This window comes from Anser cygnoides, chromosome 1 (genome assembly GCF_040182565.1).
Source record: "Anser cygnoides isolate HZ-2024a breed goose chromosome 1, Taihu_goose_T2T_genome, whole genome shotgun sequence".
NCBI classification, from domain to species: Eukaryota; Metazoa; Chordata; class Aves; order Anseriformes; family Anatidae; genus Anser; species Anser cygnoides.
Genome location: NC_089873.1, coordinates 132,087,000 through 132,647,500, shown reverse-complemented (window position 1 = coordinate 132,647,500; position 560,501 = coordinate 132,087,000). Strand labels below are relative to the sequence as shown.

General features: G+C 39.4%; 4 protein-coding genes and 1 long non-coding RNA gene across 17 annotated transcripts; all 5 read left to right on the top strand.

Annotated features, from left to right (window-relative positions):
• Positions 1-76,642: 76,642 nt before the first annotated feature.
• FRMPD4 (FERM and PDZ domain containing 4) lies at positions 76,643-385,981 on the top strand. Of its 10 annotated transcripts, none has more exons than XM_048066736.2 (17): positions 76,643-77,148; positions 264,945-265,061; positions 314,295-314,455; positions 316,766-316,868; positions 354,009-354,054; positions 363,020-363,124; positions 364,317-364,424; positions 367,551-367,682; positions 369,837-369,956; positions 370,698-370,834; positions 371,973-372,099; positions 375,661-375,750; positions 376,329-376,511; positions 379,841-379,979; positions 380,567-381,628; positions 381,948-383,219; positions 384,468-385,981. In XM_048066736.2, the coding sequence occupies exons 1-17, from the start codon at positions 77,108-77,110 to the stop codon at positions 385,811-385,813; spliced, it is 5,289 nt and encodes a 1,762-aa protein (XP_047922693.1). In that variant the 5' UTR covers positions 76,643-77,107; the 3' UTR covers positions 385,814-385,981. The 10 variants fall into 10 exon arrangements, with proteins under 10 accessions (XP_047922693.1, XP_047922695.1, XP_013047002.1 ...); XM_013191548.3 differs by lacking the exon at positions 76,643-77,148 and adding an exon at positions 136,416-136,781; XM_013191549.3 differs by lacking the exon at positions 76,643-77,148 and adding an exon at positions 184,973-185,108.
• A 41,221-nt stretch (positions 385,982-427,202) lies between these two features.
• Positions 427,203-453,041, top strand: PRPS2 (phosphoribosyl pyrophosphate synthetase 2). Of its 2 annotated transcripts, XM_048066836.2 has the most exons (8): positions 427,203-427,495; positions 438,474-438,657; positions 441,425-441,445; positions 444,839-444,937; positions 446,014-446,138; positions 448,569-448,742; positions 451,673-451,832; positions 452,752-453,041. In XM_048066836.2, exons 1-8 carry the CDS (start codon positions 427,374-427,376, stop codon positions 452,842-452,844), a joined length of 978 nt encoding a protein of 325 aa, XP_047922793.1. In that variant the 5' UTR covers positions 427,203-427,373; the 3' UTR covers positions 452,845-453,041. The 2 variants fall into 2 exon arrangements, with proteins under 2 accessions (XP_047922793.1, XP_013046950.1); XM_013191496.3 differs by lacking the exon at positions 441,425-441,445 and having other exon boundaries at positions 427,210-427,495.
• A 7,180-nt stretch (positions 453,042-460,221) lies between these two features.
• On the top strand, positions 460,222-469,222 carry TLR7 (toll like receptor 7). Of its 2 annotated transcripts, XM_013191543.3 has the most exons (3): positions 460,222-460,752; positions 460,842-460,889; positions 465,950-469,222. In XM_013191543.3, exons 2-3 carry the CDS (start codon positions 460,887-460,889, stop codon positions 469,088-469,090), a joined length of 3,144 nt encoding a protein of 1,047 aa, XP_013046997.2. In that variant the 5' UTR covers positions 460,222-460,752; positions 460,842-460,886; the 3' UTR covers positions 469,091-469,222. The 2 variants fall into 2 exon arrangements, with proteins under 2 accessions (XP_013046997.2, XP_066838165.1); XM_066982064.1 differs by having other exon boundaries at positions 460,222-460,889.
• A 15,986-nt stretch (positions 469,223-485,208) lies between these two features.
• On the top strand, positions 485,209-512,463 carry LOC106042576 (uncharacterized). Of its 2 annotated transcripts, XR_010826340.1 has the most exons (8): positions 485,209-485,761; positions 486,251-486,342; positions 489,751-491,681; positions 492,698-492,779; positions 504,756-504,912; positions 507,309-507,433; positions 508,486-508,541; positions 508,969-512,463. It is a non-coding gene; the product is annotated as an uncharacterized lncRNA (long non-coding RNA). The 2 variants fall into 2 exon arrangements; XR_010826338.1 differs by lacking the exons at positions 489,751-491,681; positions 492,698-492,779 and having other exon boundaries at positions 508,486-512,463.
• Positions 512,464-530,083: 17,620 nt separating this feature from the next.
• Positions 530,084-531,717, top strand: TMSB4X (thymosin beta 4 X-linked). The gene is made up of 3 exons (XM_066982057.1): positions 530,084-530,241; positions 530,852-530,965; positions 531,258-531,717. Exons 2-3 carry the CDS (start codon positions 530,866-530,868, stop codon positions 531,290-531,292), a joined length of 135 nt encoding a protein of 44 aa, XP_066838158.1. The 5' UTR covers positions 530,084-530,241; positions 530,852-530,865; the 3' UTR covers positions 531,293-531,717.
• Positions 531,718-560,501: the final 28,784 nt, after the last annotated feature.

Below are 560,501 nucleotides of genomic sequence, written 5' to 3'. Positions count from 1 at the left end.
GAGGAGGAGTAGAATATGATGTAAGAATGCCAAAAGCATGCCTGTAAAAATTGTTGTCATTATGATTAAGTCAGTCACTCAATGGCTGCTCTGTACAGGTGTGTTAGGGCACTGAGATGTGAACCATGTTAATTTTGTGCTGTGTTAATTTGTGTGAGGAACTCTTTGTATTCAATAGTGGATTCTTAACTTTATGTTATTTTAGTTTTCTATGTTTAAATATATATCAATTTGCTGTATAATTTGGTTCCTAATCCTGAAAGTGTGTTAATTGATGTTCTTCTTGCCTTTTTGGTGACTAATTTGAATGAGAGTTAGCAGTAGATATGTGTATTTACAGACCGAAAAAGAGTTATAACTCTCTCTCTTACTGTAAAATTTATTGTTGCTTATATTTTTTCCCTCTTAGCAGCAGTAAGCTCTTGAAAATGGCCTTTGTTGTTCAGCATCAAAATAACACACTGCTTACACTGGTGGTTATTCATCACAGGATATCATTTATAATATTATTTGGAAGGTGAGCCAGGTGGCTATATTTCATGTAGGTGTTCAGATTTCTCCCCCCCCTCCACCTTGTATGAGTAAATATATAGTTTCAGGAAAACACTCTGCATTGATAATTTTTGGTATGGCAACCTGTGAGTTGAGTGAGCTGGGTAAGCAGTAGGAAAGATTACTCTCCTCCTTGCCCTTTGATCAGAAATCATTTCTAAAGGACAGTGGCTCTTTGGCAGCTTGGTGTGTATGTGAGCAGAGAGCTCTGAAGGTTGTTTGAACTTTTTTCTTTCAAAAGCTGGCTTAGATGCACGTAGAACAAGGGTTGTCTAGAATATCTGCAGATCCAATGGTGTTGATACCTTCATCAGTGAAAGTCAGCTCCGCTGTGGCTGGTATCTGGGGTTACTGCCACTCAGATGGAAGCAGGGGTTACTGTGCCATGCTCTAAAAGGCAGAAAGGCTATTTAATATATTTGGCTCTTTTAGGTCTATGAATGACAGCGGGCAACTTGTTGCCTTGCACCTTTCCCCTCTCTCTCTTAATGCGTATGATAATCACTAATGTATGCTGCAGCAGGTATTACTTACTCTTCTTCCTCCCTCAGGGCACTTTGCGGCTCACAGAGCTGTGAACAGCTGAAAGGCGAGGCAGTGATCCTGAAATTTTCTGGGACTAGAGTCGGTGACATTTTTATGGTCACCTAAGTTTCCTGGGAGTATTCTGTGCTACGCTAAGTGGTTGTTATGCACTGCTGAGAGTGCCTAATGAGCGTAGCCACTTCCCTCTGACAAATTATAGGAATAAGTTTGAATGCTCATTAACATATATAAATTAACCCTGTGTGAACATTGAAAATATTTCTGTGGGGAACAAAATTATGGCTGTGGCTTACCCACTTGTTTATACATGGACTTATCATTGGTCTGACGGAGAAGAGTCTAAGTAATAAATTAAAAATACTTTTTCTGTACTAACCAATCAGTACTGGTGAGAGTAGAGGAGCTGGCGATGGTCCTCTGTGCCAGCAGCAAAATAAATCAAGTGGAAGTAATGTCACCTTGTTTCATTTCAGAGGAGGATTGGGTCCCTGGGAATGGTTAGCTGTTCATGGCACTTCCAAGGCCACCACTTGTTTTTGCTTCTTTAATATAATCCCATTTTTCTGTAGCTACATTCCCCTTACATTATTGCAATATTTATGGTTGCCAGAAGCTGGGGTACAGTCTCTTCCAGGCAAAAGATATATATATTTTTTTTTCCTTAGGAAAATTCAGCAGGTAAGAGGTTTCTAATCATGATATGCAAAATAAGTCAAAAGGAGTCATTTCAAAAAGTAGCTTTTGATCCGGTATAGCTTTTTTCCCAGTAGGCCTGATCAGATAACTGGTTACATTAATTGGTACTTGGTGTAGGAAGAGATGCTAAATACTTCTGCCTGTCAACTCACCCAGATGTACAGAATAATCCAAAAAAGCACATGCTGTAACTGACAGCAATGAATTCTGAAACAGCTGACAATCATGAATAATGCAGTAAGGTTAAAAAAAAGAAAAGAAGAAGAAGAAGAAAAAAAAAAAGACCATGGTTGAAATGCAGTTCACAGGTTGTTCTACTAGCACCTTCTTTAAATATCAAGTGTTGTTCATAAATGGAACTCTTCCTGCGAGTTTCACTAAACTAGACAGTAAATCATGAAGGTAAGCTTACAAAGGAGCATTATCACATCTGAAACTTTTAAATATAAAAATCTAGGGCCTGGAAAGGAAAGCTCAACTGAAATGACATGTCTGTATTTGCAAAGCAAACATTATTTCTTTGCTGACTGTATATAAAACAGAGATAGATTTCCGACAGATTGGTATGTAGATGTATTAAAAAAAATGATGCTCCTGTACACACTACCTAGTTTGATGAAAAATAACTGAGGTCCAGAACAAAAGGTCCCAATAAATTCAGCAGATTCTTGTGAGGAAATATTCTCACTTTTCCTATGTTAAGCATGCAATTTTATGATGTAGGTGCTGCCAGTATGTCCTGATATTTAAATCAGCACACTATTCTCTGTTGTGTGATTATAGTTCCCATTACTGTTTCTGCCTGCATGTATTTCCTTTTCACCTTTGCCATCCTAACACAGGACTACAAGAGTAGTGGTACTGGTTGTAGCCAAATGTTCTCTCTCCGGTGATGATCAGGAGCAGATGCCTAGAGAAGAGCATTTCAAGCGTACTGTGCTTCTTCCCCAGGGTGTTTTTCTAGCCTCCAACAATTTGCAGCCCAGAGCCTGAGCTGGGAGGTGGTGGTCATGTATTTAGTAACACTCAATGGCTGTCTCTTTCACAAGTGACCCTTCTGTCCCAGGGATTCCTGCAGCACCTATGCCATATATACCATAGTTATCAACACATCTTCTGCTCTGTTCTTCATTACAGTATTTAGATAGTTTCACCAGAAAAGCAGTTTATCTTTTTGCTCTGCATGTGCCTAGATCTGACACGCAATTGTATTTAAGAACAAACAAACAAACAAAAAGCAGATATTTTTGCCACCCTCCCACCCAGGGGGTCATTAAGGAGCGACATTGCATACTATCATAACGCAATTCCCATTTCCCAGGAGGTGGCCTTCACTGTGGTAGGAAGGAAGAAGTGTCAGTCCACTGTATCCTGTCCACTGTAGGAAGAAGATGAATGTGTAGATCAACTTTTAAAAAAGAAAGATAAAGAAAAGCAAACTGACCATAGTAGTGTGAACCAAGCTACTGTGATACAGTAGCATTCATAAAGGGCATATTTAAGGGTGAGCTGCCTTGCTTTTGATTTTTCCACACCCTGGCCACAATTATAGTCCTCATACTGCTTTCAAGAGCTGCTGAATAGAAGAGGACCTGGAGTCAGACCCGGTCCAAGCGACAAGGGCTGCATTTATGTGTGTGCCACGCAGCAGCAGCCCTCTGCAGACCAGTGCTGCCTTGCAGACAGCTGTGTGGAGCAATCCAAACCAGAGCCAAGGGCTCAGAGAACAATTAAGCCATGCGGTCAATCAGTGATCAAGCTTGCTCCTTGTTTTACTTAGGAGTATAGAGGCAGTCAGTGTGATCCGTCTAACGAGCAGGGACAGCTTGTAAAAGGATAAGAGAAACAGTGATTTCTGAGTAAATAATCTGATTTAGGGCACGATGTAAACCACTAGCAGAGGCGCTTTTGTGCAGCACAAAATCATTAATGTTATGTAAGAGCTGAAAGCCTTCACAAAGGGCTGGTGTGCTTATATCAGGACACGGTTCATGCCCTTACTGACATACAGCATCCTCTTACTCCCGGAGCTGGGGTGACTTGAGAAGCTGACTCTGAGTAAATTCTATATAAGCTGCAAGAATTTTATGTGAACTGAGCTGAAAAGAGCTTTCTTGATGAGCTCCTTAATGAAAAAACAGACAAATCTTAATTTTGAAAGGAATGGTCACACAGATCTTTTTGAGCTGACTTCCTACCAGAGAGATAGATTTACAGTATAACCTGAAAAAAAAAACCAACCACAAACCAAAATAAAACAAAGATGTGTGTGGGTGTTTCTTCTTAATCCACTGGCCTAAAAAACAGATACTGCTTTTGGTGGCTGAGAACTGCAGCCATGAGTGGTGCAGAAGAGGTAGGAGGAGGGGGGTGAGTGCCTTTCAAGCCAGTGCACCAGATGCTGGAATAAGTGGTAGCTAATGTTCGCTGATTTTCAGGCTGAGCTTTCTTTCCATATTTTATTTTATTTATTTCCTGAAGGTTAATTAAAGGAGATGTTCTCATAATACAGTTCCTATTCCTGAAACAAAATCTTCACGGTTCTTGGTCTAAATGGTAAGCATTAGCTGCTTAATACCAGCAAATTTGCCCATAAAGTATAGCTTCCAAAATCATAGCAGACATGCCTCTTTAATCAAATGAACTATCTCACAGAGATATAAAAGCACATGATTGACAAGTAGCGTGCAGTCAAGGGAAATATTATCCTGAGAAGCTTTCAGCGTGTGACACTGAATGCTGCACTGTGCAAAGTTCAACTAACAGAAATAATGGGCTTCATTAGAGGAGCCCAGAGTACAGTGATCCTTCACTGATAAAAAAAAAAAAAAAAAAAACACAACTCAAAGCTAGTTAGAATGAATGGTGATTATTTTGTTTCTTTCCCAGTAGCAAAATGTGTTGTCTTTAGGCCTCAGAGTGATGTCTCGCCACCATGAGAAAGAAGACATTAGTTTAAAAAAGCTGTGATCTGCACTGCCCAGGAAATCTCCCTTGGACCTTGCCCTCTCTCTCCCTCCTCCATTACAGGCATCCCAACAGACTTGTTCTGCACACCATGCTCCTGGTGCGTCGTGGCACATTGCTCTGTGCAAAAGCAGCCAAAGCATTTCTCACTGCTTTGGGATATGGCTCATGGCCCTGGAGCAGAAAAGACATGGTGCAGCAGCAGGGCAGGGAACTGAGATAGAGGAAGGGTCTGCCTACTGATTAGAAGACATCACCCTTTGGATGGCAGTAGTCAATGTTACTATTTGCATGCAGTTTTAATTTCCTCAGCATCTCAACAATAACTGGCATTTTCTATATCTTCCACATGTACATCAACCTTTTTTTGAGATCCCTAAGTCTGAGAGTGCCAAGGATTTTTCATAATAGACACTCACAAACCTTTCTGAACATATATAAGTGAAAGTCATGTAAACCAAAAGGGATGCAGTCTGATAGGATACATACAGCAGGGTTTATCTCAATGTAATTTTCAGTCTGTGGAGCTACACTTTCACTTCAGGGAGACAGAGAAGCTGTTATTTTGGAAAGCAACAAATTTAAGCAAATGGAAACTGCAAATGCTCTTCCATAGATTCAGGCATCATCAAGAGTCAGGCTAAGATTTTTTTCATGAATATAATTCCCTTTTAAGTCAGCTACAGTGGTTAGCTGCAAAGTACCTCTTTGGTACATTGATTTCATTTGTTTCAGAACACAAATCAGGTATATTTAGCTAATCCTCTAAAATTTGGCTGTATTATCTTCTTTCATTAGCCTCTCTAAAATGTATTTTTGCTGTTATATTTTAAAAGAGGATTAATTTTTCCTAATATAAATCACAATAGTCTCTTTAGTTATGGTACATCTTACGGTTTACACAGTTTAAACTATTTAAAGGTTGATTTACTCTGCCTAAATTATTCTATTAGCACTGTTGGGAGAGTAAGGATGACATTAGGATTATTGTCCTGTCTGATGTGTCAAATATAGACCTTGTTCAGAACTTGGCTCTTTCTCAGTTACTGTCTAACATCATAACCAGTCCTTTCTTTTTCTTATAAATTAGAGACCATCTAGTGACAGATGTAAAATAATAGGAAATCATTAAGTTGTTATAAAATTTATTTTGAAAAAAAAGCAGAGCCAACAGTAGGTGCACTGTTTGTATGTCACTGATATCTGGAAATATTGGTGAGCCCTATTCTGCCTTCTGAGAATCTGAGCATTAGCTGTCACATGAGCATATCTCAAATCCTTAGATTTCCTTGCTTCGTGCTGTCATTCTGCTACAGACATTCGTCTACTATTTTTTCTCGTCTGATTTGAAATACATGGTGCACACTTGCTTACATAAAAGACTATTATAATGCCTCTGCAGCAGCTAGCCTCTTCTGTAAAATGCAGTTGGTGTTGATCTGAAACTCTCAGCAGAGGTGTCCTGTCTTGCACACATGCCCTGTTTACTCTGAATCACAATTTCCACTGAGAATGCACTACAGAGGCTTGACACAGGAAAAGCAAAACAAAACAAGACAAAAAAAACACAAGGAGACCAATAGGTCAGCATTGCTTGGGGCAAAATAAGGGCATGCATTCTTTTCTTTAGATGGAGATTTTAAAGTCATTGCAAGTGGCTTACATTGGATTTATTAAAAAAATGTTGGTTTAAATAGGTGGGTGGGGTTGTAGTAAGAATGAGGAATCTAGTCACAGTTTTGCCACAGATTGTCTGGTTGATCTGTTGATAATCATGTCAGGATGTTCAGAAAGGGCCTGGAATTTTGGCTGTCCCAATTTAAAGTCATTATTCCCCTCATTTAAAAAAAAAAAAAAACAAACAACAACAAAAAAAACAAACAACAAAAACAAACAAACAACAACAACAAAAAAAAACAACAAAAAAAACACCTTTTATTTCTTTAGAAGGAACATTTAAAAACCCTGTCTATTTGCTTTAGGTAAAAACTCAAACTGATTTCTTTGAAACAAGTCCAACACATCTTAGCCAGGCTCTTGGTGTTAGAACTTATTTTTAGAAATTCCCTTTTTCTTGTTTACTTATCCACATAATGAACACAGCAATGCTAATCATGTAAAGCTCTTTTGCATCTTTTTAATGGCCATTTAGCTCTGCTTCATCTAAAATTGCTATAACTCTGCGAAAGCTAGAAATCAGGGTTACTATATTTTGAGTGTACAGCCAAGGTTTTGCACAAGAAATTGCGTTTTGAGCACATATATGTTTCCAACTAGTTCACAGTTTATGCCCCTCAAATGAGATTGCTTGTGAGTAGCCAGTTGACTACACTTTGCTGGAAGGATCAGAGGAAAAGAAGAGCATCACAAACCTTCATGTCACATGCTAGTCTCAGCCAGGGCTGAGCATCCCAAGATGTGAATACAGATGAGAGAAAGAGGTATGTATTTATTATACCTGTGACTCTGTGAGCCTCACATTCCTACCAGCTCCAAGGAAAATGATTCACTTCTGAATGTGTTAGCATGGCTATGACAGCTGGGTCAGGGCATGACAATAGTAATTCCTTAGTGCATTCCACTCGAATCTGAGTGAATAGAAAATGTCAGCTTCATTGATCTTCTGGGCCCATCCTGATCTTCATTAAAGAAACTTTGGTAGAAAGTTTGATTAAAAAGGCAGTGGCTAAATTTTTAGTTTAAGTGGCAATAGAGGAAAGGAGAGCACCTTGCAAATATCTTAATGTAAGGTTATTTGTTGTAGCCATCTAACTTGTGAATTATATGAATTATCTCCTTGTGAATGATTACAGTCTAAAAAGGGTCACCAGAGAGGCCCCGGTGACCAGACAAACAAATCTATCCTGGCTCTCAGACCTTCTAACAGCACCTTCAGATTTGTGTAATTCAGATTCCAGTTTAATGTAATACATGTGTGAATGTGTTTGTGCGGGAATGTAACAAATCACTGAGTTCATGTGGTCTCCACCATAAAAGAGGGTGCATGAGCAGGACACGAGGAGAAAGGAGATAAATTTACAGTACAGTGCTTCATCGTGATATAAAGTCATGAATTAGAACAACCGAGTTATCTAATATTTTTTGAGAGTTTTTGTGACAAGCAGAAAACAGAAATGAGGTGATGTGAATTAATAGAATTAAAATTTATTTTACAAAATGCAGAAACAACCTATTTAAATGTTTTTGCAGCTCTTGATATTTAAAGACAGGATCATTTTTTGATGGCTTTGAGTAGCCTTTAAGCAAAATGGAGTTTTTCTTTAATGAAAGATACAATATTAAATGCTTATTCCACAGTCTATTTGTGGTATATTAATATTGTTTTATTTAAAACAATTTAATATAACTATTTTTATTTTTATTTTACTTTTTTTTACACCACCACCCCTCTCTTTTCAGCCACATATATTGTACAGATTTAATATACAATGGTATATCTGCTATGTATCCATCAATGAAAGCAAGGTCAAGCAAGCATGACTTAGAAATGAAAGTGGTTTATGGTTATCTGTAGGAGTATACTTCAAACTCTGGATTCATCCTTTACTTCTCTTCCAAGAAAATTCTTGCATCTATATTTTTGCAATAGATAATTTAACTGTATTTGAGGAACAGGTTTATATAGATATATTCCTCATCTGAAAATAATAGTAATGTTAGATGAAGTGTAGATCTAAGCTACTGAGTGCCTTCTAGATGAAGACAGAAATATTGCCTCTGAGTCTTTTTTTTCCGAGGAAGTCAGCATAGAAATTGGAGGACAGGTATAACAGCCTCCTGGTAAATAAGTTAATTCTTGAATTACATTGATAGTAACAACGATCAAACTCTTAATGTCAGCTTTACAAACGAGGAGTTTGGAGCTTGGTGCCATCTTCCATTACAGATCTGTGTATCCCTTGGAAGGTGTTAAGTCACTGCAACATGTTCCCCATATTCCTGTTAATTCCCTTAGTTATCTTCCGTAACTTGTCGGTCTTGGCTGATGATGTAATATATGTCAGGAGCGAATGGGTGCCAGTCCTCAGCCCAGAGAAGGTCGTCAATAATCCATCAAATCCACAACAATGTCTCTCCTCTGTATTCTGGTCTGAATCCATATTAAACCAGGCTCAGAAAATCTATTGTAGCTGGTCAACTATACAAATAGCTTTTCCCAAGATTTTGATAATTTCACTCAGAAATTTAAGACCATAAATGACTTTTTATTTATTCATTTTATGTTTTTAAGTTTGTATAACAACTTGAGGAAAAGGGCAGTGGGGAAGGTGAACTATGTTTTTTCTTTTGTGTGTGTGTGTTTTAAAACTAATCTCAACCCAGACAGGTCAGTGGATCACTTAGCTTTGTAAGCAACCAAAATGGTCAAGGAGCAAACTCTAGCAGATCTATGTTAGAATAGCTGTTATTTCCCAATATCCTGATAGGTATGAGTGAGGGGGAGAGAGGTGTGTGCTGGCTGAATCTGGAGGAATACTTTATAATGAAACTAAGTGTTACTGTAGGCTAACTGCAACGACACTCTCTCTTCCTCTTAATAAATAATTGTTAATACCAGACTAGTTAATTCAAACACTGATGCAATATTATGTGACCTAAGATGGATTGAACTAGTTACCATAAGTAACAACAATTCATTTCCCATTATTTTTGTTAGTTTACATGAAGTAAACACATTTGTTTCATTCCACATAGTGAAAAGTCATACATCAAACAAGAATGCCAGTACTGAGCAAAGGTTTTTATGTCTGACTTTTTAAGACACCTTAAATGGCTATTTCCTTTTTTTTTTCCTTTTTTTCCCTTTATTTTTCTTTTTCTAAGAATGACAACTGTTAGACATTTTATTTATTTTTACAGATTAGAAAAGGATGCAAAGTTATAGCAAAGATGATAAGTGTTATGCTGTACTTGTTAAAATCTCATGGACTACAATGTAAACTGAAATAATGAAATGTCTGCTGTAGGCTTTTGCATCTTTTTTTTTTCATGTTCTACAAGGAAACATAATTGGCAAAGATTGTTTATTGCACTTTTTAGTAGTCTTTAGAGAGCTTATAGAAAACAGTGATATTTCAGAAGTGCTGACTGAAAATAATACATGGTTTCACTTGCCTACTAATCTGTATCCTTGGCTATTCTGGTTCTTCTCCTTATAATCTGCACAGTTTGGTAGTTTTTGAGACTTCAATTACAACACGAGCTCCAGTAACAGCTTTCTATCTTTGACTGGACATAACACTGAAAAAAGGGAAACTTATTTTTTCCTTTAACCTTAGGGTTAAAAAAACCTTTCCTCAAGTTAAAGTCCTAAAAAACCTTTCCTTAAGTTAAGGTCCTTCTAAGAAAGAAAATATGCACGATACATGTTTTTAATTGAGAAAGAGACATAGCTCAGGCAATTGCAATATTTAGATATTTGCATCTACTAAGATTTAAATCTGCAAATATTTATGTATTACATTAATAAAGGAGAAGGCATTCCCCTGGATTATCAGCCTGTTCTTGACAGTGGAAGTCACAGTGTGGCAGTAAACATGAGCATAAAGTGCCTTCAGAGAAAGCAGCTTTTTTACTCTCAGCCCTGCCAACCCTTTAATTTATTTTTTATTTTTTTTTTGTAGTGTTTATAGTATTTCTAGACAGTCCATGAAAGGACTGCAGTTACTCAAAGAAAGAAAGCATAACCTCTGATTCCCCTGGAAATCCAGAGCAAAACTGAACTAATTATCTGAAGAAAAAAAAAAAAAGCATGGTTACTTCATTTAATTTATTCCTTTTCTGGTGGAAGGTGGAATCTGAAGATCTCAGATAGGTAAAATATGGCCCCTTTTCATGAGTAGGATGGAGGTGAGGAATCTACTACTTTATGAATTCCTAGCAGGACTTCTTAACACCCTTATTGGTCAACATGTTGACAGGCATCTTCGTGTTGTCCAGTGATAAGACAAAAGATAAATAGGATGTGACTGCTAACAGCAGTAAGTCTTTGACCTTTCAGTTTCAGGAACCTAATTCCTGGAATAGTGGGTCTCCCAAAGGTGCTATTTTCCTTGGAGATAACTGTCGCAAAGTCTGAAGCTGTGATGACTATTAATTGTGCAGCCATTCATCACTAGCCATTGTTGAATAGTGAGGGAATGTCATACTCTAAGGTGCACACATGGAAAGTTCAGCTTCTCTTTAGATTTAAGACAGGACAGTTGCAATGGGCAGTCTTGTCGTAAGTCCTTACATACACAGCGTTGGTTAAAGATACAGGTTACCATTTGTATTTATGGGGGTGAAAATTCAACCTGTCATGAACATTTTTGGAAATAATAGACTAAGATGAGGACTTTTCACCTATATATATCCAAAAGAAAGTGTGTGGAAATTCAGATCTATCAGTAAGAGATGCTGCATCTGTACTAAGATTTGAACAGTTTAAAACGCCACTTCCAGCATATGTTCACCAATGATGATTTTCTTTACCTTTGCTTTAGAATTTGCAAAGCCCCAAATTAATTGTGCTTTACTTTATCATTTACTTCATCATTATTTGTTGCAGTTGGGTCAGAATAATCTCAAAACAGTATTGAAGGCAGAGCAAAGACGTCATGCCAGTGTTCATCAAATACTACCATTTATTTTTGCCATCTTTGATTGGTAAGAGGCAGTAGTAACTTTTTTCTTTTTTTTCTTCCTGTGGTTTTAGTAAATAATATAGTCAAGACTTCCACAGACCTACATTAAGACAGCTGTCGGCAATGCCCAGCAAAACTGATGGTGTTCCTGGAAAGCCATGTAGAATGCTATGCATTACAGAGTGCCATCTACTGGCACCTTTTCCTCTAAAGTATACCAATATGAGTGCCCTGCAAAACAGAGACAATCTCATGGTGATTCTCAGTTCTTGCACCTCTAAAAATGTTTGTCAACTCTGTCAGACTTGATTGTTTCTACATAGTGCGCTATTTTTTTTTCGTCTCATCTTTAGACCTTTTGGCCTATCTCTTCTGCGGGAAATTTTATAATCAAATTCCTAATATGCATGACAAATCTATTATTAAATAGGCAATTAAAAATTACAAAATATAAAATGATTATATTATGTTCCATTAGTGGTTTCTAATGGAAATAAAAGCTAGAACATACAGCCAACAAAGGTCAGTTAACATACTGAGTATGACAATTAAAACCATAATCAATAGACAAATGTTGCCAGTTTCAGTTTGCAGTTCTGCAGTGATGAGCTCTACATGTCCATGCAATATTCCAAATTGATTTTTCACTTTTTCACACCAAATAGGCCACTAGAATATTCCATACACCCCTTGACATTTTGCGAAGCTGTTTTAGCCACCATTTCATTTGTGTTTTCAACAAAGCATTCAATGTTTTATGGAAGCTGGGGGACCTCTTTGGTTTATGAAATTTTAGTTCAGCATATGCACTTGCTTGGTGATAGTGTAATCATCCACTGTGTCCTGTACTTTTCAGAAGTGTTTATTTTCAGAAGTGTTCAGAAGACCGGCCTGGCTGAACAGAGAGTTGTGGTTCGAGCTTAGGAGAAAAAGGAGGGTTTATAATCTTTGGAAAAAAGGGCGGGCCACTCACGAGGACTTTAAGGATGTTGCGAGGCTGTGCAGGGACAAAACTAGAAGGGCCAAAGCTCATCTGGAGCTCAATCTGGCTACTGCGGTTAAAGACAAAAAAAATGTTTTTACAAATACATCAACACCAAAAGGAGGACAAAGGAGAATCTCCATCCTTTACTGGATGTGGGGGGAAACTTAGTCACAAGGGATGAGGAAAAAGCTGAGGTGCTCAATGCCTTCTTTGCCTCAGTCTTTAGCGGCAAAACCAGTTGTTCTCTGGATACCCAGTACCCTGAGCTGGTGGAAGGGGATGGGGAGCAGGATGTGGCCCTCACTATCCACGAGGAAATGGTTGGCGACCTGCTACAGCACTTGGATGTATGCAAGTCGATGGGGCCGGATGGGATCCACCCGAGGATACTGAGCGAACTGGCGGAGGAGCTGGCCAAGCCGCTTTCCATCATTTGTCGGCAGTCCTGGCTATCAGGGGAGGTCCCAGTTGACTGGCGGCTAGCAAATGTGACGCCCATCTACAAGAAGGGTCGGAGGGTAGACCCAGGGAACTGTAGGCCTGTTAGTTTGACGTCAGTGCCGGGCAAGCTCATGGAGCAGATTATCTTGAGTGTCATCACGCGGCACTTGCAGGGCAAACAGGCGATCAGGCCCAGTCAGCATGGGTTTATGAAAGGCAGGTCCTGCTTGACAAACCTGATCTCCTTCTATGACAAAGTGACACGCTTAGTAGATGAGGGAAAGGCTGTGGATGTGGTCTACCTTGACTTCAGTAAGGCTTTTGACACCGTTTCCCACAACATTCTCCTCAAAAAACTGGCTGCTTGTGGCTTGGACTGGCGTACGCTTTGTTGGGTTAAAAACTGGCTTGATAGCCAGGCCCAAAGAGTTGTGGTGAATGGAGTCAAATCCAGTTGGAGGCCGGTCACTAGTGGAGTCCCCCAGGGCTCAGTGCTGGGGCCGGTCCTCTTTAATATCTTTATCGATGATCTGGATAAGGGGATTGAGTGCACCCTCAGTAAGTTTGCAGACGACACCAAGTTAGGTGCGTGTGTCGATCTGCTCGAGGGAAGGAAGGCTCTGCAGGAGGATCTGGATAGGATGGACCGATGGGCTGAGGTCAACTGCATGAAGTTCAACAAGGCCAAGTGCTGGGTCCTGCACCTGGGGCACAACAACCCCAAGCAACACTACAGGCTGGGAGATGAGTGGTTGGAAAGCTGCTTGGCAGAGAAAGACCTGGGAGTACTGGTTGATAGTTGGCTGAATATGAGCCAGCAGTGTGCTCAGGTGGCCAAGAAGGCCAACAGCGTCCTGGCTTGTATAAGAAGCAGTGTGGCCAGCAGGTCTAGGGAGGTGATTGTCCCCCTGTACTCGGCTCTGGTGAGGCCGCACCTCGAGTACTGTGTTCAGTTTTGGGGCCCTTGCTACAAGAAGGACATGGAGGTGCTCGAGAAAGTCCAGAGAAGGGTGACGAAGCTGGTGAGGGGTCTGGAGAACAAGTCTTACGAGGAGCGGCTGAGGGAGCTGGGATTGTTCAGCCTGGAGAAGAGGAGGCTCAGGGGAGACCTCATCGCTCTCTATTGGCACCTTAAAGGAGGCTGTAGCGAGGTGGGGGTTGGTCTATTCTCCCAAGTGCCTGGTGACAGGACAAGGGGAATGGGCTAAAGTTGCGCCAGGGGTGGTTTAGGTTGGATATTAGGAAAAACTTCTTTACTGAAAGGGTTGTTAGGCATTGGAATGGGCTGCCCAGGGAAGTGGTTGAGTCACCATCCCTGGAGGTCTTTAAGAGACGTTTAGATGTTGAGCTTAGTGATATGGTTTAGTGAAGGACTTGTTAGTATTAGGTAAGAGGTTGGACTGGGTGATCTTGGAGGTCTCTTCCAGCCTAGACGATTCTGTGTTTCTGTGATTCTGTGATATCTATCACTAAGGAATATCTATCATTTTGGCATCAAGCTAGCTGAATCAAAAGCCTTCTGGGACTGCCATAAAGCAATAGAAGTTATATTTAAGATACAAAAGCCTTTTAATTTCATGAAGATTGTGTGCTAATGGAGTAAGGAATACAGCTAAAGACTTAAAACTTTGAAGGATACATAAGGTAACCTTGCCAACATTATAAAGAAATTCATTATTACTGATATTAGGAAAACAACAACAACATAACCAAAAAAACCCTACATTGATTGTGATAAAAATAAAAAATATTTTTTCAAAACTTGGAAAGTCTTTCTCAGCTATATGTCAACAACATGATGTACATGTTTAAGATTTATTCTTCAGGATGTGGTAAGGTGGAATAATTTTCTTGCAGTGCATAGAAGTCCCCACATACTTCTAAGTTCAATGAACTTCAACTATATCATGATATTGGAGAGGAGGATGCCAACTAGTTAGACACATGCTTTGCAGAATAACTTGTGGCTTACAATATGCACAGACAGAATCTGTATTTTGACATTGAAAGTTCAACCCTTAACTCTGAAAGTACATCACATATACATTTGCACAGCACAAGGAGGTGCTTGCACAGTTGTATCTCTGAGTTGCTTAGAAAGATTAAATCATTGGGAGAGTGAATCAATGACATAAGAAGAGAAAAGGTCATGATTGAACCTGAGATCTAAAAGTAATATACCTTGTTTCTAAAAAAGTGTACACAGAAAATGATCACTTCAGCTCAATGTATCTTAACAGCAGAAGCTTTTTGGTTGTTAATTAAATATGTATGATTCTTTGCATCACAAGCCATCCTCGAGGATACTTATGATAGCTTGATCTAAAATGAGCAGAGTCAATTTTGGTGGTCAACAATCTTGCTGTAAAACGAACAAAGACAAGTTGCAAGCTGCTATTACTTGGTTCCCTTGAGGAGATGCTGGCTTACTGGACAGTGTGTTTCTGCTGGAGGAAAGCAAAAAATACAAGCAAGGAATAAATGTATAGGTTACTAATCTTTGTTTCTTTGCAGAGCTCCATGAACAACTTTCAGTAAGTGGCCACCTTGCGCGTGTGCAGTCTTAAGAGTTTGGGATGGATTTGTCTAAAAAGGCCTTATTTACTATCTCTTACATAACACTATGTAACTACTTAGCTCTAAAGACTTTTGCAGTTGAAGTTTTACTAAATTCAATGGAGTCTGAGGCTTTTCTGGTTTTGCTGAACTTGTAGATCCACTAGGTGTGCAATTGTACTTTCATCTCTTTCCTGATGCAAGGGAGAAATGAAGGTAGCCCTGAGAGTGACTCTGCAGAGGTACCCACAGCAGTGTGCTATGAGTGATGAGTGAAGTGCATAGCCATGTGCTTTTTATGAAGAGGGATCTCTGTGGGGCCTCTCCACCCACCCATTTGTACACCTCCCCATTAAACTAGACGCGAAGCAGTGTGAGAAGCAGTGAGAAGTGCACGTCAGCTGCAGCACACTGTGGCTGTAGCCCCCTCCTATTTTGGAAGAAAACATAAAAAAGCCAGGTAGTGATCAATTAACTGTTGGCAGGTCTTTGTGAGTGTTCTGTGGGGGACAGTACTCTGGGCACAAGTGCATTTGGGCAACAACATTATTTTGGCCTAAATTTGTCCCTGCGTTTTCAGTCAGAATTGATATTGTTCACTTGGAAATTTCTGTGTGCTGCTGCTGATGTGCACAGCTGAGCAGCTGTTCCCTCTCAAGACAAAGGAGGCTGCACTTCAGGACATGTTGAAGTGATTTCTGATTGTAAAGCATTTTGGGGTCCTTCAGTCTGAAAGGCATTTTTACCACTTCTGCAGCTACTGGTCTAAAGGGAACAGACAAAAAGTTCCCTGGAGCTGTTACAGATAAAACTTGACTTGAAATAGAACTTATGGAGAGTTTCCATTCTTCTTCATTTTAATCCGGAGACTATAATGGCTGGGGTTTATACATAATTCTCTTTAGGGCATGCTCCAAGTGTAATTAGTGACAAAACCTGACTTGAATTAATGAATAGGATAAGGCTTTAGGGACAGTCATGCAGCAAAACTTCTCAGCCTAATGAATTGATTTCCATTGAATTGGCTATAAATATAATATCATTAATAATAAATTGGTTCATCGTAAGGATACCACTAGACACTAGAAATGAGCAGATGTTACTTTTCTTTTTTTTTTTTTTTTTTGCCTCAGAGGCAAGTATGGAGGGTTGTTTCCCCAGTAACTTCTTTAATGATGTTGGCAGAATTTGCAATGAGCAGTGCAGTTGTGTCTTGGACAGACACAAGCAGCAGCAAGTGCTTCATGGCCGTGATGGCTCCTGCTGTAGATAAACAAAGGTCCTGCAAAAGACGCACCTAATCACTCCTTTCACAGAGGAAAGTGTTGAAGGTACTGACAAAGCACGTATGTTCTTGCAGGCAGTCTTTTTAATCTTCCTGAAAATTGTCCTTGCATAGTGAGGGATACGTTAATAATGAAAAAGACATCCAAAGCAGTAGCAATATTAACAAAACCCTATGAACAACAGTAATTATTCAATGTGCATGCTGGAGCTGACCCCAAGCAGATAATTTCAACACTCCCAGTGCTTTGTAGACTCCACCCCTCCCCATTGGGAAAGGGATTTCCAAAATGCTGCACTGCCACTGGTGGTGTTCTCTTTTGGAAATTGAATATCCATAATGCAGTGTCAGCTCTTTTCTATTTGGGATAGAGGCTGTGATTTTTCATTCCTTATTTTTTTTGTTCCATAGACTAGGTTTCTTCTATCATATTCAGAAGTCTGTAGGAGACTTCTTCATTTGCATCTAGACTGCTAATTAAGAGCAGAAGAAACCCCAAAATAATTGGATGAGGAAAACCTAAATTATCATTTTTGATTCTCATAAATAATTTATGAGAAGCAACCAAACCTTATTCACTGTTTTTTCTCTGGTTTGAAAAGTTCAAAGCTTGGGAAGTTCAGAGGACTTCCCATTCCTAACATGCAGATGACAAAGCCTTTATTTTCCTTTCACACACCTCCAGGAACACTCCAGTAACAGATGACGAAAGATTCATACCAGCTGCTTTTATGAACTTTGCTTTCCAGATTAGCTACAAACCAAACTTACCTTACATATGTGCAGAAATACAGGTGTTTGCATATAAATTTACTTTCACGGGAATCACCAGGTAGTGCTCTGCTATCACACCTTGATACACATGCTGCTATAGCAATCCAGTAATGTACTGTTGATTTCTTCATTAGAAGCCTCAAAAGAAATGTTCTTAGAATTTCATACCCATATTCCTGCCAACAAAATCCAGATTTTTGAGCCCAAATACATGTTCCTTATGTGGAATGCATTGATTGTTTGAACTGCAAAAGATTTGCAACTCTAGTGAATTCCATTTGAAAGGGAAGGGGACTAATATTCATGAGAAACAGGTCACGCTTATTCAGATGCTTGAAAAATAATCTAGTTATTTAATATGTAAGCATGCTTGTTCCAAAATGCTTATCATGAAAATCTATCTCTTTGTAGGCATTTTTAAAGAACAGAAAAAGTAGGCTTGATTTTTCAAACACGGCTTCTGTTTGAACCTATCTTAACTGAGCCTGCGGTTCTGCCCCAGAAGGTAATTGTCAAAGAAAACACACACAGATTTAGAATGGTTAAAAAATATGTCTTCAAATATGGAGGTCCAGTTAAATTCTCTGAATTCTGGCAGCTATTAGCTACTGAGAAAAATAAGGAAGATTAATAGGTTGATTTTCATGTATTTATTCAGATTTGAGGAAGAAAAAAAGACATCCATCCAAGGCTTTATGTTTCTACTATCATTAACCACACAATAAATACATTCTCACAACATTAAATAGGAACTTCAACAGGAATTAATCCAACCAGCCAGCTACATATAGGAAGTCCTGGGGGACAGACAAAGAAGTAAAATAAGTACCTGCGCATACTCTGGAAAACAGTAAATCTCCACTTCCCAGCAGCATAGCACTCCCACTTCTAGCCTACATGAAGGACAAAATGCTCAGCCAGTCTTATAAACTTGTTATGATACAAGATTGAACGTTTCCTGTCCTGATTATTTTGTTAAGTGTTATTTTGTTATGTTGTTAAGTGGCTAGTGTTATTTTGGGTGGCAAAGAGAACTTTCTCCTTTGGAGGGAAAAAGAGAGCCTGGCTAACTGCTAACAGAGTCTGACTGAAGGTGAGGGATGTATGGGCTGACTTCGTGGGTCATGGTGGAAATAAGCCAGCATGCAGAAAAGAAGAAGCTTAATAGAAGTCTGCTTCAAGACACAAAACAAGGATGTGCACAAGTAATGGGCTGCATTTGTAACACAATTTTTTTTGCAAATGTGGGTAGTCCTTTATGTATTATATGGTGTATTGAATGTATTCATAAAACTATATATGTTAATGCAAATGAAAAAATTACCTTATCAAGAGTTTCTAATAGCCTGAGTGGTACAATATCATTTATCCAGAACTAATGAGTGCTGAATGCTGCAGCAGGAAGATACAGATGCCATGCACATTCACCTGTGCAACACTGCACTGTGGGGGAATCTCTACCGGACCACAGACAGTGACTGGTAAATGTCCAGAACACCAAGATTGGTAATGCTTTGTACAGCCACAGAATATGACCTCACATTCTTCAGTTGTTTTGCTACTGAGTTTGGCACACTGAGATATGTCAGGGAAATGCACCCTCTGTGCAACAAAAACACAAATGTAAAGATTTGTTTTTTCATTCTGGTCACAGTGTTTTTGAAGTCAAAAACATTTATAAATAAGCCTCTTAGTCTGGAAAGGAAATAGATGCAGCTATGAAATAATTATTACTGCTATAGCACAATTCTGAGCGTTATGAAGGAATTCTTCAAAGGCTCTATATTAACAAAAGATTTCATATATTTTTCGTTGCTTTTGTAAGTTTTATGAGAAACTGATGGGGTTTCATTATGAGAAGCAGTTTTTGGATGTGAATTCTCTGCTCATCTGTCTCCCCAAGTCCCTCAGACATCAATTAAACTTTTATAGACATTCAAACTAACATCTAAACATTCCAACTCGGAGAGGCTTAAGTACAGCCTCTGGCTATATCTGGCCCAAATCCACCAGAATGGCTCTATGCCTAATCCTCTATTCCAACTATTGACTGTTCTTGACCCCTTTTTCTTTTACTTTTATCATCTATTATCTTAAGTGGGTTTATTCTGCTCCCATCCAACTGTGTCCACCAGCATAACTAATTATTATTTTTTGTGTACCCCACTTTCCTGTGGCCAGCTAGTATTCCTCATCATACCACTTTCAGAGACTTGAAATAGCTTAATGGTTTGACTTTATCAAAGTTACACAATGGGTGACTGTAGCTATTTGAGCTTGTGCTCCCAGATGGCATGTGATCAATATATGGGACGTGATTCACAACTAACTAGATATTTGGCCTTTGATGTGAGATGTTGCAACTCCTTAGCAAGTGTTCCAGACCCTATTGTTTTGAAGGGAAGTGCATGCTGTTAACTGGTAAGGAAGGGATGCAAACCATACAGGTGAAGAACATCTGAGCTGAGGTTTGCTGTTTGAGTTTTATATTTGTTGCTGTATCCCACTACATTTCATACTTCCAGATGCACTATGGCCCGTACAGGTGTCTCAGATCCCATTAGCATCAGTGGAGATTACAAAGTAGGTTCTCTAGATCTTCATTGCATACATTTGGACCTTAGACAAGCAACACATACCTGGGGACACCACAGACAGGCAAAATTAGGTCAGCTGTGTTGTATATAGGTATAAGATCTACCTACACACCACAGTTGTATGAAAAACGTTCTTTAATGGAGAAAATGGAGAACTGAGAAAATATTTTCCAGCACACTGAGGATCCTTCAACTTTCTGGGTTATGTTTTCTTTACATATTGTTAGCACTCTTTTATTTATTTATTTATTTATTTATTTATTTATTTATTTATTTATTTATTTATTATTTATTTATTTCCAGTTGAACATTATGGAATTCTTCAGTTTTAGGAACTCATTCACAAAAATATATAGCAACAAAATAATATTGCTCTCTGGGATACTGAGATAAAGCCCAGTAAGTATTCAGTTTGTAGTTTAAGTCAGTGAGTAGTAAGTAGTTCAAGTTTGTGATAGAAAGCTTCATACAAAAGGAAGACTGTCTCTGGCTACCAGTCAATTCCAACAGGAATAGCAAGAGGGTTGTGGTATCCTCGTGAATCATTAGTCTGAGAGTATTTGGGACTTTAGAGAGTATTAATGAAAGGATTTTTCCATGCATGCTGCTTTATTTTTGACTAATTTTATACATTTTATTTTTGTGTGTGGCAGAAATGTCCCTTGTTTAGATGTTCCTCTGTGGAAATAAACAAATACATAAAATCTCTATTTTCCTTACTTGTCAAGGTGTTTCTTAAAGTGTAAAGTAATAGATGACAGTATCCATGATGCTAGATTTCTGAGGAGGAGATAAGCTCTTAGCAATATTTAGCAGTTAGTGTTGGCAGTGGGATGTCAGTACTACAAGGTCTGGCATACCTGAAAGGCGGGATCAGACAGGGCCAGCGAGAAGGAAGCCAAAGTCTTTCTGCCTGAAGATTCACCTGGCTTAACTTTGACAGGAAGACAAGTAAGATCTCAGCCAGGATTGTAACAACTATATTTAAAGAAATATTAAAGATTATATAATTTAATCAAATTAAGCAAAGTCTTGGGTGTTCTACAGTTAAGAAGGATTAAGAACACTGAATTAAAACCTGAAGCCTGAATTCAGATGGCTCAGTTTGTCTCAGTCATTTTAAACATGTTAAATCAGACCAGCATGTAACAAATGCCTCCATACTTCAAGAGCAAAACTTTGTTATATTTCACAGAGGTAGTTATTATCACTCTTCAGGTGTGTAACCATTACACTTCCTTAACCACATCCATAAAGAGGTAGTGCTATTTACTAGTACTGGCTGGAAAGATGTTAACAGCTCCATGCTTCAGAAATTATTCGTATCCCCAAAAGCACTATTACCCTTTTTACTCCAGGCTCTTACCAAAGCAGGAATCTTCAGGCTTAATGTTTTGTATTTATATTACTAGATATGTCAAGCAAACTCTCCAGCATTTTTAAAATACTCAATATTGCAAACTGTTTACACATAAAGCTAATAATTATGATTATGTTTATTGCTCATTTGACATTTAGCAAAATTTACAGAAATGAGGAGAGAATGACTTTGTGTGAAACCTACTGGCCAAAAGCTACTGGCAGCTCTGTTTAAAAAGCTTGTTGCCGAATCCTATTTTCTAATCAAGAACAGGACATTAAATTTACACAGTAAATGTACTGAAGCGTAAAGAACTGATTATTTAGATCAGTCTTCTGTTTAGAAGGGGAGGGAAGTCAAGTGGTGTGTATCTACAAAGCGCAATTTTTATGAGGGTTGAGCATTAATCCTAGAACCTGCCACTTCACAGTTTTGATATACTAAAAAAGCTGTTAGATAAGTGTGGCAGTTGCCAAAGCAAATTAATTAAGAAAGGAAATGATAATGTTTTACTTTTTTTTTTTTTCTGGTAAAATATCATAAAGTTGTAAAGCAAATGCTGAAAGATTTTTTCCCAGCCCTCTAATCCTCTTTCATTTTGGTGAAGATTAATGATGAAAGATCTAACTGAGCCTCATTAGATGCCAAAAGAAATGGCATATAAGTTAACATCCCTCTAGGAGCCGTGGCTATGACTCTGGGAAATTAATTTATAATTCATTATGATATGGTTAAGACTTCCTAGTGTTTCCTCCTGAATGCTACAAGACAGGCTCTAAATATCAGAAATTGCAAAAACTATACAATAAATAAGATCAAGCTGTTCCTTGCACCAGAGAACTAGTATAGAAGCTGGTTTTTTTCTCTCCTTTCTTCTGGCATCTTCATCTTGCTTAAAATACACAGTAAAAGCTCTGCCAATTGGGATGTAAAATGCCTTCTTGATTGTAGCATATAATTAAAACTTCCCTTTCTGCTATTTTCCACACCAGTTTATAAAGGACCTACTTGAATTTGAGGCAAAAAATAAGACATCTGGCTTCATGGCTTTGTGTGGGCTGAAGCTAGTTATATTCTTTTTTTTTTTTTTTTTAAATATATATTTGTACTGAGTCAAGCCTAAAATAATGAGCACTCCTTACCCACTGGAATATATCCCTTCATGCTGAGAAGTGAAACAAGTTCTGCCACGATCATTGAAAACATGCCAGAACTATTACTGTACATCATGCTACTTTGACCCATTACCAAATGTATTACAGTTTTAATACAAAAAATGGCTCTTTGATACAAAAAAGCCCAAGACCCCAAAGCCTTTTCTTCCAGCTTCTGCTTGTGGATTTATTTAAAGAATAAAACAGATTAACACTACTGTTACTACTACTACTCCAGCATGTTGTATGAGAGACAGTTTGTAATAAAACCCTGTGTATTTTTCTAGAGCATGCCAGAACTACAGGTGTTAAAGTGCTGAAAACACTTCTGTTTGGTCAACACCATCACAGCCATGCACTTATACTTTGTCCTTGGTAAGAGTCACAAGGGTGCTTTACCATAAAGCTCATTAAAAACAATCAATATTTAAGAACTGCTAAAAGCAGCAGCAAACATATTTCTTTGATGTAGTTTTAAACACTGGAATAGAATGGGTGGTTTTAAAATGGTGGTCGAAAGTAAGTTTAAAAATCGAACGGCGTAATTAGAAAAATGCCTGGATTCTTCACATTTCAAGCTCATAACCAGGGCAAACAAGGCAGCTGTCTGGTTCTGATGGCAGAAAAAAGCCATAAAATGTGGGTTGTGAGAGCTGCGTATAGCTGTCCTCACTGCACAACGTGATTGAACGGACAGTGCAACGAGGGGGAATCCCTCACCCGTCATAGTGCCTCACCATTAATGGGGAAGCTTGCTAGTGCCTGAGTGACCTCCAAAAACCTGGGCAGAGGGGATCCAGCTCTGCCAGGAGGGGCATAGCTCTATGCTGTGATCCCCAAGATTGCTTTGTTCAGTGTCAAAGCTAACTGGCAGCCCAGCCATCACAGGGCTTTGGTTCCCTGCCGATGACAGCCCCCGCAGGACTGCCCTGCCATGTTCCTTCGCGGCCCAGTGGCAAGCAGGCTCCTGCGTGTGCTCCTGGGCCACGAGATGGGGCTTCTGTCATGTGGGCTCTGTGTGCTCGTGGGACTTTCCAACAGAAGCACTCGGCACAAAAATTATGCTGGTCTGCCTGACTGGCAGTGCGAGAAGAGTGGGTTAATCCCAGTGAGGTGCATGCACACAGCTGAAAAAGACTGGGGCCAAGGTGATGACAAACACACTAGTCTTTATATCACCTTGTGTGAGGAGGAGAGCAAGATAACGAATGGTCATAATGTTAGGCACCTCCCGAATTTTGAAAAACTCCTCTGTCTCCTCTCTTGATGGACAGGTGAAGTGGAGATTGCCATGCACAGTAATGGAGTGTCTCAAGCACATGGCATCGTCACACCTTGCAGAGGCTTGGGCCTTTACCACACGTACGCTTCTGTCAGGCGGGGGTGCAGTATGTAAAAGCTGATACACTTCTAAACAAGATTTAAACTGACAGCTTTTTGCATGCCCATTACCCCACAGGTCTGACTGCTGTCTCCCGCAGTGACACTGACAGACTGTGTGCGGCAGGGAGGATAAGGAGCGGGGAAAGCACAAGGGAGCCTTATTACCAGTTTCACTGTATGTGCACATCGGTAGCTATCCTCTGCAAACAAGCAATGATTCCCGTTTAATCCATCATTGTGGTTTCAGAGTTTCTTTTCTGCTTGAAATGTGACTATGAAGAATTGTCAAGTTTTGCTGAACAAATCCACTCCCTGTGTGTATCCAGTCACATCTGCTAACCACAGTGATGAAGCATTAGCTAGTTCTCAGCTGAAATGTTCTGGCTTTTGTCCAAGATATTTTGGTTTTCAGCCTAAAAACAATAATGTTCAGTTATGGTACATAGTTTTTAAATATATATATATATATTTTAATGAAAACTCTCAGATTTTGGTTTAGTCACAAACACATTTTCTTATTTAATTAATTTATTTATTTTTTGTCAGGTGGTGGTTTTCACAGAAAATTTTACCAAGCTTATCAGGTATCAGCTTCATTTACAGCCAGCAAGCAAGGTAAACAATTAAAGCTATTAAAAAGATTTTTTTTTTTTTGCCTGTTCTGAATTTTTGGCATTAGTTACTACTGCATATAAGAAGTCTTCTGCTGAACAGTGTGAGGGATGGGAAAAAGCATTAGAGGCTGAGAAGGGAATTTGGCACATATCACAAGGAAGGGCTCTAACAGGGTGTTGCCATCTTGGGCACTAGGGTGATCCTGTGAGGAGGCAACATTCATATTGCAGAAGCTGTTGCATGGTTTGCTACTTATCTAGCAGAAATTAAGGCATGGAAGGAGTGGGAAAAGTGATATTCAACAGCAAGTGCCTGCTGATTGTCTACCTGTCTGCCTACATCCTCTTAGGGTGTTACTACCAATAATCAGTTACCTCTGTACATCCATTCCATCCGGGGTAGCAAAGTTTTCCTGTAGAAATAATAAGAAATCTTGAATGTTTCCCATAAAATGCACAGTTTCTGCCTTGGCATTTTGACATGCCTAAGTAGGGTTTTGTAGTCTACTCTAATGAGCATAAGTTAGAGTGTTAACTTTTCCTTTGGACACAGACGCATTTCCTCCTAATCGCCACATTATTTAAGGATTGTGAAACAAGCAGGAGAGTTCCTCACATGACAACAGATCTTGGCACTGATTCTTGAAGGAAGATTTATATCTCTTCACAAGACCTCTTAAGGGCTCACAGATGTGAAGAAGAACAGAGGAGTTAGATAGCATCTTTCATAGAGAAAGAAATATCGTCTGCCTCTGTGGAGGAACAGTCTCACAAACAACAGCAAGCATAGTGTGTTCTCCTTCCAGTCCATATCTCATCAGTTTGGCAGATTGCAGATTGCCTGCAGACATCCTGTCTGGACACACCAGGGAACATGGTAATCGTCTTACTGCATTCAAGCATGCAGCATCTTGAAATATGTGGCTCTGACCATGTTGGAGGCCTGACTTAAAGGCTTGCAGGCTGAACAGCAGGTATATTGACAACCGTACAACTGCCATTCATGGACAGTACTGATGTATCCATTATTGTAAATCAGAGATCCTGCATTTTCCTGCTGGATCTTAGGAGGGCTACCGGGTATATCTGCAACTTATGCAAGGCAGAGAAGTAAAATTCAGATGAAATGACATAAGAAATACTGAGAGGATACCTGCAAGAGAAAATCAGTGATAATAAGATATAGGGAACATGGAAAAAATAAGTTCTGTCTTCCAAAGGAGAGGGAACTGTGTTTGGGCAAAGAAGATATGCAGGATCTGTATACATTAATTTAGAGAGAAATGATATTGGATCCCTAGTTTCTGTCCCTAGCAGTCCTGCAGAGAGTAGCAGTTCAAAGAGGAGGATAGTTCAGGTACACTCGTGCTCTGCTGCTGACATGACTAGGGCTCATGGCATTAACACCCTGCCTCAGGGAGAAACCTGGATCATCATATCACCATAAGTGGTAGAAAGACAGCTTTTGGGTACTCTTCCGTTCTTAATCCTCCCTGATAAGCTAAGGAGAGGTAGACTGGAACATCAGAGAAAATGTTTCTAATACAGTTTAACAATTTTAAGTTTTAACGTAGCTGATGGTGGGGACGTAAAGTTTTATAAGCAATTCTTTGGCAGATTTTTAAGCAATTCTGTCTTACTGGAATAATACAGTAGGAATTTATGCGGTTTGCTACAGCAGAAAATACTCAGGTTTCCACAGAATGAGTTGTAAAATTGTTATTTTGAAACTTGAGAACATTTTCATTCTTCCATCTAGCATTTATTTCATGACATAAATATGCTTGTTTATGTTCCTCTATGTGTTGTGTATACTAAAGACATGATATTACATGTGGATACGTTCTTAAAAATATGAACATAGTTCTAACTTCTCAAGTATTCTCAGCTCTGGGATTAAAGTTTCTGCCAAATTTCTAGCTTTCTAGCAGTTTTGGTTGATTGTCTTTACAACCAAATAAAAGAAGTCACAGGACCATAGATTCATCATTGACATCAGTAGGAGCATGGTCAGACTTCGGTTTAATGTAGAGCAAAATACTCATTTGTAAACTGATGGGGGCCGACTTTGATCTGACTTTGAATCAGACCTCTGTGGAAAAATACATTCAGCAAGTGAAAGAAATTCAACATTATAGTGAAGTCATTTGTTCACCAGCTGTTAAAAATAAATAGCTATACAAATGATGTGCCATAAACTAAGACTACTGTTATGCATAAGAATGTCTATTTTTCTTTGATGATTGTTTGTGTTGTGGTAAGGTTGTGAATGTGAATGCTCTTAGGAAGGCTCTACCATTATAGGTGACATTCGTTAATTGTGCTTTTATGCAACTCTTGTGCCACCCAAAATAATTTCAGGTCTTCAATAAAGAATAACTGTAGTTCTTCCTGTAACACTTCTCCAAACTATAAAAAAAAAGAAGAGACTTTTACTTGTCCTACCACCTCCCAGAAATAAAAAAGTTTATCAGTGAAGCTACATTCATGTTCCCTCCAACACACACATAACCTAATGGAAAATGTGAAATAAGCTTATTGAGATATAAATGAAAAACTGCATTGTCTTGTCTTGATATGGAGAATGTTTAGTATGAGGAAAGTAATGGTGCTACCCACTTACTTGGTGCCTTTTGATGAAATTTTTTGAAAGAAATTTTACATGTATTTTGCCTTTGTGAGATACGGAAGGTCAGTATTACTTTCCATCCTGCAGGGAAGCAAACTGAAATGCACAGAAGTTGGGACTTATCCATCTGTGTACCAAGGCATTTACATGGAGCTGTGGCTGGAATGCAAGACTCCCTTTGCTGTGATTCCATAAACACTATTCTTCTCTTCTGTGTTACACAGTTTCTAGTAAGGACTTGTTGAGTAAAATGACATATAGAGTTTTCTGTTTAAATTATTTGACAGTCATCTTTGACTTTTAAAGTTTGATACATAATTCTTCATGATCTTTATTTGTATGCAGAATATAAATTAGCACATCCAAAAAAATACATTTTAAAAATACAGTTTTGCAGTATTCAAACACATCTTTTTTTTTTTTCTTTTTTTTTTTTTTCCTTTAAATTATTGACTGCAAAGACTTTTCTCCATCAAGAGCTGAGGGAAGATAGAAAAGAAGGCGTTCATCTCTGAACTTTATAGACAGACCTACATTTCTGCAAGGCCCCTGAGAAGTGTCGCTTGATTGCAGGTTTCTGCCTACCTTTCAGTATGTGCTAGGAGAAATGCAGTGTAACAAATTAAATAGGAAGATGAGCAACTTAGTGAATGGGAACCATCCACACAAGAAGCTGTGTCATACTGAACAGAAATATTAAGTGGAATCCTGTAGGTTGTCGGTCAGCGCCTGTATCTCTGAGGCACGTAATATATGAGAGTGATTCCAGGGAAGGCATGAACTGTGATCTGGTTCATCCTGTGAACAGCATAGAAATGAGGAAACTAATGAGATTCAGGTGAAATGTGAAGGGATTTCAATCAGATGTATAACTGGTCTGACATAAGACGACTGTCATTTCACTCTGACAGATTGAAAGCAACAAAAAATTACTAGCGCAATGCAGAAAGAGTTCAAATGGAAAGCAGAACACTGGAAAACCTGCAAAAAGAATACGTAGCATTTCTACTTGAGGATGTAATAAAGGAACTCAGGTTTCTTCTCTCTCCCTTTCAAAGCACTAGTTATTTGTGAAGCCCAAACTGAGAATCCTGGCTTCATAGGAGTTCAAGCTGATGCCAGGCTGTAATGATCTATGCTTACTGTATGTACACACAGCATTAAGAGAAGGCAATGTTATTCAAATGAGCCTGTGGTTTACTAGATGAATTTAATTATTTCTGGTTTGTTTTTGCCCCTAGGGGTTAGTTTTTGATGGAAGAAATTCAATATTAGTACTTAGATGACTTGCAGTATACAAGCAACACTGCTGAGAGTGTACCAAAAGCGGTGTTCAATTATAGCTCATTGAAGTCAGTAAGGACAATGAGGTTATTCACAGTAAGGACATCTGTTATTCACAACCTTCAGTGGAGAAAACTAGGTTGCACAAAAACTGAATATGTAGGGAAAAGAAGATGCTGAGATCAAGTATGGGTATAACTTTGAGTGAGTACCTATAGCCCAATTTTTTTCCCCTGCAATAAGTCACAATAATTTCTCACAATAATAGAGAAAGTTCACAATCTCAGCCAGGTCTGTAATTCCAAACATCTCACATCTGAGGTTCCTGGAGTTAGCTGTTTCAGTGGGAATGATTTTTGGAAAGAAACATCGCAAAAGTTTTGTGAAGGAGAATTCTGTCTTTCATCCCACATTAAACCTTCCCAAATTGCTAACTGCTTATGAAAATCAGTCCTATAAGTAGAAAGCAGAGGGAGATATAGGCAGAAATTCAAAGAAAACTAAGTCCTTGTACTCTCATTAATCTTAGGCTGAGAAAGCTAAAACATTTTCATGTTTAGAGGAAGGAAAAAGCCAGTATTTATATGGATGAGGTCTGGCAACTGAGCTCTGCTTAGGCTAAAGAGCATTGAGGTCAGTGCTCACGTAGATTTCCAATAGTACATCTCTACTGGTACATGCAGTTGTTAGTAATTAAAAAAAGATTAAGTTTCAGCTGCTGCTTTGCCTGAATAGCTTCCCAGGCAAGAGCAGGAATGAGTGGGAGAAGGAGGTGTACAGCAGAGGGCTTTTAGTGCTGGTGGGAGATGGCCTAGCTAACATTTGAGCACTTCCGTGGTTACCTAAAATAGCAACTAACCCAACCTAGTCAATATGAAAATGATTTATTGAAGAGTTAGAGTGTTAGAGAGGAGAAACATTCAAAAAAAGATCCCCTCTTTCTTCAACAGACGCTGCTGCCATGTACAGATGTGTGAGGGAAAACGCTGACACTGTCTCTCGGCTGCTGAGGGATGGGAAATAGATAAAGGAGATGACATGAGAAAAGTGCCATTACCTTCCACCCTGTTTTGTTATAATGGAGCGTCTCCACATTTTGAGGAGACTTGGTAACCAAGGCACAGCCCAGAAAGCCCTGTGGAAGAGCAAAGACTGGCTGGTGAAGACGAGCTTGTGGCCAGCATGTGTTCCCTGTGCTAGCAGGTCCCTGGGCAGCCACCTGGCCTGGTGAAGCAGGGCTTGTCAGACTCTCAGTCACCTTGTAGTGGTCCCTGGAAGCTGTCAGTGTGTGAGCCCACTACCCAAATGTAGGATCACCTCCCTCATAATCATGGGGTAACATTCTCTGGCATTGTCTATATACTAAAAAAAAAAAAAAAAAAAAAAAAAAAAGTACAAGAAGCAAGAATGTCATTAAAATGTGAGAAATTAGCCATTCCATTAAAAGGCAGATACAGAGAAGTTAAATATATATCTAAGATGTATTTTGATGCCTATGATTTCTGTCTGACTTTGAAGTGTTTTCTGGTTAGCAGACTAACCTGTCCAACTGACTGCCAAAATGCCCTACGCCGCCTTCCAGCACTGGAACCAACTTTTTAACAACTTTATCCTAAAATCTGCCTTCTCTGGTGTTGAGACTGACCTGGGGCTGAAGGCTCTCCCTCAGATCACCTTACTCAGATTCTGGTTGGAAGTGATTTGGCCTGTGAGACTTTTCACAGACCTTTGTAAGTAATTCAATTAGCGCAACTGCTTGACTCATCTCTGCATTTTCTCGAGTTCATTTTTGTTTGCTCTGGTTTCCCTTTGGTTACTTAACAATATTTTTGGGATCTCCCATCCAGCTGGGATGACACCACTTGTCTGGATGTTTAAGTTGCCACAAAACCCACCACATTTACAAAAGAGAAATATGTCTTTTCCCGGCAGACAGATGGATGTCACCCCGAATATACATGTTTAATAACATAATCTTTAATGCCATGTAACTTCCATACTATTCATTATTCTGACAACTGAACAAGAATGATGGATATGGTTCATTGGAAATCCTTGATAAAAATTAGGTATAATGATAATAAATAAGCTTGACATATCGCTATGTCTAAATCAGATGATCTTGAATTATGGCTTGTTGGGTTAGTGATCCTCCAAAATATAATATCTAAGTGTATCATCTTTACCTCCATTAGTGCTTGTAAGAAGTGATTGTAATTTGAATGGGTTGTTTATTAGCCATTTTCTAACGAGGAACATTGCTTGTCACTGCTGATGTAACGTGTCCGTGCTCAGGCTCCACACACAAGGTGTGAGCCTTGGGGCAGTCCTGCAGGACCTCCGCAGTGACATAGTAGCCCTAGATACACACTTCAGGTGTCACAGCAGCTCCTTCCACTGGAAGGAGCTAGTAGCCACCAAAAAAGGCAGAGTGATTCGCACCAGCTTTATTTTTAACAAACCTGCTTTGTCAGTCATTGGAAAACCATCTGCGGGCTGCTTAACCTTGATCAGAAGCTGTTTCTCCTGGTTGCCGAGGCAACTTTGTGCTGGAAGGTGTTGGAGTGGATATAAATCTTCTGGTGGGACCTGTCTTCTTGGGTCACAGTCCCGGCTTACTTACAGTATGGTGTCAGCTTCTGTTTGTTCAAGGCAGTGAGGAATGTGTTTGAGTTAATTATTACTTGGGATTTCTGAATATCTAAGTCTCTAACACACACACACAAAAAAACATTGTTAAACACTTCAGGCAGCGCCCAGGCTTCTCTCATTTTCCTTTACTTATTCAAATTATTAAAAGATTGATTCAGCTGTGCATATTCACAGTGAGTTGTGTCTAATTCTGCAAAGGGGATTATGTCATAAGATCTTATTTGCCAGGTAGAAGGTTGGAAAAATACAATTAAAAATTTTCTCCTGTTTTCACATTTCCCAGTAACTAGGAGTGTGTATAGCAATAACCCTTGTTGCAATTCTGTAGTGCACCTGAAAGTCAGTTTGTTTCTTTTTCTTTCTGATCTACTTACTGGTTTTAAAATGATAAATAGTAGCATATGAAGAATTTTCCTAAGCATGTCAAATGCTTTATATAGCTGTGTTGATAAAACATGAGTGCCTAAAAAATATTTAATTTAATGGAAACATCAGTAAATACAAGTCAAACACATGCTGAATGCTAAACAAATGCAATGCAATTTGCAAGTGAATTGTAGATATGAAATTAGCTCCATTACTGCTCTCGTCCAGCTCTGCCCACCCATTGCAGTGAGCCTGGGACTTATCCACAGCTCCAGGTCTATCCACAGTTACACATCCCTCTCTTTTCTACATATCAGTTCCTTTCTCTAATGGCCAGGGTTGAAGATGAGTTTGGAAGGGGAGGAGTAGCCCATGTTGCAAATGAGAAACGCTGTATGAAAAGCTATGGTAGGGCTTGTAAATGTGATAAGCAATGGGTAGAGGGCTGTTGCTAGGCAAGGTCACCATCACGGTCTACCTGTAATATCAGATTATGCACAAACTCAATGTGGGGGTCTCATTGATGTGTTGGTTGTCTTTTGTTTGCTTGGTTGGTTGGTTTTGGGTTACATTCTATTATCCTATTGTCAGTGCATGGCTTTCATGCAATTTCTGTTAAGACTATACCTACTGACATGTTAAAGATTGACTTTGAAAAAAAATTGTTTCCAAATACCCAAAAGGCCAGACTCAGTCACGCTGATAAGCATGAATTTAAGGGATGCTGCATCAGGACAGCAAATTTTGGTACTGACAGCTCAGTAGCCCATTGTGACATCCCAAAGACAAGCTTACATTTTGCTTTCATATAGAGCCTCAGGGAAGGCTCTGAGACATAGACCTTCACTTGAAGCATAAGGTTGAGAGTTCCTCCTCCAGCTCTGGCTCTTCTTTATTGTACACAAAGTATTGCCATCTGTGGTACCACGCACTGAATAACTCATATAGAAAACAGCAAAGACACCACTTTGGGGTTCACCTGATTCAGTGCAGACCTCTAATTCACAGCTTGTCACTGTGAGTTCCTTTTGTAGAGAAATGGACACTTCTAGGCATTATTCATCTTATCTGTAAAGCAGTCAGCTGAATTAGGTTAGATGAATCACAGCCTAGAAGCTGCTGTGGAAGCAAGCAGTGGGTGACTAGCACAGACAGCCAACTGCACCGTAGATGTCTGAAGTTAGCTGAGTCCTATTATGAGGGTTGCCAAGATTACATGAAACTACAGATCAAGAGCATGTTTAGGTTAGCTATTGCGTAGAAAAAAACCACCCCATTCTTATCCTTGTACAGGGTTCAAAATAATTCTTTTTTTATTATTATTTTTCAAATTTAATTTGCCTATAATGCTCCTTAACAATTGTCCTAAGCCCCACACGTTCTGCTGATTACTGAAATAGAAACTCCTATGTATTGAAATGCCGTCAGACCTGAGTCACTGACATGACATGCAAAGTACTCATTTTTTTAATGATTCCTATAAAGCAGTAGTTAATCTTCTTTCTAGCAGCACAGTCAAATTGGCAACTTATCAGCAATATTCCTTGTATTCATTTACTTGAGAAGCATGCCTTCAGCTTTACAAGATGATATTGACTGGTTATCCTTAGAAACTGTGTTACCGCAAGTGGAGTGAAACCGAGGTGGAGTAAAAATAAGTGCTTGACTGCACTGCAATGTAACCAGCTACAGTAGGATGTCTTCACCTTGCCTCAGTTTAGAAGGCTGTCTCTACTCTTGTGATGGGATTCCTTGGACCCAAAATGTATCTCTATGAAGATGAGATGCATTATATTCTATAGGTGCCTTGTTCTGTTCTTCAGTGATTTAAGAGCCTCAGTAGAGGGTGTTATATGTCTGCACTTCGTCAGATGGGTCCCATTTTTCCAGTTTAAATGGAAAAACGTTTGAATTGACAGGGAAGAATTTGTTTTGTTGTGAGTTCTAGGAATACATATTAGGATTTTGTTATCTTTTGTTTGTTTGTTTGTTTGTTTGTTTGTTTTTAAATGCTGTGGCATCTTTTCCAAGGTCAATGTTACAGACATGTTCATCCCAACATAGTCAATCGTATTAAAAACAAATCCTGTATGGGAATTACTAGTTACATAACCTAGGAAACCTTTTATTAAGGACCAGTTGTTGTAACTTCCAGCATATATAAATCATCACTGCTCTACTGCTTTCAACGTGTGTGCATCAATTTGTGCCAGATGAGCATCTGGCCCCAAATGTTCAGTACATGCTTCTCAAGATGCTATTAGGAGTGAAGTGAGAGAAAAGGATTATGTTAAATGCTGGTTTATTTCTGTATTGGTTGATTCACAAGAGATGCACTGAGAAAAGCAAATAAATTAACATATGTCCCTGTTTTTCCTCTCTAGCTCTTTCAGTGTTTCTTTTGCTTGGATTTCAGAACAGGGAATCCTGGAATAGAGAAACTGCTTGTATTGAATAGCTTGTATTGCTTATATTGCCTGTATTGCCTTATAGGACCTATCTCATTTTTGTATAATATTACTTCTAAAAGGATCTGCTGAATTCCTTGAGAGTAATGAGTTACTGGGTACGACTTTGAACTCAGTGTCTAATAGTACATGGGTAACTTCAGTAGTGTGCCTTACATAGCACAGAGGAATAACAAGACTGTTGTGCAGAACAGTACAGAGTCTGAAACAGGAGTAAGGAAAAGATCCAGCTAAAACACATGCAATGGGGAGAAAACATGAGAATGTAAGTGATGGGATTATCTAACTTAATTGCATATGTGAAGAAATACATGTACACAAATGGGGCAACTACCTCCATCTTCACTTAAACTGCTCCACAAATGCCACGTGATATCTTAGATATTTAAAATTTTATTGCTGCTTTGGAAATGTGGAAACTAACACAGCCTAATCAGCTGCTTTACTCAGATTCAGTAGAAATTTTCTACAAAGCACTCTCTGAGATAGAGATGAAAAATGTTGTTTTCAAAAGTAGTTGCTGATTACAGATATGCAATTAGTGATAGCTTGGACCTGAGCTTTAGAGACAATGATCATCTGCAGCTAAGCCTTCAGGATAAAACTCGCTTTGAAAATACAGCCCTGTACATCTCAGGCTAAAAAGAAAATAAAATAAAAATTAAAAAAAATAAAAAAAAGCTGAAGATCAGTAGCTATGTATGAGTAGTTAGTTGTCTCTCTGTCCGATGTCTGTTAGCAATGTGCCTATCACCAGAAATCAAATTAGTTTCAGTGCTAGCATCTGAATTCAGAAATGATGTCCAACCCCATGTTTATACTTAATTTTTCACTACCCTGTAGTTTTTTTTTTTTTTTACTCTTAGATCACCTATTCTAACCAACCTTGCGAAAATAGCAGTTAAAACTGTGATAGGCTGCTTAGCCTGACTCAAAGCTTATCTGGGGAAAAAGTCCTGTCTCTTCTTTTCACGAATGGAGACACTCACCTCTCCCGTGATCCCAAGAGAAAGGCCAAAACATAGATTTGCACAGGGGCCAGACTGTCCTGTCAGTGTGTAATGGGCTCTTCAGACAGTGGCATTTCAGCAAGGCTGGAATATGCTCAGCCTCTGTCTTTAAAGTTAAGGCTCTGGGCTCTGCATTTTGCACTTCTAAATGGAAAGCTTCAGAATGGTCTCCATTTCTTTTCACCACAGAGTAAAAATATAATTTTGGCAATACAATAAAACCCCAGCAGGATGTCAGCTTTTTATTTGCAATGAGCCTCCGTAGGCCTGGTGTGGATTTTCCAAGTGCTTTCTCCATCCACTGCAGCCACTGCTTTCCCCTCTCTCTTCTAATGTCTTGATCTTCTTGGGGCCTGCAATGAAGCCTCCTAGGCCTGGGTCGTTAGAGTTTTGTTGAAATGATCTTTGCTAAGCACTGGTCATCTTCCTCTGTAAATCAGAGGTCTCCAGTTGGGCAGAGGAAAGTCAAGGCACAGCACAGGAATACACTGCTACTTTTGAACACCTCATTGGCTTCTGTTGACAGGTTTGTAGCACTGTTTAACCTGTGATACTTACTTGACAAAGATTCTTTCTCTTACTGTCATTTATTTTTTGGTGTAATCAGAAGAAAACTTTATTTCATTACAAGCCCAAGGTCATTTCTATGCTCTGAATACTAATCCCAGCAAAGGTAAGGATAACAAAGCAGAACTCTGCCTTTCCCTGCAGATGCTGGAAGACACTGACACATCATTAGTGTTAGGCTGAAATCACAAGTAACGTTTGCCATACATTACAGCAGACTGCATAAAAATACCTCTTTATATTTGTTAAGGCTAATCTCAAGGCTTGTTTCAAGGTGAAGCTACTGGACGTTTTCTAAAACTGTCATTAAATCATTACAGCTCGGCCCATGGGATGCAATTTTCACATTGATCTCCCCCTGCCAGCGGCATCGGCAGGGAACGGAGCGCAGGAGCGTCACTGCAGCAGAAGCCCCCCAGCATCCCCTGCCCCTGCCCAGTGCCTGTGGTAGCTCTCAACCAGCAGCACCATTAGTGGTTTTGTAGCTGATCTGACGTGGAGAGCTGAACCGGGTAAAACCCAGCAAGAAGAGCAGAGGAGGGCTGTGCACACACATATACCTGCGTAAAGGGCAGAGCAGGGGAAGAGGCAAAGATTCGCTGACCAAGGCGGCTGGGTCCCAGGAGCAGATCTCTTGACCAACTGCTTCAACCTACTTTAAACACAATGGACGTTTGTGATAATCCATTGGGAATCTTTACCGTGATTCAGTGAGTAAGCTAATACGTCTGTATTTCATATTTTAACTTAATGGGATTATCAATATTTAAATATATGCATACTTTGCAAGGGCAATATCATTTTAAATGCTCACACTTCTGTGCCCTTAATGATAAGACGTGTTTTGAAATGGCTTAGTTAAACATTGAAAATAATTTGACCTTTGAATTAAACTAATCTAAGTAACATTTCAACAAGAGGTAACATGGGCATCCTAGATAATTTATTGAAAATGCCATAGAACTGCAGTGAACTTCAGAAAATAAAGAAACACATTGGGCACTTTCTTTCTCCAAAGAACGCTAACCCTCTGAGAAATTTTAAGAATTCTTAGCTGTTTTAGCAGGCATATATTTATTTCACAACTGGAAAATGCGTTTGAAAGATTTTGAAAGATATGAAACTAATTTCCCATTACACTAGGAGGTATGCTTATCTTTAAAGAATGAGCTCATATCTTAGATAAATTATTCAAGATTTTTCTGTCTTCTATGAATGTTGGGTCAGAGCATAGCAAATGTTTGTTTAAAGTGTGTCTCACTGCATTTATACACAAAAAGAGGCTGTCCAAAATCTAGAATCATAGAATGGTTTTTAAGAGGGCTGAGAGCCAGTATGCCAGGATTATGCTGCCAGTTCTACCAAAGATATCTGTTTAGCCAAATACACCTTGAGTAATTTTTTTTTAAAACTTGTGGTTTTTTGCATCTCTAAAATGGGTGTAAAGCTAGAATTTACTCAATAGAACTGTGGGAGAAAACTTAAAATTTACATAATCCTAATCAAATATTCAAGAACTGTAAAGCTTTGCTTCAGCTGGTTCCTTTCTACTTGAACAAAAGTTTCTTTCCCTGTGTAACTAGAATACGGATGAAACAAATTTTTCTGGGTCTTTCGGTGTTTTTTATTTTTGTGAATTATTTACTTTCTAATCTCTATTTAATCTTCCATAAATGAGATAAAATAAGCTAAGCCTAAAGACGTCTGCATGTTTTCATACAGATATGATCATAAATTTTATGCACCATCATTTCTTTCTGCATTGTTACCTTTTCATTACTCTTTGTCGTCTTCATTTATCAAGGCAAGTTTTAAATCTTTGCTAGAAATCCTTCTAAATAGGGACCTTGTCTTTGCAGGTCTCCAATGAAAAGGCTAGTGTATGCTAGGGGTGAATTAAAATAAATGCCAGGATTCTGCACAGTTTCTTTATCAACCTAAGTCCATCCTTCATCCTCTCCTTGCACTCAAAGACAGATTGGCCACTGCTCTGGGGTCAGCTTTACCCCTCATCCTGAATGCTGCAGATGAATACAGAAACTGGGCCAACTGAAAAAGGAGAGATTAGAAACAGAGACAGAAATGGGATAGCAAATACATAACTATATTCATAACTATTCCTCTTACCCCCCTTCCCATTTCCAAAAAATAAAATAAAATAAAGTAAAATAAAGTAAAATGAAATGAAATGAAATGAAATAAAATAATAAAATAAAATAAAATAAAATAAAATAAAATAAAATAAAATAAAATAAAATAAAATAAAATAAAATAAAATAAAATAAAATAAAATAATAAAATACAATAAAATAAAAATCAAGCCTGGAACAGGCAATGCAGCAGGAGTCCAAACTGGCATTTTGCAGGAGCAGAAGAGGTTCAGCACCGGGAGCTCCATGCATACAGGGGACCTGCCTGAGTTACTGCTGCTGTGGGTGCCCGTGGTCCCCCAGAGCCTCTCCATACGTTGCCTTTGGGGCCAGCTGAGCTGCCACACAGATCAAGGCAACCACTTTCAGTTTGATGAGGTGTAGCAACTGAACCCCTGCAGGGGGACTTTCCAAATAAATTGGTGGAAAGATAGGATAACCTCACTCTGTGCTCCTTCATATTTCAGTAGAGTTGAAACGTGTTTGCAAATTCATACTTTTTCAGCATGGGCTAAGGGCACCCTAACCCGAAAGACTGAACACAATGGGTACAGCTATTTAAGTTCATACGCAGCAGAGTTATGCTCAGCAGGCTTAGAACTGCTCATTTTTAAATAATTATTTTTTATTTTTTATTTTAATTCTTTGAGCACATTACGTCAGAACAAGAGATGTTTGGAATGAGTGGGCAGTGGTTGTGCAGGCTATACAATAGAGCCATGAGTGAGAGGGAGAGCTCTATATTATGTATGTTCCCCATAAAGCGTGAAGAAAGCTGGCAGGTCTTACAGAAGCATAAGTAATACCAATAAGGAGTTTGAAAGCTTAAAAAGAAAGGAAATATTCAGAAACAGCCATTACAGCCTCAGTTCTTTGATTATATGGATGAAGAGTGCCAGGGATAAAAATCTGATACACAGCGAATTAAATGAGGCCTATTTTATAGGCATGGAGTCCCTGCATTATTTGCTGCAGAACCAGCATTCAGTCATTAGAGAGGTATGCTGAGCTTTTTTCAGAGCACCCAGCTATCCCCCTGGAAGTCAGTAGCACAGCTCCCTATCCCTAACTGCTTTTGAAAAACCCACCCACAGAGCTCAATTAGGCATATGCTCCACGATATAAATGGCTGAGTCTTCTTCTCTGTGAAAGCCATTTATCTCCATAAACTATTTTGCTTTGCTGCATTCAAACAACGACAACAAACAAACAAACAAACAAACAAAACAACAAAGCAAGCAGTATATCTCATCATCTTCCTCGCAACAGCTGAGCAGTAAGCAAGGGTCACGCCTGTAAGTTGGGATGTTTTTCTGATTCCTTCCCTGACATGCTCCTGTCTGAGCGCCCATCAAGCTGGCTGTGAAGTGAGCTTGAAGGAGATTAAACAAGGGAGTCAGCTTTTCAGAAGACAGTGTGTTTTTTTTTGAGATTTGGCAGCAATAAACATCTCCCCTACGCAGCCACACAGTGCTGTCCCCTGAGCACCACTCCTGATTCATGAAGCGTCACAAGAACAGGCGTCCCTCCATGGACATGCTTGGAAGATGACAATCTCTGGCACCGACGGCCTGAATATGCTTTAGGAGCCGGTTAGTATCAAAGGCTGACAGAAAAGGCTCACAGTGTCAGAGGACTTCAAAATCAGTGACTCGTGCTGCTCATTTTTAAACTTTTAAATTACAGAAGGGCAGGTATTTCTTAATTTGAATCTCTTCGAGAGTGAAAACTATGTAACAGAAAAGCAGGCTGTAGTCCTGCCTTTTACAATAAAGAAGGGAAAAAATTTACTAGCAGTCATAGTGGTTCATCAAGCTTTACAGCCTTGTATTTAACCCTGTGCTTTTATTAACTCTACCATCAGAATCTCTTCCTGCACAAAGGACTTCCCCTCCTAGGAGACCCAAAGACGTGTCTGCATTCACAGTTTAGTTAAGATCAGGAATGTACTTGGGAAACAAATATCCCATTGTGCTTACTGTGCTCTGATTCTCAGTGTGAGGTGGTCTTGAAGCACACAAACTGGGTGCCCCTCTGATGAAACCAGGCTACAAGGTCCAGGTAGGCGCCTGCTGTACATCAGCCGCCACTGGGCATTCCGTGCTAGTCTAAAATGAAATCCTTATAATGTGTACAGGGTGGCCCTTGGCTCCTCTGCACCCACAGTTTCGCTCTGTGGATACAATCCAGCCATGCTGTGCTACTTGCTAATGTAGAGATGCCCTAGACTTCTAAAGGGGACAGTCAAAATTGGGCTGGCGTCGAGCCAGATCAGCTATTAGCTTGCCAGCCTTTGCAGTATTTGCATTGAGATTATGGAGAGGTGCCTAGCAGGAAATCTATGACTGCAGTGTGGGTGGTGTTTAAAGCAGTTTTTAGCTTTAGGTTAGATGAGGGTTTCCAAAAGAGCGGTCTTAGTGACTGCTTTTGCTGCTAGATAAGCTGCGCTGTTCTCTCTCTCTTTATACTGTGCTCATCATGGTGATGTGGAAGGTTGTGTCAGGACAGAGCAAGTTTAAGACAAAGCCCGTAAAAATGCCAGTGTAAAACACTGTCACAAGCCATACATTCTGAAACAAAGGCTAGCTAAAGAAAGTATTACAAACGCTCTGTCAGAGGGATCATCTAGGTGATGTAACTCGATCTGTGACCTTCCTCAGCTCACTGGGGATCTTCTCTGCTCAATAGGGCCCTGAAATAGCTGACTTCTGGCTAGATTTAAATAAGCCACTTGTAAATAATTTTGTCGTGTGCACTGGGAGGGAAAAATTCTAGCTGCAATTGATTTTGTTCCTGTACTTTCACAGCACATAGCCACAAGCCCTTGCTATTGACAGTCTTCCCAGACCCACAGTGAATTTATACTGGCTGCCCTAAATGTCTCATGTCTGCAGTTTTCTCTTTTCCTGCATGCTGATTTTGAATAAACACTGAAAGCGTTCCTCTCCCTGAATTTTTTGCATACTACGGTAAAGACTCTGAAAAGGCAGATGGATAAGATTGTTCTTTGACTAACACGGTAAAAGACACTTTGCTGAGAAGGTGCATTTGAGAATGAAAAATGGTGAGAAGCTGACAGATGTATTATATGCTTCTACCTACTGGAAAGCTTATATTCATTTAACGGTTGGATGCTCAGATTATGGAATCTTTTCTTCAGCCAGCACTTCCAAGCCATATAAGAGCATTTTAAGTGATCCTGGTTAACTTCTCACATCAGACCATTGGCTGGTCTTTGTGGAAGGATGGGGTGACCTCAGACATTAGCCACTGAGCTCTTGTTGGATAGGAACACAACGGTAGTCTTGGAACTGGTGGCCTACCACTTAAAGCCAATAAATTATTATGTCAAATGTCACTTCTCTCAGAAATGGCCTAGGACTAAATAGTCTGTGAAGAAAGCCACATTACAATGTGTCTTCTAATGTGACGCGAGACATTTCAGTGCTGGCCCTGCTTTGAGCAGGACATTGGATGAGAGGCCTCCTGACGACCCTCCCACTCTGGACAAGTCTGTGATGATGTTGACAGTACAGAGGAGAGGAAGCATGCTGCAAGCAGCTTATGGAAAGTAAGTTTCTGTGCCTCTCAGAAACCCTAGATGTTATTTAAATGTAAACCAAATACTGTTTTGTGATGTTGTTGAAATCAAGCGCTTCAGGCAATGAGAGTACAAGCGTGAAAGACTGTATTAGTGAATCAGATACATGGTTACATTAGCAATAACACATTTTGACTCCTTCCTCTGCAGTGCCCTTCCTTCCATTTTAGTATTGACACTAGACAGTGACAGAGAATGTAGGGGCAAATTTAGTCTTGACAAAGCTGGTAAATCTTTTTTTTTTTCTTTTTCTTTTTTTTCCCCCATAATGACAGTAGCCAGTTTTTTCTTGGTCTTTCATATTTTCACATTAGGAGACCCAACCAAAACATGGCTTTTCAGTGGTCCTTAGTGCTTAAACAATCAAAGACATGCCTAGCTGTAACAGCTGCAGAGAAATAGCCTCAGTTTTTGTATGCAGTTTCCATTTGTGAGGAATATCTCGGTATCAAAGCCAGCCCTAAATAAGCTTGCAGCAGTCTGGATGTGACAGAGCAGAACTTGGTGTTGGCTGGGACATCCTGGTCTTCAACACAACAAACTAGAGCTTCCTCTGAGCAAGTGAGGGCAACCTTACTCTGCAGTCCACAGTGTAAACACGTTCTTGCTTCACTTCAAGTCAATAGCATGTAGGTATTTTTTTAAACAGTCATCTGGCACCTGCACCATGAGTCACCTTTGATAATGTGCCTCTCTGAGCCCAGTTTTCAGAGGTATTGACTGCTGGCACTTCCACCGAGGGTGAGTCTGGAAGGGAGGGCTCTTTTCTGCAGCTCTGCAAATCGGGCATCAGGCATTCCTAGCATTTGACAGCAGAATCAGTGGTCATTTTAAAAGGTTCTTGCATATATTTCTCTGATTTCATAGTGTTTTTACTGCAGAGCTGCTGAGAAAGGAAAATATTCATTTGCATGCTGCAAAGCATAGGCAAGGAGCCAGCTCTGTGCTATTACAATATCTGATCTCTGTAAGGCAAACATCCTTCTGAAAGGAGCTAATGTTTCTGTCTATTCAGTTCTGATTCACAGTTCAGCACTTTCTTCACTCAAACACCCTGGGGAAGATTGTTAACTGTATTTTTCTCTTCTCCTTTTATCTTTATTCCTGGATTAAGTGAAGAAATTATTGGTTCATGTTACAGTCCTTTTTTGCTTGTGCAGTAGATCATCTTCTGCAATATATCTATATATATTTTTTGCTATTGGTGTGCTGCATGTTGAGTATAATTCTGTTAATTTGAGGCTGAAGTTATGTATTATTTGCACAGAAAATACTCAGGTTGCATGGTATGTATCATGCCATAGGGGGTACATGTTGTGAACTGATGCATGTGCACACATATCTTCAAAGACACTGGAATGTGCTTTTCATTGAAACCAAAGAAGTGCTCTAAAACATTTCATAGCAAAAATACTTAAATATTTTTTCCTTCTGTTTATGAACACGGATCATAATATTTAATACAGACATTAGTAGAATCTAAGCAATAATTTTTATCTGCTGTTCACTTGCTGCATATGCATTGCAAACACTTTACAAAAGTCAGGTGACACGGGTGACAAGGTGTAGTTTCTTCTTTCTGAGTGGATGTGAATGACTGTTAAGAGGGGCTTTTCTTCTGTGAATACAAACTTTAAAATTATTTTTCTATAAATACTATGCAATTCATATTTATCACTTGTATTGCTGCCAAGAAATTGAATTGCTGTTCACAGAGAGCACGTAAGGGGAAGCAATTTCATTTAAATAACTAAACCTTTCCAGTATGTGTTTTATCTGGAAAAAAAAAAAATCAAAACCCCCACAAAACTCTTATAATTGGAAGAAACTCTGCATTTATCAGCACAAAGGCTGGTCATGTCTTTCTAATCACTCAGTCTGTTTCTGGTTTCTCTAACACAGCAGTTGCCCTCCACACCTGTAGTGTCCGTATGGACCCCTTGCTTTTCCAGATGAACAGACACAGGAGCTAATTACTCTTGCGATGCTCCTCCAGATGAAGTCTGGGGAGCGTTTTGGAAGGACAGCACAAGCCTCTCGCTGCTTCCACTGATAGTTGCTTAACCAACATGCCTAGTAAGCTGAAATGCTGAATAAATAACTTCCCTCAAAAATCAATGTGTGTTATATATTGCTCCTCCATTTAAATAACATCCTGTTTATCTAAGGGCTTCAGGGCTGTAGCTGTGCAATGTGAAGGCAAGCTATCCCAGCTTGGTTTCAGGTTTCATTTGCAGCCTAGCAAGGTTAGCACAGCCTGTTCAGCAGTTTTTTTCTTCCAGACATTTCTACTGACCTGCCAGGTTCACTTCCTTGTAAGTGACAGCCCACGGTAGTGTCAGATACGGAATTTAAGGCCATGCCAACCAGACCTTCCTTTCAGTGTTGGGGTCAGACCCCCTGGGGCTGGTCCGAGGTCTCTGCCACAACCTCCCCAAGCAGCTCTATCTGCAGAAGGGCCACCATCCATGGTCACAGCCCGGGGTGGATGGATTAAGGTGATCTAGGGCTGCTGCTGCAGATGCAGCTGCCCAAGCAAAGACATCTGGGAGCTTGTGGGGCTGTCTGTTCTTACCCCTTCCTTGGTCACACCTTCCAGCAGGGCTGGAGGGGGCTTGTCTAACAGCTGTGCCATGCAAGCTTGGCTTCCCAGGGAAGCAGCTGCCACATTAAGAGCCTTCTATGGTGCTCCAGCAAGAGCCTTTTGCAGGAGGGACAGCATCTTCTAAACACCTGTTTCCACAGATAGGTTTTAGCAAAGAGGTCACGTTTGCACAGCTTGCCTGGGGCCTTGCTAAGATCCTGCCATCAGTCCTTGGGACCTGGGGTGGGGGCAAGAGAATGCATTTGATCACGTTTGTGTCTTGCATTAGAGTTTGTTTTCTTTTATTGCAGAAAAGGGGCATTAATATTTTGTTAGCATTGACATTGAATCTGGACCAGGACAGCTGAATGGCTGCAAATGATCTTAGCATAAGTGGAGGAAAGACATGGGTACTCATCTAGCACCAACCTTCACCAACTGCAGTGGGTCACAGAGGGGACCTGCATGGTCCTGGGGGACATGCACGGGTAGCATCACCTCAAGAGAGAAGGTGCTCAGCATCCCCACTTGTACTGACACAGGAAAGCGTTTCTCCAACTGTCAGTCCCTCAGACACCTACAAGAGAAAAAATTTGCTGCGGTTTATTGTGACTACTTATCAGTTTAACCGGTGTTTATAACCAAATATTTTACCCACACAGAGAATAAATTTCAGCAGTCAAATGTCAAATGTAACTTTGAATTGAAAAAATACAAGCGGTACAAGGAAAATTGTATCCTTTTCTGTGTAAGAGCATCAGCAGCAGCAGGGAGAAAAATGTCTCATGCAATTTTTTTATGTCAAAAATTGCTATTTACTTATTTCTAAATGGTTAAGCTTGCTTTTAAAGGATAACTTAAAACACGAGGAAGGAATGCATTCATTGCAAGATTTGCAGTTTTTTTCCTGCTGAAGGTCATGAATTTTGGCTCTGCACCTCATTGACCTAGTCAGGAAGAGACTAAAAAAATTATACAGTATTGAGCAGTCAGTATATCCCTGAGCATCAATGTAGAAGGGAAGGTTTCTTATAAATTAATTTCCCTTGCCTCTAAGAAGCTTTCTCTCTGATTCATATGGGTCAAAAAAAAAGTTCCTCTCTTGAAAACAATTTAGAAAATTCAAAGGTAATCCAGTTCTAGGCTCTGTGCCATCCAGGTGCTTGTACCCAGCAGGAAAAAAATATCTTCTTAATCCTTTTTTGTTTTTATAATTACTTGTTTTTCTGCTTCCCAGCAGTTCTTCTGTTCAGTACAAAAGTTACCATATCCAATTACACCTTTTTGTCCTTGCTTTTAAAATCTTCACATCTCCTCAGTTATCTATTAACACAAGATTAATCACTTGATTAATCACAGATTTTTTTCCCCTCTTCCACGGTGACTGCCACTGTGACAGTCACCTGGTGGCACGTTCTGGCACTTACGTGTGGCCAATAGAAACATGTGACTGCGTGGGGAAAAAGGAGGGCAAAACAGAGACAAAGCAAGAGAGAGAACATTAGTATCATACTTAATACGGCAAAAGCCACAGCATTTTGGAGAGCAGCTTCCACATGTGATCATCTAATGGCTTCTGATCTACATTACTTTCTATTTCATTTTTATGTAACAGGGGCTGACAGGAATGGCGCTTCTTGGCAGCTAATGATCACTGTCATTGACCCAGCCAATCCGTCGGTAACTGGAAATATCTGACCTTTATGTCTTCCCTCCTTTGATGATTCTCTTTAATCATATATTTTTTTAACCTTTCCTGTTGGACCTAATACTCTGTTCTTTGATATTAATGTGATGTGCCATTTTTCAATGAGTACAATTTTTTTCCGGACTGTTTCTGACAGGTGTTGTAACCAAAAAGAAAGCAAGGTTTCAACCTGAAAGCTCCATCATATTTACGCTGTCTTTTAATGGTTTCTCTCTCCCTGTCTTACCTTGCTGGAGCTGCTATCAATTCGAACTACCTGTAGTATCTAATCTTCAGAGTTCACCTCAGGAGAAGTCTGGAATCTGTCAATGATTATTTGCTTAAGGTTGGCTACAAATATGGGGTTTTTAATCTAGGAGATTTAATAGGGTCCAAAATTGACTTTCTCTGACAAAAATACACCAGTTGATGAATATTGTAGCCTTTCTTTGGAAAGAGTGTTTTTAGCTTTCACATGACCTGTTTTTAGTCTTTAAGCCATTATGAGTTCAAAAGCTGGCACAAACAAAAAGCAATTTACTAGAGTATGTCATATAGTGAGTTTTATAAAAACGACTTTTCTTTCTAAGCCATTTTCTGAATAGTTGCATTTCTTAGAGGAACTCATATTCTTCTGGTCAGGGAGAAATGGTTTGACTTACTTAGATAGACGCAAATAAAAAATTAAATCTCGTATTTACAAAGTGTGTTACTATCTAATCATTTTCTTAAATTTGTAACTAATCAGTAAAGCATTTGAGGAGGAAGGGGGGGCATGTCTAACTTGGTTGAGCCAACAGAGTTTAAGCACAGAGCCAAGATTAAGCACAGGTGCTACTGCTCTGATCTGCCAGATCACTAGAGGAAAAGCTTTGCTCCCCAGGACTGAAGCTTGGAAACGTGTTGGCTACCTGGACAGACGTAGCAAACATGGGCTGAGGTCAAGTTGGTGATAAAGACCCATGACTGTAATGGTCAGCAGTCTCTGGTATTGCCAATGACATAGTGCCTCTAGAAGGAAAGATGCAGGAGGGTTAACATTAGCTAACATTTTCTGGTCTTCGTTTGATGAAACAGAGCTACACTGACCTGCCAAGCAGGGAATCTGTGTGTTTGACTTAAGTGTAGTAGAAAAAGTTAGAGTTGTTTATGAAGTGTATCTTTAGCAATAGACTTTATGTATTGTAGCATTGGTGTAGATTTAGATGGTATTTCTAAAGTGATACAAAACTTACTGCTTGATGCCTTTTGAATTATGGTTTGTGAAGTGTTTATGGAAATCACTGTGCTTCAGTGAATCAGTAAAAAATCATCTATCACTGAAAAGCCTGAACACCTGAGATACCAGAGTAACTTTCTGTGCTTAAAACACAATATTGGTATAGCATTATATAAGCACTGTGCATTATTATGCACAATTAGGTTTTGGGCAGGAAGTAACCAAATGAGGTTTAACAAGAGCAAGTGTAGAGTCCTGCACCTGGGAAGGAACAACCGCATGTATCAATATTGTGAACAATATTCATAAACACTTGTACTTTTCAATATCATTCTCTTTAATAAACCAGTCTTGCAGGCTACACACTAATACACCTAGAAAAACGGAACTCAAAAATACAGGGTAATTAAATATTACATCAGGCCTGATTACATTCATATCACAATGTTGAAGTTATACATGCTTTCAGGAGAACAAGCTTCCTCAGAAATAACTCAGTTTAAAGAGGAGGACTACAGCATTTGTAGAGTGGGAGAAGACGGATAGCCAAGAACAAGGATCTGCTGGGGGAGGATTATAGCTGAGACACAGTCTCTAAGGAATGACAGCACAGTAGAACAAAACTGACAGCAATTTGTTGGAAATACAGGTGGTGCATGAGAGGCCTGTGTACCATGTAGATAGAAAATTCATGGTGGTCTCTTCTAGCTCACGTTTCAAACTGAGCCCAGTTTGCACAGGCTGAGATTCACTTACATTACATGAGCTGGCCAGCTTGGGCTTTGCTCACCGTGTGGAGAGGTGCGAGGCCCTGGAAAGGGCCCCCTGCACATCAGGCAGGCTCCTGGAGAAACATGGGCCTTTGCTTCTTCCTTGCAGACTGATGGGTGTAAATCTCATCAGTGGGCAAAAAAGGCCGGCCAGACTAGTTCATCCTGAGGGTAGGTAGTTTTCTGCCTCTGGGCTTAAAGGGTGGTGAAAAGTCCATAAAGACCAAGAGAACATTTAGTCGGTGGGCCTGCTGGCAAGAGTGGGCCCTCATTTCTGATGCCAAGCTGCCAGTAAGCAACATGAACTGACCTTCAAAATGCCTGGCCTCCTCTCATCCCTAGAAATAAAGAGGACAAGCCCAGTACCTTGTTCACCATATGGCTCCCCAACTTGATTCACTCGGCAGCCCTAAGCTAGATGCCTATTTCTTGCCTTCAGTGGTGATAATTACAACCAAATCCTTGTGAAGGTCCTCCAGATTGGATGACGAGAAATGACACCCATGAGCTGCAGCCAAATAAATAATTGTGCCAAAGCCCTTGCTGCTGCTGAGGTGGGAGAGTGCTGTGTGGGGCACCTGGCCACCAGGGGAGTCCGGGGAGCCAGCTTGGGTTTGCAACTCAGCTAATCAAACATTAAAAGAATCCTTTCAAAAGAGGGGGCTTGCTTCACACTTCTGAACGTTTAAATCCAATCTGTAAATGTTTGTTTTCCCCATTTTAGCTTTTTAATTTATTCCTCAATTTTCTAGCCTCTGAAATGATAATAAAATGTACTAGATTTGGAATAGAATTCTCCAAGCAGTATTTTGGCAATCTGTTAGGAGCTGCAATACCTATGGATTACCCTGTAAATCTAAATTATTGGCACTCATGAGAGATTATTTCCATTTATTTTGTTTTATTGTGTAATATTTTGCAGCAGTGGCTGCAGTGCTGTTATTAACTTGTGGTAGTTCTAAGCCCTGGTAGGTGATTAGATCATTTACCATGTAAAATCTGGGCTCCAAAGCAAGGTGGTGCTAAGCAGCAAAGCCATAGGAGTCCCAGCTGCTTAGCCTCCCCAGGATTTGAACCCTCCCTTACTAGATAAATCTCCACAAAATTTTAGTTTGTTATTGGAAACAGTAGAATTTATTTTTATTGACCTGTTGTAATGGAGATAAGATACCAAAAGTACTGCCACAGCATATGACGATTTGAATTTATACAAAGAATTTAATGACAGGAAACCAGTGTTTCCAAGCACAATAGTACTCATTGCAAACATGGGCTTTGAACCATTTCAGATGAAAGCATTTTTCTCTGTGAAAGTTAATTCCTTTCCATACTAGTATGAATCATTTATGTATCTTAAGAAATAAGATACTTCTCTATGTTAAAATGACAACTGGCATGGGTGAAGGATAATCTTGCAGTTCAGGCGCACAGGAGATATGGTATTGCCATAAACTCACTGCTGATCCTCAGGCAAGTCATTCTATTAGATTTCTTGCCTGTAAAGTGAGATAATTCATCCTGCATAGCTAAGGTAGCGTGTTTTTTTTTCTTTCTTTTTTTTTTTTTTTTTCCCCTCCACCTTCTTGTGCGTTAGATGAATCTGAATTTCTTCACTTAGGAAACAAAGTAAAACATCTTTGGTTGTGAAGCATATAAACTGACTTAATCAACAATTTTTGAGAAATGCAAAGTTCAACACCATTTTCCACAGGGAGAAGAAGAGGACAGGTAGAAACTCAGTCATTCACTGCAGGTCATGAGGATTTTTTCTTTCTAGGCAGCTGGAATGTGGCAGACACAGGACTTCTGCCAAAGTCTTTCTAAGCCTAGCTGCAGACACCACCGATGCAGGCAGTACGTATTGTTCTGGAGACCTTCAGTAGTGACTGGGGTTGTTAGTAGCTTAAATTATAAAGGGCCATGTCTGCACTCAGTTTTATAAATGCAGACAGCCACTGTACCCACATACATGACCAACATAAGCTGTTTCAGTTAAGTCAGTGACAAAGAGGGAACACAACCCCAGAATTCCTGGTTCCAACTCCTGTATTTAACAGAATATAAAACCTCTTCCCCTAGATACTCACAATATTTGATTAGAAAGCATAAAAATGTATTACTCCTGCTGTGCTATGTCTATTTGGGACTCATTTAATGCATTTTTACTGTCCTATCCCAATTGATCCAGACATAACTGAAATAAAGAAGTTATTTAGAGGTAGGTAAATGTTATGTTAAACCAGAAGCATGCCATCAAGAATTTCAGTTCCTACTAACCTACACAAAATTGCTGGAGGGGAGTGTTCAGCTTTTTTTGCCAACTATCACTTCTGACTTAGGTTTCCGACCACAAGTCAATGACAGCGGTAAATTCAGTTAGAAATTTGAACAGCAATTTAGGGGAGATGTGATTTTAACTCCTCACCTCCCATAAAACTTGTCCTAGCAGAATGTGTAATGGATGAATGCTTCACTTCAGGCAAACAGTATGTATTTGGTGGTTACGCTTGCAGACTGATGTGTTATCTTAGTACCTTTCTTTCCAGTTAAGGTAAATAACTAAGTAAAAATGCCTATAATCTACGCATGAGATTCAAGGAGCTGGAGAACAGAAACCAATCCTATGGCAAATGGAAGGTCCTCAGAGCATCCTGAAAAGGGTCCTGAGAGAGAAATGCAGCAATTTCTTGGAGAATCACCAACTAGCTTTAGGCTTTGCTATGATTCTTTAACTGTTTTCCTGAAAATTAAATCACCATGAGAAATAGCATATGAACTCGAAAGTGTAGATCCTGTGTTATGTCTTTTAATGTGCAGCGTTGCCAAGTGAAGTTCAGAGGATCCTTTCCAAGCAGAGGTTTACAAAGTCTCTCTTCCTGTGGTTCTGTGACTAATGTCCAGCATTAACTAAGGGCACATCACCTAATAGCAGAATAAAAGGACAGTCTTCTTTTTTATTATTTAACCTCTCCTTCCACCCTCCTTTTTCTTTCCTGAAAGCAGCCCCTGCAGAACATCTTTTTAAGTACAGTTAATTTCCTATACCACAGAATCACTGGAAACAGGCAAATATTTCAAATGTAACTGACCAAAGGTTTCAGTTTTCTGTATATTAAGGAAACCATTTTAAATTATATTTAAAATAGGAATTTAACTTCAGCAGTTTAGCAAAGGGTCTGTAAAGCAATAGTCCTTTTGAAAATCTCAGCTGATCTTTTGCCTCTTCCACACTTTAATGGCCACTTACCAGAAATTTAGACAAATGTCTCTGCTTGCTAGCTTGGTGGCTCATAAGGCTCTTTTTTATCCTTGTTATTCTAATAGGACAGTGAGGTCACTACTCATCTATAGAAACACTCAGTTTACCTCCACACTCCATGCTGGCTAATCATACGCCATCCTCACCAGGCTTGGTGTGCCATCCGTACAATTGGATGTCCAAGGGAGGCAGTGATGTGTTGGCAGAGAAAGGCAATGGTGAGCACAAGGGAGGCTCCTTGTGAAATGGTGTTGCAGCTTCTGCTGCCACCAAAGATGGGAAACATGAGAGAGCCAACTTGGGCTATTGAAGCCAGTTCTTTTTTTTGTCCCTTCACAGTACCTACTGGTTCACAAGCCCTTTGCTGCCTTTGGTAACTCTCTGTTTTGCCTCAACGTAGAGCCAGCATCACTCCACAGACATGTTTTAAAGACTGAGGAATTGTATATTCTACATCTCAGGTTTACGTCTTCTATTAAGGAAATCTTTAATACCTATGGGTGTTTGGGAAGAGATGAGATCCAGGTGTTAAAAATATTTATGGATCTTACCCAGAAGGTTTACATTCTTTATGCTGTCACCTCCAGGACATCTGATCTACAGCCCATGTTCTCCTCAAAGTCACCAACACAGCTCATGACAACAGCTGTTGACAAGCTCAAAATAGAATCTTTCTATACATTTGGACATATCATTCTCACTACTTTTTTTTTTTTTTGAAAAGGGAATCTTTTAGAACTATCATTTGGAAATTTTTATTCATCCAGTAAAAAACATGTTTTCGTTTTGATTTCTCTTATATAGCAACAAAGATCTAAATAGCTTTCGATTACTATATTGACTATTATATTTTTTCCCAATGAGGACTAAACAAAATGTGATTTTTACCCTCTTGTGCTTGTTCATATTTCTCAAGGAATTGGAATGCGAGGTTCCTGCTATTTAGATGGTATGGTGGTTAGTGCTGTAATGCTGTAATGTAAAGAAAGGTTATATTTTCAGGGGAGGTGAGATGAAGAAGTTTGGTCAAATATTTTAAGATGGAAGTTCTTCTAATTAGTTATGTTTCTCATTAGTTTTATTGTTTAACTCAGTAACTTAAAGAATTTTATTTACTTATTACATGTCATGGTCTAATCATATCACTGGGCAGATTAGGTTGAAAAAGGTTAAAAAAAATAGTTAATTTTTCATTATGTGAGCTTCACACCTTTATAAGAAAAAGAAAAAAAATAGTATGAATTGCAACAGAAGAGCAACTGACTTTAGAAAAAATACAGGTCAGCACAGGGACACTTTCACATGTTTAAAACAACAAAGGATTACTAATCCAAGCATTCCGTCTGCTCTTCAAAACAAAGTTCATATGATCAGACATCCATGCACATTGTGGTATGTGTCCGCTTCACATTTTTGTCTGTCTCATCAACTGAGCTCAGTAAAGACCTAGGAAAAAATATGAAAATCTCCTTATGCTTCTGATATGGATGCTAAATTACCAACTTTTGCAGCAACGTTGCACCAGATCTTGTCAGAGCTCATAAAACTAGCTGAGCCAGGTCTTATTGGCAGGGAGATGGCAAATTTCCAGCAGCTCCCAGGTGCTGCAGAGTTCAGCAGTGATAGCTTTGCTGGTCTTCCCCTCTGAGCCAGGACCAAGACAGCCTGCAAAGCCCTAGAACTAAACCAGGAATATAATGTCGATTTATGGGCACAATGTAAAACAGAAGTCCTGGCTACAAGCGGTCTTTAAAAACCCCTTCAAGCCCTTGGAAGATGTGATGTGTGTAGTGTGATAACTCCTTTGCCCTGGACTGATGCCACTTGGGTTTACCTCGCTCTTCTGACTGTCGGTGCTCTTGTAGCCACCAGTGAGGCTGGTGGTATGGTTTTGTGGACAGGGCTGGTGGGCAGGAGCTCTGACTCATGCATGGCTTTCATTCTCTGCACGGCCAGTATGAAAGCATGCTCTTCAACTTTCAGACTGCCTGGAGAATCCCAGCAATGAGAGGATGTGGACAGTGTTGATGAGGAAAATAGATAACCTCATTACCTGAGGAGCAGAGCCACATAGGAGTTTTGTGGGTTACCCTAAACTTTTGCATATTAAACCTGTTTACTGTTCCACACAATCACTTCAGTACTGACTTCCTCTTAGAGTTAGGACCTTTAGTTTCTTTCAGACATCTTTTAGAATACGTGAAGCTAATCGTCCCTTGAGCATGCTGAAGTTTCTTCCCCCTACAGCCTGGACTTAAGATGTTACAAATCAAATGATATCAGAGTATGCACAGTTTGCATCGATATAAATAACTGCAGAATATTCACAATCATAGAAAATGAAGTACTTTTTATCTCCTGACTGCCATATTGGATAACTGAACAACGTCCAGCTCTACAGTTCCAGCATGGAAAGCAGAAGTTATGAATGGTAAATGGTTTGTGTTCTCTAAATTGCCTAAAATAGTCTTTTAGTCACTGTGAGATGGTTACGGTCTCTCCAACACCGCATATCAAACTGAAAAGTTGGGGTTCAGCAGTTACCAGTGCTATATAACTAAAATTTTCTGGCCCTATGGGGTTCTGGATAATACAATAAAGCTGTCACTGGTTTAGGAATATGTATTGCCCATTCAGAGCTCCACAGAGGAAAACTTTGTGGATGGGCTGCATTGTTGGAACAAGAAATCATTAAAAGAGCTGCTCTTCAAAGCTATACAACTGTTTAAAATGTTACAAAAAATATTGTAAGGTCAAGCAGTCAGAAAAGTGATTCTGAAATGGTCAAAGGTTAAAAAAAAAAAAGAAAATTTATTACTGTGATCTGCACTTCATCATCTAGATATCACCACTGGATTCACGGACTGTTGCTGAAGGTCCAGGAGTAATGTGATAAAAGAAAAAAAGGTGTGAAAGATTTGGACTGGAATACAAATCATCCTTCTCTAAGTTATTTTGAGCTGATGTGGAACAAATTGCTACCTGCATTCTATTCAGTCTTACAGATAGCAAACTCATAAAAGAAATAAACAATACAAAAACTAAGTGAAGGAGAATGCTGCTTTCCAGAGCTCCTGTCCTTGATCCCTGAAAACACCAGGAATCACTCAACTTCTGTTGCACACAGCCTGATTAAAAGGGTTTCTTTTTTAAAATTTTATTTCACAGCTTTAATGTTTTGAAAATGTTGTTACCCTCAGTTCAAATCTCCAGAGAGCCATTCATCTCTTCCCAAGACAGGCATCTAAGACAGGTCAGCAAATGTTTTTCTGAAGATGATTCTATTAACTATAAAGGGAAAGTAGACTTAGATATCTAACTTTTAGAAATCTGTAATTAGACAAGATGATTTTCACCCATCAAGCTACTTTTACACACATACACTTTTTTTCTTCCTATTACGATGTAAGATCTCACATTTTATCAGTTGGAAAAAACCACTACATCCCTGCTAATTTCCTAATCCTTCATTTATTAAGATGGACTTTATTCTCATTTGAACTAGACTGAGCTTTAAGTTAAACTGTGTTCTACAAAATGAGCCATAATGAAGATCCTTTTTCACCACCAAATGCCAGAATACTACAGCAGCATTGCTTTCTCTGTATTTCTAGATGTAACTCATGGCAAAAGTGTTTGAAAACTCATGAGAAACACCATACTTGTCATATTTTCAGCTCAGGTTCAGAGATTTCCAGTTCATGTAGTCCATATACAATTCAAAGGATCATCTCAATATTCAGATGCTTATCCAAACTAAAAAGAAATTTCAGCTTCTTGAGATTCATCCGTCATTGATGACAATGATGCCATGAAGAAATATCCGATTATCCCATTAGAGATGAAATACTGACAATAACCGTAGTAAAAACTGCACTTACAGAATTTGCAGTGATGCAAAGCTATGAGCTACCAGGGAGATGAGCAAAGAAAGTGGGAGACATTTCCCATTATTCATACCAGGAGCTATACTCTGCTCCTTGCTGCAAGGATACCTCTACTGCACAGCCCACAGAAAGAAGGACAGATCCTGTCCACCCCAAACAATTGCATGTGTCAGGTGAAATTGCCCATCGAACAGCTACACTTCATTCATTTCATGCTCCCCGCCCTGTTCTCTGTATCGCCCCTTTATTGTGACCCTTTCTGTCAGAGATGTTAGTTTTAAAGCCAGCATGAGATTAACTGCTTAATGCTCCCCTTTCAAGCCTGCCTTCTCTTTATCTATACCCAGCCGAGCTCCACACCAGGATGCACCAAGCCTCCCCTGAGGACGGCAGCTACTCCCCGTAGCCTGTTTGCATAACACTTTGCTTCTCTTTCTCACACGGTCACAATAAGAAGAGGGGCCACGTTGTTTCCAGAAATAAAACAGATTACTCTAATCCTGAACCTACTGCAGTGGCAGCATAATAATTCCACCCCCCCCCTTTTTTTTTACCACGTTTTACTATTTTTAAGGAAGCTAAAATAGCTAGTCATTGTTTATATATGATTATGGTTTAAGGAACAGTCCCCATCTGGGTTTATTAAGTTGCTTTGTTTTGTTTTGTTTTCACCTGTTTGAACAAGCATATCCTCAAAATAAAAAGAAATCAGAAGACTATTTGCTAGCCTCATCAAAACATGCATATTTAGATTTTTCTCTCACTCTGCATGATGGCTCTCCAGACAGCCATTACTCAAAGGTAGGTTCACCTTCTTTAGAGGAACAGTTATTATTACGTTTTTCCATCTCCTCCCCTTTCCGATTAACAAGCTAATTGACACCTTCTATCATGAGGCTTTTCTCCATGCTCGCTTCCCTGTATTTTTACTCCCTGCACAGTACATTGATTTACTTGCATTTCCACTGTCCCTGACATTTCTGACTTCTTCCCTTCAAGCTACTCTGTAATAAAACAGGACAAATGCTGCAGTGTTTTCTCATTAAAATAGAATAAAATTCTAATGTGGATGTCATTTACAGATCAAATTCACCTCTCTTAGCTTATTACTACTCTAACCTATGCCTCTAGTAATCTACACCTCTGTAAACTAATCATTTAAATTCTCCGTAGCCGATAGGGACAGGAATGCCCAGAGGGTAATTTATCCCCTGTTGCAATGGGTGTTCAAGGCAGGCAACTTTGGCGGATACTTGCTCCTACCTCATTCATTGAATAAATGCAGAACTTTGATGAAGTGGCTTAAACTCGACATGTAACATTTGGCAGGCTCAAGTTCTATGAGATGAGATTTACCCAGTGTGGCTGAATATGGTTAAGAAACCATAGTCTTAAAAACCCAGCTGTTGTCAGATCATCTGAAATCATCTTCAAGGGAAATGAGACGTGCAGGATCCTTTATCACATTTTAAAATGAAAATGAAAGTAATCACTGAGGAATGAGTTCCCAGTGATTGCAGAATTTTGTTTTCATTTCTGTGTCCTTTTGAAAAGAAAATTGCTCAGCCATTGGAACAATGATTTAGTGTGGCTTTGATTGTGCATCACCCAGCAATACCCTGTTTATATACATAAGAAATACATATACTTATTATGGTGATATGGTGTTGATAAGTACTGCTCAAGCTTCATGTCTCTTTGAGGAAGGAGAGAAGAAGAAAAACAAGAGTTGTTTTATCTCACTCATATCTACTTCCACATAAAAACTTCATCCTTTCTAGAATACATTTTAAAATATCAACTCTCCCAGAGGTTGGAAAAACAAGCATTTAAAAGCAATGTTTTACATGACATGCAGAAACATCAAAATTAGTAATAATCATCAATTCAGCTGAAAAGAGTAGCAACCTGCTGGAGCATTAATACAGCTATGGTGAACATGGAAGTATGAGATTCAGGAATTACAACTCTGAATGAATTTCATAAGCTTGTTCTAAACATAATCTTATTGCTACTTTTGTAGAATAACATAAACCTGTATAGTTGAGAGTAAGCATTTGATGTGAGTGAAGTGATTTTTATTTGCTATATGCATTTACTGCATTGGGTTTTCTTTGTCTTCCTTCTTCTGCCTCTCACTCTAGACCTAGACATATGCTATTAACCTCCATGCCACCCAAAATAGAATTACTTTGACAGCAGGATCCCACTTATGCACTATACTTCACCTACATCCCTATGATAATGTTGGAAAATTTCCTTTTCTCCATCTCTGTTGCTTCTTGACATATGTATGCAAGATTAGAGGGCTAAGAGAAGGAAAAATTCTTCTAGGTAATAGTAGTGGGTGTAACTTATGGCTTGTTTGACTAAAGGGAAATTACTACTTTCAGACCAGCAAGAAGTTAAATCTTTTTTTTTCCCATCTCCCTTTGGAAAGGAATTCACTAGTTTTAGGTTGTAGAGTTTTCATGACTTTAACTCCTGCATTGGACAGTAGTACAGTACTTAAATACTCAGGGAAGTCTTGCTTCTTCTATGAAATAAGCTCATGCCAGTGATCTGTATATATAGTATAAACATGAGGAAAACGATTTTGAAATGAATTGGCATTATAAGAGGAATCAGTCTGGTGTCAGAAAGAGAGCAAATGCCTGCAGTGGCCCCCCAGATATTGTTTCTGCATTTTTAACTAGTGGTGAACAATTTTTCAAGTCAGTGCTCTGTCCCCTGGGAACATGAGTTATCATGAACCCACCTAAAGATCATGAAGTCCCAGACCACTGTAACCATGTTCGTTATCCATGAGGAGGGATTTAGGCTTTCTGCTACTCAAAGATAAAAGAGTATTTTTATCAGCTTGTGTGCAGAATTTGTGAAGCATACTGAAAAAGTCCCAGGTCAAAACACTATTTACTTAGTGTTGGAAATGAAGTCCCTTGGCAGTGAAAAGAGCCATGATATGGCATGTTCATGTTAATATTCCTCTCTTCCCATCATTGTTACGTCCCCAGTGGCATTATGGAGGAAGTTCTCATACCCTTTCTGGGGGATGAGCATGGCTGGATGCCTCTGTAAAGTGCCTGTACACTAATGCCTGCAGCATGGGAAACCAACAGCAGGAATTAGAAGTATGCATGCAATTGCAGGGGTAGGATCTCATCTGGAGTACAGAGACATGGTGGGATTGTTCACAAAACTGGAGTGTTGTGATGGATAGATACAGGCTCTCTGGAAGGTGAGAAGAGTGAATTTCCCTATATGCGAGTGGGCAGTGCAGATGCATAGAGCTCTGCTGCGGGATGGTGAAGAGCAAGCTGAGAGCTTGTGGGTCAGGATTAGTGGGCAGAGCAATGTGGGTGTCATTGTGGGTATCTGCTACAGACTGCAATCCCAGGCTTGAGTACAGACTGGGAGAAGAACTCCTTGAGAGCAGCCCTGTGGAGAAGGACTTAGGGGTTCTGTTGGATGAAAGGTTTGACATGAGCCAGCAGTGAGTGCTTGCAGCCCATAAGGCCAACTGCAACCTGGGCTGCATCACCAGGGGAGTGGCCAACAGGGCGAGGGAGGTGATTGTCCCCCTCTGCTCTGCCCTCGTGAGACCCCACCTGGAGTGCTGTGCCCAGGTCTGGGGCCCCCAGCACAAGAGAGATATGGGGCTGTTAGCTTGAGTCCAGAGGAGGGCCACAAAGATATCAGAGGGCTGGAGCACCTCTCCTGTGAAGAAAGGCTGAGACAGCTGGGAGTGTTCAGCCTGGAGAAGAAAAGGCTCTGGGGAGAATTCATGGTAACCTTTCAATACTTAAAGGGGTCTTATAAAAAGAATGGAGAAGGACTCTTTACGTGGGTAGATATTGACAGGATGAGGGGGAATAGTCTTAAACTAAAAGAGGGTAGGTTTAGATTAGATATAAGGAATAAATTCTTTACTCAGAGGGTGGTGAGGCACTGGCACAGGCTGCCCAGGGAAGCTGTGGATGCCCCATCCCTAAAGGTGTTCAAGGCCAGGCTGGATGGGGCCTTGGCCAACCTGATCTAGTGGGTGGCATCCCTGCCTATGGCAGGGGGGTTGTAATTAGATGATCTGTAAGGTCCCTTCCAACCCGAGCCATTCTATGATTCAATGATAATTAAAATAAAACTAGTCAAGTGTGAACAGTTTCACAGTTTCCTATGGGAAGCCTAGAAGAGAACAGCAGAAAGAATTTTACCTAAAGAGAACAAACAGTGCAGTCTATACACTTCATGTGGCATTATCCATGGATCTGAGCAGGATTCACTCTGACTTTGGACATAGCTGACAGCAGATAACTTTTACAGAGTAAGAGACTTACCATCCATTGGGACAGAAAGTGATCCATGTTGTTGGTACTTTAAATGATGTCTCATAATTTTCCCCAGTGCCTTTGTATAGATATTGAGAAGAAAGAGTGATTGATGTAGAACCTGGAGGGTCTTCATATCTGTGGTGAGTGAGACAAAGCAGGCCATCAGTACTCTGATTGCATTCTGTACAAAGCATGTTTTCCAGCTCAGTGCTTAACCATTAACTTCCTCAAGGTAAAATAACTACTTACTGCAGTGAATACGTTGAATGTTGTAGAAAGACAGAGAAATCTTTAGCTGGGCAAGAGTAGGTCATCCATCACTGCAGCCTATGGTGTGTCTGTTCCAAATCCTGGAGTGGGAAAAAGTGTATAAGGCAGGTAATGAATAAGTTGATTGTGTGCAGACACAAATCAAAACTGGTGGGAGTGCAGAGATGATAGAAAAATGGCACATTGCATCTAAAAAAGTCTTCTAAATTTACGTTAATGAGTCTGCATTTTCAAGCTGTTCAGTTTTTTCTTTTTTTTTTCTTTTTTTTTTTTTTTTTGAATACAGAACTCACTATCTTCTACTGAACTAATGCCTGGGGTCACATAACTGTGGAAAGAATCTGACATTCAAAATACAAAAAGCTTATCTCAATGTTGCAAAGTTTCTGATTAAACACACTGGAGAAATCATATATATTCAATATAAAATGCATATATTTCAGCACTTCCTTGACTTGAAAGAATTTATAGACTTCAGTATGAAAAAATAGTATAGAAAACTGTCTTGAACTATAAAACTCAAAAAGGAGGATTTTATATATTTGGTGGAGGGATAACCACTTCTGCTTCATATATACATACATATACCTGTATATACACACAATGATGCATGAAAGTGTTTTTATAGTTAGGCAGTATAACAGTAAGGAACAGTGATCAATGCACCACAAAGACATATAAGTATACTGCTATTTTTTTTTTATTTCTTTTTTTTAAGTTAATGGAAAAGAAAGAGAAATAATATTAAATTGGGCAGATAATTGAAAATGTATCATAAAAATAACACTAGTGAAAGGTCAAAATTTTGCAGAAAGAATACTACAAAGTTCTTAGAAGGAGCTCAGGAACTGTGAAGGTCTCCACTGTTGGGAGATAATCAGGAAGAACCTGGATAATCACAAAGTCTCACATATTTAAGTAGGCCAAATGAATCAGCTAGCTCTGGTTTCTACATTCACAGTATATTTTTTAAAGCTATGTAGAATCCGAAAAATTTAGGAGACCATGGAAACGTATCCTCCGAAAGAGATTTAAGAATTTCCAGATTTCAAAATTGTTATTCACCATACTAAAAATCACAATTACAACTGCTGTATTCCTTACCTTCTGAGCTACTGTGGCCAGAACTAGTAGGTAATTGTACTGGCTCTGGCTGGGATGTTACCTGTCCCTGCAGCAGCCCATACAGTGCTGGGCTCTGCACTTGGAGCTAGAGCAGCACTGGTATCACACCAGTGTTTTGCCTGCTGCTGAGCAGTGCTGGCATTGCATCTGGACTCCCTTCAACCCCCCCAGAGCCAGCAGGCTGGAGGTGGTCAAGAGGTGGGGAAGGAACATCACCAGGGCAGCTGACCTAACCCAACCAAAGGGGTATTGGTGTGACACCACATACCATGTGGTGTCACACTCAGCAATAAAAGGTCAAAAAAGGAAGAAGAGGGGCGGGGTGGGCTCTCATTGTGAAAACGTCTGTCCTCCTGAACAACGGCTACATGTGTTGAGGCCCTGCTTCAAGGACGTGGTGAAGCATCGCTTGTTGGTGGGAAGTAGAGAGTAATTTCTTTCCTCTGCACTTCCGCACAGCCTTTGGGTTTTTTTTGTTTGTTTGTTTTTTCCCTTTTCTCCCTTCCCTTTTTTCCCTCTAGCTAAATTATTTAATTAATAATATTTTCTCCTTAATAATTATGTTTTCCTTTAATTAAATTGTCCTTATCTCAACCCGTGAGGTGTTTCCTTCCTTTTCTTCTTCCCCTGCTCTTCTGAGGAGGGGGAGTGAGAAGGTGGTTGTGGTGGAGTTCAGCTGCCTAGCAAGGTAAAACCACCACAGTAATTTAATCTCTTAGCCTATTCCTGAGTTTCTGAAAGTAATAAACTGATCTACGTAGTATACACCTAATACACTGAATAATCTCATCAGATTTTTCAGCAGCAAGTTCACATAAACAATTACACCACTGGGATTTATATCACATTACTTTTAGATTATCAAGTCTATACAGATTAACATGTCTCCACACTAAAATTAATCCAAACCCTATCTCAAAACCATGACCTTAGAATAAAATATTGTGTAGAGAGTATACTCCCTCTCACAGCATTCTGATTACAGTGTTTCTTGAAATGGCATTTATTTAAATTATTTGACAGTCAATATGAAGAGGGATAATAGACAGAAAGTATTTGCAAAGTATTTTATTACAATATTACTCTCCTTTGATGTCTGCCTTTATCTGGAGAATTTAGAATTTCATTTTTAATATTAGTTTAATTAACTGATGGAAAGCTCTTTGTTCTACTATAATATAGCTAAAATTCCCTCAAAGTTATAATAGTGAACTTCATTCTAAAGGGTATTATATTTTCAGTGTTTTTAAATCACACTGGTCTAAAACAAATCTGCAATGAAACATCTGTCTAATCATGTCCTTATAGTTACAGAGAGAAAAACAAAAATAATCCCCATGGTTCCAATGCTTTTCTAGCCAACTATCCCATTCTTATAAAAATAATTAAACAGTAGAGAAAGCTCGTTTTAATGGGATTTTGGAAATTTTGGTGTTTTTACTAAGACTATCAGAGCCAGTTACTGAAACTGAATTGCTCAATAAATGTGTATTGTATTTACAATAGGATGGTGTGAAAAATACCAACCATGGAAAAGAACAGTCAGAGTCTACAGAGATCTTATTACAATGTCAAAGCAAAACATCTTTCATGTAAATTATACTAGCATCACAATATAAATTATGACCTTAATGTGAATGGAGAAACTCTTAATAACTAACATAGAAATCTGGCTTTCTTTGTTTCTGTTGTGCCAGCGTTTAGCTTTAATAATTGCTACGTCTATCCTTAAACTGGCATGCAATTACTAGTTCACTGCTTCTGGGACAAATAATCTCCAGAAAATTACCTGTGATGTTTGAAATCCAGGCTGGGTACTTTAGGAGGCAGACTTGGATCCTTCAGCTCTTAAGTCTTATTTTATTCTTACAAGTTGCAGCACAATTCAGTAGTCAGGGTGATAAAAGGAGTGAAACCTTGTATTCCTGAATGCTTTTACTGTTCTTATTGTGTAAAGAAGGTGTGTGTTTAAAGTAAAATGTGAATTGGAAGGTTTACACATAGATGCCAAAGATATCTGTATAGAACCAAGCATGGCATCATGTTACTATTGGTGCACCTTGTATACATCAGACATGCAATTAATTCAGACAGCGTACAGACTCAAAAAACCTACAGAAAAAATTACTGGAGTCCCAAAATCAATTACAGAATAATAGCATATCTTAAAAAAAAATAATAATAAAAAATCTTCTGACTTTACCTTTGCCCTTCCCGCTGTGCTGAGATAATTCTGGTGCTACAGCATTCTCAGCACCTCAGAGTGACATCTCGCAGAGACATCTGTGATAGTTAATAAAACAAGTAGGCTTTTTTTTTTTTCTTATTGCTTCCCTGAATTGTTGAATTCATGGACATCTCAGTGACCTAAAATCTGTGAATGACAGATTCCAAACTTTGTACAGTGATTGCTTATGATCTGATATGAATAACTTAGAACTAGAAACAGATGTATCTCAAATATGGCATAAAATTGTGTACGACGCTTGTGTCTAGTTCTGGCAAATTGTGAGATACCAAACTATAAGCTCGCATTACCCTTACTTATAGGCAAGCCATTGCTGATATTTTGGGGGATTTAAACATGTATGACTACTACTTTCTTTGTCTTTCCAAGGACTCTGCTTCGTAACTAGGCAACCATGCTATAGAGAGTAGTACAAAAGTGTAATTATTTAAATTCCCTAAAAATGTTATAGCTATGTCTCTACATTGTTTTAGAATTTCTCTAAAATGCTGCATAAGCAAACCAGTGACTGGTCTGTGTCTTTGAACTGTATTGCCTATATTGACTATTTTTTCTTCTGTTGTGACAGATATTCATAGCTTACTTCTGCCTTCAATGCCTGTTAGCAATTACTAGTCTTCCATTCTGCACTTCGTGGGTGTAGATCTAAACCAAAAATATGATCACTTGTTCTTCTGCCCCAGTGATTCTTTTGTATTGGATGCTGTGAAGCTCAGCTTGATCATTACTCCTTTTCATCAAAGAGGTCATGAGTTGTATTGGCACCACTGGGCTAATGACTCTTAAATCAGTGATTTCTCATTGAAATAGTATTAAGGTCTTTCAGTTTTCCCACTGATTTTTCCCACTGGCCAAAATTGGGATTTCAGTGAGCATTTCCGTAGCATATTTATTGCAAAAGATAGAGAAGTGATACTGGCAGGCTGCTGATAATAGAATTTGTACCTGTTCCTCTACCCTATGAATTTCATTACCAAGCAAACAAATATTGCCTAAGATCAGTCAGTAGCTCTGGACAGCAGAGGTTTGCAGCTGATATCTGATGAGGAAAGTGCAGAGTGGGGTGAACCTAAATATATAGAATGAATATGGTATGAATGCATCATCAACATTACCCATAGCTTTGTTACCTTTGCTTTGGACTAGACTAATGCAAATCTCTTGAAGCTAATACTCTGGTTTACTGCTCAGAAACCTCTGCTGGAGAAGAGTATGGTGCCCACTTATTTCTGCAGATGGACTTGAGAAGAGTGTGACTTTAACTTTTCACTCTGTGCATTCTTATGTAAAACGTCTGTTCTAATTAAATTCAAAGCATTATTTTTTGACATAAAAATTCATCTAAGGAATGAATGCAGGTGACATGACTTTTTAAATTACATGAAAATCAAGATTATACAGAACTAAAATTAATTGCTATACACAATTCACAGTGGATATTAAGCCTTGTGCCTTGGTATTTAAGTTCATCCTTGCTCAGAAACAGGGATGTGACCGGTGTGTGTGTTCCTGTGTTTGTCCCATTTGCTCTTATGGAGCTCCTTTGAAGTGTAGCATTGGCACTGCCAGAGAGGATACTGCATCTGGAGTCTAATCCAGCACATCAATTGCTGATGGCCCAGGCTCCCCCAATTCCTTTGGTTTTAAAGCAGAGGTATTAGCAGTGCTATTACTAGACTCTTCACTTTCTTTTTTTCCTGATAAGTTCAAGGTAACATGGTTATGAAATTTCTAGCAGCTGCTTGAGATTAGACTCTGTTAAAAATCTACCACTGCTTCTATAGAGGAACTGTCTCATACTGCTGGCAAAATACTAGTTTCCATAGAAGTATTGAATAGACAGTGCTTTAACCAACACACAGTAATAACATTGTTAAATAAGGAAAGGACAGTTGCATGAGAAGCCTCTTTACTGTAGTATATACAACATAGGCTGATCAATGACTGTTTTTTTTTTTTTTTTTTTAAAGCTTAGGACACAGTGGCAGTAGTATAAGCTTAGCAAAGTGATTTTTTTTAAAGAATCATAATCAGTTCTGCCAACTGCAGCATCCACTCTTCTCATGCTTTATCTGGAAAGCTGTTAGACCCTACATTTAAATGCCAAGGAACAGCAAAAATTGATAACTCTAAGGCTGTACTTCCTAGTACAGACTGAAACTGCAAGTCTGATCATCAGATGTGAAAAAGTCTCCATACCTTCTTCTGAAAATGTAAAAGGGGCAAAAAATAGGAGCAACATTCACAATGACATATTCATCAATTTTCAAAGTAAAGACCCTTTATTGTGTCTGATCCATGAAGGTACAATTACAGACAAAAGAGATTTAGATTTTTTGGTAATTTTCAATAAGTCGTGCCTGGGAAGAGATAGATGAGCACATGGAAACTTGTCCTAGATGCATAAGGTGGATTTAGGTCAGTTCATAGTAGATATTTAGATGATATGTTATTTACTTCTTTACGTTTTGCATGTATTCATTTATAAGTTTGGCTGGTAGATATGAGAAAGCTAACCCACTTTAATTCCTATGTACTTAAAGGGAATAAGGGAAATGCTTCCCTATCTTGAAAGTATTTTGAGAATTATTCTATATATGTAAAGCTGGTTAAAATATAAAGTTCTCCATATTAGTGTATCTAAGGCTGCCAATTTACTTGTTTACATTTTTACTCTTGCAATGTCTTGTGTTTTTTTCCTTGCAAACTTAATTTTTTGATAAATGGGATTGCTTGAAAGCTCTGATACCACTAAATGTAAGTCTCTAGCCCTCAGGTTTGCAGATGAAAGCTTGAAAGCATTAACTGGGGGCTTTCTAAAAGCATAGAGACCAGAAGGGAAACAAATTAGAATGCAGAACTTTAAAAAATATTTTTGTTTAAAGTCAGTCTCACAATGTTTCAGGCTTTGATCCATGATCTGCGTGTTGCAGTGTATACACACAAATAATCTGAGTTAATAGTTTGTGCCTAGGTTTCCTTTATTATGAGTTTTTATTCATGTGCATTTCCTATTTGACTTCATTGGCTATTTTGCCTGAATCAGACCATTAGATCATAAACTCTTCAGGCTAGAAATCTAGCAGTTTCTGTAGTCTTTTGACCACATACTTTTTCCATGTCACATAAGTTACAACGTAAGTAATAACCTTAACAAACTTGCCAGAGCTCTTTAGGACCTCTTTCATCTTTCATCCGTATTTAGCTTTCCATTTAAAACTGCACTTCTATTTACGTACGGCAAGATGCTTTGATTTGAATTCGGTGCCAAATCATTCCAGTTTGCCCAGATATGTCAAGACTTCAAATGACTGCAGTCTTACTAATACTGTACACTTTAACTCCTTTGCAAACAGGGCCACAATTACTTTAATGCTAAAAAGAAAGAATGAAAATGTGAAGAAAAATACATTGAGTCATACAGAACTGGACCCAAATGGAGAAAATGCTACAAAGGTGTAACAGCGAGCTGGAAGCTAGATAAGAGTGTAATATTGAACAAGTGCCAGGAGATTCAGGATCTCTTTTTGTAGGATAAGCTATCTCAAACTGTACTGAGGAACAAAAGTAAATTTGCTCGTGAGAGTGTGCAACAACAGAGTGATGATTCAACCATGGGAGGTCCTGTATTTGGTATAATGGGCACTTCTCTTAACACAGCTTACAAGATCATGGTCGTCTCTTCTCCTTTACTCTTCAGCTGCCTGACTGCCAAATTGCCAAATGGCCTTACCTCAGCATAGACACTGCCTGAGGAACTTAGGAGCACAGTGTTGGAGAGATGGAGACCCATCTCTTGCTCCCAGCTCCCCAAATACCAAACCACAGGTGGGCAGACTTTCGCTAAGGAAAAGCCTGCAGTCAGTCTCCACAGACTGCATAGGGACCTGGAAGGAACTACAGTAGTAAGGTGACTTTCAGGTAAGTGGAGTTCATTATTCACAAATAGGTGGCAAACGTTTTAAGCAGGAAGTTGATGTGGGTAGTCGTGACCCCTACTGTGTGATTCTAATTCATCTTCATACTGCAATGGCTTTTTGACAATTCAGCCATTCATCTGGCAGGAACATAAGAGAAATGGGCTCTGGAGAATATCCAGCGTTACCGAGTTCACCTGATGGATAACAAGAATAATGCTTCAAATGGATAGTGTGTGTTTAAAAAAACCACAATCTTTTGACATGTTTTCAAACTATGCTAAACCAATTTCATTCTCAGGCAGCGTTAAACCAGATGTCACAATCACTCTCAAAGACGTATGTCTTCAGGAAGTCTTAAACTGTGGCATTTGGTACGCAAAGTCTGAGGCCGACCTAGCTCAGAACTTCAGGACAGGCTGTGCTGGGCATCTGATTTATTTTTTCCAAGCATGCATTGTGTTCTTTTTATGAAGACGGACCTCTTGGAGGAAGGGAAGATTTCTCCTTCCCTTAGGGCTACTGAGAGTTCTCAAAAAAAGACGGCTGCAGGATGGAGTGAGCAAGCAAGTGAGCAGGGGAGGCCTGCAGCTCATGCATGGATTGAAGGACCGCAGTGGAGACAACACAGCAGTCCAGCAGCTTTCGGAGGTGAAGGGAAGAATTTCTTGAGGACTAGAACAGAAAAAGCAGAATTTGCTGTCATTCAGCTAGCTATGCTTAGCTGCAAAACACCCTTGACTTGAAAAGGGTGTTCATCTCCCTCTGTAGAAAATGTATTTTTTGTTTTTGTCTTCCTTTTTAAAAGCTAGGTGTTTAGATTTTAGTTTTTAATCATTTTCCTCCCCCCCCCCCCCCCCCCCCCCCCCCCCCCCCGTAAAGGTGTTGGTGTTACACTCATCTTAGCAGGCCTCAGTACTTCTACCTCATTTACAACCAAATGAGGATCCCATCACAAATACATGGCTGATTCCTGACTCAGAGTTAGTAGTTTTGGCCCATGTTTAAAAGAAAGATTTTCCAGAAAAACACAAATAGGTTGACTAAATCATCAAAAGTACTTTTCATAGAATGATGCACAGCACATTACATATGCAAAAAGTTGTTGTTGAATGTTAAAAATCTTTTTGAAATCTGCTTTCTCTTGCATGCTTGTTGTCTATACTCCCTGATTAATGTTTTTAATTCATTGTCACAGCAGCAAATTATTTTCATTCAGTGTTGGGAACTGACTCATTACGTAAACTCTGAGTTAGTATCAATCACTCTGTAGGTTGTAAAAGGATTTGAGGATGGTTGTGAGTATGAGAAAAAAGATACAATAAAAAGATAGCACTTTAAAATATAAAGTAGTACGGTAATTATTAGAAGTCCATAGTGAAATTGCACAATATTAGATCTGCAAAATTTACCTACCTTACCTACTAGATCTTTGAACATTACATAAAACTGGATAAGCAAAATGAGGTTGAGAATTCAAAAAGTTTGAACTGGATGATCCCTAAAAAACGCAGGTTACTCTGCTGTGTCATAAAGATATCAAATACTACACACTAAGATCAAACTTTTACAGCTATGGTCATAATTTGCTTTGCTATGCTCTGTCACAAGAAGCAAACATAGCCCTAGTAGGATACATTATCCAATTTTGAGAAACATGGGGCTGGGCCTATCAGATAGATTACCAGTTAAATTCTGAAGCAAAAGTGGTTTTTAGCTTTTTAAAAGGAATCTTAATTTTTTTAAATTTTTTTTTTTAGGATTTTCTCTTTTAATCCTGTGGGCAAATATCTCATGGACCTGTAAAATTTAAGCGTTTACTCACATAAGTAACAAAATGCAGACTTGCACAAACAGAACTTTGAGGGAATTGTCCTGGAAAAAAAATGCTTTTGGCATATTGTAAACATATAGATGTACTAATCTCAACAGAGGAAAACAAGAAGCCATTAATTGGATAACATTTATGTCTTCTTAAAACCACTTGTAAAGCACTCATTGGATTGATTCAAATCTACAGCCACAGTGTATTTCAGGGAAAATCAAGTGAGCAGCTCCTTTCCCCATCCCCTGCTTCCTTGCAGCCTCCCTACAAGAAAAAAAAAGGAAAAATCTCATTTAGGTCTGTGTTCCTTGCTGCATGAAGCAGCAAGCTTCTTGGCAGTTGCACTGGTATTTTTCTGGCTGCTAAGCTTCAAAATAGCACTGAACCTCAGCCATTTTATAAGGCCGGCAGTGATTTGAAAATACCAGTGCCTGTCGTTTACATGGAACAAGTCCTGATTTATTGGACCCTACTGAAAATCCATTCACCTGTAACTACTGAGACTAAAGAGATAGGGCAGGCAGTGGGAACTTGTGCGTTGATGTACGAACATTTTTCCACCAGCTTTGTGGAAATTGTGCTAGTTTTTTTTTTTTTTTTTATTGAAAGAGCTAGGGATATCTGGTAAGTATGTCACTGCTCTTTCATGAAACAGAATCACTTTTAATTTGCTTTGCTATTACATTTGGATGTAAAACACTTATCAGCACAAGATCTGGGTGCACATCACAAAACTTAGATCAGAATTAGGCAACCATTTCTGTGACAACCCCCACATAGCACCAAAATAGCTACTCTGAAAAGGAGTGATACGAGGCAGATGATTAAATGTCAGTGAATTCTAAAGACTGTTTCTACTAGGGAGCACAAAGAAAGTGATCTTGCATTGTGCTCTAAAATGTCTCTACCCTGTAAGCTGATCGGCACAGACTGATGATTCTTCTGCTGTGCATTGGCTCTTTGACTCTCATTTGACACCAGGTGCGTATGACCACTCCTGTGATTGATGAGGGTGACCCAGGCTGAAGTGGTTACAGTTGGGGCTTATCGTGTGAATGGCCTTCCCAGGGGAATGCTCTGCAGCTGACCCTCCTGCTTCCAGCTTTGAGACCGGGCGTGCTGCAAAGGGGTAAGGGTAAGGCAGGTCTGAGATAATATGCGTGGAGACAGTGCAGGTCCTTAAATTTCACCCAGGCTGGAACTGGTAGAGAAAGAAGGGAATGCAGGTGTGAAACACTCTTGTCAATCTTCTTCTTAATGATCTGGGCAAACAGATTTTGGTTAGCAGAAAAAATGACGTAAGTGCCTTCACCTGCAGATTACTCAGCCGTGTCACATGTCACCCACGCTTGCCGACGGGTATTAGAATGCTCATTTTCTAATGCCTCCTAACCAAAAGCATTAAGCTTGTATAATGCAGCAAATATTTTCCTAATTGCATTGTATTTACAAAATACTTCTCATTGGCTGCAGTGCATTTCTCAGAATTGCGCACACTTTCCTAAGAAACATCTGTGAGCTTTAGAGCGTGTTATCGTCCTTTTCAGCTTTGAAGCTCCCACTGGTCTTCCCATATATCCCATTCCTGTGATAAATCTTCTCCAGTATTCATAGCTAAGCCACATAAGGGCACTTAGTTTCTGTTCTAGAAGCACTGCATAGCCTGAACAAAATGAAAATCCTCAATGATTCTTTCCAGTGGTCACTTGAATAATCAGACATGCCTCAAGCACAGAAGACTCCTTATCGTGTTACTCAGTATGCTGAACAAGTGACTACCTTGCTGTATTTTATTCTGCAGACAGGTTCACAGTCTTTTCTCCTACCCAGAAGAAACAGCATTCTTAATGCAAGCCACATAATATGCTTGACTGTACACACCTTGTATACACGCTGCTACACTGAAACCAAACGCTGATCCACAGCCTTTTCTGTTCCTGCTATGGTCAGGGATAGCACCTGCAGTGCACAGTAACTCCCCTCAGCTAAGAATAATTATCTACTGCCTGGGACCTTGCATATAAGGGGTCGAGATTTATTAATCCTGCAATTAAGATCAAAAGGAAACATTCTAGTGGCTACAATATGGTGTGCAAGATCTTTAAAAATATAGGCTGAATATTTCAAAAGTCTGTGCTGAAGTTTGGCCCTTTAGGTATCCAGGCAATTCTGTAAAAGCTGCTTGGTTTTTAGAAGTAACTGGCAATTTCTTTTTCATTTGTGAATGTTAGTATTACTGACAAGTAGGCCACCTATCTGCAAGTGCCTAAATATGGATTGAGAAAACTAGGCTTTGGCACCCAGACACAAACACTGCGTATGTGAAGTTTCTATTCATTGTGAAAAATCTTTTTTTTCCCTTCTTCTCTGAGTGTAAATTATTTTGCTCCTATGAAATTGCTTTTTCCCCCTTCAACTCAGATGGTTGCAGATATTTCCCAGGGAAACCCACACACAACAAAAGTTTGCAATATTTCTTGAGATTCATGCAAATGTCCTATTCTGGCAGGGAAAACAACCAAACATTTTGTGGTCACAGACTGACAAGCTGGCAAATTTATAGGCCATAACTGAAATCATATTATGGTCCTGTGAAAAAATAATCATTAAAAAAAAATTCTGACGATTTTAAGCTTCAGACTGCAAACAAAAATAAATGCTTCCCCTCCCCCATTTTTAATGTAGTTGTCTTGTCTTGTCCTTCGTTTGTTTTAATGATGAAACACAAACCAGAAAATCCCTCTGATTTTTTAAACTCAGCATATATTTGACCATTTTTGTCACAACTGAATAACATAAGAGATAATGCAAGGAACACTTCACTGATAGTCCTGACTTTTATATTTTAACGATTTTAAAATGCCAACTTCTATCATTTTCCCTAAAGTTGCCACAATTTTCAGTCCGTACACTATTTTGGTTGAAGTATGAAAAACACTGTTGGCAGATTTCAGATTTGCCTTGAGACAGGGTGGATTTTACATTTCCCTCAATTTCCCTTTATTGTAAATACTCTTCAAGCATACTCACTTGCACATTTGCATTTCACATTTCTTTTTTTCTGATTCATTTTCATATATTTTCATATGATTTGTGAAATCATATTTATTCAAACAACACTTAAACACACAGTTAACTTGGCAGTTGTTTCAAGTTATATGTTAGACTAAGTGATGCCATGAATAGGGCTGATTTATATGCATGAGTTAAAGATGTTCCTGAATTGGGCATTTTGTCAGTGAAAGAACCACTGTAGATGACTCTGTTCTTTCCATATTCTGCTTTGAATATTTCATACATATCCATTATAGAAAAATGATTTTTGAATTTATTTTTTTTTAAATGAAGACCAGCTTATTTTAAAAGAACTAATGCATTGGTATTGTCTTCCTCTTCATTAAAGCAGGAAACATTACTATCATTATGTTGCCTAAGGTCCCATCCCTTATCTTAATCTCGTTTGTGTATGGCAACATCTAAAAACAACTTAATATCAGGTTCGATATGCTGTTAAGACTTCTCTTTTCATAATAGCAACCAGTAGTTTTTAACTGTCTTTTTAACAAACCCACTTGCATATGTTTGACTATGCATGCCTGGCCTCAGCCGAATTGTTGCATTAGTTCTAAAATCTGTGCTTATTTTGTTCCATGCAATATAATACCCTTTAGTCTTTTGGATAGATTCATTTCTTAACTGTCAAGCAAGAAAATCTTATCTGATTTTATTTAAAATTTCAACCATCTATGATTTAATTTTGCATTTGTATGTGACATGTCATGTCTACCTCAGTAAACTATGTAGCAATGGTGAAAACATTTAGTGCTTAACAGTCGGCATGGGTCAATAAAAAAAATATGCCTGATAAAACTCTATTCAATAAAGGTGCCAGAAATGATGTGTAAGAGCTGGGTGTATAGATGAGCAGAGGGATTTCTTGATAACACATAAATGGGGATGGAGAAAATTTGTAACCGTTATGATACTTTTATAGAGACTTGTATACATACAGTAATCACCAGCATAAAGAAATGGATTCAGAAAAAAAAAAAAAAAGGGGGCATGTTTTGAAACTTTGGGGCTGGAAAAGGAATGTAATGGTTTAAAATACAAGTAGCCCAAAGTACTACAGGACAGAACATGACATAGTCATAAACAGATAACTCTTCAAATACTTCAAATAGCATTCAATAAGCACCAGTCTACAATGCTAAAATGATATCTTTCTTCAAAGCTTCAGATCATCAGCTATGTATTAACACTCCATTACTTAATGGATTTTATTACCACACTCCTCTAAACATTTATGCCGTTTAGATATGAGTAATATCATCAGGCACTGCAGAAAAATCACAGAACCTTCAGCTGTTATCTCAGGAAGTAAAAAAATCATTGCAACTTGATGAATTAAAATACATATTGAATATGAAATACATCACTTTTAAGTATCTTTTTAAGATTTTAAATCATTAAAAAAAACTTGACTAGCCTTAAAGAAAACTACAGAAATGGATTTTTAATTTATATGAGAGGAAAACTTGTGAGACCTCCAGAAGTATTAAAATGCAAACTGGACCTCAGCCGTTTCCAGAGATTTCATATGATGTCTTTCATGTGGGATTCTACCTGGCTTCATTTAAATTATCTAGAATCAAACAGTACACATCCTGTAAGTAATAAACAGCTATTATTGGTCCAGCTGCAGGGTTGAAAGTTTGTCCAGTGTGGTACCTAGGCAAGTTCAAAGCATATTCTTCCAGTGAATATTCACTGTCTCCGAAGGAAAAATTAAAAAACCTAAAACCTGGGAACACACAAATAAATGTTTTTTTTTCCCATGTCATTCATAAAGATATTTCCATTCCATCTCCACAACAGTTTCCCTAGGACCAAGGCATTTTGGGTATTTAAAAAAATTAAGTCTTTAGAGCGGTTTAATTGGTTTTAAAGTATTATTAAGGTAAGATGCTATAACATTCCTATGTGCATTACATACATCTGACATTTCCTTTAGAACAAGGAGCATCATAAAATGAGGCAAAGACTCCTTTCTGTATAAATGCATAATACACAAAACTACCATACTATAAATAATTAAGGCTTTTACTGGCCCACCATCTACAGTAGGACATCTATGATTACACAAAACATTAGTATTAAGTGCCCTACTTGAATTACTTTGGGCAAAAGTAATAAAAATGTAATAGTATATGGTAACAAAACATCCTCAAAAAGAGATATTTACTTTCTGTTCTAAAGAAAGCCAGCTAAGAATTCAGCCAGGAATTGATGTCAGATTCCTGGTTTAAGATTAGGAACTTCATGTTCAATTATTGTTTGTTACTGAGATACTAAATACATGTTGTTTTGCTGTCTTTGGCTGTCTGTTCTCATTCAGCATTTACATGTACCTTTGTCACCTTCAAATGTTTTTTATCTCATGTAACTTTCGTCGTCTAGAAGACAGGCCTTTAGTCAGAGGTAGGCATCTAGGCTTCCTCTCACTGGAGTTGACAGAGAAAATAAAGCACCTGCAAAAGGCAATTTATATCACTTTTTCTAGAATGAGATGCTTTGGAGTGATAGCTGCCTGTCCACCACAGAGATAAGGTATGGCTAGGTGAGGTTAGATCCCTAAACTTCAGAAGTTACTGAGAAGAACCTGACAGTAGTAACTAAAAGGTATAAAAGAGTTCGGTCTTGTTGTTAATTAGTTTGTTCCTGTCTATTTAGCCCACAGTCTTATTGATGTTTCTACAAATGAAGATGCAACACTAAAATATGATATCAGTGTGTAGATGAAGGCTCCAAAGACAGTCCAAACTACGTACGTTGACATGTACTCATGAAATGGAACAACATCCTCCACCTTGCTTCTTTGGGCAGGCAAATTTTATCCTTTTCCTACAGCTCAGATGTGATTTCATATCCAGTTGCTGTGACACCAGTACCTGAAGAAACATGAGCTGAAGTTCTCGCGCTCCCACCTCAGCCTCCTTCCACATCCATGGTTCCCACATAATAGGGCTCCAAAAAGTTACCAGTATTTAGTACAGGAGGAACAAATACACTTTTTCAGCTTTTCTGCTCATGTCTGCACATCTGGGAATAAGATATCTGTGACACCGCTGTTAATGGACCCCCAGAATGTTGGCTATTGCAATGCTATCTCCACAACCATTCTGGGAAAGCTGTACTCTTGCAATAGCTTCTGTCTGGGAAAATAAAAGTGGCTATAATCTTAGCAATACTTCATCTATTTGTTTGGAATGACAAAGAAAGAGTTGTAAAGGCAATTTAATCTTAGCTTTAAATTTTAATGACTTTCTAAAACGCAGTATCATTTGGGGTATGCACCCTGTGCTTACCATACATATAGATGTATCTATAAAGAACAATCTTTTTACCTCTTTGTCTTTGTTCTGCTAGGCTAAGCTCTTTCAGTCTCTTCTCATAAGACAGACTCTTCATTACCTTTAACTCTCTTTTAGCATTCTCCTGCACCGGCTCTCATTTTCCTCAAATATTGTACTTGAAGGAGCTGAGTACAGCATTTCTGATCATATCTTATGCTTTCTGTTTATCTAGATGTCTCTACTAGAGATACCTCAGTCAGTATATCCTGGGACCATATTTGCCTTTTCACCAAAAGGCCTGGAAACCATAGAAGTTCTAGAGACTCCTTAGAACCTCTTTCACTTCTGTGGCTCTCACCACTGCTTTAAGGCACCTTTATGTGAGAAGCCTTGGAGCGTAAAGTACTCAAGACTGGGACCTTGTTTGATACAGAACATATGTGTTTAATTTTATATATGGTATATCATTTCATCAGCTTTTTAGCTTTGTAGGATCTTGGCCTATCTCCCCAGTCTATAAATAAATAATGACAGTTTTATAAATAAACCAGTTTCTAACCAGCTGAAACTGTGTTATCTTTGTAACTTTTACCGATCAATAGAGCAGCGTGAATGACAGGTACAGGTTCTGCAGTTTTAAAAAATCTGGTATAAAAACAAATAGTTACTTGTGAGAACCACATAAATATTTTGATGTATTAGCAGAAAATACTTCATATGGAATTTCAGAATATGCCCAAACCGTTTGTATCTATGGTAGGCTGGCAAGCGTTTTTTAGCTGGTGGCTCAATGTTCTCCCAATGTAAATAGATGATCAATCATTCTTTGTTGTTATTGTTTTAAAGAATAGTTTGAAACTTGATTCACAGTGAGTGTTCGTACTGCCTGTTCTTTTTGCTCTCTTATCAATACAAGTTTTAATATTTAAAAAACAATGCATTGTTTTCATCTGGCTGCTAGAGTCTACTTGTTGGGCTCTGTGGTCGTTTCTGAAATTCTTGGTTGGTGGGAGGGTGCAGGTGCAAGCCTGCAAAGAGACAGAAGCTCGGCAGAGGCAGGAAGCAAAGGGCGTATCAATCTGTTTAGCAAGCAAGGACAGAAAGAAAAACATTGGAGTGGAGAAAACACATTCCCATGCTGAGAATTGTACTGTAGTACAGAGCCTGCATAAAGATGGATTTGAGTTTGACCAGCCTTCCTGTTCTGGTCACTCATGGGAAGCTTATGGATAGCTAACTCCAGAACCACTTTTGAAGCCTAATGCAGGGCAAAAGTGAAAGTCTCCACCGTTCTTGTGTCGGGACATGGGGACCATTTTTCTGCAAGATGTAAGATGAGGAACGCTCCATTACGTTGCTGTGGATCAGCCTGGACGTGCTCCTGTCACAACCGGGAAGACTCCCTTCCCCCAAGTCTCTCCAGTGGCACGGACAGAGGTCACCCCCTCCTCGGGTGATGGCCAGGCAGATCAGCGCCCCGTTGCCTGTCAGCGGCCCGTGGCTGAGGATCACCCAGAGCTGAGGCTGAAGGCCCACAGCCCCTTCCCCACCCCACGGGAGCGCCCTGACGGCTCTGGGGAGACCACGGGGGCACCGAGGGCTGCCTGCTTCCCCCAGCTGCTGCTCTCGGAGGAGCACGCCCAGCTCCAGCCTTCCCCCAGGCCCACGGCGCTTCTCCGCGACCCTCCGGGGCGCCCCGTCCCCTCTCCCCCGGGCTGCCCCCCCTGCCCCGAGGGGGACAGCCCCCCTCGAGCCCCGAGCCCCTTCCCCTCCGTGGGGCTGCGACGCCCCGGGGCCCCGCTGGCTCCCTGCGGCCGCGGCGCCGCCTCCGGCCGGAGCCAGCGGGCGGCGCTCGCCTGGGCCGCCGCCTCCTGCGCCCTCCGCTCCCCCACGGGAGGGGGAGACATCGCCGGCGGGAGGAGAAACTCCCCCTTCCACACCCTCCACCTTCCTTCCACCTTGCGTAGCGCCCTCCTCCTCCTCCTCGGGAGAAGCCGCCAAGAGGCGCCGCCGCCTGCCCCTTCGGCGTCCCGCAGCTCGGCGCGGCGGGGACCCGGGGCTGCCGGCGAGAGCCCCGGCACCGTGCCCGTGCCTGGAGTCCCCCCCGGGGGGAAAGGGGGCAAGGCAGGGGAGGGCGGAGTGGGAGGGCTGCCCGCAGATGGATAGCTAGCTCCTGCGAGATGCTGCACGCCCAGCTCCCTGCCGGAGGGGGGTAGCAGCCGCTGCCGCCGCCGGCTGCCGCTTCGGCGAGGGCTGTTGCTGCCGCTGGACGCAACCTTCTCCCGACATGGAGCTGCTGCTGCTGGAGTGAGCGAGCGAGCGACGGGCAGAGCTGGCCGGCTGCATGGATGGACGTGTTTAGCTTTGTGAAGATTGGGAAGCTCTCCGGGTAAGGTGTTCGCTGCCCCTGCCCCGGCGGGGCGGGAGGGGCTGGGGGCTGCCCGCCCGGCACCGCCGCCCTACCCTCACGGCGGGGCTCGGGGCTCCTCGCGGGGCGCTGGGCGGCTGCCCGGGCGGGACGGGCTGCCTCCCTTTACCCCCTTTTCCCCCTTTCCCCCCTTCCCAAAAGGTGATGAACGAGGGCGTCCCGCGGCGGGAGGCGTGAGGGGGCGGGCTGGGGAGGGAGCGGGGCAGCGCCGGGACCCCCGCATCGGGGCAAGGGGAGAAGCGAGGGGAAGGGTCGTGCCCTGCCCTGCCCTGCCCTGCCCCTGCTCGGCTCGCCGGGTGCCAACTCCTCGCCCCCTGCACCCCCGCCCTCGGACACGCCAGCTCCAACGGGGGCGATATTTTTGGAAAAGCGGTGAAATCATCGCCCGATGATGAGCGCTGCCCCTCCGGCGCTTCGCACGATGGGTGCTGGGGCGCCAGGGGGGTTGGCGGCTGCTAGCCCTCGCTCGCAAGGCGTCTGCTTCTCGTTCCTCGGTTAGGGTGTCTATCTGTCTATTCTCGAATAAATCTTCCTTTTAACAGCCTCAGAGTTGTGGTCTCTGTCCGCAGACTGTTGGCGTTCGCAGCCAGTTGCCAGGCCCGAGGCTGCTCAGATGGGTGCAGGAGCACAATAGCCCCCGTCAACACGTTTTCGCCGTAGTTAAATATAACTGGAGGTAGCCCTCCTCAGTAATAGGGGAAGTCACACTTTATCTCAGGGATGCAGCGTGGAAGTGCTTGAGCTGCGGGATTTTTGCTGGGTTTTGGTGCGGGTAGTCTTCCTAGAGGATTTATCTCTGATGGCAGTAACCAGGAGCGCTCTGAATTCGCATGATTCAGTGGTTAGCACACCATAGTTACCATACCCTCCTCTGTTCGCGGAGCGCAGGCTGAATGAAGCCGGGTGTTATGCAAAAGGGAGACAGGCCTCACTGAGGAAACGCAAAAGGTAGCTTGCTTCAGCGACGCTCAGGTAGGGAGCTTGTCAAAATGACAGATGGTCTTTAAAAACAACTACTGCGAGGCTGGGAGTCACCGAATGCCACAGGTGCAAGCGTAGCCTTCAGCCCCCCAAATTCCCACTGTTGCACCTGGCTGTGATTATAGCTCTGCTTGTGGCAATGCCAGTGCAGAACAGCTGCTATCATTCGAGCACATCATCGTCTCATCTCTCTCCAAGCGATCTTACCCGATGTGACGGCTGAAGCAGTAGCGGCCCGCTCGGCTCTCCGTGTTCGCGTTCCCAGCTGATACCGCTAGAGCAGTAACTACAGTGGAAACTTTAAGGAGAGGGACAATGTGCGAATACAGATAAGGAGGAGGTCATGTAGTATTTGCAGGTAATTGAACTGCTTGACCTCTCCTATTTGTTTGTAAGTGGTGTTTTAAAAAGGCTCCCAGACCTTCATGTCTCATATTTGTCACACCTGAGTTAGAGTCAAAGGGAGAGAAAGGGATAGGCTGCCTGGAAATGTTATTAAGCCAGGTACGTGGCAGTTCTTGTACGTTTGTCAGGATTCAGTCTTCGTTGGTGTTCACGAAGTCTGTAGCTCTGCACGCTTGAAGGCACGGATGCTGCCAATGCTGAGGTTTGAGCTTAAGCAAAGGCAGATCACGGCATTTCTCCACAGGGACCTGAAACTTCTTCCCGAAATGAAATCGCAAGTTTCAAAGCTTGTATCTGGCTTCATTGGATTCAAGGATATGAAGTACTCGGGGATCAAGTTCGCTTGTAGATTGCAGTAAATCGTTTCTGTACTGAGCCACTCTTTTGTTTCTAATTTTCTGGTTGTTAAACGACCTAATAGTTTACACAGGACTTTACTTTACTTGCTGTTTCCTAGGTAACAGCTAGGTATCTGTTCCAATTTTACGAGAGCTTCGCGGAGCAGCCAGGCTCCAATGTAAACCCCATTTTTAATCCCTCTCTGTGTCCGGCTTAAAAAACTAGCTGGCCTGAAAACGCCAGCTCTTCCTTGGCTGTTAGAAGGAAGGTCTTTCTGAAAGAAAGCAGTGATACAATAAACAATTTTTAACTGAGAGTGTGATCTTACAGGCAGATTACCCACAGAAAGCTGGTTCAAACTTGTCTGGTATCGAATATTTTTTAAGACGTTCAGTCTCTTTATTTTTAATTTGCTGTGCATTTACATCTTCTCATTTGAGGTTGCAAGTCAGCTCTTAAGAGTTGTAGCCGGTAGCCTGGCTTCTGCAGGCAGCCGCACGGATAAGCCCTGCTATGCACGGCTACTGCAAGGGATGCTCCTTGCAGCCGTGGTGTAATTGTAATACATGGGGGGAGAGTTTAACGTTTGCCTTGGTTGCTTCATCTATAAGAGCTCTTATCTAGAATAAGCTTAATATGGGGCATAAACCCTTAGATAGTACCTAGTGGATAGAAAATACTACATAGCAGTAATTTCTCGTGTTTTAATGATCCATTCACTTTTCTGTGTGGTACCCGTGTGTAGGGTCTTTTGGAGAGTCTCTTCTGCAGCTCCTTCAGCAGTCATCCCCAGCTGCTGGCTGAGGGGGGAATATGGGCATAACTTGGAAAAAGGATGTGTGCAGAAGTGGAAGAGGGTCAAACTGGTTTTACAGTGGGTGTAACCTGTGGTGGGCAGTGGCCTATGCCTGCATGCTTCTAGAAGGAGTGGGTTTCCCTTGTTATTTCCTTTGTTGGTCAGTCATTTTGTATACTATGTATCAAATAGAGACGCTTCATGGAGAAGTTTCCATTGATTTCTGAAGACTGGAGATATCCATCTTACATTGAAAAGAAAAAAAGATATTGTTTAGAAATATTGATTGCACTTTCATTGATATAGCCTCTTTCCTATCCCCTTTTTTGGAAATTCACTGATGGAGTAAATAGTTGGGAATGATTGTTTTGGTATAGATTTTGTGGGGTCATTCCAGAGAAAAATAATAACCTGCTTTTCTAATGAATGTCGAAGTGTAGGAAATGATTCCAAAGCCTTGTTTAATGGATCGGTACTCCCATGTGCAGCTGTACAAGGCAGGTGAACATTTTTTAGTGTGGGCTGCATAAATATGTATGGTGTGGTCTGTAATTTGGAAGGGAGGATTAGTAGGATAGATAAAGCGCACGTAAAAATTGCCAGATTAGGTTGGATCAGTATTCACTCAGTGCCCAGTATTCTCTCATAATTGCTTTTAGCAGCTGCTGGGGGAATGAGGAGAAAGAGAACAAGTATGGAGTGGTGATTCTTTAGTGTCGGTATCGGCAGTGGAGGAATGCTGCTGTGCCCAGTGTGAAAGGGAACATTTTCAGATCTGGTACACCTGGGCAAAGGGCACAGTGTCGACTATGTAGTCTGTGCCGGACAGGTGAACCGCGAAACGATAGGTCAGAACAGTGAACAGGCGTTGGCAAGAGTTTAAGCCTGCAGTCATCGAATGTATTTTTAGTTAGAAAATCAGTTTATTGGGAATACATCTTTTCATGACATCCGTTGAGGTCAGTTCCGTTTCAGATCTTTGATAACAAGACATAAAAACTTCCATACATCTATTTGGACACCACATACATGAGTGGTGGTAGTGACCCTCTGGATCTGGGATGAATAGCTTCCTTTTGACTCTCCAGATCTGGGACAAATTGCTTTCTTTTGTCCCTGCTCTGTTTGCAGCTCTACCAAATAACGCTGGATAGAAAATAACAAGATTGCATGTGTGGCTGTCAGTCTGATGGCTGTGGTGGTACCATAAGGGTGGGTTGGACGTCTGTGTTACTCAGTGACCTCTCCTGCACAAGTTCTGACCTGATGGGGGCCATTTGTCACAGAAAGGACCCCCCCAAAAAGAAGGGCTGTAAGAAAAAGAAGGGGGTAAGAAAGTAGGTGTCTGCTCTACCTCGTTGTAGCTGTTAGAAGTATAATAAATGTAGAATTAACCTCATATAACAGGAGTGTATCAGCAAGACTTGGACCTGTTATAAACAGCAATGCAAATTTGTGCTATGTGGTAGGTAAGTTTAACATACCTGGATCTCTCTTTCTGCCTAAGTTTTGTGTTACTATTCACATTGTTGAGTTGTTTAAATTTATTAGGTAAAAACTGACTGTGAATAACCATCTCTCTGCCGTGTCCCATGGGATCAGCTTAAAAAAAGAAACCAACCAAACAACAACAAAGTGGTCCCATAACCCTGCAAGATCTTCTTTTCAGAGAGCACCCAAATACCACTTCTTTCCTGTGGTTATGCTGTGCCCGAGGCTGTGTATCTCCCTGAGGTAGGGACCACTTACAAAGACCTTTTTTGTTGGGGTGGCTAAATTTCACATTCTCATCTTTTGTGCTTGTCTTTCTGTAGCTGGACATGTCGAATTGGGTAGATTGACTTGCTACCTGCTCAGACAGTTGTGCTTTCAGGTTCTCACTGCTTATAAAACACGTCTAAACAGACTCTGAGTCTTACGCTTTATGTCCAGCCTTTTTGTAGCCTTTGTAGCCCTGCACTCATCTCCTGTTCTCTCCAGGTACTGTCTTTAGCTGTCCTACCAAGCTGGGGTGAACGGTCCACTCCTAGGTCTGTCTTAAAATCTAAGAAATCAGAAGCTGTGTTTGTAGGCTCTGAACGCCGGGCCTTGCTTTTGTGAGGAAAAAGCTTGCTTGGCTTCGTGCTCAAGCTGTTTGTACATGGCCAAGCACACGTACATCTTCCAGATTTAAGGTTCCAAGATTAGCCGGTCTATCTGTTGTTTGAAATTTTTCAAAGCAATCTGAGAAGATTTTGTGATGCTTATTTATCTTTTCTGTAGTTTGTCAGAATAACAGGTTTCTTTACCTGTGATTTTCCTCATTGTGTTTTTCAGTTTGCTGCGGTGTTTATAAAAACACCTTAATGAAAACACAATTAAAAGTGTACTTAGGTTACTGAAGTGGTTTTATGTACAATTTTTGGAATACTTTTTATCGGTACTCTTTGGAATGACAATATCATGGCTTGTAAGTTATTTTCAGTATTTACAAAAGAATATGTCAGTAAGAAAGCCTATGATTATCTTTTTTATGCTCAAAGGAGGTAATTTAATTCTAAAAAGGATTTTATTATACTGGATGATAATTCGAATAACCACGAATTCATTTCACGTTTCTTGAGAGGACCATGTTAGATTTAGTGAAATATTTCTCTACTCACATTAATATAGCAGCTTTACCTTATATTTTATAATTTGTCTGTTTTGTTAGCTGACACACATAATAAAGATATGTGCTTTAGTGCCTATAATGTTAGTAATATTCCATGTCATAACAGCTTTAGCAGTTTAGAGATTTATTAAAAACACTCCTTACATTATGAACTGCTGTAAACTTGTCAAGTGGCCAGTGAATGATGATGCAACTCTTCTAAATATGTATGTTCTCTAAATACTGTTTGCCTAGATACAGTGCTTAAAAGATGTAACCAGAAACAACCTCGTCTCTTGAAGCATTTGAGAAAGGAGGAGGAAAAAAAAAAAAAATACCCTCCACAAGTAATGTTTTTATTCCCCCCTCTTTCCGTAATAATTACTGAAGAGGATGGAGTGAGAGCTTAGAAATTAAGTGCTCTGATTTAAGGACAATCATTGTATTTGCAGATTTGGTATAGTACTTCATTTTTGGGAAGATCAGTCTTCGATATGCTGCTTTTTTCTTTTTTTTTTAAATATATATTTTTTGGAGAGCTTCATTCTGTGGTGTCAATTCCTTAGTGACAGGGTTGAATGAAGAATCCGGGGTTAGTTTCTTTTATAATTGTAACCAGTACCAGTGTTTCTGTATGTGTGCCTTTAAGTCGATCTGATCATTTATATTCTCATATCGTTTGAGAAGTTATATAGAAAAGGTTGATTCCCCCCCCCCCCCCCCCCAGGATTTCCAGGTACCAGGAAGGGCCTGAGGTGTTCTGTTTTCTTTAATTTTATTTTTTTGGAAGCCTACTTATCTTGTTGTCAGTCTGAAGGATTCATATGGGAAATTTCAGTTAAATTGAAAAATATTCCTTAACCATTACAGAAATGCAAAATGAGGGTATGTTTCCATATTTTATAACATTCTAGGTCATTATGGAAGTGCACCAAGCTGTTTGTAGAAAATACAAACCGTGACCTGAAATAATGAGTAGATAGTACATGCTCTCATTTCTGCTGGTGATGTGGCACAGAAGGGGTATTTTACTGATGTTGACAGCATTTTCAGGTTATATCGGTACATCACAACTTAGTATCTGACTGATGTGATGAAGTAAAGTTATGTTGCAACTAACATCACTTACAAAATAAGCGATTGTCTGGGAAGCATCTTCAACTTGCTGAAGAGAAATAATGCAAAAAAACAAATGTGAAGAAGGGAAAAGTGTTTTCCAGAGTCATGCATGAGTAGCTCTGCTAAACAAGGAGAGACCATCCACGTACATGAAATTATTCACTTTCATGAGCATTTGTACATACACCGTTTGAATCTAGCATAGGATGGAAACCTTTGGTGCTGATAAGGTATCAAAGTTTAAATATTGTAGGGGCATACCTTGAATAGGAAAGGACTTCTGATTATACCAAATTGTACTTCAAGCTGCTTTTGTAATCATGGATAATTGTTATTAAAGTTTTCTTAAGTACCTTGAAGACATTTTTGAACTCAAAGATTGTACAGTTTTTGAAGGTATGTTATATGAAGACTTTAAAGAGTCTGTGAGCCTCTGGTTCTGATGATTATTCCATTGACTTGAAATGAAGTAAATAACAGTATCAGTAACATAAATTTCTGTAGCTAATTGCATGTTCAAAACGTAGTGAAATCAATACTGCCTAAAGTCTGAATATGTGTGAAAGTACTTTGGAACTAGAGAAGTAAAGTATTCTGGGATTTGAAAGTCTCTCCTACCTAAATCAGGACCTGGTTTTGTAGAAATCTCCACCAGTATTCCTTTAGTATGGAGAAACTTCCTTTAGTAGATTGATTATTGGATATAATGTATCCAATATATATACAGTATATATTGATTATTGGTTGGTAATTGGGGTTGGAAATAGATGATTTTTAAGGTTCCTTCAAATCCAAGCCATTCTGTGAAACACAGAAAATTATTTTCATGGGTTTTAATAAACAACAAACAAGAAATTCAGGGAAAAGAATCCTGAATGAGATATAACTGAAGAATTAGAATGGGTATGGTGGAGGGTTATGCAGGGGTCCATCCTTTTAATCTTTTGCTGGTGATTTGAAATAGGAGAGGGATGTGATAAAAAGCTGATGAATATATTCTAAGACAAGTCCCTTGTGAGATTTATTGCTTGAACAAAAATAACTTCCCTTGATGGTAAGGAAAAGGGTTGCTGATTGACTTGGGTATTTTCAGAACTGTTTTTAAGACTTGATGGCTTTATATGAAATACTTGCTTTTCTTTTTCAATTATATTATAAAAAAGCATGGTTGGGGAGACGAAATGCAAGCTTTTCATTTTAATTATTAAGAAGTTAGTGAGGGGAATTGCCAGGTATTAGTTTTTAGCTTAGGAAGTTTGAGGAGATAAGGTTCTGTTAAAATGTGGATATCTTGCAGGATTTTGGCAACCGTGAGTAAAAAGGAGATTTATTCTGAGAATAAATAAAAGTCGGTGAAGAAGGGGAATGTTTGACTGTATGCTAGAGTCAAGTTTTGACAGTGAATCCTTTTCTGGTCTGGTTCTCAATAGAGTTTATTTTTGGGTTCTGACTGAAAGTTTTGAAACTTTAAGGGAAAGCGACTTGGCAGACTGGAATGTATTAGGAATTTTCTTTAGAAAATACACCAATAAACACAAGAAGTATCTGTGTGAATTGATGAAAACTACTTAGTCATTTGCATTAGCAATCAGAAAGGCCAAGCAAACATTGCTTCTGTTCTTCAGAATTTGTTTTTTGTGTATGTACTTATGTACTTTTTGTGTTGGTGAGTTGTGGTTTTTTGGTGGGGGTCAAAGACAGGGACTGGGCAGGGGACTGGGAGGAAAAAACACTTCTTGAAAATAGCTTTGTTCTCCTTTACAGTAGTCCATTGCATTATTCACAGCGTGCCCCTAGTAGGAATACAATGTAAAAAAACCAGTGTTTGTTAAATTTTTGAAGTACTGATTGTATCCTCTTAGGAAAAAGATTTTCTGGATGTTTTGAATGATTTAGTTTTTTATTGTTCAGATGAACTCTCAGCCTACCTAATGTAACTGTTTACACATTTATATATAATAGTCTCCCAACATTATGCAGCCCATAAGCCTTTGCTTACCTTGCTTATAGATTTTGCAGTTTCACTGTTTGTTTTTAATCTTGAATTTGTGATTATATTACTCTGGATTTGGCAGTACTCATATTTTAGAGAGCAAAATGCCCATTATTCTGTGGCAGTAAATGTTACCAGAAGCGCTAGCAGTTGCACGAACAAGGTGGAACAAACTAGGCATGCGTTACAAGTCCGAGGTGTGTTTATTTCGCTTGAGCTCTGTATTTGACTGAAATGGAGTAGCAGAGAACTGAGGGAGATATCTGGAAATGATCTGTATCTATGAATATTGTTTGTGTCAGGGTGTTTCATATTAACCTCAACTGTGGCACCGACTTGGGCTTGCTCTAAATGAGTCTATCACAAGCTTGAGGCATCCATATTATAACGTGAGCCATGAGAGAGCGGAGGTTGCAGTCGCACAAAAGAGCCTGCCCAAATGGTGCTAATGCTCAAGTTTTCTTTTCCTTTGGTGTTAGTTCTTTATCCCACTGAAGAGTTATTAGCGGTACCTTTACGGCCTTGCCTACCCTAGGAAGAAGTGGGCTGCTTGTCCAACAGTGCAGTACGGAGCAGGTTGTGGAGCTTCAGTAGTTCAGACCTTCAGAAAAGACAAGCATCACTTGTTTGGACAGTGTGATGTGACTGGGTGAGTCAAAGTGCAGCTTACATATTCAGCTAGAAATGATCAACAGTTGCACACAGTTTTTTGGACCAAGTTTACATTATTGATCAAAGTCATTCTTTTTTTTTTTCTCCAGTTGTTGAGAACCCTAGATGATCTTAACCAAAATACTATTTATTTATTTTCCTGGAGGAAAGTGGCAGACAATTTTCTCATGAAGTTGGCTATCTGCCTAGGCTTTCAGCTTGCATTACGTATTGTATGCTGCCTGTCACGTTTGCAAGGGGCACATTTTTCTCTGCCAAGGCATAGGGTCAAGAGCAACACAGAAGAACTGCACAAGGGGAATGTTCTGTGCTTGACGACTCTGCTTTAAGGGTAGGGTGAATAAGGGCTACAGCGTGTCATAGGGGAGAAATGGCAGAGAAAGGAAGAAGAAATTAGAGAAACAAAGTTAATGAATGCTGCATTGAACGAGGGCTTATTTGTCATGAGTGAATTGAGTTAATTGTTCAAGACCAGCCGATCTTCGTGTGGAGATGAACTTGCATTGTTGCCTAGGTAGGAGTTTATTTGCTTTATAATGCTGGTTGAATTAATTGGTTAGGTGTGCTGTAATCTGTGTGACTGCTATTGAAGAAAAAAAAGGAAGAATCCTCTCCAGCATTACAACAGAAAACTTTTTTTTTTGCCATAAGTTTCTTCTTGGATCCCTTTCCTTCTCTAAGGTGGATCTGTGGTGACTAAATTATTTCAGGCTCACCACCTGAAATAAGGAGGCAGTCCCTATTTCCCTGTGCATTGGCTACCTTTGGAGATGCTGTGACCAGGAAGGTGCTCTTTATCAGGGTGAGGCTCATCCCCAGCACTCGAGGTTTGGTGGGTACAGTGACTTTATTTTTCCCCAAATACAGATAACTTGATCCCAAAACTTACAGTAATTGGGGAATGTGTTTTACTCTGGCTTTAAAACAAACAAAAAACACCAGAAAAGAAAAAGAATCCCATCAAAACCAGAAAGCATATTTTTTTGTTGATATGGCGAGGAATTAGGAGTAGGCCTTGGCAGTCTCAAGCCCTGTAAGGGTATGCTTTTGTTGTATGGTCAACCTGATCTAACAGCTGATGCCAGGAGGCCTCACCAGACTGCGGGGACTGATCTCCATTTTCTTCTGCTGTTTTGCCTTCCCCTATCTTATTCCCTACAGCCCTTTACATGTATCTTACACCGTGGTGAGCTACTTCAGAGACTCAAACCAGTAGAAAACTGGTTTTGGTATGTTTCTTCTTCTGCTGGTGTAGATACCTTAGGTGGCCTGGCAGAAGCGGTTGGAGCATGTGGTGCTGGGCAGCCAGATGGCAGGAAAGGAAGGGAAAGCAGGGCTTTGGGTATCTCATGAGCTCTGTAATGTGGCAAATCTCTGGTGTGAGAGGTGTGATATGGTGGTAGGAGCTGGTGGGAAGGTTGTGGAGATAAAGACCGCCATTCAGAGGCCTGCAGAGCTGAGAGGCAGGGAGGCTGGGAGACACCCCTGTGCTCAAGGGAGGGATCTCTGGGGAGATGGAGGTGTCCTGGAAAAGATGGTGGAAAGGGGAGAGACTGCTGCAGCCCCTCTGAAGCTCAGCAGGTCTTCCCTGGCTTCTCTGGCTTGCCCCTCTTGACTGGCTGCTGCCTTTGGAGCCTGTTCTGTTGCCTTCGGGTAGCGTGGCTTTGCCTGGGCACCTGTGGCACCAGGTGCTGGGAACCATGTGCAGCCTTCATGCACCTTGCTCATCCCCTGTCCCAGGGCTTCCACCCCTGCTCCAGTTCAGTGCAGGCTGAGGAAACTGGCTTCCTTGCAGTGTGAACTGTTTTAAAAAGCACATTTCTCTTCATATCTTTACTTTATTAGGCAGGAGGGCAGAGCAGCTGTTCAAGGGATTAATTCACATATTTCTGGTAGAAGATGAACTGTCCAGGACAATTTAGAGACATGTTGTTTATTCTACTTTATTTTATAACTAATGAGCCTGTATTTGTTCATGGCAGTAAGCTTGTGGTCGTATCCTTTTCATGTACGTGTTTTCCAGGTTCTGGAAGCTGTCTAATGAGATAAAAGGTTTCTTTTCAAATGCTCTGTTTCTGAACTCAGAAAGGACATTTCACAGAAGCTAGTATAGTGTGCCTATGCTGCTTCTGAAACCACAAAACAAAAAAAAAATTGAAGAGGATTAGTGGCTTGTTTTTCAAATGCTCTTCATTTCCAAGCTGGAAATTGAAGCTTTATAGGTGCGTTAATTAGCCTGAATTTTTAATTCTACTTCCAAAACTGTGGTTTTCTCTCTCTCTTTTTTTTTTTTAACGCAAGAGTAAACTTCAAGGAGCTTCCATACAGCATATATTCTATATCTTCTGTCATTCCTTATACATATATGGCATTTCAGCAGCCCTTTCACTGTCTATCGCTTCCATACTTTGTGATGTTTACCTGTCAAGTCTTACAGTGACAGAGTTGAAAATGTGGGTTAGAAGGTGGTGGTTACGGAAACCTAAAAAGATGTATGTGAAGAACTGCTCAAAAAACAGAACAGACAAAACCAAAAAAAACCCTCACAAATTATTCCATAAAAAAATAAAGAACTAATTGATTTCTTTTTGCTTGTTTGTTTTCAAATTCTATAAAAATATAGCATGTCATGGTAAATATTAGTAGGATGTACAGTTGAAAATACTGTGATCTGTTTGTTTTCTAGATGAACTTCATCTAGATGACTAATATTTAGTATGTCTTAGAGAAGACTGCTTTATAAGCAACTTCTGGAATACGAACATTAGAATGAATGCAAGCCTGTTTTTCTTTAGTTGACATGCTTGGTCCAAAGACTTCCAAATTCTTTCTTTTTCATGTTAATATTCTGTTGATGGATGCCAAGTATCTTGCATATTTGTTTACTGAAAACAAACTTTTTTTTTCCAAAGCAAAACAGTAAGTTTGTTATTCTTTTCTTCAGATGCATTTATCTGGCATTAAGGTATTGTGACAGGCCTCACTGAGATGGGATATTTTGCAGTGGAAATGAGAGTGTGGAAAGTTGGTGGATTCTGTGCTCCTGCTGTTTGCATACTTGCCCTAGTGGGTTAAAGTTGTCTGTTCTGTCAGGGTATTCTTCCTAGCTGCACTGGTAGATGTTTAATACATTTAAGGGTAGACTGCTATATAAAGGGTAGGGGAGGAACTTTCACTTTTCCAGAAGTCTTTGCAAGCTTCATCCTTTAATCTCAACAAAAGTACTTTGTATTGATGGCAAAATACACAGCTGTTGATCTGCTTTTGGTTTTGTCTTCTGGAGCTCAGCTCGACCTCACAGTGTTCTTGTGGCCTTGAAGCGAAGCGTCAAGTACATGCTTGTGTAAGTGTTCCCCTTTCATTTATGTTTGTTAGCCATTAATGTTAGAGTTCATCCTGTTTTCTCATGTTACGTTCTGCTTCTCAGAATTTCTGTTTTCACATTAAATGTTTAAAATGCTTTTCATAGGACAAGATAAAGCAGCATTAGTTTAATTTTTCAAATGGTTTGTAGTTCAGTACTGCTATGAGCAGCATTCTAATTAGAAGACAATACCTATCTTACTGTGCATTATCTCAAAATGGCTGAAATTGATTATAGCTGCATAAAATATTATTGAATCAACATGCGTTTACCAAGCTATAACAGTTAACCAGTGACAGCAATTGACCTTTATTCTCTTCAGTACTCAGAATATTCTTTTTCCAACTCTAAATGTGGTGGCAAGCAGAAAGCAGTTTGTCTCCAAATTTCTTGGGTATGGTTTGCTGCTTTATATCCCCCTCCCAAGTTACTTTTCCACTCAATCAACTTTCTTGTGCTAGATCCTCCTTTCATTATGAGGACTTGACACTGACTCACAAGTTGTCAGGATTGCTTGGCAGTACTGTCTGGGGCCTCTGCATATGTGTGAGGGAGTACTTTGACCACAAAAAGACATATTTTGCACCATTTTTTTTTTTTGTGATTAAGTAGTTCAGAATCTTTTAAAGGGGTTGGGGGGGAAATTAGGTAGTTTGTGCTTTCCTTTTTTTGTACCTGTGCTCAGGGAAAGGCAATTTTGAACAATGGATGGTTTTATTGTTGCTTCTACCTTTAGTATTTAGTGACAGAAGGGCTTAAAGTTTGTGTAGCATAACGTGAAATGTTGTGGAAACTTCACTGTTGTTTTCGTGTGATCTTTGCAAAAGTTTGGTAAGTAAGGACAGCATTAGCTGCTTTGTAGTTCAAATATGGTTATTGTATTCCCTCTTCACTTGCTCGTTTTTGACTTTGTGGAAAATGATTTCATATCTTATAATTAAATTGTGATAATTGTGATTTGTTTATTTTTTCCCCACCATCAAACTGTATGAACATTGCACAGGCCAAATAACCCCTATGTACAGTGTTGTGTTTTTTTTTTTAATTATTATTATTACTTAATTGACTAAGGAAATAATAGTGTAACTCAAATCCAAACAAACTTTCTTTTCAGGCTGGACTGTTGCTCTGGTTTCATCCAGTAGGACCTGCATGTCCCAGATACTTGTTCTTTTTGTGTAGGCAACCACGCCTGGCCCCAGGTACGCAGGGTGGAAGCAGGGAAGCACCTGGGGCACAGGGCTGCAGTAGCTGCTGCAGACATGTTTAGCACCTGCTGCCAGGTTGGTTGAGGGACGGAAGCCTGCTGCATAGTTTCCCCGTGCTGATGGAGCGCTGCTGAATGTGCCTGTTCTCAGCCTTGGCAGACTCTTCAGCTGGGATGTAAAATTTGCATTACATTTGCAGATGACAAGATCTGCTCTCCAAATTGGCAAGCTCAGTCCAACCACTGATTTGAATAATTTGCTGAATAACGAGTGTTAATAACGGCAGTGGAGTTGAGTGTGGGGTTGCAGGGGTGTGTAAATGCACCAATGCACGTGTATGCTCACTTGGCTTATTGTATACCTCCTATAAAACATATAGCAAAAACGCTTTAAAATGAAGTCATTTGAGAGGCAGTGATCTTTTCGTTCTCAAGTTACACTTTAAGTGATGCCTGTTATGTTGAGGGTAATGGTTTCACAGTAGCACAAAACATACTACTTCATCTCTGTGGTAAGGTTTAGTGTATGGTGACTTAACGTGTTTTGACATTTATCAGCACATACAGAAAACACAAATACTAAGACAGTGATAATGATAGTGGTCAACTGAAAGGAAACCTTGCTTATGCAGTGACCCAGCACCGACCCTTCTTGGGCTTGCTTTTGAGATCAGATCATAGAATTCTTTTCAACTTGGTAAACAATTGGAATTTTTCTTCCAAAGGAAGCAACTAGTTCTGAATACCTAGTTGTGCATTCTTGTGATTTTCTGCTTACAAGGAGGAAAAAAAACAATGGAAGACAATTTTTTATTTTCCTCTTAGAAAGAACTGTGTGCTTGTCATCTGATTATCTGTAAACAAATGCATGCAGACTTTTGAATGATAATGCCAAATCACAAGCTAATTTTGAAAATTAAGGCCACCTTTGGCGTTACCTTATAACGGTTAGGTATTGGATCTTATTAAAGAATTTTCCAAAGGACATATTATCCCCATGTGGAATTATTTTAAAACATGCTTTTCTAGTGCATAATTAAAAATACTAATACACACTAAAACTAAAAAGTGTTTTTTGCCTCTTGGTTTTAAAACCGTCCACTTTCCTCTGTCCTGTGTCCCTATAGTGATTCTGATTGATTGCAGTGGCACTTGGTGGTGACAGAAGAGTGGATCACCTGCAGTCTGCTCAGCTTGCTTCTGGATTTAGCCAAGAGTCTGCTCCCTTGGATGGGAATTGCATAAACATTGTCGATTGCTTTTTTCTTTTTTTTTCCTCCTTTTTTTTCCTCTGGTTTCATCTTAAGCGGGTCAGAAAGCTGGAGGAATGCTTCTGCTGCGTGATGTGTGTGTTAGTAATTTGGAAGGAATACTTTAAACTGTTCATGCATGTTGCTGGGTTATAGCTTCTTAACCGTCTGCAGAAAAAACAACTTTTATTTTGCTGAATGTGGAAAAACCTGTCAGCATTCAATGCAATATCTAAAAATGCAGTGCTCTCTTCAACCACTGCATAAGGAGTAGACTTGGCAGTATTTTTTTAGAATTACTTTTTTCTGTTCCCTATATGTAGGGAATATATTATAACATCCAGGGGGAGTTCCACTCCTACCTGGAATGTTTTGCTTAGTTTCAGGTACCATTTTTAAAGAAGAGTTACAGAATAACAAGAAGGGAAGGAAAAAAAATTTACAAGGTGGTGAATTCTGATACTTGGGAATTGATAAAAAGAAGGGGACTTTCTTAGAGATGTACTAAACTAAATTTTCCAGTGAGGTGGAGTAGGGGATTTGAATTTACCCTTTTGTCGTCAAAAACTTTGAACCTCCGAAGCACTTAAATTAAAAAAAAAAAAAGAAAAAAGAAAAAAAAAGTCTTAAAGGAGAAAGAAGTTTTATACAGCAGTGTATTCCACAAAAATGAACTCCCCTTCAGTAGTTGAGTAATTGTGCTCTTTGCAAGACTGAAGTACCATCAAGAGTCAGATCTTTCTGGAAGTTTAGAGTCTGATCTGCAATACTATGTATTAGATTATACATTTTTGAGGCACTTAATTCAACTTCTGTCTGACTAAATTAGGCAAATGTTGAAAGGTCAGTCAGTCTATTATAAATTTCAGCTATGATTGGCTGTAGTATGAACACGTAGATTAAGAGTCATGAGGAAAATCTTTAAAACTCTTCATTATTGGTAGTTATTCTGTTTGGACGTGTAATGTATTACTGCACAGAAAATATAAGCTTTCATATGCCTCGCTGGGAGAAGCATCATCTTATCCATTTTCCACAGGCTGCAGGGCATAACACTTAATTCTTAATAGAAACTGTATCTTAGAAAGGTTTACAGACTCTAGCAGCCTGTATATATTAGTGAAAACAAAAATTAAACTTTATCACCTTTTTTCCACTCAGGGTAATACAGTTACATAAAGTGTCGAGAATCTGGAAGATGTGCCATTGGCTGGCTGATAAGTGTTTAGTGGTAAATGGCATTTACGATGACTTGTGTTTAGATTTCTCCAGGATTTTTTGGGGGGTGGTGGTGATGGTGTTAAATTTCTGTTTATCTACAAAAACTGCAGAATAATTCAAAAAACACAGGGGGGCAACAGGTAAGCCACGTACTCTGGAACGTCCCTACATTTGCTATTTGGTATGAAAAAATGAGCTGCTGTTAGCTGGTTTCACATATGTTAACTTGCCATCCTGATCAGCTTATAAGCACCGTTTCTGGAGCTGTCTACAGGCCATGCAGAATTGTTTACTTTGGAACAAATCTCTTCAGAAAGTAAAATGGCTGAATAACTCAGCTATATGTCAAACAAGATTTGATCAACTGGATAGCCCATCTGCCATGACGTATGATATCTTCTAAAATTTTGGTGAGCTCTTAAGCTTCCCAAGAATCACGGAAAACATCTTTGAGTATGAGAATTTACACGGCGTTCCTGAGGTTATTAAGTGTTCCAGACCAGTTCGTGTTGGCTAATGCAGAATACCAGATGTCCCTGATGAGCAGATCTGGGAAAGAGTTTGGCAGTAGCTAGCAGAAAGCATTATCAGGAACAATGGTGTTGCAGAATTTCTGCCCTTCTTTGGCGTTTGCACGTTTTATATCCCCTCTTAAGGCTGGAGGTCTGAGCCAACATCTGTTGCTCCTGAGTACCAGGCATTAGGATGTTGCAGGAGAAAGAATTTGAGTGCAAATACAGGAGTGAAAATGGAGCTGTAAACAATATGATGTCTGACTGTTAAGTAGCCCTAATTAAGTGGGGACACCTGCCTGGGAAAGGGAGTCCTCTGGTTTCCAGTCTCTTTTCCTGGGTTTAGCAGCAGCTTTTATCCTCTCACCTTGTAAAACAGTCATGTAGGCAGTCCTGGGAGTGGACTGTGGCCTAGGGCTCCCCACTGCCAGAGCTCCCAGCATCTGTGGCTTTCTGCAGCTTCCCTCCAACACTGCCCACTTCCATTAACAATTCCCAAGTCCTTCTCTTGGACAAATTCTCTTCCTCCCTCCCTTCCTCATTCTTCATCTCAGGTCTAGTCCCACTTTGCGGCATATATCCCCTCCATTTCAGAGAAAACCATTGCTTGTTTTACTTGCTCTTTTTTTCCCCACCCAGAGATGATATTTCACAAAGTACTTTTATTAGAGGATGGTCACCAATTTCTGTTTTGTTGTAAAACAAAACCAGATAAAATGTTCCAACTCCAGCAAGACTCCAAAGAACAGAGCTGTCAAAATATTGTTTTGACAGCTTCTACCAAAATGACTTAAGAAGGCTACACTACTGGCAACTATGGTTTTCCTTAAAATAGACCTCCACTGCAGTATATTACACTGGAAAAGTAAGCTACTGTGCAGTTGGCTTTTTTCCCCCTTCCTTTTCCTCTTGTTCTTTGATGCCAAAGTCAATACAGATTAAAACAAAACAAAAATACTCCCCCAGTAAGTTACTGTTTTTGTTTTGAAAATGAATATAAAAATGATTAAAATGTGTTCTAAGCTTGAAAATGGATGTCCCTTATGCCAGACACATCCAGATATGACCCTTTAATGGTACTGCCTTTTTTCCTGTGCTGTTTGTTCTATTACATATGACAGCTTTACAGAGCTAAAATTAACGTTAGGATGGGGTTAAAAAATAAACTGGAAGCTATTTTTGTGCCGTCCTTGGAAGCTGAGTACTTGGTCTTTTGTGTTGAGCGGTGAAATAAGATAAATCACTTTCATGGTTACTGATCCTTTTTTTTTTCTTTTTTTTTCTTTCTGTAGTGTGTTCTACCACAGTCAGGCATAACTTGTAGGTTGGAATAACTTTCTTTATGGCTGTACTGTAATTTTTTTTTTTGGGGGGGGGGGGGGGGGAGCTGAAAACAGCCCTGTGGCTGCTGTGTTTGGGTAGTCTGCATCACTGTAACGTGGTTGTGTTATATGCTTGTTAAGCCAGAAGAGGGAGCACAAATGAAGACCTTATTTCTAAGGTATGACATTTATATCCTAGGACTGATCTCGAACCATGGAAATCCTGAGGTCAAACATGTTAAGTCAGAGCACCTTATTCTTTTAGAAGCATGTGCATAAAGAGTAGGAAATAGTGAGCCTAGTGTTGGGTAGAAGAGAGGGGAAATGAGCACGGTGTCTGTAGAGGAGGTGAACAGATTAGCAAAAGCTGTGCTTGGCAGGAGGCCTTTTAAAACAAAACCAAACATATACATCAACTTCAAATAACAGACTTTGTGAACCAGTTAAGTCCAGTGTGTTTGGTTTGTACGTTTGGCAGTATTTGCCCTGAATCCAGAATGATTTACATGTCATTGTGCAGACCAAATCCATTGGATATATGAGAGTTTTATTCTAGCTAGAGCTTACTCAAATGCAATTAAGTAAAGCTGTTGGATCTTAATGTAGGTCCTGTAGCATGTCTTTAAAGACTTTATTTTAATTAATTAGAGTGCTGATTTGTAGGGTTGCTAATTTCTATGTGTATATATATATGTAGTATTTGTACTTTTACAAATTATGTATTTTCTCATGACAGCACACAAACATTGTGAAACGAGCACAGCTAGTATTGAAACTAGTCACTAATGACAAATATGCCAGGGCACTGATGAGGTGTTGATTAAACTTTACAAATTGATCTCCTTGACGTAGGCAATTGGTATTTTGGTTGCAAAGACCTGTTGACAGATACACAAACTGCTTCCTGCTCAAATTAGTAGATGTTTCAAGAGTATAGTCATCTTCTGAGTTTTTAATTTTGGCTGCAGTAGGTTATTCAAGGAGAGCGATACAGCTGAATGGTATTTTGAGAAGATTAATTAAAAAAGCAAAGCTGCAAACATATTATTCTCTTGCATTGTTTTTTTTTCTTCTGTTTATTCTTGGGGTAGAGCTCCAAATTTGATGTCTGCAGCTATTTGCTTTATTACCTTGGATGTGCCATTTCCAATGTTATGCTCGTAGACTTAACAAGCTAATCCAGGAGACAAAAGCAGAACTGTCATTTTGAAGCTACTCAGCTGAAGGCTCTTTGAAATCAGTTTAGAAAGCTCTAAGACTATTTTTGTTCTCCCTTTAATTTTTAGGGAAGATGTGTTGATGTGTTTTGCTGTTAGTGGTCCCCATTAGTAGAAGGCATGTTGCAGAAAGGTTGCTTCTCACAGGTCCACTGAAAGTTAACACCCAAAACGGACACGATTTACGTTTAGGAATGATGCCAGGCTGGGAATGACTTAAGGATGTCCCTTTTCCTGAGACACATTTTTCTTCAGCTGCACAGTGCTATATTTGGAGAAAGTATGCTTTAGTACATAAGTAAGGAAAAGAGCACACAAACAACTCCAGCACTGCAGTCCCTGCCGATGTTGCGTGATATAAAAGAGAGGCACCATTAAATTAGGAACGATAGAATAATTGTCTTTTCATGTAGCTTGCTGACTATGGCTCTCAGAAGCTTCCAGGGCTGTGGAATATTTACATGGGCTGTGCTCTATAAAACCTGCACTCCCACAGTGTGATCTTCTCCTCTTCCTGTCTACTTGGGCTGCTCTGTTTAATAGTAAGGAGGAGGTGGTTGCAGCATAAATGTGAAACTTTTCATTTTTTTTCCCTCCATTTTTCCTTGAAGGGGACTGAGACTACGAAAAGTCTGTGGTGAGCTGCCAAGTGATGCATCAGTGGCTCCAGGAAGTGTGATGGGCCACTCCTCCCTCAGGATTCCTGTGCCCCAGGGACCCAGTCCTACAAGCATTTTGAGGTTTACATGTCAGGACACATTTGATCATCCCTATAGCAAGGTAGTGCTGCACTGATGACGACAAATAGTGGTGACATGGGTTAATTTCACATCCTTTAGCAAGTAAACGAAATATGTTATAAATCAGATTATTGCCACACTGGGTGTGCTTATGCTGTGTATCGTGCTTTGTCTTAGATGATCTAGAAGATAGCTTTTAGGTTTGTTGTGATGGTACCTTCGAAGTACTAACTGATGAGTAACCATAGGTAATAAATCTTTTGTTTCTTATTTTTTAATGAGAATTTATAGCTGTTGGGGTTGTTTGGACTAGAAAGAATAAATGATGGTCTGCAAGCTTTAAAGGGAGCTTTGGTTCCCATCAGGTTTCAGTGCAATTGCAACTCAAAAGTGATTCTTGAGGTATCTCAAAGAACAATCCTGGTGTTTCTGAAGCCAAAAGGTCAGAATGATGCATAACAGAAGTATGAGATCTTCATTGTACACTCTTCTATACTGTTCTTCCCTCTTCATTCCAGCAGTTTGAGAGAGAAAAGAGTTACCAGTCCTCTTGTTTTTAAGGCATCCAAGTGGGTTGTGTGGATAATGCAGCTATTCTTGCAGCTCTGGTTATATGAGGAAATTCTGTGAACTTCGTTGTCTCTCCTTGGATACATTGATTTGAAGGGGTTATACAAGCTGAATAGACTGTAAGCTGGGAACATATTTTTTGAAGAGGTAAAAAGGCGTACACTGCAATATCTGAGCAATGTCTTCGTGCTCTTTCCTGTCTTGATTTTTTTTTTTTCTTTCCTATTAGTCTGCCAGCAACCTTGTACCCATTTGTTTTGATGGCCCCTGTTGGTCACCTGCTTTTCTTAAATGGCAAGTTCTATGATTTTCTGAAGCTAGAGTTGCTACTTTTATATCCTACTATATGCTTGATAAAACAGCCTTAAGAGGGTGGTGTCTCCCTAGAGCATGTTAACACACAGCTGTTAAGTAAGTGCTGGACACTGTATTCCAGTTGCAGCTGAAGAAGACACTGGTAGCACCAAACTGCCCAAGGTTGTTGGAGCCTTATAATCAGGGCTGAAGTTGTTTGAGTGCTGTTTTCCTTAGTCCTCTGTAGGTCAAAAATATCTGGGTTGCTTTACACCATTTGCAAAGTAGGTCTTTTTTTTTATTTAACTACTGTAGTGAAGCAGCAGACTGGGGGGATGGTGTAGAGAGTCAAGACGCAGGAAGATGTGGTAAGATTTTGTAAATCTCATGTAGAGAGAGATCTGGCAGGGTATTGTAAGAAGAAATGAGTTGGATCATTCTCAGGTGGCACAGCTTGAAGCTGAACATTTGTCTGCAGTCCTGCTCTAGGCCAGTAGGGCAGCGCCTGTTATTTTAATAAAATGAGTTTGCCTGAGAATCTGCAGAGCTGGCTTACTTCTGTTCTCATCCTTGCACAAGAATAGCCAAGCTTATGTGCTGACAATTTACATTCTGCCTTCTCTCTTTCTCTAAGTTGGAACTAGAGTATGTACCTTAAACATCCATTCTTTGCTTCTCAATCTTATTTTGCAGAATTAATAACACTTTGTTAAAAATGATTCGGACTCTGACTAGAAAAATAGCTTTACATTCTGAAAAAAGGCCGGGAAGCCACTGAAGACAACAGGAGTGTTATTAATTTAACGCATGCACTAAGTCCTGTGGTTTATATGGATTAGTATTCAAAGCACATCTCAATGTCTTTTTTTAAATCCTGAATATATGTAGTAGTAAGATCAGTTACAGGCAGGTAGAAATTGGAGGTTAAGACTGAATTCATGAGATAGCTGAGGAGGAAACTCAAAGCAAAGCAAGTGGAAATGATGAGGAGATAGAGGAAAATGACCAGTGGGAAGAAAAATGTATACTCTTTTCTAAGGGTAAGCGATTTCCTGTTCGTGTCCTGCTTCTACTCGCTGGAAGCAGCTTTTTAAAAGAAACTGCTATAAAATCACCTGAACTGCAAGAGGTTATGCTAAATTGCTGCAGCTTTTACAAACCATTCTCGCGAGGTCTCGCCTCAGAAGCAGAGTACTGGTGAGCTGTGCTTGTTTGTACACATTTTAAAAACCACTTTAAAAAGAAATGTTGGCAACCCCTGAAAGAAGACTAATTATGGCTGTGCAGTGGAGATCTTATTACAGTTGTGGAAGACGGTGTCTTTTGTTTTTTGGAGCAAAAAATAGAAATTAGTGTGAAACAGTTGAGCAGGAAGCAGGGAGCACATAGTGGCAACTGCTCTTAAATTATTACTTCAAGAATGTCACTTGCTAGTGATTCAGTATACAGTGGTGACAGAGGAGGGTTATTCCAGATGGATGCAAAAGATTAAACAGCATGCAGAAGAAATGAGAGAAATAAATGCATGTTGGGGAGAGAAATAACAGGGATGAAATGAGCGACAAAGAGCATGAGATAAAAATCAACCTGTTCCTCAGTTTTGAGGCCAAGATGGCTCCCTTTGCCTCATTTGACACTTCCTTTTAATCCAGGAATTGGCTTTTTAATAAACTGTCACCTCATCAGAGACCAAAGAGACTTTGAAGGGGTTGGGGTCAATCCAACAGTTTATAAGCAAGGGCTCTAACTTAGTTGTGCCTGCTGAATGTGGCATTCAGTTGGAGACTAATTAACAGTCTTTGTGCTTGCTGACATCTGTATGTATGCTGTATTTCCATTCTTATTGGGCATCAAGCAGGATGGTCATTTCATCTGAACACAGAATCACAGGGTGGGGGAGGCCGGGGGCACCCCTGGGTGTCACCAGGCCCAGCCGCTTTCTTGGAGCCGGGCCGCCTACAGCAGGCTGCTCAGGGCTGTGGCTGGCCAGGTTTTGAAAACTTCTGAAGGCCGAGACTCCACAGCTGCTGTGGGCAGTCTTAGTGTTCTCCCACCCTCGTTGTAAGAAAACGTTTCCTTAGTTCAAATGAAATTTCCCGTATTTCAATTTGTGCCCATCGCCTCTTGTTGTCTCTGGGCACCACTGAACATGATCTGGCTTTGTTGCCTGTACTCCCCCCACCAGGTATTTATACAGGTGGATAGGATCCCCCTGAGCCTTTTCTTCTCCAGGTGTAACAGTCCCAGCTCTCTCAGCCTCTCCTCATATGTCAGGTGCCCTTAATCATCCTTGTGGCCTTCTGTTGAACTGACTCCAGTATTTCTGTGTTTATCCCATACTGGGGAGCAGAGAACTGGACCCAGCACACCAGGTGTCTCACCAGGAATGAATACGAGAGGGATCTCCTCCCTCAGCCTGCTGCCATCTATCTTCCTAATTTAGCTTGAATGTAGATGTTCCTATAAACTGAAGTATTTTATGAGGCAGTTCAGTGCTTCTCAGGAGCTTTCCCTTGAGAATTGCTTTGCCACAAAATGGAGCTGTGCTCTGTGAGCCTGCAGCATCTTCCTTGGGGTGTCCTGATGCTCTCAAGCCATGTGTTCACTCTTGAAGTCCAACAAAAATTTCTCTCAGCTGCCTAATGTATTTTTGTCATTATTTTCTTATTTCTTTTATCAGTCAGTATTCTGTTCCTTGATTTTCACCCAACCTAGAAAACAAAGTCCCAGCAAAATGGTTACAGAAGTTATCGCTCAGGTTTGCTCAGGATCAACATTTTGTAAGAAATGTGTCCAAAACACCTGTTTTTACATGTGGAAGAGAAAAATATTTGTCACACATTTGTTACTCCTTTCTTGTTTTATTGGAGGATCTTGGTTTTTGATAGTTGCCAAATGCTTGTATTATAATGCTAGTAATTTAACCACTATTAATAAAATTAGCAAGGATCAGTATTGGAAAATGGGGGTGTTATTATTTTTAATATATATTATCAATATAAATTCTGTAGAAAATACTATGTTTGTGAAATATAGGCTCACTAAATTCTGAATCATACCACCTTTCAGAGACTCTATTTTGAAATCCAACATACTTCAGTGGAAATTTAAGATAGGTGGTTTATTGAGGTATGTACATTTTGATAAAAATAACTTACTGTTTCCCATTGTAATTTGCCTCTGTGTTTTTCTTACACTGATATTGGCAATTAGAGAAATAATTAGGAATTTCAGGAGAAAGCCTGTGATATTTTGGCTCCATCACACAATACTCAACTTTGTCACTTCGAGTTTATCAGTTTTAATATTTGTTTGCTGGCTCACAATTAAAATTAGTCAATGAATTATTCTTATTTAGTTTGCTTATAGTTAAGGTTCTTGTAAATTATATAAGTGTCTTAAAGTATTCGGCTTAGTTTTTCTGATAAAAATTATGGTGTCACATTAGCATAGGAAAACCTTTACAGAAAACTTGAAGTGATATGAGATCTAATAGCCTGGTCGACAGTCACTGCAAGAGTGCAGGTTTGGCTGCATTAACCAAGCCTTGGTAGAAATGAACACATGCAATAAGAATGATATGACAGACCATTTCAGCAAACCAAAAATTGTCTAATAATATTAGAAGTATTTCTATCTAATGCAAGCAGCTAACACTGATATAAAATGGGAGATCTCATATTGGTATATAATGAATCACTAGCCTCTTCTTTTATCCAGAGACAAAGTATTTGGCAAAGGCCTTTAAGGCCAGACAGTATGAAATATCTAGCACTTCTTTCCATAAGTTAATTTCATTGCATTAGATTGTCATATCTTCAATTTTAGAATCCTTATGTTCGAGGTCCTATTTATTTATTTAAAGAAACTTGTTTTTCAAAGAGAAAAAAAAAAGAGCTTTGTGTGGAAACCTGGAAGTGTTACATGGTAAGAATTTCCATTTTTTTCCTAATTATTAGAAATACTTCCTGCCACTGGAATTATGCTGAATGAGGACTGAGCCATTTCTACATATGTTATGTCAAAACTGGCAAATCGCGATGCAGAGCAAAATGTTGGCAGAATAACTTCGTCTTTACTTGCACGCACTTCATTTTTTCTTGGCATTCCAGTATTTCTATGTGTGTGCAGGCGGGACGCTGCTCTGACAACGATCAGCTGCTCAGGATTTCATTTTGCCTGTGCCATCTCTGTTTCAGATTACCTGCCTGATGCCTGTACTCTGCAGTGCATACGGAATTGCTTGTTTTCACAGTTGCTCTGTGGCATTCATATTGCAGTATCTGCATGCTTAAAAATATCATGAATTTCTTTTACACTGATGCTCTAAGATTAGGCAGGCTTTTTATTATCTATTTACAGAAGGTGAATTGAGGTATGAAATGGCAGGTAGAACATCCAGGTTTTCATGTGCAAAGTGGGACATGTAGACCTGAATTTTTTCACAATACTGGATGTTTTTGTAGCCCTCTCCGATAATGAGGACAACCTTTTTTCCTTCAAATCTGGTCTTTTTTTTTTTTTTAATTATTATTTTCTGTTGTCTTAGAGAAATATCCAAGTCGTTCTATGTGCCAGACCTGACTTTGTGCCAGTGTTTGGCTGTCTTACCTGTATTTGGTCAGACAGGTAACATGCTGCTACCTTTGTAGTAGTAGCAACTGCTTAGCATTTCTGTAAAAGCAAACAATCAAAGCCTCAATTTGGTATCCGCAAAGGACAAAGAGCATAGCTGTTGTCTGTTGACCCTTTGGCTTCAGTGATTTGGGAGATCCTCTATTCTGCTTATTCTGTGGACCTAGATTACTTTTTTTTTAATCTGTCCATCTAGGAAATGGTAGCATTTCCTATTTTTGTGTCTCTTCAGTTATCCAGACTGTACGCAGGCTACTGCCCTATGATTATAAATATGATTATATATATCCCTTGGTTTGGTTGGTCAGTCAATGTTATTAAGCACATTATCTATTATAGGTATCATGTATTGAATCTTAAGATCCAAAATTTCAGCAGCTGGCTGTTACCTTCCATACCAATGACTGACTGCAGTAAAGGTAGGATTCTGGTAGACTTCACAGCTGGTCATGATTGCATCTTTTGGCTCTGGTCTCCTCCTGCCTTTATTTCTAGCTTCTGCTAGTTCTGGTGTTCTCTATCCCAACCTTTCTCCTCAGCAGTTATCTGTAACACTTCCATGCTGCTAGCTATGTGTTGTCTGCCTCTTCCATTTCATCTCATCTCTGCATGCCAGCAAGCCAGCCTGGTAGCACCGCATGCTCAGTTCATGTGTCATTCAGCTCCCGGTCAAGAGGAGAAGCAACTGTAGGTGGAATCCTGCTCAGCTGCTGCAGCGTGAGGTCGAGTGAGCACACTTGGTGGCTCTCTGGGCATAGGGCATGCATGGATGGCGGGTAAGGATGTGAGAGTTGCCTTGGTTTGCACTCAGGCGAGAATAGAGCTGCAGACCTCCCCAGAAGGGGGCCTATAAGTAGGATTCTTCCCTACCAACTTTGTTTGTTTGTTTTGAAAAGGCTGCTAATTTAATCCCATTTTCAGCAGAACAGCCATGCTGGTTCAGATCAAGGAGACTAGTTAGCTTGGTTAACAAAACTGTTACTTTAGATAAAATTAAAAGTTTATAAACTAGCTTTTGTGTAGTGAATTGCTGAAGTACTTACTGGGAAGGAGGAGGAGGGGACGAAAAGCACAGAAATATTTCTTGCTTCTAAAAAAACCACCCTGGCTTCAGGCAGAATTGGAAGAAGGAATATGATAAGGATGGAGAGAAATCTGTTATTTCAATTTATGTATGATGGAAGTCTGGAGTAAAACAGACTCTGGTAAACCTGAGAAGAGCTTCATGGCCCCTCTCTGCTTGTTTTTTTGTTCCTTTCTTAGAAGCACATAATTGAATATAGCCAGGAGGTGGCCCAGCCGTGGCAGTGTGGTTGACAGAAAAAGGTTATTTTGCTACGCTTCCAGGACACCTCTTATTTTTTGTTTCCATGGATATCTCAGATTCAGGAAGGGGAATAATGTAAAATTAGCATTTCCCAGTGTACGAATAACTATGCCAGAAAATTCCTGTTGAGCTGTACAGCTGATTCCTTCTTTTTAAGGAATCTGCATTTCTAGCATGAGTACCATATTATTAGCAGTAGGACTACAGTGATTTATTATGCCTAATCTTTTGCAATGTAAAGTAGTATGATTCAATAGCACATAATTCTGTGGAAATATAAATCCATACAAAAGTTACCGGTAGCATCATGTATAGAGCAGAACTTAGTGAAGGCATTTGGCTTTGTGTTCAGTTGGTAGCTGTACGTAATTGTGGCAATCACTGTGCTTCCTCTCTCTGGATTAAAAGACCTTGCCTGTTGGAAAAATATTGTAGCACATACAATGATTTCCATGCTGTTGTGCATGTTTAAAATGCTTTTGCAGTTGAAAGCTATAATTACTCAGCTTTATTCACAGAAGCAGGTTTTATCTTTTATTACATAAGTATCCACACATCTCAGAGATTGTTCTGTGACCTTTTTGGGTTATTCATCTTTTCTTGTATGCACTAGAGCTTGTGTGCTTTAATCTGTGTTTGCTGAGAAGCTGCCAAATTGCCTCTTCTCTTCTGTGCCAATCCATCTTTTTTTTTTGTGTAATCCACATTCTGACTGATGTATTAAAGATTTTGTGAAAAAAATGTGAGCCATCTGTATCACTATTTGCTTATGAATAACATCTTATCATATATTCATTACATATATCTTAAGACTGTCTAAGTATCCAGCTGCGGTGTATTAGGATATATATTTAACTGAGTGTGTCAGGATGGGTGAGATGTGGTGCCTTTTTCATGTGTTTCCTTGTTTTGTTAATTAAAGGCTTTCAGATCCAACGACAGTGTGTTGACAAAATTCATGGAGATTAAGTAAGCCTGATTTATTTGATTTTTCTTGTGTGTGTAAGTAGGCCTGAAGGACTGAGAACAAGGAAGTTGCCTGCAAAAGTCTTGAAGCATGGGAATAACTAACTGTTGCTGAGACGAGCTCTGATTCTGCACCAGAGAAATGCATGGAAAATATCCCTTGACTTCAGTATTGCAGGGGCTTGCATGACCACAGCCCGAGAGTTGATGGCAAAACAGTGCTGCTAAATTGCTCTTTCAGATTTTCAGTACTGGTGCACAATCGGAAGTTCACAATTCAAAAATGCCATGGGAGACCAACTTCTTTCCACGATTACGTCGGCAACTGTTTCAAAACAGTTCTGCTGCTTAAAGTCCCACACTGCTGTGTCTCCCCATACACACCAGTGGCAAAGCAAAGGCAATTTTTTCCTCAGTTGGAGAGACATTGCCCAGGCAATTTTGAAGCCAGAATTACTGGAGTACAGCTGCTGAGGTCAGGAGCCAAGGATAGCAAGACCTGAACAGGTGGAAGACGTCAGATAGAGCATTGATGTGTTAATTTTATGCTGAATTATTTCAAACTGTGGTCTGGCTGTTAGTTAAGACTTTGCTTCAGCCATTTCTGAGAGGCAAATTATTTTGTTCTTTGTTACGGTATTAGAAAAGTGTATGTTCTAAGGCCTATTGAAATTAGCCGGAATATTTACTGTATGCTACTTCTTTGGCTCTCTCCGCAGATGGTGGCATTTTCAGCCAAGGGCTCTAAGAAACCCTAATCCCATATCAGATCTAATTTTCAACCTGCAGCTGCTAGGGGTGTTAGGGCTGTTCACAAGCCCAGGCTGATGCTGACTGTACTTCACCTGCTGCAAGTCTCCCTGTGAGGCCCCAGGTTGCTGAATCCTGTTCTGGGTTTGCTGTGGGCCCTCAGCAATGTTTTCACCCGCTGTGGCTTCATTCCCTCAGCCCGGCTCTGCAACTGGCCCCGCTGTCCAGCGCTGGAATGAGCTGCCCAGGGCAGTGGTGGAGTCCCCATCCCTGGGGAGACGTGTGGACGTGGCACTGAGGGACATGGTGTAGTGACGGGACTAGGAAGGTCAGGCTGATGGTTGGACTAGATGATCTTGAAGGTCTTTGCCAATCTAGATGATTTTGTGATGTCACCTTTTTTAATTTTTATAATGTATTTAGAGATTCATTCTCTTTGGTGTAGTTTGTTTGTTATGCTAGAAGCCTCAGGTAGAATCACAATCCCCATTTTTGTTCACCATGCTGTATAAATAAATTCAAATTTATAAAGAGGTAAAATGGAATTATTGGTATAAAAAATGTATGTACTTGGGAACAAGATTACTTTTTACCTAGAAATTTCATGTCTGATCTCCCATAGTACATTCATTTTCTTTTATTGCGTTTTCAAATTCTGATTTTGTACAAGGTGTGTGAGGATTACTCACGGCATCCCAGAATGGCTGAGGTTGGATGGGACTACTGGGCATCATCTGATCCAGCCCGCTGCCCAAGCAGGGACACCCAGAGCAGGCTGCCCAGGGCCATGCCCAGGCGGCTTTTGAAGACCTCCAAGGAGGAGACCCCACAGCCTCTCTGGGCAGCCTGTGCCAGGGCTCCTCACCCGCACAGCACAGAAGTGCTGTCTGGTGCTCAGAGGGAGCCTCCTGGGCTCCAGTTTGTGCCTCTGGGCCTGGCACTTATCTTATCCCAGTTAAGTGCAGTCTGCTTATGAAAACCTGGTGATGTTTCTGCCCTATACGCTGCCGTGGTACTGGGATTCAAGAAAGATGCAGACCAGTTGGTTTCAGAGAAGGAAGCAGATAATGAGATCTAAAAAAAAGTGACCTTTAAAGAAGTTTGAATGAATCATGGTTGTTTACTGATAGGAGAAATAAGTTTTCAAATGTGCAGAAGACTGTTGCAAGGAAAGAGGCAATATTCTGCTTCCTGTTCAAGGAGCTGAAACTGTAGCTCAAAGAATTTGGGTTAGATATTAAGAAAAAAAATGAAAATCACAAAGAAAAAGGAATAATCATTTTTAAGTGGCTTGGGTTTCACTGACCTCTTCAGGTCTCCTTGCATGCTTTTTTTTTCCCTTCTCTTTTTTTTTTCCTTTTAATTAAGACTTGTGTTCTGTTAGGATGCATACTCTCTCTACATCCAAATTTAGTATTGATATATGCTACCCTGAATTTACCAGTTGCTTGTTTAGAATAGATTTGTGCAAGCCGGTAAGCCCCCATCATCCCATGTCTGTTTGTATTATGGTAGTTACGGTCTCCAAATTGGGATCATTTTTGTGCTGTTTCTGCTTCTGTATGGTGCAGGAATAGCTGTTTGCCTAATGGACAGTTTCCTATGAAGCAATCAAAAAACAATCCGGTTTTGGAGGCCAGTTCTGCTTCTTCACTTAATCTCTTCTCAGATGTACCCTCGGAGTACAGGTTCTGTTAAGAATGAGATGAATATCTGGAAAATGCCAATTTAGGGGCACAAGATGCATTTACATTCAGTCTGGGAATATACTTGCTGCCTGTGAGTCAGCAGTGTCAAACAGCTACGCAGCAGAAGAGAAAACGATAAAATGAAAAGGACAGAAGTGACAAAATGAGTGCAAATTATGTAATCAATGTTTCTCTTTTTATCAAAATAGTTATTTCTAACCTTAATGAGCTTTGCCAGCAAGCAGTAACATTTTGAATTATTACATTAATAAACATTCACTGAATTTTGTTAGTTTTGATACAGCGTTAATTTTCAGTAATGCTATACTAACATCTAGATGAAATTTATCACAGCTACTAAGTAACAGAAGTACCAAAAAAGGTTAAATATGGATTTTAAGATGCACGTAAAAAGATGAAATACCGAAATAAAAAGCTTTTTTTTTTTTTATTACATTAAATGAGTTAATATCAGTGAAATATGTTGTTGTTACAGGATGGAGATCCCCTGGTCCCATCTAGAAAGGCTGGGTGTCCTGCTGAAAATGGGTTATCAATTTGTTACAGAGCTGTGTGACCCTATGTGGTTTATTACTCCTGATTTATCTTAGCACTGATTCATATAAGCTAGCAATTTCAAATCTTGCAGACATTGTATTACCTAGGTTAGATGCGGGATCTTATAAGCTCTTTCTAACTTCATTCAGCTACCCCTGTATTCCGCTAGTAGTTAGCACGAGAATCATCTTCTAGAAGTTTTGGTCTTTGTTTAGAGATGTGGAAGGATGAAGCAGCCACATTTCGGTCTGACTTCATTAGTAGTTAATGATCCTCGTTGCTGAAAAATATAATTATGCTCTATTTCTAATACAAATTTGTCTGGCTTCAGTTTCCAGGCATTGCCTCTGGTTCCTGCTACAGAGCTCCAGTACTTCATTCTTAGTGAGATGTTTATACTCTAATGAAGTCACCTTTCAATTCTCCATTTCTAAACTAATCAGATGGCTCTTTGGCTCTTGCTGTAAGGCGTTTTCTCCAGCCCTCTGTTATTACTGTACCTCCATGAATTGTTTTGGTTGTGTTTTTATAAAAAGGTTTAACAGAGAACTGCAGATATGGTGTTAACATCAGTCTCTCCAGTGCATTGCAGCATACTAAAATTGACACTGTACCACTGTTTTCCTGTTGATTTATCTAAGGATTGTCCTCTGCCTCTTCATTTCTGTGTCTAGGGGCTCACATTCACCTACTTGCTCACTGGGAGTTTTTTGGAGATGTTTCTCTTCAGAACATGTGTAGAGTTCTACAGAATAGTTTACAATTGTTTATCTCCAGATATAATCTGCGTGTTTGCTGAAGTAAATATTATATGAGAAACCCACGTCACCTTGCCAGACAGACTTTCTCAGATATTTTTTTTTTCTGTTTATTCACAGATGAGTGGTGACAACATTGAATATGATTGGGTCTGCACCTGACATAGAAGTGCACTTTCACAATGGAAGACATTTTTTTGAGTTTATCTATTTAAAAAGCACAGTGCGGTCCATATTAAACAAACTGTTGAAAGCAATACCTCCTTCAACCACATCCTGTACTTTCTCTTTAGAAAGAAAATAACAGATAGTTGAGAAAGCCTGCCTTCCATAATGCATCTTTGGTTTTCCTGAAATCCTTCATGCAAATTTAGTGAAATATGAGGGCATCTGATAGGTTCAGTGCTCAACAGCATTTTTTTTGTTTGTTTAAAATTTATTTATTTATTTATTTATAAATTGTTACTAATTGGGGTTCTGTTTGCTAATATAAGCCACACTATGACTCCCAATTATGCAATTAGTTCATGTTTAACTGTTGTAATGAGACACCAAGCAGGTACCTGGGCTGTTGGATGCAGCAGTGTTTTTATGTAAAAAGTGATGATGACCTATTTTCATGATTTCTAGTGACATTTTAACTGCTAATTGCTGGAGTTCTCTTGCAGGTATTTTCCAAACAGAAGTTATCTCTGATCAAACTATTTTTACTTCCAAACTTTATGTACAGATATTATCCTATTATCAAACCTATCTGGTTTGATTTGTTAATGTGCAGCACGTCCCTGTGGGTAACAAGCATGATGATCCATATGTTTTTAGTTTTAATGATAATGTCAATAATTGTGACTGGAGACATATTGTGGGGCTGCATCATCTGATATATCTATTGCTATATATTTATTGCTATAGATATATTTGGTCATCTACCTCATACACTACATACAATTTACCTTAATTTCTATGACTATTAGATGCCTCAATACTTGGGAAAGATGGTGGCTCTTGTATATTTTATCTCCTGTATCTAGTGTACTTTTCTAAGTACAGATTTTTTTGTGTGTGTTGTTTGAACTGGAGGCTGCCTTATCCCTGTATTTCTTGATAATAAGGAAAGAATTTGCCTTCCCCTCTGTGCTGAAAGCTACGCTGTAAGTCCTCCCATGGTTGCAGGGTGAATGTCTGTGAGTGAGTTGGACTTGTTGATCCTCGTGGGTCCCTTCCAATTTGGGGCATTGTATGATCCTGTGAAGTGCAGACGAGCAAACCGGGTTGTGTTGGGAATTGCCCACACAGCAGCGTTCTTGGTGCAGTCTGTAACTTGCTGTCAGTGCCTAACTGGGTGTTGCAGGCCCCAAAAGTTGGACTTGGAAGGCTGAAAGAGGACAAAACCTTGCGGTAGCCCTTGCGGAGGGCAGCCTGGGATTCCTGTGTGCTCTGGGGGAGCCACTGGTGAGAAAGGTGATGCCAGGGATGCGTTTGGCTCTCATCCTCCACAGGAGATGGAAGGAGGACAGCTGTGCCCCAAGTACGTCTACAGGCTGGGGATGCAGCCTGGTGGCCAGTTATCAGAGCCCTGTTCTTGAGGGTAGGTACGCTGGTTGTGCCTTTTAATGTATTTTTAAAATGCGTTAAGGGTGTTTTCCCATATTTGCCTGGCAGCCTACAAATTGGTGCACCAGGGTTCAGCTCCTTCTTCAGCACAAGTGGATTCGAACCCACATGGCCCTTCTTATGTGGAGACTGTTCTGGTGTTAGTGGGCAGATGGAGGAGGGAAGGTGGGGGGGAGGATGCCTTCTGTTCCTTCCTCTGCAGCTGGAAAGCAGCAATCAGAAATGCAAGCCTCAGAGTCAAAGGGAGAGCAAACAAACCTTCAGCATGCAGAATTCGCTGATAGTTTATTCACTGAACATGCAATATGTTTGTTAAACAGCCAGGTTTAGTTTGTGTCTTTTGACTATTATATGACTTAAGGTTTGTTGTTACAGTTCTGTTTTACTATAGTAGTTGTTTTTCAACAATTCCTCATAAAAGCATTTTCCCTTTTTATGGCATTTTATGGTGGTCATGCCTTTTTTAATACCATATGTGAGTAGCAACACCCTTTTGATCTGTAGGGTTACTTTTTTTCTTTCTATGTCACTACCAATAATCATCACTCTTAACACACAACATTTTATTAAAGTTAGAGCACCTTCTGATGCATTTTTAAAAAGCAGTTAATAATGTGTTGTGAGTTGTTTTTACTACTTAGTTTTCTATTTACATCAATTGCTATACATTTGTTATTGGTACACTTTTTAAAAATCTCATAATTGCTACTTTTTCAGTCTGCCATCAATTTTCTAGTTCTGTATTGTTTTGGAAAAATGTTATCTTCCTATATTTATACAGAAAAAGCAATGGATTTAAAATATATGAGGCCTCCCTACTCATCTGTTTCTCAGATTTCATTTTTTTACATGTTTTACAGTTTACTTGTTGACATTAACTACTCTACTACTAATTGCTTTAGCAGTAGGCGTAGCTGATGTGCTTCTCTTGGATTGATGCAGACTACTGCAACAAGCTTACTGTTCTAGGTACAGAAGTCATGCCACTGACCTTGAATGCTTCTGTCCACAGGAGACAGGTAGAATAGGAAAATACGTCTTATTTGGTTAGCTGCAAATCTCTTTTTTTTTTTTTTTCCCCCATGGTGGCATAACTTTGGCCATACCAGACTTTGGGATGCCATTGGTTTGCACCTGCAGTTGTTTGTATTCTCTTGTATTTCATCCTCTTCTTTAACATTTGGTTGTAAAGCAAAGCATTATCAACATGCGGCAGCACATAAATATGAAGAATCAGAAGGCCTGAGAAAACATTAGTGTAAAGATGAAAGCCACATGGAACATTTGGCTCACTACTTCTTTCATTTATCCTTTTTCAGTTGGCCCTACTATTAAAAGTATTGAAACGTTACCGAACGTAGCATTTGATTTATGTTAAAGACTTCACCTCTGGATTCAGCTGCAGCTTGCCGCTGGATATGTGGGCTCCGAATAGGTGTATTTGGGTCATTTTAAGTACTCTGAAAAAGCCAAGGAAATATAGGAAAGCTTCACTATTGTCTCAGAAGAGTGAAGGGGGCTGGGTCCTCCCACCACCCCCCAGCGTGTATGGATATTTCTGTCACTCAGCCCTTCTGAACTGGCATTACCTGCATACGTAGGACAGTGGTTTCATCAGTCATGCTGCTGGATAGTGGTTATGCCATAAGAAAATACTCCATGGGAGTCTACGTGCTTTAGAAAAACAGCTGTGGTACACAGTACTCTGCCATGCATATAAGCTGCAAAGGCATACTAGCTCTGCAAATGTATTTTCTGTCACAGTTGTCGTATATTTTTCCTCTTCCAGAGATAGTTTCTTGACTTGCTCTTCAGAAAGTAGTTTCCTTTGATTTATTATATTATAGGGTTGTGGGTTTCTTTTTTCCTTTTTTTTTTTTTCATGCTTCTGTGCTATCAGTATCTCTAATATTTGGAGGATGAAAAACATTTTGAAGTTGGGAGGGAAGAGTCTGGTAGATGCAATGAGATATTGCTCATAAACTTCAGCAGAAAACTCTGGTAGCCATTTATACACGCTGGCTTTAGAGTTGTGTTTAAACAACAGTGTTTAGAATCTGATTTCTCAGGTAGTTACAATACTGGAAATAAGCATATTTCCAAAGCTCAGGCTTTGAGCATAATATTTGTTTTCTCTAGATCCAGAGGGGTAATAGAAGCGTGATGTAAATGTCGTGAAGGCTGTCTAAATGACTCGGCAGTCAGTGAGGGAGTGTTTTCATCTTAGAGGCAGTGTGGTGAGTTTGTGAAGACAGCTTTTGGAAGGAGATATGTATATGTGTATGGTGAGACAATGTAATGATCTAAAGTTTATTAGTAAAAGCCTTTTGGGAAAGTGCTAAATTGGGGCTGGTATGTCAGCTCTGGCTGTTCTTTACAGCTTGACAAACTTCTTTCCTGCTAATAGCACATGTTCCAATTATGTTCAAGGGAAATTTAATTGGAAGAGTTCTAGAAATCTCATCCAGTAAGACAGAATTAGGCAATATAGTTTTAAAACTGATAACGTAGCAGCAAAAGATAAAGCATGGAATGTGACTCTAAGATAGTTTTAAGTGATATAGCAAAGCAGATAATCTGGATGCAGATTTGGTGACTTCTCTCGACGCTCTGCTGTACTCTGTGCCTACAAACCGAGCACATCTTGTCTGGACACCAGAAGGGCATGTGAGCATTTCCTCCATTTGCAAGGTTTGATTGGGGTTTGACCGACAAAGCCAGTTGTGCTGCTGTGCTGCCACGAGGGCCAATGGGGTTGTACAGATGCAGCGAGGCCATGTTTTTGCTTGCTGGGTTTGGGTGGTGATACAGGCGGAGAGAACCCAGACTGACTTCTGGATTACGTACGTGTTTGTGTGTGGGAGAGATTTTTAGAGGAGAGAAAACGTTATTTGCTGAAAATCTCTTCATACACGTTGGGTCAGTGAGGCAGAACAACCTCTAACACCGTTAAGTCTTTCAGAAATCATTTGTCAGAAAGAAGCTGTGTCTCCTGTATGGCTTCTGTAGTCTGGGTGTTGATGTCTTTCGCTGTCCTGCTTAGAACGGAAAGCACAGGTCAGCTTTGAAGAGTCTGGCAGAGGTGCAGCGTAGCAGCCCTATGCCAAGTAGAAGCTGATTTAATGTTATTAATGTAAGGAAGGCATTTGAAATGAACTGTTCAAATTCTTTTTGTCTTGGTTTTACATTTTTGTAAGGTTGGTTAAAAATTAATTAAAATAGATAATTCAAACCCTCTTGGGTTAATGCTTTTTTAACAAGTTATCATTCGTCGGCCAGGAGGAACAGGAGTGTGCCTATGCTTACCTACTGCAGTGCTGAGGATAAATTCATATAAAACAGAGGTGAGCAACCTAAGTGCTACGATAAACTGGCTCTTTGTGTAGTAGGCATTTGCTCCTTTGGGATGTTGACCCCTGTAGAGAGGATAACTGTTCAGTCTGGGCAGTTTTGCTTCTCGGAGAGACCAAGCGTTACCCCTGGCTCGTTTGCGGTCCTCTCAAATCTGACAAAGTTGATAGCAGGTTTATCTCGACCTGTGGTTCAAGGTTCCATCCTTTGAATGTCATGTGGTGGGGTCTGGGAACGGGCTGTCCCAACATCCAATTTGTGATGCCTTTTAAGTTGCTGATCCATAGTTTAAATCTTCCTGAAGCCAAATGTAGAACTTCAGTGTAATGAATTTTTCTCTACATATAACTTCCTTGCTTTCTCCTTTCCCCTTCCTTGCAAACAAAATAGAGGATGATGAACACAATTGAAAGAAATACGCTTTGGGAATTGGAAAGCAAGCTAAGTAGATAGAAAGCTGTTTTAAAAAACATGTCCCTATTATAACTGAAACATTGGAGTAAAATGTTAAGATAACATTCTGCAAAAACAGGTTAAAGTTGGCTGCTTATCCAAAAATGGAACAAGGAACTACACATTTCAGGCAATGTCATCTAATAAAATAGACTTAGATGACATACAGCTCTTAAGTGACAAGTTGGATGAGCAGTTATAATCTGAGGATTAATGTATGATTTTAAATAAGATTTTATATTACATATGCTATCACTAGTAAATGTGTATTTAGGAGACATTTGTTTTGATACTGTGTAATGCCGTGATTTGGATGGTATGCTTCCTCCATTTTGGATTCTTTTACTTGTTCTTATATTGAGTTACAATCCCTCAGATTTTGTTAATTCCACTCATTCAGGATCATGAAACTCACTAAAAATGCATGTGCATATGTTACAGTTTTGAGCGAATCCTGTTACGCTTCTATTCCTTATACCCTTTTTTCATATGTTTTAAAGATGCAAGCCAGAAAAAGATCTCAACATGAAAACTGGGAAACAATCAGCTAAAAATTTTTAATGAGAAAATTTGAATGAATTTTACTATTTACCCGAATTCTTCTTTAACACCAATGTCAATTAAAGTACTCTTTAAGTGTTAAGAACAAGTAAATAAAAGTGAGACTAAAAGGAAGTATGTTTCATAGATGTGAATGAGAATATAGTGAATGTGTTAAGCGGGGAGGAAGATAAATGAAAATAATTGAGCATCACTTCAATTTTTTTTATACAACGGAACTCTTAAGTAAATATTTGCAGCAATGAATAAAATTCAGCCCCTTAATAAATGAATAAAAGTTCAGTTGCTGGAAGTCTGTGAGTCTGAGAGAGCTAACGTACCCAGGAGAAGGCTAGACAAGAGAGGCAATTTAAAAAAAATGAGGAGTTAGTAAACTAATATTAATTCAGATATACCTAATGCTGTGAGGGTAATAAAAACAAAGATGACCTTGGAAAGCTTGTTTACTAGAGGAAGCCTGTACTACTAAAGGCAGCAGTGAATGAATACTTCAGCAAGTACACTACAGATAAGCTAGAGAATGCTGGAAGGGAAGGTTGGATTTTGAATGAGGGCACAGTTGAGATGTATCCAAATACGTTTCACCTCAACACCAGAACTGTATAAAGGATTTGCCTCTTTGACAAGGGAAACTGAATCTTTACTTCAAACTGCAAAACTGTCAGTACTTTTTAATTATGATAATTTTTAGTCAAATGGATCAAAAACTTAACATCTTCCTTTTACTCAGTGTCAATAATTTGAACATTTTACAGTGATGAGGATGTTTTTACTTTTTACTGCTTTCCTTTGTAAAACCTAAGTTTTGTTCGCATCTTAGTTCTGCCTACTGTAAACTTAACCCCATTACGCGGTAAATAATATTTGAGAGGTGTAGGCAAATAATAGATTTGAGAGGTGTACTTCCAAAGTTTGGCATTATCAAATTTCGTGTTGTCTTTGATGTGGCTAGGATTCTGAATGCACTACCTGCTCTTGGGCAAGACGTATGAGGTGTTTCCTGTGCACGAAATCTTTGACTTTAGTAATGCTCTCATGCCAACTGTCTGCCCATTAAACTATGAAGTGCTTTGTGAGTTAAGGAAATGCATCTCCTCACTTCTGAATGCATTCATTCTTTTTTTATATGAATAGCACCAGACGCTTTAATAATAAATAAATAGCCAACTTAATGTGTTCCTATAGTCAACAGAATTGCTCTCCTATGGACCAATACATTATAGGAATTGTAAGACCTAGTAAGTAATTACTATCAGAAGAAATTTAGTGTAGTTATCTGTCAATAAATCCTGAAATGCTTGGCCTCTGAATGTGGACTTTCTGTTCCTGATACTTACATTACGGTGCGAGAGTGGAGGATCTTTTTCTTGTGTATAATTAGCTTTCTGTCTTGACTCCTGTTTCATAAAAGATATTTGTATCTAATGTATGTTCTTCGGCTTTTCAAACAGATATCAAGATACTGAATATGTGTATCTGATACTTGTGAATAGCTTTGTTTCTGTAGAGTTAAGAGCACAATTCCAAAAGTTCTCATATCTAGTGGGGCTTGTGTGCAGGCTTATTTGCTGTCATTTTCTAAATGAGTAGTGAATTCACAGAACTTAATAGAAAAAAAACTCTTAACGAACTCTACACTTCTGGGGAGGAAAAACAAACACACAAAAAAGCCAGTATAAGGAATTCTGGTTCCTGCAAGGCAGCCTTTGCCTGAGGCAAAGGGAGAGGCCCACCCACTGTCTGTCCCTGCAGCGGTGGGTCCTTTTTGGAGCCTGCTGGGGCTGGCTCTGATCTGACCTGGGGCAGCTGCTGGGCTCCGCTCACAGAGGCCACCCCTGCAGCAACCACCCTGTTAGCGAACCCTTGCCACCCAAGCCCAATACACCAGCTTATGTTATGTTCTGATGTTTGAGAAAGAATGAGTGCTCCATATTTTCTGAAAATTGATCTTGTTTAAAGTAAGTTGAGTACTTGGAACATTCTTTTGAAAGTCTTTTTCCTTTACCAATCAGTGTACAAAAAATCAATTTTTACACCAAGATTTAGTACTTCCAAATTCATTCATTTTTTAAAAGGATAAAACAGATGTGTTGTTGTTTTTTTTCCTGTCCCTTCAAGAATGTGAAGGAAATGTGAGCACAGTTATCGTAAAGATTGCACCAAAGTGTGTTTGTGTGAACACTTCTCTGTATTCAGTTGTGGCCATGGAGCTGTGTATGTCCAAGTGAAATCTGCTCCCCAGTCTGATTGCATGGCAGAGAACAAAATGGCATTGCTTCATTCCCCGATGCTTAGCATAGCACCTGTTGCATGAGAACAAATCATACTCTGATTGGTTTGTCTAAATCTGTTTTAGATTTAGGCACGGTTGCTGTGTTCTTGTGGGAATCTCTTGCCTGGAGCCTTTAGATGTAGCAAGGGCCAGACTGGGATGGTACCTTGGGACTCTTTTAAACCATGAACAGAGTTAGGTTCAGAAGTCCTCCAAAAACGTTTTCTTAGCCCTGTCATAGCATAACATTTTTAGTGGATTGTACTTTTCCCACTTAAGAGCATTTAGAAGCCCCAGGGAATAAGAGGTCATTGACAGTCCTTAACTAGAAAAACACCGTGGACCTTTGGTAAGCGTAACAACATTTGTTTATCAAAACCTTAAATAAAACGAGGGGTAAAGGGCAGCCATGTCATCTCCTCTTCCCCACCTGTTTTTTTTTATGGCAGACTCACATGCGCGTGGGGGACATGAGGATGAGCTGGCCTGGGAGAGGGCCATGCTGTTGGCACATACTGGGTCGTGGCAGGAGGATGCTGGCCCTGCCCCAGCTCACCTGCTCACATCACATCAGCTTCCTCTGGCAGGAGGTCCAGCACTGGTGACCAGCACCACGCACAGTGTCTTTAGGCTTGGGAAGAGGGCAGACAGACATGGGAAGAAGCCTTAGCTCCTGTTTCGGAAGCTGGTGACAGTTTTGGTTACCAGATGTCCCTCCGTGAGCAGCCTTCTCTGGGAACATGCCCTCAACTGTCTCTGTAGCCATGTGTACCTGTGCTGTATGTTATCAACATACGTCCCAGGTGTGTTCCAAGCAATATAAAACAATGTGCGCAGGTTGCCCTGGGGTGACCTTACAAGGTAAATAAATTAAACCTTATGGGGATGCTTATTCCCTTTCACCGTTAGATGGAGTGAAGAGCTGCTCTCCCCCTCTGAGCTTCAGAGCTGTCAGGTCTCTGCTTGACCTTGTCCAGGGAGGGAAGGAAGCCTGATGACTTTGAAGGGCTGTGTGTGTGTTTTAGTTCGGAAAAATAAAGTGCCCCATGCAGAAACCTTGTGTTTTACCATCTATTTGAAGTTGCAAAGCTGAATATTCATGGTAAACAAATACCGTCTGTAGTGAAGCAGCATTTATGCACAAGCTCAGTCTTTCACGTGACTTCTACTTTAACCCTCTCAGCTCTCCTCCAGAGTCCAGCCAAAAGAAAGGGATAACTAATCAAATACTTCTTTGTAAGAAGTGACTTCTTGCTATCAGGAGCTGAGTATAAATGAAGTGTAAGAGTTGATTCTTTAGGCTGTTAAGCTGAGAAATCTAGTTCTTGGTTATCTCCAAATCATTTTCCATTGAAGGGTGTTTGCTTGCTGTGAAGCTACGCTTGATACCTTGTTTTGTGTGATAGCTGCTTTTAAAAAATATGTTATTTCTCAATTGACTCTCTTTATTCTTTGTGTATTTGCAAGGGGGAAGAGAACAAATGTGGAAGGGAACAGGATGAAAGCCTGCTTGTGCCTGGCTTTGTTGAAGTAGCGTGTATGTTTTTCTGCATGTGTGTATGTGTCCCATTGCACTGTGTTCATTTTGTGAGGGTAGTTCCCTGATCAAAATAGTATTTCTTCCTATTTTTGTTTCTGAAGCTTGATTTATGTCTGGTAGGCACGGAGTTGTGTACGATTTCAGTTTGAAACTGAGAGCCAAGTTGGCTAACTGGCCTATGCACTCTTGGTACCTGACAGTGTGTGGCTGGTTTCTGCTGGTGCTTGTTTTTTCCTGTTTGTGTGATTTTCTTTTCCTATGTCAACTATTTGACAATGAATATTTGATTCTACAAATAGTTATTAATTTGCAAAGCCATTGGAGTTTCTTGCCTACAGCACGTCCTACAGAAAGACTGCGGTAAAACTGTCCTGAGGTAGTCAGTGCATGAATAATTGTCAAAAATAAGACTTAGTGCTTTCAGCTTGACATACCTTATTTGCAAGTACATAGTCATGCTGTATTGAAGTAATTCACTAGCACGTTCTTCAATTCATATTACCCAGTACGATTTGAAATGGTATTACATCAAGTGGTTTACAGTTTTATGAGGCAAAACGGTTATGCCTTTTAACAAGGCCTTAGATACCCTCTTAAGATGACCTGCCTTAACTTATAAATCACTGTTCGTGGTTGCATCATCGAGGAGTTTACGGAACAAAGCATAATTAATAACAGTGTTGGTCTGAGATAAAAAGGGGTGAGTTATCGTTCCTTTGTGGTCTTAATGCTGGCTTGAACCTCTTTAGGGTAGTCAGTGGTAGTGGCAAGGTGTGAATCATGGTCTGTGGGGGCAAAGTTGGTTGGCAAACTTGCTCCTAACGTGCAAAGCTCCATGAAGTAATACAAAAGTTGTGGGGTAGAGGGTCCTCGGAGAATGAAACAAAGAAATTGTGATGGGATTTTTTTGTGTAGTTCAGTGATTGGACTTAGTCTACTGGTTTATTATTTCATTGTGTGTAAGTACTGTAGCAAGATCACTTTAGGCTTACTGAAAACAATGTGATCTCTGGATGGCTCTTTTACATTTCAAACTCAGACCTACAGTAATTTATCGTTCCACAAAGCTTATTAGAGCTACAGCTCCTCCAGCTTTTTTACAGTAACAAACACTTAAAACAACAACAACAACAACAAAAAACACCTTGTTTGCTAATTAATAGCAAAGAATCAGTTGCTTATGATTCGTTGTGGTGAATTTGCAATCTAGTCTGATTTCTCTCCCTCTTCTTGTCCTTTCTCAGAGTCTAATTTGTGGTTTAGTTCCAAAGTCATTGTGGATCACCTCCACATCAGTAGGTGGCCTCTCATCAGTAGCAGGAACACCTCTCTAATGACTCAGAATATCACAGTGTAGTTATATTACGCGAAACAGTTCATAGAAAGTTGCTTAACATATTTTTAATCTGGTCTTGCTTTATAAATGAGAAGTACTATCCAGTATTAAAAAATGAAAGACATAAAAAAAAAAAAAAAAAAAAAAAAAAAAAAAAAAAACGAAATTAGCAAACACTAGTAATTTGGTCTGCTTTCCTTTATGTAGTAAGATCTGTGCAACAATACTTTCGGTCTAGCAGGTGAGGTGAACAATCTGATTTTGTTCAGATTAAAGGCAGGACTGAATCCCTCCCACCCCTGTCTGAATATTTTGGATGCTTCATGCTGCTGAAACAACAACTGAGTCTTGCCTCTGTATACAATATGGTGCAGTACCCAGGGCACTCATTTGGGATCTCCAAATTCACATCTGTTCTCTATCATGCTTGGAGTGGAGATTTGATAAATGGCCACCCAGTGGGTTTTGGAGGGGGCAGTGAAGTGGACTTTCTTTGTTGTGGGGTTTTATTGAATCAAGCTTTGATTTTTGTCAAAATTAAGATGAAGGAATTTGGACAACTTGATCTGGACTCATGACGATCTTTTTGGGGTGAGTGAAACTGCTTATTTCTTCCAATGTATTTGTCAGTGAAATGACCATTCCATCATTAGAAAGAAGTATGTTCCCAAGATAGTTGGTATCTCTTTAGATAATGGCAATAAGCCTGAGAATGACAAAATGATTGAGCATGGTATCTCTATTTAAAATACAAGCAATACTTTTAAAACCTGTGTGTTTTATTCAGAGACATGTTAATTTTCATTGATGTCTAACAGGCCCTTATGAAAGGGATAACCTGTTAGGAAGCATTATTAAACCATTTGTTTTAACTAGCAGTGGGCTGGGACCTGTATTACTGTTGAAGTAAAGGCTTCTGGCATGATGTTTGCTTGCTAAGCACTCGTGGTAGCCACTGGGCTTTTGCCATCTGTGCAGCAAGACTTGCCAGTGAGTACAAGCACATGGTCACTGGGAGGAAGCAATGTCTTGGTAAAGCCTAATCAGCTTTGTTTCATCCACGGGAAGAGGCTTCCAGGTGGCAGAGAGTAGGGTTTGGTGGCTTGTTTGCGTTTTATTTTTTGAATGTTCAGAGGGCACCCGGTGGATTTAGTGTTCATTTTGAGTTTAGACAAAAACTAATCTTGTTACTGCTTGCAACTAAACGGTATAATGATGATTCTGAAATGTTAAGCTGTTTAATGGACATTTTCTCTCTACACTCTGCAACTCCAATTATTTTCATATTGTGTGTTTCTCTGCATTTTTCCTATATTAAAAGTCGGAAATAAGTCTTAGCCCTCTCTCATTCTCATTCGTTCTGTACAAAAAACGATTTCTGCAAAGTATCACACCAAACTCATGTTTGTTTTTTTTTTTGCTTAGAAACTGATAGTTTCAAAATTTAGCAGTTCTTTAGTAGACAGATGTGGGGGAGAGAATGGAGACATGGTCAGGTACAGATGTCCAGGTTAGCAGCAATACATCCCTTTTGACTATTTAACTCATGATAACAGTGTCCTAACTGCACGTTTTATCCGCTGGTCTATATTGTATATGGGTCTATATTGTGATAAGGAGAAACTGTGTACACTGAGAACGCTGCTGTAAAACAATAATGGTTAGCATGGGTAACTTTCATTAAAATTGATGGTTTTTTTTTTACCTCACTTACTACCCAACGTGGACTCTATTGGAAATCTCCATGTTAAAAGCTGCCAATACATGTATTTCCAGTAGGATCTGAGAGGTCTTTGTGATTTTGTCTCCAAGAACTATAGGATGTATGTAGTTTATTCCCAGGAGTTCAACCTGAACAGATAAATCTACAAAAAAACCTCATCCTCTTTAAAGTGAAGGAAAGTGAAAATACGGTACCTTCTTATTTGCTTATTAGAGTATTTATTTTGGCTTCTCTTTTATTTTCCTCTTTTTAATATATAAGGAACTTGTGTTCGTTGGTTGAACGTATGAGCTTTTCTGTTCCTGTTTTTGTAAGGATCTCCACAGGAAGAATGTCCTTTATCCAAGAGCAGTAGGACAGTTTTGTGTGTGTGCAAATCAAATGTCTCTGTGAGCTGTTGTTAAACGTTTGAACACAAGATAGGTCTCTTTCGACATCAGAACCTTCCCGTTTCCTTTCTATCTTCAGACGTAGCTGTATGAGTGGGAGGAAAGCAGTTCTCTTGGGCTTCTATCAGAATGAATTAATCAGAAATGTGCCATACAAATAAAATTACCTTTTAGTTTATCTCTTTCTCCTCTTTCTCTGCTGGTATTTCGTGTGAGAACCATTGCCTGCAGCTGGGCAGAGAGGGGCAAAGGAAAGAGAAAACTACCAATGTATCAGAAACATGTGTTTACTCTGCAGTTGACTCAAATTTTAACAAGTTCTCTGACTGTCCTTGCCCCCTCACCCCTATTCCTGGTGATGCTGCTATACAGTGAATTGCAGGCCGTCTATAATATCTGCAGAGATGTTATCTGCTAAGTAACTGTAAACAGAAAGCAGCCTCTTGGATTGTAGCCTGGCTGGATTAGCTGTGAAGTTTGAGGAACTGCAAAACAAAACAAGAACAACCCCCCACCTTCCCCCCCCAAAAAATGTTTTTTTGTATCTTCCCCAAGAAACAAAAAGAGTGGTGGTGTGTGGTTGTTGTTTTTGTTGTTGTTGTTTTTTAATATTTTTTTTATTATTTTCAAAAGTGAATGAACATTGACTTGTCATCATGGAGAGAAAGCAAAACCCCTCTACACATCTACTATAGCTAGTAGGTGCCGTTTGTAAGCTCACTCAATAACGCACTAGAGAAGAACTGAAATTTTAGATGGGGGGAAAAAGGGAAAGTCTTGACATAAAACTTGGAAAACCCATTAGTATTGGTACACAAGTGACCTGAAGTGCACTATTCTGTGATGGCTTCAATACGTTAGAGATGTAGTCAATGGAAGAATGAAAACAATTTTTAATGTGAACGGGCATAGTCATCCACTATAGATGTAAAAATCTGTAGGAGATTTTCATTGCTGGCCCCAAAAGTAAATCCTGGAGCAGTACTACAAATTGCTGTAGTAATGCCTGATCAGAGAGATTCTTCTGGACCACAGAGTACTACACAGGGGAGATCCACCTGCATGATTGTTTAAAAAAAAAAAAAAAAGGATCTAAGGATCAAAAAATGACATACTCTGGCCAAGCAAGCTTCTGGTCTATGTGGCTAATCCCCTTCATTGCAGCACTGAATATGGGTTTCATGTATCACTGTTACACGTTGGATAGGAGATCATCTTGAAGTGACCTTAATGGGACTTAGCATTGAGATCTTTTGCTGTTGCTTTCTTTCTCAAGGGCCTTAGGTGTTGCTGTGTCTTTGCAAAACAGCCATGAGTGTCTTCCTGACCTGAAACAGTTTTGCTCCTTAGGACAAGCTCATCTCGGAAATGGAAAAAGTGAGTACGAGAGGGAAGGTGTGGGTGGCCAAGCTGAAGCTGTGCACAGCCCCAGCTTGGCCACGTGGCATCTGCTAGGGCTTTCATCATGTGGCGAGGGAGTTGAAGTGCTGCCAGCCAAAGTCCTTTGGAGAGAACAACGGCCTTGTGAGTGAGCGGCAACGTCGCGGGGGATTTTTGCCTTTTCCTTGCTGAACCTTTACCTCCATTGAACTCCTCCTGTAGCTCAGGATCTGGCCCAGCCATGGAGAGGCAAAGTGTTGGCAATGAGCTGGTCTTGAAAATGCGAGGGAGCCAACAATGCTGGCTTTGATTTGCACATTACGTTAATTCATTCCTAATCCCTTCTGAAGGTCTGAGAGCACATACAGGCTGCATTAACGGTGTGCCACCAAAACGTACCTGGGAATACATGCCTTTCCTTGGTCTGCTTGTAGCAGCAGCGGCATGGAGGGAATGAGACGGCGATGAACTGAAGGTGAGGGAGGTCAGCGTCAGGGCAGGGATCGGGTGAGGTCAACTGATGCCCGTGCTTTGTGTTCAAAATGGTAATGCGCTCTGTGATGGTTCTGCTTTGCTCTACTGCAGATATGTGTTATGTTTATGTGCACAGAAGCAGGTGTTGTAGCTTCTGGATCTTTCTTGATGGCTTACCGGAGGTGCATAAGATATGATGAACTTTAGGGTTCATCCTGAGGTTTATTAATGCTCCCTTATGGATCTGTCTAAGGTTTCTGTTCGAGCTGTCTTTGTTCATGATGTGAGGAAACTTCTTAGCTTTGTTCCTAGCAAATGCAGGGCTTCATTGTCTATCTGAAACTGACTGTAGGCATTCAAGAATGCTAACTCTTGAAGTGCAGGTTATATTTAGAGTATTTAGAATTTCTTCAAGAAAGAAACAGTAAGCCTTGGCTTACAAAGTCTTTCCATGGTGGTTTTGTTTGTTTGTTTTTGATAGCCCTCTTACTATTTCCATTGTCCCAACTTCTCTTGTACAGACAGTCTTATTATTTCTCATTTCCTTGCTCGGCGAGTTCCAGCTTTATTACTTGTGCAGCTTCAGGCTGGCACTCTTCCACTGCCATTAAGAAAGTTATTTGTAGACTTGCAAGCGTAAAATCTTTCTGCTTTGAGGACAGCCTTGTATTTAGTTTACTCTTATTTTCTGTAAGTCAAATCCATTATGAAATGGATATGTAATATCTGTAATTACAATGTCTTCTGTACTATTTTTGCATGTTTCTCTATTTTTCTGCTTGGTTTTCTTAAGGTTTCTCATCTGTTAGTTAATCTTAGACGTTTCAGCCTCCAATTCTTCAGCTGAAGAACAGTGGTGCTCACTTTTGTGCCAGAAGTACGGTATGTAAAACTAGCATAGCTGTAGTCAAGGAGCTGTACTGAGGAACTCAGGCCAGCCCTATGTGGCCAATGTCAGGGTACCTCTGATGGGAGTAATTCTGGTTTTTGGAGGACATTGTATGGCTTACTCCTTAAGAAACGCCAGTAATTGCTCTTTCTCCCTGTTTTCCATAGTCTTTGTGTGACGAATCACAAGAAGTGTATGTCACTGAACATGCAGGAACTGTCTGAATTTATGGTTGCAAAATCCCCTGGCAGTAGAGTTATCAGCCTAGATTTGTCTGCAAATTGCAATTGTGACTAAAATTAACTTATGTGACTATAACGAAACAGATAGAAATCTAGTTTAAGATCTGGTGTTCAGCTTATTACTTCCATCTACAAACAGTGATTTGTGTAAGAGGAGTTACTTTCCCATGAGGAAACAGAAGTGGTATCGCAAGATTGAGCATGATCCATATATGTTCCAGAAAGGGGAAATGACTGTGCTCACAGTTTTTCTCCTGGGAGTTTTTTTTTTAAAGTATATGTAAGGAGGCAAGGTCTTATTTTATATTATTTATTTTAATCTGGATCTTAAACTTTTACGAGAAAAGCCAGAATATAATGAGATCTATAATAATATTCCCAGAACTCTGAATTGAAGATACTTTTTATTATTTTCCTTTTTTTATTTTGTATGCCCCCGAAGTATTCATTTGTTTCATTAGTAAATTAGCTCAACTACAGATTTGTAGGAAAAATAACTGAATAAAAAAAAGGCTTTCTCTCTAAGAAGTAGAAAGCAGACCACATTTCAGATTTACTTGTCTGTGCAAGGCTTGCCAGATGTCATGCAGATCTTATAAAAAAAAAAAAAAATGCAGAGAATCAGATGTGTACTGATGTACCTGAGGAACCAAATAATTGCTTCATTTTATTATGGCTGTTTATTTAATCGATATTTTTGTCTCAGTGATTTTCTTGATATTCATTTGATTGATGCTCGCTAGATATAAATGATAGCCGGCAGGTATTTTTCCCAAAAGAACTGACCAACTGAAGAGCTGTTTTGGCAAGAAAAAAAAATCAAATAATTGAATACAGCCAATGCCAATTGGCTTCATCAAAGACTGTTAATTGAAATGCCAAGTTTAGTTCTCTGCCATTGTTGTGAGCTATTTTTTTTTGTACTGCACATTTCACCCTAATTGTTGCACTTCCCAGTCAGAGACATTCATAGTCCCTATAAATATATACTGTTTTCCTGAGTGTTTATTTTTCTCAGTTTACTAGTTCATGGTGCAGTTAGGTAAGCATAATGGGATTCATCAAATATTCAGAGTTTTTTTCTGGGCACCTTCTTGTAAGCTGTCCGTACAGAGGCATATTCTTTGTTCATGCACACAGAATCCTAAATACAGGTTGGAAGAAAACTGTCAAATGCCTGGTATGACTCAGACTGTATTAAATCTGTTAAAAAAAAAATAAAAATAAATAAATTCTTCTTCTTATCTCCTTTCACAGTCTCTAGGTATGAAGGTTTGTTTTTATTTTAAGCCTTTTTTTTTTCCTTCTACTGTAAGCAGATGTGTTAGAAAATATAATTCTGTCTCTGAGTTTACCCTTTTTGATCCACAGGTCTTCTTTAGGAGCAGGTTGTGCAGCAGTGACTTGTCTACAGGAATGCATTTTAATATACTGTTAATGACTACTTTCTGTATAGAAATTTAGGAATAGAAATTTATTACTTCCTTCCTTTGATAATTACAGAGATGGATCTTTATAATGCAGTTTCCTGTGACACAAATATAATACCTTCAGTTTCCTCTGGAAGTTGTTACCTTTCAGATAACTGTTCTAATTATGCATCACATTTATGTAAAATCATTTTGTTTCACGTTATACGCATCCTCTTTGGGATGACGCTCATTTGTTGTTCATATCTAGACTGCTTATATATCAGTGCAGCAGTATTGCCATTAAGTAGAATTCAAACTCAGGATTTTCGGTGAGTTGTGTCCATAAAGCATGTGAGGTTTTCTTTTTCCTTTCTCTTATTTAGTGTAAAGAGCTTCATTTTTTTTTTTTGCTGTATTTTGGTATCTTGCACAAAGGATTGTTACAAAATATAGAAAGGAAAATGGTTTTCATAGGGGAGTGCTTTTAAAGCCTATAAAGTCCTATTACAAAGCCTGGGAACTGTGTGAACATTTCAAGAAAAGTAAATGTGATGAAAAGACTATGAGCAAATCTTGAGGGATTTCAAGGAAACAGAGCGGGGCCATGGAAAATAAGGGTATAAAAGCATTTACAAAATAAGCAAAAATCAGATGGTGATATTTAGAGAAAAATACTTAATTAGAGGTCCTTTTTCTTAGATAAAGTGGAAGACATCAAATGATAACTTCTTAAAGCTTTAAATATCTATACTGTATTACCTGCTACTAGACCATTTATCTGAGGCAGGGCCTTGAGAGATACAAAGATTTACTGGCTGCTGAAAATGCTGTTACAAATCCCAATGGATGGGAGGGCAGTCACCTGTAGGACAAGAGCGGAATAGAAAGCTGCTGGTGTTTTGGAAAGCAAGGGTTATTTGGAAATTGTATCTTTCAGTCAGCTTCTTATCCATTTGCACGGAGTCGTCATCTTAAGTATCTATCCACTCCTTTCCCAGTCTGCAGGTAAGCATAGCTAATGTAGTTAACTGCAGTGCTTCCCAGGTAGTGATTTAATTTGCTTTTCCTGTTCCTTGGCTTTTATATATATATATTAAATGCTGCCTGCCAGGCTGTGCCAGATCATAGATCCGCTTCTATCACCCATCCCAGCCTCCTGCGCTGTAGATTGTGCTCTTCTGCTTCCTCTCGTCATGGCTTGTGCCATCTGCATCTACCGTATTGTGGGCTTACATGGACAGAGGAGGGAGAAGGCAGGCTTCCATAAGACAATGAGAAATGAGAATGTTCTTTATGCTTAGTAGAAAGAAAACAACTTGGGGGAGGGAGATGTAACAAGGTGATTGTTTTGTATGTTTTGAAAGAGTAATTTGGTTTATGTCTTCAACCACAGCAAAAAACTATAGTAGCAGAAGAATCATCTGAGTTTGCTGCAGCTCTGTCTCTTGCATACCACGTTATTCCTCAGTGTTAGTGAGGAAAGAAACCATTAAATATTTTCAGTGAAGTATTTATATATAAATACTTGGTCATATGTGCTGACAGTCTTTGGTGTAAAACATTCCAAAACAAAAGGTTTGGGAGCAGCCAAGCCTTAAATAAACAGTCAGGGGACAGTGAAAGATGGGAGGCATGGTAATACAAAAATGGAACAAAGAGTATGTTCTCACAGTATCAGGCTAAACTTACTTGCAGTTTTGTTTGGTGAACTCCTTGTACCATAGTTGATACTGATCAGTGAAAGGTGGTAAGACAGAATAGGAATGGAAAAATGTGATGAGGTGAGAGTGCCTGTATTCTGTTGCACTGCTGCAGAGATTCATATGGGGAGGCTGAAACTAGAAAGAGTAGAGTAGAAATATATTGGCATTGTGTTTAAGACGGTAGCCTAACATCCTTAGGTGATTAGAATGTATTTTTACATCTGATATGAAATATTTTAATCCTAGGTGTGCGTGTACACATTATAAATTATGGAGTGAGATGTTGGATGATCTAAATTAATGCTAAGTACCAGTTTCCTTTTGTGATGCTGAGGCTCTCAGCCATTTGGGCTTGCTCTTGCTTTCTGTCAAAAGAAAAATAAAGATACTTGGCTGTCTTGTATAGTAGTGAGTAAAATGCTATAAAGTGAAAAATCTTGGAGGGGAAGGATGTGTGTTTTAACAGGAGTGTTGTGAACATATAATAAGATACTGTCGAAAGCCTTGGAAGCTTTATATGTGCCAAAGCACTATAGTTAGAGGAAGAAGCAGGGAGACTTCTCTAATGTGTGCATTTTCAGCAAAAAGACCCACATTTAAAAGTGAAGAATAATCCTTTCTCTTTCCTTAGTGTTCTTGGTCCGTCATAATTCTTGGGACCTCCAAAAGAAAGCATGTTCATGTGATAGGAACATGATTAGATAATGCGTTTACATCATTCTCCTGCAAATTTTGAACAGCTATGTATTGTTTTATATAAAGACGTGAATTTTTTGTATATAAAAGTTTTCAAAAGTGTATATATATGTGTGTATTTATATACATCTATTAAGTATTATGTATATATTAAAACTGTCAATAAAGACAGTAATGAACGATTAAAGCAGTGTTTAAAATATAATCAGTGGTGCTTATTTCCACTAGAAATTAGTCCCCCTCATCAGACCTTGAATCCTTCTAGATCTGGAGTTCCCTGGAGCTTTTGTATGCCATTTCAGGGTGAAGAGGTTTGAGATTTTCTTTGAATTCTGCTTTGCTTTGCGTGCGGCCTTGGAGTGTTATGGATTGCATGGCCACGAGTTCTCCCACCCCTCCACCTTTTTTTGTTTTGTTTTGAATTGTGGGACCACTGCAATATGCAATTCACCATCCACCAAAGCAACCATATGTCTGAAGAATATTATTAATATATTAATTGCAGTGTGTCTCACTGGCTTCAAGTTATTTCCCCAACCCCAAGTTAGTATTATAGAATACAGAATCTTTCCATAACTTATGGTAAAGACTTAAGTTTCAGCTCCTCGTTGTGATCTCATCTTGGTAGAGGAAAAAGCTTGCTTTCTCTAGAAATGAAGGGTCTTGCAAATTCTTTGCTCTTTCTTACCATATAGCTGTTTGCAAGAGTAGTTAAGACTAGAAGCCACATGGGAAAGCTTCTTAGGTGATCCGGAAGAGTGGAGAAATGCCAAAGTGAGACCTTTACTAAGAGTGAGGGATTTAATCACTGATTTCAGTGGTGTTTGTTTTGTTTTGTTTTGTTTAAGGAGCTTGGGAACAGTAGCATTGGTACCAGTGGCAAAATGTTCTTTGAGCTCTGAATGCCATTACGAAACTTTGACGCTAGCATCATAAGCTTTTGGGGCCATGAGTAAAACAACTTGCTGGAAGTCTGGTGCAGCTGGTACCATATCCTTTTTGTTCTCTAATCCTCTTTCGCTACAAAAGCACTGCATTGTCTCCAGACAGTGATGTAATTGGATGTTGTTGCCTTGCTTGACTCTGTCGTGGAGATTATTTCCCTCAAGTCTTTGCAGTCTTCAGTATTTTCTGGCCAGTCTGTTTGCAAGCTGTGCTGGGTCTTTGTGAAATAATTGGTCTTAGAAACAGAAATGCACATATGAGTAGAGGAAACACCAAAGAATAAAGCAACTTTCTGACCTGCCAGGGGTTGTTCTATACCCTTGGCCAGCACAGGTATCAGAAACTCCGTCCAGATTATCTGTATTTGACTGCTCTTAGTCAAAACTAGTCTCACAAATAAGGACATTGGTGAAGATAATCATGATACAATTCACTTTTAACTTAATAAATGCAGATTTGTGGCTAGATGACACAGCCTGCCACATCTTGTAGCTGCGTTAGCTATGTGATCCACTGTTTCCTGAATGCAGACCTTTTGGCATTATTTATTTATTTATTTATTTTTTTACTGGCAAACTTCATCCTTAGGCTTCAGTGTTGACATTTTTGCTTTTCTGAGTAAGATGAAGAATCAATAGAGAGTGTAGTCATTCAGGTATGACCAGCCTTGCTTTGCGTGTAGTAAACAATCTTCACACTCTGGGAGCCACTAAATGCGTCGCTTGCCAAGAAGCTCAGGAACAGGTGCTCTTGCAAAGGGCTGTGAGCTGTGTTGAAGGGTTTCCTGTAGCTGGTGGGCTGGGATGTCATTGAGTTCCCAGGGAAATATGATGCTGCATCACTTGCAGCAGTTCTTCCTAGCACACTACTGCAACAGAATTAAACCTGAACAAAATAATGGAGTCAGATGTACAACAAGAGAAAAATCACTTTCAACAAATGACAGATTTTCTGGAAATGTGAGTGCACAGGTTGTGATGACAATCCTGTTGTCTACTTTACAATCTAGTCACCATTTATTTATTTATTTATTTTCCTAGAACTTTGAAATTGTTGCTCCTCTTCATACTTTTGTTAACTTTAGTATATAATTTTTGAAGGCATTGATCAACTTCAGCAAGCAATAGAGTGATTGGAAGAGGTTTGTTGAGATGCCTGGATTATTAATATGAAGAGTAACCTTAGGAGTTATGAATAGTTGAAAGAATTTCTGTTCCAAGAGAGACTCTGTGTTTTTCCTTACACGTAAAAAGTGTTTTCCAGGAAACATTTTGTGAGATTATTCGATAATTATTTTTCAGATAAGGACTTGTTTTTGTTGGAACAGGCTCCCCAGGGAAGTGGTCACTGCACCGAGCCTGTCTGAATTTAAGAAGAGATTGGACTGTGCACTTAGTCACATGGTCTGAACTTTTGGGTAGACCTGTGCAGTGTCAAGAGTTGGACTTGATGATCCTTAAGGGTCCCTTCCAACTCAGGATATTCTATGATTCTATAACTTATGGTTGTGTGTGTTTTTTTTAATGTGTACTAACTTAAGCAATTCAGGCTTTACCTATGAATATGTATTTTTTATACTTTTCAAAACTCGTTTGAAAAGTGCGAGCAAAAATAAACCCAAACCAACAAATCCAGAGAGAACAGCTCTGATACTCTGATCAGCTTTTAATAAAGGATATGTTCAACTGTCTTCACAGAAGCATTACTGTAACTTCATTTGACAGACTGAAAATACCAAATGATGTATGATGCTGATGAAAGGAAGTTAGTACTGTGGTAAATTTCTACCAATGCATAGGGAAATCAGACCAGTGAGAATTGCGACCACTCAATTCAGAGAATTCAGACCACTTCAGAATTGAGACTCTTTTTTTCTTTTAAACAGTCTTATTTTAAAGGAAAGCACGAGAGGAAGAAAATGAGGGAAAAAGAAGAAAAGCCTGAGGACCGTGGAGTCCATACAAACCAAATATTTATTTATTCATTTATTTATTTCTCCTGAAAAGCATCATTCAGATGGTGAGGGTAATAGGTATATAAAGCCTTTGTACCTGGCAGACATTTGATGAACAGCCTACCATTTTTTTGTTAAACTCTTGCAGATCTTCTTCTGGAATTTGAATGTGCATTTGTAGCATTTGGCAAGAACAGATGACCATACCCCTTTTGCTTCTGATTTCAAACAATGAATGTTGACATTCAGAAAGTTTTACTGTATTATGTCAGTGCTGTGTCATGCTTTCCATACAGACTACCACTCTCTTTAAATTAATTGCAAAAATACTGACATTGTGTATTTGAAACAAAACAAAAAGAAAAAAAAGCATGAAACAAACCCAAAACAACCTGTGCAGAAACCTGAACAGACATGTTCATATGTGCAAATGGTGAGACATTAACTAGATGTATTTTCTTCTCATGTTAGTGGTCTTTATGTTCATACATGGAGATGTGCTTAAAGAATGTCATTAACCTGCATGCAGTGATCAAATCTGAGCTTGTACTTCTGCGCACAGCAGAAAGTCTTGGTGTAGACAAGCAGAAAGTCTTGGTGTAGACAAGGCTGAAGATATCTGTTGCCTAGGGACGACTTTTTTAAGTCTTTTGTTTTAGAAGGTAGGCATGTTTTACGTAGAGTGTTAGTCCCATATTCTCTTTTACTTTACAAACTCAAGTGTGATCTTTGGGTCTCTGTACATCTGTATTTTTCTACTGTACAGTATATTTTGAAGTCAAGATGTTGAACACAATCATTGGGAAAATGCGCATGCTACCGGAGTGTGCAAAGCTTCAACTTGTGTTACAGGTGCAGTAGGCAGAATCTTTCCATGTGGGGCATATATAGTGATTCCTATAGCATAAAATGAGTGAGGTATAAACGTGGAGGCCTACTTGCCTTTCAGTGTGATGTCTGCTAGGGGGCAGCCCCAACCCGATTTGGATGGCTTCTAATGCAGTGAGTTTTCACGGTAGGAGATGCTGTAACTTAGGAAATTTTAGATTACAAACAAACTGTAGTTTAAAAAGTTGCACCCCTAAATTGGATTACAGAGATACAATATAATTCCTAAAAATCAGTTGTTTTATCTGAAAAACTCATTTCTAGAGTTTATTCTGTGGCCACCCTACTACTGATATCTACTGTTCTACATGCAGCCTGGCTTTGTAGTTTGGGTAGGAAAATACTTAATATTTGGGGACAGGGTTGTGTGTATGCCGAAGGCTGGCCTTTTTCTCATCAGCAGAAGTATGCCCAATGGGCTTAAGCCCTAAGAATGCGCCCAGTCATTACCTGAAGTTTGGTTCAGCAATGAGAAAGATGGATTAATATTGACATCTTATTTCCATGGTTGTGTCAGCGTTAAGCTCTCTCTTGTATCCTCATGTTGTAAGAGGGAACCTTTTTCTTTTTTTAAACAACTTTTTGTTGTTTACAAACATCTTAAATCTTTGTTCATTTGCAGTTGAATACTTTGCATGAAGTGATCACAATTGTTCAAAAAAGTTTTAAGAAACCTTCCTGTTTTCCTCATCTGTTCTGGGCATTATTACAGGATATTGAATGCTGTTCTATTACCTTAGAAAATGTGTTTTGCGGAGGTGTTAATCAATCCCATTGCTGCTTTCTGGTGGTCCTCCAGCTGTTCACTGTCTTGAAAATCCTTCATTTTTGCCCTTATTTATTTTGAAAACTAGAAATAAAGGCCACTTAAATTCCATTAGCAGTGCTCTGTTTAGCTCTCCATCTCCCTCAGGCAAAGCAGACATATCAAGAGGATGTCTGCAAGAAAAAATAATTTTATACCATTTAACTCTTATCTTCCTCTTCTGTACCATGCAGTTCTTTTCTGACATGTTCGTGCTGCATTGCCTGGCAGTGCTGAGCTCCAGCCTTACAGTAGCCACATCCTCTTCATGCCTGCAGGACATGGATTCTGAGTCTGAAATTCAAGGAGAAACGTGTCTTTAAATTGGATGAGATTAAAAATACACATAATAACTGCATAGTTTAAGACTATTTTTTCCCCCAAAGAGAACGTTTTTGGGTACAAGCAGTTAAAAGTTCAGAGAAGATCCAACATAGAAAACCACAGCATGAAGAGCAATTAAATAAATATACCTAAAAGCTTCAACATATGATCAGGATATCCAGTCTTTTTTTTTCTTCAAAAGAAAGATTCTTGGAAATTACTAATGGGTCACGTGGAGATAATCAAGAAATTTCCACAGTTTGAGTTTTGCCTTAGTTGGGCAGGGGATGGGGAATGCTTTTTTTACTCACCTCTGAGGTTTGGTCGCTTGAGCACTCAGTGCAAACTGAGATGGTGGAGGGGACACTTTTTTTGCTGTTACTTTTATTATGCACACTTTTTTTTACTGTTATAAGCGAGAGAACGAGATGCCTTTTCCTCATGCCTGGCACAACTCATCATGCTGCTCCTCTGCTGAGCCTCTGCCACCTCTGCTAGAGTCCCACGTAGGAAAGCCCCTTTTGGATTTTGAAAGTAGTCGGCCTGTTTGGAGAAGAGAAGCAGATGAGACCTGACAGACAGTGCTGGTTACCCTGTGAGGTATTGGCTGTTCTCATCTTTCCTCTGCTTCAGGTATGAAAGATGATGTGCATCTTACCTGGCCAGCCTTCTTCAGTAAACACCTTTTTATTAAAAGTATATAGTGTACTGTGTGTCATGCTAGACATATTTGTAATTCAGAAAACAAGATATTTATATAAACATTGCTGACCTGTTCTTTAAGAATGGTGCGGACTACTTTCATCATGAAGTGTTTCTGTATCTTGTTTAATTTTCTTCTAGCATAAGAATGCTTGCGAAAAGGAGCATGTAATATCTTTAATTCACTTAAGAAGAAGAACCAAACCTATGAGTGCTGAAGGAAAAGGGAAATGTAAAACAAAAACATTTTAAGAAGAATTGAGGGATTTAATATGTTTCTCTAAAAATAGGTTAGATAAAGCATGTCATTCTGCTCTACTTCAGCCACATCAGTTTATTTCGTAGATTTGTTTTTTTCATCTTCGTTTCTTCAGGCAGAGAGATTTAGGAAACATAAAAATATTGCATCTCTGGAGGTGTGCTACCATGAGCCTTACAGAGCCTGGCAAACTCAGTTACTGCAGTATCTGTATTGTCCAAAGGAAAAAATTTGGGTGTTCAAATTAAACCAGTCTGTTACTTATGTGTAGTGCTGTTCTTGACTATTTTAAGAACTTAAAGGTGGAGAGAAATAGTGGTGGAAGACAGTGGCCGTAACCTTCTTAAACCTGCTGAAGGAAGTTTAGAGCATCCCCGCCAACTTCAGCCATCCTCTTGGGATGTTTGTACTGTTGGGGAAAAAAGGCAGAATAAAGCTGAAGTAGCTACAAAACTTTGTATTTGCTTCCATGAAGTGCACCTAGTGTTTTTGTTGTTGTTGTTTTTGTTTTGTTTTGTGAACAAGCAAAAAAACCCTCAGGTTGTACTATTTTAATGAGAGGTGATTTGGCAAAGTTACCTCTGAAATTAGGCTGTGCAAATTAGTGTTGGTAAGGCTCTTTAATCTTCCCTCCAGTTCTTTCTCTCTTTTTGAAGCCATCTCTTATAAGAATAAAAAGAAGCTTTTCAGTCTGTGCTAGATTCATCAAATAGACTGGCTAAACATGGTATAATGCTGCCTGGCACCTGCTGAGTGGGAAGTAATTATATTTTAATATATCACTGGAGAAAATACCTAGGTGTTACGGCATCTGTTCAGTAGACAAAAGACACCACGAAGATATTTCATAAAAATATCAAGGGGATAACCAAAAGGTAATTTTTATTTATTATAAAAAGCAATCACCTGACACATGAGGCAATTTGGCATTCAAATCAGTAATTTTAAGGGAAGCATATCCACAGGAAATAGCGGGATTTTTTTTAATCTCTTAAGGCAGAGAGAAACTTCTTAAAGATGACAGCATGAACCAAAGTAACTGTCCATAATGGATAAGAGATTTCTTCCTTTTCATTTTGTGTTTTCATTTTGCAGAAACCGAGTCTTTCTAACAGTAAGTGTGCTGTAGTATAAATACAATGGTACTCATTTTATTAGTAGTTACTTTTCCGTGCTTTTTTCCTCTGTTCTTTCCTAGGATGTTAGAATACTTTTTAGAGGTTAGATGAGTGATTAAATGATCACAAACTGTAGTTCTCTCTCTTTTTCATTTATTTTCTTTTTAGACTTAGTAAGGTTCCATATGGGAGTGACATAAACCTCATTGTTGTCCATTTAGATGAGACTTAATTCTTTTAGGACTATCAGTAGGTTTTTTAAATTAAACTCTTCTGCAGAAGAGTTTGCTTTTCAGGTGAAGGGTAATTGCAAAACCACTTTCCAAATATCAGATGGGTTCAAGAAGCTAAGTAATTTTCTTTAATTTCTAAAGTGAACCACGTCCATGACACCTAGGTATGTGAGTATGAAGATATTTATACCACTGATTTGTTGAAAATTGGTCTGGTATCGTAAGATGTTAATGGTGTATTTTTTTTTTTTTTGGGGGGGGGGGGGGGGGGGGGGGGGGGGGTGGAGGCGGGAGAGGGGAATTCTTTCCACCCCCGTTTTCTGCATGTTTTTGTATTCCATTGGAAATTTTGGATTACTTTCTTGAGGTGTACATATGTACATAAAGATATACACAAATAATAAGAAATGTTAATGTATAGTTGAAAATGTGACACTGATAAATTTTGGATTTTGTTACCTCCGTTCAGAAAGTCCATTAAAAAAATTACTCTCAGCCTTCTGCTTATTCAGTCTAGGTGACCTAGATGAGTTCTGTTTTCTTTACAACACTTCAGTAGCCAAGTGGACAAAATACTTAGTATTCTGCTGCTTCTCTTCCCAGAGACTTACTCTAGTGAGAAACTAGACTAGGAAATGAAGCACTGGGATTGAGAGACAGCTAGAAGTCTAGCTATCTAGTCATGGGTTAAATCAAATCCTGCACTAATGATCATTTTTAATACCTGAAATGACATGATTTTAAAAATCTACTGAAGAATTGTCCCTGAAGAAGTAAAAATGCTATAATATTGTTGATCTTTAAATTGTGGAAAGCATTCAGGGGGAGATTGCAACAGTATCCTTACTGCTGCTCCACTGTAAACCTGCAACAGAAAGGCTAACTAATTTTTCTGTGATTTTTTAAAAAAAATTCTGTAGCTACTTCTTTTTTCTGGGAATGATGGAAGTATCTAGTCCATGTAGAAATTATCTTTGCACTCTTGAAGATGACTTCAAAATTCTCTTTCCTAACGGTAAGAAAAATCTGCATTTGTTTACTTCCATGTGCATGTATTATTTCATTTCCAGTTGTTGTAAAATTGTATGCTGTATGATTAATACGGTAGCTATAAAAATAGGAAGAAAACAAGCTTGTTAGAAATTGTGTAATTTCTAGAGGCTAAAATGAGTGACCTTTGTTTCCCCTCTAGAATTCTGAAAAGGTCTGCAGTGACAAAATTAATAATAGTCCTTCAATGTCAACTAAGGTGCAATATAATCTGAAATAAGATGATGCATGCGGTCAAATTTTAACTGCCCCTGTTCCTCCTTTGGTCAAGAAGTCAGTTTTTTAGTGCACATATTTATTCTGTGAAGTTAATGCTATCAGACTTGCAAAGCTTGACATCCTGTTGGTGATACAGCCTGCTTCCCTGAAGAAGTGAGGTGCTTGAAGCCAAAACCTGCCATACACTACGGAGAATAAATATGTAACTTACTCTGCTTTTGGAATGATGAGGAACTCAATGTTAATTCAATCTCATTGTCATTTTTATTGAGCTTCATTTGCTGGATTTGCCACTGCTTGAATATGAAAAGTAGTTTTGCATTCACTTTGAATTTTTATTTTATTTATCCTTCTCAGTTTTATGTGACCCCTGTTGTGGCAGGATCTCTTTAGATGCTATAAAACACAGGGATTATAATGGATTATTACTTGGTGCACAGTATTTTTGATGTATGCCAAAGTCCTGCAGTGCTCAGTTACAATAATATCAGGTATTTTCTCAAAATGTTAGATGACTACTATTGTGGTGGTGGAGTGTTTGCCTTTTTAATATACTCTTATATTTACTCTTCTAAACCATTCTGTCTCTTTCTCATCATGTGCATGTGCTCTTCCAAATTAACTCAAGGGTACTTATGAGAACTTCATTATGAGATGCATAAACTCTGAAGCATAGCCTGCACTAGCAGAATTGTCAGTGGCTAATACGCCTGCAACTGGCGTGTCCAGGATGGATCTAGCAGCACTTCTTTGTGAGCATTTAGCGAGCTGTGCTGCTTGAGCCTCCTGACTCCAGACCGGAGGTGTTGCTTTTCCATGGCTTTGTGTTGGCTCCAGCACTCTGGCTTTCTACTGCTCACGTCTCTGTTATCCATCCACGGGTGGATGGTCAAGAAGACTTTTCTCACTCTGGTCTGGCTACTCAGAAGCTCTCCTTGCTGAAGTACATCCTTCCCTGGATCTCAAGCGTTTTAGAAACAGGCTGAGAACAGAAGAGATGAGCACCTAGTCTGAGGGAGTTTGGCTAGATTTGCATAGTAATCAGTTGAGTGAGGTAAGAGCAAAGGATATTTCTATGCCCAACACCTGTCTCTCTCTCCCTTTATTATAAAATGTGGCCCAGACAGTTAGGTTAGGCAAAATGAATCCCTGCCTCTTCATTCACGCTACTGTGCTCCTTCAAGGGGTAGGCGGGTGAGTGTGTTATGTTCCAGAAACTTCAGTCCTTGCTGCAAGTGGTGTCAGAGAGATACAGATGCAGATAAAATCATGAAATAGGAGCGGCTGTAGGACTGTATGAGTCTGAATTTGTAATTTGTTGCACATACAAGATCCTTTCAGTGATGTGACGAAAAAATGACTTCTACCTCTGAGGTATAATCCAAAATTGAGTTAAATGAATAGGGTGCACTGATTCTCTGCCCTGATACTTTACTAGCCTTTGAGCTAGCAAGTTCCTGAATCTGTGTGGTTTTTGTTTGTTTTTCTGTGAATATTTTTAAGACTGAGACCATACTGTGTAGCTGGGGCTGGACTTCTTGTTGCTGATTACTTTCAAACCTTTTGTTTATAATAATGCCTTTAATCTGAAAGATGGCAGTTATTCTGTGTTGGATTTCACCTGGCTACACATGAAGGGAGAACAGAAAATATTACTCTTAGCTGGGATCTTCTGATCCTGATTCTATCCTGAGCTGGAAGGGACGCACAAAGATCATTGAGTCCAACTCCTGGCTCCTCACAGGACCACCCAAAAATCGAACCCTATGTCTGAGAGCCTTGTCCAAATGCTTCTTGAACTCCGGCAGGTTCGGTGCCATGCTCACTGCCATGGGGAGCCTGTCCCAGTGCCTGACCACCCTCTGGGTGCAGAACCTTTCCCTAACACCCAGCCTGACCCTCCCCTGTCCCAGCCCCATGCCGTTCCCTCGGGTCCTGTCGCTGTCCCCAGAGAGCAGAGCTCAGCACCTGCCCCTCCGCTCCCCTCGTGAGGGAGCTGCAGGCCGCCATGAGGCCTCCCCTCGGCCTGCTCTGCTCTGGGCTGAGCAAACCAAGGGGCCTCAGCTGCTCCTCATATGTCCTGCCCTCCAGACCCTCCACCATATTTGTTGCCCTCCTTTGGACACTCTCCAATAGTTTTATGTTCTTTGTATACTGTGGCACCCAAAACCACACACAGTACTTGAGGTGAGGCCACACCATCACAGAGCAGAGCAGGACAATCCCTTCCCTTGACCAGCTAGCAGTGCTGTGCCTGATGCACCCCAGGGTATGGTTGGCTATTTTGGCTGCCAGAGGAAAGAACCAGATCTGTATGAAAACTGGGGTAGTGTGGAATATGTACAAGGGGAGGAGAGATGAGAGGAAACTGAGTGTCCTTAAGAAAACAATTCCAGTTGCCTGCTGCTCGGGCTTTCTGCCGCATACGGCCATGGGAGCTGGCAGAGCAGCTGCTTGGCAGCCCATGGGCCACGAGGCTGGGTAGCAGTTCTGTACAGAAATAGAAAGGTGTATGTGATGCTTTTCACTTTGGCGATGTGCTCTGTGAAACCGCTCTCTCGCAGAAGCTCTAAAAGAGGATAAATACGTCATGTGTCACTGGAAGTGACAGTGCTTTTAGCAGGAGCTGCAAAAATCGTTATCTGAGAAAGAGAAACTTGCCAAGGTACCTGCACTCTCTACTGCAGCCAGTTTATGTATGAAATGTATGTAGTTATGGGAGTGGAGTCAGCAGCATTGACTGAAATGAGCAGCCATAAGATCATTCAGGGTGCTAAGGGGCCTCAGGAGGAATCAAGTTCAACCTCTTGCGTAAAGCAAGGTCAGTCCTGAGTCTGAAATGCCCTGGGCTCTGTGCTAATTTAGGTCTTCGGGCAACCTGTTGCAATGCTTGACCAGCCTTGTACTGTATGTTTTTTAAAGGTAGTTATAAGCAATAATGCTGTAGTGCACCCTAAAATATTGGCAGCCACTCCATAGTGATAGCAAAAGATGGTATGCAACTCCTATAGCTCTGATGGTGTGAAACTAGGAGGCAGTTAACACTGAAATTGTAATATCTCCCTTGAGAACATGTTACAGAGCAGTCTCACAAAATAAAGGTCAATGTCTGGGCAACTCCGAAGTAAAAAGCTTGGCTTTGTCAACACAGACTTTGTGTGCATAAAGATTTTGAGGTAAGAGTGTTGTAGTAGAAGCATGTCAGGAAAATCTGGGATTTTGGAGGATGGAAGAAGAGGCTGCAAATTCCAATAATACAGTAGTAGCAGCGCTTGTGCTGGGTCATTACTAAAGTTTGCAACTTTGTAGCTCTATGAGTTTTGGGGGGCTTTAATCATAAAGATTTTATTATTATTATTATTATTATTTATCTTGAGGCAAATCTAAGATTTCTTTCCTGCTTGGTATTGTGCGTGTTTTCCATAACAAATAGGTGGGAGTTTTCCATGCTGAGGTTCTCTGTTAGAATTGAGGTGGATTGCACCTCCCAGTGGTTTGGAGGCTAACCTCAACTCTGAGAAGGGGAGAAAACCTGGACTTTTGTTCCTTCCCAATACAATCTCAGTATGTTCTTACCCAGCTATGGTGGCAGGTTTTGCTGTGCCTGGTTTGGCTGACACACATCCATGTACCTTTCAGCTGATGTCTGATGACTCAAGAATCTTTCCTCAGAAAGCTCTACAGGACCTCGTTATGGGGCAGGTGGCTTTGTTAAGCAGTCCATTCCAAAGGCTTCCTAGAGGAGCAGTACTGATGCCCAGCCAGGTGGACCATCAGCCTCAGGGCACCCAGCCTACATGAATACACTGACAGCATTGATGTAGAAGTCAGGCTTGCTGAACGCTAAGCTTTGCTGCTTGGTTTGGTCTTGGTAGCCCTTTCTAAGTACCAAAACGCTTGGGAATAGGGGGCTATGAGCTCTGAAGTGTGTGGATCCCCTTCTCGTACTAGGACACCACCTTAAAACATCTGTTTGCTTTCATAGGAATTTAAGAGTGGTTTGCTTTGTAAGTTGTTTTACGCACATGTATTTTGGGACTTGAAGTACTTGATACTTCGGTTTCCATGTGTGCATGTTTGTCTGGCCCTATATTTGGTCAGTAAGGGCTGACATTGTTGCCACCATCTGGCTCAGCGGATGGGCTGGGGTTATCTGCCCACCTGCCCAGGAGTAGAGCGAGGCTGGCCACCTTCACTACTGAGTTCCGATTTATGACAGAAATCTACATCTGGAAAAGCAATCACATCTGCTGCTTTTTGCTAAATATATTTTTCAGTGCAAAAAATGATAAATATTCATTTAAATATGCATCTCAAAGGGTTTGTGCAGAGAATCACAGCTGGCCTAATGCCTTCAGGAAAAAAAAAAAGATTGCATTGCCATTGGTTTCTGTACATTCATCTTTTAGCTGACTTTGTTTAAAAAAAAAAGCCTTAATATGCAACCAATTGTGTGAATACTGTTTCAACTGTTGCTGTCATCAATATATTTGCATATCATCTTTATTTATACTGTGTGATTGCTGACAGCTTCAGTTTTTCTTTTGATAACTGCAGTGGGTTAACTAAGACATCTTCATGTAGCAAAGCTTTTCTTTTGTTTGATTTAGCTGTCATCTTAGTTCTTCTGGTCAGTTATAGCACAGGGCAGGGAGAAAGAGAAAGAAGTCCATGTTAGTGCTCTTTCAATTCCTTTTGCGTGTTCTAAATAGTTCTCTTGAAGCTAGCTGCCTTTTAGCCTTTGTTTCTCCTCTTTAAGTACTTCCAAAAGGTAGATAATTTCACAGCTTTCTTTTTCTTTTCATTATTAAATACATGGCAACCTTTTCTAGTCTGAGGCAGCATGGTTACAACTTGATTTAAAGAGCCCTCTATTCTCTGTTTGTATTAGCTTACCTCTTAGTCTTCTTTCTGAAAAGCTAACTAGGGTATGGTTTTTTGTGTGCTCATGGTAAAACATGCTTTTCAGTCCTTTCAGTTATTCTCATACCTCTTTTCTGAACTCCTCTTCAATATGTGAGCATCCAAATTGGATATTATTCTCTGATGCTGTCCTGGGGGAGTGGGACAACAACAGAGGTAATAAAATCTCTCTAATATACAGGTGTATAGATTCAAGATTTCATTTGTTTCCCTTCGGGTTTTCTTAAGGAGTTTAAGTTGGTAAGCTGTTATGATCAGTAAGTCTTGTTTAGAGATTTTTCAGACTGAAGTTCATCAATCTGTAAATGTAGCCTTTTTTTTTTTTTTTAATTTTTGGTAAATCTGTAGCTCTCTACTATAGACATGTGGTTTACTGAAATCCAATTACTGTCCTCAGTGATCCATACCACTGAACTTGTTGGCTTCATTATATATTACCGCTTTTTGTATCATTAGATACCTAAGTAGCCATTTTTTTTTGAGTAATTTAATGAAAACAGTGGAGGTGGTAGGATATTGCTAGAAATACAGACAATTAAATGTTGCATGTTGTCATTCACCTTTAGAGAATTATTATTAATCAAAGTTTTAATCTTGCCAGAAAATTTTTGGAATTAGGTTGAAGTAAAATTTTCCGCCGCATCCATGTTGTATTAAATATATTTTTCTTATCTAGATTTTCAAAGAATCTTTGGTTCTAATTTTCTGACATATTAATTTTAGTACATTTATTTTTTACCTTCACAGTAAAAATAAATAATTAAATACCAGTCAGTGTAGGAAAGTGGTACTTTTATTTTTTTCCTGTGTTATTGTTGCTCCGTCATTTATAAGTGAATCAGTATACTAATATTTTGTGTTTTTTTTGTATGCCTCCCCCCCCCTTTTTTTCTCTGCTAGCAGTTGGTTTCTCTGTTATCCTGTTGAATAATTTCAAACTTAACATTTTATAGATAACAGAATGGCATGTTGATGAGGAATCTATTTATAGGTGTCATGCTTCACTGAGCACATACTTATTTTAAGTTTAGCAAAATTGAGCATTTTGAAAGGACCAAGAAAACCTTTTTATCCAAGTTGAGTTCTAGTTCAAGCCCCTTTTAAATCAATATTTTTTGTTAGATTTTTTTAAACGCTGTAGCTGAAGAATTCAACAGTTTTTTAAAAAAGGTCTCAAACTTATTAGAGTACAAGTCAGTCTCCTTAAGTCCTCCCACTTTCAGTACCCAAAGGTGCTGTAACTTTTAAGAGTAGTGATTTGGCTGCCCTGTTTATTGAGTTTCTTGGTTGTTTGCAATAAATATGAGATACATTGAATTCTTACTTTGTAAGCCTGCATGTAATTTATTTCCGAGTTATTAAGTATTGGGGAAAAGAAAGTGACATTTTGAAAACGTTTGCTATCTCTCTTGCTCTGTTGATCTTTCATAATTAGACTTTAGCCATTGACTTCACTTTCCAATCATGAATCTTCTTTAGAAAATTAATACTAAAAATAACCAATTCTAATTCTACTTATACATTATGCAATCCCTCAGTATAGGCTTTTTAGGTAATGAAATAATTTCTTTTTCATGAGTCCTGTGAATGCCTTTAGTGGTATTTTCTTTTTGATTGATGCATGAGAGTTTCACATTAAGAGAACACTGTTGGGTAGGGTTTTTCTTGTAGTAGCCTCTGCTTTTTGCCTTCTTCCTTTGGCTTAAGGTACATGGACTTCAGAGAGCACAAAATGGATTTCAGACTGACACAGTTAAAGGTCTTTTTTTTTTTTTATTAATTCTGGAGTGTTTTGAGCTCTTTGTGAGGTAGATGGTGGAGCTGTGAAGTTTGAATCCACGAAGATGATCACTGAGAAGTGGACTAACTTTATTGCTACTGCTTTGGTCTTAGCTTCAAGAAAGAAATGTTTCCTGAGATCTGCCTGTGCCTTATCAAATAGCCTGCTCTTTCAGAATTTTGTTCTTGATAAAAAATAATAGGCGTTTTTGGATGTCTTGCTACTTCTTTAATAGCATCACTTTGGCTATTTAATTTCTGTGATAAGGGCCATAGGTATTCCTACTTCTATGTATGAGGTTCTTTTTAATCACATACCAAATTTCCACAACAACCTTCTTGCTCACAAAAAGGAAACCTCTGGTATTGAAGCTGGAATCTGTTTGCTGGGACCCTTGGGCTGATGGTATGAGGTCCTACTGCTGGAGTAGCTTTCAGACACTGAAGGCCTTTTGGTATGTTCTGTTTATCTTATTGTCTACTGATAGCCCAGAGGCTCACCATATGGAGCTGGATCTGGCTTTCTCTGTGAGAGAAAGCTCTTCATACCTTCATGTCTTGTTTGAGGGCATCTGCTGCCTCTTATCTCCATGTGGAACAGTCACCTGAAGTGCATGGATGTCTTCTCCAGGAAACTTAAAGCTGTGTGCTTTGTGGAGACAGGGGCTCCCATCCTACAGGCATTTACAAAATTAACTTTTTTTTAATGGAAGCAGTATTGTTCGTTACCTAGTTAAAAAAAGAAAGCAAAATAGAAAATGTCCATCAAACGTTCTTTAGGTTATTGCTTTAATTTGAAGTCCTGACCTGTTGACTTTAATTTCATTTCTTGTGAATGGTATTCAGAGAAAGTGTATTGAATATAAAGAATGGCTGAATTCAGTTGTCATTCCTGTGTCACTTGACCGTGTTAAAGTCCATTTTCAGTCTTTTTATCAACAGGTATTGAGTTTTTTTTTTTTGCCACTTTGAGTAATGAGTAAATACTTCTTGAATCCTCAAGGGTAACATTCAGTCTTGCTGAGATAAGCGTGAGTTTCCCCATTGAGTGTGTCACCTTTGAGCAACGTGCATCATCATGGCTTGGCCTCATATAGCACATAAAGGAAGCAAGCACGTTAACCTCTGTTCTGCTGAGACTGAGACAGGAGATAATTTGCTGAAGGTCGCGTCACAAACTGTTTGGCAAGAAAGAAAACAGCCCACAGGTTTTCTCCTCAGCTTCATTCCCTGACTTTCTGGAGTGCGCTTCCATAGCAAGAGGCAAGTAAGCAATTTGAGAAGAGGCAAATCAATGCTCTTTTATGTTGTTTGACTTCTGAGTATGGACGGGGGTGTCAGTTGCTACAGTTCTGATGTATTTAGCAAAAAAAAGAATATCTTGCCAAGCAGTGTCATTCCAGCAGAGACTGGAAACAAAAACAAACAAACAAACAGTAGAAAGCATCCTTCCATATGAAGTCCTGAAAATAAAGGCTTGTGATGATGACATAACTGGAGAAATGACTGTTAAGCTGTGCGCTTTTTTTTTCTTAAATCCTGCTCATTTAGATTATCCACAGCCATCTTAGCATAGCTTGAAACTATAATAAATATGGGTAGATTTATTAACGATTGTTTTTTACTTTATAATAGTTCTGCAACCTAAAGTGAACCAGAGAAGAACTTTAAATTAAAATAAAAAATACAAACGTATTCATCCAGACTTACTTTTTGAAGAATCTTTCAAGCAGGGTGAAGGATGCTTGTGGCTGTTACAGCTTAACTTAAAGTCTGTTTTGAGGAACTGGAAGCTGTGATTGATGCTGCAAGTAATACATCAAACCAGAATTCACTAATTTGTACTTAAATAATAATTTCTGATGTTTAAAAGGTGATATTCACTTCATTAACCTGCATGGTTTGACTATGATCTCATGGCTGTGGATATAGCTTGTGTATCATTAATTATTAGGATCTTTGCTGTTGTTGTGACAGTAGGAATCAGGAAGAAGACTGAAGAGGTCAGGATAATAGTGGAGTCCCAAAAGACACCTTGTGCATAGCGTGACAGTGCTCTTCAGCCAGGAACCCTGTTGGCCATATCATATTCATTATGACTTCTTTTTTTAGGAAGTTCAGTCTTTCTGAACTGTTGGATAAAAACTGCATGCTGTGGTGATAATAAGGTGTTTGCCTATTAATTGTGTCTTAAGATAAATGATTTATGAACCTCTGGAACAAACTAAATGAGTTGTTTGGTATAAGGGGGAATAGGTCTTTGTGAATGCAATAAAAATACAAGTCTGTATCAGACACCCCAAGTACATCTCTAGACCAGATATATAATGAAGCTGGTGTCACAAAAAAGGCACACAAAGCTTTCAGGTTCTGTAGTGTCAGCTCTGCGTGTCACTTATTTTGGAGTTGATTAGAGCATCTCAGAAGGAGGCAGTGAAAGGGGACTCAGGGCTCTGCTAAGGTCTGTATTCAAGTCATTGACCAAGGAAAAACATAAGGAAATCTGACTCCTGATTTAGATTTAGGGACTTTGTAAGGATATCGTGTAATTACAAAGAGTGAACATCATACTAAAGTTTTAGTAAGGCTTTATTTAAGAAATACAGAGTAATTATTTTGTTCTGTTCAGCTTTGATAAGACTTTGTAGGAAGCTGTGGACCAGTTTCAATCCGGAAAGAAATGAGAAAAGTAAGCTGGGATCCAAGAAAGGTTTTCTTAAGTTGGAAACCATAATAGGTGATCGGAGTTACTAAGCCTAAAGAGGTGAAGACCAAGTCTTCAGATATATAAGAACGCCTTTGTGTAATGGATATGTATTTTGCCTTAGCTGTGAACATCCATTTCATTATGACCAGTATGGAAACAGCTCAGACTTCAGCAGCTCAATGTTTTGAAGATGCATCATGTAACTAAGAAGAACTTTCCCTGCCAGAGCATGGACAGGGAAGGGATTACTGGCAAGGTGGTGAAAGAAAGGCTCAGAAGTGCCCTGAGATAAATCACAGGTATTGCATGGCAATAGCCAGAGAACTACTACTGGGAACTAGTACCTACTGGATGGTGAGAGCATGAATGGATACAGAGCTTGCTCCTATAGAAGTGAAATTGGGGCTGTACTGGAGCTTACTTTAGTATTACTGCCTTTTAAAATTTCTGAACTATGATCGTGATACACATTTGCTGAATCCCTTGACAGATTCTCTCACAGAAATGTTTATAGTTTGTTTCTTAGAGGCATTTGCTCAGATTGGCATGGGTGATTAGTCCACTTGTTTGAGGTCTATGAAAATATGTGCCCACTACTCCTGTTTCTACTTTGGTATTGTTTATTCACAGTACCTGAAACTGCTCTGAGCGCTCTCCTTACATGAACTGAGTGAGGTACCCATCTGTCTAGATGGGTCAAATGGTTTGGCAAAGGGAGACTACAAAAAACAGATCTGTAACAGCCATTACTAGTTGAGTCAGTTCATCAGACTTCCCCCTTAAGGAGAAGAATGTACCAGCTTTCCTCAAACAACAAATGCTCAAAAAGAAATGTTTCTGGAATGGATATCTTTTGAGCAGAATAAAAAGCAAGCAGTAGAGGAAATTTTAGAGGCATAGACATCCAATTTCTTGATCATCATGAATGAAGCTGGAGTTTCTGGGCAAATTTTAGCATAGGTTTATAACAAGTTAAAATTGTGTTTAGATCATGCAGAAGAGGGCTAGAAAAGATCTCAAGAGGTTAAGTATTCTACCCAACTGTCTGAATCATTTTGAAAAAACTATCAATATTTTTTTTCAGACAAATTTCATGATCTCCCCAGCCTTGGTTTCTGAAAATAACTTTATTTTAGATCAAATTCTCTGGCAAACTCAGATTGAGAAGAGGTCTGTGTTTTGTAGTAAATGCTAGTCTTGGCTGTGTAAAGTTGCCAGAGCTAAGCAGTTGCAGAGGGCTATTATGATGGGAAGCACTGAGTAACCCTGATAGATATGGAGGGTTAGCAGTCCCAGCTGAAGTAGCTGCTTCTTGTTGGATTTGGTTAGACGGGGCTTAGTTTAGTGTTCTATTTCACTAGTCACGAAAGGAAATTGTCCCTCGATTTCAATAGTAAGTATTATGCTCTAACACTTATTTTCCTGTGCAGACTACAAATCCTCTTCTGCCTTTTAAAATTGCTGAATGACTTGCTTGGCATGTGGGATCCAGTAGGTTAGGAAAGTATCTTGTTAGGCTTAAAAAGTTCTTAGTATGCTTCTGAAATCCATTTCAACAGTGATCTTAACTTATGCTGGAGGTAGCTTTGGTTTGGTTTGGTTTTGTGTTTTAGAGAAGGGGTAAAAGAAAGGCTGTAGCTGACAACATAGAAACATTGTCCAAGTCCGTACTGGATGTTCTCTTTCTGTTCTTGCCCACTACATCATCTCTAATTGTATTGTACAGGCTGCCTACACCATTGACCAAGAAACATCTGAAGGGTAGGAGTTGTGAGAGCTCAATACATAGCTCAGCAGAGAGAGGGGACACAGTGCCATTAGTGCCAGCGAGGTCTTCCTTGTGCTTCAGTTTCTGCTGACTTGTGTGTTCCAGTACTGTGGTGGTTTTACTCGGGTGGGCAGCTGAGCTCCACCACAACCTCTCTCTCACTCCCCCTCCTCAAAGGGGAAGGGGGAGAAAAATACGATACAAAGGGCTCAAGGGTTGAGATAAGGACAGGGAGATCGCACAGTCATTATCGTGACGGGCAAAACAGACTCAGCATAGGGAGATAGAAAGATTTATTACCTATTACTAACAAGCTAGAGAAGCGAGAAACAAAGGAAAGAAACCAAAAGCACCTTTCCCCCCATCCACCCTCTTCTACCTCCTCCCCCCAAGTGTCGCAAGGAAACGGGGGAATGGGGGTTATGGTCAGTCTATAGCGCTTCTTCTCCGCCGCTCCTTCTCGGTCACTCTCGTCCCCTGTGCTGTGGGGTCCCTCCCACGGGATGCAGTCCTTGCCGAACTGATCCGGTGTGGGCTGCCCACAGGCAGCAGCTCTTCAAGAACTGCTCCAGATATGGCTCCGTACCATGGGGTCCATCCCTCAGGAGCAAACTGCTCCAACCTGGGTCCCTCATGGTCAGCAGCTCCTGCCAGGTCACCTGCTCCTGCGTGGTCTCCTCTCCACGGGCTACAGGTCCGGCCTGCAATCTGCTCCAGCAGGGGTCTTCCACAGGCCGCAGCCTCCGTCGGTGCAGGTCCACCTGCTCCACCGTGGTCTCCTCCACGGGCTGCAGCGTGGAACCCTGCTCCACCGTGGTACTCCATGGGCTGCAGGGGGACAGCCTGCTTCACCATGGTCCTCACCACAGGCCGCAGGGGACTTCTGCTCCGGCGCCTGGAGCACCTCTCCCCCTCCTTCTTCACTGACCTTGGCGCCTGCAAGGCTGTTCCTCACTCCTCTCACTCTCCCAGCTGCTGTGTGGCACAGTGTTTTTTTTGTTTTTTTTTTTTTTGTTTGTTTTCTGTCTTAAATATGCTCTCACAGAGGCGCAAACAACATCACTTATTGGCTCAGCTCTGGTCAGCAGTGGGGCCCTTACCAAACATGGGGCAGCTTCTACATCCTTCTCACAGAAGCCCCCCCCTATGGCCCCCTGCTACCAAAACCTTGCCACCTAACCACCCTACAAGTACTCGCCTTTCCATTCAATGGAAGCAGAAGCTGCCTGCATGTAGATGGCCCTCGCCTCCTGTTGTGAGCATAGTACACTCCTCTCTCCTGGAAAGTCTGCTCTTTCAACACTTATTTTGCTGTTTAGCTGACTTGTCCTGTGGGTGATCAAAAGAATAATAAAAAGGATGAGCAGTGTAGTTTATACATGCATTACAATAGATAACCAGTAATAAACATTTATCATATCTTTTGGAAATGAATGTAAAACTGAATTAATAGCTCTCTTGATGTTTGCTTCTTCTTTTTTTTCCCCAAACTTGGAAAAAAAAAAACTGTGTGGTTGAAACATCCATAAATTTCAATGGAAAGTTCCCTTGGGGAATGATGGACATTTATTGGATAACCTGACTACCTGTATAGATGATCACAGTATTTTTATCAGGAGCATGAATTATGCATATTTTTTTTTTGTTTAAGCCTTGTAATGTCTGAAGTACTCCTTACTGGCCAGCTCTGAGACAATCCATTCCAGCGTTCCTGTGATCACTTTCTGTTCTTAAGTCAGAGTGGTGGTGGTGAAGGTGAATTTTAGATGATTGTCATTATTGTCTGCCAGTTGTTTTTTTGCCATTTAGTGATGGAAGTACTCCATTCCTTTTTTCTTTCTTTTTTTGAGTCTATAAGGAATTTCAACTACCATTCCTACCCTGTGTTGTATTTTTATGTATCTAGTTAGTGTACAGAACTATACAGACCAAGTATACAAAGCTGCAAGAAGAATCCTTAAAAGCATTAAGAGGCAATTTAGATCTACATAGACTTATGGGATTTGTGGCTTAACCTCCGATACTCTTCTCTTTATTTGGAACTGTTTTCTGCACCTGATGAGAAACATCTCAGGTTCAGACAGAGGGTATCGCATACATGCTTTGATTCTTCCATCACCACTCTCCAATGTACTGACTGCCATTGTCTGTTAGTGAAGATTTTACCACCATACAAATACAGGGCACTACAGGCTACTACAAATAAGTGGTGTGTTGTAGCTTGCTTGGAAGGAATAATGAAAAATAACTTTGTTTGGAATGCCATCTTATTTTGCTTTTCACTGTTTCCATGGCTACGCATAGGGCCATGCCTAAACACGGAAGCAGTAGGGTTGCGTAGAGAAGTGTGGATACCTTGCTAATAAAAGGTGTAATTGTAAAAATTCAACCTCACTTAGGACAAGGGAACGAACAAAACCAACAAACCCAATAATATAGAATGAAATGGAGTGTGTTGACTGAAAATCAGCATGCATCTGCCTCCAAATTTCAAGCTTTCTCTTGTAACAAGTAACATTTAAAATGACTATAATAGCACAGAATTGGAGGAAGATAACACTTCTGTATTCATTCATTTATATTCTGCATTTGTAGCACTTTGTATATAGCCATCCTATCTTTTTATACGCAGCCAGTTTGCCTGTTATTGTTTGTATGAGGTTTTTCTGGAAAAGCAGGACATAATGTTTTTGGAGGAGAGAGGGATAGCTATTTTTAAATGACCACAAATCACCAGAGGATGGGGGGGTTTTGGTACCTTGAAGTTCTTTATGAAATTACATCTTTCAAAATTGGAAGGCTTTGTGGGCAGACTGTCAAAAACATCCTATTTACTGAAGTACAGTTAAGTGAAGCAGAATAAGAGGTCCTAAATTCTGTGGAGTTAAGCGTTCCAAAGCCTAAATCTTTTTGCTTCCTTGTACAGATGATTTCACGTGTTTGGAAAACCTGCAGCGCAGAAATCTGCAGATGACATGAACTGAATCAGTCTCACCAGTTGAAGCAGTTCAAATAGAGATTTGTGTTTTAAGAACAACTGTTTGCATGAGTAACAGATCAAAACTTGAACAGGTGTTGAATAGACTTTGTTAGAGTACGTATTTAAGGTAGTAAATGTTATTTGTCCTATATTAGAAAGTGAACAGGAATCATGTAAATGATGGAACTGGAACTTAGAAAGAAAAAGAACATTAATAAGACCTAATTTTAGAGGTTCTTATCAACTACAGAATGTGGTAAGTGTGCTGTTGTAATATTGTGTTTTCCACCCTTTTAACTCATGTTCACCTTTTTATGTGAAAAGAACAAGATAAAACGTTATTAATTGCCTAATACTTCTGCTAAGAGACTTTCTTGACTTTCTTAAGCTATCATCAGTGCAAGCACATCAAAGAAAGTCGAAGTCTTAAGCTGCTGGAACAGATTTGGCAGAAGGTAAAAAGCAAAGCATTTTTATTGGAAGGCTTTTTTTTTTTTTTAACTTCAGATTAAGTAAAATTGGCCAGAATTTAACAAAAAAAAGTTTGGGAACTCTCTCTGATACAGAGAATCTTTAACTTAATATTTATATTTTTTCTAGCAACATAATTTATTACGACAGTACACATTTTTCCTTATATTTTATTTGCTCATTCATCAAGGATTTGACAGAGCACTAAAGAATAAGCTTAATTATAAGCCTGTGAATAGACACATTGTCATTAGTTTTATTTTAAGATTACGTATTTGCTGTGCTCAGTAGTTTTGTTGAATTAGAGGCATGAAAAAGACTTTCCCATTGTACTTCATTGTTTTTTCTTTTAAGGAGAAAAGTTCATGGAAATTAACCCTTTTGGTTTGCAACAGATTTTGTGTGGATTGTGCTCATTTCCTTGTTTCTCCAGCTCATCACTGTTTGCAAAAGGAGCAAATGTTTTTCTGAAACACTCGTGTCACAGAGCTGGTGTGGAGTGCAGAGGGGACAGATGCTACACTCCTGAGCGAGCAGGACTTTTCTAAAAGCTGGACGTGCTGATATGGTGCTATGCTTTTGGCATTAGAGGCGAGTTAGCAAGATCTTGTAAACAATTTTGTTTTAAGGATGGATTTTCAATTTCACACGCTTTGCCTCTAGAATCTCAACAGCTTTTTTGGTGTTTTTTAACAAGCTACCTTCAGTGACCTTAAATGAAACTTGTCAGGACAAGGGCACCATTTTCCGCAAGTTCACAGTAATGGTAGTAAATACTGAGTAGTCTGATGCCTGTTTGTCTCTGCTATTCTCAACTGGAGAACAAAAACGTTTGTTAACGTTTGTCTTCAGAGTCGAAATGAGATTTTAGATATGTATTAATATTTGCTACAGAAGTAGGGGATGGGCTTTTGATCTTCCCAGGAGACCTCTTTAGAAGTACAGAGCTTTGAATTCTGACATGTGACAGGCAGTGTAGAAGAGGCGTTATGAAGCTTATGGTTTAGAGAAACCTCATCATCTCAAAGGTCAGTCGGGTTGAGGGTGGGAATAAACATTTTTCCGCTAATGCATTTTTAAAGCATAAGGGACATCAGCGAACAGTACTGGTATAATGGATTGTAGATGTCTAGAGTGACTCATGACTCATTATCTGAGGGCTCTTTCAAAGATACTAGAGGCACGAAAAAGAAATGATGCTGCTTGGCATGTTCTGAAATTCAGAAGATTGTACAGTGCCAGGGAAATGGCTTAAAGACTGATTGCAGCAAAATATTTTTTCCATCTCCTTTCTTTAGATAACTGGAAATATTGCTTGAGAAGTTGTGCAATCTTTGTTGTCAGGGATGTCTTTGAGGTGGTGAGCTTACAGGTGCTGTATGACAGGGTGCTGCTAGCAGGTGAACTGCAGCACCTTGACTGGGCTGTCTGCGATGTGGGGGTTCATGTTGCATCTAGGACAGGGATTCTTGATCAACCTCCTTCCTCTACATCTGTAAATTTTCTTAGGATATCAGATAATCCAGCCCGTCGTGTGCCATCATGAGACTTTTATGTCACTTCTGCACCTATATTAATTTTAACATATAGTAAAACAAATGCTTTGTTACAAGGAGTTCTAATCTCAAATTTGGCATCTCTCCATTGGGGTAATTATACTCAAGTAGCTGTGATTGTGGTGCAGCTTCTTGTTTTGGCTATTTTTAAAGCCCGATACCTTGTGCTCTTTGCAGGCTTCATGAATGCCCGGCTGTACACCCAAGAGACTATGCTTCTTTGTGCTGCTGATCCCTGACAGATTGTGTGTGTGCTTGTGGCCAAGTTCAGCTGAGAACCCGGCCTACTTTCTAAAGAATTTTTTCAGGCTGTAATCAACGTGGCAAATCTGGAAGCGGAGAGGGTTGCTCAGGGTGTCTTATTTGCATGCTGATATTTAGAGTGCTGTCACAGATCATTTGTGCTTCTTTGCGGTGCTGAATGCCGCTGTATGGTGCAGCTTTGGTGCCAGAGCTGAGTACGATTCGTCAGCCTCCCTGACTGCTTGGTGACTGTATGTGTCCTAAGAAAACCCGAAGGCTTTCCACGTAACTCTCTGCACTCCAGAAGCCAATAAATCGTTGTTCTTTACCGTATTTCCTTGCGTGGCAAAAAGCAGAATGCTTACGTTCATGGATTTATTTATTGTAAAACATTCTTTCTGATCAAAAAAAAAAAAAGTAATTTTTTTCTGTCTTAAAGCATTTAGAAAAAGCTTCTGCTGCAGTTCAGGTGAAATAGGTTCTAGACCATATCCCCAGTTGACGTAAGTTACCTTGGTTCAAATTAAGTAAATTGAGTAATAACAATTTGGACTGACTGAGAATCAGAATTACTGTATGCTCTGTAGTTACATGAAATCCAATGAGTCTGTTTATTCCACGACCCCTCTCAACATCTGGGGATGAATGAAATCTTTTGAACTCCTGCAAACAAGTCTAATGGTGTTGAAAGATTTCGAGCTTCATCTGTGATGGATATTGTTTGAAATATCTTTTTCTGTAATGTCTAATTGCTTATTTAAATACAAACTGTGCAGTCCTGTTCCTTTAAAGAAATGGGGAAAAGAGGAAAGAAAAAAGAAAAAAAGGAAATGAAAAAAGGGGAAAAAATATTTTTTTTTAAGTGGTACAGAAAGGCTTATAAAGGTTCTTCACATGTTTTTGGGAGAATTTCAGAAAATGGATACAGCCCTTTTTAAAAGATTTTACAAAAGAAAAAAAGTTTTTCTCCTTATAATTTGTGTCTAACATACCTTGTAAGGAAGATGTGACCTACCTGTGAGTATGCAGCTTTTATAAACTCTGATCCCATTAAGTATTTGATGCTGATTGCCAGTTTGCATTCTCAAGCTGCCTTAAAACTTCTTGGCATGCAAGTTACTCTTTCTTCCAGGGTTGAATATATTACTGTATCCTTCCATATTTTAGGCTTTCTTTTCTGTAATTACTTCTCTTTCAGCTTGTACTCAAGATTTGTATGTCATGTTCGTTAGATGAATTCTGTCAAATTATGCAGTAAGATAAAGTAGTGCCACATCACAAAAAAGAATCTAGACAAGATTCGTTAGAAATTCATGTGATGGTAAAATTCGACCTCTACTCATTTCATAGGTGAGTGTAGGCAGACGTGTTGTATTGGCAATTTTGTAAGTGACTGTACCCATCAGTACGTAAAATATGCTGGAGGGGATAGCTGGCAGTGTCCTAAGTCCGTGGTTGCCATCTGGTAGCTCTTCTCCTTTGTTGTTTCTCCCTACAGCTTCATCCTATGCCCTGCAGCGTCACAACAGTAGATCCAGCTCCTTGTGACATGCTTTCATGCTACAATACAAAGCTACAGAGGCCTAGAAATTACTCTGGATTCAGTGAAAGAAGCAAGCATTCTAACACTTGCACTTGATGATATTATTTTCTGTGCTCCTGCGTAAGAATTGATTCCTGTTAGAAATGAATTATTTGGGGAGGTTGGGTATGGGGTGGTTGGAGCAGCAGATGGGAACTTTTCATGGCTGGTGTTGGTGCGCTGACAGGCTGTACTGGCCATTTGTAGCTTGAAAGGGCTTGACCTTCAGGCAGGAGGACAAACTCTCGGAACAGCATCTGACACGTGTGTAAGCAGGGCTATGTTATATGGAGTGCAGTGCACCAGGTTACTGTCTGACTGGGAGCTGTCTGAACTGTTGCTAGTTCTTTAGAGAATATACATGCAAAGTCAGTCCAACACAGAAAACAAATTTCTATAATCTGACTGTATATATACATATGAGTGCATGTGCATTTTTATAAAGATTTCTGAAATATATGCCTCATTACTATGTTGAGAAAGCAGATAGTTTCCAAAGGAAGAAAACAAAAATATTTACGGTATACTAGTCGTCAGACCATTGACTCTGGTTTCTTGGTTTCCTGGAAGCATGCACTGTACTTCTTAAAAACAAACAAACCTTTTTTTCTTTGGCAGCAAGTTGGAGAAAAGTTGGAGAACGCTATTGTATGTACAGCGTTTTCACTACTTGGCCATATTTTTATATTTCTGATATTAGTTTTAAAGTGTTGCATTAAAATGTGTCCAGAAGTGTCAGTGAATATGTACATACCGAATGCAAAAATGAAAAACAAAAACAAAAAAAACAAACGTAGAGGAAAGTCTCTCAATTTATCTGAACTAATAGTGTGACTGACTTTTCATTTTGATAGTTTGAAAGTATTGGAAATAACATGTAATGGTGTCACGTAATTCTCTGTTGAAAAATTTGTTTTCACATGTGACATATATGTTCAACATTATTGTAATCTCTTTTCAGCCTTTCTGAAAGAGGCAGGGAAAAAGTCAAATGCTGCACACATTTGGTTTTAGCTTCTTGAGTCTGAGAAGTTCAGTTTCAGATCCAGGTAATAGCTTTTTTTTTTTCTTAAACTATATTATTCATTGTCTTATACATGAGCATTGCCTATCTTCCCAATTAATACCTATCCATTCTACAGCTTGATGACTTTTTTCTTTAGAAAGTAGGCTGAAATTCCTCTGAAAAGGAGAGTGAAAAACTGTATTTAGAGGAGAAAAGGCATCTCCTTATTTATCTATTTGTTTATTTTTAAATCAAATCATTTTTTATCAAATTTTGTAGATGATTCTGTTATACTGTATTTATACGTAGCTATCAGTGAAGTTATGGTCTCTAATTACATTTGGTGGTAATATATTCGCTTGGAGTTTGTTTCTGAAGGTATAGGTTTAAAATTTAACATTTAAGAAAATTATTTCAATTTCACTTCCTTCTTTTCATTGCGGTCAGCTCCTGTGGCCAACGTTGGCTTGTGACTAGTGTTCCTCTAGGGGTTCCTGGGTTTCTCTGGGCTTAGGGGTATTTTTCTTACAAGTTTCACTCTCAAGAACTCAACAGTAATAATGTGCTTATACTGGGCAAAGTATGTGCCCTTCAGGGAGATAGCCAGACAGCAATGGAGACACTTCAGAAAGAATGTTTCCTTAATGTGGGGACGTGCACAGGAAAGTCACGGATCCCAGAATCTTGTGAGGAAAAACATCTGGTGATGATGATGGAGTATCTTTTCAAGGGGACAAATTCTGCAGGCATAAGAGTCTGTGCCAGTCTGCTGATGTCTGTGGAAAATACTTGAGTGTATTTGGATTTTTTATTATTTCAGGTAATTCTAAAATAATTATTAATAAGTATAAATACTCTAAAAATTTAGAAATACTCAAAGTATCTATATCTAAGTATGATACTCTAAGTAAAGTAACACATTTATTCAGGAAGTATCTACAGTATCTACAACCCAATATATTCCATAATGAAACTCTTTCTGTATTCCTCAATATTAATAGTAAATGAAACATTCTGTTTATGCAGCATGTTTTTCGGAAATGTAAGATTTTCTTTTTGCAAGTTATTACTCATTAAATTGCACTTAGTCCATATTCACTAATCTCTTGAATATCTTGGAATTACTTGTTAGCAATAAGTACAGAAAAAATACGTGTGCCTTTCTTCAGAAGCACATTGCTGTTTTGAATCACTCAGAGCTGGAACAGGAATTATAGAAAATTAAAGAAGAAAAGTGTCTGCAAAATGAGTCTAAGTTTTTGTTGCACTAAGCCTGGAGAAATCCCTCAAAGCAGGAATTTAAAGCTCAAAGTTTAATATTTTTGTCATCATGCAAAGAGAAATACTACAACTACTGTATTTTCATTGACAAAAGGAAAAGTGTTGGTTGTCTGTCTTTTCAGGAACACACTCAACAGTAATTCACCTCTTCTCTACATGCTAAGCTGTAAAAGCACTGCAAATGGTACCGTCTTTCAATGGACCTTAGAGCACAATGATTTGCAGTTGCATATGCTGACTAAAAAGCTTGTATTTGATGTATCTGTAAGAGACAGGGATATTAGTTTTCCTTACTCATCCTGGAGCAGACAATAGAATATTATGACAATTAGAAAATGCTCTATAACAAAGCATATGATTATGTACAGTCTGTGGTATTTTTCAGTAATGTAGAAAGAATTGCTGACCTTCACAATGACAAATATCTTACATTAGTACAATAACATCTAGGCCCTCTTCTTCCAAAGCCTGCAAATACTCCAGTGGGTGTTAAGTATGATAGAGTGCTCTGTCGAAGTGAAAAAACAGTCATTACTGCTTCTGTCAGACTTGCGTTTTTCTTTTAAAGCATCTTAAAATACATACAATTAAAAGCCTTTGACAAGCAGTGCAAGCACTGTTTATGTACACAGAAGTGAAATAAAATGGATATGACAAAAGATGCATTGCACATGAAGTGCCCCAGTACAGACCATTTCAGGTTGCATGACACCTAAAAGGAAGGTAGAAAGGTGGATGGTATTGTAGATTTTAAAATCGAGTTGAGGGGAGGTAGTTTAGAGAAGGTGACGTAAAGCAATCCAGCATGTTGGTGAAGGCACATCCATCCACACCAGAAATCCTTTTCTGTTCAATGTTGGCCGTATTCTACTTGCAGAGGGTACCATCCAGCCTTAGCAGGTGCAGATAACTTCAAATAGAAAATAGTATGCAATGGCTTACAATCTGAGCCAGAGATTCGTCTGTGTGGTGGCAGCTTGTGTAGGAGGAGGGTTTGCTTTGGGGAATAATACGTATTTCTGGAATTTCTCATTTCAGTAGCTAGCTGAGGTTTGGTAAAGGTCAAGGAAGGTGGGCAGAGAAAAGGGGCATGCTGCTCACGCTCTCCTTCGTGGTTTTTGTTTTCTTTTCCCCTCAGTTTTCTTTTTCCACCCAAGGAGAGTGAAAGCTGAAGAAGCAGTAGACCAGTTGGCTTGTCTTCCTTTACTACAGAAATGTTAGAGAAAAACAGGCTGTTTGAAGACTCGTAGAAAAAAGCAATCTGATGGAGAACAAAGACCTTACACCAAGTTAATCTATCACTGTATTTCAGAAGAAAATTAGATGCAGTAGATGTTTCCTCTCTTAACATCTGGTATGATTCTTGATATAATGTAATGAACGTGGGAGGAGGGAAGGCTGGATTCAGTGACACAAAGTAAAACATATTAAAGCTGGAAAAGTTCCTTCCAGTTGCGACCAATTCACTCCCAAACAGGCAGTTTTGCAGAGGTCTGAGATTGTTTCGCATTTCTGTTCGCCATCCGAGTGATGGAGCGAACATAGTTATATTTCCAGGTGACGTTTCATCCTTAAGGGCCTTTAAGGATAAGTTAGTCAATTGTCAGAGTGATGTAGGTAAAGCTGATCCTGCCTTAAGGAAATAAATGTAGCATGTAACCTTTCCAGGTTCCAGCCCATTTCCCTGCTATTGTCTGCCTCCTGGCAGCTCTCTCTGTCTGACAGCCTAGAGATGGGGAAGGGCTTTGCTTGCTTGTTTGTTTTTTAATATTCAAAAATTTCCAGGGAAAAGGAGACTTCTTTCCTTGTATTTTTGCTCTTAAGCAGCATCAGACATTATATAGTAACCTGAGTCCACTGGAATTTCTCTAGAAACTGCTTTGATCAGTGCTTCACTTCTGTCGGAGGGGGGAGTATTGCTTTTGGAGGGGCCTGCTGTGTTCAGTGCTAACATGCACCTGATAGACAATTGCAACAGTTTTATGTAACTAGTTACAGCACTGGATTGCTGGGCTACAGTGCAGTGTTTTATATGGATGCACCATAAAAATGGCTTGGTTGTAGTCAGGGGGCTGCTGGGTAGTATGGAAGTATAATTAAACAGCATAGATTTCATTCTCATTTGAAGGTGGTAAGAAATGGAAATAGGCCTATTTTCTAACACCACCTGAAAAAGGAATGCTGTGTTTTGACTAAACCTGTTCCTTCCAACAGAGTCGATTCTGGCTCCTTAAAGTAAGGATAGCAAGCCATAAAAAGCACTGCACTCAAGGACATTGAAGCATAGTGATTTGCATTTATTCCTTTAGTGCTGCCAATGTTTTGGTCTTCATTGTCTGAAATACAATGGCAGTTCTTAACAACAGGTTCACTGTACAATGTGCCATTCCCTAATTAGCCATTTCTCCCAAAAGACATGCAAATATATAACTGCTACCCTTCCTAAGACGCATGGTTGAGTTTTACTGATTCCCCTGGGTGATACCAGCCTCAATTGCAAGGTGTGAGGTAACCTTTCTTCAACTCTAGACTAGGATGGTGGCTTGACACTGGTTTTGTACCATTCTTTCAACTGTGCTGTTCTGGTCCAAGCCAGATTCAGGTGTGTATTTGATTTATTGTCATACTAGAAGTGCAGAAAGAATTCAAATTATATCTTTTGTCTGAGTGATACTTATGTATTGCCATCGAATAAAAAAAAGGGGGGGAAGATAGTAACATATGCATTGAAATGCTAATGAAGTATTGCTTACTGCTAAGTACTGTCTTCCCATCTGAGTTTGCAGATTCCCTTGGTAGGCCTTGTAGTATAAATAGGTATAAACTTTTTGCCATCAGGCTAATAACAAGCTTATTAACACCCCAGTATCTTCTCTCCCCCTCCAGACCCTTCCATCTTATGGAAAAAGTGTGTCATGAAGTATCTCGTATAAGAGATTTTCCTAATAAAAATGAGAAAATTGGCACAAATTATTCCTTTTTTTTTTTTTTTACTGTCAGTGCCTTTGTTACATATGCCAGAACAACTCAGCTAATTTTCTCACTTAAGAATTCATGAAAAGCAATTAAAAACAGGTTTGAACATTGTTCAACAGAAGTGCAATGGCTGGTGCTATGTAGAAGGTTCATATTAAAAAAAAAAAATTGTAATTTACAGAGTATAATAAATAATTATAGTTATGTTACAGCTGTCAACACAAATGAGCAAAGTATACTTTGCAGTTAAGAATCCTTTTATGCTATTTGTTCTGGAACTTGTTCACAATAATTTAATAATTCAGTGTTGGTCTTACCAGCATGAATTGAATTAATGAGGGTCCATTACACTGTATTTCACAATCAAAAACTGATGAGAAGGCGTGCCTCTTTCTCCGTCCCCCTGTGCTCTGACACATTGTGCACAATACTCCTTTGTTAAGTTCAGCAGAATGTGGCTGAGCATGAAGCACAAGGTAAAAAACACCAGCTCAACTACAATAAAGGGTGACTCTTACCTGCCTGAGTAAAAAAAGGCTTATTATTTTAATTAACACTCTTAAAATGCATAGGATGACTAATTTAATGGGGTATATAAGGCTGTGTCTTGCCTCTGCCCATCTCCCCCGATGGTGCCTGATCCCCTGTCGTGGGCTTGGGGATGTGCCTGGCTTGAAGCCTGCATCCCTTCTTGCTTATGGTGAGCGAAACAAGGACATGCACTTCAGAGGGGCCTGGGGGAGAATGGCGAGGGGGACTTCAAAGGCATGGAGGGATCCTGAAAGAAAGGAGGCAGAGCTTTCTTGTCCCTCTAAGTAGGCCTGAAGGACTGAGAACAAGGAAGTTGCCTGCAAAAGTCTTGAAGCATTGGAATAACTAACTGTTGCTGAGACGATCTCTGATTCTGCACCAGAGAAATGCATGGAAAATATCCCTTGACTTCAGTATTGCAGGGGCTTGCATGACCACAGCCCGAGAGTTGATGGCAAAACAGTGCTGCTAAATTGCTCTTTCAGATTTTCAGTACTGGTGCACAATTGGAAGTTCACAATTCAAAAATGCCATGGGAGACCAACTTCTTTCCACGATTACGTCGGCAACTGTTTCAAAACAGTTCTGCTGCTTAAAGTCCCACACTGCTGTGTCTCCCCATACACACCAGTGGCAAAGCAAAGGCAATTTTTTCCTCAGTTGGAGAGACATTGCCCAGGCAATTTTGAAGCCAGAATTACTGGAGTACAGCTGCTGAGGTCAGGAGCCAAGGATAGCAAGACCTGAACAGGTGGAAGACGTCAGATAGAGCATTGATGTGTTAATTTTATGCTGAATTATTTCAAACTGTGGTCTGGCTGTTAGTTAAGACTTTGCTTCAGCCATTTCTGAGAGGCAAATTCTTTTGTTCTTTGTTACAGTATTAGAAAAGTGTATGTTCTAAGGCCTATTGAAATTAGCCGGAATATTTACTGTATGCTACTTCTTTGGCTCTCTCCGCAGATGGTGGCATTTTCAGCCAAGGACTCTAAGAAACCCTAATCCCATATCAGATCTAATTTTCAACCTGCAGCTGCTAGGGGTGTTAGGGCTGTTCACAAGCCCAGGCTGATGCTAACTGTACTTCACCTGCTGCAAGTCTCCCTGTGAGGCCCCAGGTTGCTGGATCCTGTTCTGGGTTTGCTGTGGGCCATCAGCAGTGCTTGCACCTGCTGTGGCTTCATTCCCTCAGCCTGGCTCCGCAGCTGGCCTGTACACTGGAATGAGCTGCCCAGGGCAATGGTGGAGTCCCCATCCCTAGGGGCATTTAGGAGACGTGTGGGCGTGGTACTGAGGGACATGGTGTAGTGATGGGACTAGGAAGGTCAGGCTGATGGTTGGACTAGATGATCTTGAAGGTCTTTGCCAACCTAGGTGTTTCTGTGTATGTATATATGTAATTTACTAAGGAAAAGGAAGTAGGAAATAAATTCTGGGGTAAGACACTCCATGAGTGTAAAGAAAAGAGACTTGCTGAAATTTGAGGGAAGGTTGAAAGGCTCAAATAGAACGGGTTAGAGGTTGAAAGCCAGGTCTCCACAACCACAGAATACAGACGAGGCACTAGTGATATGCATGCTTGATGTGGATTTCAGCTTGAAACCTTGTTAAATTTCACCTGATTTTTTTGGCTTGCTATTGAGAACAAAAGCAGAATGTTTATACATATTCCTGGTTGCTGTTGGCTGAAATCAGGAGCAATCCTCATTATTACATGAATCATACCTTAAAAACATATGAGCTGTTGAAAACCACTAGAAAAAAAATAACATGAGAGGAGACTAAAATCATGGAAAATAGGGGTGAACAAAGGCTTCAGTAGCAGGAAGATGGAAAACGGAGAAGAAATATAAAAACAGGCAAAATAAGTGAAGAGCCTGCCTGCAGAAAGTGATGGAGGTTGGAGGAAATGGTGATGAGAGGCAGTAGTGCTGTTTTCTTCCATCCTGTCATTAGTGCGTATGGTTTTGGTAAAAAGGCAATGCCAAGGTACCTGTGGTTTTAGTCCATTGTGCTCAGGTGAGGCCAGGAGATTGGTAGCTCCTGAGGCTGCCTCTTTGTGCCCTTGGAAGTGATGAGCAGCGGGATGCTCTCTGTCCTCGTGTTGTTCTTTGGTTTTGGTGAACTTAGAATTGGGTATGGTCAACTTTGCTAAAGATGTGTCACCATTTGTTATTTGTGATGTGGGAATTTATTGAAAGAAACTATGAAGCTTTGTCCAGACTACTCGAAAGCTAGACCATGATTCAGAAACTCTTTTTTTTCAGTTCTAGATAATAATAAAATGATTTACTCTTCCCTCTTGTCCTTTAAGTGCTGGTTTCGTGCATAATCTTAGCTTTGGTTCGTGGTGACAAATTAATTAGTCTGGGCTGTCACATAATGCTGCTGAGGTGAGCAGAACCAGTGCAAATATCAAGTAACACAAAATTTGTATTGAATAGTTCAGCTGGAGGGATCATTGAGTCCAACTGCCTGAGCAATTCAGGGTTAACCAGAAGTTAAGGAGCATTGCTGAGGGCATTGTCCAAATGCTTTTTGCCTGAAAAGTGACTTTGTATTTTGAATGTTTTCCTTCATTTGTGGTTTTTTTTTTTTTTCACTCAAGGAATTATGTAAAAATGTAGCCTGGGTGTCAATGGGCTGCTCTGAAGCGGGCTGTCAACATTGTACCTCTGAGAGGCTTGGTGTTTCCATTGGAGCTTGTTGGGAAATGGTAACTTGTTATGAAGGACTGAAATCAGGGATATTGTTTTTGTGCTGAAAAGAAGAATTGGAGATGGGACTTTTCCTCCTTGCTTGCTAGACCCTCTTCAAAAACCTGACCCATTTTAATTAAAAAGATTAGATGAAGGAGAATATGCAAGAACTGTTCCTTTCCAGGTAGTTTTTTGTGGGCTCAGATCTAGTTTGAAGTTTAGGTTGTTGATCACTTATCGCACTCTACAGTTACCTTAAAGGAGGCTGTAGCGAGGTGGGGGTTGGTCTATTCTCCCACGTGCCTGGTGACAGGACGATGGGGAATGGGCTAAAGTTGCGCCAGGGGAGGTTTAGGTTAGATATTAGGAAGAAATTCTTTACTGAAAGGGTTGTTAGGCTTTGGAATGGGCTGCCCAGGGAAGTGGTTGAGTCACCATCCCTGGAGGTCTTTAAAAGGCGTTTAGATGTAGCCCTTAGTGATATGGTTTAGTGGAGGTCTTGTTAGTGTTAGGTCAGAGGTTGGACTAGGTGATCTTGGAGGTCTCTTCCAACCTAGATGATTCTGTGATCATCTTTATGCCAGAGTGAAGATATAGATAGATACGGATATACACACCTACATAAATACATAAAGTCAGGTACTGATGAAATACCATGTGTTACAAGTATCGTCTGGGCAGACATGGTCTCTGTTGTACAAGATGGTGCCCCTCAGCTGTGCCCAGGACCATGAGGATTGGAACGGGCAAAGCCAACGGAGAGAATGGGAAATGTTAGAACTGAAGCCCAGATTAGAAAAAAGGCATTTTAGTCTGGTTACTGGCAAAGAAATTCTCATCTCTCTTTATAGCTGATCACAAGTTATTCTTATTTTTTTTGTGGGTTTAAAGTATCTTTTATGCTGCTTTACCAGTTGAATACTGCTTCAGTTTTGCTGGCTTCTGTTGCAGATGTAATAATCTCTTTCCAGTTAAAAAGGAGCCATGAACATTTGGACTGTTTATTCTGACAGGACAAAATGTGTTCACTGGTTTGTTTTCAGAGACCAAAGTACTAGGAGTTCTTCCTGTGGTGGAGGACATGACATTTTAAAGAAACGAGTAGAGGAGGTTCTGCACAAAGGCATCTGTTCTGGTTAATTCTGAGATATGCACATACTGCATGGATGTGGACATACATGCACACATTGCCATGTATATTTTTATTTTATTTTTTCAATCTCATGTTAAAACAGGTGTCTTTAAAGAGCATTGCTGTGTTTGAATGTGATAGGCTATATCATACATCAGGAGTTTTCTGGGACACAGAAGAAGGTATCTGCCATCTTGATTTTACTATTGCTGCAAGAAACATCATATAGTATCTATTTCTTTTAGTAATGGTTTTGATTGAATTTTCTGCTTTCACAATTGATACATGATTGTGTAACTTGGATGTACTGCTGAATTTCCAAGTAATATAAATTCTGAAATAATAGGATGCTCTCTCGTTGTACAGTCTTGTTGGCAGTTGTTTAGTCATTTTATCTTTTCTTTTAATTGCTGCATAGTAGTGACTTCATATGTGCCCAATGACTCTATCCTGGGCAAGCATCTCAATTTTGGTAGCTTCTGTAGAACGCACAGAAGAAAATGTGCTTAGTGAATTAAACAGTTATGGAGTGTGTTTGTGCTTAAGAGATCACTTTTAGACTGTTACTTAATGAAGCATGTGCCCTTAAAGTTACAAAAACAGGTAACCTATATGTATGTTATGACGCTTTAGTTAAAAACTATGTGTGTTACAGTGAGGGTTTCCAACTTGTACTTACTAACAGTTTAATGTAAACAAAACTGATTATCCCTGCAACAGGTTTTAAAACCCAGTTTCAAAAAGTTATCTGCCCTCAATAAATCTGAAGCAGAAATGCTTACTGGTTACATAAGTGTTGTTATTTTTGTAGATTTACTAACCTTCCTTCAGGGACCTAAATAAAAAAAAAAAAGCCATGATTAAATAGTGCCTCTTTTCTCCTAATTCATTTTGTATTTCTGCATATCACCAAACTTTGTAATGGCTTTACTATCCTTGTGCTGAAAATACATCATTGTTGAACTGAATGGGGCTGCTAGCTGAGTCATAAGCCACCAAACAATAGTGTCATCTGTATTCCTAGCCCAAACTGTGCTGTTCCTTTCATGAGCACAATGCTAATGTTGTTGCTGAAAAATGAAGTGAAAGTGGCATAACACAACTTGTTTTCTTAAGTTATCTGTTGCAGCTTGCTTCAGGCAGGAACTTTCTTACACGCTTAACTTTTTTACCCATCCCAAGCAGTCTTCTTTCCCCCATTTCATTTCCTGCTATGTAGTCTTTAAAAGAATTGGAGCCTTATTTTATGAAAATGCTTACAAGGAGCTCAGGGTCACAATTTCAAATATATAGTTTTCTTACTGTCCATGTCCTTGTCTCATGTGCCAAAAATTGGAGAGCAACTTTTTGCTCAGGCAGATAACGATAGCACGAGGGGAGTGGTTTTAAACTAAAAGAGGGTAGTTTTAGATTAGATAAGAGAAAGAAATTCTTTACTCAGAGGGTGGCAAGGCCCTGGCACAGGTTGCCCAGAGAAGCTGTGGATGCCCCATCCCTGGAGGTGCTCAAGGCCAGGCTGGATGGGACTTTGGGCAACCTGGTCTAGTGGGAGGTGTCCCTGCCCATGACAGGGGGTTGGACGTAGATGGTCTTAAGGCCCCTTCCAACCCAAAACATTCTATGAAAATAGTTGCTCCACAGTTATTAAATATGATTATTTATTTATTTATTTAGCCAAATTGCTGAACTAAGTGGAAGACAGGGTGGGCAGGCTTTTTTGATTTGATTCTCTGTTGGTCCACTATTTTGTGCAATTTTATTTGGAGGCCAGTTTGCTGTTCGAACTGGAATATGTGGCTCCTACAAGCTGGCCTTGGTAGGGAAGATGGCAACCCTGCAGGAGAGACTCTGTCCCAACCAGTGCCGTGGCTGAGCTCCTCTAATGCTGATTGCTGCACGGGGCAGGGTTCTTTATTTCTGAGGTATGGGTAAGCTTGTTTATTCCATATGCTGCTTTTTGGAGAAAGCTGTAAAGCTGTGTACGAGTCTATAAAAGAGGTGCAAGGGTATAAGACCAGTATCTAGACAGCTAACTTCCTTCTATATTGCGTTCAAAATCCTGAGCCTGGCTCATGAATCACACACCTTCTGTGCCTGGTATTCTTTTCTACCGGGGGACAATGAGTTGCTCACATCAAATTTAATTTATTGATCCTCATTTTCCTTTTTAAAACAACAGCAGTCGCAGTGCATACCTTATGCTTTCTTGTTTTTTCTTCTTCAGTATTTAGATACAAAGTGTGTTGTTGTTTTTTTAATAATGTTTTGAATAGGAAGCAAGTTTAGACAAACATTCCAAAAAAAGCTATTAGAAGGTGAATACTCGATGGGATATTGAACAGAGAAAACTGTAACCTGCAACTGTCAAATTAATTTCCATATGGAAGCAAGTATCCATCACAATTTTATTTTCAGCAGAAAAGCTCACTAAGGATATTAGGATATCTCTTCAGAACTTGAAGATATTCTTCTTTTTGAAGAATATCTTGCTATATATTCTTTTTCAAGAATATCTTGCTATAAAAAATCAGGTTTCTTATTTTTATTGGAAATACTGTCATAAATATCAATGTTTCATAGTATATTTTTATATTTTATTTCTAGATAGGATATTTTTATAAACTATCTTTGTGATAGTCTTTTACAATGAATGAGACATCTATTGTTAGACACTAAAGGCTTGTTTTCATAATTACATTTAGTGATTTGTTCTGTGTTAAAGACCATATCACAAAGAGACCTCAAAAATTAGGTTCCTAAAAATATTATTTAAAAATAACTTCTTTGTTATATTTTCTGAGATCACAGGTATGCTAAGTAAAGAATGACTGGTGATTTGTCTCTGTGAAGGCTACATTAATACTGCAGGAGTTTTCAGAGCTTTTCTTTGTATTTTAGAAATGGTTTCAGAGGCGAGTTACCACTGAAGCAGAGACTATTTTACTTGTGCAGACTGAAGATGTGTGATCTTGCCATGATGGTATTTGATGTTCTGCAGTGAGGTGTATGTTGATACAAAGAAGCTACTGAAAAATTGCAAGCACTGCCTCACTTTTGCAGGAAATGGAGAACATTTTTTCTTGCTAAAATAACCGATGAAGAGATCGTTTTTAACTTACAAAAGAGTGTTTTGGATTTTTTGGCCATGATGGCAAACAATTTCCTTTAGTGACAGGGAGTTCCTTTAAACCAAATCAAAAATCAAAATGTAAGGTTTAACTTGTTATAATTGCAGTGCGCATTTTTGTGTGCTGGATAGCATATGAAGAAGGTGTCAATTGCTGTAGAATCTGTTCAGATAAATGGAGTGTGAATTTTATGTGATTACTGAATTAAACTCTCTTGATTTATTTATAATCACAATGTTCAATTAAGGAATTTTTTTTCCTTAACAATTAGCTACTTAACTGCATAAGAGTATCAGAATTTTTCTGAGGTGCACTGCTAAAGCTCCAAGAGTTTTAATGTAGGGTTTTTTTACAAACGCAAGCGTATCTTGGTTATGACTGGCAGTTTTCTGTGAGTATAGTTTATGAACCTTTCAAGGGATTTGAGCTGGAGGCTTCTAGTGACAAAGGTATTTGTAGATGGATTGAGGTTCCAGATGCCCAGGGCCAGGGCACTGTGCTGGAGGGTAGGTCTTTTCCACCTGCCTGGCGTGGTCCTTCCTTACACCCTTTTTTCTCCACATTCTTTAATTTTTGCAGATATTAAATGTTTTTCTGGTGGGGAGGGTTTTCTGGCTTCTTGACTGTCACTCAGCCTTTTTCTTCATCTCCTGAATCATGGAGACAATCTCTGGAGACGCACTGTGTAGGCACTGTACCTTTGGAGGAGTACCTGGCTCATAGAAGTAAGGTATGTGTTGCAAGATGTGTGCTCTACAAATAGAAGTGAAATTATCCTTGCATCCAGGGCATAATGAGTCTCAATAGAAGCAAGATGGAAACTACGGAGATGGTTAAGTAGGTTTAGTGATTCAGAAATTCTGCAAAGGTTTGGGGACGGGTGTCAAAGCAGGCACCAAGCTTTGCATGCAGTGAAGAGAAGGCGTTCTCACACGTGTAGATGACTTGTTCCTTCTGGCTGCTCTTGACCTTCCCTTTTCTCTCCATACAGGGATGGGATGAACGAAATCACCCAGAAAACTTTTGTTTAGACTGATGTGCCTACTGACTTCCTGCAGAACTCTCAGGGCCAAAGGAAATGAATTGCTAATGAAAATATGTTATGAAAATAGGTTCTAATATAATAGAACACTAATCCACAGTCCTTAATGATACAGAACTTAGTCTTATGTCACGTAATACCTGATAGAATAATTAAATACTTAAAAAAGCAATAACTTAGCTATATAATTAATTATAATAAAGTAAGGGGTACTGACAAGCAGGGTTTCTGGAGGACTGTTCTGTTCCATGTCCCTATCTAAAGGATGCTTAAGTATGTTGCCTAAATCATTATAAGGAAGATAACAAAGTGAGAAATTACTGTGGAATGGAAAACAAAATAAGTGTCTTGAGATGATGGGGATACAAGCAGAGGTTCTTTAAGAGGAAATAATGAGCACTGCAAGTGCATGAGGGATTGGGAGTGAATTATGAAGTTGTGTAGGAGTCACCTAATGGAAGATTTTATTTATAAGCCTGAGAAATAAAGATTAGATTTTGTAAGTATTTCTGCTGAACTTTGCTTGATCTTTTACTTAAGGAAAAAACATTTGGAATCCACAATTTTGTAGGTTTTTACGTGAAATCTTTCATTGGATTTGGTAGCTATACTGATGGCTTCAGATTTGACATAGCTTTAGGACAAATGAGTGAAATAAGTCTACCTTAAGAAATAATGTCTGCCCTTGTCCTTGTATCACAAAATTATTGTACTTTTATCGCTTGATTTAGACTGACACGGACTATTCTGTTGAGAAAAGAAGATGAGATATACTAGAAAATAAAGCATTGATCCAATTGAACAGTTTATTCTCTATTTACTGTAGATATTTTTGTAAAATGAATTCCCTTAGTAGCCTACAGTTATGTTCCTGGAAGCTTCCCTGGTGGTTTTGCTCCTATATGAAGAAAACCATAGCCTTTTTTTTTTTTTTTTGTAACTCATCTGAGCTACTGAAAGCATGGCAAAAAGTATGTGTGTTATAATTTTGTTCAACCTTGTATGTAATAGAGTTCAGTTAGACCCTGTCTTTGCATCTCAGGTCAGTTGAGGATTATAGTGACTATATAGCTGATGAGCATTATGACTGGTATATTAATCAGCGATTTAATGCTATTTTTTCTGTCTGAACTTTCCTATAATGTAGAAGTGGTATCTTCTAGTAGTTTCTGTGGAAGTTTCAACCTGTGAGGATATTGTCAAAATGCTGGGGGGGAATGTTACCACTCCCCCTTGCCCCATGTGTGCTGTGTGAGGGGAGCGTGGAAGGTGTCCTGGATGAACTGTGCTGGGTTAGACCTCGTTTATTTTTGGCATGTTCTGCATCCATGATCTTCATGACCATTTTGAGGTAATATTAACGTATGGAATCAGTCATGAAAATTAGTCTTAGGGTTGTGATGATGTGTGTCCTCACATTGCTCCAGTGTGCGCTGTCTTGAATTCAATACTGCGTGAGCAGAGAGTTACAGCTTCCCTTTCTGTAGTTGCTTTAATAATGCTGACTGCTTGTATTACTGAACTAAACAGAAGAATAGCTTTTTCTGTGTTTGGCTCAGTCCAGCTGTGCGGCTGCTTCCTTGTTCTGTGTTGGGAATTCCTGGGCTGGGAATCTCGGCTGGACGAGGGGGAAGAGTTAGCAGAGCTGTTCGTCTCCGCAAACCAGGCTGCAGCCCGGCGTGGTGCCCATGTGCACAATTCCTGCTGACATTAATGGGCATTATGAGCGTAAAGTGAGGCCAGCATACAGTGATTACACATGAAGAGCCAAATTATTATTGTTAATGATGATGTGTATAGGTTTCAGCGAAGGCTGAATTGCTTCTAATGGTTTTTGTTTCCAATTCCTTTGTTCAACATGAGGTACTTCTGGCTCCTGAGTTGTTTTAAATAGGATTGCCTTCTTCTGCTGCCTGTGAAGCATTATTCCTGTTTTTTTCTCTGTTGATTTATGCATGTTTCTCTCTGTTGATATTTTTTTTCTTCAGCAATCAATCATCATATTTTCATATGTATAACTGGTGCCATATATAACCTATGTAAACTGTGAAGGAACAAATTGAGGGAGAAGTTGGCAACTAATGATGGATCTGAGATTTTAGAGGAAGAAGGGAAGAGGAGGAAGAGTTTAAGTAAACTCACCGTTGTATTACTGGGGCACGTGTGGAACTGGCAGCGGTACTGACTTGTGGGGCAGGCTTGCAGGGGTGTTTCGCTGGGGGAGAGTTTGGGTCTATTTATCTAAAGCTTGCAGGTTCTATACAGAAGAGAGAATTGAGAAAATATGTGTTTGTGTGAATAGTGAATGTTAAAAGCAACCAGTCAGTAGGTGTGAGGGAGGAGAGGGGGCTGCCTCTGGGAGCAGCAGTTCTGGGCTCTGCCTCAGGTAGCGATGTCCTGGCTGGCACACGTGCCTGTGCTGGGCTCACTAGATGCAACAAAGGAAAATCTCTTGGGAGCGGTGAGACCTGCTGTCTGCCAGTTCTGTTATATTGGCTTTTGGCATAGTTTCACCATGCTTATGATGTGGTTTAGATGTACCCTGCACATAATGAGAGAAATGGCCAAGCTCTTTCTCCTCTTCCTCCTCCTCCTTCCTAGCTCTTGGCTGTGTTTGTGTGGACCAGATTGGTGACTGAGAAGAAAGCTAGCCCATCTGCTGCCATCCCTGGCCTCCCCTCCCGTGCCCCGTGTTGCCCCACTCATTTATGGCATGGCTGCATGACTGCTAATTGGCCAGCTGGTTTGTCCATTTTGGTGGCTTTCGAACCTAGATAAAACTAAACACGTAAGTCTACACTGCTGGGTCTGAGTTCACTGCAGGAAGGATGTGCAGTAATTGGAAGGGATTTCAGACTGGGAGTAGAAGTTGCCTGGATAATAGCCTGATACCAAAAATACTTGTGAAAGGATCTCAGATTGGGAGTAGAAGTTGCCTGGCTAATGGCTTGATACCAAAAATACTTGTGAAGTGGATATAATCATCGTTGCCCCTCTATGCCTAGGAAAGCTCTTCAGCACACTTAGGAAAATGGTTCACATGTCTGATTCATTGATGGGTAACTTATTTATGCGCTTTCTACCTGCTTCTCTTTGTCATTTTCTGTATTAGGCAATCCACCCTTAGATACTGTCTGTGATTCTTCACGTCCTCCTGTCTAATGATACTAATGCTGAAACGACATGACAGGTGATGTTTGGATGTTGTCTTGCTCATGGCAAAGGAAGGAGGGTGAGCAGCCAAGCTTAAAATACCTGCCATTTAAAAAATAAAAAATGAAAAGGAATGTTTCCTCTGGAGACAAAAAGTTAGCTGTTATGTTTTAAAAAAAATAAATTAAAAAAAAAAGTTCACTTGCTGGTGAAAGTCAAATCAAATAAATAAATAAATAAATTTGGTTTTGATCAGTCTTCCCCCTGAAAAGAGACCTGATATGCCAATTGCCATGAAAATGAAATGCCATTCATGAATCTCAATGGTGTATATTGCTCAGCTTGCTAAATGGAGTTTTCAAAGAAGAAGATAATCAGTTTACCACAAGAAAAAAAAAAAAGAAAAAAAGAAATTAGTAGTATGCCCCTAGGAGTCTTCATAGAGGCTACACTTCCTCTTTTTCCAAGTAAGAGAAATAGGAGCTAGGCATTTTGAACAGAAGTGGCATTTTAAAATATTGTTGCTATTTGTTCATTTAGGTTCAGTGTATGTCTCCCAATGAAACAAGAGAGAAGCCTTGTTGTAAATTAAACTGAAAGCTTAATCTCAAGATCAGACATGTCAGTAAAACCAGAGGAATTTACTCCCCAGACCTTTCAGAGCAACTCCATTAAGTTCATTTTATTTCTTTCCACTCCTTCCAAGTGCTTCACTTAGAAATTAAGTGAGGCTTAACTCAGATAACTGTATGGTTTTGTGAAGTCATCCTTAGTTTATCTAACATGGACAATACTTACCAAAAGATTTTTATTACAGCTCTAATAAATAATTTCAAGCTATGTTTTTGTTTTCTTTACTGTCTCAAGACTGGGGAGTTTTCAGAGGCCTCCAGGCAATTGATTAATTTGCCTAATGCACACTATGTTATTGAAAAAATTATCTCTGTGAAAGAAGGTACAGATTGCAGGCTAGGAATAGCTGGCATAGCAGTTGTTTTGTGCTATTATTTTATTCTGGTGACCACCAGCTTTCTCAGAACATGTAATACAGCTGTTTTTAGTGGGGCATTAGTTTCTCTGCCTTTGGTACAGATTTTCTTAATTTAGTTGAAATAGAAGAAGAGAAATGTGGTATTATGTTTATTTGTTCTTTCAGTTATTTGTTGTTGCTGAAAGATGCATTGCTTGCATGCAGAACCTAAAGTCTTCTTTCAGACCATGACACAATAAAACCAAGGTAAACTTACATAAAGGCTAAAGTTTTAGGCTTCTGTATGTTTTGGAAGGCTGGGATTCCCAAAGATTCCTGGGAAAACAACAGTGATGTGCTGAAATCTTAGCAAAATCTTATTCAAGTCAGTACTAGTCTGATGATGCTAGGGACTCCTCCTTACCTCAGTGTACCTCCCTTGATTATTCTTGCAAAATGGGGCAGCACCGATTTTATCACAGGAGGTTTACTGGAGGACTTCTATTCAGGAAAGAGGCAGTGTGTTTTAGCTTAGACTGCAAGTAACAAGGAGGGAGTGATGAAGAAAACCCTTAACCATCCAAACCATGTTGCTGTAGGCAGTAATAAACTTGCTGTGTTGGAGTTTTGTTGGAACTCCCTGAGGAGGGAAGAGTATTGTGAACTGCCCCAGTTCGGGCAGGAAAGTGTTGAAACTGCACAGTTCGAGGAAAAGGGTTGAGATATGGTCCATGGGACAGAGCAACATTAATAAGGCAGGAAGAGAGAGGTGTGAAACAGTGGAAGGAAGTATGTTGTGTTAGGAGCTCCTCTGGGGTAAGGAGAGAAGCATGTACCTGTAAGGAGGTTGCATGTACCTGTTCATGATGCTTGGATTTTACCCATGTATTTTAAAGATTTCTTTCCCACAGAGAGTTGGATTCACTTTCAAAATGCTAAGTAACTTTAAAAACAAGCCACTTTTCTTCCCCCTCGCCCCCCTTTCTGAAAAGTACTTTGCAACTCCGAGTTCCTTCTTAGGTACGCAGCCGACAGAATATGAATCCTGAACCTTTACGTCTTCGGTGCATACCGTTTGCAGCATGAGGATAGATGTACTTCTGATCATCTTGGGAAAACAGATGCTGGAAATAAGCTTGATATATTGTTTCTTTATATGAAAACCATTTGGTAGGCAGTGGCACAATAGCAGAGACCAGGAGCTGAGTTCTAGTTTTAAAACTGGGGGGGGAGTGCTGTCTGTAGGTTAGAGATAAAAGAGCCAAAAAAGAATTACCTTGCATGATCAGTCTGGGAGTCTGTTAATTTATTGATTTGGCAGCAGTTGCATAGGCCTGCTACATGGGTGGGATAAAATTGCTTTATTTTATGGGGAAGGATAAGAAATTTTTGTTGTAAATAACAGGCAAATGTGAACCTAGAAACACAGTTAAAGCTCTGTTAAAAAGAGGAGCATAGATTTTCTGCCTTGCTTCTGAAAGGAAGATGAACTGTGATCTAGTTGGAGTTATGACATTTAATTAAAATTGAGCATTCATGAGAAACAGATGTATGATTTCTTCTTCCCCAGTAGATTTTCATGTAGGAGCATACATGTAGAATATGGTCATTGAAGCCTTCTTGCAAAACTTTCCAATATTTGGATTCAAATTAGTGCTGGTTTCAGTTCTCATAATTTTCCAAGTCAGAAGTTGCAATAATGATGCTCCTAATAAATAGGAAGAGGAACATATATATAGTATTATCATGCAGTTACTCAGAAAAGATTATCTGCTTTTTTTTTTTTCTTTCCCGAATTTAATTATTTATTCAGTGAATGTTGCAAACCCAAGATTGATGAACAAAATACTGGCAACTACAAAGCCCCAACCCTCTTCTGAATCACCCTATTTCAGGAAGGAGTATTTGTTTTGTTCTCAAGTAACCATTTGGTGTACCAAGTTAACATCCCTTCTCTGTATAATTGCAAGAATGCCCTAAGGAAATGGTACTATACCTTTCCTAAACATCAGCAGAGCTTGCATGCTATACTTTGAATTAGACAGGCTTAAGTCCATACATGCTAACATTATTAAAATGCCAAGCCTTTTTTGACTTACAAGAGCAAGTATTTATTTCTGTTGTGTACTATGGCCTTAGAGAGGTAGTAGAGTTAGTTATGAACATTTTGTGAAGAAAAAAAAAGCAATACTGTATTTCAAAAATTATGCTTGAATAATCTAAATCCAGTGTTACTAAACAAGCAGCAGTCAAATTCTGGTTCATCAATCTCTCATCCTTGAAGACAGTAGCTAGTTAAAGGATTAAAGGATGCTTCCTCCATGTACCACCCCAAGTCTTGCTGCCCCAAATCTCCTCGCTGTGGTTGATCTGGAAGATCATATTATTTCATTACCTTTTTATTGGCTAAGGTTAGTTTGAAAAGCCACAAGAAGAAGCTGCCTTCTTGAGCAAGCAGAGTTTGGTATTTCATGAAACTGGCTTCAGAGAGGGTCTTCCAGATGAGAGCAGATGGGTCCTTGTTTGTGCCTTGGCCACAAGGGACACTTACCTCTTCCATTAATGTAGTTTTGGGATAGCTCTGGAAATCAGGCTAGAAAAGGCTTCCCACCACTGTTGCACATGCCTGCCAGTGATAGGGAGTTTGCTTTTGCTTGTGTGGACTCCAGACACTGACAGCTGTAGTTTGTGTACTTCTTCCGAAAGGATAACATCCAGAACAAAACTTTCTGTTCTTACTAAATAATAATATGATGAATATATGCCTGATGTTTTTGACAAGAAAAAAATCCACACACCAGATGCTGGTGTTAATTGGACACTGAATTGCCTGAAATCATTCCTTAGATTGTAGGTACACTGTTCCCAATTACCCACAGTTTCATTTCAGTCAGAAAATAAGATAATCTTTTAAAATATTTTTTAATTAAGGCAACATTATAAATTAACCTGTCAATAAATGACATTAACTTTTTCAGCAGTGCAGTAACAAGTAGATGGATTTGTAGCGCTGTTCTTTAGCCAAAAGAGAAATATTGGATCCAGTGCTGAGCTGTTAAATACTAATGAATAATTGATTTAATGAATTTTGTCTCCCTGGGTTCGCTGTGTGACTGGCAGCATACCAGTCTTCTCCAAATGTTCCGTTGTTCAGAATTACCGAGGTTTTGGGGAGGGTTTACAGCTTTGATTTGCTACTCCTAACACCTTTGCCATGTCGTGTAGACACATACACTATCTGTTGTTCAGCTTCCCTGGTCTGTCTGAGAGTCATTTTTGTATGATAGGTTTTGGTGGGAATGCATATTAGTAATTAGTCTTTAAATTAAGTTTCCGTGGAAGCTTTGCATGTGTGTTCTGTGGTAAACCTAATTGTATAAATGATCGTGAAATGAATGCGCAGTGGCTCAGACATCAAAGTGAATTAAAAATATATCGAACTGCAGAAATATTTAATACTATATCTGGTCTGATTCAGGTTATTATTCTCTTTTACAAGATTAATAGTGCCTTTGGAAGAAACGTGAACAGTCTCCAAAAGCATTACTGGAAGTAAATTGGCTTGCAATGCACATTTAGTATAAAAAATACCTAATAAAATAATTCATAAACAGTTGTACTAAAGGACTCAAAGCTGTAGGTCCAACTGTTTATTACTGAACCATTGACTGCTGAAACAGCTGAAGCAGCGGCTTTCTTTAGAAGATGCTCTGCATGTATAATAACTTTTGTCTAGATCAAAAAAATGAAACAAACACAATGAATTATTTCAGTGTACTGAGCTGTGACAAAAATGGAATTCGGAGTCTGTGGATGGAGTTATATTGAGGTGGGGCTTTTGCTGGAAGTGCTGCTGAGATCTGAAAAGGGATTCTTGAGGCATATATGGAATTTGTGAGCGTCATCGCTCTTGTTCATGGGCTGCTGTTGCTGCATTTTAAGCTTGTGTGCTTCTAATGCTGGCTCGCTCCCTGCCCTGTGGTAATCTGGTTTCCAGGAAGACACTTGACATTTTAAGAATTTGTTTTGTGCTTATTTTTCTCTTTGTCTGTCATCTTCTGACATTTGCACTTGATTTAAAATTGTCATAGCTTTGTCCTTACATCTTACTACATCATCTGTTTCTTGAAGGCTACCAAACATGCTTCTGGTGGAAGAGATTTTATTGTTCTTCTTTTTTTTCTCCCACCCTCTATCAAACAATAGAGTTTGAAGTTTGTTACTGTAGCCCAAAGAGATGTTTTGCCTTTCTAAGTGTAAAAGAAAGCAAAGCATGTGCAGAAACTCATGGATAGACTTAGAGGCAGAAGAAAAGGTATTTAGGTATTCATTACTGGGCGCCTGATGGGAGCAGTTGTGGGTCTGAGGTCAAAATATTTCAAGTATAAATGTAGTTTGCTTAGTCCCTGAACGCAGGTTGTTTGGCTTACCTGGTCCGTCACAGATGATAGCTTTTAACTGCTCTTTCAAATCAGACGGTGTGATAATGTTTATGGCACAGTGGCTTTTACTGAAAATGCCTGTCCTGTAGGAAACTGGGACCTAGGTCCTGAATGTACAAATGCACATGCTTTGAGCAGCAGTCAATTATTTGATGGCTGGATTTTTTCCTGCTATTTCCATGACGTTGTATGTGTTGTTGCCCCGGGTGTATTGGGATGTTGAAGTGGATTATTTTTTTTTTTAATTACCATGTTTGATTGATTTGAGAGGGCATGGAGGGCATGAGGATCTACTAGTGAGGATTAAAAGTGAAAAAGCAGGAGCTACTGAACAGAGTGATTCTGTTACATTTATTCTCCCTTTGCAAAATATAATAATTACTTTTTAATTCTTATTTCCTGTCTGAATAATTGCATTTAATACTCAATTGTGTGTACTTTTGAATTATTCTCTTGTTAATGAACTTCCTGCTTAACTACATTTCTTCTTCTGGGCCCTTCATAGTAACATAAATGTATTTATTTCCCCTTCCCCATTTAACTGGTTGCATATTCCCACCGCAGTTCATACATTTCAGCAGCAGTTTGAGCTCCCTTTGTTTTGCCTAAGTTCACTGTATGCATCAAAGGCTGTTGATTTTCTGTCAGGTGGCAGATTCACCTGTTTCGAAGAAGACTCAGTGAATTCCAAATTATTGTATAATACTGTTGCAGTACATAATACTGTAGCAGTGAGGGCAGGAGGAGAAGGAATATTGCTGTGGGACTTCCAAAGAATCTGCAGCCTAGAGGAAAACGTAGATATTCAAGCCAGAAAACATTTTCTGCTGCCCGAACAGCCAAACGACTCGAACATGTTCTGCCATGCCTTCCCTCAGGAGGCTCCAGTGGTTTGCAAGTTTCCAAGGTTCAGGTTAGCACCGCAGAGCCCCCGCTGCCTTCCTCCCCACCGTGCCCAGTGGGGCACCACCAGTAAGTGCCTGGTGGCGGCAGCGGCTGGGCCTGGGCCTCTCCGGAGCAGGCCGCAGCTGCGCTCGGTTTTATCTGCTGGGCTTTGCCCCCTGCTTTTCTTCCTCCTTTCTTGTTCTGGGAACTCCGTCCTGGTAAGGAAGAAAGGGGGGAGAAGGGGAATAAACGCATGTGGATGCAATTTATGCCTCACCTCAGCGCTCCTGGCCTTCTGTAAGAAAACCACCCTGTGGAAAATAAAGGAAAGATGCAAGCAAAGTCATTGTGTTTAAATCTATTTATTTCATTACACCTCTAGCGGTGCTGTGACTCACCAGGCGGCAAGAAAAGAAGTTAGTTTTCCATCAGCCTTTTGCAGGGGCTGTGTGCACATGTTGGTTAGGTAGCTGAATACTAAGGTGAACATTAAAGGTTGGCCCATGTTGGGTTTCATCCTAAGTGGAGTAGCTGCTTTCAGATTAAAAATAAACAAAAACAGAGAAAAGGCTATCTTTTTAGGGAGGTACAGGCAAAATACTTTACCAGATTTTGTTCTCACAAGGGAGCAAACCTTATTGTCCAGTGCTGGGACAGACTGAACATCAGAAAACGCTTCACTGGAAAGGGAGGTGTTGTCTCTCCCTTTGGCCAGCAGACATTCTTATCAATTAAAATTAACACTGTTTTAGCACTCAAAAAATGAGGGAGTTCACACATAGAAATGGCACTTGCAATAGGAGTACAAAACTTTTCTTAGCAGCAGGCACGTTATTGCATGCTGTCTGGAGAGGTAGATGGTCTGCTATCAGCTCCTCTCACCCGTTTTTTGCCATTGAGAGGGCAATTGTAGGAGTCTCCACTTCAGATTTAATTTTTCAAGTGTTTAGCTTGACTGGCTTACCTCTTAGAATTTTCAGTCTTGAAAACCAAAATCTTTTCAGCAGAAGAGCTGGGTGTATTTTGAAACTGCATATGCTTAAAAGAGGGTCTGTGGCTTTGGAGATGGATGTGTTCTGGCCGTTTGCAATCCATTTAGGTGCCAGTCTGGAGCTACTCAGTGGAATGGAAGTCGTCAGGAAGAGATGGCGCCAACAGCCAAGCACCTCTTCTGAGCTTGCTCATTATGCCAAACAACAAAAATGTTGTGAAGCTGCATAACACTTGCGTTGTGATTAGTTGCATCACTTATTCATGTTCTGCAAAATAAACACATTTAGATGGCTGACCATGACAAGCATTTCAAGAAGTAATGGTCTTTAAGTGTCAGTGAAGACATAATTAAGCTGAATATTGAAAAAGGGCTTCACAGCTTTTTTCTGTTCATTAATCAGTGAAATGGACTTTCAGAAAAGCCAGGGATATTCCACATCAGCTTTCAGTCCTGCATTTTTGAGTCCAAGAATACTGTAATTAATCCCTTACTGGTTTGGTGGTGAAGACCAAACATCCAAGCCTTGATTCGAACAATTCTGTAACCCACTGCCTCGCAAGTGTTTTGGAGAGCTGCCTGGCTGTAATCCTGCTGGAGATGGGGACAGGATTTTAGGACAGGATTTTAACTCACAAGGTTTTTATGTAACATATGATAAAGATTGCTGATCTGAAGCTATAATGAATGGCTGCTGATAGCCTGTTCAGCAGTGCCATAGTGCACAGTGATATGACAGTCACAATACAAATTTGTGGTTTCTTCCCTGACAAGAGGAAACGTAATTTGCTATGAAAGGAGGTTTTCTGCTACTGTATTTCAGCTATGAATGCCTTGGTCCTCAGTGCATTCACCATGAGCCTGTGGTGTTTTACCAACAGTTACATGCGTTACTTGCTTGGTCTCCTGGTTTTGTAAAGGTTGGTCTTGTGGCAGCAAATTGTTCAAACTCTGAGGTTTCAGTTTGTGCATGTGGTCAAGGTGAGCCAGCCATGGGCAGGCTGCTAGAGTGTATGTCTGCTAATTCGGAGGTGTTGGAAGGGGACAGGAGACATACAATAGGGAAGGAAAGAAAGAGAAAAAAGTCAAATTGTGAAATAGAAGGAAACCACAAAGTAAAACGGAGAAGAAGAAATCATACAGTGAAAGGAGAAATTGGAAAGACTAGCAGAGCTGGTGGAAAAAGATATTAAATAAAGAAGAAACTTAAAAGCAAGGATGAATGCAGAAAAATGAAAATGTGAGAACCAAACTGGGCGAGAAAGAAGGGAACGAAGTAGTGATTAAATAGTAGTATGCTTTATTAAAAAACATAAACAAAATGAAACAAAACTGCAGTGATGAAGAGCATACATTTGTAAAAGCTGTGCAAACATGCAAAACCCAGAAAAATTCTAACATGCAGATTAAGAGATGCTTCACTTGGAATGCTTTATGTAAGCCACAGACTTACCGTGTCATATCTCCCCTTGCTTTTTAAAAGTAGTTGGTAAGACCGATCTTGCAAGGTGAGAAGGGTGATGGATGTAGAAATTCTCTCTCCTGCTCGACATTATTACAGATCTACAGATAAGCTGAGATCATCTAGGATGATATTGAACCTTCAAGATGGATGCTAGATAAATCTCCATGCTTAAATCCCTTTGAACGGCTTCATCACCTCCCCATCCCCCAAGTGGGACATTATAACCACTTTTGTTCTGGTAGAAATTTTGGCTCTAGTTTGTTTGTTTTTTCCATACTCCAAAGCCTGATATTGTTGAGCTTCTCTTCAGAAAGGTGGAGGCCAGAAAAATTTGCAGTAGAAAAATGCATTCTTTATTTTTTATGTAATCTATGTATGCAATTAAAACAACAAACAGGCAAACAACAACAACAAAACACACAAAAAAAGTGGACAGAATTTTGATGGAGGTGAGGAGGGAGAGTCATGTTTCTGGGTACTCATGGTAAAGTTGAAAAGTCTGGATTTGTGTAGGCTCCATAGCTCCACTGCTGGAATCTTTATGTGTTAGGAGCACTGGAAACAAGTCTGTCATATCTATTGCTTTTCAGTTGTTTTCTATTTACACCCGACTTCTCTATTGTACTCTTACCTTTCATAAAGCAAGGGAATAATATAAATTTGTTATTGTTTTGAGGTATTACAGTGTTTCCGAAGAAGTGTGTGATTTGGATAAGTGTATGGTAGTAGAGTTTAACTTTCTCTCTGACCTGTCCCCTTTATTGCTAGGAAAAAGTATTTTAAAGTTAAAATGTGTGTTGTTTCAAAGAGTGAGATGTCTAAGTGCTGCTGAAATTCAGTGGGATTTTAGTTTTTGAAATTTCTGTTCCTCAGCCTCACAAACAGAGCTGTAACTGTTCTGTTTGTTTTGTGCTGTCACCCGTTCCCTCTTTTTCATGTTTTTGACTAATCACCTTGTACTAAATCAGCCCTAAATAGAAACATACCCTAGACAGAGAACATCTATCAGATGTATGAGAATAAATGTAGATTGCTATAGATTAACACAATGATATGCATAGTTTTCTCTGCTGTTTTAGGTTATACTTCTTACTGCCATTTGAAGAAATGTTTTCCAATAATCTCTCTTTGGGTTAGTTTTCCTTTGTGCCATTCCTTTCTGCTTACATTTGACAGAGGAGCGACTTAGTTAAGAGCTGATTTGATGATCTTCTAGGAACAAATTTCTGTACGTATAATTGATATTTTGGGAGTATTCCTCACATCATTCCTGTGCAGCATAAGAATTATGTTTTTGTTGTTGGTTTTGCGCTTTTTTTTTTCCCCTCAGCTTTATATTTTGTCTAGGTTTTCTATGAACCATCAATGCAGTTATTCTGGAACTTGTATTTGTTTTCTTGTTAACAGGGTGGTGACTATAGCCAGCCAAATTTATTCTTAGACTTTCTGCAGATATATTGCAGCTACTGCTATATTGGGTAGAATCCTTGATTTGTACTAATAGGAAAGTTAATTTTGTTCATCCATTTGCTGTTACTCAGGATGATGTAACTGGGATGCTACCCAGAATGGGACTGGAGCTATGTTAGGATGTTCTATATAGAATGAGCACAACTGTGTAACAGAGCGATGGAAATTCTTGAAGTGGTTTAGTCCCTGTTTTACTTCCATTTGAATAGCCATAGCAGAAAAGAAGACTTGCTTAGAGGTTTTAACTCTGTTGTTTCAAGCAGGATAAACAAAGCTTGGTACGGTAGAACGATTGCTGTGTTTTGCATGAGTGGTGGTTCCAGTTTTAGGTATCTGAATACTGTCTCGTTATTGCACCTTCCTACTCATTCTGATGAAAGGCAAAGTAGTTGAAAAGATTAGTTTCCTCAGTAGGTAAAATAGAAATGTCTTGAACCAGGTACAGAACACCTAGTACTTTCCCTGGAATTACTCAGTGAAGGACATACTTGAAAGAGGATGACTTTTTACCTCTGAATAAAAATGAACAAATGAAATACTGAACTACCAGATAATTGACGTTTTTTCAGCTCTTTCAGCTTTTCGATTGTTACAGCTCTTAGATATATACATATCCTATATCTATGGTTTTAATTAAGTTATATTGCAGTCAGTAGTCTTCAGCAGATCTCACTTCCACGAGATAGAACATAGGTACTTCAGTCTATATGTCTTCTACTTGAGATGGGGATTTTTTGCTTTTCATTGTTATTTTTATTTTATCGACGTGTTTGTGGTTTTTTTTTTTCTCCTGCTGTTCTTTTTTTGGGGAAGCAAATACTACAGCAAGTACGACATAACTCATGATGAAGCCAGAAGGTAGAATTAAATCTTAGTTCATGCAAGAATAGTTGATAATTTATTATTGTGACCTTCATTTTGAAAATATTTATGTTCAAAATTTACAGTTAGTATAATTCTCCAAAAAGCATTATTTTGTCATAGCTCAGGTTTCAGAAACGATGTCCTTAAATTTACAAATTTTCCGTAATATCATCACCATGTCTTTGCTTTCCTCTGGAGGTGCTCTTATTGTAGATTCCAGTGAGGATTAAACAGATAAAAATGAGGTTCCTTGCCTTTGTTTGCAAAAGCATGGATTACCATCTTTATGTGATGCTACATTCTTTTCTGCTCTGAAAATAAGTGGGTAATGGAACAACATTGGGGTACTACTAGTAGTAGGATATATCTTTCTGTGTTCCACGTGGCTGTGGCAGAGGGGATCCCTTTTCTGGGGCGCTCTGTTGTCTCGGGGACGGATCCAGGACAGTTGGTGCAGATGGGTGGCATATGTGCACCCTCCCACCTGCATCCCCTCCCCAAAATTCCTGAACCATGCAGTGTAAGTGGTGATAAAGAGACGGTCTTTCGCTAAAGAGCGGTTGAATGAGAAAGGTGGTTTAAGAGGATTGAATGTTAGGTATATAGTGAAAATAATAAGCAGAAACAAATGGAAAAAGCAAGGAAGACACAGAAGCCATTAAGATGAGTGTTTTTTTAAAACATTTTCATTTTATTGAGCTTTTACTGTTTTAAACAATGGCAATAATGAAAGGTTTTGCCATTGATTGCGGTTTTCTTGAACTGAATATTTCTAAGAGTTTTTCATTTAGACTGGAGGCTAAACAGCGTCTCTGTCCCATGACTCTGTTACAACTAGGAAACCATAAAAGAGTAACTTCTTGCTTCCTTGCTGTCTTGGAGTGGAAGATCCTTGCTGCAGAGGCTTCTTTCCTACCTATGTAGAAGGCAATTACTGCACGGAGAATGCTACTGAAATATAAATAATGGATTGTTAGGAACTGTAGAACCATGTAGGTGGAGGACTAGAAAAACAGAACGTTTGCCAGGCTCTTTTATTATTTATCAAAGCTGGTGAAATCTAGTTGTCACAGCCCAAGATACTCAAAGTTCTCGATAAAACCATCCTTTTGTAATGTGTTTCTTTAACCAAAAAATACTGTTGCACTAATAATGGTCTTTCAAGGGTTGTGAGCTCTGGGAAGTTGGTTATGGGTTGTTTTTGTTGTTGTTGTTCTTTTTTAATGAATTTAACACACAATTTTTTTGCTGATAACTTGGGAAACTATAAAGGTTAGTCACATGGAGCTCTGATACAACAGACAAAATATTTTTAATTTAAAACTCGTTTGTGTTTTTAATTAAACTACTAGGTTTTCCTCTGAGGGCCATAGAGCTAGTTTTCAAAATGGACTTGCATTGAGGCACATTTAAAAACCCAAGCCCCTGATACTTTTGGAAGCCAAAGTGCTTTTTTAATCTAGCTCTTAATGACCAGAAAGTTATCCGTATGCAATATTAGTAGAATATTTTTTATGTCAGTATCCCATAGAAGCACTTGCAGCAGTGGAGTTTTTTTACCTAGCTGCAATTAGGTTGTAATGCATCTATGATACATAGCGCGTTCACGCAGAGTGCGTGTGTATGCCAAACATAAATACAAGCGTACGGATAGCTTTTGGCCATAAAAGAATAATTGCAGGCGTGTTGCTACATGCCAGCGAAAAGAAAGAGAGCCCTGTAATAAAATCTCATTGAGGATGCAGAGAGTATGTTTCAGCATTAGGCATTCTCCTCATGTTTCACATAAATGCATCCTGCTCTCATGAGAGGATGAGCAGTGCATTTGCACCGGCTCATTCAAATTGAATGTTGGTAAAAGAAGAGTCTTGAGCAAACAGTGAACAGTCTGGCATTTTTTAAAGACAGGAGAAAGGTTAAGCTGCCTGCTGTTTAAACTGCTGCTTATTGGATGTTTGTTTGCTGACCGTGTGTATCGAAGGTGTTCTTGAAAATCATTGACAAGATTTCGGATGGCTGCATAGCACAGGTCTGGATTAAATTAAACTAAGGCTGTTTTTACAACAAAGTTTAGATCCTCGTAAGTGACTTAGTATCTTGTTTTTATATCTGAGGATAGATATAGATAGACTGTATTTTGCTGGGAGAGAAAAGAGGATATGCTGTGCCTTCTCTGAATCTTTTCTCTCCCTCAGTTTTGACTGCGCTGCAGCTTTAACTTTGCTTAGAGCTATAGTAAATGAGTGACTTCACTAAATACAATGTTTACTAACCAGAGAATTCGGTAAAAATGATTAAAACCAGGCTTCACTATTAATGTTATGTTTCCACTATTTTTATTTACTGTTTCAAAAATGATGCAGAGCTCATTGAACTTGAACATGACGATTTTCTCCACAATGCACTGAGTGGAAGACAGCCACTCATTCGGGTGAAGCACAACTTCATCTTGCAGTGCCATAGGCATGCTTTATAAGCATCACTACTTAATTATAGAAAGTAAAGGTAAGGCTATACATGCACACTAGATTTAATCTTGCACTGTTCTCTTGGTGAAGAGATTTCTAAGAACCAAGGAATTGTTACGTTATTCTAAATTATTCACCTTTTTAACTCCCCCCACCCACAACAGGCACACACATGACCGCCACCTGTATGTATAGCTGAATATCAGAAATACCTTTGTCATTTCAGCAGGACTTCTCTTTAGCACTGTCTTGAACATTCAGGAGGATCTTGTGCTCTGGATGCTCCTGGAGGTGTCCCCCTACTCTGTTTCTGCTCTCGATCTTTCTCTAATTCTTTCTTTTGAAGGTACACAATCTTTACAGGGCTCTAACACTGATTTATTATTTTTATTATGTTTTTAAGTTACTTTTCCCTGTCTTTCCCAGAGAGAGGATAAAGTGTCTTGTAAGACAAGTGCTGTATTAAAACTTCGTGTTCCTGGGTGTGAACTCTTGCTTGTCTAGTAAAAGTAGTCTGCAATGTGTGCTTGAGGGAGCTGTCGCTCTGAGAAGATGTTGAAAATAAGAGTGTGTTACTTATAAATCTGTGTGTGTCTCGCTGTATATTTGTTCACTTATGTATATAAGTATGTACTATAGACATGATGTCTCAAGTTGGTTTTGATTTCTGTCTATGCAAAAAAGGCACATGTAGTAGCCATCTTCGGGTAGCTTAGACATACTTCCATAGGCATTCTGCGTCAGGGATTCGTGTGGGAATCATACAAACTCAATGCAGCTAATCTCGGGGTTGGCTGGCTCCATTTGGATGATTCACTGTGGAGGTGTAAGCGGTAGCACGTCTGTACATGCTTCCTTGGGCAACTGGGATGCATCAGTGGTGCCAGCTGAACAGCAGAAATCAAGTGGTCCTGCAGTCACTACTGGTAGAAAACTTGGCACCAGCACAGAAACTGGAAGCCTGTATAGCATGTCAGTGCTGGAATGTGTGAATGTGTTGGTTGGTTGTTTTTTTTTTTTTTCCCTCCTTTTTTTGTTATTGTTGGTTTTGTTTATGTTCTTTGTAATAGAGACAGCACTGGGCTGTGTGTGCATACGCTGTATGGGCCTCAGTGACTGTGGAAATCAGAGTAAGTCTGGAATCGCCATACTGAGAAACCTGCTCCAGACCTTAATAAACACTGTCTGTGAGCTTCCCAGATACCTGTTCAATAAGTTTCCAGAAGGTGTGGTTGGACCATGCGATGAGATGGAAGCAATGTGTGAGCAGTGCACAGCTAACGCAGTCCCATGCAGGTATGTTGCAGTGCCCTCCCCTACCATCTCTCTTGCAGTGCCTCATTGTGGAAAACCTAGATGCCATGCTCAGCTTCCAAAGAAAAAGGCTGCTATGGAAAAAGGAATGACAGGGAGCCTACCACCTTATTATAGGCCAAGCTTTTTGCTTCCATAATTGTCAAATGCCATGGATTTGACTGTATTTATTGCATGGTACAGTGGAGAATGAGAGGCAACTCTGTAATGTGCCAGCATTTGGCAAAATGTGATGCAAGTGGAGACTCGCACCACTTCCAGTATGGGTTGAAAGGCTGAAGGATGCTACAGGCCAGACAACCCTCTTTCTACCCAATACACACTCATTTTTTGATTGCATTCCATTTTATCATGTTCGTTTTGGGTCAATTTGGGGCGTGTTTTTTTTCCTTTTTCCTTTTTTTTTAATCAACCCATTTTTGAAAACTTGGAGTAGAATCACAGTATTATCTTAAACATTAATTAACTTCTAGTAGCAGAAGATAGATTCTTGCTTTTCTGAAGTCTGATGATTAATGCTTCTGTTTACTTCTGCGCAATATGTTGTTTGTCATGTCATGAGAATACTTACGAAGTCCCGTTCCTTTTCTAAAATGAGTGTTCTTGGTTTTACGCAGGCAAACGTTTCCTTTTTGTTTGCAGGACTGTCTTAGTTCCTTGTAGAGAATCCAAATGGAGAATGGAGTTTCAAAATGGAATTAATGTTAAAACAATATTTAACAATTAAATCTTAACATCAAGTTTCAGTAAGTCAGAGTTATGCCTTTCTTCTGACCACATGTAAGAAAGCTGACAGCCCATTTTTATAAATGTAAGCAGTGTGCTCTCAATAGCATTAATTGGATAGTTCTGATAAGCTTGGAGGTCTCCAATTCTGAAATAATAGAAAAATAACTGGTCAGTCAGCAGCTCTGCATGCCCATCCTTCATTTTAGAACTTTTTTAGCATTTACATTCTAGGAGAGTTGTTATCCAGTTTTTGATCAATATTTACAGTATTCAATTTCTCAGATATATAGAGTATCTCTGGTATATATATACACCCACGTGAGTGGGTGTAGCTTTTTGGTAGTTGGTAGAGAAATGCCAAAGGGGGCTGTGTAGGGAACTACACCCCTGTAGTGCCAGCATGGCAGTAGAAGAGCTAGTAATTTATAGGGGAAGATACTTCTGAGCTGTCCCAGGGAAGACCTAAACTGATGCTTTAGAACAGATGGAAAGAAAATCAGAAGTAACATTGTTTAGGGAAGAGTTTGTCATCTTTTTTCAAATGTAACATCACTGCTGATGTCCATGAAGCTGTCTGTTCATGGTAGTGTGCTTTCACAGCAAGTTTCTGTGATTGTGTTTATACACTTAGCATTGTAAATGCAACTACCATGTCTGCTTCTGATGTAAGACCGCTGAATGCGAAGACAGACTCTGAACAAAAGAATGCTATAATGCTAAATTTAGTAGGCAGCTTACTCATCTTGCAGATGAAAAAAAATCTTGTCTTATTGAGATGTTGAGGATAGCTAGTAATTCAGAGGGCTGCAGAAGCCCTAGTTCAAGTGAAAATATAAATATCTCCAAAAAAAAAAGGTAATTTACAGAATATTCTTAATGTAGACTATTTTCCCAGCTGCAGTTTAGTTCAAGGAGGGAAATATTCCAAACTGAGGGTGTGTACTAGATGTGGTACTTGAAAATTCTTCAGTTCAAACTTCACTAATTTTGTAAAGTTTCAGTCATTTCTCCACCAATCTGGCAGAGAAGTGGAGGTCTCAAAGATACACTTGCAGGTTTCATGAAAATCTACAGCTCAAAGTTGTGCTCATGCTCTGAGAAAAGTGCTCAGCCCTGGTTACTGGCTGCTTGGCTGGGAGGTAGCCACAAGCCAACTGCTGCCTTTTGCCCAGCTCATCTCAGGGATTGTCCTCTCTTTGTGGGAAGAGAGATTTCTTTAAGGAGAGGGAGGTGGCTCCATGCCTGTGAATGGATGGTTGCTTCTGTGGAAGAGCTTCAGTGTTTAGAGAAGAGACTTTCATTTCAGATCCCAAAAAACAATTTCAGATTTCTGTTTCTTTTAGATTTAGAGTGGTTTATTACTCTGTGAAGAATAGGCAAGGTCCTTGAATTGATGCAGTCGTGCTAGGCTACTAAATTATTTATTTGGTTGAGTATATGCAATAGACTTCATCAGTCAAACTTTATTGAAGAGGACTCTGCAGCTGTTGGAAAATGCTGTGAATGAAATTAAAGGGTAATTATAACTCAATATTTTTCTACATAGAATTTCTAATAAATTGAAAACTTATTTGCCAATGAAAACAGTTCATTGAAGGTCACGCTTTATGTATTGAAAGGGTAAGGCTATAAGTGTAGTAGAATAGCAACATCAGAGTGCAGCTCTTTCCGAAGACCAGGTTGTCTTGCATCAAATTGTTGTTGGTCTTTGAAAATCCTTCTGCGGTCATGCTTATTGTCAGTTTTATGGACTTTTTTCCACTCAACATTTATAATGCTGAAAATGTAAATGTCAGTTCCGTATTAAGGATTAGCTTTGGGCTTGGAGAAAAAACAAACATAAAGTTAATTGAAAGGTCATAAATAAATCAGTGCTTTTGTTGTGTGTATTTGTACACAGCCTTCTCAAATTTGTTTGTGGAGAAAAGAATCTTTCATTTCTGTAGAAAATCTGGATAAACTTCTGAAGCTTGTTGACCATCTGAGCTGATACTGAGCTGTAGCCTATAGGATTCTCCAGCTGTCAATTACTTGAGAAAACTGTTGCACAATTTCAGGAGCTGAGTGGATTGCTTCAGAAGCAAAAAATAATCACTGGGTGAGAGATGGCATATTCAGTGCTAAGTGAAAATTAATTTCTAACAATTTTAGCACTTCATTTCAAATATGTAATAAAAGAAGAAGGGAAAAAAAAGAAAATGATGTTTATTTCAAAAGAGACAGCATTTCATGAAAAGTTTGTGGCTGTTCATGGTGTCAGATCTTGGAACAAGTTGAATTTCTCAGTTTCAGTGAGGCTATATAATGTAAAATGCTGGCCCTGTGAAAAGAGGAGTTCGCTCAGGCCAGGAGTTGTGTTTTAAAGTAGTATTTTTTTCTGCATTTTTGTTTGTTTTGTTTAAAACAAACAAACTCCAAGTCCCATATATATTAAAAGGAAAAGTTACTGAATGTTGCAAGAGCTGTAACTTGAACTATGTGTCAAAAGCTTTAGGATAGTTGACAACATTGTAAATCCAGTGTGGCTGCACTTAAATATTTCCAGAGAAATGAGCAAGGATGTGCCATAGATATACTGAAATATATAGATAGATATACTATAGATATACTGATAGATATACTGAAATGCATTCAGGCGTGATTATTTTTATTGTCCGTTCTTGTAAAGAGACAATCGTTAAGATCTGGCAAACCTTCCCACGCAGGCAGAAAAGTTGTACCAGCGTGAATGCCTCTAACCCACATATAGGTATGTCTGTCCAGTGGAAAGTTTTGAATGAGCACAGGCTGTACTATGCAAATCTCAGCAGGAACAGTTTTATACCCTTTCTGCAGAAAAGAAAGGTCTGTGGGAATGCCCCGTGTTCAAACAGTTGCTGTTCAGACCCATCAAAACTCAAAGATCTATAGTAGCAGCCTGTAACATACTTATAAACCCTAGTGTCGTAAATACTGTTGTGTGTTTGGATGAAGATCTAAATACAAAAATGAGCCAAGTGATGATTTTTAAACCACAAAGTATATATGCTGTGTTTCCAGACGTAATAAGCTAATACAAAACCATTGTCTTAACATTCAAAGGGACTTTTTTTTTTTTCTTCAGAATTGTAGGAGAAAAGATTAAAAGAAACCACAGCATTTGTAGATGTGAATTGCAGAAATATTTCCGTTTTCACACAATGTGATCATGCAAATGAATATAAGCTTATGAGCACAATAATTGATGCATGTCTGTTGCTTTAGGGAAGAAAAAAAAAAAGGTTTTCAAGAGAAGTTTTTAGAATATACATGCCATTAAATATCCGCAATTCTTCAAGCACTTATTACAGTTAAGTTGTTTCAGCAATGGTCAAGAAGTGGTTCTGGCTGCTTGAGCCTCGTGTGACCATGGTGCAAAACCCGGCTCCACAAGACAGTGGGATGCAGCCTTTCTGGCTCGAAACCCAAAGAACTGTGAGCATTGCTTAAGCAGAGAACCCCTTCTGGATGGGGCAATGAGGACTGTCAGTCCCACCATGGACCTGAGTCATGGTGTAGGTTCACAAAAGTAATCTTACGTAACCTCCTTCAGTCCCCTGGGTAGAGAGACCTGAACTGTGCTTGAGTTATTTGTGGTCATTGGAGTATCTTGTTGGAATTCAGTGATTTGGTGCCATGTAGAGCAGATATTTCAAATTTCATAAAGATGCAGGCATTGCAGGGGTACAGGGGGAGTGCATTTGGTTCATATGAAAGGGCTTTGCTGAGCAAAACCACGCTAAATGGATGTGGGGTGAAGGCATTTTAGATTTTCCAATGTATTTTCTATATGCTATACTCTGGCTATGACGTAAAAATTTAACGTGAGATCAAGGAGTGAAAATTTTACATATTTTGATATCAGCCTTGTCAGGGTTTCTCAGGGCTTTTTCATACACTGTTTCCAGATACGGTCTCTTTGACAGATTAATATTAGTTTAGTGGTGTGTGGAAATCTAGTAAGTGTCATCTTGCTGCTGTTTTAATAATGGTTTTATATATATATATATATATATATACACACACACTTTTTTTTTTCTAAGAGGACATTGTTTTCATCAGCTTGTTTTCTGTTTTCTTATTCCTCTGTCTTGATAAGTATGAAAATAAAACTGAGCAGGTGCCGTGTTGAGAAAACAAATGTTGAGCAGCACTCCATTTTAAATTAAAGTGGTGCCGTGATCATGTGTCATTATTGATACTCCATTGGCCCTTGCACAGAACGTATATCAATGTTCCTGACAGTGACCCATTTTTCTGGGGTCCTAGAAAACAGTAATAGGGATTATACGAAAATGAAGAAGTGGAAACTGGCTTTTCTTGGTCATTTCACCATATCTTTTATAATTAGGTACTAATTATACCAAAGAAATAACCATTCTGCGAGGTTAAATTTACGAAAACTTCAAGATATTTTCTTTTTGCCCCAAATCTAATTTAAAAAGTTATTCGAGCAAGTCTTCAAAACTAGTAGTAGTTAATACAAGGTTAAGGATGTCTGACTGAATGGTTCTTCTCATAAGTATTTCTTGCATCTGGGCATCCACTGTACATGGTGAAATGGTGGCTTATTGCCTCGTTCACAGGACAGGCTGAAGCCATGGTGGTGGCCTTGCTGTAAAACCAACAGCCAGCCTGTCTGTTCAGCTCTGCTTTTCCAAAGATTTCTAGACATACTAAATTGAAGTTGATGATGCTAATGGATCCAAGGAAAAGGGTGGGGGGACTTCATAGTGTATTAAAGCTAAGAGGTGATGGAGGTGGAAAATATAAAAGAAGAAACAAGGTAATTAATTGAAAGAAAGGTTCCTCTCCAAAGGCTGATGGTGTAACGACATGAAACCAGTTTGCATTCATAACTGAAAATTGGATATGGTATATGGATTGTGTTTTGTCTGTCTTCAGGTGCATTTCCACTTCAGATTGATAAAAAAGGCTCTAACTTACCATGAGGGTTCTTGTGGGGGAAAAAAGTCTTCTTCAGAAATGAACTAGTACCAAGGGATTTTTTTTTTATTTACTTAAGTATTGTGCATATACATGTGCTCACACACAGACATCTTGGTGGTGGGATTGGGAATTATTTTGAGCTCTCTAAAGTTTTAAATACTTAATTGGTGAGCAAGACTCTTGGATGGAGCCAAGTTGCTTTTTTATATTGATTAGGTGTACCTTATAACTGTCTGGCAGAGTTAAAGTGCAGTTGTTGTTTACATCTCAGTGCTCGTATTTCACTTCTGTTCTGAGCCAAAGTGCTGAGCCGTAACAGATCTACAATGCAGAACATTTCTTTATAAAGATTGAGCACAGTAATTTTGCCAACCGGAATGGAGTTTATTTAACAAAGTGCTTGGGGGGGAAAAAAAAAATGCAGGCATCAACGTTTAATTCCCATCCCACTGCAGAGTGACATTTCCCAGCTAGGCAAAGCGGGCTTCCAGCTCGCCACTTCAGGAGCTTGAAATTTACTGAGGATAAAGGTTGGGCATAGACATATTAAGCCGAACAGGCATCTGTTGTTGGGAATGACCAACAACAATTACAGTTCTCCATCTGTGAACCTGATGCATTATGTAGACTTTTAAAAGCTGTATTGACAAACGTGTAGTCAAGATAATTAGCCTCTGGAGGCCTCATTGAGAGACCTGGGAAAGCAGCTGTGTGGTGCTGCAAGGCCGTCCGGGTGTTTGCAGCAGCATGGAATTGAATTCCTGTGAAATAAAAGAAGACATGTAATTGAGTTTTGTACTGTTTCAAAAACTGTTTGCTGATGGCACTGTGAATTTCAGGTAGACTCTGCAGAGCGCGAGGGAGGCTGGACCTCCTGGTAGTTGTAGTGGCCGTGCTTGCTGAGGCATCTATTCGTTAGCTGTGAGCCACTAATAATGTTTGGAAGCACGAGCAAAAGGGTGATTTTAGGTTGAGAGAGTTGAATGGGAGTGAGGGAAAGAAGAAAGCATTCTTCTGTGTGCTCTTACATCTCCTGGAAAAGAACAGCATCAGATTGCAATGTGAAAACAAGGACATAGAGTGAAATATGGCAAAAATGGGCTTCGAGCTTTTAACAGGTCTGTTCTTCCATGTGCTGAATGTGGCATGGCTTGTGCATGTCCATCCATGCATGTGAGCGCCTCTTTAGGAAAGAACAAAGACACCCTGGCACTGGCTGGCCTGTTCTGGGGTTCCCATCTACTAGTTAAATCCAGAAAAAAGTCTCAAGAAAGTACGGGAGCAGAGCCTACTCTTCCATAGCTTTACCTCGGCCTTGCAACACTCCTTTTCTTTGTGATGTACTTTTTCATACTTTTTCTTCAAAAATGTATGACTTCAATGATATCTGTGATGGCTATGACTTCTTTCTGCTTCTATTATTAGGTATCCAAACCTGAAACAGGAAAACTGAAAGACTTGCAGAGAAAGTAGATAGCTGAGAGAGAGTTTGACCAGACAGCTTGTTTGAAATGTTTGGAAAGTGATCAGGAAGATAGTAAAGCTGATTCTAGAACTTTCCAGCTTGGTTTAGCTGTTTATCCCTGGTTTGTTTGTTTGTTCTTTAAACTTAGATAGAATTATTATTGTTTGTTGTAACTATTACTTAAGAATAAATATTCTAAAATATTTTTTGAGAGACAAAAAAAAGTATTTTTTGAGAGATGAGAGGCAAAAACTGAACAGTCCCACAGCAATTTCCAGGAAAACTTTAATTTGAATAATGATTGTAATATTGTAGTCTAGAACTTAGTCTGAATAGAGGCTGCACCTGAGTGCCAGGGATGACAAATAATTTTTAGCTCTGAACCAATTTTCAGTTTGGATTCATGCCTCTTACAAGAGGCATTCTTCTAAGTGCAGAACATGAGGGCTTGTGATAAAAATTTGAGTACAGGAGAGTTGCATACCTACTGTTTGGAAAGAAAAGTTGTCTCCCAAGAAAAGGGAGTTTCTTAGATTTAAAATGAATTGAAAATTAAAATTGAAGCACTGAAAGCATTGAATTTTAGTACTGAGTTTTGTTGGTTTTAGAAAAGTATTTTGATTTTCTCTTTGTATGCTTTGCACATTCAGACGAAAGAGGAGCTGCCTGCCTGTGAGTAGATGAGAAGCAGGTGTGGTTTGTTTTGTTTTTTTTTCCCCCCCTTCTCCAATGAATGAAGTTGTGTCAAGAGCTCAGTAAGAAACTGGAAAACAAAATAGTTCTTTACTCATCTCTTTTGCTTCACTTTGGGAGCTATTTGTACAAGATGATACTGAGTAAACCATCTGTGTCTGCAGAAAGTATTTTAGGGCTCTTTTGTGTGGTTGGCCGTTTTATTCTAACATATAGTTAGTCCTCTGCACAGTGACTGTCAAAAACCATGTTTTGAGTACGTCACTTGTGTTTGCATAGGCTCTGCAGCCCTCGCTTGTAAATAGAAGATGTAAACCATCATATATATATGCTTGCTTGCTTTTAATGTAAAAACTAAACTCTGACATTTCTCCCGAGGGTGTCTCCTTGCTTGCTAGCAGTTGCCAGGGTGGTCAGGATAAAAAGGGAGCCCAGGCTGGCATCAATGTGGTTTTCAGTAGTTAATGGAATAAATAGCTATGATGTGTTCCTGTGAATTGTATGACTGCAGAAAGATTTTAGGGCAATGTGCAGTGCTTCTTATTTGTTTTTTGTTTTGTTTTGTTTTTAAATTATGAAACAATTGGTACTGTTACTTACTTCCAGTAAGTGCTGTGAAAAATACTACTTGGAGGACAAGCAGTCTTTTTTTTTCATTTTTTAAAATTGTTGCCTTTCTGGGTCTTCAGTTGTTTTTTTACATATTACAAGCAGCAACAGCAATATTCTCTCACTGATTCTGTTAAATATCTGCTCCTTTATTAAAACTAGATTAGGATTCATTACAAAGATAGTTGCTAGGTTTATCTGTCATGAAGTCAGTACTTTTTGAAACATGCTCATTGGAGTCAAGCTCTTTTGGAAGGTGGTGACCCTAAATAAATTAATTAATTAATGAATAAATTAGTTCCTCACCTAAGTGCAGGCATATTTTTATGTGTAAGGGAAGGGCACTGCAGCATGCTCCCCACACCCCAGAAGAGCGGGCAGCATCCCCAGGCCAACTTTGCCCTGCACTGCAGCTTGGTGGTGGCTCTGGGGAGACAAGTGGGGCAGGAAGTCCTCAACGTGACGTTTGGCACCATCATAGATGTTATGTGCTGGGCTCCTGGAAGCATTAATATCTAGCATTGGCGAGGCCTGAAATACCAGCATTTACTGCCCTCCTTCCTCCCGTGACTGACTGGCTCTGTCCTACTTAATTTGCCATAGCAAACCTTACCCATTGCTACCCAAGTCATAGTATGTCTTGTTATAGAAAGTGTGTTAACTTCCAGCTGCAGCTGGGCTCTTCGGAGATGAGGCTATGATCTGCTTGTATAATGTTTGTACAGATACAAAGAGAAAGCAAAATTAGGTCATGCATTTCATTTCTTCCCCTTGGCAGAGCAGAACCCGGCAGTGAAGCGGCTGTCCTGGTTAGGGTCAAGTAGCATTCCCGTGCATGGCAGGTCTGTATGTGTACCAGCCTGCCTTCCTGAATATGGCAATTTTTCCTATAGCTACTGATGCCACACCAAAAATCTTCAGTGACCATTGCCTTTTCTTTTTAGAAACATATTAAAACAAAATCAAAAATTTTAAAACCAAATGTTGAAGGCATTGGTTGCAATAAAGTTTGAATAAAATGACGACTACTTACAATGTTTGCATTTTCTTTTGGGGAACAGTGGACTATCTGTCTGTCTCCTTAGCTAACTGTGAACTATATGGCTATAAAAAAAGTATTAAAGGCATTAAAGATGTGTGTAATGCCCCCTGTACTGCAGCTGTTATGGGGTCAAGACCAGATCTTAGGGAATTTGAATATTTACTCTGAATTGTATCTATTCTTTTCAATAATGTCTCATTAGCTCCTGAGCAAAGTTTATTATTGTAATTAATCTGCTAGGTCTTGCAAGATAAGCATGTCAAATAACGTGCTGGTTTAATGAAGGCAGCTAAGGTGTGGTCTTGCACAAAGCTGGTTTAAATATCTCATTTTTTAAAAAAGTTCTCCTTTGGCAACTTCCTAGCTTCTGGCTCTCCTTCTTCTGCTTCATCTCTGCCAAGAATGATATTGTTTTATAATATTGTAAAGGAGTGATAAGCATAGAAAGTGACTGCAATGTGCTGGACACTGGCGGTGGAATAACAAGCAGATTGCGGTGTTCCACTTGCTGCTTAAAGATGCTTCGCATCCTTTCCAGGTTGAGCTTTAAGTTTATCATTGGAGTTCTTTTTATGTTTTCGTGGCACGTCCTGAGTTTTCAAAAACTCATTCCAAGAGAGATATTGATATTCTTTAAATCTTTCCTCTCTTTAGGGAGAATTAAAAGCAACTTCTGTGTGAATTGTTTCTTGACTAGTCTAGCAAGAAGGAACTGGGTGTACCTTTTGTATTGTGTTACTGAAAAATGTGAAAATACCATGTAGCAGCTGATCTTTCAGGAACTGTTGAGGATGGTTAGGACCTTATAAAGATGCTTTTTGCTTAGAGGTTTGTGAATGTTCCTTCTTGAATTATGGAAAGCAAGGACACTGTCAGTGGCACTTAGTTCAGAGGGGTTTGCAAGTGTGCAGTGTCACAGCATAGGCTGATGCAGGTCTGTCTATGATTGAGCCTTGTCAGCCTTTTCAAAATACACAGTATGGCTAAATGAAGAAACTCTAAACCATCAAGTCAACAGAGCTTCTTTTGTAGGAATGTGTATTACGGTTCTTTCTTACTGCCATCAATCCTCATGATGCTGTCATGTAAATCAGCGGCTGAGTGATCTTTTTCGTTTACATCACTTGTGGCAATTCATTAGCTGTGACTTAACCAAAGGGTTTTTACTTCTGGCTTTGCAGTCCTTTAATATGCTTCTTTCTGGGACTGACCCACGACTCTGTATCTGTCTCTCAGGTCCAGCTTGAAGGTTGAAGGTGTCTTTTCCTACAGAGTATGAATACCCTGGAACTTCACCCAGTTTGTCTGGGGACTTAAACCAGAGATTTTCTGGCATGTCCTGTGACCCTGGACTTCTAGATATACTCTGTCTCTCTTGTTAGCTAGTAAGTGTATCAAATAATTTGAAAAGCACACTGTAATGCACTGCAGCACGGTCATCCCACTAGGAAGGGCTGCCAAGCTGCTGCATGGAGTCTCCATTTAAGATGCTCACCCACAGGCTCCGTCACAAACAGTTTCTCTTAATTTAATTTATGTATTTACCTGTATTGTATAACTTAATGGAATACATAGTCGCTACATTATTAAAAGCTTCCTTATCTTCCAGTTAGCAGCCAAGCTGTCTCGTAACAGTGGACTTGCACATGGCACTGTTGCCTACGTATCATCCAGGTAAATGAAATATATTTACAAATCTAGCTCACAGCTAGATTCAGAGAGCAAGAAATGAGTGATGGATTTCAGCAGGGAGGTGTAGGAGTGTGTGCCTGGAAATTTAAGTGAGGAGTCACCTGAAGCGGTGGGTAAGAAGGGCCGTCAGTAATGCTAATGTGCAGAAAGACCTTCAGAGACCATTCTCCCTACACTTCCAACAGTCAAGGGAGAGAAAATGGCTCTTCCAAAAGGCACTTCACTGCCAAAGCCAAATAGCAGCTGCTGCATCCCGCTCCTTGGAAGAGACTCTCTGTCAGAGATAGATGAAGCTGAAAGGGACAAGCATCACTAAAGCAAAGGTTGCTTTTCCGAATACTTCTCACAGGCTCTCTGAGGGCAGCATTCAAGTGAAATATGTAAGAAGCACTTAGGATTTCTAAGAGACGGTGAGAGCCATCTGCTCTCTCAGGGTTTGCTTGGATCTCAGGAAAGGGAAGAAGCAGTGCAGTGGAGATGTGCATATAGAAGATTGAGTGAGGGGAAAAAACAGAAAAAAAATGTATATTTTTTTTAAAGACTGGCTATCTTGTCTCCATATTGTAAATGCATATAAAAGAGAGTGTTAAGAGCATCATTGAAAATCTGATTTGTTAAATAAAAATCTTTGCTCTGTAGAGTTCAAAATTTGTTTGTTTTAAGGGCACAAGCAGAGGGAGGGAAGAGGAGATGAGTCCTGGAGACGCATGCTTTAGAAGCAGGATTGCAGTAGGGGCATCTTTGCACGTCAGGCTTCTGAAAAAGCACCTTGGTTGAGGTGAATTGTCATCTTCTTAGGTAGAGTTTCCAGAGTTTTCTGACAGAGACTGAATCACTTCAAACTCAACTATGTTCATGTTTCCCATGCAGATGGACTCATCAGCAGTAAGTGTAATTGGGTAATGTTTACATTTAAATTGATTCGATTTTGAGTTTCAAAGGGTTACAAAACCAACCATAATAAAGAAGTTTATTTAATAAGGATTATAACGTCTTGGATTTAATAAGGATATAACAACTCTGTGGTCCGTTCTTTAGTGATAACCCAGATCTTGTAAAAATAAATACATAAATAATTTTTGAAGCATTTATTTTTTAATTTAGATTTTTATTTTAGATGTATGGCTTCGTCTTCAGTTGCAGAGCTGCTAGCACCGTCTTGGAATTGTTGTATTCCTGGCCATTATGGTTGGTCAGATGGTAGATCAAAATCTGAGATGCAAATGACTTGTATCCAATTGTCTGCTTTTTCCTGAAAGATGGGAATGGCTGCTCAGGCACTGAACCTTCTCCCCTCAAAGCCAAACTCGGATCCCTGGCCATGGTTGGATGGGGATTTGGCCGATGCTTAGGTAGGTTAGGTTGGGGAGCAGGCCTGGCTTCCTGCTGGGGGAACAGGCTGTGGCGCCGGGGGAGCAGGCAGGGTGTTCACGTTGGGATGTGCATCCTGTGCTGCTGAAATTGTGAACATCTGGACTCAAAAGGAAAACAAACAAACAAACAAACAAAACTAATGTGGAGGAAAAAAGTCCCAAGAAGAATCCTTTTAATGAGAAAAGGTGATTGTAGTGTCACGTTGCGGATACCCCCGTACCTCTTGTTCTTTCAGCCTTCCTAGAGATTTCATTTCCTGCATCGTGTGGTATGCCTGGGGCTCATGGCTGTGTGTTGTTGAAATTGAAGACAAGGTTTCTGTAAGATGTCTCTTCCTACCATGGAGGTGCTTTCTCTAAGCATTTGTTCTCTATGACATCTGGCTTGTCCTTCCGACACCAACCTCTGCCAGCCGGTGGTTTGACTAGGGAGGTATTCAGAGGTGAGGCTACTACAGTGTGGGGTGTGACCGAGGTGGACCTGAATGTCTCCTGGACAAGAAACCAACTGGAGATGGTCTTTGATGCAAGAATTTTTTATGTTTCTTCACAGCTGAGGCAGTTACTGGAAAAACTTCTCACATCTCTCACCACAAGGTGTATGTGTGGGGAAGAGATATAGTTAGAGGAATTTATCCTCTTCATCATTCCAGTTTAGGAAGATATTAATTTTCCCCAGCCTCCAGGAACTTCACAATAGTAGTACAATTTCAGCTCTTCAGGTGTCCTTTTACTTCCACGACATGCCTCACAGTGTCAGATTTATGACCTGATATTTCCAATGTAAGTGATTGGATAATGTGGCTTCTCATTTCCTCCCAGAATGTGTATCCTAAACGTCCCCTCTCAGAAACACAGGTACTACAACTAAATACTCTGAAAAAATATATGTGAAACAAACAATTTCCAAATGGAGATTACCACTCAGTTCACCCATTATTTAAGAGTTACGTTTTGCAACGTTACCTAGCTGAAGCAGGCAGGCATTTAGAACATGTTCCACATTCTGGGGTACAAATAGTTCCTCAGCTGAAGAAGGAAAATAGGTTTGGTATGATCCGGATTGGTATAATCCTGGTGGATTTTGTTGTTGTTGTTTTCTTTGTCACAAAACACTTTAACAACTTGAGCAAAACATGTCTGGGGACAGGTGACTTTGATACTATATCATAATAATTCTTTAACTTGAATAAAGTTGTCCTCTGAGAAAAACAAACACGGACATTTCTCCTTTTAGTGTATCAGCATTGTATATGCACAGCAGTTCTGCAAAGATCAGTTATTGCATTTACCATCAGTTTAAAAACTGATCATAAGGAGATAATCTGTCAATTTAAGCCTTTGTATAGAAACAAACAAAACCAAAGATAAAAACGTGTCTGGCTTGTTTGTAGGATGTTATGTGGGCAGAAATGAGAGTAGGAACCAGCAGCGTCTTTAAGAGCCGTTAGCTCAGGCATTTGATCAGTGTGAAAAGATATTCACAGATGTTAATCCTCCAGGCATCCCTTTGCTCTTTATTTAAATTCTCTTGAGTTTCTATCAACAAATTTATAGTAAGCAGACAATTTCATATGACTAGCATAAAAAAAGGGTATAGTTTCTTGAAAGCTGAAAGGATTTTCACTCTAGTGATGAAAAGCCCTGCTTCGGGTCATGGAGCTGCAAGAGATCTTTCGAGACAAGATGGCAGTGCCAAGTTCAAAAGGAAAAAATATAATGAGAGAATTGACTGGTTTAGTTGCTGTATGGAAATCAGTGCACTTTTCTTTAAGAGAAATTCTTTTTTTTATTATTTTTATTTTTTTATTTTCTGTAGTTCAGCTAAAGCAAGTGTTTGAAATACTGTTGCAGCCAGTATACTATTGCACTGTAGCTATTACTTGCCAGCTGAACGTATTCTCATGTTACAAGAATCATGCTAATAATTCCTATTAACTGCTGTGACCTCTGCTGGAGAGAAGAGAGTCAATTTTCTTGTAGCCGTTCCTCTCAGAGCCTGGCAAGATATTCTGTATTTATTTCCTTGTTTGTGTGTTCTCTGCGGCAAATTTTTCTACCTTCCAGGTGGCTGAAGTGATTTGCGTATTTTGTAATTTATCTACTGCTATAAGTCTAAGTAAAAAAAAAAAATCTAATGAAATTTTAATCCTAATAAGTTTTCATTGTGATTCTCTGGGTGTGTACTTTATGCACAGTGTGGCAGAATTCATCTTTGCATATGAATGTCTGTCTTAATGTTCAGGTCCACAGCTATATTTGTGTTTGCACATTAACATTGTGTTTGTACAGCGCGCCATGCTTTGAACATCTCCAAGACGTTTAGACGTCACTCCAGATTGGATCCTGGGTTTATATACTGAATCTGCGGTCAGATCTCCGTGGTTTGAAGTCCCTTGCACGTCTGCCTCTGTTGGGAACCACTAGCATGAATTTCAGAATAACAAAGTCTTTGGCTTAAGACTGCAAAAATAGCTGCTGAGTATTTCTGGGTCTTAGACGTACAGGTATACTGCAAACACTGTCTCGCAGATAGATTGTAAGCTCCAGTTTACTAATTACTATTATTCAGCAATTACTAAACATTACTAACATTAAGCAGATACATGCTGATGTCTTGTTGTTTTGGAGAACTTCATAGCTTTTTTTCTTTTTGTTTAACCTGAAGGACTTGTTGCTGAGTGCAGAGCAGGATCATAATGGCTCCCAATTAACGATCTCCTTTGCCACAGTCACTCTGCCCTGCAAGTCGCCATGTGGAGCAGCAGTGAGCACACCTGTGCCTTGTTTTTCCAGGGCCTCCAGGCTGTACAGTACACTGTAGCCTTGTTGTGCCAAACAACCCAAACATTTGGAGCTCTGACCCAAAAAACGTGACTCCGAGCTACTTTTGATTGATACCTCTCCTCTGAAAATCTGCTCGTTGGCCTAGGAGGAGCTTCCGAGAGGCCCACGTAGTCCCACATGTTGTTTGTTCTCTGCACATTTGTGGGCAGTGTTGTTGTGGTTTGGTGGTAGAAGAAGCCTCTTCAGATGCGGAAACAGGTCAGCAGAGTGCTAGGTTTTGGGTGTGTGTGGGAGGCTTTCAGGGAGGAGTGTGAGATGGCGTTAGTTGCTTCTCCACGCCGCTGTCGAGTTTCTCTGCGTGCTCTTTTCCTCCGCTGAAATGGCTCCATTCTGTACCAGCCTTGGTGCCTGTGGTGAGGCGGGCATACAGGATAGGTGTTGGGGTCACAGCTGGGATGCTGGCAGAGGAAGAGAAGGTCTGGGACAGGCAAGCAATACGATCGACCTGAAAGATCGGGTCTGTGTGTTTGAGATTTTTTTGCTCAGGGTTCCTGTTTCTGTAATGGAACTGAACTCTGTAATGGCACCCAGAAGGGTGCAGAGTGAAGCATGAGGAGAAGAGACCCAAGGAAAAGAGCTGAGGAATGGAAAAAGGAGGAGAGGTCTTGGGAAGTGGAAGGCAGACTGTGGGGCATAAAGGAATTTGAGAGGAATGACAGAGGAGAAAGTCTACATAAGCAAAAGTTTTGTTTTTGTTTTCTGTTCAGTTTAGCATGTTTTTTAGCACACAGTGCAGAGGTATCAAAGCACTCCTTATTTCAGAAAGTTAAAATCCAAAACACTGTACTGGGTGATAAGATGATAATTTCAGAAGCCGCGTTTAAAGTCTGTTGCTGTTTTGATTATTTAAAAATGGATGTCCTCATCCTATAATATTTTAGTATACTTTGCTGTTCAGGTGAGCTCTGCCTGTATCTCTGCTTTCTCTAGCTGCTCGCTAGGATCTTTGGCCAATGCTTGGCAGGCAGATTTTACCAAGCTCCTTCATGTCTAGAGCTTTGAAGTTCAGCAGGGAAAAGCTGCTTGAACTCTTGGAGACCACTGTGACTGTGATGTGACACTTACAGAGGATCCAATTCAGATCCAAATCCAGAGACTGTGGCTCTCACCTTCGTTAGCAGACAGTAAATAAATATACAAGAACTTTTAGGCTACTGACAGAATTATAAAAGCCATCTCTAAAAGTGGAAACAAATAAACAGGGGAAATGAAATTTAATAGATTTTGGAAAACAGATAATATTTTTAGAAATGAAAACCTTCTTTAGATGTGTTTTTTTTAACCTTTACTTCACAGAATCACTTAATAAGACCTTTATCCTTGTCCCAGGGAGCAGTGGTATTGGAGCACTTTGATATTTATGTAATAAAATGACAGCTATTTCCTTTTCCTACCAGACTGATTTAAGTAACATTTCTATTGCCTAGCAATAAAATCTGCCTGCCTGCTTGACATCTCCTGTTAAAAGCTTCTGAAGACCTTGTGACAAAAGGCAGTCTTTTAAGAATCATAATTACCACTTTCAAATTGTAAAATTCATTCTACCGTGAGCTTCAGGAGAACAGACAGAATACAATGGTTACCGAAATTAGAGTGGTGATGCTTAAAATATATTATCTCCACTTCTTTGGGGGGAGCTTGTGCTTGGGAAGGATGGGGGGCTATTCTTGGAACCCTGTTTTCCAACATACATACTGAGAAAGCACTCTCCTGTGGAGAGCACTTAGGTATTCTTTCTTAGTCCACCTTATTTAGAAATCTGAAATGCAATGAGTGGACTCCTTATAGCACATGTAAGAACAAGATGAAGTAGCATTTCAGTTCCTCGTCAAACACTGATCTGCAGACTGATGCAGTGATGGGAGAGTTAGGATCATGCGTTCTCTGTGTGGTACTAAGATAGCTAAATGGCAGCCAGTGTGAGTTTAGTAGTGCTAGCAGTGCAATTTAAAGCATCTTTTAAGAGGAAAGAGTTCTTTGGCACTGTTTGCAGTGTTTTCTGTTGGGGTGTGTTGTGATGTTTCAGAACTTCGTATGTAATCCTTGAGACTGCTTGCACTACTGCTTGCTTTCCTTCAAACCATGCGTTTATGGCAATATTCTTAGAAAGATGATGGGAAGGTTCTTTTCTTGATGGGGGAAGACTGAGCTTTTGCTTAATAACTACAGTATTCCTTAGTTTGTGTGGTTTGGAAAAATATTTGCATAGGTCTGTCCTGAAACCAAGCAGTCATGGATATCCGACTTCCAGAGAGGATCACATCCAGAATGAAGGGACATTTCTCAGATTTAGTTGTATAGTTTATATAGTGTGGGTTTTTGTGTGTGTGTGTGTGGTGTTCTGTTTTTTGTTGTTGTTTTGGTTTTGTTTGTTTTGTTTCCAAACTGCAGGGACAGCATAAATAATAATATTTTCACATGGGAGGTCTGCAAATGCAATCTTGTATCAAAAAACCTTTATTAGGATAGAGTTGGAAAGAATACAGCATAATTTGCTTTAGTTCACCTGCCAAAAATGCTTCAATTTAAGACTTTCTCCTCCAGAGGATAGGGTGAAGGTTAGTGATAAAGTCTGATTGTTCAGTAATTTTCTGCCTATTAATCCATAAAAGTCTATGCCCTTTTTAAAGACAGCAAGAGTTTGTTTCATTACTTTTAAAGGTGTTTCTATTTCAGTTAACAAATTTTGCCACTCCACTCTGGGGAAGTGGGACTGAAGGACAAATTTGCCCATCCCTTCTTTAAATGCCAGCCTTCCTAGAATCTAGACAATTACCTTTAATTGCTACTGCTCTGTATAAACTGATACTACACTTGCAGCTTTCCTTTGCATTTAGCTAGTTACCATTGCTTAGGTCAGGCAATTCTACCTTTTCCAAAACTGGATGTTGAGCTGCAGTTCAACCATTAGACTTTCAGGAAAAAGATGTTTTATGTCCAGCTACTTAGACAACAGCAGATTGTTCTGTGTTGTTTCCTTCACCCTATAGTGCATTAAATAGTGTTGTACTATCACCTTCTGTTCCTGTAAGATTATTTTCTGGCTTCAGCAGCACAAAGACTGTTTGTGGTGCCCTTTAAGAGTGTCTGCTCAAAGTTAGTTATCTTTCTGGCATCTATTAAAACTAAGCCTCAGTCACTGGTAAGCAATAGCCTACATGTCAGAAATTACAGCCCTGAGCCTTCACTTGTTAGCTAGGACTTCAGTAAGAATGACGTATGTGATAATGAGTACTGAAGGAAAAAGTAATTAGTGTTTCTTGAAAATTTGTTTTATTATTATTAAAAGGACTGGAGGGAGCAATCTGGCTTGAACCTGCAGGCTTTCATTTTCCTAACACAGTTTGGTGTTTTCGTTATCTAAATCACAGATACTGGAGGGGGAAAAAAAAACACAATATGATTCTACTTGTATTACATCAGTAGCCTAAATCACACAAGGGTCTCTGTTAGATTTGTTTTATTTTACATTACAGCTAAAAAGACAATGAGTAGATTTGACTTAGACTTTTTCATTTCACGTTTTTGTTCTTCATCTTATTAGGAGTTACATCTTGGATTAACTCTACTTGGAGGAATGTGGAAGATGTTAATCTCCCAAATAATGGGCCGTTGAACAATTTAGATTTGTTAGTGGGTAGTATTAAATTAGTTTTTGTAGTATTTCTAGTATGGGAAAAATATGCTACTTTCTGTAAAGCCACATTTTCAACTTTGTGGTAGCAAATCTGCAATAACTTTTCAGTGCTGTTGGGTCATTTAGATTATGTCTTGATGGAACTGAGTAATAGACTGTCCAACAAGAAGAGTGGGATTTTTAACACCTGATTCGTCTTCTGTGTTGAGGCATAAAACAAAATCCGATTTTTATAACAAAGTGGCAGAAGAAGGTGGGTTAGAGAAAATCATATATTATGGAGACGTCATGCATATTTTCTCCAGGGTGTAGAAACAAAAAGAGCGTGTTTTGACTACAGGATCTCAGCAGTGCCAAGTAGGATTTAAAAAAAAAGAAATGGAGAAAGAAATCAAGGTATTTTTAATGTTCAGTGAGTAGAATAAATACATGCTAATAGTTTACCTGTGATTTGGCAAAACTCATTTGCTGATATGGAGGATGTGCGAGTGTGTGGGAGTGACTCTTTAGCCTGGTTTCTGAATGGGAAAAAAAGAGCTTACATAACTTCACTGTCTGTTTATTTGTCTGTCACACATTTTAGCTCATTGTCAAATGTATTTCAAGCTGGCCAGATGGGTGGTGATCTCAGAGATCCAAAAATAGTCTGCCACAGTCTTTAGCCAAAAGGACCCGTGCACCCTTCCCAGGTGCTCGTCTTTGACCCGCCCTGGCGGTGGAGGAGCAGTAGCTGGTTGCCCATGGCCCCGGGCAGCAGCCATGTGGCCAGCCAGCCGGCGTCCACGCGGGGCTGCCTGATCCCTGCGCACCTTGGGCTGGATTAGCCACAGCTTGCGGCGCTCTCTCTTTCCCAGCTATCAGGTCAGATTAACCTTGGTAGGTGTACCCTACCACTTCTCAAGTGTTGGGCTGGGGGAAGTTGGCAGATGCGATGGCACGCACAGAAGGCTCCATCTCTATTTATGGCTGCTTGCCTGGGCCTCAGCGGCAGAGGGGAAAGGATGATTTCTGTTGGCAGAAGAATTGTAGGTTGGACACCTTGTGTCACTGAGCTCAGACCCATCCTAAGAAGACACAATGACAAGTGTTAGTGGTCAGCAACTTCTCCCTCCAGGGTCAGAAACAGTCGTGTGGTGAGGTTTGCTGCTTGCCTGGAACCTCGGTCCATCATGTTGCAGAAAAGCTGCCATGGCTTACCTGGCTTTATAACTTTCCCTGACAGCTCATCCAGACAGGCATCAGTGGCACAGCCAGGAAGAGCTTTTAGCGGATTGAAGGTGACCACAGGGCTCTGGGGGCAGAGGTGAGAAGGATGAGCAACTGAGTGGCAAGCTCCTCAGTCCTCCTGTGTAAGGATGGAGGCTTCTTAAGAAGGCTGACCTGGCTAGACAAGGGACTTCTCTGGGAACTGGAACTCAGAAGGGAAGTGTGCAAAGAGTGGAAAACAGGGACAGATAACAGAGGAGGAGTACAAAAACATAGCTTGGTCACATAGGACTGAAATCAAGAAGAAAAAAGAAAGTCCGGTTAGAGCTAAAACTAGCTGATGTAACAAGAAAGAATTCTTAAAGTAGATCAACAACAAAGGGAAATTCAGGGTAACTGTAAATTCACTGGTGAATATAAGACCCAAGGTAGTTAAGGATGGTACAGAAAAATGGAGGCACTGAATGGTGTATCTGCATCATTCTTCACAGAAAAAAAAATATGTTCCCCTGCCTCTGTGTATACCAACATTTTTCTGAGAAAAAGGAAGGCAGCCAGGATCTGGGGAGCAGCAAGTTAGGGAGCACTTGGAGAAGTTGGGTATTTTCAGATTAATGGAATTGGATGGGAATTACTGAGGGGTGCTTGCAAGATCTGGCAGACGTGAGGCCACTGTCTGTCATCTGCAGAAAAACTGTGCAGCTGTGCGAGGTCCCCAGTGAATGAAAAAAGGCTCACATTATCCCTGTCTCTGAGAAAGGAGAAAAAAAAAAAAGAGCATCTGTGCAACTATAGGCTGACCACCTTCACCTCAGGGCCTGGAAAAATCATGGAGTATATTCTCATTCCCAGACACATGAAGGACAAGAAGGCAGTCAGAAATGGTCTTGACTCACCTTATTGCTGCCTTGAATGAAATGACTTGCTGCAGGGGTGAGGGAGAGCAGCAGAGACATGATTCCTTGTATTCAGTAGAGCTTTTGGTATTGTCCTCAACAGAGGTTTCGTTTGAAAGCTGACCAAGAATATGCTAGACAAGTGGACTTTTAGATGGATTAAAAATTGGCTGCACCATTAGTGGTGCTTTACATCCAACTGGCAGTCCTTAAGAAGCAGTATACTCTAGGGGATGATACTATAGCTGATACTTTTAGGATTTTCATCATCAGTCTGGGCCGTGAAACAAGATGCACTTTGAGCAAATTTGCAGGTATGCTAAATTATGTTGGTGGCTGACATGCTGGACAGAAGAGCTTCAATCCAGAGAGAGCTCAAGAACTTTGAACACTGGGACAACAGAAACCACCTGAGGTTGATTTGGGAGAAATATGAAGTTCAGTACCTGGTGCAAATTAATCCCACACATTATGTCAAATCAAGCATGACATATCAATGTTCTCTCATTGCAAATAAGACAAATCTGGCATTGGGCTACACTAGAAGTAATACTTCAAGGAAAGTTTTTCTCCTCTACTTAGTGTTTGTAAGGCTGTCTGAACTAGAATCATAGAATGTGCCTCACCACCTTATATTCTTCCTTATATATATTTCTTCCTTATATTCAATCTAAATCTATCCTCTTTCAGTTTAAAACCCTTACCCCTTGTCCTATCCATACCTTCCCTGACACAGAGTCCCTCCCCAGCTTTCCTGTAGCCCCCTTTAGGTACTGTAAGGCTGCTGTAAGGTCTCCCTCTGGTCATCTTTGTGGCCTTTGAATACTGAATACTCTGTTCAGTTTTGGAGGCCACCCATTTCAAGATGTAGGCAGAAAAGCTGGAGAGGGACTATCAAAGTGCTGAAAGGCTTAAGGTATCTGACTGTCAAGGGAGAGGTTGGCTGAGTTGGGCTTGTGTAGTCTGGAAAAGAGGAGGCTAAAGAACAATCTAGGAGCAGCCTGAAACTTCTTGAAGGACATTTACAAAGATATTGAAGCTGATCTGTGTTCAGTAGAGGCAGATGGTAAAATGAGGGATATAACGGCACAAATTGTAATTTGGAGTTGAGCAGTAGGAAGGAACTTCTCTCTGCAAGAGCCAGAGCAGCACTGGAAGAGGTTGCCCACAGAAGTGGTTTAATCTTCCTCCTCAGAAGTTTCCAAGACTAATTTGGACAGAACCAGGGTTGTCTTGATCTGATATTAGCAGTAGTTGCCACTTGGGCAGCAGGTTGGACAGGAGCTCATCCCAGCCAGCACTTCTCTGATTCTGTGAAATGTCAGAGATATGGAGAATCTGGAGATGTGGTGAAAAGACTTGAAGGCAGTTTGGTTCAAGTATGATGCAAAAATTGTAGGAAACCAGTCTTCATTTAACAGAATGTTTTCGTGGTCCACTTAATGGGTGTTTATTTATTTATTTATTTTGGTTGGTTGGTTGTTCAGTTGGTTGTTTTTGTTGTTGTTTTCGTTTTAGCTTTGTTTGGTTTCACCATCCTGGATTTCACAGATCACTGGGGAAAAAGAAAAGCACTTTTTCACTCTGGACTTTTTAAAATGCTTTAAGTTATATACAAAGGCATGGCTACACTTTTGGTATCAATTTGCATCACCTATAACAATGCATTTATAGCATTAGGGGAATAGGCTTTGCATGGGGATCTCTGGTCACTGTTATCACTCTGTAATAAAGAAGCTCAGTATTTTTACACTTGAAAAGTTTACAGTTTGGTAAGTTTGTAATCACATTTTTTTTTGAGACATGGATACTTTTAGCACAGGTCATTTCAAAAGCTAGGAGTGTTGTCCATCTATTCTCAGTTCATCTTTTCTTTTCTGTGAGTATAGATTAGATAAGGGTCTAAAGTCCTGAAAGAGTGGCCCATTTGATAAGATCTCCCTGGATTTGGGGAAACTGATGAAAACGCGTGTAATTCCAAGCTTGACTGCCTTTCATAGTACTGCTTCTTAGTCTCACAGTCTGCTGCAAAGAGAACATTTTGGTTCCATTGAGCAGTGGTCAATAGCTGTATTTTTATGTACTTTATCTTTGAGAGACAGGAGATAGTCTGAAAATACATTTATTGCCTTCCTTTTACCCTCTTTCATGTTTCAGATCTGCCTTTGCAGAGCTCTCTGTGTGTGTGCTTGCATGATTGTCAAATTTTTAGTATCCTGGTTATGAGGTGGGCTCTGTGTTTGTATTCGTTTGTTTGTTTTTGTCTTTTTGTTTTTGTTTTTCACCTTTGTGAAAAGCTCTTTGTGCACATGAAATGGCTGGGCATATGTTGGTATGATGTGAAAGTAATAAAAAGATTTTCAACTACTTCTTTAAAAGATTAAATAAAACACAGATCTTCCAATCAATTTATCAGACTTCTTGTTTAATCTCATCATGATGCATGGAGCCTATTTACTGCTGTATCTTTCATTAGCATCTATGCAAATTTTGTGTTAAATCCCATCAGTAATAATCTAGTTTTTATTAGCTAGGCAGTTATTTTGCTTGGAATTTTCTGAAGCCATGTTTAATAGCTGAGGAGTGAAGCATATCTAAAATACTCATTTTAGGGTATGCCTAAACTGTCAAGGTGCAGTCACCCCTTTTTGACTACCATTGAATTAGTTTGGTTGATGGTAATAGCACAACTGTTTACAAAACCATATGCTGAGTAATTCTGAAGTTACTGATAGTGGTATGGAGTTACTGTAGGGACTAAAGGACCATGTGAGGGATGTAGCAAGAAACCTAATGTGAAGGGATATGGTGAACATGTTGCATGGGCTTTTTGTGTGCAGTTTTTGCACCTAGACTGGAAGATGTAATGCCTATTCACTGATCAGATACACTATACCTCCATAATTAACTTAGTGAGATTTGGAAGTTTTTTCCCATGGTCTTTGATTCGGGAAAGCTGAAGGGAAATATGGCATATGTACATACACCACTCACAAGGGGATTTTGTTCTACCACGTATCCTTGTGCCATGAGATTAAGGCTGTATCTGTCTGGAAAGCGTTTATATCTTGGGTATATCTGCATGAAGTATAATGATACTTCTGTATGCAGGATTGATATTCCTAAAATAGACTCAAGATCTGACCTGAAAGTTAACTGGAAATCGCAAATGTCTGTGTTCAGATGTATTACTGATGCATTATGACTAAGTCCAAAACAGTTGCAATACATGATGTTTTAAGTTGTCTCTGCTTATTTTCTTAACTCTATGTCTAATTTCTAATGCTGATTTCAGACTGCATATGGCTAATATTTTCATCACTCTGCTCCTGTGCCCAAGAAGGCTGAAAGCCAGTACCTATTTCCGTGGTGGTTTATGTAAGAATCCACTGGTAAGAATCCAGTGGTTTCTTTAAGAATCCACTTATTTTACAAAGCTAAAAAATTTCAGACAACAATGGTTCTGATTTGGGGTTGTGTTTTTTTTATTTGATCATTACACTTACCTGTGTAACAGTGTGAAAGAGAGCACTGTCAGGCTGGAAAATGAGGTTTTGCAAAAGCAGATTGATGAGCCTACTTCTGAAAAATTGAATATTTTTTTCAGTTGTTCGTATTTCAGATGCAAACAAGAATTAAAAATGTTATCTTGCATTCTCTAGAACCAAAACTGATGACCCAATCCGTTACTGTCTGTTGAGCACTGTTGAATAAACTTTTTGTAAAATTGGTTTATGTCTAGTGGCTTTTGTTACAACAACTTGCAAGGAAGTTGCAAGGAGCAGAATGCATGATGAGTAGCTGAATTTAGGAAAGAAAACATGTAATTTGAATTTTAGCTTATTTTGTTTCATGTAGAAATACTCTTGAGGGATATGTCAGTTTTCTGCTTTTCCCCTTCAGTTCTCAACCATTGTCTTGTTACTTTGCAGATGGATTATATTGCTTTAAAAATTGAATAGCTCTGTTAATAGTGTTGTAGGTCATAAATAAATCTCAGTAAATGTTATAAATGTCTAAATTATTGAGGATCCTAAATCTCATTGGCTTTGGCAGGAAATTTAGTATGTGATCTTCTACTACATTAGGTTTTTCATAGTCCTCATTCTGTTCGTGTATGGTGTTTTCACTTGTGTAATATGAGACTGTTTGTGTTATTTCTGTCAACTTAAGTTGACAGTTTGAAAACTGTAAGTTTGCAGGTGAATCATCTGGAACAGTGTAGTCCATCTTGGTTTTATGTATTGGGTTATATTTTGCATCGTATGCTGAAGGACACACCAGTTTCAGCACTTTTCTTGATAAGTTATTTGATGTTACCATCTTATAAGTGTATAGTAAAATGGTGTAATATTAATAATTAGATACTCACTTGGTTTATGCATAAATTTTTTTGTTATTCATAAAAAGATTTTATGCTTAACACTACCTTCTGTAGTTCTCAGTTTTTGATGTACATCTCAAAATGTTCAATGCAGTGCACAGCCAGAGTACATTTTGGTTTTACTTCTGCGTGTTATCTGCCTGGCATTGAATCTGTGTCTCCCATGCAAAATTAACAATAGTGAAGTCTGTGGCAGCGACTGACTTTGAACCTTCTCTAAATCTTATAAGGACTTATTTCATTTTGATGAATATATTTATCATTTTAAAAGTGAATGTTGAATCAATTGGGAATGGGGGACGTGTTTAGGAGATGGTTCAGTGTGTACAATAAATTTGGAAAATTTGTACTTTTCTATCCTAAACATTGGAGTAGAACTGTCTATTCCCTACAAAAGGAATGATGAATTCCATTGAATACAGAATTACCTTCTGATTTTCCTTTCATGTTCATGTCCTTTCTCATATGCACACCCACACGTGAAACTTTGGAGCTTAAGTTTTGGCACATTCTATCAAGTAGATGATGATGTTTATGCTGTGGTAGTCACTGGGTGCCTTGTGGCTTTATTTTTCCTTTTTTTTCTGACTGGAGATTGGAGCAGTAAGAAGCAACATTACTTGAAAACTACATCTCAGACAACATTTGGAGGGAAAGAAAACAGCTGAAAACAACAACAAAAAAAAATTAAGTACACAAGACGACTTGTGTTCTTGTATGATGACTTCGGCAAGACAGCAATACAAAAATGTGTTTGCACTCTTTCTCCTCCTTGTTACACATGCCAGCATTGTTTGAGTTAGCAGTTGTTACTAATGACACCTAATAAATGTTAAAGAAAAATAACATTGATTACATGTATGCATAAATTCGTATGTTGAAGTAGTTTGCAAGTCTATAGTAATATTAAAATATGTTTAAACATAGTTTAGAAAGTAGGTATTTTTTCCCATGCAAAAATGTACAGAAAGTCTGTCTTCTTTTTGTCTTGTCTAGTGTAGTCTAGATATTTTACCCGTCCTTTCTTCATTAATCAATATGAGTATGGCAAAAACTAATTATTTCAATGAACTAATTCTGACTAAATCCTGTGATGCAGAACTGCATGTGAACCTGCTTGTGCCTATTCATTACCCAGGCCTGCAGGAGGAAAAAAAAAAAAAAAAAGTGGCATATATATCATGGATTTTATTTTGCTTCAGGCACTCTCTGACCTACTGTATTATGATTTGGCAGCTACATAAAAAAAATTAAAAGCTATTTGGGTTCTTACCAAATACATTATTTAAAAATAGAAAATACCAGTAATTCAAGCTGTGGAATAGCTTTAGATGGATGATTATTGTGAAGATTTTAATAGTCCAATAAGAACCTAATCTAATTGCATGTTGAAATGAAGTTAAATATTTTCCAAATAGATTAGAGAAAGGGAATTGCATTTTGGCAGTGTGGTACAACACCCTTCTTTCTCATTGAGCGCGCACATTTAAAACCTATATAATTTTGACTAAACGAACGCCTCCCAAAGGAAATAAATATAACCAAACGATTATGATATTCAAGTTGCCTGCTTGGCAAGAGGATCGCTGGCTGTAATGCACCATCTCTTCAGTGCATCCGTAAGAGCCAGCTACATCTTGGTTTCTGAGTTATGGCCTCTGCAAGACATGTGATGGGGTAAAGGTAGGACCTCGCTGGAGCTCAAAGAGGGAATAACTAACTATAAGAAGGGCTTGGGGCTGGTGATCAAGGCATTTTTTCCTACCTGAAAGTGTGGTCACTGGAGCCGTTAGATACTGGTGCTGGATGAAGTCAAATAAAACATACGGGATAGTTGCATGAACAGTCGCTGATCTCTGCTCCAGCAGTGGTGTGAGGCTGAAGTCGGTAAAGACAATAACCATGGAGTCCATTCTGCTACTTGATGAAGCCTCCAAAGTGATTTGTAATCCCATGCCCCCATCCTGTTGGTTGTGTTTTGATCCCTGAGGGACAGAGGGCTGTAAGGCCTGGCTAAGGAGGAGTTAATCCTCTCCTCCCTTCAGACCCTAAATGAAAAAGACTGGAAGCAGCGATTCAGGCCAAAGCTTTTTGGTAACCCATCACAGAGTGGTTTACATTCAGATGGGTGGTCATTGCATTCGACCTCCATGTCCCTTCTTCAGCTATTTCAGGGTGTTAACTGAGGCCCAGGCTCAGGACCAGCAGCCAGGGGGTTACACCCCACCTGGCCTGAGTGCACTCGCTGGCTCTGTAGCCCGTCACTTGAGTTAGAGAAGTGGCTCCACAGCTAAAAGGCAGTGAAATGAGATGCTCCAAGGTAGTATCCATAACTGGGTGCTTTACAGCCATCAGGCGTGTTGTCCTCCCAGCGTATTTCCAAGGGTGGTTGTAAAAATTAACATCCACTCCCGTCAACCATTAACTTCTTCAGGAAGATGTTGTTTCGAACAGGGGAACACTAAGCCTTTCTCTCATGTGAATATGAAGTACAGGGCTGGGACATGGCTGGGGGAAGAGACTATAGCAGAAGTGATTGCAAACCCTTACAGCTCCCAAACATCTCATGCTTGTGAATAACACACTCCTGACCTTTTTCTCCTGATCTTATTTAATGATATTGCACTTGGGGTAAGCATGCTGTAGTTACACAGTGGGCATAGGAAGTTGTGTTTTGTTCTGTGCCTGAAATGGCCTGAGAATGGGCTTTGAGAAGATGCTAAGAGTTAATCCAGACACAGCAGACGTGAGTACGGGTCTCATCCACCATCAGAACACAGGTTTGGTGCTTTTGTGCTCAGTGCTGGCTGAGCACCCAGAGTGTCGTGAACGCTGTAGGACTTTTGATGAGGAGATTTATGAACTCCTCTGATATAAATGTTCTGAAGGTGTCATTAGAAGAATTGCTGAAGTGTGACTTGAATTTCAAGCAGGGAAGTGGGGGGGTGGGAAGGGAAATGCAACAGTTCTCTTCAGATGCCCAAATTTTTGCATTGAAAACGTGGCAATTTAAAAGTTCTATAACCCCCAGGGGCTGGATGAAAGTACTAGATTGCCACACTCTTCAAATATTAAGGTAAGAAATACTTACACAGGAATAATTTCTTTGTGCTTTATGCTAAGTGTTGCTTTCAATAAGGAAGGGGTGGGAGGAAGAATGAAGAAAATGCAGGATGGGAGAAAAAAAGTCTTAAAAGCAGTGGCTTTGTAGGTTTATCATTATTTTTATGATTTTGTTATTATTTATGTGTGGGATGGTTTCTCTATGAATGGTTTGTTTAGCCAGTCTGATATTGTCTATTTTCACATAGGTTATTTTCAGTTTAAAATAAAAAGCCAAAGAATAAAAATAAAACTTTTAACAACCTAGGACATATTTGTGAGGAAAAGTAATCTCTGAAAAAATGATTCCTGGGGAAGAAGGGTATTAATTAAGGGTATTAATTATATTTGTAATAATCATTTTTATTAGTTACAGAAGTAAGTGGTATTGGATAATCTAGAGTTGAGTCTGCTGTAATTTTTACATATTTTAATTTTTTTGAAGAAATAAGGTATCACAGTTCAACTATTGGCACCTAAATTATGCCCTCTAAGCTGCTTGCAGTCTTCTACCCTGCCTTTATGAAGAATGAACTCAATTTGCCTAAATTTAAATTCTGTGGTTAAAAGTTCAGGTCGGGTCTTTATTTTTTTAATAGACCGTTTCACCTCCTGCATGACTGGTGTTGGAGATTTGCGAGCTCCCCATGGCTGCAGGTATGCAGAAACTGCGCCCTGGTGAAAGGGAAGCTCTCTGGCTCCCAGCTGCTTCCCCTTTCATGCTCTTTGGAGACCTTGTGCATACTCTAGTCAACGTAATAGTTTCTGCTTCAGCAATCAATTACTAGCCCCTTGGTGGCTCCATTTTATTTCAGAATTCAATAGTATGCATTGCTGTCCAATTTTAGTAGCTCTCAGTGACAGGAGGGATCTATATTACTGAATTCTGCCGGAGGATAGCTAGCTTAGTAGATGATTTCCTTTTGTTGAAGGGAGGACTCTGCACAGCCCCAGCGTGTAAAAACGCAGCTGGTGAGTGCTCCAAGAGTGCCTTTATTCTCTGATGTGAGCTCCAGCTTCTTGGAAGAGCTTTTGGTGAGGTGCTTTCTCTTGAAGAGTAAAAGAGGGGAAGAAAGGACAAGACTAAAATCAGAAAAACAGAGAAGAAATAGTGCATGGTTTGAGGGAAGGATGTAGAGAGTAGCAAAATCAGAAAGAGCAAAATAAAACAACTTGTAATTTTTATTTTTTGTAATGGACCTGTTAGTTAAAAAGATTTTGAGGTGGATTTCTGCAAATCTGTCTTTCTTTCAGAGGTTCTGTTCCAGAAGAGGAGGGGGAAATGTGCAAACCACCTTTCAAATTTAATTTTACTTTTGAATTATAGCTTGTTTAAAGGGAATATTTGGGTTAGAAAACAAGCTTTTAGAACAGACAAATGTTTAACATTTGAGTTTAGTAAAACAATGAAGACTGGAATATATTTGATCAGAAAGGGACTGTGTTGTTATGTTAACTTAAACAGACAAAAAAAAAAGTCTCATAATCTTCTAGTATATTGTTCTTTATAGGAGATTATATGAAATGCCTTTTTTTTTATAACTTCAAATTGTCTATATGTTAGTGTTCTTATGAACCTTCTAAGGAGCAATGAAGGAAGTTGATTCTAGGGGGAGAATACTGAGCAGAAGCATCCCAGGAATTTTTCCTACTCTTCAGTTGATAGTGTCCCATGGTCTTAAATCTCCACAATGATGGAGCAATCCAGAAGCCTCCCTAGAGCCAATACAAAGGCTTTATAAAGCTGTGTTATGGGGTCAAGTAAATAAGTTTCTTTCCTCATAAAACAGGGTACCATTTTGAAACAATAAATAGGTTGTTGATAAATTCAATTGTGTTTGTAAGAATAATAAAAAATTTCTTGCTGTTTAGAAGTACTGCCAAAAATCTCGTATGTAAATAAAATACTGAATAATAACAGAACCATTTAGGGAACGTTAAATTCAGTCCTTTCTTGAAAGTGTTAATGGGAGAATAGAGATAATCATGGCGTCTAATAGTGAAAGTCAGCTGCAGATTCAGTCCTCACTTAACTGCCAGACTATGGTTTCTCAGTCTCTTCTGAGAAAGTCTCAGTCTCTTCTTTCTCAGTTTCTTCTGACAAATGTTGTTTCTGCTGTCACCTGTGGCTAAGTATTTAGCAGAATTTCTGACTGCAGCCTCAAGAAACATCTTGCAAAACACCCATTGATAGCTTTTAAAATTCTCCAGTGCTGGGAAATAAAGCAACAGAAGTTCACAGATGCAGACAAAAGATTCAGTTAATTCTGAATCCTTTGTGAATACAAAAGTTAAAAGAGCAAGGACATTTATGTAGAACTGGGAACTCTGGGGGATGATCAAGTTTTTATTTTCCATGCTACTCATTCTCCGTTCTTCTATTTCATAGAAAAAAGTTCTCCAGCCCTTAAGTGAGGGCCAAGTAGGACTCCCAGTATCCCGGGAAGTTGATCATAAACTTACGTACCAGTGCAGATATCCTGAATACAGATGTGTATTGCCTACTCATAGCAAGGCAGACATGGGCTGTAGATTCCCCCATCTTACTAAGTAATGATGAATGTGTTAATCATAAACACCGAGATGTTTCAGCTATAAGGAAAAGTGCTGAAACAACCCATTATCAACTAAGCTACATACAAAGTAAACACATTTTGTTATCACCAGATTGCTATATTAGGAGTAGTTTGTGTGCAATTTGTACTTGTTCATGTCATTCTTCAAAATTGACTAATTAAGGAAGAAATGCCTGACCTTGCAAGATATGCAAAATATATGAACTCTGGCATTTAGCACTCAAAAGGACTGCCAGATGCAGTAATAAGGAAATGTTCATGCATTTAGACATGCTTGATTACTGGTTTTGTTTAATGATGTTCAAGACACAAGCAAGTATACAGCTAAAAGGAAAATGCTTGCATTTCTGAAATTAAAAAAAAAAAAAATCTGCTTTAAAAGTTCCCTGTTAAAAGCTTGTGATATTTCAAACTGATGTTGAACAGATACAAACATCTCCCATCTCCTTGGAAAAGCAATTATTTATGCTCTTAAGAAGAAAGGAAAAAGAGAGAGAGAGAGAGAAAGAGAGTCCCAAATAGAAATTCAACATCATAATAATAAACAGGATAGACTAATTGGTTAGTTCAGTTCCAATCAGATCAGGTTTTTCTTTTTGTTGTTTTTTAGTATATTTATGTTAATGAATAAATGCAAGAAAAATACTGAAGAATGATTTATTAGCTCAATTGCTGTTGAGAAGCGATACTTCTAAAATTATTTGCCACTTCTCTTGCCTTCTGACATTTGAGGTATATTTTGTATTTCCTTTATAGGCATGAAAACTGAATGTTTTCCTTTAGCTGCCTTGTGCCAGACTGGTCAGGAAGGCGGTAGCATTGAGGGCAAGCAGGCTTGAGAGAGCTGTGGAGCAGTTGTGGAGCAGCAATCAGTCTTGCATATTGTAGTATCTAAGTGGGTAATGGTGATTAATGTTCAGCGGGACGCTGCATGCTATAGAAATGATGCCACTTCCTTTCAATTTGTATGCAGATACAGTCTTGCAAAAGCTGTAAGAAAACCAGGATGATTTGCTTTGGAACAGGCTTTTTAGCAGAAGGATTTCTTATATCTGATTTTGTGTGCTGCTTACGCGTGTTTGTTTTTGTATTATTATCTTGGGTTGTTTGAGATTTTTTTATTTGTCCTCTTTGCTAGAAAGTGGCTGAGACTGTGAAAACTCATTTTTTTGCACAAAGGAAACATGGTAAATGAACATCTTTTTTGTTGCTTTATTACACTGTCAGTCTCTCTGGAGAAGTATGTCTACAAAATACTAAATATTAAATGTTTCTATTAAAATATTAGATATTATTTGTATTATACTCTGCCTACATTCTTATCTAATGACACACAGCTTTTTATTTGGAGATCAAGATGATGGTATTTTTAATGGCTGTGAATGGAATAGTGATCTAAGGGACACAGCTATGAATATGGAGTGAGGAGAGCTGGAAAACTGCTGCTGTGTGGGTTAATTCCCCAGCAAAATGTAACTCAGTTACACTCAAAGAAGGTGAATCATTTGAAGAGAGGGAAAGCTAGGTTGTATGAAAGGTCTGTTGGTTGTTGTTTTTTTTTGGTTTTGTTTTGTTTTTTAAATACACCTGTAAGTATTTGATGCTCTCTGGTAGAAAGGATGATATCAGGTGTTGGTTGACAAATAGAGTTGTTATGAAAAATCTTTGCCAAAATATCAGATTTTATAGTGTTTTATTGTGTTGAATGCTGAGTTTTCTTTCTGTGAATAGTGAAAGAAAGCTGTACCAGGGCCAGCCTGAGGAAGGAACTGTGGGGAGCTCAGGAGCGTGGGAGCAGGGAACCCAGCCACGTGCTGGAGGTTGGAAGTTATTGTTTGATATTCTGAAATGAAAATTATTTTCTTTTGATGCCTCTAAATTTTGGAGAAGAAAAAAACAAACCAAAACAAAAAACCACAAAACCGTCAGCTGCATGGCAAGAACATCCTCTTGATCTTCAGTAGCTAAGGTATTAATACTAGTGTAATGAGACCTACCACTTAAAATAAATACGCAAAGTTGAGTAGGAACAAGTCTTCCTGAAGAAGAGATACTGTAAAAAAATATACTGTACATGGACTTGGCTAAGGGCAGCAGTGTGTCAGAGCATGTAAAGTCCCCGGGGTGACTGGATTTGTTGACATCGTGCTGCCTATGGAAGGTTGCTGTTACTGAAGGGCCTGGGTGTCCTGGCAGTCTGCAACCAAACCTGTGCTCTCCGCAACAAACACAATTACCTGTGCTCTGGAATGACATGTGTACAGTGCTCTTATTTTATGCACAATGTGAAGCCTGAAGGCACCTTTAGACCTAGTATTTTGATCTCCTGTATATTGCGTGCGGTTTAGACAGACGGTTCCCTGGCCCTGACATGCATGACTGAGATGTTTGTGGCAGAAGCATATTCACACTGGACATCCTTAGGAGCTGCCATAGTTGTCCTGTGCTTTTGCTCTCATTTTCCAGCTGAATGTGAATACCTTCTCTCTTTCTGTTTGAATTTGTCAGACTTCAGTGTCAACTTTTGGCTCGTGTTACTGTCTTTTACCACTAACCTGAAGAGCCCTTTCCATACCTGTTGTTCTCTCTTTACATTTGAGTTGTTTCAGTCTTCATTTTGTTGGCTAATGCAGTCACAGTGCCGGAGTTTTGCAGACCAGCTCTGCCTTTCTTTTTCCCTGGTTATGGTTTGTAGCTCTCTGCTGCATCCATCAGAATAAGCAGACAGAAGCGAAACGCTGTGTTTCAGCACTGATCTCTGCGAGCCCATCTGCAGCCGTAGATCACTCTTCCCTATGTGTATACACTGCTGCCATTTTGTCGGAGCCTCCTGTTGGGTTCCTCTGCTGCTGCTACCCGGAGAAGACATTTTTCCAGAACTGTTCCATATGTCTCACTTCAGTTCCTTGTCCCTGGATGCGTTAGCTTGTGCATATAATTTGGGACTTCAGTCAGCTGCTTAAAGAGCTGTGGTTGAATGGCTGAAATTCCTAAGCAATCTGGATGTCTTGGTATGGCTGCCTTATCCTTCTTATTTTTGCTACTCCGTTCATCACTTTTTCATCCAAAAAGTTTCATCAAACCTTTGTAAACTTAGAGATGTGAGATGTGTGCTTGAAACACATTATTGCATAAAGTAGAGGTTGAAACTGTTATTTCATTTTTTGTTCCTGTGGAACCTAGTCAGTGCTAAAGGAGTGAGACTGTACTTCAGTGATTAATTCAGCTTCAATATTCATAATGAATTCCAAACTGAAACCAACTTGGAGCTCACTGCCTTTTGGTAAAGAAGTGGTTATATTTCTGTTCAGTGCTAATTCTTTTGTACATCGCAATTATTTTCATACAGATGTCAATGGTAATCTTTGACCAGAATTATAATATTTCTAAAAGATGTTGTTTACAAAAAACCACCATCGCTATCACGTAAATGAGGATTTTATAGAGTAACTCAACACTTTTTCTGCAAGGCCTGTGAAAATGGAAACTATTTCAAAGCTTATGTAATGGGAACAATTTAATTAAAAATAAATGAGCCTCTTTTTTTATTCGTTCAACATGGTATATTTTTAGTTTTCTGTGTTTCTTTTAAATACTTCACTGTTTCTCTCTGTAGAAAATGTCAATGACATACTAATTAATTGTTCTACTGAATAAAGAAGGGTAGGCTTTTTATATATGAGCAGCACCACTCTGCTGCTATATATTTACAGAAAATCAATCAGAAAAATTTAGCTATGGCATTGTCACTTCCCAAAGGTAGTCAAATTTAATTTTCACCAATCAAAATGCCAATTTGATGAATGTACATAAGACTCTGTATATAAAACCAGAGTTAATTATATTAATAGAAACCATAGAGTAATAATTGTATTACTTACATAAGGTGCCTAATAGAACAAGTCTGACAATGTTTTCCTAGTTGTTTTTGTTTGTTTTGTTGTTTGTATTTTTTAACGATTATCTATATCGTTTGCCTTTATTTGAAGAGGTGATGAGTTCCAATATCTCCTGCCATCTAAAATCATACTTGCCAATTCAGTGTTCTCTAGGCAAAAATGAGGGGCTCTACTCAAGCATTTGTTTGTTCTTTGTCAAAACCTTTTCAACAGGTGAAGATCTTAATGTCCTTCTAGGTACTTCTGTCTAAAAGACACTGATATTATGATTGTTTTGTGAAAAGCAAGCATGGGAGACGCATATGAAAAACCCTCCTGAGCACATTTTGCTGGGTTGCTATGTCAATCCCGTTCTATCTGCCCTTCATTTTATAGGGTTTCTATTAAGGGGAAAAAAAAAAAAACAAAAAAAAAACAGGGTGGGGAGGTGAGGGGGAAGCAGTACAACAATAAATGCTATTAAGAATATGAACAATGTCCAGTGAGACAAGAGAGAAAAAGAGGAGACTGCTGTACAACCACACCAGATGAGTAAAACTATTAGTTGCTGTACAGTAAGTAGGATAATTAAATTTCTGGAAGGACAGATTATTGTACTCACTTTTGAGGTCCTGCATTGCGTGCTTTAACAGCCTTTATATCTACAGTGTATTCTTTTACGTAAATACCAGACAGGCTTTACTGAATTGGTACTTGCCTCCCATTTTTCTTGGTTATCTGCTGTTGGACTCCCATGTTTTGTGCTGAGGAGATGGAGAAAGTTGTGAGAGGCTTTAGGAAGATACGAAGTTACACATGAACTTGAAATAAATGCTGCAATTTCTGTTTGCAGTACAGGCCGTACCCAGATTTGTGTGTTGCTAACAAAGTGCCTTTGAAAAGGTGAGGAAAGGATGAATTTGTTCCTCTTTCTCTCTTTAATGCCTATTATTATTATAGCATTGGTATTAAAGGAAAAAATGGTCATGCTCTCAGTTGGAATGTCTGAATATAAAAACACTCTGGCTCCATTACAAGGAATTTGAAGATATGGCAATAATTTCCTCTGACTATAAAAGTCCGAAAGTTTTTATTATGAAGATGAAAGAAAGAAAAAGCTAATTTTTGTACACTGGTAAATGTTGAATAAGGGCTAGGTTTATGCAAGGTTAAATAGTTGTGTAAACACATTATCTATAAGGGGGACTGGACTTGTTTGGTCTGGAGGAGAGGTAAACAAGAGGTTATGATCGTAAACTGAAGAAGGGGAGGTTCAGACTGGAAAAGGAAGACAGACAAGGGAAAAAAAATGCTTCATCACGAGGGCAATTAAAGAGTGGAGCAGGTTGCCTAGAGAGGCTCTGCAGTTTCTATCCTTTGACATATTCAAAATTCACTGGATAAAGCCCTGAGGAGAAACCTGGTCTGATTAGCTTTGAGCAGTAGGCTGAACTAGAACCTGTGGACGTCCATTGCAAACTGAATTACTCTATGATTGGAATACAAATATTCTTTCTGTGAGAATCATACTGGCCCAACTATAAACTGCATGAGAATTTTACTTGAATAAGACCTGAAATTCAGACCATTTGCAAAGACCAGTGACCTCCACAGTCTTTTGTTGCCTTTTCCTCCGTGTACTAGATACAGTTTTCCACCAAAGTTTTGGGTTCTGAATTTTAATCCATTTTAATCCATTAAAAAGTCAACATGAACCTCAGGGTCAGACCTTGATTCTGCCTCTCCAAAGAGTAAGGGTAGTTCAACTCAAGACATCAGGTGCCTGAAATCTCCAGCATCTCCATTTGGCGAGTATGCAGTGCATATGCAGGAAGAACTGGTCTTCCCTCCCCCTTCTCCTTTTTTTTTTTTTTAAATGATTATTATTAGCTTTTACTGTAGGAAATACAGTGTCTGTAGATAGCAGAGTACAACCCGCAAAGATACAAAGTCCTGCAACATTCAGTAGCTTAATACCAATGAGTTCAAACAAGCTTTACAGCTAAGTACATTAGGAATTAATTAAACTGAGTGAATTTGTGGAAGTGAATTATGCTGAGACCTGTGGCGGCTCAATATTGACACTGATTTACTTTCATAGACTTCAAATTGTTATGTAATGGTTAGCCTCGGTGTATGATATATAGCAAAACCATTAGTCATTATTATACGGGATAATTTCATGTTGAATGCTGCAGCAGTTCATTTGATTCTCAGCTGGTACCAATTGCTGTAAATTCAGAGTTCATTTTGTGTGCTTTTTTTCATTGGTTCTACAGCGAGTGCATCTCTTCATTCATATTAACCATGTCATGGGCTTCTTTTTCACTTCATTCTCAGCCTTCCTTCATTGTTAATACCAATTAGATTTGTGCTCACCTACTCCTGCCAGTATTCTGCTTAATGTTTCCCTTATCATTATTGTTCCCATTGTCTAGGGATATGACAGTGGCAAGGAATTTGGTTACATTTATCATCATCCAGAACAAAGCATGTGTTGACTAGACAAAACAAAAGCCAGATGCACCCATTGTCTGGAAACTTGTAATTCTTAGGACTTCTATTATAAAGTTATCATGGATCTGTTGTTATTGTGATTAATAGTACATTCTTCTACTCAGTTTCTGGCCTAAGACAGGCTTCCTCAGCTCTTTTTGTATCAACTTTTCATGCTGCTTTATGTTTCAAGAGCCACTTCATTCTTTATAGCTAATGATACCCCTTTTGGTTCATATCATTGAAGGAAACATTCTTTTACATCAGTGCTACCTGTTAATTTGATTTAAAAATTGGATACCTCTGAAAAATAAAGAAGTATACAATTTACCCATTTAGTGCATGTGCTCTATTTGAGTCATGGTGCTTATATTGGATTTTAGGGGTCATCGTGTAATTTGGCAATTTAAAAACTTGAAACACTGGTCTTTTCTTGCAGAGCTGGAGGTTATATGGTGAAGGAGTTAGAGGTGGAAGGAAAATGCACAGTATATTTCAGGGGAGTTGCACAATTGGGACTCAAAGTTAACCATGCTTTAGTGACCGCAGTTCGCTGACAACTTTTGCCTGTATGATAGTTTCTTTGTTTATGCTGTAATCAGCATGTGCCGTCACTCTGACTTTTTGCAGGTAATGTTATTGCCCCACTAGCTTTCAAATACAATCCTGAGCCAGGCAGTGTCAGGATCTGAGTCCTGAGGAGACCGATTTTGTAAAGCAGGGAGGGCAGGGCAGAGGCTTCAGTTCATGTATGTTGCAGGTGATCAATCAGTAGCTCTTTGTTTTGGCAGGGTGACAAACGTGCAGGCAGTTAGCAGTAAAATACATACATTTGCATATGCCTGTGCTCTCAGAACTGGATTGCTTTGACCTGAGATTAGATTTGAGAAAGTTTAGCTGAAAGGGATGTGCTTTACGATAACGTGAATAATTGCAAAATAGGGAATGGGGTTTTTGCAGTCTGGTTAAGGAGGTTACGGTGCTGTCTTCATATTGTAGTCTTTATTTTACTAGTACTGAGGGTTTTTTTTTGGCTTTTGAGTGGACAAATTTCCTTTGAAGTATGTAAAAGCTTGCATCATGTTTTGTAGTTAAAAGACTGCCAGCAGCCTGTGCAGACATTTTTTATTTTTTTTTTTTGTAGCTATATGAATTGCTCTGAGGAAAATATAAATGAGTTTGGAATACATTAGGACTATCATTCTGGTTTAAGGAAATACAGAAACAACACATAATTGTACAGCATTTGCGGTCATAGAGGAGCTCTTTTCCAATCATCTTGTATTCTTGCACAATGTAGATGCAAATGGTTCATTACTCCCCAAGTAATATGGAAATTCATTTTTAAATTATCATAAAACTGAGAATTACTATTTCATCTGATTATTTATATATTCCAGCTCTACATCTTACATCTTAATTTTTTCTGGAAATTAATTAATGTCTTCTTTAGAAACTATTGCTTTGTGGCAGAGGGTTTTATCATGGTAGCATGATGACAGTAAGTCCTCTGCAAACTCTCCTCACCTGCCTGCCCTCTCCTTTGCAAAGACAACCATTCACCATGGTTTTATTACTGATTTTCAGTTCTTCCATTACTCTGCTTCTTGATGGCTGGTCAGAAGCGCAGTACCAGGCATGTGATTTAACATCAATAAAAAAAAGATTTTCAGCTACCACTGATGACAGCAAAAATGCTGATTCTAAGAAGGAACTACTTCGAGGTCTGCATGTAGAGGTGCTTCAAAGTGTCAGTCAGATAAAGGTGGCATCGCCACAGACGTTCTGGTCAATCTGTGATAAATACGATGATTGCAGCTGTCTTGGAAATAGGCATGGTTGTATCGCTCCTTTCATTCTGTGTAACTGCAATTACATATATTTCTGATTGTGAAGGCAGATTACAATTCAGAGCATGGGAACAAAATAATTACATAATTTGAGTCTTCCTTTTTGCTATTTTTTCATTATCAGTGCTTGTGGTGGTGGGGTTTGTCATATTAAGTTGTTCTTGAAGCAGTAAACCTGGCTTTAATTGACATTGGTGAAGAGTTTCCAAAAATCTTGAAAATTGCCCTACATTTTCACACTTAGAGTTACTAGTTTGTATTTTTAACTTAATGAAAACTTGGAACAAGTTTACCAAGGATTTTATTGCATTTGCTTATTCGATTGTAAACTTTGAAAGTCTAAGATTTAATTTTCAATCTTCTGAAAGAAATTCATTATTAAGGAAATAAAAAAGGTTGTTTTTCCCCTCTTCCAAAGTAAATGCCTAATTTAATTTTTTGGATACTTATTTACATCTAATGTCCTGAATTTGTAGTAGTAGGTCTCATTCGATGAAGCTTTCTGAATGTTTTTTTTTTATATATATGTAGTAGTAATGACATGATGCTCCTACGTTTGAGTCGCAGCTCATTAACTGGATGGCTTGGAATTCTAGCTGCGCTATTAATTTTTCATGTATTTATACAGTAATGAATGATTAATGTGTGTTCCTGCTCTAGAGTCAAAGATTCTGAAATGGGGAATAACAGATGACACAGCATGCTTTCAACTGTGAAAATGTTTCCCAGGGGAACACTGAAACCTGAGAAAGAGTAAGCAGACCAAAAATGAAGAGTTAAATTAAAGGAAGTTTTTGGTTTCTTGTCTTTTGAAAACATGTAACAAATATTTTAACTTCCCATGAACATTACATATCTAGGCTTTCCTAGATGTGTAACAATATAATGTTGGAGACGTTGACATGTCAGATACGGTACCTCAGAAACTTTTAAGTGAAGTATAGGTGGGGCTATTTATTCTTTTTATTTAAATTAGCTTCAATGGGAATTTATTCAGTGGGTCTCAGGGGAGTTGCTTTACCAACAGTTCCCTGCTGAGAGTTGTATTAACAGTAGATCTTGACTCCTGTTGCCTTTGTGGAGATTGTGTTAAGTCTCTGCCAGTTGGGATGATGCAGGAAAGCAGCAATTACAGCTGTGTCTGATACAGGGCTGTTCGGCTTGTAGTCTTCTGAGGCAGAGACTATGAAAGAAACACATATACAGGGCCAGAAGCCAAAGGCTGCAAATGAAAGAGGTAGAAAGGAATGGGATGCACTAGGGGATGGTTTTTGCCCTTGAGACATTCATTTTCCACTGCTGATGGCAGTTTAAAGTCATTCACTTAAGAGACACTGTGAAGCGTGTGACTAATGGAAAGGGCACGATATAAAACAAGCACAAGTTTGTTTCAAAATGCCATTACAATAAAGTACCTTTCCGGTGCTTAGTCCTTCACTGTTGTTTAGGATATACGTGTTTTTATAAAAGCAGAGTACAAATTTTTTACAAGTTGTGAAGTCTCTACTCACTGTTCTGCCTGTGGAAGGCTCACTAGGTGGTACATGTCGAAGTACCATGACACTAGATGATACCAGCCCTCAAACTGATTCTTGCAGCTTGTTGGGAAGTACATCAACTCCTGGTTTGAAAGGCTTTCTATTAACTGGCTGCATTATTTGTGCAGAAGGTATGTGCCCTGCTCTCACCATGTTTGCTTTTAGAACATTTTTACTCTGTCTGCTTTCCTTGGTTTGAAGTTAGCTTAATAAAATACAGAATGTTGTTTAAAAAATTAGAAACTCTCACACACTTAGATAATACTCTTCTGACTTCCTTATTGCTTAGGGCTTCTCTGAGATGCCTTGCAATGTCGGTTGAACTAAGGGGCTTCTTTAACAATGTGCTGCCTCCAGAGTGCTGCCGTACAGAGTGGTACCTCTGTGAAGCTTTATTGGGCTGTTGGAGCCAAGCGGGCAACTCAGTAGCATGTTACACAACCTGTATAACTCATTTTTAGGAGGTAAGAGGTTTGCAACTTTGCTTTCCCTGCTCAAGGTTTCCTTCCTTCTGAGGGGCTCTCTGGAGATGCACCTTCCCTCTTCCTTTGCCTGGGAGAAATTCCTTTTCTGCTTTTGTTTTCTGTTCCCTTTCTGAGTTGAATTACAGCTGTGGAATAGAGCGGTTTCATGTGTATGCACACACACACAAACTTGTCTTTTACAACCTTTGTACTAAATATGTCTAGTGTAAATATATTCAGCTATGTCTCTGTTACTTTTTTCTCATATTTCATAGCACTGAACTTCAGAGTCACAGAATGGCTGAGGTTGGAAGGGATCTCTGGAGGTTATCTATTACAGTCCTGCTGCTCAAGCAGGGCCACCTAGAGCAGGTTGCCCGGGACATTATTCAGTCAGGTTTTGAACATTTCTAGTGATGGAAACTCCATCATCTTTTCATTTGAATGAAAACTAATTTGTTCTTTCGGGTACCTGTTGAACTTTATTTCATGGCTGTGGCAAAGTGACACCGTGAAGGGATGTGGGAAGGCCTCAGCACCTGTGGGGAGGCTGCAAGGGAGGTGAGGAGGCTGCAAGGAAGTAGGGCATGTAGGTTTCTTCTTGCTCTCTCCCCCATCTTTGTGACCCAATATTTGCTTTCTGTCCCTAATTCTCCCTCTCAAGACACACAGGTGTCCTACCTTCCCGTGTCCTCCACCCCAACCTATGCAGATGTTGGGTGATGGATGCCGTGCTGGAAGCAGCACCTGCAGACCACTGCAGGCTTTCAGTAAGCCATGAGCAGCTCTGCTTTTCCACAGCACACCCAACCCTTGGTACTCCTCATCACATGGTGTGTCAAGAGTACAACTAGTAGACTTAGAAAGCTTCACAGTAAAATTTCTCCACATCATCCTTTCTCTCACAATTTTTGCTGGATTTGTGGGTGTGGGCTCAGGCCACAAATGGAAAGAAGCTGGAGAAATGCTTGCCTTTGCCGGTCTGTTAAGTAAGGCCCTGAGCTGGAGATGCTTTGGTGTGCTTCACTACTTTAGCTCAGATCATTTCTGGGCTCCTCAGTACAGGAGAGACCTGGACATAATGGAGAAAGTCCAACACAGGGCTGCAAAGATGATGAAGGGACTGGAGCACCTCTCCTATGAAGGGAGGCTGAGAGAGCTGGGACCATTCAGCCTGGAGAAGAAGGGGCTCAGGGGGTCTCATCAATGTCTATAAATACCTGAAGGGAGGATGCTGAGAGGATGGAGCCAGGCTCTTTTCAATGGTGCCCCGTGCCAGGACAAGAGGCAATGGGCACAAACTGGAATGCAGGATATTCTGTTTGATCATCAGGAAGCAGTTCTGAGCTGTGCAGGTGGCAGAGCATTGGCACAGGCTGCCCAGAGAGGTTGTGGGGTCTCCTCCTTGGAGGTCTTCAAAAGCTGCTTGGATATGGCCCCATGCAACCTGCTCTGGGTGGCCCTGCTTGAGCAAGGAGTTGGACCAGGTGACCTCCAGAGTTGCCTTCTTACCTCAGTCATTCTCTTATTCTGTTCAAAGCAAATTTTTTTTTGTTGTTCTGGAAGTGGAGAAGCGGGATGTTGACATGACAGGCAGCTTCTACTGGGCATGGGAATCTTTTGATGAATCTTGCCACTTAATTTCCCCACACTGCAGTTTTCCCACCGGTACGGCAGAAATGGATAAACTGTGTTAGTGACAATATTATGAGGTTGAATTTTTTAAGTTTGCTAAGCTATTCTAGGATCCTCAAAGTGAAATTACTGTATATAAAGGGTAAATAAATGATTATCACTTGAACACTTTGTTTCCCAAGACAACTTAGTTTTAGACTAAATGAACTTCAAAGCTGATGTGTCACTAGGAAATAAAAGATGGCTGAAAGCTAGGGAGGTTATTGAGCCAATGTGTGATGAATTAACTGAATTACTGTGAAGTAATGGCAAAATGTCCCCATATTTGTAATTACTTCTTCACAAACATGAGGGATTGTGAAATTAATGTCAAAAGTAGGGTTTTCGTCAAAGAATGTCTTTGCACTATTTACATTTCTTTACGAGAAAATAGCTAGTGCCCAAAAATGTGATGAAAATGTATTATTAATGTGTAAAACACCACAACTTGAAATTGAGTAAAATTTTAATGTGCAATTTTTATTCTCACATATTCATACCCTTTCTTTTTACAAACAGTATAAAAACACAGATTTAGCAGTAATGGAAATTAAAATCATTGCTGTTGTCAGAGGTTTGACATTTTCAAGGATTCTTTGAGGTTTAGGCTCCAAGTTATTAATCAGATGTTGCCTCAGTGATATGCAGGTGTGTATTCATTGAACGTTTTGCTGGGTCTGCCTAAGGTAGAAAATTAAAATGCAGTAAGTAAATACTCTAGTGTAAAGAATGAATTTATTACAAAATTTTAGTGGAAGTCAAGGAGCTGACTGTTCCTGGAAAATAGTGTGAGGCTTTTGGCAATGGAAAATTTCCCCATGAGCCTTTAGTTTGACCTGTCACTATATAAGACTAGCCTGTTTGAGACAGATTATTAAGTCTCAGATTTCATTTCAGTTAGCAGAAAAACAAAGGCTGTGCAGCACAGCTCAAGGAACCGTGTTCTGGCGCACTGTGAGCGGTCACTGTTTTTCAATCAGCTGCATAGCTGCAGTGTGCGCCCCTGCTTCTTCATCGATGGGCTGGAGGAAAGCTGGGTTCACTGTGTGCAAGGAATGTTACATCTTTCTGTTGTTTTTTTAATGTTTTTTTTTTTTTTTTTTTTTTGCCATTTGTGATATGAGTAAATACAAGCTTCTGGTACAAGTTTCTGGTAAGGACAGTAATCAGATAAAGGCTACCATATCTGTTCTTTTCTGTCTGACAACTGGTGTAAGAATGAGAAGCAAGGTATTGATGTCAGGATGTCAGCTTAATATTCAGGGGGGCAAATGCATAAAGCCTGCAAGAACTGGCTGCTGGGCACAGAATTTGTCTGGCTGTATTACTATGGATGTCATTTTATGGTACTGCTTAACAGGATTTTTCGTAGAGACAGCTATCTGCAAAAAGAGAATAAAAATACAAAGAGTTTTGTTGATTGCTTATTGTGTGGAGGTAGTATTGAATGCTACAAGATTGGCCAATTTTAAAAGTAAGTGGATAGTTCCAAGAAGAAATTAAGCGGTGCACACATCAAAAAAATAAATGTTAATCTCTCTCTGTAGATGAGCTTTAAACATCCACTGCTCTTCTGAATATTTGCACATTATATCTTAGTGCCAGACAAATTTATTTGCTATTTCTCCCTTCATTATTATTATTATGTGATTATACAAAAAGCTGTCTGGATTTTATAGCCTCTGACTTTGCTGCCAGCTCTCTTTTAATTAATTTTGTCATCTCTATCATACATTGCTTGAGTGGAGGATGCTCAAGAAGGCAATTTTGTAGCCTTTCAAGACTGTGGCTATCTATATAGTTTGCTTGCTCACTGCCTTCTTCTGGTATCCTTTACAGACAAGACTGATGCTGTATCTATAAGAAGTTTTGGGGGTTATTTTTCTTTTTCTCTAGACAGAACTATTTCTGTGATAGTGCTGTACTTATACTTTATGGTGATCAGCCTAGTCAGTACTTCAGGGTTAGTTTTGCCTGTTAACCTCTATGGATAGGGCATATATCCATGTTACAGGTTAATTCCCAGAGCTAATCAAGTTTTGTGAAGCCTATTTTTCCAAGTTTGGCAAAAGCACTGCAAGTGAAGATGTAATTGCATTGGCTGAGTGGCTTAGCTGAAACTTGTGAAGTGTGTGGTGTCTGTGAGCACGTGGTCTTTCATGGTTTGGGAGCAAATTTATTCATCTTTTTCAAATAAGAAACTGTAAGAAAACAATATGCATTCGTTGAATAATACTTATGCCTTGAGGTGGTATGGTGGCAGTGGCTGGTAGCAGAGAATATTCAGTAGGGATCGATGTCTATGCTTGAGATCTTCCATAGTGTTCCAAAAGTATTCTATCTGTTTTCCCATTCAACTCCTGTGGGTTTCTCATTTGAAACAAGTTAGCTCAGAGTATAAATGTTGAGGCCTTCATTCGCAAGCTGACACCTTTCTGGAGCATAGATAAAGGAGGTTTGTATAGTCTCCACTAAATAAAAAACATATGTTTCGAAGAGTACACAGGTAACTATCAGCAGATAGGCAGTTGACAATGCTTGCAGGCTAATTGCTTAAAAATGGATTCATATCATCCATGAAAAACGCTAATTGGTTTAGCTGAAAGCTCTATGCACAGAATCTTTCAAAACTGCCTAATGACTCAAAGCCTTCTTTGAATTTCAAATATTTTTTCTTAACCAGATAAGGATCTTAGATAATATGTTAGTCTTGCATAATTGCTTTATTACAATAAAAATATATCTGGAGGATATTGTTTTCTTTTGTTACTTTAGTTTTCATTGTAATCCTATTTTCTGCTGCTTCATAGAAACTAATATAGAGGATTTTTTTCTTATGACATTCACAAGACAAAAGTTTATTTGGACTGAAGAAAAAGCTATATTTACTGCTCTTGTATAGGCATCAATAATTTCAGATGTTGGTACATTCTCCCTTTAAACCCTCTTAAAAGTTTGTATTCAGTCAAAACTGAATATATTTTCAGGTGAGACCTCCAAGATCTGTTGTCCTTGATTTTAGACCACAAACAAGAGAGCTGAACAGCCTCAGTTCATCCCACTAATGAGCATCTCTCATGAACACACTTTGCTTTATTCAGCTCTCCAAGCAAGAAGGTTTAAGAGTACTTCATCTGTCTTTGAATAATCTCACTTAGCACCGCTTTTGATTCCTGTTTGCTTTGGTATAATGTAGAATTAACTTTCATAGTTGAACTATGAGGTTCTTTGGTTGTTAATGTGAAAAAAAAATGAAAAAGAAAATTGAAAAAAAAAAAAAAAGAACAAACCCCAGCAATATTCCAAAGATCAGTTTTAACCCTGGGAGTGTGGTCTCTACAGCTCTATAATGAGTAGAGAGAAGAAAACAGTCCCACTGGGAAAAAATGTGTTCCAGCTTCCTGGTCTGTCTTGCTCTGGGGTGACTTCTTTGTCTGTCTGTTTCTCTGTCCATTGAGAGTAGAGGAAACCTCATGAGATTACTGTCCTAAATCCAGTTGGTTTGGATGTTCCCCAAAGTGCTTCTCAGTAGTTTAAAAAAATGACAGCTGTAAAGAATTCTCTTGAATAACGAGATGCCAAATCAGCTTGCTGAATGTATACCTGCATGCTGATGGTTGTGTTTTAAATGCAAAGTATGCATAGAATCATAGAATGGTTTGGTTTGGAAGGGACCTTAAAGATAATCTAATTCCAACCCCCCTGCCATGAATAAGGATACCATCCACTAGATCATGCTGCTCAAAGCCCCATCCAGCCTCACCTTAATCACTTCCAGGAATGAGACATTCATAACTTCACTGGGCAACCTGTTCCAGTGCCTCACCACCCTCTGACTGAAAAGTCTTTCTCTGCAGGGCTTCTCCCAAGTTCTTCTCCCAGTCTGTTCTCCTGTCTGGGATTGCCCTGACCTAGGTGCAACACCTTGCACTTGAACTTGTTGAACCTCATTAGGTTCACATGGGCCCATTTCTCAAGCTTGTGCAGGTCCCTTTGGATGGCAACCCTTCCTCCTGTTGTATCAACCGCACCACTCAGCTTGGTGTCACCTGCAGACTTGCTGAGGGTGCACTTGATCCCATTGTCTGCTGCTGATAAAGGTATTAAACAGGCCCAGTCCCAGGACTCACCCCTGAGGGACACCACTTGTCACCAGCATCCACCTGGACATAGAGCCATTGACTACCACTCTCTGGGTGCAACCTTCAAGCCAACTCCTTATCCACTGAATGGTCCACCCATCAAATCCATGTCTCTTCAATTTGGAGATCAGGATTTCATGTGGGACCTTGTCAAAGGTCCGTGTAGATGACATCGGTTGGTCTTCCTGTGTCAACTGAGACAGTCACTCCATCACAGAAGGCCACCAGTTTGGTCATGCACGGTTTGCCATTGATGAAGCCCTGCTGGCTGCCTCCAATCACCTCCTTGTCCTGTATGTGCCTTGACATTGCTTCCAGAAGGATCTTCTCCATGATCTTCCCAGGCACAGGGGTGAGGCTCAAAGGCCTGTGTTCTCTCCAGTAAAAACTGTTATGCATTAAACAACAAGAATTTAGAAAAATGCAATGAATGAGCTGTCCGCTTATGTTTTCTTAAACAGCTCCCAACTAAGTAAAAATAACTAAATACATATATACATACATATAACATGAAAAACTAAAAATGGTAATCAGGTTTTTCAGTACTGTAAAATATCTTCACAATGGAATAACCAGTTGTAATCCAAAGAATTTATATTCAAAGCTAGCATATTAATAGAAGAACATTGGAATGTATACTGAAAAATAAATAAATAAATAAATAAAATCCAATGCTTTTTTCATCTTTATTTAAAACCAACTAACTAAAATTTAAAAAAGGTAGTTAACTACATGCTGAACTACCCAAAGTCTTATTAAACAGCCAAGACTGTTGGCTTTTCATTATAAAATTTCAACAATTACTGATTTATTTGTTTTTAAAAGTGATGTTTTGCAATGCAGAGGTATGCTTTACGTGTTATTCTTTCTTTAGTTTCTGTCTTATAAAAAACTGTATAATATTGCCAATGTAGTCCGGGTCCTGCATTTTAAGGAAAATTATAGTTTCAAATTAGATTTTGAAGAAAGAAGCTAATATTTCTCTGTATTATTAGTGGGGTTTTTTCCTAGCATTTAATTAATAAGGAAAGAGAATCTATCATGACACACTGCATTAATTTGGCATAATTGCATTACTCAGTGGTGATGCACCTGGAGATCATCTACAACATATGTTAATGAAACTTTCATAACCCTAGAAATTAGGAATTTGTTGCCTTTGCTAGAATTAATATTGGATCCAGGAAAAAAATAAAGCTGTTCTCCTCTCCTCCCCCCCAAATTAGATCTTGCAGATACAAGAAAGTAGCAAACAAGCACAAAGTAGGGTTTCCCAAGGAAAAATATTTCCATCCATACTCTTTTACTTGTAGGTTTTTGAAAGCCCTGAACTTCTTGAAATAGTTTTGTCATGACGAAGTACTTGACAAAATGTAGGCAACACAATCAACGTGGCTATTATACACTTTACAGCCTGTTTTTACATTTCACTGTGAAAATAGCAGTGCCTATATCATGGAGAAGTTTGAAGCATGAATAAGTTTGTCTGGATTGTGTGTTTGTTTTGCCATGGATAAAGAGACATATGCATTTGTTCTGTACAGGTCAGTTTGTTTCAGGGAGGTATTCTTACTTTGTCCCACTGCAATTCCATTATCTCAACTGCTTTCCTCCGCACGGCAATTTGAACTTATATGTAATATTGTAAATAAGCATTTGTAAGAACTAGATTTTAATGTGCTTTTTTAATATGGTGGATGGAAGCCAAAAAAATATTTTATTTCTTCTGTTTTCACACAATCATTCCTTTCCTATTGCAATGTAGTCTTGAAACCGGAGTAAGAGAAAAAGTTGTGTATGCTGTGCAAGATCTTCCTGGTTTCTCTTTTCTCTGTTGCTTTGAACTGGCTAAGGAACAAGCTATTCTTCATTCCCGTTATTGTGAAATATACTGGGGATTAATGCCTAGCAGTAAGTACCCATATTTCATTAAGTGCTAAATGTGCCAGCATTTCAAATTCTGAAATGCCAGATGCTCTAAGGTTTTTGTTTGTTTATTTGTTTGTTTTTAGTTGTTGTTTTGATGTCAGAGGTAAAGATGGGAAGAAAGTGAGGTAGGTTTGTCTGTGCTGCTCTTGGTCAGTAGGAAGACCAGCCCCTTCACTTGCACCGGCCTCAGCCCTTCTTGGTCAGGCTCCTATCAGGCTCCCTTCCCTGCAGCAGCAGTGTATGATAGACACACTTCCTGTGCATGATAATGCTCCTTTGTGAGGGCTTTCTGTGCCATATTTCTACTTTAAAAAAAAAAAACAACTTTTTATTTAAAATATTTAGCATGGAATGATAGTATTTAGCTTGACACATTTGTTTTTGACTGATCTCTTGGAACATATTCAATATGGGAAAAATACAGCATGGTACATTTGAGTAAGAGGGGTAATGAGGTACATGTTGGAATAAAGAATGATTTTGATAAAAATAAATCTAAAAATGTTTGATATTCAGCCAAAGAACATTGCACTGCCTCTTGATTAACACAACTCCTGGTTTATTTTCTTGCATCATTACATTGATCTGTTCAAATGTAATGAAAAAAAAAAAGGCAGAATAGATGCAGACTGAAGCATAAGGTCTATTTTCATTTTTTGTATATTATTGTATTTTTACAGCATGAAGGAATAGCTAATGCAGGAACAAAATGAAAACTTTCCAATGAGTTGAAAAAAGTCATTTGTGCAAATTAGAGTAAACTTATGCTTTTTATCCAGATGCATTAGTGACTTCACTACCATCTTTCATGAAAATATTATTGTGCTTAGAATACAAGATGGATTTAAAAGAGAAGAAATAACATGAAATTCAGCAGCTCATGTATAATGGGTAGTGTTCATGTATTGATGTTAAGGGCCTAATCATGCTATTTAACCAAATTCAAAATAAGCTTCCAATCACTGCATCATAAAGCATTGGATTGCTTTAATCAAAGTAGAATTTAATCAAGTGGGTTTGTCTGATTTCCAGGCAGAAAATAATTTGTAAATGTTTGGTTTTGCATGGCAGATCTGGAAGAAAAAAAAAAAAAGGTTTGGTGTGAATGTGTTTGGAGTATTATTTTCGGGTGACATCAGAAGGACGTGGGCAAGGGTTATTCTGTCCTTCAAACCAATCAGACTATTGAGAGTCATGGACAAGCTTTATCAATTGTGGGTGCAAGCAATATTAAAATTATTCACTGCAGCCTCTAAAATAGAGTCCCAGATAATGTCATGAGAAAATCTTATAATCTTTGGGTAAGGTGTTTATATTTGCAGCCATTCTGTTGTAACTGTGTGCCTAGAAGGAGGATGAATTGGAACTGAAACTTTTATGATATATAAATATTTTTGCTGTGTGAAAACTCATGGAACTAGGAATTTCTTCCTGTTCAACCATATATTTTCTCTCTCTCTCTGTTCCCTCTCTGTTTATTTAACAAAGACTAATCGAGCCTTTTTTCAGCAGCATAAAGCTTCTTGTCAGCAGCATAGTGTAACTTGATTTTTTCTTCCATCTGCTTTATCACCCTTTTCACCGGTCCATATTCTAATTTGGAAATAAACATTCTTCCTTCTCTTTGCTATTTTTCTTCATGCTTCCCTTACAGCCACCTACTAATTCTGTGAGTTTATCAGATGTGTAGGTGTTAAATTTTAAGTCACATTAGATCTGAAGCAAGAAAACAGTAGCCTGTTGCCTACAAATCCATGCTAAGATGTTTTTTTGTCTAAACCATCAGGGATCACCAGGTAAAGTGTGTAAATTAATTTGGTCTTCTGATTTGACTTCTGGACACTATAGCTGAGGATAACAAAAAATGTTTTTAATGTTTATTAATGGCAGGAGAAGGGCCAAGGAGAATCTCTGTCCTTTACTGGATGCAGGGGGGAACGTGACTACTGAAAATAAGAAGGCAGCTGAGGTTCTTAATACCTTCTTTATGGCTGTCTTTACTAGTCAGACCACTTATCCTAGGGGTACTCAGCCGCCAGACTTGGAAGTCTGGGTTGGGGAGCAGGAGAAACCCCCCACTGTTCAGGTGGAAGGTGTGGGGAGCTGGGGGTCAGATTCTTCTCGCAGATAACCAGCGACAGGACTAGAGGGAATGGCCTCAAGTTGCACCAGGGGAGGTTTAGGTTGGAAATGAGGAGACATTTCTTCTCAGAAAGAGCAATCAGGCATCCGAACGGGTTGCCCAGAAGGTGGTGGCCTCACTGTCCCTGGGGGTGTTCAAGGAAAGGTCGGACATGGTGCTTAGGGACATGGTTTAGTGATATTGGTGGTAGGGTGATGGTTGGACCAGATGATCTTGGAGGTCTTTTCCAACCTTTATGATTCTATGACTTCTTATGCAGATGAAATTTTGCACTCATTGATTTCTCCATTGAGCCTATATTTTCTGTTTTACCTGTGTTTTTAATGACCACGCAATTTGATTTTAAGTCTTGAAATGATTCCCCTGGCTAATCACCTATTTTATAATGATAAAATGTGTCCCCCATCTTTCATTTGCGTCTGTCTGGCTATTATTCCTGCCACTGACTCTCATTACACTGTTTTCTGAGTAGACAGAGATCTATAACCACAGGTTTCTTCAGGAATGCATTTGTACTTTTAATTAAAAAATGGGGGGGGGGGGCATCTGCTACTAAAGTCTATTTCCTTTTGGTTTTTATTTTAAACATAAGAAGATATCTGATAGGCTTCAAAATAATGAGGTGCCTTAGAACTTCTGCAGTTCTCATAGGTGATAATTTCATTACCATCTGTTAATTTTCTCTGAGCTACATCTATCTGCTGAAGGTGGGGTTCCTGACACATTAAACCCCTGTGGTGGGTGTTGGGGGTGCATTGTAAGTCAAATTATTTTATTATGCATGGGGGTTCTGCAATCTACCTCTCATTTTTGTGACTGATAAACAGGTTTAGTCCCAGCTAAACCAAATACATCCTGCTGTTTGATAAAAAGAGAAATGAGCAATGTGGTGTCTGAAGGAATATTTCATCTTGTCATTCCTTTCAAAAAAAAATGTTTCCTTGCTTTACTGCTACTCCCAGAAAGGAGAAGAGTATAGAATGCCCAAGATTAATCTCTCTTCTGGTGCATCATTCAACCATTTCCCTTAACTTCGAAATAAAAATCTTGCAGATCATATTTCACACTTGCGTCGCTGCTTTTCTGTGCAGTATCTCTGCATGACTACCTGCAACCCAGGACAGCACCTCAATAAGGGGCTGCAGACTGGCATGGGGGTGGAGTTGGACTCACCTTAGGTATGCTGTAGGTGTCATTTTTCTTTTTTCAAAAAAAAAGAGTTTTAGAAAAGAAGTTTTTAAGATCTCAATTAGGAAAGTATGTATCTACTTAGAGAAAAGTGAAGACTCTTCAACATGGTATTATAATAAAGCAGCTTCCTTTTGTATGCAATCAATGGAGAATTGATTCAAGGGCTTCAAGTGTGTACTTGTTTGAAAAGTAACACTGATGTTGCTGCATTTGATATGGCATGGTGCCTTCTGGACTTCTGATCTTCTAGATGGAAAGTTGAAAAATAAACAAAAGCATCAAAAGACGTATTTGGAAATACATGTGTTTCATCTGGTATGAAGCAAATTATCTTAAGGCAGACTCTCAGAAGATGACAAATGCAAAACTGTATTCAGTGCCTTTGTATTCGGTTCTGAGGGCAGTCAGGGAAGAACAGGTATGTGCTCCACACAGGGTAGATTTTGTGTGAGTGTGTTTTGTTGTTGCTGCTTTTATTTGTGTGTGTTTGTCTTAATGAAGAGTTAAAACCATTGCCCCAACAGTTATTTGCTCCCTGTCCCTAGAGAGTGCATTTCCTACATCGTAGGCAATGCTGCATCTCCTCTCTTGTTCCACACATCTCTTATTTCTTGCCAGAGGGTATTGATAGGTGCCTGCCAGGAAGGCTGGCCACCAGGGCCTGCACTAGCCTTTCTTGCTAGGTGTAAATGAAGTGTATTCCTCAGCATTAAGGAGCTTCCAAAACATCATGAGTAGGTCTCAAAAATAAGGCAGAATGGCCTGTGTAAAGACCTAGCCCTTGTGGGATCTGAGTTTTCTTTTGTTGCTCCTTACTGCCAAACAAGATTAAGAAATGGGTAATTTGTCCATTCTATTTCAGCATACGGTTTAAGGTTTTCAAGAAAACAAACCCTGAAAGAGTGCTGTTAGGCAAATAACTTCTGAAATCATCTTTGCCACTACTTCTAAAATAGTAGTGTCAGGATTTTTCTTGAACTTCCTCTCTGCATGGGGCTTGCTGGCATCTGTGTTCCTTGTGCCATGGGGGACCAGTTCACAGGATGGCGTCTCACCTGCCAGCTCATGGCCTAGCCAGTCCCAGGGGGTTTCTGGATTATTGGGTTTGGGGGGTGAAATCGTAACCCTCAGAATAATGCCTTGAAAAATGCGCCTAGGTGTCTCACATTTGTAAGGACACAAACTATTACCATGCCTTTTCATAACAGAGACCTGGTTGGGTGTGGGGTTTGCTAGATTCCGGGTTAATGTTGGATTTTGCTTCCTTTCCCTTCCCTGTACAAATCAAGGAATGAAAGGGTACACCTGGGTACCCCCCTTCACTCACACGTCTTTCTTTCTCCCTAATTAACTTTGGTCAAGTGACTTTAATTAGATCATCTGAGTTGATGCTGAAGAAGGAGGGAGACATTTTGTATGTGCTGAGTTCAGTGAAGATACAAATTGGATATGTTTCTGGCAGGTACAATTTTCCTGCTTTTTCATATGCTAGTACAGGGTTTTGTTTCTTTCCTCTACCCAGTGCTTCCAGGTAGAATGAGTTTAAAACATTTTAACTGTGCTAGCCTTAGTAAGTGTAATACGCACTCAGACAGGTATCTTAATGGCTGATAGTGTCTTACATCACTACACTGCCTTTTTTTCTTAAGAATGCACAGAGATCAAATGTAGCCCAGTGACATAACTGATGGTGTACTCAGAAAGAGCGTTAGATTTTCACCCCACTGACATTTTTGGTCCTCTAGCCGCTTGTTCTGGTCTCAAAGCTGTGCATTTTCATTCCTGGTATTTGCTTTATTTATGTGTTTCATGTGTATATGTGTTTTTCTTGTGTTCACATGCAGGATAAAAGAAGCTACTCAAAGTGCAAAGAAGCACTCAGTGTGCCTTCATAAAAAGTGAGCATAATTAATCTAGTTAGCTGGCTCCTTTACAATATGTTTTGCCCAGTTTTGCTTGTTAGTCAACTACAGAATAAGCTGGTGTCTTATTTTTGCTTCCTGGGTGAGTACTTAAATTAAATAAGCGTTAGCATTTACCAGCTAAGTGTAACCAACAGGAGGCATGGAACAGGTTATGATAATCCATGGGTATTCTCACTCACTCCAAACAAGTGCAATAAATTTGTTCTGATTTGTGAAATGAAAATTAGGTGTCTGGTTGCTTTGTCAGTAGAAGATGTGGCCACATTTCTCTCGGGGTGCTGGCAGGTCATCCTAAAGCATGTAATGATTAGACAATTTTCATATGGTTGTTGCCTGCATGTGGTTATGCAGAAGACATGTATTAAAGTAAGAGTTGTCATTGGAAAGCTTATATTAGTAAAATCTCTGGATAAATAAGACATATAATTTCTTGCAAACCTTGATTTGTTGCTATTATGCAATACTTTGAAAATGTTTGAATGTTATCTTAATCTTTCAGATGCCACTTGCTAAATATGATGTGTGATTTTATGCTGAAATTCAGTTAACAGAATATCAGCTGAACTTGTTCATATATGATACGTTGCTGTCATATTAAAGATGTATTTTGTCTATTTAAATAGAATGTCTTGAAGTTTCATTCTCCCAGGAAGGGAGAATGGGAGCCAGGAACAGCTGACTATTTGGGATCTAAGTGGTAACTCGTGGTGCTGTTTTCATCCATAGGTTTTCTTCTTTGTCTCATTCTGGGGTTTAAAGGGATTTCAAATTCTGTTTTCCCTTTGGCTTGTTGGGTGGACAAGCTCTGAGTTACAGTATTTCCTCACCTTATCCCACTCAGCATCTGGTCCTGCAGTTCACTTGGAGAAGCAATAAAGGCAGATTTCATGTGGAATGAGCTCTGATAGCACGTATATGTGTGCGCGTGCAATTTCACATATTCAGGGGAGGCAGGAGAAGAAGGAGAGGATGAAGTGAACTCCTAATTTCTCTCACTCCAGAACTAAAGGATACCATCCATTTGTCTATAAAAACCTGTTTAGAATTTCTGGAATCACATTTTGTCCTTTCTAGATGATGCAGCAAACCCTGGTGACCTCATCCACAGATGACTCAGGAGCTGGATTGATTTCATGTAGTGTGAGTTGAGAAGGAAACTCCTGTAGTTGAATTCCCTGTTAAGCAGGAGGCACTACTTGTGACTCTCCCCACCTTCCCTGGAATACCTCTAGCGTCTCTGTGAAAGGAAGCGCATCTCATCTTTCAAGGTTTTGCTCGAAAGACAGGTACTGACTTGGTTCATGAGCGCATTCAGGAGAAGGAATCATGAAGTGTGGAAGCAGTGAGGAAATCAGACCAGTGACAGGTGTGTGAGTAAAGTGTGAGGGAAGTAGCAGAGAAGGCAAACAGACAGTGTCCACAGAGAACCCCCCAGGTATGTGGATCGTGGTGACCTGAACCTGTGAAAGGGGAAGAAGCGGTGTTCCTGGCTCCAGCCACATGGGGAGTCACTGCAGGGGGGAGATCAAGAGCTAAATGCGATTAGTGTGGCAAGAGGGGAAAGATCAGTTTAAATAAAACCATCTGAGAAAATTATCAAAGCAGCCAAGATTGCAGTAGGAAAAAAAGAGCTTCATAAAGCACATAAACAGAGCAAGACTGTGCCTGCAGGCTTGTGCCTGTATTTAGTGGAAGTGTTTAGCTTCAATGCCTTGGGCGATGTTAGGGGAAGAGTTGCAGCTTGGAACTAATGTGTGTTTTCCCTGTGCTGCCACCTCTCAGGGGAAGGGACTGTGCTTCCCTGCAGTTGGAGGGGCGGCTCAGAGGTTGCCCGTGCTCCCTGCCTCTCCCCTTCTCCATGCGTCCTCGCAGCTGTCAGAGCCGGCTGCAGTTGGGGAGGAAAGAGCAGGGAGAGCATCGGTTCTTACGGGGTTGTGACAGCCAAGATGCAGGGCAGAGGAGGGAGAGGAAGGTGGGCGAGGGAGCCAAGAAGTACATTCAAAGATCACCGTGTTACGCATCTGTGCAGTTGCAAATTGTTTTGTGCACGGAGCGAGTAATGGAAGACGTAGAGGGGTGGCAGGGGAAATTTGGTGTCAGATGAAGTTTGCATTGTTTGGATGGAGAAAGACGCTGTTTTATGACTCCAAGTGCAGCAAAGCACATGAGGTAAATATGCCAGTAAATTGAGAAGCACTTTCCTCCTCAACAGACAGTAAGTATTAATGAAGATACAGGTGGCGCGCACGCAGGCACGCACACAGAAGCAAATATAAAAGGAAGTAGAGCAGTTATAAAAAGCCAGCCCTGGAAGAGGCTGATGGCTGGCTTCCCAGAGGTTTTTTGGTGGGGGGAAGGTGGAGACAAATGCAACAGCAGCAACAACAAAAGAAAATCACAGCAGGGTTTTATAAACTCTGTAGGAACTGGGAGACAAGGCTGAAGGGAAATGAGCATCATCTTCTTTTTAACAGATAAAAGGAAATGTACAGTAACAAGCAATATGGAGGTTTGATCTCTTTGCTGGTGACGTGTCTTGTGATTGATTTAGGGCAGTCACTGTGCAGAGGTCGCACCAGGCCGCGCGAGGCCTGACTGCAGCACCTCGTGGCTTCTTCAGGGAGCCAGGCCCTGAGAGCTGGAAGCGGCAAGGGAACAGCTTTTGCCATCATGAAGAGGGCTCAGAACTTACTAATGGGGCTTCAGGCTAATCTAGAGCTCAGGGCCAGATGTCAGGGACGATGAGCATGTTAGTTCAGCACCTGCCCCATGCTAACAGAGAAATGCCCAACCCGATAGTCCTTAAGAGAATGGTGGCCCAGAGACCAAAATTGGGTGGGAGGTATTTCAGTTTAATTTAATCCCAACATTGCCAAGTACAACTTGTATTTGGCTTTTGTGTGGAGGAAGGATCAGGTCGCTGAAGTATTTATTAAGCTCTTGCTTGTAGGGCAACACTGAAGCTGAAGCTTCCAGCTCTTGCTCCACAACGTTTCCTTCCCACTCTCACTCAGCGGGGGCTCAGCCTCTGCCTCCCATGGTTTTTGTAACCCTGTAGGGCTCATGGCAGGGGAGGAAGCTTTCGGTCAGCCTGTTGAAATAGGAGGGGAAACGTTTAGAGGATCATCATGCTTCACTTTCCCTGCAGGCAAGCTGTTGGGAATGGGGTTTTCTCATGTCTGCATCAGAAGGTAAGTGTGAGGTGGTCAGCGTATGGAGAAATAACAGTGAAGAAGCTTTGCAGCTCTGCAGCCATTCAAAGCAATCAGCAAAAAGTGTATTCTGAAGATCGAGGTACTTTTTAAAGGCATGATTGCAAAAGTTGCCTATGTGAGAAGGGTGGTGCTTTTTGTCCACAGGGCTCTACAAGAGATGTGACAACAGGATGCAGGAGTAACAGAAAGTTGATAGCAAACAGGACCTGGCTACAAAATGATGTTCCTACTTAATTAAGTCTTTAATGAAGAATTTGCATGTCACTTACATTTCAGCTATTTAATTGTATGCTCATTCCATATCATATCTTTTTAAAATCTTTTGGCATTACCGGTGAGATTGGCCAGTGAGGTATAAAAAAGCATGTCTGAATCTGAGGGAGAAATGAATCAAATTTTAAGGTCTAAATTTTAAACTATTTCTTGGGGACGATCACATCAAGTTGCCACTGCCCCATAGCGTGAGCTGTTTTTCTTTCTTTGAATCTTGTTCTGTGTAGGAGAAACTTAAAAGCCTCTTCCTTGACTGAAAAGAAATCAAGGTATTGCTTTGAATAAGAACTTGAGGGAGAAGCTGCAAGAAGTTTGCTACAGAGACATGAAGGAGAGTCCGTGGGGGTTTACAAAATGAAGTCACAATTGGTTTCTTTAAAAAGTTGCACTTTAAAGGGTAAGATATAGAAAAAGTTACCACTTCAAAGGGACAGGGTTATGATTAGTGTGTAGAGCTTGCTTGTACTTCAAGGCAGATTTTGCTACCATGTAGCTGAGAAGTCTGATGTATAACACTAGGAAGCAGTCTTTGACGGCAAGGTACTCAATTACACAGTGGCTTAAAACATGTGCGTTGGAAGAAGTAGAGCCCTGAGCAACATTCCCTAAAAAGAATAGGTTGTGCAGACTTATTAATATGCCTATTTCCCTTTCAATTTGATTCTGTCCATATATTTTTTCATTGCCAGGTAAGTGGTGTTATATTACTGCATCATGATGTCTTTCTAATATATATTTTAAATGTTATGCCTTCTGCTAAAATTGTTGCTAGATTCCTTTGCACCTTTTAGAAAAGAAACAGTATGTGTCATTTTCTGTCCCCTGGTAAAAAAAAGCGGAAGAATTTATTCTTTCTTTTTTAAAAAAAAAAAAAAACTTCTGATTTGAGGCAATAAAAGTAGATTATTTTTTTTTTAAGTGTAGTTAAGAATAAATACAGAAGGGCAATTAAAAGTTTGTCAGATCTCCAGCTAGTAGGACTGGCTAAAAATCATTATGCGTTTTATTTTCTGCAGTGGCTTTTCATAATTAAAAATTTCTTTCTCTGCTTTGAGTTCTGGAAACTTCTTTTTATATCAGAATCTAAGTTAGCTTTAAAAAAAAATAATAAAAAAGCAAGATTCTGGGAAGTTTAATCAAAAGACAAGATCATCAAACTTCCAATGAAATCAGAGGTCTTAGCTCAAAAATGATGATGGGAAGAAGAATGCTAGTAGTGGAAAGCTATAAACATATGGGTAAACTGAAATGTGGTAGGAAAGCAAAGTACTTTACAAAATGTGTATTTGCAATACTTCATTCGTCATGTGTGTGTGTGTATGCATATCTGCCCTTTCTCCTTTTTATATGTAGCTATATACACTTATTCATCATTAGTTGGTCATAAGAAGCTTAAGGAATGTAAATGATTGTGCAAACTTAATATTTGACAGAAAGAGGGATGGATAAATAAATCATGTTTACATATTTTGGCAGGAATATAATCTCGTATGATGTCCTGTAGACTTGTAGGTATTAAAATGTTCCTATTAATGCCACAGTAGATCACAAGGACCCGTTTGAAAAACATTGCTTACTGCTTGCTTGCATTTCAAACATGCCTACGTGTCTGCATGCCGTGACTAAGCTGATGAAAGGGAAAAATTGCCTTGTGGTGACTTTTAAGAAAACAGGTTTGTTTTCTGAACAATGTATGAAACGTTTACTTTCAGGAAGGAAAAAAAAGTACATCTTCTCAGGTGTATGCTGCTTACCTGTTTAGGAATGAACATCCTTTTTATACCTAAAGTAAATGAACTTCATGGCTTCAGGACTCTGAGTCAACTATGTTTTTACACAGCAGCAGTTATGCAGCTGCAACTCAACTTGACACTCTGTAAATATTTACCATCCAAACCACCGTGTATTGTGTCTTTGTGCTGTCAGTTCCGTGGAACTATTTTTATGCTGTGTGGGATGCTAACGTGGGCAGCAACATTTCCAGGTATGCGCTGCATTCCAGTGCCTGCCATCGGACCACATGTGTACCTGTAGCAAGCTTCAGAAGCCTTCCTACAGAGCTGCTGTAGAAAATGAAAAGACCAATTGTGCTGCAGAGTTCAGCAACTTCAGTAAGGTTTTACGCAGGGGTACTGGTTTGGGCTGGGATAATCTGTTAATCTTCTTCACTATTATCATTGTTATTATTCCTTCTTCTTTTAGTCTGAAGAAATTTAACTCTATCCCAGCCCAAACCAGTACAGCAGGTAATAGGGTTTGTCATAGATCATACTCCAGGGTTAAAGTCTGTCCCCATGAAAGTGAATAGTAAAATTTCCTCCACCTCAGATGGAATTTGAATTTCCCTGCATCTTTAGTAATTAGAACAGGATATAATCCTCTTATTTAAATCATAAGTCAGACTAACAATATTAATTCTTAAAAGCTTGGTATATCTACATTTATTCTGTTGGTGGAATTGGTGATAAATGAAGATCTGAACGTGTTAAGGTATGACCTTTGAGATGAACGTAATTAAATCATTTAATAATAATGTATTTGCTGATAAACTAATTTGTTTTTAAAATGCCTCAGTCTCAAGTTACTTACACTTAGTGATGTGTTAATAAAACCTGGGCCTCGATCACTTCGAACTTAGATTTATCTTTCTAAATCATTGCAAGCAGGTTTTTAAGGATGTTGAAGCATCTAAAGATTCAAATGGATTTCTGTAGGAACATGAAGAATGTAGGAACAGTGAAGAATTACCATTACTAGGCATCTTTTTTTTTTCCCATTTTATAAATAACTAGGCTGTTACGAGCACATATAAAATTTTTGAATGTCTTTACAGTAAGCAAGCTGTCAAATTCTGCTCTGTGTTTCAGAAAAAGAGTGAAAGAATTAATGCACTGAAGAAATAAAAATAGCTTGCTGAAGTAAAATAGGGTCCTTGGTGATAGAAAAACCTCAGGCCTTCAGCCTGTTGACCTGCACTTGCCAGCAAAGGCTGGTCTTCCCAAAACATCAGCCTGTGTTATCTACCTCCAAGCAGGCTCTGGCAGCCTGGACTGTCCTGTGGGGTCTTGGGCATCCTGCAATTCAGTGGGCATCAGAAAACCTGGGGGAGGAAAGGATTGGAAAGACAGGAGAGCAAAAGAATAAGAGGTTGTTGCTTGCATGTCTCTGGAATCAAACTTGCTGAGGTTTTTCTTGTTTCTGTCTACAGCAGCCATGTCAAGTAGGATACATTTGTGCAAGAAAAAACAAAAGGATGGCAGGGATGATCTGTTACTTAATGGCTTCTGAAAAAAGAGGCAATTAAGTAGTTTAAGAACCACAGCTGGGAGAAAAGCTGGTTGGAAGGTGATGGTTGCTTCTCCCACCAGTTGTGCTGCTGCCCACTGCAAGGGACATGGTGTGGAGGTTGGGCTCAAGCTCACCTGGGTCTGTCCAACAGCAGCCACTCTTGAGGCCATTTTTCCTTCTTCCCTTAGTGAAATGGGCTCTTGCAAGCACCTTGAGCTTCCTCTGGCCTGACGTGGGCCGTCCCTTCTTGTGGCCCTTCTGCTGTGAGAACTTCACCCACTGCTCTGGGCCACTGGGCAGCAGCAGCAGATGAGTGGTTTTTACTCCCTCTTGGTGAAGCTTCCAGTTTTTGTTGTTGTTTTGTTGTTGTTGTTGGTGGTGGTGTGTTTTCTTGTTTTGTTTTGTTTTTACTCAATTGTATTTCTGAATTTGTACATTCCCCTCCACTTTTTTTTTTTTCTTTCTTGCAAGTCAGGAAGATGACTTGCAAAACACTGTTTTGTTTTGCATATCAGATATTCCCATTGAATGATCTTTAAGCCTAGCCCTCGCTAGTTTTGGAATACCTTTTCTGCTGATAAGGCTCTTGAGAGCCAGGCATGGTGGAGCTGATGGTGAGATTGAGACAGGTTATACTGAACAGGTGTGAGGGGACCCAGTTTGCAGATAATGTTGTGAAGTTATTTGGAAACAGTGCAACAGTGGCTGGAACAATGCGTGTGTCACAGGGTAAGTGGATTAAACATCCTTCATGCGTGGAGCCCTTAACAGCAAAGTGGAAACAGTGAGAGGTAGAGCTGGCTAGATGACTTTGCAATAGCGGTTTCTATTCAGACACTGAAAACAAAAGGTTATCTCAGAATCACATTGGATATTAAACTTCAGTATCTGTGTGCTCTCGCTTACATTTGCCTATATTATACTGTGCCTAACTTCATTGTGGTTGGTCACGCAGTTATGAGCAGGCTCTGAGAGCTGCAAGTGTAGAGAATACGTAATTTCAAAGAGCTGAATTTCATCTAGATGTGTGTGTAGATGCACACCTCAGCTGGAACACACAGCAACAAGCTGCAACCAGATTCATCTTTATTACTGTAGGAAAACATCCAGCAGCACTACAACCTGGTGTCAGGGAACAGTATTAAACCTCTGTGAGTCTCAGAGTCCCTCTAATTTTCTGACTGCAGGGAAACTTTTATTCTCTGCTGCAAGATCATTAGGGACCTACTTGTCAGTGGCTGTCAGTGCGTTAGCTGAATCTGTTGTGCCTCTGCCTGAATGCTTTCTCTTAGCTATCCCCTGCACATAGCTTGAGAATTTCTTGATACTTTCTAGTAGCTGTCACAGGGGTAATGCAGATGCAGCTTGCTAGGATGTATTCCTACCAAGCAGAGATACCCATATTGCTATCAAGGTCGATAACCAAGGATTGGTGTAAACTGAAGGAGGAAAGATTTAGGTTATGTTTTGTTTGATTTTGTTGTGGTGGTAGGTTTTGTGTTGTTTTTTAGGGAGAATGGATAGGTGGTGGTTTTTTTGTTTGTTTGTTTCCCTGTCATTTTCTTTTTCAAGAGCCTGTTATCACAAGAAAGTTATTAGCCATTAACTAGATGGCTTAATATCATACGATATGAGGGGTTTAGATGGCTAAATCTGTATTATAATTCTAAGAGCTTTTCATACAACAAGATCTTACAGTTTTCTCTTCTGGTTGTAAAAGTACTACCTACCTTCAGAGCATGTTTCATATGATAAATCAAATTAGAGAAAAAATACATTTTCCATTAATTTTTTAGCTCACAGATTTTATCTTTAAAAATCACTGCTTTAGGAAATAGTTATATGAGAAGAACAAGGATATAGGCCAAAGAACAGCAAAGAATAGAATAAGCAAATTTCTCTATTTCTGTCTTTTGTTTAATGATTAATGGGATAGAGTAATGGAATTCAACTGTACAAGATTAACTCCAGGCAACTTAGTTTGCAGTGTAATACATATTCTTCCCTCTCTTCCAAACTGATTTCTCCTATGATGCTATGACACATACAAGTTAATATCCTGCTGATGCAGCGTGAACACTACATCATTATTCAGCCATAGCTTTTGCTGTTGTCTAAGATAAAAATGGGCAATGGGCCCATTTGTTTTGGACAGCTGGTATTAGAGATGATGTTCAAGTTAAACCGTAAGCCTTGCTTCTAATCCTGACAAACAAAACACAATGGTGCAGCCATGTGGGTACACTTAAGAATATACCTTTTTGTTTCTCTTTAATGCAGCATTCATCATTTATTTAAAAGTCTTGTTTCTGCAGCTCCGTGCATAACCGCTTTGAATTCTGTTCTGTTGCATATGATTGGGTAATCACAAAATCAAAATAACATGGTGAGATGTCCATTTTGCATCTCTCTGTGTCCAAGGGCTGACAAGACAAAGGACAGAATGAAAAAATAAAATATATATTGCTATGAACTAGGATTATGTAGATCTTTGAATGTTGGATCACCACAGCATGGATAAAATGCTGCTGTTTATTGATGGTAGCCTGGGAGCAAGGGTGTTGGAAGAAGTCTGGATTTTTCTGAGCCTCTGGGACCTAGAGGGTACAAAAATGTATTTGAACCCATTTTAGAAAGGAAATGATGAATTGTCAGTTCTAATAACTTTAACTTTCATGTTATTTATTGCAGATAATTTAATATTTTATGTAAATTGTGGGCTAATATAAACAGGCAGAAAAGTTCAGCTTTTTAATGTCTTTGTAATCATAAAATGGTACACTCCAGAAAATTAGTTGTATTTATAGATAAAACGTCTCTAGCACTTCTATTCCAGCTACAGACTATCACTTGATATAATGGTTTAATACATTTAATGGGAAGTGATAAAATATTTGAATTCTATCTTTTCTAAGTGACGCAGTCCCTTTATTGTTAACTCATGGTAACTTAAAAGCTGCCTTCTCTGATTCCTGTCTGGAATGGTATTCTTCCAGAGAGCTGAAATGTATGAGTTGCTGATAAACCAAAAAATATCTAAATATTTGGATTGATAAAGTATCTAATAAGTGGATTTAAATTCAAAATTGACAATCTTAAGAAATGATAAACTGATTCAGTGTTTGATTTTCTTGTTCTGTAGCAGATTTGTGCCAAATTCTATCCTTTGTAGTCAGAATGAGAACCAGTGTGACATCACACTGTGTGTTTTTTCTGCCAAGAAAAAGTGAGGTTGGGTAATGAAGTGACATCAGCAAGAGCTTAAGAGAAAACTGCTAATTCTCTGTTGTGCTGAGATTTTACTGACTTAAACTTGAAAGTAAAATTCAGTGACGATTTTTCCTGACTACAGTGTATTGTAACCCATTAATACTGGGGGGAAAAAAAAGAGATTTTAAAATGATGGAAGACATTAGTGCTACATGTCTGGAGTATGCTATGACAGATGGGGGTCTCATAAAATGTTAGAGCTTACCCTGTTCTCTGTTTTTCTTTCTCAAGAGCGGTTTTAAGTGTTAGGGTTTAGCTCTGCAGACAACTAAGCATCACACAACCATTCACTCCATCCTTCCCCCTGTCCCCAGAAGAAGAATCGGGGAGAAAACTGGGGCAAAAAAGACTAAAATTATCTTATGTGTTGAGATAAGGATAGTTTAATAGGAAAGAAAGGGCGGGGGGGAGGGGAAGAGAATACACAAAACAAGTGATACACAACACAATTATTCATCACCTGCTGATCGATGCCCAGCCAGTCCCCAAGCAACAGTACCCCTGCCCCTGGCCAACATCCCCCCCGTTTTACTGTTCTGCACGATGCCACATGGTATGTGAAATCTCTCTGGTAAGCCTGGGCCAGCTGACCTGGCTGTGTCCCCCTCAGCTCCTGGTGCACCCCCAGCCTCTTCGCTGGCAGGGCAGCAAGAGAAGCTGAAAAGGCTTTGGCTCTGTGTAAGGGCTGGTCTGCAACAATTGAAATATTGGTGTGTTATCAGCGTTATTTTTCTCCTAAATAAAATTTTAAAAATAATAATAAAAAAAACCCAGCACCATAACATCTACAGTGAAGAAAATTAACTCTATCCCAACAGAAACCAGGGCAGTAAGCAAATGGTTTCTTTCTTTGCTTTCTGTCTTTCCTTCGCAGCTTTCCATTTCTTAGCTCCTTTCACAGAAATCTGTGATTTCTTTGGAGTTTCAAGGCATGTAGCTTCTATTGACATGCATGTTAGTGAGAGGAGAATACAAGAGAAAAGGTTCCTGTCTAGACCAAATGGCATGGAAAACTGAGTGTGTTACCTGTAGATGGATGTTTTGCCCACCTCATTCTAAGCTCCTCTGGGATGCCTGAGATGTGTTGAATGGACTAGTGCTCTGAGATCAATTCTCTCCAGTTTTGAACTATACCTTCACAGCTTTCACACAAATGTTTAATAAGTTCCATGACTTAGTTTTTAGGCACCTTTTCTCTTACATTCTGTTGATACACAAATGTTGAATTTGATGCTTAAGTAGGTAACTCCTTTAGACAAATTTGAAATGTGACATTTTGGTTCAGTTTTGTTGGCTCCCAGTTTGTGAAGCCATTAAGACTAAGGAAGAAAAAAGTGAAAGGGGAAAAAAATTGCTCTTTCAGTTTTGTTAAGGTCTTACATGCACCTTGGTTTGCAGCGTAATTCTGCAACAGAACTTACTACGTGTTGACAGCTTCCTGAGAATGCAACTGCTTCAAATTTGCCTTACAATTTGTTTCATAATCAGGTTTATTTCTGGAGAGCTTTGAATAACCCCATATCTCGATAAAGGCTTCTTAACACTGGTGTACCATTAACTTTTGACTGTTATGCAAAATATTCTTTAATTGTGTTATTTCTCAAAAGGTTACCATATAGGCCAATCAATAAGGTAGATATTACAGTGGGAGTCTGTTATAGACCACTCAGCCAGGATGAAGAGGTAGATGAAGTTCTGTAAGTAATTAGGAGAAGTCTCGCTATTGTAAGCCCTTATTCTCATGGGGGACTTCAACTTCTCAGATGTCTGCTGGAAATACAGTAGAACAGAGACAAAAGATGTAGTGTTGAAAGATGAGGTTACGACTGAGGTGCTTAATGCCTTTCTTGTCTCACTCTTTATTAGTAAGACCAGTTTTTCTGAGGATAGCCAGCCCCCTGAATTGGAAGATGGTAACAGGGAACAGAATGAAGCACCTATAATCCAATGGGGAATTGTAGGTGATCTACTGCATTGTATGAATGTTCATAAGTCTATGAATCTAGACAGGATTCATCCCGGGGTACCGAAGAAGCTGGCAGAAGTGCTCACCAAGCCACTTTTGGTAATTTACAAGCAGTCCTGGTTGGTTAAAAACAAACAAACAAGAAAATAAAAACATTGAGGTTTTTGTGCAGATGATTTAAGAATGTAAACAGATTGTCAAGCAAAGGTTTTATGATCTCCTTTCTGAAGTTTTTTGTAAGTTTTCAACTGGAGTGTAGTCTAGAAAAATACATGGTAGAGCTAGTATTTTACAAGGGGGATAAATACTTGTTCGTATATTCTCAGTTTTGTGAATTTTGGTTTATGCCAAGTGGAACATTAAGGCTTTTTTTCATCTAAAAAACAGAACAAAATACATTGAACTACAACTGTTCACTTATATATAGTCTTTGAAATAGACTTAAATCTAACAGACACTGGTTACTTTGGTTTTGAGATTTCTGATGAGTGGATTTGTTAAAGACTAAGTCCTGTATTTGTTGGTTTATTCCTTCTTGTGCTCCTGTGAAATGCATATGTATATTTTTTTCTAAATAATAATTTTAAGGGGTTTTGGAAAATGAACTAAGCCAGTGGTGAGTGGTTATGTATCCTTTCAAGGTCATTGAATGTGCCTTTTGAGGAAAGGTCTTGGGGGATTTTGAAGCTGCTTCTGGAGTCACTGAACAGCGATGCTTATTATTTACTAATTTCTGGATATTGAAAATAATTTAAATATCAATTTTAATCAAAAGTAAGGGGATAGTTTTAATTTCATTTACGAAACGGGTTTAAGATAGGCTGACATTATTTATTTTTTTCACCATTCCTTTCTCAATCTATCCTTCTGATGGATGAATCTTCACTTAACCTACAGACTAAAATGTCACATTAGAGGAGTAGCACTCCAGACTAAAATGTCACATTATAGGAGGAGCACTCCACGAAGAATTTTCAAGTGACCCTTGTATGCTCCAGTTTGATTGACGTCATTGAAGAAGTAAGAAGATCCCATAGAAATCATCTCCAAAAAGTGCCTGGAAGTTTTCTGAGCTGCTTTTTCTGGTGTATGATTACTCAAAATTTGTCAACTCAGAGTAAACAGGTTATATTCCTGTCAAAATGGGAGTCTTGTTAGCCATGCCAATTCATGCTACTAAAAAATACGTATGTACAAAATTGAAATTCCTTTTTGCCTTTGAGAATGCAATGTGCACAGTCAAATTTTATGGCATAAAATGAATAGCTATGTAATAGGTAGTAAGAAAATATAAGATGTATTGTTATTTACATCTAAACTATTGTCTAACTTTATAGTATTGCATTTCAAGTTTTCTAGTCTGTACTATCGTAAACTCTCAACAATAGTAACAATGCGATCAATAAGCTAGATAACGTTTGTATTGCAAGGACCTAGGATATTTTTTTCCCCATAAGGTAGAAATGACAAAACTTCTGTATTATTTGCTATTAACTTGATAATGAGTCGTGATTGCACTTTAACTGGAAAACTGGTAAGAGAACAAAGATTCAGTGAGGGTAGAAGTAACTACTCTAAAGTGAAAAAAAGAATAGAGTATAATTCGTTGTCTGATAATAATTGTCAGTTTGTCAGAGATAAATGCTGAAGATCACATTTTATGAAAAATGAGAATATACATATTGGATGTCTGCTATAGAAGTATAGTAACTATGATATTAGGGCTACAAAGATCAGAGGGCTGGAGCACCTCTCCTATGAAGAAAGGCTGAGAGAGCTGGGGGTGTTCAGCCTGGAGAAGACAAGGCTCCGGGGAGACCTTATTGTGGCCTTTCAATACTTAAAGGAGTCTTATAAAAAGGATGGAGAAGGACTCTTTACTCAGGTAAATGAGTAGGTATAATGATAGGACAAGGAAACGGGTTGCCCAGAGAAGCTGTGGATGCCCCATCCCTGGAAGTGCTTAAGGCCAGGCTGGATGGGGCTTTGGGCAACCTGGTCTGGTGGGAGGTGTCCCTGCCCGTGGCAGGGGGGTTGGACCCAGGTGATCTTTAAAGTCCTTTCTAACCCAAACCATTTTATGTTGCTATAAGATTTTTAGTTCTGAGACCATAGTGGACTACAGTGGCTCCCTGAGGAGCCCCACACAATACAGAGGAGCTGTCTACCTAGCTGAAGGCAAAACTATGTGCCCTATGTACTTCTTCAATGCACTGTTTGGGTACTTGCTGCTTTGGTCACATGAAGTGGATCATATGGAGGAGCGCAAAAGAGGAATTATGGAAGATCCATAAGTAAAAATGATCGACATGTAGACCATTAGTGTAAAGTTTTTGAGGAAGTAGTAACATTATCTTGTTGTAGTTTTGGATTACAAAGAGCCATTCTTCATATAGCCAGTCAACTAATGGGCACAGTGTACATTTTGAATAGCTACTGGTTTTATTCTGCATCCCTCTGCCCTGCTGGTAGAATGGACAGAAGTCTGGAAATTATGCCGAAGTGATGAGAGCTTCTGAAAAGAGTAGCGTGAATAGCATAGTAGCCCTAAACATGAGTTATTTTTCGTTGTCATTGTAAACACCATGTATAGGTAGGTTTTTAGTTTAGAGTATACACAATGATACACATGGGCTGTGAGGAAGTCCTTGTGCCTCACCGTGACATTGTCTACAGGCCCACAATCCCCCAGAATAGCTCACCACAAGCCTACAGATTTTAGGATTAGTGACGTATTTTGCAAAGCTGCCATGTCAAGCAGAATATCCATTTCATTCTGTTTGGTCGTGACTAAATCCGAAGCCTTTACTAGGAATAATCAACTTCACATGCCCAAGCAAACACCTTGGGTTTATGTCTGTTTCTCTTGTGTGCTCGTTGTCTCTCTGTTCCCCATGCACACCTTTGCAAATGCGCCAGCAGATACTTCCCCATGCCCTTGATGGTCAAAGCTGTGTCAACTCTTCCTGTAGAGAAGCGAAGCAGGTAAAGACAATTTTTTGCTGGTCACATGGAATTGCCCCTTTTTTCCCCAGCAGATGATGGGCAGCTACTGTGTTTCACTGCTTGTCTGTCAGGACAGAAGTAGCAGAGTCTTTGCCATGGCAGCCAGGAGATCCCTGGTGAAAGGGATTCCTCACTGATCTGATCTGTTGTGTGGCCCTGAGCCCTCGTTGTCTCACTGCCTTAGATCAGCAGCAGTAGCAGTGGCAGGCGGAGGAGGAATTCATTGGAGTGCCTCCTATTCTCCACCCTGGCATAGACTGTCATTTAGAAATCTCAGTTTTAGGCACTGAGGAGCTGGAAGCTCATGTGATCTGTGGAAAAAATAGGCTGACAGGATTCTCTGCAAAGGTATCTCTACTGGATTGTAAACCGGCTGAGGGGAGTTCACTGTGAAGTTTCGAGTTGTACTTGTGGTTTTCTTTTTTCTCTTCCACCAAAGGATTTCAATGTTGAGTGGAGCCCTGAACATTGTTGCTGGTTTTGACTAAGAATGAGTGAACTCTGTGAAACTGTGAATAATTGAGAGTGTCCGTGGTGGAAGATGAGAAGGAGTGAGGAGTTATTTGTTCTATTCAGAGTCTGAGGAGTAGTTGCCGTCTAAATCCTCTTGCTAAGAAAACAGCGCTTAGAGTGGGAGACAATATCTGGACATTCAGTCCAAGGCAGCCTGGCTAATTCATTGTCCTTACTAGAAAAAAATAAAGATATAAAGAAAAAGAAGGGACTAATTAAGACCAGATTCAGAGAAGGCAGGAGGTGCTTTTTTATTTATTTTTCCTCCAGGAATAGCATTTACTTCGTATATGATTATGCATGATCCAGATTGGAAATTCAGGACAAGCCTGAAATGTATCGTGAAATGTATTTTGCCTTTGTCCAGAGCATGGCTGTGTGTTGTAGGATTACTGGGACAGACCATTGTCGCATGACAAAAAAAAAAAAAAAAAAAAAAAAAAAAACCTAGCATTTTGTTCACATGGTTAAGTAAGAAGAACAGCCTTGGAAAATGGTTCTACCTTTCTACCTTTAATGTTTGTTTTAATTAAAAGCCTGAAACTCTAAGCTTACTTCTGGGGTGGTATCCCTCAGGTTTCTTTTAACTGGAAGAGAGTTTCCAGGAATTCAAAAATACTGCATATTCGTACTGAGAACTGAAACCCTGTTGCTTTCTAATCCAGCAAAAGACTTGAAAACATGCAGGTTGTATCTTAGGGTATCATGAAGGGTATCTTAGTTTGTGGGTATCTGAAGTCATTAGGGTTCCCTCCTGTACTTACATGAGTTAGTAGTAGGAGGCCCAATATGATTTTTTTTTTAATACAATCAAGTGTGTCTGGGGCATTTTATTGTCTTCTGTTGTGCCCTCTGATAGAACTCCTTCTGTGAGGGCTTATAGGACTCAGTCTGTGCACAGACATCAACCTTTTCAGTGTTCTTGATCTTGGATTGGGAATTATTGCCCATTACGTTATGTCCTATTGTACATTTTGTGCTGTTTTGACAGCAGAGTATGATGACTGCTCTTGATAGTATAGCTACAAAGTCTTTAAAACTTTTTTCTTTTTTTTTTTTTTCTCCTTCAAATTAAAATGGTGGGATCGAGGTAGGCTTAGTGCTGTATTCTTCTGGGACAGGAGTGGGTGAGAACTGGATTGAGAAAGCAGGCTTCTATTCCTGAGGCAGCAGAAGATTAAATATCACAGAGATACTGTTATTGAACTCTGCTTGTATTGCAAGCACAAGCTTGTTCTTACTTTTAAGAAATAATAATACAAAATGATGTGCCTCTGGTGTTCCTCTTGGTACCTCCTTGGGTTGGTTGCAGCTAGACTTTCCTACTGGGGGCTGCTGTGGATCCTTGCTCCCCTTGTAATCAACTTTTGAAAGTACAGTGTGACTTTTGTTTAGGATGTCTTCCTTTTAGAGTGGATCGGAGAGAGTCTGACTTCTGTACTGGTACATGGGAGACAGAGGAACTGTCTTTTGTACTAATAGACAGTTGAAATGAAGCCAGGGTACATTCCAAGACTCAGAATTCAGGAGTTTTTCTCAGTATGGTAACATAAAGGAAGCCAATGTATCAACAATATTAGCCCATTAGGAACCCTGTGTTACTTATGTTAGATGGTCAGCCATGAATGAGTCACTCTAGACAGTGCTATCAGGAATGAAGAAGTGCTGTAAGTAAGCAAGCACTATGAGAACAACCAAGATGTTAAATGAGATACTTCCAACATATTAAATATCCAAGTGGTAAACATGGTGTTGTACTCTGATTCTTCATAACAAGTTCTGTAACTTTCCTCATGCACTGCTGTTACAGCTGTGTTGTTCGAGGGATTGCTTTAAAGAAAATTAGAATATAACCCTTCTACTGTATTGATCCAACAGAGAAAATCCAAGGTAAATGCTTTAAAAGTTACTAAAAATTAAATGTATGATTAATATTTCAAATCATTTATATTTGAGGAGATTATACATGGCTTCATACACAGACATTTTACATGGTTATGAAGATTTCTATCACAGAAACTGTGGCTAACTTCAGCCTTTGCTGTAGCTTGTGAGCTCACAAATACTCATTAACTAAAAGCAACGTTTGGAGAAAATATGTCCAGAAGAGAAAAGAAACATAAGTACTTGGAGTACTTGGAGGAGGGCTTCCAAAGGAAGCTTCTGTGCTGGGCACTTTTTGGACGATATGCCCCAATTTGATAAGTGATGTTAGAGATCAGATCACTGAAGCTAATGGTTACAAACTGGTAGATGGTGTTTACCTCTAAAGATTTTAAGGTTAGAAAAGCTCATTTGATGAATGCAGTGTAAAATTTCTATCTTAGAACTGTATACCAGGAGCTTGGAAGTTGTTTGTACTTGATTTGATGCGTTACTTAGACATTTTGAAAAGGGGTATCGAATGGGAAATAAATGATAAAAAACTGCAATTTATTATTATATGGGAATTTAAAGGTAGGGATTAAGCATGCATTACAAAGGGTTCTTCTGTGGGTTATGTAGAATTCATCTCCAGATTCATATGCTTGAAATTCGAAATTTGGTATCTTTGTGGAGTAAGGTGTTGAAGCTCCAAACTACAGTCAGTGGAGATCTAGTCAATACAGGCAGAAAGACTGCAAATTCAGATGTCTACTTTAGAATAGAACTGAATCTCTAGCTCTTCATTGAGAGCCTACATGCCAGAGATGCTCTTCAACTCCTTCTTGAGATAACTACTTCCAAGGTTTCAACTAAAGAGGTGGCCAGTCCGTGTATGCCATATCCTGAGTGCAAGCCCAAGGTTGTGTCTCAACAGAGGCATGGGACTGGAGGAATTTCAGAGGAGGACAATGAGAATGACCAAGTCTGTGAAAACCACCACTCCAGGAATCAAACAGAAAGTGTCAAGTGTCCACGATACCTTTGTTATGCAAGTGTCAATCAGGAAAAGTTAAAATTGTTGAACAAGAGCTACCATGCCTTAAAAGCAAACAAATAAATAAAATGCCTCCCCTTCCTGCCTAGTAAAGGATTTGGCTGCCCTACATAAGAGGAATTGGGGTGTGGAGTCAATTCAGATGGTTCACAACTACTCTCCACCCTGTCCTAACAGGAAGCTAAAAGATTGGGCTGTGAAGGTGGAAAAAAAGGGTTTATGAACCCCATATGCTTCCCCATATGGTTCCTTTGGACTTCAATCCCAAGGAGTCAGCAAGGACTCCTCAATCCAGACCTATGTAGGGGATCATTCTGCAAGAATAGCCTGCTGCCTGAGTTTGCAGGGAGCAAGAATGAAGGCCGCTCTATGACCAAGGTTAACCAGGTTTCTGCCTTCTTCATATTGTTAGAGGAGAAAAAAAAAAAAAAAAAAAGAGGGTGTCAAGGTTGCTTTTACTTTTTATTGTGGTCTGAAATCTGTCAGCAGAGCTGGGGTTCTTGGGCAAGGGAGTGATGACTACTCCAGTGATAAAACAGACATCCTAACTCTGTCCATTTTCATTCCTAAGGAAACAAGAACTTTTGTATCCCCTGTCTTCAGACAAGGGTAGATATAAACCTGATGGTCTGTCTTTGGGGTGGGTAGGCAACCTATTCATACATACTGAGCTCTATGCTTCAGTAGACTCTGTATACTAAATACAGTTTTAGTTAAGTGCTGTCTGACTCTCTTTGCCTGAGGAATATTTGAAGCAGGCAGTTTTTGTTCTGTCCTTCTTGTTTGCTTTTGTATGGCCATCTGTGAGACCGTACAGTAAGCAAAAATGAGCTGCAATGAAAAACTAGCATTTAGTTTTAAGGTGATCCAGTTTACTTGTGTTGGCACAAGAGTAACTGTGATGTGAAGGAGGATTGCCTGATGCTGGGAGGGTGGGAATGGTGTAAGTACCACTTTTTGTTGTTTGAAAATTGCAGCCTGAGAGCTTCGTTTCCACCAGTTCAGGGAAGCATTACATTGGCAACAAAATTTACAGACTTGGGTTATAGAGGTGATATAAATAGTCTGTCAGGATTTCTATATCAAAGGCCTACTGAGAGGAGTTTCTGGTTTAAAAAATAAATTCTGGGCAAAATTGCATGCTTGTTGTCTTTATTTCTAGGTGCTAGTTTATGTTTGTTTGTTTGTTTGTTTTCATTCAATTTTACAGAAAATTTAAACATTTAATTTTTTTTTTGATGCCTTAAAAATCAGTAGTGTTGCCTTCTGCTGTCAATTTCAGCATTAAAGCTATCTAAAATGCGCTGAACATTAGGCTGTAATTAGTATGCTTTAAAAACTCTAATTGATCTAGTTTTGATCTTTGAAGAGCTAGGTACTATTTACAGGCCTTCACTTCTTGTTTGCACCATGGTTAATGCTGAGTATGTTCTGCATATTGCGTAAGTCACACACTGCTGACATCAAATACAGAAGACTTGACATACAAACATATTCTCAGTCATGCCTCAAGCATAGGACAGAAAAAAGGGTTGACCTTAAGACCTTCACTGTGGCGCAGCTATTATATTCTCGGTCAGACGCTGCCTCCACACGGCACGCTGCTTCCTTACATGCCGCTTACATGATTTAATGAATTGATTGTTCAATGTGAAGCAATTTGAAGGGATCTGTTTTTCTACGTCTGCAGCGAGATTGTCAAAAGAAGGCTGATCGGATATCACAGTTAATGCTGCCTTGTTTTCAGAGCTCTGCTGGCATGATGCTGGCTTAGGCTTTCGCAATGAAATTCTGCACCTAAGAGCTCTGCAGTGCCACATGCCCAGCAGCAGGTCTGGTTGTAGGGAGCAGGGGCAGCAATAGACAGCAAGCAGTCAGTTACAGCAGTGCCAGGGCTTGCTCCTTGGGCAGGCTTGCCAGGGTAGAAGTCACATTTCTTTATCTTTCCGCTCTTGAGAATTGTTCAGATCTTTCAGAGACCTGGGCAGTCTTAGTGTACTCCTCTTCCTTTGCCTGTGGCAAATGGTGATCAGAAATCATGTGCAGGGACTTATCGAAGATCGCATGCAGGGAGGTAGGGTTTTTGCTGGCATCTCCCATGGCCTGATGATCTCCCTCACTTGTGAGGCATCCTCCTGACTTAAAGCCTGACCAAAGGGCTTTATGCTTCTCCCAGGTGAAATGTCTGGCGTGCTTGTGGTTTTGTGGTTTCCTACAGAGACTTTGACATTCCTGCTGTCGCTGATCTCTTCCTTGCCATCTTTTGCCCCAGTAGCATCCATGGAAGAGAATCCTTGCAGACAAGCAGAATAATATTAAACAAATGGGTTGAATAATGTAGTTTGTTCTCTCCTTTCTTGAGGCTGTACCGGCTACTGGGAATCACTGGTGCTAAGCACCTTTGAGCTGCATTTATGCAGGAGCAAAAAAATCTTGTTGTTATGACATGAGTGTTTATTACTGAATTGTGCAAGCTACTGTGGAAAATATTCGGTGGGTATTCTTTTTTCACCCATCTGGAGCCACCTCAGAATTTGTACTTGTCTAACACCTCATCTTAGGTGTATACAGTAGACAGGTATATACATACAATCAAATGCTAATTACTTTCCCACTGATTGTAAGAAAGACTGGAGGACTGCAGCTGATGTAGACATATGTATAGTTAAGTAAGGCAGTTATTATTCATCATTTTATGATAGCTTCTGGCACCGATAATGGTTTAGGGGCTCAAAGAAGGCTTTCAGGGGAATTAAATTTACCTTAAAATCCACTGATGTTATTATCCATATAAAGATGGGCCCTTAATTTTAATGCAGAAAGGATTGATCATCATTACTGTCGGGGGCTCCTACACATTATCTCATAATAGAAGTTCGATGTGCTTTACATGGGAATTTAAATGTCTATGTACCCATTTTACAGGTGGAGAAACTAACATGGGTTGAGAAATGTATCTAAGTAAAATTAAAAGTATTAAATGTATGCATATGCCTTTATAATCTGGATAAAATAGATTGCTCTCTACTTTTTTTTTTTTTTTTTAAGCCAGCTGCAGTATTTAAGAACCAAATGGTGTTAAGTGCAGTTTGAAGTCTATAGAGATAAATTGTCACTCTTAGATTATAGGGTGGTTCCCTTTCTCTCTCTGTTAGGTATTTCTCTGTCAGAGAAACATGGATGCTGAAACTTAATTTTCCATGAATCTGTATGAGAAATCACTGAAAATACTTATTTTCAAACCTTGTTTTCTTTCCTCAGATGCCTTTTTTTAATTAATTCCTTTGATCAGGAATAGGTTAGTTGCATTTATCTGGGGGAATGTAGCATATCTGGCATTTATGTGTTTTGTTAGCCACGAGTAACTGTAATTTTATTAAGATTTCTAGCGTATTCAAATATTAGACTTAAGCCCCGTCCTATGGCAAATACTAGTGTTTGAATATGCTTACACAAATGTTTTTTCTTCTCCTAGAAGATAGAGTACTTAATGTAATTGGTAAATCAGATGATATCTAGCGCTTCATTGTAATGCTCTACTTTACATGTAAATTATGTTTTGAAGCACTGTATCTTTTCTCAGTAGTGATTAATCCTTGAAATAAAGGGGGAGGGGGAAATAGCTAGTTGGTTTTAATGATGCATTCCTCCTTTGGGAAAGATTAACTGTGTACAACTTTGTTGAGTTTAGCAATTTGCAATGAATTGTTGAGTTGTCCATAGAGACCAATTCTGTTCTTCCAGAAGAGTGTTCACCAGGTTGCATTACTCTCTGTTTCTCTAAAGGAAAGAAGTTATTACATCTCTATCTAAAACAATAGGTAATACGTTCATTGCTAACATTTGAACTTAATGTAAATCTAGCAAGTAGAACTAGGCAGTAATATGTTTAATAGGCAGATAGAGGGAGAAGGTGACTATTTCAAAACATGCTCTTATTTTGTGTCTTTATCATAGAATCATAGAATGGTTTTAGTTGGAAGGAACCTTAAAGACCATCTAATTCTAACCCACCTTTAGGTACTTTAGAAATGTTTTGCATTTCTAAATTTCAGGGGACATTTGATGTTCTTAGTTGATTTGTGTTAGCCATGTGTGACACACTTGCAGTTGGTCTTTAACATCTTCGGTTACTCTACCTCCTTTTCCTGTTCTTTCTCTTTTTTTGGATTGTACATAGCTATTCATGACCTGGTTAATTTTGCTGAAAGACCTATCGCTTTCTGCACCTGTAAGTCCCACAGAAGAAGTGTGAATGTGTGGTAACATTTAGCTTAATTCCTGCAACTGAGGAGCAACATATCAATGCAAATGTTTGGATTTCCTATGAGAAACTATGGGGGATTCTTGCTAACTATCTTTTTTGTGTGTGATTACAGTAGATTACACTCCACAAAAAGTATCAGACCTGTGGGTAGGTACTCTCATTTGGGAGAGCTGATGAATCTCTCTTAGTTAAGTGAACTCTGTAAGCTGTGTCTTTATTTGAGACTTAGCTCGTGCTCAGGAATGGGAATAGTAGCAGGGAGTGCTGGAGCGGTGATTTGTAACTGTGCTCAGAGATAGTGCAGCCTTTTAGAAGTTATCTGGAGGAAGAGATTGATGGATAGCAATCAAGTGCAACAACATCTGCATGTTGAATCAGTTTAGCATCCGTACACAGAAGTGTGATGGTCTTTCATTCTGACATGAAACAACGAATTGCTTGCTAGCAGTGAGAACGAGTGTCGATGTTCCTTCTCACGCCAGTTAGTGCACCATGTGTGCGATGCGCAGCAATGTTTTTTTCATTGTTTGTTGTGCTAAAACTGTGCTGAGAACTGGCATTTGAACATGAGATGGCAATGAATGAAAATGCTCCTCACCCTTCATGCTGGAAACTATTGCAAATGAGCATTGTGGATGTGGGACTGATAGAGTGTCCCAGATTTCCCCTGCCAAAGGCTTGGGCTCAGAGACGATTAGAAGTGACAGTGTATCTTTCCACTAACTGGAAGAATATTGCAATATGAGTAGGTGCACTAACCTGTTTTCATTTACCTAGATTTTGTCTGTGTCACAGACAAACAACTTTCACGACTTTGAAAGTATTTGGAAGCCAAATGAATGATGTGAAATAAGTAAATTTAAGAATACTTACAACAGACAAGTCACACAGTTTTTTCTCTCCCCCTAAACTGCAGCCACAGGAACAAGTCTTCAGGCTGGTCTCATCCTTCGGGGACCTGGAGCTTGAACCAGGGAACACCTTATGGATGGGAGATGACGGCAAACAGAGATGGAAGAGACTACTTCATCAAGTAAGTGGGTAGTGCGAGCTGTGCACACCACAGCGCAGTGCTGCAGCGCTGCTCCTAACAGCATCCCCTCGGAATCCTAACTCCTGTTTCAGCCTTACACAGTTTATGTTTCACTGTTTTGTTTTATTGCACACAGATAGCTTTGACTTCATGGATCCTTGTTCTTTATTAAGCAGTGTTGTGGTGCTTGGTTATTTCATTTACTAAGGCAAACACTAATATAAGGACCTGTAATTTGTTGAGGAATTGCAACAAATGTCATTAACAAAACATGAAAATAAAACTTCCTTGTTTAAAGAATGAAGAGAAAGGTCAATTCTGTCTGGGATTAACAACTGTCCTCCATCTCTGCCATATGAGCTCTTTTAGCTTGTTTAATATATTCATAATACCAGTAATGAGAAAGTGTTTGTTTTGATCCTGTATAGTTAGTATTCTAATTCTTACATTATCTATGGTCCTTTGGCTCTGAATTTAAAGGTTTGCAAAACAGATGTCCATGTGAATAATTTGATCGTAACCAAAACTGGGTTTTCTTTTCCCAGTGAAAACTGTGCAGAATTGTTATTTAAAATTACCTAAGTGGCTTGGATAAAATACAGTTTGTTATCCTAGCAAATGTACATATATGGCTTTGGAACTTTTTCACTAAGAAGGGGTGGTGGTGAGTTAGCAGAACAATTGCTTAGTATTGCAGCATTAGTTGCTTTAGCTTATATATCATTTTAAGTCCAGCATTTTGTTTCTGCTCATGAAGGGCTGTTTTTTTTGGTTGGTTGGTTGGTTTGGTTTGATTTGTTTCTAATTATTATTTCATTTTTATGTTTATCGGTCTGATTAGAAACTTGCAGATGCTTTAAAATGTCCTGGATGAGAATTACAGACCTTTCTTTTAACACAGAGTAATAAGATCAGATTTATTTAAAATTGACCATTAAAACCCTAAATTCCCTGCAGATCCGTCATCTGCAAAAAAAACATTTCACAGGGTAAGATCCCCTTTGTATTCATCCCCTATTTGCCCAGGGTGTATGCCTTGACTTCCCTACGAGGCATTTGGTATCGAAACCAAAGCAAGATTTGTAGCAGTTTGGTAACCTGAAGGCAACCATGATAAGGCTTTCAGGGTTTAGAGAGATTTCAGACATGTCCAAATTGGAACAAGTTGTCTGGGTTAATGAAGGCTCACAGCTGACTTTGAAATGTCATATTCTTCCTGTAACAAGTATTTGTCATGCTTTGCATGTCTGTAAGACACAGGCTGCAGTGCTGGGCAATGCGAAGCTGAATGCCAGGCACAATATAACTATATTAGCATAGGTTTTCTGCCTGAACTGATTAGGCTTGTCAAAAAGTATTGGTGAGCCTCAAAAGCACTGTGCTGATAGGACTGTGTTGCTTCTGTTACTCTAGTTAATGAAGGTATCTGCACCAGTAAAAACTGCAGACCTAGATGTCAGTAACTAGCAACTGCGTTCCTGTACAGAAGGTCTTTCTCAATATCAGAAACTGCTCTTCGGGGTTGTCCATTCTTTCTTTAGAATGTCAGTATATTCTCCTCTGCCTGACTGAGATTCATTTGAACAATAACATCCAGTTTCTAAGGACAGGCACCACCACATTTCATTCCTCTTTTCTCACTGGTCACATAATGGGATGCTGTACTTGTGTAACTATAAACAGCTGTGGCTTACAGAATGCAGTGCATTAGTACTCATTAATTTTGTAATTTGGGAGCATTTTCTAACCTGCAGTAGATAATAATTACTTGTTTTGTTTTTGTTTTGTTTTTGGTTTGTTTGCTTGTTTACTTTCTTGATTGCCTTTTAGTACCTTACAGTGCTATATCCACCTCTTAAAAGCAGAAAAATTAATCTAAGAAGAAAATGCCATAACAAGCAATGCCAAATTAGCTCTTAAGTAATGTTAGGCTTGTTTTTGTTATTGTTGGTTTGTTTGTCTACTGTTTGTTTTGGTTTGTTTGTTTTGTGTGTGTTCTTATGAGGTGCTTTCTCTCCATTCTCTTTGGGACCCTGGTCTTCCATTTTTCTCTGCATGTAGATAGCAGGTAGAGATCACAGAACTAAATAAGTTGACAAGATCTTAGCCTTAGTTTGCAAAAATAATTTAATAAAAGTCATGGATTTAGCAAAGTGAGGTTTGCTGTAGTCCATTTTCAGGGTGGCCATGATCTTGGTGACAAACAAAAAGCTCTGCCTCTGAACCCACTTCTTACAGTCGCAGAATTCTCTATGGGCAGGCAAAAATCATAAGCTTGATGGTAACTATCACTTGATTAGTTACATGTTTCATGCTTAAAATACCTAACAAAAGTAGTATAATACAAACCTTACATGAACAAAGAATATGGTGCAATTTCAGAAATTTAACAAGTAGAGAGTCCTGCTTTTTCACACTTTTCAAATGTTTTAGAAACACTAATTGCTGTAAAAACACAACATACTCTAGTGGTAAATCTTTCCTGAGCTTCACGTGCAAGGATCCTTGAGAGAGCAAGGATCTTCTTATGGTTGCACTTGGATAACCTTCACTCTAAGAACGAAGGCCGGTAGCCTTCTTTTGCTAGCTAGCTACAGATATAAAACTGAGTTATTATAACAAGTGCATGTACCTAAATTGTCACTTCTTTGCTAAGCTGAATAGGTTTAACTGGTAGCCTAGGTTTTACCTAAACCTGGTGAACCTAGTTCTAGGTCAGGTTTGTGGGTGTGAAAGTTTATTCCCCCCATCTCACCTGTGACTATTACTTTTATTTTCATGGTATCCCATTTTGGCCTAGTTCACACTTAAAATCCTTACTTACTTTGCAAATACCTGCATGCCTCTCTTGATATTACTGTATTCTGACATTTTTATATATTTCTTTCTCATCCTTTCTGTAAGATCACCTAGCATAATAGGTGAATTGAGCTCTTAGATACCACTTTTAATTCTTTGCAAAGTTTAACAGAATCAAAATAATGGCCTGGGAACTCCGTCCCACTGCAGAATAGGCTGGGGTATGATAGCCAAAGGGATGGTTTGAATTGTAAGGCACAGGTATGGAATTGCATCTGGAGCATTCATGTCCTAGAGGATGACAACATTACTCAAAGTGCATTCAGGTATAAAGAAAAATCAATTGTAGGATGGATATTTTGTACACAGTTGGTCTCTAGGAAAAGTGTCTCTCTCTGGGTTAGAATCACAGAACAGCCCAGTTGGGAATGGACCTCAAAAGATCACCACGTCCATCCTTTCATGGGAAAAAGGAGCCTAGAAGAGATCAGCTAGCACCCAGTCCAGTTGCATCTTGAAAACTTCCAGTGATGTGGATTCCCCCATGTACTTGCGGAGGTTTTTCTAGTCATTTGTTGTTCTTACTGAAAAATGTCTTTCTTATATCAAGATGAAGCCTCTGCCAGTGCAGCTTGTGCCCATTTTCCTGTCTTCTCCATGTGGCTCCTCTTGAAGGTAGGCCTTCTGTCTCTTTGTAGCCATCCTTTAAGTACTGAATATTGTGAAGAGGTCCCCCTAAAGCCTTATTTTCTCCAGGGTGAAAAGACCTGTCTCTTTCAGTCTTTCCTCATAGGGCAGATTCTCCAGCCCTTTGATCACCTTCGTGGCCCTCCTTTGGACCCTCTCCAGTTTGTCTGTATATTTTCTGAACTGCGGGGACCAGACCTGGACACAGTACTCCCTGTGTGGCCTGACAAGAGTTGAGTAGAGTGGGGCAATCACATTTCTGTCTCCACTGGTAATGTCCCTGCAAATGCAGCCCAGGATCCAATTTGTCCCTGCCTCCTGCAGTGCACTGCTGACCCCCGTTCAGCTTGTGGTCCTCCACGGCCCCCAGGCTCCATTCAGCAGGGCTGCTCCCCAGCCACGCAGATCCTGGCCTCTCCTGGGCTCTGTGGGTACGTTGTCCCAGGTGCAGGGCCTTGTCTTTGTGAAACTTCATACAGCTAATGCTTGACCAACCTTCCAGCCTGTCCAGGTCTCTCTGGAAGATGGCTCTGCCTTCTGATGTTAGGAAGACCAGGAAACTAGAAATAACTCCCGTACTGTAGGCCCCTTGCAAATGAGGATGTTCTTCTTTCCTTTTTCTCAACATTAATATCAAGGGAAGGAACCAAGGATGTAAAATCCTAGTATCTATGCTATAATGTATTTCTTTGTGTCACAGTCTTGCTTTCAGTAGTGTCAGAATCCCCAAATATAGCCTGTCCAGAGCCAAGAATCTATCGGGCTTGCAGGGTCTCTTGGGACCTACTTGAAGGCTTGGCATCAGATTTGTACCTACTTAAATTACTTCACAGTGATGTGTTGCAGTTGTCTCTACTGAAAATTGATGTACAGTTTTGTTAGCAAGGCTGCATATATTCTAACTATAATGAAGTCATACTATCTGGAAAAATAGGAGCTGTCCTTTCAGTGCCTACTATTTGTTCAAGGAAAAGCCCTCTTTGGCTTTCGAAACAGCTGCTTTTGCTGTTGCAACTAAACGAAACCATGTAAATGAAAACAGTATTAAGATTTTTTTCTTTCTTTTTTGCCTCAGAATTTTAGGAGTGAAATTGTGAGATGATTGTTGGCAGTTCTGTCAATAAAGGAAGAAGAGAGATCAGCAAGATAACATATCATATTGTCTCCAAGGCTTTTTATAGCCATACAGATTAAGAAATTGCATCCCACTAAAGGAGAAAAAGCAATTCAAATCCTTTGCTTGGTTTTGATTAAAGATGTATAAACCAGGTATTATCAGAATGAAATGTGCACATGAGTTCTGTACAAGCAAATAACATAATTCATAGCAACATTAACAGTTTTTTAGTTAAATAATTTACTTAGTGCCATATGTACGTATCCATTCAACTGCAAGCAGACATATTGTAATTTTGAAATTGTGGGAGGAATAGAGAATCCAGGAGAATCTTTATGTGAAATGAAAAGTAATTATATAGTGTCAGTGCAAAGGCTTTAAGGCGTGAATGTGAAGAGATGTTTATTCTTTCTGCTGAAGCAAATTTGGTTTCTTTCAAATCTAAGAAAGCCTCTATGGCCCAAACTAATCAGTGGTAGCTTCCTGTGCCAGGCAGCACTTTGGTAAAACTGTGAGAAGAGCCTTTTATCAAAATGTTTTGAGATGTCACTATCAATTCATTATCTCTTCTGTACAGATGGCACAACTGGGGTCATTTTGCAAACCTATAAAGTACTTGTATTAAGTTTAGGCCGTACTAAATTAAAGTTTCAGAACTTCACCCATTCCCTTTTAACTTGCCACTTTTACTTGAAATAGCCTTATGAGATAAGTAATACATTTTAGTATGGGAGGACAGCAGTCATCTGGTATTCTGCGAGCACATTTCTGTACAACCCAGGCTATACTAAGCTGGACCTTTAATATAAAACACTTTGCAGTGTATATTTTAACTGCTTCAAAGGCCTATTTTCTAAGCATTTCTTACATATACTGTGTGATGTATGACAATGAGAAGTTTCTTTAGTGCTAATATGAATACAAACATGAATCTTAATAAAACATACTTGGTGTGATTGGAGGTTTCAGGGAGATACGATGCAAAGCTGGAATATTTTGGTTGTTTTTGTCCATTTTGCTTAGCCTCATGGCGATTTCAGGTTGCCCAAGGTTCCACTGCTTTGATCTTACTGACTTTCTGACCTGTACGTTTTCACCCTTTTCCTTGTGTCAATCTTGATGCTCAACAGACCTGGAGGGGAGTTGATAGAGGGAAATAAACTGACAAAAGCTAATAAAAAATCAATCCTACAGAGAAAGTAATGAATTTTATGTCGGTTTAACTCCGTGAGCCACTCTTCCACATGGTCAGGCAGAGTTGCAGAGTAGTTGAGGATGGAAGAAACCTCTGGAAGTCAGCTGCTCCAACTTCCTGCTCAGAGCATGGCTAATGGCAGGTGGTGCCGCAGTGGAATACATGATCGATGAGAGGACAAGGTTTCAACAGATTGTGTTGGCTTAACCTGCCCTAAAGTGGCACACTAAGGTGCAAGCTGAAGCAATGTTTCCTGCCATGGAAAGTCACACCCTTCTGATTCCTATTCCTATTTAACTCCTAAGGTGTTAGGTACTTTGGTATTGTATGGATTTCGGATCTGGCTTCTGTCATCCAAATAAAGACCTGAGTCTGTGAAATCAGACTAAATGAAAAGAAGTGTAGCACTTTGTATGTGGGCTCAAAGCAGGAGTGGTTCCAGTAAGATGTAGTTAGTTGTTATACTTTTAAAATAATTTTTCAGAAGCCAGAATGTTACAATATCCTTGTTTGCAGGACATGCTATTGATCATGTTTACTTTAACTCTTGCTATCGCCTTGGATAGAATGACAGGGTATGCCTGCATTATCAGCTTGGCTTGCTCCCTACTTTGCTCCAAGGACCCTGACCATCTATACTTCATGCACATTAGTTTACTTCTGTGCAGTCTGGAACAAACTGAGCAAACTGCTGGGACCCCGGGCATGAAATATAAGGCAGCACACGCAGAGGTCAAAGCCTGCAGCCTTACTGCTTGGCTTGAAACCCCAGGTCAGTCCCTGGAAAAACACAGCAGAGCTGGTAGAGACCTGCTCATTGGAAGTCTTTCTGAATCTTATGTTAGTATGATGTGGTTGCTACACTAGCTGAAACGTGGCAGCATGTATTTTGATATCTTGAGTGCCTGCTGTTGCTTTTCACTGATGCTTTTGTATTTAGTAATGCTGAATTCTTCCAGGCTTCTTCAAGGTGCATCTGCAAATTTAATTCTTTTTTTTTTCCCTAAGATACATTATCTTGCATATAACATTGTGAGCTCTGTGAGTTTTGGATTGTTAAATAATTGCATATTGTTTTTTCTTGCCTGGCTTATTTCAGCAGTGGCATACTTGCTATGAAATGCTTGAATGCCAGCTTTTGTCCCATATGTAAAACAGAGGTGGCGTGTTTGTGTTTTTAGTATCTAGTGCAGTTCACGACAACCTAATACTGCAACGCATGCACCACACAATATTTCTTTACAAGACAGTAAAGACATGAGGGAATGTTCTCCTGTACTCATATACTTACCCATGTTTTTTTTAGTAGTTTTTGTCCAACTCTATTACATCTTTCTGTGCTTCAGAGAGGAAATTCATTCATGTTTTCTGAAAGGTGGAGTTCTTCTGTGTGTGTTACATGCATCCTGTCTGGCCAACCACTGCTCCCTGTACAGGCAGTTCTCATAGCTGGCCCGCGGTGTGGAATGACAGAACACAGTCATTGATGATATTAATGGCGAAGCAATCAAGCATCCTGCTTATTAAGGGCCACTAATTTATACCAGATGCAAAAATGAGGCTCACAGCATGCTAATCAGTTTACTTCAAAATAAATAAGCACAGAAGAGGGATGAGACCATTCAGCTTTTTTTTTTTAACTGTTTTTTTCTCCCCTAATATTTCTGTTGGCATCTTTAGTCCTAACCTATCCTTCTTGTCCATGTTTTCTACAGGTTGTATATGCCTATTGGTAGGTCAGTCCTTCCTCAGAGTATTTCTCTGGGATTTGCTCTGTTGGAAGGTCCTGAACACAGAGCGTATAAGTATAGTGAAAGCCTTGATTGTGGTTACAGCGTTGTTCATCTTCATGCATTTTGAAAAGGCTGCTCTTATTTTGTTCTTTAAAAATCACCTTAGTACATAAGGCCATAATAGAAGTTTGAAGCCACAGGAGCCACCTGCTAGCCTGTAGGTATGATGTTACATCGCATTTTAGTGGATGCATTGTATTCCTTCATCTCTAGGTACAGAAAAAATGTGGACTAGATTTGCTGGAGAATTTACATGACATTCACAGAAAATATGAGCAGCATCACTGCTGCTGCTCCATCCTCCCTCAGCCAGGTGTAAGAGCACTTACACTTAGGCAGAGTGTCGAAAAGAGGGTTCATTTCCTTCTCTTTCCTATTCAGACTGGGGATATGAATGAGGGCAGTTGGCACCCCAGGATAATGCCTTAAGCCCAAGGCTGGCTGCAGGGTGCCTCTCTGGGCATCTTCTCTCCCAGGTGAGAGGCTCGGTAAACAGGCAGTAGAATTGCGCTCTCTGGCCCACTTCTTCCCAGAGCCTTAAAAGGGACATCCAATGAGATTGAATGGCAGTCAGTTTAACAATGATAAAAATAGTGCAACCTATATAATTAGCAAATATAACTCCCAGCTACAGGTTACAGTAAAACCTAAAATGCTTAGTAGGATTCAAAACAGGATTAGAAATGTACATTTGTAATGAGTCTTCCACTGTTAAATTACACAGGATTAAAAAAAATTAGAGCAGATATAAATTCTTATGTTTCAGACAAGCGGGTGAGTCAGCTGCTGACTGCCTAGGGCTAGGACGAAACTTCCTGTATTAATCAGGTTATTCTATAATTACAAGGTTTCTTGCACCTTCCTCTCAAGCGGGTACTGAGTACTGTCAGAGAAAGCACACTGGACCAGGCGGACAACAGGTCTGATTGGTATGGCGATTCTTATTTTTTTCCTCTATTTTTTTTTCATTCTCTTGTTACTTATGCGGACTGTTGATATGAATAGTGTGCTATTAAAGAAAGAGTGCTACTCTGCTCCTTTCAGATTGCATACAGATTTGCTTTCTGTTGCTAAGGGTTTGACCTGCTCAAGGACAGGACTGTTTGGTGGAAGGGGGAGTGGGGAGAGAAGAGATGAGCAGCAGCAGGGATGCACAACCACAAATGACTGTTTAAAGCAAACCTGAATAATTAGAAAGGAGAGAAGAAGGAAAATTATATAGCAACCTGTTTGTGTCAGTGGTCTGGCATATGCTGAAAGAGAAGGTATTGTTAAATCAGCTCAACCTCCTGAAAAGAGATGGTGATTTGACATTTGCCCTTCCCTCCTGGAGAACTGTTGCTCTAGTCATAAATAGGGCAGGCATAAATATGACAGACAAAATGATGTTAATATTGACTGGGATAAATCATTTCTATAATGGACAGAATAATAGCAAGGAGATGGTGGTCTGTGGGGTAATTTTATTTTAACTAGAGCAAGGAGAAATGGAGGCTTCATTGCACTGCAAGGCAGCTGTACCTAAACCAGTTCATGTGCAGTAGCTTGGGACCCAGCCACAGCAGTGCAGCTCATTTCATGTGCGTGGGCTTGCCCTTTCCAAGTCTCCTTTGCGTGTTTGCAGTGATCACTTGCTGAACCAAGAGGATATTTCTCACTGAAAAGATGAGGAGAGTTGCGCAAAAAGGTATGCATGAAGGTGGGACTACTTAAAGGAGAAGAAGCTTCTGTCCAGTCACTAGTCTTTACCTTGGGTAGCCTGAATGTAATGGTATCCAAGTGGAGTACAGGGAATTGTGTACTTCAGGTCTCCATTACAACACACAGTCAGTGCTACCTAAACTATAATGTGTATTCCGTGGTTCTGATCTAGTCCCCAGTGTCTTCTGCAAGCCCAAACTGGATGGGGACACCATGAAATCAGGGGAAGTCATCCTCAAAAGTGTTACTTTTGTGTTTTTGAAGCTGGATTAGGAAGTAAAATAGAACTTTTGGAGTAGAACTTGCATAGAAAAAAACTCAGGATATCCTAACCCAGGGTCACAATGTACAAAGCTAAGATTAAATTCTTAGTGCTCTTTGAGTTTGCATGCTTCTGCGTAGATGTTTCTCATGGTATAATAACATCTCATCTGTGCATTACAGCATGCAAATGCATCTGCAGAAGCATTGCATCAGTACTCCAAGCTACCCTTCCCAGGAGTGTGTAAAATTAATTCTTGTAAACAGTTTGTATGTAAATTATAGCCCCAGCTGGAGTCTGCTTTCCAAACTTTCTTTTTTGTCAAACTGAGTAGGGTCCCACAGGACTGAGATAAAAAGCCTTAAGTTCTGGCTCTGCAAAGCTGTACAGGTGTTTGGGAGAACGGTAGTGCTTTCTAAGAAACTAGTAGATCACATCTCAGGCCACATGCTGGTATCCCCAATTATGCAAACACAGAGTCTCTACATGTGAGGGAGAACCAGATTAGTTGGTAGTCTGTGAAAATAAAGAATGGAAAGCAGCCCCCATAACTCTGAAAATGTAGTATGATGCTGCAGGCTGTACATTGTGGCCTCAGTGGCCACAAACTTGAAGAAAATAAACGAGGTAAAGCTGTCCTATACACAGTAGTGGAACTGGGACCTTCCCAGTAAAGGCAGGGTGAAGTTTCCCCCAAGGCCTTCAGTTACAACATTAAGAAAATTTGCTGGAGGCTGGTTATAGAGCAGAAAAAGGGGGGGGTGAGAATTACCACAATATTTTGCTGCTGCTGTTTAAATACTGCAGTTGACGTAGACCAGTACTTCACAGTGTATGTACATACTTTTAAACAAGTTATCTAGTATGTTATGTCTTGCCGGGAAATATCATAACGATGATGTCTTTCCAGCAGTCATTAATATATTAAGGAACTGCATGCTGAGGTATATAAAAGCCAGCAATGAAGAAGCTGTATTTTTCCTTTGGTTTCATTTCTGTCACATTAATATATTTACAATTTTCTATAAAGAAAATCAAATATAAGCCTACTGTAAAGGTCCTTATCTGTATTGCTGTTGTAGGACAACGAGGTGATTTGTTTTAGTAAGACAATTTGATACTACCAACAAAAGCGCACTGAATTTTAATTCTCATTTAGCTTTTAATTGCCCTTCTTACAATGAAATACTGCTTAATTATACTCAAAACACTCAGTTTCCAAATATAACGCTAAAAATCCTCATATGTATGTTGTCATATACATATATAAGATTAAGGTGAAGAGATGGTTTAACTGAACTCAAATTAATCTCGTCACTGACAACAGCATGACTCACTGCAATTTTTTGAAAGTCATTTATCTAAGGCTCGCTGGTACCCTGCACCGTCCTCCAGAAAAACTCCCATTTAAAATAAACCAATCAAGCCGTGGGGCTGTTCAATTAAATATCGCCATGGTAACAGGGATTAAGCGCATGAGGTAAAGACATGCTGACAGTGCAGAGATTATTTCAAGTTTCTTACTCGTCCAGCAGTAGCCAAATGAATTTACATTTTCTGTATCAAACATCAGGAGACAAAAACGAAGGAGATTGAAATACTTGCGTGGCATCTTGGGGCTTCAGGGTATGTTTTCCTGACAGAGGAAGTAGTTAGCTGGAATTACAAGTAGGAACTCAGCAGACAGATAGGAATAAGTGTTTGCTCAGGGGATTTATTTAGAGTTTCATAATTAAAACCTGGAGATGCATATTAGTTATGACACAAATAGCATGAAAAAAAATTGCCATCGTTCACAAAATTGAACAGAAAATAACACCATTTTAATTTTTAAGTGAACTTCATGCTGCCTGTTAGTGTAACGAGGAGAGGTGGTTATTTGCAGCTCGGCCGTGAAGTAACATTTCTAATGTGTAATATGCTCATTAAGTTATAGTGCAAATAGACACACTGATATTCAGTAAAGACAGTCGGGATGTTATATGATTCTATGATTAATCAATCCAAACGTATTTCTGTTTGACTCTATTCTTACCTTTTCATGTATAGTTGTGAAAAATGCCAGAGATGCAAATTTGCTGGCATTTGGAGTTTTCAGCTTTTGGTGGCATCATCCTTCTCCCTCTCCCTTTTCTGTTTTCAAATTGGCTTTTGATTTGGTTGCAGAAGACCTATTCTGATCACAGTGGTATTGTCTTAGTGCTACATAAAGCTGAAATACCTTGCCTAAATTCTGAGCGTTAATCACTATCTTCAGTTTCTCAGCAAGTGTTAAGTATAGTTAGGGATGTTGTAGTTATGGGGTCTTCTGCCCAATAAATGTCTGCCAACATTTTTGGGCCTTGCTAAATTTCCATGAGATAAAATTTATGAGGACATCTTCTGTCACTCTTTTCTGTCCGTCTGTGAAAAGTGGAACTGAGCTACCTTCAACGTGCAAATGATCTGCAGCTGTTCATCCTGTAGGCAGATGTAGCCTCAGTAGTGCCTCTGCCCTCTGAATATTTGGTCAACATTTCAAAATCCCAAGAGCTGTTGACAGCAAGCTGTGTCCTTCCATTAGTGCATACTGATCTGAGGTTGGTTTGGGGATCCTGTTGTTTTTATTCTTTGGGGTAGGATGGGCTTTCCACTCGTCAAGAGCAGCCCTGGTGCTTGGAAAGTGTCCTAGGAGACCTCATGGTAGATGGACCCACAACTGTATCTTTCCTGTGGGATTCAGAACTTGCCAAACGTGTCTGAATGCATTTTGGTGTTTAGTTTTGATTACAGGAGTCTATGCATTCTTTGAAGATTTTGGCATCCTATTCACTTCAGTAGTTTTCTGTGTGCAAACAAACAGTTGTTTTAGCTGTGTTCTTATGAAAAGACATGGCTTCAGTTTTACTGGTTGTTTGACATCCAATTTTTTGGCTTTAAATGAAGTTAAGATATCTTTCTTTGGATATTGAGATGATTTTTTTCACGTATTGGAATGAAAAGCCTTTGTTAATAGATTCATGATAAATACTGCAGTTATATCCAAAATCATTGCATCTGGTGAGTTTCTAAAGGAGGAGAATACTGAGCAACACATTTTGAAGGAAGTAGCCTGGAACCTATCTGTTCATGGTTGTATTCATTCTCCATACAAATATGCAGAAGACCTTTTAAAGTTACCTCCTGGCATAAGTATCCAGCAGGTGTAGGAGGAAGAGGTAGTGAAATTACGAAACATAGGGTAAAATCAGAAGGTCAGGGGTGTATGGGATAGCTTTCTTAAGAAACAACTTAGGAGATGCAGGAGTCAGTTTCTTAGGAGTTCTGTATTACATACAGCTGTCCATGGGATTGCTCAGGTGGGAACAGCACAGTTTTATCTGGAGTCTAAAGAGGTACTTTCTGCTTCTCTTCCTGTTTATAATCCCTTTTGTACAGCATTTTCTTTTTGCTGCTGTTCTTATTGTTTTTGTTTAATCCTGTTAGTGCCTTGGGCTGGACAGCAGAGACTTGGAAAAAAGCCATGCTGATAAAAGACATTTTGTTTTGGGCCACCAGGGGACTGATTCTGGCAGCTCATAGTAATGACATTCAGGGATTTTGTTGCATGATTCTTGTTGCCATCATCCTATTAAAATGCATGTTGCACCATTTCAACAGCCTACTAGGGAAGGATGAGCTAATGGTCTACCTTTGAAAAGGAATCCATAAAAAAAAAATTAGCTTGACACTGCTTTTGCCTACTGAAAAGTCACAACTTTCCAGTCAGAAATCTTTTTAGTTAAAACATAGGTATAAGAAATAGGGCTTTCCAAGCTTCAGGCATGGGTCAGGATTATGACTAGGTCTTGAAAAGTCGTAGCTGAGCTAAGGACTTCATTCCCCAGGGTGTCACATCAGGACAGCCCAGGAATCTCCAAAAGGCACACAGTAACGCCCTGTCAGAGGGATCCAAACATCAGCATCCTCAAACTCTGTTTAAAAACTGTCCTGTTAGTTTCCAGACAAGAATTAATTAAAGCCAAGAATAAGCTAATGGGCAGATCATAGGACCAGCTGCTTTCATGGCATGAGCCTTCAGGAGTACAGATCCTGAAGGAGGAACCCTATCACCTGAACACGATGCGTAACAGATGCACAGCTGCTTTGTCAGTGTTGCCTCTGTGACTTGCATAGCCAATTGAGCCCCGCGCGGTGATGCTCGGAAAGCCTGGGCACCATTAGGAAGAGAGACAGGACAAGATATCCTGTGGAGCTGCTCGGAATGGAAAGCTGGGCTGGGTCAGCTTGTTTCTTGTCCGTAAGCTGCTTCTTGGGCAAAGCGTACTCTGAATCAACTGGCATTTCCTTAGCATGCTTAGAGAGTAAGGATGTCACGAGCCTCTGTGCTCAGGATCTGGCGGCACCAAGCAAACTGGCCAGACAGCTTACTGGAATTGGAAATTGGATTTGATTTTGTGCTGAAAGCCAAAGAATTGACCAGTTGAACCTCCAGATAAGTTTGCTTGAAAAAACAGTGTTTGGGTGGGGTATGGTTGTTTTTTTTATACTACATGAGCCCATGAAGGCTGCCACATAAAACTGGGCTCCTCATGTGCTTATTGGCTTAATCAGCAGATGCTAGAAAGGCAATATCAGCATTGTCATTTTTGATCACAGTGCTGTGGTATGGTAAAATTAAAGGAATTGTTCAAGAATGGATTTACTGCCACCTTCTCCCCCCAGATCAGTGTCAAAACTAAGACTTACATGCATTATTTTTTTTTCTTAACTACTGTTCAGTGACAAATGAAAAAGCTAATGAATCCACATGTTGCCAGGCTAAGTGCTGTGCCAAATTTGAAAGTCATAATGATGTTTTTGTGTAAATATTAATGATAGAAAAGTGATTTTATGTAGTCTTTGGCTAGATTTACATAGGTAACGGCAGAAATGCATCTGTTACGTGGAAGAGAATATCTGCACTGATGACCCAGTGTGGTGTAGACATGCCTTACTGAGCTTTTAAGTTACTTGGACTGCTTGCCATTCTCAGGCTATCATAAAGCTCAGTGTGGTCTTTCTGAAAATTTATTTTGCTTCTCAAGCAGGTTTTACAGCTTGGGCTGATCTCTCTGCTACTATGGCTAAGCTGCTACTGGCATCTGACTTCTCTAGTTTAAAATTACTTTGATATATGTGTGCAAGACAGCAGGTGCAGATAGTCTAATGGCTGCATTATAGACAGGCTACTGCTTGCTCTAACTCTGCAAATTGTTTTTACTGGAAAGTCAAATGTGGATCTATGTGAGAGTAAGGGGTAAGTGATTCTCACTGAACCTTGGAGAGAGAGGCAGGGAAAGCACGGAGTGTTTAATTCCTCATGGAAGTTCCAGATTCAAGCTTCAGCACGATGGCATACAGATGTGAGTGAGTATAATAAACAGATATATATCCTCCATTTGTACAATGACTCCTGCTGACAATAAGAAAAGAATTGTAGAAAGTATATTATGTTCCTAAGGAAGAGATTTTTAATCACATGGGCTTATATTCTGATTTATAAGGTCTGAAGTCTTACAGTGATATACATGCAACTTCAAACTGGGGGAAGAGAGGCATAATTAGCTGAGTAACTAATTCACGTCAGTGAATCATAGAATCATAAGTGAAGACATTGCAAAAAAGAAATGAATGTGCAAGAAAAGGTTAAAAGGACTGACCAACACAGAAAGCTTCTAGAAAAGCAGAAACTAGAGAGCTGAAGTGAGATTTGCACAAATGAGCCTTAGATGTTTCTTACAAAAAAGTGTTGAAACACTTTGCAAGGAGCTCTTTGTAAAGGATAAGCAAAAGTGGAATAAGGACCTCTGTTTAGAGAACATGTATGAATACAATAAAATTCAGAGATGTATTTGAGGTTTAATAGCAAAATCTTCCTAATGATGAAAAGTATGTGTTCAAAATGGTGGAGGAAAGGAATATTAATTTATTAGAGGAATCATCAGCATAGAGACCTCAAAGTGTTGCCATTTGGATGTGTCAATGGCAAATGCCATTTTAGACGTAGGAAAGTATTGTTAATTGTGGCTAGACGTGTTTCAGAGCAGAGGATTCAAACTGTAACAAATGCAGAAAATGTTGTTAAGATGATTAGGGCAGGAGAAAAACAGTATGTGAGAGGAGACTAGAAGACATAGTTACGTCTGACAGAGCAAAAGTAAGATTGAGAGGGAATAAACACCATGCAGAAATGAGAACTGTTCAAAACAAAAAATAGTTTGTAGCAAAGAACTAAAGAGACTATAAATTTAGACTGTAAATAGGAGACCCTTAAACATTAGAGCAATGGAGTTTGTTCCCAACCTTTCAGTCATAGCTCTGGGTTGAATAATCCAAAAATGAATTTATAATTTAAAGAAGGTTATATGATACAGTCTATATGACACAGTGTGAAATAGCAAGGGATTAGAGGTGATGGCAAAACATATCTCTTCCATTCCTGCTTTCGTATGAGTCAAGTGGCACTTTACTTGTTTCTTTAGCATGTAGACCATGAAATCTGAGCAACACGTTTGCAAAACAGACTTTAATCCACTGCATGCCCTTGGAACCTTTTACAGATATTAATGAAACACATTTAATTATCTCTGTTAGACAGATTACTCAAGGCAATTTAGATTACCACATAAAAAGTGAAATAAAGATCAGTGTTTTTAGAAAGTGTATGGGTAATAAAAGTACTTAAATAGGATGATATTGAGGGAGATGATATGATTTGACTAGGCTTTTAGATTACTGTATAAATGCTGTTTCCTAAATGCTATCAAAGAATGATGAATTATAACTCTATTTTTAAAATATTTTCATTGAAAGATAAGGTAGGATTTTTTTTTTCCTTAACTGTTTTTACATAGTATCAACAAAATGTTTTTATTCTTCTGGAAAACATGCATAATCATCAATCGTATTAAAGTGAAAAACACTGAAGTGGGCTGCAAATATAAGGATAAGTTCAATGTATCAGCAGTATTTCTTGCTGGCAGTTTTGAGTTTTATACCATTGCCCAGTAAGAACAGGGATGAGTTATTAATTTCATCAGGACATGTTGGCTGTCCTCTTCTGCCCACGTAGATGAAAAAGAAATTGCTGGTATCTGATACCATTTTTGAAGGCCGTTTAGGGAATTCAATTTCTCATGTGAACTTCTGCATAGCTATGGTAAATACATTAAATGATGTAAGGGCTGTGACATTTTCAAGTGAGTAGACTTTTAGTGCCAATAATACAAATGGTAGTGCTTTGTAAATGTGCTAGTTTGACGGTTCTTCAGAGACTCAAGAAACAACAATTTGAATTCATTTAATGTGTATACAGTGCAAGTTGCCAAAATCTGCGTAGTTCAGGCATCCTGTGTAATAATAATTCATCTAATGCTACAAGTTACCTTCAGACAGTTTTGTTTGTTCATTTTTCTTAAGGGGTGCTGGTAGTGTGTTTGTTTAGTTTGTTTTGTGTGTGTGTGGTTTGGTTTTTTTTGTTTGTTTGGCTTTGTTTTTTGAAAGTTTGACTTTTAATTTCAGTGCTCAGTATCAATAGTATATTTTTCTTGGCTATTGTTATAGACAATGGTTTCCTTGAACAGGTTCGTCAACAACATGAGATGTTGCAGCTTGGGACCTACTGCACTTCCTACAACTACCCAAGTAGTTGCACTTAGAGCACAGTTCTAGGAAATACAGAAAGTAACTGCTGGCTTTGATGCAAAGTAGGGTCAAACAAGTTGGTGGTATTGGAGCATGACAACAGACTATGTATGGTCATCATGTTCTGGAGTGTATTTCACGTATCATACCAGACCTCTTTTCTAACTGGGCCAGTGTCATTTTTATCTCCTTATCCTAATATAAATAATACCAATGCTCTTGACGAGTTCTCAAAACCTTTTAATTCTTATCCAATATATTTTAAACTTTATTATTTCAATTAAAATAGCAGAACTGAAATACTACCAGTAAAAAATAAGAGATGTTTTAAGAAAGAACAAGTTGGGGGCCCTCTTGACCAAAAGGAATTCTTGCCATCTTTGTCTGATAGCTTTGGGCCGCTACAGTTCCCTCATCCCCAGGTCCACCTCAGAGTGAGGCTGAGCACATTTTCCCCATGCATGCACACACGTATGCTCTGTACAGACACAGCCCACTACAGATGTGGTCTCCCTCCAGCAGACTCTTAGTCACTCCAGTGTCATAGCTCCTCTTAGTCTCCAGTGACTCTTAGCCCCTCTTAGTGTCTCCAGTGTCTGACCACAGACTTATGGTCTCTTTGGCAGCTGGGTCATAGACCTGTTGTTCTACCTGCCAGCTGGTTTGTTCTGAAAGTTGGTAATGTTAGTTTCTGACCATGAGTCTGTCTTGCACACGTACTCATGCATAGTGTAGAAGCACACTCATATATAAAATAATTAGGATTTGCATTTAATCAGAGACAGGTGCTCAGGCAAAGGACCTGACTGGACAGACGTGGCCTGCAGTTTGCCTCTGTGTAACCAGTCCTTTTGATTTGTAAGGGTAGTGAGGCACTGGAGCAGGTTGCCCAGAGAAGCTGTGGATGCCCCATCCCTGGAGGTGGTCAAGGCCAGGCTGGATGGGACCTTGTCCTGCCTCATATAGTGGGTGGTACCCTTGCCTATGGCAAGGTGGTTGGAGTTAGATGATCTTTAGGGTCCCTTCCAACCCAAGCCATTCTATGATACCCTCTTCTCTCCGTTTTCCCACACTTGTTCTTCCTCATCTACCTTCATCTCTTCTTTTCCTTGTTTCCTCCCAGTTAAGAAGTGCATTCCTAATTACTCTCCCCCATTGGTTCTACGCTGGTGGCATCAGTATATGAATTTGGTATTTCTGATGCTGCCCTCTAGGTATCCTCAGCTTTATATAGCGTGATGAATACAGTCCCATTAAAGGGCCCTCAGTGCTCCCCTCCAACATGGTCACCTCTCCCCCTCACCTACCTGTGAAATCCAACCAACCCTCATGGTCCTCTGTAATTTTGTCACTTCTCACTAGCTATTAGTTAGAGCCAACTGTTTCTCATGATGTGCCCAGTAGTTTTTCATGGTTGGTTTTCTGAACCCCAATCTACCCATTTAGAAATTAAAAAAAAAAAAAAAAACCTTCCATAAGCTTCCTTATGTTACTGTGTTTACTATGTAGTTCCAGGAAGTGGCAATTCCAAATGTTTTGAACAAGCATTAAACTCAGGAAAAAATGGTGGCAGAATATGTCATAAGTTAGAAGAAAGGTTTTGGACTTTTTATTAGTGATGTATGTATTCTAATTTTGCATTATTATTGCATTTCAATTCAATCAAAAGTACTTCAGAAACTGTAATAGTTTTATTTTTATGTGCTTTCTCTCATCTTCAGCAATTATGCATTGTTATCTATTCCAAACAATGGAGATTTTTGAAAATGTACATTGTCTTAGAAAAAAAAAAAAGTGAATAAAATTACCAGGTATCTGTAACTTTACTATGCTTTAATTGACTAAGATGAAAATTTATGTTCCCCGTAGCTTTTCTGAGATCTAATTGATAGTTTGGAAAACATCAGCCATTTCCTGGAAAAACAGAAGTTGTTTTGCCAAAGCTTAGTTCCTGGTCCTTGAGGCAGATGTTTGAAAGGTCACTCACACTTTGCCTTTTAGCCAGGAATGTCATTTCTGATGTTGCTGTGAAGCTCTCCCAAGTTAAAGGCCTTCTGAAAATTTTAGAAATTGCCATGCTGAGTACAATGCGGAAACTGAAATCTCCAAAAGGGCATCCGTGTAGTGCAAAATTTACATGGCTACAAAGAAGTATCCCAGTAATGAATGCTAGTCACCAGAACTGAGAGCTGTTGAGGAAACTAGGGAAGCATAGGGATTATAAAATTTGAGGAGAAATGAATGTCTGAACATGTGGATTGCTTGAGTATAAGATATTCATTAGGACATGGGAGAAGAGAAGGATAAGATGGAGAAGAATTCATCTGACAAAGAGTTGGAATGTGGAAAGATGGAGGATGGCAAAAGTAACAAATTACATCTGTTGTGTTGTTTTTTTTTCCTGTAACATGGTGACATTGACTCATGTTCCAGTTATGATCCATAATAATTCTTGCTGCAGTTATGCAGGATTTCTTTCCTAAAATGTTAGTCTGGATGCTATCTGGTGTTTATTAAACATTTTTTGCTCATAAATTCTCCAGGGGTAGGAGTATTTGCTCTGTAACATGAATGTTAATATTTTACCTTGCAGAATGCCCAAAAGACATGAGCAAGTGTTATAAGCAGTTATATAGCCCACATTATTAAACCTTTTGAGAGTTCAGGAGTGGGATCAGATGAGTTAAACATTTCAATTCTTGGCAACTGGATCAAAAATTGTTTTTTAAAATAATATTACTTATTAGTCCTGAAATATGACTGCCAGTATTTCTAGATTATTCACTTCATGCTGTGTTGCTAGCTTTCACAGAGATGTTATTCATTTTTTAATTATGTATATCAGTGCCATTGGCAATATGAGGCCACAAGATGAATGCAATACAACTCTCCTGCATAGGCTACATTTGTAGTATATGTTGTTATAGACCTTTAATTATAATTGTAGAAATTATGTTGTTGAATTTAGCATTAGTCATCATAGCAAACAAAGAGCCAGGTTCTCTGCCATAAGTCATCTTAGTTTCATTAATGTCAGCAGAGTTGCATTGATTTACACCAACAGAGTTGACACAGAAGCACTTGTTATATTTTACTGCCTTTCCCATGTGTTGCACTATCGCAGTGTTTAATGACTCCTAGAATAACAGCTGATTTTATTCCCCTCTTTTCCTCTTTGTGTTTTCATTATTCTGTCAGCCACTTGAGCTTTAAAATATCCTTCCCTAGTTTAAATGTAGAAGAGGCTTTGGTATTGTGATACTTGTCCATAGCTATCACTGAGGCATTTAAGTTTCTACTTTTTAATCAGAGAGAATAGTCAAAGTGTGATTTAGGGTTTTGTTAATTGTAAGCTGGCTGCCTGTAGACTTATGGCTTAGTTCTGCACTCAAACATACTTAAATGTATACGAATGTGAATGGATGTCCTTTCAGTTCCATAGCAGAACCAAACCGCAAATAATCGAGCAGCTAATCTACTTAATTAGGCCTGCTGAGTTCATTATGGGGACCTTGATATACTTCTTTTAGCTAAGTGTGTTATGGCTTCATTTTACTGGATTGAGGTCTGAGTTGTTACTTGTGAGATTAAAAAAGATAAATCAAAAATCAGATATTTGGTGGTGAACTGAATTCTTCCTAAACTTTCATTCAGTTCAGCTGGCATTTATTTATCTGTTAGGAAGTTTGCTGTGAAGCCGAGCAGGCAGCTTTTCACACTAGGATATCTGGTAGGGCTAGGACTGTGAAACAAACTCCTTTTCCCAGCAAACATGGCAGGTTTGCAGTGTGATAGCAGCTGCCGTTACTGCCTGCATTGTGTCAGGGACTTTATAAATAATACAGGAAGACAGGTCCTGCCCTGACATGGCAGCCTATGCACTGCCCGCACCGCAGTCACAGCGATAGCTGCTGTGAATGCTGTGGTCAATGCATCGCAGACAGCCTTCGGCAAGCCTGCACAGGCACCAGTAAAAATCCTGCCACAGCAGCACAAAGTTTGGGCTGATGCGAAGCTGGGCAGATCAGACCTGTGCTTTGCTCTGCAATGCAGCAGCCAGGCTTCCCACAGCACCCAAGCAGCACTGGCTGAAATCTGGATAGATTACAGGCTTTTCACATCTCGGTACTCAACTCTACTTTTACGGATAGTTGTCCATAATGATGGACTCTAATTTTTAGCCTGACCTATCTTCTGATGGAAGTACTCTATAGAGATGTAGTAGTCTTCTCTGCATGGGTGATTCTCATATTTTTTGTTAGAGTTAACAGCCTCTATGAGAACTTGCAGCTCTGTTCTGTGAATAATTGTTGTGTTTTTTTTTTTCAGCTTGGCTGCTATTTTGGTTCTAATAAAATAATGTGTGTTACTGTTTCTTCTCTTCCTAGTTGTTCCCTGACTGGCACAAAAAGTACTCCAAAATTACCTTTCTGCAGAAAATGTCCCTCCCATTCAGATCTAAATTCACAAAACAGTTTAAAGACAGGAAACCACATCTGTTTTTCAAAGTGATTCATGCCTTCATGTTTGCCAGTTTTGTCCTCTACCTAGTGAGGTAAGCCCATAATTCCTGTTTGCTGTGCAAGATCACCCAGCACTCAATATTCTCTGTCATGATGAGCATGAATGAAAAGCTCACTGAAGCAGAGACTGGGACTGCATAAGGCTCCTTGTCTCAATGACTACAGATTTCATGGTTTTGATCTCATCAGCAAAAGAAATGGAAGAGAGGTTATATCAAACCATGTTCATGGTTGAGACTCATATGAGGGCCGGGAAACCTTGACAAGCCATTTCTCCCGAGTCAAGATCTTCAATCCGTATAATTTTGGATCAGTGAACACGTTTTCAGTTTTTCCCTTAAATGGCCAGTGGTCTGTTCCAGATTGTCAGCGTGTGGTTCAGTCAGAAACTCCTGCCACAGATCATGAAGTTGCACGAAGCCTGGAGAGATCTCTATGGTAATTACTAAGCAGTACTGTAAAAATGGCAATGCATGGGGAGAAGATGGATTGCAGGTGCTGTGGAGCTGGACTGCTTTTAAACTCACTCACATGACTGGGAGGAGAGGAAGGAATGGTTCGTGTCCAGCTTTCAGTCTGGATATATACGTACAGGGGTGTGGAGCATACCTCTGTGCCCCTTAAGAGAAGCATGTCTTTTTGACTCAGGAGAAGAGAGCCTGGCAAAGCAGATGTGTATCTGAGTCAAAACAAAATTTGTTCTTGGGAGTTGGCTGCTCCAAGACAAATGCCAGTTTAAAACAAAGAGAGACTTCCATGCTGTGATATCTCTGTATTGTAATCAATAGGAGTAGCGAGTGTAAGCTTTCTCTCATCTTACCACTGTACTTCAGGAGCTCCATGCTAAATCAGTACGGGCAGGTTTCAGGTCCTTTAATCAGAAAGTTTCTGGAGGACTGGACTATGTAGTTATTCGGCCTGACTTCAGCTTGCCTGTGAGTAATATTCTTAACTGACGGACTTTACAGCACAGCCTTATCCTGAGCAGGTTAACAGTCTTCCTCAGGTACTGCAGGAGCTTGCTTGGTGCCCATGGCCTAGGAAGCTGAAGAAAAGGCTGATTTTTTTTTTTTTTCCCAGTCCCTGAGACAGCTTCTTCTGGGTGGGCATGAATCTAGTCTGAGTCATAGATAACTTTTTCCTCTGGTGACCTTGAATTTTTAGCTCCTCTCCTGTTGATCCTCAGTACAGTGCTTTATCAAGATCAAAATCTGTACCAAAAATGGCTTGCAACAAGTTCTGAAACGTTTCCTAGATTAAGAGATACCAGAGGGTCTAGTGCTCCTCAGGGTGGAAGAGTGTGTCCCAGTGAGCTGACCTCACCCCAGCTTCTGTCTGGACTGTAGTGCTCGAGCTGTGACCAGACTGGCTCATTGCTCTGCAGGACTTCGGTTTTATGAGGGAACTGGGGGGGTTGCATCTTGGTTGTTCTTTCCTTTGTATTCCCCTATGGGGAATATTGGGAGGCAGAGAGCAGCTGTGTCACTTTTTACAGATACTGATAAATCAAGAAATCAGTGCTGCACACATGTAGCAAATGTGTAAATGCAGTGGGGTTTGTTCCCTAGAGAAAGCTTGGTTGTTACAGAATAACCACTTGGTCTTCAACATATTTCTTTGAAAGTTCTTTTTGGAGATGAAAAAATTATTTTTCCATGCAGTGAAGTGGAACAGGAGCTACCTTTTCAAGTGAAGGCAAGAGAAGTCTGAAAGGTTTAAAACAAAGCTATAAAAATTAACTACCTTGCAACAGACCATAGTTTATTTTAATAAACCTTCTACTGAGTTGCATTAAAAGTCCTTGGTTTTAGTTTCTCAAGCAAAATTGCTTATAATTCCATCATTTATTCCCCACATAGCTACCAAATATTTTTATCCAAATAAATGTTGTGTGAGTCTTTTTGACCCCACATACTTCAGAGAAATTTTAAACAGAATTCACAGTTAATGTGTCTGAACACTGACTTGTTAAGGAAGGCAGTTGTGCTTTGCTTTGCACCTTACCTTTTTCACTGCAGTGTGTATGTAATATGTATGCCCATACTGTGTGTCCTTCTGAAGTCCTGCCGCAGTTGACTCTTAATTTTATGAAGTGTTTCAAAATGTTCAAAGCAACATTTTGCATACCTGAGTGAGGGGGGTCTCATCCCACATAGCTCTAAATGTCTAAATCCAAGCTAATTATTTGAGGCTGTATTTTCTGGTACCAAATAGGCATTTTAGGCTGTTAGTCTGTTTTACTGGTCTATTTTATTGTTGGTCTAGCTTAGAGTGAATTTAATCATCCCCTATAATTTGGAGTCCCTTTTAAAAGGTAAGCCCCAATGCCCAGTTCAGTCCTGATTATTTTTATCTAGTCAAATGAATTGCCACTCTCCTTACCTGCTGAAGCCTGAAGTTAAAAGTTTGAAGAGAGAGGGGCTTATGTGGCAGGAGGAGACATAATGCATGGGGGAAAATCAGTTTCCGTGCCTGTGATTTGCGAGACTGCCTGCAGGGATAGAAGCTGTTCAAGATTTTTATAGTATCTTTTGTTTTGATCTTTTAAAGCAGACTTAATGCCACAAAGGTTGCTACTGAAAGCCATAATGTGGAAAAACAACCTCAGTCAAAGTCATTTTTGAGTGTTCCAGTGCAAATGGATCTGGTTGTTCTATGACCATTGGCCTTCCAGTGATGCACAGGCATGACGCTAGCAAAAGTCAGTTCTGTGTACTTACCAAAAACCAAAGGCATATCACTCAGTTAACTGATTTGAGCAATGAGTGTGGCAAACTTCTTGCTTCGGGTTCACAGTGAATGAAAACACTCATTTTGTATAGGGTTTCAAGATGCCTGCCTTTTGAATGTCTTTACCTTATTAAGGTTAGACAGCTCCGCACTGAGAAATGGCAGTGCTGTTTCCTGTACTGTCATACCTCTTTCTCCTTGAAATTATGCATTACAACATAGTTGTGATGTTCTGAATACTCTGTAGCATTATGTTTTGTACAGTATTGTTTGTTGTGCATTGCACTGTGTTATTATTTCTTCATTTTCCACACTTGCTAAGTTATATTTGTGTTTTTGGGTTTTTTTCGGTAACCACTAATTTTGCATGTGTGCTGTAAAGCCTCAAAGAGGGAGGTTCAGAGCTTCTGAAAGTGTGAAGTGTTTAGTGTTTGTTCTAAGAAAAGAAGCACTCATCCCCAGATAGCTGAAAAATCTTGACCTGTAGTCAAGCATATCTTATTCCAGGTAAACATTAATAATAATAATAATAACAGTTATTATTTCTCATTTTTCTGGGTCCAAGTATATTGCTAATTGCTAAAGCCCTTATACATGCTATTACTTTTTGTTGCCAGCATCCTATCTCTCCTTAGGGGATATACTGTCTTGAGAAATTAACTCATATATTCTGTATCTCATTTATGTATACAAAAAGCATGGACTTTTTGTGAGGCAGTTAACTATAAAGTTAACTTAACCTGAAGCATTGTTTGGCCTACCGACTGCAGCAGCACTTTGCTCATACACTGTCTTGTATTTAATCTGTATTATGTTTGTTCCATTCTGATCTGTTTATTTTATACAAGTACTTCGGGCTGCGTTTATGTGGCATATACAGAGTAGCGCAAGGCACTTGTGGAACGCATATCTAAAGTTAGAGATGAAAACCTTATTACATACTAGAGTGCTTTGTATTTACAGTAAGGCTGTATTCAGAAATAACAAGTAGATTTTTTTATTTATTTATTTTAACGTCAGTACTTTTATCATCTAACACCTGCAAGCAGAAGCATGAAATCTCTGTGTATTCTTTATAGGTTATTCAAAGGGATTTAATAAAACAGTAGAGAGAATTCTTTATCTGCTTGTCCCCATATTTAGCATATACATAGTAAAGCCTTACAGGAAAAAGTAATCAATTGGAGTTATAAATTAGTTATTTTAAAATTCAGTATGAGAAATATTTTTGGGATATAAGCTTCTGGTTTTGCACAGTAATTTTTCCAAAATTGCTTCTTCATAATGCTCATCCATGCGTCTAATTATAAGTAAAACTTTGCTGGCTCGGACCAAAGCCCATCCAGCCCCTATTCTTTTGTCTAACACTGGACAGTGGATAGTAGCAGATGCTTAGGGAAAGAATGGCTGCCTAATCTAGTAAGAAAAGCTTTAAAATAGGGAAGGATGGGTGAAGGAGTCATTCCTCACACAACTGAGTCAGGACGTGGTAGATGTGGTAGGCATGCCAAGGCCCCAGGGTGATGGCAGCAGAAGGGACATGGCAATCACCAACACAAGTCTGAAGTAAATCACCTGAAGCACAGGCAAGTAAATAAGGAAGTGCCTCCAGGACAGCCCTAATGTGGAAAGCTCTCATGCCCTTTCTGGGAATCAGCATGCTTGGGTGCCTCTCTGAAATGTATCTACACTAAATCCCACGGCATGGGAAACAAACAGGAGGAATATGTGTGTGTCTTTGTGCAGTTGCTGTAACCTCATGGGGGTCACAGAGACATGTTGGTATAGCTCACATGGCTGGAGCGCTGCAGTAGATAGATAGAGGTTCTTTGGGAAGGGCAAGCTGGGAAGGAAGTCGTCCTTTATGTGAGACAGCAGCTGGGAAGCAAAAAGCTCTGCTGTGGGGATGGGTGGTGAGCCAGCTGTGAGGTTGTGGGTCAGTACAGGCAGTTAGACCAATGTGGGTGATCCTGCACTAAGTGTCTGCTATAGGCCACCTGATCAGGAAGAAGTAGATAAGGCCTTCTTTACACATCTGGAAGTAGCTTCACATTCACAAGCCCTGGTCCTGGTGGGGGATTTGAACTAGCCTGACACCTGCTGATATGCATTAGCAACAGCTTTGTGACAAAGGTGATCAAGGAGCTAACAAGAGGAGCTGTTTGCTGGATCTCATACATATTTACAAAGAAATGTGGGGCTGGGATGTGAAGGTCAGGAACAGTCCTGGCTGCAGAGACCATGAGATGGTGGAGTTCAGTAGCCTGAGAAGAGGGAGCAGGGTAGAAAACAGGATCACAGCCTTGAACTTGTGGAAAGCAGACTTCAGCTTTTTTAGGGATCTATTTTGAAGAATCACATGGAATATGGCCCTGGAGAGGAATCCAAGAGATCCGTTTGATCTTCAAGGATTACCTTCCTCAAGCACTAACTTGATTCATCTGAACAAGCAGGAAATCAAGCAAAGGCAGCAGGCAGCCTGCTGGGATGTGAAGAAGGAGCTTCTGACTAAACTCAAGCATAAAAAGGAAATGTACAGGAGGTGGAAGCAGGTCAAGTGACCAGGAGGAATATAGAGACACTGTCTGAGAATGCAGGCATGGGATTAGGAAAGCCAAAGCCAGCCTGGAGTTGTAACTGGCAAGTGATGTGAAGGGCAGCAAGAAAGGATTTTGCAAATATGTCATCAGCAAAAGAAAGAGTATGGAAGACATGGGCCCACTGCTAAATTGTGGGCCATTTGGGCTACGAGTCCTCTGCCATCAGGGGACACAAACAAGGCCAAAGTACTCAATGTCTTCATTGCCTCCGTCTTTTTGGTAAGACTGGCCTTTAGGAATCACAAGCCCCTTGAGACCAGAGGGAAAGTCTTGAGCAAAGAAGACTTGCTTGTAGGGGAAGAAAATCAGGTTAGGGAACACTTCAATGTTGTTGAACTAGGTGTAAGCAAGTCCATGGGACCTAATAGGTTGCACCCATGAGTGCTGAGGAAACTGGCTTATGCTGTTGTGTGGTCTCTCAATTATATTTGAAAGAAAGAAATGGAAACTGGGGAAGGCTCCTGATAGTGGGAAAAATACAAATATCATTCCTATCTTCTTGAAGGGCAAGGAACAGGATCTGAAGTCAATCAGCTTCACCTCAATCCCTGGGAAGTTGATGGAGTAACTAATCCTGGAGATGGTTTCCATATGCACAAAGGACAAGAAGGTGATCCAGTGTAGTTGGTATGGATTTAAGGAGGGGAAATCATGCTTAAATAACCTGATAGCCTTCTGCAACAACATGACTGTCTTGGTGAATGAAAGGAGAAAATTGTATTTTATTTACTTTGACATTAGTGAAGATTTCAGCACTGTCTCCCATAATATTCTTATAGACAAGCAGATGAAGTAAGGGTTAGACAAGTGTGGTGTCCTTACAAAATGACTGAACAGCTAAGCCCAGAGGGTTGTGATCTGTGGGACAAGGTCCAGTTGGAGGTCAGTCACTAGTGTAGTACCCAAGGGTCAATATTGTGAGGTCAATGTGGTATAACATCTACATTAATGACCTAAATAATGAGACACAGTGCACACTCAGCAAGATTGCAGATGATACAGAACTGGGAGGAGCGGTTGATATGCTAGTGATGCCATATAGAGCAACCCCAACAGGATGGAGAAATGGACAGACAGCAGCTTCATGAAGTTCATGAGAGGAAAAGGCAAAGTCCTGTATATGGGGAGGAGCAATTCCATGTGTCAGCACAAGCTGGAAAGCAGCTTGGCAGAAGAAGACCTGAGGGTCCTGACAGACACCAAACTGGCCATGAGCCTGCAATGACAATGAGCCTCCTGGCAAAGGAGGCAGCAGCAATGTGGGCTGCATTGCAAAGAGTGTTGCCAGCAGGCTAAGGGAAGTGATCCTTCTCTCCTCGGCACTGGTGAGGACACATTCAGAAGGCTGGGTACAGTGCTGGGCTCCCCAGTACAAGAGAGACATGGACTTACTGGAGTGAGTCCAGAATGGGTCCACTAAGATGATTAATGGACTATCATATGAGAAGAGGCTCAGACTGTTCAGCCTGGAGAAGAGAAGACCGAGGGGGATCTTATCAATGTACCTTATCATACCTGATGGGAGGGAGAAACAATGAGAAACTCAGGGCAAAATGAAATGGGCACAAATTAAAACATCAGGAAATCCTTCTGAACACAATAAAACACTTTTTTTTTGTGAGAAGGGTCAAACACTGAAACAGGTTTCCTAGATGGGTTGTGGAATCTTGCTTGGAGGTACTCAGCTGGACATGGTCCTGGACAACCTGTGGTAGGTGACCCTGTTTGGGAAGGGGGTTGAGCTAGAGGATCTCAAGAGACCCCTACCAGCCTCAGACACTCCATAACATTTTTTGTTACAGACATTCTGTAACTTTCCTGCTACACCTTCTTGTCTTCCAGCAATCTGTTAGTGTAAAGTCTCCCGTTCAGAATTTACACGTAAAGGAATTGTCTATATTTTGATGGGAAACTGGTTTACTGTTGTTAGATGTATTTAACAGACCATGTTTACAGATTTTCCTATATGTGATACTTCCACTAGTGTTGTATGTAGAATGCGACACATGATGATGATAGGCTTAAAACCCCACCAAAGGTTTTACTTCTGTTATCAAAACTTTATTGCTATTATCAGTTAATTTGTATTGAAGCTGCTACAGTCTTTCTCAACAATATCCTATTGTTTTAGACACCATTAAGTTGGAAGCCTCTGTAAATTAAGCAGTACCACATGATTTACCCAGGGACTAGAAGTTGATGGGGCCATACAGCTGAATTGTTGCAATGATCCTTGTCATGCTTTTATATGTGCATTTAACATTTTCCCAAATAACTCTTGGCTATGGGTTGGGACTTGGCATGAGCTATGGTCTGTCCCCACAAGGCTTTTTGGACATGGCACCTTCTGCTGTGGAGGCTAAGAGAATAACTACTGTGAGAACTACAGTGCAGTAATAATGTTGGCACAGGCTGTTCTGTGCCTCTCGCTCTCAGTGCCAGAGAACAGCCTCTGGCATAATTAATTTATTAGCATTTCCATAGTGACAGAAATGTTCTCAGGCCGATATTGCTTGCATATCATCTGGAAATACATAACAGGGAGTTGGGGGGTACTGGGAGGTTTTTAGTCCACTTCCAGAGCAAGACTGGTTATCTATTGAGAAATACCTGGGGAACGGAAAAAGAGTAAGTATTTAGAGAACACTTCTATCTTAGTAAAACTCTGTTTTTAATTTTCATTCTATACGAATATCTATTTTTGTTGGTAATCCAGCTGCCTAAAGTTATTTTTTGCCAAAGGGGAGTTTCTGTTTCCTAGAGAACCCATATGAAAGACATTATTTCCTTCCAAGGCTCGATAAAGGTTTCTTTAAACACATGCTGGGTAGACCTGAAAAGGTGCACTGTGGTGTCATTGAATCTTACAAAATGTATGACATGTAACATTATAACCAACATGGTTGAGGCTTTGTATTGGTTAAAAATTGCACAGTAGCTCAGAGCCACTGTGGGCATCCACAAAGACATGTCTGTCAATGGCAGGCTTTGGCAGGTAAGAACAACAGTGCTGACAGGGGCGGGCAGGTACACTTAAAGAAGAGATTTATCATCTGAACGGCAGAGAGAGACAGGGAATGGGTTTGTTCTCAAGCTTGATTTATGTGCCATTGTGCCTTGCTAGGCACCTTATTGTCATAATGAATTATTCCTTAAAAGTTGCTTAAAAGACTTTAGAAATTCCTCTAATGTATGCAGGCACTTGTTGGCTGTGTATTTAGTCTCATGATGAGTTAGTTATTGCATACTTTTGATAAACATGAGCAAATCAGCAGGATTTTTCCATGGAAATTAACCCTAGTCATTAAGGCAGAAATGCCTTCTGGTTACCTATCTATTATATTAAAGACATTAAAAAGATCCAAAACACGACAGTCTACTTTTGATTGTTCTATTGTTGTGAGCAAGGTTGTGGCATTTTACACATTTTGTATGTGCAAGTAACCAAATCATTTCTGGCACCGTGGGTTGCAAAGCAAATGGGTATAGAAACTTCATCCATCCAGAAGCTTCAAAATGAGGGGGGTATATGGAAAGCTTCATCCACCTTCCATATATGATTTATCACTTCTTGTAGCTGATTTACTGAACAGAGTAGCCAAGCAGTACTTTACAGATGATGTGTTCCAGTATTTATGGTTGAATTTAATCCGATCTAAGATGAGGCAGCATAAGCCTATACAGTATCCAGTATATTAAAAACAATGAGTCAGAAAAACCCTCCCTGAAAAATAGTGAATAAATTTGTACGAGCAGTGTTTTTCTAACTGTGGTAAGTCTAGAAATAGAAATGAAGCAGTACTTGTCAGCAGAGGTGGTATCTATTATCGGGATGATGGGGTAGTTTGGAAAACATAAAAGCAAACGAACAAAAAATTAAGCTTTTGGACAACAAAATCTTCTGCTTGAAAGCCTGCCTGTTTTTCCAGCTACATAAACTGATCTAATAACTTGTTATTAAGCAAACTAGTACTCAAAGTATTTTTTGTGCCCAGAAGCTGCTTACTATTTTTCAGTTACTGCCATTCTCTAAAAAAAGATGCCATTCTTGCCTGAATAAATATGTACAATAGAGCCGTGCTGCCAAGCAGCATACCTTCCAGCTTGGTTAGAGGGTGATGAAGTTGTTACAGGCAACAACGTCATTCTTTATACAACCTCTGTAAAGAGGTTTGTTCATAAGGATATGAGCTCTCTCCAGAAGCGCATTAAGAAGCGCACTGTTGGACCTGGGTCTGATTTCCTGTGTACCTGCTCAAGGGACAGGCACATGCAGTGGAGCATATTTCTGTGGTTGCTGCTGGCACAGCCAAGGTTTGCTCCTGGAGCTCAGGATGAGGAACCCATTTTGATGGTCCATTGAGACAGACATGAGAAACATTTCAGAGGTTTGTGCTTTCCACCAGTAGAAGACATGCAAGTCAGAAGCTGTTTGTCTTCTAGCTTCTTCTCAATGAATGTGCATCCTCACAGCTTGAGGCCCTAGCCTCCTACTAGGCTTGCTACTAAAACCAAGGACATCAAATATACACTATGTCAGATTCACTGCTTGGGCTCAGAGGACACCATGTTGTACGCACTGCAGGTTCAAACTGACTCTACGTGCAATGCATGCTGTACCTAGGCCTTAAAACTGTTTAAGGCTGCCCTCAGAGAAACTGTCTACCACGTCACCTTCTGGACAGCTGAGTTTAAACAGTGACATGGTGCTCTGGACTCATCTGCACGAGTTCATTGCTTCCTCCAGGACCCCAGTAATGCTGTCTGTCTGCTCATGGCGTAACTGAAATACGTGGAAGTTTGCAGAGAGCAGGTGACTCTAATAGCAGCATGTTGGATCTCCATTTGCTGTTCGTGGCCTTTGTGGATACCATGAAATAAGTCTCCTCTGTATTCTTCTAACACTAAGCAATTTGGGACGGGAGGCCATTTTCTTACTTGAGATTAGGTCAGTTGCCTGTGATGTCAATATTTTTTGGTACAGAAACATGTACCATAAAACCTAGCTCTTGTTCCAAAGTTGACTTTCCCAGTGTAGCCCAAAATCAGGCAGAATTAAGTACTGCATCAAACCCTCTCACTTTCCAATCAAAGTGTAAAGTGGACTTACACAAGGTTGATAGTATATAAGAAACTCAAATAAGACATTTTTAAGAATATAGAGATATATTGAATGGAGAACAGACATTTAGCATATCTACACATATTAGTAAATATTGCCTATGTTGCTCAGTGGTCAAGCCACAAGGCATCATCATCATGATGCAATAATTACACAATATAGGCTTTATTAATGAATTCTGTTTATAAGATAGATCTCTTGGAGTTGTAGGCTTCCCTGCTTTGAAGTTTCTCCTGATCAATCATTACCTATTTACATATCTATACCTACTGAAGAATTCTGGTTTTATCTTTTAAAGGACAAGTCTTTCTGGCTCAAAACCCAGCCATTTTATTTCTTTAGGTTCACAGTTTTTATAGTACATTCCGTCATCCAATTTAATATTTATCAGTAGTAATAACTGACTGCCAGAGTATTTTCAATGTTAATTCCGGGTGTCTGTGCACTGGATAGTCCTGTATTCAGAATTACTAAGCAGACCATGCAGGCAGACACTTTGGCTGTAACTTGTTTGCTCATTTATATACAGAAGAATGGAGATGAATAGCTAATTTTGCTGCAGAGAGCTGTCTGCTCTGAATCCCAAACACTCCATATTTTATAACACCAAGGGTCTGACCAAGCTGTTATAGCAGTCTTACATGGGTAGAATGGGTTAATTGTTCCAACCCTTTTCTTTATTTCCCTCAACTTTCAGTAAAATAGAATTCGAATCATGATTTAGAAAGCAAATTAACTACTTCCAGCATGACTAATTTTGGTTTCTCTTAAGTGTTAACCTGAGAGTGTAGTCTTGACTGAAGGAAGGTCCTGAAAGGAAAGCACATACAAAGGCAAAGTACAAGGATCCGGAAGCGCAGACTTTCCCAATTGAATTGTGCCATGTTGTTTTGGTCTAAGGGATTCATTTTACCCTAACAGCACAGAAAATGCAGGGTTATGCCCAGTTGTTCAACACAGAAGCTATACTCCAGCATCAATTTTACAAAAGATATGGAAAATGGGAACGAAAGCCCAGTCTCCTGATTGCCTTTAGTTGTTGCTATGAGGAAATCTGAGAGGAGGAAACAGGTTTTGTTCTTCCAGAAAGCATTCAGTTCATGCTCATTTTTATTTTATCTGGCAACATGTACACAGGTGTAGGGTTGGAGTAGTGATGGCTTCTCCTCCAAGGGTCTAAGCTCTCTACTCTAGATGATTTCCCGTGCAGCATACTCACTGTAGTTGTTAGGATGGGTGGTGCCAGTGGCTGTACACCAAGATCTGTACGCAGTGGCTGGACCTGGGCATCTGTGTACTGGAGAACCCTTGAAGTTTTTTCAGCCTTGATACAGTGAGTTACAGTGCCTCACCTATGGTTAAGTTGAACAGAAGCATCCTTTCAGTTTGACCAGAAGTACAGGGAACACAGGATGATTTAACACACTGAAGACAGCAATATTTGATGGATGGTGAGATGATAATGGTTGCCAAGGCCTCCAAATGTTTTCCTGCTTCCCACAAACACCACCTTTGTCTTGCCTGAGCTGAGTTTCACTCAGGTGTTGCTATAAGTCAGGCTGCCAGTGGACTCAGAAAGGAATTAAATGTTGATTGATGTTTGTACTAAGCTGTAAGAAAACATTTTGCTAGGAGAACAAGTCGTTCATTGCCAGTCTCTGTGAAGAGGCTGAAAGGAGTTTATGGAAGTTATGGAGGTTACTAGAAAGTCTTCCTTGTAATTTTCCCCCACACTGAGACTGTGTAATGTAATGGGTTTAACACGGAGTGTTCCCAGTAGACCAGAAGTTTGAGTGTGAATTTCCTCTTGGCAGTAGTGACACGTTTCCCATGCTATATACAATCAAAAGGAATTGAGAGGTTTGCTGATAAGTGGCTTCTGTTATTTCATCTCTACCAGCTCTCCTTGTCTTCCCGTTCCTCCTTCTGTTGCCATGGTTTGACCATGAGAAAAGCCACCTCGGATTTGTTTGCTCATGTTCCTTGGTTGCTGTTGTTGTTGTTTTGTGTTTGTTTTTTTTTCTTTTTTCTTTTTTTTTTCCCTCTCCCATCACTCTTCAGAGATAATATATATGGCCTGTTGTTTGTTTCTTTTTTCTTTCTTTTTTTTTTATTTTTCCAAGATGGTGCTAGCGTATCACATTAGTATGAGGATGGGATTCATCTTCTCACCAGGGTACTCTGAATTGTTGCTGGGTATCTACCTATATTTTAAAGAGAAGAATGTATGGTGTTTGTTTTAAAAGTGGTTTCTTTTTCCTATCCTTTCTCTTAGGAGAACAAACAGAAGAGGAGAAATTTCACTAAAGAAGTATAGCAGAAAGACTTATTGCAGGATATTTTCCATTTGTTCTACAGTTGTAATTTTTTTCTTTTATTTTTATTTTTTTAAATGCTTTCTGTATTTGAATCAGACCAAAATCACAACTTCTTCTTACAACTTCTTACTTCTTACAACTTCTTCTTACAACTGGCAATATAATAAGCCACATAACTGTACAGAATGTAGGTGCAGAAGCTTGAATGGGACTTTTTCTAAAATACATATTTTTTTGTTGTTGTTCTGCTATTTCACCTTTGGCAAAACTCTAATGGTCAGTGTCCCCTGAATCACTGAAGCTTTAGAGGATCTTAGTTTTTCCGTGACAAAGAATATATTGTAAGTCATGTTCTACAAGGATATGAATCTGATTGAAATTGTAAAACATTTTCAACAGCAGTTGCTGATGTTTAAGGAAATGTTAATAGAACAGTGAGTAGATTACTTATCCATCGCTGGAGAAGACTTGTTATTTTCTCTTGTCAGATGTTTTAATTAATTTTAGAATGTAACACAGTCAGCTTTGCCTTTTTTAGTTCCAGTTGTTTTAAAACAACTGTGAGAATGTGTAACTCCTGTGAAGCTGTGCATAATGTTTCAAAACAGGACTTAAGGAGTAATTTTTTTTTGCGGAGGTGACAGATGCTGTTTTCTTCCTCAGCCCCCAAATGTGAATTATATAGTTTTTGAAGGTAAAACACTTATCATAACTGAGATTAACATCTCTAATTAATTCGAGTTCTTGATTTCTGGAATAATAACAATTTGATTTACATATTTTGTTAAATAAAAATGGTATATGATTAAGATGAAAATTGGTTCCATTTATAGACTTCATGTGATCTGAAAATATAACGGTTGGTTGTCTGAGTAACTAAGGATGTGAAAGGGTGTTTTTCTTTTTAGGAATATATGCTTCCTACATATGCTGACCTCTTCTATTAAAAACGGGTCTACTAAATGTCCAGAAAGTGATTTCCTATTTTCACTTGTTATGCCTTGGCACACCAAAGACTACATGATTTCTGGAGATGGTAGTAAAGATGATATTTCCATATATATGAGGAAATATATAATTTTTTTAAAAGCGTGTGTGTGAAACTTGCTTTCCTCAGCACATACCTGAAGGTTTGTCTTGCAGTTTGACTCCCTTAACAGATGGTATTAGGTTATTACTCTGTGCCATTGTCCTTATTCAGCATGTTCCTTTTTCAATAATAATCATTCCTTGTATGACTGGGTCCATGAGGAATTTTTCCTCTTCTAGTTGCCAAGTTCATGGTTTTTAACATATGAAAGCTGAAGGCAGAGGTGAGCACCACAAAGTTAGTTTTGTTAGAGAAGATGTTGGTCAATGGATGCTGCTTGGGAGATGGAGTCCCAGGAGTGGTGCTGCTGGTTGATATGAAGGCATTAGGACCTCAGAGCAGTGGCTGAGCTCTGGACGGGGACACCCATCCAGGCTGACTGTCATTTTGGATCAAGCATGTTAGACTGTTCTGACATCAGTTTATATGCCATGTAAAAAAAAAATAGGGGCCTCTGGTCCCCCTGTAGCAGCAGGCAGATTTGGCTCAGCTTTTCATTCCTTGATGAAAATGCTCCTTACATTTATGTTTGTAGTGGATATTTAAAACCGAAGTTCAATGTGCTTTGTGTAGACATAGAAATGAGGCCACAATATATTTTGTGAAGAGTTGAAGGTTCAACTGTTTCAATTGTGCAGAGGTTTCCCTCTTTTTTTCTCATGATGTGCCATGCAATTTAACTTCTGCCCCGTGTTTTAAAGGCCATGATGGTTCAGTGATGCTATGTGAAAATTAAAGTGATTTGGGCCAGGAAATGCAATATAACTAAAAAATGTTATTGTAAAATACCCTGCTTAATTGAGACATAGTAAATTGGGGACTTCTTCACTGGAACGTTTCCTATGAAATTGATTTATCCTGATGATAATGACTGCAGCTTAATGGGGAGCTAGTATTGACCTAAATTTAGCTACTACTATGTAGTCAGATCATGTCACGGGCGATGTTTAAACAAGTATGAATTTTAGCACTGTTATTTTCTGTTCTGTTTTGGTTTTGTTTAAAAAGCAAGCAAGCAAGCAAACAAACTTGATGAATGTACAGCACTCCTTCCCTTTAAGCCTGAGCCCAGAACAGGCTGAGCCTGAAGATGACCAACACCTACAAGCTCAACATGTTCATATGCATAGCAGATGGCTCAAACCCCAGCTTGTTCTTAACTTTGAGAAGATAAATAAGAAATGAACGTAGTTCAGAACATTATGGCTTATTTTCTTTAAGACTGGCCTGCTCTGGCCAACTGTAAAGTTTCTTTAAGTTCTGCCTGATCTGACCAGCATATATACAACAAGAGATTCCAGTTTCACCTTGTATTGCAGTGAATGGAAAATATGGGCAGTACCAGTACCAATATTTTGTTTTAATCCTACTTGGTTATCCTGAAGTCTGAGTCTCTAAACTCTTAGTTCCAGCACTGTATTTAGTGTTAGAAATGTACCAGTCCTTGAAAAATGAATATTCCAAAATACTTCTTGTACCATGTCAGTTCTGAAACTTTAAAGGCCTTTAATTATTTTTTTCATGGGATTCCACTTTGCAGAGGCCAACAGCTTTTAGCTTCCAGGAGAGAGTGGTATGTTCGTTACTTCATTAATAAGCAAACAACGTGCAGAATTGTTCTGAACCACAAAGTGAAGGATTGTTGTATGGAATCAGCTGAAAAATGTAAATGTGATAGGTGTTTATGACAACTTCTCATTGTTGTACAGGAGGGGCAGGTCTTCTGGAGCGCTGGAGCTGTTGCAGGTGTCAGTAACACTGACTTTGGTTGCACTCAGTATTTATGCTCCCGTCAGACCCGATGGGGTGGTTGTGACCGTAACTCCTTTTGTGGTGCCCTCAGCTGCAATTAAAGGGACAAGTGAGTTTTCAAGGCTGTGCAGAATGGCATGTTGTTTTTATAGATTACTTAAAGTTGTTGATCAGAGTTTAAAGGTGAAGCTTGTAGGAGTTAATCGTCTATCAGTAGAATTAATTGTGGAAAGTTCTGACATTAAGCATATTTACGCCACTTAACTGTCTTACAGTCTTTGTTAAGGGTTTATTACATGTATAAAGACTGCATTTTTCATAAGATTGTGCCAATTATAATGTGATGATAATTAAACTTGAGATTTATGTGCTCCTTTTAAAATGCAAAAATGCTGTATTGAAATCTTCATATTTCTGCCTCATCAAAATTAAATGGCTATTTAGAAACCTTGTAAAACTTCCTTCTGTATTATTTTCTATAGAAAAAAGAGAAAATCATGAAGCAATATGTGCTGCATATATTGTAGAATAAATTTAATTCCTCTTTAATTAAGTAATTTGTTACCACCTTCTCATAATAGCAAATTTCTCATTAAAAAATAAAAAATACGTATTTATGATAGGTGACAAATAGTAGTAGAGTAACATGCAGTGTTAAGAGAGAATATGTCTCAAAATACCTTTTTTCTCTGGATTTACCATTTTGCTCTGCAGATGACACTGCTCTGTGGGTGTTGCTGTGTAGACAAGAGTTATACAGCTCATGGTGCCTATTCATTTCTAGTTTTCTTTTAGAAGTGGTAAAGGTTTGTTTTCCTCTGTGGGAAGAGAGCACCACCCCAGCTTACTAAGCTTCACAGACACTTCACCTAAAATTATAATTCCTGTTAGAAATTGCTAAAGTGAACAAAAAGTTTGGCTACGATGGCAGATGACATAATAAATATTTATATAAAAACGTATCAGTCATCTCATATATATGAGGTGTAGTAGTAATATTATTAAAGTTGGGTTAGATATTGGTTGATAATTAACTGGATCATTAAATTCCTGGTTCGCATGTCAGATTTTCAGTCAGTGCTTTTTAGTCTGTTATACAATTCAGCCACTGCCTTCTGAGAGACTTTCCTGGTGCAAAGACATCCTAGCCTTCATCCCAGCATCCAGCCTTGCTTGCGTACACACTCTTCTCCTTTTGTAGTCCCTAATGTAGCATCTTCTTTCACTTTCTTACACTTTGATATCAATGTTTCACCAAGACATCCATGGACCTTCATTCCACAGGGTCTGAACTCTAATTTCGGCACATTTCATTTTCCTGCCTTATAAGAGTTTCTACTGTCCAGTGTCTATTTTCTTTCCGTTTACAATGAATTAGGACTTCTCGAGGTGAACAAGAACATTTGATGTTCTGACCAGCATGACTGAAACTTCCATTACCATTTCCTTTTTATTTGTTTATCTATGTTCAAGGCCACAGTAAATGACAATTGCGTTCCACCTTTTTCTGTAACTGTAAGCGGGGGGGTTCTGTCTGAACCGGCTTCTTCTGAATAGGTAGGTGTCAACCCCCTTTAACCCACCCAAGGGGTCTGTTTTGAAACAGCTACTTTTGCATTTCAACTCCTTTGTTTTTTGAATAAACTAGCTGGCAGTTATGAATGCAAGGAGGCAATGTTTCTTGTACATCATGTACATCAGTAGTCTGATCTTTAACTTGCATGCCATCTTTAATAAAGTTTATATACACACTGTCAAATTTAATGGATTAGTAGTTGGGCACTTGTTCTTATACACAGGTAAATAGAAATTACCCACAGACATTAGCGAAAGCTCCTTGGATGTAATGAAGTTGAAATATGATCACCAGCACCCCTAATTTTAAGGTCTATAAAGTAGCCTGTGGAGCTAGGAGTGCTCTCATTTAGAAAGGTGAGTTATTTACTTTGAAAAGAAAAAGTAGGCCCCAAAAAATCATTCAGCCATGTTGCGCTCAGGTATAGGGAATAACTTAATGGGGAAAAAAAGATCAAATATACCTGATTTTTTTCTTTCTGTATCTCAAGTTTAATTTTCACATGACAGCCCTATCTGGCAGCCTCACCTCCCATCAGTGCAATCTGTCATTCTAGATTATTTCAATTAAGTTCACTTTCTCATTTTGCATTTGCCGAGGAGTTGCAATGGCACACTACCAAATTAGCAGTCAAGAAGAGTAATCCTCTCTATTTGTATGTTGTTAAAAGAAAGGGGGACGGAGGAGATCACTTCTCTTCTTCCCCTCTGTCCTGGAGGCCTTCTCCAGAGTTGTTACACCATTAGATTTGCTTTGAAGATTGACTGTGAAGACAGACTGTGTTACAAAACATGAAGACTTGGATTGGAGGTTTTTGGAGTTATGAAAAACTTTCAAATTCATTCTGTGCACCTTGGTTGCTTTACATAAAGTCATTTATCTCTGGTAGCCAGAGAATGATAAGCTTTTTTGCACTCTTTGCTTCAGTGTAGTAGTTGGACTTCTTCGCAAAAACACAATAACTTTCTAAGCTCCTCTGTGCTTGGCTGTCCGGGGAAGTGAATTCATACCCTGCATGTGAAACTGGATACAGCTTCTTGTACTGACTTAAGGATTACCTCCCTCTGTGTGCACCTGAATGATGCTCACTTTTCTAACAGGGCTGCGCTTTGCTGAAGTCAGGCCTTCAACCTGTTTGCGAGAGCAGAGAGTGGTACCCATGATATAGTCATGATATATATCACGATATAGTAGTTTATATCCATGAACCTTTAAATATACGGTTGTGGACAAACTAAACAGCTGCAGTTCTGAATACCCACATGCTGTCTACAGATGCGACTAACTTGTATGTGGCTACTTTCACCTGATGGCTGCTTACAGCTGGAGCTTGGTTTTCACCTGAGAAAGGCTATGTTTTGCTGGAGATGCAGTAGATAAAACAATGTTTGTGATACTATTGAAAGGGCCAGATTTGGTTCAAAAACCTTACATATGTGTACTGGAAAAGAAAGGAAATGAGTAGATAATCCAGAGCTTTTTCTGTGACCTGCTCATCAGTTCAGTTGCTGAAGGAATGAGGAAGATTAAGTTCATAAGATAAACAAATAGGTTTTGTTTCTGTTGAAAGTGCTTACCTATATACACTCATAACTGTACTGAGTTGCTGCTAGCCTTCGCTCCATATGGTGCTGCCATAGCTGCAAACAGTGATTGATTAAAAAAAGATTTTGGTTAGTCACTTTCTGCTAGCTCCCTTGGCTCAGGACTTTTCTGCTTCTTTTCATCTGAAGGACCTGAAGCTTTCAATGTCTGAAAAGATCATCTCCTTGCAAGGTCTTTTGGAGGATGGAATAGGGTTAGAGCAGCATTGGATACTTTCTCCTTCCTTTCCTTTTTAAAAGGGGAAAAAAAATGATTACAGAATTAATGAGTGCATTTCCTCTTTGTTATTTGCTTCCCGGGGTCCATTGGTGGGGTTTATCAGTTATTTCCACACTGCCATCCTTTCACGTTGTTTTTCATGTTTTACCACACCTGGGTGCAGGTAAAGAGGAGTTAGGGGGTTACAAGGGTGTTGAAGCACGCTTTGGTATTTCAGCTGTGTATTCGTGCTAAGCCCAGCTGTACCAGGGGTTACAGCGGGCACATCTAAATCTGGGGTCTGTCGTTTTACCACATTATCAGGGCACCCTCACTTAGGGTTTATGGAGACTGACATGTGCATGTCAGAGCAAGTCTAATTTCATCAGCAATTAACCAGACCAGTTTTCTTTTAGTCAGGAGCTTTCCTAATCTAATCAGCACACGAAAAGCTATTTTCAGGGTGCTTCTCCTCCCCCTTTCTTTTTTTAACATTTCAGTTAGGCAAATTGTTCACGTTGAGCTGGGGATCGCAGTTCCTCTCCCTGCTGAAGGAGAAACGCCTGCGGCGCTCGGCGTAGGTCCATGCTGTTTGCTGCAGAGCTCGGCTAGGCAGGAGCCCACAGATTACTGTTCATCTACTTAGAGTGAAACCTGCCAAAAGCAGGACAAATAGGAATTGTTCACTCTGTTTTCCAGAGGACACTTTCAGTCCATATTAATTTATTGTGTATTTGCAGTTCAGTAAATCTTCTTTTCCCCTTGCTATGCCTTTAGTTGTAACAGGGTTTATTGATGCATGTGTAGAAAATAATGAAAAGCTACGTTTTGGTTCATCTTTAAAGACCTCGGTGTAGTTTGCTGTTCTGAATGGAGTTGCTCCACTCACATAAAGAAAAATGCCTTTTGTGGGAAAAAACAAGGTATATTTCTGGACCTACTCCAGCAGGTGTGAGAAAGTGCTTCCTTGGAGGAGTGCCAGTAATTCTCATTTCTAACAAACACAGCTCACATGGTTTCTTTCTTGAAGGACCTTGGCCAGGCAGGTGAGCAAGCCTCCTGCCCCCCTGAGCTGCACCACGAGCCGGTGCTGTGTGCACCACAGCCGCTGCGCAGAAAGGCTCCTTCCAGGAGGCACATGCCAGTGACTTGGGGCTGGGGTGGGGGGAGAGGCTAAATCTCTGTTCTGGGAAAAGGCGAGGCTGAGTTGGTGGTGCATTTGGGGCCCTCGGCACGCCCAGCTGATGGTCACTGCGTCCATATGTGCTGCCTTGTGTCGTCCTGCAGTATGATTGCCCTGTGCCCACGTAGCCCCAGCATGGGGCTTGCCCTGGAGTTGCTTTCAGTTGGCTCTTCAGCCACAGTTTTGGCCACCCAATTTAGTACTTATGAATAATTTGTGAGCTTACTTTGGCTATGAAAGCCTGATTAATCCCACAGAGGTGGCCCCTGAATCTCCTTCCATTCAGTCTGAGAGCATCTCTGCTGAAGGGAGCTTCACTCTGGTGGAAGAGGTTGCTGGGAGAAAAACTGGATGCAGAAATGCCATTCGGTGCAGAGTATAGCAGCATAATTACATATCAAGGCAGGCTGTAAGCATGTGTTTCGTGCCATATGTGTATGGGTGCAGTTTAGATATACTCAGCACTGGTGCAGAGATGTTGGCTTTGCATTTCAGGCAGCAAGGAAAGCAGAGGCTGGCATCATGCTCTGCCTACAGAGCAGGCAATTCCAGCATCCATGTGGCCAGTGTTGCTGGGAGCTCCCATTGTCTCCCTTTGTGAAAGAATGTTAAGATTTTTTTCTAATGTAATCAAGTGTTAAAAGCCTTTTTATTATTTTTTTTCCCCATTGGAGAGTGTTCTTTTTTTGTTGTTGTTCTGTACCTCATCTTGTGATATCCGTAACTCTTCTCTGCAGTTTCTTTCATATCTTTCCTTGCCATCCTCTGCGGCCCTTCCTTGGCCATGGCCAATTTTCACTGAGATGTTTTTGTGTGATTTCTGCTATTTGGCTGCTGCCTCAAAAGCCTCATCCCACTACAGCAGGCAGGAAACTCAGAACTCATGGTGAAAGGAGCTTTAGAAATGCTTGTGGCCATCTTGAGAGAAAGCAAAAAAAAGAAAAAAAAAAAAATCAGACCACGCCTCTCTGGCAATCTGTAGGTACAAAACTCAAAATAACGCCACTGCTAGCTTGCAGCTGGGGCTTGAGGCTTATTTCCATGTCTTTGTGGGATTGAAGTAAATAATTTTGTTTTCTTCCCAGTAAGTAGCATTCATATGTGGTATGTGCACAGCAGAAGAATTCACATACTGCACATGTAATATCCTTTAATATGAAGTGCTAATTGTCATTGTAAAATATACTTGTGTATTTCTCACAGTGCCTGCCTGAAGCTGAGCATAAATCTTTATATCCCTGTAAATTTGTATTCATGTCAGTTTTATTCACTGTGATTTTGCTTCATTCTGTCTTGCTTTAGATTGCACATCATGCCCAGCAGTAAAGGAAGAGTGGATTCTGAAATTTTTTTACGTGTCAGATTTCCCTGTATCCAATTTTATCAAAATGCTGTCACCAACTTCTTCTGAAACCGGCAAACCTTTTTCTTTCTAATTACATTTTTACCATATGTTCATCCAGATGGCATATGCCAACATTTTCTAGGGTGCTATAAAATGACCTGACTTCAGAGGATTTAACTGCTGAAGATGCTTATGAAAAAATAAAATTGACACCAGGGCAGAAAAACAGTCCTAAACAGAAAAAAAAAATAATATGATAAATCTTCCCTGTTATATTTTGTGCCTGTGATGTTGACTTCTCAACATACACACCTGCACAAAACCAGTGAAAATGTAGGGAATGTAGAGTTGTTTTGTTGATATGTCAAAAGTTAGCTCCTTTCTGAACAGCTGAAAATTCAACTTCTGTCTGTTGAATATATCTAAAAAGCACTTTTGAGCTGTGAGTGACTACTCAGTTTGCTGTAAAAATGGAGCAAAAGAAGAGTTTGCCAAGCCACCAGATTCTCTGTAGGAGCAGCAATTTTACTGAACAATACAATAACTGTTTGGGCACTTCTTTTCTAAAGTGTCAGTTCCAAGTAGAAAACAGATACACTTGATGGATGATTTTGACACATGTACTAGTTCTTAATAATTCTTGTGGGATTTCTTGGAGAAAATAAATTAACTTGGGATATACTGAGAGGTGCCAGGAACCTGAGGAAACAGGAAAGAAAAGATTATTTTTCATATTTAGCTACTAGCTGAGATAAATCATTGAAGATCAATTTATTGTCTCCTGCAGAGTTTGTGTATTTGATAAGTGCTCACCTATAACAATTTCCCTGTTTTGATAGTCTTTCCAAATCATGGGAAAAATGATAAAATAGGCTCCTGCTATTATCAGTTTCTATAATGTTGTCTGAAGACTCAAGCCATTTTACCTGCAGCTGAACTTGCTACTCCCAGCTGCAAAGGAAGTTTTAAGCATACAACCTGAAGCTCTGAACAGGGTAAGAACCAAGAGGTAGTTTGGGGGCAGGGTGGGCAGTCCTGGGATCTCAGGGATTCAGGTGGACAGTTGCAAATTAAGGTTCACTTGGTGTCTTATTTCATTACACATCATTGTGTAATGAAATGTGTCACAACGATGTGACATATCATTGGTGTCATAATTTCATTATTCCTGTGAAAATCACAACTGTACTCCACAAAACAGATCTTCCACATCCTCCTAGTTAATGAGACAGGCTTTTAACAGTACTCAACAGTTTTAAGTGTTTCTGTTATTTCTGAATTAAACCTTTCTTTAAAAAGTCCTTATCTCTGTCCTCCTAGCCATCTTCCGCTCGTCAGTCCATGAGTGGCTTGACATTTCCACAGATTCTTCTTCATTATTACAGCTTTTACAGCTGTAAAAATGCCTGCCTCTAGTCAAATGAGAGTCTATTTTATAGTTACATCAACCTGTATAGCAGAGACATTTCAAAGCTAATGGTTGAAACCCTTAAAGTGAGACCTGGTGTTAACCTCTGAAGTAACAGAAGCAAGCTGTAATATGGAAATACAAAATAAAACACCAAAATGATGCAGTCTGTTTCCATGCTGTAATGATATGATGCAACAACTCTTTTATTATGGTTAAGATGATGTAGTGTTTGTGAACATGCAGCTATATTAGACTCGTGTTGAGGTACCACCTTCTATGCTCTTTCGGATGTCATTGCAGAATGGAGCTAAAGTAGTTCAGGTGTCTTGGTTACATATTTCCAGAATAATCTCATAATCAAGGTCACCGGCTTCTTGTCGTAGTTTTCAGATTTGTAGCATACTTAGACTCGTAAGCATTTTCCTGTGGAGAAGCCAACTCCTGCATAACATATTTCAGCCTGCTGAGGACAGGCTTTTCCTAGCAGCCATGTACCAAACTCTGAGAATTAGTCCACTTAATCCCCAAATATCAGGGAATGACACAAGAAAATCCAAAAGTTGAAAAGCATTGTGCTAAGATACTTGGCTTTTAAGTATTAATATGCATTATTAAAATCAAGCTCTCATTGTAATTGCAGTCTTTGTTTAGATATTGCTTGGGTTATTCATGGTGTACTTTGAATGAGGAAAATACTGACATGATTTCCAAAGGAAGCATTAACAAGTTAACCATTATGAAGCTAATGATCCAAAGAAGCAAAGTGCCAGCCTTAAACCATACCTCAAACTTTGCTGAGCATGAATTCAGATATGCAGTTGTTATGTTAGGCTCCACCTAATGTTCTAGGCAGCTGCATTGTGCTGCATAGTTGCTGGCTGCCTTGTGCCAGCTGATCAATGTTTCCTAAGACTTTCTTCTTTGCTACTTTTCTTTCTCTTTCACTCGCTGTACATCCCTTTGTGGGTGTATGCGCATCAATTTTATGCAAAAGATACATTCTCTCTCCTTTTCCCTGTTACACCCCCCCCCTTTTTTTTTTTTTTTTTGAGTGGAATAGGTGCTGCAGAGAGTTTTTGACTATGAGTACTTGGAATTACACTTTTTGCTATAGCTGGTAGGTTTTTTTACTCTTTTTTACCATAGCTGGTAGCTTATCTCTAGGAATATATAAAAATTCTGTTCAAGGAACTCTCTAGGAATTACTCTCCTTAATAAAGGCAGCTGTCTCTCACTGTTCACAATAAGAGTATATCAGAGAAGGTAGCCTTTTACAAATCAGGAACTCATCTCAGTCATTGAAAATGGTAGGAAATAAGTTTCTTTTTTGAAAAGATGATCTTAGTGTAGCTTGTGTTTGTATATAGGGAAAGAAGAGCTCATACTTAAAATCCCAGCCTTTTTTCTTTTCTTTCATTTCACCTTCAGAAAAAAAGATCCTGAGTTATGATCTAGGTACAGTGCCATCTAAATATATTTCTACTGTTTGAAACAAATGGAAGTTTTGCAGTGTTGGAGGTATTCTTATAAGATCTTTAACTGTTTAAGTGATGCTCTGTGTAACGTTCCCAAAGGTGCTGGTTTTGAGTCTTCACTAGATTCTGGTTTGGAACTCTAAGAATATTAATTCTTTACTTCAGGAGTCAATATGTTCTGTAGCTAAGACAGAGATCAAATATCTCCAATATGGTACTACAAATGGCATCTCAGTAATAAACTAGCCACAGGAGGAAAAGGTTTGTCAGCCTACCATCCCACAAAGCTTTGAGTATTCATCTGATCTAGGATCATATCCGTTTATCTTAGTGCTCTCTTAAAATCCACTTCCAACGCACTGAGTGATACAAGAACATCCGGTGCAGCAAGCTGTGGAAGCACAAGATGCAGAGCCTTTTTCGTTGACGTATTTGAAGGTGGATAACCTTAAAAATCAATAAAGCCCGCTGCGCCACTCAGAATCCTGATAGACTGTTCCTTGCTGATCCTCTTGCTTAGGCTTTGAATAACTGATACGGTGCTGCAGCAGTACGAGGCGATGCAGTGGCTGGAGCAAGGCATCCACCAGCAGAGCTGCTCTTTGAGCAGATCTTATGTCAGTTCCTGGAATTTTTCATCTGAAGTGTAGCTCTTGTTTCTTTTTCTCTCCCCGGTGTAGTTTTCAAACCAGACTAAACAAGTGCTTGAAAAGAAAGGATGTGCAATAGCAGGAAAGTAGTTCTCAAATGCTTAAAGCAGTGTTTTCAACTGGCTTGTAAATACTGCATTTCCTCTCTGGAAACAGTGTCAGATCATAGTGCCCCAATTACCAAAATGGAAACAGCTACTAGGAAGAAGTAATTAAATAGAACGTTTTAACTTTGTGGGAAGTTTGGTAAGGCTGTCACCTAAAAGATAAGTTCACAAGTTTAAATAGATAGTTTTTGAAATACCAGTGACACCTCAGAAAGTCTCCCACGTCAAAGACAAAATGTTTGAGTATCTAGAAGCCCAAATTATGACAGGAGTTGATGGGGAGGAGGGTGGCTGTGCGTTCTGAAGGTAATTTCACAGAAGCTAATGTTACAGAAGAAGTGTATAAAACTATCTGCATTTTCTAACAGTTCTTTTGCATGAACACAATAGAAGAAGACCTAAAACTGGAAGAGCAGAAGGGAGAGGAGAATTGAAGTATCAGATAAGATTTTCTACATATGAAAAGAAAATATATATTCCTTGCTGATTTAACGTTACACAGATGCTAGGACAGTGCAGAGATATTCTCTCTCCTATTTTTGTGAGGAAGTAGCTTCTGCTACCTCTGATCATATGTATTAAAAAGCAGCATTTTACTTTTAGGCAGACTGAATCTAGTGGTAGGGATAGATGGTTTCTTTGAAGAAAAGCCCTAGAAACGTCTAGTCACAGGAATAAAACTCACACTAAGAGTTTACTGAGATCTTTCTGCTGTTTTGTGTATCAGTAATAGAAGACCATGGAAGGAATGGAAATTCATGTCATGCCCAAGGTGTATGTGTTGGGAAAAGATCAGAGAAGTTTTTGCATGCCACTGATGCTGAAAACAGATCTATAAATGACATCTTTCTCCTTAAGGACCGCATGTCTGGAGTTGCTGGGGAATTGTTTTTGAAGATGGGAAAGAGAAAGGAGATGAGAGCAAGGATTCTGGTTGCACAGGACATTCCCTAATTCTCATGTTTTAACGTGTTATATGTAAGATTGACAGTTACACAGAAAAATGACTTGATTTCCATATTAGTATTTATTTATTGGGCCAACTTTCAAACTGATGATATGGTCTACTGATGCAGAGGCATATGCCTCTCTGATGTCCTTCGCAGCTTTTTTCCGTTGGGCACCTGTCTGTCTCTTGAGCTCTGTCAAAGACTGCAAGAACCTGATGCCATGAGATGAAGTCTATCTTCATGCTAAGCTGACCAGGTGTTGCCTGTCTGTGGTGGTGCCAGTTTGTCAGCTCTCTCAAGGCAAATCTGCCAGCAGAGGCTTATGAGGAAGCATGAATGTCTTCCTAGGTTTCCTGAAGCACCTGAGCTCAATTAATGACGTTTTGAAGCGTTTGAGACTGGAGCAGTCTGGCTGCCAATGTAATCAGCACTGGGGATTGGTAGCAGTGATCAGGGCGGAGATCCAGACACTGGTGGGAAACACAGAGTATAGTCCTGTGCAAAGCAATGAACAGTTCAGTCTGCATGCAGTAGTGTTTATTAATGTTAATTTAGAAGTCTCTATACTTTTAAACCATGACCTCTTCCATGGATCCATGGATATGTCATATTGGATAGCTTTCTTCTTTTTTATGTTCTTCTTGAGAAATCAAAAACTTTCCCTCCAGACATGAGAATTTTGTCTTCTAGGTGCAAGAAGTAAACTTCACTATAACATTTAAGCTGAAATTAAGGTATTTTAGTAATTGCTAAAATTGCTAATAAAAAGATTTTCCTAATATCTTAATTTTATTATCTTAATTTTTTTTTTCCCCTGGAACAGTTTGGAGTGACACTGGAGAGTTTACTCAAGTAGCAAATATAGTGTTGTTACCTTTGCTTTATGTAGTCTGAGAGGGCTGAGCTCTGAAACTTAGTATCTTAGAAAACCAAATTTAAATGTGTGCCTTCTTTATTTTGCAAAAGGCTGCCAGAGTCTAATTGGTGTGTTTTACATTATGAGTAGGTCACTTTATTATTCTTCCCTTCCAACAAATGAAGGATGAAAAATTCAAGTACAGATGACAAAGCTGTTATTGTTGGGTTATTTTTCTTTCATATATGCAGTGTGATTAAATGTATGCTGTCAAAGAGGAACCTCTTTATAGGTTGATCCTATTGATTAGCATTAGAGACCTGTCATCAGCGGTATTACTTCATGTATAAGAAAATCTAATAGAAAATTATTAAGTTGATGGTGGTTTAGTTCTTACAGTGAGACCATTTCAGGTATTCATCTCATTTCGTAGCAGAAATTGCTTGGCTCAAGTAGATACACCAAAACCATATTTTAATGATTTTTTTCCTTTTTTTTTTTCATCTTTTTTATTTTTTCACAGTCACATGACACAATCAGCCACATTTGAAGACCCTCGAATAGAGAGCTGCCAAATAACCCCTCCAGCCCCTCGGAAAGTGGAAATGAGGAGGGATCCTGTGCTAGGATTTGGTTTTGTGGCTGGTAGTGAAAAGCCAGTTGTTGTACGCTCAGTAACACCAGGTATGTTTTCCTCACCTGACCCCAAAAGCAAACTTGGCACATCTCAGTATCACATACTGGCTGGATTGCCAAATGAGAGAATAGTTGTAGTGTTATTACTAAAAATTTGTATTGACTTCTCTTGTTCAAATGGAGTGAAATTATTTGAGAACATCAAAAATTATTCTGTACCTGCACTTATACTGACTGAGGACTTAATCTACTGAGATGAAATACATTTACGAATGTAAGTACTGTTAAAATATTTAGGCAGACAAAGTAATCACAAATACTCAGTAGGATTTTAAGCCTTGTATTACAGAGTAGTTTCCTTCCTTTTAGAACCCTATGTAAACACGTTAACAAAAAGCCAGTTTTACGTTGTTGCTCTGAGCCATTATTATTGTTTACCTGAAAAAACAGTTGATCCGCTTCATTCAAGGGAAGAAGGCCTTCTTCCTGCTATGTTTATATTGGTTTGATCTCACCATCATTGTCACTGAATCAGTGTTTTCAGGAGGTATACAGAACTGTAAGATTAAAACTTACATGTTTTTCATTCTGTCATCAGCTTCCGAAGGAGAGAATTGAGTTCTAACTATAATATTTGTTTTTGAAAAAGAGGATGCTACTGCTCCCCTCCTCACCTTTTTTTTAATGGGTGGTTCTGTTTAATCAAGTGGCAAAAACCAAGATCAAAATATATCTGCAAAATGCCCTAATTGGAATGAAAATTATAGAGGCTCTTGGTATTTTTGCATGTATGGGACTGCTCAGTCTCCTGAATAGTGGGTTTTATGCTTAAAAGTTCAGTTATTACATAAATTGCCTTGGAGCCAAGGACGCGGATTTGACTTTGCTCCAGTTCAATACATTCTGCAGAACTCCCAGAGAGAGCAGGAGAAAGGCAAAATCGACTGCATGAAGTTCTGATGTCATTTACCCACGTGTGTGCATTGATTGTATTTGCATTGTTTTCAGATGAAGCAAGTGTTGTAACTAATATTTGAACTAGACAGACAGTTCTCTCCTCCCACGTTAACATTATTAATATAATTTTATATTACACTTCAGTTTGGGAAAAGTGTTTATTATGTTGTATTCCAAGTGAATAGGAGGAAAGATGAGTTCAGGATAACATTCTCCTACATGGATTTGTTTCCATTTATGCTGGATATATAAGTGAAGAACCAGTCTTTGAACCAGATAATGGAGAGGAACAGCATTAGCTTAATCACTAAATGAATTGTTTCTGATACTGAGACATTTTCTTTTAAGAATGTGTCTTCTTTTTTTTCTTCTTTTTTTTTTTCAGTATGTATCATCAATGCAAAGCTTAAAGGCAAAAGAATAGAGAGGATATATCTTTTGATTAAGAGTTGTGCTGTCATACCCTCTTCTGGGCATGTAATCGTGCTGGGAAGCAAAATATTATATGCATTTTATAAAACATAAACTTAATATGCATTTTAGTAGTGTCAGAATCCAAAGCACATAGGCACATATATATATGATTGCCTAGTTAGACTTATCCTGAATATCTGCATCTGAGAGTGCCAATGCTTTTCAACACATTATATAAAACTTCTGTTCACCAAGGAATGCAGAGGAAAAGGGATTCAAAGAATGGAGGTGTGGAAACGTACTGTCGTAAGATCGAAGGAAACAGGTTTGTTTTGCCCAGAACAGAAAAGTCAGAGGAGAGATCTGAGAATGACTTTCAAACATGTAAGTGATTTTTCATGAGAAGAGGGACTACCAGGACTGTAGTACAAGGACTAGGTCTCCAGTGCCACTTTAGCTGGGACAAGAAATAATGTATCACAACAAGGAAGATCTGGTGAAGACATCAGGGAAAAAAGACTTCCTGATCTTAACAGTAGTTAAACAACATCATATATTTACAGAAAAGGGAGTCTTTGTCAGGGGTGGTCTTACAGGAAAGTCAGACAAACATTGATCATTCATCATTGATGATCATTCATCATTGATGATCATTCATCATTGATGAATAAAGTATGATTGATCACACCTTTAAGGGTGAATTAGGTCACTATCTGTGCATCCTTTTGGTCCTCCAGAAAATCAAGCCCTTATTTTTAGGTGCCTAAATGTGGTTTTGGAACTTAACTTCAGTAACTTTAGTAGAAATTGCTAAGCCACCTGCTTCCAAGATTTTCCTGGTGAGGAAGTACTGGTAATGTCAGAAAAAGAGCTAGTGTTAAACATGCCATTAGCTGGAGAAAAAACACTCGTAGTATATGAACAAGAGAGTGTGCCTGTGCAGTTCAAATGGTTTACTAACCTGTGCTTTTTTTCATCTGTCTGCAGGCGGCCCCTCTGAAGGAAAGCTTATACCAGGGGACCAGATCATAATGATTAATGATGAGCCAGTCAGCACTGCTCCAAGGGAGAGAGTCATCGACCTTGTCAGGTATTTGATGTCCTGTCACTTAAACTATGAACCCAATGGCTTATTTCCTGTGCGGTCATTTGATAATACAGCCTTCTCAAGGTGGAAAAATTAGAAAATAATATTATTTTGGTCATAATGAAGAATGGTGAAGTATTTTAGAATTGAAATGAAACATCCTCTGGGTAGCTGCAAAAATATAGTAAGATATTGGAACAGCTCCAAAATACATGGATATCCAAAGAGGAATAGTATTCTCCTAGCATTTCTTTTTCATATGGGTTGTTGAAAAGATAATTTCTGGAGCAAGGTAGCTCCAGTCACTATTACTCTGTTGCTTTTTTTACACGTAAAAAGTTGATTCAGGTCTGTTGTATGTAAAGAAGAAAGAAAATGTGTTGGGGCGGGTTTAAGAGCAGAGATAGTAGTAGGGAAGCACTAAGAGTGGCTTGGGTAGATTGCAAGTAGGTGAGTTGTATGAGAAGAGCAGGCAGGGGGCTGTAGATATGAGGCAGAAAACAAGAGAAATGAGTGGCTGGAGAGTACAGAAAAGGAAAAGTGTCAATATCTGTAATAGAACAGAAAGAAAGGAAGAAAGAAAGGAAGGAAGGAGACAAATGCTCAAGATGGAGAAAATGACATGATATGCTTGACAAACTTTGCATTTTGAGTAGCAAGACATTAGCACGTTGCATAGGAAAAAAAAAAGAATGGTAATTCCAAAATTAAATATAAGAATGCTTACTTTAAATTTCAGGAGCTAGGTTGCTGGACACAAGTTTGGTTTCTAGATTTTCCCTCTTGGTGCGTACTCTGAATTGGTAGGTCTAGTTGATTCCTGGGCAATATTCAAGTTTTAACTGAGGAGTTTTACCTCTCCCCAGGACTGGTAATTTTCAGTATTATCGGTGTTACCCATATAATTTCGAAAAGTTGCATTTGCTTCCAGAAATGGAGGAACTGCCATCATAGTTGTATTCCCCTTGCAGATCACAATTTGAGTGAATGGATGCTCAGTTGCTGGGGAAGGGAGATACAGAAATGGTACAAAAGCCTCTTCACCACAGCAATAAAGGTGCAAGCAACACATGCCTTTATCTCTGTTAGGTGGTTGTGGTCAAAATACCATATGTTTTCAGGTTTTAAAAAAAGCATAAACCTGAAAGTCAGCTAACAGTAGCATAGCACCTCGGGTGGGAACTTCAATGCTTATTGTTTTTTGTTGTTTGTTTTTTTGCGTGTGTGATAAAGACACCTCGTGAACTGCAGGAACAATCTGATCCCTATTAAATTTGTCCTATGCTCTGTATTGAACATCAGTATAAGCTTCACAAATGGGTCTTAAACTCATTTTTGATGTCATTGTTTCTTCATAAAGTGATCATACTGCAGTCTTCATTTTTCCCGTGAGATGTAAGTAATCAGAATTAGGATCTCCAACTCATTTCTCTGCTGCCAGCAATATATAGTAATAACAACAAGGAAAATAGACTGATTACAGCTGAAAAATACTTGGTTTATTGTGTGGCTGATTCTCTGTCTGCCCTCAGATGGGAAACTGAATAAGAATGTAGCCCTTCCTAATTATGTTGACTCCATAGGTAGTGTCTTAAATGAAGTGTTGTTGCATTCCAGGGGAATCTTTGGTGACTCTTTTCTTACATTGTAACTCTGCCTCAGCTCTCAAAATCTGTCTGCAGTTGGGATTTTGTGAGAGCCTCGTTCTTTGTTTAGACTCAGAGTGAAATGTATTGGGGTTGTATGTTACAGCATCTGAAATGAAGAGCTTTCTTTTCATGCCAGTGGGGACACCTGGGATGATGAGAAACTGTCACTGTAGTCCTGACATCAAAGCAGAAGCAATTCTTTACACCAATGAAGTAATGAATCCCTTCTGTGTAACAAAAGATTTTCATATGGGTAAGATACATCTGCAACTCTGAAAGCAATGTATGCTTTCAGTTTTCAATGTGGATGAAAGCAATTTTGAAGTCTTGTTTTCCAGATGGTAGTAATGTAAATGTATCTGTAATCAGCAATGAGTATGTTTTAGATGCATGGAGGAGGCAATGGCTATAATAACAAAACCACTTAAAAAATTAAATGGAAGGGATTTCTGAAGGTCACCTTAGAATCTCCTGCTCAAAGCACAGCTAGTGTCAAAGTTGGACATGGCTTCTCAGCACCTGTCCAGTCAAGTTTATCTCCTAAGATGCAGGTTTCACAACCGTACTGGACAGTGCTTAAACAGTAGCATCATGAACAATTTTATTCCTTATATCCAACTGGAATTTCCTTTGGTGCAACTTGTGACTTTTGCCTCTTGTCCCTTACCTGCCCACCTCTGAGGAGGGTCTGCCTCTGCCCTCTCTGTAACCACCTATTAGGTAGTGGAAGAAAGATTCCTCCCTTGGTCTCCTCAGGATAAAAAATCCTCTTTCCTTAGTCTCATGTAAGTCTTGTGCCTAAGCCTTACAGCTGTCTTAGAGGCCCTCCACTGGAGTTTCTCCAGCTTTGTCAGTGAATGTGTGTGAGCCAAAACTGGAAAGAATGGTAAATATACAGCTTTGTGAGGAAAAGGAGTAATCAGTTTCCTCAACCTGATGGCTGTGCTCATGTTTGTGCATCCCACTGTCCACTTCACCCCTGAAAGAGGACACCGTAGGCTCATGTTCAAGTTATTGACCAGCAGGACCCTCGCATCATCTTTTGTGGAGCTGCTGCCTGGCCCAGTCAGGCCTTAGCCTGCACTGTTGTATGAGGTTCATTCATCCCACATGCCAGACTTGGCACTTGTCCTGATGAATCTTGTAAGGATTCTGTCAGCCCAGTCCTCTAGACTAAGTCCACCTGAATAATAGCCTGCCCTCGGATGTATCAGCTACTCCTGTCCAGCCAGTTTTCTATACACAATACCTATCTAGATCTTGTCTCTTGAGGCACTGGAACAGGTTGCCCAGAGAGGTTGTGGATGCCCCATCCCTGGAGGTGTTCAAGACCAGGTTGAATGAGGCCCTGAGCAACTTGATCTTGTGGGTGGCATCCCTACCCATGGCATGGGGGTTGGAACTAGAGGATGTTTAAGGTCTCTTCCAGCCTGAGCCATTATATGAGTCTATGATTATTTCCTCAATTCGGCTACAAGGATACTATGGGAGGCTGTCAAAAGCCTTCCTGAAGTCAAAGTAAGCAACATTCATTGCTTTGCCCTTTATCACCATGGACAGTCAACTCAGCCCTAGAGGCAATCACGTTGGTCAGGGATAATTTACACTTTCTAAACCCATTCTGGCTGTTTCCAATTACCTTCTTGTCCGTTTGCTTGGAAATGGCTTTGAGGAGGACTTGTTTGATAATTTTCCCGGGACTGAAGTGAAGTGAGCTTCACTGACCCAGAATTTCCTAAACTTCCCCTTTCTTTTTTAAGACAAGCAAGATACTCCTTTTTTCAATCATTAGGAACCTCCCCTGAACAACATGACTTTTCAGAGATGATAGAGAGCAGCTTTTCCAAGACGTGAGCCAACTCCCTCAGCAGCCTTAGATACATGCCATCCAGGCCCATGGATCCTTTTGCCTAAGCAATCCCTAATTCAGTCTTCCTCTGTGATGAGTAGTGCCTGTGTCCCCTAAATTCTGCCACTAAGCACAGGGACAAGGGTGGCTTGAAAGCAGACTTGCCAGTAAAGACGAAAACAAAGAAAGCATCAAGTACCACAGCATTTTCAGTGTCCTTCATTAGGTTTCCCACCCCATTCAGCGGCAAGTTCATATTTCCCTTGGCTTCTCCTTCATTGCTGATGTACTTGTAGAAGATCTTGTTAACATTCACATCCTGTGCTGGTTTCAGTGTGAGCTGAGGCAAGCTGGCATCAGCCATCCACTCTGCTAGCTCCATCCCTGCCTAGCCAGGTAATGCTTCTCAGTTTCTCATACGTAGCCATTTCCATCTTCTGCACCCTTCTGTTTTGTGGGGGATCTCAGTCAAGAGTTCCTTGTGGAGCCATGCTGGTGTCCTGCTATGTCTGCCCACTTTCTTGCAGATCAGAGTGGACCATTCTGGCACTTGAAGGAGGCTCTCCATGAAGATCAGCCACCCTCACTGAGCTTTTGCCCTTCAGAGTTCCATCAAGCTAAAGCCACTCTTTAGCTTAGACTCCCTCATTTCCCTCAGGGTCTTATGTTGTACCATCTCTTGGCCACTGCAGCTAATCAATGAAAAACTGATATTCCAACACTTTTTTTTTTTTTTTTTTTGAGGGGGGTGATTGCATGGTCTACTGCTGATTAGGTATAATAAGGTATATTTTACATTCATGATGTGACATTTTGTGACTATTTTTATGCAGCTTTCTCTCAAAGCTTTTTGTTAAGTCAAAAAATGATTTGTCTTTATAATCACAGAGAGAAAGAAAAAAAATCTACTTTCAAAATAGAGATATAAAGATAACAGCATGTCAAAAGGAGGAGAAAAATGCTTTTGAAGAAAGACAGATTTCATAACTAGATGATCATCATGTTTTATCAAGCTCAGCGGGACTCAAAAATTTCAAGCAAAAGTATATACAAATGTTAGGTGTTAGTTCAACATTGTATGTTAAACAGTCTAATGAAATATTTAATTGTTTTCCAAGAAAACAGTGTTGTGAAATTTACTTACAAAAAGTCAAGCTATGGAAAGAAAAGAAAATGGAAAAGAAAAATTCTGCTACGCTCCATCTTAAATCCAAAATTGCACAAGATTCAGAATTTCCACCAAGGAGAATATCTGAAAAGTGTCCATTAAACTTTTTTTTTTCATTAGGAAAGAGCATGTCCCTAATTAATAAATTTGCTTTGTTTCTAAATTATTCACAAAATAAGTAGGACCCATTTTTTCAGATGATTTTGGTTTCTTCATCCCTCGTCTTAACAACTGCAAAATTCATAGTGTACTTTTCACTTCTACAGGGTTAAAAATGGCTAAGCCAGTCTTTTAAGGAAACACTTTTTATAGAACAATTTTTCTACGTGAAAATTCAAGAAGGGAACACATAGTACATAAGTTTTCACATTGTTTCTTCATTGCATTTTAATATTTTAATTGTGTGTGTTCTTTCTAACCTTTTATTACTGAAAATAGGCTTCTTTAAGCAGAAAACTGTATTAAAACCACCTCTGCAGACTCCAGGGGTACTGGGCAATGTGATGAACTATTATTTTTTATTTATTTTTTAAGAATTGAAGGATAGTATTGTTATCCTAGGAAGTCTGAGAACTGGAGATTATCAGGGATTTTCATTATAACTATCCCCTGTAGATCATTCTCATCTGTCTAATTCCTTTGGTCCTTCTTTAGTGGCAACATTTAATTAGCGTTCAAGTTGTCCTTTGAAAGCCAAGGTTGCAGAAACATGAATGCAGTGTGGTTTGCAGACAAAATACATAAGCACTCATTATTTGTGGGTAACGTTCAATGGCTTTTGCACCATATTATGCTCTCCTGAGCTATTTTCAAGCAGAAACCCAGAAGTCGTGTTTATGGTTTACCTTACGAAGAGAGGTCACTTTTATGAGAGTCACTTACGGTTTTATTCTAGAAGTGTTTCATTCAAGACAGAAAGTTATTGAAGTTGGAAAAAGAAGGAGAAACAAGTCAAGTTTTCTAAATGTATTGTTAAAATCAAGGCAAGAAGCAAGTGAACAGAATACTAAAGAAAGAGATGTATTTGAAGTATGTTGAAAATTGTAGCAAGACCTACTTGTTTTTATTTTATTGCCAAATATTTTATTGTGACTTAAAGCTTTTCATACATACTTAAAAATTAGTACTTTGAGGTAACATTAGAGTCATTGCACTATGTAGGATTTTTTTAAGTATTTGAAGGTGAGCAACAATGCAAAACTGACATATTATAAGGTATATATGACAAGAACTCCAGACACATAGCCCGGGCCTCAAAAGGCAAAGGCAGGAACTGGGAGAATGATGAACCACCCACTGTAGGAGATCAGACTGAAGACCTTCTAAAGAACCTGAAGGTGCACAAGTCCATGGGACCTGATGAGACACATCCATGGGTCCTTAGTGAACTGGTGGATGAAGTTTCTAAGCAACTATCCGTTATATTTGAGAAGTTCTGGCAGTCCAGTGAAGTTATCACCAACTGGGAGAAGGGAATCACAATCCCCATTTTTAAAAAGGGAAAAATGGAAAAAAGAAAGACCCAGGGAACTACAGGCTAGTTAGTCTCACCTCTGTGCCTGGCAAGATCATGGAGCGGATCTTCCTGGAAACTCTGCTAAGGCACATGGAAAAAAAGGAGGTGACTGGTGACAGTCAACATGTTTTCACTAAGGGCAGATCATGCCTGACAGATCTGGTGGCCTTCTACAATGGGGTTACAGCACTGGTGCACAGGGGAAGAGCAACTGACATCATCTACCTGGACTTGTGGTCCCGCATGATATCCTTGTCTCTAAATTGGAGAGATGTGGATTTGACAGTTGGACCACTTGTTGGGTAAGAAATGCTTGCACTCAAAGAGCTGCAGACAAGGACTCAATATCCAGATGGAGATCAGTGGTAAGCTGTGTTCCTCAGGAGTTGGTGTTTGGACCGGCACTATTCAATATCTTTGGTGACATGGACAGTGACATTGAGTACCTAAAGGGGGCCCACAGGAAAGCTGGGGAGGTACTCGTCAGGGAGTGTAGTGATAGCACGAGGGGTAATGGCTTTAAACTAAAAGACGGTAGATTTAGATTAGATATTAGGACAAAATTCTTCACTCAGAAGGCAGTGAGGCTTTGGGACATGTTGCCCTGAGAAGCTGTGAATGCCCCATCCCTGGAAGTATTTAAGGCCAGGTTGGATGGAGCTTTGAACAACCTGGTCTAGGGGAAGGTTTCCCTGCCTGTGGCAGTAGGGTTGTAGTTAGATGATTTTTAAGGTCCCTTCCAACCCAAAGCATTTTGTGATTCTATATTAAGGTACCGTATCAATTAATTGCTTACTCAGGGATAGATTTATTTCATTCTCATTGGTTAAATTTAAATTTGTATCTTTGTAGTTAAGAATCAGTAGAACATACCAAACTTTCTTTTAAAACGCGAAGAAATATGCCTAAGTAGTAATTTACCTTATAATACAGTTATACTTATTTTCTATAATATGAATATCTCATTAGTTAATCCTAGATTGTACTAAGTATGCATTAGTCTACAAGGATCCCAATATATGTAAGATTTAGCAAGATATTTCACTGATTTTTTAAGTGACCGACGGATGTACTGTTTACCCTATAGAACAAATTTCAAATAGGGTACATTAGTGGTACTTTACTCATGCTTCAGTTAAAGTAGTTTTCTAGGCTCCCTGTATGCAAAGACTGGCACCTGAAGAGGGTGATCTGCCCAAAATACTTGTCTTGTTTTAAAATAAATTGCTCTGTTGCAGAAAGCTTTATTTATGCATTGACTAAAAAGGAGCACAGAAAACCATCTTAGAATAGAAACCTGACTTCTAGGTTGCTAAATTAGGATAGATTAATTCCATTTCTTGAAACTGTAGCTGCAGTAAATTAGTGTTTGACTTCCTGTGGAATTCCACCAAAAGACTAATTGCAAAGCTAAAACAGAAAAAGGTGAAATTCATTAAGGGCTTTTCTTTCTTGTTCGCTCTATTTTCTGTTTAAGAGACGTAACTAAAAAAGCTTTATGAAATATCTCTTGCTTTGGCAAGGTAATGTCATGGCATGTTTTCATCATGGGGATCTAGAGAATTCTTTCAACTGTACAGTAGCATTTCTGTTTTAATTTTGTATTGCCACATGACTTGAGAGAAAGAACCCTCCAGGATTTTAGGCTGTGTGTTGCATTTTAAGTGCCAACATGAATTTAATCAATACTGGCCCTTCTCAACACTGTCATGGAGTGGATGAGGATTCTGTTGCTGCCATTTGACTCCCTGTGTGTCAGGGGACCAGTCTGCCTTCTCTGTACCATCATCGTTAAATGTAAGTGCAAAAATGAGCTCAGTAGCAGTGCCTGTCATCATCATCTTTTCACAGCAGCTGTAAGGATGAATTTTCAAATGTAATTTCTGTCTCCAAGCTTAGACTATTTCATACATTGTATTAAGCAATTTTGGTGAACTTAATATCAAAGACGTTCTTTCTTCATCAACATCATGGAGCAAAAATCAAGCATATTAAGCTATTAGCTATGATACTGCTTAGCAACCAAGAATCTTAAAACATGCTTTTCCTGAAAAACCAACCATGCAGACATTTTCATCTGAAGGTACTCCATTATACGCCCAGTTCAGTACATAAATCCAGAGGCTATACCCATTTTGCTTCGAGCCTTGACACTATGTGTGACTAATGTTTTGATTTTCAGATACGTAATGCTGAAGAGTGGGACAAAACGTTGGACCAAATTCTCTCTAGTTGGTAGGATTTTTATAAGTGACATCAATGGAGATAAGTTTTCCACCAGGGCATTTAAATTAGGTACCTCTAATCAGCTGGCCCAAGCATAGTGCTGGGAGTCAGGATATAAGAACTCAGTTCCTGACTGACTCAAGGGGTATTGTTGGATATATATCTTCTACCTTTTCAGATGTTTCCACAATGTAATATAGAAATAGTACAAGTACTTTAAATCAGCTGCTGCAATCTAATTGTGACGGCACAGATTTAGCATTCTCTACTTTGCCTGTTTTCTTGGCTGCCGTGATGAGGTGCTTCTGGTACTTGAGCTAATATATTGAGAACTGAATCAGATCTCTGTAGATCAGATCTCTTTTAATTATTGATGTGTAATATGGTTTCAAAAGCACTTGTCCACCTTGTCAAAGGCCTGTGAGAGTTAAGCTGAAGTAAGAGCTGTAGAGAGGTATTACTTGTCATTGTTAAAATCAATACCAGCTATGGAAATTTTCTTTTAAATACATTGTATTTGTAAAAGCATACAGTCTCATATTGTTGCTGTGTTCTTATCAGAAGGTTACCTGATGTGATTTAGACAGACTTGGGCTCAATAATTCGAAGTTTTGGCATGCTCAAAACTTAATTTATAAGATCCTTTTCATGTTCACCAAAGTGGATAGATACCCCCTACAGTTAGCAAATTTGTGTTCTTTTTGAAATGCCAATGCTTGATGTGTCATCCAGTTGAAGTGTTATGTTATCATCTTACTCTGTTGTCTTTTGGAGTCACCCATGGTGAATTTCAGGTCAGCTGTTCCATAGCAAGTTATTTTATGGGAACTGAACTCAAGGGTACAGACAGAGATACGGAACAGCTGTGCCCAATACACAAGCAGCTGTAGAAAATTCCTTTTTCAGATAGGAACCAAGAAATGTTGCCATCACTAACTTGTTCTGACAAGGAGGCTTACTGCTTCTCATACAACTAAAATGCTTGTCTGCATGGGGGATTTACTCTGAAGCCATGATTTACTTTAAAGCGGCGATGTGAAAGTTTCAAAGTAATTGCTTGAATGTAAAGGCATGCAAATGAATACCCAGCTTTTATTTTATTATGAATTAACCCTTCCACATGATGGATTTCCTCTATGTTGTATGCTCTGTAATATATATTTATCCTTCTCTGTGGTGTGGCTGCAAGCCCTGTGCATCATGCACTTCTTTTTGGGTAGGTAGGAGGAAGTACCTAAAAATCTCATGTCTTGTGTTTGGGGAGTGAAGAGGCATTTCTCTTTCCTGACGCCACTATCCACCTCTTCTTTGGACACCATTTCCAAATCATAGAAGACTATGTTGGACAAGACAGCCCTCCACACCCTGCTGTTGGTACTTGAATATTCTGTGTCTTGTGTGGATGCCTTGAGCACATTACCACAGGACAGCTACACCTATACAAGACAAGCGCTGTGATGTGGAGCAGTTTAATCAGCAGAAAGCAAAAAACAAAGAGGAAGACAAGACAGAGACAGCTTCAGGAGCTTGCTTGGGAAATGTCAGTCTGTGCAGAACAGTTTCTGGTTTCAGAGAAGCAGTACAGGCTGAGGGGAGAGCATTGTGCTGTGCATCTTGGGCTTCCAGAATGGAGTGATTGTAAAGTATTAAGATGACAGAGGTACCTTTACCACTGCGTGCTCTGAGCATCTTTGTCCTTCCAGAACAGTGTAGCAGCCCTCAACAAGAAGTTTATAACTCCCTCATCCTGCCAGTCTCTTACTGACTGATTCAGCACAGAGAAATCAGCTGGTGAAGCTCTAGTAATGGAAAACATTGCCATTGTCAAGAAGACATTAGTTGGGTGGTATAAGGCGTGTGCTTTTTGAATGCTTGTATTACTCGGAGGGCATTTCCAAATTTTTTTGTCTGCAAGCAGAAGCTGTATTCTGGCTATTTATATTTGGACACAAGATCTTGGCTACATCTGGGAATTGCCACATTAGGATTTTCAGCAGTTCTGATCTGTTTTCCTCACTGAAATGTGGATAGTGGTGGCATCAGCATTCCCTTTTAAGCTGAGACAGTGCTGGGCAGTTGGCCCTGGAATTTAACTGTAATCTGTTGCCTAAGTAGCTACAGGATGACAGAGAAATGTTCCTTTGAAAGACTGAAGGTGAGATAGCAGTACTAAGCAGAAGGCTTGTAGTTACTATGAATCACACCCAAATGCTGTACTTTAAATGCTGTTTCTGACAGAAAGACAGCAAAGCTGATGTCAAGAGCTGGGACGCGAATGTGATGTTTTGATGGTTCTGTAAGTCGACCCTTGGAAGGTTGTGTCTGCTACAGGCTCCTTGTATCAAGGAAAAGTAGAAAGATTTTAATCTCCTATTTAAGGAATGCTGTTTTATATGCACCAGTGCTCATAGGAAATGTAAAAGGTAATTTAAACTATTGTGAGAGAAGGGTGAAAAGACCGTGGTTGACTTGCAATGTCTTGTGTAGTTTCGTGAATTTGAAATACCTTTAGTCTTTAGCTGATAGTTCGGTAGAAGCTCCTGGCAATGTCTGTATTTGAAGGCTTTTGTGCATTTTACAAAAACTCTTTTGTTTGTCAAATTGGAGAAAATAAAGCTAGCATAACTGTTAGTGTGGTGACTATGTCTTTTTTTTTATAGCACAGAGAAAATGGACAGGGAAGAAAAGCAAAAAATGAATAGCTTTTAAAAAATCTTGAACCATGATGCAATTGGAAAAGATTAATTAATGGAGGTCTTAAGCACTTCTCCTTGGAGCTGCTGAGATAATATGGGGAGCTAGCACATCGAGTGGTGTTGCAATCCTCTTTTTGGAGTTAAGGAAGCACTTTTTTCCTTATCAAGGTGGAAGTACTACTGTCTGGGGTGGGAAGGAGATCGGGAGAGTGTCTAACTGGAAAATGGGTAAAACCCTACTGAGAGCAGGGTCCACAGTAGCTCATACTCTATTGGCATAATGGTGTAATTTTTATGAATTGTGTAATGAAAACCTCAGTAGAGTTCCTGAAGATGGGAAGACCTTTCTCCATCATTGGCATGTCAATGCTGTTTCTTTCTGGCTTCTTGACTCTTAGAGTTAGTTTTTAGTATCATAATCCTACTTACCTCTCAGACTATACTTCATGTATTAAGTAAAATGAAATTTTAGGCACCTCTTGAAGCTATGTGTGCACAGAAGGTGGCCATCCCTCGTGACATTAGGGTCCAGGTACACTGACTATCTCTAAACTTCCATTTCACATCCTTGCTCTGACAGTAATGTTGCTTTTCAGTCAGCTAAAGGCATGTGCGGGCGACAGTACTTGACACTAATAACTTGTGGTTTGTCTGTGGAAAAGCACAGAAATAGTAGAGAGGAGAAGTATGGGGATGAATACTATTCTGATAAAACTCTCCCAATCCAAACTTCTTTTTGATTCAAAGGGAATGAGATGTCTAGACTTAATTGTGTTGTAAGAAAAGTGGATCTGGCTCTCAGCGAAGTTGCCCTTAAATTTTTATGAATCTTTTTGTGTAGACAGGGCTTAAATTTTATTGGAAACTTTTCAAAAATACAGAGAATTAAAATCAAAAGGCTTAAGATTGTTGTCATTAACAGGTGACAGTCCTCTCTCTTTCCTGCTCCCCTCCAATAAGAACAATTTTTTGACTCAGAGTGTCTCTTAGCAGCTGATAGTATAATGGAGTTGGAATAAAAATGTTGCAGGGACTCCTGTGTTGGTTCATCAACTAGAAAACTTAGAACACATATTTAGATCAGATTTTTAACTTAGCAATAGTACAACCAGTGAGGTCTCTCAAAATTGCCGAGATTGAGTATCTACATCTAAGTTTATCTGATATGCCCAATCAGAAGGTTAGTTAACAGGAAAGGAGAACAGTTTTATATATTCTGGTTCATTAGTCCCCAGCATGAGATTCTTTGGTTAACTGTTACCACTGACTGGGATGACTCTGGGCAATAGTGGAAGGTCAAAGGACAAACACAATCTTTTATTAGACAAAGGATATGAGATAAAAAATCATAGTAAATAAAAATAGCTAAAGATAAACTCACCTTTAAAAAATACTGAATACTTTTAAAGGCACTTTAATTTAGTAGATTTCTGGGGGATTTATCAGTCACCTCTGCTTTGTTTGACTTCTGATACAATAGTTGATCAGCCGTGATTCATTACAAGCAACGCATGAAAAATAGTCTAAAAGAAGATTTTAGCTTCAGTTTTATCTTTTTGTTTAGGCTTTTCCCCAAAGATACTGTTATCTGTTTGATTTTTTGCTTGACTTGAAACATCCAAGTCTTCACATAGCTCTTGGAAGCAGCAACAGTAATAGGAAAAGATTAATCACGTGTGTTTCACAGCAGGTGATTTCCAAAGGTTGTCAGTCTTAATCTTATTTTGACTTAGTCTGAGAAACCAAGAGAAACTGGTTCTGAGAAACTGAGAAAACAAAAAGTAAGAATGTCAAAATACCAAAATAGACTGCAGAAATAAACCCAGAATGCTATCAGCCTTGGCTCCCCCAAAAGGCATGTCCCTTACATCATATGTGCTGAAATGTTAATTGTTCTGCGAGCTTTTATTCCTCTTCATGCAGCCTAAAGCTTAATGTATTTTACCTTCTGCATAAGGGAGAATCCCTGTAGTCTAGTGTCTTTATTGTTAAATAAAGTAATTCAGCTTGGTTGGAGGTTTAGTTAAAACAAAATTTGTTCAGTTTGTGAATTAAATAAGACTCCAAGAGAGGCAAAGGTCTTGTCATCGTGTATTGTAGAGCTTGGCCATTTTACGATGATCACTTCAGCTTTTCAGCAGGTCTGTTACTCAGAAAACAATATGCAAAATGACAGTTCTTCTAGAGAGGAAATTTGGTTGCTATAGCAGTTTAAAATCCTTGGGGTTATCTGTATTTCATAAAAATTGTAGGAGTCATGAGGTTTAATCATTGTACTGAGATTTTCATCCCATACATTGTCTTTCTGCTCAGTATTCTTTTCTGTGCATCGTCACAGTGTGCCTGAGACCTAAAAGGAAAAAAAATAAAAAATTAAAACTACTTATTAAGTTTGCAGTCCGGTTTCTTTTTATTTTTTTTGTCATGTGTCATTCTCTGTACTACTCATTTTTACAAGTAAATTATGATTTAGCAACTAAAAATACCCTTTTGTTCTGCATTTTATCTGAAATTCTGTTTTCATTCAAAGCTTTTAATTAAATATGAAAATAAATGTCTTAGTAAAGACAGAATTTTTTCTCCTTCAGAAGCATTGAAACATTTTTTTAATGTTCTACATCAATTATAATGATGTTACAGTGTCCAGCAATCTTGCAGTGTTCATTAATATTTCATACAAATTGCCATGGGTTTAAGGAAGGAAATATACTACATATTGACATATGAGAGTTAAAGAAAACTCAACACACTCTTTTGGAACAATTATTTGTTTGAGAAAAGAAGAGTTTATATTATTTATGGTCTGAAGTACATAGATTATATTGAGGATACAGTTTGCTAATGTCTTAGGGTTGTTTATTGGACAAATAATATAGAGTATACAGTATGTCTTATGCATCCTATGCCTTCCATGTTTGTGTATATGCATTTGCATATAATTGTATTTATATGTAGAGAGAGAGGAATGTGATACATGAAGCTTTATTATAATGGCTTTGGAATGTGAGTATTCCTTAGAAATAAGAACCTGAAGCTCTGCAGCTCATTTAAACCAAAACCAAATCATGACATTTTATATGGTTTGCACAGCCTGTTACAAGAGAAGTTGTGTTAGAGAGTTTAAAAACAATTATTTGAACTATTCCCTCTATCTCTGCCTAGAAGTGACAAATAAAAAGTGCCAGTTCTGAAATGTCATTGTGATCCTCTCCAGTATTAGAAACTCATGTCTCATTTCTGTTTTATGAGGAAGATACATGTTACTATAATGATGTGAACATAGGTGTTTTTGTTGTTTTTGTTTTATAAAACCATTATAATTCTCTGAATATTACTGTCTTTTTTTCCTTTCCCCCTTTTTTTTTTTAAGAATATTATTGTTCATAGCATATACAGATTAGCTATGGATAGGTGTATGCATACTGCTTACATTTTTCTAGACACGTAATACAGTCAATTTAATCCCTTTGGGATGTAACATAATGGGGTTTCATGGACACTTTCCTTTAGATATCAGTGGCATTTACTGCAGGGAGTGCAGAACCAAGATCTCCTTGACAGCAGTGGGCCCCAGGAGAGGTTGTGTGTGTCATGAGATTTTGGAAGTCAGGTAGCAACAGCTGGAGCTACAGCTCCTGGGAGGCAGAGCTCGAGGTTGGCCGGATCCAAAGCAAAGCTGACACTTTGGGCTGACAAACTAAGCATTTCAGTGTTTTGTCATGCATTGTTCCAGGTGGAACAGAAATACTGTTGAGAATACACAACAGTTGAGAGCCACATTCTCTATCCTGAAGACTGGGAGCTGTGAGATCCCGGTCTCTAGTCCCTGAGCTGAGACACTGCATGGGGAGGGTACAGAGGGACTTTTGGTGAATGGGATTATAGGATCAGAGAAGAGAAACCAAGTGTGGGAAAGGGGACTTGAATAAAGAGATTGTGGAAGGAAGTTACATATAGAGCATCAAGATTAGATACTTGGTGCCTGCCTCTCTGAGGCAGTCTTGCTGTCCTCAGTGCCTTTTGGCTGAGGTCTGGTAGTCCTTCATGGTCCAGTCTTTCTATACTGACTTCCTTGCAAGCTGTTGATGATGCATTGTATTTGCCGGAGCAGCCTCAAAGCAATCATGTAGTGTCTGCCATCAGATAATTAACTGTGCATGCAGCGTGCAGTAACCTAACAGTGGATCTTCCTACCTTTCAATGGCTGCACCACTGTCACATGGCAATAGTTGGTGTAGCCAAATTCCAGAAGTTCAGACGTTTAGGGACAGGGGCTTTGGAAGTCATGTGCTGGTGTTGCAAGGCAGGTGCTATTTCCCAGCACAGTGTGTTGAATATGGCCTCTGTCAGGTTAAAGATTTGCTTCAGGAGAAGCCTGGCCACGGTGAAGAGCAGGATGGATGTGCCTGTTGCTGGGAACAAGTGGATTAAAAGTCTTTAACGTGAACATTCCTGTCTTGATCCCCTTGGCTACAGAATTGAAAATCAGCCTAGGCTAAAACTTCTAGAGGCAGTTAAACATTTTGTGCCTCAGCTTGCGAATGCATTAAATCATTCATTGGATCTGACCTTTCAGAGCAGTACATTGTAGTAACAGAATGATTATAAAAGTGATATAAAAAGGAAAAGAATATCAAGTGGGAGTAGGAAGGCAATATAAACTTTATATATAACCGTAGAAGGTCTGCAGTGCTGTCTGCTCCTGAAAGTATACTAGTAATTGGAAGTAGTTTGGGAAGAGTAGCAAAAATGAGCCAGAAGTTGTCCCTTTTATGAGAGATATAAGAAGTTCAACCCAGTTAGCTTATTGCAGATGGCTTTATCTGTATATGAACATCTGAATGAGGAAGAACTTGGATAGCAGGCACTGCATAACCTTAGTACAAAAGTACATCCCATCCCTAAGAAGCTTCAGCTAGGAAAACTGAGGGAGATGAGAGAAAGCACACAGGGGGTGAGGAAGACGTAAGCACTCACTAGCACAGCCTATGGAGAACTGTGGTCGCTCACCATTATTTCAAGTCTTTAAGTGAAGATCTTGTATCTGTTTGGAAAGATGAGCAGTGGCTCGAGCAGACGTTAAGACCTTCACAAAACGCTTGTCATCTGTGGATAGTGGGGGAGCTTGTGTTTTGTGGGAAGTCAGGTGTAAGCTGCATTTTGGTCTTAAGATCTTGGAAGTAGTAAGTATCTCCAAAACCTATGTCTTTTGCTGTGATATGACTGATAATCTGCAGTTACAAGCCACTCCAAAATCCCACCAGTTTTCAGTTTACCAGCATGAAGAGTCTCTCTGTGTGTATGAGACCCCTATGCCTTATTCCCAATGGCTGATAACGTCATGTTTAGTGAAGATTATGGCATATGTGCCTTAATTTGATAGGATTTATTGATCTAACATTTAGTTTGTAGTCAAGCAACAATTTATTTATGGTAAGGATCAATTTCTCTTAATGTCTTAATTAGAAAGACAACATTTTACCAAAATGCAGTGTACAGTAGGTACTTTGACTAGCTACTTTACTGCACAATTTTGGAGTGTGCTTGTATGATACACTTCATATATTTCATGGAATTGATAGTCTTTTGAGTAAATAGTAAACTTCAAAAAACTATTCCAATGTGTGCTTGTATAAGTGTTTGATAGATGCTTCTGAACAGTTAAATTGTCTCAAGCAAAAAATATTGGGATTTTGAATTGCCTGCTGTCTTCGTAGTACTCTCTTCATGACAGATTACCAGTGTCTCCATGAGAGTTTTTCCTTCAGCTGCTGCTTCAGAATAATTACAGTGCTTTTGCATATATGTCATTAACAATGAGGGAAAAAAAAAAAAAAGGGTTTTGTTAAGGCTGTTCATTTCGATATCTGATGCACAAGGCAGCATGATATAAATTTCCCAGTAGGATACCAGTTGCTGCTCATAGTGCAGGAGCAATGAATTGTTTTGTTATTTCAAAGAAAGTAATATCATTATAAATATGGATTTTTATGTCCAGCTTAATTTATAAAGATAAACATCAGTGGCTTTTTGGTCAAAAAGGCATGTGTTACAATAGCTGTTTAACAATGTTGGTTTTATTGTAAATACAGTAACAAAATACAGCATTTTACAATTCTTAAACGTGGTACAATGGTAGTGACAGTCCTGTTTGATTGTCTTTCCAGTGCCTGATTTATTTATTTATTTATTATAACTCCTGCCCACTAAACAGTCAAGTGCAAAGAAAGCAATTCTACAGTTTTGTAAATTAGTTATTTTTATTTATCTGAGATAGATGGTGGATTTGTTTTTATGGGCACAAAGAATAATGCCCATTTTATTTTTTAAGGACAGCTTTAAGTATGCAATATTATTAATATTCTATACGTTGAATCTATAAATGATGTGTCTATAACCTTAAAATACTAAAATGTATGCTGCCTGTTTCTAGAATTTTTATTTATTTTTTGCTGTCTGGTAAGAAGTACCTACTTCTTTAAGTGTTTGTAAAGGGAAATATTTGATAAAGATCTCTTGAAAGGGACAAGGAAGGTGTTGCTTTTACACCTGTTCTTAGCCTTCTTGGGATCTATGGAGTGGTGTTCATCCTTCAGCAAAATGGGTCTGATCCAGAGTCTGCTCAAGACAGTGGAAATATTTTAATTGATTTCAGGGGGATTTGGATCAGGCTGTTTATGGATTACCCCATGGATTGCTCGTAGGTGCTGTACCAATTTATGGAAGATGTAGCTGTCAAATGGTATAACATGCTTTAAGAAAGCATTTGCCTATTTGATCTAGGGTAATTCATGGAATGTTTTTGTGACGTGGCATTCCTGGTGGATACCAGTGCCAACCACTGCAGATCCCTTTCATTCTCCCTAATTGCCTCTCTTCACTTTCCCATCATTCTCCCTTGTCTGAAATCAGGTGTCTACCAAGAGCTTCATAAAACATGAGGTGAAAATTAGATATACCAAGTATGCCTAACCTGTTTTTAAGGCAAATATTGATGCTATTTATTGCAAAACAAAGACAGGGCAAGACACTGGAAGAGTTTTTAGTTTGTTAGTTTTTATGAATCTGTATAAATCAAAATAAATGACAGTTGTAAATAAATGAAACCAAGTGCACGTTTAAAAAAGTTTTGTGGTAGTTTTGTGCCTCAGTAGGATGATCCATGCACTCACTACCATTTTTTCAATGCATCACTCTGCACTGATTTCACATCAGCATATCTGGCGCTGGATGCAGAGGATTATGGAGCACAGCGGATGGCTGTTGTAGCTTGCAATAGCAGCATTTAACTTTGCTTTCTAGCTACAAGAGAAAAAAAATAGTGACTATACAGCAGTTGCTATAGCACTTGGAGGTCTTTTACCAATACTTCTTTTTTGAGTCCAAGTTAAACCATTAGGTAATTTTGTTATGAGTATTATCGTTCATACAATTGGGTGAAAATCCCAGTCTTTTTTAAGTATGAGAGACCAGTCCTGTTTCTTGCAGAAAGAGCATAAAAACATGATCTTTGGAAAAAAAAATAAAAATGAGAAAACAAAAGATGCACTGTTTATCATAGCTGGAGTAACAGCTTTTAAATCATAGTAGGCTTTAATACACCATTATTTAATGTGTGAGTTTGACAGTATTGAGATAAATTTTCTTACATAAATCAGTTCATGATCTTTTTCGTGAGGCTGTCATACCATGCAAAGAAGTTAGGGAAAGGGAGACCATGCCCAGGAGAGCTGCCTTTTGCACATCTCTGCTGCTATTTATAGCTTCATCTTCTTCCTCACAATTGGCACATGTAGTTTAACCATATACTTAATGGGTTGTAAGAAGTACATTTCTTCTTTGCAAGAATAATAATAATAATTATTATGGGAAAGTTTTTGAAATCAAATTCTGTTACTTGTCACCTGTTTTCACTTTCCCTAGATTAGTTGGTTTAATTTTCCATTCCTCAGCACAGCGTTAGACCTGGAAAAAAAAAGCCAAATCAGAAATGTATTTCAACTTCTGACCTCTTAAAAAAGAGCCGAAATAAGTTAAAATATGTGGTAATTTGATAACACCCTTCTCATATATAATACGTACATATAATACATATATGTAATGTGTTTTCCAGTTAAATCATCTTCTTCCCTGAACTAAGCATGTTATGTGGAGCAAGTTTATTATATTTAGGACTTACAGCTACATTCCATGTAACAAATACTTCAGCGATGAATGCTGAAGTTCAGGAGAACTTTGATGAAAAGCAAATGTCAACCAAAAATGTCAGTACTGTGTAACCTCTGAACATGAACATTATCACAAGCTTTTATGAAACAAATTAATTGCTTGGAAGGGGAATACAACAATTTAGGAATCACCAGACCAAATCAGATCCAAAGTCCATTTATTTCAGCATTTTGTATCTGATAGGACCAGCTCCAGTCCTTTCTGAGAAAGGTCAGAGAGAACACACGATGATTTGTTTACATAATATTCTCTCTTGGGGAAGATTTATTTCTACAACCCTTTTAAGTAGAAAACACTTAAACCTCTCTTTTCCTTTCTTTGTTTTTTCTACACATACCATAAGAGCGCTGAATACTATTGGTAACTTGTGGTCTTTTTTGCTTTTCCCTTCAAAAGTAACACATCTTCTTACAGGTCCCAGTTTTCTTCTTTTTTCTCCAACACACTGTGACTTACAACACTATCTTCCCTTCATTGGCTGCACATGTAATCAAAGATCTCCTTAATCCATATATATATATATATGTGTGTGTGTGTGTATATATTATATATATGCATATATCGATATATATGGATCCTTCAAATGGAAATAATTAACTTGTCATCTCCCCCTTTCTCTTCCATGTTCCCCTCTGTAGTGCTTAGTAATGACTTCTGTATTCAGATCTCACCCTTATCACAGAAAGGGACTCAGCTGTTTTTCCAGAGTATTATAATTTTCTAAATAATAATTTTCTAAATTACTTCTCAGTAGATAGACTGGCATTAGGTGGCATGGGAAGGAGCTGGAACATTTCCCCATTCAGGACTCAGGAGAGCAAGGACGGCGGGCTGGAGAGGAGCAGTCTTTTCTGCCCTCGCTCCTGGTGTGACTGCATGGAGATGAGAAGGGTGGCAGGTCTAAAGGCAGCAGAGCACAGCTGTAGCTTCCTGTAGGGACCCATAAACACTTCCACTGGCTGGCTGTGTGTAACCAGTGAATTTGCCTAGAGTAAATCTCTTCTAAATCTTGCAATCCCCCCACCTTCTTTTTTTTCATTTTTAAGGTGTTTTTCTTTCCTTAATTTCAGTTCTATCCTGACTTTTTGCATTTCAGTGATGCTAGAGGATAATCTCAGTGCACGAGCTCTTAGTCTACGAAGAATCAACAGCGACAAAAAAGGAAAGAGGCAGAGGAGTGAGGTATCCTTATAGAATCAGATTCTCAAAGTTAATCGCTAAAAAATGGGAACAAGAGAGATCAGAGAGCCCTGGGGGGATTTATTTTGTTTGCTTTCCTCCTTCCACCCTCTCCCCAGCTGCACCTTCCCAGGAAAATTTCAAAGTTCATACCTTCCCTTTGGCTTTTCCAAAGATCCAATTTCCAGAAGGGAAGCTTCAGGAAGGTCACCTGTGAAAGGGCTCTTTGCCCCTCAAAATACTGAAGTTCAGCATTTGAACCACGTCCTAACCACAAGCATTTTTAAAGGCAGTTAGAAACAATGCACTTTCTTCATTCTTTGCTTCATCCTGTGAGACCAAATGTCTCACTTTTGCTTAGCTGCTCTACATGCTGCTGTTGCCAAAATCGTTAACCTATTTATTCAGCCTGATGCACCTGAATGTTTTGCAAAGCACTGCAGTGGCAAAGGGACTTTTCACTTCACTTGCAGTGCTGCTCATGCCTTTCTGGAAGCCAGGGCAGTTCCCTGTCTGAGAAGAGCCATTCCCTTCCTGGCCCTGGGCAAAAAAAATCCAATGTCCCAAAGACAATGCATGTTTTGGTGGATTATGGGATCATTTTCTGTAGAATCACAGATCAATAAACTTGAACTCTTTTTTTCTATCATTCCATTGCTATACAGAACAGAAGGAATTAGTGAAAGGCACCTGACCAGTTTTTTATCTAGTCTGGCTTGCAAGTGATAAAAATGCATTATCAGTGTTCTGTGACTTAGGTGTTCAGATCTTTTTCTTCCTCTGATCTACTTTTAGCTAACAGATTCAGCCTACAGGCCAAAATTATGCATGAGGCTGGACTCTGACAACAACTGTTCTTGCTTACACATGTGACAAACTACTGACCTGTAGATGTAAAGAAGCTGCCAGCCAATACTCATAATCTACCGCTTTGCATCAGCGGTAAATGTAATTTTGAAATAATGGTTTCATTTTCTTTTTTAAAATCACATTTGCAGTCTAATTAGGCTCCAGAGAAGTCTCCAGGTTGCCCAGAAAAATGACTGTGACTACATAATGAAGAATATTATGTCCATTGGAACATGAGGGATGTTATGCTGATTTCTGTCAGACTAAATTTTGACAAGTCTTTTTTAATCTTGCTGTTTGACATATAGCCTTTAAAAACTTATATCCTTTGCATGCTACGTCTTCTGTTAAGTCTCTTCCGTGGACTGAATTTTAATGTGTGTCCTTGGAACAATGAATTTATTCTTGAGCAGATAGATCATTGTCAGCATGTACAAATGAACAAGATAAGACTTTCGAAGCTGTTTTGCTTATCTCATGATTGCAGCTAAAGTGAGGAATATCTGTGGTGCCTAATGACTTTCAACTAGCTTTAAATGAAAGTCCTCAAAGTACTAACACTGTAATAACAGAAAAAGCTGTTCAAGAAGAGAACGCAACGTGCACCCAGGAGAAGAGAGCTGTGAGCACTTAAGGTTGTCCTTTATAGGAGTTATTTTATAGAAGAAAACCCTTACTATCTCATTTTTTTTGCTGAGTCACTGAAGTTATTTTGTCTGTTTATATGGGAGATGTGTGTATGCAGCACACTTGAGTTGGTTCGTACTGCAAGAGCCAGTCCTGCCGTGTCCAAAGTCAGGCAGTGGGGTTTGGTGCCTCAGCCCTGTGTGCAGCCCACACAGCATCCTGATGGACTACTGGTATGTGTCATGGGTCAGGGTAATTTTTCAACAATAAAATTGCTCATGTACCTGAGTAAAAACCCACCTCCACAAACTCCAGCTCCTTAAAGTTGGGCCTCTAGCCCAGGCTGGTTGTCTGTAGGCATTCTGAAGATGGAAGAAACTATTGGCAGCTGTCCCTCTGATTCCAGGAAGTGTCTAGAGAATACTTTAAGCCATGGTACTTCATGCCATGAGGTCACTGGAGGCCTATCTCGCTGTTGGAGGCCTATCTCACTGCTGAATCCCTCTTAGTAGGAGTGCCCACAGCTTGGGCTGTGCAGGCTGGATTGCACATCTCAGCTGCAGCCTCTCACCTCTGTGTGTTAGCAATTTGTGATGCTCTGTCCCAGCAGTGTGCAGAGCACTGGCTCTGCTCAGAGACAGTGGTTGCTGACAGGGTGATGCAAAATGGCAGCTGAAGGCAGCAGCCATGGCATGCCCTCACTCCTTCTTTGTAACAGCTCATGCTTAGAGCTGGTATAAGAAGATTCTGCCCACTGAAGTGTTTTGTGTCAAGTAATTGTGGTTTTGCTGGGAGCAAAGGCTGTGGCCTTCCAGGCGGGCTGCCTGTGCCGGGGTGAGGCAGGCTCCACCATCACTGTCAGCCCTGAGCCCCTCTTTGAAGTTCCAGCTGGTCCTGCCTCCTGCACAGGAGCACCAGCACGCATGTGGGAAAGGGAAGAGCCATCTCCATCCGCAGGGTACATAAATGCCAGATCTCCAGCTTCTGGGGAAGTGTTTTAACCAGGTGCCAACGCTTTTCATCCTGTTTTCCTGATGAAATAAATTACTAAGGTTGTCAAAGAACGTGGATAGCATGCATATCTAAGGGAAGGTGATAGAGTCTGTAGACGTTGCTTCGTAAAGTGCCTAACCCAGATAAATAAGATTGAAATGCAGCCCTCTTTCCAGCATTTCCTGAGAACTACTGAAAAAAAAAATGCTCAGGCTCTGTTTGTCTTAAATCCTGAATATTTTTCAAGATACATATCCATTCTGTCCATTCTGCATTCAGCCAGCAAGGCAGGTTGAAGTAAGTTTCAAATGAAATTACATAATTTCATATCCAGGAATGTGGTGATGTTGCCTCTGGCTCGAGGCAAACTTCCCATGGCAGTAGTCTTCAGCTTCAGCAGGGGAGGTCACTGGTTATGAAGCTCAGGTTCTCTTTTCCTACTTGGCCTCCTGCGAAATTGTGAAACAGGCAGAGAGTTCTACATTTAATTTAAAGCCTTGAAGAGATAACAGGAACTACCTTTGTCTCTGAGAGAATCTGACTGTGATGTGAGGAAATTCCTCTGAGAGAAGCAATTACTATGGAAAAGGTTCAGCCATCCGTGGGATCTTGTTTCATTATACAGACAAAATTATTGAGCCCTTTAAGTTCCGTGTGGGAGATTTTGGTGATTGGCTTCATAATTTTAAATCTGTTTTGAAGTAAGGACATCTACTATTTTACTGTCAGCTCTGAAGATATAGCAAGGCAGCCCTACACAAATCTGTTGATTCAGTTACCCGTATGAATTATTTTATATAGCACTTTCCATGGCGCTTGTGAGGTATGAAGCCTCAAACTGCTTTCAAAAATACATAGTTACCTTATACATGTAATAAACTAACACATTCACCAATCTGTATCTTGTGACTAGACCTAAGATTTCACTGTTCCCCTATGTGTTAGAAAAGGATAAAATGACATTAGGAGAAATGTTTTGCTCTTTGCAGTTGTTTCAACCAGGGAGCGAAAACCTTTATGAACAAGATTAGTGGTGAGTACACAGAAGATCTGTTATCCCAGAGGACAAACACATACTTTGTTTGAAAGTCTTTCTCCAGCAGATATGTTGTTAACCTCTCCCTCTTTTATGCATCTGGTTCCTGTTTATTTTAGATTCAGAAAGCAAAGGTCTGTTTCTAATTTTGTTTTTGTTCAGTCCATAATGTTGATAAAGGAGTATATATCCCTGAACAATTTTTTTTCTTGGGTGGAGTAAATTTCTCCAAATAACCCTCACTTATTGCATGAAGCTAAGAGAATAATAGGAAAAAAGGAGGGTGAGAGGCTGGAACTGAAATTGTGCTGTTAGGATGTTCTTGGAGTTTGCCTGAGCAGAAAATGCAGCATTTGCTTTTTCCTGAGCTAGTTTCCCTGACAGGTTATTTGCCTTTTGTTGCTTCCTCCCTGGATGTCAGTGGTGCCCAGTATTGCCATGATTAGATGAATTACGTTACAAGTAATATAAGTACGTTTAGGTCTGCTGATATAAAAGGCAATTCTCCTCCTTCTTTAACAAAATAGTCTAGCAGACTAATACTACCTCTGTATCCCCTCAGAAAGCTAAGTGTTTGCTCTGTGAAATGATGGGGTGGGACCCATAAGGACAATGTCGGTGTCATTGTATTGGCTACTGGTAGTGGACTAAAAAAAGTTCTGGCAATAGTAGTTCTTAATCTTCATCAGCATTAACATTCATTTGGGAAATTATATGTATTACTCCATATTTTGTTGATCCAGGCGAAAAAGGCAGAGGCAGAGGCCTGCACCATGGACCAGCTGGGATGAGAGATGGCTCTGCTTTCATTTCCCCCACACCGATTCCACAACTGAAAGGGCAAAATAGCAGAGTTCATTTCATTGTGAGATAAATTATGCTTCTATAAATCTAGTATTAGGATTGTCATTAATTTCACTCTGCTGCTTGGGAAAAACAGTGCTGTTCTATTCACAGGGGTGATTTACCATCCTACAGAAGAAGCAGAGGCTGGAGCCCAGTAAAAAAGGGAGGTTGCTGACACAGACCACACTGCAGCAGGGATAGCTCCTGTGCTAGCTTTTCGATTTGTGCTCCAACCATCACAATGATGAAGGGTGTAGTGCCTTCATATAGCAAATAATCTTTGTCAGGTGATTTTTAAATATAACTCTCTTCAGGGCAATAAATGTGTTCATATTTAAAAGCAACTAGTATTTGATTAGCCACAAAATCTTGCTGAAAGATACAAGTATACCAAAAATTATTATGAAAGTAACTATAAAACTCATTTAGCAAATTGCATGAGTTCAGTCCTTTTTTCTTTTTCCCCATGCCAATATCCATCTTCCCTCCTACCACCTTCTGTCTACAGCTCTGTGGCAAGTTACGTCTTCGCCTCCTCTCTTCCTCCACAAACAGCTTCCCTCCTCCCCCTCACCACTTTCCTAAAGAGCAGAGAGATGTTTTAGTGTCCTTCTATCCAGTCCTGACTGTTAGCCATGGCTTCTAAGGAACAAGAGAGGACAGTGATGAAAGTGGTTCATTTTCACTTTTTCGCTCTAGTGCAGAGCTTGGCAGTGCTGCAGTGGTGGTGGGCTGGGGCTGACCTGAATGCAGCATGTATGCGTGGCGTATCCCGCATCGACTTTGGTCTGGCTAGTGCGGGTAAAGAAGCATAGGCTTGGCTCTGCAAGCGTGGGTGTTTTCTTGAGGAGAAGAACAATACTGAAAAGAGTGGCATCATGTTTTTACTGCTGTTGTAACCCATAGCATCGAGACGAAAGCTAGCATTGGTATGTCCAAACTGCACTGCAATTATTACGTCTTCATTTTCTGTGTGGATATAAGAATGCAACTATTCATTATTCTATGCTTGGTTTGTGTTTGCAGTGTAATTTTCTTCTCCCCATTTCAAACATTCCTTCCCCCATTATATTTTGCAGTATTTTTTGCCATTATCATGGAAGGATTTCTGCTCATGTGTAATTTAAGTTATCCTAAGGACCACTTTCATGTGCAGTGTACATTCATTTTTAACTTTTCAGTGAGACTTTTATTAGTGATCCTTTGCTGCAAGGAAAGTGTAAAACTAATTATGTAGTTCTTGTGATACAAAAGGTGAAAAAATAAAGGGTATAATAGTGTAATTTTTTTTATTAAATTAACCAACACAAATACTTAGATGTATCAACTGAAAATCAACAACATGATTTTGAAAGGTTGGACAGAGCTTAAACAGATTTTTAAAGCCATGTCTTATTGATTGTAACACAATAAATAAATAAATGGTCCTTTTTTTTGTTTGTTTGTTTTTTTAAAAGAGGGGAGAACCTTTGAATTTTACACATTCTGGGTGTTTCACATATAATCATGGCAGTACTTTTCAATAAATACTACAATTTAATAAAACAAGTAGTTAACTGGCTGTCAACAATTTTGACTCAGTTTCTCCTCATGTCAGAGTCTATATATTAAATAATGTGTGAGGACACAAATACAGTCAAGAGGTTTGCACATCAGGGCTACTGCTGTGTGAATTACTCTGTAATGTGTGTGGTAGCTTCAGAAGAGTAGGCTCTTTTGCTGCCTGTCCAAATCATTATAAAATCACATTTGCCATGATTTATGCTGCTTCAGTGGCACATGGATATGTCTTTGGCATCTGACCAACCAATTTTTCTATTCCAGACTCAGTAAGCAAAAATCATTCTGCATTAGTCTCTGCAGCTCAGTATCCATCAATTGTCTAACCTTGCAGATAAAGGAATAGTAATAAAACCCATGAAAAACAGCCACTGACCACTGAAACTTTTCTTAATGAGGAATTAAATGAATCCTGTTCTGACGGAACAATTATTCTTAAAACTATCACCATCAATCTGTAATTATTTAAAACGTAATAATTTGTAACATAGCAAAGAAAAAAGATGCTCTTAGATTGTATCATATAGTCTGGTTCTCAAAAAGCAGATAAGAGTTAAAAGCCACAATGATAGTGTTCAGGCATCTGAAAGAAAAATACCATTTACTCTTTGAATGAATGTGCTTTTCTTAAGGAAGAGTAATAAAGCCAATAATATTGAATGGAGAACAATATGTCATACAGTGCTTGAAAATACAATGTTCCTCATAATTGAAGAGCTTTATCTCATTTCTGAATGCATCTTCCTCTTCTTAATTTCTTCTTCTTTATTGGCTGGATTACTTAGAGCTAAGATAATGTTTGTGAAAGACATCTGACACAAAAGAGCCCTATGTAAATATTACGTATTATTAATAAAAACTCAGATAACTCTCTAAAACAAGATGCTCTTAAAGCATTTAATAGATTCAGGTTAACATTTAATCAGCAAAATTGATGTTCTGCTTTGTGAAAAGCATTAAGGAAAACAAAAAATAAAATAGCTGCAGGGATGAAGGATGTGTATGAATATGTGACCTTTCATTACTACATACACAATGCCCTAAACTGAAAGTGAAAATACCATTGCAGTACAGATTATGAATGGCAGCTATCATGATTTCTGTTGCTTTCAGTACAAATGAAAATGCAGCTCTGATCATAAAAGATTATGGTTAATCTGTCACATAATAAAAATATCTTTAAGATCTTATTCTTATTTTTTGTGATCTTTCCTCCTCTTTAATAAGTAACTCATATAGATCTATTTTGCATTCTTATTGATATAGGTGTCACTTCTCTTCAGTTTCTGACATCTTCAACTGTCTTTTATTTCATTTCCTCATTTCCAAATTCTTTTTGCAACATGTTTTTAGAGTGCATGATTTCTTTGTTTCTCAGCAAGGATCAACAAGTTTATACCATTATTTATTTAAATTCGCCACTGTAATTTTTATTTGAAGGGTTTGGCATTAGACATTAGACAATGTATTTTAATGAATTACTTTTTTTTTTTTTTTGAGCTCTTAGTATCATTGACCAGGACTTCACTATGCAAAATGCTGCATCAGGATATACTATAAGTCTACCCTCTGTATGAAATATGTCCACTAATGACAAAATCAGAGTAGAGGGAGATTGCTCAGAGAGTAGAAACAATCATAAAATAATATTTGCATTATATTAATATCAGTAAATGAACTGCTTATCTTTTGTCAAAACTTGGTAGGCAAAGAAGTTCTCCACTCAAGGCAGGGTTTTGTTGTTGAAGGCAGCAGCACTGCTTTGCCTGGTTCCATAAGATGATGTGACTGATAAGAGCAAGTGACTTGTCTGCATATCCATTCATGTCATTGTGGCCATAAGCAGCCACTTGTCAGTCTAGCTTTGGTTTCATGGTTAATGGTAGCAGAGCTGCTCCTTGCTCATTTGATCACCAGTGGAGTTTTAAAGTGAGTATAACCTGCACATATAGTAGCATTTCTGTGAAATTAGCTGTTAGATGTGCCATGAAGCTTTTGTTGGCTTCTTTGCTAACTTTATGATATTTGCTGAAAGAAAGACTATACCTTCTTTATTTGAAGTTTGAGCTATCGGAGTTTCTGAATCTGCCGGAACTGATAGACAGTGTTCACACACGCAGTGTCCAGATATGTGTACCAAGTGGCCGCATTTTTTTCAATCAGGCACAGAAAGTCTCATTTAGTGTATTGTCAAACCATGACCAGAGCTGCTGGTCTTTTGCTACTGATTTTTTTTTCCCATTTTCTGTGACTATTGAGAAAATTGTTATTTCTCTTTTATTCTTTGTTTCCATTGTCAAGATGTCCTCATCTTAAGCATGCTGCTCTGACACCTGTAATGAAGAGAAGTAGCCTAGCATCGATGAAATCAAAACTGTCCCTTCCCATGGAGCATGAGAGGTCCACTTCAGTGAGACTAGAGGGAAAAAATAAAATCAAGGGATGATTGTTCATAACATACTGTCTGCTAAAAGAAACATTAAAATTATTTGAAAAGAGAATTAATCTCCTAAGTGTGAATTTACATTGCATCTCTGAAAGATAAAAAGAAAAATGGAACCAACAAGACTTCTTTATGTGAATTATATGACTGAGATTTTCTCTCTGAAACATCATTTTCAATTGCTAGACCAAATTGTTAACCTCTCTTTTGCACTGTGATAAGTGAATGGAATAACACCGATTTTCATGGCTTGGAAAGTTACCTCATCATTTCCTTCAGTCCTTTAACTTTCATTATTTCATCTGTTTCCACTGTTGAAGTAGAAATTCAAATGCCTGTGTGACTGGATCAAAATGTATAATCAACTGCTGAAAATTCTGTACCACACTAGAAAGCCCCCTTAATCTAGTTCAGATAAAGCAGAGGAACATCTGGGATCCATAAGAAGAGCACTCAAGGTGTTCCAGCATTTTTCTTTCTCTGTCCCAGGTAAATGAATTCTGGTTCCAGTGGAGCATTCAGATGTATTTACAAAAGTTTAGAAAATCAGAAGACTGTTCTGATTATATTTAACATTTTTCAAATTAGATTTTGCTGTGACCATGTTACAAATTCATGATGGCTCCGGTTTTGGAAGCTGAAATTAGAAAATGACAGAACAGTTGGACTAGATTTTGTAATCATTGCTACATCCCTGGTGGCTGCGCTGGAGAATCAGTATATGAGCTCATGCCATTGTTTCAGAGCATATATCTTTCACATCAGCATTGGTTTGGATTTTGTTGAATGGTTAGAATTTATCATTCTGTGCATTTTGCTGTGCAACCTCAGCGTTTCAGTAAAGCCCAAGTTCCTGGAAGTCCTCCATAAGTATATTACTGCAAAGGATAAATGTCACCAAATCAACTACATGGATGTAATGTACCTGAGTGCAGTGGGCAGCCATGCATCTCTGTCTGTAGTGAGACCACCCCATTCTGTAAATATTTTACTTTGAAAGTATTGTTTAGTATCTCCATAACATCATCCCTAAAGATGTCTCATAAACGTGAGCCATCCTGGGGCTGGTTTATATTGTGCTGTGTTTATTGCACTTTGAGAATTAACTTTTCCTCAAAGCCACTTTGGCAGTTAATGGTAGGAAAACTAGCACTGAAACATTGGCCTGGCTGAGTGACTTGAGAGACCAATATTATCCTACTTTATCTGTCTTTGATCCTTTAAAACTAATGTGCAGAAAGTCTAATTAGAAGAGGACAGCTGAACAATTAATTAATAGGGGACTAAACTCTGTGTTTTTCTCCTTGGGAGTATAACATTTTCACGCTGCATAAAGTAATTTATGCTATGGTCGTGTGGTGGTAACATGCTAACAGTCTGACTTGGTAAAAGTCTCCTTCCATCAGATATACATACATACCCATCTGGCTCCCTCTTTTTCCAGTGGCCAAAATAAGCAAATAATGATTCTGTTGGAGTAGGAAACTGCAGAGCTAATAACTCCTAATAAGTTCTCTACTCCACCTCAAGGTCAGGGCCTGAGTGAGACTGTCTTGTCTCTATCCAAGTAGGAAAACAGCCGCCGAAGGAAGGCCCGGTCACTGTAGGGTTTTCTGCGTGTTGCTGATATTCAGAGTTGCACTCCAGAATTAATTGCACTCCAGAATTAATTGAAGACTGGTGTAATAAGAAGGAGCAAGTGAGGCACTGTCTGGTAAAGAATTGCAAGTGGCATTACTCAGTAGTTAGACAGCACTGTAGTGCTGCTGTTTCAATTTCCAAGCAGTTTTACCACGGCAGTCTTGTACAGTGTACACAGGTATTTACTGTTTGACTAACATTTTGGTAACTCAGTTACAAAAATTATAACCTTATACTTGAGAATATTAGCAACTAGATGACTTTGGGTGTTTGTGGATGGGAGGAGTATTTTGGCTAGAGTTGTATATAGGTCTTCATAAATCACTGAAATTCGAGAACTTCCTCTTCATAGGGTTTTCCTTGCCACAGTGCTAATATAGGAGAAAACAGTGAATTTGGTACATGTGAAAGCTTGGCAGATGAACAACCTTAGAGAGCAGGAGTCTTTTTTATTCTTGAAGCCTTTACAGCAGAGGCATCTAAAATGGCATCTCCTGTATGAAACCCCACCAGCATGCCACAGCCCTGATCTGAAGGGACCACTTCTGTCAGAGACAGCAAGCATAATTCAGCCTGCAGACACGCTTGCTTCTTGGCCCCTTATGGAGACAGCCAACAAGGGTTCCAATTAGTGCCAGCTGCAGACTGTGACAATTTTAAAGGTTGACTTTCACACCATGCCAGACCTTTAAAAGAAAGAACATTTATATAAAATGCAATTTGCTTTGACAGTAATTTTCTGTATGCTATTATTGAAGTTATTTCTGTTAGAATCAGAGTATCTTTTCTCTCAGCTGAGTTTCTGCTGCTGTTTGATCTTGCAGTGCAGGAATAATCCTGTGCTTATACCTTTTCTTTTTTTTTTTTTTTTTTTTTTTTACTTTATACAGCAATCTTCATTTCAAGCGATCATTTCTTGCAGTTTTTAGGACTCAGACACTCAAACTGAAATGCTGTAAAATTCCCAGATCCTTGTGTGGATCGCTTCTGGCACTGAAAGTCCTCACATATTTAATGGCAGACTTAATTTTTAAGGATTTTGTGAAGCAGCAGAGTTATTCAAATTAAATCACTGGATTCAAGAGTTCACAAGTTGACATTGCTTGATTGTCAAGAGTATTTCCCTGCATTGACTGTGAGGCTAAGGGCAGGTACTGCCATTAACAGTGGCGGAAGATGCCGCTGCCAGCTTTCCAAATGTGAGCATGATCCCTCTGCTTTCTGAAATCAGGGACTCCAATGCACTCTTCCTATCTCCAGAAATAAGACCTGAACACCATGGTCTTCACTTCTGTAGACTGTCGTCCCTGGAGAAAAGAGTCTAACCTGATGCTCCCATCCATTTCCTGTGTTGTTCCCCATGTGTCCACTACCACCCTCAAAGCAAGACCTTGGCTTCATGTTCCATTTCCTCTATCCATACACCATTCAGCATTACCCTACCTCCCCGAACTTGAACTCCACACCTCATCCTTTATGGTAGCACACATTACTTCATGAGCCTCTTGCTACTTTTCTTGCCTGCTGCACTCCTGCAATTGTTCTCTGAGATGGCGTTGGAGATGCAATGCCATGCATGGCACACCCTGCCTTGCCTTCATGATGGCAGCAATGCCCATCTCTAGCTGTGTACAGGGTCTTCAGAGAGACTCCCCAGAGGTCAGTGCAGCCAGCTGGGTGGCCACAGACTGAAATCCCATTGTCACTCATAAAATTTGTCTGGAAAATACCATCTGCTTAGGGTTTGAGAGGTCAGATTCTTCGCCTGCTACTAAATAGCGTTCATCTATGGGTTCATGTAATCCAGAGGCCAGAAGCAGTCTTCCCACAGTAGTACATTTTTTTGTTGTTTTGTGTTTTTTTTTTTAATTGTACTTCTTAATTAGAAGCTATTGAATCATGGAAACGTTGCCTGTAGTTTGCGTGCTGCTGTGTTGCCTTCGGAAATGGAGAGAGAAGAACCATACACACCATGATGTGTGCTGGAGGAGTTCTATGTTAGCCTGTGTGTTTATGTTTGCACAATGCTGCCTCTCCTGTGACAAAAAATAGCCTCAGGAAAGGCATTATCTTCTTCTTAAAGCCTCTTTCCTCCATTCCTCTGCATTGTTTCGTGGGTTTCAATGAATACAAGTTTGTTCCCCAACTTGACAAGGTTCCCCAGACCACCCAGGGGGGTTGGCACCATTGAATGACCTGGAGGCACACTGGGGGGGGGGGGGGCGGCTGTGCGATAAAAGCAAAGAATGAAGAAGCACAAGGCTAAGACAAGTCTACTGTGTCCCACCAAGTTCCCTCCAGTAGAAATCTCTAGCCCTGGAGGTAAATTCAGGCATACCTCTGGCAAACTTCCACAGGAGCCATTGCACGTGACAGAAGTCTGGAGAAGTGAAATTTGGAGCTCCCTCAGGTGAAGATAACTACTGTAAAGAGAACAGGTTTTATGTAAAAATGTATATACAGCTCAAATCAAAATGATCCTTTTGAAATCATTCCTAATGTACTACAATAGAGTGACTTTAGTTTTCTCATGAAAAGTCTTTTGTTCGTTATTACTGCCTTAGTCTTCAAAATAATGAAAGACATTCAAATGCTGAATAATTCTTCTCTAGCTTAGATACTAGGTTGAGATAAGTTCTACTTTTCTTAGCTTTGAATATGGTATTTCAGGTAACCTGACACATTCTGTAGTTAGTTTTTGACTTGCTTGCATCCCTTTCCTTACTTTAAAAACATAGTGTGAAACATACTGCAAATCATGGCATCCTACTCCATAATTGTGAAATTCAGACCTTTCTCATCAATAGTAAGACCCAAAGCACAGCAGAGGGTCCAGAAATAGCAAAGAAAAAGGATAGCATTTCAAAAGAAGTTTTAGATTTTTTCTTAAATTACATTCCCTGTAAATTATACTATTTATTATATGTCGGTTTCTATTGTGTACATCTTCACTGGGAGAGAAACCTGGTATACCCCTATTTGCTGCAGGACACATGCAAAGAACAGAAACACTTGTTCCATATGGTTCAGATACTGGGAATTTCCCCACTCTCCCCACATTTCCTTCGCCCAACTCCTTCCCACTCTCCTTCCCCACTTCAAGCTCAAAGGGAAGCAGAAGAGAGACAGTAATTTCCACCTGCAAGTTCAAAGTCAAAGTCAATGGCTGGTATTGTAGCAGAATGTTAACGCCTCATGTAGTCTGAGATGCTTGATACTTAGTAATACAACTTTAACCTTTATAATGTGCTGTAATTTGTTTCTCAAACCATCTATATTCTCTCGGTGTTGCAGCCTGAGTATCTGTAATGAGTAGGCAGAATGGACAAATACAATCACTGTGCAGGGCCCTGGAAAGCACAAATAGATGAATCACTGAAATTCCCTTTGCAATTTTGATATTTTAGCCTTGTTCTCACCATTTGATTCTAATGTCAGGAAATGAAAGAAACACGATGGTAACTTATTTTTGCATTGTTGTTAGCTGGTCAGATAGTAGGGCACCCAGAAAGTCCACAGGTCTTGTGAAAGCTTGGAATTGCATATCATTGGTCTTGAGTAAGTTTGGCTTCGAAAACAATACGTAGACAAGAGTCTAAATTTAGAAAAATAATATTTAGGTTAAATATATGCATATCTATTTTCTTTTACTTTAGTCAGATTGTTGAAAGCGGAAAAGCCAATTCAGAGGGGAAGTAAGACTGCAGTTGTTCCTTTAGTTTTTGCCACTATCTTTCCAAAGTTGCTTAGAAGAAGTAGCTTAAGTGTGGTGATATACCTGGTTTGTGTAATTCAGTCTAAGCTGTTTGTGTGTTCTGCTGTCAATATGAACATACATATTTACACATACATTTAAGCTGTAAAACTTACAGAGCACAGTACATGGTCACTGGTTCCATTGTTTTTCCCGTGTTGTGTTAGAAACAATATGTGTCACAATGGAGAGTCTCCGGTGCAATGCAAGGATTATCATTTAGGTATATATGATTTTCTAACAATAATGGAAGTAGAAAGTGATGTGAAGTTTTGTTATCATGGGTTTAGAAGGTTTTAGAATGGGTGGTGCAGTCATGGCTGAGTACTGCAGATCAAAATGCTGCAGATTAAACATGTATTTATCTTGTAACTGTGCTGTGTTTTGTATGTTATATGTGTTTTATATAAAAAGTTTTGTCTGATGATGAAAGGGCTATAAATGGTGCTTGACAGCTGCTTTTAGTATATGTAACATACATGATTCCAGATACTCTGAATGGCCTTATTATAGACTCAAATGTTGAGTGAATGTTCTGAGGTCTAGCATCCTCCCAATGCAAGTGATTACCCTGTAAGCAAGTCTTATACCCAAAATAAATTTTAATATGATGACCCGTTGGCTTAAAAATCTTGTTAGTCTAGGCTGAATGCTGCCTACACTGGCACTTGGTTTGATCCAAGAGTAATGAACAGCTGAAAAACATTTTCATTAGAAGTTGATTTTCTTTCATAAAGGTGACTCTCTAGGGTAACTAACTGATCAACAGGAGGTAGACCATGCAAGTAATCTCGCTTTTCATAAGAAACATAAATCAGTGTGTTGAAAGTAATTGAAGAGGACAGTTGGGCATGGAGTACTTATCCCAGGGATGTGGTTTATCCTGTAGCTAACAACCCTCTGTACTTTTACATCTACACATATGCCTAGATTAATATGGCAGTGACAAATCGGATAGAAGTGGACAGTATAGATGCAACTGTGAGATTTGTGAAATAAATTACATTTCTTATAATGTATTTTCAGAATCCCAAAAGTATGGTAGGTAGAACAGAAGAAAGTAGAGGGAATCCTGTTGTTAAGCAAAACAGAATGGAGATTGCTACTTTTAGACTATGAGCTATAAAATCTTCAAGAATAACAATGGAGAATGATAAAGAATAATTGCAGAGATTTCCAAAACTGCTATCAGTAGCTTACAGATCTTAAAAACAGAATGTAAATGTTCACATATATGAACACTGTAAATAAAAGCTGTTTCATGATTGAATAAGTCATTTCTGGAGCTTAACTTTGGAATGTTTTATTAAAATAAAAATTAATCGTGGGAAATTCCTTAAAGTATTTATGATTATATATAAAGGGGACAAAATAATTTTATTTTGTGGCAGATTGTTCAATTTTCACCACATGTAGCTCCTCAGTACAGTATTTTAACTTTGTAACCTAATTTTATTTCTGTTGTTCTGAGCACAGAAAGGCAACCCAAACTTTCAATACATTCTTTAGAAAAGCCTTTCTATACTCTTTTCATGCAATGATACAAATATCTAATACGAGGAGTAAAAATTGAAGCTTTAGAAATTTTACTTTAGTTAGGGGATATTTGGTCAAACTTTGCTGCTCGCATGACTGATGGCTTTGACAGAGGTAGAATTTGCTGTCTCACTTGGCTTTCAGAGATGAGATGGCTTTATCAAGTATGCCCCTTTTCCAGACCAGTTTTTTAACTGGGCTTGTAGATTCTCCTCCATTTTCCTTGCTTTTTGCCTTTTAAATGGCTCATCAATGGTGTGAATATACAGTATAAGGTGACACTGAGTAAGACCAATGCAGTGTGATTTATTTTAGTTTGTACTGTTGAACAGTTCAGGCATGCCAGATCAGTTGTACTTCAGTTAGCCAAGCAATAAGTCACATAAATAAGCAATTAAATGTGTTTGAAAGTAGTAAAACTAACAGAAAATCAACTCCATCTCAACAAAATGGCACCCGACTTTTTCACAGCTAATATTGCCCTCAGAAGCCCTCTGTCCAATAATGTAACACAATAGATACTGACTGTGATTGGCATTTTTTCCTCATTATTCCACTTTGCCCTTACTTTTCCCCAGTTATCCATGAGTCTGAACTGCCCATCAATAGACAAAATATGTATGTATTTGTCATTTGTCTAGACCATTTGATCTTATCAAGTTTCCTAATAAGTTTTTCTCTTTGGGGGGGGGGGGGGGGAAGGGATTGAGAGCTGCTGATTTCTTCTCCATTCACTCATTTCTTCCTAAATAAGAGCTGTTCAATTTTAAAGAAGAACCTTTATTTAGCAACTTAGTAGAAAAAACTAAAAATTCTAACTGAGATATTCACCAAATAGTAATCTTCATCTACTGATTTTAAAGGTGAGCTAGAGAAGAGTCTGGGGCTAAATTTTGTCCTCATTCTTGTTCTGAAAACACAGCTATCTTCAGATAAATTTTGCATTAAGTGTACAAGAAGTAGATGATATAAAAAATTAATTTTGTTTGTAAAGTAGGCAAAATAAATGTGTAGTCTATAGATACTGCATTGATAGAATTAATCAAATGTTATTCCATTCTTATTAGGGAAAATCATCATTGGAGTATGCAGGTCTCTAATGGAGCAAATATTTTATAGTATGAGCTGCAAAATTAAGTTAATTCAGTTTGTTATATTGGAAAAAAAAGTTATTTTTAATATTCATTGTTATTTTGGTATTCATCGCTGTAATTCTCTGATATGTGACTGTAATAAACATTTTGCCATATTAATGCAGTTTTCTCCATTAGAAAGATAAGCTGGTTATGTGTAGTGCATAAACGTATGAACCTTTACTTGATTTTACTTCTTTTTTCTTTTTATAGAAGCTGCAAAGAATCAATCCTCCTTACTGTTGTTCAACCTTACCCTGTAAGTATCTGTAGTGTTTTCTGAAATAGTTTCTTAGCAACATAGCAGCTTTTTCTCTGCCTATATTCTGTCTGTCTTTACCTCATCTGTGCAATAAAAAGAAATAAGTGAGATAAGGGCTGTGTCTCTTAAAGGTGGTGTCTCGGACTGCGTTACTGCATACCGCAGAATATATTAGCAAGTTAAATAGTAACAGCATTGTTAAACTCCTGCCAGGAGAATGCACAGAGGGGGATGCTGAGTTCTGCTTCCAGCATCTTCTGAGGTTTGGGAGATGGCCTGGGCCAAGTCCCCTCCGCCGCATTGCTTCTGTCTCTGTCAAATGGAAACTGCTCATCCCTCATGAGCCTGACGTGGAAGTGGGGAGTGGGCACGGCGCTGCCTTTGGCTGTTGGCTGGTGGAAGGTGGTGCCTGCAGCAATGGGCAGAGCTCAGGCAGGGCTTTGTCTAGGGCCGAGGAGTCCCCACCAGTGGAGCGAGGGACAGGGGAGGTGCAGCACAGGGCTGCCCCTCTTCTAAACCTGTTGCAGCTTGTGTTCTTTTTGTAATTCTGCCTCAGTTCCACAGACTTGCACTTCAGTATCAAACTGGTTATACCTTGTGCAATGGAGGGCTCTGCATGCATCTCCAGGGCAGAGCGTGTGGAGATGAGGGGAGAGGAGAGGCAGAAAGGCAATCACATGAGGCTGGCTGGAAGGAACTGGGAGCAGTTGCAGCCCACCTCTCAGCTGGCTGATGGGACATGCCTTTGCACCTCACTTAATGGTTTGTGGAAGTGGGTTTATGGCCCTTCAGCTCAAACCCATCATTGAAGAAGGTCAGATGAAAAAGGAGTGAAGCTAAGTCAGGGGATGGAGCACCTCTCTCTCTTCCCTTCATACATCCATGCACAACCACACACACTTTGTAGACCACAGTGGGGGCTCAACGATGGATCAGTAGTGATTTCAAATTCAACAGGTGTAGTCACTTCCCTTTTTGCTAGCCTGATGCACAAGCGTTTTGATTAATAAGTGATAATTGCATCCCTTTCCCCAAGAATAACAGATTTGACAGAAAAGTATGAAAACAAATTTATCTGATGAAACTGCCAAAACATACATCTTACAAATGCAATTTGATCACTGCTGTGTGGCTCCTGTACTACTGGTTAGCCTTTCTGACTAGTTTAGAGGAGGTCATATCGTCATTGCTTCACTTTCAAGAAGCCAGTCCACACAGCAGCTAAATTGTGGGGGAAAAGCACGTGCTCCCCAGCAAAACAAGGCAGGGGCTGCTGCACTGCAGTAAGATCACTAGCAGTGTTGCCTGGCTAAATAAAGAATGTAACTGTTTTTAAAGCTAGCTGGATTACAGCCAGTTGTTTTGATTATGGGGAATGTATATAATACAGGGGAAAAAAATCCTCACCCACTTCCCTTTTTTATACAGGTTGTCTTATTTTATCTGTTGACAGGTTTCATTCTTTTCTTTAAATGTCTGGTGACAAAAAGGCTTATGATTTAGTGCTGGTTATATGTAGCCCTTAGAAGTGGGCAGCTTACCTTTGAGGTGTTGTGGCCTGTTGCTGTGATGCTCGTGTGAGGGCAAGCCCGTATGTAGTGAATGTAATGGAAGTTGAAACCTAAATGAACTGTGCACGCCATGTTCAGTGGAGAAGGTGCAGTCTTCTTCCAGCATTTGACCTGTAGAAGAAGTTACATCATGACCTGATATCTTCCCATCTCTTTGGGTCCAAGCCCTGTTTGAGGACTGACAAGGCTGAATCTGCTCCTCTCATACATAGCACCTAATGCTAATCAATAACTAAGCCTCCTCCAGATGTCACTAAGCCACTGAATGACATTTGCTGTTGTGTCAGCCATTTGGGCTCATGTGCCCAGCTTATAAATGTAGTTGGGTTGCCCCTCTCTGGTAGGTCTGTTAGAGTCCCACAGCTCTACCTCTGCAGATGAGGCACTCGTGTTTTTGGGGGTGATGGAAGTTTTATCTCATGTAGGCATGAAGATTGTCTCCCTGAGAATGCCCACAGAACAGCAGATGTATTCATATCAGTGCTGGCTTTAATTGATTCATTTTTATTCCAAAGTCGGGATGCTTCAACGGCACGGTCTTACTGGGTGTTAGCCTCAGCTGCAGGACTGTTGCACCAGGCAGATCTTCATTTTTCCCCACACCTATTGTGTTTTCCTACATGTCCAGACCAGGGCCATGTTGGTTCGTAGCATCTTTCCCTCACCACTTTCAAGCCAAAGTTATCTTGCAGTGGAAATGAAAGTGTGCTGTGGGGTTGGGACCAGCTGAGATGCTGCCAGTGTGTCCAGCCAAGTTTGACCTCTGAAGCAGTACAGGGTCAGTTTATACAAGGCTCCAAAGTTTCCTGGGGACTCTTGAGTCACCCTGAGTATCTGGCTCATGCTGGATGTCATACTGCCTCAATGACACCATTAGTAGTGCCTGAGCCTGTTATGTGATGTTCATCATTAGGCTCTCCATCCTAAGTACTGCTGTACTCTGGTTGCTTACCTGTTGTGGTCTTCTGTGCAGGAAGCAGATGTAGTGGGTGCAGTGGGTCCTTTGGCAAATATATTTTGTCTCACAGTTTGGAAACAATATTTGTCTTCAAAAATTATGATAAAATTGTTTTCCCCTTTTCTTTATTTTTTTCTGCCTCCCTTTTTCCTTCTACTCTTTTGCCCATAAAACTGGAAAGATGAAGTAGAAACCAGACAAAGGAAAAGTAAGAATTTTTAAATAAAGACTGAACCTCTTCGCCATTCTTGGCAGAAATACATCTTTAGAAACATTTCAACTAACTCTCTTCATAATGATGAACCTTTTTGTTTCTATCATTGCATGAAAACTATCTGCCAAGATGGATTACAGGAGTGCTGTTTCTTAATTGTTTTTATTTGCGCTATTTAGAGTGTTTTGTTTTCATGCTTTCAAGTAACCATTCTTTATGATTGCAGGTGAAAGTAGAAGTAATTTAGATTTATAGTACTCTGTAGCTCACTTAGTTCTTTTTGAAAGCTTTTGCAGATCATTTTTGCTTAAGTGCATTCAGTTTTGTTTAATGCTTAAACTCTTTAAAATTTAATTTAATTATGACCAAACCAAGACATTAGACTATCTTGTTCCTTCCAACAATCTACAAATCTCTCCTATGTTAATGTCACTGCTGCTCATAAGAAGGTGGCTGAACAGATGAAGCAGTTGAAGCAGTTTAAAGTTTAGATTTTTGAAATTATGACATTTGATTATCATTTCTGACAATTTTATTCTGTAAGAGGACTGTTCTGATTGGTGGTTTATTAAGTTTTAAGCATTACTCAAAACAAATAACTTGCCTGTTTTGTTATCTCTTCAGATTTTATACCTACAGATAATCTGATAGGTTGCTTTCATGATTAATCTCTTAAATTTCTTGGATACAGTCCAGGCACAACTGAAGTCTATGACAACTTTACTGTGCATAAGTTCTGGAATGAGAAAAGGATAAGATTTGGGGATTTTTTTTTGTTTTACCTTTGTTTGAAAGAGATGCTTTTTTTTATAACATAGTTACATGTCTGAGACAAAATGTTTACAGAAAAAATGTCAATAACACTTATTTCTGACTTGTAATGATTGTGGCAACATTGTATTGAGTCTCACAGTACTTTTCATGCTGCTTTGCCATATGGAGTCGCGTAATAGGAACAACTACCATATCTACTATCGTTGCTGCAAAGAAGGGTATAAAAGAGAAACAGGTCTGTCCCAAAGACTTCAAAATCTAAAGTGAGAAAGAATACCAAGGTGTAGTTTTAGGAAGCATTTAGAAGACAGATGTGAGCATGTTGAACAGGACAGTACTTGACTACTTGAAGTTGTGAAGACAGTGTAAAAATGATGACTCTCTTTTTTAATGTTCACATAATAGCATTTTTCACAGTCATCCTTAATACCTTAGCTAGTGTATATCTTCCATATGAGCTTTTTTAGTATAGTCAGATCCATACATATCTTTAACTCTACACTCAAAGGATCATGGTGTGGCTACTGACAACCACTATCACTGTGTTGACTCCTATATGTACAGGCCACTGATACTAGTACTGATACATGGCCACTTCCCAACAGCTTTGTTGTTTGAACTAGACTCTTCTCATGTGAGAACTGTGCTGCACAACCTTTTCATCTTTCATGTTTTTGTAGCATAAATCCCAGTGAGCACTATTGCTTCTGTCCTTTCTTCCAGAAGGCCTCTTCTATGGCTATATGAATTTTTATGGAGTGTAGTTGTACAAAATATGCAGTCTGTTTAGCAGTGAAGACTATGAGAAAATTCTGTGTGAACTTCCATGTTGTTTCAGCAAAATGAAAGCCCCTTCCCCCCTCAGTCTGTCCACCCCTTTCTCTTTCTAGTTCTTTCTTCCTGTTTTTCTCCCCCACAGTTGCCATTAGGTCTCTTTTACCTCTTCATTAGGCCTTTCTACCATCTCTGGTGCATTATCAAGCACTTTGTCTTTTTTTAATGCTTGGGTTTGTATGGTGTGAAGGCTTCTTTCATTCCCAAAGGTCTTTCTCCTTGAAGAATTGTAGGGCAGTATCCAAAAAGGCCAATGGAGGGAATTTCTCATAGGATCTCCACATTTTGTAAATGCAGAAATAGGTGGTTCAGGCCCATCTAGTCGTGAAATGAGTTTTGATGTCTACATGTTCACAAAGCCTGAATCAGATCTGTGGTTTTACCCATGGTATTTGGGACAGAGAAAACCAGGCTGTCATTTAATGTTGATGTAGCTGGTTGAATTTTTGCAATGACTAGATTAAAGTAAGATTTGGCTGATCTCTACATTGCAGCTATATGTTACAACTGTATGAGACTAAAGATCAGATGGTGATTATCATCAAACAATAGTAAAATGTAAATAATGCAAATGGTAAAATATGATTGTCCCTGATAGATCACATTGTTTAGGGATAACAACAACAACATTTTTTTTAAGAAAGAACCCAAATCTGACCATTATTTCAGCAATTGAATTTGTGCCTAGAGTTTAAGAAAGAAATACTCCTGATGGTGATCTGTCAGTGGCCTGTGGTGATAACAAATTACTACATAGTAAAACTTCTCAACATTATTACATACATGTCCCTATCTGCTCTTCTACAATACTCTTGTGAGCAAGTGTTGTTGTTTCAGCCTTCCTCACAGCTATGAATGGTGGTTTTTAGTTTGCCTTTGGGCATTATGTACTGTTCCACTTAATGAATTTAATACTTCCTCTTATTCACATATTATTTGCTTGCTAATGTTTGTTTCACATAATTGCCTTTAGAGATGGACCAAAAAGTCAACACATTTTTGCAGTCATGCAATTTTTCCCCATTTCCTAAGAAATACAGTATTTCATATTAAACTAGTGACTAATTTTAGGTAACAAGCTTAAAATTGATTGTGTATGTAGTCTGCGGCTATTTAAAACTACCTTATTTCTGATTTGAATGTCTGATTTGACACTCATTGTCAAGAAGCAGGTTTTCCCTTCACCTTTAGGACTGCCCCATGCAGCTGCCTTGTTGATTTCTTTATGGTAGCTCAGTACTACACTATCTCCTTCTAAGTGCTCCATCCTTCTATTTCCTGAGCACGAGTAAAGGTTTCATTGTTGCAGCACCTTTACCAGCAAGAGCACTCAAAGGGGCTTTTTCAGCAAATAAAGACTATTTCACCTGGAATCTTCCCCAAATCACAGTTTACCTGCGAAAGTGAACAAAATACTAGACATTCTTATTTTCATTGAAAAACAGTTTCCCTCAAAATGAAGGGTGTTGTTGCAAACAGCTCTCCAAAAATGACCTGCTATAATGCTGCTGTCAAATATAAGATCTAATTTTGAATTCTGAAAAATAAAAAAATAAAAATAAAAGAAAGGAGTTCTTTAAAAAGCCTTCCAGAAAGTCTGCTCTTGTTATAGTAATTTCTCATGTTTTGACCCTGCTGATGGGATACCCATACATTGTTCTCCCCAGTAAGCAGCATTTAAAGGAGGCTCTCAGTCTTCACTGTCATTTCCTGAAAGCAAACCTCTATGCAGTGCTTCGTCTCTCGTTAGCAGTTTCTCTAAAGAGTGTTGAAATGATCAGCTGAATTTTTGCTGAGCTCTGTGTAAACAAGTAAAAATTATTGAAATTTGTGATAAATTTGAACTTTTTACAGGAAACGCTGCTTAGGTTACATATTGTGAAGTTTGTCTTTTTTTTGAAGTATTTTGACTCCTTGTTAAAATGTGTCCCCTCATTTTGCAAAAGTCACTCTAATTAAGCTGTTTTTGTCTGTGACAATGCAAATACTTTACTTGCAGTGATAAATGTTCTGCATTAGTGTAAACACCTCCTGCTTAAGGTCATTAACTGAGGATAATGGCTTCCATTTGGCTAAAAGACAGTATCAGAAACAAATGAACATGGCACTGTGAGAATCATTAATTGATAGCATTCTTCACCAACAAATCCAAAGGCATTAAAATATAATAGAGCAGCACACTATTTTGCTGATGTTTTGTTAGACAAGCAAGTTTCAATAATCAAAAGGAAATGTTTTCCTAGGTATTTGTCTCACTTTTTAGAAATGCTTCCTTTCTCAAAGAGAAAATGTCAAATGCCAAGTTGATGCAGAGACAATGAGATTGTGTAATTAAATGCAAAAGATGTAATACTACACAAACCTCTAACTAACACAGAATGTCCCCCACACTCCCCTAAGTACTTGGCACAGCTGTTTGAGCTTTTCTTACACTCCCTGCTTCACAATCCAAAGGTTTTTAGCAAGCAACCAGCTTTCAAGCTTACCCAGAAAGGGCCTGAGTCCCAGCCCCTTTTCCGTGTGAAGAAGGAAGTAGGAGCATAATTGAGAAGGGAGAAAAGCTGCACATTTCATACCCAGCCACGATGCGCTCCCCTGGCTGTGCAACAGTGTACATTAAACCTCATGGCCTGGAATGCACGTGTGTTTAAACCTTTTGGTCCTTTTGGGCTATCACAATTTTGCAATAATATAAGTGTCTGGGCACCCCGCAAGTGAGGTTGTAGAGGAAAGGATGACAACACCATGTACTGGTTTGCCATATTTGCTCTATGGGAATAAACCTGCCAGAATCTGGAAGAAAATTTGTCAGTCTGCCTGTAAAGAGAAGCCAGGCTAGTGACTCATCTGCAATAAGAGTGAACAGCTGTAAAAACCCCCTTCCAGCAAGACCAGCAAGTGAAAGCCACTCATTTTTCCCTTGCCCTTGCAAGGGAGAGCCAGTCAGCCCACTCCGATAGCCGTACTGTCCCATGACAGCGGGAATGGATAGGGTGCAGTCCATTACTTTGATGTCATATAGAATATACCCCTTACACACTGAAAGGGACTGTATGGGAGGGAGGGAAATCAGACAAGGCGTGTGTACAATTATATTAATCATGGTATTACTGTATACTGTGTCTTTCTAGGAATTCATCTTTAAAGTACAATATGTATGCACTCTACTTCAGCATTTGTGTTGTCCCTTCTTGTTGAAGAAGTGTATTGTGTGTTTTTTTTGGCCCGCCATCCTGAAGCATTAGCTTTTTTAAACTTTTTTAACTTTTTTTTTTTCTCCTGTTGGTGTTTCTAATCTTCTGGCGTCCTGCATTTTTAGCACTGGTTTTGGAAACTGAACTTGGTTTGATATTGGGGTTGAATTTTCTGTCGTTTACTCTTGCTGGATAAAAACATGTATGGTCATAGTTATTAAAGAAGAGGTAAGTAAAAATGAACAGTAAAAATGAAGAACTGTTCATTTTATTCCTGGTTCTGTTTTGCACTCCAGGAATTATTGGATAGCTCTGATATTTCATGGGAGAATGTAGCATCTTTCATTGCTTGTTCAATGGCTGATACTGAGCCTATGGTAGTAGCTAACATCAGTGGCATACAGAAATAAGCTAAAGACTTCTTCCTGACAGTTTCTAGACAAACGGCTTCTTCATAACAACAACAACAAAACTTTTTCAGCAGTTTCAGCAGAGATAAGGGATGAGAAGAGCAAGGGGGCCTTGAACTACTCCATCACTCCTGCAGATTGCTAGTCAAGTCAAAATTTGAATGATGGTGACAAGACTTTCTATGTTTACAAGAACTGCTGTCATGTTCCGTTGATAATAGGAAGTTATTCCAGGATCATCACCACTAATGCCTGCACTAGTTTTTCATAGTTAGTATTGAGTTAGTATTTCCAGTATCCAGAACTAATAAGGCCACTCCTCAGAAGTTCAGAAAAAGATTTTGAAATACCTAGTTCATATCTTACTGAAACAAATACACCAAAACCTGGTGCCAAGGAACCCAGTGATTTTCAGCCAAGCTAGAATTTCTTCCGTTGCCCATTATGATGGTAATGGAGTTGGGCAATGCCAGAAGGCCTGTATTCATAACTGACCTGAGAATAAAACTGCTTTGATTCTATTGCTGAAAACAAAAATCCTTTTTACTGTAAATATACAAAAAATGGCTCTGCTAGCCCAGTTGTTAGTCAAACTCCTCCATGCGGAGAGGTTTTTTTTTCCAAGGGCTGAACACTTGGATCTCAGGTGATTCCAATGTAGTAAATTAAAGTCAGGTCAAAGAAGAAAGTTAGTTTGGTTCACAGCAATCATCATGAGAGCACTACACGGAATTTGAATGTGCACTGAGAGCCCTTCTCATCTCTCCAGTCTGACTGTGGGATAACTTTCAGAACATGAAGTATATCACGGACTCCTTGTATGTATGTACATATGTATTATCTCAAGAAGCATTACGGTTCAACTGCATTTCCATTCTTCAGTGAACAGTCTGCAAAGTGTTGCTGTATGCATGGAGTTCCCAATGTATCAAAAATGTGAAAAAATGAAAAAGATAGGTTTTAACTTGAAAGTGTGTGATATATTTTGTCATCATTTTCCCTTCCAGTCTCCTAAATCAGCTTTTATTAGTGCTGCAAAAAAGGCAAGATTGAAGTCCAATCCTGTCAAAGTGCGCTTCTCAGAAGAAGTAATAATCAATGGCCAGGTGTCGGTGAGTGTTCAACTATTTATGTTCAGGAAGGACTGAGCATTTCATCCAAAGGTATGCCACAAGGCTGGAAAGTGGTAGGAACATGGTAGGAACAGGAGTGAAAGGCTTGTGAAGGGAATGGTTTTTCTGTTTCTGAAGTTTCAGGGAGGTCTGTTTTCAAAGTCCATGGTGCCCATAATATTGTGAAAAAAATATCCCTTCTTAAAATAAAATTAAAATGATAGTGAAGGCATTTTGTGGTGATGGCACATATATGTCTTTCTTTATAGTCCTTATAATGCTTGCTTTTTTTTGTTTTTGTTTTTTTCCCAGGGCAATTTTATAACAGGAAAACCATAAACTCAAGGAAAGTAGCATGTCAGGAAAACACGTTAACACTATTCAGGAAAACAGATCAACACTACCTTACAAACCTCTTTAAAATTTGTTTTACCTACCTGAACTTGTTTCCGGCCCTCAGGCAGTCAGCCTCCCTTTGAGAGGCACTGAACTCCTCCCCAGACATGAACTCCTGGCTCATTTTCATAATTTAACTGAACATCATTCCCCACTGATGTCTTTATCCAACTTTCTTCCAAACTGAAAATGATACTGCATTTTTTCAAAAGCAGTTTTTACTTAAAAAAAAAGAAAAAAAAGCCTTTTCCGTTCCTTTTTCCTGTTTATTTTACTATCCTTCTTATGAGTTGTCATGATTAAGTAGCAGTATTATATGTTACTCTTCTTAAATGATGACAGGTATAGCCACTTACAACATCTATAAAGAGAATGCAAAACATCTTTTTTTTATAATTTTTTCTAATGAATCTGCAGTTCCTGTTTTGTAAAGGCACTAAATAGCTCACTGTGTTCAGAGAAACAGTAATGTATTTTTCTGTTTTGTTGAAAATATTTCGACATCAGAGGTAGCATTTATTGTCAGAGAAACAGTACTTAGGAAAAGATAATATTCCAAGTCAGGCATAAAATGTAAGTGAACAATTATTTTTTTCCAGGAATGAGACCTATAAAGTACAGCTGTAACAAGTATGACTACACACTTGCAGGACATTGCTAATTCTGCTATTAGTTTAAGCCAATAAACTCATCTTCAGTTGTTACCTTTACATCTGAATTATGTCCTTTTTTATAGAACAGCAGTTTGATTTCCTTTCTTACTTGTTGTAATATGATTCACTAATTTGCTTGGCAGGAAACAGTTAAGGACAATTCACTTCTTTTCATGCCAAATGTTCTGAAGGTGTATCTGGAAAATGGACAAACCAAATCTTTCCGTTTTGACTGCAGCACTTCAATAAAGGTAGGTTAGATGTACCTTGGCATGCAATGCCAAGAACGCTGCTTAAACAAGACCTTCAGTAAATATAATTTACTTTGAATGCTTTAAGAACAAAATTGCTGGTGTATTTAATTGGGGCTGGATTAAGAAATAATGAGGTTTTGGTCCATTTTTCTACTGTTAAAAATGTGTTGCATTGTCAGTGAAGAAAAAGTAGAAGTGATCATTTTAATGTGACTAGAACCCAATTAAAATTACATGGACCTACAGTTTTGATACACTGCCAAAAAGGAGTATGATTTGTCAGCAAAAGTCAGATTAAGATGTTGGTTGCTAATTGAATATCATCTAGCTTGTCATCCAGTGAACTTGGGATGGGATTTTGTAGGGTTATGTTGGTGATATACTGCTCGTCTCAGTGTAATGTCCTCTATACTTTCCATAACACTTTTCATACAGAGAAAGAAAGTGGTGAAGCCCTTGCATGCAATCAAGGCTGCTGGGGAGTGTCTGTGACACTCTTTCATGTAGGTTCCTAAACCAGTCATCGCTCTCTGTGAGTGCCTTGGAGTAGCGTAGTAAGCAGCAAGATTAGCACTGTTGGGCATGATACTATTCTCTCAAGAATTTTGTTTGGGTGAGCTAGTTTTAACCCAGATCGGTTACCAAATCTAGGTCACTGCATGGTAGCGTGCATCTTGTGAGACTGAGACAAGGGAGATGTTTGGGTGGGAATGAGCAGCAAAGGCTGGGAATGCAATTTTCAGCTGCAGTGCCAACTTTTTCTGGCTTTTAAGGATTATAAAGCTATGCACGTTTGAGGAAAGGCTGCTTTTCTTCTCACTGTGATTGATTAAACAGTATGCCTAATCAATTGGAACTGCAAGGAAAGCAATTTACTAAGGTCAACACAGGGACATTTATTCCGGTCAGCAGGTGAAAGGGCAAAATGGATATTGAGGTTACATGTAAGAGTGGGCTGCAAGTTTGTTTATAGTTCATGTCTATCCCTAAGGTGTAGTTGAAATCCAAGGAATGGATAACAGCCTCCACTGTACAGCTGTGAGATACTGACATTCTTCAGCCCATTTCAGAATTTGGTTGGGTGAAGAATTAGGAGACATGCTTCATGTAGATACTGAGGTTTCTGTACCTTCTAAGGCCCACAAGCCTACTTTCCAGTATTTTATTCTATGAGCATAAAACCAACCAACCTGTTCCAGGATATTTTGCCTCTGAAGAACAGTCTTTGGCCATCACATTACATGGGTTTTTGGTAGTTCTGTCATGGCTGTGTCACGTACTGCAAGACCACATACCTAACCTGCACTCATTTGCAAAGATACCCGCATGGGCTCAGCGATTAGCTGTAATGATGTTGTGAGCCTACTTTGACCTTAGTCATTCTGCCTGTTTGTAGGAATAATTTTCTTTTCATTTAATTCAGGCAATTATATCTTCCATAACCTGTACAGCTATATATTACACGTTCTTGCAAGAATGTGTGTGCATATTGCTAATTATGGATGGGTGGTTGTGGGTTCTGCTGCTTTTCTTAAATTGAGGTGAAGGAGACATGCCCCACTTGAGTAAAGGCAAACACATTTTTTCCTGCCCCTAGTAGTCCAGTAACTCACCACTTAACAATGCAGGTGCAACTGGTGGCTCACCAGCAGTCCTCACTTTCCTTATTGCTGGCAGGCAACACCTGGGCTGATTCTAGGTTATAAGATAAGACTAGACAGGTTAGCAAAAAATCAGTCTGGTAATTCAGTGCCTATGTGCTTTACCATCATATTTTAAAGACAGCTTGCAGCAGACAGTGCCATTATAGTGCCTTATTACCTGCTTTTACAATATTACTTTCAATATTATGTTTCTTCCTGTTACTGTTATGTCCCTTGTCTTTGAGCATAGTTTAGGAGTGTAAATAAAAGTAGATTTAATGTATAAGCAATAAATTCCCCATTAGTCAAAACAATGTAATATTAACCTCCATTATTTAGAGTGGTTACTTGCAATGCATTAATACTGTCTTTTATTCTTTACAGCATACAGAATTGGCCCCATCCTCCTACATACATTTTTCATCCTTCCACCAATTTGGTGTTGATTTTCCATAAACACACTGTAATTGATCAATTAATCTTCCTAAATTATGTTAAAACACTTGGATTACAATTCATCATGATCTCCTTAGTGAGTCCTATCCATCTGGATGCTTATGTATATCTAAAAATCTTGTAAATGAATAAAAATGCTTTAATCTTTTCACAAAGATAATGTGAAACTATTTTTAAGTGATGGGTTATTGTATATTTCTTTTTGTTACTACAGTCAGTAAAGCAAGAAATACCTTGCCAGAAGATAATACTAGGTATATTTATAAAGCATTATATGAAAGTAAAGTACAGATTGGTTGAATGTTTTTTTGAGATTTGTTTAGTTGTTATTTTAGAAACAGTTGTTCTCAAGCTGATTACCCTTAGACATAAACCAATGTGAAAAAATATTTTTAAAATCTTTAGAAATGGGTTTTATACTATAAATGTAAAGGATCCCCAAATTTAGAGCTGCTGCTTGGCACAGGTATCATCATTGTTGACTTTCCTCTTAGTGTTTTAAACTCAAGTATGTTCATTAAACACAAGTATCTATAAGTGAACTTCAAAGAAAAAAAAATGGCCATTCATTTAATTTTTATGTTGAACTTAAAATTCTTTTTGTATCTTTGGTGGACCTGACCCAAAAATAAGTAAAGAGAAGAGTAGCAAGACCCTCTCTCATTTTCGCATGGAAGGGTTTTATTTGCAGAGAGACTGAGAGAGATAATTTAAGGGCCACACAAGTATAATTTGCATGCTAAGCTGCATAGAAAGATATCCATTCACAGTACGTATGTATTTTTCACATGCATGTCTGATACCATCTCAGAGATGTTTGAATATAAAGGCACTGATTTTTCCCATGTGAATGTGTGTGTTGTCCTGTATACTTTTACAGAACATGCATGAAACACAACCATCCTCCCCTTTAACCACTGGGCTTCCACCCTGCGCTGTGCACGTGCAGCATGCGTGGCAGCGAAGAACTCGGTCCCAAGCTTTCATAAATTAAAGCACATTTTATAAATCCTTTGTTAATTAGGATGTCATCTTAACACTGCAAGAAAAGCTTTCCATCAAGTGTATTGAACACTTTTCACTGATGCTGGAGCAGAGGGTTGAAGGATCTGGAACAAAACTCCTTTTGCTACATGAACAGGAGACTCTAACTCAGGTTTGTGTAATTATATGTGAAAACAAATATTAATGAGACTGGTTAATCAGTAAACTGTCCATCCTTCTAATTAGTCAAGTGAATTAACTGCAAGATTTATAGTTTGATACAGTCTATCAAATAGTAGCAGTATTTAGATGTGGTTGTAAAAATCAAGTTCTCACAGAATAATTGTTCTTCTGTTGGACAGACATCACATTTTATTGCTTCACTGGGCCATTAAGAAGTATTTTAAAGTTCATTATAAATCAGACTTAAAGCTAGAAAATATTTATCAAATCCATTTTTCATATCATATGTGGTGCAGTTAATGAATGTTCTCAACAGCTGGGAAATCCATCGTAACAGTTCAGAGAATTTTTTTTTGACAGTCTGTCAAAATTCCTTTTAAAAATACATTTTGATTTTTGATTCCCATCTGATTATACAGATCTGTATCTGGATAACAGGAAATGATACTCTTTCTGATGAAGCCAAGTTTGGCTTGTTTATGCAGTGATACATTATCTCACTTCTATGATGATGAATTGTGACCCAGAAAATGCTGTTAGGACTTTCTTTGTTAGATCAGGGAGGCAAATCAGGCTGCTGACAAGCCAGTTCTGACTAGAGGTGAGTTTGTTTCACAATTCCCAGCAGACAACCCTGATTTTAGGTGCTTATCCTTTTTGCCAAGCTGTTTAGCCAGAAATTTTCCATGCTATTTCTGTGTTTCAGGAGAATATTTGTGGTTTTGTGGTGTTTTTTCTTTTTTTTTTTTTTTTTTACATTTTACCTAAATTTTCAAAGAAGTATAAATATATTTTTAAATGAGAAGGGGAACAGTAATTTAATACAAATGCCAGAATTCCCTTGCTCATGTAACTCAAGTCTGAGTAGTGATATGAAGGAAATAAGTTTACTCAATAGCGGTCTTTCTAGTATTTTCCAACTTTTAAGCATTTGACTTTGCCATGTTAATGTTCCTATTGCATGGGTGCAAGCTTCCCAATGAATGCACAATATCCAGGAATATTCAGTGCTGGCTCTCCTGGCCTAGCTGTCTCTCTTTGAAGTAATTGATAAAATTCCCATTGAAATCAGAGGGATCAGAACAAACCAACACAGAGAGCTTTTGAAAATCCCATCTTGAGCTTTTATTTATACATACAGAGTATGCCTAGATACTTAGGAACGGGGTCAAAGAGAATGTGAGAAAAATGTACATTCTGAAAATTGTTAGTTCAAGACAGAGACTCCACTGGAGATTTTTGTAAGTATAATCTTATCAATTCAAGATGTTGATTATAAAGTACACTAACTCTCTAATTACATTAGCCTAATTGAATAAACTACATAAACTACATTAATTTCTTCTTTGAAGTTCCTGTAAAATCAGCAATTCTTTAATTTGCTATTATAACATTGCTGCTGACCATGACTTACAATAGTTATTGGATTGTTACTCTTTCATCCAATTATTTATTCACTCTGTGTCGGTCCCTTGTGAAAATACCCAGATTACTGTGTTATGTTCTTAGCGAAGTGTTTTGCTGACCAACAAGCAAAGAAGTCTTTTTGATCTTTTAAAGTATTGGGAGAAGTCTATCTTGGTCAGAAGTCTAGGGGTAGGTGTCTTAATCCAGAACAAACCAGGAAAACTGAAAAGACACAATTTCTGGCAAATCGTCTAATTTATTGAAGCAATGAAGGGAAAGTGAGAATAATAGCTGCCAAGCTGTACTTCATCGGTATTCTCAATCAAACTAAGAAGTAAAATGTGACCTCTCCCCAGAAGCCTTACCACCCTTCTAGCTTATAAGTCTTTTGGTCCTGCGGAAGTACAACTCACTTTGTATTTCACTTGAGTGGTTTCCATTAAGGTCTGTTTTTTCTGTCCTTTCTCTCTCGGTTTGAATGAATGAATTCCTCTGCTTTGAGAATGAGTTATATTGGGCAGTCATGCCTATGTAAGTCTAGAATTCTTTCCAGAAGACTATATATATGATGTTCTTATGTGCAATATGTACTAAGGAGCCCACAGAAAAGCACTTTGTTAGAAAGAATTACTTCCCTTGTTACCATGCGTCTCTGGAGCAGGATCAATGCCTGAGACAACGGACTCTTGCACAAACAGGATTGCTATGCTCTGATATAATTATTGCACTATCCTAGGTGACCCAGAGACCAAGCTCACATAAGATGAGATGTCTTTTCAGGATTAGCTTTGTCCCAAAGGATCCCATTGATCTTTTAAGAAGAGATCCAGTTGCGTTTGAATATCTCTATGTACAGGTAAGTGAAAGCATGGCCATTGTTAGCAAAATGGAGAATAAAAAGCTGGTTGCATTCAGTATATACACAGATAGAAAAGTATGGCCACAGTAAGTCCTGGGTTTTATTTCTGCTGCATAAAGCCAGTGCACTTGGGGAATGTGCAAATCTTCATCATCTGCAAAGTTCCCTTCCTTCGTAAGTCCTGCCAAATAGTGAGGCTTTGATGCCTTTCCAAAATATATTTGGCTTTACAAAACAGTGAAGCCAAAATAATGGTTTATACTTAATTCTGGTACTATAATATCAGGCAGAAATGATGTCTGTAAAGGGACTTCCAGTAAAATGGATGAGAAAACTGATGTGAGAACAATGTGATTCTCCTCCTGGGCATCCCACCAGGCAGAGTTCTGCTGTCCTGAGTCCAGATAGCCTAGTACCCTCCCAACACTCATGAAAGGGGATTACTGTTTTCCTCGGAAAGGATGAAGGGAGAGAGAGCTTAGTTCAAAATGTTCATGGCTTCTGCTCTTTGGCAGAAGTCCTTGTGTTCTCCAGAAGTACCCATATCCTGGTGAGCATCTGACATCTCTGAGAGCAGCAGTTCTACTTTCAACATGGTCCTGTTTCTGGGTTCAGGGTTACTCTTCACACAATGGTCATTAAATATATATATATATATATATATATACATATATATATATATAAAATTTTAATACAAGATTTTTGAACTTGAAACTCCCTCTACTGGTTCTTTGGCAGAGCTGTAATGATGTGGTTCAGGAAAGATTTGGACCAGAACTGAAATACGACATTGCCCTGCGGTTGGCTGCACTACAGATGTATATTGCAACTGTGACCACCAAGCAAACTCAGAAAATCTCCCTCAAATACATAGAGTAAGTTGAGGATTCAGTGTGTTCTTTAAAAGTGAAAGACTTGGATAAGCTTATAGATTCTTTAAGGTCAGTTCTTTAATATGCCTATATGTGTGCACCAGTTTTAGTTTCATTATTTGTGACTTGAAATTTATTCAGGTGAGCTAAGAGCTTTAAGTATGGACAATACATTTACCTTTTGGTCATGTGTTTAGGCATGTGAAATAGGCTATAAATGTAAATAAGATTAATTCTCTTGCTTTCAATGATCAGATCTAAGTCTATATATCCTAAATCCTAGGGTTTTAGTAGAGATGATTATAATAAGATTCAGTTGATTTCTTGGTTCAGAATACCATAGGGTCTAAGATTCCTTCTAAAAGATTTCTTAGATACAGAAGAATCTAGTAAGCACCTGTTTTATGTTGTCCTTATGATTTTCTAGGAGAGGTTAGACAACATATATATGTAACTGCAAGGAAAATTAAAAATCCAAAATGCAGCAATGTGTATATCTGCTAGGATAAAAAAAAAAAAAAAAAAAAAAATGCAAAAACAAACAAACAAAAAAACCAGCTTTTTCTATGTTGTTATATTTTATCCTAATCAACAAGAAAAAAAATTACGAGCGAAGAGTCAGTCTTCTGTCAAAAAGTGTGCATCAAGAAGAAAAGTACTTTGGGTAAAAGGAGGGGAACAGGTTGTCAGGTTGGCAAAGTTACAAAGACAATCATTGGCTGGTTTGCATGTCCTAAAAAAATTTAGAAAATAAAATTTAATCTGATATATGTTGTTAAATCTTCTGCAAATTTAATTCTATATTGGTGCTTGCCTGTGTAATTAGGTGGGGATTAACAAGCCTAAATTTTAAACATACACACTTTAAACTTCTTTGCTGTGTAGTATGTTGGAAGAGATAGAAGAAATGATTGAGTATAGTTTTAAAGCATCTTCTTCATAAGTTTGAATATAGTTCGAATATAGAAAATAGTTCTTCATATAGTTCGAATATACAAAATGATGCATTATTGCAAAACTCTGGACTTTATCAACTTTTTCTTTGTTTGTATGAGTTCATTCACTTGACATCATAGTCACCAGTCTTTAGATAAATAATCGTCACAGGAATGTGAAATTAAATATATGCCTTTTATTGCAGAAAAGAATGGGGATTAGAGACTTTTCTTCCATCTGCTGTGCTGCAAAGCATGAAAGAAAAGAACATAAAGAAAGCACTTTCGCACCTTGTCAAAGCAAATCAAAACGTAGTTCCTCCGGGTAAAAAGGTATTACATTTGCATCTTAATAGAAAATATGTTTTAAAGAACAGAAAGGGTGGCATGCATGGGAAACATTTTAAATTAATTCTTTGGAGAAATACCTAGCCATTATATTTTCAGAGAATATAGACAATTTAACTTCTGGTGATCAGTACAACATAGCCAAGAACAATTAAAATAATTAATTATATCCCAACTAAACTATCTTCTTAACTTGTGAATGCCAGAAAGGTGGTTATTAGCATTTCAGGTATTATAAAGACACATATTTTTTAATTCATTTAGCGCTTCATATTAATGGCAGACTTGTTAGAAAGTTATTGTTTCCTCTCTTATGCTCTGGTCTGAACTATATTAACCTATGGGCCTGATGTAAATGCTGTTTTTCAGGATTGTTTTCCATTAAGCTGTAGATAGAGACATTTCCCTGTCCAAGGCCTAATTGGATAGATAATGTTCCTTATAGTAACTGCTCCTCCTTGCTATTGTAAAATGCTTTTCTTAGAACTAAGCTTTCAGTTCAGATGGAAAGAAATGTAGAAGACAATGTCCCTGAGAAATGCACACAGCATTGTTGCATGCATACAGCTGTGTCTGGTTTTAGACACCATAATGAGTGTTCTTTTTTTTATGTAAGTTATCTAGCCTCTCTTTGTAGTCAACAGAGAGAAACAGGCACTTCTAGGGAACAATTCATCCCATCCCATATTAGATGCCAAAAATAGGTCAGATGACTTGTCCTAGAAATGCCTGTTTCTCTCCATTGACAGTAAACAGAACCTAAGAGTGAGTAGTTGAGACATAAAATTAGCTGAATCCTGGTTCTTGACACTTTTTTTTCCGAATGGGAAAAGCCCAGAACTAAGGTGCCCGAGCTAAGGTTCATTGGGATCAGCAAAAATCCTGCTTGGAGGAGGTGAGTTTCAGGTCATGTCATGATTGTGAATGTAGATCTGTGTGTTTGACCCGGAATGCTCAGGGAGAGGGGACACCTTTTTGACTGAAGTACTGCTTGTCTCCAGCAGTGCTGAAGCTAAACCTGAATAATGCCAATTACTTACTAGTTATCATAGTAGTGTAACTTTGGTTTTATTTTGGAAGCTATCACTGCTGAAGGAATCACAGGTGATGGCAGGGGCATTCAGTATTGATTCTTGGTTAGAACAGAGGTTGCAACAATGCCTTTCCGCAGCAGACTTTGTTAAGGTGACATGCTCAGTGGATGAGGGAAAGGATGTGGATGTGATCTACCTGTACTTCAGTAAGGTTTTTGACACTGTTTCCCACAGCATTCTCCTGCAGAAACTGGCTGCTCATGGCTTGGAAAGGTGTACACTTTGTTAGGTTAAAAACGGGCTGGGTGGCTGGGTCCAAAGAGTTGTGGTGAATGGAGTTAAATCCAGCTGGAGGCCAGTCACTAGTGGTGTCCCCCAGGGTTCAGTACTGGGGACAGTTCTCTTCAATATTTTCATCAATGATATTGACAAGGGTATTGAGTGCGCCCTCAGTAAGTTTGCAGATGACACCAAGTTAGGTGCAAGTGTTGATGTTCTTGAGGGTAGTAAGGCTCTGCAGAGGGATCTGGATAGTCTGGACTGATGGGCCAAGGTCAACTCTATGAAGTTAACAAGGCTAAGTACCAGGTCCTCCACTTGGGGCACAAAAACCCCAATTAGCGCTACAGACTCAGGGAGGAGTGGCTGGAAGGCTGCCCGGCAGAAAGAGACTTGGGGGTATCGGTCAATATCTGGCTGGTTATGAGCCAACGGGGTGCTCAGGTGGCCAAGAAGGCCAACAGGATCCTGGCTTGTATCAGAAATTGTGTGGCCAGCAGAAGTAGGGAAGTGTCTGTCCCTCTCTACTCAGCTCTGGTGAGGCTGCACGTCAACTACTGTGTTCAGTTTTGGGCCCCTTACTACAAGAAGGACATCTAGGTGCTGGAGCATGTCCGAAGAAGGGCAATGAAGCTGGTGAAGGGTCTAGAGAACAAGTCTTACAAGGAGTGTCTGAGGGAGCTGGGGTTGTTTAGCTTGGAGAAAAGAAGGCTCAGGGGAGACCTTATCATGCTCTACAATTACCTTAAAAGAGGCTATAGTGAGATGAGGATTGGTCTCTTCTCCCAAGCACCAAGTGATAAGAGGAAATGGCCTTGTGTTGCAACAGGGGAGGTTTAGGTTGGTTATTAGGACAAATATCTTCACTGAAAGGGTTGTGAAATATTGGAACAGGTTTCCCAGGGGAGTAGTTGAGTCATCTCTGGAGGTCTTCAAAAAACGTGTAGATGTAGAGCTTAGGGATATTGTTTAATGGTGTACTTGGCAGTGCTAGGTTAAAGGTTGGACTATACAATGTTAGAGATCTTTTCCAACCTAAATGATTCTGTGATTCCATGATTTTTGCTTTATTCTTTGTGATTTGAGCTTTGGAAACTCATTGCATGCCCGCCTGCCTTTTTACCAGGCAGTCATCAGAAACAAAGCATCAGAGCTCATCGTCACCTTCTGTCTCACCTGTAGGTACTAAGCCAGGACAAGCCTCTGGAGCTTGTATCCCTTCCTGTGAAGGGAAGACTGTCACTCTTAGGATCCTTCCTTTTTTATAAGTCCTGTGTATTTCTGTATCCAACTTAACACCTACTTAAAGGAAGGGGACTTCATTCCCTCTTGGCTTTCTGCTTTGGATTCATTTCCTCCTTAGAGTCTAGGAAAACATTAGTTTAGGGGCTCTTAAAATGCTGTTTAAGATCAAGTAAGTTTTTGAACTAGAAATCTAGTGGCTGAAGAGAGAATAGTAAATGAGATGAGCTCGATAAAGTCCACACTCAAAGATTTACACAAGGGAGGTGTAAGTTCTGGCTTCAGATTGTTTGGGTGAAATGAACTGTTTCTTGGTTCCATTCAATCTCATAAAATATGTCCAAGCTTGATGTTTTTAAGTAGGTATTTTAAGGTAGGGGAAAAAAGAGATAAATTATGGATTGGGTTGCATGATAGAATCGTATTTATGTACTGTATTTGGCTTCCAGATTTATTCCCTACTAAATATAGTAGAGGAATTTTATTTTTAAAAATAGGAATTGCAGTAATGAGGCAGAATAATATGCCATATGTTGCAAGTACCTTGCAAAATGTAAAGCACATAGCTGACAAAATGAAATTCTTTGTTCTCTTTCTCTGTATTGGTCCATAAATGTTTAAGAACTGGTGGTGATTATGAATTGAAAGCTGTTGACTATCCTTGAAATCCCTCAATGAACAGATGTCTAATTTGAGTAGTTTAACATTTTCCCTTTATTGGAGCAGTTACAATGTTCTTGCAGTGCCCTGATATAGCCCATACCCAAATTCTCAGTGCATTTGACTAAACAAGCACAATCTGAATTTTAAGAATGAAACTGTTTCTCCTCATCTGAAAGTCAAGCATTTGATGATTTGGTTTCAGACTCTGATGAGCTCTTATTGCTGTCCATTTTCTTTACACCACATGAATACCTTTTATTTTTTTAAATAAAATTAGTAACTTGTTGATTTCTACCACTATATCTTACCCCTGTTTCTCTTTCTTCAGCTATCTGCTCTGCAAGCCAAGGTGCACTATCTAAAGTTCCTCAGTGATCTGCGGTTGTATGGAGGGCGTGTTTTCAAGGCAACACTAGTGGTAATAATTCTCTTGAAAAAGTTTCTCTCTTTTCTTGATGGTTTTATCCAAGTGTCTCTTTGCAAAAACTGGACCGTAACATTTTCTTTGGAAGTTTAAGTTCTATTCATACACTTAAAAAAAAATACTTGTTAAATTGAACCAAATCACTTTTAGTTTCTTTTCATCTTGAAAATAACATTCCTAGTGTAATTTGAATACTTACTGAGGGTTTGGAGATAGGTAGCATCTATTTGGCAAATAGTGCCATCCAATTAACTGAAGAATACTTAAATTATTACTCTGGAAAACTCTTGATGAAAAATACTTTCTTTTAAAGGAAACATCCATCCATCCATCTGTCCACCCACCTATCCATCTAAAAACTGCAGTACAGCCAATATCCATGATCAAATTCCTTTACTTTTTGTAATTAATTATCGAACTAGTATGCTCTTCTATATTTCACCTTCTCAGAAAAATGTGGTAATCTTTAATCATGCAGATGAAGCTTCATGGAGATGAAAGAAGGCAGTGACTGTGCAGTGTTTCTCATGGGTTTTACTTTTTTTTTTTTTCTTCCCCTTTTTATGCTAAAGCAGGGAGAAAAGCGTTCAGAAGTGACATTGTTAGTAGGGCCACGGTATGGCATCAGTCATGTGATAAACACCAAAACAAACCTGGTGGCTCTCCTGGCAGACTTCAGCCATGTGAACAGGATCGAGATGTTTACAGAAGATGAAAGCAGTGTTAGAGTTGAGCTGCATGTCTTAGATGTAAAAGTAAGTTTTTTGTTGATCTGCAATGATGCAATGTCTTTAAATAATGTTTTTGCCTTTTTATTTAAATATTTGGTCAAACTGTGCTAATTGTTCCAAATGTTTTCATGACAATGATATGTTGTTGGAAGTGCATTTTTAGCTCTGGCAATTTGCTTTGTTGTTGTGTCCCTTGATTTCCATGGTGAGAAGAGGTTGATGATGAAATTGGCCTTCTTTTGAAGTTCCTTGAGCTCCTATAAGCCACTTTTGGTGTAATAGACAATGTTATTACTGTTAGAGAATTGCCAGTTCTATCAGATCAGTGTCTCAAGTAGCCCAGTGTTTTATCCGCAAAGGACACTGCAAGTAACCATATAGTTCTTACTAGTGAAATAACCGGTTAAAAGGCTTTTTTTTTTTTCTTAGGCCTTATAATTCCAGTTAAGTTTCTTGTCCCATATTCTGTATTATTGTATGCTCTTCTTCTACCTATAGTAATTTAATTTCTCTTTTATCCTGCTTAACACTTTGCATCTGTGGCATCTGGGGGGCAGTGAATGGAGTTTTATACATTATATTATCCTGGTTCTTCTTGGTGTGCTTCCTATCAGATTTTAAAGTGAAAGGCTTCAGAGACTGTCTAGGACATCAATCAGGACAATCAGAGATTAAAGGAAGAGTTCTCCTTATACTTGAAACTTAAATATACTTTAAAATAAATGGAGCCTAACAGTTCTTGTTGCTTACACAGATGTACATTAAAAAATAAATAAACAACAACAAAACATACACAAGGGATATTTTACTAAACTTTTGCTTTGAATGCTTTAGGCTTATTGACCTGAAAGTGTTTCCTTGTATTTAAGTTAATGAAAAAAAACATTGCTGTAAATTGATCTAGGTGCCCTTTGACAACAATATCACAAAAAATGTACAGGTTGATGAATACAGCATTTTAGCAATCTGAGCATCTCAGTCTACTTTACTTGTATTACTGTGCGAAACTTGTAGCCCTCTTGTGAGAAAGTTGTTATCCTCTTTTTTCTGATGGAGAAAGTAGTCCAGAAATTAAATACTTCCCTTCTACTTGAATGTAAAATGCAGCACTGTATGCCATGATATTTTATATTGCCATGATCTTATGTTTTGTGTTATAATGCTGTTACTGCCTTACTGCAAACCATGTATATGCCTATCTTCTTGCCTTTCAACACATTCAGTCTTAAATACAGAACGCCTAACATTAAAATTACAAAGCTAGAAGGCTGTGGAATGAATTTAACAAAACAAAACAAACAAAACAACAACAACAAAAAACTTCTGTGTGGGGCACAAGTATGGACTGTCACAGTTTCTTGTGGAGATATTGGAGATGTGGGCAAACACAGGCATACCGTAAGGTAGCAGGTTCCTATATCTAGATTCTGAATATGCCAATAAGTGCCATTTTTGTAACAAATGAATGAATAAGAAGCCTGTGTTCTTCTTTTATTTTTGGTTCTTTTTGATATCTTCACAAGCATAAATCACTTGGGAGATGCAGCCAGTAAAATTTAGCTGTCACGAGACTGTTCATCAGATTAACAGTAGTTCACAGCACTGTTTTCAGCAATCTGAGACTTCTTTGGAAATTGTCCATTTCTGTCTATCATCGCAGAAAAATTTGACATCAACATGGCATTTCAATGCTATTTTTTATTTGTGACTCAAGAGAACAAAGATTAAGTACTTCATTATAGAATTAATAATTTATAATTAATTTTATATCTCTGTTTGAATCCTTTAGAAAGAAGCATGTGTTGAGTAGAACCTCATACTGAGGATGAGTATTTTATATATAGCATAAAATACTTTAAAGAAAAAAAGTGCATAGACTTTTACATGTTGCCGAAAACTGTTCATACAACAGTTTTGAGTTTGGTAGTAAGCTATGAACATAAATTATGTTTTGGCCACAATTTCTACCACAATCAGTTGCCTTCAGGTCGCAAATGTCCACATGGTTATAAGTCGCTACAAACTATGTGAATGACCAGATAGGTTGTCTATGATGTAAATTCTATCTATGTATCATGGTAAGGACTTGGTAATTTTTTTTCCTCTTTAGGAGTTCTAGAGGCTAGACACCTTAAAATGAATTTGAGGAGAGCAACTTTTGCTGTTATAAGCTACGGAGACATGAACAAAAGTTTTAGGCAAAGGAATTTATACAATGGGGCAAAGGAAAAGGAAATAAAAGAAAGTGTGTTTCACATGGATTTCTTACATTCAATGCTCTCTAGCCTGCAAGACAGCTTTTCAGAACTATGGCATTTTTCTGTTAAGTCTAACTGTTCTCTTTAAAGGCTTTGAGTTTGGTTTCTGTGCTGATTTCTCTTCTGAGGATCTCTCTCTGTTCTCTGTTTCTGTTTGTCTATTCATTTTTTTCATCACGTCTTTTAAGCAATGCCAGGCCACAAATACTGAAATCTTTTAAGCTCTCATTTTAATATTCCCTGCTGCTGCTGTGTAATGATAGCTTTATCCTCACCACTGTATTTTTTCAACCTGAACTTTTTCCATCCCTGTTTGCTTCCTATTTTACTTCTTTACATGAGCTTAGGGCACTTCATTTTCTGGCAAGCTGCAATGATTCCCATGCTACTGTAAGACTGCAGCACCTAATGTACCAGAGTTTTAGCCCTTGGCAGTTTCAGAGTAGCAGTAAACAGTGCTTAGGAGAAAATATATATATATATCTATGCAAGAGAAAGATGGAGCAAGAGTCTTAAAGTAATTAGCTTTTTTTCAGAAAGAGAACAAACTCAGCCCTTAAAAATGCCCAGTTGGACTTCTTATTCCAACTCTAATCTTGTAAATCACAGAATTCTTGAGGTAGAAAGGGACTTCTGGACCTCATCTGGTCCAAGCCCCCTGCCGGGCCACCTAGAGAAGGTTGCCTAGGACCACATCCAGGCAGCTTCTGAATGTCTCCAAGGAGAGAGCCTGCAACGTGTGCCAGTGATCAGTCACCCGCACAGCACAGAAGTGCTGCCTGATGTTCAGAGGGAACCTCCTGTATTTCAGTTTGTGCCCATTGCCTCTTCTGTTAGCCCTAGGCACCACTGAAAAGAGCCTGGCTTTTTCCTCCCTGCACCTTCCTTTCAGTTATTTATATATTTTAATAAGATACCCCCTGAAAATGTTTGATGTTGCCTGATGGTGGTAGTGAGGAAAATAAGTTCTCATGTATATTTTTCAGTGTGGCATTCCTGATGTAACTCCTTTTGATTCCATGTAGTAGTATTGTCAGCAGGTAAACAAACAGAGAAGTAACAGCCTTAACCAAGACTTGGTTGTATTCTTCTTAGCCTATTACTCTACTGATGGAGTCATCAGATGCAATGAATCTTGCTTGCCTAACAGCTGGGTACTATAGACTGCTGGTCGACTCAAGGCGTTCAATATTCAACATGGCGAACAAGAAAAATACAGGGAGCAGAGAAACAGGTATTCATTGCACAGTATGTTATTGATGGTCACAGGTGTAAAGCAGAAGCCAGCTTAAGCCCCAGTGCATCTCCAGATAAATACAAGGCTATGCCAAATGAGATTTTATTGCTGGCTTAGACTTGGCTCTACAGTATACCAATTCAGCTTTGTAATGTTCTAATATTCAGCCTTTGATAGCTTGAATTTCTTTCATAACTGTATTGAAACAGATGCATGTTCCCTATGAGTGTTATTACATTATACACATATATCTTGTATAAGAATACATATGGTGTTGTGGAAACCAGCTGGGAATTTGATTTTCTGTTACTATTTCTGGAATAGCATTTGTACCTAGCTGTGGTTTGGTTTTGCACTAAAGTACAAAAGTGTCAGTTAAACTTTAGGTCATTAAATCAACAGCTATTTAATTCAGAGCAGAGGTAAGCTTGAAAATGCTTTTCTGAAGCGTTTGATGACCCAGCTGTCCTATTCAGAGGGTTCATTGCTCAATATTAACAAGATATTGTTTAAAAAATTGCATGAACTTGTGATTATATGAATCTGTGATTTCATAATGTTTCTTTTATTTCCCTGTGTTACAGGAATTGAAAATAGAGGGAAGCATAGTCTCCTTGCTTCTGAGTGGAATTGTGTACCAAAAACTACCACTTTCCTGGCTGAAGGAGATCAAGAGACTCAAATGTCCTTTGCTGATCCTCAACAGAAGACTGTAGATGTTTCTGAAAGTCTGTTATGTCAAAAAGAGCACAGACATCTGTACATAGAAAATACCTATAATTCAGGTGGATTTGATCAGCATCTGGCCAAGCAAAGTGACCCCACTGAAGCAGAAGAAAGCAGAAATTTTAATCAGTCTTCACTGCTGTCACTCTCAGGTTTGGAATCTAGCAAGAAAGCACAGGATTCTCCCAGGGGAGCAAAAGTTTCTTTTATATTTGGAGATCACAACTTGGATGGTATCAATCCTCAGACTCTTGGCTATGAAAGGCTTTTGGATGAAAGTCCAGAAGTACTAGAAAAACAAAGAGCCATTTATATTAGTAATGCCAATGACATTAAAGGTCTGGAGTTGTCACCAGATGCTGAAAGCATTCAGTTTGCTACAAATTCTGTTTACGCAACCATAAATGATGGTAAAATATTTGGAGCTGCGGAAGGAATAGAAGAGCCTTTGCTGCATGATATTTGTTATGCAGAAAACACAGATGATGCTGAAGATGAAGATGAAGTAAGCTGTGAAGAAGACATTATGGTAGGAGAAATCGATAGGCCTGCTCTTCTCAGCCTTTCTGGTTCTAGTGATGACATTATTGATTTGACTTCACTTCCACCTCCAGAAGGTGATGATAATGAAGATGATTTCCTATTGCATACCTTAAACATGGCCATTGCTGCTCCTCCACCTGGCTTCAGGGACAGTTCAGATGAGGAAGACTCTCAGAATCAAGCAACACAGCCTAGAGACGACAAGGAGCAAGCCAGTAATCTAGGCAGTGATGATATTCCAGTGTCGCTTATCGATGCTGTCGCTACTAATACAGAGGGGAAGTGTGAAAAGGGGCTAGATGATGCTGTAGTCTCTACACTTCAAGCACTAGAAGCTTTGGCTGCTTCAGAGGAACAGCAGACGAATGACAACTCAGGTTCTTTCACCATAGTTACATTTATTCATTGAAAATCATTCCATCTCATCCATTTAGCTTTGGAAATACTCCATTTTGTGAGGGGGTTTTGTTTTTTGTTGTTTTGCTTTTTTTTGCCATCATTTTCCATACATCATATTCCATATTATGTAATAGAACTACTGTAATGTTATTAAGCTACCTGTCCCGGGAACTGTGCAATAAAGTCAGATTATTCTTACAAAAGATATTTTTGTCTCTAACACACGCCTTTGCTTGTCACTTGTCCAGGTGCTTCAGCTGCTGTCATTGATTGACTCTCATTTTTTGTGGCTTGCAGGTGTAGCTATCTTGCGAGCATATAGCCCTGAGTCATCTTCAGATTCTGGCAATGAAACAAATTCCTCTGAAATGACTGAAAGTTCTGAATTAGCTGCAGCGCAGAAACAGACAGAAAACACTGCACGCATGTTTTTGACCACAAGCGAAGGCTATCAACCCCTTGTGGAAGAGCAGACTGAATTTCCCATCGCTAAGAGTCAGGCTGGAGTGCCAGGCATGAAATCCTCTCAGCCTTTGTCTGGTCGTCAGGCTGCGGAGCTACAGTCAAAAGTTGTGCCTTCAAAGCAGATTCTTCATTCAGATAACATGGAAATGGAGCCAGAGACCATGGAAACAAAATCTGTCACTGATTATTTTAGCAAATTGCACATGGGATCCTTGGTATATTCTTGCACTAGTAAAAGGAAAACTAAGATGACAGACAGTGAAGTAAAAGCACCTTCTGATGGCAATGCTACTGTGAAAAAGCAACAGGGAACTAAAAAAGCAGAGGCTGATGAAGACCTAAAAGCTAAATTTGGAACTCTTTCAGCAAGAGACAGTCAACGCCTAAGCACTTTTAATGTGGAGAGAACTGCCTTTCGCCAAAGATGGTATGCTGCCGATGATGGGGCAGCAGATAAGCCAAGCCCAGAAACAGTGAACGGGAAGACATTTCCAAGAGTTCCTGTCCTTGGCAAAACAGAAACTGACTGTAAGGATGAAGTAGATCCTGAGGTGGATCAGGATGATACCTCAGGGCTTGGCCAAGGTGAAAACTTCTTGTCAGATATGACTCCTGTGTCTTCAGCCAAAGACCTAAATGATGCAGAAGATACCGATTTATCTGCAGATGACCATCCTTCAAAGCTTCCAGAAGCTGAGCAGAGTGTGGCTAGACTTTGTGAATATCACTTGGCTAAGCGCATGTCATCTCTGCAAAGTGAAGGCCATTTCTCACTGCAAAGCTCTCAGTGCTCTTCAGTGGATGCAGGATGCAGCACGGGCAGTAGCACATGTGCTACCCCTGTTGAATCTCCTCTTTGTACCTCTGACGTTAAGCACATTATCTCTGACCCATCAATGAAGGGCATTGCCTATATTCCAGCAGATGAAAGAGCTGCCATTCTTCCAAACCATGGAACAACATACAAAGACCTGCATCAGCAGCCAGAAGCTGTGTGTCACAGGATGACGGTGCCTGTCGTGCATTCAGCAATTAATGCTGAACCACTGTTTGGCACTTTGAGAGAAGGATGTCATCGGATCCCCAAGATAAAAGAAACTACAGGTACATCAGTAATAAAGTGTTTCTTATGTTTGTTTTTAAAGTTGCATGTTAAGGTTGAAGGCTAGGTATGAAGTTTGCATTCTCTTTACCTGAAAGCACATCATCAATCTACAGCAGGCTGTGGGATTAGACCTTAGTGTATCTATTCATTTTACTTCTTTGTGTTGAGATGTTCTTGGGAGTTGCTTACAAAAATTCTTTTTTTTTTTTTTTTTTGGAAGATCTCTCATTACAGTTTAACAAAAAAAAAGTCTCCTGTGTTTTAGATCTAATATTTGGGGGACATTGATGGAGAGGCCTAGGGGAGAAAGTAAACTTTGGAAGCCTCTCCAAAGTTCATAGCCATTTGAGTTCCAGGATTCTTTTTAGATCATAAGATGACTTCAGAAGGTATATTAATGATGGAGAGAAAGAAAAAAAAGTGCTTCATTTATTATATATTTTATGCTACTTTAGCAGATTGTCAAAAACATGCCAGTATGAATAAAAAGCTCTAACTGTAAAGGTGAGAAAATGTCACTATATGTTTTTACTTCACCATCTGATTGTAGGTGTTTCCTTTAAGAATAATTCACATATAGAATCATTACCACATTTTGAAGTTCCAGTTTCAAGTGACTTTGTGAACTTTCTGTTCAGAAAAATACACAGTTTTTCAGAGATAGCTTTGGAAATGCTTTCGATTGGGTTTTAAACATTTCATTCTTCCTGGGTAGCAACACACATGTCCCAGTAGTGAAGCAATGCATGAAAATCTGAAAGTGGAGCAGACTAGGAGAAAGAATGAGAAAAACAAACAAACAACCACATAACCAAAACAAAATTACCATGAATGCATCCTTCCATACTCTCTCAGGCATAGTTAAAGAAGGTATTTTAATCGGAAAATATTCATCTAATTATTTAATAGTAAACATCCAATCCACATACTGGGGGGGGGCATTTAGGAAGTTTTATAGATGATTTTCTATTCCTTTATTTCAACGTGTTCTGTAGTGGAACAATTTATTATTCAAAAGTTATAATTTGTTGATAGATTTAAAAAGCATCATAGTGAAATACAAAAGACATGAGGAGCTAGCAATGTTGGTTTTTTTGTGTGTGAAATATTTTGAGGAATGGAGACCTCTGGAATATACTATGAATCCATTTGCCCTGAGTATTACAGATATATAAAAGTTTAGTCTGTGAATATTGTCAGGGTGATGCTTAATTCTTCTGTCTGCTCTTCTACTACCCCTAGTGTAGCTTTCACAGAGCCTGAAAAGGGAAGACAAGGAGGCATGCCTACAGCTTTTCCTAGACAGCCTCTAGCTGACTCCATCATGCTATCATCCATGCTATCAGAATCAAAGGTGCCAAGTCAAAATCAAGACTCTTGTGACATTCCCAAAGTAAATCAGGTTTGTGGGGCAACAGTTAGTTTACGGCCATATGACATGATAGGAGGAAGCCTCAGGATGCCGCACAACAGGAAAGTGCTGAGACGCAGCAGCAGCATCACTGGAGGATCTGCAGACATTGAGATGCTGTTTGAAAGGAAGGCAGCCGCAGCCAGCTTGAAATGTCTGGACACCACCCCAAGGGATGAATCCAAGTCAGAAGGAAGGGTGGAGCTCTCCCTGGGCAAAAAGCTGTCAAAAAGTTACTCCCAGAGTTGTGTGTATGTCAGCACTGATAGGAAGGACAGTAAGAGGTGTTCAGGCACAGGAGTCAATCAGAAGGACTCCAAGCAGTGTCGAACGTTGCCTTTGCGGAAGCTGGACACCAGCGCCTGGAGGTGTCGTGGCCCCTTTAGCTACTGTTTCCTAAGCAGAGGAAGTGATGATGATGAAGATGATGGAGATGGCCATCAGCTCTCATGTCTCTTCGAACCGCAGAACCCGTGCGAGCTCGCAGAACCAGTCAGTCAGTCTTTTTCCAGTGAAAATGAGCAGAAAGTCTTGGAGTCCCCGAAAGCTGCTGAGACCCTGCAAGGTGAGGCAGTTAATGCACATGAGAAGAGCAGTGCTGACACCCAAGGTGGCCAGATTGATGTGAATCTCAATGATGTGGCCTTTGATGCACGAATTACACGAATAAATGTGATGAAAGAGAAGACGTATGCAATGCCTGATGGATTTATTGCAGCACAAAAGGATGCCAGTGAGCTACTGTCACTGGTCCGAGCAAGTATGGGCAAGAGAGAAGATTTACATCCAGAAACATATGACCTTAAACTTTCTAAGTACAAACAACTGTTATCTATGGAATCGAGACAGTTGGGAAGTGCCTGCAGGAAAATGGCCATGGCTGATAAAAGCCCTGAGGAAATGCTTTTAGCTATGACTTCCAGCTTTCAAGTACTCTGTTGCTTAACAGAAGCCTGCATGCGTTTAGTTAAAGTCATGAACTCTGAAACACAGCAGCAGGAAATTATAGCTAAGATAGATGAGGTTGTAATAAACTACATTTGTCTTCTGAAGGCTGCAGAAGCAGTATCAGGCAAGACCTCCAGTGATCCTAGCATTAAACTCTTGGCTCGACATTCGACTACCATGGCCGCTATTGTAAGCACACTAACACGTTCTCTTAAAATGCTTTTAAACAAATAAAATACAAAAGTCACTTCATAATCTACCTTTGCAAAGCCATACATTAAAAAAAAAAACACTTTTATTTACTGTATGTGTATGAACTAATGTAACAAACTCAGCTCTCTCTGTATATTTTGTTATTTTATATAAAATAAGTATGAGATTAAAAAAAAAAAAAAGATAAAATACTGAACACTGACAACAGTACTGACCAGATCTGTCCTTTCATTTATACAAAAACAAAAGCCAAAAAAAGCCCTCTCCCCAAGACCGGAAAGACAAAGAAAAAAAACCCATACAGGAGCAAATTGACATTTGGCTATTTTTCATATAGTCAAATCTATGGTTGTATGAAGTGAACTTTTAAAGCCTGTTATGTCAATGAAGTTGTTTTCTGTTTCATCCAAGTTTTCACTTGGAGAATGCTCCATGTTTAGAAATGAGAAATTAAATCATAATGTATATAATACAATATTTAATGTTTTAAAATTATAATTTTTAAGCATTGAAAATAGCAAAAAGACATTTAAAATCCAAGAGACTATTATAACTTACTAGAGAATATATATATAATAAATGACTCTTTTGTTCATATTGCCTGAATTACCTGATTCTTCTTTTCTAGGAAGTTCTATATTAAAAAAAAAAAAAAGTATTAAAAATACCGACTTTAGAAGGTATCTGATGTATTGAACATTACAGTGTCGCATTTCAGACAGTGAAGGTAACTGTGGAAGACAGACTGAGGACATAGAAATCAGAGTGGTGATGTTCTCTGAAATGAGAATTCGATGCCATACTTATCAGGTCAGAACGTATAGGACGGGTCTACACATTCCTTTCCCTGGTTAATGAGAGAGAGGACCATCAGGAAATTCCTGTGCTGTTTACTGTTTCATCATATATCTATGGTGCATCTGAACAACATGAACTGCATCTATTTTGTTAAATATTTTATACTTCATATTTTATGATTCTGAATGTTTAACTGTAAATAAGTTAGAAATAAAATGAAGTTTTCAGAATACAATAAATATCTGTGAAATATTTCAAGCCCAAGACAGTTCTTCTCTGAGTGGCAACAAAGGCAATTTGTGAATAATCTGTCCCATCTGAACCTTTCTGGAAAACATTTTATAGTCTTGCACTTGAGAGGCAGCCAAAAGCTCTCAGTTTCACATGGTAAGTAGGCTTTAACACGAGCATCTGTTAAGCTTTTCAGCCACTTAGGAGCAGCAGCCCTTGTGAAAAGTGCAAAATACCATTCCCCAAACTGGAGTAGGTAATTTTCATCCTTTTTTTAATAATGTCATGTGCAGAGAGTATAACCACTGTGTTTTGAAAACTTACCCATTCAGTTGAAGCAAGTGCAAAGCTTTTTCTTCTGAACTAGAAAGACTAAACCCACAAAATTATGTTTTTACTAAGGAAATATTATCCTGCATAGATTGATGCACTTCACTATGAAACCAAATAAAGCTTTTTTTCTTCTGACTGCGGAGAAACATCTCCAGAAACTCAGTATCAAAAGCTTAATCTGATCTGTTGTCTGTTTGAGAAAAATCTTGTTTCCTAGACCAACTTATTTAGCACGTGGATTCATTCTTGACCAGAGCTCAGAGGTTGCAGACTGAATTATTTTGGTGGTGGGTGACAACAGCCTGTCTCACATAGTGCTCAGACTCAGTGCTCTCATTCTGGCAGCTCTGAAAATGTGGCTGAGTGTACTGCTCTTTTGCTGTGGTTGCCAGAGAAATTCTTTATGTAGTTTTTGAGTATCTCATACTGGTCAAAAAAATGCTGCTTTGGTAGATATTCCTTCACTGCTTTGTGTGTTTATGTAAAAACATGTGTGTTTATGTAAAAATCACTGGTGGTTCGGAAATAGGGTTTTAAAAAGGTATTTAGAGTTGTCATAACTGAATATCAACATAGAACAGAGGGATGTGACTCTTTCAGGGTTGCTAGTCCAATTGTTTTCTTCCACTCCATTTCGTAAATTGATCTAATTTTATTTCAAAGATAACTAGATTTTTGTTGTCCTTACTGTTTAAGAACTTTTCTGATTGGAAACCTGCTCATTTTGCTCCCTAAAATTAACCATGGTCTTTTTATTTTTATTTTTTTTTTACGTTTAACTAGTGTTTTTTTCTCTCCTTTTGAATGAATTTTCATAGGATTGTGGAGCATTTTGGGTTTTAAATGCACCTCATGAGTTCATCTAGTCCAACCCCTGCTCAATGCAGGTCTATTCAGATCAGGTTGCTGAGGGCCATTTCAAGTTGAGTCTTGGACATGCTCCAGTGATGGAAGTCCCACAACGTCTCTGGGTTTGTGTTTAAGAATACTTTCGGTTAAAAATAAAAATAATTTATTTCTGGTCAGAATGTTCCAACGATGTCTGTTGCATTTCATCGTATCTTTCTCCCCTTAAGAGGAGTTAGGCTCTGTTTTCTCTGGTATTCTTCCATCAGGTAGCAGTAGGCTGCAATCAAGTCTTTACTGAGCCTTCTCTGAATAAACTGGGCTGAATAAACCCAGTTCCTCAGCCTTTCTTCTTGTAACATGCTCCAGCCCCTGGCCGGCATGATGACCCACCACTGGCCTCACTGGGGTAACTTCATAAACCACTATTATGTTCCCGTCTCAGTTTTGATAAATAGGATCATCTACCCAAGCTCTCTGAGTCACCTCTTAGAAGGCAGCTTCAGCTTCTTTTTACCCCAGGATTTGCAATATCCCCATTTGGTACGATATGAATGTCTACTTTCCTACTCCTTCCACATAGAGTTATGTGGCTTTTAAATGCTGCCTTATGAGGACTTTGTACAGTGGCATAAATAGTACCCAATCCCTGCTGGAAATATTTTGTCTGTGGTCTCCTAGAATCACATATGTTCACAGACATACTAGGCTGGTGGGTCACAATCATATTTTGCAAGTATTTTCATTTTTCTTCTGCTTGTCATGTTTAGCTAAGGAGACCATCAGATGATAATAGTGATAACTGTTAGTAATTCTGAAGTGCATTACCTTGCACATCAGTTGCTACTGAATTAAAACCAATTTCTGTTAATATTAAGCATTAAGGTACCTTTGTCTTCCTATGTGGTATCCTCATTGATTTCTGTGTTAAGTGTATTTCTCAACTTCATGTCATCAAGAAATGTCACCAGTAGTACCTACTTCTTGCATGTAGTCAGTAATGAAATACTGAATAAGATACTTCGGTATAGAATATATTATACTTTTATAAAATTCTAGGTATACACTATCTGTGTAATGATTTTTAGTTTGACAACATTATAGACATCTTCATTTTTACATCCCCAAGTTCAGGCTATTTTCTAAAACAATATTTGGCAGAGTCTGCCATTTTGAAATTGAGAAGCAAACCTGCATACCTACCTTTCTTCTCCTATTTAACTGAAACTGAATCAATTCATGATCGCTGGAAGAGCCAGAATGCTACATGATGTCTTCACTGCTCACCTAAGACATGAAATACTACTATCCCTTGTACTAGTACAGTACTTGAAGATGAGAAATGGGCCTCTGAGTAACTTTGTCACTTATACAACTTGTATCTGAGACACCCTATGACTGCACTGAAATCCAGACAAGTTAGCAATATTTTAATAAGGATTAATTTTGCTCGGTAGGGTATACCTGTGGCATCATAGCAGCATATGTTAAAAGCCAGAGCGTCACTGCATGAAGCACTAAACTGGTGCAAGCTGAAAACTTGCTTCATGTCACACCTTCATGCTGAACATGCGGCACTAACATTAACTAGTCGTTATAATTTGCCATTCTAAGTTCAGGAGTGGCTGCTTTGCACAGAAAGTGAAGTAATGCAGCGAAGTGATACCAGGCTTCCACTGCACTACCTGTGGAACATCCCTAGTCTGTTTTAATGATTAGATTTGGCCAAAGCAATGGAGACCATGAGGCACTCACCATTAAAAAAATAAAAATAGAAATAAAAATAAAATAAAGAAGTGGGCAGTTCCACTTTCCTGTAGGCCTTGGCAACATTTGAAATTTTCTGACAGTGTTGGTGGAATTTGGGAGATGCTGATGTGTGAAAATATGTGTGTTTCAGTAATAACACTCTTTGGAGACGTTGAAGTAGTGGGTTCTGCGGAGAACAAATTTAGGCTTGCAAGAGCTGATCTTGGATTTCGTAAGGAAAAGAAAAAAAAAAATCTAAAAGCAAACTAACCTAGCAGCCTGTTTTACTATAGTAAATGTAAAACTTTCAGTATTAATTTTGAAGTGCACTTGTATTTTGAAAAGAGACATGGCAGATTTTTAAGCTGTAGACCTTATTTAGTTTAATTTTAAAACCACTTTGCACAAATTCAGATTGTGAGTTCGTTTTATCATTTTGGGAAAAAATAAAAAAATAATCACTGTTTATTCTCAGTCCACGGACTTCTGTAAGAGTAAAAAGGAGTGTCTCTCCTGCGCCACAAATAATTTTTTTCTAAATTCTTTTCTTTTTTCCTTTTCTGTTTGCCCAGTCACGACTGGGTTTATGTGCACCTTATTACTCAGGTTTCCTGTTTACAGTACCTGCACTTGCACTTATCTTCTCTCATTCTTAGCTCATTATATATGACAGTATCTACACAGAGTTATTTCTTATTTATTTAATCTTCATTGGGGACTTCTTTCAGTATTACTTTTTGCCTTGTCAAATCTGAAATATTTTAATTATATCTTGTCACCTATATGAAAGATGTCTTTACTGCCTCAAACTAAGGCATGCTTCTTTGTGCTTTCTTTCTCATTACTTTTAAGAGTAGAAGGGGAAGGTATCAGGAGTTTAGTTAGTATCCTGAGATGCTACAAAAGCCTCTTCTCATCCATGAGCCCCAAATCATAAAAAGCTAATATGGCCAAATTGGAGTATTTACCACCAACGCTTGGTACCAATGGGGGAGCTTTCATTCTGAAGCAACCAGAAATGGTTGTCCTAATATGCATTCTCAAGGAGGCACTTCCCACTAGCTTTTCATTCATGACACAATGGAATCAGAACTTCTCAGTCTAAATAATCAAGAGATTACTGCATAGATGAAGTCTGAAAGGCAGCATTGCTCTTCCTTGTGGTATGAAAGTTTTCTCTTGTGGTGGCAGCATCAAGGTAATTTCCACTGAGGAGTGACCCTCAAATTTTCTTCACCTTTCCAAGAAGTAGCATTGGATGCTATTAACCCTATAGGTTTGGCAGTCCATTTGGGAAATGGGCTCAAACAGGGACTGGCCAAAGGACTGGAAGCTTTACATTGCTATTGTAGATTTTTAGTTCATCTGCACTGTATGCAGATCAATTTAATATCCAGCTCAGTCTTGTGCTCTGAGATTATCAAGATGTTTCCCTCTGCCAGGCCAGTGAATAACAGGAATTTAAATTTGGTGTTCCTTGTTATCATGGATTCTCCCTATCCATAAAGACAGCTTTCTTTGTTGTCATCTTCTCTCTTAGTAAAATAAAATAAATTCATACCCCTCTGGTTGCTGGTTCTTTGACCTTATTCTTCAAAGACAGACCATCTCTTAAGATGCGGCCATCATTTCTGCTGAAGATAGTGTCCTAACGTCACTTTGACATATTTATGCTTTCCTTCTGTTCCTTTTTGCTTCTAAGAAGTGTGCATTAATTTGTATTTTTAATAGCAAAAGAGCTCTTTTTATATTTTCAGGTCCAGACTTTCTCAGAAATCTTACGGACTGTGTGTATCTCTGACAGATTCAACAGTTATCTAAATGGATGTTTGGATGTTGCAGTATTTGCTGTAAAACTTCTAGAATTGATACTTCCAACTGAGATTATATGATTCCTGTGAGGCTGTTGAGTTACTAAACTGTTGTATATCTATCGTTTCCCCAGGCACTATGCTATCTCTGATGAACTGTCTCAAAAGCTGCCACAGCACTTTGTAGAGTCAATCTAGAAGTGCTGTTTGCAAGATCCTCTGCTAGCTTATTTATGGCAGGTAATTGTGTAAAGTTGCATTGTGTGAACAAATGTATGGATATTAATTTGACAGCGAAAAAAAGGAAAGAGTAGACATCCTGAACTCTATTAGCAGGAATTCCTTCAGTGTTTTAGACTGTGTCGCTGTGGCTGAGAAGGGACTAAAATTGTTTATGGCATGCTTTGTTTTTAATACCGTTGTGCCAAAGGTGATGACAATAGTGTGAATGCATCCTCCATGGTTACTGCAAAAGGAAAAAGCTCTGCAGTCTGGAGTGATAAGGTGTAGGTGTACCCTCAGAACATATTTATTTATAGACAATGAGTCTTAGAGAAGGCTAATTACTGGTAAGTTGCATTTCTTTCTTGAAGTCCAAATTCTATTCTTTATTATGCCTGTGAGTTGACGGATAATGGGACAGCAATCTGTCAACAAAGATGGAATTAAGCTTATGATAATAAACAATATTATTACCATTTCTTACTATAAGCAAAGAGTGGGAAAAAAAAGAAAAAAAAAGTTAGTTGCCTCTAATACAGAATTTGTGGAGAACAGATAAATATAAAAACATGCTATATCATGATTTGATACAGGCGACACAGTCTGAGGTTACAGAGTCATTTTTAGTGTGATGTTTTTCAAGTTGATCTTCAGAGAGAAAAGATGTTTTGTAAATCCTTTTTGGCAGTGCATTGTGTGAGTCTTCTGTACTGCATATGCCATTAAAATGTCAGCATGGGGTGACAGTAAATGTCATCAATAGCTTTAGCCTTTAAAGCATGCTTCTTTTTTGTGTGTCTAAGTTTTTATGTAGGATGGGTTTGTGACTGGTGTATTTAGATGTTAATGCTGACAACTCGAATCCTTCAGCCAGTGCTCCAGGCTTTGGTTTCGGCAGAAGCACTAAGTTTCTTAATGTAAAATAGGAATTTTTCCAGTGTCAGTGGAAGGACGTGCTCTTAGTACCACCTCATGGAAATCCAGTTTTCCAGGTGGTTGGGACCATTTTTGCTGAAAGAGGTGCCAAAGGATACAGTTTCACTTTGATTCTTCTCTCTCTGGTGAAATGATCACAGACTCAATGGAGGGCTTTGCCTATCCCTGAGTTGGCCGTATAGAGGTCATGGATGCCTGAAGACTCTCCTAGTTTGTCGTTGTGCTGAGACTGATCATCCTGTTGTCACATCTACAGTTTCTGATACCTCTTGAATCTTCATGGATGGCCCAAAGAGCTGATAGCCTGCACAAAGAACAGCCCCAAAATCAACCTTTTTCTAGTTTTAAGGCCAGGCTTACTTCTCCAGCTTATTTTCAACTTTTTTCTGCAATGAAATCAGAAAACTGCTTGTATTCCTCTTTGTTCTAGTCCAAAGTCAGCGTGTTTCATTGCAAAGCTTTAAAGCTTACTAGCCCCATTGAATAGTTATTTTAGGGCTTCTGCTACAGGTCACTTCTGCAAGCAAATACATTTATAGCCGCAAATATAGAACAGCCAATCACACCACTGACATTCTTCTTAATAATGCTGAACCATCACTGCCTGGGGCAGGCAGATGTATCTTGTAAGTTTTTCCAGTTCAAAAGATTTAATGTCTCTGAAGCATACTTACCTACATGGGACACCACTTGTCTTAGACACTGAAAGGCAAGCTATTTCTCATACTAACTTTTGGCTTTTTACAGCTGTGATTTCAATTTTCTGTCACACACTGTAGATAATTACATTTAATTCTTCTTGGTTTACACTTTTTTTGTGTGTGTGGTTTTGTTTGTTTGTTTGTTTTTTTCTTGCTAGACTTTATTATTTCCTATTTTATCCCCTCCCAGTCCTTTTATTTTTCACTTTTTTGCACTTTAAAAACATGTATTAAAAAGAGGTGTATTGGGTATGCTTCTCATAAAAGATCTTTCACAGGTTTTTGCTTTTAAAAGTGGTTCCTGCCTTCAAAAAAAAAAAAAATGCTTACTAGAGAATCTTCTCTTTAAATCATTTAATCAGAATATTAAAATCTACTTTAAATATATGGAAGGATTATGAGAGCAAGACATTCTTTGATGAGCGGAGAAGGGTAAGTATTCAGCAGAACAAACAAGGGCATGTCTCTTAGTTGCCTCATTAGTATAGTGATTGGACTTCAGGTAAAATACAGTGCCTAAAGAAAAATTTAAATCTGCACCTTGGAGATGCTTCTGTGGAGATTCCTTCCAGCATAGACTCCAGAAGGATGAAGTTGCACCTAGTGGAAAAGTTCAAGGACCTCCAGCAAAACTCATCATGAGCATCCTTGGGAAGCAGAAACATCTCCAGATGCAGTCTGCTCAGCCCTCACAATACCTCTAGTGACATGAAGGTAAGACTGCAAATCAAACCATTTTTCATGTTTCATAAAGTCATTTGCAATGCTATCATTCTTCCTCCTGACAGAATTTGTCCTTCCAATTCTATTGATTAAAAAAAAAAAAAAGGAATAGTTTTGAATGTTTTTTTCTTTCCTCTTTTGATGTAAGAAAGACCCATGTAAGCAAGGCAAATTTTATACTGATGAAAAGAAAACTGATTCAAAGGCTAGTCATATGTAAAACAATGCATCACTATAGTCAGTATAGGTTTGGAAGATCCTATAACAATTGTAGTATTATGAGTAAAAGTTATTAAAAGAAATTTAACTTTGTTTGACTGAGTTATTTAAGCAAGATAAGTTTGACAACTTATTTAAGCAACATCTGAAGATACTGTGGTCTATACTGTTTTTTAAAATTTTCATTTATTTATTTGCTAATTTTTAGCTACATTTTCCTTTTTTTTTTTTTTTTTTTTTGAAATTCAGGAAAACGGCAAAATGTTTTGCTTTGCAAAGTTTGTGGAAGAAGAATCTCATTTAAAATTGCATTATTCATCCTGAATGTCTTTATTTGTAGTTGGCAAGTTAAACATGAATATGTCGGGTGTCTTTTTCTTTGCATAGTAATTTACATCATTTATATTAGTTATGTCCATAGGACCTTTGGATTGAAAGGTGCCTTCTTCTCACTGAGTCTACTTGTCTGTTTTCAATGCAAACAGGCACCATCTTAAAACCACTTGTTTTTTTTTTCTATACTGTCTTGGTAAAAGGGTTTTCCAGAACATCACTGATGTAAGGTTGAGGGACTTGTTTTTAATTGCTAACTAAAGCCTAGAATAAAAGACTAGTTCAAACACTGTATTTCTGATTTAATTAGTTCTCTTACTGATGCTTGCACATCAAATTCTAGATAGGATCTTACCCATCTTTATATAGGGGCATTATTAATACTCTAGCTATAGAAAATTTGTCTTACACATCACAAGACCTCATTTACCTGTCACGCCTGAAGTCTATTGGTGGCTTAGAGTCATTCTGTAAATTACTGGTATGCTCAGTTCTTTCTCCTCAGTCAATTAAAACTAAAGTTATGGTGGACCTTTTTGCTGTTACTCCTCAGGGTAGAATTCATCTTGCTTGACTTTAGTTGTCTAAATGCTGAGTATCAGATATAAATCTCCTAAACACTCTCTACAATCAATGCAGGAAGAGAAAGAGGCACCTCTAGATGTGCATTCAAAGAATTCAAAGACGGCTGGGATAAATCACCTCCTCTCTGGTTTTTCTTCTCTTTCTGTTGACAGTACAGCAAACCTAGACAACCAGCTTGGTCTCAGTGATTAATATTGGCGCGGGGGGGGGGGGGGGGGGGGGGGGGGGGGGGGAGGGGGAGGGAATTTTCTGCCATTTGTCTTCACAATGTACTCTTTTGAATTTTGATTCACATCTATTAGTATTTTTCAAGGTTGTCTACTCTTCACTTTTTTTTCTGACACCTGGTTGTCTCTGAATTGATGATGCCTCTCATCTCCAAGTCAACAAAGGCAATAGGCACGTTGCTTCTCCAGAAGAAATGCATTCAAATGAAGAAATGTGTGGTTACTTCCTGTACCTGTTTGAGGCTGTTATTTGAGGCTGCTGTGGCTGCTGTGTTATTTGAGGCCATATATCCCAGCTTTTCAGGCTTTTTTCTTGGCTAATTGTTTGCCTTATTCATGCTTGCGTTTCCTAATCAATGTTTTGCCTACAAAATTTTGATATACTGAAAATTTATAGAAAAGTTTTGTCAAAGTTACTGCCACTACAGAAACTTTTGTGGTCACTTCCCACATTTTTCATGCTGAGTAATCCTGTGCTCATTCTGCTGATTTAAGACTGGGCAAAATATGAATTCCTTCATAGGTGCTTAAAAACAAAGTTACAGCTCAATTTAGCCCTGAATAGTAAGCAACGGTTCCAGAACTCCTAGTAATACAAAAGGTTTTCTTTGAGTTGCTAAGGCTGAATATCACTTGCTCAAATGCATTTGAGGTTCTTGAATCTTGCACATTTATTTTACTGGATAATTAGTGGAATATGATTAGTGAAAGAGAAAAAAAAAATAAAACTCATTTAAACAGGAAATATTTCCATCAGAGATGTTCAAATGTGAGCTAGTCGTGCTAGGCTCCCTACAAACTAGAGGGAATTAGGCACTACTAGATGCTAGTCACATCACTTGAAAGTAGACATCAAAAACAGTTAAATGGATTCACATCTTGGAAATGCCCATTTCTCTCTGATGAATTATTAAGGGAAACAGAGATAACCTGCTGAAAAATTCATGCTTGACTTGTAGATGTTTAAAGTTGTATATTCATAATGCTAGCAAATGAGAAAAAAAAAAAAAAAAAAAACTCAGTTGGAAAACTGTGAGGACATTGAAATTTATTGATTCTGAAGGTCTATGAAGTTTTTTAATTTTTTTCCTTTTTAACATCAAGCATTATTTTCTGGTCATTTTCCCTCCCTGCTCTTATGTCATGGGATCACATTAGCCCTTCTGAAAAAGATAACCAAGCCAGCAGGGGACAGCACAATTAAGTAACTTTGATAGTATTGATTTTATTTTGTCTCCATCATGCCTATGCTCATTCAAGTTGGAATGTCCCTTCCTCCTTCGTCTCTCTCAGTGAGTCCCAGCACTGTTTGCCAGAGCAACTTGAACACATACAATACATTGCCTCCCTATACACCGCCTGCCATCAGCTCTGGAGATAAAGAGCTTTGGTAGCCTCAAAGGGAATGTTTGAATCTCAACATTTTATTTAACACCAAACTTAAAGGGAATCATTAATAGCACTTCATAATTGTTTACAGTTTAGCAATAGGTATTCCTGAATCCTCATTAGTATTTGTCTGGAAATCACATTAATTGTATTTTGCAAAACAGCGTGGGCAGGATTCCCAACCACATCTTTTCTTATCTTTCTAGAGTCTGAATTAAGTAAATTCAGGCCAATATTAGTAAAATAATAATAATATATCAGTAATAATAAAAAAAACTAGTAGAAAAAATGCAGTTGGAGAATGTGAAACATTATTTCATGAATAATATCATGGTTTTAAATGAGAAGTTAAAAGGCTATTTCCATTTTCTCAGGCAAATGCCATCTTTTTTCTTAGAATGTGTGTTGATAATTTCGCAGAGGTTTGCTAAACCTTCACATAATTCTTACATTCTGATTCAAATGCTCAGGTTTTGTACAAATGATTCTCCCAGTTTTACGTGGGCCATTTTATGGGTTTGTAACAGCTGTTTGTTTACATTTATTCTTCAGGATGCACATCACTTTCCATGAAACTACTCACTTTGCATATTCACAGCTTCTGTTAAATCTCTTTTTCAGTTCAAAATGGCCAAGCATGGTATTTACCTGAAGGTTAAATTTTTTAAAACCCTGAATTTGTTGACAGAGAGCAAAGTGCATTTTGATGGTTTTAAAACATTCTGCCAGCACTTCAGAAAAGAACTACATCAAAAGCAACCCAGACACATTCATTCTTTACTTTGAATGTGCATCATCAGTGATGTCAGTGGGACTCTAGTAAAACAGTTGTTAATTAACTTATGTCCCTTCTTTGGTACTGCAGAATAAAAGCACAAAATATTGTAGGAGCAGCCTGAAGTGCAAACATTAGTTTGTTTGCTTCCTTATTAATAATTTATCTAGAAATGTTAAAGATATTTTAAAGTTATCAAATTCTTCCTACCTGAGACATTATTTCTAGGACCAGACCCTATCAAACTTGCTCCATCTGGAGCATTATGATACATGAACTATTGTATAAACTTGCTTCTGCAAACACTTCTTGACCTAGCACAAATTCAATTCTGGCTGGCAGTTGAGAGTGACTATGTCCTTTTGAATTATACTCTTGCAAACAAAAAAAGACAGAGGTTGCAAACCTAAAATAAAATACATTGGAATTTTTTTAAGTTGTTTGCATGCTCTCCTTTAAGTACATAATTAGGACATAATGGTGGTTCATGTATGAAGATCAGAATATAAATGACTTGAAAAAAATCCATGTATTCTTTTCAAATTTTGAAGAAACATGAATAAGCACTGGAAAATAGACATCATTTCAACATCATTCATTTTTTAGGGCCCAGTCCTTTGCTTGTGGTTAATTGTTTCTTTAATTTAAAAGTATGGTCACCACATGCCTGTTTAGATGTCCCTGTTTGCTGCTTTCAGTAAGTGAAAAGTGAGGACTAGTCAGTGCTGACTCTGGAAAGTCGGGGAAAAAACAGATGTTTTTTTGAACTTCTAATGTACTTCAAGGGGAAAGATATAGAGAATGCTGAAAGCTATCCTGGAAATAGAAACATTCAGCTATATTTGAATGCTATCCTGGAAATAGAAACGTTGAATTTCTTTGACAGACAGGATTGGAATCCCATTTTGTAGAGTTGTACCTGGTTCGTACCTTCTTCATCTATCTTTTATTTCTGCATGTCCTTTTACATACACTGCTGACATCCCAGTGCCTGTGCATTGAACAAGAGTTCTGTCAAAAGCATGTATATGAGTGAGGGCAATATAAATTTTGAAGAGGCAGACAAGTTTAATTTTGAAATTTCTTAACTTTTGAGTTAGGAAAAATTTCCAGTGTTTGCTTAAAGACCCATCCAGATTTTTTTTCCATATTATTATTCTTTTTTTTGTGTGCGTGTGTGATTTTCTAGGGTTTAAAAAAAAATCATTTACATGCAGCATTGATATTTGCACTGGTTTTGTACCTATTCCTCCTGAATAGCTGTTCTGCAACCTCATGCCTTCCACACATAGAAATTATATTTTAATTTCCAGATTAAAATAATACTCATCTTTGTTGTAACAGCAGCCTTTAAATGGCTCTCTGCCAGCCTCTGAAGGCATTTTTCCACTTTGCATAGAAGCAGGTTCCCTCTGTTTTTCTTTAGCTAAATTCAGCAATCTCTTTTACTGTTTTGATATAGGAGATTCATTAGAGTCTACTTAATCAGGCCATTGATAGTCATCTATCTCTACTGACAGTACCTCATGTGCGCATAATATGATCTCATTTACATTTTTCAGCATCAGCATATCAGTAGCTCCTAATCATTCTGGCATTGATTAGTGCCAGCAGTTAAGATTGTTAGCATTATCAGTTGACATTGCACATTTATCCCTCTTCTGTTACTTCCAGTCCTTAAGGACATCTGATTTTTCCTAATTTTGTCCTCATCTTCCTCTTTAAAAAATGAATAAATAAAAAAATAAAAGGGGAGGGGGAATGGAGGGGAGAAAAAAACCCTGATTTAAAATAGTTGTGGAATACACATTAAGTATGTCTAAAGTGATTTCACTTCGTGTAAAGCATTGAAGTGTTAAAGTTTCACTTACTAAAAAGTTTTGTAGAGTCAAAAAGTGAGATCTGTGTTTCTCAGCCCTGTTTAGTCTATAACACTAAACTGGCAATGTTGTTTAACATATAGCTGACCAAAACATTTCTATACTTTTCTAAGCTTGTTTTGAAAATGATGGAGATTTACAGTATTATAAAAGCCAGAAAAAATAAGAAAAGGTAAGAATTGATACAGTTTTCTATTGTAAAAATAAAATGAGTCACAGAATTCCTGTGGTGAAAGCAGTACTCATAAAAAGCAATGGCTGTCACAGGAGGTTCTTTCCAGTCACATGAGGTTGTCACTTGAAATATGTGAGCTACAGACTAGCAGCTATTGTACCTCATAAAGCCGATGGAGGAGAGAAATACAGGGGGCCTTACAGGGCCCTACTCCTGCAATATCCAAGAAGCAGAGTCACAAAATCATTCAGGCTGGAAGGTGAAGTTGCTCTGGGACCAGCTGAGTTTGGAGTATCTCCAGTGATGAAGATTTCCCAGCCTTTTTTGGGCAGCCTGCACTAGCATCTGACCACCCCAAGGTGAAGCAGGTTTTCCTGTCTCTGATGGGAATTCCACATACTCCAGCTTTTATCCTTTTCCTCTCATCCTGCCATCGTGCACCTTTGAAAATAGTTTGGCTCCATCATCTCTATACCTTCCCAGCAGGTAGTTCTCAGTCTTTTCTTTGAGGTGAACCCCCTCAGTTCTCTCAGCCGCCCCCACTTACATCACACGTGCCACTCCTCTAACCATCTCGGTGAATCTCCAGTCCATCTGTGTCTTTCTGCAGGAACAGTGTTAAGTTGAGGCAGGGGAAATTTAGGCTGGACATCAGGAAGAGGTTCATCACCGAGAGGGTGGTTGCACACTGGAACAGGCTCCCCAGGGAAGTGGTCACTGCACCAAGCCTGTCTGAATTTAAGAAGTGTTTGGACTGTGCACTTAGTCACATGGTCTAAACTTTTGGGTAGACCTGTGCGGTGCCAGGAGTTGGACTTATGATCCTTGTGGGTCCCTTCCAACTTGGGATATTCTATGATTCTATGATTCCTCTATTGGGGTGCTTGAAACTGGGCACAGCCCCCTTGATTGGGTCTCACAGCTGCTGACCAAAGGAGGAAAGAATCAATGTCCTTGATCTGCTGGCCACACTCTTGCTAATGCAGCCCAGGGTGCTGTTCATGTTGTTGCCTACCAGCACCTCCTTATCTACAAAGGTGCCTTCCAGCCAGTTGTTCTCTGGCCTGTAATGGCGCCTGGGGTTATTCCTCTCCTTTGTACAGAAAAATAAATAAATAAATAGATAAATAAATAAATAAATAATCTACTGCCCTTAGCCCAAAGATTCTGTTGTTTCCTAGAGCCCAGCCAGCACTTTCAGGTACCCTTGCAGAACAGTTCCCAGAGTATATGAGCAGTTTTACTAAACGACCGGGTTAATACTTATAGCCAATGTCCATGGTTGTCCTGTTTTCATATTTTGTATCATTTTTCTTTTTCTACTTGGAAGGTTTTATCTGTAAGATTTTATTTTTTTTTCTTTGAAAAAGACTGGATCTTTAAGGGCTGAGCTTCCAGAACATCCCATCAGATTGTAGAAAAGACCCTATTATAAGGGATAGGCATTTGGAGAAAGAACAGATGTCTTGTGATTATCTTAAATTCATTGTGTCTTTAACAACAGGCCTGCCAAACAGCTCTGTGAAGTCAAATGAAAAAGTCACGTAACCACAGATGAAAGTTCTCATGAGAATAAAACTGGTATTATTTTTAAGCTGGGGACATTTCTGTTTCACAAATGTCAAAGAAACAGAACAATGAACCTCACAAACCCAATATCCATCAGACATACATGAAGAGCCTTCAGTTCTAGTCCTCAAGCATCCAACAATATTTCAAAGGAAAACAAAGGTGCAGAGTTTAGGTAGTCCTCAAAGAACTAGACTTTGTACAAACTGTGTCAAAACTCTGTTAAGCAAGCAGAATTATGGGAGGAATGGTGAGATGGATTAGAAGATGCCTGAAATCCCAAGGACATAGTTCCCAGAGGAGGTGGAAAAAAGAAGCAAGGACAGCTGTTGTTGCTTCTCTTTCTTAAAATTAGCACAGACTAGGAGACTCAGTGAATGTGCCAGCCCTAGCAAAGCAGAAGTATTGAATACAAAGATGACTTTTTTCAAGCACATGAAACAGTGACAAAGCTAGAGGTGGGGAAAAGTAGACAAAACTAAAAGACAGGATGAGAGGTTTTGACTTGAGGATGCCACTGGAATCTCTCTACAATATTGAACTGTGTGACCTGTCAAAGTAGAATAGCCCCTTTTCCAAGAAGTATGGGAAAGAAAGTGACCAGAAATGGCTCTCGTATTACATAAAAACTCATTTATTTTTTGTCATGGAAGGGTCTGAACTAAAGCTAGGGGACGGATAGAGGCAGGGAGAGCTGATGAGTCCAGATTGAAGGGTCTAGGGAACTTCAGGATCTGTGGTGTACTACAGCAGTGTGACCAGCAGGTCAGTGAAAAGTATCTTTGAAGAGGCGATACTTTTGTTGTTGTTGTTTTCTCATTATATGCTCTCTGATTTAATCAGGAGATATCGAGTTATTCCTCAGTAATATTGAGTCTTCTATTTGATTTTCATAGCCAAGCTCTTAGTTTTAGTTCCCTTATATAAATTAAGTATCAGACCAGGTGGAATTGGGAAGAGATGTGACAATACTACATAAGAAAAACAAAACTCTTTTACAGTCATGCATTTGAATAAGGCATGTGTCACGGCATTAAATCAAAAATTTTTTTTGGTCTGTTAGGTCAGGTAACATTATGGTCTGTGTACCACCTTTAGATTTCAATTGGAAAACAAACAAACAAATGAATCAGTGCAGTTGTTTAGAATTGTTTTTATTATGACCTTAAGTCTTCCAGAAGTGAAAGAAGCAATCAGAGGGAATTCAAATGTTTAAGTACAGGGTTTTTTTTCACTTTTGTGCAGTTTTATTTAGAGAAAAGAAGAGAAATTAAAAGGGAAACAGAATAAAAGATAATACAAAGTTTAAAATATTCAACAGAAAAAAAAAATGCGGGAAATGTATTTTGTATCCAACTTAAAATATTCCACACTCTTTACTGTAAAAATGAATATACATTGACAAAGTGCATGTGTTTACATAAAGTTGCAAATAAGTTTGTCCAAGACTATGGTTTCAAAGGTGTGCTCTTCTCTAGTCTCTGTACATTGTGTAGGTCCATTAGACTAAAGAAATGGAAGAGAAAGAAAAATAATTCGATGGGAAGTGAAAATAAAAGGTGATTCTTTAATTAAATATCTGTTTCCTATCTGGCATTCACTGCTGCCATGCTATATTAGACCTACCAGTTTCACAGCAAGAGAAACCATACAAGTTCTTTTGTTGTTATTTTCTCTTACATGCTATTGGATTGCTGCAACATCACTCTCTGACCTCAAAAGATTTCCAAAGATAAAACACCATCAACTCAGCAGAAGAATATTTTCAGGTCACAGTACTCAGCACAAAATATAGTTACAGGTGAAAAAGTCACAGGCTTAGTTTTGGCAGGACTTTTATTATAAAAGGAAAATTCACTCAAACTGGGAAATAAATGGGAAATACTTTGATATGTTCAGACTTGATACGTAAGTCACTACATGACTTTATAAAAAGCACACAGAAACTAAGAAAAATGATACTTTTAAATTATATTGGGTTCAGTTATGTCAAAAAAAATCTCTGATGACAGAAGATTGAAAGATTGAAGATTATGTTCTTAAAAGAGTCAAAAATCTAAGTTAAGTTGTGGTGCCACTTTCAATTGTCTTTTCTTATTCTACATTGTCTAAAGGTACACAGGAAAAATAGATGCTTCCCCAGTTTAAACAGGTTATCGTGTAAGCAGCAATATCTGCACTTGTTGATGTATTTTGTTGCTTTAATGAGATCTCTTGAGTATGTACAAAGTGAGGGAAAACAACTGATTGTTCTGGAATATATTGTAATTAATTTTGAAATAAATATTCACTTCTGTTTCTTCTGTGCAAACACTTGATCAATATCTGATAACTATATTGGCAGCCTTGTATATTTAGTGGCTTGATTACATCTCTTCTTAGTCTGTCACCTTAAGCTTTTCAATTATTTTCAGTCTCAGATAAGCTTGATTCAGATAAACTCAGATAATCAGAGAGACTTAATTTTTTTTTGTCCATGTACTCATTAAGGATTAAATTAAAATCAGTCCTTAATTAAGACCTGTAGAACAAGGCCAATGCTGTCAGAGAAATGTAACACTACACTTCTATATGGTGTGAATCAAATGCTTAATGGAAATACCTTCTGATTGCTAATGTCTCCTTATTAGCAAAGGTACGAAAAGTAAATGAATCTTTCTAGACCCTTATCAGGTTAAACAAGCAAATCAGAAGACTGTTGTGGGTCATATTTATCTCTCTTCCAAGAGCTAGGACAACCAAGAGAGAAAGCACAGAAACCACTTAAGGAAAACCCTAGAAATAACATTATGCGAGCAAATAATGAAAGTGATAGGCAGATCTGAACATTCTCAAGGGTCAGAGCTGTTCAGATACAGATTTTAATATCTGTTTCATACCAGTCTAAATGAAAATGAAGTAGAAAGAAAATGTTTAATATGTACCTCTGAATCCCACAATAAAATACAAAGTTTGGTACAGATTATTTTATCTGAGTTTACCTTTGAAAATATGAGATGAACTAGACACTGCTTGTTCATTTTACTCCTTACCCTTTCTGCCCCTTCTGGAACAGAAAGCCTCATTCTAAATTCATTGACACATCTTTTGGCACAGTTAGAGACAAGGATAATTGGTTGTTGCATCGGTTTATTTTTACAGAAAACTCCAACTGCAATTTTTTGCATTAAGATGGGGAATGGAATTTATCAAATGCTAATCATTCCACCTTAACTTTATAGTCAAAGGAAAGACAGAGCATTTCTGCAGCATAATTCCTCTCATCCTAATGAAGATATCTAATAGAGCTAGATTAATTGTGCCCTAGAAATGCCTTTTTTGCCTCCACTGAATCTAAAGGGGAGCTGTAGGAGCTCAGGGAGGCTAGTGCCGTTATAGAAGTCTTATTTGTAAAAGTGTAAATGTTGATGAGATGAATCCTACCACTAAGTGCATTTTGCTTCTCATTTTCAGAAACTTCTTTTCTTTATAGCCCAGCTTTATTTGAATGGGCACATCTTAAAATCTATGGCTGGGGTCCAGGTTTTGAAGAATTTTCAAATTTAAGGCAACAGGGTAAAATTTTTCTTACATTACATTTAGCAGAAAAAGTTTTACTAGATGACATAAAAAGGAGAGAAAGCATTGAAAAAAAAAAAAAAAGAAAGCAAGATTCATATGTCAAGATTTCTGTGTTGTTACAGGCCATTATACAGGTGTTAATCCCTGTGTTCAGCTTATATTACAAATTTGAGGTTAAATTCTATAGTTATGCAGATTTAAACTTAGGCTAGATGCAGTCCCAACTTCAAGAACTCAGCATGATTCCCTGATCTTGTATTTCAGTTCTCGTATTCCTAACACCATGTCAGCTCATCCTTTGAAGTATCCTTACATAAATTCATAAGGTCCATTTCATTGGAAAGTCACTGCATGTAGTACGCTCCAGCCCATTTTTTCATGTTTTAGTTGGAAGTGGCATCCATTGCTAGACATTAGCTGTGATGAACATCTCATCACAGTTTGTTTTTTTTTTAACGAAAGTTGTGAGAAGTAACTTTCTGAACTCTTGAACTCTTTGGCTTTCCAGCTATTACCTACCAATAACTTTCTCCCTTTGTAGACTAGTACTGTCCCCCTTCACTCACTGCCAATGTGCTCACGGAAGCATTTCTTGTCGCCCTTGGTTAATATTTTGCTCACTGAGCATCATTTGGTGTGAACATATAAGCAGCTTTATAACACAGTTGTTTGCCTCCTCCGAGCCCAGCTCTGCCACATTTGCTTTCCCTCAGTGTTCCTCTTCAACTCTATCGTCTCAATTAAGTGGAGGGTGATTGTGGAAGCCCAGATTTTGCAGGTGGAGAAGCCTTGCTATTCTGTTTAGTTTGGTCCTTTAAATGTATCTAATGCTGGAGAAAATATTTCCATTGGCTCCTTCTTCAGGGTTGCTATTCAAAGCCTTATTCTTTGTGTGGCCCACCCCAGTCTATGCTCTCTGATGGGCATTAAATTCAGGAACCCAAATGAGAAAAAAAACAATGGTATATTCTCATCCCCAAGGAAAGAAAAGAACTGAAACACAAAGAAATTAATTAAATCCCTCTTAACCAAAAGCACAGGAAAACCTCATGCTCAGGATATAACCTGAAAGTTCAAAATAACAGTAGTAATCATGTTTTAAATGGCATTTGTGAGTGAATTCAAGAGAGAGAGGAAAAGTCTCTTTTTAGCATGTAGAAGCTGAACAATTCTGCCGATACTGACTGGTACTGCAAAAGGAGAAACACGGACTGTCAGAAAAACTCTCTGAATGTATCCCTAGCTCAAGATCAACATCCTAAGTTGTCTGTGAAGTCCCAGGTAGTCAACAAAAGCTGTGTAGCTCCAGTGTCACCAAGACAGTCACCCAATATCACCTGATTAGGGGGATGCCACATTTTGCATCAGCTTCCTTGACCCTTGATTTTGAGGGACACCCTGAATGAGGACAGTCTAGAGACTGGTTGTATACAAGTGTTGAAACCAGCTGGCTAGCAAAGGCATTAGTTGTGATTACTTTTGCTACCACGTGTATTTTTTTAACAGCTGAAGGTCAACTGGCAACTTAATTGACAAGGAAAACAAGACAAAACAAACAAACCCTCCAACAACTAACCCGGAAGAAGGAAAGATCTTAATCATGTCATACCCTCTGATTGCTAGCAAGATTAGGCAGGACAGGCCTATTTCAGCAAATTTGTTCATATCTTAATATAAGAGAACTTGCATTGTTTATTGCACCTGAGTGTAAGAAATTTAGGACAGGGATCATTAGCACAAGGCTTCAGGTTCCTCATTACTCTCATGAGGTCCTCTTGGTAGCTGATCCATGTGTAAGAACCAACTTTCTCTTGGAAGTACTCAACAAGAAAAAAATTGACCTGTACATCCGTTTGCTGTAGATGCAGGCATGTTACTGCTGTCTCATCAGCACTACCGAGAGCAGGGTGTGTATTTTACAACAACAAAAGTAGAGGGATAGAGCCCAGGCTCTCCCAGAATTGTGCTATTGATTGCAGAAGTGCAGGGCTTCACCTTTTACCTTCATCTGTTTTTAAGCATGTCTCAGACAGTGAAAGTACTGTGTCACATATGAAGTTTGAAGAGCTGCTGGGAATCCTGGTATGTGATTTTCCTAAACTAATTTGAAATTCCAATTTTAATTGAATAACTGGGTTAGAAAAATGCATTATTCTCTGGTGCATTGTGTGGCAATAATAATTATTTATGTGACAAATTTCAAATTACCAAAGGTAATCCTTTTTGATTGAGAATTCTGAGCAAGTGCTACTATTTTGTTAACAGTGAGTATTGTTTCTTCTACTGCCATCAACCTTGGAAGAAGTTAATGAAATTTGTTCAAAATATTCTGGGTAAAAATTGGATTTCAGCAGATTTCAAACTATAAACGTGCATCTCTCAAAACCTAGAGGTAGTCTTGAAACTGGTTCTTTCACAACCTGTCCTCCAGCTTTATCCAACCGCGTCAAATGCTAATTACTTAAATACTGTGCAGTGATGTACAAGGGGAGAGAGAGAGACTGTGTGCATGTGTCAGGAGCTTGTTATCTCAGATACTGGGATAAGAAACAAAACCCTCATATACTGTTAGTGTCTATTCCTCAATTTGCTGCTGACATGGTATGATCTTGAATAATTCATTTAAACATTCAATTAGAAGTCTTTTAAGGATTTAAGGATTGATAGGCAATCAAGGCTTTTAAGAATCCCTTTAAAGAATTTTTCAGTTGGTGCATACTCTTTGAAATTGTTGTCTCATCAGGGATTAGGCAACTCCTGTTGAGATACATGTGAAGGAAAGCAATGCTAAATAAAAATCTTCTGCAACCTCTCCATAATCAGTTGTGCTGGATTATTCATTGCCTCATCCTAGAAAGTCAACCTTTTATTACAGAATTATCACATATAAGTGATGTCTTTTTCTTTCCTGAAAATTGCTTTCAAAATCCAAGACAGAAAAATTGTTTGTGTTGTGAAAAATGGATGTAGGAAAAATACTTTATTCTGGGGAGACATTTTAAGCAGTGGAAAAGAAAAAGGGAAGAATGTCATTCAGAAATGATTTTCTTCTACTAGCATTTAATTTCCCACGGAATGCTTTTTTAGACAAATGACTGGGGCCATAACCGTAATTGTTCAAAACTATTAAGCAAATTAGTCTGTGAATTTATTTAGAAGTACATCAGGTTCTCTCTTACAGTACTGAGCTTTGAAACTTCACAATAGGTTTCACATGAGAAGCATGAGACTGGTGCTGGCAGTCAGTTTATTTGCTTAGGTTGGGGCACAAGAAAGCAGAAAAGCACTGCAAATGTTTACTCTGCATAAAATAATTTAATTGCATGCATTAAGTCTGTAAGACTGGATCAGATCACAGAAACTCATAATGTTGGTGAATTGCTAGCTATTGTCTGCAGAATTATGGGGCAACATTAATAACAGTAACATTTTATTAATGCTGTTAATTTAACTGTTAAAAAAAAATTAAAGGTCAATAAGAATTACTGCCTGAAACACCTAGAGGGAAATTAGATTGAAATTGTGTTGTGTGATTCATGCATTAAAGTTCTCAATCTACTGTAAAATCTGTACAGATATAAAAATTGTTGGTGATCATCTAATACATCAGCAGAGCATCTCAGATAGGAATTTATAGAGCAAAACTGTCTTAGCATGCATGTCCTGAGATATAGTATTGCTCTGAGTCTGAGTCTGGGAAGTGCTCACAATTCAGTAGGTGGCACCACACCTGGCCAAGAAAGGAGTTTTAGGGGAAAATCCATGTCCTTTACTGTTATGTCTTTTAGTACTGTATATTACGATGATTTTTTTCTGCTGTTAAAATGTACTATTTTGTGAAAATTGTTGAATTCTGATCTTTGAAAGCACATATCCTTTCCTGAGATTCTGAGGCTGTTTTCTTTGTTTGTTTTATTTTTTATTTGGTTGGGTTTTGGTTTGTGTGTATGTAATTATGAAGCAAAATTACATTTAAAAACCAGAAAGAACAAGACAGACAACATCTTTCCACCCACTCCCTCATACTTTTTTTTTTTTTTCTTTTGAAGGAATAGAAAGAATCAGAAAGGGTACCTTTCTCTACTTAAATGGGAGGGGTGAAGGTTTGTTTTCTAATTTTGAAATTCAAAGGAGTGTACATGCTTTCTTCACTCTAACAGAAAAAACAAGCAGAGGCATGTATCGGTATGTATACTCAGGTAATATTTGCTCAGATAATATTTGCAAAAAGTAGTAAATTCATCGTCTGCACTATCTCAAAACAATTTGTGAATAAGAGTCAAATTCTCCAAATAATTCTTCTAAGAAAAGTATTCAAGTTTGGAGACACTAAGCACCATTGACTGAGAGGAATGCAGGCTTGTCTTCATATTTTGTAGTCCAGTGGTTGGAGCCATCGAGGTGAGATTCAGATTCATCATTTCTCTTGCTTTGGATGATTTTAGACTCACATTCGCCACTTCAGCTCTAAGCATGATATGTCTCCCACAGTTTTCCTGTGGCAGCTGTTCTTTTACGCAGCATGCTGGGACAGGAGTCTCTAGCACAGTGGATGGGATGTTACATCAGCTCCATGCACATGTAATAACTCGGTTTACAAAATGAATGTGCATGTAATTCACCCCCTCCTATCCCATTGGATATATACTTTGGGCAAAATACTCTAAACAAACAACACTCTGGAATCCTTGTGTTCTCCTCTCACTTTATCAGGATTGTGAGAGAGATCAAAGCAGAGCATCTCCTTTGGTCGGGCTATTTGAAAATGTTATGGGTGTAGATAAAGGCCCACATGAAGGCTTCAGAAAGAGTATTAAAGAGTTGGAAAGAACCTAATTTAGTTTTCAGAACCCAGTTGCAATTTGTTGGATCTGAAATTAATAAATGTGTCGTAACTTGTGAAAGACTCAAACTAGACTTTTATCAGCACTATGTTTCCAAGGAGAGATATGGGCTCCAGAGAAGAACACTTTGCATCCTGTATCTGTTTCTCTCTGAGACCATAAAAAGTCATGGGTTACAGGTGAAATTCTCCCACCTTTTTTTTTTTTTTTTCCTACTTATCTTGAAAATTGAGCCACAACGTGGCCAATTTTTAGCTTGCTACAATAAACAAGTTTACTGACGAATGTTGCTGTAATTATTCTTTTAGGCTCTCAGATACAGGCATTTTGACCTACTGACTCTGGGTGACTGGATAAGATATACAGAGCAAGCAAGTTTAAAGGACTTAATATTGTAGGGTTTTCTGCTATGCTGTGTTCTGAGCAATTGGTCTGCAAGTTACTGTAGAGAATTAGAGAGAACCTTTTTCTTGAAACCTAGGAATGGAGGTTTCTCTTTACATTTTTTGTTCTGTTTTTCTCTTTGTGTATTTTAAGAGTCTCTTTTCCTTTGTTTTTCTTTCTTTCCTCAGTCTCTATTTTTCATGGGTAACAGAATTACTTTTATATTACCTTTTCCTTCTATCAGACATGATGTGAACTGAGTACTGCTTGAATCTAAAACGATCTTTGAAGATTTAACAAGCCAGCAGGCTTGATATGGGCCTAAATGGATCCTATTGGAGATCATCCAGAGTTTTATCATCTGAATCCTAAATACTGGTTCTTATACAGTAAAACCAACTGCCGTGCCAAGACATGAAAGAATGACAATGAGATAAAAATTAACTGTGCCATTCTAACCTGACTACAGCATAATTATATATATATAAAAATTCAAGTTTAAATATTTGCATAAAATAATAACAAAACACAACAAAAAAGCAATACAGTGTCTGAAATTGCTTTTGGAAAACCACTGAAGAACTTCTCTGTGCTCCAAACAAACAAAATTAAGCTACCCCCAACAGTAAAATTGTTTTGATATTTTTATATCTTAATCTGAGGCTACATCCAGGTACAAGCTTTGGGCCTACTGCAAGCTAACAAAAAGCATTAATATTTTATTGCTATGTATTCCAGAGGCTATTGAAGGCTTTATGAGTGCTCATTTGATAATATCAGAACGTTTATGCAAAGGGTAAAAGTAGAAATGAAAGTTGAATTACCTTCTTGGTAGGCCCTCTGCCACGCCTCACAGTTCATTGCTAGTCTCTGTATAGTTCTTATCTATGTAAGTGGGACAAGTGGCAATATCCCTGTATACCTTTTTGCCCAGTGGAGACTGGAGGCAGAGTTAGCAGGGTTACACAAGAGAGGGAAGGGAGGGAATGTGTCACCTTCCCCTGCTTTTAAGGATATCAGGGAAAATAAAGTAACTTTTGGAGCAACAAATCGTCTTAAGTGTCCTAAGGATACTGAACGACTGTCCTAAAGACTACCGCACTTTAGAAGGGCAGAACCTGAAGGAAAAGAAGGCAGATTTATAAAACTATGTGGTGGCAGTGATCTTCCACTCCTCATTCAGTAGCTACAAAAAGCAGGGACCTTCTACAGAAAGGCAAGGCAAGTACCAGCCTCAGCTGAAACACTGAAAGAAAACAGGTGTTTTCTTCTCATGAGTACACAGCGCACTATCCCTAATAATATAATTGTTCTTGCGATGTCCATTTGTAGAACTGTTGAATTTGATTTTCTTCCTAGGAAGAGGGGTGATTTAAAGAGCTTAGCTAGACCACATAATTTTTTTTTAATGAAATTCCATAGTTCCTCGAGAAGAAAAGCATGAAATTCAGGTCAAGCTATCTCTGTCATATTCTAGTGTTGCTAAAAAGTGCCTATAGTCTAGTGTTTTTTTTTGTTTTTGGTTTTGTTTGTTTTGATGTATTAATGGGTCTTAAAAGTTTTGTCATGAAACTACATAATTTTAATTTTAATGTTCATAGTTAAATGTTGGCAAGCTAATATGGCTTTATAATTTAATGTCTTCATATTTAACTGAAAGGTACTAACACTGTCATTAACAGATAATGTCCATAATGTACAACTTATGTACCATGAATAAGAGGAAAACAGTAGCCCTGTCCCATAGATATTGCAGTAAAGAATTTAGCTCTGAAACTGTGAAAAATGGATATTCAACCAAAGTGTTACATCAGGTTGCAATTATTGTATTCAATGAAAAAATATTGTGCAATGCTTTGGTGAATTTACATGTATGCTCCCCTTCATCTTCGCTGTCTCTTCTTTTGGAGTGGTACTGGAATGGAAAATGCATGCAGCTGCAATCAGATCCAAATCAGAGCATAAAGCACCTGGCTACTATGGAGGGAAAGTGATATAAATGGAGGAAAAGGCACATATGCTGTGAAAGTTAAGAACATAAATACATACACAAAGTCTTTAGATTGGCTATTAGATTGCCCCTGTCTTCCTGAGGCAACTAAATCCTGTCTTTGCCATTACTCAGTTGTGCTTGGAATAATTCCAATCCATTACTTCCTTTGTTTTGTTTTTCTCGATGGAATAACATACAATGCGTTTTCTCTTAAATTACAAGTAAAGGCTAGCGTCTCCCTTTTACAAGGATGTTTAATCCAAACAGTAATAATATTAGGGCAAAAACATCTAAAGTCACCTTACAATAAAGAAAACCAGGTAAAGTTCATTTTTCTTCCAGTCATTAAAAACAGGACAAAGAATGACAAATTGAAACTAGTTTTTGGAACTATGTGAGACCTGATGGCAGAAAACTAAGTCTTTTGATACCCAAGGAATTATACTCAGGTCTAAAGGGATGAAAAGCAGACCTTTCCTCAGTAGACTTATTGTAGATTTTCAGCACTGGCTGACATTCAACATTTTTGTACCTCCAGCAAACATGAGGCTTAGCAGCAGGTTTGTTTTGCACTTACTAAGTGTCTTCTGTTTGCTGGAGAGGTGTGTCTGCATTTATTTGCTTATTTGTTTTTACCCTGGGAAAAACTGTAGGGTTCAGATAAATATTAAGTTCTCCCTCCAGTCCTCAGTGTAGCCTTGGGAGTACTATAGTTCACTGTTAAGAGGTATTCATTATTTAAGTAATTCTAAAGCACCTGTCACTGACAAAGTACTTATGTGCAGAACATTAATCTATAACTAATGGAAAATCTAAATTAATGGACCAATTCTAAGTCCTTACACAGAGACCCTTCAGTGCTGTACAGATGATCAGAACTATTGGAAATGGGTAAAGGATTCCTAATGAAGTGTAAAATAGTGACAAAAAGTTTCTCTCCGCTTAAGCAGAGAAACTCTTCTACATGCTTTTAGACCAAAAATCATTTTAAGTGGTGGCAATGAGGATATCTAACTTTCAGACTGCTGGAAGAAGTGATTTTGCCTCTTGCACATGTTGTGCTTTCCATGGCTTAACCTGTGTTGTCATTATGTTTTAACAGGTAGGGAGCACTTAAGACGTAGGATTATGCAAGTTTTGCCACCTGGAAAGAATATTCTTACATTGTGATTTGATGTGAACTCTACTTTCAATTTGAAGCAGAAAAAAAAAGGGGGGGGGGGCAGAAGGGGGGAAATAAGTTTCTAGTGCAAGCAGATTAACAGTTATGAGAGGAAACGGTTTCTGACAAAGGAAAAGGATGGTTCCTCTCAGATATCTAGCAGACCCAACTCTTGATCACCTTCAAAAGCAATCAACACTTCATAATTACAGAATCATGTAAGTTATAAGGGATATCTAGGGTTCATCTAGTCCAGCCTCTATTTAAAAGTAGATCCAATCAAGATCCAGTCTTGTTGGTCCAACAACACCCTGGATGGGTTGCTCAGGGTCTTGTTGAATTTTTCATACTTTCAAAGATGAAGATTTTTCTGCCTTTCTGGGCAGCCTGCGCTGGTGCCTGACCACCCCATGGTGAAGTAGGTTTTCCTGCCTTCAATGAGAATTTCACAATTTCCAGCTTGTATTATTTGCCTCTCATCCTGTCATTGTGCAGCTTCAAAAAGGGACTCCCTCTAATATCTCTACCTGTAGCTTTCTGATAGGAGGTAATATCTCTCTGTCTTCAGGCTGAACCGGCACAATTCTTCCAGCCTCTCCCATTGCATCATGTCCCTCTAGCAATCCTGGTGGCTCTCTGCTGGATGCACTCCAGAGAGTTGATGTCTTCTACTACAGAGCTTGAAGCTGAGCACAACACCCTGGGTGGGTTGAGTAATGCTGAGCAGAGGGGAAGGGAAACATCTCCCTTGACCTGCTGGCCACACTCCTGCCAATGCAGCCCAAGGGTGCCATTGGCTTCCTTTGCCACAAGGGTGCTTTCCTGGCTCATATTCAACTTGTCCAACAGGAGTCTCAGGTCTTCATCTGCACAGCTGCACCATAGCTGGCATGTACTGGTGCCTGGACTTTCTGCTCTCTGGGAGCAGGGCTTGCCATTTGCTTTGTGGAATGTCATGAGGTTGCTGTTGGCCCATTTCTACATCCAGTTGAGGTACCTCGGAACAGCAAGCCTGTCCTCCAGCTTATTGACCACTCTCCCCAGTTTGCCACTGTTCATTAACTTCCTGAGTGTGCACCTCTATGTTACTGTTTAGGTTATTAATTATGAAATTAAACAGTGTTAGCCCTAGTAGCAATCCCTCCGGCATGTAGTTGGTAACCAGCTGCCAGCTGAACTTTGTACAGCTGACCACAACCCTCTGAACCTAATGAGCAAGCCAATTTTCCACCCACCTTATCATCGACTTCTGTAGTCCACAACTCAGTATTTTGGCTCTAAGGATACTGCAGAAGACTGTGTCAAAAGAATTTTACTTTCTAGGAATGTTTGCATGTGACTATTTGAATCCACTACTGTAGCTGTCTACCCTCTTCTCTGCTCATTATGTGTAAAGCAATCCCTATTAACCACGGAAAATAAACTGTCTCTCAGAGTCCTGACACCAAACAGAGATGCCTAATTTTAGCCCTTGCTTTTGAGAGTCAGTATAGGCACTTTCAGAAGTAAATCAATTTGCCAAAATATGAATTAACTCCAAGAGAATTCTCCTCCTTTCCTAGTAAATGAATGGGCTTTTTTTTTCTTCTTCTTCTTTTTTGACCCCTGCTATGTCCCTTAACCCTTCTGACTTTATCCTTATGTGTTAATCTTTTATATCAATTCTGTCATATTTATGGACAGATGTCTATATGCTTTGCATGATTTCTCTTTAATTTTCATGCTGTTGGAAAACTCTTGGTATAGTCACAGCGACTTTGCTTTCTGTCTTGCATCAGAGAGCTTTTCTGTTCTCCATTTATAGTCCTTTTCAGTTACTGTTACCTTCCTGGCAGTCTTCTGACACTTAAATGAAGTTTCCAGAAGACTCTATTTGCTGTGCCAGATCAATGAGTTTGTCAGAATTTGCTTTATTTTTGTTCTGTTTGACTCCTTATTCTCCTTACAATAATAAAAATTTCTCATTCACTTTCACTAACCTTGGTTCCCACCTTTATATTTTCAGTCATTTTGTGGTGAAAATCAAATTGAAAATAGCCATGTCACCACTAGCTTCTTCTAGTTTATTTTTTTTGGTTGTTGGTTTGCTTTTGTTGGTTGGCTTGGCTTTGGGTGTTGTCTTTTTTAAGGAGGGAGAGAAGGGAAAGGGCAGAGCAGCATAGAAATCATTGCCCTCAGTACTTACTGGACTACCTGTCCCTATACGAGGAGATTTCAGGTTGCCTGAGAGCAGTGCAGACCTTTAGAGCCTGACCCGTTAAGCTAACAAGCTGTGAGAATGTGTCTTGGTGCCCTGCCAGCTAGTGCTTTCCCCAGAAACTTCTTGGGTGCAGTTCGACAGACCATTATTCTGGGACTCATTACTGGTAGGTACCTGTCATGCAGAGGCTGACTGAAGCTAAGAGATTTATTTAATGACACACTACTTTGCCTTGATGTACAGAAAAAAAAAATCTTGGATGTGTTTAATTCTCTGGTGTAGAAGATTGTTCTGCATCCTGTATATTTGCTTCTCCAAGAGATTCGAAGACTCCATGTATCATCAGGTGCTGTCTTTTCTAGGCTTCTGATGACAGCTTGAAAAATCCCTCCTCCTTCCGATTAACACTTGGCAGATTTTTGTGGTGGAGGACTCAGGACTGCAGCTCATCTCTTCTAGAGCTTCACAGGCAGTATACATTCTTGATGGGAGCCTTAGCAGTGTTACCACTGTCTTGCATTTCTTCTTCTAAGTCAACAGGGCACATCTATGCCTATCCCAGGCAAAAGGACCTCTTAACCACAGCAGCCTTGGTGTCTGTCTGTATTCTTCTTAAGGGTAATGCTGGCTATGACTTGGTCACCAGTCAAATCATGGACAGGCATAATGAAGTTTATCTCTTCCTGCCCATAGCTAAGAGGATTTGGTTAACCAGTGTTAACCATTGACCAAAACAGGTTCCAAGACACAACGCTGGAAGGAACCTAAAATCTTCTGATGATTATGATACTGATATCTGACATAAGGGAGGACTGAGACTCCACCACAACTCAGAAGTTATATGAGCAGCATTTTTTAAATGTTTAATGGTTTAAATAGTTGAAATTATCCATTCTATACGGTTTTAAATAGAGATTTTGCTGACTTTTCACTGGGAGAAGGAAGTAAGATATTAAAAATGGTACTTTCAGATTTAACACATTTAAAACACTGTAATGTGTGAACTGAGTTCTACAGAGAGACATGTCAGGTTAAGCAGATGCAACTGAACTTTATCACCAAATAAAGATCTCTCTTAGACTTTGGCACAGACAGATTGTATGGCACAATACTGAGTATGGGCCTTATTCCACCATATAGTGAGTCAGATTAAGAGCTGGCTCACAGTTTCTTTCACAGCAGGTAGGTGACATGCAGTTTTGGGAGAGCTGGCAGAAAGGGGTTGGAGTGCTAAAAGGAATCATAAGGGGAAGGCTGATAAATGCTGGTGGATGCTCTGAAGCCTAGAAAAGCTGGTCAGGACTTAGGAAGTTTGAGGAGTTAATGCATTGGGGATTGGACAGAAGACAAGATTTAGGTGAGGAGCAGTGGGATGTCAGAATGTTGCAGAGATGCTTCAGAAGGCCTATCGATAAGTAAAGGGGACAAAATCACATAAAACCTCTTCCCCTCCCCGCCCCTAGCCCTGTTTGTAGCTGCTCCCTCACTCTTGTGACCCCTTCCTTCTTTCTTAGTCCCCTGGCATAAAAGATTCATCAGTACCAGCCTAACAGCAGGGAAAACAGAGGGCTGTGCTAGCTGGAGGTGAGGATTTAGGTTATATGTGCTATAACAGCTGTCAGTTTTAGCATAGGAAAAGAACTCAAGAAGGGATACATTTATATATATATATTTTAACTTGTTCGTCAGGTCTGGAACCCAGCTTCTCTGCTCTCAGGAATGTTTATACAATTAAACATTTCAAACAGCAAATGTCCTTTTGGCTTTTGTAACAAAGCCAAATGCTATGTTGTTGCCACTAGATTGCCAAGGCTACTGATACAGTATATTTGCTCATAGAAATAATTTAACTTCACCTTTCCTGATACAGAATATTTGCTTGTGGAAATAATTTAACTTCACCTTTCCTACTCAGAGACCTTGCCAGTTCCCGAGTATTGAGTATCCACTGGCAAAAGCTGTGCTGTGAATCGGGACACGGTCATCATGCCAGAGTTTATGGAGATCTGTGAGGTTCCAACATAGCTACTCAAGAGAAATATGGGAACAAGATAGATAAAGGGACAAGGCACGGGTCTGTCCCTCTTTCACTTCTTGAGGGACTCAGATCTCTGTTACTGGCAAGAAATGGCTTCAGGTTTTTCATTCTTTTCTTTTCAACCACATATGTATTCTTTATTTTTTCTCTTCCATAGTGAAAAGGTCCCCTCAAGAAGAAAAAGAAATAGGAAAAAAGCTGATAGAACTTGCAGAAGGAAAAAAATAGAGGATTTAAAGATTTTTTTAAAGATTTAAGGATTTTAAAGATTTGAAAAGACAGCCCTCTTTCAATATAAATAATACATGAATGCTCAAGAATGATTTGATGAAAATGGACCTTCAACACAAGGCAAGAAGTCTATCTATGCACAAATACAGATTTAACCTTCATCCAAATCATAAAGTTCCTCAACTGTTGCATTATCATTTTGTATATGAGTGATTTTATTCACTGATACGCTTCAAAGAATATTAGAGCAAAATTTCATGAGTAATTTCAAGCCAGAATACAAGACAAGATCAGAAAATGAACCCCTGTAGTACTTTTAGGGTCTGTTACCATGGATCTGAATGTAAACTATTTATTTACATTCACATATTTGTTTTAAATTAATTTCAGAAATTTATTTTATTTTCAGAAACTTGTTTTAAAATAATTTCAGAAAGAAATAAGCACAGTCATGTTGCACTTCTTCAATATTTATTTCTCTCTACTTAATCTCATAATAGACTGAACATTAATATATGGATGGTTTGAAGCGGGTTTGTAAATATATAAATATATTGTATATATTATATATTGTTATGTATAATATATATATTATAGCATATATATTATACATTATATATAATGTATTTTATTTTGGTAAGGGCTCTAGATTTTTTTAGCATAGTAAAGTATCAAAAGTCTTTGCAGAACCTCACTGAATGTAGAAATGTTTCTTGGACCTGTTTGACCTATGCAATGCTCCTAGCTTTTGCAAGATCAAACTTTCATATATTTACTTGAAAGATTATAGTTCCTTCTAATCTTGGACGAAACCTTTAGTGTGAAGTAACTGTACCCAGTTGTACAATTGCCAAGCTGTGTGGAAATAATGCTGTATTTTTATGGGTGTTTTAAAAATTCTTTTTTGATCATGTATTCAATTTTTTTAGACAATCCGTGTCTCAGAGCAATTATAGCATTCAAGACTTAAGTAGGTCTACTTAAAATAGAAATGTTCTTTACGTATGTTTCATCTTTACAAGTCAATGACCCTTTCACTAAGGAGATTAGCAGTCCAACTGGCAGTCTCAGCAGGCCCATGGCAGTGCCTACTAAATTTACATAACTGGGGAACACATGCACCACAGCAGTCAGTGCTGTGAACAGGTATTAATCTCTTTCACTCTGCTTCCTCCCAACTTCTAAGTCCGCACCTGATCATGGGAGATGAGATACTTTATTTTTAGTAAGAATGAAGCCAATAAACACAAACCACTGTAATTTCTCCTTAGAGTAAGAATACAGTAAAACCCACGGTGTCCAATCCTGAACATAACTAATGAAATCATCATTGACTAATGAAACCTGGAATAATCAAAAAGAATCAAATGTTTGTGATTTAGCCTTCATTTGGTTTGATTTGTATATGATGGTAGGCAACACGAAGAGACATTTGGAAGGTGGAGTGACTTATGAAGGTGAAGTGAGTTAGGGGTACCCTAACCTGATCTGCATACCTGTAATGTTTCATGTACCTTCTGTTTCTTGGTACTTGTTGTGCCACTGTTAGTGAAACTTTATTTGCATACTTGTCTTTATCTTATGAAGAAAATATTCTTTACATCCTTCTTCAATAAAACACACAACTTTTACTACTGTTTCAAATAATAATGCTATGGTGATGTTGATTTGGAATGCTTCAAAATACTCATGGAAAAATATTCTTTCCAGTCTATGTCAAATGTTTAGTTAGAATTTGAATAATAAGCCTAAATACTTATTATTTGGAAAGAATAGGCAGGAAAATAAGAAGTATTTTGTTCCATTTTTCAAATACCACAAAAAGATCAAAAGAAGCTTCCACAGAAGGTTGTGGGTTTTAAAATTATTATTTTTTTTTAATCAAAGAAAATTGCTTAATTTTAATTTGCTATATCTCTATTATTTTTGTCTGTGACTTGTAGGGATATTCAGATTCAGGAAAAAAAAATCTTATTTTTATTACTGCTCTTCCTTATTAATTTTTTTAATTTTTTTTATATATATATATTTTCATCTGGTGTTATATGAACACTCTATTCCCATTTCTTAAACAAATAGCAGCATTTATAACAATTACACTTGGGATCAGGGAAGGGAAATAGCAGGGAAGGAGTTTTGACTTAGCAGTACATGGGCTCTTATCATAGAATCACAGAACGGTTTGAGCTGGAAGGGCCCTTAAAGACCATCCAGTTCCAACCCTTGGCCATGGGCAGGGACTCCTCCCACAAGACCAGGCTGCCCAAAACCCCATCCAACCTGGCCTTGAGCACCTCCAGGGATGGGGCATCCACAGCTTCTCTGGGCAGCCTGTGCCAGGGCCTCACCACCCTCTGAGTGAAGAATTTCTTTCTAATGTCTAATCCAAATCTCCCCTCTTTTAGTTTAAGACCTTTCATTCTTGTCCTATCACTGCCTGCCCATGTAAAAAGTTGTTCTCTATCTTTTTATAACCTCCCTTTAAGTATTGAAAAGCAGCAATGATGTCACCCCGGAGCCTTCTCCTCTCCAGGCTGAATACCCCCAGCTCTCTCAGCCTTTCTTCTCAGGAGAGGTGCTCCAGCCCCTTGATCATCTTTATAGCCCTCCTCTAGACCCACTCTAACAGCCCCACACCCTTCTTGTGCCGGGGGCCCCAGACCTGGACACAGCACTCCAGTTGGAGCCTCACAAGGTCAGAGTAGAGGGGGACAATCCCCTCCCTCGACCTGCTGGCCACTCCTCTGGTGATGCAGCCCACGACGCAGTTGGCCTTCTGGGCTGCAAGTGCACACTGCTGGCTTGTGTCAAGCTTCTTGTCCATCAGGACCCCCAAGTCCTTCTCTGCAGGGCTGCTCCCAAGTTCTTCTTCTCCCAGTCTGTATTCATGCTTGGGACTGCCCTGACCCAGGTACAGCACCTTGCACTTAGACTTGTTGAACCTTATTAAGTTCACATGGGCCAACTTCTCAAGTCCAGGTCCCTCTGGATGGCATCCCTTCCTTCTGTTGTACCAACCACACCACTCAGCTTGGGGTCATCTGCAAACTTGCTGAGGGTGCACTCAATCCTACTGTCTTGATTTGATAAAAATATTAAACATTGATAAAAATATTAAACAGCACTGGTCCTAAGATGGACCCCTGAGGGAAACAACTTGTCACCAGCCTCCACCTGGGCATCGAGCCACTGACCAGAACTCTTTGGTTGTGGCCACCCAGCCATTTCCTTATCCACTGAATTGTCTACCCTTCAAATCCATATTTCTCCAATATACGGATGTGTTTTGCAGTTCTGATTTGTTTTGGAGTTTATTTCATATCTCCTCCTTTTCCTATGTTTTATTTATTTATTTTTTATTTATTTATTTATTTTTACTCTTTTTATTTTCAAGTGGTAGCTGATAATTAACAGTGCACATGCAGATCTTGTCCTGACATGGAACATTCACTCATATGTGGAAGCAAAGAAGTGTTTTTGGGTCTCACTGCATATCTGCCACAGCCAAAGAAACAACAGGACAGCTCCTAAAAGCTTCACTTAGTGAGTTTTACCCAATGCTGATGGAGACTCTATGTAATCTGAATATATGATTTTTCCCCTTTAAGTGGAACTACAATTATGTTAGTAGACCAAGCATCACCGACATTGCAGTGACCTACCCTGAGACTTTCAAAACAGACTTGGGGCTGTCTCCTTCCAGGGAATCTTTTCTTTATTATGATTTGAACCCCTGGATTTTGGTGTTCTCAGTGTTAGAACATAGGAACATACCAAAACAAGGTGAGAAAGCTAAATGTGGTCAGACCAAATCTTACACAGATATCTGACATTCTAGACATTCTGACTAGAGCCAAAAACAAATGCCTGTGGTTGTGAAAGTATGATGTAGAAAAGGGTGTAGTCTCAGATCATGATTTCTTTTCTTCCCCCTTCTTATCTTTTCCCAGTCAAAAATGTCCATGCAGAATGGGTTTCTTTTGGAAAATGTGATTTGACAGAATTGAGACACAGAATGGTGATGTGTTGATTTAACAGAAGATTAGAGTTGAGAATAAGCAGACAGCCTTGCAGGCTATGCCTGAGTCCTGTGGCTGCCCAGACATATAAGCAAGATGCATAAAAGATGAGCTAAAACTCTCTAATTAGCCTGAAGCAAAATGCACAAGCTTTTGTCATGCAAAAGAAACTGAAATCTTTGATCTTTTATCTTGAACTAGGCTATTTTTCTCCAAAAGTTTTAAAGGGGTATAAGACAGTTTTCTATACATCTTTGGTCTTTTGCCTCTTGTATCTTGAGTGGATGATATATATTGATCTGCTCTCTCCTTTTGACCTTAGTTTCATGCATGCTGATACATTTCTTTCTCCAATACTGTGGTCCCTAGAGTTTGTATTCTGTGAAGAAATGGCAATCTTGTTTATATACAAACTTACAAAGAAATATTTAATTTCATGATTAGTGTGCTGTTTTGCCTTTATGTACTCGTGCAAGTAGTAACGCAGAATATGCTGAAGACTAGCTCTTGATTAACTGGGCGAATCAAAAGTAAAAGCCCTGGTACTAGAGGTGAGATGAATGTCCAAGGATGATTATGAATGGCTAATGTTCCTTTGAAGCTCAAGTGGGTAATATCATGGCAGAAAAGAAAACAAACAACAACAATAACAAAACAGTGAAAAGGAATTAAAGTTAGAGGTACTAACTAAGTTAGGAACTGGAACTTCTATGAACACTTGAAAAAAATGGTTTAAAAGAGGAAAAGAATGAAAACAACATATATTTATTTTCCTGGAGAAAGTTGAGAAATTACCTACTTGTACGAACTAAATCTTTGTGCAGAAATTGAAATGTTTCATGATTGAAATCCAAATTGAAGGACCATCAGAACAAAAAAAAATGGAATCTGATTGCTTCCTAGTTAGTAGATGACTCACTTCAACTGGGAGTTTCCTAACAGGGTTAAGGTGCAAGAAAAACTTTAAGGATCTGAGATATCATCTTGAGAAGGAAGCAACTGCATGACAGAAATGGCTGGACAACATGAATTTAATACATGACATATCTTAAGCTTATAGAATTTTTTCTTCTCTCTGAGAACTCTCTGATGGTTCCCCAGGGGAAGTCATTTCAATGATCAGTCAGGGGAAAAAAATCACTATGTCAGAAAAAAATGCAAATGAGAAAAGGTGTTTTAACTTACCTCATCTTCAAAACACTTCTATAATGGTCATAAATGATAATACTTATAGTCCAAAAGAAGCATTGAAATAAGAACACAAAGTCATGACTCTATGATGTCTTAATATGGAAAAATTCTAAGTGATCAGGAATTACATTACTGTGAAATCCATAAGAAAATCCTGGCAGTGACAAAACCTAGAATGATAGTAGCATTACAGAAAACAAGACTTTAAAAGGATCTAATGAATTCGCCTAGTCTGACTCTCCTCCATAGCAATACCTACAGACCTACAAAAATACTTTCAGCAGATCATTTTCACTGCTGTTATGTGGCAGACAATTTGTTCTCAGGACAAACCACATATCCCAGATAGTACCTTTTTAGACATGAGAATCCAGAAAGCCAGTTTGTAAGCTGTTTGAGGAAACTGCATCATTATGACGTGAAATATACACGAGTGTGATAGCATGTCATAAGTACAAGAATAATGAAATGATTACTTACTGTAGTTGAAACATAACCATCAAAGCTTAGACAGTGGCAAGTTTTCAGATTTTCTCAGCACCAAAAGATATTTCCTGTTGCTCAGCTAAAGGCAGTTTGAGAGAACATCTGTTGAAGAAGATAGAACATCACTACCAAGGTACGTATGGAGGTTAAAAACAGTCAAGGTCACTGATGTGGAAGTGTCCCGATGTACAAAGCATACAGTGAATATTTAAGTTGATATACCTTGCAGTTTGAAAATTATTTCCTATCTCCCCGTTGATCATGCATTTTAGGTGCTACTTGTTAGATGATGGTTATAGCTAAGATAGGACTGTTGTGATGTGAATTAGGAGAAATTTATGAAGATGTTTCCCTCAGCATCTTCATTCAGAATAAGCCTAAAAAGGACAATAAGCTTTTTTTATAGCATAAAAGTAGGTGAAGCAGTAGGAGCTTTATCTGCTGACAAAGGGAAGTGGAACTAAATGATCAAAGAGATTTCACTAGCAGCTGAATAGTATATCACAAAGCTGTGGACCTGAAAGAGAAGCAGCAGCTGAAATATTCAGTATTCAGAAAATATCCAGAGGTAACATTAGAAACAATCAGAGAAACAAGTGGTCATAGAGCAAAGTGGGGAAGCAATGGGGATTTGGAAGACAGGTGGGAGTACAAGGAAGAGAGATGACTGAAGATAGGTGGAAGCTGGGAACATCCAGTCCATTTGGGGAGCAGTAAATGGCCAAGATCATGAAAAATATGCTAAGATATTGGGTGGTATGAACAGGAGTCCTATGACAAAAGCTTACACTTTCTCAGCGGTAGTATGCATTTAACAACCTCTTGTGTTTTTATGCTTGCAGGATACAAAAGCTTTGGAAGAACCAGATCAGCATTTGAAGACAACAGAATCACAGGTCACAAAATACAGAGATAACGTGTTTGGACAGATGTGACTGTAATCATGTCAGCTGCTGCTATTCTGTATCAAGGCCTCCAATATTTGCTGTCTATACTTCAAGCCAAAGCACTTGGAGTCAAGTGATTACAGGCAAATAACAACTTTTTTTTTTTTTTCCAAAGGAGATTCTGAGAAAATCTTTAAATCATGACCCCAATGTACATGAACAGTTAAAAATACACATGACAAATAAAATAGCCTGTAACTGTTTATTTTAAATCTTGGATTTTCATGACTAACACTTTTGAAGCCAGAGACATGATTTGCTAACTTTTGACAGTTAGATGCTGTAACTGAGGGCAAAAACTGGCCAAATGCTGTAACTGAGGGCAAAAATTGGCCAACAGTCTTTTACAGATGATGACTATGAAAAGAAGGAATGGAACAGCTTGATATTCCGATCATATTTCTGGAGAACCAACATGGATTTGATCTTTGATCTGTTCTTTTAAAAGGCTGTTGTCTTTTGCCTTTTTTTTTTTTTTTTCTCCCAACCAACATTCCCCCAGTAAAGATATGTTGTAATTTGGAAGAAAAGAGTAGTCAGAAGTCATTGTGATACAAAAAAGTGCAAAAACCCTGGGTTATTTTAATATCCATTTTTTTAAAAGAGTGCAACGGTTTTTAATACCAAAAGGAAAATCAGTGTGAGCTATAGCGTAAGATTTGCAACACCATATACTCTCAGTGAAACCAAGATGGGTTAAAACTTTCCAGTTTTCTGCAAATCAGCCTCATGGTAGTCCAATCTCTTTTTCTGATATTTTAAATTTTCGTATTTTTTCTTTGCTCTCGTACCTTAGTTGAATGGGCTATCTGTTGCTGAAGCAGAATTACATACACTTTCCCAGGTTGAGCCAACCAGTAATTGCTGTACCTGCAAGTCTTCGCTCTGGCTAAACTGACCAATACTTCCTAACACGGAGCCCCAAGGAAACAGTTACCATTTTCTTGTTCTTTGTTAATTTATTATGTCCTACATTAGACAAGGCTATTTCCTCCCACACTATGGTAACAAAAGGAAGCAATTTCCCGTTGAAATTTTTTACTTTCTGCTGTTAAGGGGGTAGTTACCATACCATCCCATGTATTTAAAAAAGAGAAAGAGGGGAAATAGTGGTGTTTTTTTTATTTATTACTTTATTACTTTATTTATTTATTTATTTGCTCTAGAACAGTGCAAAGCACACACTCAGCTTCATAGGTGATAGCATCATCTTTTGAATTCTGGTCTGCTATTTTAGCGTATCACAACCAAAGAAAACATAAGTGTACTTTGCATAATAATCAACACAATTTCTTTTGTAAGGCAGTCTCCACAGCTAGTTTTAGTGACTGCAATTTCTATATTGTAGCTATGGAATAAACATTAATTAGCTATTTTGCACAGAAATCCTAGTAGGTTTTTGCCGACCAAGAAAAAAAAAAAAGTCTGCATTTTTAGTTAAGTCAGCAAACACTGAATTGCATGTGAAGACAAGAGTTTCAGTTAGATATCTTGGGAAAAAAAAAAAAAAGTGGGTAAATACATTCCCCAAGTAACCTAACTCATTGTTGTGTTCAGTAGTGCCAAATAAATAAATATATATATATATACATATGCACACAAAAGTCTCAGCAGCCCAAGTTTTTTTCTTGTCTTCTGAAGACCATTTCAAAAGTCCTAGTGTTCTGAGTCTATAATTAAGTGTGGTTTTCCTTTGATTAAGTGTGGTTTTCCTTATTACATTATTTTGAAGTTAAATTACCCTTTTCTGTCCGGCCGTGCTTTCAGTCCCAATGATCCTGAGGTCATAACAGCAAGTTTTCTTTTGCACACCCTAGAAACCTGTGTCATTAATGAAAGCTGAGATCTCCTGCCACAGAAGTGAAAGGTCTTTGAATAATCAATAGTAAAAGTCAAAATGAAGTCAAACAGCTGACAAAAGTCAGAGCTTCAAGTAACTGGGAACAAAATGTAGCTACAAAAGTAGTTTTTGAAGATGATGTATGAACCAGAAGAAATTGGCCTGATTTTCAAATTCTATCGTGACCTACAGTGCTGACAGTTAAATCCATTTCTTTTTAATTGTGTAAGGAGAAAACACAAAGGATGGCAAAGGAGTGAGGGGACCATATATGCAGACCTCATATGTGGAGGTTTAGACAATGTATTGAATACTGAAATAGATTCTGAAGTTATCTTGTGGTAAGTCACAATACTTCTTGTTCTCACTCTTGTCCACAAGCTGTGTCCCCAGTTTATATTGCCTCTGCTGTGATGCAATATGTAGCAAGGAGTCCAAGATTTGTGGAAATATCTGGCTGGATGGCTTAGACCATGGAGAATGGCAATACAAGGAGCCCAAACTATTAACTCATAGCTCCCTACCTCAAATTGTTACTGAGTTGCTGGTTAAAACGTTCTCTTTGGAACATATACTTGTGTTTGTTCTTTTGGGATTGATTTTTTTTTTTTTTGATGGAGAAAGTTCCTTACTGGGGAAAAAAAAAAAAAAAAAGGAAAGAAAGAGAGAGAGAGAAAGAGAAAGAAAGAAGTTTTTCTTTCCAGAAACTCCCTTCTGTTGAAAATCCAGTAATCACCTGAAAAATTAATTTGTTGTGACTTTCTGACCAGCTCTAAAACTGCCTGTGGAAACAAACTAAGCAACAGTGGGATTTATATGACCAGGAATAATCCCACCAACAGAGCCTCATTAAGCACACGTTCATGATTCTGCTCCTCAAATCAAAGCTGTGCTTCGGGCAGGAAAACCGACGTGCTTCTTAAGCCACTTATCCCCTGCAATTTAATTACCTTTAACCACGACCTACAACTAGTGTAGCCGAAGCCTTTCTACCTTCAGTTCCCCGGCGGCAGCCCCCAGGTAGGGCCTATTTGTAAGCCCGGAGCGAGACAAACCCACGGCCGCCCCTCGCCCCTCCCCGTCCCCTCCCGGCTGCGGGCGGGGGGGGCGGTCCGGTGCCGCCGCTTATTTGCCCCCGAGCGGGGCCACCGCGCTCTCTCTCACCCCCCGTCGCCCCCCAGCCATGCCCAACATCGTGCTGTTCAGCGGCAGCTCCCACCACGACCTGTCCCAGCGGGTGGCCGACCGCCTGGGGCTGGAGCTGGGCAAGGTGGTCACCAAGAAGTTCAGCAACCAGGAGACCAGGTGTGTGCGGCATTGCGGGATGCGTTTCCCCACCTTCTGCCCCCCCCCGGTATGGAGACCCCTGTCCCTGTCCCTGGGTCCTGGTGGGGGTTGCCTCCTGGCTGCTTCCAAAAGCATGGGCAGGTCAGGCTTCCAGCTGGATAGGTAGAAAAAAAGGCAAAATGTCCTGTATGATGTCCTAAGTGTTTGCCAATTATTATTGTTTTTTCCTCCTGGTGTTGCCTTTCTGTGCTGGTTTGTCATCTTGGCTTTCTGACCTACCTACCTGCTCTCTTTGTTTTTAATGAAGTTTTTTAATTTAAGGTGACAGGTGTGTGTTTATGCCAGGAGGTGGTAAGGCTGAAACAGCTCTTTAGGTGCGTACTGCGGGGAGTGGTGGGCACACCAGAGGGTCCCAGTGGGCACCAAGTTGTACATGAGCCTGCAACGTGCCCTTGCCCCCATAGGAAGGCAAACGGTATGCTTGGTTGCATTAGGCAAAATACCACCAGTATGTCAAGAGAGGTGATCCTCCCCCTCTACTCAGCAATGGTGAGGCTGCACCTGGAGTACTGTGTCCAGTTCTGGGCTCCCTGGTACAGGAGAGACCTGGACATAACTGGAGGGAGCCCAACAGAGGGCTGCAAAGATGATGAAGGGCCTGGAGCACCTCTCCTATGAAGAGAGGCTGAGAGAGCTGGGATTGCTGAGCCTGGAGAAGAGGAAGCTCAGGGGGGTCTCATCCATGTCTATAAATACCTGAAGGGAGGGTGCAAAGAAGACAGATAGAGGCTCTGCTCAGTGGTGCCCAGTGCCAGGACAAGAGGCACTAGGCACAAACTGGCCCACAGGAGGCTCCATCTTAGCACCAGGCAGCACTTCTGTGCTGTGTGGGTGATGGAGCACTGGCACAGGCTGCCCAGAGAGGCTGTGGGGTCTCCTCCTTGGAGGTCTTCAAAAGCTGCCTTGGCCTGGGCAGTCTGCCCTGGGTGTCCTTGCTTGGGAAAGGGTTGGAGCAGGTGAGCCCTGAGGTCCTTTCCAATCTCTGTGATTCTGCGATTCTGCATCTGAGACTAGGCTGTTACCTAATTTTGAAACACAGGTTCCCAACTGTAAGTAGCTGTCTAGTCTCTGAGATTATTTATTTTATTTTCCTGTTCTTGTTCTGAATCTCCCAAACAAGCACATTTTCATTGCTTTCTTTGGAAGATTAACATGTTATAGTCTGAAGTTGCACTCACAAAGCTTTTTCTTATGTTCAGTCGGTGTGTTTTGTATTCTCAATTTAATTGCTCTTGTTCTATTTACATGCACAGACAGCATTTTAAACCCTCTGCCATTGCTGTTCATTCCACCTAATGTTTGCACACTCTTACTCTCTTCTGTTCATTCCTGATTAAATGAAGGCTTAAATCTCAAGTTTTTCCAACCCCATAATCACTTTATTGCACTTTGATCTCTTTTCTGCATGATAAAACTTAATGTGCGTTTGGTTGCATGATTTTCTTGCTAACTTGTGTCTTAATTTTTTTTTTTTGCTTGCTCTCCAGAGACACTCATCTCTAGTTCTGCTGTTTGCTGTGTTTTAAGCAGAGATTCTTGGATTTAGATTTCATCTGAGGTAGAAACTTACCTGCAAAGTTTGCGCATCTAATTTGATGCAGCTAATTAAATTCCCAGCTTCAGGATGGAATAACCTCTAGTCTATCATTCCACTTATTTTTCTTGGTGAGCATTATTGCCCCCTGCCATTAAGTAAGTAGATAGTGGTGGCTGCAGATTGTCAGTGGTTTGGCTAATCTAGTAATGGCAGTTTATTTTTCTTAGGCAAGTTGGGATGTAGTGTGGCATAGATATGAGGGAAGTATCTAATCTAGTAATTATTTCTGGTTGCTTCTGTTGCAACATTGCTGGGCTGACATGTTTTGCCTTTTTTTCCAAGAACTTAAAAAAACGTTTTCACACTTAAGGATCTAAGTGTTTATTTTTTGTACAACTTCATACTTCTGAGATTCTGAAATGAAGCTGATGTTTCCCCTTCAGCAACTACAGTTGTAGCCACTATATAATAAGTTTTAAGTGAGTAATCTTTTAATATCCTTAGCAACTTATCTCAGGATGTCATCCTTCCAGTTTTGTAGACTGATATTCTTAATAAAAAATTCAGCAACACTAATGAGAGAATTCATGAACAGTATATTTAAAACCAAACTATAGCTAAAGTTGATAAGATATTTATGCTGTAGTGGTCGTTCTCATGTGGCTGTTGTTTGTTTTTTTTGTCTGTCTTTATAGCAAAATTTCTTCATGTGTATATAAGCAAAAATGTTTCTTCCTATATAAAAATAATTATGCAGAAGTTGCATTTCAAGATTTATGGATAAGTTCACTGGCATTATGAAATACACTGCAGTATTGCAGAATATTTGTACCTAATAGTTAGGATACTCAGAGAACCTTAAACCTGCCAGCGGCGCTTGGACATATCCCTGTGCAAACAGATAAGCTGGGTCCTGAGGGTCAACAAACTCTTGCTTTGTCAGATCTGTTAAGTTAGCAACTTGCAGAGAAGATTCATCTTTTGTTTAAAACTGAGTTTTCTTATTTGTTACAGTCTCTTAAAAGTAAGTGTAAATTGCATGTATATGGACAAACATGTGTAGCCATGGGCTTAAATATTTGTCAAATGGCCTAACTGGAAGCACTTTAGTCGAAAACTGCATTTATTTGGTTTGCAGAATAGAGTGGAAGGGAAGAGTTATTAAATAATTTGCTTTATATTTCAATTCAAATGGGCTTTTGGTTTCAATCCCAATCCTTAGCAGGTGTAAGTGGTTTCTTGAAGAACTGTATCTATACCCTGAGGTTAGACAGGGAGCAGGACCACTACTAACAAGAAAATGAAATGTAGGTTTTCAACTCCAGAAAATTTAAAATTGGATATGCTCCTCTTTGTAATTTATCATGAGGCTAGGGTATCTGGCAATATCTCAGTTCTCATGTGATTTAGGCATTCAGCATTCTAGCAAGTTTGTAACTGAAAAATCTCATGTCTGTGCTAGAGGAAGTGGGGTAAACTGCTGCTGAAATTGACAGACACCCCCTCCCCCCCCCCCCCCCCCCATCAATTTCTTTCTTTCTTCCATCTAAACAATATGGAAATAGAATCCTAGAATCATTCAGGATGGAAAAGACCTCTAAGATCATCTAGTCCACCCTTCAACCTAGCATGGCCAGGCCCACCATTACTCCATGTCACTAAGCACCACACCTACACATTTTTTTGAAGACCTCCAGGGATGGTGACTCAACTACTGCCCTGGGCGATACTTCATAGCCCTTTCAGTGAATAAATTTTTCCTTATGTTCTGTCTCCCCAAACTACTGACACCAGGACCCTCACCCACTCGATCTGGTGGCTGGTACTACAGCCTGCAGGCCCACACCGCCGGCCTGACTCCAGTAGCTGGCACCAGGGCCGCTTGCACACACACCAGTGCCACCAGTGAATGCCTTCCTTCAGCTGACCATCAAAGCAGCCAACCTTAACTAAAGCAGAAAGACAGCTCCTCAACGTCTGGTCCTGGAAGATAACTCTGTTTAGTGTTCAAAGCCTGTGCGTAAAGTACATGTGCTGGCCACAGTGTCTTGGTAGGAACTTGGGTGACGCCACCTTCCCTCACTTTACCAGTAAAGTGTTAGGGCTGCAGTGGGAGCTCAGTCAGTTTATCTTTAGGTCCACAAAATCAACTGTTGTCAGCACTGTTTGGAAGGCCGGAGGAAGAGGGCAGGAATGGAGGTCCTTAAGCAGGCATGGCTGTTGCAGCTTCAGCAGTATGACATGGTGTTTGACAGATGTGTAATAGAAGCACACACACATGCATGCACACCCACACTGATTTTTTCACAAAGCTTTCTCCAAATATGCTGAGATGGCACTTGATGATAATTGATACATAATTAACTCACAGTGCAGGTATTTTTAGTGAATCAACTGATGAGGAAAAATCATCAGTGCATGTACATCACTTCTAAAATAAATATATTTTCTTACAATATGTGGTATGTTTGCCTTTCTAAAGACTAGTTTAATTCTGTACTTGAAATGCTTGTTATTCTCAAAATGGGGAAACTGGATTCAGAGATGGCATCTTCTCACACCCATCTCTCCCAGGAAAGAAGTAACCGTTTCCACCCATTCCCATGAGCTTCCTAACTTCTTTTAGTCAGACTTACTGACTGAAGTGAGTCCTGTAAGTCTTTTTGACAGGCTCAGGAGAGGGGAATTGAAATCCTGTCTGGTAAGAGTGAATTTGGAGACTGCCTATCTACAGCTTCTTTTGGCTACTGTCTGGGATGTTTTTGAATCATCTGCTTAAGTGTATACAGTTCAGATTTTGCAGAGGAAAATGTTGGCTGCACAGAGACATTGCCTGCTGTATGGCAGGCAAAAAAATAACAAATAAAACTCTGTTGTTGATATTTACTTGCGAAGATTTGTTTGCAGTTTTAATCTTGGAAGTTAGGAGAAAATAGCTGATGCCTCCTCAGTTAATTTTTATAAGGATGAGCCTTTATTTCATACAAAATGGTATGATGAACACAGTTTGTTCTATAAAGTAAATAATTGATTTAAAAAAAAAAAAGCACATCTAGAAATTTTTATATCAGTGCTACATATCAAAGATGCCCAATTCAAACGACTGAGATCTATTTTCAATGCTGGACTACAGTGTTTTCCTCCATCCTCCTCTTTGGTGTCCTCCAACTCTTCTGCAGTTGTCTCATCTAAGACATGACCTTGGTACTTTTCCTGTACCCTTGTTCCTTTGGCTTCTGCTGCTGCAGAGGCCATGAGCTGCATGACCCTCGCCGATGAAGGTTATTACCCCTAGTCATGGTGTAAGCAAACTCAGGTGATAAACTGCTGTTAAATCAACTGAAGTTTGTAGGGTTTGGGGCATTGTGGGATGTGAATTCTCTCTTCATATGGCCCAAACACTTAGCAAGTAATTCACAACTGGGGTTGTCATGCTCAGCCTGGGGTGGCTGAGCTGGCTGGTTCCCTCGCTGCTGGCTGCTCCCACTGTAGCGAACATGGTGAGCCTGGAGAAGTTGCTTTTACTAACGTGGATGAAAAGGATAAGAAATGTTTCCAGAAATGTTCTGTGTTTATGTACAGAACTCAAGATATACTGAATATGGCCACTGATTGTATTGCTAATAGTGCCAAATCACAAAAGGCCTAAAAATGCTTCAGAGCTTCTGGTTTGAGGCTTCCACTTCATTGACCTTGCTGTATATTGTGTTCTTCTTATAGATGCCAAACACATGAAATTCAAAATAAATAAATAAATTGCCTTGCCTGTGCCTAACGTTAGGAAAGGAGCAGTTGAAAATGAAAATCTGGCTGGGGACTGGTCTTGGAGCTGTCAAAGTGAGAAAGCCTAGACTTGAGGAGAGAGCATGGGTTCCAGGAGATCTAGGATGCAAGTAAACTTGTAATAAAAATGCCACAGATTTTTTTGTTTGTTTGCTTTGGAGTTCTGGTTTTTAAATTATTGGGTGTAGCACAGGGGATGGGGGTGAGCGCTTAAACTGCAAAAATGAGAAGAGGCTGGGAATCCCCATCCCCTGCCCCAAGTGGAATTTCACATTATCTGCAGATTAAATAACTTGATTTTTAAATGCTAATTTCAAAGGGGATTTCAGCATTTAGGATTTTCCATGAGATCTTGTCTGGTATGCTGTGGGGGAGAAAAATCTCACTGCAGCCTGTACCAAAACTGGCCCAACTGAGCTCACCCCTGGGGAGCTGTATAGAGTCCTGTAGTTGCTCTTAGCACCTAAAGGATTCAAGTTCTTCTCTTGGCTGTGCTTTATAGCATACCCTGCTAAGCTCAGCTGAGTTCTAGTAATAGATCAAGCATCTTTCACATCCCTTCAGGAGCTGAGGTTTAGGTGGAGGAAATTTATTTTTTAAATCCCAGTACCCACTTTTTTATATAACATCATGGCAGTTAAAATATTTGCCCAGTAAGTTGGAGGTCTTGCGTTAAAGACTTTACTCTGCAAATTTGTTCCCAAAGGTAAGAGTTCAAACACACCCCTCTGCTTAGTACTTTCCATTGGCTGCTTTTTGACGATTTGCAAATTCAGCGTGTGCAATTTTTGGATCGCTTCTGAGTTATTGATTCTCTTTGCACTCTGTATGAGGACTCTAGACCTTAAATTTTGGCGGCTTCTATGTGTATTAAGATGCCTAAAGTACAGAGCTACTTTATCAGCACCTAAAGTCCTTGACAAATATTACTTCCTATAAGTATTGCTAGAATTTTATCTGTTATAATTTTTTGTAAGGTACATGGCGCCCTTCAGTTGCGTGACTTGAACTGGATCCTAGCCATCAACTTGAATTATTTGCCATTTTAGTATGGCTTTGCATGCTTATTTCCATGCTTCCCTGCAGCTTTTTTTCTAAGTTAAGCTTGAACTGGATCCTAGCCATCGTCTTGAATTATTTGCCGTTTTAGTATGGCTTTGCATGCTTATTTCCATGCTTCCCTGCAGCTTTTTTTCTAAGTTAGGATATACAAATTTAAATTTCCTATTGCTATTAGTTCTGTTGGGAGTGTACGATAAATTTAGTATCATAAGGAGCTCAGCCTGCTGTTACCTGAGTTTTGAATTTTGCTTTATGAATGTTTCAGCCATTTAAATGTGTTTGTAATATAAGTGGTTCTTGAGGTTTATCCTTGACTTACGGTAATTAGTCTAAGTTTCTACCTAGTAAATTGGACTCTGGAATCAGTCTGTGCAAGGTGAAAGCAGATATCAACACTCAAACTTGTTTTCCGTTACGTCCTGTCTTACGTGCATCCTCTCTGGCTAGCAGCTTGTGCTTGTGGATTCCAAGCAACTGGGTCAAAAAGTTAATTAATTTTGTGGGCTATTAATTTGTATAATTTTTTCTTTAAAATGCAATTAGGTGTTTTCAGGGCTTTTAATGTACAGGTTCTGTTGACTCTTCTTGAATGAGAAGTTTATTTAAACTGTTACCAAATAGCTGAATTTGATTTAATTGCATAAAACAAACAAAGCTTGTAATCTTGAGGCAATAGCTTGTTCTTGTGTCCTTCCTCTATGTCCTCACTATCGAAAATTGTTTAAACAACAGCCCCAAGTTTATTGACTGTTAATTAGGTCATGGTGTAGATAGCCTAAATGGAATTTATTAGTGATGTTAATATGATAACTGGCATGAAGTAGTTTGCCTGTTGCTAGCTTAGTGTTCTTTAATAGATATTTGAGATGCAGTACTTCAGATATTTGGTACTGTATAGCATCTTATTGTTTGCCTGTTTACATCTGAATGTGTTTAAAAGTACAGATAAGCAGCAGTGTGTCTGGTCTGGTTGGATAAGTCTACACAATATCCAACTTAGAGAAGGTAGAAAGTGAGAGATACTAATCTGTGGTGCAGTCATCTCTAGCTGATTGGGAGAAGATTTGTGCAATAATTACATTGTTATTCTCTGGCCCCTTTAATTAGGTTACTACCAAGTGCTATACAAGTATTAATTTAAACTTGATTTATTTTAGTTTGCAAATACGTCCTGTGTCCATGAGAAAATATATTTCTACATGGATATATGTTCACATTTCTGTGTGCTGAGTAAGTAAGCCAGTCTGGCCTGAGAAGCATAAACAAAAAATTCTGAAGTGCACCAAGAGAGGAATTAGCAGCAGTTTTGTCTTCTAAGTTGTTTACAGGATGAAAAAGTTATTGCTGGCCCAAGGGCATAGAAAAGATAGTGGTTAATGGCACTGGAAGCAGCACTACTTCAGGTCTGCTCTATCAACCAGATCGGTATTTATCTCAAAGTATATTCCCTGACCTTCTGAAACTTGTTATTTCTTAGTGGGGTGCTTAGAAATGACCGTTTTAAAGGAGCAAAACAATCCAGAGTGTTATAATTCAGTGTTCTTTGTGTATATGATGAACATTAAAATCCTATTTTTTGTCATTCAGCAAATCTTGTTCCTACTACATAATGTGTCTGTAAAATCACTGGTTTCTTTTTTTTTTTTGCCAAGTACTAAAATCTTCCACTGCCCTACTTTGTCACTGCAATAATATTCTCCAGTGAAAATTGGCAGTACTTTCTTTGTCTCTTTCTACTTTCTTCTCCTTTGTAATGATTCCTATGCTAATGTCAAGAACAGAAATGTAACTTCACAGTCTTGGGTTGAAAGAGCTGCCGTAGAGCTTTTGCATATGCTGGTGGTCATCTTTGGACTTATTCCAAAGGTTTGGTATGACAGCACTTGCCATTAAGCAGTTTTGTGCAAGTGCTGAGTCAAGCGTTTATCATTTTTTAGAGTCCTCATGATAATAACCATGAATCAACAATGGTGAGTAAGGCTGCATATGTAACCTAATGGGTTGATGCTTTACTTGGAGTTGACCAAAAAACAAGTTTGAAAAATATTTAGAATTTGACAGACTTATTTTTAAACCCTTTTCTTCGAATAGCCCTATTGCTTTGACTAATAATTGGACAGGGAATTAACAGTTGGATAACCACAAAATTGTGTCGCTCCGCCTTGATGAAAGACTCAAAAAGATTTGCTGGATTACCAATGAGCTATCAGAAGATGACAGTGTCCCTGACTACCTCCGTCCCCATAGAGGTCCTGCTGTTTACTAGGTGTTCTGTTTTAATTTGGCAATAAGAAATCTACCTATTTCTTATTTGGCAATAAGAAGTCCTGATGGTAGTTAAAAACCAGCAGGAACTTACGGAACCAGTCAAAAACTTACTTAATTAAGGAGAAAAATGAAGAAAGGATCTTTCTGTAACTTGTTCTGGGAATGGAATAGGGCAGCTGAAAGCATGGAGACACTCATTCTCTCTTCTGTGATCTTGGTGGTCTTTCTGATGGTATATAGGTAATGTAAAAATGGAAGTACGTTGATTTGAATAAAAACTGAGTAGAAGAGGGGGAGAATTAATCTGGTCATGGAAAAGCAGGGAGGTGAAAGAGATGTGTTAGGGTAGTGAGGCTGAGACTGAACATTAGGACGAGAGAAAAGGAAGCCAAATAATAACTGGAGGGGGAAATGGATTAAACAAAGAGAGAGCTACTACTAAGACAAGGAGGAGTCAGAATGCAACCGAAAGGGCAGGCTCATGTATGGGCATGAATAATAGGGCAGGCTCAAGTAGCCAGGAGAAAGTGATGGGCCAGAAATTAAATTTAGAGTTAATAAGGTTGCGAAATGAAGCACTTGGGTCACACTGGTGTGAAGGAAGTTTGCTTGTCTATTGCCTTGTGCATCTGGCTTACAGTATTTTCTTTAATTGCATGATCACATATATATCTTCCACAAGATTCAGTCGTTCAGTGCTCAGCATGGAACTGCACATTGCTCAATGAGGGAGAAACAAAATAATGGCTGCTTGTTAAATCAGCACATTCTGTTCTCTGTAATTTAATTTTGTTCTAGTTTGCACACCTTCAAAGGGACAAGCATTCTTTCTCTGACAGGTATTTTGTGGCAGTTTTCAGAATGTAACTAGTCAGACAGCACTCAACTATCATGATGGTAGTAAATCAAATGTTTGCATGTCATTAAGATGTTTTTAAGCAGTAAATTCCTTTCTGTGTTCTGCAGCTACAAAAAGCTAATCAGTCTTGCATAGCACCATGGAAGCTGATAAACTAAAGCTGTTTGGACTATGCTTGACTAGAACAAGCCTCACTGTTGAAGGACCCATCAGAAAATATTTTACCCACATCTGAGCCATTTGGATGGTTTCTAGTTAGATCTTTTTGCTTATTTGTGTCTTGGGTAAAGAGGAAACCTTTTAAATAAGGGTCCAAGATACTTTAGCCTTTAATCATTTAGACTAATTTAATACAGCATGGGTTGTAAAGGTCTGATTGCCTTATGTAGGAAGATTGCTTTTGTATATTTTCTGTATATTTTGCATGGATCCAGGAAAAAAAAAGTCTGCTGCTTTTCTGAGTAAGTTTTGGAGTGGCAGTTGTGAAAACTGAGAATGGTTCAACAGCAGATTTCTCTGGAATGGGTCTAGAATTGACAGAGAATCAATATTCAACTGCTCTGTTTGCGTTTTCCTGTTTGTTTTCAAGCTGTATTTAACTCTTGAGTTCTGTGGTATGAATAGTGATCAGTGCCAAAATTTGCCTTGAAATCTGTGGAAGAATAGAATAACTTAGATGCCATCGTAAGTACGTAAGCTCAATTAGAACAAATAGAGCAACTGGCACAACATGACAAATTTTGAGTCATGGGAAGCTGTTGATGAACAGGTCCGTTATCTTTTTTTTTTTTTAAACTACATTGCTTAGATATCATGGTGTGAATTTTAACCAAAATTCTGTTTTTTTTTTGTTTTTTTGTTTTTTGGGGGGGGGGGGGGGCATGGAGGTGGTGGTGGTGATACCTTTGTCTTCTAAAATGCAGTATTTTCTTGAATTTATTAATGTTTTAATTATCATAGAAAATAATGGCACTTTTAACAGAAGTATTTTGATGCAGGTAGTATTTAATAAAAAATACTATAAAGTTGGTTCTCTTTCTGTACTTATCTAGTTTATTCTTTAAATGACCATCTCCTTAGGAGATGGACACAATCTACACACAAGGACACAATCTACAAACTAAACCAAACAAAAAAAGCAATATTAATAACGTGCTGCATCTGTGCTACAGCCATAATTACATGGTGGTTTATGCTGACCTTACAAAGGCTCTATTTAGGTTGAAGCAAATTTTAGAGTGGCTTGTATTGAAATAGACTGTATCAAGGGTACAGTTGTCCAAAACTTTGTTTACCCATTTAATTTTTATTTTTTTATAAACCCGTGAATGTTTGTTAAAACAAAAGGTTTTTTTTTGTTTGTTTGTTCTTTAATAATGTTCTTCCTGTAATTCTAGTGATTAAGTGGCCATCTCCTGCTCTTTCAGTGTAGAGATTGGTGAAAGTGTGAGAGGAGAAGATGTGTATATTATCCAGAGTGGCTGTGGAGAAATAAATGACAACTTAATGGAACTGCTCATCATGATCAATGCTTGCAAGATTGCATCATCCTCCAGAGTGACTGCAGTAATTCCGTGTTTTCCATATGCCAGGCAAGATAAGAAAGACAAGGTAGGTAAGAACTGTGTAATTTCTGAAGTCTTTTCTCAGCTTTTTCCCTTGAAACTTTTTGGGATGAAGCATATTTTCATAAACATTGAAGAGATTTATAAGATTTGTTTCCCCCTATTTTTATGCTAAAATGTTAAATTATATCACCTACAAGTGAATGAATTGAGACAATACATGACTTTTTGCTTATGCTTTGATAATTGATTTGTTTTCAGTTTGAAAATTTAAGTACATCCTATGTGTGTGGTATTTTGCAGAGTATTCTGCTAGCAACCCTCACCTTATGGGACTGTTTTTCCTGCTTTTTCTAGCCTTTTTATTATCTGTATATGAAGAGAGTATGCCCTTCTAAACATTTTAATTAGTGCAATTGCATAGAATTAAATCCTAAATTTGAAGTGCTATAACCATTGTGCAGGTGGGTTTTACCCTGTGTGTAGCCAAATGAAAGGAACTGATTAGATCTGCAATTTGTAAGAGTGATGAATGAAAACACTATTGTATGCAGTGAAGCAGATCTTAAAAAAAAAAAAAAAAGTTTATATATGTGGAATAACTTGGAATATTAAATTATGCAGACCAAAAATTGTATAGAAATCCCAAAACACTTTCCTGATTTTAGTGTCTGCCCCTGAATTTGGTATGCAGTAACTGATGAATAGTATACCAGTTCAACAAAAGCTGATAAGACAATGACAAAGTCTGACTAGTGAGTTTGATTTTTTTTAAAAGGTAGTTTTTTTTGTTTCTTTCCACTATATATACAAGAAAACCTAATGTTATATAAATGCTATTTTCATCAAAACTAACTTGAAAGGAACTAACAAGAATAAATGTGAATTTAGCTTTTAAAATTGGACTGCAATGCTTGTCTTTTCTGGAAAATTTCCCCTCTCTGATGCTTCCTATAAATGGTCTGCTTCTTCCTTTTCACTTCGGGTGTTTAGCAAAATCTTGAAATCTTTGTGGTGCTATTTTCATTCATCTATATAAAATGTAACAGGACTGACAAACAATGCACCAGTTAAATAAATATTGATTGCATGTATTACAAAATATGTAATTCTCAGCCTGTGATGGAAACACAAAATTTTAAGAAGAAAATAAAATGGAAGAAAATTACTTTCTTTAACTGAAGACCTTGTTTAATTTGTTCTTTAACTGTAGGCTCTCTACCATACTAATGTTGTGCTTTGAAAAAATGAATTTGAAAGTTAGATAATATCTCCCTGTTCTTCATATACATCTTTTGGAACTTCATTTTGCTGTGTTTCTGTACTTATTAATGCTCTCACTTGACTAGGAGAGCTGATTTATTTTATTTTTATTTTTAATCAAAAGAGCTAGGAAGGGAAAGAAAGAAGACTTGGCTGAAAGGGAAGGAAAGCATTTTGGTATGTTTCTGTTTCCAAATTCATATTGGATGGTTCTGCTGGACCATCATATAAATTTTTGCTGTGGGAAAGGGATGAGCATGTCCCAGGTTTTCCATGCATCTAGGTAATTTCTTGTTGGGGTACCCGAAATCCATGTGGCAGGCTTTCAAGAGACACTTAAACCCTACAGTGTAGTGGCTCAGTATGCTGCTTAGGAACATGTCTTTTTGAAATGCCATCTGAAGATACGTAGCAGAGGAAAGTAGGGCACTAATAGAGGTTTTGGGCATTATTCCAGACAGTTCCCTGGGCATTAGTGAGTTCTCCTGCAATTTTCTTTCTTTCCTCTCTTTTTTTTTTAAACCTCTGTTTTGCAATTGAGAAAATGTTTGTCATCTTTGGAAATTAACCTTGGTAGTTAACCTCCATGTTGCACAGTAAGCTATAATATAGCTGTCGACATTGGGCAGCTTATTGACCGGGTGATCCTTCCTCTCACTGGTGGATTGCATCACATCACTTGGTCTTTGACCCACGTTGAGTGCACAAGTTTTGTGTGCTGCCTGAAGTGTTGGTTGACTGGTGCCAGTCATTTTCTTACTATGGTTATAAGCAGATTTTCTTCTCTCTGACCCAAGATACTGCTGTAGCTTGCTTGACTATGAAGTGAAGCCTTATAATTGTCACTATCTGGATGCTGGCTTGTGATTTAAGTTGTTGACTTTAATCCGTAAAGGACTAAATGGAATGAGTCCTTGCTGTTTGAAATACCACTGTGTTCTTCATGCATCTGTTGCAGTTATGATCACTGAGAACACTGAAAATATCCTTGATTTCTTTTTTTTTTTTTTTTTTTTTAATTTAAGTAAAGAAAGGGCCCCTGTGGTAAAACACCATATTCTGAGCAAGGCTTATGTAATCTACTTTGGAAATTTTAGCATAAAACCTGGACTAGCTTTAAATGAGATAGCCAAAGCTATCAGCAAAAATTCCAGCAAGGCAATGTAGAGATCTGTGCAAGTTTTCTTCCATATACAGACAAAGAAACAGAGGTTTAAAAAAAAAAAAGGGTGAGAGTGAACAGGGGAGGTGGAGAAAAGGAAAAAAAGCTTGCCCAGAATCACAGAAACATTGATAAATTGATTTAAACATGATCAAGTATTGCCATAAACTAGAACACTTCTGATACACAAGCTAGGTAATTTAAAATTAGCCCAGGTGTATCTGTGTTTTGGCTGTGGTTGCCTTTAGGCATCCTCTAATTATGCTAACCTTCAAAGCCATGGGCAAGATACATCTGTAGGATGCCGCAGAGATGCCTTTGAGATGTTAGAAGTATAGGTGAGTTTGGTGTTCTACAGCTCATGTAACTTTGTTTTTTTGATTTGTAGAAGGGGGCCGTGGAGCGTTGGGTAGGTATCTTTTTTTTTTTTTTTTAATCTAACGCTATGCATTTCCATTAACATGGCCTTAAAGGGTGAAACTTACTGGGTTACATTATATATAACTGGGAACATTTTCAGTTTCACTTCTCGATTTCAGTTGTGTTTCGCCTGGGCCATGACAGTAACGCTCTAGAATAATTTGCTAATAGAAGACTCCTAGCTTCTAGTTAAAATTTGTCTGGACATTTAAGATAATGGCTGTTGGCTTCTGAAGCTTCAAAACCTATCCCATTTTAAAAACGACAAATTTAGGTAATAAATTAGTGAATGTGCAGTATCCATACACTTCACAACTGGCTTTCTTGGAAGTGAAAGTTCCAGTTATAAATCTTGGGGGTTTCTTGGATTTTTTTTTTGTTTGTTTGTTTTTGTTTAGTATGCATGTGATGCATTTTGAGCAAGACAATGTAATAAGATGCTTAAAGACAATAGAACATTAATCTTAATGGACTCCTTTTACTTTCCTCTGCATAGTTATTCTTGTGAGGTTGTTTTTATTAGCTTTGTGGATTCCTCCTCTGTCCCTGGTAATTTGCAAAATTGCAAATAACTTTGTAACACATCATAAAGGAAGAAATCATTCATATAACTGTTGCTATAAGTGAGCGGGGAATTTGCTTAGGAACTAAAAATTCTGTGATTTTTTTACAATTTATTTTCTGTACATAACTTAATGTTGTGTTTCACACTAATAATTCTGAAACTAATCTCAAACTGTATCAAAGAATGGAACAATGAATATAGTGAATCTTTTTGTGTCCTTACCTCTCCCATCTGAAGCAAGCATCATAAACTCTCCAAGATATAAAGAAGATGTTCAGTTCTCATCTACCTTTGTCATCCAAGTTTCTGAATAATGAGGCCAGGTTATCTGAGGTTCTCATGAACACACTTATTTTGGTTTTCAAAATAAGCATCAGTTTGTAGCACAAAACTTTTATATTTTCTTGGTAAGCAATCAAACCTTAAATCCTTCCAAACATGTCATACGATGTGTGCTTTTTCTTTTAATGCACAATTTTATGTAGAGGAAACTGTCAGATAGCCGCAAACTTCATTTGCCTTAATCTCCTGTTAGCCCATTCTTGAGAAACAGGTATTGGTGTCTGGCTATCTTTCCCTCCAAGACTCTGTCCACCAACACGTAGGCAGTCTGTGATGTGCTTGCCTACTAAAACAAGTTTCCTAGTGGTAAAACCTTCAAGTTCTTCCTTCTGGGAAGTCAGCCTGCAAGGCCAGCAGCTGAAAGAAGTACCAACTGGTAACGTATACATTAGTACTTGATGCAGGAATTTTTGTTGTTTTGTTTTTTGATGGCGATACTAGTGGTATTGATACACGAGAGAAGCTAACTGGTATTCTTGTTGAACAGAAATGGACAAAACAAGAGAAATTCAGTATGCTAGTTGGGGTGGAAATGGCAAACCATGTTCTGGGAAGAATGTAATTTGCCTTGAACAGCTAGGCTGCGCTGGTTACTCTTTTCTACCAGAAGGGGTGGTCCTGGCTAGCAAACGTCTCTCCCCTTCTCTTTGATTTTAGCTTCCTCATCTGGCTGCCGTGGGTTCAGACAAACACCAGTGAGCGGCATGAGGGAATTGAAGAAGGGATGGGACAAGCAGGGGAGCAAACTTCTGTTTTCAACATTGTATGTTAGTCCAGCTCAGCTGTAGCACCAAACTAGGAGCTGATAAGATAACATGGTGGTAGAGTTAAAAGAGTTAGAAACTAAACCTTTGTTGTAATAGATGTTGCCTGAGATTTGAGAATATTGTGAAGCCCAGCTTAGAAATGTAAATTTGAGCTGAAGTGATCAGGAACTCAAATGGCATGAACCAAAACTTTGCTATTAATGGTAAAAAAATAACAAAAAAGTTTTGGTTAATGTGGTCCTAACAGAATCCTTACAGAACTGAACTTAAATGAGGAGAAGCATAGTCCTCAGTAAGTGGAAAGTCATCCTCTTTAAAGCTCTAGTGATTGCAAACTCTTATGGAAGCTATATGCATCTTAATTGCAGGGATTGAGGGAAGTACTATCTGCTATGTGTATCTTCGACTAACTAAGTGGGGACAATGTTTTTGTACAACACAATAGAGTAAAGTGGTTTTCTAAATGAAGTATTTTAGTAATGGTGATGACAAACTTACCCAAGGCATAAGAAATAATGTCATGTCTTGGTTTTGTTTCTGGAAGTGTATTGTCAATCCACAGGTTAAAACAGGCAAGTGTTGAGTTTCCACCTAAATTAATAGAAGTTTTGAGGAAAATACTAGCCCCTTGAGGCTAAATGAGTCTGATTTCTTTGTTAAAGAAGTGTAGCAGGAGAGAATACCTTGCCAGCAAAAAACAGCCTGACAGGTGACACCTCTGAATTACATTTCTGTTTTCATTCTAACAAAGTTAGTGCTAGCTACTACCCACGTTTAAAGATTGGTACAAAGAAAACAGGAGGTTTTGCTTAATATTTCCATTCCTGTCAGAGTTCTTTATGTCAATATAGCTTTTTTTCAGAGCTAAAAAGTCTGAAAGAACTTTAGAGTCGACAAAAAAAAAAAAGTATCTTCCAGTCATGATTTTCCATATTTTCTTTGTTACTGTTTGTTCTGCATCCTTGTCAACTTAAAAAAGCTCTTAACATTAGCATTAACTTTACTGATTAGATTTTTTTTGCTCTTTTCACCCGCCCTCCCCTCACCTGCCTTTTTTTTCCTTCATTACCCCACCCCTTTGGTAGTTTTAGATTCCTAATTGCATCCAATAATTAAGCCCAAATTAGCAAAAAAAAAAAAAAAAAAAAGACTGGGGCCTTCTGGTTCTGCCTACATGGATCTGTTACAGAATTTACTGTATCATGAAGAAATCATTGATATTAACTTTGTTGTAAAGCAATTTTTTTGTTTTATTTTCAAAGTTGTGTTCCCTGTGCTTTCATTCTTCATATTTGGTGATCTAAATATATATATATATATTATTTTTTTAAACACAATAGTTGCCTAAGAGTTGAATGTTGACATATGGACAGTGACTTAGAGAATTGGGGATTGTCTGCCTGTTTCTGTGCTATGGCAAAGCTAGTTGAAGTTTGAAATAGAGGAGCCGGAAAATTATGTCCCCAATTTTATCTGTTTGTTGGTCAAATTAATACAAGGCATTATTAGGCAGACTGTGCAAACTGATTTAGAGCTCCTAAAATTTTTGCTGATTTTCAAAGCCCTAGTGGCTAGATTAGCTACTGACAAGCTAGTTTGGCTGGGTTTGGAGCTCTTTGTACCTAGATTCTAACTATGCTAAAGGAAAATAAAGTTGCTAATTACCTGATTTCCTGTATCTTTTTAAAAATTTTTCTTTATTTCTCAGAGTCGTGCTCCAATCTCTGCAAAACTTGTTGCCAACATGCTGTCAGTTGCAGGGGCTGACCACATCATCACCATGGACCTGCATGCTTCTCAGATCCAGGTAACCGTAATTTCTTTCCAAATGTGTCTAGGGGCTCTACTGAATTAAGAGGAAAGGCTAATATTACTTCTGGTTTTTTTCTCATTGTTTTTGCTTTGTTCAGAAGTGCAGTTCTCAGGGTTCAGAGGAAGTTTTGATCATCTCAGTATCTGTTTCTAATTAAATCTGCCTTTTGCAAGAGACCAGATCTCATGGAGTAATTTTGCAGGTAGTGTGGATGCCCATACAACAGTCTCTTCAGTGGAACTTTCCAAGTCTAGTATAAAAGCTCCCAGAACATAGAATGTACTGTTCTGGGAGAAGCTCTCTTAATCTTGCATTGATCTTATTATCGTAGTTCCCTATATAGAGTTTTGTTGATTCAGCAAAGGGGACAATATTCGCTTAAGAGAAGTGGAGATGGAGGCTGGAAACCCATAGCTGACTTTACTGCTGAACCAGTAAATCACAATTCTGTTGTCTCAGATGCAGAGCAGACATTGTTTGTCATTCTTACATGTAAAACTTTTCAAGATACCTTTTTTCCCCCCTTCTGGCATTCTGTTTAATAAGAACTTCAATTAGGTTAGATGGCTGTCATGCAAATAAAAAGCAGTTTCATTTATGGTCCAACAGGGATTTGATGTTAAAAGCTGCACAAAAAGAAGTGTTCCTTTTTTTCTGCTGCTCAAGTACTGCTAACTTGAATCTTCCACATATTGAAATACTGCTGTTCATGTCAAGCAGTTGAAATTTATGAAAGTTAAATATTCCTCACTGATTTCTTTTTTGAGAGCTTTTCACATGCATGAGTTTATATAGGTGCCTAAAGGTGGTCTTCTTTTTTGATTTACTATAATTTGAGAACAATTGTACTTCATTTTGCTGCTCTTAGGTGAGATTTTTAGAAACCTTAATATTTGTGTAACTTCCACTGAACTGGGTAGAAATTTCAGAGGGCAGAATTAGGCCAGTGTAAAATGCTAGCTAAAGCCCTACCATACATGAAAGGCAAAGGATTGATTCTTTCTCTTTATCTTCATCCCAGGTAAGGCATAAATGTGTATTCACGAAAATGTTTTTCTCTTTTGAACTAGGGTTTCTTTGACATTCCAGTAGATAACTTGTATGCAGAACCTGCAGTGCTGCAGTGGATTAAAGAAAACATTTTGGAGTGGAAAAACTGTATCATAGTTTCACCTGATGCAGGTGGTGCAAAAAGGTACTATACAAGACTAATACTATTAGCATTCCACGTAGTTTGTGATTAATGAACTAGATGGTCTTGTCATCTTTTTTGCTGTGTGACCTGTGCAATACACACCGTGCATCACGGGTGAATTCAGCTGCATTGTAAAAACAGAATAACTAGTTCTTCCAATGTTGTTCATGCTTGAAAACATCCAGGAGCTTTCTGTGCTCTAAAGAAAATCTTTTTCTCTCTCCCTGGATATGGCCTCATTACCTGAGTCCCTCTGTGGGAGGGAAGAGAGTTTTCCTGCTGCTTGCTTCTTTAGTCCAGTTAATGCACCTATTCCTGCTTCATTCTGGAATTGCCTTAGTTTCCCTTCTCTGTTAAGCATATGGCCTATCCCCACTGTACCTGCTGGCATTTAGGTAAGAGTTTGCTTAAGTCACATTAAGTCACTTTTCTTTTTTCTTTACGTTATTGCATTCAGGCTGTAAACCTACTGACCCCAAGTTGCGTACTGTGAATATTGTAAAAAAAAAAAAAAAAAAGGAATGAACTTTTGTTTTGGGTAGCAAAAGATGAAAATAGAAAAGTTAGTTCATCAGAGCGTTTCTTCATTTACAGCTTATAAGGCTATCTTTTAGCAAGACTTTTATCTGTTATCTATTGAGTAAAAACTAATGCAAAAGCTCAGAAGCATGCCACCTGTAAGGTGGTAAAACTTGCTGTTGAGGCAAAATGCTTATTTTCAAATTATTGGTCATGCTGCTGCTAGAAGCTGAATGGGAACAAAGACAAATAAGAATCCTGTAAGCCCAAAGTGATTTCAATGCTTGGAAAGTAATTTAGAGAAAACAGTGAAAGACTACCATGATATGATTTTGCTTGAAGTCCTTCGATCTGTTGTGAATGTTCATGTTCTAATAATTAATAGGGAAATAAGACTGAGTAGAGCTAGGGAGATATTCCTCTTTGGATTACTCAAGTTAAAGATGTGAAGAATGTAAACTATAGAAAACATTCTAACATACAGATGACTCAGTCAATTAAATTTCTTTGTTGCCATCTGAATATTGTCACAAAAATATAATTCATATGTATAAAAAAATGTGTATTTTTATTTATTACAAAATACAGTCTTTGAAGACAGCATTTTTTCCCCCTAGAAAATATTTGTATATTTTCGAGTTGATGATGAAGAGTTTACTTTCGATATTTTTCTGTTGTAATGCAACCAATTTCAGTTGCTGCTGAAGTAGGGGAAGATGTTGCTCAATAAATTCAGATTCTCCTTCACTTCTTTTAGTAAAATGTAAAGGTGATGGTTTGGCTTTTCTATTCAAAACATGCAGACCTTCAAAATAACGCTTGAGTTAGTGAAAACTGATTAGAATGTGAAGAAAGTTTGTCTTAAAATTTAAATCTGGAAGTATTGAAGAAATATGTTCATGCATTCCTTTAAAGCATCTTTCTTTTTTATTTCTTACTATTTACTTGCAGTTTTTCCAGTTTATTAAATTTTGTGACTGCAGTAGGGCATGCAGATTCTATTGATATCTCAACACCTCTGAGATAGTGAGATGTGCTATAAAATTACTGTGTTGTTCACAAAAAAATTACCAAACCATGTGGCTTTTTGTTTATCATTCAGTTGTTTGTTACTGCTTTTCAACAATTTATTCATGTTTAAGTGCTAAAGAAACAAAACTCTATTTTCTATTAAATGTGCATGTTAATAACCTTGTTAACAGCATTCTAAAAATAGTCTACAAAAGACGGACTACAAGCCTGTGCCAGCATAGTAAAACATAGTACGGTTTATTCCTGTTTTTTTTTTCTTCTGTGTTTTTATACCTACCAGCTCTGCTATATTAAAAAATCTGAATAAAACAGTCAGAGGTCTGTAACAAATTGTTTGTTATAGGATATTTGGCCACCAGAGGTCACCCTGAACAATTTTGAAAGATCTTTGTTAAGCCAATGTATTGCTAAGAGAATTGCTGATGAAGTAAACTACTTGATTACTAGTCAAGTACTGCTAAAAATTATTAATCACTATTAACTTTGTTTTTCCATTGGTTTTGTTTCACATTCCAGGAATGGTATTTTCAGTTAGGACACTAAAGTGCTTAGAATTAGGGCCACCTTAGGGTATGTATTGTCAGAGCTTAATAAAAACTTGTGAATAGCTGAAATGTCAAAGACAGATGTTTAATGCCAGACAACCAAAACCAACTTAGAAAATATTTTTCTGGTGTATAGCTTAAGATGCTCTGGTTGTACTTATTAACAATGAATTAAGGTCATTTCTAACCTGTCTCATTATTTAAAGTTTGTGCCACATTAACTTAAAAGCAAGGGAACTTGCAAACTATGTTTTCATAGCCATCCTTATGTATTTAGCTTTTCTTTCTTTTAAAATAGTTTTCTAAATGTGTTGTATTTCTTCCTGTCACCTAGGGTTACTTCAATTGCTGACAGGCTGAATGTGGAATTTGCTCTCATTCACAAGGAAAGAAAGAAGGCAAATGAAGTGGACAGAATGGTCTTGGTTGGTGATGTGAAAGACAGAGTAGCAATTCTTGTTGATGATATGGCTGACACGTGTGGCACAATATGTCATGCAGCAGATAAGTAAGTATTGTGGTGAACTGGCCTGATGCCTCATTGTGCTGTAACCTGCAGAACGGCAGATGGACAGAGATGTTGCATACCTAAAACTCCACCTGACCTCTGTGGAGTGAGGTCACTGATTCTTGACTTACCATCCTGTGAACAAGCTGTTGCCTTCCTTAGAACATGGAATTGAGATAAGATTTACAGAAATATATAATCTGGATTTAGAAAAAGGACAGAATAAAGGAAATGTCATATATCCCTTCAGCCAGGGACTTGGGCCATCTATTAATTTTTTATTTTTTTTTCAGTACTGAGAGAGAAATGTCAGAAAATCATTCTTTACTTAAAAACTCATCATGGAGTCTTTACTAGCTTTAATATTAGAAAGTATTTTCTCCCAGTGTTCAGTGCAGGTTTAATATTAATCTTTAATGTACATATTCAATATAAAACTGCTTATCCTTTTCATCATGGGAGATGAGAATAGTTTTTTTCATCTTTTGTCTAGAAGGTAGTTGAAGATTGTTTTCAACTAAATAACTCCCATTTCTTCAGTCTTTCCACATGGTTTCTAGACCTCTGCTCTGTTGCTGATTCCCCGAGACATTCTTTTCAATTCTTAAGAGTCCAATTCTTGAAGTGTATCATGTGAAAGTAGACCTACTATCTAAAATCAGTCCCTGGCAACGCTAAGTAGGAAGGATTACTTTAACATTTTCAGGCTGGCTTTGTGCTGGTACATCCCAGGGTACTAGTAAGTTCTTTTTTGCTACAGAAGTTGGCATTATTGTCTACACTGAACTTTGGTACTGTCTGTAACCTTTTTTCTTTTTTTTTAATTTGCTTAGTTATGAAATGATTATTTTTTCCTATTGCTGTAACTTTACAACTCAAAATGTATGACAGGAATTCTAGTTTCAAATCTCTCTTGGTAAATTGGAAAAGTGGACTGAAATTAACACTAAGAACAAATGTTAGGCATTAACAGGTGGGCAATGCTAGACTGAAGTGCTCCTGCGTTTCTGCTCATATCCCAACGCACGCTGCCAGCTTTGGTTTGGGAGGCTGTGATCAGAGGTTTGAGGTTTTTAATCTTTGATCCAAAGATCTTGTGTTTTGATATGGTTTATAACAAAACCCACCCCCATATGAGTATACATAGTGCACATTGGAAGAGGGAAGGAGCTGCTGAGAAAGAAAACATGGGAATGTTTTAAATTGTTGCTGCTGAACATTTACTGTAGTGTTGCTACTCTTGGATGTAATCCTTTATAAAGCATCTATATGAGTCCCAGTTAAGAGCATTTTGAATTTAAATTCCTGTCCAATATACTTATATGCACTGTGAATGTAAAGAATAGTCTTACATCCAAAATAGGTCCATGTGGTACTTCCTGACTGTGTCTTTCATGTTATGCTAAAGTAACAGGGTGAAGCTTAAGTGAGCTAGATGTTGCTGTTAGCGGTTTGAAGTGAAGATCATCCCACAAGATTACGGTCTTTAGTTGCAGGCTTGCTGTTTGCTTCTAGATGATCAGGATGTCAAAAACTCATGGAAAACATTCATGTAGTATTCTGTGTCTTTTTCACTTTGATGAAAAGTTGATGGAATTTTGCAAATAGATGTTGTACAGTTGTTTGCTATCCCCACACTAATCTTCATCAGACCTAAAAGCATGCTTGTAGGCTGCCCACTTCACAGATCAAAATCATGAATTTCCTAGCCAATTATTTTTGACAGTTGAGCCTTATCAAAAAGGAGGCCTTTATTTATTTTGTTATAAAAGTAGTGCTTCCTTATTTACCTATAATAGATTTTTGTAGAGGAAATTCTAAAACTATGAGAAACCTTCAATATATCTGCACCGTTCACTAGAAAGATGCTTTTGATTGTGTGATATGGCCTTATATCATGTTCTTGTCATGAAGTAGTGCTTTTCATTATTTGACAAATCTAGGTGAGATGCGCTTTGTGATTACTCAGACTTGTTCACCAAAATACTTCAGGCCTCTTTGCATCTCAGCAACCTAGGTGCATATCCAGCAGATGAACTAAGAAATTTATTTTCAGATATAGCACATCAACTTGCTTAAGTTACCTTCTTAGTACACACTCACTTTGTTGTAGTGCATCATCCCTGTAGAACGATCAGCATCCTTTGATGCTGGTGAATTGTTCAAAATGAAATGATGTTTCTGTGTTCTTGTCTTTTTTTTACCATCTTACTCTTTTCATGCTATGATCTGATAACATATCAACTGCTGAGGTCCTCCATCTGTCCTAGCTGCATTTGCAGTCCTGTATAGCTGTGAGTGTCTGGAGGCAAAGAGGCCAATCAAAGCCAAATTAAGATATTCTGACTCATGCACAAGTTGTTTTAGTTCTTTGATTGGTACAGGTTTTCTCTCCTGTGCTGCATCATTTCACTGTGTGTTTAGATCAGCAGCATTTCATCCCGCAACCTTGCTGTAAGCTAGGCTTTTAATCATTAAATATTTTTCTTCCTCAGTAGCTTTGTCCAGATAGAGTTGTTTGAATTGCAAATGAAAATAAGGGTTTACAATAATGGAGGCACAACAGAATTGTGAACACTGCTATCTAATCTACTTAATTTCTGCCTGATTGAGGTAGAATATACAGCTGATTTCCAACATTTTTTCTGCTGATGTGATCAAAAGTGCAGTATTTTTGTTTAGTATCACTGCTACTGATAAGAATTTTATTATTTAAGTTAACTAGCAGTTATTTTTGGTGAGACTTAGAAGTCATACAACCTAAAAAAAATCAAGTTCCCTAAATTATCTTGTAGTTAGCTGTATCTTCCTATAGCTTTCGGAAGGAATATGTGTATAAAATGTATTTTACAGAGATTTGTACCTGTCATCATCTATAGCCATCTATTTAAACGTGCATCACAGCATACTTTTTCATTTCTATTCTACAGATTGGTATCTGCTGGAGCCACCAAAGTTTATGCTATTCTTACTCATGGCATCTTTTCTGGCCCTGCTATTTCTCGGATTAATAATGCAGCATTTGAGGCTGTTGTGGTAACTAATACAATCCCCCAAGAAGAGAAAATGAAACACTGCCCAAAAATTCAGGTACTGTGGTGTTTTTGTGATTTGTTTAAAATCTGTTTTTTTTTTTCCACTATTCTCTGATGCTAGAATTTGTGCCTTGAGATGAAAACAATATTCTCAGATACATTGTGTAGCTTTATCGTTTGTAGAACATCTGCTAAATCATGCTGAAGAGCCATTTTAAGGGGATTCAGGTAGCATAATAGAGTATAAAAATATTTGGTACTGCAACAGATTGAGTTTGCCTGACTGAAAGAGTAGCAAATGTAAAACTGTCTTTTTTATCATTATTAATCAATCAGTATTTGCATGTAGGAACTCTAGGTTATTGTGGATGCCATAGAAACTTTAAGCTTCTTCATTTTGTTTGAAAATACACTAATGAAATACACTAATGAAAATGGCCAAGATAACAATAACATATATATATTTGCTTTCAAAAGCAAAGCTGACTTATCTCAGCAACTTCTGTGAGATTGTTCTGTGAAGGCATGTGTCTTTTTCCTTAGTGCAGAGAAAAGTATAAAATAGTGCTTTTTTAATGTTAAAACTTTTTTTTTATTCAATATATTTTGTACTTACTGAAACTAGGCAAGCATTCAAAAGGTGTACTTCCATTAAACTGTACTTGTGTGAGGTGGACACTGCCATCTGATGGCTGAAACAGTTTCTTTTCAGGGCCTGTTGTCAAATCTTCATCAGTATGCCTGTGCAGAAATCAGTGTTTTCTTAATTTTTGAGTTTGTTCTTTATATTAGTCCTATTCTCATACCCAGGTTAATTACCTAATGCTTTGATGTTATTTTACTTCCTAGAAGAGGTAAGAGCAGAATGGTAAATTGAATGTTTGCATACAGGTTGTGTGTTTCTAAACTGCATAATTTGTTTTTGTTGGCATCCTTTAAAAATTACCTCCTTGATTATTTTTTTTTTCTTTCAGTTTATTGATATTTCCATGATCCTGGCTGAGGCAATTCGAAGAACACACAACGGTGAATCTGTATCTTACCTGTTCAGTCATGTCCCCTTGTAATTGCAGGAAGTTACGCTGCACCTTTGTAGAGGTCCTGTCAACTAGCACTATTGTTTTTAACAATGCATTTCAACCACAAGAAATGAGTATATTTGTAAAATTCCAGAGCTTTTATGTTTAATTATGATATTTGTTTTGTAATTATCATTTATTCTTTGTAAATGGACAATAAATCTCCATCTTGCAGAAACTTTTAATGAATCTCCTTGAGAGTTTGTCCGTCTTCTGTGTTTCGTAAGTTCTCTTTTATGTGCTCATTGACACTTTTTAAGATGCTGCTTCAGATCTGTTTTTCTTTACAGAACTACTGAATGTCTGTTCATAGGTCTCAATGAAATTTGTGCATATAAGATTTTCTGTGTTAAGTGGTGCAGAGTTGGGCATCTTGCATCTATTCATCTTTCAGTTAAACAGCTGTTGTTTTTTGTTCTGTTATGTTTAACTACCATGAATATTATTTTGCAAGCCCTAACAGAGTTTGATTGTCATGTTGATTTTAGGGAACTGTTGACACATCATAATATTAACTGTTTCATGCACTTCATGTATGAAAAAATATTTCCAAAATTTCCAAAAAATATATTTGACTGCTGTTTTCTTATGTAAAGCTCTGTCTCAGTCATTTGGTTAATGTCAATTTTGTGCAGTTACAGTCTTCAGCTGTAAGATTAATGTTTCAATATTGTTGGGATGATTCATTTCATGTCTTTCAATAATAAGGACCAATCTTTAACCATGATCCGTTTGTTTAGAATTCCATTTTTTTCAATAGTTGCATGAGTCATTTCATAGCAGTTTTCCTGTTAATATTGCAAAGCTTCATTATGCATAGTCCAAACAGCAAATTTAAACACACTTATTCGTAAATGTTGGTTTCTACCCACATTTACTTTATACAGAAATGTATTTTCAGCTGCACAGTCAATAGAGCTTCAGCTTGCTGTTAAGAAGTACCACTGTAGTTTTCTGTGCAGTCAATGAACTATGACAATTAACCAGTCTTGAATACTTTAATATTAGAGAATTAAAATCATTATGAGAACAGTTTTGCCTCTTGAATGCTGGGAAAGCTTATGGTTAAGTACTGGTAATGCAGCCAGTGATGGATTCTGTGGAGGAAAAAGAAAATCTGACATTGTACTTCTAGGTCTTCCATTTTTTCTGTGGAGTGTTTTCAGTCTTCCTGCTAGAATGGAATAGTTTGTGTGTATTAAGATATTGTTCCTGCACCTAGGTCATGGGAGAACTCAGTTTTCTACCTGAAATTTCAGTTGTCAATTACAAAACCATTTGCTGTGCTTGAGACAATTCTTCTTTACAGTGGAACTGCATAAAACAGCCTTATTTCTTCCTACCTTGATTATTCTAGGATAAATATATAGTTATTCAATGTTGTACTATGAAGTGGATTTTTTTCATTTAAGACAATCTTAAGACAGATGGTGTTCCTTTTGGTTTCTCTGAGAAAGCAAATTACTGAAAAAAGTATAAAGACAAAGTAGATTCAATTTCTTCTGTGGGTTTCTTTATCCTATATTAAATATGAGCAAAATGTGTACTGCTTTCAATGATAAATACAAAAATGAGCATTAAAGATATTGTGGTGAGAATTCAGTTCAACTGTCAGTTCTCAGAGGATTTCTTCATTACAATTTATTTTTTTCAGAATACTTTATAACGCAATGTAAAATAATTTACATTATTATCTTATTTGAAAAACAATTTTTAAATGTAAGATTAATATTTTCAAGACAATAGGTTAAATACTGTGCAGTTAAAATGTTAAGTAAAAATTTGTGGCCACAGAATTATACCAAAGTTTAGACATTATCTTACTCTGCATAAGGTATACAGTACATTTAATATATGAAATTAACTCAGTTGTTTTATAAATTAATCCTCATTACAAGCAAAACACTGAATTGTCTTCCCTTAATGTGCACAAGTATTGTAAATACAACTTGAAAACTACTTGTGCTAAGAGATAGCTTGTGGTTTTTATTCTTTTGTTACACTTTGTTGTTGTGTTTTTTGTTTGTTTTGTTTTGAATACTGTGTCCTACGCAGGTCAAGTAGGGAAGAATGTGTTGATACTCATGCAAACCTTGCTGATATATCATGCTACAGCTGTCTTGGCCATAAGAATGAACTGTTAATCACACCAGACTGATACACATCTTTATAATAAGATCATCTTTCTCCTTCTTTATACAGTCTGATCATGACACAATGTTTAAACTTTGTTGAGAATGAGTTAACACTTTATGAACAGCTGAAATTCTTATTTCTCAGATTGTTGTAAGCAAAACCAATCCACTGTATTTAACAAGATTAAATGGGAGAAAAAGCAGAAGGAGAATAGAGAAATAAACTTGCTATGTCTACCACGTTTTGCACACTTGAAATGATCGTGAAGTTACAGGTGCATTCCAACAGCTCTGTGAAGTATCCCATCCATTTTGACAAAAGGCACAGAAACAAGAGATGCAGAAAATTTGTGTGGTGTTTATTTATGCTCTTTAATGCTTTTAATATTTCCTGGCCCTTTCTGGGACTTTAGTCTGAAGATTGGTTAACAGAGTGAGAAAATGTTCTTTCAGCAGAATTATTTTCAAAACAAAGGGGAAAAATTATTGCATAGCAGAAATTAAAGGTTTTATCTCATATCTGTCTGCAAACCTTGTTTTGAGTAATCCTATGCTACCACCCTACTGGAAGTACAACTTTTTGTTTTTCTTGATAAAAATATTTCTGTTAGTCAATCAGTCCATTACAAATCCTGATGCTCTGCCCTGTCATGTGTTGCATGGTGGGTTGATGTTGTCTGGCAGCTTAGCCCCCATCAACACTAGCATTAGGAAAGAGGCTTGGAAGGGCAGCAGCAAGGAAAAAAATGTGAGTTGAGATAATAACAGTTTAATAAGAAATAGAATAGATGGAGGGGGAAACTGGTGCAGAAGCAATCTCTCACCACCTTCTGCAGGCAGACTGGTGCCCAGCCACACTGAGCAATGGCTACTTTGGAGGATCACCCCCCTCCCCATCCTGTTTTATTGCTGAGCACAATGTCAAGTGGTAAGGAGTATCCCTCTTGTGTGAGAGGGGGTCAGCTGTCTTTGCGGTCTCCCCTCCTGGCATCTTGCCCACCCTCAGCATAATCCATAAGAGGTAGAGTGGGAAACAGAGTAATCCTTGATGCCATGCAAGTGCTGCTCGGCAATAGCCAAATCACTGCTATCAACACTGTGTTGGTCACAAATCCAAAACACAGCACTGTACAGGCTGCTAGGAAGAAAGTTAACTCTGTCCCGGCCAAACAGGTGAGATATGGTTTGGACGATCTTCTCACTCTTCTCTGTGTTGCATTGTACTTGCAAGAAAAGGTAAAAGAGGAGAAAGATAAAAGGCATTGCAGAGAGCAAATACTAGCATGGGAGGTTGAGTTAGAAGTGTATATGCACGTGTATATACATAAATCTGTGCTTCTAAGAAGAATTCACAGGTGTGATGTGCATCAACTGTTCATGTTTTAAGTCACTTTCAGGGAGATGAGGGAGTGAGGCACATGTTGCTGGCCTTCAGCTCAGAGGCCCCTGGCCATACAAATGCTTTTGTGGTTCAGGTTGCAGGGACAGGGCCCCGTGACCACTGGTGTGAGGGCTAGGGGAGATGCTGCCAGAGCAGGCAGGGAGGAAGGACACAGGGCTGTGCAGGAGCACCTGCATGGCTGCAAGGGGAAGGCCTTCAGCATCGTGCAGGTTAAGGCACTGTGGGGGCCCAGAGAGTCATCCTGGACAACCCACTTGGAGGTTGCTGATGTTTGAAGTACCCTTGGGCTAAATTAGGATGACATAACATCAAACAATCAATTGAAAAGTATTATTGACAGAAAAAGCTACTCTGGCAGAAACTTATTAAAGGATGTTGTAGAACAACACAGGTATGGTGTGCAACCATATACACATGTATACGATATATAAGCTCTATAATGCACGTATTTGTTCATATATAGTTGTTATGCATGCATAAAAATATACATGGAAGGAAAAAGGAGATCAGTCTGCTTCAGTTGCAGTGCATGAGGTTAGGTAGGTCCAAAATAACCTCTGTTGAGCAGTGGTCCTCTCCCAATAAGTGTCATGCACAATTTTTAAAAGGCAGTATCAGACAATAAATGAGCAATATCATGTTACATCATCTCTAAAAGCCCATAAATTTTAATATCTGCGTGTTTAATGTGAGCATCCTTACTGTTGTTTGCTTGCCTTTATTTTATGCAGAGCTGTTATTTTGCTGTGTGATTTGGTTGGATTCAACAGTGTCTGAGTTCCAGTATGTTCTCCAAAGGTTGTTTTAGTGCTCCCTCAGTGCTCTTGCTTGAGAAAAATGTGAAAAACCATAGAAGAATTATCTGTATGAAACTTTTCAAATCAGTGTGGTCCTGCAGACTAGTCATTTCATCAACAAAAAATACAATTTGAGGCTATACAAGCCATAAATGCCCAAACTGCCCTGAACATACCAGTTTTGTGATTTGGTGGAACTTCCTGCATTTGTGCTTATCCAGCACTACTGCCTTAGCACTTCTCCTCCCTCTCTCCAGAGGTAAGCAATGGTGCCCCCTCTGCCTGGCCTATCTATTGACCCCTTAGGATGGGAGAAATGGGAGAGGCCCAGTGGCAGTACAGAACATAGAAGTTAACTCTGTCCTATGTCAGGCATCTTTAGACGACTACTACCTTGTTGGTAAGCCATTCTCAATAACAAGAACACAAGGCACCTTTGCTTTCAGCAAATGCAAAATGATTTGTAAACACAAAACAGTCAGTCTTGACACTGTGGTAGCCTGGCACAATCTGTTTTTGGAAATGAGAAAATCTATTTCTGTGATGGTAGCAGCTCCCTCAGTCATATCTTAGCTCTCAGGACTGTTGGGTAAGCTCTTTGTGTAGATCTGTGAAGCTGTCCTCTCTCACCAGAGAGCTGAGAGGGAAACCACTTGCCATCCTCTGCCTTTGATGTAGGCCAGTCTTCTCTGCTGTTGTCTTCTGTTTACTGTTTTGATTGCTTTTAATGCCTACAAACACAGTTCTGCAAATGCTCTCAGCAGGGATTTTTACATTTGTACATCCCTTAAGGCTTCTGCAAATGATTTTGTTACCATTTCCTCAATTATGTCTTTTTCTGTGTCCATTTCTGTCTGTGGTTCTCTTCGTACATCTGTCTGCATTGGTTTAAACAGTTAGCTTACATATTTCAAAATTGGAGCAACTTATGTGATAATTTCCTTGGTAAATTGTGCAACACTACACTCTGAACGTTTATTAATGGATACTTGTGGTGCTATCATAATTATTGGTACAAGGGTTGCCTCTTTAGAGAGAAAACATTATCATAAGACTTCAAGACTTTAACTAAACTACCTAGCTTTAAATCAAACACAATAGAATCGTTATTTTGATAAACTGCAATCAGATGCTGTAAGTTCTAATTTAAAGAAAAAAAAAAAGAATTATAGAAGTTCAATCTTCACCAGTCTGATTTTAATCTAACTGAAACCCAAGCCTGTAGTTGAAAGATTAAGAAGTTTAAAGAATCTTGCTCTATTTTAAATGATATTCTCCATTCAGAGAGCCAGCGAAGTACCCGTGTTGTTACCAGCATGTCCTTTCCTGACACATTGCGCAGTAGGAAGTACTTTGCTGCTTTCGGTTACTTTGTGTTTCACAGCGGGCAAGAGAAATTTTGCGCAATGTCTAAGGGAAAACTGAACTTTTAAAATGGTAAGTCAGTGACTCCCTGAGCCTCCAAAAATCAAATTATAGCTCTGAAGTTTGAGGCTGCTGAGCTCCCCTGCTTTTGACCCCCTGCTTTTGAAGGGAAATATTACTATAATTTGCTACCCACATTGCTTAGATTAAAAAAAAAAAAAAAAGTGCTTTGTGATTCTGTTAGTGTTCAGCCAAAGTTGCAGTTTCACTCTGCGCGGAATTGAAACTCTCATACTCTTGATGCTCTTGGTTGAGTGACAGTCACTTCCTAGTATAAAAAATAAAATAAAATCAGCCTTAGTCCAAAAGAAAAAAAGCAAAGTGATGGTAAAGCTATTAAAGTTACTGAAGTTTGTAGCTGTAGACTGCCAGGGAGATTTGAAAAAATCAGCTTTCACAATCCAGCTTGTGTGCTGTCATTCTTTTAGGTACTATTACACAATTAAGCAAGCACATTTGTTTTATAATAAAATGAATAGCTATAGATGAGCTAAAGATAACTTTCTGCTCTGATGACATACAATCTGTGAAGTATTCTAGGAGGAATAGCTAATGTATGGTATTGCAATGAATGTTTTCCTCCTCCCAGAAAAGCATTGAATGGTCTTGTAGAAGTCAGCAGGATTTTAGTGAGACACCTACATTATTTATAACCCTAAATGAAAACCTCAGTGCACCTTGCATGAAAAGAAAAAATCCAGTTACCTGTCAATAGCAAGCTAATCATTTTATTATTATTATTACAATATTTTAGTAATCAAGTACAAAATACGAGAAACACAGTCCCGAACCTATCATGAATTAATGAGCCCTTTTCTACTACTTGATTGAAATGGTAATGACACTAAATGTTTCCTTCTGTGTGCATTCTTGTTTTTGTTTATACGAGTCAGACACTAAAAGCAGGGGATTTTAAAGCATGATTGCAAATTACGTCTCTGTTCTTTCTTCAGGTTCCAGCCTTTCAAAATGAGGTCAGCTCCACAACAATCAGAGAAATTATGAAAGGATATTCAAAATGTAAAGAAAAATATGTATGGAAGAAAGAAGTGAATAAATTAACACTAATAAATATCCTAACCATCAAGTTATCCTGTACTGTTAAGCATAGCAACTTCTAAATATGAAACTCACAGCATTTTCTACCTCTTTATATGCTGTTTTCCATGTCCTTGCCACTCTTTTTTTTTTTTTTTTTTTTTTCCCCTCTGTTTTCCTTCCCCCTAAATCCCATTCACTGAAGCTGAATTCTTAATGGAAAAAATATCTATTAAGAAATTTGTCTGTTTGTATTAGTCAGTCAAAAGATTCTTAGTAACAGGCTATTAGCAGTAGAAAGGAACCCCAAATAATCACAGAATCACAGAATGGCTGAGGTTGGAAGGGACCTGTAAAGATCATCTAGTCCAACCCCCCTGCCAAGCAGGGTCACCTAGAGCACATTGCACAGGATGGCATCCGAGTGGTTTTTGAATATCTCCAGGGAAGGAGACTCCACAATAATAATAAAAATTATTAAACCTCCAAATCTAAAATATTGTTAATGTCTTTCTGTGGTCATACAGGTTGCACTAAAAATGAAAAAAAAAAAAAAAAAAAAAAAAAGAAGGAACTTGAGCTTCTATAAATCTTTGTTGTCTCAAGTGAATTCTACCCTTGCATAACACATTCCTGTCTGATTAACCTCACTTTCTCATTCTGAATATTTTGCAATAGCCCTCTTTCAGGATTCTCCATGGCTTGACTGTTCAACTTAGAGTAGGTCTTATTATAGTTTCTTAAGCTATGAGACTGTAGATAGGTGAAACACACAGTTTAAAATGAGAAGCATGTTCCAAAGTGGCAGGGAAGAGAGCAAATTATGGCATAAGAGACCAAAAGAAAGAAAAAAAAAAAAATCTTTTGTCACAACAGCACGTGGATTTATGAGTAATGTGAGAATTTGTTTAAAAGGCAAAAAATAGTACTCAGTTCTTTTAATGGGGGTGGAGGAGTAACTGAGCTACTACTGTTTTAATTTTAAAGACAGATATTTGAGGAAGTGGGCTGCAGCAGTTGTTTCATGTTTAATTATTTCTCAAGTTGCCGTTCAGCTGAAGAGAAAACAGAAAAAGTGGTATTACTGCTGTTGTCTTGAGTGAGTTATGTCATGCTACACTCTCCTCTCTACCTGACCTGAACCAGTGGGGATACCTTCATGCTGTTTTCTTCTGCTCTGATTTACAGTTTTCTCCAACGACGAATCTTTCAGCTGTGGAAGCACACAGAAAAATGGTATGTGAAACTTTCATTTTAAAGTTGTTGTTATAACTCTGTAATTGGAACTGTTGAGAAAGGTTTTCAAGAGTATGTTTTGCATTCTAACGTCTATATATGCTGTTGTGGCTATAAGCTGCAATTTATAATTACAGGAAAGGAAATCTGGCATTTATTTGCACTGATATGTTTGCAGGAGTATTATAATAATGTATTTTCTAATAGTTATAACTTCTGTGGTGTTCTTTTCTCTCTAGCCTTTCAATCTTTCACCTTTTAAAATTCATATGCAGCAGCTACCGAAGCACTTCATTGAGAGACACCCAGCCATGTTGTTTCTGAATATTTGAAGAATACTACAGTTCAGATGGAATTCAGTTACAGATTTGCACATGTGCTCAGTTAATATCAGAATATAAGTACTTTTGAACTTTTTATAAACACAAATGTAGAGAAATTTCTCTCTCCTTCACAGAGAAAAGGACAGCTCACATACATACTCTATCTGTACTTTTAAACTAGTTTCTCATTCCAAGGACTTTGCACAAGTCATTGCCTATTTCTTCTAATTTCAGCAGGGTTTTTTCTTTATTTGTTCTGGTTCTATAACAAAGTGTTTTGCATATGAACAGTTAGACACAGCACCAGAATGTAACAGTTTGCAGTTAAAATAGCTAATACATTAAAAGGGTATGGGAGCCCGAAGTATACACAGAAATGAAACACAAAGAAAGTGAGACCTAGGCTTGCTGTGCAAAGACACCAGGATTCCCTAAAATAGAGCAACAAGTAGTTGAAAATCTGAGCATTTTACAAGTCTTGGTTGGCATTTTTTTTGACACCTGAAGGAACTTTCAAGCATATTCATGAAGACTTTAAGGGCCCAGATTCATCGCACCTGCTTCCAGGCACCTAGCAGTGCAGTTCCTTGTCTCTGTTAGGCAGCCAGGCAGAGCTTCCTCCATGTTTGGAGAGCTGAGCAGTGCCTGAGGACAGGCCCCCCCTCTCCTACGTGCCCCCGGATATCAGTGCAGCCCAGGTTGATGGCACTGCATTGAGGAACCCACGTAAGTGCATAAAATTTGATCCCCAAGTGCAGCGTCTGAATACAGGTTCACATAGAAAGTTTGTGATGATCTAGGCAGCAATCTCATGTTGCCTAAGTCCTGATCTATTGCTTGGATAGAGGGTTTTAAGTTGGGTTAGCAATCTTTAAAGCTTGATTCTGAATAATTTTTCCTCAAGAGCAGCAAACCTGTGGTTTGCCCCCAGTTAGCAGCAGAGGTTTTCCTTCCTTATTTTAAGGTTACCATTAGACACAGGTTCCAGTGATTGGCAAGCCCATTCTTTTTCCAAAGCCTGGTGACTAGAACGTGTCATGGCATGGACATGAATGAACAGCATCAATAAATAAAATAAAATGCACTCTCACTTAGAATTTTTTCTAGTCTAGTAAAAAGTCATTTACATGAATAATATGGTATGGTCCTTGGAAAAGAAGGAAGGCAGAATACTTACAATAATGTATCCATATTTTTCTTCTGCAGTGTCTCTTTTCATTCAAAGACAGACCCTCTGTTTTCCATGTAATGAATGTCAATGGTAGTACCCTTTCTTCTACCTCCCACTTTTCTGCCCATATTAATGGATAAAAAGAGAATACTTAAAATAAATAAATAAATAAAAAGCAGGATAGTGTAGGGAAATGAATGTATTTTATCTTCTCCAAATTAGCTCCCCACTTACTCTAATTATTCTTATTCATCTTTTTCATCCAAGTGCTTGTCTACATCAGGAAATCAGAAAAGTTATTATTCCTCTAATGTTGATTGGTTAGACTGTACTGAAGCAATGGTGAATGATCGTATCCATGTCTCCACTTTGTGTGAGTTTCCAAAGTGAATTACTGTAAAGCAAATTAAAGTAATTTTTATTAAAAAAATGATTCACAGATGTTGAAAATAATGAAATGGCTCATCGCTTTGGAATTCATGGCCATAGTCTGGTTAGTCAAGATCAGCTTTTCCTGAGTAATTTATAGTCATGGCTATCAATCTGGATATTTCATAGTTCATAGAATCGCAGAATGCTTTGGTTTGGAAGAAATCTTAAAGACCATCTAGTTCCACCCTCCCTGCCATGGGCAGGGACACCGCCCACCAGATCAGGTTGTTCAAAGCCTCATCCAGCCTGGCCTTAAACGCCTCCAGGGATGGGGCATCCACGGCTTCTCTGGGCAACCTGTTCCAGGGCCTCACCACCCTCACAGAGAAGAATTTCTTCCTTATATCTAATCTAAACCTACCTTCTTTCAGTTTAAAGCCATTACCCCTTGTGCTATCACCACACTCCCTGACACAGAGTCCCTCCTCAGCTTTCCCATGGGCCCCCTTTAGGGACTGGAAGGCCACTATAAGGTCTCCCTGGAAGCTTCTCTTCTCCAGGCTGAACAACCTCAGCTCTCTCATACTGTCTTTGTAGGAGAGGTGCTTCAGCCCTCTGATCGTCTTTGTGGCCCTCCTCTGGACTCATGCTAATAATTCCATGTCCTTCTTGTGCTGGGGGCCCCAGAGCTGAATGCAGGACTCCAGATGGGGTCTCACGGGAGTAAAGAAGAGGGGGAGAATCAGCTCCCTTGATCTGCTGGCCACACTTCTTTTGGTGTAGCCCAAGATACTGCTGGCTTTCTGGGCTGCAAGCACCCATTGACACATTGCACATTTAACCAAATCTTCCCTTTCTTTGGACCTTCTGAAGGGAAGAAAGCTCTGTGTCTCTTTGTGGGAATGGGAAGGGAAGTAATGGTAGAGGAAGGGCTGTGGTGTAATGCACTACCAGGAAACTGATATGATTTTCATATGCCAACATAGTGGAAGATCTGCACTCTATTTTAACATTTTTCCTTCTATACTGAAGCTTTATATTCAAAAGCTGACTGAATCCCCAAAGTGACTCCACTCAGTTGTTGAATCTAGAATTGCAGTGCTGTGAGAGACTTGATCTAGCTTCTCTTCCACTGGCTGCCCTGCTAATCACTAGAGTGCTCCTCCAGATACAGAGATGAACCAGGAGATTTAGCATTGTTATCTGAGATAATACAGAAACACTAAGTTATACTTGCATACTGAAGGCATATAGTGGCGTAAGTAAACAGAGCATAAAACATGAATTCCCAGTTAATGTGTCATCTACAAAGCATGTCTAAGGAAATGCTCAGCAGTGTTTTCACATACTGTCTATATAATGAGAAGGTCTTAATATGTTAGTGCTAGCCAGATAAAGAGCCAAAACATTTCCAGGTATCTTGAACACTTTACCTAATCACACGATTTTCAGCTGCTTACCTGGTTATCTACATTTAGTCAGTATTATTCTATGAGTAACTAATTCTGTTTTTCTAAAGAGCATTGAGTACCATGTATCTATCTGCAGTCCTTCAAAACTGAGTTCTTCAGGTAGAAATGAATTATTTTGATTTTTGGTCATCTTGAAACCTCTTGGCCTGCACCAGACAGAGGCAGTTATGAAGCTATGCAATGCAGCAAAATGGTCAAGGCCCCTCTGCCTGTGCTAGGCAAGCCAAGGCTGGCAGCACGCCTGGCTGGCTGGCTGTCACTGGTGTCAGGGCCAGGGCATCTTTATCACTGAGAGCTGCTGAAGAAGTAACTAGTATGTTATGAAGTATTAAAATCCCATTGCTCTTCCCGCCATACACACTACTCTGTAAAGTAGTCAAGATCGCAAAGACTTGAGTGTGTTTTTTTCAAGGCTCGACAAATGTTTATGGGACTTTGGCTCTGAATATTGAATTATTATAATTCTTTTAAGATACATGTTCCATTTTAAATCTGTTTGATCTGCACTTTCAGCCCTACCACTGATACAGTGCCCTCTTGGCCCTCTGTCTTTATTGGACAGTGAAAATGCAAGCTGGTATTAAAGTATATTGAATCATAGAATCGTAGAAGCATAGAATGGCTCAGCTTGGAAGGGACCTTGCAGATAGATAACTCCAGTGCCACTGAGATAGGGGACAGGTTGGTCATCCACAGCTTCTCTGGGCAACCTGTTCCAGTGCCTCACCACCCTCTGAGTGAAGATTTTCCTCCTAATCTCTAACCTGAATTTATCCTCTTTTAGTTTAAGACCATTCCCCCTTGTTCTGTCATTACCTATCTGAGTAAAGAGTCCTTCTCCATCCTTTTTATAAGACCCCTTTAAGTATCGAAAGATTGCAATGAGGTCTCCCTGGAGCTTTCTCTTCTTCAGGCTGAACATGCCCAGATGTCACAGCCTTTCTTCATAGGAGAGGTGCTCTAGCCCTCTGATCACCTTTGTGGCCCTCCTCTGGACTAGTTCTAACAGGTCCACATCCTTCTTGTGCTGGGGACCCCAGACCTGGATGCAGCATTCCAGATGGGACCTCACGAGGGCAGAGTAGAGGGGGACAATCCCCTCCTTTGACCTGCTCGCCACACCTCTTTTGATGCAGCCCAGGACGCAGTTGGCCACAGTTGAGGCATAGTCATTGACTGTTTTTGGTCAACCATGCATTTATTCTGACACATAATAGAGGAAGAATGCTTATGTGAAATGTGAATTATACATGCAGCTGTTAGTCAGTACGTTTTTGAAAATTTATACTAGATCTTAGTTGTCTATAGATTTTCTTTATGTTTTTGTCTGCTTCTAAATCCTAGCTTATTTATGCATATTAAACAATTTCAATTTGCTGGATGTCTAACACTGTTTACCCTTAAAGAAAATTCACAGACTTTAATCACCCGTCTTGTAATCTTTAGCAGATTTTTTAACTTTTTAAGATTCATTACTTAGAAAGTGATATTTATCCTATCACTACTATGTTTAGTGATAAGAGAGGAAAGAAAGCATTTGAGGAAATACCAATATAAGCCTTCCCCTAGACTTAGAATCCTTCCTGCACATCCACTTCTGGCCACTGTAAGACAGGATCTCAGGTGAACTGAATATTTAACCCAGTACATGGTTGATCTGATGTCCTATGACATATGTTCCCATTGCACTCAATTAATACCTTCCTATTTCCTTATTTTTAGGTACCTCATGCAGAGACAACAAATGCACTGCCGTTTGTATTGCTCTTCTTATTTCCATTGTTGCTGTCAGGAGCTTGGTTTCCTAAAAGTTTACCCTGCGATGTAGAAGCCTCTGAAGGTACAGTGAGAGTGGACTGCAGCGATCGTCGCCTCACAGAAGTCCCCAGAGGGATCCCTGCAAATGCTACAAACCTGACCCTGACTATTAATCATATCCCCCATATCTATCCAACATCTTTTGCTTATCTTGAAAGGCTCGTGGAGATTGACTTCAGATGCAACTGCGTGCCTGTCAGACTGGGGCCCAAGGATCATGTGTGCACCAGGACACCGACAATTGAGAATGGCAGTTTTGCTGCTCTGACAAGATTGAAGTCGTTGTACTTGGATGCAAATCAGTTGTCGGAAATACCCCGGGGTCTTCCTACTACTTTAAGTCTGCTAAGTCTGGAAGCAAACAGTATCTTTTCTATCAAAAAAGCTAATTTCTCAGAACTAAAAAACATAGAAATATTGTATCTGGGACAGAACTGTTACTACCGTAACCCATGCAATGTTTCATTTGAAATTGAACAAACAGCCTTTCTGGATCTGAAAAATTTGACAGTACTGTCCCTGAAGTCTAACAACTTAACTCATATTCCACCCAACTTGTCCTCTACTTTAAAGGAATTGTATATTTACAATAACATAATTCAAGAGGTTCAGGAATACGATTTAAGTGCCCTTCACAACTTAGAAATTCTTGATCTCAGTGGTAACTGCCCACGTTGCTATAATGCCCCATATCCTTGTATTCCCTGCCCCAATAACGCACTTAAGATACATTCAAAGGCTTTTTATTCCTTGAAAAAATTAAGAATTTTGAGACTTCACAGTAACTCTCTTCAGAGCATACCCAGCAGCTGGTTTAAAAACACCAGGAATCTCAAAGAGCTTGACCTCTCCCAAAATTTCCTCATGAAGGAGATTGGAGATGCTCAGTTTTTGAAGTTTGTCCCCAGACTTGTAGAGCTGGATCTGTCCTTTAATTTTGAACTGCAGATGTATTCTCCGTCCTTGAACCTGTCTAAGACATTTTCTACCCTCTCAGATCTGGAAATCCTGAGGATCAGGGGTTATGTCTTTAAAGAACTGAAAAAAGAAAATCTATTTCCATTGCTCAAGCTTAGAAATCTAACAGTGTTGGATCTTGGAACTAATTTTATTAAAGTTGCTGACCTAACAGTGTTCAAGAAATTCCAAGCTCTTAAAGTCATAGATCTGTCAGTGAATAAAATTTCTCCTTCTTCAAGTGAAAGCAACTCTTATGGAATTTGCTCTAATCCCAGGATTTCAGTAGAGCAACGCAACAGGCAAGTTTTACAAGAGATGCATTATTTCAGGTATGATGAGTATGGCCGAAGTTGCAAGTCCAAAGACAAAGAGGCTAATTCCTACCGACCTTCAGTTAATAGGGATTGTCTGGATTATGGAAAAACTCTGGATTTAAGCAGAAACAACATATTTTTTATTAGCCCCTCAGACTTCCGGGATCTTGATTTCCTCAGATGCCTCAACTTGTCAGGTAATGCAATAAGTCAAACTTTAAATGGAAGTGAATTCCACTACCTGTCTGGATTGAAATATCTGGATTTTTCTAACAACAGGATTGACTTGCTATACTCGACTGCTTTCGAAGAGCTGAAACTTTTAGAAATTCTAGACCTAAGCAACAACAAACATTATTTTCTGGCAGAAGGTGTTACTCATGTCCTTAATTTCATGAAAAACTTGGCCTATCTGAAAAAGTTGATGATGAATGAGAATGAGATTTCTACCTCTATTAGCACAGGGATGGAAAGCCAATCTCTTAAAATTTTAGAATTCAGAGGAAATCGTTTAGATGTTTTATGGATGGATGGAAATGCTAGATACCTGTCATTCTTCAAGAATCTGACCAACCTGGAACAACTGGATATTTCCTTTAACTCACTCAGTTTTTTGCCTTATGGTATTTTTGAAGCTATGCCTCCAGCACTCAAGATACTCAACTTAACCAATAACCGGTTGAAGACTTTCAAGTGGGGAAAACTCTACTTGCTGAAGAAACTAACAACTTTGGACCTCAGCAACAACCTTCTGACTACTGTTCCCCGAGAACTGTCCAATTGCACTTCCACACTCCAAGAACTGATTCTCCGAAACAATCGCATTCAACGGCTAACCAAATATTTTCTCAGAGGTGCAATTGGACTGAAATACTTGGATCTCAGTTCAAACAAGATCCAAATAATTAAGAAATCTAGCTTCCCTGAAAATGTCATTAACAACCTGAAGATGCTGCTTTTGCATGGCAATCCTTTCAAGTGCAATTGTGATGCAGTGTGGTTTGTTTGGTGGATCAACCAGACTCAAGTGACTATTCCTCTTCTGGCCACAGATGTGACGTGTGCTGGCCCAGGGGCACATAAAGGAAGGAGTTTGGTTTTCTTGGATCTGTATACCTGCGAGTTGGACACCTCCTATTTGATCATGTATGCTTTATCAGCTTCAGCTGTCCTAGGTTTTATGGTGTTTGCTGTTATGAACCACCTATATTTCTGGGATGTGTGGTATAGTTATCATTACTGCACTGCGAAGTTGAAGGGCTATAGGCGTTTACCTTTACCAGATGCTTGCTATGATGCTTTTATTGCCTTTGACAATACAGATCCAGCTGTGAACGAGTGGGTGATGACAGAATTGGTTGAAAAGCTGGAAGATCAAAAACCCAGGAAGTTCAATTTATGCCTGGAAGAAAGGGACTGGCTTCCAGGACAGCCAGTCTTTGACAACCTTTCCCAGAGCATTCAACTGAGCAAAAAGACCATATTTGTGCTAACCAACAAGTATATTAAAAGTGGCAGCTTCAAGACAACATTTTACATGGCCCACCAGCGCCTGCTAGATGAAAAGATTGATGTGATTATCTTGATATTTCTTGAGAAGGTATTGCAGAAGTCCCGGTATGTTAGGCTGAGGAAAAGGCTGTGCAGAAGTTCTGTCTTGGAATGGCCGACTAACCCTCGATCTCAGCCCTACTTTTGGCAGACTCTGAAAAATGCCATAGCTACATGCAATACCCTGGCTTACAACAACCTTCTCCAGGAAACTGTTTAGCTCTACCATTCACTGTAGAATATTTTTACTATACACGGTGAGGAAAAGATACTGAACTTGATATGGAGAACGTGTAAGTTTGCTGTGACAGGATTCAATATAAATTGTTGCCAGCAAATGTTTGGCTGATATATACCTTGCTTGGCATTTGTTACTGCACAGTGAGAGAACATGCACTCCCCACTGGAAGTCCCTGGTTTAGAACAGAATGGCCACTTCCAGCTTTCAGTTCACTGGAGGCCTCCAGCATCTCCTGTGGTTGGGTCAAGTATGTGTGAGACACATGTTCACCTTACTTCAGTACACAGGCTGCCAGGAGGAGTTGGGCCATGCCCAAAGTTGCTGTTATTTGGATCACTGTTGGAGTAAATGTGATTTTATTAGAAAATTATAGTTAGTGTGTTTCTATGTATTTATGAAAAACAGGGACAGCATTTACTGACACATTCATCTCAGAAAGTACCTTAAGCAGATTTCACATTTAGGAGTCAGGAAAATGTAAGCATGATTATCTTTTCAACTCAGGTTTCCAGCAGCTGAGTCTACCAGTTCTGTCTGACTGGGCAACAGCCCTAATCACTGGGGAAATGATGTGCTGGTGGGAATGCTGCCAAGGGCTTGGATGTGGGATGGGAGCTCTCCTGCTGTTGGATTGTCCAAAAGGTCATAAATCTGAAGAAGTTTTGGAGAAGTCACATGGGCTAAAATAAGAAGGTATGACAGAAACAAGTTCAGAAGGGCTCACAGGCAGTGCGTTGGAAAGAGTTTGGAAAGGGAATCCCTTTGCATGGAGCTGCTGCATGGGAGTGAGGAGGGAGAGCAGGACAGCAGGTAGGCTGAGGGAAACCTTTGAAAATGGCAGATGGAGAAAACTGTGGAAAACAAAGAGGATGAGATAAAGAAAGGAAAGTAGGAAAAAAGAAGTGGGAAGAATTGGAAAGAATAGAGAAAAACACTAGCCAAATTACGGCATGATAGAAGTAAAGAAGGATTTACTGATAATTTCCAAGCAATCTGTTCACTTTCCTTTTCATCTGCTTCCTTGGCTGCTGTCTGAGCTGGCTGCTCCCTGAGATCTCAAGGCTTCTGTCCAGTGATGTGTGGTTGGCTTTAGGAGCTCAGCTTCACCATTTCCACCCAGGTCCTGTGTCACAACACCTTGTGTATCAACTGGGACAGTGTCAGCAGGTCCAGACAGAGGGGGACACACTAAACTGTCAGAATCACTTACCTCTGCCTGCCCAGACCTTCTCCAGAGCAAAACACCATCAAACTACAAAACATGTAAGACCAAGTCATACAAGGAGAGAAACCATCCGACTGTTTCTGTAGCCATACTGTGATTGCTCCAGAGCATTTTCAAGCCCTCCTTTCATTCTTGTTCCCCAGGCAGATCTCTTCCACAGTGTCTGCTTAAAACCTAATCTGGGAATGGGCCTGACTTTAGAGATAACCTTAAGAAGAGAACAAATGCTGTTTAGAAAAATAAAGGCTTGGGCCTATTCCTCACTCTGGTTTACAGAGCATCCTCAAAAAACGTGACAATTTTTCCACTGAAGTCTTTAAAAAGGCATCATAAACCTTCGTGTGTTGCTCAGATAGTTTTGGGAGAAGCAATGTGCTCTCACCTTGCACTTCTGTCTGCAGCAAAGTCTGGGCAGCTTCTCTCCTCTCTCTTAAAGCCTTTTCTCTTCTGGTTACTGGTCTGGCCCATGGGGAGCAGATGCTCTTTATTGATTTGAATCTACTTATCTCAGCTCCCTCCTGCATTTCCACACCCACATTTCTGCCTGGTCCTTTCCTCAAACAAGACATTTTTGTTTTAGTTCTAGGCATCCAGGCAGACAAGAGCACAAACACAAACAAGAAAACCAACCTTCACATAATATTAGAGATAAGAAGGGTGTTATTTTTCGCCTCAGTTTGTTGCAGCAGTTTTATTGATGAACAACTGAAACAGGAGAAAGAGGAGGACCTCGGTAGCAAAGTGGGTGTTTTATAGCTATATTTTAAAGAATGTCTTTTAATGGTTGTATTTGTAAGCCTAAACAATCTGTATCTGTAAATAGAATACCATGAGCTGTAATGCAACTCTCTTCACAAGGTAATGCTGAAATAGGAACCTCTGCTCCTCAGTTACTCCCATGACATGTCCCTCCCTCTCCCCACACCACTTCTTCTACCTGAAGCAGCTTCCCCTTTCTCAGCCTGTGTGGTTAGGGCACAAGATCACTTGGCCTATCTGAGGTTATGAGGAGGAGTATTTTCTCCTCTTCCATTGAGAAGTGATGAAAGGATAGGTACGGGATGAGTAGCAATGGGTATATGTACAAAAGTCTGAGCTTACGGTATGGTGAGATGCTTACTTATTGCTGCAGTGCAAGACTGCAGAGACTCCAGGGATGCTGCATCAAACCCTTTGTGAGTATCTGAGAGAGACAACAAACTGTGCTGTGGTTTGCAGTGGGAAACAAGTAGTCTTCTGTCATGGCACTGCCTGCTGTCAGAGCCAGTGCTTTTGAACAGAGGCTTAGTCACAAGGAGAAGAGTCCACCACAGCTTTCACGTGGCAAAACCCTTCCTGATACCTTCACCCTTCCCCTGCAACAAACACACAGCCGGAGGAGTAAGGAGGGATTGAGGAATACTGCAACACTTTAACCTAGTACTGAAGTCCACCACTAAAGCATGCTACTAAGTTCTACATCTACATGTTTCTTGAAGAACCATGGATGGTGAATCAACTACTTCCTTGGGCAGCCTATTCTAATGCCACACAATCCTTTCAGTAAAGAAATTTCTTCTAGTATCCAAACTAAATCTCCCCTGATGCAACTTGAGGCCATTTTCCCATGCCTTATCACTTGGTGCTTGGGAGAAAAGCCCAATCCTCACTGCTCTACAACCTCCTTTAATGTAATTGTACAGTGTGATAAGGTATCACCTGAGCCACCCTTTCTCTAGGATATACATCAGTTCCCTCAGCTGCTCCTTTTAAAATCTGTTTTACAGGCCCTTTACCAGCTTTATTGTTCTTCTCTGGACATGCTCCAGCACCTCGATGTCCTTCTTGTAGTGAGGGGCCCAAAACTGAACCAGTATATAAAATCCTCTTTTACCTCTTTGATCTTATTTTTAAGAACTGGCATACGAGAAATTTACAGCTGACTCACTGTGAGAATAATTTACATTGGAAGGGACCTCTGGAGGTCAAAACAGGTCTAATTTCAACATAGCATCTGCTTGCTTAGGTCCTTGTTCATATATAAACTTGGAGCACTTTGTAGGAAAAATGACATCCCATACAGGAACATAATAACAGCATCTGTAAAAGATCCTGTGAAGATCATGAGTTCTTGTTCTGTAGTAATTGTATTTGAGTCACAAGCACTCCAAACCAGCAAACCTTTGTCATCTGAATACCCCCTGCCTCTTCATTTTCTAAATCTCGCTCTGAGAGTACCCGCCTGAAGAAAGAATCTCTGTGATAAACTGTTCATCTGAAATATTCAGTCATCAGTGACATTCTTCCATTTACTCTTAACAAGATATTCATTTAGGTCCTTATTCTTTCCAGTTGCCTCTGTAGGACCTCAGCTTCATCAAGTGTGTATGGAAGTTAGCCTCTTAATTTGGGAAGATGAATTTTGTGTCTAAATGCAAAAGACATACACAAAAATCCACCATTATCTCCATGAGTATAAATGGGAAAACTAAAGCACAGAGAAGTCAAACCATTTCTATAGTGTCCATTTGCTGATAGTGAAACTGAAAAAGAGAATCTAGACGTAATTTTTAAAAGGAACTCGGATGCATTTCTTGGTTAATGAGTACATTCACATTATTTTTACATGGGATTATTTACTTAGAAAAATAGACAAGTTGAAAATCAAGTGTGGACATGGGGACAAATTCTTACTTTGGTTGTGCAGATTATTGAAACAATGTTGAGGCAGTTGGAAACCCTATTAAGGTATTTAAAACTGGTTTAGTGTTGTTTGTTTTGTTTTAGTTTGGTTTGGTTTGGTTTTGGGGGAGGAGTTTCTTTGCTCCAGGTATGCAGCTGAAGAAGTGGTATCAGAATAGCAACAGATCTAAATCAGTGGCCTTATCTATCTGGCCTTTGTCTTCCTTTGTTCTTACTGAGACATACTGCTAATGGCAAAGTTCTGAGCAAAAGCAGATCTAGATAACTGTGGTTTTGTTTGTTTGTTTTGTTTTGTTTTGAAAAAAAGAATCACACACTAAAAAAACATCTTTGCCAGTGCAAATTCAGAAACATTTAAGCAAATAAAATTTCAGCCTTTTTGTAGCCCTGTCATTACTATTACTGACAATAGGTTTATATAATTATGGAAAATCTGGCAAGCTTGCAAAACTGAAGGATTCAGGTTTCAGTTTCTACCAGTTTCTATGTTTTATTTTATTTTTATTTTTTCTGAATATTTTCTTCTTACAAACCATGTTCTAGTTTCATTGCCTTAGCTTTTGGGTTTATCTATGCTATACTCTTCATAGAAGTATCTGCATTCCTGACTTTACATACTTTATCAATTTATTTATTTTTTTACAACTTCACAAGAATGAGAGGTTCTGGAAGTAGGTGTTACTTAAAAACACACATGACCAGTCTTGTATTTTCCTAATTATATTGACTTTTCAATTAAAGACAGTCTGTCAATTAGATCTTCATTTTTGATACAACCTTTTTCCTCTCCTCTGTTTCTTCTGCTGAAGAACTGAACTGAAACCTGATTTTTAACTGACATCCCTCAATGGGAAATTCCTCTCAGAGTTCAAAGGAAAAATTCCTGAAACATAAAACAAGTGAGTTTTAACCTTATATTCTTGTTTTCTTGTTTACAGATGATTCTAACCTATCACTTACTGAGAATATTGAGATTCATTCATCTATGTGGAAAGATCATATTCATACAGGATTATGCTCTTGAACACTGCAGCTGAATTCTACATTTTATTCAATATAAAATCTCATAACCTAATTATCTTATTGCCTTGGACCATGACTTATCTTACTTTTAGGTGCAGTGTTATGTAAGAGAAACTCAGACTCTAAGTGCTGCTTGTTTACTTAGTTGGAACACACATTTGTGAAGAAAAAGCAGCAACTTCCAAAAAAAGAATTTAATTGACCCTTGCTCCTTTGGAAAAACGAATCTAAAAGCCCTTCCACAATTTCCAGTGCTTTCCAAGAAGAAGAAGAAAAAGAAATGATATGTACCCTATAGTTAATTCCAGGAAGTGTAATCTCATGAAAAAGGAAGTCACAACTAGTGATTTTAGTTTGTGATAGCAGCCAGGGATCAGGTTAGGAAAGCCAAAGCCCTTTTAGAATTAAGTTTGGCCAGGGACATCAAGGGCAACAAAAAAGGGTTCTATAGGAACATTGGTGACAAGAGGAAGATTAGGGAAATTGTGGGCCCTCTCTGGAAGGAAATGGGAGACCTGGTCACCTGGGATATACAAAAGGCTGAGGTACTCAATGACTTCTTTGCCTTCTTCTTCATCAACAAGAGCTCCACACACATAGCCCAAGCCCCAGAAGACAAAAGCAGGGGCTGGGAGAATGACGAACCACCCATTGTAAGAGAAGATCAGGTTTGAGACCTTCTAAGGTCCTGAAGGTCCATAAGTCCATGGGACCTGATGAGATACATGCACGGGTCCTGAGAGAACTGGCAGATGTAGTTTCTAAGCCACTGTCCCTCGTATTTGAGAATTTGTGGCTGTCCAGTGAAGTTCTCACTGACTGGAAGAGGGGAAATATAACTCCCATTTTTAAAAAGGGAAAAAAGGAAGACTTGGGGAACTACAGGCTAGTCAGTCTCACATTTGTGCCTGGCAAGATCATGAAGCAGAGCCTCCTGAAAACAGTGCTAAGCCAACATGGCTTCATTCAGGGCAGATCATGTCTGACAAATCTGGTGACCTTCTACGAGGGGCTTATGGCACTGGTGGATAGGGGAAGAGCAACTGACATCAACTACATGGGTTTGTGCAAAGCACTTGACATTGTCTGCCGTAATATCCTTGTCTCTAAATTGAAGAGAAATAGATTTGACAGTTGGACCACTTGGTGGGTAAAGAATTGGCTGGATGGTCACACTCAAAGAGTTGTGTCCCACAGCTCAATGCCCAGGTGGAGATCATTAATGAGTGATATTCCTCAGGGGTCAGTATTGGGACTGGAATTATCCAACATCTTTGTCAGTGACGTGGACAGTGACATAGAATGCAGCCTCAGTAAGGCTGCCTATGACACCAAGTTGTGTGGTGTAGTCAACACGCTGGAGGGAAGGAATGCCATCCAGAGGGACCTTGACAGGCTTGAGAGGTGGGCCTGTTCAAACCTCATAAGATTCAACAAGGCCAAGTACTGCACCAGGGCCAGGACAACACCAAGCACAAATAGAGGCTGGGTGGAGAATGGATTGACAGTAGCCCTGATGAGAAGGGCCTGGGGGTGTTGGTTGATGAGAAGCTCAACATGAGCCAGAAATGTGTACTTGCAGCCCAGAAACACAACCATATCCTGGGCTGCATCAAAAGAAGCGTGGCCAGCAGGGTGAGGGAGGGGATTCTCGCCCTCTGCTCTGTTCTCGTGAGACCCCACCTGGAGCCCTGCGTTCAGCTCTGGGGCCCCCAGCACAAGGACATGGACCTGTTGGAGAATGAGTCCAGAGGAGGGCCACAAAGATGATCAGAGGGCTGGAGCACCTCTCTTACAAAGACAGTCTGAGACAGCTGGGGTTGTCCAGTCTAGAGAAGAGAAAGCTCTAGGCAGACCTTAAAGAGGCCTTTCAGTACCTAAAGGGGGCCCACAGGAAAGCAGGGGAGGGACTGGACAAGGGGTAATGGCTTTAAATTAAAAGAGGGTAAGTTTAGATTAGATATAAGGAAGAAATTCTTCTCTTTGAGGGTGGTGAGGCACTGGAACAGGTTGCCCAGAGAAGTTGTGGATGTCCCATCTCTAGAAATGTTCAAGACCAGGCTGGATGTGTCTTTGATCAACCTGGTCTAGTGGAAGGGGGGTTGGAACTAGGTGGTCTTTAAGATACCTTCCAACCCAAACCATTCTATGATTCTATTATGTAGCTGATACAACATTTTCTGTTGTTTCAGAACAGAATATCTCTGCCTGGATATCTCTTGTAATTCTACCATAAAGCTCATTCTAGCAACTGGCATCAGAAAAGAATAAGTTTCTCATGTGGATGACCATCTTGGTTTTTGGTTTTGCTGTGCACTTGTTTTTTGGTTTGTGCTGTTTTAGCTTGGGTCTGGAAAGAGAGGGAAAGGAAGAGGGTGCTGTTGAGGGATTGTAGGTGGGCAAGCCAGTTCATCTCAGTGGTGGCTGAGAGAGAGACATGCTGCACCTTGAAGGATCAGTCTAAGTTTTCTAAATATTGTGAAACACATCCCAGAGTAAGTGATGCACATAAAGAATAAATTATCTCATGACTTTACTTGTGTAATACTTATCCCTGCCCTACACATCCTGTTTTCTCATTTGTTCCACTTGCTTAAGAAAAGGAATAATGTCGCAAGCATGGACAATGCTTCCTCAATGCATTTTTAAGTAAAAGTAACAATGTCCGGAAGATATTTATTTATCAATCACAGCTGCCACATGCATGTAAGGAATAAATCAAAGACAAAGACTGAAGACTCCCTCATTCTCAGCCACTCCTACCTCAGCTTCCTGTGGCTGGCTGTGAATTAAACCCTGAGATGAAATTTGAGATGGAATCCAATTCTTCCAAAAATCTTGCCCTCTGATCAAAGACTCTAATCACAGAGCAGTTACATATGTATACATATATGTATATATACCTCTTTAGCAAAATAAACCTTCAGCTTTAAATATATATATAAATCATTTTTGATGTCATGGACCACAAAACAAGGAGTCTTCCTTCCCCCCCCCCCAAAAAAAAAAAAAGTTATATATATATATATTTAATAATCAGTCAATGAATCTCACAGAAAGAATGTGGTTTATGTGTTGGAAGAAAAAAGAAAAGTAAGACAGATGACTTTTAAATCACACTAAATATATAAATAGCTCTAAAGAAAGAGGAACCTAAGAGCACAAAACAAATCATTTTCTCAGAGCAGTATTCTACTCTCAGGAACAACAAAAATTGAACTGATGGTCCAAGTCTGGCACAGTTCTCAAGTAGTTTTTTTATATTAGAAATTCTATATGCAATTAGTGACTTATTAATATGTATTGAGAATGAAGTTGTTTCTTTTGTCCTGTATTTCTTATACAGTATTTATACTTTTTTAATCACTTAATTTATTTTGCAATTGAATATTTTAACCAAAATTAATATGACTGCTGCAGTATCTACTAGGGAAATATATTAATTAGTTATTAGCATCTAATAACCCAATTAGTTACACAGTGCAGTTATTACTTCCTTGGAAACTAGAGACAATAAAAGCAGAATTCGAATTTACATTTAATTCATTTAACAATTACTTCAAATTCCTTTTATGGTAAAAGATCCTCCAGTACTACAGAGTTAAAACAAAGGTGTTAAACTCTTGTCGATTGCGATGAACATCTTTGTTACACAAAATGGATAATGCTAACAATGAACAATGTTTGCTTAGCACTTAATCTACTATTCACTGACTGACTTCCTGCATTACAGTCTATTATCCAAGATGTCCAGTATATGCTCTAAAGACTTTAAATTGTAGTTGACTCTTCCAACATTAAAGCATGCTCATTTGCTCATTACTTCTGAAAAAAAAAAAAAAAAAAGAGCAAACACTATTTCAGTTGTGTATTTCCCTCGATACATCCTTCAGATCTCTTTCTATTCCTTTATCTGCCAAACTGGAGAATGTTCTGTTTTAAGACACTTTCCCCTATTTTTTGTCCCTTAGGCTATGATCAAATCAATTTCTCACTTTTTAACTATCTCTTGGATAAACTTGTTCTTCTTTCCCAAAAGAAAAAGAAAAGGTCTTCTGTTTAAGTCTCTCATGGGAAGGCACTTTGAACTACTGCAGGTGATACCATGGGTATAGCATGGGAAAAGAGACAATGCTCAACTTGCTGCTGCTGTGGGCAGCTGGCCTACATGACAAAATTAAGAGGGAACAATTTAGGGAGCCACAACCCAGCTTCTGCAGCAAACAGCACTTCCAGAAGGAGCTGGGCTGTCACAACACACTGCTAAGTGCTCCTTAATGCCCTTTCCTTAGGAAAAACAAAAGTCACAGTTGGGGGCCACCTGACTCAACTCTTTTCTCATACCTCTATACTTAAGAAGGTAAACTTAAGAACAATGAGCAGAGATGGAGACTGTAGAATGAGGTAATTCTGCAGACACAAAGAACCCCATAATGAAAGGTGAACTAATTAGGATACCATGCAAATACCTCATTGCCTTGTCAATTAATTATGCTCTTTCCCTCTCATTTCCAAGTCTTCCTCTACGTGTTCTTTACTGTGACTTGTTGATCTTATATTGCATAATGTATGAAATAAATAATAATAAAAAGTGTTTAAGATTACATTAGCTGCTGTTTATAAATTCCTGATAACTAAAAGAATTTCTTGTAACTTTACTCTTTCTCTCTTCCTCTCTCCCTTTTCCTAATGAAGGATCATAATATATTGTCAAGCCTACAGCAGAGCACAGTAGCTCTTGTTCTTTAGTAATATTTTCAGTTATTTTTCATGGACATAAATGGAAAACTGCTTCTAGTGTAAATGAATAGAAAATGTATGGCGGCAGAACAAAATAATACAAACTGCAGCATGACAGGAAACTGAATTTGATATATTTCTGTCCTTGAGATAGTATCATGAGATGGTTAGCTCTCAATGAATCCCCACATTCCTCTGCCTGCTGATCACCACATGCCCATTCACCTATCAAGTGAACATATTGATTCTACTTCTTATTTTTCTTTACACTTTTTATTGTTCTCCTCCCTTATCTTGCTTCCACTCCCGGTTTTATGGGGTCTCTTTCTGCAGAGCAAATTAATTGACTCAAAGTTAATCTCAAATGTTTATATTTCTCTAACAATTATGTTTTACCCTCATTTTAGATGACAAAATATTTCATGCTGACTATTCACTATGAGATATTTTATATGAATCTATATGCATATGCATTAAATAAAAGCATATCCAGGAAAAACTTCATGTCATTTTACAATGATGCAGAAGACACATGCCTGTATTACATATGCACAGACATATCTTCATCTCACTGCAGTAAAGCCACTAGATTAGTTGCCTTCATCTGTTTGTCATTTCTACAAGTAAATAGTTATCTCCATCATCATAAATCATTTTGGTGGGAGTGTGGCCTTGGGGTCGACATGGGGGTCCATGTGGTCGTTATGCCACACCTTTTTTTTTTGTTTGTTCATCCTGGAAGTGTATTTTTAATTTGTGTGATTGTGCATGACAATGTTGTGTAGGAATAGTTGTGCTAGAAAATTGCAGTGTTTCAGGTTTGTTCCTTCATGTGACATTAATGTAAACAATTTTTGAATTATCATTGTAGCAAACTCATAACATTTTTCATCATAAACACTTTTCCTTTGGGCTACTTCTTAACTTCACCAGAGAGTTTTGAAAGCTTGGAATAGCTCATGTAAATTCTTCCTATGTTCTATTCATGTGAAGGTCCTATTCTTGTGAAGGTGTTTGCTTGCCCTCAAATCAATGACCAGAATGCAATCTAGCTTCACTTTGACCATTTTAATACAGACTATGGGCATATTGCTTGGTCTATACTATAGTATTAATTCCTTATTTTAGTATGTGAAATATAACATCATTGAGCATTCAGTTTAAGTGAGGACTGGGAAAAGTATAGGAATGGTGTATCATAAAATCATGACATTGTAAGAGCCAGGCCCAGTCAGCATGGGTTTGTGAAAGGTAGGTCCTGCTTGACGAACCTGATCTCCTTCTATGACCAAGTGACGCGCTGGGTGGATGAGGGGAAGGCTGTGGATGTGATCTACCTTGACTTCAGTAGGGCTTTTGACACTGTTTCCCACAACATTCTCCTCAAGAAACTGGCTGCTCGTGGCTTGGACTGGCGTACGCTTTGTTGGGTTAAAAACTGGCTGGATGGCCGGGCCCAAAGAGTTGTGGTGAATGGAGCCAAATCCAGTTGGAGGCCGGTTACTAGTGGAGTCCCCCAGGGCTCAGTGCTGGGGCCGGTCCTCTTTAATATCTTTATCGAAGACCTGGATGAGGGGATCGAGTGCACCCTCAGTAAGTTTGCAGATGACACCAAGTTAGGTGCGTGTGTCGATCTGCTCGAGGGAAGGAAGGCTCTGCAGGAGGATCTGGATAGGCTGGACCGATGGGCTGAGGTCAACTGCATGAAGTTCAACAAGGCCAAGTGCCGGGTCCTGCATCTGGGGCGTAACAACCCCAAGCAGCGCTACAGGCTGGGAGATGAGTGGTTGGAAAGCTGCCTGGCAGAGAAGGACCTGGGAGTACTGGTTGATAGGCAGCTGAATATGAGCCAGCATTGTGCTCAGGTGGCCAAGAAGGCCAACAGCATCCTGGCTTGCATAAGAAGCAGTGTGGCCAGCAGGTCGAGGGAGGTGATTGTCCCCCTGTACTCGGCTCTGGTGAGGCCGCACCTCGAGTACTGTGTTCAGTTTTGGGCCCCTCACTACAAGAAGGACATGGAGGTGCTCAAGAGAGTCCAGAGAAGGGCAACGAAGCTGGTGAGGGGTCTGGAGAACAAGTCTTACGAGGAGCGGCTGAGGGAGCTGGGGTTGTTTAGCCTCGAGAAGAGGAGGCTCAGGGGAGACCTCATCGCTCTCTATAGGTACCTTAAAGGAGGCTGTAGAGAGGTGGGGGTCGGTCTATTCTCCCACGTGCCTGGTGACAGGACGAGGGGGAATGGGATAAAGTTGCGCGAGGGGAGGTTTAGGTTGGATGTTAGGAAGAACTTCTTTACTGAAAGGGTTGTTAGGCATTGGAATGGGCTGCCCAGGGAGGTGGTTGAGTCACCATCCCTGGAGGTCTTTAAAAGACGTTTAGAGGTAGCCCTTAGTGATATGGTTTAGTGGAGGACTTGTTAGTGTTAGGACAGAGGTTGGACTAGATGATCTTGGAGGTCTCTTCCAACCTAGACAATTCTGTGATTCTGTGATTCTGTGATTCTGTGAGTACTGAAGAGATTTTTCAAGAGAAGCTTGGCAATTTTTAGAATCTTCAGATTTTGATATTGGATGGGAATTGACACGTTAAGCCCAAAGAACATAAATAAGAGAGGTCTCCAGCTTTTGTGTATATCAAAGTTGTTGTTTTTTTGTTTGTTTGTTTGTTTAAAAAAAAAGTTAAAGAAACTACATCTTAATAGCAATCATTACTGAAGACACTACCCAAGTCTTCACCTACTGTTACATGGTTAAGTTTTTTGTCAAGCAGCATTGTCTCCATTGCAATTGTTTCTCAGCACCACAAACTTGAAGGAAAGGTTGTGGAAGGAAACTTGAAGGGTGGGGATGAGAACTGGTGTTTGGTGACCCCTATGGACAATCTTCTTCCCATGGAATAAGGGGCTTTCCCACCCTCACTAACACGACCCTGTGGTCACTGTCCCACTGTAACCTGACCTGGGTGCCATCCTGCTTACCAGTATCTCTACAGCATGTATGATCTAAGTTATAATAACTCAATTCTACATTTCCATATGAATGTTGCTCTGGAAACCCCTTCAAATGCATCCTTAACAAAGTAAAGTCTTCAATTTTGATTAGCATTGCACGCCCTCAAATACCTGCTATCTGCTTTCAGAAACTGTCAGAGCTCCAAGTGTGTCCCATTTGCACCTGACTACTACATGAGGGTGATACTGTCTGGAGTCCTCATACAGAGTTATCTGCTCAAACAGAACAGGTTTTATTTTTCAATTATCAGAAGCAAATCTACTCCCATTATCTAAATCTTTCTCAGCACTTGTCAACTCTAATATTTTTGCAGTATATGAAGTTATCATTGAAGTCATTATATGTTAAAGGGCATTTTCAAAGAGCTAAATAAAGCATGTGTAAACCTGCTTTAAAAAAACCTTAAAAAGCTAAATGTTCTTGATCTTGGTCCAAACTTCATTAGAAAAGCTGACATGTCTGTTTACAAGGAATTTGATAATTTGTCAGACATGTCCATGAAAGAAAATAAAATGTTCCCACAAACAAAGGAAAGCAATATTTTTCTTAATTGTATGAGAAAGTGAAAAAAAAAAAAAAAAAAAAGGCAACTTGACAGATTACCCTTATAACTGATGTGGAAACCCAAGTAGCATGCATCACTGACATATTCTGATGGTGAAAAAGAACAAATATATTATTCAGATAATAGATGTAAATAATATCATAAAGTTTTGTATTTGGGTCTAAAAGGTATTCTCTTCATTAATTCATTCATTAATTAATCAGTTTAAAGTTCTAAAGGGTACAGTTCATTTGAATTTTTCTTCAAATGCCCTTGGTGAGCCTTTTAAGGACACTGAATTCATCTTCCAACTAATCTGTAATATTTATGTGTCTCTTAACTAACTGGATTACAGCAGTTATTTTGCATTTAGAGAATTACATAAACTTGAGGTATTAAACCTGAGCTATAATAAACTTTATCTTTTAGTGACAGGTTTGAAACAGAACCTCCTATTTATTGAAAACACTCCCAAATTAAAAATTTTAAATTTAAGCTTGAATGAGATTTCTCCATCAGTAACATCCTAACTAGGAAGTTCTTCCCTTCAAAAATTAGGCTTCAGGGAAAACTATTTTGTTATAGTATGGCAAAATGGAGACATGCATTATATAGGCTGGTTTAAGCACCTCAAATATGCCACTTCTTAACTTTTCTTATAAGTCTTTCATATATCCTTCTGATAGCATTTGAAAATCTGCCAAGGAGCTTAACTGAACTGTATCTCAACATCAACGAAGTACACACTCCCATATGGGAAAAACTTAGCTACTTTAAATCCATGAAGCTGCATGATTTCAGTCAGAAATGGTTAAAGACAGCTATACAATTAAACACTACTACAATTACACACAGCTGTTTCATACTTTGATTTTGTGACAGACCAAAATTGCTATGATTTCTGTTGAATTAACTAAGGGAGTTTCAGCCCACTACATCTAGATTTGGACTGTAAGCAGCTGCAAGCCTCAGACAAGCCAACATTCCTTGTGGAAATTATAGAGGTCCCCTTAAATGAAAGGGTAACTATTTTCATTACATTGTTCGTTCCAGAAAAAAAAATAAAAAGAAAAAGAAAAAAAATAAAGACCTATTTTGCAATTGGATTGGCCACATGAACTCAGTCAACCAAACGCACACATTCACACACATTGCATAGGACACCTGAGAGTGACCAACCAGAAAGCACAGCTTCAATTTGGCCTGGAGGAAAGGGGAACAAGTGGGCCCTGATGTGCCCAGTAGGAAGGGCCTGGGAGCTGGGCATGGCTGTGGCCAGCAGCTGGGTGCAGAGTGTCTAGGTGGCAGAAATACTGTATCTGCCCCCATGAGAAGTGCGTGAAAGGGTTTGCAAGGTGCTATGACCATGTACCTGTGGCAGCTGCCAGAGAGAGAGAAGGAATTACTGAAGCATTTTTAATTGGCCACTATAAATCCTATAGACTGCTATTAAAAACAAACAAATAAATAAACAGAAATGTTATAAGCTTTAATTTTGTTGAAGTTCTGTGCTGCTTTTTTTCAGACCTGTGCCTACTGGGCTGATGTATGCAGTGTAACCACAGTAATTATCTCACCTTGTTCCGTTGCCTACTTTAGAAGGAGATGACTTATGCTTTGGAAGTGCCTTTTTCTCTCTACCAGTTGCACAGGAACTCATGAAAAGGTCAAATGTAAACATTTGTGTTTTAACAAATGAATCCTTCATCAGATGTATGCTTCATGGTTTACATGGGCAGCCAAGACTAAACAGCTAAGCATGCTTGCAGCCCACAGTTGGCAAACATTTGTAATGTAAATCTTCACCCTGCCTCTGACAACAAAGCCAATCATGCATAGCCTTGTTGTGGGTGTTCCAAAAAAATATAGCGTGCGTGTCATCAGTCTAATTCTGTGGTGGGTCAGACTTGCTGATTATAGGCTGATCAGCTACTGAGGTGTGGGTTATTTTTGTTTTGTTTTGTTTTGTTTTTTTGTTGTTTGTTTTTTTTTGTTTTGTTTTGTTTTTTTTTTAGGACATCTGAAGTTTCCCGACAATGTTGGAGCTGTTGCACAGGTGTCACATGCATGATGTCTGAATGTGCTTGGCTGATTGCCCTGCACCACTTCATATGGGCAAGTCCAACGAGGAGCAACTGAGGGAGCTGGGGTTGTTTAGTCCAGAGAAGAGGAGGCTCAGGGGAGACCTTACTGCTCTCTACAACTATCTAAAAGGAAGTTGTGGGGAGCTGGGGGTCGGCCTCTTCTTTCAGCTAACTAGTTATAGGACTAGAGGGAATGGCCTCAAGTTGCGCTGGGGGAGGGTTAGGTTGGAAATTAGGAGACATTTCTTCTCAGAAAGAGCAGTCAGGCATTAGAATGGGTTGCCCAGGGAGGTGGTGGCATCATTGTCCCTGGGGGTGTTCAAGGAAAGGTTGGACATGGTGCTTAGGGACATGGTTTAGTGGGTGACATTGGTAGTAGGGGGATGGTTGGACCAGATGATTTTGGAGGTCTTTTCCAACCTTGATGATTCTATGATGTATACACCTAAGACTGACTGGCTAGGGCTAATGCACATCCAAAAGACCCTCACACCTACAGAAAAGAAAGTCCTTGGTGTCAGTATATTTAACACTGAGGAGGCAGACCAAAGAGGAAAGACCTATCTGACTGACAGCCACACTTCTTTCAAGTAGTGGGGTCCCTTCCCCACTTTTGCTCCATTTTCCCCACACTGTGCTGGAACATTCCTGCAAACAGCAGTTCTTCATTCCTGAGATCAGTGTTTCTGCAACATTTTCCTCTGCACTCTCTGCAAGCAGAGATGATGCTACAAATTGTTCTTCAGTCAGGCTAGTTATCCTGCGGGTAAGAACCCTTAGCCGCAAGCTTGGTACTGGTATTGGGTTTGAAGCAGAGATGTTCTGCATGCAGTGTTGTTGTTTAACAAACAGGTTTAAGCTCTTTTAAATTCAAAATCATCTCATTAATATTGCAGATTGTGTGCCACTATACTTATGTTTTCACTTTATCTTCCTTACCCTCTTGCCAACAATATAAAATTGTAAAAAAAAATGGTTCCTGTTTCTTAGGTTTTAATTCCATCAAAAGTCTCAGACTTCCCTTTAATCCTTATTTCACTTCTTGATTCTGAAAATATCCAATCACATACTCTAATATATATATAAATATATTCTGCAGATAGCTTGATATTCTGCCTGTTTTAGTTAATATATTTGGTTTAGCGTTTGAGAAAGCTTGAGGAGATTTTGACATTAACTCTCTGTCATTAGACATTTTTATATACATGAAAGGATTTATTGAAGACAGATTTTATATGCTCTGCAATGCTGTGAAGTCAAACTCTTACATCTGGTTTCCAAGGATGTGATGTTTACTGCAGGAACATGAGACAGTTTTCCAGTGAGGCTTCACCACTTTTACAAGTAAGTGCCATACATTTTTACTCCTTTTCTAACAAGTTGGAATATCTCATTTTTGGTTTAATGAAACCTTTAAAGACACAACAACTTTCCGTAATGGTTTAAAACTGTTTTTATATTGAACAGATACTGTCAATACTAAGAAGACCAGTACTTAATCTCCCATGTATTACTGCTAACATTTCCATCATTTTTCTGCAACATCATGAGGGAACAATTCAAGTCACAGGAATGGAGGCAACAAAGGGTAGCAAAGGAGTGTGCAACATTAATCTAAACTGAATCTTAATGAAGCCAGTGGTAATATTTCCATGATTACAATGGCTTTAAATAAGGGCTCGAGGGGCAGCTTTATAAAGTAATGTAGCTGCCAACATTTTTGTAAATCCCATTTGGTACCTATCTGCCTGTTTAGGTAGCTGAATAGAAGTGAATTTCTGCACTATCAGGTAACCTAATATCTCAGACTAAGTCATGTGTTTGCTACTGCAGGCTGTGTTATGCCTTGTTGAAGCTGTTCAGCATCACAACTTTATTTAAAGTGATTATGAGAAGTCATTAAACTCTTCCCTGAACGTCAGCAGGTAAGTAGTGCTCTCCAAACTCCAATCACTGATTTCTACATGGAGGGCAAAAACAGCTCAGGAATTTCAAACTACATGGACAGAAGTGTTTTGCGGAATATAGTCCTAAGCAGGTAGTTGTCTCCACAAACATGGGTTCATGGTGGGAAGGCAGAGCTGAGCGGTGTGAGACAGCCCATAGGAGAAGCCAGAAGAGGCAGCAGGGTCTCAACAGGCCATGTCATGGGATGGGGAAGGAGGAAACAAAAGTCTTTGCAGGTTCTGGACAAGAGGATAGTTTTGCTGAGAGAAGGAAAAATATCTGCAGTGTCTGGGATTGTCTGTTGCAGCCAAGCAAACAAGACTTTACCCACTTTTATATGTAAAAGCTTGCAGAACAATCAGAACATGAAAAAAGTCTGACTCAAGTATCAGGTTGTCCCTTTGTCTGAAACAATCTACAAAACTTGAATTTTGGCAAGTTATTTGGATTAAGAGGATACGCATGCATTCTACCAGTGTACCACGTAGGAAAGTATTTAATTTTTCAGTCAGTTCTTTTTCTAGCAGACACTGTGGCTTCAGCTGAAACACAGTTGTAGTACACTTCCTTCCTCTTTCTTTTTTAAATAACTTTGGAGCTCAGTGGCTATCTCCTTCAAGTCTTGATATTCTTTATAGACTTAGTCTATCTAATCTCTGGATCTTTTCTGAAGCATTTGTTTTCGAGGTCATTGAGTCACCTGCTTCTACCTTTGTTGTGTTCCCATCATGTGCATTTGAACAGGAGACGTAGGCAGTCCCTGTTATGAGAACCGCTCCTTGCTCTGTAGCATACCCGTCACCTGGTATTCATGAAATCTGTGACCCTATCCTGATTGCACAGGCAGAGATCCAGCATATCTGGATATCCCTTTCAAGTGCAACTAGAAAGGGAGGTGCAATGCCCTCCAACCAGTCCCCAGGCCTGGAGACAGGAGGTATGTGATACGCTATGGAGAACACCTGGCCCTGTGTGTAGGAAGAGACAACCTGGGACATGTACTGTCCAGACTACTGGTGATGAAATTTGGTTGGATGAAGTGGATGAAAGATCAAGTGCCATTTTGGTACTCGATGACATTCTTCTCTTCAGGTGGCTGCCCATGGTTAGTATCCTCCTGTGAGCTACAGCAGACTCACCTTGTTCATGGCCTTGTTGTCTCCTAATGCAGTACTTACTGTGCCGTACTGGGTCCGGCTGGGATGGAGTTAACTTTCCCTGCAGCAGCCCATAGAGTGCTATGCTCTGCACTTGGAGCTAGAACAGCACTGGTATCACACCAGTGTTGTGTCTGCTGCTGAGCAGTGCTGGCACCGCATCAGGACTCCCTCCAACCCCCCCAGAGCCAGCAGGCTGGGGTGGGCAAGAGGTGAGGAAGGAACATCACCAGGGCAGCTGGCCTAACCCAACCAAAGGGATATTCCATGCTATATGATGTCACACACAGTAATATGAGGTGGGGAAAGAGAAGGAGAGCGGGGAGCTTTTGTTATGAAGTTGTCTGTCCTCCCAAACAACTGCTACATGTATTGAGGCCCTGTTTCCCAGGACGTGGCTGAATATTGCTTGTTGATGGGAAGTAGAGAATATAATTTTTCCTTCTCTTTGTGCTTCCACTCAGCCTTTTCTTGTTTTTAATCTCTTCATTTCGCTTTAATTAAATTATCCTGTTATCCACAAGCCTCCTTTTTCTTTCCAGCATACTTTCTTCTCCTCCCCACCTTTTGAAGAGGTGGAGTGAGAGAGTGGTTGTGGTGGAGTTTGGCTGCCCAGCAGGGTAAGACCACCACAAGTGGGAGCAGCTCAATTGTTCAGTAGATCTGTTTTTTGCAGGGCTTTTCCCACTAGCTGATCAGTATCCTTGTCATTTTGTGGGTAGGGACAATACTTAAGGCTTCTGTCTGTGTATTTCAAATGGGTGGGCTGGGAGCACCATTTTAATGCAGTGCTTTTCTGTTTTGATACGCATGTTCCATAACTTTCTACCTTTATTTTATTTTATTTTATTTTATTTTATTTTATTTTATTTTATTTTATTTTATTTTATTTTATTTTATTTTATTTTATTTTATTTTATTTTATTTTATTTTATTTTATTTTATTTTATTTTATTTATTTTATTTTTTGTAATTAAGTCAATGTCTGACAACAGCAATTTAAATGGTTGAGTCTATGTTTGACAGGAAAGTTTGATAACCCATTTATGCAAGTTCCCATTTACCTTAACTGTTCAAGCAAAACCTTGGCATAAAACTTTGATGAGGTTCATGATTTCTGTTGGCATGAAATAGACCTTCAAGATGTTCCAGTGTGAATTGCACCGGTAGCTGTCAAATGCTTCCATAAGCTCTGATAAATTTCTAAAATAAAATTTAGAAATCTGCCTCTAATTGAACTAGGCTCCATAATTTCTGGATTTAAAACCTACTGTCAGTTTTTCTGGGTTTAAAACCTGCCCTTTTTATGGGCATATGATACTTGCAATGGTTGGACAATCTTTTTGAGTTTCATCCCATAGCTCATGTCCATGAAACCCATGATCATCTATAAATTGCAGGTATATAGATCACATGAAATCACAGGCATTCCCTGATTTAGCCTGAAAGTATATGCTTAGTATATGCGTTAGCACATATACCTCCTCCAACCCAAATAATGAGGTATAGGTATACCCTACGCTATATTTATTTCCTATACTGAGCAATATAGGAAATAAAAAATAAACTCACAGTTATTATTTACTATCATCTTATGTACATAATACCCAAAGGGGGCCTACAGAACAGCTGGAGAGGGACTCTTTGTCAGGGAGTGTAGTGATGTTACAAAGAGTAATGGCTTTAAACTAAAAGAGGGTAGATTTAGATTACACATTAGGAAGAAATCCTTTACTCAGAGGGTGGTGAGGCGATGGCACAGGTTGCCCAGAGAAGCTGTGGATGCCCCATCTCTGGAGGTGTTCAAGGCCAGGCTGGATGGGGCTTTGGGCAACCTGATCTGGTGGGAGGTGTCCCTGCCCATGGCAGGGAGGGGTAGAATTGGATGACCTTTAGGTCATCTTCCAACCTAAACCACTCTGTGATTTTATGATTCGATGTTGCAGCAGGATTTGTGATATGAGTCCCAAACCAGTAAAATAATAAATAAATAAAAAACTCTAGATAAAATCTTCTACATTCCTTTTTATTTTCTTCTTGGCTAGAGCACTGCTGCTGAGACACTCAGGTTTATTGTCATAAACCTTCCCCTCACACTCAGAGCAGACACTGAAACAGAGTTTTGCACTCTGATTTCCTCAAGCCTTATCTAATGTTCAAACTCGTGTGATGACATCATCAATGCAGAATACTTTCTAATAGTAGGAAAATACAATTCTGTGTCCACAGAAAGAAGATGTGTTAACACCCCTCCTGACAGAGTGAATTTGGAAGAGCTGCTTTGAGTGTCTGTTTCAGTTTATAATCAGAAGAATGACTTTCGTACTGTTTTCTGAACTGTAAAGGTGCAGGAGTGAGCCTGGATACTCTATTAGCTGAATATGTGCTTAGGCATTCAGAATACTTACCTCCACATCAGGTTTATGGTCCTTGTTCACTAGGATAAAAGATGATGAAAATAAAAAATGAAATGAATGAAAACACTTTGTTTTGGCAGTTTTGAAACATCCTAACCTTTCATTTTTAAAAAAGTCTCCACAGAACAGGAAAGTAAACAACCCCCAGACTGCTATTACTGTTCCAGTAATTATTGATATTTGGTTACTCATTGCAAAGGGGAACAGAAGAAGCTATCCAGGAACAATTTAGAATATCGCATAGCCTTCCACTTATGAGATAGTACATTCATATGCGGAGGAGGGAACTGGATCCTTATCTATGTAATGCAACTATCCTGTCAGCTCTGCTACTGACTTTGAATGCTGGGCCTGGACAGAAATAAGGGGAAGTGAATCTAAACCGATTAGCAAAATCAAGCAAAATGCCTTTTTGATTAAAAAAAAAAAATGCTCAAATACTTAACTTGGCCCTCTACATGAAAATTTGAAAACTGAAATGGTTTTATTTGTGGTAATGAATGAGTTTTATAGGCATTTGTTTTTGTGTGCCATCCCATGAAGACTGGCACTGCCTACTTTTGACCACCCACGCAGGATTTGGGTCTCCTGCTACTGCTTATAACGCACCATGGGAGGTGCTTGCACAGAACAGAACTTCCTCCTTCAGCTGCATCTGCAGCTGTCAGATGGGGAGGACAGTGCTGCTGGAAATACAACGAAAATGCCACCTCTTTGCTACTGTCCGAAAATGCTAAGTGCACCAAGCAAATAGAAGCAGAAACTAGAGTTTCAATGAGTTTCAATGCTGAAATTCCAGCTCCCTGACAGCCTCAGAGAGGAGTCAGAAATTGTCCATTCAGACAAGGCAATGGGCCTGGATGCATTAGGTAGCTGTGCAAGCTATGTATTCATAAACAGATGCCAGAGATGAATCTGGGGGCAGGAAGTCTTTATTTTGGATCATTTTCCTGAATTTTGTGCTTGCATCACACCTGTTCTGCAGTTTAAGTGCCTAAGAACTAGTTCTTGGATTTCACTCAGTATGCTGCTCTCTCTTAAATGTCAGTTTATCTACCTCAGTGCTGTTAAGGATTTGAGACTAAAGAGTGCTCCTTTAAATAGCCTCTGAGCTTCCCCTGCTTTAGGTGCGAGTTAATAACTTTGTGCATAAATCCAACAAACTCTGATGTTCTGTGGCTTTCAGATAGTCACTGTGCCTTGCACTCTGCAAGTTTGTGCAGCCATTTTGTGCCACTGGTGCCCAGCGCGGCAAAGGCATGCTAGGATGTAAGAGCATGCAGAAAGTGAAAAAATCGTCTGTCTATGCAGTGGTTTTGCACTGTATCTTCTGAGCACTTTGTCAGAATATTTGCCTCTGACAGGACCTCCCCCAGTCTAGAGCTGACATTGCTTCTTGCAGCAAGCCAAGAAAGGCTGACAGCAGAGCCAGCGTGGCTGCTGGGTCACCCTGGCAGATGGCATTAAACCACAGGCAGCCGCTGCTGGCCCTGCCTGGCCTGGGTGGGGAGGTGTGCCAGCCCTGCCTAGTCCCATCCAGGCTGCGCACGGCAGGCTGCCCACGGTGGGCTCCCCATGCTGCTGCCCCTCCATCCAAATCACCACGTGGGAAGAGCACTGCCGGTGGCAACAGCCCAACAGGGTCGATGTCTTTTTTTTCCAACTGCATGCTCTCTGATGCTGGGATTTTGAGACAGTGCTGAGACCGGCAATGTCCACAGCTACCGTGAATGTTACTGCTGGGTAAGTGTCATCAGCATTAGCCTTGGCGCATATCCTTATAAAAGATTTCACCTTAATTAGCAAGCAGTTCTGAACAGCTGCTGCTGCTACTGGGTCCCGCACAAGCCAGAACTCCAGTCAAGTAGTCACTCAGGTAGTTGGGTTGAAGTTTAAAGAATGAGAATTTTATGTGATTTTTAATAGGTCGATTAGACAGCTTCGTACTTAGATTGAATGCTGATCTTCTGTTTTTCTGAGATTTGTACAGATGTCACCTATCCTAGAGAGTACTCTGTAAATAGGACACTTTGACTCATCTCCATTGGTGTCATAAATGCATTTTTTGGTAGACCTCATAGAATTTTGAATGAAAATTATATTTTTCCACTAGTTTATTCTTGCTATTTAAGTATTTAGAACAACATTTTTATTAAAGCTTTTGCTCATTGTTCCTTTGGTTCCTTTCTCTCTCTCCCCTCTGCCATTCATTCATATTCATTAATTTCCCAACTATTACTATCAGCATTTGAAGAGTTTTATGAATTTAGGAGTCGTTGTTTATGTGCTCCCATCCTTTTCCCTATGCTTTTTAAGTTCATCTAGTAGGAATTATTCTGTATCTTTATTATTATTATTCTTATTATTCAGATAATTGTCACTTTAAATTTTGATCCTTGGAAGCTGTTTTAATAAATGCTGCTCTTACTCATCAATATTAAACCACTTCCCTTTTCAGAGTAAATCTAATATGTATAGGTAACTGAAAAATATATTACTATTTTTAAAATGTGTAACTGTATAATTATTGGCAGAAAGATTTTTATGTGTTCTTATAAAGATTAATATTATTTGCAATGGCATTCATTTTATCTATCTGTTAATGGAAAAAACTGCAGTTCATGTTCCAAAAAGCTGTAACCAAAAGCTGCTTTCTATCTCTTCTACAAGATTAAAATACTTGATTTTCTTTTCTTTTCCTGAAGATGGGATGTTTTCAATATTTAATTCCAATTTTCAATATTTAATTCCATCACTAGGACTTTTTAAACTCCTGACTTCAGTGTGGACCAAACCAAGGACTCAGAATGTATCCCACTATTTCAGGTGCTTCTAACCATGGTATGAGCAATTATCACAGCTTAATCTCACTTTATTTCCACTGAAGCAGGTAATGTGATTTTGAAGTCTCTTGGTGCATTTAGATCTAGAGGCTTTTGCGCTCCTTACAAAAGGCTTTGGAGAAAGGCCCAGTACGCTGTTTCTGGCTAGTGTCCAGTGCAGCTAGCTGCTACACCCTGTCCTTGAATAGCAAAGTGTTTAGGTTAGGTTGAAGATACTCCTCCAGAGAGGACACCTAGGTAATCTCTGCTTCAGAAATTCATGTCCAGTGGGTAGACATCATTCCTCAGATTAGACATGCTACATGCATCTGAACGTATGTTAGGGCAGGAAACTACAAATGTGCCTATTTCCTGTCACAGACTGTCCAAAACAGCATATTTATGTATTGAGTGAATACTGTGGGAATTAAATCTCTCTCTTGTTCATACTTGCTGTGCTTTGGTTCATCATGTGAAGTGGTCCTGAAACATGTACTCTGGTTACCTCTGAGCTGGAAAAAAACTAGAAACCATTCTCCAAAAGTACAGATAATGGGACAGTCTAAGGACAGTCTACAGCCTCTCTCTAAACAAACCTCTCTAAAATGCATATACTGGGGACAGAGGGTCCTCACCACCAACTATTTTGCTGTACAAATGTACTCCTGTTGTGCCAGACTACTTGCAGATGTGGCCAATTGGACAGTGGGTATAAGCGACATTAAATAATGTTCATGAAATAGCCCAAGATAATATTTATTTTCTTAAAACAATCATTTTAACCTTGGGAAGGTTAAAATTATTAAAACCGTAAGAAACTAGAACCCATGATATTTATAAACGAGCTAATAGTCTTTTTCCTGTGATCTTTGTAAAAATTCTTGCTTTGTGTATTAAAAATTATCTAGAATAAGATTATTAAAATTATAGGACAGAATCATCTACTGCATTACTGCTTTTATTAATAGGCCATTCATCCAGCTATTCTCTCTTGAGAAAATCTCTTCAGGTTGTTTTCTCTAGTTTCTCTCAAAAAGAAACAGCTGCACCTAATGCTATGTGTTTTGCTTGCTCTTCATAATCCTCATGGTTACAGAAATCTTCTATTATCCGAGAAAACTACCATGCACTGAGAAATAGAAATTATCAGTTCCTTCACAGTCTTTCACTGAGGTCTGCAGTTTTTAACAATAAATGGAAAAAAATGATAATGCTGTCACTTTGATACTTGTCTATATTCGTACCAAAGCATTTTCTGGTTACATCTTTTAGAAGTTCGTGCATCTTAAAGAATAGCCTTAACAATAATACAACAGGTGATTCCTATCCTATTCCTTTTTTTTTTTTTCCTTGACACTTAACAGATCTAGGGAAATTATGTCTCAGCAACAATCTGCACAAAGTACCCCAGGACTTTTCACTTCCCATTGCAGCACTAAGACTAAATGTCAGCAGTGGTGTTTGCATTTCCAGGAGTTTGCTCTGGTAATACTATTTACAGAAGCTCTGTATGAGTGAGAACTGGTACTACAGCAGTCCCCATGGAAGGATTCTGATACATGAGATAAGGCTTTTGCAGGTGATTAACCATTCTTTCTTCTTCAGCAGCTTTATCAGCATACCTCTCTGCCTGTTCTTCTCAGGAATAGATCTTTACCTTTGCTTAACTAAATAAAAAAAAGTCTGTTGTTGGGATTTTAATGCACTGCTTAATATGAGAGCTACTGATCTAAGCATGCATTGTCTGAGGTGTTATAATGATCAGTTTATATGAGAGTCCTGCATGGGGAACATTTCCATTCAAAGACTTGCTGGCTTTGTAAAACCTTTAACAAATTTAACATTCGAGTTCTTACGAGCCCTTCTCTAACTTTTGTACCTGCCATCTGGCTTCATGGCATGCCCCAGTGTGCATTTAATTATTTAAGGAGTGAAATAGCTTTCAAACAATTCTTACAGAGTTTGACCTCTCTGGAGGAAGTTATCTGTAAATTTTGAGAAAAAATATACTGACAGTATCTAAACATCACACAGCCCTTTTCTAATATCTTCAAAATGATTGAATGTTCCATGATATGTCTTTGAAGACCTGTCTGAACTCAAAATCTGTTTCCCTGAAAAAGTCAGGCTTTTTGATATCAGATGCTAATATCAACACAACTTTATGAAACAACTTAAATTTATTATCTTTCAAAGTGTTAATAATCTCACAGAAATTAATTTACAAGATGTCAGCATAAAATAAGAATAGACTGTTAGAATTTGTTGAAAAAAATTGAGTTTACTATGTGAAAAGATGAATAGTTGAGCATTTGGTAGAACAAAAACAGGGACTACTTGTTCTTTCTTCTCTCAGACCACAGCATGTCTGACCTTGCAAAGCATGGAGGCTGAGCTTCAAAAGCCTCCAATTCATTAACTCAGATCCGTTTAAATTCAGATCAGTTAAGCTTTGGGGAAATGGCCTGATTGAATTTGTCTACAAATTGTGTACAAATTGAATGGCAGTGAATTCAAGCAAAGTGATTTCAAATATTTAAATCTATCCATCAAATAATATATTGGATTGTACTAGTAGTTTTGCATTACAAGAAATGAGAAATCTAGAAGTATTACACTTAAGCTACAACAGGCAGGAGTCACATCTGAGCCGACATTTACTGAAAATCTCCCTTGCCTAGAGGTTGTTACTTTCTGTTGGAATGCATTTTCTACACAGAGAGACAACCATCTAAGCAGCAGTCATCCTGAGGAATCAGCTTTCAAAGGAAACCACTTCAAAGTTTCATGGGGCAAGAGATACAAGGAAGACATACATTTTTAAAGAATCTCAATAACCTAGTACATCTTGATATATCTCACAATAAACAGCTAACAATCCCCACTGAAGCATACTTACTATATGTCAGTTCTGAAAAGCAGAAAGCTGAAAGCCTTTGACTTAACACCCTCCAGTGCATTTATTTGTGTGAAGATGAATGAAATGATCAGAGCTTTGGCCTTAGCATGACCACTGATGATGCTTCCCCTGGAGACTCCTGGCCAACTCTGCTGATAAAACTTAACAGAATTTCAGAGATTTTTGTGGGATCTTCTGTTCAAAAGGGCTATCCTCTGTACCTTGATCTGAGTTACAGCATGCTAAGAGAGCCAGTCAGCCTGCAAGGCTTGAAAAGACATACATTTAAAAGGCAAACTGACAAAATAATAACTTCATCAAAAGAAAGCAGTCTGCTAATACTTTTGTAACACAGGCAGAAACAAGTCAGTTGTGCAACTCCGTATAACAATGTAGACAAAAACCTTGGAGGAGTCCACCATTGCACATCAAGGAGTTTGTGGTCCACATAGCAGCTTACCTGAGAAGTACAACCCCTTGCCATGAGGACTTTGCCATGCTGCACACATCCCTTGCTGTAGGATAAACATAGTCAGCTGGTCATAACCAAAGAGCGAGTGGGCAGCACCTGCCTGGCAACAGCAATGATGCCATTAACATGTCCTTGATGTTACCTTGAAATTAAGCAGTATATTTTCACATAAGCATCCTTTTGTGCCACAGTAAAGTAAATAAATAAATACTAAAAAAATAGAGTTGCTTTTCTTCTATGAATATCTATGAAAACTCTATAGATGATAATGCCAGCAGACCTCATCATAAATTGGAAGTCTGTTCAGCATGTGATACCTTGACCAGAAGTCTACCTGACACTAATTTCAGGGTTCCCAGAAACAGAAGGGACAAAAGATGTTACAACTTGCTACTAGTTTTTGTGTGATATTAATAATTTGATTATCTTTCTTGAGAGTAGCTGTACTGTTTTTTCTGGGATACAAAACAAACCAGCACCTCCTGGTGCCAGACACTATCTTTGCTGGTCTGCAGAGCTGCAGGTCATTTCTTCCATACTCTTATTAGCACCATTGTGACAACAAACACAAAACACTTATTTTATTGGGGTGCCTGATACATCAACTGCTCAGAAATCACTGAGCTTCAATTTAGCCTGCAGGAAATGGGGGCAAGTGAGCCCTAATCTGCTCAGAGAGAAGGGCCTGTGAGCTGGGCATGGCTGTGGCCAGCAGCTAGGTGCAGGGGGGGCAGGTGGCAAAACGGCAACATTTGCCCCCATGAGAAGCATGTGAAGGGGTCCCCCAAGGTGTTGTGGCCATGGTTATAGTCTGGAGGCCTTTACTAGCAGTCCAGAGGAGCAGGTCTTGTGGTAATGCCCTGCCACATGGTAGGGTGTTTAGGAATAGAATGATGCGTTTTACTCTCTGTGTTGTGCTCTGTTATTTTGCTGCTGTGACAAGTTTTATTCCTGGGAAACCCTGGCCTTCACTTTTGTGGCAATGCAGCCAGATGCTGCTCAGGAGATACGCATGGAAAGGCATCACCATAAGGTTCAAAGAAATTTCTTCTAAGAGTGCTTACTACATATGTGTATGACATTTTTTTGCTCTTTCTGAGTGACCCAGGGTACTCACTAAGCCTCTCTATCCCTTCCCCCATTATCTGTGCAAGGCAGATAATAAGAATTGCTTTGTAAGTAATTTTATATCCATAAAGTTCTTTGAGATACCGAGATAAAAGGCACAGGGAGCCTCATCTTGCCAGGGGGAGATCTGTCAGGATCTCCCAGAGCAGTGCCCTGTCAAAATTCAAGCTATTAAAATTATTGATGAGATATTGCTACTGATCATTTCTAGTGATTCTACCTTTCTCACGTTGGCTACGTGCAATGATTAGGATCATTTTACAGGTTTGGTCACCTTCTGGGCCTTGATATTCAGCAGTGTCAGCTGTGGCTTTATCTCACTCTTCCCTACATGAAGCTATCATAGCAGCTGGCTGAATAGATACCCAGGCAAAATAAATTCAATTATTTCCAGTTTAACAGTGGGGAATCATCAAAGGTGCCTACGTGTATAAGCCCCCAAAGATAACTCTCTTTAAGTCAACATCCATCTATGGCAGTTGAATGCACTGCCTTCAGCTAGGTTTCTTCCAAGGACTTTGGAGAGAAGAACGCACCTTACCACGAAGTTCAAAACAGGCAGCACACTGAGCAGAGGCATCCTTACACCAAACAGCAGCAGATGTACCTTGGGAGGGAGACATATTTACAATCCTGCCCACCTCCTGCGATTTTTGCTTCTAACCACCAGTCTGAACAGACTTCAATGCATTTATGTCTGTGGAACTGAATACAACAGGGCCAGGGTTGATCTCTGACGTCGGGACAAGCAGCAGTGCTGGGTGGCTTTGTTCGGGAGAGAAGTAGTTAAAGCAGTCCAAAACAGTGCCAGGGGATGAATTAACCACCAAGGAGGGTGGATGGTTAAGTACCCAGACCTTTGTTCACTCCCATTTCCTTTCCTTTCCTTTGTGCCTTGTCTCCCGAATGGGTCACCAGCTTTGTGATCTTTCCTGATTTAACAGCTCATCATTCTGCTAGATCTCACTTGGCCATATTTTGTTATCAGAACTGATCAGTATATTCATATACCAGGTGAGTATAGAAATGACTCTATTAAAGTCAGTGGGACTTACAGTTATTCTGGGACAGACAATAGAACCAGTAGATGACAGCTTCCAGTTTTGCCATTATGATGCATATATCTTTTGCTAAATTCTATTGGAGTTGCATCTTTTATGACAGAGAGATAAAGAGGGTGAGTGTCTTTATGTTTTTTAAGTACATGCGATGTTGAGAAATCAAAGGCTGTCTGCTGTTTCTTAACACTGATTTCTATTCATATGTAGTTTTGTGTACGTGTTATCAGAATCAACCTCACAGCTTCTGACTGGAAAAAAATATTTTATAAAAGTGCGTGAAGTTTTGTATTACACAAAGTAGATTTGCCTAATGAAGTCTTCCAGGTAACCCTGTCATGATGAAAAACATAATATTCCAATATTTCTTAAAACTATATTTTAAAGAAGTATACTTTAAAGACAGCTCTGTGTTTAAATCGAGTAGTGACTATTACCACCATTGAACCATAGTGATCTTGCTTCACAGACATTTTTCATCTTTGTTTCAAATAATTCTAAAATTTAAAAAGTTTTTATTAAGCATTTTAATACGTTTAGTTTTTCTTGGTATTTTGAAATCCAGTTTTCACATTTAATTTCCAGACAGCATAATGTCTGTGGTCAAACCAGTTGAATAGCTACCATACTACCACTTACAATTTTAATGACTATGTCTTTGTGATAGCCTTTTCATCTCTTTCATCTCACATTCTTCCCATTTTTACTGTGTGTTTATCTGAATCTTGTCTGCAAGATTTTAATAGCTTCTTTCTAACCATATGCATGTATTATTTTGTATAATCATACTCTTAAACATTTCCTTTTTTTCTTTATCTTGTAAATATTATTGTTCTTCAAATCTTACTGTAGTTTCGAGACTGATAAATCTCTCTTTCCATGATATATAATCTTCCATTCACAAAAAGGAAAAGAAAAGTATCTAACCAAGGAAGTAAAAATGCCTGAATGCTGGTGCTACAGACCTGATCTTTCACAGTCAGTGAGAAATTTTTATGGTCTTCAATGTGTTTAGGATCATTATAATGGCAATACAAACACATTCTTATAAAATTAATGTAAACATTCCATATAAAAGTAACAAAATCTGATCAGATTTTCAGGGAGAAGAAAGATTTGTAGAATTTTCATCTTCCATTAGCAATAAATCCTATTTCTGTATAGCAATGCCTATTGTCTGTGCTGTTTGTATTTATTTAGAGATACATACATATGATTTTTCTACATCAACAGTGAAAGCTCAGATAAATTCTGCAATCCTTGCTCTGGAAAAACAAACAAAAACAATTAAACACTGTAAATTTGAATTTAATTCCCAAAATTTACATCCTCTACCAGAAAGTTTTCTAGCTTAAAAAGTCCCTAGAGGTTGTTTTGGTGCATGCATTTCAATATGTATCATTAGACCTTAGAAAAGCAAAATGTGACTAAGAATTAGTGTAACAACTGGGACAGGCAAGCTATTTCAAGGAGACCTTTCATGTTGGAGTCAAGTTTTCATGGCTAGTATCTGATTTCATCTGCTGCACAGAGAAAACAGGTCCTCTCCCATGACATTGGGAAGGGTGCTCTGGGGTGGAAATATGTTCTGTTTCGCTTCCCTTCCCTTCCCTTCCCTTCCCTTCCCTTCCCTTCCCTTCCCTTCCCTTCCCTTCCCTTCCCTTCCCTTCCCTTCCCTTCCCTTCCCTTCCCTTCCCTTCCCTTCCCTTCCCTTCCCTTCCCTTCCCTTCCCTTCCCTTCCCTTCCCTTCCCTTCCCTTCCCTTCCCTTCCCTTCCCTTCCCTTCCCTTCCCTTCCCTTCCCTTCCCTTCCCTTCCCTTCCCTTCCCTTCCCTTCCCTTCCCTTCCCTTCCCTTCCCTTCCCTTCCCTTCCCTTCCCTTCCCTTCCCTTCCCTTCCCTTCCCTTCCCTTCCCTTCCCTTCCCTTCCCTTCCCTTTTTCTCTTTTCTCTCCTTTTTTTCCCTTTTTTGCCATTTCTTTTTTTTCCCTTTTTTTGTTCCTTATTTTCTACTTTCCTTTCTTTTTTTTCCTTTTCCGTTTTTTCTTTTCTCTTCCATTTCTCCTTTCCTTTCTCTTTCTTTCTTTTCTGCCTGCCTCCCTCCATTTACAAATAAATAAAATGATATATAAAATAAAAATGCATAATTATTTAAAAATTATGTATATAAAATCTATTCTTAGATGGATAGATATAAATACTTGCAAGACAACCTCCAAGGTTCCTCCTACCTGTCAAACTAGGAAGAAAATGAGAAAGGCACTGCCTAAGTTATTTCTAGTACTTTGAAACCTGGGCATAGATTAGACCTATGTCAGTACTTGTTAAAGGCAAAAATCACTTTTTTTTTTTAAAAGGAAACTTGAATACTTCAGTCAGAATTCTATTATGAATTGGACTTTGATATTTCCAAAATTATGGTTGAGCCCAAGTATCCAAACTGTTGCCCCATGAAGTTTCAATGAACAATTCTTCTGTCATTCCTGGCTCTAGCATGAATCACCTAAAAGGACTGCATACAGATGCAACTGAACTGAAACTCTAAAGCTGTAAGAAGAAAGTTTTAGAAGATTCTTTTCAGGGCCTGAGTAAGCTGATGAAATTAATCTAGACAGGAATCACTATCCAAAGGCAATGGAAATGCCTCATGATTTATGCAAGAAAGGGGTAGAAAATAAATATGCAGCTTTTGCTGGCTGAGCAAATCCTAGGGAACTGCTGGCCGATGAAAACCACTTATGCAAAACACCATCTGAGTTTCCATTTCCTTAACCACTCAGTTTAAGAAATAATTGCATATTTTCCACCAGCAATGTTTCTTTCAGCATTTGAACAGTGAAAGAACTCCACCTGAACAGGAATCATCTTTACAATAGCCCCTGAAGGAATAAAAAGATTCTGCACAGAGCACTGTTGCTTCCACACCTTGTGACCACACCTTTGCTGCCACTTTCTTTGAGCAGCCTCCTTGGAGGCTGAAGCAAACTGCCTCAGCCCTGGGGAGCCTGCACCTGGAGGCCAGGAGGAGGGAGGCCTTTGGGCAGCAGGAGCTGTCCAAGGTCCATCCCAGGCACTACCACTCAACCCCATCTTCTGCTCGCCAGCACTTGGGACACTATTGGCATTTAAGCCTCCCTCCCACTACACTTCTCAGTGGGATTTCTGCTCAACAAAGGATATGGCCTTAGGTGAGTTTTTACTCTGTCTCATCTATAGTTTCTTACTCATCTTTTAATTATGGGGAAAAAAAGGTGCAACCCTAGGTATATAAACATGCCTAACAAGTCCTGTAACACGCTTCCTTTCAGCAACTGTATTTAAGAGATTTGATATTCAAGAACTTTATTATGAACAGCAAAGCCCTTCAAAAATCTTAAAATCTTCTTACCTGCAGTTTTAGAGTAGTATTTATGAAGCAAGTTGTTCTCAGTCTTTCACTGAGCTAAGTAAAATTTCTTTGTCTGGCAGCAGAATATCACCTTTATCACAGGTTAACGACACCAGTACTGTTAGTAGGAAAACAATCAAAGACAGATACAGACCTGGAGGAAATAATATGCCCTTGCCAGAAGATAAGCCCAGAAATGACATATCTTTGGTCAGAGCCCAGTGTAGCATGTTTGATAAATACTTCAGATTTTAAACAGTGCTTTTCTTCACTGACAAACAACAATCTGAAGGTGTTTAGAGGGTATTAATTTGTATTTTAATGGTATTATCCATGCTCTGAATGGTATCTATGTTGTCTTCCAATGTAATCTGAAATATTTAGGTTTGTCTAGTAATAAATTGGACTTAGTTTCTCATTATGCTTTTCATGACCCACTCTCATTAGAGGTGTTTAATTTTAGTGAATATAAGCACTACTTCACTGTGGCAAGGATAAAAGTTGAGTGGTAGTTTTTGGGGGGGGGGGGGGGGGTTTGTTGTTGTTGTTTGTTTGTTTGTTTTTTGACCTTGAAAACAATGAAACAGGGTTTAATGGGGCCTACCTCTGGTGTGTATACATGAATAAGGAAACCCTGAGACAACAGTGTGACAGTAAAAGCCCTCAGACTTTTGGGAAATTAAGCATACACAAATATCTCTCTGAAATGCTGTACACTAATACCTGCAGCATGAGGAATAAACAGGAGGAATTAGAGGTCTATGTGTAGTTTCCAGACTATGACCTTATCAGGATCACAGAGATGTGAAAAGACAGCTCACACAACCAGAATACTGCAATCATTGGTACAGGATTTTGGGAAAGGACAGGCTAGGATTGTGAGAAGGTGAATTTATTCTCTATGTGAGAAAAGGTAATGAGTTAGCTCAGGGAATGTGGGTTGGAGTTAGCACATAGATCAACATGAATTACATTGTTATCGGTTAAAGACTGCTTGATAAGGAAGAAGAAATACATGAGGACTTGTCCAGACAACTGAAAGAAGTCTCATGTTTGCACACCCTGGTCCCCATGAGTGACTTCAACCACCATAAAATCTGTGGAGGGGACAAAACATCTGGGCACATGCAACCCAGGATGTTTCTGGAGTGCATCGATGACAACTTCCTGACACAGGTGGCTGAGAAGCCTACAAGAGGGAACACTGTACTGGACCTCACTTACAAACAAGGAAGGTCTGGAAGGTTCCTTCTCCAATTAAGACTGGAAGGTTAGGGACAACCCTCACTGCAGTGACCATGAGGTTGTGGAGTTCTTAGAGGATGAACAAGGCAAAAAGCAGGACCCCATTCCTGGTCTTCAGAAGGAAAAAAAGCATTTCTTACCATAAGGATGAACCAGGCTGCCCAGAGATGTGGAGGTTCCATGCTTGGAGACATTCAGAACACCACTGGACAGGAGCAACCTGCTTTAGCCGGTCCTTCTCTGAGCAAAGGGATTGGACTAGATGACTCCAGAGGTGCCTTCCAACTTCAAATACTCTCTGATTCCATTATTGTGTGATTTGAAAATTTAGAACAAGTTATAAAGGCATTTAATATACCTTTATAACTCACAGAGATTATTTTATTCAACAGATCTCTAGGAAAGTTTTTGTTTGTTTGTTTTTATGGAAATCATCTCAGTTATCTATGGAAAGATGGGGATAAGAATTATCTAGATCAGTTTAAAAATCTTCAGAGTTTGGTAAATGTTTACCTATTCCACAACTTCACAACATTCCTTGTCAGGGACTCCTTGTTGGTACACAGAATTTATGCAAACTACTTGTAAACAGTGATAAACTACAACACTTTTAATGGACAGTACAGTCTCAAAACTCAAATTAAGCACCTAAAATGAAATGCAAAACCTTCAGTATCATAAATAATAAATATAATAGCAATAATAATATTATAAATTAGTTTATGTTATTAAATATATATCTGTAGTAATCTTGCCAACAGCATTTTCTCCTTTCAGGTACTTTTTTTCCAACAGAACAAGTTACCCCAGCTTGCTGGTGGACTTTTTTGCCAACTCAACAGCACAATTTATCCCAGATTTTTTATAGCTACCTTCATAACATAAAGCAAGCAACCTTCCTGTCAAATGAATTAAATTATTTAGTGCAACTGGTCTTCAAAGGAAATCCTTCTGAATGTGCTTGAGCAATTCCTGATTTCTCAAAATGGCTATATGTAACTGTTAACGCAAGCACCCTATGACTGGCAACTGATTGCATCTATGCAGTACCGGGAGGTTAAATAGGTCAGACCACAGGGAACTTAAATTTATAAGCCTGGATTTATTTTCAGCAGTATACTGCTTTTTCTCTTGCTTTATTATTTTCACCATTATAACATCTCTTGTCTGACAAACTGCCTCGCTCTACATCCATGTCCACACAAAAAGCTTCCCAGAACACACACGGGACAACCAAGAAGAAACAGTGACTAATAGGGAAAGAACCAAGCTTCTGTTTGGACTAGAAGAAAGGGCCTGAGAGCTGGACAAGGCTGAGGGCCTTTTCTGTCACAGTCTGGAAAAAACAGGGCTCAAAAAAATAACAGCTAGTACGGTAGATTTTCATTAAGTAATGGGACAGGAAAAAGAATATTTGCTTCAGAAACTGTTATATCAGCATGGAGAAATTACCTGAATTGTGAAGCCAGTTGTACTTTCACTGGAAAGTGGTATTTGTTGTGAAAGGACTGCAGAAGTTTGGAAGAGACAGAAACTATAAAGCTTTGGCTTGATTTAATAAGTGTGATAATATTACATTAATAGAAGGTCATATCCACAAATAATATAATATACTGGTGATTTGGGGAAAAGTTTTCATGACATTTTTCAGTTGCTATTACTAAGCATAAATAGTATAGATTTATGCACCTTAAATAATTATGATCTCACTTTCCAGTGAAATTTCTAAAAGTCTTTCTGTCTTTGTCTGTCACTAAACTAGTTTATTCTTTCTCTTCCATTATTCATTTTGAAATAATTGGTTTTGCAGATCACATAGTTCCCTGTCCACCAAAATGGGCACCTGCCTGTCTTTCAGCACATTTTCCTGTCTAATGGAAACTGGATTTGTACTTTCTCTTATTTAATTCACTGAAGGAATGAAAGTAATTGTTGAAGTCCAGACTTTTCATGGTTCATATCACCAGGTAAGTATTATTTATTTTAAGTGTTTGATATAAAGCTGGTTAATAACAGACAAGAGATGCAGAGCAACCACACAAGGAGGCACTTAGGGGTTTCATCAACAGACATAAGTTTGCTCCTTAGAATATTAATAGTGTTACAGGAATGCAACATTTCTCTTACGGGGGGACACTTCTCTTTTCCCCAGAGAAGATACTAGTGTTCCTAAAAATATTTTTTCTTTTCCTTCTTGGTGATAATCTCATGGACTTCAAAGTTCTACTTGAGAAAAGAAAATAATTATTTCCATGTGAAATCAGCTTTCTTTGTGTTTGAACTTTCTTTGTGTCTCTGAACTTACCCAAAAATCTGCCTGCAATTGTACTGGTACAAGTGGATTGGCTGGGACAGAGTTATAGGTTTGTGCTTTTGGAGTCAATTTGAATTCAGTAATACATATTATATAGGCCACTGCTATACTTCTGGGAGCTTTTAGTTTGGTGTTAATTAGACTAATTAGCCAATTCATCTCTTTTTCACCATCAGAAAATGATCTCGTGGCATTGTAAATGCTTATGCTAGTTTCATCAGCTCCCCTACAGTCAGAAAGAGACAAGTTTTTCCAAAAGGGTCAGACCCTAACATCTAAGATCATGGTCTTATATTGATTATAAGAGGAGCCTGAGAATTTGGGTATTTATCCTCAATCTTAAAACCTGTGATGAGAATATTCCTGCTTCCACCTTGCTGCTTGCTTCAAATCCTTATATTTAATGAGGTGTATTCCCTCCACTTCCAGCATCCATGGTTTGCTCCCAAGCAACTGGTAAGGCAAGAGATTTCCTACATCCCAAAGACTTCCTGGAAAACCTGTACCAGACTGCAAAGAGGAAATAAAGAGGAAATTAATAATAGGGAAAAAAAAAAAAAAAGAAACTCACCCAATAATTTTTAAAGTGAGAAATGAAAAAAAGCACCTAATCAATGCTTCTCTCAGCTATATGGAATTAAAGCTATGCAGCCAGGACTTAGTTTGATCCAACATCTGAAAAATTTGTTAAAAGAGTTAATGAAGTAATTTTCCTGATATTTTGCTCCTTATAGTTTGAGCAGCACACAAACAAGTCTCTACCTTGAAAAATAAAAATTAACCAAAACAAAAAAAAAGGAAACATTAAGCAATTAGTCCTAAACAAGTATAGAAAACTTGTCAAATCTTGAAAATTTTCATACAGTGAAACATATGGTAAAACAATTAAAAATTTTAATGAAATAACTTATATTTAACATCGAATAACAATTTTAAATTCAAACTTTATGAAATGTCTAGTAACAAAAATAATGAAATATTTTAAAATAAAAATGGTTTGATACTACTATGTGGAATCATTTAGTTTTGCAAATTTCAAACATATAACATCTCCAACACCAGGACTTTTTTCTAAATGTTTCGGTAAAAAGGTTTGGCAAAACTACAGCATTTTTCTATTTATTTTCACTATCTGCTGAAATTTAACAAAAAGCCTATTTCGTTGAACAAATTGACTCTCCCAGACTCAGGGTGCTTCCACAAGTAGTTTCATATTTTAGTTTCATTTCCATGCTATTAGAAGGTGGTAAAAATAGACCAAGTATCGTTATTTACACACATTTTTCATTGTGCTGATGTTTAATGAAAGCTTGAAAAATAAGAAACTTTCTAAGGAATACTTGCTATTAGGTGTCACTACTTGTATCTAGTAGAGAGAGAAAATTCCACAGTAGTTATCAGTACATTTGCAATCTGCAGAAACATCTAATTTTCTTTTTCCTTCAGTGCTGAAATTTATAGCTAAATGAGTTAAAATTAACAGCACCACATATCTTTGTTTAACTGTTGGACAGAATGGAGCATTGGATGGGGATCCTTGAACAGGATTTGTTCCATGATGACATTAGTTACAGTAGCCTGCACATCAGCAATTAGTTTACTTCTAACTGGTTCTTTCCCTTTTCAGTGCAGAATTCTTCCTTCTGTTAGGTTTTATGGAGCAAAATGTTTCCACAGAAAATCCATGCTCCTGTGACTGGCAGAAAATCCTTCTTGTGGTTGATTATTTTTCCTGTTTAGTTAGGGCGATAGGACAGTTCAATAATTCTTGCAACTTAAAGTAGTCCTATGATGTCAAAAAATGTAAAACCTATCGCTATAAACATTGATGATAGCAACCAGGTAATGAAACAAGCAATGAGAAGATCTATGCAGAAAAAGCCATTTTCTGGACACACCAGCACTGTCATGTTAGTCCTAAACAGCAAATCTACTGCTTATTCTTCAGTACCAACTAACGGTACAGAATCATAATATACACATTTCTGTTAAAAAGCCAACAAGACTTTTTGTTTTGGTTTGGTCTATTTTGTTTTGTTTTGTTGTTAGCAGCCTGTTTATGAACAGCAACTTGAGAAAAATTACAATTTTGAAACATGAAGAAGGACTTCTCATGTATAAAACTGCGTGTTCATGATTTCCAGTCCATAATCATAGTATACTTCCTTTGCCAGGTAAATGTCTTGTTCTTTTGTTGTATTTACTGTTTTATTGTGCTCTTTAAAATATTCAGATTTACAAGGATATTGTTCTTGGTCCAGACAACTAAAAAAAAAAACATCTTCACATCCCAGAAAAGAAAGTAAAATACCAATTTTACCGATACAAATATTAGCTAACATATAATTTTCTCTCCCTAAACAAATATCATGAGACACCTTTTATTGGCTTTTGTTAAATGTTGCTTATTTTAATGCTGTGATAATAGCATGGATAGCTGCATTTCCCAGTTCTTCAAAAATAAGGAAGCTATAAATGTATTTTAACAAGCATGGGACATTATTAATCTTCCAGATATAAGCAAGGCAAAATCTAAAAACTGTCTGCCCTATAGCCTATAGCTGCCCTTAAATATGAGCTGCCCTTAAATATAGCTAAAAAAATTGTTTGTTTAGCTATAAGACATGGTGTGAGCTGGAAAATGAACATGTAACCTAAAATTACAGTGCAACCTGTAATGCTGAAGCAGAAAAAAAAAAAAAAAAAAAGAGAGTGAGAAAAACCTTTGTACTTCATCAACAGCAGTAGATGCTGATTTTGGGGTCCTTCTTCTTTGCGCTCTTTGGTCATACCTCTCCTGATTCATATAGCATTGCTTAGGGCCTTGAAAGTGGTTTGCCTCTTACTGTAAGGCTCAGGAAAGCATTCAAAATTTCCTCTTCTGATGGCTTTGTTGGTCTCTTGTAAAGTAAGGAACTGGCATGGCAGAACTGCTGCCCAGACAAATGTTTGCTGAAGAATTAGTTTTACAGAAGACCACGTGCGCTTGTTCCTGTTCTGCCAGTTGCCACCCAGAAACCTTTTCCTGTGCTGAGGTCACCCTCTGCAGCTGTCCCCAGACAGGACTGCTGGGACTCACGCAAGACAGATGGGGGAGAGAGGGGCATCAGGCATGTGTTCAGTCCATCCTGAATGAGCCATTCATCAACTCACTCTGTCCTTCTTTCAGTCTCCACTCTGGGAAAAACGTCAGTTTATGTTTCAAACTTCATCCTTTCATCCACAGTATTTCCACAGGAGGCTTTCCTTCTGCCATCAGAAGCAGCATGCAAAACACACAAGGTTTGTAGGAGCTGGGTTCAAAACAAAAAAAAAAAAAAACGGAGTGCCCATGAGGCACAGATTATCTGTGGAACTCCTTGCCAAAAGAAGCTGAGGATGCCAAAATTTTCTCATGGGGAGGCTGAGCAAACACATGGACATAGCCACTGAATGTTAACATACAGGCAAAACATATTGAATTGGAGAATCCTTGAACTAAAAACTGTCATGGGCTAGAGGAGCACTTGAAGTATCATCAGATACATTGGTCTATGTATCCCCTTATGGCCACTGTCTGATTTTTGCTTTTACCATGAATGTTTTGTAAACATTCAGTAGCTTAACACAGACATCAAGTGGCCTCTTAGTGATGAAGGTCCAAACAGGAACTCTGCCTTTACAACAGAATCTCTGTGAGCAGCATATACACTGTGATTTCTCTGCACAGGGCCAGTCACCGCAAAGGGAAAAAATTTGGATTCCTGAATGAAGACAGACAGAGGAGGCATAAGGAGTGAATGGAAGCCAGTGGAGGCCTCTCTCTGCAAAGCATATATTAAAAATCTGGTAAGAGCACAGAATGGCCCCATATGGATGGTCTAATCTGAGAGAGTTACCCTGTCTTGTCCTACAAATTAGTCCTGTTGACAAAATGAAAGGCAAATATCACTTCAATGGGAAGAGTGGAGGGGTGGACCATTGAATATAGAATATTTGCTTTCAAATAAAAATTAGTTTTTGATGACCAGTTTGATGGTGTTTTTTGAACCAGCAAAACAAGGAAAATGGAGGACATTTAGAACTAAATGTTCTTCATAAACACTGAAGTTGGTCATTAAATACGAGCAAAAAATGTAAAAGTCCTCCTCTCCCTGACAATGGGATGTGTTCCTGGAAAGGGCTGAGAGCTGATCTCTGATAGATTATAACACTGCCAAATGCCATCAGTAGGGGATGACTCAGAATTCGAAGGTGGAGTCTCTGCCTCATGCTGAAGGGTATTCCCATGACTGGTTGGTTACCAGGTCTCCCTCCAGCTATCTAGCAATAGCCAGGCTTATGCCTTCCCACTGCTACCTGTGCCTTGGGACTCAGGAGCTGGGTTGCAGAACAGGGACATGCTGCCAGTCTGGGGTTATTTGAAGGGAAAATTAAACACTGAACGGGGAGTTACAAAGTAACATCCAGCTTCCCCATGGTGAGAAAGTAGAGAGAGAAGGTCTGCAAACAGGGAGTTTCAGATACCTGCAGAGGGTAGATTTTCTGCAACCAAACTGAAAACCTTCTTGCGGGCACAGGCAGGTAAAAACAGATGGATCCAACGTGGATTCAGAAAGTGCCTGAAGCCTGCAGGTTTGCACCATGGTTAAGTCCTTAGTGATCCTGAGCACAATGCATGGGAGCATGCACTTGCACAGCTGACCAGGTGGGCAGACATCCTGCACATGAGTGTTAGTGGGCACCTCCTGAAGAAAAAATCCAGCCAGAGACCTGCCAGCTGGTGGAATTCTGGCTGACTGCAAAGAAAAATCATAAAATCATGCAGAGGAATATTCTCAGCTGCCTTAGCATAAAATACTGCTACTTTCAGCTGAAATGCATATTACTTGTTCCTAGGCCACACTCGCCCTCTCCCAGGTTATTTACCAAGAAGTTTAACACCTCGTCTCTGCATAGCTACTGTGGGTATAAATAAGAAAGGCAGAGGGACAAGAAAAGATTTTCTTAGGAGTGTGAGCATGCAAGCATGTTTGCCAGCAGAGGACTTGCAGAGAGGAAGCAGGTGACAGATGATGGTCAAGATTGCCATCTAATGGCCAGAAATCAGAAAATGGAGAAAATGAATTGGTAATGGGACTGCAAGGCAGTGAGGCTGGTGCTAGGCGCGCAGGCTTGGTTCTGAGGTTTCCTGCTTGGATTTCTAACTGGAAATTAAGTTTATAGGATTATCAAGAGATAGCAAAGGGCATTTAGATTTTACTTGTAACTGCAAACTATGTGAAGAGACAGCCAGTGCTTATCATATAATTACTTATTCTTTACTGTGCTAAATGTTACAGAGTATCTCTTTTATTTCCTTTAATACCTTTGGTTATATTTTAGAAATTAAGTAGTGCAGAGAGAAAGAAAGAAGTCTTGTTCTTTTTTATAGGAATGCTGCAGACAATGCACTTCCAAGTTCAAAAGTATTAATTGCTCACCACTCATTAACTGCTCAAATAGAGAATCCAGTTTTCTCTCTCAAGACCTTCCCAAGGTGTTATATGATAGGGGAAAAGTTTTCACCTGTAGGGTGCAGTGTTTCCCTAAAAATATAGTTGTGTAAATGATCCTCAACAACTTGGTAAAAGACATTCTCCTATTCTGTGGAAAAGCTGGTTGTTTTTTTGTTGCTCTTTTGTTGTTGTTGTTTGTTTATTTTATTTATTTTTTTCCTAAAGACAGCCTTTAAAACTATTATATTCTTTGAAATAAGGTGCTTTTAATAATGATCTTGCTAATCAGGAAAATTACTCTGTAAGGTTCATATATGCATTGCTGTAACAATCTAATTACAGTAGTGCTTTCTGACAGCATATCTGTGCTTAACAAAGTGTTTAAGTATTACATTTAGCATGTGAATAGACAGTGAGATTAATCATGTGCTTAAAGTTAAGCAAATTGTTAAGTTTCTTTGTTAACCATGGACAAAGTTAATATCCAAATTGCTGACAGGAATTTTCCCTTTTTTCAAAACAGAATAAAATTATTTGCTTTAAAAAATGCTAATGATTTTAAAACACATACCTATTTCCCTGGAGGAGTTACTTCTTACTGTTTTACCTGGAGCACTAGCAGTTGCTGCTGTAGCTTTTTCAGAAGTGTTAGCAGTGTCATGCTGAGATTAACATTTTTATTTTATTTTTTTTAGTTGGAGAAGGCAAAAAAAAACCACAATTTTTTTTTTTGGAAAAAAAAAAAGTTACCCACACATTATGGGTTCTGCTCAACAAACGTAGCATATAGTTCGAATATTCAGCCTGAAAAACTTGGGAGCAATCCTTCAGGCAAATGTAATGAGTGAATACAGTCAAGCAAATGGAAGAAAAATGCAATTGGCCCCCACTACGACAATGAAATCAACATCCATTTAACCTGTCATGATGTAATTTAGCAGGAATTCTGCTTGGACCAGAGCTGTACTACTTGCACCTTGCAAGTGCATTTACAACTCTCTTGCTTAAGAAATTAAAGCACAAAGAACATTGGCCACACTCAAAAAAAAAAAAAAAGATCAGCCATTTTATTTTTGGCATCCGTGACAGAGTGGAACTACATTTTTCCCTGGTGTATCAAGTAGGGGATGCACCACTTTTAATTTTAATGACTAGGTTGGGCTTTGGCTGTAGTCAGTGGTGAGAATCACGTACTCCCAAAGAGGATTTATCTGACCTGCATTACACACTTAATTTAGTCTTTAGCGATATGTATTTCCATTTACAGATGCAGAAAAGGAGCCTGGGGTTACTCTGAAGTCATAGAATCATGGTTTGGGTTGGAAGGGACCTCCAACCAGCTTTCCTGTAGGCCCCCTTTAGGTACTGGAAAGCCACTGTAAGGTCTCCCCAGAGCCTTCTCTTCTCCAGGATAAACAACCCCAACTCCCTCAGCCTGTGCCTATAGGAGAGGTGCTCCAGCCCCCTGATCATCCTCATGGCCCTCCTCTGGACTCATTCTAATACATCCATGTCCTTCTTGTGCTGGGGGCCCTAGAGCTGAATGCAGCACTCCAGGTGGGGTCTCAGAAGAGCAGAGTAGAGGGGAACAGTCACTTCCCTTGGCTTGCTGGCCATGCTTCTTTTGATGCAGCCCAGGATACAGTTAGCTTTCTGGGCTGCAAGCATGCACTGGTGGCTCATGTTGAGCTTCTCATCAACCAACACCCCTAGGTCCCTCTCCTCAGGGCTCATGTCAAAACATCTAGATGACTAACCCTTTTAGACAACAGCTTTAAAGAAAATAAATTCTGATCTTATCTTTTATTTCAGGAACCTTTACGCTTAATATGCCTGACATCCTGAAACAACAACAACAACAAAAATAATAAAATAAAAATAAAAATAAAGCTCTTCTGCACTCTGTATTTCTCCTTCAGTTTCTTTCTCAGAACAGATGCAGGGGCCAAGAATGGCAGCTCAGACAGCCTCACTCAGGGCCTTCGTGTAACACAACCATGCAGAGGTGGCAAATGAGCGTATGATAAATTCAGCAGAATGTTGTTGGCTGCTACTGTTCTGAAGGGGCAGACAAACAGAGAAAATAAAACGAAGCCAGACTTTTTTGTTTAGAAACAGAAAGAAATAAAATTATTTGTCTTCAGTATTTTTAAATGTTTGTCACTATTTTTAAGCATCTTTGTACTTTCAAATCCAGTCTGGTATTAATGTTAGAAAACTAGGAATCAAGTGAGAACAGTTGTGCTGGCAACTATATAAACAGTCTGACAGACACACCAGAAATCCTTCTGTGGGCAGAGGAGGATTCTGGCAGGTATGCAACTAAAAAGAAAATGGGGCACTTAGGAATGTGTGAGAAGGCCTGAAGAAGAAAGGGGATCAGGCAAAAAGGTGGCACCCATAAGAAAAGATAAACTGTGATTCATTTGTAGTAAAATACACATGTATATACACATGAATACACACTCTTAAAACTGCACAACATGGTGATAGTTTGTTATATTGAAACTTTTGGCTATGGAAGACCCGAAAAAAGTACACAGTGACCTCCAAAATAAAATCAGGATACACTTTTGTCCTCATGGAACTGCAAGAGGTAAAGGAGCTCCTTTCAGTAGATGTGGATATCCATTGATCCTGCAATAACCGTACAAAACAAAAGAATGAACACAACAATATGCTTTAAAAAATAATAAAGTTCTAAAGTTCATAGGGTCTTACAATGCACCACATAATATTTAAACAGGTGTGAGTGATCTGGGGTAAGATGATGCCATCCATATCCTGCCTTGGAAGTAACTTACTGCATTCACAATAAGAAATTTTCCCTGTACGAATAAAACACTGTTTTCCACCATATTAACCCACAGATTATTTTGTTTGTTTGTTATTTCATGCAGCAGGAAATTCCTGGATGACGCCATGGGGCAAATGTACTAATTTTAACCGCAACATCAGTCAGGATATGGAGTCTTTCAAGGATCTAACCAGCAGCAGGCTGAATGCCTGAGATCAATTTCTTCCTACAGCTGGATAGAGAACTACAGGAATACACCTAAGCATTTCCCTACATATTCTATCAGCACAGAGGGCTTAAGTCTTTTGAAAAGGAACAACTCATTTCCTGTTTCTTTCAAACACCTCATCCTCTGCCCTGCCAAATACACAGGAGAAAGTATATTGTCCTGTGAGAGGCTGTGAGTAATATCTGGACTAGGGAAGGAAACAGGTAAGCAAGTATCTGTTGCTTCATTTATCTTATTTACAAGGCTCCGGTCATATTGGCATCTGTTAGTAAGATCCTTGCTCAGACCTGTACTTTTCTGATCATTCTTTTATCCATATGATCATTACAATATGAAGAAAGATGGTTTAAGTGCTGGAGCATTTCAGGCCAGTCTTTCTCAACAGCAGCTGCTCCTGTGGTTATTCACCATCCTGTGGCTGTTTCATCATGCTCCTGCAGCCTCAGCAACTCCTCTGTGGGAGGCCTCAGTGATTTAGCTGAGGAGAAGAACCACAACAGACACCGCAGACACTTCCCTCACAAAAAGAGGGATGATACTTGGACTCACCTTTGCATCTCATTGTTGTTATCTCCCTCATGGGAGAACCTTAACATGTACTGTGACTTGTGTCTCCATTCAAATGGAAGGGAGAAGCCAATCCTTTGACCCAACTTAGGTCTGCCTGAAAAGACAACCTCAATATTCATCCGTTGTCTTTACTGAAAGACCCGCTGGTTTCAGGCGATATTGTGGTGGGACAGAAGCCCATAGCTGTGGCCAGCTGCCATGGGTGGAGGGAGGACTACTAATGTGGAAAGGTCTGCTGTTCCTCTTTTCAGACTAGCTGGAAAATTATCAGTGTAATTCTTCAACAGAAGAATTACCAGTATTTGTGGAGCCATTGTCTCTCCTGAATGTCTTATTATTACAAAGGATCAGGTCTAAGACATAGAGAAGTCTTTCCATTCATGGGCTATTTCTACAAATATATAATTTGTGGCTCTTTATTTCACAAGACTTTCATTAACGTCCATGCACCTTAGACCAGGGTCTATATGGGAAGAGGACATTCAGGGCAAAGGATTGCCATTAGCTCCATTGATTTATTTGTGAAAATTATACTCTTTTCCCACTCCAAAATACTGCACAGACCATGACACAAACTTAAACCTTAAGCTTCCTACTTCCTCCTGAGAAGCTGATAACTAAAACTATTAGATGACAACATGAACCTGCCTGCCAGCCTTGCATTTACCTGGAAAATGCAAGAATAGGAAAGAGTATATCCCTGGATAACCTACTAGTGGAAGCTCATCAGTCAGTCAACAGATCCTGGGACAAGTTATAAGATCTGCTTAATGTCTACTTTACATGGAATTGAGTACCCAGGGATGGGATTCACTTCACATAAAGTTAACTATTTAAAAGTTAAGTGGCTTCTCTAAGGTAGTCCCTTTATACTCCTCTACAGGCAATGGGATGGCAGGGAGAGGAAATCCTGGGGAGTGATTCATTTCCCTTAACATAAAACTCTGTCCTTGGATGGGATGAATCACCCAAGAGGTGCCTTTGAGCTGATTATGGATAGAGCCTGGACTACAGCTGCATATCGACTTGAGGTTGGATGACTCTCACCCTCCATGACACTTTCAACAGCACCTGGAGTAATCAGGAAACATCCGTGCTACTCAGTATGATGTACACTCCTGTCCGTTACTTCTGCAAGCGAAAGTAAAGTTTCCAAAACACTTCTGTTTTATTAAAAAAAAACTGTCCTCCAAGCTACTAATAAACTCCACCCTCTCACCTTGGTAGAGAAACAATTCTTGATTCTTCCTCTTAGCAGGCACTTTTCCCATTCGTTTCTCACCCTGGCCATATTTGCTGAGTTTGCCTACAAGAACACCACACAGGAGTATTCTCATAAGTCCTAGTATAGTCACTATGGTTTACACCTACTGCTTTCCCCTTATGCAAAGAAAGAAATTGGATAGGCTTAAATCTCTGTTGATAATTATTTATCATCACACGATCTTCTGCGTATTTAATTTTTTTCCTGAGGTTTGAAGTTAGGTTGCCAGGTCTATAGTCCCATGTTTATCTATATTCTACTGTTAAAACTGAGTATTGTCTTTGACCCTTACTGCTTTTCAGAAACCTTTCTTATCTTTTCCACGTTCTTTGAAAAACCCCCTATGCCTAAGACTTCACTTTGGTTTTTTCTATAAATATTTTCAGTCAAGTTCCACCAGAATGGGTCAGCTTGAACACATTTATCTCAGCCACACTGTCTAACCCAATTTTTCCTCCTTCAGTTCTGTCTTCATCTGTCTAAATTAATGTGATTAAGCCCTTGGCACAGTTTACCTTTTTGAAAGACTAGCGCTAAAAGACACCTCAGCCTTTTCTGCCCCATCTGCTTCTCACTCTTTCTCTTTACTTAGCAATGGGCTGTGGCATTCCTGGTATGTGCCTTTCCATAGAAAATTCTGGAGGAAAACGAGGGTGAAGTTATCTTATATAAGATTAAAACATCTGAGCATTGGTATAATTTTCTTCCTAACTAGTTGTTTTTCATTATGCTTTATCATTTAAACAGCAATGTTAGGGGCCGATAGAAAAGAGTATCTTTAATATATCAAAGCAAATGGGACAGATGAGTGGAAAATACCATAAATATTTCTGGTGTTTTCAAAGACATAAAGAGTTCCCTCATTTAGCTTAAAATTTCTTTGGGGGTTTAAGTTTTAACCACTCATATTTGCTCAGAAGAGTTTGTTTCATGGGTGTAGGTATTTATCACTGTCATACACCATATTAAGGCAGATGGGCCTCAGCACTTCAACTAAATTAGGGGGTTTTAGGGAATAAGACCAACCACCTTGTGAGAAAAATCATAGGAGGTACAGCAATTTTGCAGGCATGGAACCTCCTGTGTTTTCAAGCCAGGTCCATTCTTGCCCCTTGTCCTTGACCTTACACTCATGCTTGTGCGATGTTTCCATCCCACCAGGGCCTGGACTGGGGGCACACATGGGGTTTAAGATATTCTTCTGAGATGTTAGAGTAAGGGTTTAGGGCAGAGGAGCCTGATTCACCCGGAGGTTTACACATCCTTGGAAACCTTGGTGCAGAGAGCGGGCGCTAGCATGTGCTGCACCTCTGCTCCACAGAGGGCCAGGGGACATCACTGGTGGGGTCAGTGGTGCTCAACTTTCCCCTGAGCATCAGTGCAAGAGGTGGGGGAATGGACCACCTGTGGGAAATGCATGTGGTCCCACCACAGACAAAAAAAGGAAACACGCTTACAAGCAGAATTCCTTGTCCTTTGCAGGCCTCCCAAGTTGCTCTCTGTAGGCTTCAGGAGACGTGTGGGAGCAACATCAGGGAAGACTTGATTTTCCCCTGCTTTCTGGTCTGCATGCTTAAATGTTCAGTGAAGCATTACCTATGTTGGTCATCTGAATTATGGCATACTGGATTTCATCCATCAAGTGCTGCTGATGTATTTGTACAGTTTCAGAGGAATATTGATATTAAGCAACCACAAGAGTGCTTCAATACATCATTTGAAAAGTGGCAGATTTATATAAACTATTTAAGATGTTGAGAGAAAAATGATCCTAAATTCTCATTTATATCAAGTCATTTCATAGTGTCTCTTGACATCTTGCCCCCCCAAAAAAGGCTTAGGCCAAAACTTTGTGTCAGAAAATAATTAATACATTCTCTGAGGGAGGCTGATCAGTTTCACTTTATACTTCATTCTTTCTCCATTACCAGCACCTCCTTTATCTTTCATTTCTTTACCTTGCCCACTAATTGAAAAATATACAGTAGCTTTCTCTCCCCCAAACAGTTTTGACTCAAAACGCCAAAAGTAATTTCTGTTTCATCCCCTCCCCCCCACACCTTAGCTAATGTCAGACCAACTCAGCTCTCTTTATACTATGGTGGTAGCAGGGGGATGGGAACAATTCAACCTCTTTTGGCAGTAAAACACAGGACAAAGGTGAATGCTAATGGAATACTAATTTATATATTATCCATAGCATATCCCCGCTTGTGCAAAAGAAATAATGGATGCTTTTAAAGTTTTAAATTCAAGGTAAGTTCCTATTCAAGCTGGGTGCAGATGGGCAGGCACCCAGATTAATAAGCATAAATGACTTTTTATGCTGGTTCACTTTTCATGTTATCTTTCACTCATTTCTAAAGGGGCCTTGGATGTCAGAAAAATGGCTCCCAGAGTCAATGGCTGAAATAAACCGAGCAGTCCCTTATGTGAGTTCTTTGCCTGCAGTGAGCTCCAGATTGAAAAGGGAAAGGGCTAATCAAACTACCGATGTCCAAAAAATTGCCCAAAGCTCACTTTGAGCAATCCATTCATAAGTGCATTAATACAATTAACGCACAACTCCACTTGGCCTTACCTCAGCAAAATAATACCCCCTGCATATGCACACTTACCCAGTCTGTATTTCATAGCAGGGCTTAGGAGCAGCATGAAGAGGAGGAGGGGAGAGGAGAGGAGAGGAGAGGAGAGGAGAGGAGAGGAGAGGAGAGGAGAGGAGAGGAGAGGAGAGGAGAGGAGAGGAGAGGAGAGGAGAGGAGAGGAGAGGAGAGGAGAGGAGAGGAGAGGAGAGGAGAGGAGAGGAGAGGAGAGGAGAGGAGAGGAGAGGAGAGGAGAGGAGAGGAGAGGAGAGGAGAGGAGAGGAGAGGAGAGGAGAGGAGAGGAGAGGAGAGGAGAGGAGAGGAGAGGAGAGGAGAGGAGAGGAGAGGAGAGGAGAGGAGAGGAGAGGAGAGGGGAGATACATAAGGTTTTGATAGTCTGTAACACCAGTGACCGTTTGCTGCCTTTTCCCGTCTTATTCATGAGCTCTGCTCTGTTGCTCTCAGTAAATGGAAACAATACAATGTATGAGCAATACAATAGTAAGCAATAAGCCTGAAAACCTCAGCATGCCATCAACTGAATGACGAGTTTACTCTCATCTGGGATAACTGCCTAGGCATCCAATAACAATAATGCCTCTCTGGCTAGAGAAATAACTCCCAGCTATGACTGAATGGTGACCACCATGTCTTGCTCCATTCTCTGCCTGACAAACACAGACACTACACAGAAAGAGAAGCAGTGTCAAAAGCCATGAAAAACGTGTGTCAGAAGGGAACCTAATCAGACTACAAGTGGTTACTTTCAAAAGACAAAAAAAAAAAAAAAAACGAGAGAAAGAAAAAAAGAGGGGGGGGGATCCTGGCGAAGATTAGAGAAAGGAAACAAATGACACATAGTGAAAGAAGAGTAACAGAGAATATCTCTTCATCTCTTGTCCTCATGCAACAAAAGTGGTTCTCCAGGGGCTTGGAAGATAGTGCATATGCAATGGATAAAATGATTTTTCAAATAATTTTTTCAAATTATCAGAAGTTAGTTTGGGGAGTTCTTGTCATAAGGCACAGAGGGGAGCTTAGTAAAATGCACAAAAAAGTTTATGAAGTAAATGTACGGTTGTGTTCTTCAATTCTCTTGAAGGAATATAAAGCCTCATGCTTCACTCCAAAGAGCAGTGGGGTTTCCACATCAATACCAAAAGTAAATGGCAACAGTAGTCTTCATATGGATCCTTGTAACTCTCCCATGTTGATCAATTAACATACTCAAACCTGTGTATTTCTCTCTGCACTGTTTTTGTTATTGGTTTGTTTTGTTTTGTTTTGTTTGTTTGTTTGTTTATCTGCTTCTAATCTATGGCACTATTTTTTTTTATTTTTTATTTTTTTCACTATCTCTTTGGAATACCATAGGAGAGCTCTCCCATAGGCTTTTTTTAAACTTAAGGTAGTTACTAATTATTTTTTATCCTCTGCTCTACTAGCTCTCATATTATAATGTGTTAGGAAGCAACATCTTAATATTTTACAGAAGCAATACTAACTCATAGAATATTTTCTGAGCATATGTTAAAACTCTAATTATAATTCAGCTAATTAATCCATATATACCTTCAATTAAATAAAATGTAGGCAGTACTATCTACCCACCAACATATTTGCCCAGCAGATGACTGTAATAAGATTATGTGAATTTCTAGCAGACATGCTTCTTCAAAGCTTTTGGGGAGACTTACTGGCTTACAGAGTTTCAAATGATCACGTTATTGTAATTTCTTGCTTTTCATCTGTGCTACAACTTCTGTACCCCTGGCTCAGTGACTGTCAACCTGCAAGGTGTGGACCACTGGGAGCTGAGGACAACTCTGAAAAGGTTTGTGAAAAACTGTAAGAGAAAGCAATTTAGAACAGTAATCTTAAATGAACTAAAGAGCTTTGTCTGCTCATAAGAAATTTCAATGTGTTCTCAAAAAAAAAAAAAGTGAAAACCCAGTAATTAATGCTGATGCATATAAATTTCACTGTGCTGGATTATACATGTATTTTGGAGCAGCTTCCCAACTGTGAAGTGGTGAAGATGCCTGTCCTGCATCTAATGTATGCTTATGTTCATAGCAGTGACTTTCCTGTTGCCAGGATAGTTTGACAAATGTTTTTACTGTAACCACTACCAAATGAGTGCCCCTCTCACCTGACTGCAGGTTCCCCATCGCTGGGTCCCTGATTCTCACTAAAACCAGGAAACTGAAAAGCCTCAGTGTTTCCTCTTCACTAGTTCTTTCCACAGTCCTTGCTTTTCTCTCTCCCATTAGGAATTAAAAATCCGTAAATGGTAGGGTTTCATCTTTGGTTATGTTGTGTGTTAGTTTTCTGTTTTGTTTTGTTTTGCTTTTAATGTTAAAAATTAATCTTCAAGAATCTTTGCTTCACCTTCAAAATAAATAAAGTATATTATTTTCCAAGTATTGTCTAAACAGCAGCTGCCAGCAAGGCCAACAAATCTAGCAAAAGTTATTTTTGGAGCACATAACCACGAAGCTGGAAGCCTACATGCTGTAGAAGGCTAGAGGGTGCTGAAGCGTATGTCCTGTAGTATGGGCTGAAGAAAGACATTTGACTGATCATCAACAAAATGTTTTATTTCTTGTTATTCTAGGCATTCATTCAGATAGCCAGCAGAATATCCTCCTGTTGCTAATAAAGTTACTTTCTTATTTTCTGCTAACCTCACATTATTCCAGGAGAGTATAGACAATTTCAGTCTCTTCATGTTACAGAATTTAAGAAAAGGAGCATGTTATCTAATGATTATCTGTGCTCCCTTAATGTTCAGTGCCTTGCTCACAGCAATGTGTTCAAGCTGCAAACACAGAATAAAATGACCCACTGCCATTGGAATTGTGGCAGCTGTTTTTCTCCCCACTAAGTGATAAATTAAGGTCTTGCCAGGGATCAACAAGTGATAAATGAAGTTCTTGCTAGGGCTCTGCCCAAACACCAGCAGGAGAGAGTCTCTTAGGACCAATGTAAAACATTTTCTCTCTCTCAACAAGAAAACCATCCCACATTTATACAGTCCTAGTCTTGAAGAACCTTACCCTGAAGAATTTGAAGAAATTTTGAGATTATTCTATTTCTAGCAAAGATGGTGATACTAGAAATCTACATTTGAATATTAAATTTGTTCACGAACCAACTGTGTGGTCAATATTTCAATTCAGTCTATGTTTTCATGGGTGAGGATTTGTGGCAGGGTGGATGGTAGAGTTGAGCAAGTACTGAGTTGTGCCTCCGTCATGCAAACAGCAGCACATACTTCAGCTGTCAGTACTCAGGAGAGATGGGATGCTACAGGATGATATATTTTTTCAGGAAATCCAATTTGGATGAGGAGCCTGAATTTGTCCTCTTAAATAATTTTGTCTGAGCCAGTAATCTATTCAAATAGGAATGACTTTCTATTGTCCTGCTTCTTTGTTTTCATTTTAGTGGTGTATAAACTGGATATAACTCCATTAACCATTACTGCCTTGGTAGGATTTTTTTTCCAGCAGGGTAAAAGCTGTTAATCTGAATCTTCCTCAGCCTAAGAAATATAGCTAAAACCATGGAGCCAACATAGCATACTGTAATATAATACAGCATTATATTACAAGTAAATATGTAGATATATTACATCATATAGTTTCTCATATAATATCTATGTATGATATTTTTATATTCAGTATTATGTATTATTATGATATGTTATATATTATATACATTATATATATTATGTATATGATTTATATATATGGAACAGTTTGCTCAGGGAAGCAGTGAGGTCCCCGTCCCTGGAGGTATTTAAGAGACGTGTGGACATGGTAATAAGGGACATGACTTAGTGATGGGTCTCTGTAGGTCAGGTTGATGGCTGGACTTGGTAATCTTGAAGGTCTTTTCCAACCTATGTTATTCTATGATTCAATATACTTTACGTACATATACAGATATGTAAGGATCATCATCACCACAATCTCTGGCCCTATTTTCAGAGAAAATGGGGGGAAAAAAGAAAAGAAAAGAAAACAAAACAAAACACATTTTTGAGGAGTCAGGCCTCCTAGTTTGTGTTAGTATTATGGCATTCTCAAGTGATCTCATTTCTGGATCTTTGATAAACTTAGTCAACAGTGAGGACAGGTAACTCATGTATTTCAGGATATGTATGCATCTTTTCTTCTGAAGCCGATGTTCAGAAGTTTGTGTTTCCATGGATAACAATGTCAAATCTGTGCAAAACCATGGTAATTACCAGGAAAAATTTAATTCCTACAAAACATATTTTTGCCAAGCATTCCAGTGTGGGAGAACTAACATTCCCAGATGTGCTATGAAGTTTATCAGGAGAAAATGACCCCTAAGAGAATTTGTGAGTGTGTCTAAACCAACAGAGTAACTTCTACATTTGCTGTGTATTGCAGAGGCAGCCATGGCACTTTTTGTCTTGGACACAACTCTCTATATCTGGCCTGTGCATTCATGGTTTCATTTTAGACCTAGAGTCCTGGAATATTTTGGCTAATATTACCAGTATCCTAGATGTGTAATATTAAAATTGTGTGTCAATACAAACCGCAGCCCACTGGTGGCAGCAGTTCGTTACTAGTGGACAAAACTCTGCTTGAACAACGTGGGCTCTACATACATGCATGATTTATGGGGGAGGGACAATGAACTTTCACATCTAATTCAATCTACCTGGTTGCTCCTCTTCCTCATCCCACAGTTCTGATTTTATCAAGACTGTAGCTGTGAAATAAAACTTACTTTACAGGTGTAGGAGACAAATCAGCAGAAGATGAAGAGGCAACACAAATAAGTTAAGACCTATTCCCTTTGGGAGCTTTGATATGATCCCTGGTTTCACATGCATTCTCTTTAAGGAACATTGAATAAATGAAATAAATGGAAGTTGGGCTCAATCCCATGCTTATTAATATCAGTAGCAAAACACACGGAACAAAAAAATTGGAACCTGCATATTTTTGCTTTTTCTGCTCCTGTGCGATAGTTTGCATTCAGGTGGAAAGTAGCTATACACCTCCCTACAGAAACGAGCTCTCCGCCTGCCTGCCTGCAGTGACATGTTTTAGCAGTCACCCCACTACGTCAGTACGTATTAGTGTTACTGTTGTTGTTTTTCCTGTGCATGTGTGCAGTAACTTCCTACCAGCCCTAAACCATGCCAGGAAATGCTTTTGTTTCAGTTAATTATAAACAAACTTGTGCCCAGTGATAACGAGCAGCAGAGGTGACACTTGAGCGAGCAAAAGCAATGGACCCTGCTGCCACCAGACACTGTGAGCAGCTCTGAGGGCTCCTCTTCCTGTAAGGAAAACGGACTCTGCTCCATCTGCCACCACTTCTTTCCTGCCAGTGACTGTGTCCTTGTGTGCATTTCTCTAAGCCCGACACTTTGAACGGAGAAATCACAAGTGTTATCAACCTTTAACTTCTAGCTCTGGTCCGTACTGTTCTGTGTGGAATAACCTGAAAACTCCCAAGCAATTTCAAAAGTGGTGCTTTCCCAAGCCCCCTGCCTTCCTGCCTTAGTTCTCCCAACAGTGACGGTGAGATTGTTTGAAAACCTGAGACACAGACAAGCCTGGGAAAGCCCTAAATGCCAGCCATGCACAGGGTGCTGTTCAGCCCACCCACCCATCGTGAGCTCACTTCTTATGGCCATCCCTCCCATTCCCACCTGACAGTGCTCAGGCTTCAAAACTCCCGCTGCCTTGAAAGGAAGCATGAAGGCAAAGAACAGGAAGCCTTGGGAGCCGTGTGGATGCCAGGATGAGCTTTTGTTTCAGGCACGTTGGTGGGGTGATGAAACCTTCATGCTGCGAGAGCTGTGTCTTTTGTTCTCAAGAAGGAAACCCCACACACATCCCGAGTCCCTACCACTTGTGGAGCATGCCAGAGGCAGTTGAAATGTCTGGCTATGGCAGTCAGAACACTTCTCCCTTGCTTTTCACAAACTGGTACAGTGAAGAAAGCATCCTGTCAGTAAGGTTTAAACGACAGGATGTGCTTTACCCCAACAGCTCCATCCTTTACTCCCTAGCCCGGCAAAAGCTCAGATAAGGACGTGAGTCAGGTTTTGAGTGGATCTCATAGACATTTCTACATCTGGTCCTGCAGCAAGCTTATGGCTTTTTTCTTGTTGATGTCTGTTTGTTTGCTGGAAATAAATTAATTGAAAAAGGGATTAGTGGAGAAAAACAAATAGATAGATCAGATAAGTAAACCCACACAAACTGTGGAAAATCTTGCCTGCTACAGTCTTAGGAGAGACAAGAGAAAAAAGATCGTTGCACTTGAGTGGGCTTGGGGAGATGAAAACACAAAGGAGCTGATAGCTGAATACACTTCAGATGGTTTCAAAATGAATGTCTCGGATAGGGCTAGCAGCATTCAGCACAGGCAAGTAAACCCGCCCAAAAAAATCAACACAACGCAATAAACCCAGTGTGACTTCCAGGCTGCTGTTTGTTTAGAGTTAGCTCCGAGATAGCTATACAAGGCCCGTGTAGCACAGGTGTGTTCTCCAGGGCAGTGCTGTTTTCCAAGATAAATAAGTTGATCCTGCTGGATGCTGATGTACACTGACTTCTGCTACTATCACGCTGAGACGGGAACGTCAGCTTTGGAGGGTGGGAACCCCAGTCTTGGCACAACACAATTCGCCCAGTTCATGACGTCAGGCACATGCTGTAACTCTGCAGCTCGCAGTATGGGCAGATGCAGTACAGGCATCCTGGGGAGGTTTCCTGGGTGGTGTTCCCCTATCTCTGTGCTCTCTCCTACAAGCTAGAGAAACAGCAGTCCCCACTGGGGTTAGCTCACAGTTGGCTGCTGCTAGCCATTGCTTCATTCAGCCTGTTTGTTTTGGTCATCCCCTTTTCAATGGGATCCTGATAAGAATAGCCTTCTTGTCTTTTGTATACATGTGCTCGCTTGTGTGTTGAATAAAGAGAGCACAGTATTTTGCATTTATATCTAGCTTTATCTTCGCATTGAAAGAAACTCATATTCAATGGTAACATAACAATCCAGTCTCCCCTTTTGCCTGAGATTTCTATTTGTACTCTCTGTTGACAGCCATGCGCATGACTTGTAATTAGCAGTTTAACTTAGGAGAAGCTTAGCACTGGAGGATCAAGGGGTTGCTGGATAGGGCTGAGTTGCACTGGGAGAAATGATGCATTTTGCTTTTGTGGTGTGTTATGCTGATGCTGTTATTTATGCACTTGCAAAATTATTATTTTCACTCATCTAAATTAGAGGAAAGAAAAGTTGCTGCAAAATTCAGGGAATGATGACTAGCACTTGTGAAAATTTAGCACAGAGATGCCTTCTTCAGGCAGGAGATATGCTATTGTTTCCAATTCTCTCAGATAATTAGTAAACAGCCATTTTTTCTAGAGATAGCTTTCAACCTTAGCTTTTACACACGCATCTGGTAGAAAAGAACTCCAGACAAAGGAGGTGGTTTGGACACTTTTAGTCCAGAGACCTGTGCAAAGTAGCCCCAGTGAAATGCGTAAGACAAATAACCAAAAGCTTGGCGGTTCCCTGAAGATTTAAAGAAATCTTTCTGAGGGCTGGAAACATAATAACTTCCTCTCAATTTATTAAAAATTTCCGAATACAATGAGAGTAACTTTTTAGCATCCCCCCAAAGCTGGAAACCACAGCTGAAGGCTTCCTCATCTTGTTGGCTTTGTTACTGGCAGGCAGCCTTCGCTCAGTTTCAAATAGCCTAGCCCCCGAACTGTAGCTTTGCTACAGCTTCTGCATGTGTTAAAAGCAAGACTCAGTGCTCTTCCTTTATTGTTCATGAGTGTAGGGAAGGCAGGGGAACCAGATCCAGGCAGATTGGTGTGGGAGAGGAGCATCTGCTGCTCTGGGGTATTTAGCTTCCTGTGCAGCAATCTGAGCTTCCCAGGCTGGCTTCTCCTCTCTCACAAGCACCACTTGCTTAAAGTCCTGACCTGTTGCAAAATTCCCTTTGTCAAGCACAGTAGAAAAAGGAAATGCCACAATTTGTAAAGCCGAGAAGTGCCAGTATCTGTCCTGTTAGAACAGACATTTTGCAATTCCTCTTCTGAAAGCTCTGGGGGGATGGGAAGGCTCTCCCTTTACACGTTCTGCTCCATGAATTGATTTTTTTATTTTTTGTCAATAGCATTTGGTGGAAAGTGACACAAAACAAATGTTGTGCTCTGACATTGGACCAACTGAACACCCAAACCCCAATGTTACCATAAAACCACTTCTGCTGCTGGCAGCGAGGTAGTGCAGCCAGAAACTACAAAAAGTGATTGTCTCCTCCTCACTTGCACTCTCGGGATTTCTGCCAGCTCGAGTTTCCTCTAACGGTATATGGAGTGAGAGAAAGCATTCTCTCTCAGAGAGTCAAGCCTGTGAAAATAAGATTTCACATGTGAAACTGAGGCCTGGAAAACAATCACTTGGCTTCTCTTCCTCTAATTTATTTTCCATATGATAGAGAAATTTGCATACAGTTTATTTTTATGCTAAGAGTTATCTGATGTGCTGGGGATCCCATTATGAATAATAAGCTGATACGGGAATTAATTTTGGGTGCTTTATCACACAGCCATTTTGTGTCCCCTCAATTACTTTATTTTTTTTTTTTTTTAAACAAATGCAAAGCCTGTATGGAAGAACTAGCACAAGGTTAGATTTGTGCTCTTGATCATGTTTCAAAACATTCTTCAGTCAGAGCTCAAGCAAAAGCCGAAGTCAATTTTAGATACAAACACTTACTGACATCAATTAATACCTGATTAAGCCCCTCTGTTGCAAGCCCTCAAGCAAGTCTTTTATTATCTCAGTCTCACAGTCTGACAAATGGGAATAGTTTATACTTACCTGGAAAAGGAGTGTTGATCTTTTTACAAGGCTTCAAACACGGCCATACAAATGAGACATAAGAACTATGGTTTACCACGTGCTGTTTCCCACTCTGTGACTTTCCTATAACACAAGAAAGAACTTGCTGCCTTGACATAGTACAGCCCCTCAATGTTTTCGGCTGAAAACTGTTAGCAAGAGTCCAAATTCCTTCTTACAAATGAGATCAGCAATCTGCTGAAAAGTGCTCTCCTTTAACATGCAGATGGCTAAGAGTGCGCATGCCTAGAAGGGTACCGGTACATCACCAAATATTTGTTGACCATAATTTTTTTAAATAGTCACAATAAGAAACTGGTGACACACAAAAAAGTAACAAATGTAGAAGCTCATCAATATCCAAAATAAGAAGTCCTAAGCTAGGTATCCTTTACATAATGTGGCCTAGGAAATGTGCTAAGGAGTTTGTTATCCCCAGGTGCCATTTGGGATGGGGCAGTCTTGAATGACCATGGACCTCCCTCACATTCTCCATACAGCAACAAAAAGAAACAGGCACAAAGGGACATATACACAGATAATGCAATTTCTGTAATTACAGCACTAACGCAAAATGCTATAGTGAGTATTTACTTTTGCAGAAATTAGCCTATGTCCTGCCAGCAAAATGCAATGCCTTCATTTTGCTCCAGCGGAACAATACAGCCCTCATACATGCAGTAAGGTACACACAGCATTTCCAAGATGCTGTGCCTATCTCAGTGATAATCCACAGAAAGGGAAATACAGGAAGGCGGAGAAGCAGCAGAAGCGTAAACCTTTTATTTGTCTCTGTCTCGCAGGACTGTAATTGAATCTAAACTCAGCAAAGAGGCCTGGTTCACACAAATCAGCAACGCTCCATTTAAGTGTGTGGATTACACTCATTTAAGAGATCTATGGCTCTGTCCCAAAGTGAGTAGTGCTACCACTGGACAGGCTGCTTCTGGAAAATCAGACCCCAGTCCCATAGACACCCACCATTCTGCAACGTCAGGAGAGCATTTACCGCACTCGGGTCAGGGCAATACCGATGTGCTCAGACACGTGCATGAGTGATTGCGGTAGCCACAGAGGAGAAAAACTCCAAAGAATGTTTATATTGATTTGCCATCACTTAAGAGGCCAAAAAATCTTCAGCAAAAGCGAAAAGTCTGAAGCTGTAACATCATGGGTGATGCCGATAATTAGACTGATTTCACAATTCCCAGTCACATGGTTCAGTGCTCAAAGTGTCAAAGCAAAAGGCCATAAAATTATTTTGAGGAACTTGCTCAAAAGCTAGCTAGCAAATTTAGCCCATTTCCAACACAGAAGATCACTCTGCCATGTTTTTAATGCTGTTATTATGAAAACCTGTAAATATTCTCAAGCTATATATGTTCCTTGCTATTTCTTTCCTCAGCGGTTCCTTTGGCCATCAGTCTTGAACCATTCCTAGCTCATAGGAGTTACCTTCTCTCTCAGCAATAGACTCTGTTCATCCAGTTTTGGAGGTGCTCATGGACCGGGGGAATAAAACAGACTTTATACGCTGCACCACCAAAAGTGAAGGAGCTCGGCTGTAAGAGGACTCCGGGTGGACTGGAAATCTTCGTTCGCTACAGTAAAGTATTACTGGAATTGCCGTGGGGACAGGATTTTACCCCCCTGACCGTACATCTGGAAACGTTAGGAAAAATGGCTGGCCAAGGGGGAGAGGACAGCCATGAAGCAGAGGAAGCAGCAGCATCCCCGAGGAGTTGACTGCAATGCATTTACAGCTCTCCTGGCATACATTAATATGGTCCGTGAGCCATGGCTTCTGCTTCGCCACCAGCCACGCTCGCATCAGACACAGTGCTGGAGGGCAGGGCGCAGGGAGCGAAGGGCCACACGGGTGCCACGCAGATGTCCCCAAAGCAGCCGCAATTCACTCCCACGGGCTCCCACGAGCCTTCCCCACCTCGCACCTCCCCCCGCCGAGCCGCTGCCAGACAAAGACGCGGGGATGTCCCCAACTTGTTGCCACCCTGCCACGCACCCCCCGCCCGGATAATTCAGTTTATTACCCAGCACTGCAAACGCGCAAACCACAGCCACCCGTGCGCCCCCAGCCAGCCGCCTTACGCCGCTTTTAGGGCGGCTGGCGGCTCGCAGCTCGCCGCCTCGGGTCCCCCTGCGGCACGCTGGGGACATTTGGTGCTGCGGAGAGGGGGGACGGCCGGGCTGGCCGGGACCATGCCCCCCGGCTGCGACCCACGGGGCTCGGCAGGAGATGCCGGGTGGGGCGGCACCTGGCCCGGCTATTGTCTGCTGGCCCGGCACGGCTCGGCACGGCACGGCCGCGCTCGCTTGCTCTCCTTTGCAGCAGGCTTGCAAGGACAGCGATGGGGTTTTTCTCTCCCTGCAGCCGGAGGTTGGGGGAGGGAGGGGAGGCTCCCGGAGCTCGTAAAGGACCGAGAGGTTCGCGTTTGCCTCCGAAATGAGGAAATCCGAGTAACACGAGCAGCCGGCAGATATTGCCCAACCCGCGGGAGAGGGGCACGCCGGGGGCTGAGGGAAAAGCTCCCCAAAGCTCCCACCCGGCCCCGGCCCCGGCCCCGGCCCTGACCCATTCCCGGTCCCTGCCCCGTTCCCGGTCCCTGCCCCAGCCCCGGTCCCGGTCCCGGTCCCGGTTCCAGCGTCGGGGCAGGGCGGGGGCCGGGGAGCTGTGGGCAGCGGCTGCCCCCCCCCCCCGGGGCGCCCCCCCGGGGGCCGAGGCGGTCGTGGGGGACGTGTGTCTGTCTGTCTGTCTGTCTGTATGTGTGTGTGCGTGTGCGTGTGTGTGTGTGTCAGAGTGTGTGTATGTGTGCGTGTGTGTGTGTGCGTGTGTGTATGTGTGTGTATGTGTGTGTGTGTGTGCTGGGGGAGGGAGGGCTGGGCGCTGGGGGAGGGAGGGGAAGGAAGCAAAGGCGGGGGGGGGGGAGAAGGAAAAAAAAAAAAAAGAGAGAGAGAGAGAGAAAAAGGCGGAAAGCGGCAAAATGGTTAGCGGATGACATCACCGCCATTTGCATAGGCGCGGGGATAAAACCGCCCCGCCAGCGAGCGCCCTTTATACTGGCGTGCGGAGCGGCGGCGGCAGCGAGCGGCGGGGCTGAGCATCACCGCGCGGCGACACCGGTGGGTCCCGCCGCCCCCCCGGCCCCGGCGAGGCCACCCAGGGGCCCTGGACGGTGCCCCCCCCCGGGGGGGGACCGCGGGCAGGGCAGGGCAGGGCGCGGGGGCTATTGTCCGGGGGGGGGGCTATTGTCTGGAGGCGGCTATTGTCTCGCAGGCGAGCCGCTGCAGGGCGGTGGCGTGCGACCCGCCAGCCGCCTTAGTTGCAGCCCGGCGGCTTTAGTTTTAAATTATTATTATTTTTCATTTTTTATTTCCTTATCGAGTTAAAAACCCGGCGGGCGCCGGGCGCTGCCCTTCTATTGTGCTCCACAGCCTCCAGATCCTGGGAGCTGCCACCGGCCGGGGCTGGCGGCGAGCTGCAAGCAGCTTGGATGCTGGACTGATTTTTTTTTTCTTACTACTATTTATTTTTATTTATTGCACGCCGGGGATTAAGCGCCTGAATTTCGGCGTGCGTTGAGCTTTCGGCTCCAGCGGCGGCGCCCCCCCGGTGGATGCCGCTGGCCGCCTTCGGGGCGCGGCCCCGCTAGGGTCGGGGGGGCCCTGGGGGGGTCCGGGGGGGTCCGGGAGCCCCGTCCGGGGGTAACGGGCTCTTCCCTTGTGCGCGCAGAGTCACCTGCCAACATGTCCGACAAACCAGACATGGCCGAGATCGAGAAATTTGACAAGTCCAAATTGAAGAAGACAGAGACGCAAGAGAAAAACCCCCTGCCTTCAAAAGAAAGTGAGTGGAGGGGGGGCGGGGAGCGGGGGGGGTTGGGAAGGAGGGGGGGGCGAGGCGGGGAGGAGACAAAGAGGGGCGGCGGGCGCGGGGCCGGGCGGGGCGGGGGGGGATGCGCGGCTCTGCCCAGCCCGAACCCCCCCCTCGGCACCGGGTAGCGCTTCGTGAGGATCCATCTGGGTTTCCATTTTGATAAATCCCCCTTCACGAGCCATAGAAACTGTCCGGCGGGTGCGTTTTTCAGGTTCACGATCTTTATTGCTCCTTTTCTGTTTTTTCTTTTCCCCCTTTTTAGCAATTGAACAGGAGAAGCAAGCGGGTGAATCGTAATGAAATCTGCCCTTCCAAATTATGCACTGTACATTCCACAAGCATTGCCTTCTTATTTTACTTCTTTTAGCTGTTTAACTTTGTAAGATGCAAAGAGGTTGGATAAAGTTTAAAATGACTGTACTGCCCCTTTCACATCAAAAGAATAGAGAGAACTACTGACACTGAATGAAGGCGCTGCCTTTCCCTCTGCCTGTCTGGCTTTGGTCCTGGTGGCATGAAAGAGCTTGCATGTTGATGAAAGAAGAACTTGGGTGGGACTACAGTAAACTAGAGTAACACACGAATAAATGCAAAGCTGTACCAAGGTCCTGCGAGCTGTAAAATGCAGTTAATCGAGTGCCATTTTTTTTTTTTGTTCAAATGATTTTAATTATTGGAATGCACAATTTTTTTAATATGCAAATAAAATGTTTTAAAACCTGGATGGTATTTATGTCCTCTGTTTGGAGAACCGTACCAAAGGATATGAAGCTTAAAAGCCGGTACTGAGACACGGGATGCTAGAAAGCCTTTGGAGAGGATTCAAACCTCAATCACCATTCTCAATTTTTTTGATATACGCTCTCACCAGTAGATAAATTTGCGTGCCTTGAAGCTAGCCTTTAGAAAATTTGTTAAAAAATTGCGTGTCTTAAAATTTGTTGTCATGTGAGTATATCACTTTAAATATTTCTTCTTTAATAATTAATGTAGAGATTGATAAAGGCAAAAATTTGGCTATTTTTCTTGCTTTGCCCCACCCATAGCATAGCTCTCTTAGTAAGAAGCTTTCTGTTTTGCTGAACAGATTCAACGCTGGTTGTATAAATCCATAGTTTGTTTAATTAATAATTAAGGCTGGTTCTGCTGATACAGTATTTAAAGGAAGAAGTAACTTGAATTTTCATTCCATGATTGAACATCAGCTTTTTAATATTCTAAAGTAATTTTAGTGGATGGTGCTCCATGCATATTAAAATCATTTTACTAAAGCGTTGGTCATGTTTGGAGCACATTTATGATCTCTTTAAGGCTATTTGATCTTAAGAATTGGTATCAAGGAATATAAAGCTACAGTTTCCCTTCTAATTCAAAACTAACCATTTGGGGGCAAAAGCTTCACAGTAATTTGCAAAATTAGGATTATGATAAATCCTACATGCAAATAGCAACACTGTGCGCTACTATGGCAGTTCATTCAGGCCTGGGACACTTTTTGGTCATTTTTCATGCTCAAATAACTGGGTAAAATCAACCAGAAAGGTCGGTAGGAGTTGACTTTAGTAGTCATGATTTATTTTTTTTCTTGTGATTTTGTAGTGAAAAATACTTAATGTTATGGGAAAAGCTATCAGATAGGCCTATAGCAGGGTGGTGAGTGTGGTTCTTCAGAGCCCTGGTTGTATCTTCAGGGGTTGAGCCTCTAGTCATTTCAGCCTGTGCCTATAAAGCAAAACCAGTCCCTCTGGGCAAGTTCGAGTTTTGCTGGGGCTGCTTTGAGGAGGTCACGTAGATTTGGGGATCTGACTAGCAGCAAACTTTGTCCTTGAGTGAGGACATCAATGAGGGTGGTGGAGCTGCCCCGCTTGGAGGCTTGGTGGATGTCCATGTAGCTGGAGGAGGAGGCAGCCCTGGGGTGCTGTGTGCTTGCGGCACAGCCCCTGGCCCCCCAGCAATGGAAAACTTGCAGAACTGAGTGTTTGATGGATGATAAGCTAGGATTCCTGCTTGAGATGTTTTGAAGCAGTCCATGGGAAGATTTTGGATGTCCTGATTGCAGAAGGGCCTTGCAGTAGCTTAAGCCAATGAGCTGAAGACTGAAATGAACCTTTTCTTGTGGTTGTATTAAAATTTCATTTTATCCCCATATACAGTGGGAAAAGCACAGCAAACTAAGCTGAGTTTCTGAAAAGACAATTAAAAGATCAGCTTGCAGCCACTGATCTTAATCAGGAAACACAGGATGTAACATGACTAAATTCAGAAGCATTACGGTCTGAACTGTACGTGCGCAAGTGAGTAGAGGTGAGCGCTTGCTCACGGTGGATTCACTTATGTGAAGGAAACCAAAGCAATGCATCTCTGGAGGAAGCAGAGCATTAGACATACATAGCTCTTTGTAAGTCAATGAAAGTGTGTTGCTGTCAGACAGCACAGCTCAGTAAACCAGGAAGAAGATACAAGGCTTGTGCAAGTCCAACTGGATCAGAGGACAGAGCTGGCTGAGGGGTACCACTTTCTGCTGCGTGTGTGGTAGGAGGTGATGAGGCTCATATCTGTTTTCAGGGGGCAGGGCAATAAGCTACTGCTGCTATTAGCCGCTCTATTTATGGAGTCAAGGACTGAAATACAAAATTACCAGGAAGGTAAACATTCCACGTCAAGTTCAGGAATTGCTGGAGCTTATCATGCCCTGCTTTGCTCCTTGTTCAGCGCTTTTAGTAGATTCAGAGGAAATGATGGCAGATACTCTCCATGTCTTGCATAGGCAATATTGAAGTGGTCACATATGACAACCACTTTATACCAGTGCAATTCATTAAATGAAGAACAAGGGCTTGGATGGATTGATAGTAATACTTGGGGCTGTGTCTACGCTGGTTTTTCACTGTGGCTGATAGATGTGTCCAATCTCTGGCTGTCAGTCTAGAAACTTTCACCAGCAACAAATTGTCTAGAAGAAAAAAAAAAAATGGTCATGAAAAAGGGTCATCAGAACCAGAAAGGCACATACGGTTTTTGATCTCCCAAGCTGTTATCCCAGCCCTGCGAGAGGCAGGCTGTACGCTGCTGGCTGATGTGCTCCCCGCCCCCAGCAGCCAGGCAGCTCCATCCAGGCTGCACCGCGTGGCTCTTCCTCCCTTCATGGCTAAGGAGCAATTTTCTCTCTCTTTCCTGCACCTCCCAAGATACCATCAACTGTGTATATATTGTACAGGCAGCATATGCTAACAGTATCCAAAATAGGTTGTTGTGGTATTAAAATTAATTTAAAAAATGTTGAGACCTTAAGGCAAGCATTTTGGTCTATTTTTGTGCAATGCTGAATGTGTGATAAAACACCACTTCCCCTAGTAACCCTTTACTTCCCCAGAAACAGTTTAGAAATGAGCAGTTCCTACTGTGTATTGTAATCATACATGGCTGCCACATACAGCTGCTGAAGGAAATACTTTCATTAACAAGGAGGTATGCTCTAATCCAAGCAGCATATAAAATACTCTGAGCACATAATACGGCATGCAGTTCAACGATTCCACGGGGCTGATACTAAAAGGGGTGTGAAGAAACAAAAAATGGAGCAGCTGCTTATTCGTTCATCTGCAGTAGTATGACTATGCAAAGCAACCTATGACAGGCTTGGAAGAGCCGTCTGCCGTGAGATCATCTGATGTGCTAGCTTTGTGCATTTTCAATTCAACAGGCAAGGCAACTGAATTGTAAATAAAAAAAAGGGGGCTATTTTGTTAATTTATAGAAAGGCAATTCCAGACAACATCTCTCTATTATTTGTACACTGTCTGACAGATTAATTTGCTATTGTCCCTGTGATATGATTTCTTAAAAAGCTCTGCTCTTTACCGTGGCACCTCTTTCAAAATTCTGTGACTTACGACAAGAAAGGGCTCATTTTTCTCTCTGTTTTCAGCTGAGGTTAATGACCTGAATTTCAGTATCAGTTTTACTAGGTTTTAAAAATTATGTCAGTCTCCTCTCTGATTTTCTTCCTGCTTAGAAAAAAAAAAAAATATATATATATATATATATTTCAAACATAGTGGGTTCTGAAAGATGCTTATTTTCCCTTTGGGTTAATGAGCTTTCAGCATACTGGGAGAACATTGAAGATACATTTTTATCTTGTTTCTGCAATCACGAGGACTAAAATATTCCTTTTTTCCCTGTGATCAAAAGCTGAGGTTCTCAGGAGATTCTTCAGTCGCCTGGAGCCTGACTTTATGAAAACTGTCAGGCATGATGAGATTCATGCAATGTAAGGAGAATTGGCAACTGGGAGAGCCTCCAACCACTGCTCCCTCACAATAAGAGGATGCTGATGGCAGGACAGAGTAAAATCTATAGCATTAGTTTCAGGCCATTTTGTGCAAAGAATGGTAGGCTAAAGCTGTAGAAAATTATTTTTTTTGTTTGTTTGTTGTCCTATGGCCTCAGATTTTCTGATGGCTCTGGATTTATTCTTTACCTAACATCAACTTTTCATTCACCAGTATTTTGCAAATGAATTGACATATTTGTTCTAACTTAAAACATGTTTCCAACATTTGAATAGTCCTCAAATGTTCACAATATTTTCGATCAAAATATTATTTTGAAAAAAAAAATAATCATCACTTCATTGACCAAAGGCTTCTTGGTGACAAAGGAACTTTTCCTGGTATTGTCATTGTAATCATTTTATCTTTGGCATGGGGTCCAAGGCTTGAAATTTGGGCCTGAAAACAATCTCTTGTGACTTTGTAGACATAGCATATTTCATGAACAGACATTTGCAGTACCCTTTGTTTGCATAATACGTGTGAATATTGAGTACACTTACAAATTGGCCAGAGATGTGCTGGGGAAAAAAAATAAGAAGAGGAATGCATTTACATGTTCCATAATATTTGTCATAGATAATTTAGTTATCCCTAATATCTTCTTGTGGTTTGAAGCTACAGCAACAACATTCAGTTCTCTACAATGAGAGATGCGCTAGCTGAAATCTACTTATCTCTAGACCGAAAGGATGAAATCTAGGCTCCCAGATGGTTCAAATCTTACCTAAGGTCTTTTATAAATTTTCATAAGTATTAGTTTATGTTTGACTTCCTATAATGGTGCTTCATTTCCATATGACATATAATCATAGATAATATGGCATATTTTACTTAGGGTTATACTATAAGATATTTTGAAATGGAGAAATATTTCTTCAAACCATCACTTGCAGCTTTGTAATTGCTTTTAAGGACCTCTGCACAGCTAGATCTTGATGCAAGATGATGTAGACAATTTTGGAGCCATATAATAGACTGAAGAATCGCTTGCTGGATTACTTTTTCATGCATCTTGGTTCACCTCACCTGCACTATATCATCTGGCTTCTGTAAGAAAATTGAGCCAACAGAGGGATATTCTCTCTCCATTCCCCAAACTTGGCATTGCCTTTCAGAAATGAGACTGACCCCCTGTGCAGTGGGAATAGCAGTCAGTATTATATATGCGATGAGGTCTGACAGGGCAGAATATTCATCCTTAAGGATGGAAATAGCAACCTTTTGGCAAACGGCTCATAGTACTTGCTTACCAATCTGAAGAGTCCTAATTGGATTGGATAACACTACGGTACTGGATAACACTATGGATGAAAAATAATTTTAGGTCAGCTTTAGAGGCTTTAATGGTTCTCCCTCAGACTATAGAGCTAGAAATATCAAAGCAAAGGCGTAACCCAGGTGGAAAAGTAGAAAGAAACCTTTTCTAAGTCTTTACCAGGATGTCCCGTGTGTGATTCATCATGTAGAAAGGATGTGGCCATGTGAAACTCAGATAGTAAATAGAAGATATTAGTTTAGGCCATGGTGTCCGGCAAAGTTGGAGACAAGAATACCTTTTTGGACTTTTTCACTATTATTTTTTTCAGGGTATTTTGGTAGCACCTTGGTGCCTGTCATAAAACCAGGGATATGAAGACATGAATAGTGAAGAACCTGTACCTGTGCTAACGGAGCTGACTCATGAGCACAGATCTAGTGAAATCAAAAGCCTGAATGGGAGCTGCCCATAGTGAGTACAGCTGGGTCATACATGAAGCAGTGCTGAGGCTGCAGCACTTTGCAGCAAAGGCTACACCTTGCTCCCAGGGCTACGTTCTGCCTTGAACCTGCCACCTCCAGCCTTCCCTTTTCTCCAGGTGTCTGATCCTGATAGCAATATTGCACTGGTAGCAATATCACAGTGCAGGCTCCTGAGGGGCATTCCCAGGACACTGCCCAGGGCAGCTGAGCCTTCTATTGTTTTAATATTGCTGTTCAGCTTTCCCGTCACCTCATTTCATGGCAAGATGGTCTGCAAGCTGTTGTTCAAAACCAGCCAACTCCAGCCCATCTCAAGGCTGGTGCTGGCTGTGAAATGTTGGTTTTGGGTGCCATGGACTCCTGTATGCCTGTCAGGCAAGCTCCAGAGCTCTGTCCCTCTGTGTGTCCTTTGCCTCTGTGTGCTCTTTGAGGATGCCCAGATGTCAAGCCATCCCGTGCTTTTGCTGACTAGCCTAGAGGTCAGTGGGTGACTGTGGGTGCTCAGTCTTGGATCGTCTTTTGAAAAATAGATTTCAAGGAACCTCCTAGACAAATATATTACATATTATGTGCAGTAGCAACATATTTTGTTTTGTTTTGTTCTGTTCTGTTTTGTTTTATTTTTAGAGGGAGATATTAGACAGTGAAGCTCCTGGCTATAAATTTTGAGCCAACTTGTAAAATGTAAAATGGTTAAGCCTTACCAGTACTACGTAGGAATAAAGACCAGCCATAACTTTACCAATCCAGGCTCAGTGCTGGATTTAGGGCTGCTTTGAGCCCTCGGAAGGTAGAAAACCAGCTCGTATAAAAATTAATGACTTACAGAATGTAATTACTAGATTACGGTTACTACACTGTGTATGAAGCCTTTCTTGATAGGGAGCCTAATGCCTAGGTCTACAAAATATGATGCTTAGATTAGATCAAAGTCTAGAAGGTCATATGAAAAATGATCACTGAAGGCCTATTAAATGAATTCCATGAGAAATGCATGATGAACATAACACAAGCATACCTACTCTATAGCATTAACAAACAAAGCAAAACAAAATGAAGTTAGCTGATGAAGGCATCAATGATTTTAGTCCCATTATATTGTTTCAGTGTTAATTAGGAATAAGAAGTCTCATAGCAGACTGTAATATACCCCACTGCTCTGACATGTTAGGGAACTATAGATGGATCCCAAACAGTCTCATTTGCAGAGCTCATGACTACATGCAGCTGATGCATGCTTGTATGATGCAGAGAACAGCACTCCCAGGAAGAGCTTAACATTTCTTTCATTTTTTTTATTTTTTATTTTTAAGCATCTTTACTTACCACTCTGTGAGATACATGGGGGTCTGCTGCCTGCTTTGCTCTTGGTAGTTGGCTTGCCAGAATTAAATGAAGGGGGAAAGGGGAAGCTCTGAGAATGAGTAAAGCTATCATGGATGACATTACTTCTCATGATCTTCTCTCAGTATCATCACCTTTCTCTGAGAGACGCAGCCTTTTACTCAGGTTCATGGACCGTACATACCCATGTACAGATGCTTCCCTGGTACTCTGTTTGTTAAAGTCATCTCTGCTATATGTGGGAGGTGTGGGTTACACTGAGAAATGCCAAAGTAGCTCTCAAAGTCCTTGGTGCATTTTAAAGGTTAAAACCAGAACAATCTGGCATTCTGTGAAAGGTCTCTAAAAGGAACAGAGTTGTTTAATCACATGTATTTTAGCATGAGAATGGACTCTTCTCTGACCTTTTCAGCTGGACTTTGTGAGCTGATCGGGACAAATTTATTTATTTATTTATTTATTTTTTTGGTAAAGGCCACAATGTGGCTATCTGTCCACAGTTTTGTCTCTCAGGTCAACAAAAAACAGCAGATATTGTTCTGAGATCAGGAATGATTTCCTGCAGAATTCACCTTGGTAGCCTGAATGAATCCTAATTGCATATTTAGGAATAACACAAACTGAGCAATTGGATGCTCACAGTGTCCCAGGAAATATTCCCCCCTTGCAGAAGCTAAAAGGCCCTATGACCTGTCAAGGAGCTGAGTGCCTGTGCTTGCCTTCTTTTCAGTGATTTTTCTAGGTGTTTAGGGCATGTGCAAGTCAGGCCATTTTTTATCTGAGTGCCTTATTTAGAGTAGTAATGTAGTTTTTGTCCCCTGTAGCTCCCTCCTGGTTTATGATATTAGCTTCTACAGGATCTCTCAGATAAGACTCTGTCACCACAAGCACTTCTCAGAAGGAATGGGAGTATCCCCTCACCATGTCTTTTCACATTTTCTTTCCCCTTCAAACCCGAATCCTGGCTCCTTCTCTAAATTTCTTCCCCTCCCTCTGGAGGGGTGCCCTGGTTACATGCCACTGTTACATGCCCAGGATGCTTGGTCTTCTCTGTAGCCCTCACTCATACGCAAGCTGTGCGTGTATCACCCCTGCCAGCATCTACTCCCTGCTTCAGATTATATTTCTGACACTTTTATCCAGTCTAATCGTCTGCCAGACTGCTTGGTGTCTTCAAATCTCTTGCTCTCAACAAGAGTCTGCTGCCAAGTTTTTGACAGGGGACTCCATCATGTATCTTCTGCCTGGGATGTCTGTGCCTGTAAAATACTCTGTGTAAAGCTTCACTCTTTCCTTTCCCCTCTCTCTTGAATGGACAAAACTGGTTCCTAAGAGCTGACCTAGCAGAGGAAGCAGCAGCATGCCAGCAAACTGGAAGGATCAGGAGCTGTGAGGGCTGACCATCAGGAAGAAAGAGCTCTTATCTTACCTTTATGCAGTCCTTCTCCTTGTTTATACCCGCTTCACAGCAACATTTTATTTTATTTTATTTTATTTTAAATGAGCTTGTTTTTTTCTCGTGATAAGTCCATAGACTTACCTTCTTTCATGCTGCTAGCCAGCAGCGGGGAGGTTAAAAATGCAGTCAGTTACCAGTGGCAACATACTAGTGTTGTAAATCCTGCCCACACATCTTCAGATCTACTGACATTTGAAACATCTAGGCCTTTTCTGTTAGATATACCAGTGTAATTATGTCTCAGTATATCTTTTTTCCTACGTGTCATCCTCCAGGAGTGCTCAGACAAGTATATATGAAGGATATATATGGAAGGAGAAAGAAAGGAGGAGGCTGAAGTTATAGAGAAAGAAAGGAAGCCATTACAAATTGTTCACCAGGGGTTTTGAAAGAGCAATATCACATATTAATAGTTGCCACCTAATAGCAGATTATTGATTTCTTTAAATTATTTTAGTATCTTGCCTGTGAACAGCCAGTCAGGCCGTGCCAGTGAAATCAATTATATTTTCTATCAGTACTGTATGCTTATCTTGTGTAGCAGAGACATAGAGGTGCTGTATGTCTTCCTTGTCAGTAGTGCCATAAGCTAGCAGACTGTATGCAGCAGGACTGGCACGTATGCTAAAGCAAACATGTATGAAAGCTCAATGTGGAGGCCAGGGAAGAGTTGTTCCTTCTCATTAGAGTCAGCAGGGAGAGGAGACAACTTTTCTGATGGTCAGGATTTGACCCCTTTTTTATAACACCCACTAAAAAAGATTGAATTTCCATATAGGCCCATTCTATTTCATTGACCTTGACCACTGCCTGGTTCGGTGGCTAAGACAACTGGTATTTCTGCAGGACTTCATGGGAGCCCACCTCAGTCCAGGCAACAAAACAGAGCTGAAGGAGACGAAAGGGCCACAACAGCTTCAACTAGGAAAGGGAAGCAGCAAGCAGCAAGCTCCAGATAGGGTCTTGTCTTTGGTGTCTTTCTTCTCTACAGCCCCACAAAGGAGGGCAGGGGGAAAGGGCCATCCATTCGTGCCCAGCTCTGGCCAGGGACCTAGAGTCGATGGTCTTCTTTGTTATTTCCTGCTGGGACAGGGACAGCAAGGGGGGCACTGCCTACAGCATGGATTCTTCTGGGATGAAGCATCTCGCCCATCACCCTTCAAATAGGCTTGTATCCGAAGACGCACCTAGCTTTTAAAGACAGAAAACTGGACTAGCATTGAGTACTTAACACCTGTTTTAAAATTCCCTTTTATTGATTTTTATACAGAAGTAATACAGCTTACATTACAGCTGTATTATGGCTGTCTTAATCACATGTCTTCAGGCATGGGATCATTCTAAAATGTTATCAGTGTTAAAAGAAAATGGGCCACTAGAGACAAAACACTAATAAAAGCTCACGGTTATGAGAAATTCACCCAAGCAGTTTACACCCTTTACCATTCCTCTGTGGTGGGCTGTTTCAGGAACAGACATGCTGCAGGCTGAGTAAAGCGGGCAGTAAATAGAGGGACTAATCACATGAGCGATCACCACATTGATGAACAAGGATTTGGCAGGATTAAGCACCCAGTTCTTCTCTGTACGAATAAATCAATTTATTATCTGATCAAGGCCTGTGCTTTGTTCTTTGCAAATGTGAATTATTTATAACACCACGCTGAATTTCAGCCATATACACTGACTTATTTCAACAGATTTAATGAAGTCTGAGCCTCTACCTGGGAAAGGTTTTCATATTAGAGAGCCCTTATAGATCACTTCTTCCACAGATGCAGAATGTAGATTTTTGCTCTGGCAATGGACTGTCCACTGCCTTCAGCCACTGTTGTTGTACCTTCAGCCACAATTCTGCCTCTTTGGTGGTAATGATTACAAATTCAGCACAATATGTGCACAGTTTATTGCTTACATAGAACGACATATCACAGGCAGATGTTTCTTCCTCATGTGCAAAACAGTATTTCCAGTGAGGCAGACAAACATATTCGATCCTTTATGAACATACAAACATTACAGTGTTTGATAAATGAAGAAATATCTCCAGCATAATTTTGCAGTATCTGATCTATCAGTGTTTATACTGTGCAGCTTAAGGCAAATGATATACACAGGAGATGAAAACGGTTAATTTGCATATACCATTCTTGTGAATATTTTAAGAATTACTGCGTATTTAACCAACCTGACAAAAGTTCCCAATGTTAAACTATGCTTTAGTATTATCTTAACAAGCAGGGGGGTGTTCAGCTAGCTACCGTAGACATCTCTTTTGACTATAAAGGGAATTTGTTTGCTAATTTTGGTCTTTTGAATTGTACAGAAGTTAGATCACTGAACCAGCCTAAAATAGATGGAGCGGAGACCCTTATAACAAGAAACTGTTATTGCGTTCTTCGTTTTGCGAGATATGTTTTAAATACTCATCTGGACTAACAAGGGGTGAATGGCTCCATGGGTGGAGCTCAGTAAAACTGTGGAGATTGGTATCCACCCTGGGCTTTTACTGCCTGGCTTTGCTAGCCTTGGTGAGGAAAAGAGAAGACATGGACAGCTTTTTTAACAAACAGAAGGGAAGGGATGTTCCTTCTGTGGGAATAATGGCTCCCTGCTCTCCGTTGACATCCCCACATCTCACAGGTGAGGAGGCTGGTCCCCCATGAACAGTCCTTCCTTTTCTCACCCCTCAGCAACTAGCAACATGCTCACCAATGAACCTGAGGCTTCATTATCAGTGCTCAGCAAAATGTTTCATTCCTACCTCAGGGTTTGTCTGGAGATAGACAAAAGCTGTGAACTCAGACACATAAGGCAGCCCCTTTTATTCCCTCTAGATCTCACGGTGTTCGTTCTTTGCTTTTCAGACATTCAGTCATTATCCCTTAAGGCAATGATGATTTTTGAAAAAACCCACACTTTTAACTCAGTCAGTAGTTTAATTGACAAGAATATACATACTTTACCACCTCCAGAAAACAGGCATGAATATATGAGGACTAAAAGAAGTTTCGAAGAGGCAGCAGTTTTATTATTCTCATCTTTTCTATACTTTTCTCAGTTGTGACCAGTGATTTTGTTTCACAGTAGAAAGTCACATCCCAGCAGCAAAACAACAGGACTGGAAACAAACAACAGCCTTTGACTGGAAATGAGTAACTGCTTCATAGTATCTTAAGTGCCTCTAATTTCACCTGGCTTTCATCACTTATCCTTTACTAGGTCTTCTGGTTAGTTTACCTTAATGGCAAACATCCAGTCATTTTACAGCAACTGTGGAACTCGTGATACAAATGTACACCTTTGTTATGCAGTGTGCACCCATGATTTATATTCTCAATATAATTTCAGCAGGTACCAATATTAGAATTTCAAACATCTAGAAGATAAAATTTGGAACAGGGGAATACTTTATTTTTTTCTGTTATTAATACTGAAATATATCGATGTTATTTGGTTGATTGCAACTTTTGACTTTGTGCTGAAAACATAAAAACTTAGTCCACTTTAGGCAAAGCAAACTCAGTGAAAGCATTATGAAAGATATAACTCATAAATCACTTATGAAATGAACCAAATATCAAGGGTTGTTACCTTCATTAACTTCGTGCTGTCTTAATTTTCTCCCAGTAACTTAAAAGAGCATTAAAACATGTGCATGGCTGATCTCCCATGGAAAAAATCTAACTGATGGTGTGCAAGCCATTATTAGCTTTTTTTCCAAAATTCTGTGCGATTATTTTAGTAGAGTTTTTTCATATAGGTCTGTATGTTGGCTGAATGCTGCATTTAGCAGCACATATATTTAAGCTCCACAGAGCACAAAATTAAGAAATTCTAAGTATAGACTTTTTATAGTTGTGTGAAGCATGTATAGTGCAATATGTACACCTATATACCCTATTTACCATTTTCCTAGTCCTACTACTTTTATTAATATGGATTTCCTCCCTCTTTGCCTTTCAGTTCTTGAGTTTATTCCCATATGTTTCCTGATTTACAGTGTTATATGCTCTGCTCCTTTGTGCTACTCTGTAAGGACAGACCCTTGCACTCTTGAGAAAATGAAGGATCTCAGAGTGTCCATGCAAACCAGCTGAGAGGGACCACAGTGAATATCTTGTAAATGAAAATTGTGCTCAGAGTGCTAACAATGTCAACAACTGGCACTTATTTATATATGTAAAAATATATATAAAATAAATATCAAAATAAATGAACAACAAAATAACAAAATAAATAAATAAATAAATGGAAAATTGTAAATTATACTGCCATTTCTCTAGTTTAGGCTGCAAACTGCCCTGGATGTCTGGACCATTATTTACATTATGTTCACGTAGGCTCTCAGAAATCAATTGACTTGCACAGCCAGGGACAGATTTGCAAAGGTATCCAGTTCATTCAGACACATATATTCTTTGAAACCCTGGCTTAAAGTAGTTCTGGCTATTCTGTAAAGCCATCCTTACAGGGTTTTTACAAACTGGGTTCAGGTCAAATTTGAAAAAGTGGGTCCTATGGAGTCTATCCAGTGCAGTGGGATCTGTAGGTATTGTGGTGGCTTGGGGAATAAGCATTACCTCACCTCCTCCAGTAGGTAATTCAATGCAGGCTTCATTCAGTCTGTACCTAGGTCAATTTTTTCTTTATTCATATAGACAGCTTATCTCATTTCTGTGTTACTAGGAATTCTTAGATCCCTTCCTCTTTGTCCCTTTGTTCACAGTTACCAAAACTCCCCCATATTCTATGACATTATTGTGTCACTTCTGATAAAAATTAGGTTCTGTAGTCCCATTTTTTGACGTTTATCTGAAAACTTCCTGTTGGTTTTGTTCTCATTAGCTGATCCTATGGATAGGTATATCCAAGGTAGTTAGAGATTGCTTCTGTTTTTGTTCTGGGTAGTTGTGTTGGACATTTTGCCTTTTGCTTGATAAAGCAAAAAGAGAAGCTCATTTTTATGAATCATTAGCCATCAGACTTTCATAATGCTTAAGAGTTAGCATTCTGAGAACTATTTGTACATAAATTTAATGAAACAAAAGAGGAAATGCAGTCCAAGGCCTTCAAACAAAGAAAGCTCTCTTGAACAGGGACTTATTTTTGTGCTTGGCATCTTAGACTTGTCATTTTCCACATGGAAAAAAGGTGAAAGGGGTACCTTAGAAAATCAAGCACCAAAGTCTGCTACATGGGGTTCTGTAGCTCCACTAGAAACCTTTAGAGCTGTGCAGATTGAAAAGGATTAAAAAGTCTCTGCCTTCTTCATACCAATGCAGCTCTGGTCCCAGGGAGCAGCCTGGCAGACAGGTGTCACGGGTTTTAGACTGTGTTTACACATTTAGCAACCAGCTGTTACATGGTTTAAGTACTCCCACGTCTCCCTCTCACCACCAAACCCTGCTGAATTACACCTCCACTAGCATCATTTCCTTCACTGACCTGGCAGAGCAGTTGGTATGACAGATAGTGACCCTGATCAGGGTGAAAAACAAAGAAAAATGTTCTTTCCTGGCTAGGGCATTTCCCTACCCAAGCTCTCCTCACAGTTGCGTGAAGGCTTGTGCTAGCTCAATGGTGACGTGCAGAAGGAAAGCAGGGGGAGAAGGACTGGGGCTCTCCAGCAATAACCCGGGATGAAAACTCATTGAAGCCAACGTGCCTGCAGAGATATTGCAGCTTTCCACATCAGCTGAATGGGAGTTTCCACTTTCCTCCTTATTTTGTTCTCTGAAGGTGCTAAACAGCCAGCAAATTCTGTCATTTTGGCTACTGCAGTGCTAAAACATCTGGGGACCCCAGTCTGTGATGAATGACAAATATATTTATATAGGTATACTTATATGGACAGAGAAGGCTGTTGCTGCCACTTTGGCATATCTAAAGTCAGATCTAAATTCCTTCTCTGAAATAGCTGGAAGAGAGGCTAAGTATGACAGATTTACTCTGAACCTCCCACCACGACACTACTTCCAGTTCTGGCAGCTATTTGTTCCCTGTCCTTTCTCCTGTTCCTTTGCGGCTTTACCATTTCCCTTTCTTATCACAACGCGTGACTCTGCACCAGGGCGAGGAGAGGTGGTAGCCTTCAGGAAGGAGCTCAGCTGACTCCAGCCCCGCACAACTGGTTGTGTTTTGCACCCCCTCTGCCCCACTAAGCATGTAATTTGCACCCTGCAAGAAGCTGATTCTCCTCAACTCCCACTCCCAGGTGCTCAGCAAGACTTGCTGACACGTAATATATGGCTGCTCGAGTGGGGACCACAGGGTGCGGCTGACTCAGAGCTGTCAGCTCCCTGCCAAGGGGCAAAATGAGAGGTGCAGGCTACAGAAGGTAGAATTCAAAACACCGCTCACGATAAATAGCAAGCTGAGCCCGCCATAAGGCAAGCAGATGGATGTGGCGCCCTTTGGTTCTTTCCAGCTACACAAGTAGTTATTCTTTCTTGAGTCATGCATAGCAATGGTACAATTATTTTTGGATCACCACCAAGACATCACTGATATAACAACCGCATCTGTGGTACAACCGCTGGCAACTACTTGTTGCAGCAGTATGTAGCACTGTGTTCAGATGCATTACTTTCTATTTTTAGATGTTTTTTACAGTTCAACGTCCAATTTTCTGAGAGTGTCTAACAAGACAGCATGATTGTGTTTGAGTGCCCCACCTGAGATACATTAGAGGACCCTGAATTCAGTTAAGCATCAAAAAACTTCTCTGTCAAAGAGAGAGTCAGTGTGACACTCCAAATACATTTTTTTGTTTTTGTTTTTGTTTTGTTTTTCAGGATATTTTCTCCAGAACCTTGGGTGTATTTCATAGAAATTACTGCCAGCAATTGAACTCTGCAAACATTTACATTTCTTGGTGTATTATTCAAGGACTAAGTGGGTACTCTGTGATGATGATTGTGCATTGCTGTTGTGTGTTGATTGTGTCAATATGTATTGGCTGTGTAGTGGTATTAGAAATGGGCCCTGGGGACTCACCCTAAGATACCCATTTGGAAGGGCTAAGGGTGAGATCTCAGCACTTCATTTAGCTGAGCTCAGGCATCTAATTCTTAAATGGTGCAGTGCTGAGGGTCTCCATACAGCCAACGGTGAGACATCATATTTCCATCTAAATGGCAGGGCCTAGTCTAAAGTTTTCCATTGTTCTAGGCAGGTATAAAACCATCGCCCTTCCTCTCATCCTACTGCACTTACCTCTGTGTGGGCTACTGCTGCCATCCTACCTCCTCATGAACTTCAACATCCCACAAATGGCCAGTGCCACATCTCTGCTTCTGCACTTCCTCATGAATGTAATTTAATTCTAGAACTAGCCATTAGGAGATCCTAAGCATTGTGGTGACTCTTATTCTTTGCTGGAACTTATTTACCTGACAGACAAGTGCAGATTTTTTTTTCTATCATTTAAGATCTAGAGCAAATAGGAAACACTATGAAGAAGCTCTGGTGCTGATTTCCAGGACATTTGGACAGGATTATAAACCTCTATTTTCCCCTCTTTCCCTTCACACCAGCAGTTGTGACATATGCTCAGCATTTGACATGGCCACAGCTGAGCAGCAACCCATTTAGATCTGGGCTGCATCTGCCTCTAGAGACACAGGTGGAATTTGAGCCATCTGTCTAACGCTAAATGCAGAGACAGCCCAGGGATCATGCCCTTACATGACTTTTTCTTTTATTTCCTTTAAATAAATAGATTAACTATTCTTGATCTTTTTGCAAGATTGAAAACAATGGAGAGTTGGAAACTACAGCTGGAAAAATGTTTTGGGGGGCTCCTAAGTACAATAAAGTCATTGACATACTGGAGCAAGTCCAGCAGAGATCAACTAAAATGACTAGAGGCAGAGCACATGATGTAAGAGGAAAGGCTGAGAGAGCAGCTGGGTTTGCTCAGCCTGGAGGAGCGGAGCACTGCTTAATGGGATGTTACAAAGAAGACGGAGCAACTTGATATTAGAATCAAACGTGTGACAATCAGGGAGGTCAAACACTGGAAACAGCGAGGCTGAGGAACCTCCATCTCTGGAGATATTCAAAACTCCAAAGGCCCTGAGCATCCTGATGTAACTGCAGAATTTGCACTCCCTTGAGTGGGGTATTAGAGCAGACAACCTCCAGAGCTCTTTTGTAAACTAAATTATTCTATGATTCCACAACAGTTTAGCACGGGGCATGAAGGCAGGAAACCAGCAGCTGCTTGGGGGTACAAGCATGAGCACTGGGCAACAGAGGCCATATAAAATTTATATAATTTATTCATCATGGAAGTATTTCCTTCCTCCGTCACCAGATGTATTACTGGACTACAGCGACCACATCAGATCAGTGCTGCAGTGTTTCTTGTAATGTGTTGCTTGGCTATGGCCTGCAGTCATTCCTTTTCTCCAAGGCGTGAGGTGAACGTTGACACTGTGGTGACTCCTCTGGTGTCGTTTACAACAGACAGGTAATACCCAGTCACTCAATAACTTCAGTGCTAGCCTCCTGAAAAGACGATGGGTACACCAGCCTCAAAGTCAACAGGGCAGTTCTTTGACTTCCAGAATGTAAAGGGTATATTAAGGCAAACAAATGTATTATTTGTGTTTCAACATTCTCACCTAATGCATTAATATCTCGTTATCTGTTATCACACAGCCACCATTGGATCCCCTCCAGCGGCAGGGACACCTATCTCACTCTGACATTTGAAATGGTGAATATCCCTCAAAGACCTCACATACTCATGCCAGCACCCATACCAGGCAGTGTCCTTGACCTATGTTCCTTTGGCAGAGATCCTTGCCCCGGATGCAAACTCTCTTAACATTTGTTCTTAATCTAAGAGCTGGAGTTGACTCTGTCTACCCCACGATCTCTCAGAGCTCCTTCCAGCCTTTTTTTCCAGACTTCCACAGTATTAAATATAAACCAAAAATACTAGCTCAGCCAGGCTAATGCTGAAGGGTTCACATACAGGAAGGCAATGAAATGATGGAGTCGGGGTCCATGAAGAGGAACTTTGGACGTGCTTGGAAAAGAACACATGTAATCTGTTCATTATAAACACAGGAAATATTCATTGACTCAGTAAGCACTCAGACACCTGGAGAATGACATGTGATACAGGGAATATTGAAATCCATACTGGAAACCAAATTTTATGCTGTCAAACTGGCATATATATTTTTCTTCTGCAGTTGAAAACCTTGTACCTAGAAGTCTAATAAAATACAAGAACTGATACAGTATCAGTCAGTATAAAAATAATAATAATAAAAAAAGATAAACTCAAAAGGGGTATGACTTCGCAAAGGGATGAATCATGGATAATTTAAGGAACCCTCTACTGGTTTCTGCCAATTGCATCAGGTACCTGAGTGAGTAACACCTTAACTGCTGCTGCTCCTTGCCAACTGGTTCAAGAGCTCTTCTGCTGGATGGAAGACAAACAGAGGAGGAAAAAACACACCCTGGGGCTGTATTTAGTGACACGAGTCAGGGTGTGGGGCACCTCTGCTGGAGGCACCTCTGTTTCACACTGTTTGTTGCAAGAGCTTAGGAAGGTGGGTTTGGCCAGTTAGTGCAGAGGGTGGAGACTTCTTAGAGGGTAAACGGCCACATGAGCACAAGGTAGAGGCCACCAGGGTTGCTTTCAGGATGACTCAAGAGGCTAGAAGGAAGGTGCATAGTGGCTGTGCATATTGGCTGTCCCTGGCAGTGCCCTCCCAGGTGATCTAGCCCCTGAGCCTGCTCACAGGGAAGGCTGTGGTGGGTGGTGGGAGCTGCAACAGCACTGTTCTGGGGCAGGGCACTCCTGTTGAGTCACCACCAGCCAGACAGGCTGACACACTTCGAATCTGCTAGGCAATAAACTGAGTAATGCCTGATAAACTGAAGGCAAAAGGCAGCATAAATAGCACATGGCTGCACCCCCCGGGATCTCCTTCCCTTGTAAATCCACAAGAAAATATCCACAGGTGTCCATGGTCAGAATCAGGTTCTGGTCCACCCCGCTGTGCCCACTTGAAAGGGGTGGTTGTTGGACTGGGAGGTGCTGCCACTGGCCCTGCAGAGCCTTGGGTGCTAACCTTTTGTCCTTTAAAAGGTCGCTCCCCTCTTCAGTGCTTATGGGGTGATAACAAGGGTTGATGGTTAACCTCAGCTGTCTTGCTCTCATGGTAGTAACCACCACTGAAGTTTATCAAGGGTTTGGCATGGGGAGTGCTGAAGCGTAACAGGAAGTGAGGAGAAAATGTGTGCAAAAACAGGAAAAGGAGGGGAAACTGGGTGAATTTAAGAGGCCAGGGCTGCGCTAGACGGAGTAAAGGCCAGACTGAGCCTCAGGGTGGAAGAGAGAAGGGGGCATGTCACCTCAGATGAAATGGAGAGAGCAAATACAGGCAGCAGCCAAGCTATCCTGTCCCTGTTACTGGCAGTGCACTTACCTCAGGCATGATGGTGCTGCTAAGGTTTGTGAGGAGATCAGATTGGGAATCTTTATTTTCATCCTGTGAAAATGTTTGAGGTTTCTGAGCAGAAGAGCAGCCATCTAAATGATGGAGACAAGAGCCAGCTCCAGAATGGACTGGAAACTCTTATCTTGGCTACGTGAGTGACCCTCCTCTGTAGACTGGTACTTGGAAAGTATTCTTGGAGAATTCAACATTTTCCTGCATCACCAACCCTGCCCTGTGAAGTGGCTGTGCTTACAGGGCTATCCTCCTAACGCCGGTGTAGAGCAGGGCGAATCCCAGGGAAATCAATAGGCTTTAACTTCCCAGAAGCCGTTCATGAGAAAACTAAGGCAGACAACACTAAAAGCTTTTTAACGCAGAGCATCCTGAATGCAATCCACCTCTGTTGCTGCCGTTATTACTATTAACACTTTTAATAATGAATCGTGCTTTCTCCCTGACAATTGCCTTTGAAATGTTCCCCCAGTAGGAGCTGGATGAGCTGCTTCCCCAGAAAGGAGGATATTTCTAGGCTCGTGCACTGTGGCAGGCTGAGGGGAACAGGCTCTCCAGACACCCTGCTGCCGGGCACTGCTCTCAGCAGCAGAGCAGAGCTTCTGCTCAGGGGTGGCAGGCAGGGAGCTCCACTGTCGGTGGACAGGAGTGCAGCCTTGCCTTATAGATGAGGACTTATTTAGTCCAGAATTTTGAAATGAGAAATGCAGCAGACATGACTTCACAAGCCTCAGCCCTGTGGGAGAAAATAATAATACTAATAATAAAAAAACACTGCCCCAAAACACATGTGGTTGTCCTTGGGAAAAGGATGGATTTCCTCTTACTGCAGACTTCCTGCTGCACTGCGTAGGGATTGCAGGAACAGCTCGGCATGGGGGGATGGATCAAACCACTCACACCTCATGGACTTGCATGGCTGCACCTGGTGCCAGGTCTCTCCCTCTGGTCACCCTCACCCAGCCCTTGCTGAGCCCTGTTGCACCAGGAAGCCCAAATGGACACAGCTGAAGTGCTCGCACCAGCGTCCTATGCTACATGGGCACCCAGCAGCCTGTGCTGGCCCTCAGGCCCTGGGGTGTTTGTGCACATCCATGGGCACTGCTGGCACAAAATGGGTAGTAATAGGCACCCTGCTCCTGAGGTGTGAGTCTAATTTGAAATCGTTGAGACACTGACCTTTATGAGACAGAAAAAAAAAATGCTGTAAATCACAGCTTAGATATAGCATTTAAAACTGATGTTCAGCTTGCAATATGCTTCCCAGCAGAGCTATGCATGAACATGGAAAACAACTGCATTTTAATTTCATTTTCATGTAGAGAGTGCTAAAACTACATTTTTTAAAAAACAGCTCTTCACAGAGTGTTTACTGCTTTCATGCTCAATGCTGAATTTCTTTTGTCTCCTAATTGGTTTTGTATCCACTACAACATAACCTCACTTAGGCAGCACACATTAGGTGCTTTGGTCCTTTCACCACTTTACTCAATACGTGCACTGGGTGCATTTGCAGAAGCTCGTGCTGTGTTTTAACTAGTTTTGACTCAACTGCAGAATTCTAATTTGTCAAATAAAATCGGTGAGACAAGTCTGAGGCTCAGCCTGTTGTTTTCAATGTAATATGCAAGTGTATGCATATTCACTTTCCAAAAAATACTATTAAAAAAAAAAAAAAGGAGCAGGAAGGCATAAGAGATGTTTAAAATATTTTCATAAACTGCACAATGATCGGCTCTTCCGGGTTCAGTACAATCTCTTTCTCTGGCCAAACATGGTAAGGAAGTGACTCTGTTCCCCACAGCACACACTTCCAAGTAGCTCTTTTCAACAGCTAGAGGAAGTGAGAAAGGTCTGCTCTTCTTTACGGCTGCTAGCTTAGCTTTAAAAAGAGCCAGCAGTCTGCAGAGACATCCTAATTGTATCAAACAAAGGAGGAAGTGATTAAAAACAGCTCGTTCCAAAGATTCATCCTGAACAGTGGACTGTTCTTAGGTTACCCTGAATATGAAGATAAAAATGTGCTCGAGCTCAGGATTTCCATAAAAAGGAGCCCAGAACAACATAAGAGCCCCTGCCAGACCGCCCCAGTGCCTGCAGCTGGTGGCAGCCCCTCGCTGTCTTCCAGGGCCTCCCTCCTCCAGCTCCTGGTGACTGTGACACTTCAACTTGCATGGAGCTGCCCCTGTCCCCGCTTCCCGCCCCAGGCTCGGCTGCTGTTCTGGTCATTTACCCTAGGGCTACACTGTTTATCCAAAACAGCATTTCAGAGCACTTTTTCACTTGCATTTGTGCTCAGGTCTTCAGCGTGGGGGTCAGGTGGTGGTGCGGGGAGGAGGAGGGTTGTTGTCAGCCTGTAATTGTAGGAGGAAGCAGCCCTGCTTCATGGCCGGGGCTTTTCCCATCCTCCTTCCTCTGCCCTCACTGCCCTGCTGGGTGCTCCCTGCTGCCCTGCCCACGCTCAGCCCCACAGCTCTCACATCCGAGGGGCACCTGCCTGCTTCTCAGCCCCACAGCTGGGTGCTTGCCGGTTTGGTGACACAGAAATGAAGCAAGCTGGTCACAGCAAGCAACGATTTAGTGGAGAAGTAAAACTGGAATTAGCCAAATTGGACATTTGGGATGGGATCTGGCTCATGAATCATTGTCTGCCTGCACAAGAAATGCCTAAGGTCCTGTGGTCATTAGTGGAAAGCTGGTCGCTGCAGGCCCAAGAGGTGAGGGAGCGCGTACCCAGGAGATGCTTCCACGTGGCCACTGGTGTTGCTAAAATTCAGTGTGTTAATCTGTGAACTGAACCTTCCACACTTTGTGAAATAAATGAATGGTGTATATTTTTACCGTGTGGTGTGAAAATGTTCGCATTCGCTCGTTTTCATTGTGCTTGCTCGATTTCTGGTGAAAGCCTGTACCCTGCACCATGTTTTTCCACCTCAGCGGTTCACAGTCAAAGCGGTGGAGATCAGCCCCGCTCTCAAGGTGTGTGCAAGCATGCCAAGAGGCCGCCAAAAGCCACTTCTACCTTCTGACAGCGACCATGGAGCCTTCCTGCAACCCAGCACAGGTTGTGCAAGGAGGTGCTGAAGCTGGCTAATGGCTTTGTGACCCTGGTATGGTGACAGTGCCTCTGAGGTGACTCTGGAGACCAGCCTGCCCTGAAGTGGTTGCAGATGAGTGTTTTCTTCTGCAAGGAAGACACACCCAGGCTGGAATCAACATTAAAACCTTGACTCATTAAATGAATTATAGCTGCCTCTGAAGGGGAGAAGGTAGAGCTTCAGCTCTGGTCCAGAAGGTTTTCTTGGCTATACGCGTATGTGGGCATAAAGTCCTCACTGCACCAAGTCACAAAAGGTGTGATCGCTTATCAATAAGAGAGGATATGTCTGTAAAGCGGGGCAGGACAGAAAATATTAGAAGCAGTAGCCTTTGTTTGCATCAACAAACCACTGTCTGAAGTAACGTAATGTTCAAGTAAGTAATGAAGAGCTTAAAGAGAGAGACTGGCAGAAGACCGTGGTCCCTTGACAGGAGGAAGGCTGAGGCCTGCTGATTTGGGCCATGCATTTCAGCTGGGCTCCACTCGGAGCCTCCTGGCCTCTCAGGAAGGAGCATGAAGCAATGTTTCTGAAAGATAGGGAGCGACAGCTTTAGGGACAACTGAAGGAATACCCACAGAAGTGTGCTCCATAGTTCTGTCCCCTATGCAGAGCTGCTGAACTTCATATGCATCTGTGAATCTGTTGCTTTCTAACCATAAAACTGTGTTTTTGTGTTTTAATATGAATTGATCTGAGAATTTCACTGAATGGTATTTATTTTTAGATAATTGAAGAAGAGGCAGTTGATTGTAGACCTTCACAAGTGGTTTAGCAATTAAATAGAAAACGAATAAAAGGATGACTTGATGTTTTCAGTGGCAATTTGGCAGCAATTTTCACAGATACAATAGTGCGGCGTACAAAATGTATCTCTTTTCCTATCGTGGCTGGCAGGAGCCAGATATCGTACTGCCTTTTTTACCTAGAAATACATCTCAGAAAATTTGTTTTTTGAATATTTATAATGCAATATCAGAAAAACTCACTGACTAATGCTCTTTGAGGATTTTCCCGTTAATAACAGCTTCTGGAAGTAATTCCATATAACTGAATAATGTATTGATTTGTACACTAGAGTCCTGTCCTGAGTTTTTTTAAAAGTAATTTATGACTATAATATCATGTGAAGATTAGCTGTTTCATATTTCTTACACTTAGCAGTTCACAAAAACAAATTATTTCCATGTTTTTTAAGACGAGTGAGAAATACAAGAGGATGAAGAAATTCAACAAATATTTGCGACATGACAATTCATGGGGAATTATTAAAGTACATGACTTTCCTTTTAAGTCATGTTCAGTTGCTACAAAATTTCAGAGCAATTGTTTTAGCAAATCTGAACTTTTAAAAAAGTTTACTCCATTCAATATTTTTTCTATAGCTTTGTATTGTCACTATTTACTTATTATTTATTATTCTCATTAATGCACTTGAGAAAAAATTATTCTTAATATTATTTATATTTAGTAGAGATAGCTTCATTGCAGCTTTTTTTGAAATTCATCAGAAAACAAGAAAAACTTATATTTGTACCTTGTAAATTCTCATTTCACTCTTTTGACTTTTACATTAATAAAAATAAACAACTTTCCATACCAGCCTTTCACTAGTTATTACTGCCTTTATTAGTACTCCTATTAAAAGGGAAAAACTATTTTTTTTAAACCCTGGAATATTTTACTAAATGCTTATTTTCTATGATTTCTGTGAATAAGCAGTTCACAGGCCTTGAACATTGCTGAAGTTTTAATTACAAACATTTATGTAATGAGGTTGAGTGGGTTTCACACAGGACTTAGAGCAGAGACCAGGTGAGAAGGTCAGGGGGGATCAGGATGAGTGAGGTTAGCAGCATGCTTCAGGGACAGGCTTGGAAACCAACAGTATCCAATTTTCTCGTTATTGACCTTGGCACAAGAACTTGATATAAGCTTAAGACATTTGTTAGTAATACAAAGTGGCACAGAGTTGCTAATGCTGAAAAGGATGGGATCATCATCCTCAGAATACTGGTGGACCCTGTGAATTGGAGCAACAAGAACAGGGTGAATTATAGCAGCATAAAGTGCAAAGCCATGTACATGGACTCATAAGAAGCAGGGTTGCCATCTCAGAGGCAGCAGGGAAAATGAAGTGCAAACCAGAAGCTGAAGATCAAGATCACCAGTGTGATACAACTGGGATTCAATCTGAAGGTACAGGGAGGAGCAGAACTGGATGGTTTGTTGTAGTCCCAGGTAGTCCTTTACCAGCCCTATATGGCTGTGCTTCTACATTGCATCAATCAAAGCATTTCAGCAGAAAAGAGGAAGTTTTAGTACAATACAGGGAATATGTATGAATACCTAGAGAATATTAGAGTTACTTTATATTAAACAAACAAAACCAAAAAAACAAACAAACAAAGCACTGAAACAGGAGAAGAGAAAAGCTACCAAGGTAATATATCAGGGAATTGAGAGTAACTAATGAGATTACTGGATCCTGGCTTATTTAGCCTAGCAAAAAGAAAGTTGGGAAAAATAGGATTACTTCTAAATACATTAGACTGAGAGTGAATACTAAAGAGGAAGAAGCATGTATGAAAATAGAGGATAATGTTAGTGATACAGGTGGTTCTGGATTTAGAAGTTAACTTGTGAAACATCACCTGCCACCTTCCTCCTTAACTGAGTAACCAGTTTTGGGAAGATATGTGTGGGGATTTCTACCTTTGCCTTTGGCTTGAGAGGTTGGCCACAGTTAGAGATGGCAAGTTAGACAGGCACTGCTGACTGCTTCTTTGGCATGCCTTGCTGATTTGCTCAAGGTTAAATTAATTACCTGATTTAGGGCCATAAGCAGATTTCCCCGACTGGATTAGAAGGGACTTCTGGGGGAGGGAAAATGCTTTTTTTTTTTTTTTTTTTTTTTTTTTACACAAACGGAGGGGCGAAATCTCTATTGGCACTTCATAAACTTGCTGCTAACACAGAGGCACCTAGGATGGTCAGGACGGCTTACATTTGATTTCTCTATCAATCTGGAGAGTGGACTTTTGTAGAACTCCCTTATACTTGAATTAGAATGCTGAAAGGACTTTTTGTGGCTTATGAGGAAGGCAGTGACCTGTGGATTGGACTGAATTACATGTGGGCTGGGGTGGACACAGTTTCAAACACTGAGCCCTGGTTGCCAGGTCCTCCAGAAGGGATACAGTATCTGGGGTGCCTTGATGCTTGGATTTTGCCTCCTGTGGAAGCAGCAGCTGGGGAGCCTGGGTTTCGCCCCTGAATGAGCTGCATCTGAGTGTGCTAGGCTGGATGTAGTAGCCTCAGTGATCCAGCCTGCCTGCTTGTCTGCAAGTAAATCATTCAAATAGAGGGCAGTCCCGTAACAAACGATGGCTTATGGTTTCTAGGGCTCTTTGAGTTTTCTCAAGGATTTCACACAAGAACTGAACTGGCCCCATCCTGCATAGCTTGTTAGATAAGATGAGCTCACACATGGTGATTGCCAACATATGTGCAATGAAGCACAACAGAAAGAGGAGCACTGAGCCCTTTTTAGGGCATCTACAGTTTGGACTGACAGAGGTTCGATAATCTCTATTAACAGACTGGGAAAGAGCTACTTTTTTTTTTTTTTTTCTGTGTAAACACAGAAGTATGGTGTGAGTCATCACCAACTTGAGGAGCTATTGATTTTAGAAATTAACTGTTAATCCACATACATTAGAAGCTGAGACCTGAACTGTTGTTCTGTATTGCCCTGCTAACCAGATCAGTCACCATGCTGTTTGCTCCCTCTTTGCCTCCCTCTTTTTCTGGGAGTTCAAGATCAGTTCAGTGTGCTTTTAGGCAGGAGATTGCATAAAGGAAAAAAGACCTCAAAATATAGCTCATTCCTTGGTGAGGTGTGTCCTATCTACATATGTCTAGGTGAATAGTTAGGTGGCAGAAAGATATTATTAGGAGTAATTGCTGGTGATGAGCAATTGCAGACTTTCCTTTAAAATGTGCCCTTGTATGGAGACATTACCAAAAAAAAAAAAAGAAAAAAAAGAAAGAAAATATGCTTCATAAATATTTTTAAAGAACATAGTCAACAGTACAGTACAATACATGCCTGTTTAAAAAGAATACTGAGAAAATCGTAGTTTGCAATAAAAATGCAGTCTTTTTTGAACCTGCAAAATATTGCACTGTATATGAAACAATCATTTACAATAAACACAGCACTGACTCCATGAGCATCATTTACATGCTAAAATCAAGGGGGCTTGGGCCTAATTTATTCTATTTTAACTTAGATTGAAAAGATTATATTTTTCATCAGAATCAAAAGCAGAAAAACTCATAAGAATATTAAAGGATATTCATGAGTGCCAAAAGAAGAAGAAGAAAAAAAGACAACTGTGAATGGAAAAGTGTTTTGGAGTTATTTGCTGCAAGCAGTGTCTGAATTTCTGCGGATAAGTGTATACATCTTCCGGATGTGCACATTCTGCCTGTTATTGTTTAAAGTTCTCTTATTTCAGATGTTTGTACCTGCTAAAAATTAGTTATCCTCAAAGATTACTGTTCAGCTGAAATTTTGCAGGCAAGTGCTTATCACAGGAAAGACATTATTTTTTTTTAATCCAGCTGCATTGTGCAACTCTACAATTTTCTGTGAGACTTGCTATCCTTGTTTTATGTAGTGCATTCAAAGAAGCTGCACATTAACTAGAAAACTGTAAGAATCACAATGACCTGATGTGTTTCGGTGCTGTACTTAAATTTAGTCTCTGGACTCTTCACGTCAGATATTGCTCCTTCAGATTTGGTGGGGGAGATAAATCTCACTAACTTTCATGAACTGTAGACAGAAGCAGTGGTCCTGTGCAAAACCGCTACCAAATTTGAGAGTGGATTTAAAGAAATGGGTGTCTGCGCACAGCACTGTTTTACTTCCCAGTGATATTTTAATAAGATGTTCTGAACCATTAGTAGTAGTACACAGAACTCCTCACTGATAAATTTCAAAGAGCAAATTTTTGTAACAGTGTCTGAAAATTCTCAATGCCCACTGTACTACAGTTTGGAAAAGCCTAATTTTCACTGCATTACATGTCCTGTAAATAAATGAGCATCATCCTGGGTGGGATGAACTAAGCCAGTGTGTTTTTTTTTTCTGAAGAGGATGAGGAGCTCACCTGAACCCTCCTTCTATGTATGCCATGGAATGCAGGGAATGAGCTTCTCTTCAGGGGGCAGGGAAGGAGAACCAGGGCAGTGCCATTTTCAATCAGAGCAGCTGTTTGCAAGGTGAGCATCTGTTCTTAGATTAACGTGTGCATGCTGAGTTCTGCAACGTGTAATCTAAAGGCTACGAAATCTGAGACAATGGGATAAATTAGGGGGGGAACGTTGACAGTGTTATGGGTTTGACTTTGTCCATTGAGTCCTTAGGCATCATTTTACTGGGAATTGTAGAAAACACAATATAAAATTTCTATTGCTACCTTCCCATAGTGAGCACCTCCTAGTAGGCATGCACTGCTGCCTATTTGCCTGTGAAGGATGGATGTGGAAGGAGGCTGACTTTTTCCCATTGCCCTGGCAAGGGAGCAGTGAGGCTGTCAGTCGCCTTTCAGTCTCTAGAGAGCTTGTCTGCAGCCTTTACCTGGTGTAAGGAGACAAAGAGAGGGCCCCTGGATCAACAGCTCAGTCCTAATAATAGCTGCAGGGCAACCTTGAGAGGCTGTGGTATAGCTTACCCTATATCCTGCTCCCCTCCCCCTTGCTTCGTTTTGCATCCTGCATGCAGAGGAGCCCGATACAGTGATAATCAACAGGCCCTGGGCCCTGACAGCCAGATAATCCAGGAGCTAGAGAGGTTGCTTTGCAAGGGGAGGCCCTGAGGGCTCTTCCAGCTGGAGCAGCTTCAGGATCCTGAAACAAAAGCTGAGTAGATGAGGGGGACAGGGAGGTGGCCTGCAACCTCCCAGCTGTCCAAGGAGTGGACTCAGTTATTCATTTCCTCAGAGTGCTGAGGATAAAATGAAAAGGGCATCTGCTTCAGCCTTTTTTCTCCAAGTGAGCACTGTACTGTGTCTGCCTATGGGTGAGGTGATCAAGCAATGCTATGTCTGGCTGTTAAAATGGGGTGCTGAGCATATGATGTACTAGTGAAGATGGGCATACTGCTCTGGTGCCATGCACAGCTGCTGCCTGAACTACCAGTGTCCCTCTCCTGCCCACAGCCCCAGCTGGCAGCTGCAGCCATTACTCTTAGTGCCACCAGCACTTGGGAACCCATTTTCTCACCCATCCTCCTGGGATTTATGCAACGGCCCTTTAATATCCCCACCCATGTAGACAGACACCCTTAAAGGAGAGGGAAGAAGTCCAGCTGATGGGGGTTATTGCTTTTTGTTCTGTTTGTGCAGTGTGAGAAGTTCCCACACACGGTAATCTCCCCAGCTGACAAAAAAAAAAATAAAATATGGACTGTACCATATGAAGCTGTGTGAAAGCCAGAAGCAACCACATCTTCACAAAGATGTCTCGGTGTCCACAAATGAGAGGAGAAAGACCAAACCCCAAGAACTACTCTGAACTTTAACTCAGCAAGTGTTTGAGCATGTGCCTAACTTTAACTGCTCAGATAATCCCATGCTTAAACTTGCTGCTTGTGTTGTTTGGCTGTGGTCAAAAGGTCCTTGGGACTCTCAGTGAATGAGGACTGTGGGTATTCAGGGAACTGAAAATAATAGTTTGGCTCCTGCTTACCTAGCTCAGTTGTGTCATTCCATTCACAGTGTGACTGCTCATATAAATAAAATGAATAGGATCTGATCCAGGCTTTGCACCTAGTAGGAAATAATCCCTCTTCTGGGTTTTGAGAGCAGTTTCTCAGACAGCTTTTATTTGTTTGGCCCCTAAACAGATGGATTGCCTCCAAACCCTATCAAATTCTGATTAAATTGTTGTGCAGGAGTCAACAGGTACATATTGAATAGGCTGTGAGATTATTTGCCATCCTGAGTGACAGCACCATGTCTAATTAGAGAAAGAGAA

What these genes read in the sequence shown, in the direction of transcription:
- FRMPD4 (XM_066982092.1), top strand. Translation starts at nt 240,774, where the DNA reads ATGCTGAAGAAGGAGGGAGACATTTTGTATGTGCTGAGTTCAGTGAAG. An exon ending in AACAGGAGACTCTAACTCAG is followed by an intron (nt 367,683 to 369,836) that starts GTTTGTGTAATT and finishes GCACTATCCTAG; the next exon opens with GTGACCCAGAGACCAAGCTC. An exon ending in ATCTCCCTCAAATACATAGA is followed by an intron (nt 370,835 to 371,972) that starts GTAAGTTGAGGA and finishes CTTTTATTGCAG; the next exon opens with AAAAGAATGGGGATTAGAGA.
- PRPS2 (XM_048066836.2), top strand. Translation starts at nt 427,374, where the DNA reads ATGCCCAACATCGTGCTGTTCAGCGGCAGCTCCCACCACGACCTGTCC. An exon ending in GGCAAGATAAGAAAGACAAG is followed by an intron (nt 438,658 to 441,424) that starts GTAGGTAAGAAC and finishes TTTGATTTGTAG; the next exon opens with AAGGGGGCCGTGGAGCGTTG. An exon ending in ATATGTCATGCAGCAGATAA is followed by an intron (nt 448,743 to 451,672) that starts GTAAGTATTGTG and finishes TCTATTCTACAG; the next exon opens with ATTGGTATCTGCTGGAGCCA.
- TMSB4X (XM_066982057.1), top strand. Translation starts at nt 530,866, where the DNA reads ATGTCCGACAAACCAGACATGGCCGAGATCGAGAAATTTGACAAGTCC. An exon ending in CCCCCTGCCTTCAAAAGAAA is followed by an intron (nt 530,966 to 531,257) that starts GTGAGTGGAGGG and finishes CCCCCTTTTTAG; the next exon opens with CAATTGAACAGGAGAAGCAA.